The sequence below is a fragment of the Rana temporaria genome, chromosome 1, assembly GCF_905171775.1.
Source record: "Rana temporaria chromosome 1, aRanTem1.1, whole genome shotgun sequence".
Lineage (NCBI taxonomy): Eukaryota > Metazoa > Chordata > Amphibia > Anura > Ranidae > Rana > Rana temporaria.
In genome coordinates this window covers 378,615,596-379,192,311 of record NC_053489.1, presented here as the reverse complement: position 1 = coordinate 379,192,311, position 576,716 = coordinate 378,615,596, and the positions used below count along the sequence as shown (strand labels likewise).

At 46.5% G+C, this 576,716-nt stretch overlaps 2 protein-coding genes across 3 annotated transcripts in view; both read right to left on the bottom strand.

Annotated features, from left to right (window-relative positions):
• Positions 1-213,108, bottom strand: part of LOC120911274 (chromatin assembly factor 1 subunit A-B-like) — a 245,898-nt gene extending 32,790 nt beyond the window's left edge. The window contains exons 1-5 of one of the 2 annotated variants that reach the window (XM_040322521.1): positions 212,977-213,108; positions 159,177-159,245; positions 68,426-68,643; positions 68,337-68,348; positions 8,114-8,318 (exon numbers count right to left, since the gene is read on the bottom strand). In XM_040322521.1, coding sequence (XP_040178455.1) covers positions 8,114-8,318; positions 68,337-68,348; positions 68,426-68,643; positions 159,177-159,245; positions 212,977-213,093 — 621 coding nt within the window. In that variant the 5' untranslated portion in view covers positions 213,094-213,108. The remainder of the gene's footprint in view (positions 1-8,113; positions 8,319-68,336; positions 68,349-68,425; positions 68,644-159,176; positions 159,246-212,976) is intronic. The other variant, XM_040322522.1, reaches the window with a different exon arrangement.
• Positions 213,109-267,679: 54,571 nt separating this feature from the next.
• Positions 267,680-518,618, bottom strand: LOC120929136 (chromatin assembly factor 1 subunit A-B-like). Its single transcript, XM_040340390.1, has 4 exons — positions 518,373-518,618; positions 442,998-443,042; positions 346,270-346,910; positions 267,680-267,925 (listed from the first exon to the last, which is right to left on the bottom strand). The coding sequence occupies exons 1-4, from the start codon at positions 518,437-518,439 to the stop codon at positions 267,680-267,682; spliced, it is 999 nt and encodes a 332-aa protein (XP_040196324.1). The 5' UTR covers positions 518,440-518,618.
• Between the last annotated feature and the right edge of the window lie 58,098 nt (positions 518,619-576,716).

Genomic DNA, 576,716 nt, shown 5'->3' with positions numbered 1-576,716 from the left:
CACTTTTTTTTCTCTACCTCAGTCCCCCTCCCCAGCCATCCCCTCCTCTTTCCTCATTACGACACAACTTATTGTTCCCCCTCACTTCTCATTTGGAGAAGAATTTTTTCCCTATTTCTCCCTCGTTCACGTTTTTTAAATAATGAAATGGAGAATATTTATGCCTTAGAATGTGAAATAATGATTTATAAAAATGTAACTGGATAAAATAATGAAACTGTTCAGGACATATTTAAAAAATAAAAAACAAAAATGCGGCATGTAGTATGTCGTAAAGCAGCAGATCGGGAACAGTTGCCCCGTGTTACCCCTATTTAGGGACCTTACGACAGTAAGACAGACTTATAAAGTCAATTAGTGTGAGAAAGTTAGAGTGTGATGTGATAGGTGTACGTGTGTAGTGAGAGTGTGTTTATAGGATTAATATTCCTTTTTTTTCTTCTTCCTCATATTCCTTCTCCCCATTTTTTTTCCTTGACACACTAGTTTACGCCCCCTAATTTTTTTTTAGGAGAGGGGTAACATTTTGTTCCTTTAATGCTCGAGGGCCGACCATTTTCCCTATCATTTTTTGAACCATTAAAATTCTAAGTCTAAGTGTCTTTGTGGCTATGTGAGTAAAGAGATGAGCTCAGGCGTGTTATTTGGATATACCGTATTTATTGGCGTATAACACACACCTTCACTTTAAGAGGGACGTTTTAGGAAAAAAAACTTACATTTTTAAATAAAGATCTGTGAAGCAGATCCCCCCCCCCCCCAGTCCATGACAAATCCCCAGTCCATGACAGATCTGTCATGGACTGGGGGATCGGTCATGGACTGGGGGATCGGTTATGGACTGGGGGAACTCCCCAGTCCATCCCAGACCCCCCCCCCCCCCATTACAGAGCCCACTTCATAGACTCCCTCCCCATTACAGTCCTCCCTGGATATTGGAGTCAGACTGTCTTTCATCCACGCAGCATTCCCCCTCCACACACTGCCCTACCTTAATCACACAAGCCGGAAAGCACGCATGGCAGGTCCAGACAAAGGGGGCAGGACTTTTCAAGTTAAAGGCGGGTGATTGGTTGCTACAGTGGGGCGGTCCCAGCAACCAATCACCTGCTTTGTAACTTGAAAGATCCCGCCCTTTGTCCATACCTTCAGAGTTTCCAGGCTTGTGTGAATAAGGTGTGTGGGGAGGGGGAGGAAGGGGGACCTGCCGCGCCTCCCATGTAATAAATTATGTTAGCGGTGGGCAGGATTCAGCCTGTGATGCACCATTTAGTGATACAAGTTATATATTTTTTGTGGCCTCTGTGCTGGGACAAAAGATATATATGTCCAGACAACCAGGTGGGCCATCCAAAACCGGAACGCGGTTGTTGGCCCGTGGGCCAGACTTTGGACATGCCTGCTTTAATGCAAGAGGACTCAATTCACCCTTTAACACCTTCCCTACCAAGTCATTGTAAAATGACGTCGGCGGGAACCTTTACTCCTTCAGAGTGGCTGCATTGCTCGGGACCCGGTGCGCGTGCCCGCGATGTCCGCCGGGCACCCGTGATTGCTCGCAATCATGGCAGGACCATGGATCTGTGTGTGTAAACACACAGATCCACGGATCTGTCAGGTGAGGAGACCGATGTTTGTTCCTCTGTACTGGGAACACACATTAATCTCCTCCCCTTGTGAGCCCCCCTCCCCTACAGTTAGAACACACTTTAGGGAACATATTTAACCCCTTCAGCGCCCCCTAGTGTTAACCCCTTCCCTGCCAGTCACATTTACACAGTAAACAGTGCAGTTTTATAGCACCAATCGCTGTGTAAATGTGAATGGTCCCAAAAATGTGTCAAAAGTGGCCGATATGTCCGCCGCAATGTCACGGTCACAATAAAAATCGCAGATCTCCGCCATTACTAGTAAAAAAATAAAAATGCCATAATTCTATTGCCTATTTTGTAGACACTAAAACTTTTGGGCAAACAGATTTTTTTATTATGATATTTATTAAACCAAAAAGTAAAATATATTGTGTTTTTTCAAAATTGTCGCTCTTGTGTTTGTTGCGCAAAAAATAAAAACCGCAGAGGTGATCAAATACCATCATAAGAAAGCTCTATTTGTGGGGGGAAAAAAGGGCGTCAATTTAGTTTGGGAGCCACGTCGCACGACCACGCAATTGTCATTCAAAGTGGGACATCGCTGAAAACTAAAAATTGGGCTGGGCAGGAAGGGAGAGAAAATGCTGTGTATGGAAGTGGTTAAAATATCACACAAGATCGGTATTATTTGGTTTCAAGAAACATTGTCGTTCAGATCACATTCCTAAAATAGAAACTGTCACCTGGATTCATTATACATTTCCCTATTCTAAAACAAGAAGAGTGTCTATTGTGTTCCACAAAGATATACATCACCAAATAATACAAAGTTGGAAAGGTAAGGATGGAAGATCCTTAATTATAAGGGTCATGCTATATGGAAAAAATATTTACAATCATAAATTTATATTTACCAAATTATGAACAAAGTGTGGAATAAAATAATCAACTAAAAGAATTTAAACATTTAATGCAAAGACATCAAATGATAGATATATGGAGGGCTCAACGCCAGATGGGGGGAAAAAAAAAAAATATACATACTATTCAAATATACATAACTCATATCATAGAATAGATCAACCAATCTGCTCTGATGATGACCCCATCATCAGATATTGGTAATTTTACCTGGTCAGATCACGCCCCGATATATGTGGAAATTAGGATAGTCGAATATAAAAAAACAACAGGGACATGGAGGCTGAATGTCAAATTAATAAATTATAAAGAATGTGAAATTGATATACGACAAGTAGTAATTGAATTTTTGTTAAACCATCAAGAGGATGATACCCTCAATCCCTATACAATGGGAAACGCTTAAATGTGTATTGAGAGGAATCGGTATAAAGCAGGGGTGGCAAACTCAAATTCATCGGGGGCTGCATTAGCAGTATGGTTGCCCTCAAAGGGCCGGTTGTATCTGTAGGACTATGTGTCCACTATTTATCATAAATAATTGTCACTGCATTTATTACTGGTTTTATGGAGAGCAGGGTTCAGGAGTTTGCTGTGTACGGAATGCAGGATACAGGAGTATGCTATGGACCATGTGCAATATCTGACCTATGCACCCTCCACTCCCCTTCCATCCACCCTGGGATAGGATGGGGTAGGATGGGATGAGATGGGGTGGGGTAGGATGGGATGAGATGGGGTGGGGTGGAGTGGGGTAGGATGAGATGGGGTGGAGTGGGGTAGGATGAGATGGGGTGGGATGAGATGGGGTGGGATGGAGTGGGGCAAGATGGGATAGGATGGGGGTGGAGTGGGGTAAGATGGGATAGGGATGGGATGGGGGTGGAGTAGGATAGGGTGGGATGGGATAATATGGGGTGGGATGGTATGGAGTGGGGAAGGATGGGATGGGGGTAGGATGTGGATGGTATGGAGGTGGATGGGATGGGGTAGGGTGGGTTAGGATGGGGATGGTATGGAGGTGGATGGGATGGGGTAGGGTGGGTTAGGATTGGATGGGGATGGTATGGAGGTGGATGGGGTGGGGTAGGATGGGATGGGGTGGGATAGGATGGGGTAGGTTGGGATGGGGGTGGGATGGTATGGGATGAGGTGGGGTAGGATGGGATGGTGTGGGATGGGGTATGGTGGGGTGGGGTAGGATGGGATGTGGACGGTATGGGGTGGGGTAGGATAGGATGGGATGGGGGTGGGGTAGGATGGGATGGGATAGGGAGGGTATGGGATGAGATGGGATATGGTGGGGTGGGATGGGGTAGGATGGGATATGGACGGTATGGGGTGGGGTAGGATGGGGGTGGGGTAGGATGGGATGGGATAGGGAGGGTATGGGATGAGATGGGATATGGTGGGGTGGGATGGGGTAGGATGGGATATGGACGGTATGGGGTGGGGTAGGATGGGGGTGGGTATGAGATGGGATGGGGTATGGTGGGGTGGGATGGGGTAGGATGGGATGGTGTGGGGTGGGATAAGATGGGTATGGGATGGGATGAGCTGGGGTATGGTAAACATGGAGACCGTTTGCCGCCACACGGTGTGCAGCACCGTGCCAAAGTCGAACAGTCCCGGTAGACAGATCCTCAACTTGCCTAAAAGGGGGGTTATAGGCGCTTCTAAAGACATAGGGGTGAGCCCAGAGGTGCAGCGGGCGTATGGGGGGGGGGGGGGGCTACAGGGCCACAAGGCTCAAACATCAAGGAGCGAATCAAGGAAGAGTGCCTGAATGGGATGCCACGGAGGGACCTCAGCCAACACAGGGAGCAAGTCTAGTGATCCCAGGGAGAGGATTCAAGCCACTGTGATGCCTCCTCAGTGGAAGTAAAAAATGTGGATTACTCAGCATCCACCACACGTAGACTAGCAGGGGAAGATCATGTTATACTTTGGACTCCGGGTGCGGAACTGAGCCTTGACCAGGTCAAAAGGTACAATCGAAGACACTGCGTTTTCCACAGAGCAATCAGGAAACCTAATCCTGGCGTCTCATAGCGCAGCTCCTCCATTTTTCGGGTCTCCCGCAGCACCAGATCCCGGTCACTGAAATTCAGTAGCCAAAATATAAAGGTCCTTGGCCGAGTACCAGGCGTGTCTTTGACTGATGGCATCCGATGTGCCCTTTTCCACGCAAAGTGAGGTGAGAAGGGAGCCTGTGAGAAAAGTGTTCACAGTAGGTGTTCCTTGTAGGCCGCAGCCTTCTATCCCCTCAGGGAGGCCCACCAACCGCAGGTTATTCCTCCAGAATGTACCATGGATCGTGGCCTCAGTATCGCCAACCCTTTGCTCAGCTTTAGTCAGCCTGTCCCGGATCTTATCTACGTCTCTCCTGATCAGACCCACCTCCATCTGCATCTGGTCAATCTTTGCAGTAAGTGTAGTTTGGCAATCAGTTATGGCCTGCATCAAGGCGGTGAATTGCTCAGACCCCAGTAGGGACAGTTCAGGCTGCTCGGTCTGGGACGCCATGTTGGAAAGTACAGGAGCATGTGGGCCTTGAGGCTGCGGGGGAGTATTAGGAGCAGAGTATTGCCTGCGTTGCGATCCAGTATTTCCCCTCCGCAATACCCTGTGCCAGTCCAGTACTAATCAGTCGGTTTAGGGTGTAAATAGGCCCAAAAAGTTAGATAAACAGCCTTCAGGTGCAGAGATCCAGGTACACACGTTCTCCTAGGTAGCCATCTTGACCACGCCCCCAGGATGGTTACATTTAATAGCATTCAAACCCCTTTGTGTCAACTTGTGTGCATGTTATCAGACCAAAATTACCAGGGTATGTAAATTTTTGAACAGGGTCATTTGGGTAGTTTTCTGCTACCATTATGACTTAAAGAGTAAACACAGTTGATTGACAATAAATGGCTTCAGCAAACACTAACCATGAGTGAAAAAAAGGTTTGTGTTATTCATATTCTCTGAAAAATGGCCAAGAAATCTAATTCTGCCAGGGTATGTAAACTTAGTTAAGTAGCAGGATGGTTAATCAGTTTCAGCTGCTTTGGCATTAATGAAGTTAAAATAGCCCTACAAAACAACCTCCAGCAAGCCACTGGTGTGAATGTGTCTGACCAGACTTCATGAGGGTGGCCTGAGGGCCCGACATCCTCTAGTGGGTCATGTGCTCACTGCCCAGCACCGTGGACCTCAACTAGCATTTGCATTTGAACACCAGAATTGTCAGGTCCGCCACTGGTGCCCTGTGCTTTTTAGAGAGCAGGTTCATCCTGAGCACGAGACAAACATGAATGGGTCTGGAGAAGCTGTGGAGTTTATTATGCTGCCTGTGACATCGTTCAGCATGACCAGTTTGGTGGTGGGTCAACAATTGTCTGGGGAGGCATATCCATGGAGGAATGCACAGACCTCTACAGGCTAGACAATGGCACGCCGACTGCCAATAAGTATTGGGATGAAATCCTTGGACCCATTGTCAGACCCTACACTGGTGCAGTGGGTCCTGGATTTTCCCTTGTGCTCGACAGGGCCCGGCCTCATGTGGCGAGAGCATACCGTCAGTTTTTGGAGGATGAGGGAATTGATACCAATGAATAGCCCCCACGCTCACCTGACATAAATCCAACAGAACACCTCTGGAACATTATGTTTCGGTCCATCCGAAGCCACTAGGTTGCACCTCATTCTGTTCAGGAGCTCAATGATGTGTTCCAGATCTATGAGGAAATACCCCAAGACACCATCCGTCTCATTAGGAGCACGCCCTGACGTTGTCAGAAAAGTATACAAGCACGTGGGGAGGGCACACATACTACCATTCTGAGTACCATTCTGAGTTTCAATTAGTTTTGACCTATCAGGGGTTAGCATTGATCACATGTCTTTGAAAGTTTGCTATATATTAGATGTGATGTTTTATAATTGTCAGCTATGATTAAGCACCAATTTATAGTGCGAAACGAGTCAGATGTTTTACTCCTGTGTTGTGTGCTGTGACTTGAAGTGCATTTTTCCTTTTTAAAATAAAGACAACCATCAAGGTTTTTTGGACCGCGGCTGTCTATATTATCTTTTTCTATTTGTTGCCTTGTGCATTGCCAGCACCCTTGTTCTCCTGAGACCATACTGATCATCCTAACACAATCCACCTGGAGCGGTGACTTTCTTTCTACCATTCTGAGTTGCTGCAATGAAATTTCAGCAAAATGGACTAGCCTGCTGCATAATTTTTTCACTTTGATTTTCGGGGCGTCTTTTAATTCTGCCCTCTGTAGGTTGAGAATTTTTTACCACTTAAGACCCGGACCTTTAGGCAGCTTAAGGACCTGGCCAGTTTTTGCGATTCGGCACTGTGTCGCTTTAACTGACAATTACGCGGTCGTGCGACGTGGCTCCCAAACAAAATTAGCGTCCTTTTTTTCCCGCACAAATAGGAGCTTTCTTTTGGTGGCATTTGATCACCTCTGTGTTTTTTATTTTTTGCGCTATAAACAAAAATAGAGCGACAATTTTGAAAAAAAAATGCAATATTTTTTACCTTTTGCTATAATAAATATCCCCCAAAAATATATAATTTGTTTTTTTTCCTCAGTTTAGGCCGATACGTATTCTACCTATTTTTGGTTAAAAAAAAAAAAAAAAAAATTGCAATAAGCGTTTATCGATAGGTTTGCGCAACATTTATAGCGTTTACAAAATAGGGGATTTTTTTTTTATAAAAATGCAATAAAACTATGTTTTACTACTATTTTTTTCGTGACTGCGACATTATGGCGGACACTTCGAACAATATTGACACATTTTTGGGACCATTGTCATTTTCACAGCAAAAAATGCATTAAAAAATGCATTGTTTACAGTGAAAATGACAATTGCAGTTTGGGAGGTTAACCACAAGGGGGCGCTGAAAGGGGTTAAGTGTGACCCTCATTTGGGTGTTTCTAAACTGTAGGGGGGTGTGGCTGTAGGTGTGACGTAATTTATTGTATTTCCCTATAAAATTCATGCGAGACGGGCGCCACAGTGAAGAACGGTCCCCGTTTATCAGCTCCGGGGACCGATCGCGGGGGCTCCAGCGTCGATCGGGTCGCGGGTCCCGCATTTAAGGAGCTTCGGACTGGGTCACGGGTGCGCGCCCGCAACCCACGGCTGGGCACTTAAAGAGGACGTACCTGTACCTGCTTGTGCCCAGCCGTGCCATTCTGCCGAGGTATATGTGCACGAAGCGGTCCTAAAGCGGTTCATTTCCATCCATGGCATCATTTTGTTTCTAACACAGTACCCAATTCATATCAGTATAGATATCCAACATGATATTGTTTCCCCATTGAGACCTGATGCGAGTTCCTTTAACCTTTTTGAGCAGTGTAACATATCTCGCTCTCTCTATATCTATACACACACACACAAATATATGTGTATAATAATAATAATAATTATATATATATATATATATATATATATATATATATATATATATATATATATATATATATATTTTTATTAATTACACACACACATGCACACTATATATCCATCTCTATAAATCAATATACACAATCCTATCTATACGGGCTTCATATACTCACAGTGTCTTGAGCCCATGGCCTGCGTGGGCAAATAACTGCGCTCGACCTGTTCCAAGTACCGCAGTAAGCTGGACGATAATTCTCACAGAACTGTAACAGCTTCAGCTTTCCAAACTTTCTGCGCTCTGGAACCCCATGTTCATGAGTAATATTTTCATGTATAGTTGTGTCAGTTTCAGTTACAACCTGTACATCATCCGTATCACTGCGGAAGAAATAAGAATTCAAATGATCAATAAAAAATTGCACAGAACATACATGTTCTAAGACTACATTCACACCATGGAATTTCTCATGTGGTGCCATTTAAACGAGGCACATTTTATATATTAGTCATCCCTATGTATTCAGAATTTTGCTGAAAACCTCAGGATTCATAAAATGGGGGGGCATGCCTTCCAGATTTAAAACTGTCATGTCAGTGGACTCGCGTGCACTTCTATTGAGGCATTGCAGCCTAAACAGCTCTTTTGCCATTCTCCCTATTGACAACAGCCTCACTTAAAGGAGTTGAAAAGGAACAAATTTGTTTTGCTGAAATGACTGTTTACAAAGTATAGAGACATAATAGCTAAATGATTAAAAATAGATAAAAATAAATCATATAATGTACCAGCAGTTTCACTTTCGTTTTAAATCTAGTTTCATGTTTTTTGTGAAGTACAGAGACACACAGAACAAAAACATACACAGGGCAGTGTTTGTTTTTAAAATGAATCTGATTGGATCTGAGGGGTTTTAGACACCCAGTAATCACACCTCCTTGATCAGGGACCACAGAGAGAAGCTCCCATGAGTTTTTTCATAAGGAAACAGACAAGCAGGTAGTGTGGAGATCAGAGAAGGATTACAGCAACTTCAAAGCAAAAACGAACAATGAGGACATGAAACCAGGATTGCAGTAAGATAAAGGAAGCTATTTAGTGAAAAAGAAAATCCTTAGTGACCCTTTAACATTTGGTACCGTCGGTGCAAGCCTTTTTTTCCTGGTAGACAAGTTGCGGTATGTATGACAGGACAACTTCGCCTATAGCACGCTCCTTTGGAATTGGACCATTGGGATAAGTTTACCACCATGTTCAATTTGGATGCATTGTTCCGCTTCTTAGAAGCTGCAAAATATAGACTTGCCCATTAGACTATTTTGTTTTACTCGCCTGGTCACTATACCTTCGTCTTGCCCCGTTACGCTTGGTACTTGCCTTCTGGCCCTATATAGCAATGACCTTTGCAGATTTGGACACTAACGTTCTTCACTGTGCTTTGTAGTCCCCTCTTGGTGCACTGTTTTTATTGGAAGCTCACCACTACTTTTTTTTTTAAACCAATTTGCAGTTTCCATAGGGAAGCTTTTCTATAATGATAGATATATCCATCTATCTATCTTGACTATAGTTGAGGAGAGCAACATCCGGTCTGTAAATCAGTGCAATACAATCTGGTCCTCCATATACAGAAAACGTTTAAAGGATTCAATAGTTTAAAAAGTTGCATAATCAGATGTTCAAGATTTCTGTTTCAGGCTCACAAGTTTACGCCCTTCGTCAGATCAGAACACATCCAACATAAATTCATGAATATTTTAACACTATCAAACAGTCACATATGGAATCAATCCCATGGTTAATGATTAATAGAATTACATTCCTTCATAGATCATGTTCCTCCCCTAACACAGAAATGGTTAACACAGACAGGTGTTCTTCTCATGCTTTAATCGGGAACCTTCACTTTATCAGTCTGTTAAAATAAATACATACGGTATAACACCATATAATTATCCAAATATAACCAAATAAAAATACACAGCTATATTATCTTGATCAAACAAATCCAAATCAGTATTTAATCCTTTTGGAGCAACGGTATTAAGAAAATTGTTCCAATTAACTTCACGTTTTCTTACAATCAATTCTCGATCACCTCCTCTCCCATTTCTATTAATCCCTTTTAATATGACATATTTCAATAGGGAAATCGAGTGACCTTTATCCCAAAAATGTCTAGTTTACGGCAATTGTGTTAATTTGTCCCTAATCGAATACTTGTGCCCAACTATACTCAATGCTATAAACGGCCAAGATGATGCCGGTCCAGGAGTGAAGGAAGCGCAGCTCCCCTGACCTGAAAGGAGGACCCAGGATGGCTGAATATTAGACCCCCTGTACAAAGCCGAGGATCGGCTGGATTTGGAAGAGGTACTACAACAACCGGCCACATTCTCCGAGGCCAAAATCAAAGCCTCTTGTGCCAGGATGGTGACATTCCAAGAGCAAGTAAAGATCCCATAATCCATGATTGTGATGCTGAAGAACCAGATGGGGAACATATAGGAGTCCCCATGAGATAGATGGTTGTTTGTAAGAAAAGAAATGGCTGCACATCCAGGAATTCCGACTGCATGTTACTGTTCAAAGTGATAACACCAAAAGACACCAACACGGTCACGTAGACGCATTTCACACAAACACCTTGTGCTTAATCATTACATGAGATAGATGGGACTTTGGGAGGGGTCAGCGAACCCTTGGAAAATGTTTTTATTTTTAGAAAAGGGTGGCATTACAAGGCCCAGCAGTGAACAATGAAAGACTAACAAAAGACTTGTGACCAAACATGGGACAGCATCTACAGGGCTGTAGATACTGCAACAGTATGTTAACGCCTTGAATTATGATCTTAATAATGACAAAATAATATTTCAGAGTTAACAGTGGATTGGGATTTAAGAGAACATTGAAGAGCCTTTTCCACGAAAGACAGACATTCAGCAACTTATAACTGCTATTGAAACATCTTGTAAACAGGCTGTGGGAGGGGTCTAGGGAGGACATAGGAGCACTGAGACACAGAGTGTAAGAAATGGAGATGGGCCAGGATGATATTAGAAAGGCAGTGGCTGATAGCAAAAATATGACAAAATACCATGGAGGGAGTTTTGAACTTATGGATCAGATCATGAAAATAGAGGGCGCAGGCACAATATACAAATGATGTGCATGTCTGAAACAAAACAGCTTACTGAACTGCTTCCAACCGTGACCAGCCTGTTTTGCTTAATTTTGGGGGTGTCTGCAAATAAGATGGAAATAGACCAGGTGCATTGTGCCCTTTTCTTAATCCCCCAAAATGCAGAGAGACCAAAAGAGGTTATATGTAAAATGCACAGATACCCAGTAAGTAAGCCATTATGAAAGCAGTTCGCAATAGATCAACTGTTGATTTTGAGGGAGCTCGGCGGAGCGGACATGTTCGTCTAGAGCTCAGTTACCTGTGGGACTGGGAAGTCTAATAGCAGCGGGTGTAAGGTACTAACCTGTAAATATATCACACACGTGCCCACAGCCCCAGTCACATAAAAACACTGTTCCTGGCTACAAACAGCCTCCTATGAAGACAAAAAAACAGCCAGCTGTGCAGTCTCACACACAGACACTAAAAATGGCACTGAAGCCCTCCCCTTCAGAAGTGTAATGCAGAGATGCCAAAACATATCAAAGGCACACAGTCATTTTTTTCAGGAAAAAGTGTTTGGAGCTTGAGAATAGTAAGGATACCTCACAGGATGAATTGGCTTCCCCAGTAACATTAAAACAAATAGAAAAACTGTTTCAAAATCATTAAAAAGTACCTCAGACCATATTACAACCAGTCTCACTAAACTGATCAAGGAATTGGGCCAACGCATGTCTGAACTTAAAATTAGAGCAGATGACATGGAAAACTAAACTCTGAATTACTCAGAAATTGAAAAACTTAAAGAGGAAAATGGTATTGCAGACCAGATTGGAAGATTATGAAATCGTGCTAGGCGCTCCAATTTACATATTAGAGAGAGATAGTTATTATTATTATTATACAGGATTTATATAGCGCCAACAGTTTGCGCAGCGCTTTACAATCATGAGAATTGAATGTGTGAAAACTGCCAACATCCTTAAAAAGACATGAAAGACATGCTGCAAAGTGCATGAGGGGCCGCCCCCTTGGACTAAAGACCAGAAAAAATTGGATTTTTTGTACTCACTGTAAAATCCTTTTCTCTGAGTTTATGGACAGACACAGCTCCTTAAATTTTGACAAGTGGGTTATGTTCCCTGTTTACAGGAGAGGACTAGGCAGAAACATGTTAGATAATTAAATACATGTTACATTAACAGAGTTGAACAGCCCGCCCAGGGGGCAGTCCTCTCCTGACATAACCCTCCTCACTGCAGCATACAGCCTCAGTTCGTAATAAGCAGTACAAACCTAAAAGGAGGGGTGGGTGCTGTGTCCGTCCATGGACTCAGAGAAAGGGATTTTACGGTGAGTACAAAAAAAAATTTCATATATTTCTCTTAACGTCCATGGACTGTAGACAGCTCCTTAAATTTCGACAAGTGGGACGTCCCCATAGCAGTGGTCAAAAACAAGGGGTGGGAAATATATCAGAAAAAAACTATTTTAACTTCACTCCAAAACAAGCAGAGACTCCTCAACGGAGGAGGCGCCAACTTTAAACCGCCGCCGGCAAAAACTAGCGGCCGGAAAAAAGCATCAGAAAATGCACTCACAGCGATCATGTAAATTCTGGAAAAAGCGTGACGGACGAGCAAGTCGCCGCCTCGCACATCTGTGAGACCGACGCAGGATTTCGAAAAAAAAAAAAAAAAAACAGGAAGCACCAATTGCCCTGGTCGAAAGTGCCGTAATCAGAAAGGGGGGCCCGGCCCTTAAGAGCATAGGCCTGTATGACAGCCTGCCTGATCCAACCGAGAAATGGTGGTCGACGAGACCACCCAGGCCCTTTTGTGGACCAGACACCAACACAAAAAGACCGTCAGAACACCCGAAACATAGCAGCAGCTGGCTGGTACACCCGCAAAGCGCGTACCACGCCTAAAGTATGAAAGGCAACCTCCGTAGGATGCGCCGGCCCGAGGACAGAAGGATGGAAGAACAATGTACTTTTTCCGGCGGAAAGGCCGAAACCACCTTCGAAAGAAGGGAAGGTCGCGGGCGCACCACCACCTAATACTTATGGAGGATCAAGCATGGCGGCTTGCAAGACAAGACCGCCAACTCAGAAACCCCTCAAACAGAGGTGTAAAGGCCACTAAAGGGGCCACCTTCTGAGATAGTGTCAGGGAAAATCTCTGATGTTTCCAAAAGGAAGGTTCCTGAAGAACCGAGAGCACCAGAGTCAAAACTCATGGGGGAAGAGATGGGCCAAGAGGGGAAAGTATATGACAAACCCCCTGCACACAAAAAGTGACCCACCAGGGAACGGGCCGCAAAAAGGCCCACTGAAAGAACACAGCCAAGGCTGAAATCTGCCCCAAAAAGCAATTTTTAGATCCACTACAAGCTCTAAAAAATGCAGGACCCTGGACACGAGTACATCCGTGGACGTCACTCCCATCCCTTCGCACCAGAGATGTAGGCCTGCCAGGTGTGACGGTATATCCTCCGGCAAGACAACCGTTGCCCTCAGCATTGTTGAGATGACCGAGTCGGACAGACCCCGGTCACTTAAAGTCTGACTTCCAATAGCCATGTTGAGCAAGTCAGTGACTGTACAACAGGAGGAAGTATGGGACCTCGAGACAAATGGGCGTCTGTACCAGATCACTAGGCCTGGCCACTAACTTTGACACCCTTTCGGTGGAGACGAGGGGGCAGGAGATCCATGCCTGTGAGGCTCACCTCCTGCAAGGGAGCCGAAACACCCAAGCACAAAGACTAGTCGCCCTGGTCCAGCATCTGGCGACTCCAGTAGTCCCGCCTGCCGGTATACCTGATGGTAGACCGAAGGCCACGGCCATGGCATTGTCCGCTGAAACCAGATCGGATGACCTTGCAACCTCTCGACCACGAGGAGAGAGCATAGCCTGATCGCTTAAACTAGGACAATGAACTGTTATTCCCAGGCGGTCTCCCACCCAGGCACTAGCCAGGCCCGACCATGGGTAGCTACCGAGGACCAGACAAGAGCAGGCATATTCAGGAAGGTGTGGCCGACTCAGGGCTGACTGGACCCCCCAGGTTCACAACCCGTGAGGCTGGCATCCGTCGTAAACACCGACCACTGGGAAGGAAGAAACAACTTCCTGGACCGAAGAGTCTGGGATCTCCGTCACAAACTCAGAGAGACTGACTAGGTGGCGCACCGGATCTGAGGATTTCAGAGACAAAAGATTTTTACCACTTGGACAGTATTTCCTGGAAACCCGAGTGTGGTACTGGGCATACAGTACCGCCCTCGAAGGAGGCTACCCACAGGCCCCAGACCAGCAGGCGCCCGGAGAGAAGACGGATTGCGTGATGCCAATACCTTCACCGCAGACTGAAGAGTCCTGCAATTTCTCCAGGGGAAGAAGGAGGACCTTCGCCACCGAGGAATCCGGATCAACCCTAGATACTCCAGTCGGAACCTAGCATGCCCAGGATTTGAACCCTGGGTCGCACACATGAAGGGCAGGCTTGCTGCCGAGCTACAGCTTCTGGCCTAAACCTTTAACACCCACCCGAATCTTCGGAGGGTCTGAATGGGAATAACACATCCACTAGGTCTGATAAAGAAGCTGCTCTCAGAAGAAAGTCGTCCAAGTAGCCAATGAGGCAAAGCCTCGCTGTCCCAACCAAAGTTAGATAAGTGCGAGCTCCCAGATGAAAACCCATGGGTGCGACGCCAGATCAAAAGAGAGGGCCACAGGCTGACAGAGACCCTTCTCTCACACGAAGCACAGAAAAAAAACACCTGACATGCGCAAAACGGGACATGCGTGTATGCATCCCTGATGTCAGACGACGCCAGGACGTCCCCGGGATGGTGCGCAGCTAACCACCGAACGAATGGATTCCATGCGGAACTACCCAATGTTCACAAAGGTAGTTAGGGCCTAAGGCCCATAGAAACTCCAAACCTCTCGTCCTGCAGGAAAGGTAAAATTACAACCGCAGCTTAGGAAGTCCCACACTGCCCAAGGCAGACAGACGGGCCGGGAGAGGAAGAAACGAGGAAAGAACTTTGGTCTGTGGATAGGAGGAAACCCTATCTAGTACTCCGAAGAGACCACCTGGCAGACCCACTGGTCGGAGAGCAGGGAGGTTTCACCCGAATTGTGAACCTACAGGGAGGGAAGGCTACATACATTGGCAGGATTTGGGTGCCGGTGTGATGGCTTACGCACCCAGGGACGGATTAGTCCCCCAGCTGGGCCTTTGATGGCCTGGGAGGGTTGCCCCTAAATAATACACACACATAGGGCCAGATCCACGTAGTGTGGCGCATTGTTGCGTTTGGCGTAGCGTATCTGATACACTACGCCGCCGCAACTTACAGCGGTATTTTCCTTATCCTGAAAGAATTTGCGCCGTAAGTTACGGCGGCGTAGTGTAACTTTGGCGGCGTAAGGGCGCGCAATTCAAATGGATGTGATGGGGGGGCTTGTTTTATGTAAATACGTCTTGACCCCGACGTAAATGACGTTTTTTTTTAACGCGCATGCGCCGTCTTTGGGGGTATCCCTGTGCGCATGCTCCAAAAATTAACCTGCAATGCTTACCGGCGTGAACGTCATTCTACGCAAAGCCCTATTCGCAAACGACGGTAAAAAATTCAAAATTCTACGCGGGAACAACGGCCATACTTAACATAGGATACGCCTCATATAGCAGGGGTAACTATACGCCGAAAAAAGACTACATATGTGTAGCGCTAAAATTAATAATAAATATCAAAATACCATAATGTGTGTAGTGATGAAAATTAAAAACACATATAACATTAATAAATGTTAAACACAAATCGTAAAAACGTGTAAATCCCTCTAGTGCGAGGAGTGATGAATGTGCCAATCTGGCACGTGGTCTGGTACACACTGTAATGGTATCAGATATGAAAGCAGAGTCCAACAAAACTCATAACTGTGACAATCCGATGTGTATAGCGAAATTCATCACAATCCACAGAACCTTCATGTGAGTAAGTGAATAAATGGAGAATGTGTGACTTATTTATCGTGATAATCCCACCACCGGAAGTGGCAGGCTTACCGGAACTTGTTGACCACTGATGGCGTATGCCCAAAAGAGGTCAATCAAGGCTTTATATGACAGAGGACAAACAACGATCCTTGGCAGGAAACGTAGGCCAAACTGGGTTGGTAGATCTTTAGATGGAATGGGTCCCCCGGAGCAAACTGGAGGTTGTACTGATGTTGGAATCCCGAAACCAATTGGCTCAGTTTGGCCAGTCCCCAGCCTCCAGGAATCTCGCTGGATTCGAGCAGACTGCTCAGATTGAACTTTCCCACCCAAACATTCCTCTCTGTACAACACAGAAAAAGGCCTTACCGGAAACAACGTAAAAAATGCGCCGGCCGGACATACGTTCGTGGATCGCCGTATCTAGCCAATTTGCATACTCGACGCGGAAATCGACGGAAACGCCACCTAGTGGCCAGCGTAAATAGGCACCTTAGATCTGACGGCGTACTAAGACGTACGCCAGTCGGATCTAGCACAGCTTCAGGCGTATCTTGGTTTTGTGGATACAAAACAAAGATACACCGGAGCAAACTAGAAGTTAAGCGGCGTAATCAATAGATACGCCAGCGTAACTTCTTTGTGGCTCTGCCCCATAGTGTGTATGTATATTATGTAGGTGTGTGCACACATTGGAGGAAACACGGAGTACCCGGAGGAACCCACGCAGACACAGGGAGCGACAATGCAAGCTCCAGGCAGATTGGCGTCAGTGTCCGGATTCGAACCAATGACTCTCTTGCTGCCAAGTAATGGAGTTAACCACTACACCACCGTGTGCATAAAACCATTCTGAAACAGAAGCCCTGGATAACAAGGGCGCAGCATCAATGAAGCATCACAGACCTATATGAGGCCCTGGACCAACTGGTCCGCTAGCCTAATAACTTCGGGAGAGAGTCCCGGTGCTCCTCCACTGTCTGGTGCAAAATGCTCACTCCATGAGTGGTATACAGCACTAGGGGTCAGGACTACTCCAAGAGGGCCGCCGAGCGTTCAGAACGCGGCCACAAGAAAATGGCCGACCTCAATGAAAGCTGTGCCATAGCGCGGCTACGACAAAATGGCCGCCAATGTAATTGAAAACCTCCCATAAAATGGCACCAGCACCGACTAAGACCCCAGAGTAGTGGCCACAATAGGCCGCAAGTCAGACCCCAGCATGGTAAACATGGAACGGGTCAGTACTTCGCATCTTCCATCAGTCAGATCCATACAAGCGGGAGTTCCCGCAATAGGGAGAGCGGTCACCTATACATGACACCTCGAGGGTCCACCACCGGAGAAGAATCCCACCTTTTTAAAAGGCTCTCAAAGGGGCACTGAACCGCCCGGCGGTGAGGGACTAGAAAAGCCCTCAGCAGCTGTTTATTCCGCCTCTTAGAAATTATCAAAGAAGGGCACAGAAGGAAAAAACCTACACAGAGCGGTCTGATTTGTGTGATCCAAAAAAAGACAGAGCCCTCGGCGGAAACCCAGCTGCACTAACCAGCTTAAGAGAGTCCTTTGCAGCAGTGAGAAGCACACCCATAAATGACTTATCCTGCTTTTTTTTTTTTTACTACACCCAGGTACCTGGTCCATGGCTCCATAACAGAGCATTCCCCAGGGATAACGGGGGAAGAGGGGAACTCTTACCGTCCGTCTACAGTCCACCCCCACCCTGGCACAAACGTGTCCTGGACTAATAAACACTCTGTGGGAATTCCAGGTGCTAACACCTGCTGCACCACCAGCATGTTGGGGAAGGACCCAGATACTGACTCCAAATATTAATAATAATTTACATAGTGTGTAGGTATGATATGCACACTGTCCTTACAAACAAACCAAAAGCTCCTAGAGCCCTATTCAGAGCCTCTCACCCACTTGCTGCGCTGATCAGGGGTTACCCAGGGGACTCGCCTCAGGAGGAGACTGCCCAACGCTGCCGTCCGCTCTCAGCACACAGCCGTGTGAGAGGAAAAGAACCGTGAGGTTACGGTGTGGCATTCTGCAGGGACCTGTAGTGCAAATTGCAGCAAAATGCCGTTGTTTAAACAGGAAAAGCCTCCTAGGGCTTTTAACAGTGAAAAACCCATCACAGGAAAGCCCCATACAAAAAAGAAAAAGCACAAGCCAGATAACACAGTCCCCTCAGGAAGGCCCCCTCCCCCTGACAGCAGCAATGTTAGCAATGCAGCAAGGGAAAAGGAGCAGGGAAGGGAGGATAGTAATGGAGGTAGCCATCGGCCGGTCCACTGTGAGACAACACCACAGCCCAGTCATATTTGAACCTCGGAGCAAAGCTCACCGGCCACCCCTGGAGTCATGGGGTATGGCGTGGCAGACCCAGCCTCTTTGCAAAGGTGTGCCCACGCTTGCTGGTCGGACTGAGTAGACTACAAGGATCTATATTATCCAGCCTGTCTCTCAGCCGACAGTTGAAAAAAGATTCTTTAAGAAAAAAAGTAAATACAATTTCTCCTCAGGGTGCTGGGCCCAAAGGGAGCCATACGTCCTTCTCCTTGCTAGGCAGAACGAAACTGAGGCTGCATGCTGCAGTGAGAAGGGTTATGTCTGGAGGGACCACCCCCCTGGATGGGGCTGTTCAACCTATGTTAATGTAACATGTATTTAATTATCCAACATGTGTCTGCCTAGTCCTCTCCTGTAAACAGGGAACAATAACCACTTGTCAAGATTTAAGGAGCTGTGTCCGTCCATGGATAAGAGAAATTATATTATATATATATATATATATATATATATATATATATATATACACACAATATATATACACACACACACGCACGTCAAGAACGGCTCATACTGACTAACTTGAAACACCTTAAACCCCTAAAAAAAAAAGCAACAGCCATTACAGTTCGTTACCAACGCCACCTGGTAGAAAATTAAAAGGGAGGAGACGTACAGCCAAAGCTCATTTACTGTACTTCATCCTGTACATCACAAGAGTGCAGCTCATTCTGCACTCCTGTGACCCGTTTTCAGCAGCCGGTGGACTGAGTCGGACCACGCTCAGGAAAGATTGCGATCATATGGTTGGGATCCACCAAGACATGCCTGGACTGGGGCGTGGGTTGGGGGGGGGGGTTTGGGGTGTCAGAGCAGCGAGCCGGAGACCGACAGCCACTAGCTTTCTGCCCAGGGAGCTTTGAGAACTTGATGATCTGCAGTGTTTGATCACTCAGTTCTCAGTCAGAGCCGGTGGGGGACAGATGCAGCATTACCACTTATAAACAAAGTAGCAAAAGAGGCTTGTAATGTACCATGCAGAGTTTATGGATGTCAAGTGTTATTAACCCCTAACTGCATAAACAAAACTTTTCAATCAAGGACAATTGAAAAAAGAAAGGAGGCTACAAAAGCAACATGAAAAGATATCGTGTATCAAAAGTGCAAACATTTTATTGGTCAAGCAACATGGTCAGTGGACATATTTGTGGGAGACTAAAAAATATGTATAATCTGGGTGGGGAATCCAGACAGATCAACATTTACACACACATGGACAAGGACATACATGACAAAAAACATGTAAAAATTTAAGTCCGGACACTAGGTGATTTGGAGAGGGTCAGCTCATAACGGGAATGCCCATGGAGACAGCAAAGCTGTACAAGGAGCAATGATCCACAACCAAAGCCCCCTGGAGGCTCGAACCAAAAAAAGCAGGGAGAGGGAAGATGGGAAAGAAAAACAACCAAGGCGTCTCTAAGTGCAGAAGTATAAAACGTAATATCCCGTTGAGGGTTAAAAACACTTACAAGATAGTGGATGAAACAGGCATGTAGCAGGTAAGTGCGTCCAGGAGATGTTCCAGTGGCAGGGCAAGTCCCAGTCTGTGATGGTAAAGCTTCCAGGGAACTCCACGAGATAACAGCCGACTTGTGCTGTGAATATTCAGAGGACACATGTATGCATACACGAAAAACGCATAGTGTGTACTATGCGTTTTACATTCGTTTTTATGTATGCATATTCTTATTCCCCCCAATAATAATTTCCTTGTTTTAATTTATATGGATCTGAATATCAAAATAGATTGTTGTACAATATTTAGGCCATACAGTATGCAGACTGAGCAGAAAACAGTATGCAGATTCTGTCCTATTATGTTGTCCGTTTATGGTCCTCCTTTCCTTTTTTGTGTTCTATTGTTTTCATTTTTTATCTGTGTGTGTAAACAGTGTATAGACATTTTGCAGCGTTCTGCTGCTAAAAGCACTGTGTTGCTTTCTATTTGATTGCCGTTCACAAGCCTCTGCCCCCACTTACAAACACACAGACTTTAAGAAGTCTAGCCCTTATGGAACCATCGTCCCTGGCTGAAGGAACAAATGAGCTCGTTCCCGAAACGTGTACCGCCTCTATGACACACTTCCAGTTTTGTGTTCCATGCTGGTTTCTGTCTCGCTTCCTCCAACGTCATCCCCAGGCTCCAGCGTTATTGTGTCCTCTGGATGCACTTACCTGCTACATGCCCATTTCATCCACTATCTTGTAAGTGTTTTTAACCCTCTACGGGATATTAAAAGTTTTATACTTCTGCACTTAGAGACGCCTTGTTTGTTTTTCTGTTTTCATTAGAGATTGCTCGTCTCCCTGAGTGCTGCCTAAAGAGGCGTTGCTAGGGGGGTGCGGTCCGCACCCGGGTGACACCCGCTAGAGGGGTGACACCATCCCGACATTGAGGAATTTTTTTTTATTTTATTTTTTTTAAATGCCCAGCGCCGCTGCGTGTGCGTCTTCCTCCGCTCCCCTACTGAGCAGCCACCTTGCGAGCGGCGAGGCGAGCATCAGCAGAGCTCAGCCTGTGTGCCTGCTGGCACACTGCACTGTGTGATGATGTGACGTCAGTCACATCACACACAGTACTTTCAGTTTCTCCGCGCGGGAGACCTGCTGCAACCCGTGACCTGCTGCCCACATACACATCAGTCCCCACTCTGTCTCCAGACATCAGGCGCGCCGCGCGGCATAGAAACCGGTGCGGTGGGGGGGCAACCGAGTCCACTGCATAATAGTAACAACAGGTGCGGGGGTGCCCACCGCTAGCCGCGGCAGGCATAATAGGAACAGGTTGCGGGGGGGGGGGGTATCCACTGTGCCACAAGTGAGAAGAATGTCTCACCACCACCCCCTCCATCTCTGTCTCACCCCCTCCATCTCTGTCTCACCCCCTCCATCTCTGTCTCACCCCCACCCCCTCCATCTCTGTCTCACCCCACCATCTCTGTCTCACGGCCACCTCCTCCATCGCTGTCTCTCCCCCACCTAATCCATCTCTCACCACACCCCCTCCATCTCACCACACCCCCTCCATCTCTGTCTCACCCCCCACCTCCTCCATCTCTGTATCACCCCCCCTCCATCTCTGTCCCGCCCCCACCCTTTCTCTCTCTCATCCCCCTCTCTATCACCCCCACCCTCCCCCCTTCTGTCTCCAACCTTCCACCCCTCTTTCCCTTTTAGGGCAAATTCCCACTAATCAGCATGACATCAAAGAGCAGCCGGAGCAAATTGACACTCCAGCCACTCTGCATTGCAGGCTGCTAGGGGGCAATATGATTAACAGTTTGGTGCATCATACTTTGTAGTGTATATAATGTAAATTTTGTTCTCCAAAATGTCAGGCAGCACGCTGTCTTTTCAGGTTCTCAAAGAAATGCATTCCGTTAGTATATTTTTCATGTTTTCTCAGTGTATAAAAAAAGTTGTAGGGGGCAGGCAAGGCTGTTTAGGGGAGGGAGGCGCTTCAGAGTCCAGTGCCTATAGGCTCCTGAGATGTGAATTCCGGTCCTGGAGAAAGAGAGGTGGGGGGAGGGGACAAAGAAAAATGGAGAGAAAGAAGAAGGGATAGAACGAACAAGAAAGATGGATAGGGAGAGAGAGAAAAGGGGAAGAAAGGAGACAGAGAGCAAACAGTGGGGTAAAAAATATTTGGAAAAGGTTATTGGGGGGGGGGGTGACACCATATTTTACCGCACCAGGTGACACCAACCCTAGTGACGCCACTGTGTCCTGGTGATTTCATGAAGCAAATGTGTGCTGACATGAAGAATCATCACAACGATATAGTTCAATACATTACCACCCCTGTAGCATCTGAGGTTCCAATGAGGCCAATTAACATCTCCGATGGTATATTTCTGGGGAGATCCACGACACAGCCCGTGTCAGGCTCAGTGCTATAGCCCAGAGTCTCTGGAGCGTGTCGGTGGCGAGGCACACTGCCGCACTGGAAACCAAATGTAGATCCCAGGCCTAGGGACATCTAGTGAGTATATTATCGATCTTGGTCTCGTGTCACTAGGTACGCAAGATCGTACCACTTCCTCCTTCATGCACTCTCCGTCACTATGGGGGAGTAAGCCCGCGCCGTAGCGTGGCTGGCGTCCGGGCGGAAATTACGTCAACTAGCTTCGCATTACAGATGCGTAGCTTTGTCTGGACATGATGATGGAATAAAGGGGTTCCTTTTTATAGTATCCTTCCCTCGTATCAATCCACCTCTTTACAGTATGGTTTAAAAAAAAAAAAAGGAAAACATGTGGTTTAGGTAAGGCGTTTATCACTTCGGCAATTCTTCAGACAACAATAAAAAAAGTTCAGGTTAATCGTATAATCAATTTAAAACAGAAAAAAAAAAAAAAAATCACAAAGGGGAGGGTTGTGCTCAGACAATAGGGCACATAAAGACCAGGTAAGGTAACCTTGCAATAGCCAAATCGATAAATGGGGATGGGCAAACGAAGTGAACTTGGATCAAAACGAAAAACAAGGACAGACACCACCTAGAAGAGATCTACAAATACAGGCAGGGGATGAATGGATTGGTGGGGTTTATACCCCCATATAGTGCAATGAATACAAATGTGGAGTAGTTTATCAATTAACATATAATGTACATTATACAATTGTTCAAGCCCATAGGCATGAGAGAACCTAAACGGTAAATCCACATTTTCCTCCTTTTGGAGTATCTGAATAAGGTGATTGATACCTTTCACTTTCATGCCGGCTAAATCACCCTCATGAAAGTGTGTAAAGCGTCTAGGTAGAGGTTTCTCAGGGTTCTTCCCTTTGATTTCCCTCATTTATTCCCCCAACATTACCCTAAATTGACATTTTAGCATTTTACATGGACAAGTTAACCTGTAAACAACTTTAGTTGTGGCACAATTGATAAGATCCCTAATTTGATACCTTCTATGATTCTAAAAATGAACAAAGTTATTGGTCCTATCAACATAAGGGCATACCTGACACGTCCACAAGGAAACATGCTCTTACTTCTTGGGTAGTCAGACAGCCAAGTTGTTTCTGCAGTTCTCGTGAATTCTGAGTGTATCAACATACAGTAGGTGTTTGTGATATTGTGTTTTTAGCACGACAGCATCGCGCTGATTCTCGGCGACGTGGTGCCGAGATCTCGCCGACACCTCGCACTCACTGAATAGTGACAGCACATCCCAGCAAGCGCGTCATAGAAGCGACGGGAGATCCGACTTGGATTCCCGCCAATTCTACACGTGTGCGGCGTTTGTTATGAATCCTGAAGGGAAGTCCCCGCCGGATTTTAAATAAAAATCCGGCATGGGTCCCCCCTCAGGAGCATACCGGGCCCTTAGGTCTGTTATGGGTTGTAAGGAGAGCCCCCCCTACGCCGAAAAAACGGCGTAGGGGGTCCCCCTACAATCCATACCAGGACCCGTATCCAAAGCACGCTACCCCGGCCAGCCAGGAAGGGAGTGGGGACGAGCGAGCGCCCCCCCCCTCCTGAGCCGTACCAGGCTGCATGCCCTCAACATGGGGGGGTTGGGTGCTCTGGGGCAGGGGGGCGCACTGCGGCCCCCCCACCTCAGAGCACCCTGTCCCCATGTTGATGAGGACAGGGCCCCTTCCCGACAACCCTGGCCGTTGGTTGTCGGGGTATGCGGGCGGAGGCTTATCGGAATCTGGGAGCCCCCTTTAATAAGGGGGCCCCCAGATACCGGCCCCCCACCCTAAGTGAATGAGTATGGGGTACATCGTACCCCTACCCATTCACCTGCAAGAAAAGTAGTAAAAACACAAATAAACCACACAGTGTATTAAAATATTTTATTTTTCTGCTCCGGAGGCCGCCCCCTGTCTTCTTTATTAGCTCTTTTACCAGGGGGAGCTTCTTCTTTGACGTCTTCGGGTGGGTGGGGGCCGCCGTCTGGTTCTCTTCCACCGCCGGGGGGGGTGGCTTTTAAAAAAGCCCCCACCCCCCCGGCGGGTTTCCTCCGGCGTCTTCGGCGGGGCTCTTCTTCTTCCGCTATCCCGACGGGTCTTCTCCGCTGTCCGGGGGGGTCTTCTCAACTCTCCGGGGGTCTCCTTCTATCTTCGCCGCTCTCCGCTGTTGACTCGTCGCACCCCGGTTCTTCGTCTCGCTGTCCGGTCCCTTCTTCCGTGCTGTACGTCTTCTTCCGTGCTGTGAGTTCTTCTTCTGTGCTGTGACGTCATGTTCTTCACTCTTCTTCTTCTCCCGATGTCGACACGCCGGTCCTTCTCGCTGAAATGACGGATGCGCGCCTTGCATCGGACCTATATAGGCCTCACAGTCCCATCATGCTCTGTACCTACCCATGTGATACCTACCCACGTGGGTAGGTATCACATGGGTAGGTACAGAGCATGATGGGACTGTGAGGCCTATATAGGTCCGATGCAAGGCGCGCATCCGTCATTTCAGCGAGGAGGACCGGCGTGTCAACATCGGGAGAAGAAGAGTGAAGAACATGACGTCACAGCGCGGAAGAAGAACTCACAGCACGGAAGAAGACGTACAGCACGGAAGAAGGGACCGGACAGCGAGACGAAGAACCGGGGTGCGCCGAGTCAACAGCGGAGAGCGGCGAAGATAGAAGGAGACCCCCGGAGAGTTGAGAAGACCCCCCCGGACAGCGGAGAAGACCCGTCGGGATAGCGGAAGAAGAAGAGCCCGCCGAAGACGCCGGAGGAAACCCGCCGGGGGGGGTGGGGGCTTTTTTAAAAGCCACCCCCCCCCGGCGGTGGAAGAGAACCAGACGGCGGCCCCCCACCCACCCGAAGACGTCAAAGAAGAAGCTCCCCTGGTAAAAGAGCTAATAAAGAAGACAGGGGGCGGCCTCCGGAGCAGAAAAATAAAATATTTTAATACACTGTGTGGTTTATTTGTGTTTTTACTACTTTTCTTGCAGTGTGAATGGGTAGGGGTACGATGTACCCCATACTCATTCACTTAGGGTGGGGGGCCGGTATCTGGGGGCCCCCTTATTAAAGGGGGCTCCCAGATTCCGATAAGCCTCCCGCCCGCATACCCCGACAACCAACGGCCAGGGTTGTCGGGAAGGGGCCCTGTCCTCATCAACATGGGGACAGGGTGCTCTGAGGTGGGGGGGCCGCAGTGCGCCCCCCTGCCCCAGAGCACCCAACCCCCCATGTTGAGGGCATGCAGCCTGGTACGGCTCAGGAGGGGGGGGGGGCGCTCGCTCGTCCCCACTCCCTTCCTGGCTGGCCGGGGGTAGCGTGCTTTGGATACGGGTCTGGTATGGATTGTAGGGGGACCCCCTACGCCGTTTTTTCGGCGTAGGGGGGCTCTCCTTACAACCCATAACAGACCTAAGGGCCCGGTATGCTCCTGAGGGGGGACCCATGCCGGATTTTTATTTAAAATCCGGCGGGGACTTCCCCCTCAGGATTCATAACAAACGCCGCACATGTGTAGAATTGGCGGGAATCCAAGTCGGATCTCCCGTCGCTTCTATGACGGCTCTGTCTCCATCGCGGCAAGCCAGCTCGGTGCTGGCTCCCGCGATGGGGCTCGTAGGTGCTCAATCTCGCCGAGAAAGAGAGCGAGATTGACACAAAATCGGGTTCACCTACTGTATCACCAAGATTCTTGACTCTTAGCCACCATCAGCGGAGTTGGTTCTACTATTTTTGTTATCCCTGGAGAATTGATCAATACATCATGTTGCAAGGAAACAATATCTGAGTTTTGAACATAGTCGGTTTCCAGTCCCAACGGTCAGATAAGCCCCCCCGCAGGAATGAAAGCTGTTAAACCCGAATCCGAAATGTCTATGAAAGTCTTTGATTAGCCCCTTGGCAGACAAAAGGGAAGTGTTAGTTTATTGCATAGTTGCAATGATGAAAGGACCAGCGGTCTATTGGAGATTATAGGAGCAATAATCGCCCCCTAGTGGCTAGGTAGGGAAGGAGCATTGGTAACAAGGAGAATAAGCATGGACATGCAACGATTGGTCGAACGGCAGATGGGCGGGCAATGGGAGGGTGTTTGAATGGTGTATGGATCAGGTCCTTTAAAACAGGACGTCTGAGCTCAGTCAGTGAGGATATAGCCAAAAGGAAGTGTTAAGTATCTTTAATTATTACCAGTATTGTTATAGGCTGTATGGATAACTGTTAGAATGTGATATTCCTACTTTGAAGGAAAAAAAATACAATGTGTGTAACTAGCAATTGTGTCAGTCTTTATAGCTAGCATTATAGCCTTAAGCCTAATACATAGGCTTATATATTAGCAAACAAGGGACACATACACATTAATGCATTTATGCGATAGCTATATATATATATAATAGGTTACAATAGAGGGTATATATTATTATAGCGTATTTTACACATCCCAATGTTTATTTAAAATCTTCTGTACAGTCTCCCATTGGGTCCCAAACTGTGTGCAAATTTGTACAGGGCTTGGTTCCAAGGTGTCCTTTTTGACAGTACTAGTCAAAAGATCCCTGCAGTCATGAATAGCCGCCCTGCATTTGGCCCTTCAAAGTTGCTTATGTGAATAGCCCCTTTCCCTAAAGTGATGAAAACATGTACAGGAGATTGACCGGGACCCTTTCCTAAAATAAGTCACTGATGTTAATTTTAAACTCAAGCTCGCTGAAAAATATGGGTCTCCTCAGCAGACGGGACGAGCACCTTATAGTCAAAGAATACAATACCCAAGATACATAAATCTGTGAAGGATCTCCCCCCCCCCCCCGGGCCCATTGGGCCCCACCGGCATATGCATGGATTGAAAGCCATGACTAAGCGCTGAAGTACAGCGTGAAACGCGTCGGCCTTTACTGTACTTGTTGCTTGCGGTGAATGCATGTGCATTTGAAAATAAAGACCAACTTTGTTTTAGTTATTTTGGAGTGCGGCCGTCCAGAGTTCTTTTTGTCCATTTGCATGGATTGAAAGCAATGCCCTTTACCAAAGATTTAGGGAAAGGGGCTATTCACATGAGCAACTTAGAAGGATGGACATTATATGTTAATTGATAAACTGCTCCACATTTGTATTCATTGCACTATATGGGGGGAATAAACCCCACCAATCCCGTTCATCCCCTGCCTGTATTTGTAGATCTCTTCTATGTGGTGTCTGTCCTTGTCCTTCGTTTGGATGCAAGTTCCCTTCATTTGCCTATCCCCATTTATCGATTTGGCAATTGGAAGGTTACCTTACCTGGTCTTTATATGCCCTATTGTCTGAGCACAACCCCCCCCCCCCCTTGTGATTTTTTTCTGTTTAATTGATTATACTATTACCTGAACTTTATTGATGTCGGAAGAATTGCCTAAGTGATAAACGCCTACTAAACCACATTTTTTTTTTTTTTTTTTTTTTAAACAAACACCTTACTGTAAAGAGGCGGATTGATACGAGGGAAGGATACTATAAAAAGGAACCCCCATATTCCTTCATTACATCCAGACGAAGCTACGCATCTGTAATGCGAAACTAGTTGACGTCATTTAGGCCCAGACGCCAGCTATGCTATGGCGCGGCCTCACTCCCCCATAGTGACGGTGAGCGCATGAAGGAGGAATTGGTACGAACTTACATACCTAGTGACATGAGACAGAGATCGAGATTATACTCACTAGATGTCCCCAGGCCTTGGATCTACATTTGGCCACCGACACGCTCCACAGACTCTGGCTATAGCACTGACCCTGACACAGCTGTGTTGTGGATCTTCCCTGTAATATGCCATCAGGGAATGCCAATTAACCTCATTGGAACCTCAGATGCTACAGGAGTGATAATGTATTGAACTACATCGTTGTGTTAAGATTCTTCATGTCAGCACACATTTGCTTCATGAAATCACCAGGACATTAACATCTCCAGTGCCAGGCATTTTTATCTTTGTGGTTTAAGCCAAATAGTGGATATTTGGAGGAGATTTTTTGATGGACTTTGTTCTCCGCTACTCCCCACTATCCCTCGATTTTTTGCCCACAGTTAGTCTGTAGATCCTTTTCCTAGTCCCTGTCCCATCTTCCCTCTCCCTGCTTTTTTGGCTCGAGCCTCAAGGGGGGATTTGGTTGTGGATCATTGCTCCTTATACAGCTTTGCTGTCTCCATGGGAATTCCCGTTATGAGTGGACCCTCCCAAAATCACCTGGAATGCGGACTTTGTTAATTTTTTTTTACATGTTTTGTGTCATGCATGTCCTTGTCATGTGTGTAAATGTTGATCTGTATGTATTCCCCACCCAGATTATACATATTTTTTAGTCTCCCCACACATGTGGGCAAGTAGGATTGAAAATAAAATATCCCAAACTTTTTTTAAAAGTGTGAACAGAAACCTAGACGCCAGCCTTGCACATATGAACAATTGGCAGATGCTAAAAAGCACATGAAGCGCCAACATTAACTATTAAAGCTCGTCTAGAATATGCTTTAAGAGGATAGGGAAGAATCTTTTTTTTCTAGGCTATAGGCCTTAACCACTTGACCACTGGGCACTTAAACCCCCTTCCTAACCAGACGAATTTTCAGCTTTCGGTGCTCTCACATTTTGAATGACAATTGCTCAGTCATGCAACACTGTACCTATATTTTCGTCCTTTTTTTCCCCACAAATAGAGCTTTCTTTTGGTGGTATTTGATCACCTCTGGGTTTTTTATTTTTTTTAGCGCTATAAATGAAAAAAGACTGAAAATTTTGTAAAAAAATAAACAAATTTTCTTCATTTCTATTATAAAATATTGCAAATAAGTAATTTTTCTTCATACATTTTGTCAAAAATGTATACCGCTGCATATCTCTAGTAAAAATAACCCAAATTAGTGGATATTATTTAGTCTGGGTGAAAGTTATAGGATCTACAAGCTATGGTGCCAATCACTGAAAATTTATCAATTTGATCACACTTTCGAATCCTCAAAGAATTTGCGCCTCAAGATACGGCGGTGTAGTGTATCTTTGGCGGCATAAGGGCACGGAATTCAAATGGCTGTGACGGGGGCGCGTTTTATGTAAATACGTTGTAACACGAACGTAAAAGTTTTTTTTTTTTTTTTAACAGCGTAAAAAAATGCGCCGGCCGGACGTACGTTCGTGGATCGCCGTAACTAGCTAATTTGCATACTCAACGCGGAATTCTACGGAAAAGCCACCTAGCGGCCGGCGGAAAAAATGCACCTAAGATCCGATGGCGTACTAGGACGTACACCTGTCGGATCGATCCGAGATGCAGTCGTATCTTGTTTTGTAGATACAAAACAAAGATACGACGCGGGAAATTTAAAATTACGCGGCGTATGAATAGATACGCCTGAGTAATTCTTTTCTGGATCTGCCCCCTAATCGCTCAACCACCTATTACACTTTTGAAGGCCTTGGAGCACCAGGACAATGAAAACCCCCACAAAGTTACCCCATTTTGGAAAGCCAACACCCCAACGTATAATCTATGAGGCATAATGTGTCTTTTGAACGGTTCATTTTTTTCCAGAAGTTTGGGGAAAATGTGGGAAAAAAAATGAAAAAGAATTTTTTTTTTACACAAAGTTGTTCATTTATAAGATATTTCCAACACATATCATGTACATAGCCAAAATGACACCCCAAAATATATTCTGCTATTCCTCCCGAGTATGATGATACCACATGTGAGACTTTTACACAGCCTGGCCACATAGAGGCCCAACATCCAAGAAGAACCATCAAGTGTTCTAGGGACATAAATTACACATTTAATTTCCTTACAATCTATCACATTTTTGAAGGCCCTTCATATTTCTAGCACATAGCATATACATACCAAGAATTACACCCTAAAATACATTCTGCTGAGTAAATGGTAAACAAAATATTACCTGTGGTTTTAGTAGTGCAGTTGTCCACAGGAGAGCCCTGATCCAGGCAGCAAGCAGGGACGTGGTCAGCGTCGGTGAATGGAATTGTCCAGGCAGCAGGCAGAAATATTGTGCATAGTCAGTACTGGCAGGCATACAGTCCAGAGTCAGTGCAAGTAGAGACATTGCCAGCCGTGCCAAAATATTGGACCTGGTAGTAAGCAGGAACATGGTCCAAGTAGCAGGCCAGGAAAGAATGGGGACAGGGGTAGAGGCTTCTCCCACCCAAATCTCTTTGAAGCCTCCGGGCAACCAGACCCTAACCCGGGAATGAGAAAACGAAAAAAATTGTTTTTTCATCCAGAAAAACAATTCTGGAGCCCCTCACATATGTGAGACCCCTGTGTTCCCACTAGCATAGCAGGGTAAAAGATCAATCCAAGAGGCAGGCAAAAAACGTGGTCAAACAGTCCAGGGTCAGTTCCAGAGCAGGCAGAAGTAGGTACAGTTTAGCATTAGGAAGAAGCGTAGTCGTATAACAGGCCAGGGTCAGTTCCAGAGCAGGCAGAGTAGGTATAGTTTAGCGTTGGGCAGAAGCGTATTCGTATAACAGGCCAGGGTCAGTTCCGGAGCAGGCAGCGGTATGTACAGTGGCATAAGAGGTGTGGTGGTAAATTACAGCGATAAGGCAGCGGTGATGAGGATCCACTGATGGGCACTCTAGTAGCACTGATGAGCGCTATAGTGGTGCAGATGAGCGCTATAGTGGTGCAGATGAGCGCTATAGTGGTGCAGATGAGCGCTATAGTGGTGCAGATGAGCGCTATAGTGGTGCAGATGAGCGCTATAGTGGTGCAGATGAGCGCTATAGTGGTGCAGATGAGCACTATAGTGGTGCAGATGAGCACTATAGTGGTGCAGATGAGCACTATAGTGGTGCAGATGAGGTACTGATGGCACTAATGTGGTACTGATGGCACTAATGTGGTACTGATGGCACTAATGTGGTACTGATGGCACTAATGTGGTACTGATGGCACTAACAGCACCGGGCACGGTAGTGGCACTGGGCACGGTAGTGGCACTGATGGAGCACTGACGGACACTGGCGGCACTTATGAGCACTGTAGTGGCACTGGTGGTACCGATGGGCACTGATCAGCACTGTAGTGGCACTTGGCACTGATGAGCACTGGCAACACCGATGAGCACTGTAGTGGCACTGATGGAGCACCGACGGACACTAGCAGCACCAATGGGCACTGAAGTGGCAGAGGTGGCACTGGTGGGGGCTGTAGTGGCACTGGTGGCACAGATGGGTAGTGTAGTGGCACTCATGGGTAGTGTAGTGGCACTGATGGGCACAATATACATCACTTGTTAAATCACTTCTTTGTAAGGAGAGAAGGGAAGACCTCAGGATGACTCTTTTTGGTTTACATTTTGATTGCTCCCTCATTGGAGGGAGTGATCAGGTGGTGAAGAGCCGCTATCATTGGCTCTTCACCGTGATCTGTGTTGTGCTGGGGCCCGTGGGGGCGCGCAAGACAAGGAAGTCCCAGGGGGGCGCGCAAGACAAAGAAGTGCACGAGGACGTCCTCCCAGAACAACTCGACCGCGCTGTAGCAGTATTTTTGCTATAGCGCGGTCGGCAAAAGGTTAAAGTGGTTGTAAACCCAGTTTTGTAAGTTACACCTACAGGTAAGCCTCAATCTAGGCTTACCTGTAGGTGTAACTTACAAAAGTGTTGGCAACATCTTCTAAACCGATATTTGCCGAATGACAGGCACCGCTGTCTACCGGGAATGCGCCATAGACAACGGGGCGCAGGCGCACTAACAGTAGCCGAGCTAAGCTTGGCAATGCCATGTTTGGACGGCTCCCACGCGCATGCACGGGAGTGACGTCATCGCCGCTCCAGCCAATCACAGCGCCCATTACAGGAAGAAGATTGCTGTAGACATGGCGGTGGAGGGCATGGAGGAGAACTTTGTGGGCTTCGTTCTCAGGCTTGTCGATCATAATGAGCTAGTATGCTATGCATACTAGCTCATTATGACTATCTTGCAGGGTATTTAAAAAAAAAAAGTAAAAGGGTTCGTTTCCTCTAACGAGAACGTGTCTGATCCACTTGGCAATGAAACGAGATGCAAGATGACACTGTCAATTCAGAAACATGGGTAAATCTTAGTTCCTAAAGTGACAGAAGCTTTAAACTCACTGTGTGCAGCACATCCAAGTAGAGGAGCAAATTTGTAGGATTCTTCGGAACAGAACAAAGAGGGACCATATATCCTGAAGGAAAGATTACCTTAGGGACAAAACAGTGTTCTTACCTGTTAACTACTTTTTTCAGGAATCTTCAAGGACAGCTTACAGAGATAGGCTTCTCCTACCTAGCACAGGAAACACATGAGCCACACCATAAAAGCACCACACATGCGGCTTCAGAATAAGCAATCATTAAACCCTCATTAGCATAGCTTTATCTTTATGCTTTACATTGCTAATCAATCAACAAAGGAGGGAGGGAACCAACCCTGTCCTGGAAGTTTCCTGGAAAAAAGTAGTTAACAGGTAATAACACCTTTTTCAAGTCATGTTCCAGGACGGCTTACAGAGAGGACAAGATAGGGCTAATAAAATAAGATGTGCTCTAAAATGAATAAAAAAAAAAAATGTATTATATATATATACATATACACACACACACACACACACACACACACACATATATATGCATATACACACATATAACATATAAAATCAGAAAACCAAAAGTAATCAAGACTAGAAACTTTCCTCCTAGGTCTAAAATGATGACAACGACTAGTAGACTCAGATGGTATATATGAATCGCATGATTACAGGATGAATTCCCTTCCAAATGTCCATATCTGTCAGAAACCATGAATCAGACCGAGACAGAAGTACAGTTAAATCACACCAATTTAAAAGGAGTTGTAAAAGGAAATTAATGTCTGCAAGGTAGACAGACAGAATAGTGTAATAATGTTAAACGAGTAAATACCTATTAAATTTCTTCATCTATATCACCTCCGGCATTCTAGTTTCTGTTCTCTCATTCACTTCCTGGTTTGCGGTGCTCGTTCATGCAAGAACTACATTTCCCAGTATGCATTGCGGCACGCCCAGTAATTCACACCTCCTTGAAGTCTCTAACACGTAGAGAGCGTCCTGCCGCACAGATGTAGTTCCCAGAAGGGGGTCGAGCACGTCACTGACCACCGCAGTAAAGCCTCCCTTCACGGTGGTGAATAACAATCAGACAAGCAGGAAGTGAACAGAACAGAGAATAAATAGAGCAACTTCTGAGCAAAAACGAACAATGAGGAAGTGAAGAGGAATGTCTGCAGGTAAAGGATGCTTATTATGAAGAAAAAAAAAATCCTTTACAACCCCTTTAATAAGAATAAAAGGTAAACACAGAGTAAGCGTAGTCAAAACATAGCCAAGCCAATGTCCAAGAGCCAGCGATAAAGGTAGTAGTACAGCAAGCAGGATCTGAAGTTAGAGGGAAGGTCAGTCAAGCAGGTCTTCAACAGGAACACAGGATAAAGTCTCTTGTGATGTTAACACAGGCGAAGGCAAAGCGCAAATCAACGGGAAGGCTTTAAGTAAGCAAAGCCGACAGGTGGATCACTGTGGAGAGATGGGAGCTGGCAATTAGCCGACAGCTGAGCTGCCAGCACAGAGAAGTAAGGGCTGAGCCCAGCCCTGACAGTACCCCCTCAACGACACCTACCCCTCGGAGGACCACCAAGCTTGAGGGGAAAACGTCTATGGAAATCACAGAGGGGTATGTGGATGGGACCCAAGAGCATTCCTCCGGACCGTACCCCTTCCAATGCACCAGGTACTATATGCGCCCCAACAGTCAACAATTGACTGTACTTCATACTCCTCATGGTTCTCAGCCTGTATAGGGCGAGGACATGGCACTGAGGTGGTAAAACGGTTGTAGACCAAAGGTTTCAATAAGGAGACCTAAAACACATTAGAGATACACATACTGGAAGGAAGGTCCAACGTGCAAGCCACTGGGTTTATCCTGCGAAGGATACGGAAAAGCCCAATAAACCAAGGTGTGAACTTCAGAGAGGTAACACAAAGTTGGAGGTTGCGGGAGGACAGCCAGACCCTGTCCACCCACCTGGTAGGAATGCGCAGGCAGGCGTCTGCGGTCAGCATGGAGTCTGTACCTCTCGATAGCCTGCCGCAAAGTCTCCTGGACTTGTACCCAAGTGGAACGAAGACCACGGAGATGTTCCTCTAACGCAGGAATACTCGGAGGAACAAACGAGTCAGACAACATGGAAGGTTGGAAACAATAGTACGCCATAAATGGGGAAAAACAAGAAGCAGAATTCAGAGCGCTATTGTGACTTTAAAAAGGAGGGAAAGGACTGGGAAAGGAAGATAGCCTAAGAGAAGGCCATCCAGAAAGAGGTTACCTATAGCAACAAATAATGATCTTCACATAGATGTATGATACAATTAAAATGTTATTTTCGTATCAAAATTGTGTATATAAAAAGTGCAGTTATCTCAGAACTGGATAGAATAATATAGAATGATAAACACATGAATTGCCATGGACAAGATTAACAGACGGGACTAACAAATTACAAAACATAAACACAACACTGTCCGGACGTCATTGGTTCAGCCATAAATTATATGCACACCGTACATATGGTTCATAAGTTTTTGATAATCTTAGTGAGTGAAGGGAAAAAGTATGAATCAAGTAATAATGACTTGGTAACCCCTTCTTTAATTGGACCAATGGGTGCTTTCACTAATGGCTGGACCCAGTGAGAGAGAGAGGGGGGGGGGGGAGAAGGAGGGAAATAGAGCAACCAAAGATGGTATGGAAGTGAGAGCCATAAGCATGCAAGAGTTAAAACATGTTAGTTGGTTGATGATCCTGGGAGTAGGAAGATATGCTGAAATTAAATCGGATTGTTCAATAAGAGTTTCATTAGTATTGAATTTAAACAGTCCTGCCTGGGAATATCCAGTTGATATCTATTATTGTCCAGTAATCACATATTATAACTCTAATTTATCAACATTGATTTGATCTTGTAAAAAAAGCAGTGCAGCGCTACTAACAAAATGATGAAAGTCCAAAAAAAAAAAAAAAAAAAAAAAATAAAAAAAAAAAAAAAAATAAAAAAAAATTAATCAAAATGAAGAGAGGATAAGGGTGACTTCTGGAACCTCAATAGGTGATCGGATGAAGACTCCTTATAAAACAGTCAAGTATCCTTAGATAAAAGTACAAGCCGCTCACCTTAGCAGATGGACCTGTGGGTGAGCAGCAGGTCGAATGCGCTGTCCCTCTTAATAAGGGGGTATTATAAGATGATAACGGTGCCTCCTCGGTCGATCCTTTTCTCCAAACCGACTTTCAGTGGCGGATGGTCATCTGGTATACTCTCATGTAGTTGAATGGCATGAAAAAGTATAAAGTAGACACATAGTGCTCTCCGTATAGTAACCAAAATACAATAAGTTTATTTAAAATAAAAGTACTCACAAAAGAGGCACTATATCCTAGTGCGTAGAATATGAGCATATATCGATAAAATACCAAGTAGGTGGCTGTCCTGACATCAAAATTGGAAGCCCCCCGCACGCGTATCGTCCCAAGGTACAGGACTTCTTCAGCGGTATTTTGGTTACTATACGGAGAGCACTATGTGTCTACTTTATACTTTTTCATGCCATTCAACTACATGAGAGTATACCAGATGACCATCCGCCACTGAAAGTCGGTTTGGAGAAAAGGATCGACCGAGGAGGCACCGTTATCATCTTATAATACCCCCTTATTAAGAGGGACAGCGCATTCGACCTGCTGCTCACCCACAGGTCCAAGGTGAGCGGCTTGTACTTTTATCTAAGGATACTTGACTGTTTTATAAGGAGTCTTCATCCGATCACCTATTGAGGTTCCAGAAGTCACCCTTATCCTCTCTTCATTTTGATTAATTTTTTTTTTTTTTTTTTTTTTTTTTTTTTTTGGACTTTCATCATTTTGTTAGTAGCGCTGCACTGCTTTTTTTACATACTCTGACCAAGGACTTATTGACCCTCAGTGTTCAGCAGCTTTGTTATTGTTTTGTCCTTTGCGCAGTCTGCTCTTTCTATTCAATTGATTTGATCTTGTTCATAGACTCTCCTATCATGGTTTGCAGAGGAGACAGTACTTTTTAGCCAAGTATGTCAGTAAGCATTGCACAGAAGACAGTGATGATAGTTAGGTGCAGAGTATCATAAATGGTAATGACACCTGATAGCTAGTACAAATATTAAGATGTTAGTACTTTACCATCATACTGTCATTTTCACATTTGCCGGTAAATTGCTCAAGTTGTTAGCCCTTGGAAGTAGGATGGAAGCAAGTTTGGCCGTACAGCTATGGATAGGGAGGACAGGGAAATGTCCCGAGTCGCGGCCAATCCCGGAGAGCTGACCAGCTGTTTGATGTTGTTGAGGCAGAGTATTGCTTGGAAATGAGCCCAGTCCTGATACCAGGGGTACGGTTTGGCGATAAAATTCCAATGAACTGCGGGTCCCTTGCTGCTTCTTATCCGTCTCACTCACACGAGACGTCACGTGACTGGCGCGGGGTGATGACGTCAACGCGTTTCGCCGTGCTCAATAGAGTGGCTTCCATCTCGGACGCAACACATCACCAGCGACTATGCTTATTTATACACAGCAGTCAGCTGGTGATCATCACCGTGGGGAAGGTGAAGTTAAGGAACATGTCTAGTCCCCTTATAAAGGATATAACAGGTAGTCCATGATAGCAGTTCAATTTGATTCCACACTGTTGCCGTTCCCTACTATTGGGACTGGGAATCACCATACATTAGGGCAATCCCTGTCAGAACATTGGTTCGGCAAAGTGCATGGCCCAGCCGATTTTAGAAATATATTCTCAAAAATGGAGGATTCAAAAAGGGGTCGTGTGAACAAGCAGTTTAAGGAATACCGGGAAAGGAAACAGGAGAAAGCAAGGAAGAAAAAAAAAGGGAGAGAAAGAATAGCAGAATAGAAAAATAAGGGTACACAACACCAAAAAGACATGAATGTAGTTTATATTGCAATAAGCATTTATTGAAAGGCACAGTTCAGGGAGCGAACAGACTTGTAAATCTCACATCAGTGCAATTTAAAAGATTAAAACCGGATATGTATACATATGCATTAGTAAGGGAAAATAATGAGATAGGGAGGGTGCAGAAATAGTAGAGATAGTGATTGAGGACAATGTTGTCTATTATACATAAGTTCAGTATAATGATATGACCATGTCAGGAGTCCAAGGAAGACCTGTAGGTTTAGTTCAGTATTTAGGCCTATTGACACCAAGGACTTCAAACGATAAACATACCACTTCTCCTTTTGTAGGAGTATGCGATCATAATCGCCTCTTCCATTCGGTAGTTTCAGGGCGTAAATACCCTTAAAGGGTCACTAAAGGAAAAAAAAATTTAAGCTGAAATGACTGTTTACAGGGTATAGAGACATGATTGTTAACCAATTCCTTTTAAAAACGATTAAAAATAGATAAAAATCAATCATATAATGTGCCTGCAGTTTAGTTTTGTTTTTGCTGTCGTTTCCTGGTTCTCTGATGTACATAGAGCCAATAGAGGGCAGTGAGCCAATAGAGGGCAGTAATACTTTGTCTAAAACTCCTCAGCACCAATCCAGTTTCGTTTTACACACAGTAATCGCACCTCCTTGATTAGTCACCACAGAGAGAAATCTCCCAGTACTGTGGTGATCAGGAAACAAACAACCAGGAAGTGTCCAGAACAGAGAGGATTTACAGCAACATCAAAGCAAAAACGGAAAATGAGGACATGAAACTAGGACTGCAGTAAGGTAAAGGAAGCTATTTAGCTAAAAAAAAAAAATTCCTTTAGTGACCCTTTAACTGTTAGTCCCTTGGAACTTCTGCTATGGCACTGGGCAAAATGCTTTGCCAATGGTTTTTCTGGTGCATTTTCTTTGTCACTTATTTCCCTCAAGTTCTCGCCAATGCGTATTTTGAGGGTTCTTTTTGTCTTGCCCACATAGATTTTTGGACATGGGCAAGTAATTATGTAGATGACGCGGGAAGAGGAGCAGTTGATTAGGTTCCTGATTACGAAAGAACCATGAGCATCTGTGAACGTTGATGTGTGGTGCACACAAGGAAAAATCTGACATTTGTTGCAGGGATACATGCCAAGAGTTTGTGGATAGTCAGAGAGCCATGTTGTTTCTGGCTCTCTGACAAATTCAGATTGAATCAGTATGTCCCCAAGAATCCTAGCACGCCGTGCAACAAGTTTGGGTGAGTCGCCGACTATCTGGGCCAGATCAGGTGCATTGGTTAGGATGCCCCAGTGTTTCTCCAGAACCGTTCGGACAGAGTCCCATTGTGACCCAAAGGGGGTGATGATTCAAATCGGTTCATTAGAGTTTTGAGGGAGCTTGTCGATCGATCTCTTCTTAGTTAAGTCATGTCGATCTCTAATTGCTGCTCTCTTTCTAGCCTTTTTGAAATGGCCATGTGAGTATCCGCATTCGTGGAATCTAGCATACAGTTCCTGACTCTCTTGTCTGTAATCACACGTGTTTGAGCAGTTCCTTTTAATGCGTAGAAATTGTCCTACTGGGATTCTGTTTAACCATTGGGGATGGTGGCTTGTTGCATATAGTAAGGTATTCGCTGCTGTGTTTTTGCGGTAAGTACATGTGTCAAGTTGGCCTTGTGTCATTGAAATCTGTAAATCAAGAAAGGGCAACTTTTCAGCATCAAAACATATAAGGCGTATATTTTGCTGGTTCTGGTTATGTTCCATCATAAATTGATGCAACAAATCAGTGGTCCCCTGCCACAGCATCAGGACGTCATCGATGTACCGCCACCAGGTAAGTATGTGGCGGCGGTACATCGGGGACGTATATACATCCTCCTCTTCCCAAGATGGAGGCAGGCGTATGCCGGAGCCCACGCTGCCCCCATCGAAGTCCCCCTAATCTGATGGTAAAAGGTATTAAGGAATTGAAAGTAGTTATTATGTAAAGCAAAGTCCAATAGTTCAAGAATAAACTCATTGTGTGACCCTGACATTGGGTAGGTGGAATCCAAGAGGGTTTCCACTGCGTGGATGCCAACCAGGTGGGTATTGACGTATATAGTGATTCAACATCAATGCCCACTAATAATACCCCACCTGGTTGTTCACACCTACCGAATTCATCAAGTTTGGCTAATACATGTTGTGTAACCTGAACAAATGATTTTAGATCAGTAACCATGTCCTTAAGTAATAGATCTAATTATTTCCCAATTATTTCCAAGGGTCCCGAGACAATTGGTCTGCCTGGGGGATTTTTTGCATTCTTATGGACTTTGGGAATGATGTAGAATGTTGGGATATTATATTCCCGCACATTGAGGTAGTTGTATTCTCTAACTGTCTGGAGACCCTCATCCCTGGCAAATTTTAATTTGTGGTTTAGCTCATCAACAACAGCGTGGAGGGGGTTGTGATCAAGTTTCCTAAAGGGTGATTCATCACCGAGTGGTTTGGCCTCCCTCTCATACTGTTGATTGAGCAAAACTACATTGCCCCCTTTGTCACTATTTTTAATGACAATACTTTTATTTTGTAAGTCTTTTAGAGCTTTTTGTTCGTCTGCAGACAAAATGTCATTACTTTTTTGGGTCCAGTCAATCTTTTCCAGATCTGTCTGAACCATATCAAGAAATAGATTGAGCCATCTAGTCTTTGATAGTGGGGGCATTTTTAGTGATCTATTCTCAGATTGGCACGTCTTAGTGTAGAGGGTTCCTCATCTGGACCATTGTTCTCATCCAGTAGAGAGTTCAATATGTCTAGTGCCTCCTGATCCTTAGCTCGCATTGGCTCTATCAGAGCCGGGGCTGTCTCATTTTTTGTATATATACCTTTTGTAGAAAGAATGACATCGTTAAACACAGTGAACTCGTCCATATTGCATACTGGAGAGAAGGATGTGCCCTTCTGTACTGATCAGTAGTCAAAGTAAGGTCAGACAAGTTGATCACCTTCATATCACCTGATCCCTGTACCAGTTGTTGATGACTCATTTATAACATTTTTTTTCTTCTGGCTTCTGGTATAGGTTCACTTGTGTGTTCCAACTGATTTTTGATTTCTGGAGGTGGACTTTGGTTTGGGGGATTGTATCTTTTTGGCTTCTAGCTCCTCCCCCTGCTGATCTAAAAAAATAAAGGATTTAGGGGTGAGCAAACTTTGCCCAAGGTAAGAGGTCTGACCAGATGTTGCGATAGCTAGAAATATAGCAATGCAGGAATTGCTCCAAGGACTGATTGGCTCATTCTGCATCCCCATTAGACTGCAGGTGATACACAGAGAAGGCAAGCCGAATTCCCAACTGTGCACAAAGGGCTCACCAGAACCGGGACACAAACCAACTTCCCCTGTCAGAGACAATGACCTTATGTAGACCATGTAAGCGAAAGATCTCCCGAGCAAAAATGGAGGTTAGTTCCTTAGACATAGGCAACTTCTTAAGTGCTGTATTTCTGACCATCAGTGAGAACCGGTCTACCACCATAAGGATAACTGTTGCCCTGGGAGTTGGGCAACTCTCAATGAAATCCATAGTCAGGTGGGTCCAGGGCCTCTCTCCATTGGGTATGGGTTGTAGGAAGCCCATTGAAAGGTGTCGTGGAGTCTTATTCTGCGCACACACAGAACAGGCAGCTACAAAGTCAGTTACATCAGCACATAGACTAGGCCGCCAGAATTGTTCGGAAATGGCCCTAAAGAGTCGATTGTTCCCAGGGTAGCCAGCAGCCTTGGGAGAATGGCAAGTCTGGAGCACGGCAGTACGGGGACTCTCGGGAACAAAGCAGCAGTCACAAGGTTTCTCAGGAGGGGCATCGACCTGAGCAGCAAGAATTTTGTCTCCCAAAAGAGAAGACTGGTGCGAACCGTAGCCAGAATACGAACAGCAGGAATCACAGGAACCAGAACCATCTCCATCTTGGAAGTGGAGGAAAATTGTGACAAGGCGTCAGCCCTTATATACTTAGTACCGGGTAAGAATGAGAATGTAATTAAAACTCGACAAGAAAATAGCCCATTGTGCCCCTCTGGGAGAGAGGCACTTAGCCTCAGACAAGAATGTGAGATTTTTATGGTCAGTAAGAATGAAAACCGGCACAGTGGTACCTTTGAGGAGACATCTCCATTCTTTCAGTGCTAAAATGACCACCAACAGCTCTCTGTCACCAATCTCGTATTTGCATTCCGCAGGTGACAATTTCTTGGAAAAGTAGCCACACGGATGCATAGCGCTGTCAGAGCTAGGACGTCGAGACAGGAGGGCGCCAACACCAGTCTCAGAAGCATCAACTTCAAGAATAAAAAAGCAACGTAGGATCAGGATATGCCAACCCAGGAGCAGAAACAAAGGCAGCACCAATATGGAAGAAAAATATATTTCCAATAATTTATTTAAAAAAATTATTTTAAATATATTTACAATATATTGGCCTACGCGAATATATTTTTACATCTATTCCAAAAATGTAAATTAAATATATTTTCCAAAGACATATATTTGAAAATATATATTTTTTTATATATTTGACAGATATTTTTGAGCATCTAAAAAAATACATTTAAACATATATTTTTAAATATACTTGTAAAGGCATTCCAAAAATATAATTTAAATGCATTTTCCAAAAACATATATTGGAAAATATATTTTTAAAATATATTCTACAGATTTTTTTTAACACAAAAAAGTAATTTCAACATATATTTTTACATATATTTGTAAATGTGTTCCAAAAATATAATTGTAATATATTTTCCAAAGGCATATATGTAAAAATATATGTTTGTAAATATATTTTCCAGATATTTTTGAACATATAAAAAAAATGCATTTAAACACAAATCTTTAAATATACTTGCAAATGCATTCCAAAAATATAATTTAAATGTATTTTCCAAAGATATATATTGGAAAATATATTTTTTAAATATGTTTTTCTGACAAAATTTAATGTCTAATAAAGACATTTCAACATATATTTTTTCTGATATTTTTGTAACTATGACATAGATAACATTCTGAATACATTTATAAGAGTCCCACTCCCATTTTAAAATTTGTTTTACTCTTAAAATAAAATAAAAACCAAAAGATTCAAATAAAATATTACATTTTTTTATAAGATTTTAAGCACATAATCCATTTAATACAAAGCAGATAAACCTCTCACATCCACAAGTCATTCTGAATTGAGAACGCTTGTCGGCGGACCAGCAAAACTTCTTAAAATACAGCAAGTCCAGTTACCTTGATTTATTGATTGACCTGAATAAATGAGAACCTTCAGACATCCACCTCCACAGTCCAAGGATCTTGTCTGCTTATAGGGTACCGAGATAAACTCTGGATATAAATCTTCAATGTTCTGTTTAATCCATGAATCAGTAGTTACACTATTATCACCAAACTCGCTCATGAGTGTCTTTATGGTCCTTGCTTTGTGCGCTGGTGGGCAGTCATGTTGGAACAGGAAGGGGCTGTCCCCAAACTGTTCGCACAAAGTTGGGGGCATGAAATTGTCCAAAATGTCTTTGTATGCTGAAGCTTTAAGAGTTCCCTTCACTGGAACCAAGGAGCCAAGCCCAACCCCTGAAAAACAACCCCATACCATAATCCCCCCCCCCCCCCACAATCCCCCCTCCACCAAATGATTTGGACCAGTGCACAAAGCAGAGGTCCATAAAGACATGGATGAGCGAGTTTGGGGTGGAGGAACCTGACCTCAACCTGATAGAACACCTTTGGGATGAATTTGTGTGGAGACTGTGAGCTAGGCCTTCTCATCCAACATCATTGCCTGACCTCACAAATGTGCTTCTGGAAGAATAGTCAAACATTCCCATAGGACAGCCTTCCCAGAGGAATTGAAGCTGTTATAGACTGGGATGCCATTAAAGTTCATGTGCGTGTAAAGGAAGGTGTCCTAATAAGTTTGGCAATATAGTATATATACTGTATATTCTTTTTATACCAAGTCCAGTCCATTGTTTGGACTTAATACCTGCTGAAGGGTAATTCCAGCAGCCAATTAAAAGGAATTGGGATATTGAAGTTCTCCCCAGCTCAAAATTATAACTCAGCAGCTACACAAAGGGGGTTATTTACTAAAGGCAAATCCACTTTGCACTACAAGTGCAAACTACAAATGCATAGTGCACTTGAAATTGCAAGGAAAGTGCACTTGGAAGTGCAGTCGCTGTAGATCCGAGGGGGGCAAGGAAAAAAAAACAAAAAAAAAAACAGCATTTTATCTTGTACATGATTGGATTATAAAATCAGCAGAGCTTCCCCTCATTTCAGATCTACCCCTCATATTTACAGCGCCTGCACTTACAAGTGCAATTTCAAGTGCAGTTTGCACTTGTAGTGCAAAGTGGATTTGCCTTTAGTAAATAACCCCCATACTGTACACACACTGCAGCTGCTGACTTAATATTAGGACACTTAACTGTCCTGGAATCCGGCGATGTTGGTACCTCAGCCAATGTTTCCATTGGCTCTCGGGTGCTGCTGCTGCCATTCCCTATAGGGGCCAATTCACACTACATGCAGTCCAGTGCGTTTTTTTTCTGCATGGAAAGTAGGTTATATGGTTTTCAATGGCATAATTCACACCAGTGCTTGCAGTTCCAGAAAAAAAGTAGAGCATGCTGCATTTTTCCTGGACTGTACTGGAACACTGTAAAGCACATCAAAAACGCACTAGAATGCACCTGAACGCACTGCAACACACATGTCCTTATCTAAGGTTAAGGAAAAAAAAAGGAGGAAAAGTCACTGCAATGCTTTAAAAACACACCAAACATGCCCTTTAATGCTCCCCCGAAAGGTGGCAAAGTAGACGGGGGGGGGGGGGGGGGGGGGGGGGCTGAGGCAAATGAGTGGAGCTTCCACTTTTGGGTGGAACTCCACTTTAAATGTCATATCCCTGCCCAAGCTGCACTGTTGTCATGTGCCAATACTAGGCTGGAAGCTAGATATGCAAGTGATGAGAGCTGCATTCTTGTGTGTGTGTGTATATATAATTATTTATAATATATATATATATATTATATATATATATTATATATATATATATATATTTATTTATCCCAAACTGAAAGCAGAGATCCTGGCCTGATTAGGGGTGACTGCCACAGTGAGGGCCCAGCGTTTCTACAACTGGAGGTTCAAGGAAGGAAAAGCTCCAAGATTGCAGATGTTTGACTTAATTCATCTGGCTCGGAAGTGGCTCAAACCAGAGACTCAAACCCCTGCACAGATCATAGAAACGCTCGTGCTTGACCGTTACGTGAGAGAGCTTCCAAATGGCCTCCGGGAGTGGGTCACTCAGGCAAACCCCCTGGACTGTGATAGTATGACCGCACAAGTGGAGCGGTATCTGTCTGCCAAAGATTTGGACCGATCCCTCACTAGGTCGAGTGGGAAAATGCAGAGATCGAGAGACCGGAAGAGCGGCAGACTTCGGATCAGGAGCCCGTTTTTCCGAAACAGACGCTAGAAGTCAAAACCCTGGGAAAGAGGACCACCCTAGGAGAAACTCCATAACTTGTTTTGAGTGTGGCGCAAAAGGACATATCAGGGCGAGATGCCCCAACCTTCCTGAGTCAATGCAGTGTGGACTAGGGGAAGATTCCTCAGACTTTTGTGGACTTGTTTGTTTAGTAGGCCTGGTGGAAGGGGGACATACCTTCCGAGTACCTGTCCTGCTGGATAAACAAGAGACAGTGGCCCTGGTGGACTCTGGCAGTGGCCTGACTCTGGTGACCAGTAAATTAGTAAGACCTGGGCGGGTTCAGAAACATAGAACCATGGGAGTATTGTGTATTCATGGGTCTACTGTGCGGTATCCTACTGCCAACAGAGGTGTTAGTACAGGGCAGTTTGGTAAGGATCGTAGCAGTGGTAGTTCCTAGTCTACCATATCCTTTGATAATAGGAAGGAATTTCCCTAATTTCCACGCTCTTTTACAGCCCTCTGTGATGGGAGAACAAGGGGAACCTGAAGTGGAGCAGAGAAATACAGGGGTCCATGAAGTGTTTTTCCCTTTACTCATCCTGATTTGTATATCTCTAATCCAAAAAGAGGTAAAACAAGACGGGAACGCAGGGAGAGCAAGCTAAGATTTAATAGGGCTGTCAATGAAGTCCTGTCAAATCAGCGTTGGGAGCAGTCTAGGAGAGGCGGGGCCCCACGACAGACAGAAGATGAGGCAGAGGTTGGTCAACCGGAACCCGGCCCAGAGGCAACCAGTGAAAGTGATGAGGAGGGTATAGGTATCCTAGATATTTCGGGTAGTGGCTTTGGCCGAGACCAGGCAGATGACCCCCTGTTGCAGGAAGCCAGGAGTAACGTGGTAGAGGTTAATGGGGTACCAGTGGAAAGGGGCGACAGAAAAGGCACGTCCCTACTTTATCCTCAAAAACGATCTCCTTTACAGAGTAACCTCCGAGGAGGGACAAGAACTCTAACTGGTTGTGCCTTCATCATACACCCGAAAAGTCCTGGATTACTCTCATCTTCTGGGGGGACACTTAGGGGTGGAGAAAACCCAGGAACGAGTGCTCAAGAGGTTCTTTTGGCCTGGGGTATATGAGGGAATTAAGGTATTGTGCTTCTTGCCCAGAATGCCAACTGGCATCTCCAAGACCGAAGGGCACCAGTACATCCTTGTCATTCTCGACTATGCCACCAGACTATGCCACCAGATACCCGGAAGCCATTCCACTACGCAAGGCTAATGCTAAAAGTATTACGAAAGTGTTGGTTCAGATGTTTACACGGGTGGGGATTCCCAAGATGTTGCTCACGGACCAGGGGACACCGTTTGTCTCCCGTATTATGAAAGAGCTATTTCAGCTATTTAAGGTACAGACTCTGAGAACGTCAGTGTATCACCTACTATGACCAGAGGGCCCTGGTGAGACAATTTGAGAGGGGGGACAGAGTAATGGTTCTAGTACCCACCGCAGAAAGCAAACTTCTAGCACAGTGGCAGGGACCCTATGAGGTCTTAGAAAAAGTGAGCCCAGTAAATTATAAAATTAGTCAGCCAGGACGCCGGAAGAAGGAGGCAATCTTCCACATAAACCTCCTTAAGCCATGGAGGGCTAGAGAGGACTGCATGGCCACAGTGGGTGACACCCCGCCTGTTCCACAGGCACCTAGTTCTTCAGTGACCATCTCTCCAGAGCTGACACCTGAGCAAACAGAGGAAGCTAGAGGCTTGGTTGAGAGGAATAGTGATGTCTTCTCCCCCAACCCTGGACAAACCCAAGAGATTACCCATGATATTATTACAGAACCAGGGGTTGTCGTAAGAGTGAAGTCTTAACGCATTCCGGAGTCCAATAGGGAAGCTGTAAGGGCGGAAGTCAAGAAAATGCTTGAGCTTAGAGTAATAGAGGAGTCTCACAGCCAGTGGTCCAGCCCCATTGTTCTAGTGCCTACACCTGATGGGTCCATCAGGTTCTGTAATGACTTCAGGAAGTTAAACAAGGTGTCTTAAGTTTGACGCCTACCCCATGCCTAGGGTGGATGAACTGGTAGAACGATTAGCCAAAGATAGGTTCTTCACCACTTTGGACCCGACAAAGGGTTATTGGCAGATCCCATTGACAAAGCACGCCCGAGAGAAGACAGCCTTTGCCACTCCTGATGGCCTGTTCCAGTACAGGATCATGCCTTTTGGCCTCCATGGAGCTCCAGCCACTTTCCAAAGGCTAATGGATAAGTTGCTCAGGCCCCACACTGAATATGCAGGATGATGTGATCATTCATAGCCCAGACTGGGAAAGCCATCTGGACAAAGTGCAGGCAGTCTTGGACACTCTTAGAAGAGCGGGACTGACAGCTAACCCCTCTAAATGTGCCTTGGGTCTAGCTGAGGCTAGATACTTGGGTTACCTGGTTGGCAGGGGACTTGTTAAACCGCAAATGAACAAGATAGGAGCTATACAGAGCTGGCCCAGACCGTTGAGGAAAAAACAAGTCAGAGCCTTTTTGGGGATCGTAGGCTACTATCGGAGGTTTATTCCTCACTTTGCTACAAGGGCTGCTCCGCTCACTGACCTTATTAAAGCCAGAAGTCCAGACACGGTAAAGTGGAACAGCGAGGCTGGTGAAGCCCTTGCTGGTCTTCGGGTAGCACTTTGTGCCCAACCTGTGCTTGTGGCTCCCGACTTTAGGAAAGAGTTCTTTCTCCAGACCGATGCCTCAGAGGTGGGTTTGGGTGCAGTTTTGTCCCAATATGTGGATGGTGAGGAACACCCTGTCCTATATTTGAGTCGGAAGTTGTTACCCCGAGAACAGCGCTATGCCACAGTCGAAAAAGAGGGTTTGGCGATTAAGTGGGCAGTAGAAACACTCCGCTACTACTTGTTGGGCAGATGGTTTACCCTGGTCACAGACCATGCTCCGTTAAAATGAATGCACACCAACAGGGACAAGAACGCTTGGGTCACAAGGTGGTTTTTGTCCCTACAACCCTTTTCTTTTGTGATACGACATAGGGCAGGTCTCCTCCTAAGTAATGCAGATGCTCTGTCTGATTACATGGGTTTGCAGAGGTGGCCGCTTCCCACACAGGTGTTAAGCTGGGGGGGAGGATATGCGACAGGGTACTTGATTCTAGGTATGTCAGTGAGAGGTTGGAAAGGTCAGCTTTCCCTGTCTTGGAAAGGGTTAAGCCTGGCCCAACAGCTAAACCTCCTCACTCTCCCTATTTATTAGTCTACACCTGATAGAGACTGGAGAGAGAGAGAGCTCAGTGTGAGATCCAGGCTGCGCTGGATGGACAGACTGGAGGCTGTCTGTATATCTGAGGAATAAGGTTTGTCAGAACCTATTGTTTATATTGAACTATCATTTTGTTTTTTTATACTGGAGGCCGGAATAGCCGATCCAGTAACACGTAGTGAGGGACACTACCGTTTAGTTAGCCTCCTAAGCTGGAGTAGGCCTTTTTGTTTGAATTATTTTTTTGGATGCAATAAAGCTGTATTTATTGCTATTTTGGTGACTTTGCTACGCTGCATTTATCGCTATTTCTGCCAAAACCTTGCGACTTTGCCACTATATTATATATATATATATATATATATAATATATATATATATACTGTGTGTGTATATATTACACACACACACACACATAAATACACATACATATATATGATATACTCTATCTATATATATAAAACTCAACGTGTGTATGTATGTTCCAGCATCACGTCCAAACGGCTAAAGATATTAACATGAAACTTGTCACACATGTTACTTATATGTCAGCAACAAACATAGGATAGGTGGTTTAACCCTTACCCACCCCCATTTGCCATGGTCGGGGTTTTCCTTTAAAGTCCCATTCAACTCTATGGGAAATACATGTTACTTCATAACTTCCAAACGGCTGTACATATTTCGATAACACTTGGTCACATGTTACTTATATGTCCACTTAAACTATAGGATAGTTAATTTATCCCTTAACTACCCCCATTTGTGAGGGTCGGGGTTTTTGTTTAAAGTCCCATGCAAATCAATAGGAAATGTATTTTCCCACATAACTTCTGTACGCCTGGAGATATTTCAATAATACCTGGTACACATATTACTTATATGCCAAATAAAAATATATGACAGTTAAATTAACCCTTACCTACACCCTTATATAAAAGATGGGTATATTTATATTACTATGATTTTCCTCCCCAAAAGGTTAAGATAGGAAGACCGGGCAACACCGGGTATTCAGCTAGTTCTTATATAAAATGTAGGGGATTGTCCTTTGTTTTGTCTCCAGATTTTATTAGTCAAGTTTAAACTATAATGACTAAAAATGTAATTTCACATAACGATGTAGATAGATAGATAGATAGATAGATAGTAGAGCTGATACAGAATGTTGTATAACATTTAGGCCGGGTTCACACTAATATATATATATATATATATATATATATATTATACACACACACACACACACACACATACACACACATATATAGCAGAATAAAGATACTATATAAATACAAAAAAAAAAATATATATATATATATATATATCATGCCTCTCCCATCACTTACTTACATGTATAAATATTTTTCTCATTTCTTTTCTCATTCGTTTTATTGGTATGTGGGTCTGATTTCTGTGCCTTCAATCTTCTAATATGTAAATCCTGCCCTGGGAAAAACTCTTCAAACAGAGAGACTTCAATCATAATACAGGAAGTGAGCAGTGGGAACTAGAGGGGTGAACTTTCACCTCTCACTTCCTGTTTCTGGTAAGGCCTAGTCTGAAAAGGAAAGCATGGCATGGTGAAGACACTCTCTGTATTCTCCTGGATGAAAGGCATGCCTTCTATCAAATAATATTAGCATTGTGAAAGTTTGGTGCAGGAGTTAAGTTGTATTTGTCTATTTCCTGCTGAATAGTTCTCATTCTGTGTGCATTCACCTTCCCAGTTACCATACAGCATGTGCACAGTAATGTAATATTACAGAGCTCCTCTTTCACAGCATGTCACCCTGCTCCATATAATTAGTATGGCTTCCATGTTATATCCAGTAACTGTGTAGTATACTTTCAGTGCACATTGCTGCATATAATATTATACGGCTTCCATTCTAGATCCACTCATCATGCAGCATAGGGGTTGATTTACTGAAGGCAAATCCATTTTGCACTACAAGTGCACTTGGAAATGCAATCACTGTAGATCTGAAATGAGGGGAAGCGCTGCTGATTTTATTATCCAATCATGTACAAGCAAAACATTTTTTTTTCTTAGCATGTCCCCTTCAGTTCTACAGCAACTGCACTTCCAAGTGCACTTAGAGTGCAAAGTGGATTTGCCTTTAGTAAATATATCCCATAATGTCAGGGCACAGTGCTACCAATGTTTTATGTCTCCCATAGTTACATAGTTAGTCAGGTTGAAAAAAGACACAAGTCCATCCAGTTCAACCACAAAAAACAAAATAAAAAAACACAGTAAAATCCTATACACCCAACTCCATACCCACAGTTGATCCAGAGGAAGGCAAAAAAAAACCAGCGGAGCATGATCCAATTTGCTACAGCAGGGGAAAAAATTCCTTCCTGATCCCCCGAGAGGCAATCGGATTTACCCTGGATCAACTATACCTACAAATCTTAGTACTCAGTTATATTCTGTACATTTAGGAAAGAATCCAGACCTTTCTTAAAGCAATCTACTGAGCTGGCCAGAACCACCTCTGGAGGGAGTCTGTTCCACATTTTCACAGCTCTTACTGTGAAAAAACCTTTCCGTATTTGGAGGTGAAATCTCTTTTCCTCTAGACGTAAAGAGTGCCCCCTTGTCCTCAGTGATGACCGTAAAGTGAATAACTCAACACCAAGTTCACTGTATGGACCTCTTATATATTTGTACATGTTGATCATATCCCCCCTTATTCTCCTCTTCTCAAGAGTGAATAAATTTAGTTCCTCTAATCTTTCCTCATAGCTGAGCTCCTCCATGCCTCTTATCAGTTTGGTTGCTCTTCTCTGCACTTTCTCCAGTTCTCCTATATCCTTTTTGAGAACTGGTGCCCAAAACTGAACTGCATATTCCAGATGAGGTCTTACTAATGATTTGTACAGGGGCAAAATTATATCTCTGTCTCTGGAGTCCATACCTCTCTTAATACAAGAAAGGACTTTGCTCGCTTTGGAAACCGCAGCTTGGCATTGCATGCCATTATTGAGCTTATGATCAACTAAAACCCCCAGATCCTTCTCCACTACAGACCCCCCCAGTTGTACTCCCCCTAGTATGTATGATGCATGCATATTCTTAGCCCCTTTTGCATATTATCTGCCCTGCTACTAGGTGCCAACAGATATGGATTTTTCCATACAGATACCAATTATGGGCCACCTTTCAGGCCGATAACAATATGAGGTACTGATATTGTGTTTACATCCAGCTGCCCCAGAAGTAGCTTGATATCAGTTGACACCTAGGCCTTTTTTTGTATTCCAACAACCACTGTCCACTGTCAGAATACAGGAAAAAAGATCAGATAGCAGGGGAATCAATAACCAGGTTGCTATTGACCATTTTAATTTGCAGTAGCCAATAGCTAGTGGGCTATTGCACCCGCCCACTGCCTGTTGTCAATCAGCAAAGGAGAGGATTTGAAGGAGAACATTCTTCTTCAGGTCTTCCTCTGCTGATTGACAGCAGGCAGTGGGCGGGTGCGGGGTTTGTGTGTGTGTGGGGGGGGGGGGTTTGTGTGAAGGTGGAAAGCCAATTTTTTTTTTGGGGGGGGGGGGGGGGTTCTGACAGATGGGCCGCCAGCCGCTGTCAAAGCACCTGACCAAGACTGACAACTGGTGAATGGAAAACCGGAATAAGCACTTGGAAGAAGGAAACCAACAACTGAGACAACTTGCCTTTGGTAAGCAGACAACTTCATTACGGTGGTGGGCACCTTCCCTTTTTTTATATCACCGCATTCAACTGGCACTGTATCTGATCATCATATCTGCATCATCTTCATTATTCATTTGGTCATCAGTGTTTGAGTTTTGTGGCGATATCATTAAGAACTTTTGAGGTTTGGTTTGCCAATTGTGTGCAGTTGGCATACAATTTTGGTATCACCGATTCGGCGTATTAACCTCTCATTGTTTATACATATAATTGGACATTCATTTTGTGAATGTATATACTAATTTTTCCGTGCACTCTGATTTTTTGTTTTGGTTAATTATTGTGCACCAATTTTGGCATATCAGCCCCTGGATGCAAATCTTTCAATGTGAATTGGTATTGGTGAACTTTAATTTTAATTGAATTTTTTATATTGGCGCAGTCTTTTCATTTTTTATCTACGTATTGTGTGTTATTCCACCAGTACTGATTTTTTTTATCTTTATTTTCTGTTTGACCAATCATTTTCCCTTTCATTCTACAGTGTTTTAAGGCATAGTTGGGCAACCTTAGAGAGGTGGAGATCTACCTGAACAACATGGGAGAAGTCAAAGATCACAGGGCACAGTGTCTTCCAGTGTTGCCTCCCCACACCTGACTAAAACCTATAATTGCCGTACTACCGCGCTGCAATCGTGTGCCTTTCACTGCAATTATTGGTGTTAACATTTTGCCTCCTCGCCACCTTGCAGAATTTCTCAGAGGTGCATTGGAGCATTGCATACCGCACTTGTGAATGAGCCCTTAGTTGCATTTGGCAATAGCACTTTTAAGGCTCATTCACATGTGAATTTGGGGGTGGTAATACCCCCTTTAGCTGCCAAGTGGGGGTCAGGGTGCCATGGGAGGTGGATGCTTGAGAGTTACTTTTAGCTCTCAAGCAACCAGAAACAACAGTACCAATGGGGATCGTTGGGTAACTGGGAGTTTACTGTACTACATTCATTATAGTATCAGTGAGTGCACTGAGGTAACTACATACTATATGCACAAGTAAGATTTTCTGTTTTGTGGAACATCTTTACTTTTACCTTGGGAGAAACCCTCCTGGAATATTTTTGATCTAGTGGGGGGTCAGCAGCAGACTGGAGGAAACCCTCCAATCATTTAAAAGTACATTTTTCCACAAGTCATCAATTTCTAACAAATGAAATTAATGGCTATAGTGAGAAAATAGGCCATTATGTTACTTAAAAAGTTTTTATGCATTTCCATAGAGTTGCCTGGCGTAATAGATACTTTGAAAACCACAAGAGCACAGCTAATAGCACTGAAGAATGATTGTGGAAGTTCATCCTGTGTGGGTGTATCGTGTGCATCACCTTCTGTCCCGTCTGAAGAGTTGAGCTCATCTCCTTGTCAAGTGTCATACTCAAGGCCTAAACAGGTAGGTTTTCTTTTGGTACCAAAACATCGTCTTTTTTAAATATCTAACATGTCCTACTCCTATTTACCTGCTCTGTGTAAGGGTTTTTGCACAGAGCAGCTCAGATCCTTCTCTTCTCAGGTCCTTCTCTTCTCAAGTCCCATGCCGGTGCTCCTGAACCAGAGCTCTGTGTGTCCAATCACACATTGATCCTTGCCCCCATCTCCTGATTAGCTCACTGGCTGTGATTGATAGCATCGGGAGCCAATAGCTTCCACCGCTACAGAAAGCCAATCAGCAGTGCAAGTCCTTGGAGAGACAAGGCTCTCGTGGACATCGCTGGATCGAGAGGGGACTCATGTAAATATAGGGGGGCTGCTGCACACAGAAGTTTTTTTTTTACCTTCATGCATAGAATACATGAAGGTAAAAACCCTTGTGTCTTTACAACCACTTCAATAAAAACTTTTAAGGCGGTGCCTCCAAGCAGCTGGCAGATGGAGAGAAGCAGGTACAGTTAGACTCTATGAAAACATCAGCTTTGACATGTAGACTGTAAGCCAATTTGACTGTTGTGTCAAAATGAGATATCTTGCTCAGTCTGGTAGTAGTCTGAACTAATAAGGCAAGTTGTAGGCAAGATGTTGATTTGTATACAGATTTTTGAAAAGTCTACAATATTTTGATGCTTTTTATACATGCTTGATTTTGTTTGTTTTATTTACTCAGCTGCATCTGTTAGACCCCTTTCACACTGAGGCAGTTTTCAGGCATTTTAGCTCTAGAAATAGCCTCTAAAAAGCTCATAAAACTGCATCCCTTTTGTAATAGAATGTATAAATAACTGACTTTATTTATAAGTAGAAATTAAGTTTTCTATATGTGTTTTGACATACTTACATTAGCTAACAGTTTGCATAGAGTCACACCCTGCTTCTGCTAAGTCATTGTGGTTAAATTCATGGAACAGCCTGATTGTATAAGCAAAGTCATCTTTTAGCCATTGTTAAAACTAAATTCAGCTGGTTTAAATCTTGATAAGAAAATACTGAGTTTGTATGAAATCTACAGACATATGCAATAATATGCAGCCCATCCTATTTTTCTTATGTATACAAGTCCCTCTGAGAGAATACACTTTAAAGATCTAATGAACACTCAAATGCTTCCTTGTGTCTTATTTTGATTTCTCACGGAATTCCGGGGGTTACTGAAATTTATCCTGCATTTACCTGAAATACACCTGGGTGGCGGTATTACCTGCTTCACCTTTCAGTGCAATAAGTAATTTCACACTGGGGCGGTGCGCTTGCGCAAAATTAGAAAAAGTCCTGCAAGCAGCATCTGGGGCGGGTTAGGAGCACTCCTAAAACGCACCTGCCTATTGAAATTAAGGGGCAGCGCTTCCAAAGCACCTTAAAAGCGCATTAAAAACTGGACTTTTTCCCTTTTTAAAAAAACGCCTAAAAAGTGCTACAAAAAAACACTGCAAAACCGCTGGAGCTTTAGCAGCGCTGCAGTGTGAAAAGGGTCTTATATGGCTTTTGATTCACATGGAAAATCTAATAAGTCTAATATTTTCCATTTACTTTTTAACCACTTGCTGACGGCCGTACGACTTTGTACGGCCTCAGCGCGGCTCCCAATTTCTAACAGGCCGTCTTTTTACGGCCTCCCCTTTGCACGTTCCCCGCGCGCGCTCCCGAGCGCGCAGCGGGGAACTGCTGTGCTGGCCGTGTCCCTTGGACACAGCCAGTCACAGATCGCCGTGAACGGCCAATCGGAGCGGCCGTTTCCTAGGCGATCTGTGCGGCCAATGAGAGATGATCTCATATGTTTACATATGAGATCATCTCTCATTCCCGGCTCTCGCAGACAGCGGTGCTGTCAGGGGAGAGAGGAGACGGATCTGTGTCTCTTGTACATAGAGACACAGATCGGTCACCACCCCCCAGTCACCCCCCCTCCCCCACAGTTAGAACACTAATTAGGGTACACATTTAACCCCTTCCTCACCCCCTAGTGTTAACCCCTTCCCTGCCAGTCACATTTATACAGTAATTAGTGCATATTTATAGCACTGATTGCAGTATAAATGTGAATGGCGCCAAAAATGTGTCAAAAGTGTCCGATGTGTCCGCCATAACGTTGCAGTCCCAATAAAAAAAATCGCAGATCGCCGCCATTTCTAGTAAAAAAAAAAAAATTATACAGTAATTAGTGCATATTTATAGCACTGATTGCAGTATAAATGTGAATGGCGCCAAAAATGTGTCAAAAGTGTCCGATGTGTCCGCCATAACGTCGCAGTCCCAATAAAAAAAATCGCAGATCGCCGCCATTTCTAGTAAAAAATAAATAAATAAATAATAATTCTGTCCCTTATTTTGTAGGCGCTATAACTTTTGCGCAAACCAGTCGCTTATTGCGATTTTTTTTTTTTTTTTTACTAAAAATATGTAGAATACGTATCGGCCTAGACTGAGGATAAAAAAAAAAAACGTAAAAAAATAAAAATTGAGCTATTTATTATAGCAACAAGTAAAAATATATATTTTTTTTTCAAAATTGTCGCTCTATTTTTGTTTATAGCGCAAAAAATAAAAACCGCAGAGGTGATCAAATACCACCAAAAGAAAGCTCTATTTGTGGGGGAAAAAGGACGTTAATTTTGTTTGGGAGCCACGTCGCACGACCGCGCAATTGTCAGTTAAAGCGACGCAGTGCCGAATCGCAAAAAGTCCTCTGGTCAGGAAGGGGTTTAAGTGCCCAGTAAGGAAGTGGTTAAAGCTGCTACTTTGACAAAGTTCCTGGGACTTCATAAGGTGTGTGTGATCAGTGACGCTGTTACAAGAAAAATTGCGGCGTTGAAATATCACCTGAAGGGAAACATCAGGAACCTCATCAGAATACCACAAATAAACTTTTATGTCATTAGTGTCATTAGCCACAGTTAACACCACTTTCTATTCCCTGTATTGTAGTTTTTGTATATTTACATGATAATAAAGTTGTGTGTATTGTACTGTGTTATTGTTTTTATAGGCCTACAATATATAAAATACAATATATAAATACACAGTATTTCAAAATGTAATAGGAATGTATTTTTTAAAATTTTGTATTCAGAAGTACATTTACATTTAGATTTAAAATATTTTTTAAAAAAACAATAATATATTATTCCCAAATATATTGACATATATTTGAAATGCTACAATTTTGGCCATATTCAATATATTTCAAAAATGTATTTCAATATATTTGTGAATATATTTTGGAATGCATTGTGAAATATGTTGCATATATATTCATAAATATATGTTAAATGTACTTCTGAATGCATTTAGCAATATATTTTTGCAGCCATAAATATATTGCAAAGTGCATTTTGGAATGCATTGTGAATATATTCATACATATATGTGAAATGTACTTCTGAATGCATTTAGCAATATATTTCTGAATATATTCACAATGCATTCCAAAATGCACATTGCAATATATTTACGGTTGCATAAATATATCGCTAAATGCATTCAGAAGTACATTTAACATATATTTATGAATATATTTGCAACATATTTCACAATGCATTCCAAACTATATGCACAAATATATTGAAATATATTTTTGAAATATATTGAATCTGGCCAAAAATGTAGCATTTCAAATATATGGCAATATATTTGGGAAAAATATATTAAGAATGTTTTTTTTAAATATATTTAAAATATATTTTTCTTCCACATGGGCCTTAAAGCGGTTGTAAACCGCATATATATATATATATATATATATATATATATATATATATATATATATATATATATATATATATATATATATATATATATATATTTTTTTTAAACCTGCAAGGCAAAAGGCATAATCAGCTAGTATGCACCGCATACTAGCCGATTATGAAATACTTACCTGGTCCACGCCAAGCGAGATGTCATCTTGCTCCGGCGTGTCTTCCGGGTATCGCCGCTCCAGCGCTGTGATTGGCTGGAACGGTGATGACGGAGATTTAAAAATCAGCAAGGTCCGGCGGCTGCCGGATCTTTCGCCGTGGATTCCCCCTGCGCATGCGCCGCAATCACCGTACAGGTTTAGGAGATATTCTTTATACCGACAGGTGAGCTGTATTATAGGCTTACCTGTAGGTAAAAGTGAAAAATAAGGGTTTACAACCACTTTAAGACTCTCAAAAGCCTTAATGGACTCTGGAGACCAACTCTGTTTATATCAGTCAGGTGCTTGACCAGAGATGTTAAGTTACGAATAAACTTCCAATAATAGTTGGGAAAGCCAAGAAATCGCTGCAGAGGATGTAAACCCACGAGTCGAGGCCACTGTAGGACAGCAGAAAAATTTTCTGGGTCCATCGAAAAACCAGCCGTGGAAATTACATAACCCAGGAATTTGACCGGTTCACAATGGGATTCACAATTCTCCAGTTCACAAGAGATTGTTCTCTCAGTCTCTGAAACACTCGTCAGACATCTGTGTGGTGGCTCTCCAGGGACTAGGAAAATATGAGGATATCATCGAGATAGACCACCACACAACTGCAAATCTCAGAGGACATGGCTAATAAACTCCTGGAAAAATGCCGGATTACAGAGGCCAAAAGGCATTACAAGATACTCATAATGACCTGGTCTGGTATTAAAGGCAGTTTTCCACTCTTTGACCACCTTAATCCTCATGAGATTGTATGCCCCTCTCAAATCAAGCTTTGTGAAAACCATTGCTCCCTTGAGGCGATTAAATATAGCCATAATCAATGGAATCGGATAGGCATTCTTAATGGTGAGACGATTGAGACCCCTATAGTCAATGCAAGGTCTCAGTTCACCACTCCTCTTCTTCACAAAAAAGAAACCACGAAATCACGAGTGTGCGTGTCTGCAACATACTGCTCCATGGCCTTATTCTTCAAGGCCGACAAAGGGTAAACCCGGCCACGAGGGAGTATGGCACCAGGTTGAAAGTCAATTGCGCAATCATACGACCGGTGTGGCGGCAAAGTACCGGATTGACCTTTGTTCAAGACATCGCTAAAATCGTGGTACTCCGCCGGCAGGGAGGAGAGTGAAGGAGGTGTACGGGGACCTTGGCTACCTTCTGGAAGCATCTCTTACTGCATTGTGGAGACCAGGACAGAACCTCAGCACGGAGCCAATCAAAAGAGGGGTTGTGCCTCTAACCAAGGATAACCAATAACCAGCGGAAACTTAGGTGAGTAAATAAGCTGTAGAGGTCTCCCGTCAAGAGCCTCAATGGCAAGTGGAGTGTCACACAGCTGCAGCGGAATCGTGGGCTTCGAAAAAAGGCAGCATCAATGAACAGGCCTGCAGCCCCAGTTGATTAGAGCCTGTAACTCGACGGACGACTCAGCCCACGGACAAGGTAACCAAAACCAGGGGCGTATCCTTCTGGGAAACTGGAGACAAAACGCCGCCACCTAAGTTCTGTCTGTGACAGGGCCTCAAGGTTCGGGTGTTCCCTGGACGGGTAGGACAAGCCTTCAAAAAGTGACCAGCCTGGCCACCATAAAGACACAATCTCTCCCTCCTAAGGGCTCTCTCATCAGCAGAGAGAAGTGTGAAGTCCAAGTGCATGGGTTCATCTTCACAGACCGGCTCGGGACCAGGAGGCATGGGAAGTGAGGGAGGCAAGGGTGGGACTGCAAAGCTCGGAGACAAATGTACAGGAGGCTTCCGCAAGCACTGTTTAAGAAAGAGGGAGTCTGGGAGTCAATGAGCTCAGTGGGTATATCTCGGGCTGCCATCTCCTCTTTGATGTTATCCGAGAGACCATGAGGAAAAGCAGCCACGAGGGCCTCATTGTTCCAAGCAACCTCTACTGCCAGAGTACAAAATTCAATGGCGTAATCGGGCAACCGTCCTTGTACTCTGATGGACATGAGGCACTTGGCAGCAGCAGTGGAGCATGCTGGATCAAATACCCTTTTGAAGGAAGACACAAATTCTGGGTAACTCCGGACCACAGGTTTTTGAGTCTCCCATAGAGGGTTTGCCAAGGCTCTGTCAGAAAGCAAAGATATCACAAAACCCACTTTGCTTCGGTCTGTGGGAAATGCCTGGGGCAGCATCTCAAAGTATATCTCAACCTGGTTGAGAAACCCTCTGCGCTAAACTGGATCACCCCCAAATCGCTGGGGAAGCGAAGCAGAACCAGACATACCTCTTAAAGAGGCAATACTCGAGGCAGGTGCCTGCACAGACTACCGGAGCAGCCACCGTGAGACTCTAGACGAGCCGTGCGACTCAGGAGCATCTATATCGCCCTGGCAAACTGATCCATGCGGTGATCCAGGTCATCTAATATGGAAAAAATAAAAGTGGATTGGCTGCATCTTCTGAATTCATGGCCTTCGGCCTACTGTCAGAAACCATGAATCACACCGAGACAGAAGTACAGTTGAAATCACACTTTTAATAAAAATAAAAAGGTAAACAGAGTAAGTGTAGTCAAAACATAGCCAGAGTTCAGTAACCAAATCGGGTAGTCGACCAAGCCAATGTCCAAGAGCCAGTGATAAAGGTTGTAATACAGCAAGCAGGATCTGTAGCCAGAGGGAACGTCAGTCAAGCAGGTCTTTAACAGGAACACAGGAGAAAGTCTCTTGTGATGTTAACACAGCCAAAGGCAAAAAGCAAATGAACTGGAAGGCTTTAAGTAGGCAGAGCTGATGAGCAGGATCAAACAGGTGGAACACTGTGGAGAGATTGGAGCTGGTAATTAACCGACAGCTGAGCTGCCAGCACTGAGAAGGAAGGGCTGAATCCAGCCTTGACAATACCACTATTATTGTTGGAAACAGAAATGAAAAGTTTTCACATCATACAAAGCTCCAGAACACAGTTTCAAAGAACTTTTCAATAAGCTGAACCAGGGTGACTTCAAACCAACACCAAGGAAGAAGTGACGGGATATGATAGAAAAAGATCCTCCACCTTTTAAATGGGTGCCGCTTGCCAGCTATAGTGATATCTTATTATGGGGATCACAGAAGGGTGGTAATGCTGAGCTGTATAGGGTGAGTGGGAAAGGGACTAAGTTAATATAACTAGTGTAAAACATGCAAGACATATGTTAAAACAAGTGAAACATATGTAACACTCAAACAAATATAAAGCCAAAATAAATAAAACTTTAAAAAATAAAGTGCTGAGTGCAATGGTGCAAATAAATAAATAAAAGGCCTCAAATAGAATGTTATATTCAAAAATCTTCAATATTGCAACAATGTATAAACTTCAGTATTCATGTGCAAACAGCAACAACATAAAGTGCCAGTACTGGTGTCAAGTTGCCAACGTGGATGTCAAAATAGGAAAGTGCTCCTTTTCCCCTTGTGATTAGGGAGGATGTCCCCTTACCTTACTGCTATTAGGCAACAGCATATAAAGATCTTTCTAGGTACAAGCGGCATACAGTCCAGCTGTTTCCTGGTGAGGCGTCTCTTGATACTGTTTAACCTAGGTCTCTAAACAGTCTCCCTGTGGGGCCTCTGTCTGATATATCAGCAGTGATCCTCACAAAGGGAGATACATACGCCAATAGTGTAGTAGTTCAAAATATTTATTGATAAAACACAAATACACGTCACGACACCAGAGGCACCGCAGGCGACGTGTGTGAGCATGCTGCTTGTTTTATGCAGATTTTTATGCACTTTATTGTGAGTACCCTGATTTGTGTTCATCAATAAATATTTTAAACTACTATTACTGGAATGAGCATTTATTCCTAACGGAGGTGTCAAGGATGCCTCCACAATGGCTGACAATCCACCTTACAATAGTATTTTTAGTTGCCCTTTTACCCCTGTTTGAACCTGAAAACACAAACTGGTAGAACATAGCCATTCATTGGTGAGCTCCATGTAAGTGATCAAGCATCTCCTGACATCTATCTTATTATATCCTGCCTCCTTGACATTTTTTGGATTTTGGCAAAATGACGGCATCACAATCTCTTCCGACCTATGGAAGTTAGGCGGTACTTTGGGGAGAAATGCCGGGTCCAGAAAGGATAATTTTGTCTTGCAAAAATGATCCAGAAGGGCTCAGCCACTGAAAGCGTGTGTATCTCACCAACCTTCCTAGCAGAGACTAGGAAGGGAACCTCCTTGGCTTGGTTACCTGCTTATGGCTGATGGATGCAAGAAATCTTTTGACCAGTGGCTCTTCTGCCAGTCATTGATTTAAAAAGCTAGACAGAGCCGATACCTGCACCTTAAGGGTACTGACCGCAAGATTTAGATCTGATCCGGCTTGGAATAAATCTAGGACCGCCGGGATCATGGCTCCTGACACTGTTGAGCCTGCGCCAGGCCCCAAAAATCTTTCAAATTTTATTGTAAATTGCGTTCATGGACGGCTTCCAGCTGCTAAAGATGGTATCGATTACTTTTGTTGATAACCCTCTCCGCTCTGACAGCTCCCTCTCAGAAGCCAGGCCATCAGAGAAAGAGCTCACTTCTGGATGATTCACCTCTCCCCGATATACAAGGTATGTCCTTGTAAGGCAGTCTTCCAAGGCTCTGTGATGCCGAGTCTTGGTAGTCCTGAGAACCAAGACCTCCTTGGCCAGAATGGTGCGATCAGGATAACCTTTGTGCTCGACACTCTGATCTTCCAGATAATCTTTGGAATGAGGGCAAAAACTGGAAACTCATACACCAGACTTGCTTCCTAGGACTGGGATAGGGCATCTAGGCCCAGACTGAGATGATCTCTCTGTAGGGAGAAAAAATTATTCCACCCATCTGTTCTGCCTTGTAGCAAAAAAGTCTATCTGTGGGATTCCCCACTTCTGCACTGTTCGATTCAAGCACCATTCTGTCTCAAAATGTCCCTGCTTAGAACATCCGCCAGAGTTATTTAAATCCCCTTTATGTGAATTGAAGACAGGGATAAAAGATTTTCCTCTGCCCATTAAAGGATTTTTTCTGCTATACTCATAAGGTCTGCCACTCTCGTACCTCCCTGCTTGTTGCTGTAGCTTATGGCGGTAATATATTGTCCGAAAGGACCTGCACGTGTCTTCCCCTCAGAGTCGGACTAAACGCTACTAGACCCTTTAGGACTGCTCTCAGCTCCCTTGCATTAGAGAGGTTGGCTTCCTGCTGGTTCCATATCCCTTGAGTCACCTGTGCGCCTGAGTGGGCTCCCCACCCCTGGCATCTGTGGTAACCGTCAGAGGGCCGTGTTGGGACCAATGTCGCCCTGCAGAAAGATTTGCAGGGATCAACCGCCACTCGATTGAGAGTTTTTCTTCCTGCGGGATCTCCGTTTGCCTCTGAAGAGATTCCTTCCATTCCAGAGAGAAAGCATGAATGCCTGAAGTGCTCGAGTATGGAATTCTGCCCACTGGACTCCTGGGATATAGGACCCTGGTTACACCTTGAATTGAGGTCTCTATACATGAGCAGAGGCTGCTCACCTCTGCAATTATTGTTGCCACTTTTTCTTTCATCAGAAAATGTTTGGATGTAGTTGAGTCTATCAAGTATCCTAGGAATACTATACTTTGAGTAGGTACTAATTGTGACTTTTCCTGATTTACCAGCCTCCCCAGCTGCTGAATGTGTCTGCTCAAGTTCTTTGTTACTTCGTCTGAGTCTGCAAAGATCGGCAGGTTGTCCAAATAGGAAATTATATGAATCCCCTCCAATCTCAGGGTCCACAGAGCTTCTGCCAGAATCTTTGTGAAGATGCGTGGTGCTGATGTTAATCCGAAGGGAAAAGCATTGAACTAAAAAATAGAATGTCTTGAACCCATTTTTCACTGCAAACCTGGAGATACTGCTTGGAATCCTTTCGAATGGGGACATGAAGATGGGCATCTCTTAGGTCCAATGAGACCATGGCTTTTTTATCAGAAAAACGTGAGAATAAAAACACCCCATTTTCTTAGAGTTGGGGGAATTAAGTTAATTACCCTTCTCCTCCAGCATACTCTGTAGGGGGGGGGGGGGGGGGGGGGGACATAGCTGTTGATTTCTCCACATATTTCGGGAGAATTAATGGAAGCCCACTAGCTCTATCCTGTACCCTGACTATCAGATCCAGGATAAAGAAGTTGATGGAAATGGCCTGCCATTGTGGAATGAATAACCCCAAACTTCCCCCCCACAAGGCCGACAGTCACTGGGAAGAGCCTTGAAGCTGGGAGGGTTTACTGTACTGCCATCCATTTTCTGGTCTCGCGCAGCTGCAAAATCCTTGTTATGTGTCTATCCCCCCTGATGGTTCCTTTCCGCTGAACTCTGGAAGGGACAAAAAAAAAATATTTTGTTGTTTTTTTGGGAAAAGGAAACTTTTTTTTTTTAATTGGCCGACCTCTCTAGAACAGATTCTAGCTCTTTACCAAAGAGCAAATATCCATTAAAGGGGAGGGAACAGAGCTTGGTCTTTGACACCATCTCCTCCCCAGGACTTCTGCCAGATAGCCCTCCTGACTTCATTGAATCAATGCTGTAGACCTGGCCGAGAATTTTAGATACTGGACGCATCTGCTATATAGGCTTTAGCCTTATTTAGCGTTGGCAACGCATCCAAAATCTCTTCCCTGGAAGTGTCTGACTCCAGAAGAGTGCAAAGCCGTTTAAGCTACAAATCAAGCGTACGAGCCATGCATGTAGTGGCTAGTGCTGGCTTAAAGTTAGCAGAGCAGGCTTCCCACGATTTCGTTAAATACCCTGCCGCCTTTCTGTCCATTGGCTCCTTTAGGGTGCCTTTGTCCTCAAAGGAAAGATCTGAAGTTCTTGAAACCTTAAGATCGGAAGAGTCTAGTCCGATACACTTTTCCCACAACCTTGTATTCTCCTCTTCAAAAGCTTAGGTAAGACTACCCTTTTCGGGATTCCTTGATTCCTGAACTACTGTCTCTTTTAAGGATGTATGTACCGGAAAGGTTCTGGTCTGTTTAAGCTGCAGGCCTGCATATAAAAAGGTCATATACAGGCAACTCCTGTGTAACGGCTACCCACTGGTAGTGAGGGGTATCGGCCGTTGGAGACGTCCTTTTTGCTGACAAGTTATGATATGCAGGTATCGCTGGTATATCCCATCGAACGCCCTTCCAAGAAACGAGACATGCTACGTTTGAAGGGTCAAGCAGACTGACTTTATTTGGCATATTTCACCTGCTTATATCTGCTTACAACTGTTACAAGAACAATGACATCTCCTTGAATTAATCACTTGGCCAGTTTCTAGCCGCTTCGGCACCGCAAATCACTTAACATTTTCTGGCCAGGCACATTTCTTTCTCAATAGAATTCAATTAACCTTTAAAACAATTATCACTCACACATAATCCCCCTCAGCATACACCTCACAGGGGGGCTGTTATCTGCACACAAAAGAGAGTTCATTATCTATGCGAAGGGAACATTAGTATTCAGCAATGAAAGAGACTTGTCTAATTAACCCTTTGAGCTCAGAATACAATGCGGTACATCCACTTGTGACAAGCCATGCAGTTCCTTGTAGTCCTCCCTGCACGAAGATTATAACTGTCCCGGCAGCATGCATATGTCCGTTACATCCTGGTTTTCCGGTTCCTCCAGCTCCAGGGTGTCATATATAGCCTTTAAAAGCTCCCCTGTTTCCTCTGAAGGAAAAAGATCTTCGGACCTTGCTGGGTCTTTCCTCACTAAAGGTCCCCTTCCTCAGACTCCAAGGCCGACTCTGAGCTCTCCTCCAGCACTCTGTGCTGGTGGGCTGCCCGTGCCTGGGACCATTGGCCCAACACTAGTACTGGTGCCGGAAGTACAGGGGATAGGTTCAGCACAAGCTTCCTGCTCTCTGGGTTTTAAACAGTAAAGTCAGTTTTATCCCCTTCTTTGAGCCCAAAAACCCTTGAGGACAGGGCCTGTCTCTCCCTTGATGAGCTTGTCTCTATAGTCCTGACATGCACTTTTCTTAGAACCATAAGGCATTTATTGGTGCACATTGGGCCCCTTTTTCTGGGTGTCTGTTTTGTTATCTTTGGGCTCATGGGCTTTGTCCTGCAATAAATCAGATGACAAACACCAGCACATTACTTCAACTGAAGTAAATATCTATTAACAAAACACCCTGTGGAAAACACAATTCTAATTTAAGAATCTTTAAAGTACCCACCACCGGAGCCTATGCTAGTATGTGTGACACCTGTCCACCATAAGCAAAAACAAAAACAGGCGCTGGAAAAAAAAAAAAACACCCCCTGTGCCCCCACCACAGAAGGATAAGAAAAGCAGCAGCCTGCCCCCTATTTTCTTACCTTAGGGCCTGATTCAACTGATGATGCCTCCAGACCTGCTTCTATGGATCCTGGCATCTCCATACCGCTCCTGGAAGCCTTCAGCGCCATCTTCTTATCCAGATCCCTATTAAAGGAGGTGTTGAGAATCCGGGGCGGCGCTATGGAACAGACGCCGCCCTCCAACACAGCATGCCTGTTATCTTCAGTTAACCTTACTAGGGCTTTATTTTCCGGCGTACCATGATGGCCGCCAGACTTCCTGCTGCAAGCTACATCATCACTCTGCGCCCCCAGCACGGGCCACATGCTGGGGATAGAGAAGCCATGCAACTTGGGGATCTCTTAACAGCAGAGACAAGCACCCGGACCATGCGGCCGCCTGTGCATCCACCAGGAGAACACCCTGCTGTGTCATTCCGGATGGACAAACTGGGTCACCTCCACTCATTAGGTACCTCACTGAGGCTACAACCATCAATCGGGAGAGGGGGTCCCTTACCTTCACCCCAGATCACTTTTCCAGGTCTTTGCGTGGCCCAAACTGACTCATACCCCAGGAGTACTGCCCCTGTTGCACTGGTTATGGGCGCCGGGAGGCCCCTGCCACCTAGCACGAAGGCCAAACATTTTTTGGAGCTCCTTACTGGCCGGAGGAAACAAATACTGAGGGGCTAATGCATGTGTGGTGCTTTTATGTGGATCATGTGTTTCCTGTGCTAGGTGGGAGGAGCCCATCTCTGTAAGCCGTCCTGGAAGATGACTTGAAAAAATAAGCCATGAAAAGGCGAAGTAACCCAATGGTACATGTTACACCTGTATTTAAGTGTGCAGAATTTAACATGTATAGGTGAACTTTAAGCCACCAATACACTTGTAGAAATTTGTTAGAAAATGTTACATTCTTAAAAAAGGAAAAATTTCAATTAGTTAATGGAGTCAAATTAACTTTCAACCACAGTTAGGAGAAAAATCCAAGGAGCAGAATAGAAAACTCATACCAATTTCTAGCAATAAACGTGGGCAAAAGCCTTTTTCACGCTGAGGAGGAGTGTATTTTTACCATAGCTATGACTAAGCATTAGTTGTTAATGCGAAACGCGTCAGCTGTCTATCCCACTGTATGCTGTTGTGTGCTGTGCATTTTTTCCTTTTTACAATAAAGAGCACGTCTTTTTTCAACAAGACTTTTAAGAGTGCGGCTGTCCATCCATTCTCCCACCTGCTTAATTCTATGCATTGCCAGCACCCGTGTGATTCCTGAGTGGACATTGATTACCTGCCTGTGCTCACCTGGAGCGGCGGTCTCCCTACCTAGCGCATGATCTCTGATGTACTTATCCAAAGGAGGAGACAAAAACAGGAATTCGCGAAAGGGTAAACACGCAAGGCATTTTATTGAAGGGGAGCTCAGGTGACCAGTATTTAATTTTGTGCATGTGTTCAGAGAGCAGGCTCATGCAAAAAAAATTGGCAAAGTGTGTCCTCAAGACCAATCACATAGAGGCGTAACGCAGGAGGCAAAAGTTGCAGCTGATCATTGACTGAGATCCATAGGAATGCAGCCAAGATTATGAAACACATTTAATCCATACAGAAATGGTCTGACAAACTTTCATAAACACAAGCGCATGGCAGAGCCAGTCAGGCAAAAGAGCCTTCAGGAGGGCCCCTTATCTACCAGACTGTTGAAACATAGGATTTTTCTCCAGGGAGGGGCAAGAGAGTCTTGTATACTGCGGTTAAGGCCAATCAGGGGACAGGCTCAAAAAGGGTGAAAACCAAAAAGATTTTAGCTGGTCAAGGGAATTTTAGGGACCATGTGCTAGATAATTTAGGGCATGTAAACCCTTGCTCCAACACTAAAAACATACAACCTGTATCGCAATAGTTTCCCAAAAGTTGAGTATTATAGCAAGTCTATAAGCCTGAAAAGATTTCTCAGATGACAATGGCTTTGGAACTTTAAAACATTACAGGGCAGTTCTGCATTTTCCAGCAGGTGGAGGCCAGGTATGGTCTAACAAGGCTCCGAGGAGCTGTGCAGTGATATGGACACTACATAAAAAGCTGCAGTGACTATGACACATTCCTCTTGTTAGAAACCATCCATCAGTATAAGGGGAAAAAAAGGAAGCAACCAGAGTCAAAGAAAAAATAAATATATGTATAAAGAAACCAAGCGTCTCTCGCAGACAAAGGTCAATCACATAAAATGACTAGCAAAAACTAAGGACATCTGGGAGCTGGACCAATTACACAAACGGATGTCTACAGCCTTTTTTTGCCTGTGTCAAATTGGCTGAAGTTCGCTGAATATAACCCAGTGAAAATGTACAGTAGCTTCCATCAATGAAGTACGATCTTGAAATATAACTCAGAACTTTTTATATCACTTTTCCTTTATTCATTGATCACCTTTCATTGATAAAAGCAATGATACAGCTTCTTTAAATGGAGGGGGAGTGGAAAGGGTGTGAAAAGGCAGCACTCTTGAAGCGTGCCCATGACAGGTCCTTCAAATTGTAATAACCACTAGAAGATTTCAGATGCAGAAGGAAGGACCATGAATTTTAACCAAAACCACAATCAGCAGTACACTGGACAATTTGCATTTACCAAGTACCTTACCTTGTGCCGATTTAGTTTTGACAAAACAAAGACTTTAGGGTGAGCAATAGCCAGATGAAGTAAAAAGTTTTTTCTGAAAAATGTTTGACATCACAAAATTTCTCAATATTGCTCAACAAAAAGGGAAAACCACTTACCCTTTAGAAGCTCTATGAAAAAAATAAATAAATAAATAAATATCAAGTACAGATAACATTTGATTAGAAAATGCACAGCTTTTTCATACCTTATCTGAGGCAGCTTGAGGATGACAGTTCGTCCCATCGTACGTGGCTTCCGGGATTTTAACTCCAACAAAAAATTAATCTCTGAAGTTTGCTCTTTGATGAGTTTGCCTAGCCGCTCAGAATGTTCTGCTTCAAATTCAACCCGACACAAAGGAGCAACAGCCATATTCTTTTTAATTTCAAAAGGTGCAAACTTTCCACATGATTGGGCAAATGTCTGATTGGAGAAAAATTTGCAATTAGGGAGACCTAGACTAAAACACATACTTTTTTGACCATTCACTATACATTTTTATCCCTAGTTTTTCATTGAAACTTATTTTAAACACCGTGAAAGCACAATTACTGGCAAAAAAAAAAAGGTTTCAATCCTCAATGATTAATAGAAATGCACAGAATGGAAATCTTGGTGCCGAAACCGAAAATTCAGGATGCATGTGGCCAAAACCCAAAAATGCCAATTTTTAAAAATTCTTTAATATTTAAAAAATTTGATTATATTTGACTTTTTAATTAAGATCATGAATTTAAATGCATATGAATTTATTGTCTATTATCGGCATCTTTAGCGCAAGAAAAGCTCACAAAAAATGCCTAAATTCTATGTATGTCTTCACACTGGTCCATTGCTGCTGTTAAAAATCATGCACCAAAAATGCACCCTCCACTGAAAACGCACCAAGAACGCAACAATGCACCCGTGTTACGTTTTTGAGTCGCATTGACCTATAAAAAACACCATAAACACAGTACAATTGCGGCAAAAGCACATACGTTTTTGGCTCCATTGTTGGGATTTAAAAAATAAAAAACGGTAAAATGCGAAAAATTTTCGGTCAATAAGTTTAAGCCACCGAAATTTCGGTGCATCCCTAACGGATTAAGAAGTTGAAATGCTCAGGAGGATTTGTGCAACCATGTCGCAAGTACAGAAGTCAAATTATTTGAAAGAACCGATGTACCCGCCAGAAAAAAAAAGTCAAACCTTTTTTAATAAAAAATAAAATGTGCTGCAAGAAACTGCAAAATGCTACAAGCACTACAGTGGTTTAACACATGCAAAGCCATACCACATTCATCTATGCATGGGCGTGCCATTAGAAATTTAAAGCATCCCCTGCATGACTGTCAAAGAGCACTTGTTAATGACCGGGGAACATGCATACACAGAAAAAAAAAAATAGGATTTTTGTACTCACCGTAAAATCCTTCTCTGAAGTCCATGGTTTATGTTCCGTCTATTAGGAGAGGACTAGGCAGACATGTTAATGGTTAAAACATGTAAACTTTAGCAAAGCTGAAACAGCCTCGCCCAGGGGGTGGTCCCTCTGGTCATAACCTCACACTACTCTGAGCAGCTCAGTTCGTCAAAAAGCAATACAAACTCAAATAAATGAGGGGTGGGTGCTGTGTCCGTCCATGGACTTCAGAGAAAAAAGGATTTTACGGCGAGGTACGGAGGTAGTGGTGGTCGAAACTGGGGAGCCACATGTCGAACCCCTGGCACAAACGTACTCACCAGTGAGTGGGACGCCAAGGGTCGTTGAAAGAAAACAGCCGAAGCTGAAATTTGCCCCTTAATGGTGCCCAAGGCAAGCTTCTGACCTACACCCCACTGTTAAAACAGCAGGATCCTAGAAACAGAATATGATTTAGGCCTTCCACGTGCGATAGTAAATCTTCAGAGAAGACGACTTCCATGCCCTCAGTATGGTAGAAATAACCAAATCCGACAGGCCCCCGGTCTCTCAGCACCTGGCTTTCAACAGCCATGCCGTTAAAGCCAGCGACTGTAAAGCAGGATGGAGAATGGGACCTTGCGACAGAAGGTCATCCCGTAATGGCAGTCGCAAAGCAGCATCCGCCACCAGGCGTACTAGGTCAGCGTACCAGGGACGCCAGGGCCAATCTGGAGCAATTGGGATCATTGGGACCTTGGATTCCGCTCTGTGGAGCGGACGAGGAAGCAGTTTCAGTGGGGGAAATGCATATATCAGCCGATACTGTCCCCATGGGGCCACCAACGCATCTGTCGCGTCCGCATAAGGATCTTTTGACCTGGACACGAACCTCAACACCTTCTGATTGAGCAGAAAAGCCAGGAGATCCACGTCTGGCATACCCCATCTCAGACACAGATGCTGAAACACCTCCGGGTGTAGTGACGATTCTCCTTGGTCTGGCGACTTGGGTAGTCCGCTTGCCAGTTTTCTACACCCGGAAGGTACACGGCCGATAGAGCCGGCATGCTCTGTTCCGCCCACCTCATGATGTGAGCGACCTCCAACGCTGCAGCCGAGCTTCTTGTTCCTCCTTGATGTTTGACATAAGCCACCGCCATGGTGTTGTCCGACTGGATCCTGGACACCCCTGTAGGTTCTGTGACCATGAGAAAAGGCACAACGCGATCGCTCGGAGTTCCAGGACATTGATCGGCAGGCAAGATTCTTCCTGTGTCCAGCGACCCTGTGTCGACTGAACACCCCTGACTCCCCCCCAGCCGGTCAGACTGGCATCCATCATGATCACTGATCAATGAAAGGGAAGGAATGACTTTCCGGCATGAAGAGCCAGAGATCTCAGCCACCAGACCAGGGAAGTCCTGACCAGGTGGCTCACCTGGATTTGACAATCCAGGGACCACGGACACTTGTCCCATTTGGACAGGATCTCCTGCAAGACTCGTGTGGAATGGAGCATATGGTACTGCCTCAAAAAGGAGGCTACCATGAGACCCAGGACTCACATGCGACGACCACCTGCGGGACACTAACAGCTTCACCGCCGACTGGAGAGTCTGCAACTTTTCCAGAGGGAGAAAAACTCTTGCCTCTGAGGAGTCTAGAATCAGACGCAGATAATCCACGCTGAGTCGGCACCAACACCGACTTCTGGAAGTAAAGCACCCAGCCAAACTCTTGGAGGGTCTGACTGGCAATCGCCACATCCTCCTCGAATTCTGAGCTTGAAGCAGCTCTCAGAAGTAGATCTTCCAAGTAGCCCACGATATCGATTCCTTGCCGTCTTAGCAGGGCCAAAAATTGGGGCAAGCGTCAGGCCAAAAGGGAAGAGCCACGAATTGATAGTGGTATTTCCCGACCGCAAAGCGCAGAAACCTCTGATGCCCGATAAATATGGGGACATGCAAGTATGCATCCTTGATGGGGAGGCGGAGTTCTCAGAGACTAAAGTCAAGGTACAAGTGCACAAAACGAGAGTGACCCCACCCTCCTCACTATACTGACCAAAAGGGTATTCCCAGGGGACTCGCCACCCTGACAAGAAGCTGCACAACAACGCGGTCCGCTCTCCTGTACTACACAATTAGTGACAAGTGTTGGAGGTAAAAACTGCGCTGTTCATAAAGCCCCCTCAGCACTAGAGGCCAAAACCTGTTTAACAATCCACTCAAAGATGGCTGCCTTAGGAAAAGGAGCACTGAGCTACTATAGAATGGCCGCCTGCGTCACAGCGCAGCTACAAGAAAATGGCCGCCAGCCGCATCTTAATAGCAGCTGCGTGGTTACAAGAAAATGGCACCAAATGCTAAAAATACAGCGCCGAGGACCGATGTGGACAAGAAGGCCCTAGAGCAGAGGACTCCCCATAGCAAACCACCCATACAGAGCGGACCCCCGCAGCCCCCAGCCAGGATAGAGAAAACCACCAGGTCAGTCACAGCAGGTCCAGCTATGGGAAAAGAGGGAGGACCCGAGACCCCCAAATCGACCCCCCTTAAGAAGCCCAGCTGTTCCATCCTGCCGACAGGAGGAAAGTATAGGGGGAAACTGAGCTGCTCAGAGCAGTGTGAGGGGTTATGACCAGAGGGATCGCCCCCTGAGCGGGGCTGTTTCAGCTTTGCAAAAGTTTACATATTTTAACCATTAACATGTCTGCCTAGTCCTCTAATATTCTCTCGACTGTAGGGTTACGTTCTGTCTAAGGAAGCCGTGTCTTTCCACGGATCTGACTTGGATCCCCCCCGCCAATACCAGGCACTGTGTTTGGTATGAATCATGAGGGGGAACTCCACACCAAATTTTAAATAAAGAACCGGAATGGGTTCCCCACCAAGGGCATACCAGGCTCTTAGGTCTGGTAAGGATTTTAAGGGGAACCCCTTACACTGAAAAAACGGCATGGGGTCCCCCCAAAAGCCCCTTACACTGAAAAACTGCATGGGGGTCCCCCCAAAATCCATACCAGACCCTTATCCAAGCACGCAGCTCGGCCGGTCAGGAAAGGGGGTGGGGACGAGCGAGCCCCCCGCTCCTGAACTGTACCAGGCCGCAGGCCCTCAACATGGTAGGTGGCTGCTTTGGGGCAGGGGCGCCCGGCGCAGCCCCCTCCCACCCAAATCACCTTGTCCTTGTTGGGGAGGACAAGGGCCTCTTCCTGAGTTGTCGGGGAGCTTATCGGAATCTGGGAGCCCCTTTAATAAAGGGGCCCCCAGATCCTGGACCCCGATCCTATGTAAACGAGTATGGGGTACACCCCTACCCGTTCAACTGGAGGAAAAAAAGTGTCAAGGAGAAAAAAAAAAAACACACTACACAGGTTTTTAAAGTCATTAGGCAGCTCTGGGGTCTTTGTCTACTGCGCCTTCTACCCTTCTGCTCCGCTATCTACTTCCAGCTCTTTTACTAGCGTTGGCCCGGGCTTCTCAGTCTTCTTCCCTCTCCTCCTCTTCCGATGTTGACACAACGCTCTCTCCCGCTGTAATGCCATGTGCGCAACGATTTACATAGGCATGGTGCGTGGTCACCGGATGATGTCACCCGTGACCCCGCCCCTTATGTCGCCACCACCCCGAGGCATGATGGGACTGACTTCATAAGAGGCAGGGTCACCCGGTGACCGTGCCTCATGCCTATATAAATCGTTGCGCACCAGACACACTGCATTACAGCGGGAGAGAGCTTGTTGTGTCAACATCGGAAGAAGAGAAGGGGGAAGACCGAGAAGCCTGGGCCAATGCTAGTAAAAGAGCTGGAAGAAGATAGCGGAGGAGCCCAGCAGAAGAGAGAAGACACCGGAGAGCGGGAGAAGACCAGGAGGGTAGGGGGAAAAGACCCCCGAAGTCGCCTAATGACTTTAAAAACCTGTGTTAGTGTGTTTTTTTCCCCTTGACACTTTTTTCCTCCAGGTGAATGGGTAGGGGTACGATGTACCCCATACTCATTCACATAGGGTGTGGGACCGTGATCTGGGGGCCCACTTATTAAAAGGGGGCTTCCAGATTCCGATACGTTCCCCGCCCGCAGACCCCGACAACCAACGGCCAGGGTTGTCAGGAAGAGGTCCTTGTCCTCATCAACACAGGGACAAGGTGCTTTGGGGCTGCGTGCTCTGGTATGGATTTTGGGGGGACCCCACTCCGTTTTTTCAGAGTAGGGGGTTCCCCGTAAAATCTATACCAGACCTAAAGGCCTGGTATGCTCTTGGAGGGAAACCCATGCCGGTTTATTTATTTAAAATTTGGCATGGAGTTCCCACTCATGATTCATACCAAACACAAATCGGATCCCCCTTCATTGAAAGTCGGACGCATGTCGGCTTCACCACATTTTTTCCTTTCCCGGCGATGGGGCTCGTAGGTGGTCAATCTCGCCGATAAAAGCAGCGAGATTGACACAATATCGCGGTGTGTGTGTAAATTTATATAATATATATATATATATATATATATATATATATATATATATATATATATATATATATATATATATATATATATATATATACACACAAACACAAACACACATACACACACACACACACGTGTTCTTATTGACTATACTTCTCTGAATGATCACTTCTCTTTTTATATTGACTACCAGCGACATATTCCACAGGTGGTTGGTATCAAAAGGGTTAAAAAACAGCTCACAGGTTCACAAGCAGCCATGAGTTTGCTTTAGATTTAATTAGTTACCTCAGGGCTTTCAAGCAAAAGCAATCCAGGCAGTTGTAGAGCAGCCTAATAAAGGTTTACAGTGATCCATATATCTTAAAGCACGGTATACAGTACATGCAGGGCTCGGCCGAACTTTGATCCATCTATTGGCAGGCTAGTTGTACCAAAGTCAATATATCAACTTCAGTACAACCAGGCTGTCAGGTTTTTGAGTTCGATTGCTGCCGGCAGTGATCATTTTGACAGCTGGGAAGCCTGCCTGCCAGAATACAAAAGCTCTGCAAAATGGATTATCCCAGCAACACTGAATTTGTTGATGGGGGAATCAAGTAAATTTCTTTCCTATAACTCATGATTGTAGGAAAGAAAATTGCTTAAAGGGGTTGTAAAGATTTGTTTTTTTATTTTCTAAATAGGCTACTTTAAGCTAGTGCATTGTTGGTTCACTTACCTTATCCTTCAATTTCCCTTCTAATTTTTTTTTTTTTTTTCTGTTTTCTTTGTCTGAATTTCTTGCTTCCTGTTCCTCCTCAGTAAGCTGTTCTAAATGACTTTCCAAAGCTCGGATGATGGTGGAAAGCTTACAGAGGAGAAACAGGAAGTGAGAAATTCAAACAAAGAAAAAAAACATTTAGAAGGGAAATCGAAGGAAAATATAAGTGAACCAACTATGCACTAGCTTAAAGGAACCAATTTAGAGAATAAAAGATGAACCTTTGCAACCCCTTTAATGTATGCCTCGCTTACAGATCCCTGCATCACAAAAGCGATGCTGATGCAGAGATCTCTCCTGTTGTGCTACTGTATTCTGACAGTTAGACTGGCTTCTGTTGGGACAGACAAACCAGTCAAATCTTGGTACTTGTATGCGACAACCCATAGCTTTTCTTTCCACACCAAGTGGTGTCAGCCCTCCCAATGTTTTTCTAAACTCAATCAATTCTACACTTGGATCGCTACAGCATAAAAGTAGAACATAACTTAACAAAAAATAGCCTTTGAGGTAAAAGCAGAAAGTCTGCAATGAGGAAAGGACCGCTTTTAATCTATAAAGAAAAGCTTTTTTTGTTCATTCAAATCCACCAACAAAATTAATCCAATGATAGATTTTACAGACCAAAAAGGAGCAAACAAGATAAAATGTAATGTTGGGTTTACATATTTTAAATGGCAAAATGGATAGAAGTGAAAAAAATCTCATGCACTACCAAATAGCAAACAGACAGTAGAGCTGCTGCAAACAACTCAATTTGTTCCCTCACCCCCAAAACAAAACGTTGCGCTGCTCAAACTTAAATTCGCAAATATACAGCATGTAAAAACAGTAGGCCTACAGGAGGTATAAGCCCTCTGGGTACTACAAATAGGATCACAAAATCTTAAATCAAGAAAAAAAACTCAAAAATAAAACACAACATTTAGTATACACTGCATACATATGCCTATAAAATAAATGGATCAAAAACTGGCAGTAGACACCAAGAATAAATGTATAGTAGAAAACACCTGTAGTAATTTCCCAAGGTGAGGAGCGGTCAGTGCACTCGCTTGTAGTGTCGTCCTAGCATGCGAGCAAACCTGTAGATAAAGGAAAGCTGGCAGCTCGATCTTCTGCAATGCATGTATTAATCCAGGTGTGGTACAAAATACAGAGTTTACGTATTTTAGCGTGTAGCCTTAGTCCTAAGCCAAGAATAACTAATAAATTAATAAGTGGTACAATGCATACAAAATACTAATTAAATAAATAAAAAAAGGTACCCTCCAGGGATGCAAACACCAAATAACATATTATGTGAAAAAATCATGATAGATGAAACATTAATGTGAAAAGTGAGTACCAACTAATAAATTCTATATATATATATAATTCTATATATATATATATATATATATATATATATATATATATATATATATATATATATATATATATATATATATATATATATATATATATATATATATATATATATATATATATACATATACACACATACACACATACATACACACATACATACACACATACATATACACATACATATACATATCTCCAAAAATTTTGTCCAAATATACAGTGGGTAAAAGTAGTAACATGTCGCCATTTTTCTAGGTAAAGCCATTTCTAAAAAGGTGCTACTGACATGAAATTTTCACCACGTCAGTAACAACCCATAAAATCCATACAAAAGAAACCAAAACAAATAAGTTGTGTAATAAAATTAAAAGACACAGGGGGAAAAGTATTGAACACATGAAGAAAGGGAGGTGCAAAAAAGACATGCAAAGCAAAGACACCAGCTGAAATGTATCAGTAATTAGAAAGCATGCCCCATTGTCAGTGCAAATTAATATCAGCCAGTTCAGTCTCAACTGCTGGCCTATAAAAAGGTGTCTCATTACCAAGGTGTCACACAAAATCTCATGATGGGTAGAAGCCAATATCTCTCAGACCTTCACAACTTTATTGTTGCAAAATATACCGATGGCATTGGTTACAGAAGGATTTCTAAACTTCTGAATGTTCAAATAATCACTGTTGGGGTCATAAGTGGAAAGAACGTCTTTTCATCATACAATCGACCACAACCAGGTGCTCCTCTGGAGATTTGACAGTGGAGTGAAAAGAATTATCAGAAGAGTTGTCCAAGAGCCAAGGACCACTTGTGGAGAGCTTCAGAAAGACTTGGAATTAGCAGTTACAACCGTTTCAAAGAAAATAAGTAATGCACTCAACCGCCATGGTCTATATGTACACTCAGGATGCCATAATAAATACCATGTTTGGAGGTTTAATGGCAATGCACATCACCTCAAAAACACCATACCAAACAGTAAAGTTTGGAGGTGGGAACATCATGGTGTGGGGTCGTTTTTGAGCATACGATACTGGCAAACCTCGTGTCATTGAGGGATGGATTAAAAAAAATGTACCAAGACATTCTTGATAAAAATCTGCTGCCATCTACCAGGATGATGAAGATGAACGAAAAACCTAAAAATTTGTGGTCCTCTTCTATGAATCTTTAAGATTTAAAAAGACTATTTGTATGGAAGAAAAGGGCCAAAATTACACCTGACCAATGCATGCGACTAGTTTCTACAAACAGGAGGAGTCTTGAAGCTGTCATTACCAACAAAGAATTTTGTACGACAGTATTAATACATTTCAGTTAGGCCTCATGTACACTGCTGCTGGTAAACAGACGTTTAGGAGTAGTTGGGCATTTTTTTTTCAGCTACCCCTGAACTCTCCTTTATGTTATCTTATCGGAACATGTATACGGACGGGGTCATTTATTCCAGGCAGTTGAGTTTGGAAGCATTTTTTGGAACGCAAAAAAAATAAAAAAATAAAACGGAATGTAAACGCGGCTAAACTGAAACATCGGATTTTAGCTGTCACAGTAAAACGTTCAGACGAGGTTAAACAACGTCTCGTGTACATGAAGCCAAAGCACGTTCAATACTTTTTGTTTTGGTTTCTTTGTATGGGTTGTTACCATCAAGTGGTGAAAATTCAATTTACCAGAAAAAAATATTTTGTACTCACCGTAAAATCCATATCTCTGAGTTAATGGACAGACACAGCATCCTTTGACAGTAGGGATATGCACCTTCCTTCCAGTAGAGTTTAGGCAGAATTTACAGCACTTAAAGCGTTAACAACCTTTCCTTAATGCAGCTCCTCCCAGGGGGCGTGGCTCCCCAGGCACAACCCACACCCTGCTCTAGCAGCCTCAGTTCGTAACAAGCAGTACAGAGGGGTGGGTGCTGTGTCCGTCCATGAACTCAGAGAAATGGATTTTACGGTGAGTACAAAAATCCTATTTTCTCTTCCGTTCATGGACGGACACAGCATCCTTTGACAGTAGGGACGTCCCCAAACAGTGTCAAAAAATTTGAGGGGTGGGAAAACAACACAGCAAACCAGGTTACACCCCAAACAAAAACCGGAGTTGCTCAACGGAGGAACTCCAACCATAAACTGCCGCCTGTAACACCTGCGGCCGAAGGAGGCATCAGAAGATGCACACACATCCACCTTGTAAAACTTTGAAAAAGTGTGGATCGACGACCAGGTCGCTGCCTTAAACCCCTGTAACAGAGGCTTGATGCCGGAAAGCCCAAGAGGCCCCGATCGCCCTGGTCGAATGCGCCGTAACCCGAAAGGGAGGCGCCCGCCCCTTCAGGGCATAGACCTGAAGCACAATCTGTCGGATCCACCTAGAAAATGGTGGCCGAAGAGACTGCCAGGCCCTCTTTTAGGACCAGCCACCGACACTAACAGCGAGTTCGACTTCCGGAACGGAACCGTAGCAGACAAGTACACTCGTAGGGCCCGAACCACATCCAGAGGATGTAAAGTGGCCTCCACCTGGTATTTCGGCTGAGGACATAAGGATGGAAGAACAATGTCCACATTAACGTGAAAAGCCGAAACGACCTTTGGGAGAAAAGACGGCTGCGGCCGCAGCACCACCTTATCCTTATGGATGACCAAGTAGGGAGCCTTGCAAGACAAGGCCGCCAGTTCAGACAGACACTCGTCTGATCGAGGTAATTTCTACCAGAAAAAATCATCTTGTGACAGTCAACAAAAAACCTCCCGAAAGGGAGCATCCTGAAGCACCAAAAGGACTAAATTCAAGTCCCATGGGGGTAGTGGAGGGCGCACCGGAGGGGCCACATGCCAGACCCCCTGAACAAACGTACGCACCAAGGAGTGCAACGCCAAGGGTCGCTGAAAGTAAACAGCCAGAGCAGAAATCTGACTCCTAACCGTACTTAAGCCGAGAGCCTGATCCACTCCCTGCTGTAAAAACAGCAGAATCCTGTACACCACAAATGTACGAGGGTGCCATTTCATCTCCTCACACAGAGATGTAGGCCTTCCACGTATGATGGTAAATCCTACGTGAGGTAGACTTCCGTGCACGCAGTATGGTAGAGACCACAGAGCCCAATAGGCCTAGGTCCTTCAGCCCCTGGCTCTCAACAGCCACGCCTCTAAAGCCAGCGACTGTAAAGCAGGGTGGAAGATCGGACCCTGCGACAGAAGATCTTCTCTCAGGGGAAGACGCTAGGGGGCATCTGCCACCAGACGCACCAGGTCCGCGTACCAGGAGCGACGCTGTCAATCTGGGGCGATCAGGATTGATAGAATCCCTTCGGCTTCCACTCTGCGCAGCAGACGAGGAAGAAGCTTCAGAGGAGGGAAGGCATAAATTAGGCGATAGTGACCCAAGGCACCAACAACGCGTCCGACGCGTCCGCCCACGGGAACCTTCGACCTGGCCACGAACCGTGGCACCTACCGATTGAGACGGGATGCTAGAAGGTCCACGTCCGGAGTGCCCCACTTTTAGCACAGACCCTGAAACACCTGCGGGTAGAGAGACCACTCTCCTTGGGCTAGTGAAGTCGGCTTGCCAATTCTGTACTCCCGGAATGTACACAGCTGATCGAGCCGGAACGGACCGTTCGGACCACCGAAGGATGTGCGTGACAACCGTCGCTGCAGCTGAACTCTGTGTGCCTCCCTGATGATTGACGTACGCCACGGCCGTGGCGTTGTCGGACTGGATCCTGACCGGTCGGCCCTGCCGATCCAGGGACCACCTGGCAAGGCACAACTTGATTGCTCGGAGCTCCAGAATATTGCCCGGTAGGCGGGGGGACTCCTGAGTCCAGCACCCCTGGGCTGACTGGATGCCCCAAACGCCCCCCCCCCAACCGGAGAGGTAGGCATCCGTCGTGACCACTGTCCAGTAGCACGGCAGAAAACGACTTTCCGGTCCGAAACACCGGAGACGCCAGCCACCACACCAGGGGAGACTTGACCAGTTGACTCAATTGAATCTGGTAATCCAGAGATGACGGGAGCTTGTCCCAACGTGACAGCAGTTCCCTCTGTTGCACCCTGGTGTGGAATTGGCCATACGGAACCGCCTCGAAAGAGGCCACCATCAGACCCAGAACCCTCATGCAGAATCGCAGAGATGACCACTTCTGGGTCGACAACTGCTGCACTGCAGATTGCCGAGTCTGAAGTTTCTCCGTTAGGAGAAAAACTCTCGCCTCGGCGGAATTCAGGACTAGTCCCAGGTATTCCAGTCCCTGAGACGGAACCAACACTGACTTCTGGACAATACAGAAGCCAGCCGAACTCTTAGAGAGTCTGACACGTGATAGACACGTCCTCTATGGGAACATGCAGGTACCCATAGAGGATGCCAGAAAATCCCTCTGATGGAGTGCCGCTATTACCGAGCGAATCGACACCATCCTGAATTTTTGCACTTTGACAAAACAAACGAGGGCCTTGAGGTCCAGGATTGGACGGACCCCGTCCTTCTTGGGGACTACAAACAGATTAGAGTAAAACCCCTGAGACCGTTCCATCGAGGGAACTGGCACAATCACTCCCGACCAGAAGATCCTGGACAGCCCCTGACAGAGACAACCGGCGAACCTGAGGAAGCCAGAGGTTGGAGGGAAAAAATTCTGTTTGGTAGCCAAGAGAGAAACTATCTTGTACCCCGAGGAAACTACTTCGCAACCCCAACGGTCGAAGAGGAGAGACCTCCACAGAGCCGCGAATTCGCGAAGCCGGTCACCCACCCGAGACACGGGCGGGGGCAGACCTTCAGGCGGAAGCAGGTATGTCCGCAGACTTGTTGGGCTTGCGGTACCAGGTGCGCTACTGCCCCGCAGCATGGTCTTGGCACCTTGCAAACCTTCCCCCACCGCACAGGGCGGGCGAAAAAACGCTTGGGGGTAATAAAGAAGGGGCCTTGCTCATGGCGAGGCCCCCAGCCCTTCCCAGACTGTGGGAACAGTGTGCTCTTACCACCCGTGGCATCCTTAATGATGCCATTCAGGGATGCCCCAAAAGACCATTCACCCTTAAAGGGCAAATCCACCAAGGCCTTCTTTTAGGACTAGTCCGCAGACCAGCACTTCAGCCACACAAGGTGGCGCAGTACCACCGCATAGGCGGAAGCCCTGGAAAGCAAGAGCGTAACCAGGACCGACTCACAGACAAATTTTAGACCCAGAACTAAATTGTTCAGTCATGTCCTTGCAGGTCTCAGGAGCATCAAGCTCCTCCAGCAAAAAACGTTGCCCGTACAGTCAGTCTGACACCAGAGCCCCGGCCAAAACCGGTCTCACAGCCGAACCCTCTACGGCGAAGATGGAGCGGGCCACAGCCTCCATTCGACCATCCGCGGTGTCCTCAAAGGCAGGAGCCCCATCCACAGGCCAATGTGGTGGTTTAGCTCAACCTGGACACGGGAGGGTCCACAGACGGAGGAGAGACCCACTTTACTAAAAAGGCCCTCCACAAAGGGATAACGGGTCGCAACGCAAAAACTGTGTGCGGCGTATCCCATTCCTTGTAGAACAAACTGTCCCAAAAAAAGAACACAAGGAAAACATTGTCAATGCGTGGCGGTTTGCGGGACCCAAAAGGGACTGGCACAGCAGGTGCCCCCGCCACATCCTCAAGTACCGAGTATCACGCCCGCAGAAAAAATTGCTCTAACAATTCCTATCAGTAACCGACCCTGAATCAGAGTCACTCTCACTGTGCGCGTGGGTTAAGCCCGCATCATCTGACAATACAGAGTGTCAGAGATATCCCCAGAAGCAGGCCAGGGAGGGGGCGCCAATATACCCCCCATCCGGCCACCAGTCGCCTCAAACCTGGCGAGGAAAACGCCGACATTGCCATAGCAGATGTGGCAGGGGGAGGGGCAGCAAGGGTTAACTCAGGCTTACAGGGGAAGAAGTACCTGTCCAGGCTCCCCAATGCCCCCCCCGCTGTGTCACCTAACTGCAAAGCAGAAATACCCACGGTCACCTCCCGGCCGTTACAGAGTATGGGGGCCCCCTGGGAACTCACCACCCCTCCCGGTGTGAGTAGCCTAAGGTGTGCTGAGAAGCCGGCTGCGCTGCCTCTGCCCCGCAGATTTGCGGTCTTTTCTGCAGCGCTAAAATGGCCACACGAGGCCAAACGAAATTTCAAGATGGCCGCCGAATGTGTAAAAAAACAGCACAGGACCACAAGAAAATGGCCGCCGAGCTATATAAATGGCAGCTGTTGCGCATTTAAAAAGACAGTGACACAGCAAAACAGCACAGGCACAAAATTCACACCACAGCACACAAAAAGGCCCTGTAGTGAACACACACAGGCCACTGCAGTGAACACTCAGCCCCCCGCTAAGCACACAGGTCCAGGTGTACCAGAGACCCCAGAAGACCCCCTCTCACAGCCGCTACCCAAATAGGAAAGGAGGGAGAGGAAATAAGGGAGAGAGGAAAGAAAGCAGGGCAAGCCCTCAGTCGACCTCCCAGGGGAAAATTCCAGCCATACCACCTTACCTGAGCAAGGGGCCAGCCATACTGTGACAAAGCCATAAAAGACCGGCCATATGTGTGCCCTAGAACAAGATGTTCCCCAGCCGCCCCTGGAGCAACGGGGCCTGTCGTGGACGTCCCAAAGCAGAGCTGAGGGCCGGCACACACTTGATGGCCGAACATGGGGGGACTACAAGAGTCAAGACCCAGCCTATCACCCAGTCGGCTGTTGATAGAAGAATAACAGGATTCAAAAATGCAGGAACAAAATAATAAAAAGCGGAAAAAAAAAATTGCAAGAAAAAAATCTCCAGAGTACAGGACTTCAGAGTGCCTGACCTCTCCTGTCCTTAGGCAGGAAAAAAACTGAGGCTGCTGGAGCAGGGTGTGGGTTGTGCCCGGGGAGCCACGCCCCCTGGGAGGAGCTGCACTAAGGAAAGGTTGTTAACGCTTTAAGTGCTGTAAATTCTGCCTAAACTCTCCTGGAAGGTGTATAACCCTACTGTCAAAGGATGCTGTGTCCGTCCATGAACGGAAGAGAAATGGTGACGTGTTCCAATATTTTGTACCGGATGTGAATAACTATAGTCCAAAATGACAGCGGTGAAACTCTTCACTGTATGGTAGTAAAATACTCTTATCTAAAGAATCTATCCAGAGGTCTCCCTCAAACTGCTTCAGGGGATGTCCCACCCCTGGGACTTTCATCCACATATTTTAGGATTGTGAACAGTTAGCTCCCACATGGAAGGAAGTATTTTCCATCATCAATAAGCTTGCAGGAAAAAACAAACATACTCACTCATCTTAAAGTGGAGTTCCACCCTCTTTTTTTAACTTTTCTTCATCGCCTGCTGCTCAGTACCCTTAAAAGTATTTGGCATATATATATATATATATTTTTTTTAAACTCAGTTTTATTAATGATTTCCTTCTCCCATCCGCCGCAGCGTTTCAGCCCCCCCCCCCCATCTGCTATGCCTCCTGGGAGATGTTTGTAATCAATCCCAGCCAGGAGACAATAGTCAGGCCGCAGTTCCACACACTCCGGAGATCTCGCTAAGCCACGCCCCCTCGTTTCCTTATTGGCCAGCACATCATGACACCCAGCAGAGGAGCAAAATCCTGCCTGTAACCATGGTGCAGGACACTCCTTGCTCACAGCAGCGATTGTAGAATCTGCACCCCAGTTCGGCACCGCTCGGAACCCAAAAAGGCGATCGGCGGCAAGCACCACCCCCCCCCCCTTCTAATGTTGCAATATGTTTTTTTTTTTAAAAAAGCATTGTGTTTTTTTTTTTTTTTTATTCTGCGATCAATGGCAAACACCACTGCCCCCCCACCCCCCACCCCTTAATGTTGCAATATGTTTTTTTTATTCTGCGATCAGCGGCAAAGCAACCCCCCCCCCTTCTAATGTTGCAATGGGATTTTTTTTTACGGTGATCGGTGGCAAACAACACCCTGCCCCCCCACCGCTTCTAATGTTGTTATGGGCGTTTTTTTATTAATTTTATTTATTTATTATGAGGGGTACCCACCATCCCTGTGCTGACTTCCTGGGTTTGTACTTCTGCTGTGCTCATTATGAGGGGTTCCCACCATCCCTGTGCTCATGAGGGGGTTCCCACCATCCCTGTGCTGTGCCGAGTTCCTGGGTTTGTACTCCTGCTGTGCTCATTATGAGGGGTTCCCACCATCCTTGTGCCGAGTTCCTGGGTCTGTACTTCTGTGCTCATTATGAGGGGTTCTCACCATCCCTGTGCTGTGCTCATGAGGGGTTCCCATCATCCCTGTGTTGTGCCGACTTCCTGGGCCTGTACTTCTGCTGTGCTCATTATGAGGGGTTCCCACCATCCCTGTGCTGTGCTCATTATAAGGGGTTCTCACCATCCCTGTGCTGTGCCGAGTTCCTGGGTTTGTACTCCTGCTGTGCTCATTATGAGGGGTTCCCACCATCCCTGTGCTGTGCTGACTTTCTGTGACTGTACCCCTGCTGTGCTCATTATGAGGGGTTCCCACCATCCCTGTGCTGACTTCCTGTGGCTGTGATCATTATGAGGGGTTTCCACCATCCCTACAGCCCCAGGAAGTCAGCACAGCACAGGGATGGTGAGAACCCCTCATTATGAGCACAGCAGGGGTACAGCCACATGAAGTCAGCACAGCACAGGGATGGTGAGAACCCCTCATGAGCACAGCACAGGGATGTTGGGAACCCCTCATAATGAGCACAGCAGATACTATTGCGTCCAGATTTTTAAATTCATCATAACGAATGTTGGTAATTGTTATGAAAAGTGAACGAATACCGAAAATTGGTATTTCGTACGAATCCGAATTGCGTTTCGGGCACAAAATAACGGCAAATGCGAAACGGAACTAAACAAAATGAATTTATTGACAGTGCACATGTCTAGTATATGTATACACACTACACATATAACAAGAGAGAGATTATATATATATATATATATATATATATATATATATATATATATATATATATATATATATATATATCTTGTTATGTAGATATATCTGCACAGGAACAAATTATTTTGTATATTTACTGGTTCCTGGAAGGAGGAGGGGAGGAGAGGTTTGCATAGATAAGGGGCGGCAACCTCTGACACTCTCGTTGCTATTGAAACCTGATATGAAACCTATTACACTGCTTGTGCATCACTGAGCATGTGCGAGATCTGCAAGGCTGAAAACCAGGAAGTCATACAGTCTGGCTTCATGATGCCCACACTTAAGTTGGGCCCAGTCAATTTCTATTTTATTAAGTATCTAGATCAGGGGTGGGCAATTATTTTTTCGATGGGGCCACATGAGAAACTAAAAATATTTTGGAGGGCCGGGCCAAAAGGCTAAACTCAATACTGCATAAAATCAATTGAATTTCTTTATAAAAAGCAGTAAATATCATTGTTGGACAACTGGTACGAGTACTTGTTATAGACATGGCACAGGAGGGGGACAGAGGCTGGGGACATGGCACAGGAGGGGGACAGAGGCTGGGGACATGACACAGGAGGGGGACAGAGGCTGGGGACATGACACAGGAGGGGGACAGAGGCTGGGGACATGACACAGGAGGGGGACAGAGGCTGGGGACATGACACAGGAGGGGGACACAGGAGGGGGACACAGGCTGGGGACATGACACAGGAGGGGGACAGAGGCTGGGGACATGGCACAGGAGGGGGACAGAGGCTGGGGACATGGCACAGGAGGGGGACAGAGGCTGGGGACATGGCACAGGAGGGGGACAGAGGCTGGGGACATGGCACAGGAGGGGGACAGAGGCTGGGGACATGACACAGGAGGGGGACAGAGGCTGGGGACATGACACAAGAGGGGGACAGACGCTGGGGACATGACACAGGAGGGGGACAGACGCTGGGGACATGACACAGGAGGGGGACAGACGCTGGGGACATGACACAGGAGGGGGACAGACGCTGGGGACATGACACAGGAGGGGGACAGACGCTGGGGACATGACACAGGAGGGGGACAGACGCTGGGGACAGGCAGCCACTGTTTAATCAATAACAATTGATTAAACAGTGGCTGCATGTGATGGCACAGTGACTGCGTTTGATGGGCACAGTGGCGACAATTGATGGCACAGTGGTTGCGTGTGATGGGCACAGTGGCTGCGTGTGATGGGCACAGTGGCTGCGTGTGATGGGCACAGTGGCTGCGTGTGATGGGCACAGTGGCTGCGTGTGATGGGCACAGTGGCTGCATGTGATTGGCACAGTGGCTGCGTTTGGGAACAGTGGCAACAATTGATTGCACAGTGGCTGCGTGTGATTGGCACAGTGGCTGCGTTTGATGGGAACAGTGGCTGCGTGTGATGGGCACAGTGGCTGCGTGTGATGGCACAGTGGCTGCGTGTGATGGGCACAGTGGCTGCGTGTGATGGGCACAGTGGCTGCGTGTGATGGGCACAGTGGCTGCGTGTGATGGGCACAGTGGCGACAATTTATGGTGGCACAGTGGCTGCGTGTGTTGGCACAAGTGGCTGCACAAGTGGCTGCCCTGCCTACTGTTATCACCGCGGCGGGGAACATTACAGACAGCGTTCGTTTGAACAGCTGTTTTCCCCACTGCGCATAGACACTCCCCCTTGGACGGATCTGTCCAATCGCGAGCAAGGGGGAGTGTCTATGTGACTTGCTCGCGATTGGACAGATCCGACCAAGGGGTGAGTGTCTATGCGCGGCGGTGGAAAACAGCTGTTCAAACGAACGCTGTCTGTAATGTTCCCCGCCGGCGGTTGATTAACGTGGCAGCGGCGGCGATTTCGGCGGGAGCGGGGGGCCGGATTAAAAGGTCCGCCGGGCCGAATACGGCACGCGGGCCGTAGTTTGCCAGGTCTTGATCTAGATGCTGTAACAACCTAACAAAACGGACCTTAGTTTACAGACTAACTTTACTAGAATACATTAAGCTTGTGTATTACAGGGGTATTTATATTTAAAAAGTGAAATTGTGTCCGGAACTCCATTTTAACTGTTTACCATTTCAAGGTATTCCGGATGTACAGGTGTATCTCAAAATTAGACCATCACCAAAAAGTTAATTTCAGCAATTCAATTAAAAAATGTAAACGCATTAATTTCATAAACAGTGGACCCTTAGCGACAGGCTCATGTACCTATACGTCAGCACTTTAACTATGGATATTTCGGCAACGTCAGCAGCTGCTGCCACAACCGAGATATCCATCTTTTTAGCAGCCAGTCCTGTAAACGATAATGGTGGTCTCTGCGGCGGGTTCGCAGCAAGATCACTTTCATCGGAGACTGGAGAAGGGGTACCCTGCCTTCCCCAGCTTACCGGAGCCGTCGATAGCGGCGGAGGCAAACGGGATCTGTCAGTGGCTGGGTATGGATACGAGAGAGCAAGATGGCCCCCACCGGTCTCCAAACCATAGGGCGGAAGAGACGTCAAAACGTCACTTCTGCCCATACATCTTAAAAAGAGAATTTTTTTTGTCGTCATTTTTTCAAATGACAATTTTTATTGCATTTAAAGCGGAGCTCCACCCTAAAGTGGAACTCGTGCTGATCGGAACCCGCCCCCCCCCCTCCGGTGTCACATTTGACACCTTTCAGGGGGAGGGGGATGCAGATACCTGTTTAAAGACAGGTATTTGCACACACTTCCGGCCACACGTCTTGGGCAAAAGACGGGTTTTTCCTGACTTCCCGTCTGTCCCCCGTTGTGTGGCACATCCGCTTTAAGTCCAAATATAAGATCTGAGGTCTTTTTTATCCCAGATCTCATATTTAAAGCGGATGTGCCACTAAAAAAATACAAATACTGCAGCTGCTGACTTTTAATATTAGGACACTTACCTGTCCTGGAGTCCAGCTCCGTCCGCAGCAGAGGACGAGCGATCGCTTGTCACTCTGCTACTCCCCCCGCCATCCTCAGTGAGGGAACCAGGAAGTGATGCGCTCCGGCTTCACTACCCGGTTCCCTACGGCGCATGCGCGAGTTGCGCTGCCGATTGGCTCCCGCTGTGCTCTGGAAGCCGAGTGTTCCCAGAGCACAACGGGGGGGGAGGACGGGAGGTGACGTTCCGCCCGCAGTAAACCCGAAACTGTGTGGCCGGAAGTGGGTGCAAATACCTGTCTTTAGACAGGTTATCTGCACCCCCCTCCCCCTGAAAGGTGTGACATGTGACACCGGAGGGGGGGGGAGGGTTCCGATCAGCGTGAGTTCCACTTTAGGGTGGAGCTCCGCTTTAAGTTGACCTGCCTGTCATGCTTTTTTCTATTACAAGAAATGTTTACATTCCTTGTAATAGGAATAAAAGTGGGGACATATTAAAACGGCATATTGGGATGATTGGATGATTGGATTATTGGCTGCAATACTGAGAACTCTCACTAGATGTCAGTGCACTTTATACACATATGTAGCACTGGTATTTTTGCTATGTAGTGCTAAAGATTGGTATTTGGCTCCCTCTGGTGGTATGCAATGTGAACGAGATTTGTTTTAACTTACACATGCAGAGCAGGAAGTGTTTTGTTTACTTTGTGAAAGGACTCACCTACCCATAATGCCCACTCACTAGTGAACACTAGGTGGCTGAACTGCATGCTGGGTGGGTAATAAAAGGCAGAGGGCAGCCATTTTTTGCTCTCTTCTGGACGCATGGCCTGCCTGCAGGGATGTGTGAAGGAGTGTTTCAGAAGGGGGCCTATATCGCGTAGAGCGGAACAGAAACCATTGACTCCGCTTTACCAGTGTGCTGAGGAAACAGTGTGATCGGGTCTGAGGATCCAGAACCCCTGATGGAGCCAAACACATGTCCGGTTTACTTGCGGAGAGGAGCAGTGTGACAGTGCTGACTGGCAGCAGGACTGAGACAACCGGAGTGGAGATTCACAACTTTCCAGGCCTGAAATTAACACCCTTAACACACTTAGACTAATTTCACAGTTACTGGGACCTGTAGTCCTACAGGGAGGTCTCATTCAAATAGACTGAGTTCAATCAGGCCTCAAAACCTATACTTCATTGAGGGCTGACTGCCGGTTTAGGTATACCTACACCGGAGGCATCTACAAGAGTGTTGTATAGCAGGAACTGTTATCACTTTTCAGTTTATGCTACTCCAGTACTTGTTAAACCGTTGGATTACAAATGCTGCAGTATAATAGCAAGCAGAAGAAAGAAGACCAGAGACTACACTTCTCACTGGGAGGGTTTGTGCTTTGGATACAGAAAGACAAAAAGGCTGCCTTATACCTCAGGGGAAGCTATTGAGAAATTGCATTGTGCTGTGTTAATTTCCTTGCATTAGTATGTTTTGATGCGGCTGTACTGGAAGTGGGAAGGTGGCCAGTGTCAAGGCATGGTCACTGAGCACTAGTCCCACTTGGAGACGCACCGCAGTAGAGATTCAAAGGGACCTTTAAAAGTGTTAATTTGTGTACACTCATTACACTATTATAGTAAGTTTGTATGTTGATACAGTTATTATAACTACTGTTTTTATACCAGTCTCAGTAAACTTGCATTCTGGTTGATCATAGTTGGTGTGAGGCTTGTTCATTATCCTAACAGGTGGAACAGCGGATGCCCAGATAACGGTAAAGGTACACTATATACACACATTGTTATGGTGGGATTGTTCCTTGTAGTGAAAGTTTCACATCAACACGGTTACACAGCTGTGTCAAGCGGGCTGAGACAAGTTATTTGGGGTTAGGAGAGCAGAGTACAGGCCCAATTAATTACCAGCAGCTTCTTCGGGGGTAAGTGCTACACATATATATGGTAATGTTTATCAAAATATGTTATTGTTTCCTGCAGTGCTTGATACAACAATGTTGCAAGAAGCAGTTGCTAATGTTTAACTGTTCACTTGCTGTTTTTTAAGCAGCTGTACAACAGGATCATAGTAACTTATACTGAATTCATGGAAAAATTAAGTTTGACCTATTTTTGATGGAAATATGGGTAGAATTATTATGTTAACTCCTGACAATTAACATATTGAACCCATTACTGATAATATGCATATACCGTATTTAATCGGCATATACCACACACTTTTTCCCCATAAAATCAGGGGAAAATCGTGGGTGCGCGTTATACACCGATGGCATACCTCGGAGGGGAACGAGCGCCCGCCGGAAATCACCGAGCCGTTATCTCCTCTCGGCTCTCACTCGGCGGTCACATTACACACGCACAGTCCCGCCTCCGCCACCAGCATTGGACCAGTCTATCACAGGAGATGGTCCAATGCCGGAGGCGGGACTGTGCATGTGTGACGTGAGAGCCGAGAGGAGATGGCGGCTCGGTGATGTTTCCGGCGGGCACTCGTCCCCCTCCTTCCCCTCTGAGGTATCTGTCCCTTAATGGTGTTTAAGGCAAGTTTCTGATCCACTCCACGCTGCAAAAACAGCAAGACCCTGGAAATCGAATATGCCCGTGGACGTAGATCCATCTCCTCGCACAGAGATGTAGGCCTTCCAAGTGCAATGGTAGATCTTCCGAGGAGACGACTTTCGCACCCTCAGCATGGTTGAGATGACCGAATCCGACAGACCTCGGTCCCTTAGTACCTGGCTTTCAATAGCCATGGCGTTAAAGCCAGCGACTGTAAAGCAGGATGAAGTATGGGACCTCGAGACAGAAGGTCCTCCCGCATTGGCATCCGCCACCAGGCTCATGAGGTTGGCGTACCAGGGAAGCTGGGGCAAATCTGGAGCGATTACAATTCCTGTGATCCCCTCGGCCTCTACTCTGCGGAGCAGACAAGGAAGCAACTTCAGAGGGGGGGAAGGTATAAATTAGTTGTTGCTGACCTCACGGAGCCACCAACGCAGACCTGGCCACGAATCTCGACACCTTGCGATTGAGTCGAGAAGCCATGAGATCCACGTCCGGTGTGCCCCACCTCCGGCAAAGGAGTTTAAACACCTCTGGATGCAACGACCACTGCTCTTGGTCAAGTATCTGGCGGATAGTCCGCCTGCCAGTTGTCTACGCCCGGAACGTAAACTGCCGCCACGCTCCTTTTCGCCCATCGCAGGACATGAGCGACCTCCGACGCCGCAGCCAAGCTCCTTGTTCCCCCATGATGGTTGACATAAGCCACTGCCGTGGCGTTGTCAGACTGGATCCTGATTGGACGTCCTTGTAGCCTCTGCGACCACGAGGAGAGGCACAGCTTGATCGCTCGAAGTTCTAGTACATTAATCGGCAGGCGGGATTCGTCCGTAGTCCAGCGACTGGACCCCCCACCAAACCTGTGAGGCTGGCGTCCGTCATGATCACAGTCCAATGGAAGGGAAGGAACGACTTCCCGGACTGAAGACCTGGGGATCTCAGCCACCAACTCAGAGAAGCCCTGACTTACCTGACTTACCTGAACCTGACGATCCAGAGACAATGGAGATCTGTTCCATTTGGACAGGATCTCCTTCTGCAAAACTTGTGTGGAATTGGGCATACGCTACTGCCTACCATGAGGCCCAGAACTCGCATGCACAAAACGGAGAGACGACCATTTGCGGGATGCTAACAATTTCACCGCCGACTGGAGTGGCTGCAACTTCTCCAAAGGAAGGAAGACTTTTGCCTCCGAGGAGTCGAGAATTAATCCTAGGTACCTCCAGACACTGAGACAGACTTCTGAATGTTAAGCACCCAACCAATTTCCCGTCCTCCTCTAATTCTGAGCCAGAAGCAGCTCCCACAGAAGATTGTCTGTGTAGCCCACGATAGCAATGCCTCGCTGTCTCAGCAAAGCCAGAATCAGGGCTAGCACCTTTGTGAAAATTCTTGGTGCCGACGCTAGGCCAAAGGGAAGAGCCACAAATTGATAGTGGTCTTTGCCTATCGCAAACCGCAGAAACCTCTGAAGCCTGGTGCAGATGGGGACACGCAAGTATGCGTCCTTGATGTCCAAGGACGCCAGAAAATCCCCCTGATTGAGCGCAGCAACCACCGAACGAATTGATTCCATCCGGGACTTTCAAACCCTTACAAAGGTATTGAAGGCCTTGAGATCCAAGATTGGACGGACTCCATCCTTCTTTGGGACCACAAACATATTCGAGTAGAATCCCTGAAACCTTTCTTGTAGTGGCAAAGGTAAAATTACCCTGCACCTCAGTAAATCGTGTACTGCCCCCATTAAGACAGTCAGACGAATCAGGGAAAGAGGAAGATTTGAGGGAAAGAATCAGTTTGGCGGATAGGAAAGAAACCATCTTGTACCCCAAAGTGATCCTCACAGACCCACTGATCGGCGAGCAGGGAGGTCCACCGATCTGCAAACCCGCAAAGCCGTCCCCCCCACCCATGAGTTGGGCGGGGGGGCAAAACTTCATGCGGTAGCAGCTTGTTTGGCTTGCGCACCCAGGACGATTCTGGTCCCCCAGCTGGACCTTTGTCAGTCTGGAAGGATCTGGCCAGGGGCCCTGACTGACGAAAATATCGCTTCTGCGTGGAAAAGGAAGGTCCCGACTTACGGCGTGGCTCCTTCCCCTTAGAGGGCTGAGTGAGAAGTGTGCTATTACTTCTCGTGACATTATTAATAATGTCGTCCAGCGAGGTACCAAAAAGCCTCCCAGCTTTGAAAGACAGATCTGCCAGAGCTTTTTTGGATGCTTGGTCAGTGGACCAGCATTTCAGCCAAAGCAGGCGGCGCAATACCACTGCCTATACAGAGGCTCTAGAGATCAAGGGGGCCTCATCCTGAGTGGCATCAGAGACATACACAAAACCCTGCACCAATTGGTCAGCCCAGCCTTACGCACTCTGGAGGAAGCTGATGCTCCTCTGTTGCAAAATCTTTGCCCATTCAGTGAGTGGGAGACACCAAAATTGCAGCCAAGATAGGCCGCAACGCTGACCCCAGCATGGTGAACATGGAACGGCTCACCGCTATTACTGTGCAAAAAAAAGGGGATATACTCCAGGGATAAAACTATAATCCTGCCACTTAATAAAACTCTGGTTAGGCCACATCTGGAGTATTCTGTCCAGTTCTGGTCACCAGTCCTCAGAAGGGATGTGCAAAAACAGTGCTTGTCGTGATTACAATAATTGAAATGAAATTGTGAATATATATAATCTGAATGATGAATAACCAATGGTACAAGTCTGTGGTGAATAAAATAATGGTTGAAAATGGATAGAAATTGATGATTTTAAACTTTAAAAATAACCACCATGATTACTATTGGTATCCAATAGTATGAACATGAGAACAAGGAAATATGATGAATGGAAACAGTAAAAGGAGATTGTCCAATATCCTAGAAAACCCACAAATCACAAAAGTCCAAATAAAATCTTGTGTAGTTCAGATGAATAACTTCCTACGTGGGTCACATAAAATGGGGAGGAGTAAAGATGTCTACTCACCAGATGTGCAGCCTCCTACCTTATGGCAGGAAGGATCTTGCAAGCTTGTGGGGTCTGCCCAACCTCCTGACGTCTTTAGACAGATCCTCCGGGGGCCCTTCACCTCGGATGGGACATCGCTCCAGATGGGATATCGCCAGGACAGGCTCCTCGTAGTACAATAATGTTCAGCGATTTATTAAATGTCTCAATGGCTACAACATATGCCAACAGAACAAAATTAAAAAACAATGTATCCTCCTATTGCGAGCAACCGCAATGATACAGCCTGGAGGAGATGGAAGTCACAAGACTCACACCAGAGTCAGTGTGTGTTCCACCAAAACAAGACGTAGCGCAATGTGCATTCCATCTATTGTGACGTCATCAGAACCCTGTCAGCTTCTGATGTCGTCATGATAGATGACGAAACACGCAAGATTGGAACGCACATTGCGTTACTTCACGCTTTGGTGAAATGCACGGCCGACTCTGGTGTGGGTCTCACGGCTTCCATCTCCTACAGGCTGTATCATTGCTGTTGCTCGCAATAGGAGGATACATTGTTTTTATTTTGTTCTGGTGGTATATGTTGTAGCCATTAAGACTTTTAATAATTTAACAAAAGTTATACTAAGAGGAGCCGGTTCTTATTTTTTCTCTACTGCATCGCTGGCGATATCCCATCCGAGTTAAAGGGCACTGGAGGACCCATCTAAAGATCCCAGGAGGTCAAGCAAACACGAGGATGGGCAGACCCCAAAAGCTTGCAAGATCCTTCCTGCCATAAGGTAGGAGGATGCACATCTGGTGAGTGGACATCTTTACTCCTACCAGTTTTATGTGACCAACGTAGGAAGTGTTTCATCTCAACTACACAAGATCCTGTGAATTGGACTTTTGTGATTTGTGGGGTTTCTAGGATAATCGGACAATAACCCATTACTGTAGCCATTCATATTTTATTGTTCTTAGTCACCACAGACTTGAGCCATTGGTTATTTATATATATATATTTATTTGGTCACCATTTAATTTTATTGTAATCACGACAAGTGCTGTCTTTGCACATTAGGTTGTGTGCATGTTTTTATTACCTATTCATATCGATTTGAACAGCAGCTGCATATATGCACATTATATATATATATATATATATACACACACACATATATACATATATACACACACACACACACACACACACACACACGTCTCAAAATTTCAAGTCCTGAGCTACTAGCCAGGCCTCAAGGCATACTTGCCACCAGTTGCCCCGCCCAACCCCTACCATGTCCCGCCCCTAATCCCGTTCCTAGACAAGCCCTCATAAATCTCATTAAATTACACTTAAATGTTTTATGTAGAAGTAATAAATATTAACAACAACTTAATCCATGCCCAAAAAATGCAGCCTGCCCATGTCTACCAATGCAGAAAAATGTCCCCACATTGCAGCCAGAGTCCCCCCTCACCACCCACATTGCAGCCAGAGTCCCCCCTCACCTCCCACATTGCAGCCAGAGTCCTGGGTGTATATAATTTGCTGCGATTGGTTCCTCGGTGCGGGTGATTCAATACACTAGTTTATTCCTCAGAAGGCATGTGTTGGAACTTGAGAGAGTCCAAAAGAAGGGCAACAAAACTAATAAGGGGACTGGATAACCATGATTACAAGGAACGACTGCAAAGACTAAATCTATTCTCGTTTGAGAGGGGACATGATCACGATTTACAAATACCTCAATGGTGATCCCAGTATAGGAAATAAACTTTTTAGTCTCAAGTAGTGCAAGAGAACAAGGGGGGACACAATGAGATTGGAGGAGAAGTGGTTTAACCTTAAACTGCGTAGGGGGTTTTCCACTGTCAGGGCAATAAGGATGTGGAACTATTTTCCACGATTGGTGGTGGCTGAAGGGAGTATGGGTATTTTAAGAGACTCTTGGATGTGCATCTTAAAAGTGATTGTAAAAGGTTCAGAGGTTTTAAAAAAAAACACAAACAACCATGTCATGCTTGCCTCTATTGTGCAGTTAGTTTTGCACAGAGTGGCCCCGAATGTCTTCTTCTGGGGTCCCACAGCGTCACTGGTGGCTCCTCTCCGCAAGAGCTAACCCCCTCTGTGAAGCTGTCTCCTGAGGGGGTTACCTTGCAGGCACGCTCCCGTGCGATATACAGTCGGTGGCCATAGCCGCAGAGTGCATTACTCAACCCCGCCCCCGGTGTGCAGCATCATTGATTTGATTCACAGCAGTGGGAGCACTGCCATCATCCAATGAAGCTGGGGAAAAGCAACGCGGGATCGCACCCAGGAGATTTGGAGCTCGGGTAAGTAAAACGGGGGCTGGAGGGGCGGAAACTTAAAGTGCTTTTTCACCTTTGATGCATAAAGGTGAAAAAACACGAAGACTTACAACCCCTTAAAAAAATCCCTAAATAGCTTCCTTTACCTTAGTGCAGTCCTCATTCACTTACCTCATCCGTCCATTTTGCTTTTAAATGTCCTTATTTCGTCTGAGAATTCCTCACTTCCTGTACTTCTTTCTGTAACTAAACACGGTAATGCAACACTTTCTCCATGGTGTGGAGAAAGCCTCTTGAGGGTGGAGGGGGCGAGCAGGAGGGTCAGGACGCTATCTACTTTGCAGATAGAGAATAGAGCGTATAATAGTATACGTATAATAGTATAATAGTGTGTTAGTGGATGTCCTGAAACTCCTGCTCGCCCCCTCCCCCCTCAAGAGGCTTTCTCCACACCAGGGAGAAAGTGTTGCATTACTGTGTGTAGTTACAGACAGAAGAACAGGAAGTGAGGATTTCTCAGAAGAAATAAGGACATTTAAAAGCAAAATCGAAGGATTAGGTAAGTGAAGGAGGACTGCACTGAGGTAAAGGAAGTTATTTAGGGGAAACATTTTTTACCTTTACAACCCCTTTAAAGAGCACAACATATTAAGGATATGGGAAACTATAGACACGGACATATGTGCACCTACACAGGTTGAAATGGATGGACCAATGTCTTTATTCAACCTCACCAACTATATATTGGAAATCTAGCTCCACGTGAGGACGTGCGTCGCGCTCTTGGGTGAGGAGGAAGGACCATGGAAGAAACAGGAGACAGGACGGACCATAGCATGTGAGAGAGCGGACACCCTCCATGCACACGCCGCTCTCTACCGACCTCCCACGGAGCCGCCGGGATCACCCCCGCCTTGCTGCATTGAGAGCGCTGTCTCGTATGCTCTGCATCGCCGTACCGGGAAGTCGGATCTTAGGCGGTAAGCCAGGGGGATACTGTAAGCTGAGCGGGCTGTGCACTGGGAGGATAGCACCCACCGCCCACATCATCCCCGTCCAAGTTTCCACCCATATATGTGAGTATATGGAGCCAGCGGCACGCTGAGCTCTGAAGGAAAAGCTGCACCCCCCCTCCCCCAGCGGTTACAGGACGCAAGGTATTTTTCCTTTTCTTTTTCTCTCTAAAAAAAATAAGGAAGAAATGTTTAAACTGTATTGAAGAAGACCCGGAAGGATGGTAAGCTGCAATCTCTGTGGACATAATGCGCTGTGAAATAATGCTAAGAGAGATACATCTGGTTTATTTGAAAAGCTTCCCTTTTTTCTTTTTTGGTATCCCACATTCTGCTTGTCTTCTCTCAGTATGATAAGACATGCCCATTAAGGGTGTGAAATATGGTCATTGGTTATACTGAGGAAAAAAGCCTTGTAAGATCCGACTGCACATAGAACTCTTTACAATATTTGACCAGGAGGACCCAATAACTGGGGGAGTGGGAACTTATGGATAAACAGTTGCCTGTCTAAAGTGACCCTGATTAGAGGGGTAGACAAGGACACTTTAACTGACTGATTGAACTTAACTGACTAAACAGGACTAAATACATCACAAGTGAAAAAAGGTCAAGCTGGGGAAGAGAATCAGGAGGAAAGAATCTAACATGAGTAGAATGATAAGTAGATCAACAAAGGGGGGGGGCACTACCACTACCCCAAGAAATACAACAGCAACAAGCTCAATAAGGCCCTTTGTGACCAGTGGAGAAAGCCTGCAGGCTCTCGGAGCTCAGGGGACAACAAAGCAACAACAAGGTAACAAAATAAAAAAGAATGAAAATAAGAAGCCCCAGAGTGAAACCTCCAGAGAAACCTCTTTGGAATCAAGAGAGGAGGTGTCTATGGGTAGTGGACTGGAAAGTAGTAGGATAGACGCACAGTCCCCCTCAAAGGGAGAAATGGCAGAGATGTTGCTAAAGTTGGAAAACGCGATAAAGGGGGAAATACAGAACTTGCGGACAGATTTGGGTCACATGCTCGTCAGAATAGAATCAGCAGAGGAGCAAATTGAGAAACAAACCCAAGAATCATACTTACTAAAAATTCAGATCGATCAGATTCAATCACAACAGAGGCATATCCTATATAAATTAGAAGACCAGGAAAACAGAAACCGGAGACAAAACCTGAGGATAAAATCAATACCAGAGAAGAGGGGGGAGTATCTCAGGGTAATAATGCAGACGATATTTAACCCTGTACTGAAAAGAACAGCAGACAATCCTATCATGATTGAAAGGGTACATCGTGTGGGAAACCGGAAAAGAGCGCCATCCGAGCGAAATAAGAGATGTTATAATAAGGTTTCGATTCTATGAAGATAAAGAAGAAATATGGAAGAAGTTGAGGGGGCAACCCCCGATAGTTTTCGAAGGGGTGGAAATCCGGATTTTCACCGACGTGGCCCAAGAAACCTTGGCGAGGAGATGGTTGTTAAAACCACTCCTAAAACAGATGATCGATCTAAATATTAATTACAACTGGGGATTCCCTGCGTGTTAAATTGGGACTAGAGAGGGAAGATCAGCGATCTTGAGATTCCCCGAGGACTTAAGTGAATTTTGCAGGAAATTGGATATTCCGATCCCTGACTTGCCGGGATGGGTGTAGGGGGGGGGGATAAGAGAGAGGGAGGGGGCTTTCCCTTTCGAGATTCCCCTCCCCTCTCCCTCTCTCTTCACCCGGTCCCGACTTAAGCTACAATATGCTCCTCTGGGGTCCTCCTTGAGGACGTACCTCCCCTTTTTTTTTTTTTTCTTCTCTCTTCCTCTCTCCATCTGTCCTGGGAGTTGGAGGGGCACTGGGTGGATACGGGGAGGATGATTGCAACTAGTCCTCCACCCCCTCTTTCTAAAGGAAGGAGGGGGTGGAAGAAAAATCATAAACCTCACCCAGAGCGAACTGAACCAAGAAAGGGTAATTGGTTCAGAGGTCTTTAATAGGCCAATTGGGAGGGCGGGAGGAGAGGGACGGGAGGAGGGAGGGTTGGGGTTCAGGGGTCTTTAATAGACCAAATGGGAGGGCGGGAGGAGGGGAGGGGGAAGGGGGGGGACGGACGGGGGGAGGGAGGGAAGATACCCTGTCTCACCTAGACAACTAGAAGAGAGCGTAAACCATAAAAAATGGAGACCTAGACTTGGGGGGAAAGAAAAAAGAAAAAAAACGACGATGCCAGTAATTAAATGTCTCTCATATAATGTAAAGGGTCTAAACAGCCCATCCAAGAGACACAATGTGTTAAAGGAATTGAAACATTATAGGGCAGACATCGCTTTCTTACAAGAAACCCATCTCACAATAGGATCAAATATAAGGATATACTCGTCTGACTTCCCTACTTGGTATTATGGAGATACCATTTCCAAGAGGGCCAGAGGGGTAGCAATTGGGATAGCAAAGGGAACTAGGTTTGTGCTTACAGATAACAGACCCAGAAGGGAGATTCCTCTTTTTGAGAGGAAAATTGGAGGAAGAAGAGTAAACCTTTGCAAACGTATATGCTCCTAATACCTCCCCGATGAAATACTTATTGGGAATTCTGGGGAAATTAAAAGACTACAGCAGGGGAAAGATAATACTAGGAGGAGACCTAAATTTCTGTATGGATCCGAAAGCTGACAGATCACACCGGACATCAGAAACTCAGGATACACAATTAAGAAAGGTCAAAGAAAGCTTACATAGAAATCAGTTAGTGGATACATGGAGGATTTTTAACCCTAGTCAGCGAGATTACACTTTTTTTTCCCAGGTACATGGTAGCTATTCTCGGATCGACCACATATTCGTTGACCATAGAATGCTGGAGGGGGTGGTCGAGACGAGAATAGGGCCCATGACGATCTCGGACCATGCGCCCATTAGTATATCTATAAAAAACCTAGGTAACCAAAGGCCCTATCAAAACTGGAGATTAAACAAGGAACTATTGATTGATGAGAAAAGCATAACAAGGGTTAAAAAAGAACTAGAAGAATATTTTAAGATAAATGAGACAGAGGAAATCTCGGCAGCAACCCTATGGGATGCCCACAAGGCAGTGATAAGAGGGGTTTTGATTTCGGAAGGAGCAAGGAGGAAAAAGGAAGCGATTAGTAAAAAAGTTAAATTAATAGATGAGATTTTCAACCTAGAACAAAAACACAAAAAAGATGGAAAGCAACGAGATGTATACCTGACCCGTGTCAACAAGCGAAATAAACTCAAAGATCTTATGGACCAGGAAACAAGAAAAGAATTTAACTCAATAGCAAGGGAAAGATATAGGTGGGGAAATAAAACAAGCAAACATCTGGCTCGGCTGGTGCAAAAAAAGAAATCAAGGAATTAACAAAATTAAAAACGAAAAAGGAGGGGTTTCCCATACAACAAAAGAAATCACCGAAACATTTAGATTATACTACGAAAAACTATATTCAGTAGAACAAAAGAATTGGCAGATAGGTGAGAAAGAAAATAAGATCACAACCCTTTTAAAAGAAGCAAGACTCTCAAAAATTAGCCAATCAGATGCTGCGGGGATGGATAGGCCAATTACGGAAAATGAGATCAAATTAGCATTAACAAGCTCAGCCTCAGGTAAAAGCCCAGGCCCAGATGGCTTTACAGTAATGTATTACAAAAAATGTAAAGAGATATTACTACCAAAGCTTTGTAAATATTTTAATGGACTTGGGAAGGGGTACAAATTAAGTAAGGAGGCCTCCGAAGCAATCATCACTGTTATCCCAAAAGAAGGCAAAGACATGGAAAGCTGCTCGGGCTACCGGCCAATATCCTTGCTCAATACAGATATAAAACTGTTCGCAAGGATATTGGCCGGGAGAGTTAAGCACGAAATGAACAAATTAGTACATACAGATCAGACGGGTTTCATTCAGGGGCGAGAGGGGAGAGACAACGGAGTAAGAACACTCTTGATAATTCAGAGAATGAGGGCAATGGGGTCCCCAGGTCTACTCCTGTCGATAGACGCAGAGAAAGCGTTCGACAGGGTAGACTGGGGACTTATGCTCTCTACCTTAAAGGAAATGGGGTTCGGTCAGAAGATGATGAATTGGGTTGCCGCCCTTTATCAGACCCCCATGGCTAAAATAAAAATAAACGGCAGTTTCTCGCAAACATTCCAAATGAAAAACAGAACGAGGCAGGGGTGCCCTTTGTCACCCCTGCTGTTTGTTTTATCGCAACTGCCAAAAAATAAAAGGGATCAAAATAGGAGAGGAGGAACACAAACTCGCAGCTTTTGCAGACTACGTCCTCTTCTATTTAACTGAACCCAAAATATCAATCCCAAACCTATTAAACCTTTGTAATGAATATGGAGAAATTTCAAACTTTAAATTAAATATCACCAAAACGGAGATCATGAGTATAAACGTAAGTAAACAGAAGAAACTTCTGAAAGCGAACTATCGTTGCGCTTGGGTCAGCGAACTTAAATATCTTGGGATCTTGTTAGCAAATGTGATCAATTTTATTCCACTGCTAAACGAAATTAAGAAAGAGACAAAAAGGGTGGAAAACAGAGCAATATCATGGATAGGACGAATCAATTATTGCAAAATGGTCATCATGCCTAAGATCCTATATAAATTCCAGATGATCCTATAGCACTCCCAAGAACGTTGCTTTCAGCCCTTAAAACCAATTATGAATTTTATATGGAAGAATAAGAAACATAGGGTATCACTCCAAACACTAAGGCAATCAAAAAAAAAGGGAGGGCTGGCCGTCCCGGATGTTAGGGGATATTACGATGCGGTTATATTAACAAGAGTGGTGGAGTGGGCCAGAGTCAACAAAGAAAAAAGGTGGGTAAGATTAGAAAATGAACTATCACACGCAAGGTTAGATAAGATAATTTGGAATCCTCCCCAATTTAGGACACTGGACATAAACCTACACGAAATAACAAAAAATGCACTGAAAATATGGGACACAGTATATAGAAAAGTTGAGAAGGAATATAATTCACCCCTCATAGCACTGAAAAATAATGAATTTTTCGCACCTGGTATGACACAAGTGGGGGGCATTGGATTAAAAAGATACTGCACAATTAAGGGATATAATGAATGAGGGTCACATTAAAACACTGCAGGAGTTAAAACTTAATAAAAATGTAATGGAATCAATGAGTGAAGGTACCAACAGCTAAACCATTTTATTCAAGATCTCCCACACCCATTGAGGTCAGGAGATCAGTTGTCAGAATTGGAAAAAATCTGTACTACAGAAAGATCTAAAGGTACCATTTCAAAACTATATAGGTTACTACTGAAGATAGGGGAGCTGAGCACACCTCCATTCATTGAAAAATGGGAAAAGGAATTGGGCACACAGCGGGATAGGGCCACAGTAGAGAGAATGTTGACTCTGACACACTCCTCCGCGGTAGACAGCCGCACGGCGGAAATGTGCTTTAAATGTATCTCTGGGTGGTATATGACACCGAATATAATTTAAGAAAATTTAAAGAGGGGCAGACAGGGGATTGCTGGAGGGGCTGTAGATCACCAGGAAATATGGCACACCTCTGGTGGGGATGCCCTAAGATAAAAAAAGTATTGGGAAAATATACTGGGTTGCGTGGAAGAGATTACAAAGAAAAAGATAAAGATGGACCCGTGGGTCGTACTATTCCACGGGGGAGAAGAAAGCATTAAAAGGTACAGGGAAACACTTGTACCGCATCTCTTGAACGCTGCCAAGAGATTAATTCCCAGAAGGTGGCAAGACCCAGCCCCCCCTCTAATTTGGGAATGGATCGATGCGGTCGAAGAAACATATAAAATGGATGAACTGAAAGAGGGTTTAGAGGGCAACAATGTCTTATTAAGCACAAAATAAGAGGATTGGAGGATTTTCAAGAAATCATGGAGTTACACAGAAAAGTTAAGGGAAGAAACCCAACCGCTTTCTTAGAAGAAAATCAGAAAGAATTAGAGGACTTGAGAGAAGGTCTAGGGTGAGACGGGGGGGGAGGGGGAGGGGAGGGATAAAATTTGGAAGGGTTAACTTTTGATGCCTTTTTTTTTTGTTCTATGCTAAGGAAGTAACATATGGGTCTATATGTGTTTAGATGTATGTGTGTACGATACAATAGCATATGTTTAAAAAAAAAAAAAAGGAAAAAAAAGAAAAGGAAATGGAAAAAAAAAAAAAAAAAAAAGAAATCTAGCTCCGTACTTTTTCCACAAATGGGTAAAGTATATGACATCAAGGTCATGGAGAAGATTTTCCACACAATACTAACAAGAAACCCTTTATGCTGAAATGGGATCTTTGGTTTATCTACAAAACACAAATTAATGCATAGAATTCATATAGATGCCTCTATAGTATCCTAATGTTTTTCAATTTTATTTACTTTTCCATTTCATAATTGTTAGAGTTGCAGCCGCTTTAAGATACAGAAGATTACCATCTGTATACAAGAACACACATTTTCAATGTAAACTAATTGAATATTTTTCATATGTATGTTTTATTAACGTTGCTTCAAATATCTGCAAGAAACTCCGTAAAAAGTTTGAACACAAAAAAAGTGCTTCTTCGCATCAAACACCTGTGTTTCTTCACAAACAAAACTGATTGTGATACCCCAACAGTCAACATGCACACTCGCCTCCAGCAAAGACCCCTATGGGTCAGGTTGCACTTTATAAATCAAACCCCAATGCTGACCCCCAATGCTGACCTCTCCTCTTGCCTTAGGAATGAAGACAAAGTAAGCTCTTCCATAGTGCAGCAGTTTATTGAAAAAAAAAAAACATTAAAAAGTCACTCTAGTGTTTGAAACATCAGACTCAATACAGCATCAAAGGAGTCCCAAGATGGCCGACTTCCAGGGCAGACAGGACGTGACATCACCCACTATATGCCTTGCGTCATGTATCAGGACGCCGGGTGATCACTAGACCTAAATAATCTGACTGAAATTGGACACAGATCTGCCCACAGCTGCCAAAATAGTGGAGACCGTATATAGGCAGACAAGCCATCAGAGCACAATTAGATATATATGGACCAAGAGTATAATATATACCCAAAAATGAATGCAAGACAAAAAATAAAACCATTATTCCCTGCCGCCTTTTTGTTGGAGACCAGCTAGTGGATAGAATGGCACAAAATGATCACATCCGCCATTTTGTTCAAGACCATCTAGTGCAGGGATATGCAATTAGCGGACCTCCAGCTGTTGCAAAACTACAAGTCCCATCATGCTTCTGACTCTGGTGTCATGTTTGTGGCTGTCAGAGTCTTGCTATGGCTCATGGGAATTGTAGTTCTGCAACAGCTGGAGGTCCGCTAATTGCATATCCCCGATCTAGTGAATGAAATGCCAGAAAAAAGGAGGCTCTATGTTAAATAGTTAGAGCCCTTTGACACTGGTGCATTTTTTGCGGCGTTTTCTCGGTAAAAATAGCGCTATAAAAACGCTCCAAAACCGCCCCTCTCCATTGAAATGAAAACATTGTAAAAACGTGGTGTTTTACCGCTATTTTACCGCTCCGCTATAGGCGTTTCCAGTGTGAAAGGGCTCTTAGTCAGGTTGAAAAAAGTCCTAGTTCAACCACAAAAAAAAATAAAAAAATATAAACAGTACAATCCCATACACCCAACTCCATATATATTTGTACATGTGGATCATATCCCCACTTATTCTCCTCTTCTCAAGAGTGAATACATTTAGTTCTTCTAATCTTTCCTCATAGCTGAGCTCCTCCATGCCTCTTGTCAGTTGGTTACTTCCTCCAGTTCCTCGATATCCTTTTTGAGAACTGGTGCCCAAAACTGGACTGCATATTCCAGATGAGGTCTTACTAATGATTTGTACAGGGGCAAAATTTTATATCTCTCTCTTTCTGGAGTCCATACCTCTCAATACAAGAAAGGACTTTGCTTGCTTTGGAAGCCTGCAGCTTGGCATTGCATGCCATTATTGAGCTTATGATCAACTAAAACCCCCAGATCCTTCACTACATATCCCCCCAGTTGTACTCCTAGTATGTATGATGCATGCATATTCTTAGCCCCCAAGTGCATAACTTTACATTTATCAACATTAAACCTCATTTGCCACTTAGTTGCCCAATTAGAGCATTGAGGTCGGCTTGTAAATTAGAGACATCCTGTAAGGACGTTATTCCACTGCATAGCTTGGTATCATCTGCAAAGACAGAAATGTTACTTTTGATCTCCGAACCAATATAATTTATAAAGATATTAAAAAGTAAGGGTCCCAGCACTGAACCTTTGGGGAACACCACCGATAACCTTCGACCAGAGTATGAATCATTAACCACGACTCTGAATTCTGTCTTTCGGACAGTTTTCTATCCATTTACAAACTGATATTTCCAATCCTGTAGACTTTACCTTACACATAAGCCGTGTGTGGGGAACTGTATCGAACACTTTTGCAAAATCCAAGCATATCAAGTCCACAGCCACGCCTCTGTCCAGGGTTTTACTTACCTTTTCGTAAAAGGAAATATGGTTTGTCTGACAACTTCTGTCTTTCATGAATCCATGCGGTCTGTTGCTTAGTTTTTTTTTCCCCAGCAAGAACTCATCCATGTGGTCTTTTATTAAACGTTCCAGTATCTTCCCAACTATAGAAGTTAAACTAACAGGTCTATAGTTACTTGGTAAAGACTTTGTTCCCTTTTTAAATATGGGCACCACATTGGCTCTACGCTAATCCAGTGGTACTATTCCTGTCATTAATGAGTCCCTAAAAACTAGATACAATGGCATTGAAATTACAGAGCTGAATTATTTTAGGATCCGTGGGTGGATGCCATCTGGTCCAGGTGCTTTATCCACCTTTATTCTGTCTAAATATTTCTGGACCATATCACTTTTGAGCCATTGTGGATTTGGGGCTGTGTCACTACCACCCCCATTATGGACATGAGCTCCCCCATGCTCAATTGTATACACAGAGCTGAAGAAAGCATGTAATAAATTAGCCTTCTTTGTCCCCAGTTACCCACTCTAGATTTTTTTGAAAAGGGCCTAAATGCTCAGACGTGACCTTTTTACTGTTAATTTATTTGAAGAATTTTTGGGGGTTTGTCCTATCATCTTTTGCGATCTGTCATTACTTTTGAATCCTTGATTTCCTTTTTACATATCCTGTTATATTCTTATTAACATTTAAATGACATTAGTGTTCCTTCATTCTTATATTTTTTAAAAGCCATTTTCTTTATTGTTTATAGTTTTTTTAACTTTGACCGTGAGGATGAAAGATACAAACCAGCTAATAAGTAAAAAAAAAAAGCCCACATACATGAACAAAATCAAAATACAGCAAAAAGAGGATTTTTTAAAATGGCTTACCTGTGAAATCCTTTTCTTGGAGTACATCATGGGACACAGAGCAGCCATAGTAAATACTATGTGGGTTATACGCCACCTATAAGTGAATCGACACTAGCACACCCAAAAGACAGTAAGTCATCCTCTATATAACCCCTCCCATACAGGAAGTACCTAAATTTTTGAAGCAAAGAAATGTATATCCCAATAAGAGGGGAGGGACTTCTGTGTCCATGATGTGCTCCAAGAAGAGGATTTTACAGGCAAGCCGTTTCAAAAATCCTATTTTCTTTATTGTACAGGACATAGAGCAGCCATAGTAATTACTATGTGGGATGTCCCAAAGCAATGCTCTTGAGGGGAGGGAGACATATTAAAGCAGGCCGCCATCAGGCACGAGGACCTATACTGCTGCATGCAGTACACTGCACCCAAAAGCAGCATCCTCTTGCCCGTCTTACATCAATCTGATAAAATGTAGGAAAGTATGCACGGATGACCAAGTTACGGCCTTGCAAATCTGAGTCAGAGGCCTAGTGATGCACGGCCCACGAAGCACTTACTGCCCTAGTAGAGTGCGCTCTAATGCCCTGTACACACGATCGGTTCATCCGATGAAAACGGACTGATGGATTTTTTCATCAGATATCCGATGAAGCCGACTTTCATCAGTCGTGCCTACACACCATCGGTTAAAAAACCGATCGCGTCAGAACGTGGTGACGTAAAACACGACGTGCAGAGAAAAATGAAGTTCAATGCTTCCAAGCATGCGTCGACTTGATTCTGAGCATGCGTGGATTTTTAACCAATGGACGTGCCCACAGACGATCGTTTTTTCTATCGGTTTTTTAACCATCAGATAATTTTAAAACAAGTTCCTAGTTTTTAACCGATGGATAAAAAAACAGATGGGGCCCACACCACGCTCGTTTCGTCTGATTGAAAACGGTCAATCATAACGTGAAAAGGTAGAAGAAACCTTTATTTCAAACCATAAGCCTGCATAATAACCTGACGGATTCAATTTGAAAAAAGTCGATTGTAGCTGCCTGCTCTTTCATGGGCCCTTCTGGCAGAACAAAGCATCAGTTTTCCGTATCTGAGCTGTCACTTTCAGATAGATCCTGACACCTCTCACTACATTGAGAGAATTTAACAATTTTTGTTCTGCAGAACGAAGCTCTGGAGAAAAAGGCGGCAGGAAGACATCTTGGTTCAGGTGAGAACTTTATATTACCTTAGGCAGAAAGGTTGGGTGTGGAAGCAAAACCACATTGTCCTTATGAATAATTAAGTATGGCACTTTACAGGAAAAAGCTGCCAATTAAGATACTCTCCTTGCCAAGGTTACCGCAACTTAAAAAAAAAAGAAAAGGGAAAACTTCCTTGTTAAAAAGGATCAAGGCAATATGGCGCATAGACTCAAAAGGTTGCCTTTGTAAGGCAGAAAGAACTAGATTCAAATCCCATGGGCACAAGGGTGACCTAACTGGCGGAGTTATACGCGTTATCCCATGTATAAAGGCCCAGATCAAAGAATGCGAAACAAGCGGCCTTTGAAAAAAATACTGACAAGGCCGAGATCTGACCTGGAATGTACTCAAGGCTAGTTTCATTTCCAGCCCCAATTGTAGGAAGGCAAGAATTCTTCCTATGACATACTTCCGAGGATGCCATGTTTTGGCTTCACACCAGGAAACATAGGACCTCCAGATCCTATAATAAATGGCCCTAGAAGCTGGCTTTCTTGCATTAATTAGGGTAGTTACCACTGAGCCTGAAAGCCCCCGACCCTTTAAATGTGGGCTTCAATAGCCAAACCATTAAATTTAGCGATTGTAAGGCAGGATGAAACACCAGTCCTTGCAAAAGCAAGTCTGGACAGGGTGGAAGGGTGTACGGTTTCCCTACTGCCAGCCTTTATGATTTCTGCATACCTGGATCTTCTGAGCCACGCCAGAGCTACCAGTATTACCAGCTTCCCTTCCTTTTTGATCCTGCGTAGAAGCCGCGGTAGCAGCTGAACTGGGGGGGGGGGTTTACGCATAAATAAGTGAAAACTGATCCCAAGGGGTCACTAGCACATCTGTTCCGCATGCGAATGGATCCCTCGTCCTTGATACAAAGCTGTTCAACTTCTTGTTTAATCTGGACACCAATAGATGTCCAGTTTTTTTTGGCATATGGCTGAAAAAAATTGCGGGATGCAGAGACCATTCTCCGGGGAACAATTGTTGGGAAGCTCAAGAAATCTGCCTGCCAATTCTCTACTCCTGGAATGAAGACTGATAGACTAGGCACATGCTTCTCTGCCCAAGTCAGAATATTGTTCACCTCCCCCCTCTGGGCTGCGTGACTTCTGGTGCCCCCTTGGTGGTTGATGCAAGCCTCTGCTGTGGCATTGCCAGATTGCATCCCGACGGGACAACCCTGCAACCTGAAAGTCCAGGACATTAGAGCCAGACGCACCAGAATGTTGATGGGCAAGGCTTTTTTGGACCACTTCCCCATGACAGTTGCCTCCTCCAAAACTGCTTCCCAGCCCAAGAGGCTGGCATCCGTCATTACTCCAGTCTACCGGCATAAAGGATTCCCCCTTCTGCAAATTTATGGCCACCAATTCAGACTTTGGCACACCCCTGGGGCCAAATACATTGGGTAGTCCAAGGCTTGGATCTTCTTGTTCCAAGCAAAAAGAATACGGTTTTGCAACAGTCTTGAAAGAAATTGGGCATAGGGAATCACTTTTTTTGGAATCCTTTGCCTTGACCATATGGACCAGATTTCTTACCGCCCTGACTTTCATCTGAGGCAAAAAGACCCTTTCTTGAACTGTGTCTATAACCAGACCCAAGTATTCTAGCCTTCTTACTGGCCGTAAGTCTGGCTTCTCTAGGTTGAGAATCCAACCCTGGTGATCCAAATACTTGACCGTGCTGTACACACTCTGGTCTAACCGTGCAACCGACGGATCTATAAGCAGCAGGTTAACTAGATATGCCATTACCGATATACCTTGGACCCTTAGTCTTGCTATCACCGGGGCCAGAACTTTTGTAAAACCACCGGGGAGCGGTGGCTAACCCGAAGGGCAAGGCAACGAACTGAAAGTGGCGCTGTTCCATTTGGTGAGCAGGGGAAAATTGGCACATGCAGATATGCATCTTTGATGTCTATTGATGCTAGAACCTCTCTTCTCAGGGATCTGACCAGATTGACTCCATGCAAAAAAAGTGTATGGTTATAAACAGATTTAGATCTAGAATGGGCCCAACATATCCATTCAGTTTTGGCACCTTGAAGAGATTTGAATAAAAACCCATGCCCTGCTCTTCTGTAGGAATCTCTATGATTACACCATGCAACATCATCTGTCTAGTGCCAGGAATAAATACCCTTTTACTGGGTGGAAACGTTCAAAACTCTAGTTTGTATGCTAGAGATACCATGGAGATGACCCATCTGTCTTGGATCTCTTCCTGCCAAGCCCCTGAAAACTACAGAAGCCTCCCCCCCACTCGATTCAGCGGGGGAGCCTTGGGACTGTTTTGCAGGCTTCTGCCCCCAGGGCTTCTTGGGTTCAAGAGGTAAGCCTCAAGGCCATGACTGTGGAGGCCACCGCAACTGCCTGGAAGGCGTCACACCTGGTGCCGGGGAAGAAGAACGTTTAAATGAAGACGTCTACTCCTTTAAAAAGTTAAAAGGTCACCATTACCCACCTGAAATTTTTGGTATATATTTATCCAAATCATCCACAAACAACTATTCCCCATGAAAAGGAAAACCTGCCAATAGCTTTTTCCACGGCAATTCAGCTGACCAATGCTTCAGCCAGAGAATTCTACGCATAGGCACCAAGAGTAAGGTGTGACACCTTATGAATAGAGCATCAACGGCAAAACAAAGCCCTTGGTAGCTCAGCTAACTCACAGGCCACTTCCCCTTGAGCAGGGACACCTTTAATGACCTGTTTAAGCTGGTCTTTTAGGGATTGACAAATCCCTATTGCTGCTACTGCAGGCTGTGATGCCACACCAGCTACAGCAAAGCAGGCTTTAAGGAAAGACTGACCCTTACCAGAGTCTAAGATCTGCGAGATCAGAAACCGCATAACTGTAAAGACATCCACTATCCACAGCAGGAACGTGTTCAAGCCTCCATCCAGTTGTATTAGAATAAATAATGAGTCAATCCCCCAAATGATCACCAGGTAAAGGTACTCCGGAATATGTAAAGGAATCAGGGAGAGCTCATAGCGTAAAAACGTTTAGAGTTTAATAGGTAAAAAACAGATTGTACACTTCCAGCAATCTTGTAGCATAAGAGCATTAAATAACAGCCGGCCTATTTGGAGCGTGTGCCCGTGTCTTCCGGGTCCTCACACGTAAAACGCGGTGACGTCAGAGCGCCACCTCCCGACGTTTCGTCACAAAAGGGACTTGTTCACGGGATGAGGAGACGCACCGAGTGACAGCATAAAAATACACTGAAGGAGGGGCTAGCCTCGAGATGGATCCAGGGCAGCCGCACATCCGCCATCTTGGTTAAATGGAAAAACCGGATATATTCAATAGGAACATACACATTGTCTCCAAACGGAGTAAGGGCAAACAGAACATACTAAAAAATTATATTGATATTGCCGTTATAGAATGCCAGCAATCGATAAAAACAAAAACATGCGCCATATAGAATGGCAAAAACATGGGAATAATACTGACAGCTGCAATGTTTTTGGAGATGACACACACCACCATATAGGGCCAACGCTCACAGCTGAAAAAAGGGGTTAAAAACTAGAATGTGCGCCTGAATGAACCCATCTCGAGTCAGCAATTTTATTTAAAGCAAAATATCACTATAGACAATAAGCCACCCATATTGATAAAAAATACTAACGATGAATGTCAAAAATATTATAAATATTAACAATACTGTATACTATCAATGTGAATATATAGCCCTAATAATTACACATCTAATCATATTAAAAATAGTTAAAGGGCCATGCTAAAAACACATTAGAAAAAATAATGTACTGAAAAATATGTCACAGGATGATTTATGAATTGTCAATAAAACAGTTCACATCAACCTCAATATTGAGGCCATGAGGGGTGTAGCATTTTATTTTATGGATCCAAGACATTTCAGACCTGGAAATGCTTTATACTAAATCACTCCCCCTCCAATGGGCAGTAAATTTATCTATACCCAAAAACAGTGTTTTTGGGATTTTTATTATGAACGGTCAAATAATGTTTTGAAACAATGTTCAGTGAAGCCACTACGTATATTGGCAATGTATTCAGTAAGTCGTATGTGTAGAGGGCGTTTGGTCCTGCCCACATATTGAAGGCCACAAGGGCACATTAACAAATCGATGACCCCCACTGTTGAGCAGGTAATAAAGGGCTTAATGGTAAAGCTCTTGAGAGTACAACTAGAGCTAAACTCAGTGGTCCTTTTAGAATTACACTCTAAAGAGCACAACTTTGACACCTGCCACATTTGTAGAACCCCGATAGACCTGCTAAAAACATTGATGGTATTTTGGGGGGGTTTAACACATTGGGGGCTAGTTTGTCTTTCGGAGAACTGGAGAAAGTGCAGAGAAGGGCAACCAAACTGATAAGAGGCATGGAGGAGCTCAGCTATGAGGAAAGATTAGAGGAACTACATTTATTCACTCTTGAGAAGAGGAGAATAAGGGGGGATATGATCAACATGTACAAATATATAAGAGGTCCATACAGTGAACTTGGTGTTGAGTTATTCACTTTACGGTCATCACTGAGGACAAGGGGGCACTCTTTACGTCTAGAGGAAAAGAGATTTCACCTCCAAATACGGAAAGGTTTTTTCACAGTAAGAGCTGTGAAAATGTGGAACAGACTCCCTCCAGAGGTGGTTCTGGCCAGCTCAGTAGATTGCTTTAAGAAAGGTCTGGATTCTTTCCTAAATGTACAGAATATAACTGAGTACTAAGATTTGTAGGTATAGTTGATCCAGGGTAAATCTGATTGCCTCTCGGGGGATCAGGAAGGAATTTTTTCCCCTGCTGTAGCAAATTGGATCATGCTCCGCTGGGGTTTTTTGCCTTCCTCTGGATCAACTGTGGGTATGGAGTTGGGTGTATAGGATTTTACTGTGTTTTTTATTTTGTTTTTTTGTTTTTTTGTGGTTGAACTGGATGGACTTGTGTCTTTTTTCAACCTGACTAACTATGTAACTATGTAACCACCTGTGGTCTCTCGTAGCAAACTATTAAGAACACTGTCGCGCTTTAAAATATGCCAATGTTTGGAAAAAATGTGTGACATTTGCATGCCGACACGAATAATCCGTGACGTATGGAATCTTGATCCTAACAGAATCAGTGCGAAGCTTATCCTCCAATAGAACCGCCCTGTCCATACTGGTCACGTGGTCTAATGTGTCGGATAAAGCGTTCGGGCAGTATCCTTTTGCCAAAAAACGTTCTGTTAAAATGTCTGCCTGTCCCACAAAAGTGGCCTGTTTAGTACAGTTTCTTTTTAACCGCAAGTATTGGCTCTTCGGTACAGACTCGAGCCAAGAGGTATAGTGACAACTGTCTTTGGAAATATAAGAATTTGTCAGTTTTGAAATGTGTTGTCACAAAATTGCCATCCTCAACTAAAATGACCAAATCTAGAAAGTTAATCTGTGTTTGACTTGCCTCATAGCTCAAAAAAATCCCTCGCTCATTCTTATAAGTGAATCTATGAACCGGGATAAATCACTGTCGGTGCCATCCCATAGGAGGATGTTGTCGATGCATCTGGCCCACAGAAGAATCTGGGGCCTAGACTGAACACAGACGACATCCTCCTCCCATAAGGCCATGAATAGATTTGCGAGGCTAGGGGCATATTTGGCTCCCATAGCCACCCCGCGATCTTGTTTGTAGAATTGCCCTTCGTGCCAAAAAAAGTTATGAGTGGCAGCAAATTCTAATAGCTCCATGATGAAAGAAATTTGTGCTGCATCCAGACCACTATCCCTGTTAAGAAAATGTGATACCGCATCTAAACCTAAGACATGAGGAATGATGGTGTACAGCGACGTGACGTCCGCTGTCACCAACCAAACCTCTGAGGGGGGTTTCAATTCTGAAAGTATATTAATTACATGTTTTGTATCTTTAATATACAAAGGTATCTTTTTCACAAGAGGCTGTAGGAAGAAATCTATATACTTTCCCACCCAGGACGTGATTGAGTCTATCCCACTCACAATGCCCCTAGCCTCGCGAATCTATTCATGGCCTTATGGGAGGAGGATGTCGTCTGTGTTCAGTCTAGGCCCCAGATTCTTCTGTGGGCCAGATACATCGACGACATCCTCCTCCTATGGGATGGCACAGAGAGTGATTTATCCCGGTTCATAGATTCACTTAAGAATGAGCGAGGGATTTTTTGAGCTATGGAGCCAAGTCAAACACAGATTAACTTTCTAGATTTGGTCATTTCAGTTGAGGATGGCAATTTTGTGACATCAACACATTTCAAAACTACTGACAGAAATTCTTATATTTCCAAAGACAATTGTCACTATACCTCTTGGCTCGAGTCTGTACCGAAGAGCCAATACTTGCGGTTAAAAAGAAACGGTACTAAACAGGCCACTTTTGTGGGACAGGCAGACATTTTAACAGAACGTTTTTTGGCAAAAGGATACTGCCCGAACGCTTTATCCGACACATTAGACCACGTGACCAGTATGGACAGGGCGGTTCTATTGGAGGATAAGCCTTGCACTGATTCTGTTAGGTTAAAGATTCCATTCCTCACGGATTATTCGTGTCAGCATACAAATGTCAAACACATTTTTTCCAAACATTGGCATATTTTAAAGAGCGACAATGTTCTTAATAGTTTTCTACCTGAGAGACCACAGGTGGTCTTCAGGGTACTTCCTTCCCTGAAAGACAAACTAGCCCCCAATGTGTTAAACCCCCCCAAAATACCATCAATGTTTTTAGCAGGTCTATCAGGGTTCTACAAATGTGGCAGGTGTCAAAGTTGTGCTCTGAATGGGTGCAATTATAAAAAGGACCACTGAGTTTAGCTCTAGTTGTACTCTCAAGAGCTTTACCATTAAGCCCTTTATTACCTGCTCAACAGTGGGGGTCATCTATTTGTTAATGTGCCCTTGTGGCCTTCAATATGTGGGCAGGACCAAACGCCCTCTACACATACGGCTTAATGAACACATTGCCAATATACGTAGTGGCTTCACTGAACATTGTTTCAAAACATTATTTGACCGTTCATAATAAAAATCCCAAAAACACTTTTTGGGTATAGATAAATTTACTGCCCATTGGAGGGGGAGTGATTTAGTAAGAAGCATTTCCAGGTCTGAAATGTCTTGGATCCATAAAATAAAATGCTACACCCCTCATGGCCTCAATATTGAGGTTGATGTGAACTGTTTTATTGAGAATTCATAAATCATCCTGTGATGTATTTTTCAGTTAATTATTTTTTCTAATGTGTTTTAGCATGGCCCTTTATTATCCATTTTTAATATCATGATTAGATGTGTAATTATTAGGGCTATATATTCACATTGATAGTATACAGTATTGTTAATATTTATAATATTTTTGACATTCATCGTTCGTATTTTTATCAATATGGGTGGCTTATTGTCTATAGTGATATTTTGCTTTAAATAAAATTGCTGACTCGAGATGGGTTCATTCAGGCGCACATTCTATTTTTTAACCCCTTCCCCCCCCCCCCCAAGTCCCTGGTTATGATTTTTCATCCAGCATTTTTATGGGTCACCATGCAGCTGTGAGCGTTGGCCCTATATGGTGGTGTGTGTCATCTCCAAAAACATCGCGGCTGTCAGTATTATTTCCAGGTTTGTGCCATTCTATATGGCGCATGTTTTTGTTATCAATTGCTGTCATTCTGGCATTCTATAACAGCAATATCAATATAATTTTTAGTATGTTCTGTTTGCCTTACTCCGTATGGAGACAATGTGTATGTTCCTATTGAATATATCCGGTTTTTCCATTAACCAAGATGGCGGATGTGCGGCTGCCCTGGATCCATCTCGAGGCTAGCCCCTCCTTCAGTGTATTTTTATGCGGTGACTAGGAGCGTCTCCTCATCCCGTGAACAAGTCATTTTTGTGACGAAACGTCGGGAGGCGGCGCTCTGACGTCACCACGTTTTACGTGTGAGGACCCGGAAGACACGGGCACACTCCAAACAGGCCGGTCGGCTGTTATTTTATGCTCTTATGCTACAAGATTGCTGTAAGTGTACAATCTGTTTTTTACCTATTAAGCTCTAAACGTTTTTACGCTATGAGCTCTCCCTGATTCCTTTACATATTCCGGAGTACCTTTACCTGGTGATCATTTGGGGGATTGACTCATTTATTCTAATACAACTGGGTGGAGGCTTGAACACGTTTCCTGCTGTGGATAGTGGATGTCTTTACAGTTATGCGGTTTCTGAGCTCACCGAGATCTTAGACTCTGGTAAGGTTCAGTGTTTGTTTGGTGGAGGTCTCCTATTCGTCAATCACAACACATGTGGATTTGTTTCACACTTGGGACTCATTTTTTCCTGTTGTGCCCTTAATGGACTGTTTATTTTTTCACCTCTCTTTTTTTTTTCAATTATTTCACCTCGAGTCTATGTTCTGGACTGTTTTGATATATTTTTTTTTTTTTTAATCAAAAGGTTTTTATTGCTCACAAAACATACTGTCACAGGAATACAATACACAGAATGATATCTTGCATCATTACTTTCTAGTCCATTAAAACAGAATTGCTGGTTATACATCATAGACTTAACTACACATCAGTGCTCACCTGTCCCATACCACTAAACCCCACCAAGTAGCCTATTTTGAACCAACTCCAAAGGGCTTAGGCCAGGTGTCGCAAGCCAGGGATCCCAAAGTTTAAGAAATTTCCCTGCGTTACCCCTATGCGGATATATATATTTCTCCATCAACAGTGTCTTACCCATATGCTGGACCCAGGTCTTGAGCAAAGGCGCCTCCCTTGATTTCCAATGTATGAGAATGAGTTTCCTTGCCTGAAATAGGGCTCTAGCGAATGCCACCCTGGTGCCTTCCTCCTCAATCACCCCCTCCAGGACACCCAGTATGCAATGAAGCGGCTCCAATGGGACGTTGGCCTGGAACACCAAATTCAGCGTAGCCAGAACCTCAGTCCAGTATCTATGTAGCTTGGGGCACCGCCAGAGCAAGTGAATCAAATCCCCCTGGGCCGCCCTACAGCGTCCACACAGCGGGTCCAGAGTTCGGCCCATTCTAAAAAGTTTGACCGGGGTAAAGTGTACCCTTAACAGTATGTAAAGCTGGGAGACTTTCTGTGATACATTTAGTGAGCAGGTATTGACGGCCTGCAGCGCCTCCTCCCATACCTCACCCTCCAAGGGTCCCAAGTCTGTCTCCCATTGTTCCGCCACCTTCATAGGGTACCCCTCAAGAAATGATGCCAAAAGCATGCCGTAGCATTGCGATATCATGCCCCTGGTATCCTGCGCGGAACTCAGCATTCGGAAAACGGGTGTGGGGGACTGAACCCACTCTACAGCTGTCCCCTGGGCCTGCACTGCGTGCTGCAATTGCATATAGTAAAACTGCATGGTAGGTGGCAAGTTAAATCTGGACCTCAGCTCGCTAAAGGGCAGCAGGGCCCCCCTCCGAAAGACATGTTTAAGATGCGTAATCCCTACGGATTTCCATCTGCGGCCCTGGTCAAGCCTGGCCAGTTCCTCATACGTGTCATTCTCCCAAATGGGACTAAACTCAGTGAACCCCAACACATCTTGAAGCTGCCTGACTTTATTCCATACCTTCTGGACGAGAGCGTACGTGGGCATACGTTTATTGGATTTTTGAAACCTGCGGGCCTCCAACCCCTCAGGGATCACGGCTGCCCCAGATCCCCGCAGCATAAGCCTAGCCGAGGAGGTCGTGGGCAGAGGTTCCATGACCCCCTGTTTTGATATATTGAACATATATTTCCATTAGGATTGTGTTCACATCACTTAGTGGCCTATTAGTAACTTTGTATAATTCAGCGCGACTCCTTTCCTTTTATTTGCATGTTTTGATGTTGTATGACATTTTTGAGATGCAGCTTTTTTTTATTTCACATATGGTATGCGCAATATTTTTTTAGGTAAAGACTGCAGCTTCTTGTTTGCTGGATCCTTAAAAACCTGCTGGGGGCAACTTGCATCCAGAACTGACCAATTCTGAAAGGGATTGAACGAGCATCCTTTGGGATTGCGAGGTGGTCTACTCGGAGACTGAATGCTCAGAGGAGTCATCTGCCTGCCCTTCTTTCCGGTCACCGAATGGCACCTCAACATCATCTACCCATTCCTGTTCTAATACTGGGAAGTCATGAGAGTCCTTTCGCTCGCTCCCCCCCCCCCCCCCCAAGACTGAGGCAGACGTGAACACGTTGGCTATTTTTAACTTCCAAACCAGCTAATGCTGAAGCCAAAGCGGCCTTAGTGACGTATGCAGAGGCAAAAATGTTGGATGTGGCTACTATGCCCGACAGCCTAAATGGCTCAGACTGGCCAGTTGCCTTTGGTCTTTCAGGGAAGGATAGTACTGTTGAAGCGTGACTAGGATCCTCAGCGGCGCCCTAGCACTCCTCCCTACTGTATTGCCCCCACCTTTTTCGGGAAGAAATAGCCCCTAGCACAAAAGGCAGTTACTTACAATATGCATATGAGCTATAGTCCAGCAAGAAAAAAATGCCGCCATCACTGCTCAGCCTAATGTCGAGTAGACGTGCCTTTAAAATGCCTCTAACCTATACAGTGATTACATGCCCCAGTATGCTCCGTGTCCCTCTGTCAGCCACCGGACTCTTCCCAGAGTCACAACTTTATAGGTACCAAGCCTGCGCCATGTATTACTTGCACGCTCACCTCTACGTGCACGCCAGCCGTGCCTAGGCCCTGCCCCCCACATCCTATGGCAGCTCTTTAAACAGAGCTGACTCCCAGATGAGCGTGGTCAAGGCGGTCTTTGCTATCGGAATAGCCCGTGGGAGAGGACTGCATTACCAGGGGGATGCCGATCGCCTCGCTCAGGAGGTGGGCGATTCCCAAGCCTTTTGGCAGCACAGAGAGACCGAAATTTGCATTGTACATCCTAAGTCATGAGAAGGAATAAAATAAAAAAAAGACACATCCACACAGGATGGGCTGGGAGGTGCAGTGCACATATACAGTATAGCTTGTGCAGGGCTTTAAAGCAATACTGCCACAGGAGCAGGGAGCTGGATGCAGGAGTTCCAGTCAGAGTAACTGGAAGTGCTCTGGAGTCTCAGCGCACTATACATTAAGGTAATAGCACAGGTAACCATACCAAGTCCACGTTGCATAGATGGGAACGGGTGCCATTGAAATCAATGGGCTGTGAATTAACCACTTGACCACCGGGCCTATTCTGGCACTTCTCTCCTTCATGTGAAAATCACAATTTTTTTGCTAGAAAATTAATCAGAACCCCCAAACATTATATATTTTATTTTAGCAGACATCCTAGGGAATAAAATGGCAGTCATTGCAATACTTTTTTTGGGAAAAAAATCACTTTTTTGAATTAAAAAAGACAACAATAATTTTTGCCCAATTATTTTATATATTGTGAAAGATAATGTTACGCCGAGTAAAATGATACCCAACATGACACGCTTAAAAATTGCGCCCGCTCGTGGCATGGCGTCAAACTTTTACCCTTAAAAATCTCGATAGGCGACGTTTAAAAAATTCTACAGGTTGCATTTTTTGAGCTACAGAGTAGGTCTAGGGCTAGAATTATTGCTCTCGCTCCAACGATCGCGGCGATACCTCATTTGTGTGGTTTGAACACAGTTTTCATATGCGGGCGCTACTCGCGTATGCGTTCGCTTTTGCGCGCGAGCTCGTCGGGACGGGGCTACTTGAGAGAGGATTGGCTCCTCCCTCTACACAGAAACACAAATCAGATACAATTTAAAAAGGCCCCTCCCTTTCCTCTGACCCTCAGCTGTTTAGAAGATCAAGCAAACCTCCAAAGTGCACTTGGCAGAGGAAAAACATAGAAACATAACAAAAACACCACCACCAGGTGAAAGTAGAATAGGGTGGGAATATAGACGCTGTCCTGGAAGGTTCCTGGAAATACAGTTAACGGTAAGACCAACGGGGGTTTTAACCCCTCACCTTCCAGGACAGCTACTTGAGAGGATAAGCAAGATACTATACCTTAGGGAGGGACAACAGCCTGAAGCACTTTCCTACCAAATGAGAGGTCCTGGCTGGAAAGCATCTGAACTCTATAATGTTTTACAAATGCATGAGAGGACCAAACGGCAGCTTTAGAAATTTCTTCCCATGTTGCCCCCCCTCTTTCTGCCCATGACGTAGCCATGGATCTCGTAGAATGAGCCTTAATTCTAGGAGGGGGGCTATGACCTGACGCTTTGTAAGCTTCACAAAAATTGCTTCCCTAATCTATCTAGCAATAGAGCTTTTAGAGATGCTTTGGACCCCTTATTGGGGCCACTGAACAATACCAACAGCTAGGAGGAACTAAAACCACTGGATTTCTCTAGGTAAAAAAAAATCTTTCCTCCTCCGCATTCTTGGGAGAGGTACAGAAACTAGGACTACTTTCCTGGGACCTTTGAAAGTAATAACATACTTTGGGCAAATAGAAAGGATCAGGCCTAATCACTACCCTGTCCTCTAGAATCCTCAGGAAGGGGTATTTACAGGAAAGGCCTGCAGATAAGAAATCCTTCTCCCCAACGTAATAGCTAAAAAGGAAGGAAATACGTCTCAGGGAAGCTTCATGCAAAGGCTCAAAAGGAGACCTTGAGAGCATTTAACACTAATGACAGATCCCAAGGAGGCACCTGTTTGACGATCCTGGGAGTATGTCTAGATCTGGCTGAATGGAACCTCCTGACTAAAGGATCTTCCGCTAGCCTCTCGTCTGAAAACACAAACAGGGCCGCAACCTGAACCCTATGGGTGCTGACAGATCGATCTTTCTCTACGCCTTTGTACAAAAAATCCAATATACAGGGAGTGGAAAAAATCTAATTGGATTTCCTTTGCCAGGAAATACGTTTTTCAAACTTTACCACAGATTCTCCTTGTGACCATATTGCAGCTGTCCAGGAAAGTATGAAAAACCTTCTCTGAACACCCTCTCAACTGCAAGATGCTCTGCTCAGCCTCCAGGCCGTCAAATTGAAGGTCTGTAGGCTTGAATGCAACACTGGTCCCTGATGGAGTAGATTCTTCCAAACTGGTAGAGGCCAGGGAAGAACCAAAAAGCAGATCTTCAGAGAGGAAAACCAACTCCCTCCTGGGCCACCAGGGGGCAATTACAACCTCTTCTGCCCAATCCTGAATTTCCCAACCTACCAGAAGTAAGAGGGTAAAGGAGGGAAGGCATAGGCCAGAGTGAAATCCCACGGGAAGGAGAGAGCATCCGCCCCCAAGGACCCAGACTCTCTCCATACTCGCCAGCGTATTCTCTGAACCCCTGATGTTGACTGCTCTGATTGAGGCAACATTGATTTCCTCTCAGGACAGAATCTGCTGTGACAGCGTTAGAAGTGACTCCAAACAAGTGCCCCTTGCTTGTTCAGGTACGCCACCATAGTGGCATTGTCTGAGAAAACCAATAGGTCTCTTGCAGAGTCAAGAGAACTTTACCTACAGCTAGCAGTGGCCTGCCGCCTTTGGTAACCAAGCTCCCTGGGCCTGCCAGCCCTGAGAGTGCGCACCCCAGCCCCACAGACTGGCGTCTGCAGTAACTTTTACTGGAGCATGTTGCACCCAGTTCTTCCCTCCCTGCAGGTGTTTCCACTGCTCCCACAAGGAGAGATTGAGAAAATCTCCTCTTGGCAGCTGAACCAGCTGATCTAGCGAATCCTTCCTGCAATCCCAATGGCGCAAGAGAAAAGCCTGAAGAGGACTGGAGTGTAATTAGGCCCAGGGCACCCCTGGGGTGGCTGTAGTCATGAATTTTAATAACTGCATGATCCGCAAAGAGAGGACTGTGGGAGCAATTTGAAGGCATGCACAGAGAGAAGTTTCAAAATTTTCTCCTCAGAGGATATTTCTTCCCGAGCAAGAGAGTCTATTAGATAACCCAGAAAAAGTATGCTCTGGGAGGGCACCAGACAAGACTTCTGTTGTTTGGCTTTCTACCCCAGATTCTGAAAGGTCCGCAAGACCGACTGCAGATCCCGATAAGGGCAAAGATCAGGAAACCGTCCAGCTATGGGACGATTGATACACTTTGTATCCGAAAAAAAGAGTCGACTACATCGGCCATGATTTTTGTAAACATTCTGGGTGCTGCCGAGAGACCGAAAGGAAGGGCACTGAACTGCCAATGACTCGGCCCATTGTCCATGAGAATGGCAAATCTAAGGAACCTTCAGTGGCTCTGGCAGATTGCAACATGAAGATAAGCGTCTTGAAGATCCAGGGTAACTATGAAGACCTCTGACCACAATAGATTCCTTCCAGAATAAATGTTTTCCATCCGAAAAGGTCTGTAGAGAATATATTTGTTCAGGATGCTTAAATTGATGACTATGCGGAAGCCGCCGGAGGCTTTTTTAACCAAAACGACGTTGGAATAAAATCTCAGTAATTTTTGATTTTCCAGAACAGGAGATAAGACCCCCTCTGTTTCCCACACGTCTCATTGTTTCTCGGCAGATGCGTAATACAAAATCTCTGGGGGGGGGGACTCTTGAATTCCAACCTGTAACCCCTTTCCAATGTTTGAAGAACGAATTGTCGGAAATTTCTGCCCATTTTGACGAAATGCGACTACCTTCCCCCTACCCCTATCCTGGAATCACTGGGGATTTTTGTAAGGGGCTGAAGGAGCAAATAGTTCCTTTTTTTGCTTAGCTTTGTTAAAAGACCACTTTTTCTTTGCATGTTGGTTCTAAAATTAACCTTGTTCTGGAAACCGCAAAAAGGTTTCTTATTCTGTGGCTTATTCCTTTGAGAAAGGAACCTGTTCACCCTTCTCAGTGGAACAAGCTAGGTCCTCCACCAATGAGGAACCAAATAAGAACTTGCCTTCAAGGACAAACTCTGTGGCATTCCCTTTGGAGGTAAGGCCCCCTTCCGAAGATTTAAGCCAGATCACTCGCCTGGCAGAATTAATGAGAGCAGAAGACCTAGCTGCAGCTTTCACAGAGGCTGCAGCTGAATCAGCCAAGACCACCACTGATTGACCTTTAGAAACCTAAGACATAGGAACATCTACTTTAGGACATTTAACCACTTGCCTACTGCTCAGATGAAATTTTAGCTTCCGGAACTGCGTCGCTTTAACAATTGCGCAGTCATGCGACGTGGCTCCCAAACAAAATTTAGGTCATTTTTTCCCCACAAATAGAGCTTTCTTTTGGTGGTATTTGATCGCCTGTGCAGTTTTTATTTTTTGGGCTATAAACAAAAAAAAGCGTAAATTTTGAAAATAAAAACTATATTTTTTACTTTTTGCTATAATAAATATCCCATTAAAAAAAAAAAAAAAATTCTCAGTTTAGGCCGATACGTATTCTACATATTTTTAGTAAAAAAAAAAAGAAAATCGCAATAAACGTATAGTGACTGGTTTGCGCAAAAGTTATATTGCCTACAAAATAGGGGACATAATTATGATTTCTTTTTTATTTATTTTTTACTAGGAATGGTGGCGATTGTTTTCAGGACTGCGACATTATAGCGGACAAATCGGACACTTTTGACACATTTTTGGGACCATTCACATTTGGATCACAACAGTGCTATAAATATGGATTGATTACTGTATAAATGTGACTGTCAGGGAAGGGGTTAACCACTAGGGGGCAGGAAAGGGGTTAAATGTGTAGCCTAGTGAGTGTTCTAACTGTAGGGGGGTGACTGGGGGAGGTGACCGATCTGTGTCCCTATGTACAAGGGACACAGCATCGGTCTCCTCTCCCTGACAGGACGTAGATCTCTGTGTTTACACACAGAGATCCACGGGAAATCGCGGGTGCCCGGCGGCCATCGCGGCCTCCGGGCACGCTCATTGTGTTCCCAGCAATGCGACGGGTGTGCGCGCGGGCGCCCTCTAGCGGCTTTAAATGACAGGACATCATATGACTTCCTGTCAACAATGGAGTCTTCCGCCGTATCTGACGGTGTGCGGTTGACAAGCGGTTAAAGAAAGTCTGCTCAATTTTAAATTGAAAAGGAAATTTTCTTTTGTGCCCTTCATATAGGAACGACCTGCATTCAGGTTCCTTCCCTTCTGAAAAAGAATCATGTCCTTAAGTGACTGGTGTACCGGGAAAGATCTTGATTTTCTCCCCTGAAGACCCCTATACATTTTATCCTGCATAGATTGGATTTGCTGTGGCATCTCAATCTGTTCCGAGGTATATATTGATTTTAAAAGTTCAATATCCTCTGCTGGAAAAAGATACTTGGAGCTACCCGCTTCTTCCACCGATGCGGAATCCCCATCAGATGAAGAGCTTGGGTTTTACCCTTCTTCCAGATGAGGCATTTACTGGTCTGGGACCGAGGAAGGGGTCTGAGGCCGAAGGCAGACTTCTGGCCCCAGACCTGCTGCCCTGTCATTAAAAGACCGGAATGAGGCTACAACCTCCTTTATAAAAGACACTAACTCTTTCAAAGAGAAAGTCTCTGAACTAGCCCTAGATGGAATACATTCCTCACAAACAAGTTTTTTATATCCATCAGACAGCCTGGCTCTACAGTTTCTACATTTATTTTAGAAAAAAAATGAAACAAGAGCCATAAGAAAAGAAGGCCCATACAAAAAAATGTGCCCTGGTGTCTACCTTGGGGGCAGCATGGGAACCGGAGGCTGCCGCTGGTTCAATCCGAGCGGGTTCTCCATCCTCAGGCCTGTCCTCAAGCTCCATGCGGAGATCAGCCAGAGAAAAAAAGGCTGCTGTCCCAGGCAGCATGTCCCCAGTGTACAACGCAGGGTTCCTTAACACGGCGCCGGAAAGTGCGTGGTTCCGGTGCCATCTTGCTGCGTCACCGGAAGTCCTCCGATGCCATTTTGGTACACTTCGGTGAAGCCGAGGACAAGGCTTCCACCAGGCAGAGTTGGCGAAAAAAAACCTGAAGGAAGTTGCCACCACTTACACTTGGTAAGCAAGTACCTCCAAAATAGGGAACCCTTCTGGCAGAAAGTACAGGGACGAATACACCCAGGACTTGGCCACAACCAGTACTGGATGATGCCAGAGAAGGGGGGGGTCCGTCAACCACAGTTACCAGACCTAGGGAAAAAAAAAATTGTGTTGGTGCTCCGGGAGGGTCTATAAACACAAAACAACTGAGGGTCAGAGGAAAGGGAGGTGCCTTTTAAATTTGTGTTTTCTGTAGAGGGGAGGAGCCAATCTCTCAAGTAGCTGTCCTGGAAGGCGAGGGGGGAAATGCACCTTTGAAAATTAAAAAATAAGACAACGGTGAAGTTGGCACAATTTTTTATACATCGTGAAAGAATGTTACGCCAAGTAAATTGATAACCAACATGTCACGCTTTAAAATTGCACCCACTTGTGGAATGATCACAAACTTACACTTAAAAATCTCCATAGGCGATGTTTAAAAAAAATTCTACAGGTTGCATGTTTTGAGTTATAAGGAGGTCTAGGGCTAGAATTCAGTGTAAAAAAGCTTCTGCGCTACTAAATGAAAAAAGTCTTCCAAAAACAAAAAGTATAAATTGCAGCAACAACTACGCAGTGTATACACAACAATAATAAATCAATGATCAATAAGGTTATTGCGCAAAATATACATAAACAAATAATCGTGATAATAAATGTGAAAAGGTGAAAAATTAGGTGATGAAGGCGACCAAAAATTAGCTAGAATTAACATTAGCTAAAATAAACACTGCAAATAAAGTCCATAGGTGAAAACGCAGTAAATGCTGCTAAAGAAAAAAAAGATGTCCACTAATCCAAAGGAGGAATGGAAAATTCCACCAAAGACACAGGTCTAGTCTCCCAAAGCGCTCACCTCAATAAAGAATAATGTCCACCACACACTGGCTTCCTCGATATCTCCTGGTTCACAAAACAGATGCTGAACCTGGTCCATTGTCCAAGTACCTGTATGCTCTCCGTGCCAGGGAACAAAAGAGACAAAAGAGGGCCTCTGATAGTGTAGTATAAACTTCAGGGATATTTATTAAAGTAAAATTGCGCTTGTATGAATGAATAAAAACGAGTGCATATACTCATATACAGTGGTGTCCTCTGCGCCGTCTAACGTCACTACTGGTGTATGTCTTCCTACGGCTAATCCCTACGCTTTACGACACAGTGACGTGTCTTCATCTGGGGAACCCGATTGGACGTGCCGCTCGAGATTTCATATATGCAAACCGGAAGTCTGCTGGCCGCCATTTTCTTGAAGCCTGATGCTTCAGTACTCATATTGCCATGGCGAGGTTCCCAACTAGCAAACTAAATATTATATTAAAATAACATTAATGCTAACTTGTTCATAATGTCAACAGAACGGGTCCGAGCATGATCATGAGGGAATGCTCACAGCACATTATTATACGATCTCATCCGAGCCATGTTATCAAGTATAATTCACCAAGCAGGTGATACCAAGTATAGTTCACCAAACAGGTAATACTCCAAACATATGTAAACAGGCTAGACATATCTACATCTCATGTGCCTCTAAACTATTACTAATAGTATAGGAATAGATATTACTAATACCGCACCGGCACTTAATGCTATGATGAATTAAATACGACTAATAACTAGGGCTGTCCCGATACCGATACTAGTATCGGTACCGATTCCGAGTATTTGCGGGAGTACTCGTACTCCCGCAAATACCCCCGATACCCAAATACAATACTCCCCCCCCCCCCCCGCGGTCACCGTCACGCTGCATTCCCGCCGCCGTTCGCCGCATCCCCGCTACCGCCGACTCTGTGATACGTGCCGGGAACATTACAGCTTTGAATAGCTGTAATGATTCGCGCCGCACATAGACACTCCCCCTTGCTCGGGTGAACTGTCCAATGCCGAGCGAGGGGGAGTGTCTATACGCAGCGCGGCGCCAATCATTACAGCTATTCTAAGCTGTAATGTTCCCGGCGCGTATTACACAGTCGGCGGTAGCGGGGATGCAGGTAAGCGGGATATGGGGGGGGAGACATGGCTGGATAATGGGGGGGGGGGGGGAGACATGGCTGGATAATGGGGGGGGGGAGACATGGCTGGATAATGGGGGGGGGGGACATGGCTGGATAATGGGGGGGGGGGGACATGGCTGGATAATGGGGGGGGGGGGAGACATGGCTGGATAATGGGGAGGGGGAGACATGGCTGGATAATGGGGAGGGGGAGACATGGCTGGATAATGGGGGGGGGAAAGACATGGCTGGATAATGGGGGGGGGGGGGAGACATGGCTGGATAATGGGGGGGGGGGAGACATGGCTGGATAATGGGGAGGGGGAGACATGGCTGGATAATGGGGGGGGGAAGACATGGCTGGATAATGGGGGGGGGGGAGACATGGCTGGATAATGGGGGGGGGGGGGGGAAGACATGGCTGGATAATGGGGGGGGGGAAGACATGGCTGGATAATGGGGGAGGGGGGAGACATGGCTGGATAATGGAGGGGGGAGACATGGCTGGATAATGGAGGGGGGAGACATGGCTGGATAATGGAGGGGGGAGACATGGCTGGATAATGGAGGGGGGAGACATGGCTGGATAATGGAGGGGGGAGACATGGCTGGATAATGGAGGGGGGGAGACATGGCTGGATAATGGAGGGGGGAGACATGGCTGGATAATGGAGGGGGGAGACATGGCTGGATAATGGGGGGGGGAGACATGGCTGGATGGGGGGGGGGGGAGACATGGCTGGATAATGGGGGGGGGGGGAGACATGGCTGGATAATGGGGGGGGGAGACATGGCTGGATAATGGGGGGGGGGAGACATGGCTGGATAATGGGGGGGGGGGAGACATGGCTGGATAATGGGGGGGGGAGACATGGCTGGATAATAGGGGGGGGGAGACATGGCTGGATAATGGGGGGGGGGAGACATGGCTGGATAATGGGGGGGGGAGACATGGCTGGATAATGGGGGGGGAGACATGGCTGGATAATGGGGGGGGGAGACATGGCTGGATAATGGGGGGGGGAGACATGGCTGGATAATGGGGGGGGGGAGACATGGCTGGATAATGGGGGGGGGAGAGACATGGCTGGATAATGGGGGGGGGGGAGACATGGCTGGATAATGGGGGGGGGGAGACATGGCTGGATAATGGGGGGGGGGGGAGACATGGCTGGATAATGGGGGGGGGGGAGACATGGCTGGATAATGGGGGGGGAGACATGGCTGGATAATGGGGGGGGGGGAAGACATGGCTGGATAATGGGGGGGGGGGGAGACATGGCTGGATAATAGGGGGGGGCATGGCTGCATCTGTGGGGGGACATGGCTGCATCTGTGGGGGGACATGGCTGCATTTGGGGACACATTTAAAAAAAGTATCGGTATTCGGTATCGGCGAGTACTTGAAAAAAAGTATCGGTACTTGTACTCAGTCCTAAAAAAGTGGTATCGGGACAACCCTACTAATAACCATTAAATTAACCATATCATATGCACAAAATATAATCTCATATAAATTAATCAAATATATTATAATTCATAAAATATATATAAAAATATATAAAAAAATATATATATATTTGATTCGGAATACAATAACAAACCAATATGGTGACATGGAGTAGGCCTACTGGTCAAAAAATGGTGTCAATGTCAATTCTTCAAAAATTGCTCAAAAAGCAATTCAAGTCGAATTTGACATTCATCCCTCCTGGTACAAGTATCCTCATGGTATGTATCCATTTGGACTCTTTTGGACCGATGGTTCTCACCTTATGGCTGCCTCTCCAAATGGAGTGCTCACGTATGCACTAGCTTCTGCAAGTAAGCTCATTGGGACGGGGCACTTTAAAAAAAAATATATATATATATATATATATATACATATACATATATATATATATATATATATATATATACACACATACACACACACACACACACACACACACACATATATATATATACACACATATGCATACATACACACACACGGCTCAAAATTTCAAGTCCTGAGTTACTAGCCAGGCCTTAAGAGTTACTCGCCACCCTACCCCGTCCCACCCCTAATTCTGCCCCTAAACCTCAAATTAAATTACAGCGCAATTATAACCCCCAGCATTGGTGTCAGTGGACGCTATAATACCTACCAGCATTGGTGCCAGTAATAATCTCAAAAACGGGTATCAGAGGCTGCGGTGATTACCCCCAGCATTGTTGTCAGTGGATGCATTAAAAAAAAACAGCACTGGTACCAGACGCCATAATAACCCCTAACGCAGGTATCAGAGGACGCATAAATAACCCCTAGCATTGATGTCAGTGGACACCATAATAACCCCAACACCAGTATCAGGAGGACGCATTAGTAACTCTCAGCATTGAAGTCAGTGGACGCATTAATAACTGCTAGCACAGGTGTCAGTATTAAAGCAGAGTTCCACTCAAAAGTGGAACTTCCCCTCATCTGATTCCTCCCCCCATCCGGTGCCACAATTGGTACCTTTCAGGGGGAGGGGGGACAGGATGCCTGTCTTTCAGAAATATCCATTCCCACTTTTGGGAGCCTCAGCCCGGGTATTGATGTCACAGCTGGGGCTCCCTTCTCCTCCCCCTGTAGCCAGGCCAGTAGGAGAGAGGAGTAGAGCCTCAAGCATGCACAGTAGGGTTCCCGGCGTGTAGCCAAAAGGCTACACTGCTGGGTTCCCTTACCCGCAATGGCGTTGGCAGCACCTGACAGCTGATGGAAACATCAGCTGCGGTGCCGACATCACTGGACTCCAGGACATGTAAGTGTCCTATTAAAAGCCAGCAGCTGCAGTATGTGCTGAGCTACTAGCTCGACCGAGCGTCTGACACGCTTTCCTCCGCCGTCCCGAGGGAAACCCCCCCGATGCAATAACGGCTGGAGAAAGGTACTGGAGCAGTAATCCTAGGAGCTGAGCGGTGATTGCTCCCAGCTCATGCCCTTCTGCGGATCCTGACGCCTCTCCCGTCCAACCCGGTCCCTGTAAAACGGCTCTCAGGTAAACCCTGCTTTTTCCTTTCTCATGTGAAGCTGTGTGTAAAAACGACCCTGCAAGCGGTGTGACCGTGGATGTGACCTGAGACCCAGAGGGCTAGGTAAGAGCCTAATCACTTCAATAAGCAAAGTAGCCTCACTACCTCCCATGCCTGTAATGTCAGAGGGGACTGAATAACTTTCCAATACTACACACAATTAGTTGATAAGTTGGCAGGCAGAGGCTCAATTAGGTTATCTGTATGACGTTTTTTCTCTCCTGCTTCTGCCCTGTGTTTGCTATGTGGTGGCGCCTATTGCTTACGAATGATAATGGGATTTTGTGGTAATGGCTGTCGGTATCGGTAAGAAGGCAAGGTGGCTTTGTTAGGGGAAATAGACTCGCAGACTTAAGACCTCTCATACCTCAGAATATGCAAGTGCTGAGACGCACATATGAAGCTTACACACCAAATCATAGTATGACAGGTTTGATCATTGGCGCGAATACCTGACTATATCAGAGACCTTCGTATAGAACCCTGATCCATTATATCCGCATTTGGTTGGCTCGGTGTATACGAATAGGGTATAGTATATGAGTGGAATGCTTAAGGTGCTCAGAGGACTGTGCTGCTGAATGTAACAAGGGAGGAGAATGCACGACGCAGAGGTGGTATCTGCGTAAGCATAACATTCAGAGACTAGGCATGTACATGCTAACACTAAAACTCCACTAAAAGTTTTGGATACGCCATAATCACCATAGGAGGTAGTTCAAAGTATCCTCCAGTGTTTTCAATATAGCCGGACATTAAAAGGTCAAAAGAAAATCGACGCCCCCTTAGGGCCGAAGCCGGCGTTGAACAAGAATAAGACAGCTTGGTCGTCCGTAGCAAAGAGTCCCATTTTGTGGGGACAAAAATAAAAATAAAAAATAAATTGTTTTTCAAGGATTACACTAAGTTTGGAGAGAGCTTGATACTCTATTTAATCCACCTTGAGTGCACCCCAGAGGCCGGGAGCAACCCTCGTTACCCCAGTGGCTATATTTAGAAAGTTCCTAATAGAGCTGATTGCCCCTAACGGATAATAAAGCGTTATAAAAAAAAATAAAAAAGGGGGGGGATCTCCCGTATTATCAAACTGGGGAAACGTATCAGAGGGACTAAAAAACACAATATGAACAGGTCAACAAGGGGCTCCGCCCCAAAAATCTCAAAAGATAACCCCCCTACAAGCACTATAAGACACTACATGACTCCAGATGGGAGCACTAAAAGTCCAGGTTTAACGAAAAAAAAACGAAAAGGCTGGGACATCTAAAAAGGTAGCGGGGGGGGGGGTGGTCACTCCAGCAGCCGACACGTCAACTGAAGGCGAACACGAAGTCAGCCAAATTGACGAATCAAGTATAGACACTCATCTACCCACAAAAGTAGAATTGGAGGGGATGTTAAAGAGGCTGGAAAAGGTGATAAGAGAAGAAATAGGTACGTTAAGATCAGACATAACCCATATTCTGGAGTGGGTAGAGAAAGCAGAGACAAAAGTGATACAACAGGAACTGGAATTAAACCAACTAAAGGACCAATTCCACACAATGAAACAAAATCAGAGACTATTACAATACCAGTTAGAAGACCAAGAGAATCGTAATGGAAGACAAAATTTAAGATTACGATCTATCAAAGAGGAGAAAGGCGAAGATTTGAGGAAAATTCTTAATGATCTGTTTCTCCCCCTCATGGACAATAGCTCAGAGGAACCCCTTAAAATAGAACGGGTTCACCGTATAGGAAGAACCAGGGAGGGTGAGGGCAAATGGCCTAGGGACATAATAGTAAGGTTCAGATATTTTGAAGACAAAGCTGAGATCTGGTCAAAATTGAGAAGGAAACCTCCCCTGTGTTACGACAGGGTAGAGATACAGATTTTCACTGACCTAGCATGGGAAACTCTGGCCAGAAGAAGGCACCTCAAACCTTTACTAGAACAGATGCGCGTGTCTAATATCAGATACCAATGGGGGTTTCCGGGGTGTTTGATTGGACACAAAGATGGGGTATCAGCTAAATTGGTATTCCCAGAGGATCTACCAGGCTTTTGTGGTAAATTGGATATGCCCATCTTGGAACTGCCTGGATGGGCAGAGTAGTTTTTTTGGGCGGTATAGAGAGGTGGGATCGGTAGTGGACGAAGGGGGCTGGGGGGGGGGGTGGGGGTGGGGGGCTTAGGGGGGGGCTGAGAGGGCGGGTCCGCCACCTCACTCATATAAGATCAACTCCCAAGAGCTCGCTCTTGGGGGGGAATGAGAGGGGGGGCGTTGGGAAGCTTCACCTCATTACAAGAGAACCGACGGGTAGTGGGGCGTGAAGATCCCAGCGGTTCAGAGGCGATGTTTTGGCCTCGTCAGGGGAAGGGGATGGGGGTAGGGAGGGAGTGGGAGGGGAGGTGCGGAGAGAGCGAGGGAACTCTCCTCTTCCAAAAAGGGGTTGGGATAGGGAACGTGGCTCCCAGCGGATCTTTCAGAAAACTTAGTGAAATGACGTAGGGATTTGAAATGGCAGAGGTAAAATATTTATCTTATAACGTAAAGGGCTTGAATTCAATAACCAAAAGACTGAAGGTCTTGGAAGAGATTGAACAATACAGTGCTGACGTAGTCTTTATACAGGAATCCCATTTGACCCTAGATTCTAATGTAAAGTTGTACTCACCCATGTATCCTACCTGGTTCTACGGAGACGCCATTTCTAAACGCGCTAGGGGTGTAGCTATAGGTTTCGCGAGAGGGATCGGGTTAATTTTGGAGGCAAGGCTGACAGATCCGGAAGGCAGATTTTTATTTTTAAAAGGAAAACTGGGAAACACTGTCTATACCCTTGCAAATATTTACGCCCCGAACGTACATCCAACCCAATATTTAAGTAGAATCCTGGGCAAATTGAAAAATTTTGCCGAGGGGTATATAATTCTGATGGGGGACCTCAATTTTGTTATGAATCCGAGAGAAGATAGTACGTCCCGGGTGAAGGAGACAACGAACGTGCAACTACAAAAAATAAAACACAAGATCCACGATAGTCATCTAGTGGACGCTTGGAGGGTACTCCACCCAAACACACATGATTACACGTTTTTCTCTCCTCCACACGGAACGTATACCAGAATAGATCACATACTGGTAGATCATAGGCTATTGGACTTGATTACTGAGACGGACATTGGAATTATGACTATTTCAGACCATGCTCCAATTACTATGAAGATTAAATCATCCTTACAAAAGAGTGAACGGCCGAGGTGGCTATTAAACGATAATCTGATCCGAGACGAAGAGGTGGCTAGTAGGGTGGAAGCGGATCTCAACCAATTTTTCACTATAAATGACACAGAGGGGATATCAAGCGCAACTCTTTGGGAGACACATAAAGCGTACATTAGAGGGATGTTAATTGCGGAGAATGCCAGGGAAAAAAAAAAGAGAGGAAAAGGAAGGCTGAGACCCTGACCAAAGATATAGCAATTTTAGAACGTAAACATAAAGAACAGGGACTAAAAGAGACTTATCACAACTTAATTCTAAAAAGAGATGCGCTCAAGGAGATCATGGATCTAGAAGCGAGGAAAAAACTTAACTGCATAGCTAGAGAGAGGTATCTATGGGGTAATAAACCCAGTAAGCATTTGGCCAAAATGGCCCAAAAAAAAGAAAACCAGAAATTATATCGGAAAAATTAAAAGGAAAGATGGGAATCTGGTCTATACGACTAGAGAAATCGCAGATACCTTTAAAAATTATTATGAGGAATTATACACAATAAAGCAGGTAGGGTGGCAAACAGGAGAAAAGGAGGCTAAAATACGAGATTTCCTTGCAAAAGCGGGACTTCCCAGATTAGAGGCGTTTGATAGAGTTAATATGGACCGTCCCATAACTGAGGAAGACGGGTTTTCTGTCTGGTATTATAAAAGATTCAGCAAGATTTTAATACCGAGGATATGTAAATACTTCAATGGCCTAGGATTAGAATACGAAACTAGCAGGGAAGCGTTAGCGGCATCGGTTACATTAATTTTGAAAGAAGGAAAAGATTGTTCACTCTGTTCGGGATACAGACCAATATCTTTGCTAAATACAGACATCAAGCTCTTTGCTAAAGTTTTGGCTGAGCGTCTGAAAGGGGTCATGCACTATTTGGTGCACCCCGACCAGGTTGGATTTGTCCCCAATAGAGAGGGCAAAGACAATAGTATAAGAGCAATTCTCCTACTTCAGAACATAAGGCTGAATGCGCCCCCAGGTCTATTCCTGTCGGTGGATGCCGAAAAAGCATTCGACAGGGTAGACTGGGGGCTTATGATGGAGACACTTACAGCCATGGGTATAGGCAACAGGTTATCCCGATGGATTAACACACTCTACTACCATCCCACTGCAAGAATCAAAATTAACCGTACGCTATCGGAGTCTTTTGAGATGAAAAATGGGACAAGACAAGGGTGTCCTCTGTCTCCCCTGCTATTCATCCTATCCCTTGAGCCTCTACTGTCCATGATTCGAAATGACCCAGATATCAGCGGGGTCAGAGTCGAAGAGGAGGAACATAAATTGTCGGCCTTCGCCGACGATATTTTATTCTATTTAACTAACCCGAGTAAATCCATCCCCGAGCTTTCTAAGATCCTGCAACAATATGGTAATATTTCAAATTTCAAAATCAACGTAACTAAATCTGAAATATTAAACATAAATCTAAATAAAAGTGAGGAAGGCCGTGTGAAAGAGATCTGTGCCTTTCCATGGAGTAAAGAAATAAAATATCTCGGTATCAAATTGGCTAACACGGTACAGAAGATGTATAAAATAAATTATGTCCCATTACTAAACGAGATCAAAAATGAATTAAAAAGAACGGTAAACAAACCTATATCGTGGATTGGGCGCATTAACATGCTGAAGATGGTGGTGGTCCCTAAAATATTATATAAATTCTTACTAATCCCTATTGCTCTACCTCAGCAATTTCTAAGAATTCTTAATACCCTTTTAATGAATTATGTTTGGAAAAACAAAAAGCATAGAATAGCACTCTCCATCCTAAAACAGGGGAAGTTACTGGGCGGTCTGGCAGTACCTGACATTAAAAGCTACTACAAAGCGGCGGTTCTATCTCGTGCGGTGGAATGGGCGCGGGACAGAAAAGGTAAAAGATGGGTGCAAATTGAGAAGGCACAAGCTAGGTCACAATTGAGTAATATTATTTGAATTCCTGCACAATACAGAGCACTGGGCCACAAATCATTTGACATAACACGGGACACTTTACGAATGTGGGATAGAACTCAGACACTACTGAACAGGGAATTTAATTCGCCACTAATGATTTTAAAAGACAATGCTTACTTTGCACCTGGGGAAAAAAAAATAGGTGGTAACTGGATTAGGAATAACACGGTACACTTAGGGGATATCACAAAAGATGGAGAGATAATGACATACGAAGAATTGAAAGCCAGAACAGAATACTGGAATCTCGATAGGTGGCACTACTCCCAGCTGCATCATTTTGTGCGGCATCTCCCCCGTCCTTTACGGACGGGGGCGGAGTTGACACCACTCGAGAAGCTATGTCAATCAGAAAATTCCAAGGGCACAATCACTAAATTATATGGGATACTGGTTAAGATTGGTGCACGGGATGAAGCACCATTTGTATATAAATGGGAAAAGGAGCTAGAAATCACAAGAGGGACAAACACTTTTCAGAGAATCATGAAATTAACACACTCCTCCGCAATAGATACACGAACCGCCGAGGCAAATTATAAGTGCATTTCGGGTTGGTATATTACCCCTGATAAAGCTAACAATGTTAGATCTGACCAGTCCGCCGAGTGTTGGCGGGGATGCCCGGAGAGAGGAACGATGGCACATATTTGGTGGACATGCCCGAAAATCCAAACTTATTGGGACACAATAATAAGTCAAATAAAAGAGATTACGGGTAAAGAAATAAAGAAAGACCCCTGGGTAGTGCTCTTTCATGGGAGTCAAGAGGGCATAAAAAAATATAAGCAATCCTTATTACCACACCTGTTAAATGCTGCGAAAAGAATCATACCAAAAAGGTGGCAGGAAAAGGAAAGTCCACTCCTGTGGAATTGGATAGATGCAGTGGAGGAAACTTATAGGCTAGAAGAGCTTAAGGAAAGTCTATCAGAGACAAACAACGACTTTAAAAAAAATGGGAAAAATGGAAGCAGTACAAAAAAACAGGGAGCTATGTAGAGAGTTTAAGAGTACGCTAATTTTTTGAATTCTGAGAATATGGGGATAATGGGCCCCGAAACAAAGCCCGATCGTGGTGACTGTTATTTTCAAATCTTACGCATTTGTTTTTTGTTTTTTCCTGGAAAATTTCATAGACATTTTAGCGATGGAAAAAGAAAAGATCCCTGGGCGCCACGAGGGGGGGGGGGGGGGGAGGAGGGAGGGGGGGGGGTTCGCTTTATATGGCAGTGAAGTGTCGATACCCTAGTGGGGATGTAAAATAATAAAAGAGCATGGATAAGATCCCGGCCCCTTGCCGGACGCTGACACTTATACTTATTGTATGTGAAAATATTGTACAGGGGAAAAAAAAAAAAAAAAAAAAAAATCAAATCTCTTTTGAAGCTTATTGGAAGTTACGGCTACCTGTGCCCTATTTTGGCTATATAAAAACACCACGCATGATGCAAACCACAAATAAGAGACGTAAGAAGCATCGAATCATGAGCTGGTCTCTAGAATTTGGTAAAAGCTGAGGTGGAAAAAAAAAGAAAAAAAAAAAGAAAAGAAATGTAACCCCTCCCATGACCCCCAATGTGGGGAGCGGGGGTTAACTTTCACTGACATTACCACAAATGCAGAAGGGGGTGGTGGGTTAAAATTTGACTGCCTTAGAGACCAATGCAAGGTGGGGGGGGGGGGGGGTTAACTTTCACTACCACTGACCTCCCTCCCACATGCCCCAACCTGCATTGATAATGCTAACCCCTTCCCCAATTTCAGCCTGTTCCAGTGCCATTGCCCTAACGCTATGGTGCTGGACAGGGAGAAGGAGCAATGAAACAAGCAGTTAGCTGAGCTTACCTCAGCACACACTCGTTCCTGATAAGTTCATATCTCTTTCAGGAGTGCAGGGAGGTGGATGGGTGGGCAGTTCAGGCAGATGGGCGGACGAGTGGGCGGGTCAGCAGGCTGATGATTCAGGCAGGTGGGCAGGATCTCAGAAGATTGCTGCATCCCCATCCCGCCCACACAACAAGCAGCCAGAGCCTGAAACTGCCAATCACAAAGCTGGAGTAAAATCCTCCCTCCAACAGCCATCTGAGCCTGCATTATGTGATGGGAGTGACGCTGCCGTCGCTCCTATCATTCAGGCAGCTGGAGAGCACAGTGTCACTCATCTGCTCTCAGTGCCCCCTCTTCACTCGCCCCCACCAAATTTTCACTCGCTAAATGCAACCAGGCGAGTGAAAATTTTGAGGTGTGTGTGTGTGTGTGTGTGTGTGTGTGTGTGTGTGTGTGTGTGTGTGTGTGTGTGTGTGTGTGTGTGTGTATATATATATATATATATATATATATCCCCGTTTAAAAAAAAAGTTTGGGTCACTTTTATTCCTATTACAACAAATGCAAACATGACAGGTCCTCTTACATTTTGACCCCAGATCTCATATTTACACTAAAATGCTATGAAAAAATAAAAATAAAAAAATGTGCCTTAACCACTTCTCTACTTTGGGTGTTTTTCAGATTTGGTGTTTACAAGACTAAAACATTTTTTTTTGCTCGAAAATTACTTAAAACCCACAAACATTATATATTTATTTTTTTCTAACACCCTAGAGAATAAAATGGCGATCATTGCAATACTTTTTGTCACACCATATTTGCGCAGCGGTCCTACAAGCGCACTTTTTTTGGAAGAAAATCACTTTTTTGAATTAAAAAATAAGACAGCAATAAATTTGGCCAAATTTTTTTATATATTGTGAAAGATAATGTTACGCCGAGTAAAATGGTACCCAACATGTCACGCTTACAAATTGCGCCCGCTCGTGGCATGGCGTCAAACTTTTACCCTTAAAAATCTCGATAGGCGACGTTTAAAAAAATCTATAGGTTGCATTTTTTTAGTTACAGAGTAGGTCTAGGGCTATTATTATTGCTCTCGCTCCAACGATCGCGGCGATACCTCACTTGTGTCGTTTGAACACAGTTTTCATATGCGGGCGCTACTCGCGTATGCGTTCGCTTCTGCGCATGAGCTCGTCGGGACGGGGCGATTTAAATTTTTTTTTTTTTTTCCTATTTTTTTTATTTATTTTATTATTTTTTACACTGGAGAAAAAAAAAAAAGAAAAATTATCACTTTTATTCCTATTACAAGGAATGTAAACATCCCTTGTAATAGAAAAAAGCATGACAGGTCCTCTTAAATATGAGATCTGGGGTCAAAAAGACCGCAGATCTCATATTTAGACTAAAATGCAAAAAAAAAAATAATAATTTGAAACTGTCATTTTTTCAAATGACAAAAAAAAAAATGTTTCTTTAAGAGGCTGGGCGGGACTGACGTTTTGACGTCACTTCCGCCCAGCAGAGCTATGGGGACGGGCGAAGGAGATTTTTCCTTCAGTCTCGTCCCCAGTCACCAGACGAACGGTCCCGATCGCCTCCGCCGCTACGGTAAGCGGCGGAAGGCGTGGGAGAGCGGCGGGAGGGGGGCCCCTCTCCCGCCGCCGATAACGGCGATCTCGCAGCGAATCCTCCGCGGAGACCGCCGTTATCGTTAACAGAACCGCGGACACTAAAGATTGATACCTCGGTTGTAGCAGCAGCTGCTGCCGTTACCGAGATATCAATCTTTAAAGTTAGGCCGTATAAAGACGTACGGCGGTTTAGAAGTGGTTAAGGAGCTATGGGTGGAAATTATGTTTTGACGTTGCTTCCGCTATGGTATGGAGACAGATGGTGGCCATTTTCCCCTCGGTCGCCATACCCAGCCACAGACAGGACCTGATCACCTCCGCTGCTACCGACGGCTCCGATAAGTGGCGGAGGGCGTGAGAGGGCCCTCTTCGCAAATGTAATCTTGCGGCAAATCCGCCGCAGAGACCACCATTATCGTAAACCGGACCGCCGCCTGATAGGATATTCAGGTTGTGCTAGCCGATGCCATAACAGATGTCCTGCTTCAAACTGTCGACGTATATAGTCGTGTGGCGGTCCGGAAGTGGTTAAAACTTCCCAATGTTTTTTGAAAATTCCATTTTCTCACGGTGAACATTGTAATCTAAAATGATTGGTAATCTTCAGTATCATTTCTCACACCTCTGTGTTGTATCTGGTTCTCCCTCTCCAATTCTCCCACTATACACACACACACACACTAGAGAATAAAATAGCGGTCGTTGTAATATCTTATGTCGCACTGTATGTGCAGCAGTCTTTCAAACGCATTTCTGGGGGGGAAAATACTTTCGTGAATAATTAAAACAAACCGTAAAAATTAGCCAATTTTTTTTTGTATAATGTTACGCAGAGTGAAAAGATGCCAAACATGTCATGCTTAAAATTGCGCACATTTCGTGGAATAGCGACAAACTATGGTACTAAAATCTCCAAAAGGTAATGCTTTAAAAAAACTTAACGGTTACCAGTTTAGAGATACAGATGAGGTCTAGTGCTAGAATTATTGCACCAACAATCGTGGCAATAACTCACTGGTTACATTTGCAGGCGTGACTTGCATATGTGTTTGCTTCTGCGCATGTGCATAGGGATGGGGCACTTTAACTACTTGCCGACCAGCCGCCGTATAACAGTTATATGGCGGCAGAATCGGCTCGGCTGGGCGAGATCACGTAACTATACGTCATCTTGCCGTTCAGCCAATAAGGGCCCGCGCGCCCCCCGCTTGCCCCTGATCCCGGTGCGCGTGCCCGGCGGACGTGATAGCCGCAGGGCACACGCGATCGCTTGTTACAGAGTAAACACACAGCTCCCGATCCTGTCAGAGGAGAAATGCCTGATCTTCTGTTCATACAATGTATGAACAGCGATCAGTATTTTCCCCTAGTCAGTCCCACCCCCCCTTCAGTTAGAACACACCTAGGGAACATGCTTAACCACTTAAGGACCGCCTCCTGCACATATACTTCGGCAGAATGGCACGGCTGGGCACATGTACGTACAGGTACGTCCTGTACTAGGACCCAGCCGTGGGTGGCGGGCACGCTCCCGCGACCCGGTCCGAAGCGCCGGAACCCGATCGCCGCTGGAGTCCCGCGATCGGTCCCCGGAGCTGAAGAACGGGGAGAGCCCCGTGTAAACACGGCTTCCCTGTTCTTCACTGTGGCAGCAGCATTGATCGTGTCATCCCTTTTATATGGGGACACAATCTTTGACGTCACACCTACAGCCACGCCCCCCTACAGTTGTAAACACACTTCAGGTCACACATAACCCCATCAGCGCCCCCTGTGGTTAACTCCCAAACTGCAATTGTCATTTTCACAATAAACAATGCATTTTAAATGCATTTTTTGCTTTGAAAAGGACAATGGTCCCAAAAATGTGTCAAAATTGTCCGAAGTGTACGCCATAATGTCGCAGTCACTCAGGGGTAGACGCCAGGGGACGTCTGCCACCAGAGCGGCGCGGCCAATCTGGGGCGATCAGGATTGTTGGAATCCCTTCGGCTTCCACTCTGCGCAGCAGGCGAGGAAGAAGCTTTAGAGGAGGGAAGGCGTAAATCAGGCGATAGTGACCCCAAGGAGCCACCAACGCGTCCGCCCACGGGTCTCGACCTGGCTACGAAACGTGGCACCTTCCGCTTAAGGCGGGACGCTAAAAAGGTCCACGTCTGGAGTGCCCCATTTTTGGCACAGACCTTGAAACACCTCCGGGTGGAGAGACCACTCCCCTTGGGCCAGAGTTTGGCGACTTAGGAAGTCGGCGTGCCAATTTTCTCCCGGAATGTACACGGCCGATAGAGCCGGAACGGACCTCTCGGCCCACCGAAGGATGTGTGCGACCTCCGTCGCTGCAGCTGAGCTCCTTGTGCCTCCCTGATTGACGTACCCCACGGCCGTGGCGTTGTCGGACTGGATCCTGACCGGTCGGCCCTGCAGGCCCAGGGACCACCTGGCAAGGCACAGCTTGATTGCGCAGAGCTCCAGAATATTGATCGGCAGGCAGGACTCCTGAGTCCAGCGCCCCTGGGCTGACTGAGTGCACCAAACGCCCCCCCAGCCGGAGAGGCTGGCATCCGTCGTGACCACTGTCCAGCGGCACGGCAGAAAAGACTTCCCGGTCCAAAGCACCGGAGACGTCAGCCACCACACCAGGGAAGACTTGACCAGATGGCTCAACTGAATCTGGTAATCCAGAGAAGACGGCAGCTTGTCCCAACGTGACAGAATCTCCTTCTGTAGTTCCCTGGTGTGGAATTGGGCATACGGACCACCTCGAAGGAGGCCACCATCAGACCCAGAACTCTCATGCAGAAGCGAAGAGACGAACACTTCTGGGTCGACAACTGCTTCACTGCAGATTGCAGGGTCTTCAGTTTCTCCATCGGGAGGAACACTCTTGCCCCCGCGGAGTCCAGGACTAGTCCCAAGTATTCCAGTCTCTGGGACGGAACCAACACTGACTTCTGGAGATTCAGAAGCCAGCTGAACTTTTGGAGAGTCTGACACGTGATAGACACGTCCTCTTCTAATTCTGAGCCTGAGGAAGCTCGCAGGAGAAGGTCGTCCAGATATCCCACGATAGCGATCCCTCGCTGTCTCAGCAGTGCTAGGATCGGGGCGAGCACCTTGGTGAAAACCCGCTGTGCCGAGGCCAAGCCAAACGGGAGGGCCACAAATTTAAAGTGATCATCCCCGATCGCAAAGCGCAGAAACTTCTGGTGCTTTGTGCATATGGGAACATGTAGGTATGCGTCCATGATATCCAAGGACGCCAGTAAGTCCCCTGATGGAGTGCTGCTATCACCAAGCGAATCGACTCCATCCTGAATTTTTGCACCTTGACAAAGCAATTGAGGGCCTTGAAGTCCAGGATAGGGCAGACACCGTCCTTCTTGGGGACCACGCACAGATTGGAGTAAAACCCCTGAAACCGTTCCAACGAGGGAACTGGTACAATCACCCCCCCTGGCCAGTAGATCCTGGACAGCCCCTGACAGGGCCTGCCGGCGAACCGGAGAAAGCTGGAGGTTGGAAGGGAAAAAATCTGTTTGGGGGACAAGAGCGAAACTCTTGTACCCCGAGGCAACCACTTCGCAAACCCCAACGGTCGGACAGAAGAGACCTCCACCGAGCCGCAAATTTGCGAAGCCTGCCCCCCACCCGAGACCCGGGCAGACCTTCATGCGGAAGCAGGTTTGTCCGCAGGCTTGTTGGGCTTGCGGTACCAGGTGCGCTTCTGCCCAGCAGCGGGGCCTTAGCACCTTGCGGACCTTTTCCCGCCACGCTGGGCGCACACAAAAAAACGCTTTGGGGTAGTAAAGGAGGGTCCTTGCTTGCGGCGAGGCTCCTTGCCCTTCCCAGACTGTGGGAGCAATGTGCTCTTACCACTAGTGGCATCCTTAATGATGTCATCCAGGGATGCCCCAAAAAGCCGTTCACCCTTAAAGGGCAAATCCACTAAAGCCTTTAACTCAGGCAGTGCTGGGGAAGAAGTCCCTGGTTCAGGCTCCATAATTCCCCACCTCTGTCATCCTCACTGCAAAGCAGAAAACACCCACTGGCTGCTACAACAGAGTATGGGGGCCCCCTGGGAACTCACCACCCCACCCGGTGCAGCGCAAGCTGAGACAAGCCTGAGGTGTGCTGAGAAGCCGGCTGCGCTGCGTCTTGTCTCTGGCAGATTTGCTGTCTTTTTGCAGCGCTAAAACGGCCGCACGTGGCAAAACGAAATCCAAGATGGCCGCCGTATGTGAAAAAGCACCATAGGACCACAGGAAAATGGCCGCCGAGCCATATAAAGCGTGACTACGGCAAAATGGTGACCGTTGCGCATTTAAAAGTACGCAAAATGACACAGCGCAGCACAGAGTAACAGCGCAGCACACAAAAGGCCAGCAAGTGAACACACACACACAGCCCCCGCTACGCACACAGGCCCAGGTGTAATAAGAGACCCCAGAAAGCCCCCCCTCACAGCCACTACCCACATGGGAAAGGAGGGAGAGGAAATAAGGGAGAGCGGAAAGCAGGGTAAGCCCTTAGTCGACCTACCAGGGGAAAATTCCAGCCATACCACCTTACCTGAGCAAGGGGCCACTACTTACCCATCCTGCGACCACCGGCTGGAGGTATCCCAGACAGAACCAACTTCCGCTAAACGGCATGGCTGTCGGCCAGACACACTGTGACAAAGCCATAAAGACCGGTCATAACTTTTTGCGCTACGCCGCCGCAACTTACGGAGCAGGTGCTTTGTGAATAATGCACTTGCCCGTCTAAGTTGCGGAGGCGTAGCGTAAATAACATACGCTACGCCCGCACTAAATTACGATTCGGGACTTTAGATCTACAGAGAAGCGGGCGTCATGAGGACGTGACGCACGTGCACGTGCAGGTGGGAGGTGCCGGAGTGCTCCATGGCGTGCGGTAGCGGGAGCGGAGAGCCGACGGAACTAGCTTCGGACCGGAGGATGCCAGTGTGAGAGGCTGACACCCCCGGCGACCGAGTCGGAGACTCAGCCCTGCTCGGCCCGGCCCATCGAAGGAACCTCCATACAGACGGGACCCAGAGGGATACCACGTGACCCGGAAGAAGCTACGTGTTTGGCCAGCACCGCACCGAGAGCAGCCGGGGAACGGAGGACGCGGCGCCTCGATCGAGGATGATCCAGGAAGGACAACGGAGCCTCAGCAGCACTGGCAGCGGCAGCATTAGGTCGTTAAGGAGGTCCTGAGGTTGGGTGAGACGCTCAGTGGAGCCGAGCAGGGTCGGGTGCCATCCCGCGTCCCCCCCCCTCCTCCCCGGGGCCCCCCCCCACTCCCCCGGTATTGTGGTTTCATGCTGGGACTCTCTGCTGGTGCCGCAGCCCAGGAGATAAATAGGAAAACTCCTAATAGTGTTATAAGTTTTATAACTAGTGTGCAATGAGTTAATGCGGTACATGTTTGAGTAAAGACTGTGCTATAGTCTTATAACACGGAGATAGCAGGACTACTATTATTATCATCAACGTGGTGTCATTAGCGGTTACCAAAGCAAGTGGTAGAATGTTTACGGGCGATTCACTAACTTGTGCTAAGCTGATGTTGGAGTAAAGACTGTGCTATATCCTTATAACATGGAGATAGCAGGACTATTACCATAATCATCAATGTGGTGTCATTAGAGGTTACCAAAGCATGAGGTAGAATGTTTACGGGCGATTCACTAATATGTGCTATGCTGACAAGTGTATCTAACGATAAAGGAGTTAAGTTGCCTTGATTCCAGGGAAGAGACTTGTGGCAGAAATCCTATATGTTGCGGAGTTGGCTTGATTTTTTTTTTTTGCTGTTGCTTTTTTTTTTTTTTTTCTTCCTTGTTTGCATCCCAGCAGCAAGGTGTTCATACTTAATTACCTGTAACTTGAGTGGCAGTCAGACCAGGGAAGTTATACTGGTTCGAGTTCTATTTTTTACACACGTATAAAAAGATTGTACACAATACATTAATTCATGAAGGAGCAGGACTCCCCTTACATGTAAAAGGCTCGCATTGATTAATCAACGCGGACATACAGGGAAACCAGCTCGGCAACGTAACTGTGGGCTGAGGTACCAGCGCGTCAAGAGAGCTGTGGTGGCTCAACGCGATTGGCACTGCGCTGACAAGCCATTCACCTCTGCAGCTAGAGGTTCGGATCCCGGTCTCGGCTTCATGTGAATTGAGTTTGGTGGTCTCAGCCCGGCTCCCGGTGGGTGTGCTATGCAAGGTAAGCCTGTGCTTAGTACGCCCACCCCCCTCCCACAAAAACCACCACACCTACACAGGCACTCTAAATTGGGTTAACACACTCACATTGACCACGCGGTCTCTAAAAGAGAGGCGAAGGACTAATGGGGCTGGTTGAGCGGGCTAATCCTCTCACTCCCTTATAGGGAGTCCCTCTGCCCCGTTGGGCTTCAAAGCGGAGCAGGTAGGGCGGGCTGTGTGGGAGGACCCCCTCACACACCCGCCATTGCCACCCGGGGCATGGAGAAAGGTGGCAGATTGCCTCTGGGGGAGGCCTGCCTACTCCCAACTCCTGCAGTCCGGCTCCTCTCTCGAGTACACGCACAAAAAATACACTTTAAAAAAAAAAAAAAAAAAAAAAAAGAGACGCTGAACGGAGCTAAATCACCAGTTGCCTATAGAAGACACCAACACCTTGTCAGATTAAGTCACGGGGTAACCTTTAATTGCAAGGTGGCCGTATAAATTATAACATACAGATCTATATGCAGCATACAACCGAGAGAAGACAATTAAAGTCTCAATAGATAAGGAGTCGTAAAACTTTCACCCAAAGCACAGACACACATACAAAATTTCATTGGATGCTTGGGAAGTCTAACCCTGAGAAAGGCTACCCTGGGTAAGGAGGACAAGCCAGAGACAATACCGCAGCTCAAACTCTAAAATCATACGGAGGACAGCCTTGACATAGGAAGATAAAGCAACAGTTGGCTTGACCATTGTAGTAATCAAGCTAGGTATCGGACGGGGAGTAGACAGGATTCTTTTCTCCCCTTCTCCCTGTGCCCTATACTGGGGATCCCTCCCCTGTGTTCTCTTTCCTCTCTGGTGCTCCCGGCCATATCCTCCGTTTTTTCTTATCTCCACCTCCCCCCTCTGCGCCTCATTTTTCCCCTTGAAGGGAGAGGAGAGGATAGCAAGAGGGAAATAGCCATTTTCACATAGTGGAGTCAAGGCAAGGTTGAGAAAAAATTAATCGTAGATTGTAAAAAAAATCTTCTTTCAAACTGGGGAAGAGAATCAGACCCTCCAATAAAATGAATAGATCGACGAGAGGTGTCACCTTAAAACCCACTAAGAATAACTCAGGGAATAGCTCCATACAGCAATATATGACTCAAGAGGGGAGCCTTAAAAGTCCGGGTCTCGCAAAAAAGACTGAAAAGAAGAAGAACGAATTAAAAAAGGGAACGAATAGTGCGGAGAGTTCTAAAAATGGAACTACAATAGAAAGCGAGCAAGATCACAATAACTCTGAAGAGCTTACCCTAGATATACAGGACACACAGCCCCCTACAAAGGCAGAAATGAACGCAATGCTATTAAGGATGGAAAATGTTATAAGGACAGAGATCAATAAGGTTAGAGTAGACCTCGGAGGACTCAGGGAAAGAGTAGTAGAGACAGAAAGGAGATTAGAGGAACAGGATCAAGAAATAAACGCCCTGAAAGGGCAGGTCAAGGCCCTGACCGAGAGCCAGAGAGTAGCAGCTTACAGGATAGAGGACCAGGAGAATCGCAACAGGCGACAGAACCTTAGAGTCAGAGCGATAGTAGAGGAAAAGGATGAAGATCTCATGGATATCATGAATACAATTTTTTGCCCCTTACTTGAGAGACCAGCAGAAACGAAGCCCCTCAAAATCGAAAAAGAGTGCATCGAGTGGGGAATCCCCAGCAGATAGATAGATACGGATCGAGGGATGTTGTCGTCCGATTCAGGAATTACGTTGATAAAGCAGAAATCTGGGGAAGGCTAAGGGGGAAACCCCCCCTACGATATAGAGAGACTGACCTACAAATATTTTCCGATCTATCTAAAGAAACACTGGCAAGGAGAAGACATTTGAAACCACTCTTAGAGCTGATGCGGGCACAAAATATAAAGTACCAATGGGGCTTCCCGGCATGCCTTATAGGCATTAAGGGAGGTAAAACGGCACGACTAAGATTTCCGGAAGAACTGAATGAATTCTGCTCTAAAATGCAGTTAGCAACCCCCGATTTATCTGCCTGGGTGGATTAGTTGGGATCTGAATCGCCTGGATCTCCAAGATGGACCGGGGGGGGGGGGGGGGGGGGGGAGGTAGGGGAGCCAATGGAGTGCCTGAGCACCACCACAATAGAGGAGCTGAGGGTGAAGGCGAGGATTCGCCCTTCCGAGGCTCATAGGCCAAGAATAGGCCAGGGGGGAGAGGGAGGGAGGGGGGATGGGATGGAGGGGGGAGCGGGTGGGTATGGGGAGAGCTGGGGGGCGGGGGGAGACAGGGTGACCATCTGATCGACTCCACAAGAAACTATCTCAAATGCTTTAAAAAAAAAAAAAAAAAAAAAGTTATATGACAGATGTCAAGTTTCTCTCATACAACGTAAAGACTAAATTCTCATATTAAGAGACATAAAATTCTCTGTGAATTAACACAGTATAAAACAGATATTGCCTATTTACAAGAGACCCATATTACCTTGGAGTCTAATATAAAGTTGTACTCACCAGAAAACCCGGTATGGTTTTACGGAGATACAATCTCATCGCGATCCCGCGGGGTCGCGATTGGATTCGCTAGCAGAGTCCGATTCACATTGGTGGATAGACAAACAGACCCTGAGGGGAGATTCCTGTTCTTGAAAATAAAATTGGGAGGAGAGGTTTATACCCTGGCTAATGTGTATGCCCCCAATGTGAACTCGGTTAAATATATTAGTAAAATTATGAGAAAATTAAAAGAATTTGAAGAGGGCCATGTAGTTTTGATGGGAGATTTCAATTTCTGTATGTGCCCAAGCCTCGACAGTACGTCCTGTGTGCAGGTGACAAATCGTGAACATCTAAAGAAACTGATAAAACAAATGACACAAAATCAAATGGTGGATGTATGGCGGATCCTCAATCCTAAGGCCCGCGACTACACGTTTTTCTCGCCTGTACATGGGACGTACTCGAGGATCGACTATGTCCTCATCGACCATAGACTGCTGGAGAGTGTAATAGAAGTAAGGTGCGAGATCATCACGTTATCTGACCACGCTCCTATAACCATGAAAATAAAAACTTGTATACAAAAAGATACACCACCAGAATGGAGATTGGACGAGAGTCTGTTGAGGGATGGGGAGGTAGCCGAGAGGGTACAGAAAGAATTGGAACGCTATTTTCAGGAAAACGATAAGGAGGGTATTTCAAGAGCATCCCTCTGGGACGCCCATAAAGCCTATATAAGAGGAATTTTTATTGCAGAAGGGGCAAGGAAAAACAAAATAAGAACGAGCAATTTAAAAATACTAAGGGAGGATATATATAGGTTGGAACAGGAACACAAATTACAGGGGCAAAAGAGAGAAATACTTCATAAGTTAAGCATAAGAAGGGACGAATATAGAGCTTTGGCGGAACAAGAAACCAAGAAATATATAGACAGGACAGAGAGAGAAAGATATGTCTGGGGAAACAAACCTAGTAAAAACCTGGCCAGAATGGTAAGAAAAAAGAAAACCAGGAACTTTATTGAAAAAATCAGGAACAGGAACGGTGACTTAGTCCATGCGACAAATAAAATAGCAGAAGTCTTTCGGAGCTACTATGAAGAACTATATGGTGTCCAACAAAAGATCAGGTGCCCACGCGAAAAAATGGATAAGAATAGGTAAATATTACAGCTAGCCAATCTCCCGAAATTAGAAGAGGAGGAGGTAGAAAGAATGGAAGATCCTATAACGGAACAGGAAATAAGTGAGGTCTTAAAAAACACTCCGAAGGGGAAAAGTCCCGGGCCAGATGGCTTTACATCTGCCTACCTACAAAAGTTCAGTACCATCTTAATCCCCAGACTTTGTCAATACTTTAATGGCCTAGGAAGAGATTACGAGATAAGTAGAGAGGCTTTAACAGCAACGATCACAGTGATTAAAAAAGAGGGAAAGGATAATACGATTTGCTCAGGGTATCGACCGATATCCCTCCTGAATGCAGATACGAAACTGTATGCAAAAATTTTGGCTGAACGAATGAAGGGAGTGATGACAGCCATTGTCCACCCAGACCAGGTAGGCTTTATCCCTGGGAGGGAGGGAAAAGACAATGGTGTGAGGGCGCTCCTCCTCCTCGAGCAGATTAAAGAAAGTGGGAACCCCGGTCTATTCCTGTCGGTTGACGCTGAGAAAGCCTTCGACAGGGTAGACTGGGGATTCCTGATACAAACTCTAGAATCTATAGGAATAGGCCCAGGGATGAGAAGGAGGATTCAAACCCTATATTACCATCCTTGCGCAAGGATCAAAATTAACGGATCTTTTTCCGCACCCTTTGAGATGAAAAATGGGACTAGGCAGGGATGCCCCCTGTCCCCCCTCCTCTTTGTCCTATCATTGGAACCCCTTCTGGCAATGGTCCGACAAAACCCAGAAATTTATGGAGTAGAAGTAGGTGAAGATGAGCACAAACTGTCAGCATTCGCAGATGACATATTTTTTATAAGCAGCCCAAGAGTCACTCTCCCGAAGTTAATAGATACCTTAAAACAATATGGAGAGGTCTCAAATTTCAAAATGAACACAACAAAAACGGAGATTCTGAATATTAATATCCATAAAGAAGAAGAACTATATTTACGGAAGAAATACAATTTTGCGTGGCAAAGAGAGATAAAGTATTTGGGTATAAAAATGGCAAACACTCTTAAGAAAATATATAGAATAAACTTTATCCCCCTCCTAGACGAAATTAAAAGAGAAATTAAAACCATATATAATAGACCAATTTCGTGGTTTGGGAGGATAAATGTGGTAAAAATGGTCCTTATCCCCAAAATCTTATATAAATTCCAAATGGTCCCAATTTATTTGCCACCGTCCTACATTAAAATAATTAACTCCCTTCTAATGAAATACATTTGGAACAATAAAAAACACAGAGTCTCCGCACAAATTCTAAAACGGACCAAGAAAAAAGGCGGTCTGGCTGTACCTGATATCAGATTGTACTATAACGCTTTGGTCCTCACACGGGTTATAGAATGGGCTAAAGAGTCCCAGGATAAAAGGTGGATAAGTATAGAATGCACTTTAGCGAGGGCACAGTTAGGGAGATTGATTTGGAACCCCCCACATTGTAGAACCCTACACACGACAACACATGCAATTACACATAACGCTTTAAGGATATGGGATAGATTACACAAACAATTAAAAACTAAATTCAATTCACCTCTTATTGACTTGAAAGAAAACGAATATTTTGCACCCGGGACTAAAGAGGTAGGGGGTAAGTGGATTAAAAATAGAACACAGTTAAAAGATATAATATCAAAGGGCAAAATTATGACCCTACACGAAATTAGGATTGAAATTGGGGCGCTCAACGAGTGGAGATACCTTCAGTTGGTGTCATTCGTTAAACGCCTCCCACACCCATTGAGGTCACGAGAGGAGTACACTACACTGGAACATATGTGCAGTACCGAAAGCTCAAAAGGAAATATTTCCAAAGTATATAAATATTTGCAGAAAATAGATGAGTCGGAGACGCTAAATTACATACAAAAGTGGGAGAGGGACCTAAGAGTTCCAAGGGGGAAGACGACCATAGGGAGAATCCTTAACTTGACTCACACTTCGGCGGTAGATATAAGAACCGCCGAGATGAATTTCAAATGCCTGACAGGATGGTACGCTACCCCAGATAAAATTGTTAAATTCAGAGTAGGAGAGTCAGAGGAATGTTGGAGAGGATGTGTGGCAAGAGGAACGATGGCCCACCTGTGGTGGGACTGCATAAAAATCAAAATGTTCTGGGGAAAAGTTTTGGCCTTAATAAAAGAGATAACTAAAAAAGAAGTGGAAGACAACCCTTGGGTAGTCCTCTTTCATGGGGGAGATACACCAGTGAACGAATATAGGGGATCGCTGATTCCGCATTTGCTGAATTCTGCGAAACGATTGATACCCTTAAAATGGAGAAACCCGGAAAGCCCGCAAATATGGGAGTGGATCGACTCCGTAGAGGGTACATATAGGAGGGAGAAAGTAAAATATGGCGTGGAAAAGAACAAGGCAGGAAACAAGGACATCTGGGAAACATGGACTGAATTTAAAAAGTCTTGGAGGTACGCAGAAAATATGAGAGTAGAATAAGTAAGCAGTAGTATAGGAAATAAAAATACTAGGTGGAGCCGGGAGATGGTCTGGGGGGGGGGGGGTGGGCAGTTGGGGGGGGAGGGGGAAGGGAGGGGACTAGGGAGGGGTGTTGTGCCACGGTACCACGCTGTGATAACATGTCGGACCTTGTATTCATGAGGAATGTTCTAGCCCGTTTTAAATTTGAAAGGGCTGAAAGAAGTTATGTGTGGAGGAGAAGAAAGGGAGAGAGAAAAAAAAAAAAAAAAAAAAGACCGGTCATATGTGTGCCCTAGAACAAGATGTTCCCCGGCCGCCCCTGGAGCAACGGGGCCTGTCGTAAACGACCCAAAGCTGAGGGCCGGCACACGCTCGATGGCCGAACATGGGGCGACTACAAGAGTCAAGACCCAGCCTGTCACCCAGTCGGCAGTTGATAGAAGAATCTCAGGATTCAAAAATGCAGAAACAAAAACAAATAAAAAGCGAAAAAAAATCGCAAGAAAGAAATCTCCAGAGTACAGGACTCTAGAGTGCCTGTCCTCTCCTGACGTTAGGCAGAGAAAAACTGAGGCTGCTAGAGCAGGGTGTGGGTTATACCGGGGAACCACGCCCCCTGGGAGGAGCTGCACTAAAGAAAGGTTGTTAACACTTTAAGTGCTGTAATTCTGCCCAACTCTCCTGGAAGGAAGCGGATATAACCCTACAGTCAAAGGCTGCTGTGTCCATCCATGAACAAAAGAGAAAATACATTTTTTTTTTATTTTTACACGGTCCTTTTCTTTAATCACTTTGAAAACATCCCTTGTGACAGCAATAGTCACGTGTCCGTGATATTTTTTTTTGGAGGTATCCAGGATCTATAAGGCCGCAAAACCCTCCTTTGTACTTAAAAGCATTCTAAAATGCAAAAGTTTGGCCGTTTTGAAAACAGACTTAATTTTATTTTAGATTTTTTTTTTTAATCTAGCACTTTTAAGGATCCAATAAACTGGAAGTGGCGTCGCTTCCAGGTTACTAGATTAGAGACCCGATCAAACCCAATTCTATCTTTGTTTGCATCTTTGGCCAGCTGGCGGATGTGACAGCTGGTTTCTCGGGCCTCCCGGTGGGACAGGAGACCTGGGTGGAAGGCAGCGCCAGGAAGGGGACCATCACCTCCCACTGCTTGTGATAATTGAGTAGCTGCTTAGAAATCAAAAAAGTTGATCTTCTATCAACACCATACTACCAGGACAGTAGAATATTCTTCTCATTTTGGTTCAGGCTATTCAGAAATCTTCCCGCATGATAACGAAATCATCTACTTTCTGAACATCCTATGTTCACCCATCGGAGAGGTCCTAATAGAGTCAAAGTGGCAAAAAATCTTTGTAGACCGGCCTCAGATTTTTTTTTTTTTCCTTTGATGGAAAAATTTGGATTTTTTGTACCTACCGTAAAATCCTTTTATCTGTCGTCCATGGACGAACACAGCCTTCTCAAGTCTTGACATATGGGTTATGTTCCTGTTCATAGTAGAGGACTAGGCAGAACATGTTAGATATTTTAACACGTTACTTTAACAGTTGAACAGCCCCGCCCAGGGGGGCAGTACCTCCGTACATAACCCTCCGCCCTGCAGACAGCAGCTAAGTTCATAACAAGCAGTACAAACCTAAAAAAAAAGAGGGTTGAGTGCTTTGTCCGTCCATGGACAACAGAGAAAAGGAATTTACAGTGAGTACAAAAAAAATCCTATTTTCTCCATTCATCCATGGACAGACACAGCCTTCTCAAGACATATGGGACGTCCCCAAGCAGTGTAAAAAAAACGAGGGGTGGGAACAGTATAAAAAAAACAAAAAACAAATTAACTTCACTCCAAACAAGCAGAGTTGCAACTTTAAACAGCCGCCTGCAAAACCTTGCGGCCGAAGGCAGCATTTGAAGATGCACTCACATAAACCTTGTAGAATTTTGAGAAAGTGTGTACTGAAGACCAAGTCGCAAGTTTGCACACCTGTAAGACAGACGCTTGATGTCGTAAAGCCCAGAAAGCACCAATTGCCCTAGCTGAATGTGCTATGACCGGAAAGGGGGGCGCCGCCCCTTAAAAGCATAGGCCTGTATGACGGTCTGCCTGATCCACCACGAAATGGTGGCTGACGAGACCACCATGCCCTTTCGTGGACCAGACACTGACACAAACAGCGAGTCAGACCTCCGAAACTGAGCCGTAGCAGACAGGTACACCCGCAAGGCACGTACCACATCTAAAAGTATGGAGCGCAGCCTCTTTGGGATGCGACGCCGAGGACACAAGGATGGAAGCACAATGTCCTCATTCATGTGGAAGGCCTAAAGTAACTTCGGAAGAAAGGCTGCGGGCGTAGCACCGCTTTATCCTTATGGAAGACCAAGAATGGTGACTTGCAAGACAAGGCCGCCAATTCAGAAACACGTCTGACAGATGTAATGGCCACTAAAAAGGCCGCCTTCTGAGATAATGTCAAGAGAGGAATCTGATGTTCTCAGAGAGGTTCCTGAGAACCGAGAGCACCAGATTCAAATCCCATGTGAGGAAGAGGTGGTCTAATAGGGGGAAGCACATGACGAACCCCCTGCACAAAAGTACCCACCAGGGTATGGGCCGCCAAAGGCCATTGAAAGAACACAGCCAAGGCTGAAATCTGCCCTTAATGGTGCTTAAGGCAAATTTGTGATCCACTCCACGCAGTAAAAATAGCAGGACCCTGGAAAGCGAATACGTCCGTGGACGCCACCCCATCTCGTCACAAGTAGAGATGTAGGCCTTCCAGGTGCGATGACAACCTAATTAAATTAGGTTGGCATAAAACTTCAAGTCACAAATATGACAATAAAGTGAGTGTCCACATAAAACAAATAGTTGTCCATATGCGAAAAAAACACAATCAGTGCAAAAGTATATGGAGAAAAATCTGACTTTTTGAATAGTCCAGCAATAATAATAGTGAATTCCTAAGCCTGGTGATAGCTTCAAAAGAGTGACAAGGTTGAAAAAAACTTTGAAGTGAATTAACGTGAAGAGAAACCACCACCGATAGGTAAGGACCTTTATGGTCATAACGCAGGGGTTCCCTCCACAGGGAGAGTGGTTACTTTATTCAACCGAGCGACCGTGGGGGGGGGGGGGGGTCGGGGGGGGTCAACCACCGTAGGAGAAGCTAATTTTTTTAAGACTCTCCTCAAAAGGATAACGGTCCGCCAGACACTTGAGGGACCACAAAAGGACTTTCTGCTGCTTTTCCCATTCCTTATCTATGAGCTTATCAAAGATACATACATAGGGAAAAATGTTTACAGAGCGGTCCGATTTGTGCGACCCAAAAAGAGACTGACCCCTCTGTGGACACCTCAGCTGCACCTTCCAGCTTAAGAGAGTCCCTTACAGCATTAATAAGCGCAATGACAAGTGCCCTGTCTTGCACTGAACCAGATGAGGGTTCCTCCTCACAAGGAAGGTCCTGGTCCACATCTTCTGACAACCCAGAACTGGGGTCCTGTGCAGCAGCAGCTAGGCCCGGGTCTAAGTCAGAGAATTCCCTGGGAGATTGCGCTTTTTACCCCCCTTACGCCCGCACGCCGCTTCCACACTGGCAACAAATGATTCCAGGACTGCCGACAAAGTGTCCATGGGAACCGCAGGGGCACCAGCTGCTGCCTCTGGCATGTTTGGGGAAGGACGACCAGATACTGAATCCATGGTACACCGACAGCTCTCAGGGACCAATTCAAAAGAACTGAAAAGTCCTCCCTCCTTGCTGCACTAACTGTGGGGGTTACCCAGGGGACTCACCACCCAGCAAGGAGACCGCTCAGCGCCGCTACCGCCCTTCCGTCTGTACACAGTGTGTGCAAGGAAAACTGGAAAAGTGTGCTGCGCGCCATTCAGGAAGCCAGCGCTAGAGGCCAAAATCCCACTCCAAAATGGCCGCCAGATGCCTTAGAGATAAGGGCTCAACCACAAAATGGCCGTCCGTAATATCGACCTATGCCACAGCGCGGCCACGGCAAAATGGCCGTCAATGGGAAAATACAATATAAATCAGCAGGCATACTAACAATGGCGTTGTCACCGCCAAAATGGCGCCTGAGCACCGCGATGTGGACGAGAAGGCCAAGGCAGGGACTTCCCCAGAGGCAGAGCACCCCCACACCCCACTAGGACCCGGAGCCCACCCACAGGTCTGCCCCAGTCGCAGTGAGCCCGCTAGAGCAGAAGGGGAAATGTGACAGAGCAGGGCAAGGGAGGATAGGAGAACCCCCTAATCCAAGGAATGCCTAGCTGTTCCATTCCCGCCGAGGCAGGAGGAACCGTACTTACCCATCCGAGGACCCGCTGGTGCGTCCCTGACAGACCTACAACCGAGTAGTATGGAGTAGCTGTCGCCCCGGGCCACTGCAAGTGAGACAGCAAGCAGCCCTGTCATTATGTGGACCCTGGAGCAAAAAGCCCACCGGCCACCCCTGGAGCCATGGGGTATGTCGTGGCCGACCCAGCGCGTAGCCAAGGTCTGCTCATGCTTGATGGCCGGACTGGGGGGACTACAAGGATCTAGAATATCCAGCCTGTCACCAAGCATGCAGTTGATAGAAGAATCACAAAATAAACAAAATTTCTTCAGGACTCTGGGCCCAAAAGGGAGCCACATCCTCCGCTAGGCAGAAAAAAAAAAGGGCTGCTGTCTGCAGGGCGGAGGGTTATGTCCGGAGGGACCGCCCCCTGGGCGGGGCTGTCCAACTATGTTAAAGAAACATGTATTTAAATATCTAACATGTTCTGCCTAGTGAAAAGAAACATAACCCATGTGTCACGTGACTTGAGAAGGCTGTGTCCGTAGATGGACGAAAAGAGAAAAGCGTTTTTTCCCCCTAGCAAGCTTGTTATGCATGTTAAGAGTACCAATAAGAAGAATGTCAAAAGAGAGGAAGACTTCACCTCCCATGCCACTGGAGTACAATATTTGATAAAAGATTTCATTACACGTAGACCGGAGGGCTTTAATATATTGGCAGGACAAAACGACTTATGGAAAAGGTTAGGAGCATTTACAAAATATCAAGAAAGATTATCCCAAGCATAGTATTTCCAAACATTTTCCCATTTGTCACAATAAATATCCTTCCTCTCATTTTTGGGGTATTGAGAAATATCACCTACATTGGCAGGGTAGCAATTAGGCGATAGCAAAGAAGAATCTAGATGGACATTTCATATGCAGAGTTTAGCACCCCTGGCGCATGACATGAATAGTTTCATTGAATTATAGGTGTCATTTTGTTTCACTAGAGGGAGTAGTTTTTATAGCATTTTAGGTGTCCTGATATTTATTTATACAGAGATTTTTTCCACTCAATGGAACAGTTTATTGATTTTTTTGGCCGTTTTATTAGCCAATTTTTTACCTATATTTTATTTAAGACTTCTAATAGAACCACTGTTACTATGGTTTGGTTAACTTTTATGTTTGACCAAATAGGCAGTCACATGGACATGTGCTTTATTTTGCAGATGCCCCCAATTCAGGGGTGCCAACCTTTTGAAGTGCGAGGGCCACTAAAGCAGCTTGGTATCGCGGGCCACAAAAAAACGGAGCGGGCGGATGGCAGGTCCATGTCTGTTTTGCATATGCAGAGTGGACATGGACACGGCCCACTATACTTTTTTTTTAGCAGATCAGATTGGAGGTAGGGCACAAGTTGGTTTACATCTGCAACTCCTTAGAGGTGAATGGAGGGTCCAATTGGGTTGGACTGACCGTGTGAAAGGGGCCCCAAGGCTGCTTTCACACTGATGCGCTGTGATTTACCAATAGACTTCAATTATATTCTGCATGTTCGGTGCATTTTCAGAATGTGTATGGCTCAGTGCAGGTGCGCTGCTCTGCATCTTCGGGTCAGATTGAAAGCAGTCCAGTAACCACTGCAGAAAAGATCTGCCCATATATACACTGATTTTTAGTAATAAACTGACCTTTAAAGTGGTTGTAAACCCCATTTTAAACTTTATGCTACAGGTAAGCCTATATATTATGGCTCACCTGTAGCCAACCAGTATATCTCCGAAAACCTGCACGGTTTAGGAGAAATCCCCTGTATCCTTCATTTCCCGATGACAACGGCACATGCGCACTAGAGCAAACTGACGCAACCGCACCTATGTGCCGCTGCATCAGCATGTGTGCCGTTACCGGCACCTCCAGTGTTTGCTGTGCATACTAGCTCATTATGCCTTTGTCTTGGAGTTTTTTTGGTTTTTTTTTGGGGGGGGGGGGGGGGTTTACAAGAGTTTATTTGCTTTTTAATAACAGTATTCTATTCCATCCCAGAGCAGGAGGTCGCGGGCCACATGTGACCCCCAGGCCACTGGTTGGGCACCCCAGCCTTAATGTAATGGTTCTATATTGTTGTACCATCAATTAGTTATGTGTCTATAACTGAATAGCTGCTGGGGGAAATTAGGTTCTGCTAATCAACGCTTTAGCTGGTCTCCAAGAAAATGGCAGCCGTGATTAGAGGTTTATTCACTTTTGTTTTATGTATTTTGATTTTGTTCATCCAGATGCAGCCAGAGCATTTTTGTTCTTTTTCTGCTTATTTCAACTATGTGTTTTTTGTCCTCATGTCAACGGAGCCTCCATTTTCAGGCATTTCATTCACTCGCTGGTCTTCCACAAAATGGCAGCTGTTATTTGTGACATTCTAACCACTAGCTGATCGCCGAACAAAATGGCGGCCATAAATAACAGTTTTATTTTTTGACTTGCATTTATTTCTTTCACTTTCATTTCACTTTATATATTGTACTCTTGGTCTATATAGATCCAATTGTGCTCTGGCGGCTTGTCTGCCTATATACGGTCTCTCTTAGTTTGGCAGCTGTGGGCGGACTCGTTTCCATAACAATTTAAATCACTGTCAGCGCAGATAGGTCTTGCCATCACAGGCAAAGTCACTTCCTGTCTGCACCGGAAGTTGCCCAGCGTGGTACTCCTTTGAGGCTGTATTTTGTCTGAGGTCTCAGACACCTTTAGCTGTTTAACAGATGAAAACTGGGTGTAGCCTAGCTCCGAGGAAGGGGGTGCGCCCCTGAAACACGTTAAGCTGTACCCCATGTTCTGTGCACTGTGTTTATGGCCTTTTGTCAGTTGCATTTTGCGAGTACCCACTTTTACAAAAAAAATATATTAAATTATCTCTGATAATGCACTAGGTGTGCACGCCTTCCATTTTTGTTTTTCTTGTAGTTCCTTTCGGAGGAAGGCAGCATCCACCTAGCTTTGGAATACCATGTATACCTTTAACACCACCACCACCATTTTATCTGATATCTGTTACACTATACCTTGGAAGACCTATTAGCGCTGGAAGTGATTTTTTTTTCCTTTCTACAGCATTGGAGTTTGATTTACAAAGACCTGAAGGAGTATTTGCTAGAGGTGAGTGTGCATGCTGGCTGGTGGAGGATCGCAGACCGTTTTATTTGACACGTGTTGGATGTCAAGAAGAACCATTTCTAATCATTTGGACTTTAGCATTTTTCACATATTATTAGACCTAAATGTTTGATGTGTGTTTGTATTCTTCTCACATTAATGTTCCATCTATCACTAATAATTTTTCACATATTTTATTTGGTGTTTGCACCCCGGGAGGGTGTTTGCAATTTTTTCTGATTTTTATTATTTTTACATAGCATTATTTGTACGCATCATACCACTTATTGATGTATTATTTATTCTTGGTGTCTACACCCCTGGAGGGTGACTGCTGCCAGTTGTTGATCCATTTAATTATAGACATATGCATGCAGTGTATATTGCACTTTTTTGGGGATTTAAATTTTCATGTTTCATGCTATATATTGATTTGGATATTTGAGTTTGAGAAGCATAACATTTTGCTTTAAAAGCCAATATACCAACAACAAAAGCTATAATGGAAAACAAAGTCTTTAACCTTTTAGATTCAAGGTTTCGTTTTCTTGCATAAAATATGCCATACAAGCTACCAAGCTCTTGGGTCTACATCTAAATGTGCCTTTCAGCATAATCTCCACGGCCTAATACACATATTTTTATAGCCGCTGTTTTTGGCTTCACACATTTTTCTTCAGCCATTAAACTCCCCAGCATGTTATTTTGTGTGTCCATGCACACACAGGCTGTTAGCAGTTTTTAGCAGGAGTGTTTTCTGGCTAGGAAAAAAAAAAAAGAAAAAAGGACTAGTGGGTTTTAAGAGGCGTTTTTCAGCTGTAAAAATACGCCAACTTTGATAGAAGCTGAAAAAAACACTAAAAAAGATCAGCTATTCTGTATTTGTCTGGTTTTTGTGCCATAAGATTTTACAGCCGATACCGGCTTTTTGTGCATGAGGCCGAAAACAAAGTAGAAGACATTTATCTGATCGCCTAAAAATTCTTAAAATCGTAAAATATCTTACCTTTGGAGTGTGAGAATTCTTGGATTTCTGTAAAAAACGAGTTATTTCAGCTTTCTCTGCCTTCGCTCGCTTGAAAAAAAAAAAAAAATGATGCATTATAAATTAATATACATAAAAAGATAAAGTATGAAATGCCATGTAAGAACATGCAATACTGACCGCTCACCTGAGTGAACCACATGAGTTATTTTAACCCCTTAACGCCTGCCGCACGACTATTTACGTCCGCACAATGGCACGGACAGGCAGAAGGGCGTATATAAACGTCCTTGCCTTCTAGCGGGTGGGGGGTCCGAACGGGACCCCCTCCGCTGCGTGCGGCGGGCGGATCCCCTCGGGGAGCGATCCGGGACGACGGCGTGGCAATTCGTTTATAGCCGCTCCGTCGCGACCGCTCCCCGGAGCTGAAGAACGGGGAGAGCCGTATGTAAACACGGCTTCCCCGTGCTTCACTGTGGCGGCGTATCGATCGAGTGATCCCTTATATATATATATATATATATATATATATATATATATATATATATATATATATATATAAGGGAGACTCGGTCGACGACGTCAGTCCTACAGCCACACCCCCCTACAGTTGTAAACACACACTAGGTGAACCCCAACTCCTACAGCGCCCCCTGTGGTTAACTCCCAAACTGCAACTGTCATTTTCACAATAAACAATGCAATTTAAATTCATTTTTTGCTGTGAAAATGACAATGGTCCCAAAAATGTGTCAAAATTGTCAGAAGTGTCCGCCATAATGTCGCAGTCACGAAAAAAAATCGCTGATCGCCGCCAATAGTAGTAAAAAAAAAAATTAATAAAAATGCAATAAAACTATCCTCCATTTTGTAAACGCTATAAATTTTGCGCAAACCAATCGATAAACACTTATTGCAATTTTTTTTACCAAAAATAGGTAGAAGAATACGTATCGGCCAAAACTGAGGAAAATGTTTTTTTTATATATGTTTTTTGGGGGATATTTATTATAGCAAAAAGTTAAAAATATTGCATTTTTTTCAAAATTGTCGCTCTATTTTTGTTTATAGCGCAAAAAATAAAAACCGCAGAGGTGATCAAATACCACCAAAAGAAAGCTCTATTTGTGGGGAAAAAAGGACGCCAATTTTGTTTGGGAGCCACGTCGCACGACCGCGCAATTGTCTGTTAAAACTTCGCAGTGCCGAATCGCAAAACCTGGCCTGGGCATTTAGCTGCAAAATGGTCCGGGGCTTAAGTGGTTAAAGTGGCACGACAAGAACTTTTTTCCTTTAGTTTTGGATACAGGGTTAAAGCTGAACTCCAGGCACAGAATTTTTTTTAAATATATTCCTCAATAGCAATGAAGCACAAATACTGTACTCCAAATACATTTGCAAATTAAGATATTACGGTAAATTATAAAAAGTAGCAGTAACATCACTGTGTTGGACATGAATAGCGGAGCTGACAAACCAAGCAAGCCTTTCCACCACAAGCTACCAGCACAAAGAAGGAAGAGGGAGAGCAGAATTGACCAGTCAATTCGAGGAAACCTCTAAGTTATGGTATGGAAGGGCTGCCGATTCGGATTATTGTTCTAATGTAGTAGTACACAAAGAAACCAATATAAAAATGGCTCATACAGAAAAAAAAAATAATCTTTCTTGTAAAATTCTATATTTTGTAGTACATTACAAATTCAAAGACCATGGGATGTAGGCATGTACCTTCAGTTGATTGGACACTGGCAAGCATTTAAAGACATGCCCCACTGGGGTGCCTCCCATATAACCCAAACCCACCCATTGAATCCTAATTTTTGTAGTAAGCTATGCAGAGTAAATCAAGGAATAGAAAATGGTAGTTTGTGTCCTGTATACACTCCAAGATATACAATATACAGTTGGGTCAAAATTCCTTTTTTCTTAATTGTAGAGTACAGGACAGTTTGGGCACAAACTAGAGAGCAGAACCAAAAAGCATAGCGCAAAAGACCCAAGTTCAGTGAGCCACTGCAAGAACTTGCGGTCTAAAGCAGCATCCGCAGAAGACTGAAGCCACCTGTCAGAACTTAAAAAATGTATTAACAGAAAGAAAAAAAAAAAATAGAATTTTTGTACCCACTGTAAAATCCTTTTCTCCGAGTCCATGGACGGACACAACTCCTTAAATCTTGACAAGTGGGTTATGTTCCCTGTTTACAGGAGAGGACTAGGCAGAAACAGGTTAGATAATTAAATACATGTTACATTAACAGAGTTGCACAGCCCCGCCCAGGGGGCGGTCCCTCCAGACATAACCCTCCTCAACCCGCCTCAGTTTGTAACAAGCAGTACTAACCTAAAAAGGAGGGGTGGGTGCTGCGTCCATCCATGGACTCAGAGAAAAGGATTTTATGGCGAGTACAAAAAATCCTATTTTCTCTTATCGCCCATGGACCGACACAGCTCCTTAAATCTTGACAAGTGGGACGTAGCCCAGAGCAGTGTCAAAAACGAGGGGTGGGAAATATATCAGTAAAACAAATTTTAACTTCACCCCAAAACAAGCAGAGCTCCTCAACGGAGGAGGTGCAACTTTAAACAGACGCCGGCAAAAACTAGCGCCCGAAAAAAGCATCAGAAGATGCACTCACAGCAACCATGTAAATTCTGGAAAAAGTGTGAACGTACAAGCAAGTCGCCGCCTCGCACACCTGTGAGACCGATGCATGATGTTGGAAAAAAACAAACAGGAAGCATCAATTGCCCTGGTCAAAAGTGCTGTGACCGGAAAGGGGGGCCCGCACCTTAAGAGCATAGGTTTGTATGACAGCGTGCCTGATCCACCGAGAAATGGTGGTCGACAAGACCGCCAGGCCCTTTTGTGGACGAGACACCGACACAAGAGTCAGAACTCCGAAACGGAGCCATAGCAGGCTGGTACACCCGCAAAGCGTGTACCACGCCTAAAGTATAAAAGGCAACCTCCGTAGGATGAGCAGGCCGAGGAAAGAAGGATGGGAGAACAATGTCCTTAAAGGAACACTAAAGGTAAGTTTTTTATTAGATCAATCAATTGCTGTAAGCTAAAGCATTTAAATATCACTTACCTCGTTTTTCCTTTTGACCTCCAAAATACAGTAATCAAGGTTTGAAAATGCCATTTCCGGTCTCTCCTCTTCTTGCTTTCCACCAGCATCTGAGCCGTTTTGCATGGTGGAAAGCAGAATGTGCTCACCCCCTCCCTATGACTACAGCCCTGCGTGAAGATGCTCTTATCCCTCACAGGCATGGAGGCTAAGCCTAATGGGAACTGTAGTTCCCATTAGGCCGTGATGTAGCAAGAATGAACGCGCACCGCAAACCAGGAAGTCAGTGAGAATAATGATTCAGGAGTGACGGAGGTGAATAAAACGGCTCGATTTCAACAGGTATCAAACTAGTTATAATGCAAAACATTACTTTTTACTTTATCAGCTACTGTCAGACTTTAACCACTTGCTTACTGGGCACATAAACCCCCTTCGTTCCCAGGCGAAATTTCAGCTTCCGGCACTGCGTCGCTTTAACTGACATTTGCGCGGTCGTGCGACGTGGCTCCCAAACAAAATTGACGTCATTTTTTCCCCACAAATAGAGCTTTATTTTGGTGGTATTTGATCACCTCTGCGGTTTTTATTTTTTGCGCTATAAACAAAAAAAGAGCGACAATTTAAAAAAATATATATATATATTTTTCACTTGTTGCTGTAATAAATATCCCAATTTTTTTTTCTCAGTTAAGGCCGATACGTATTTCGACGTATTTTTGTAAAAAAAAAAAAAAAAAAAACGCAATAAGCGACTGGTTTGCGCAAAAGTTATAGCGCCTACAAAATGGGGAACAGAATGATTTTTCTTTATTATTTTTTTTTTTTACTAGTAATGGCGGTGATCTGCGATTTTTATTGGGACTGCGATATTGCGGCGGACACATCGGACACTTTCGACACAAATTTGGGACCATTCACATTAATACAGCGATCAGTGCTATAAAAATGCACTAATTACTGTATAAATGTGACTGGCAGGGAAGGGGTTAACACTAGGGGGTGAGGAAGGTGTTAAATGTGTAGCCTGGGTGTGTTCTGTGTGGGGAGAGGGGGGTGACTGGGGGAGGTGACCGATGCTGTGTCCCTATGTACAAGGGACACAGATCGGTCTCTTCTCCTCTGACAGCACGTGGAGCTCTGTGTTTACACACAGAGCTCCACGTCCCTGCTGTGTCACCGCCGATCGTGTGTACACGGCGGACATCGCGGCCGCCAGGTACACGCATCGGCTCCCCAGCGATGCGCCGGGACAGTGTTTACCCGCTGTGCGCCCCCCAGAGGCGCACGAGGGTAATGCTTTTGAAAAGACGTCCAGTTGGCACCTGAGAGCCGCACGGTTGACGTCTTGTCAATAGCGCGGGTCTCAAGTGGTTAATTTAAGAGGAAAATATTTTTGTCTTTACAACCCCTTTAATCCGGCGAAAGGCCGAAACCACCTTCGGAAGAAGGGAAGGTCACGGGCGCACCATCACCTAATCCTTATGGAGGATCAAGCATGGCGGCTTGCAAGACAAGACCGCCAACTCAGAAACCCTTCTAACAGAGGTAAAGGCCACTAAAGGGGCCACCTTCTGGGATAGTGTCAAGAGAGAATCTGAGGTTTCCAAAAGGAAGGTTCCTGAAGAACCGAGAGAACCAGTCAAAACTCATGGGGGAAGAGATAGGCCAAGAGGGGAAAGTATAGGACAAACCCTCTGCATACAAAAAGGGACCCACCAGGGAACGGGCCACAAAAAGGCCACTGAAAGAACACAGCCAAGGCTGAAATCTGCCCCAAAACTGTGCATTAAGCAATTTTTAGATCCACTCAAAGCTGTAAAAACAGCAGGACCCTGGACACCGAGTACGTCCGTGGATGTCACTCTATCTCTTCGCACGAAGAGATGTAGGCCTGCCAGGTGCGATGGTAGATCCTCCGGAAGAAGACTATCGTGCCCTTAGCATTGTTGAGATGGCCAGAGTCGGACAGACCCCGGTCACTTAAAGTCTGGCTTCGAATAGCCATGTTGAGCAAGTCCATGACTGTACAACAGGAGGAAGTATGAGACATCGAGACAGAGGGACCTCCCACCCTGGCAACCGCAAGGGTACCTCCGCTACCAGGAGCCCGACATCGGCGTACAAAGGACGCAGAGGTCAATCTGGAGCGATTAGAATCATCAGGATCTCCTCAGCCTCCACTCTGCGGAGCAGCCGAGGAAGCAACTACAATGGAGGAACAGCAAAAAGTCGCCAATAAAGACCCCACAGGGCCACCAGCGCGACCTACGCGTCTGTACCAGATCACTAGACCTGGCCACTAACTTCGACACCCTTGCGGTGGAGACGAGCAGCCAGGAGATCCATGCCCTGTGAGGCTCACCTCCTGCAAGGGAGCCGAAATACCCCAAGCACAAAGACATGGTCCAGGATCTGGCGACTCCAGTAGTCCGCCTGCCGGTATACCTGATGGTAGACAGAAGCCACGGCCGTGGCGTTGTCCGGCTGAAACCAGATCGGACGACCTTGCAACCTCCTCGACCACGAGGCCCGATCGCCTAAAAAAGTAGGACAATGAACGGTAGACAGCACATGGTATTCCCAGGCGGTCTCCCATCCAGGCACTAGCCAGGCCTGACCCTGGGTAGCTACCGAGACCAGGAGTCCGGATCAACCCTAGATGCTCCAACGCCAAGTCGGAACCTAGCATGCCCAGGATTTGAACCATGGGTCGTACACATGGAGGGCAGGCTTGCTGCCACTGAGCTACACCTTCTGGCCTATACGTTTAACACCCACCCGAATCTTCGGAGGGTGTGAATGGGAATAACACATCCACTAGGTCTGAGACAGAAGCTGCTCTCAGAAGAAAGTCGTCCAAGTAGCCAATAAGGTAAAGCCTCGCTGTCCCAAAGTTAGGATAAGTGTGAGCTCCCAGCTGAAAACCCACGGTGCTGACGCCAGATCAAAAGTGAGGGCCACAGGCTGACAGAGACCCTCTCTCAACACGAAGCACAGAAAAAAACACTGACATGCGCAAAACGGGACATGCATGTATGCGTCCCTGATGTCCGAGGACGCCAGATCGTCCCCCAGATGGAGCGCAGCTACCACCGAACGAATGGATTCCATGCGGAACTACCCGACATTCACAAAGGTATTTAGGGCCTGAGGCCCATAGAAAACCCCAAACCTCTCATCGTGCAGGAAAGGTAAAAATTACCCTGCAGCTTAGCAAGTCCCACACTGCCCAAGGCAGACCGACGGGCCGGGAGAGGAAGACACGAGGAAAGAACTTTGTTCTGTGGATAGGAGGAAACCCTATCTAGTACTCCGAAGAGACCACCTCGCAGACCCACTTGTCGGAGAGCAGGGAGGTTTCACCGAATTGTGAACCTGCAAGCCGCCCCCTCCCACCTAGAGACAGGGAGGGAAGGCTACATACATTGGCAGGATTTGGGTGCCGGCGTGATCGTCTTAGGCAGCCAGGGACGGATTAGTCTCCCAGCTGGGCCTTTAAGACGACCTGGGAGGAATGCCCCTAAATAATACACACACAGTGTGTATGTATATTATGTAGGTGTATGTACCCATGCCTTGGAGGAAACCGGAGTAACCAGAGGAAACCCACGCAGACACAATGCAAGCTCCAGGCAGATTGGCGTCAGTGTCCGGATTCGAACCAATGACTCTTTCTGCCAAGTAATGGAGTTAACCACTACACCATAAAACCATTCTGAACCAGAAGCCCTGGATAACAAGGGCAGAGTATTCAATGAAGCATCACAGACCTATACGAGGCCCTGGACCAGCTGGTCCGCTAGCCTAATAACTTTGGGAGAGACTCGGTGCTCCTCCACTGTCTGGTGCAAAATGCTCATGAGTTGTATACAGCACTAGGGGTCAGGACTACTCCAAAATGGCCGTCGAGCAGTCAGAACGAGCATTCCCCAGGGGATAACAGGGGAAGGGGGCACTCTTACCACCCGTCCGCAGTCCACCCCCCACCCTGGCACAAACGTGTCCAGGACTAACAATAAAACCTCTGTGGGAATCCAAGGTGCTAACACCTGCTGCCACCACCAGCATTGTTGGGGAAGGACCCAGATACTGACTCCAAATATTAATAATATTTACATAGTGTGTATGTATAACATGCACACCTGTCCTTACAGAGGAACAAAAGCTGCCGTCCGCTCTCAGCACACAGCGTGTGAGAGGAAAAGAACCGAGAGGTAACTGTGCGGCATCTGCAGGGACCTGTGTGCCAAATGGCAGCAAAATGCTGCGTTTAAACAGGAAAAGCCTCCTAGGGCTTTTTAACAGTGAAAAACCCCTCACAGGAAAGCCCATACAAAAAAGAAAAAACACAGGCCAGATAACAGTCCCCTCAGGAAGTTCCCCTCCCCCCCCCTGATAGCAGCATTGTTAGCAATGCAGCAAGGGGAAAGGAGCAGGGAAGGGAGGAGTAGAGGACCCCCGAACCCCAGCCGTACCAAACCACCAAAGCGGGAGGGACTGTACTTACCCGTGTCCGAGCGAGGACTCCCTGACGCATTCCTGACAGAACTACAGCCGCAATGGAGGTAGCTGTCGGCCCGGTCCACTGTGAGTGAGACAACACCACAGCCCAGTCATATGTGGACCTCGGAGCAAAGCTCACCGGCCACCTCAGGAGTCATGGGGTATGGCATGGCAGACCCAGTCTCTTTGTAAAGGTGTGCCCACGCTTGCTGGTCGGACTGAGTAGACTACAAGGATCTATATTATCCAGCCTGTCTCAGCCGACAGTTGAAAGAAGATTCTTCAAGAAAAAGTTAAATACAATTTCTCCTCAGTGCGTTGGGCCCAAAGGGAGCCATACGTCCTTGCTAGGCAGAACGAAACTGAGGCTGCATGCTGCAGTGAGGAGGGTTGTGTCTGGAGGGACCGCCCCCTGGGCGGGGCTGATCAACTCTGTTAATGTAATATGTATTTAATTATCTAACATGTTTCTGCCTAGTCCTCTCCTGTTAACATGGAACATAACCCACTTGTCAAGATTTAAGGAGCTGTGTGCGTCCATGGACGATAAGAGAAAATGGCTTTATACAGTTGTCTACAGGGGCTGGAGCCAAAAACGCCAAAGAAACTCCGAATCTGGTTAAAGTGCAGGAGGAAGCATTTGCTTAAAAGCATAAGCTCTTGCCATCAAGTTTCAAATCCAATGTACAATAGATTTTAAGCATTTTGCCATTTGCAAGATCCTGAGGAGAGAACAAACAGAATCTGTCTTTGATGGAAGCAGTAGCTCTGATGTATATTGCAGTGGCTCGGACTACTTTCTTTAGATCAGTGGTTCTCAACCTTTCTAGTGCCCTGACCCCTTGATAAAATTTCCCAAGTTATGGGGACCCCCAACCGTAAAATTATTTTTGTAGCATGGGTTGTCAGCACCCAAGGCAAGACAAATAATTTGCCTCGCCTGAGGCCTTTGAAAGAGTATGTAAAAAGCCAATACCTGTCCTTTGAGGGTGCACACAGCCAAGTTCTGGTCAAGACCAGTTTGCAAGAAGGCCAGAATACAAAACACCTGGCAAACTAAGTTTTCCAGATACAATAAGATATCTTCCTAGACATAACATTTCTTGTTTTTAGCCAGTTAGGAATCACAAGTTCAAATCCCTAGATCTTTTTAAAACCTGGGCATCGACAGCAATGCCATTAAAGCCAAAGACTGAGAAGCAGGATGGAATACAAGACCATGAAATAGATTTGGACTATCAAAAATGGGCCAGAAGTTGCCTGCAAGAAGTCAGAGTAAGCCTGTAATAAAAATGCTAGAACCTCCTAAGAAAATACCAGCATTAGCAGCGCTAAAAATAAAGTTCAAAATAAAGTCCTTGTGCATAGACTCCCAATAACATATACAAAGTCTTTATACCAAACACAGATAGGGCGACTGGCGAGTTAGAATATCAAGTAATTAGGGAAACTACTTGTAAAAGTGAACCACTCCCTTTAGGATGTGAAACTCACCAGAAATCAAATGGGAGAACGCCTTAAATACAAGTAGTTTTAACATCTTATTCTCCCATCAGCATATCATGGTATGAACTACCTCCAAGGCTCTAATTGATAGAACAATGGTGAAAATTGCACAGCTCATCAGCGATGGTAACCAATCATTCGTTGTGGTGGTCTCAGTTTTCTTTGGCTTTTCCCCTCTGTTGTAACCTGCTGATCTGGCCAGTAACCTAATTTAACAGATGGTATGATGGACATTCATATTCTGTGGCGACAGCTCAAAACAGCCTACAGCTTTGTAGAGAACACCTGCTGCTTGTTGTAAATCACCGTTCATGCGGTTTCACTTGATCCTTACAGCAGCTGTACATCAGAGGAGCAAGAGGAAGCAAAGTGCTGCTGTCTGTGTTCAAAACTCTCCAGGCCCAGTTGGGTGCAATTAGAAACACCATTTAGGAGATTAGATTTTTATTTATATTTATTGATCACCTAGCTCAAAGACTAGACCAGATTTACTGCCCTGAAGACATTTTCTGACTGCTGCGAGTGGAGTCATTCAGAAGGTTGCCTAGATGGCTGCGAATGCCTCTGGAGCAGAGACAGCGGAGGTGCTAAAACCTGTGATTTTTTACTTTTAATGAGAATGGTAAACATGAGAGGGTGAATCTCCCCAATGGGGCATGCAAGTAGTAAAAACTGGCAGGCGTGATTTGGCACCTTTTACCATTTGATACCTGTGTCAATCAAAGCGATTGGACACAGATGGTTCTATTCCTACAAGATCAAATGGGCTCTCCTTTAACCCTTTTCGCCAAAGCAATGCCTTCTGGGCCTCCTTCCCAATCTGGATAGTGGCATACATCTCCATATTATAATGCAAGAGACTTATGGGCAGAACGTTGATAGTTAGGTTGTGGCTCAGGAATTCACCTCAGACAGTACAGAATTGGGAGGCTGCCATTAACCTCACGCTGCCTTACAAAAAAGTTATACATTCATAGAGGGTGTGACTAAATGTCATAGATCTGGGACAGATGATTCGAACTTGCACTTACATGTAGATTATGACTCTGTAGCTATGCAAGTGTATATTTTATTTGTACATTGCACTACCTGCTGCATATACTTAATTACTACTACGAGTCACAAGCAATCAATAGGTATTATCGCTGAGCGTCTTTTCTGGTACTCGTTTAAGTAAAATCTGTATTTTACATAGTCATGTTGGGACACACACACACACACACACACACACACACACACACACACACACACACCAGCATATATAAAGTTGTGCTCACAAGTTTGAATTATCTGGCAGAATGTAAGATTTCTTGGCCATTTGCCAGTGAATATGAATAACACAAAAATGTTTCTTTAACTCATGGTTAGTGTTGGCTAATGCCATTTATTTTCAATCAACTGTTTGTTGTAGATAGGATTTAAAAAAGTAAACTATCCAAATGACCCTCGATCAAAAAAGTTTACATACCCCAGTTATTAACACTGGGTAGTGCCCCCTTTAACATCAATGACAGCTTGAAGTCTTTTGTGGTATATGTGGATGGGTATCCTTTTTATCTTTTCAGATGGCAAAGCTGCCCATTCCTCTTGGCAAAAAGCCTCCCGTCACTGTAAATTCTTTGGCCGTCTTGCATGAACTGCACGTTTGAGTTCTCTCCAGAGTGGCTCTATAATATTGAGGTCAGGAGAAAGATTGCCACTCCAGAGCCTTTTCTTTATTCTGCTGTAGCCAATGACAGGTCAACTTTCCTGGCTGATGAATGCAAATGTCCCTCCAGTATTTTTTGATAACATACTGCATTCATCTTACCATCAATTTTGACCAAATTTCCTGTGCCCTTGTAGCTCACACATCCCCAAAACATCAGCGATCCACCTCCGTGTTTCACAGAAGGAATGGTGTACCTTTCATTAGAGGCCTTGTTGACTCCACTCCGAATGTAGTGTTTATGGTTGTGGCCAAAAAGCTCAATTTTGGTATCATCACTTCAAAATGACTGTGCCAGGAGGTTTAAGGTTTGCCTGTGCCGTTTGGGGTATTGTACTGAGATTTTAGTTTGTCTACCTGATCGTGGTTTGGTTTCAACAGAACCCCTCATTTTCCACGTCTTGATTAGAGTTTTAACACTGCTGATTGGCATTCTCAATTCCTTGGATATCTTTATATCCATTTCCTGTTTTATACAGATCAGCTACCTTTTCCCGCAGATCCTTCGACAATTCTTTTGCTTTTTTTTGCTTTCCCCATGACTCAATCCAGAAACATCAGTGCAGCACTGAATGAAAGATGCAAGGGAAACTTGTTTACCCTTTATACACACACACACTAATCACAAGCAAACAGTTACCTTGGTTACCTTTAATAGCCATGCAAACCCCTTTGTGTCAACTTGTGTACATGTTATCAGGTCAAAATCACCAGGGTATGTAAACTTTATCAGGGTCATTTGGATAGTTTCTGTTGTCATTTTGATTTTAAAAGAGTAAACAGTTTATTTATTTCACTAAACACAAGTGGAAAAAGTGTGTATTAGTATTCATATTTTCTGAAAAAATGGCCAAGAAATCAAACTCTGCCAGGGTAAGAGTATTCATATTTTCTGAAAAAATGGCCAAGAAATCAAATTCTGCCAGGGTATGCAAGCTTATGAGAAATGTATATATTTTACACTTTTTTTTTTATATATACATACACTCACCAGCCACTTTATTAGGTATACCTGTTCAATTGCTTGGTAACACAAAATTGGCAATCAACCAATCACATGGCAGCAACTCAGTGCATTTAGGCATCTAGACTTGAAGTCGACTTGCTGAAGTCGAAACCAAGCATCAGTTAAGAAAAGGTATTTAAAGTGACTGAATGTGGCGTGGCTGTTACTGCCAGACAGGCTGGTCTGGGAATCTCAAAAACTGCTGATCTACTGGGATTTTCATGCACAGCCATCTCTTCACAGAGAATGATCCAAAAAAGAGACAGACAGTCTCCAGTGAGCGGTAGTTGTGTAGACGAAAATTTTATGTTGATGTCAGAGGTCGGAGGAGAATGGACAGACTGGTTTGAGATGATAGAAAGGCAACATTAACTCACTCGTTACAACCAAGGTATGCAGAATACCATCTGACAATAAGGTCACTGTACTTTAACGGCCTCCACAGTCACCAGTTTTTAATCTAATAGAGCATTTCTGGGATGTGGTAGAACGGGATATTTGCATCATGGATGTGCAGCTAAATAATCTGCAGCAACTGCATGATGCCATCATGTCAATGGAATGTTTCCCTGAATCTCTGCCATGAAGCATTAAGGCAGTTTAAGGCAAAAAGGGGGTCCAGGACTAGCCAGGTGTACCCAATAAAAGTGCTATACACACACACAAAAAATTAGAAAATCGTGAAAAAGTTAAATTCACTAATGCAACTTAAAAGGTGAAACTAATATTTGAGATAGTTCAAGCCGTGAGTTGTCACAATTGTGATGATTATGGATAACAGCTAATGAAAACCCCAAATCCACAATCTCATAAAATTAGAATATTGTGAAAAGGTGCAATATTCTGGGCTCAAAGTGTCCCACACAGACGGATCCTGGACCTGGACCAAGCCACTCTAACAAACCTTGTCAGAAGAGTCTTGCCTGGGCTAAAGAAAAACAGACCTGGTCTATTGCTCAGTGGTCCAAAGTCCTCTTTTCTGATGAGAGCGAGTTTCGCATCTCATTTTGAAACCAAGGACCCAGAGTATGGAGGAAGAATGGAGAGGCACACACTGCAAGATGCTTGAAGTCCAGTGTGAAGTTTCCACAGTCTGTGTTGATTTGGGGAGCCATGTCATCTGCTGGTGTTGGTCCACTGTGCTTCATTAAGCCCAGGGTCAACACAGCCATCTACCAGGAGATTTTGGAGCACTTCATGCACACAGACGCACTCTATGGGGATGCCGACTACATTTTCCAGCAGGACTTGGCACCTGCCCACACTGCCTAAAACACCAAAACCTGGTTCAATGACCCTGTGATTACTGTGCTTGATTGGCCAGCAAACTTCCTGACCTGTACCCCCATAGAGAATCTATGGGGCATTGCTAAGAGAAAGATGAGACCAAACAATGCAGAAGAGCCGAAGGCCACTATTGAAGCATCTTGGTCTTCCATAACACCTCATCAGTGGCACAGGCTGATAGCTCCCATGCCACGCTGCATTGAGGCAGTAATCACTGCAAAAGGGGCCCAAACCAAGTACTGAGTACATATGCATGCTTTTCAGAGGTCTGATATTGTTCCATGTACAATCCTTGTTTTATTGATTGCATGCAATATTCTAATTTCTGAGATTGTGGAGATTAACCACTTGCCGCCCGCCAATGACATATTGACGGCGGCAAAGTGGTTGTCTGATCCTGACCGGACGTCATATGACGTCCTCAGGATTCTGAGCCGCTGCGCGCCCCCGGGGGCGCGCATCGCGGCGATCGTTGTTGCGGGGTGTCAGTCTGACACCCCGCAACACCGATCTCGGTAAAGAGTCTCTCACTGAGACTCTTTACCACGTGATCAGCCGTGTCGAATCACGGCTGTTCACGATGTAAACAGCAAAAGCCGCTGTCGGCTCTTCCTCACTCGCGTCTGACAGACGCGAGTAGAGGAGAGCCGATCTGCGGCTCTCCTGACAGGGGGGGGTTCGCGCTGATTGTTTATCAGCGCAGCCCCCCCTCGGATCGCCACATGGACCACCAGGGAAGCCCACCCTGGACCACCAGGGTGGGCAAAAAAAAAAAAAAAGTCTGTAAAAAAATAAAAAAAAAAGCATTAAAAAAAAAAAAAGATGCCAATCAGTGCCCACAAATGGGCACTGACTGGCAACATAGCTAAATCAGTGCCGCCCCAGTGTCCATCAGTGCCACCCCACATTGTCCATCAGTGCCACCCTACAGTGTCCATCAGTGCCACCCCACAGTGCCCATCCATGCCCAGTGCCCACCTATCAGTGCCCATCTGTGCCACCCATAAGTAGCCATCAGTGCCACCCATAAGTAGCCATCAGTGCCGCCCATAAGTGCCCATCTGTGCCGCCCATGAGTGCCCATCAGTGCCGCCCATGTGTGCCCATCAGTGCCGCCTATGTGTGCCCATCAGTGCCGCCTATGTGTGCCCATCAGTGCCGCATACAAGCGCCGCCAATCAGTGCCACCTCATCTGTGCCCGTCAGTACTACCTCATCGATGCCCATCAGTGCCATCTCATCGGTGCCCATCAGTGCCGCCATATCAGTGCCCGTAATTGAAAGAAAAACTTACTTATTTACAAAAAAATTAACAGAAAAAAATAAAAACATATTTTTTTTCAAAATTTTCAGTCTTTTTTTAGTTGTTGCGCACAAAATAAAAATCGGAGAGGTGATCAAATACCACCAAAAGAAAGATCTATTTGTGGGGAAAAAAGGACGCCAGTTTTGTTTGGGTACAGTGTAGCATGACCGCGCAATTGCCATTCAAAGTGCGACAGTGCTGAAAGCTGAAAATTGGCTTGGGCGGGAAGGTGTATACGTGCCCTGTATGGAAGTGGTTAATATATATATATATATATATATATATATATATATATATATATATATATATATATATATATATTTATATATATATTTATATTTATTTATATTACACACACACACACACACACACACACAAAATGGTATATACACAGTATTACTGTCCAAAGTGTGACTCTAGTGATGACTGATCAGAAGAGGGCGACTTCACACAAGTGTTCCTGGGCCTCCCTCGAGGCCTCTTTGACAACCTCCGAATCCCCATTGGCCCCGATTATAGGACACCACCATCTTTCCCCGTGACTATCCCCACTGGCATTTCAAACCTTACGGGATACCCACTGTAAGCATGCTTCCAGGTTCGTGACTGGGGGGGAGGGGGGCCTACCATTGCGGAGCTAATGAACAACGCAAACAACTTCCAACTCCCGTTCTGGAATGCTGTGCAAATACACCACTTCATCCACTCCCTTCCTAATCCTCAGCATTCTCGCCAGCTGACTACTTTTGAGGAGCTCTGTTCCGGAACTGACCCAATGCGTCAGGATCCTTTCCACAACATATGCACTACTAAACACCCCTCAGGAACAACCACATTTACCTTGCCTAAGAAAATGGGACATAGATTTAGGCCATACCTTCACGTCATCACAGACACAAAACATGTTACACTTCTCTCAAATCATCTATGTGTACTAAAATCCAAGAGACAAACATTAAAATTATTGGACGAGGTGGTATCCGACACAGAGCCGTTTACACTCCATCTTCCCTGACACAGACTGTTGCTGGAGATGTCAGAGATGTAGGGACAATCTTACATGTTTCTTGGACCTGCCCTAAACTGACAGAATTTTGGACGACTGTCCGCACTATTTCCTAAAAATTTAAGGACTTTAAGGCCTCATTCAGACGGACGGACCGTCTATCCGTTTTTCTGCCAATCCGTCAACGGACGAAAATGCATTCCTATGGGCAAACAGATTACCATCTGTTACCGTTCGTTAACCTCCGCTTCCAATCGTATCCGTTTTTTTTTAACGTACAAGGCTACGTCCAAATCCGTGAAAACATAACGGACGATGTCCGTCAACGTCCGATCAGTTAAGATCCGTTTTGAAGAAATTTTTATTTTCTTTATTAATGAACTTAACCTATGACCCAGGCAGTAGTTGGACAATAGGAAGTGCATCCCCAGTATATCATCCCCGAATAGAAACATGGCCAGAGATGTCTCCCATGAGGACCTTATTAACCTGGTCCATGAAAGGCCAGGCTTGGGGGACTCCACCTGTCGGGACCAGTGACAGAGTGAAGACACAGCAACTGTGGGAGGAAATCTATAAACTTCTGACACCAAATTGGTCCACCATGACTCCCAAATAGCGTGAGCAACGTGGTAAGTGTTGCCCAACTGCAGCATGCTTTCTTGTCAGTGTTTTTATGTAATCATGAGATCATGGAAACATGTGAGTAATGTACTGTTCAGTCTCTCGCTGCAGCAGAGCCAAAGCATATGGCACTCTGGGGATTATTTACTAAAGGCAAATCCACTTTGCACAAGTGCAAGTTACAAGTGCAAAGTGCACTTGAAATTGAACTGGAAGTGCAGTTGCTGTAAATCCGCTTGTAGTTTGCACTTGTAGCGCAAAGTGGATTTGCCTTTCGTAAAAAACCCTTTGCTTTGTATGCATTTTTATTTACCGTTTGTACTAATGCATGTAAATTTGTGCGCACCATGTCCCAGAAGGACATCATTTTTGTCCCTAATTGCTGTCCTTGTTGCACGCTCAGTTTGTGGTGACCTAAGCATCAAAATATTGCTGTCCCATCTGGATATGTTGATAGCATTATGTGCACATGTTTAAGATTGTGAAAAGGCAAGGGCATGCTGACTCCTTCACAGACTATGGAGTCCTATTGGTTATAGATTTTTTTTTCTTACCCACTTTAAATAAAATCTTATTTTTCAATGTGTGTTTACAGGATTGGAAATTAAAAGGTGGCGTTCTCTCAAACCGTTATCGCAGAGATTTTAAGGATGAGGCAGAGTGTGTGAGCGGTTCCAGAGCTACCACCAAGAAAAAAAATCAATCTACTTTGAAATGTTGTCCTTCCTAAGCAAAGTCATGGATGTTAGATCGTAAGTGACGTTTGGATGTTCCATCTAGAAAGTGAAAAAAGTAGGTATCCATATAGTAAAGTAATGTTCCTCCTTTTTATTGTAGTACATCAAACATCTCAGAGTGTGAGGAGAACACTGATGAGACAGAGGCAGTGCAGGGAGGTGAGCAAGCCACACAAGGAGAAGGCCAGTCTGTGGATGCGGATGAGACAGCACGTCCGAGTGCACGCCCAAGCTCTTCACAAAGAACCGTGAATGTAAGCATACTATTGATTAGTAATCTTTATTTTATGTACACGAAGGCATCATTGCATGTCTCAATCTGCATATTCTCTACAGGTTAGTCATGACAGGCCAACATCACGATCCTCGCGGCGTGGCAAAAAGCCAGAAAATACAGAAAGAGACAAAGCTATGAAGTCCTTCATGGACGAGATGACCTCCTTTAAAAGACAGGAGAGTAAGGATCCATTCTGTGATCCAAACAACTCAAATGCATCCTGAGGACAATTTATCACACCACTTCAAAAAGTACCAGCAGAGAGGCAGATGGAGATACAGTACAGACCAAACGTTTGGACACACCTTCTCATTCAGAGTTTTCTTTATTTTCATGACTATGAAAACTGTAGATTCACACTGAAGGCATCATAACTATGAATTAACACATGCGGAATTATACATAACAAAAAAGTGTGAAACAACTGAAAATATATTTCATATTCTAGGTTCTTCAAAGTAGCCACCTTTTTTGCAGCAGACAAATCTCTAGAACTGTTAAGAGGAGACTGTGTGAATCAGGCCTTCATGGTAGAATATCTGCTAGGAAACCACTGCTAAAGAAAGGCAACAAGCAGAAGAGACTTGTTTGGGCTAAAGAACACAATGAATGGATATTAGACCAGTGGAAATATGTGCTTTGGTCTGATGAGTCCAAACTTGAGATCTTTGGTTCCAACCCCTGTGTCTTTGTGCGACGCAGAAAAGGTGAACGGATGGACTCTACATGCCTGGTTCCCACCGTGAAGCATGGAGGAGGAGGTGTGATGGTGTGGGGGGTGCTTTGCTGGTGACACTGTTGGGGATTTATTCAAAATTGAAGGCATACTGAACCAGCATGGCTACCAAAGAATCTTGCAGTGGCATGCTATTCCATCCGGTTTGCGTTTGGGGTCATTGTCCTGTTGAAAAATAAATGATGATCCAACTAAACACACCTCCAGGCTGTTTAAGGGCCATTTGACCAAGAAGGAGAGTGATGTGGTGCTGCGCCAGGTGACTACCTCTTGAAGCTCATCAATAGAATGCCAAGAGTGTGCAAAGCAGTAATCAAAGCAAAAAGGTGGCTACTTTGAAGAATCTAGAATATGAAATATATTTTCAGTTTCACACTTTTTTGTTATGTATAATTTCCACGTGTTAAAGCGGAGTTCCACCCTATTTTTCAACTTGTCAGCATTCTTTATAACACTGCCCCCTTAAATACATTTGGGATGTTTTTTTTTTGTCTTTGAAAAACTCACGTTTTTTTCCTGTGAGTCTCTTTCCCCCGTTGCGGCGGAATGGTCTATCCGCCGCATCTAGCGCTGCTATGCCTCCTGGGAGATGTGTCATCAATCCCAGGAGGCTGGGCTGAACGATCGCAGCCGTAGTTGAACATCTCGGGGGGAGGGAGGGCAGTGCCGGCCATAGAGGTGGTGTCCTTCCTCTTCTCCCTCTCTAACTCCTCCCACCGCACCCGTCCTCCCCCCGCCCGCCATCTGCCTCCGGTGCGCGGAGATACAGATCATCAGGCAGACAGAGCGCATCTCTGTCTGATAGATCTGTATCTGAGAACACCGATCGTAGTACAGCCCCGCCTCCCTGTACATTGAAACAGCGCGCTCTGCACTGTCTGTTACAATTCCAGTGCAGGGAGGTGGAGCAGTACTACGATCAGTGTCCTCACATACAGATCTACACAGACAGATGCCAACTGTCATCCTGATCATCTGTAACTCTCCCCACTCTGCACTGATGGGCACCAATGTCGTTACCGCACTGATGGGCACCAATGTCGTCACCGCACTGATGGCCACCAATGTCGTCACCGCACTGATGGCCACCAATGTCGTCACCGCACTGATGGGCACCAATGTCGTCACCGCACTGATGGGCACCAATGTCGTCACCGCACTGATGGGCACCAATGTCGTCACCGCACTGATGGGCACCAATGTCGTCACCGCACTGATGGGCACCAATGTCGTCACCGCACTGATGGGCACCAATGTTGTCACCGCACTGATGGGCACTAATAATGTTGTCACCGCACTGATATAAGGCACTGGTGCCACTGCACAGATAATGAACTGGTGTCACCGCACTAATGGGCTCTGATAATGCACTGGTGGGCACTGATTATCTGCACTGGTGTACCCTGACATGTGGGTCTGGTTGTGGTTCCGGGGCCGATGCGGGGTGCTGTGCCGGGGCCGATGCGGGGTGCTGTGCCGGGGCCGATGCGGGGTGCTGTGCCAGGGCCGATGCCGGGTGATGTGCCGGGGATGATGCGGTGGGCTGGGGCCGATGCGAGGTGCCGGGGCCAATGCGGGGTGCTGTGCCAGGGACGATGCGGTGGGCAATGTAATGGTGGCAATGTGCTGTGCTGGGGGAAGAAGGAAGCAGGAGGAACACAGCACAGGGATGGTGAGAACCCCTCATAATGGGCACAGCTGGTGTACAGACCCGGGAACTCAGTGCAGGGATGGTGGGAATCCCTCATGAAGGGTTCCCACCATCCCTGTTCTGTGCTGACTTCCTGTGCCTGTACTCCTGCTGTGCCCATTATGAGCGTACGAATCCGAAGTGAGTTTCGGGCACAAAATACGAAATAACGGCTAATGCGAAACGGAACTAAACAAAATGAATTTATTGACAGTGCACGTCTGGTATATGTATACACACCACATAACATGATATATATATATATATATATATATATATATATCTTGTTATATATGTAGATATATCTGCACAGGAACAAATTATTTCGTATATTTACTGGTTCCTGGAAGGAGGGGAGGAGAGGTTTGCATAGATAAGGGGCGGTAACTTCCTCTGACACTCCCGTTGCTATTGAAACCTGATCTGAAACCATTACATTGCTTGTGCAGCACTGAGCATGTGCGAGGCTGAAATGCAGGAAGTCATACAGTCTGGCTTCATGATGCCCACACTTAAGATGGCGCCAGTCAATTTCTGTTTTATAAAGTGTCTAAATGCTGTAACAACCTAACAAAACGGACCTTCGTTTACAGACTAACTGTAGTAGAATACATTAAGCTTGTGTATTACAGGGGTATTTATATTTAAAAAGTTTTTATATTTAAATTTGTGGCCGGAACTCCGCTTTAATTCATAGTTTTGATGAATTCAGTGTGAATCTACAATTTTCATAGTCATGAAAATAAAGAAAACTCTTTGAATGAGAAGGCGTGTCCAAACTTTTGGTCTGTACTGTACATATGGGTATATTTAATTATGTGGAGGGATGCATTAAAGCTGTCGAGTCAGGAATGCCATTGCCCACTATTATCCAGTATGAACCCCCTCAGAGGCCATCCCGTCAATATTACTATGAGCCCCCTTGCCTTCCGGCCCAGCCATATCTACCGCCTTATCCACAGACCCCTGTGCGATCGTACAGCTCAATGCCCAATACCCAGAGGCCTCCCTATGCTTCCTCTCCTGTCGATTCCTCACAGGGAACATATCCTCCGAGTGCAAACATTCTGCCGATGTTTCTCAAGCAAATAGTCAAACCAGCTCTGGTTCTTCCCAATATCCTACTTCATTTTCCCCCATCCCCCTCCTCTGCTTATCAGGATTTGTAACTTTTTTTTTTTGTGAAAGTGAGAGACAGCGAGAGACAGCGAGAGACAGCGAGAGACAGCGAGAGACAGCGAGAGACAGCGAGAGACAGCGAGAGACAGCGAGAGACAGCGAGAGACAGCGAGAGACAGCGAGAGACGGCGAGAGACGGTGAGAGACGGTGAGAGACATTTTCATATGGTATTGGACATATTTGTACAATTATTGAAATTTGCACTGCATTATTTAAATATATTGATATTGCCATGGAACCTCTCCTGATTGAGATAGAAAGAAGTCGGCAAATTTTTCACGCATGGCAATGTAGGATCTCCTTGCACGTACGCTGCTGTACTGTATGGAGGGCAGGTGGAACTCTTCCTCAATGTGGATACCTTCCTTATCCCTGACAATGTTATGCAGAATACAGCAGGCCTGAATTACTAACTCTGCATTTTCAAGACCGAGTTGCAAGGGGGTTTGGAAAACACGCCATTTACTGGACAATATGCCAAATGAACATTCAATGAGGCGTCTTGAAGATCCTCTTCTTGTCGTCCAGATTACTTCTGGCATAAGGCCTAAGCAGATATTGAGAAAGTGCAAAGGGCTCATCTGCAACAAGCACAAAAGGCAGGTCGGGTCCTTCAGTTCCAGGCAGTGGCTGATCAGATGGTATGTTAAAATCGCCCTTGTTGCAGTCTTCTACCCATTACAGACTCACGGAACACTCTGGAATCAGAACTGCTGCCATATGCCCCAATGTCCACAGCGATAAATACATAATTGCTGTCACAGATGGCCATGAGGACCAATGAAAAATAATTTGTAGTTATGAAATCTGGACCCAGAACGTGGAGGCTTTTGGATACACATATGCTTTCCATCAAGAGCTCCGATACAATTTGGAAAGTTTGCTTGATCCCAAAATCCATCTGCTATTCTTCGCCACATGTTGCCATATGCTAATGGCATCACTGCTGGACACAGCTCTTGCCATATGGCTAAGCATGTATCATGCACTATCTCCGAAATTGTTAGAATACCCAATAATAATGGTTTAAAGAGGCATAGGACTGGCCAGTTGCAAGAAACCTAGAAAACAAATTATCTTTTTAGCTTTAAGTACTGGCACATAAATCAATACAACATTTATTATCTATACATACTGTATATAAACACACATACACACACACACGCACAGTAGACCAGGGGTAGGCAACCTCAGCACTCCAGCTGTCTTGAAAAAACAAATCCCATCATGTCTCTGCCTCTAGGAGTCAGCCCTATGATTGTCAGGGTCTTGCAATGCTTAATGGGACTTGTAGTTTCACCACAGCTGGAGGGCGGAGGTTGCCAACCCCTGCAGCAGACCAACAAAAAAATGATAAATGTATGACTTCTTACCTCAAGGTCACCAAGAGACGTTCATCTGCAGATACACACCTTCTCATGTTGGTATGTCTACGCTGCAGTCGTGGGTGCAGCTGGTACAGTAAGTCAAATGTGGCTACGGTCATCCTGGTAAAGTTAAAAAACTTAGTGGGATACTGTTGGAGATGAGCATAGTGCAGAGCCACAAATCCTGTCATAATGCCCCAAAAAAAGTTGGAATCCATCGCACAATGCAGATAGTACACAAAAGGACAAAGGAAGGACACACCACCCTGCGGCCGTCAATAGACGTACGGCCGTCGGGAAGTGGTTAAAAAGAAAACCCTCCTTCCAAGCAGTGGATCACTTGCTGTCCCAAGGGGTAATCAAAGAATTTCCCCTAAAGGAACAAGGCACAGGGTTCTATTCAAATAGTTGTGGTTCTGGAGCCAAACAGAGACGTCAGACCCATTCTGTATCTAAAAGCTCAATCGGTTTCTAAACATTTGTCATTTCCGAATGGAAACCATTCGATCAGTGGTTTCCACCCTACAAGGTGGAGAATTCTTGACGTCAATAGACATCAAAGATGCATATTTACACGTGCCTATTCATCTTGCTCACCAAAAGTTCCTAAGGTTTGCTGTGGAACACCGCCACTATCAGTTTGTGGCTCTATCTCTTTCTCTTGCCTACGGCACCTTGTGTGTTTACACAGGTTCTGGCACCGCTTCTAGCAAATCTAAGAACGCAGGGCATAATGGTGACTGCTTATCTGGACGATCTATTCTTGGTAGAACAGTCGGTGGCACAGTTAAATCGGTGTACCCAGTACAATAAAATATCTAGAGTGTTTAGGCTGGATCCTAAACTTCTAGAAAGTCCTCTACAGCCCCAGAGGAGGGTAGAGTATTTGGGGCCTGGTCTTGAACACAACCCAAACCAAAGTACTCCTTACGGAGCCAAAGGTCAAATCTCTAAAGGATCTGGTCCGCATGGTCCGGGCAAAGGGAAAACCATTAATTCGACTTTGCATGAAATTGTTAGGGGAAAATTGTCACCTCTTTCGAGTCCATGCTGTATGCCCAGTTTCATTCAAGACTACTACAGAACAGTATCCTGGCTGCCTGGAACAGAAAGATCCAGGCTCTAGATTGACCGATGCACCTGTCCTCAGAGGTGCGCCAAAGCCTCAGTTGGTGGTTAAGCACCAATAATTTGTGAGCAGGGAAATCCTTTCTCCCAGTCACTTGGAAAGTGGTGTCCACGGATGATAGTCTGTTGGGCTGGGGGGCAATTCCGGAAGAGGCCTCAGCCCAAGGTACCTGGTCAAAGTCCGAGAAAGGCCTACCCAGGGCTGTGGAGTCGGTAGATAAATGTTCCGACTCCTCAGTTTTATGTACTTCCGACTCCCCGACTCCGACTCCTCTGTATTAATATGCGAATGTATTTTATACATTCCTTGAGGGAAAGAAACGCAACCTACCACAGGACTACTGGCTGGGAAGCCAACAGTCTACTGTATTGCACAGTTTAAGCAAAAGACAAACACAATGAAAACAATCAAGTGACTGGATAGTAGCAGCAGGCATAAACATCAGGAACAGGATCTTTACCAGTTGAAAAATACAAACCACATTTGGTTGTTTTAGAACAAAAACAAAGCTTATCTATAATGAACCAAAAACAAAATCTGTAAACCCTAGAAATGGTTTATATTAATCTTGAAATGTAGTTATAGGCTTAGCAAATGCAAATAAATGCAATGTAGAGTTCTAAGGAAGAGAATTGCCTCTGCCAGATCCTCTTTCATAGAGGCTCTTAAGTCAGACTTTATTTTTAGGGCTGAAAATAATCTTTCGACACTGACTTGGGTGGGTGGCATTGCAGTAACTATTCTGGCCACATCACTAACGATCTCTGGATAAACAAGGATGGCTTCTTCAACAGTAAGTTTTGATGAGCGATCATACTTTTCAACTTCTTTTAGTGCTTTATAAAACTCCTGTTGGAATTTTTTTATTTGGACACTTACTGGTTCTCTAACATGCGTTCCCTGTAAAAGCAGAACACAACACTATGGAAAGTATAAGTATTGCAGCTCCTAATTGTGCGTTGCGTGCCATATAGTGAAGCACATGAAAAGCATGCTTCTTCACGGTCACTTAACGTGTTCGTTTTGCGGTTACGTGAGGCACTGCATGCATTGGTCTTTATTCTTACAGTAGAGAAGTCATTAATTATAACTTTTTGTGAATTGGGACATTTAAACTTGCTTTTTTTTTATTTTTATTCCAATCTAAATTTAGTAGGAGTCGGAGTCGGTGCATTGTTTGCCGACTCCAGGTACCCAAAATTTCCCCCGACTCCGACTCCTCGACTCCGACTCCACAGCCCTGGGCCTACCCATCAACATTTTGGAGATACGGGAAGTATATCTAGCCCTCAGAACTTGGACACACAGGTTACACGGTCTCCCGGTTTGGATTCAATCCATCAATGCTACTGCGGTAGCTTACATCAATAACCAAGGTGGCACCCGGAGTCGGAAAGTTTAGAGAAGTGAACAAGATTTTAACATAGGCAGAAACTCTTATTCCTTTTATTTCTGCGATCTTCATTCCAGGGGCGGAGAATTGGCATGTGGATTACCTGAGCCACCAGCAATTGTCGCTGGGGGAATGGTCTCTCCACCCTGACATTTTTCAGGATATATGCCAGACATGGGGGACCCCAGACGTAGACCTGTTTGCTTCAAGGTTCAACAGAAAGTTGGTCAATTTTGTATCTCAGACAAAAAAGCCACTATCCTACGGAACAGATGCATTGATTCCCTGCGATCAGTTTTTTCCTCATCAATGCATTCCCTCCAGTTCCGCTCCTACAGAGACTTCTTTGCAAGATCAGAGGAGGAGGAATACCAGTGCTCTTGGTGGCACCTTAATTGACCAAGAATGTCCTGGTACACCAAGATCATAAGGATATTGGTGGGGAAACCTTGGATTCTCCCACTTCACCAAGACCTGCTATCACAAGGTCCAGTGTTCCATCCTTCCTTACAAAAGCTAAATTTGACGGTCTGTCTGTTGAAACTATACATACTGAAGAAACGGGGGCTCTTGGGTCTAGTTCTTTCTACTCTCATTAATGCTAGGAAGCCGGCCTCCAGGCAAATTTTTTATAGATTCTGGAAGGCATATGTTTCCTGGTGTGAATCAAGAGGGTGGAGCCCTCAAACATGTCATTGGTAGGATTCTGGCCTTCTGTCAATTGGGGGTAGATATTAAATTTTCCCTCGATACTATTAAGGGCCAAATCTTGGCTCCACCGATCTTCTCCTTTCAGAGACCATTAGCATCTCATTCCCTAGTCAGGGCATTCATTATTGCAGGTAAATGCGCCAGTCAAACCTCCCTTGTGCCCCTGGGATTTGAATCTGGTTTTGTCGGGCCTGCAGAAGCAGCCCTTTGAACCTATCCGTCATAATTCATCGATTCTCTTAAGACGCAAGTTGGCTTTTTTTGGTTGCTATCTCCTCTGCTAGGAGAATTGAACTAGGAGCTCTTTCCTGTAAAGAGCCTTATTTCATTTGTCACAAAGGCAAAATTGTATTATGGCCCCACCCTACTTTTCTTCCTAAAGTGTTCTCACCTTTCCATTTAAAGCAAGATATTGTTTGCCTTCCTTTTTCCTGAACCACAGTCAGCCGGGGGAAAAATGATTGCACACTCTAGATGTAGTGAGAGCAATCAAGGTTTATCTGCAAGCAACTGCTTAGATACGTAAAACAGATGTTTTGTTTTGCCAGATGGTCCCAAAAAAGGCCAGAACGCATCAAAATCGACCATTTCTAAATGGAGTCGACAAGTGATTGTTCAAACTTATGGTTTAAGGGATAAAATTCCTCCTTTTCCTGTCAAGGCGCACGCGACTAGGGTGATAAATGCTTCTTGGGCAGTGCATCATCAGGCTTTGATGGCTCAGATTTGTAAGGCTGCAACTTGGTCTTCAGTCCATACATTTACCAAATTCTACCAAATAGATGTAAGAGGACATAAGGATGCTGTCTTCGGGCGTAGTGTGCTGCAGGCAGTGGTATATGGCCTCTCGTTCGATGACGGTCTGCTTGAGCCATCTCCCTCCCCTCATATTGAGCATTGCTCTGGGACACCTACTATGTAATGACTAAAGACTGTGTCCCGTGGTGTACGATAAAGAAAATAGGATTTTTAATAACTGCTTACCTGTAAAATCCTTTTCTTGGAGTACACCACGGGACACTGAGGCCCCGCTCCTCTTTCTGGGTTACGTATTGCTTTGCTACAAAACTGAGGTACTTCCATTATGTGAGGGGTTATATAGAGGGGAGCCTGTCTTCATTGGTTGTGCCAGTGTCCAATCACTTTTTGGTGAACTATACAACCCACTATGTAATGACTAAAGACGGTGTCCTGTGGTGTACTCCAAGAAAATAATTTTACAGGTAAGCTGTTATTAAAAATCCTATTCAGAACCATAGGGTTATACCCCTATAGGAGTAGGAAACTAGGCAGAAAAGACCTGGCTACGCCTACAGACAGTCCTAGGTGGTATACACCCCCCCCCCCCCTCTCTGCTATAGGCATTCAGTTTTTTTTTCTGCCCTAGTCACGAGTAAGAAATCAGGTTCCCTGCCGATATTTCTGTCCCTATGTGTTTGCTTTTTAAACTACTTTCTTTTGTTAGTTTTTTTTTCCTGTGCGATCTACAATCAATTGCCGGACTGGGCGACGGGCTGTATAATCTAGATCCAGTGCCCCCCCCCCAGTCTGGCCAGCGAGCGCATGCCAGAAAATGTACACTCCCTCTGGCCACAGTTTGGCTCCCCTAAAGCCTGAAGGACAATAAACTGGCCCTTTGTTTAGAAAGTTTGGAGACCCCTGGTCTAAGGTTCTGTGTTATGACCCTTAGTACCCTTTATAAATGATATAGGGTCTGGGATTAAAAGTACCATTTCAGTGAGTGCGTATAACACCAAGCTATGCAGTGGAATAACGTTCTTGCAGGATGACGGTTATTGCAAGATTACAAGCCAACCTCAATGCACGGTTTCATTGCGCAACTGTGTGGTAAATGAGGTTTATTGTTGATAAATGTAAAGTTATGCACTTGAGGGCAAAGACTATGCATGCATCATGTACGCATCGAGGAAAACGGCTGGGGGAGATGGTGGGGAAGGATTTGGGTGTTCTGGTAGATCATAAGCTAAATAGCATGCAATGCCAAGCTGCAGCTTCCAAGGCAAAGCAAGAGCCTTTCTTGTATTTAGAGAAGCATTGACTGCAGAGAGAGGGATCATTTTTTCCCTGTACAAATCATTAGTAAGACAACATCTGAAATATGCAGTTCAGTTTTGGGCACCAGTTCATAAAAAGGATATTGGCGAACTGAAGAATTTACAGAGAAGAGCAACTGAACGGATGAGGGGAATTGAGGCACTCAGCTATGACTAACAATTATAGGGGAACGGAATTCTTTTCTTGAGAAGAGGAGATTAGGGGGGGGGGGGGGGGCGGCTTGATCATCCTGCATAAGTGGTACATATAGTGAACTTGGTACTGAACCATACAAATGCAAAGATGGTGCCATAAACAATGAAAATCAACATTGCTAAAAAAAATTAACTATGAACATAAAATATATGTGGTGGTGGTGTTCCTCAATAACGAATGTGCAAAAAAAGAAAAAAAAATTCCCTCCCAATTTTCATCAATCCACAGAGACAAAGGTGCAAATTGGGGCATTATGTGTTACTGTCCAATGAGTGACTCTAGCGATGATATTCCTGATCAGAAGAGGGTGACACCTCCAACAGTGTGACCGCACTCTTAAGTTTGGTCCACATAAGCAGTTGAACCACTCCTGGGCTCCAAGTGAAACTGGCTCAGCAGGATCCCACAGGAAAAATCCAGAGAAGTTGTCCTCAATTTTAAAACAAGAAAGAGGCTGGATAGTGCATTATTGCAAGTTTAAAAATGTATTTAGAAAACGTAACATCAGGGTACTCACATTTTTAGGTGCTTCTAGCACACCAAACTATAAAAGCATTGCGCATAGGATTCCTCTCCATATGACTTCCAAACATGTATGTGTCGGCAGCTTTTACAAACGAGCATGTATCCAAGCTCCTCCCCTACATGTGACTGGATGGTGGAGATTACTAGAATATATACTATGCCGGTGGCCATTGAAGTGTAGCCACAATATGCGCCATTTTGTTGTAAGTATATTCCAATGATGACCTCAACTGCGGCCATACTAATGAAGCTGTAACTCGCCACCATGCAAATAATGCACGTAGTGCCATGAGTGGCTGCAAGGCAGAAGTGCTAACCACTTAGCCACTATAGTTTACTCATAACAAACATGCACATCAATTATTAGGCATATTTCATACATATCCAGATTTTTTTTTTAAAATATATGAATATAAAATTACGAAACTATTGAAAAGCCCCCCAATAGGTAGATAAAATCAATCAGACTATTAACCAGTGACATGCATATCACAATGGAGTTAAGAAGGATGGATATAAAAAAAAACTGTCTCTAAAATATTAACATTCCCAGGGGACAATGCATGCAAATAAAAAGAAATTGTATGAGGATTGTAGATTTCGATAAACTGATATGTTAACAACGATGTTTAGGGATAAAGGATACGAAGCCGACTCCCTGGAGAGAGAGGATTAATTTTAGGGATATAGATAGAGAAAAATTACTGGAGGACACTACAGGTAGGGAGAGTTACTTGGGTAATGAGATCAGTTTGGTTTTGGATTATAACATTCAGAATAAGAGTATCGTTCCTAAATATTGGCAGGTGCTAAAGCAGGATGCATCATTATGTGATTCTTTACCTAATAAACCAACATTTTTTTTTATAAAAGGGCCCCTAACCTAAGGGACAGAATTGTACACAACACAGTAGAACCTCCACCATCCAGACCATTAATGTTCTGGGACATGAGGGTTTTTATGGATGTGGGCGTTGCTATAGCCATGTCCAAAATCCAAAGAATGTTAAATTAAAAACCTTTATTATCCCTAAGAATAATCGGGCATAAGACCTCAGGTATTTTATCTCCTGTGAAACTAAAAGGGTAGTCTATGCCATTAAATGTCCCTGCAATTTAATCAATATCGGTAGAACAAAGAGCTCTGAAGGTCATAATGGAAGAACACATAAGAAATATTGGACATGGATTTGACAAACACCGCCTATCCATTTATTTTAGGGACAAAAGCAACAAAAACCCAGAGGGGATTCAATTTTGGGGCATCATTGGAGGGGATGCAGTTATATTGGAGAAATCAGCAAGCATGAGTCCTGGTGGATACACAATTGGGGACTTTATCTCTGGGGGGGGGGGGGGGGGGGCAGGGGGGATTAAACAAATAGATTGATCTCCAGTGTTTTTTAAGCAATCGTTAGAATGAGATTTCAGGCTCTCTGATTATTGGGTTTATATGGTTGCACATAAATATAATATTTTAGAGTGTTTTTTATCCTTAACGCCATTGTGATATGGATAATAGTTATGTCACTGGTCAATAGTCTGATTTTATCTACCTATTGGAATGCTTTTTTTTTTTTTTGCAAATTTAATAAAAATTATAAGTCCAAGAAAGGGCCATGCCCCAGTGTGGCAACATTAACGTTCAAACGGATGAGGTCACAGCCTCGTATCTACATAATACCATGAATATGAGAGTAAAGCAAAATGATCAATAAAACTTGTGTGAGAAATTTCTTCCCCTTGATACTCGGGTTTCTCGTATTTCTACTTCTGCTCATGCTATAAGGAATTACATTTGCTGCAGTACATATGAGTAGGGCTACCCTTTCTTATTTTCCTTAACATAAAAATTATAGTTAAAGTAATTATAGCTAGAGAAAAAGAAGGGGGGTAAATGGGGGGGGGGGATGTGGAATAAAGGAGTAGGGAGGGAGGTCACAGCTATGGGTCAGGACTGCAACAATATTTCAATGCCTGTGGCCATCTCGCGGCTCAGAGGCTTTCCCTTTGTCCGAAAAAACGAACGTATCCCAGAGTCTCCATGTTTTCGTGTAAGTCTCATGTCTGTCGTGTACTGTCAGAACCAGGTCTTCCATCTTTTTTTATATCCTCTACTTTTCTTATCCAAGTCGCAGTTGTCGGCGGGTGCTGTTTCCATAGTAAGGGGATGAAGGCCTTAGCCGCGTTTAGCAGATGTCTTAAGATTGTTTTTATTATTTTTTAGATTCTAGCAGAGATGGTTGATACATGTAGTAAAACCATCAGTTTAGCCACGTTAAAAACGTATCAGTTCTTATCCGTTCTTTCATCCGTCATCCATTCCGTTAATATCCGTATTCATCCGTCTTTCGATCCGTTTACGTCCAGATAATGTACCAGTTTACATTCATTTTTGCGTCCTTTTGGATCAGTTTACAGACATTTCTGTGGCTTTGATGACAGTACCCAGAAAGCATTGCTCCTCCCATGCTGCATTGCAGTTTTCAGTGAGTGACGTCCGCCCCTTTCCTTTTCTGCGCGCGCACTCCCGAGCGCGCAGCGGGGAACTGCTGTGCTGGGCGTGTCCCTTGGACACAGCCAATCACAGATCGCCGTGAACGGCCAATCGGAGTGGCCGTTTGCTAGGCGATCTGTGCGGCCAATGAGAGATGATCTCATATGTTTACATATGAGATCATTTCTCATTGCCGGCTCTCACAGACAGCGGTGCTGTCAGGGAGAGAGGAGACCGATCTGTGTCTCTTGTACATAGAGACACAGATCGGTCACCCCCCCCAGTCACCCCCCCTCCCCCACACAGTTAGAACACTATATAGGACACACATTTAACCCCTTCCTCAACCCCTAGAGTTAACCCCTTCCCTGCCAGTCACATTTATACAGTAATTAGTGCATTTTTATAGCACTGATTGCAGTATATATGTGAATGGTGCCAAAAATGTGTCAAAAGTGCTTGATGTGTCCACCATAATGTCGCAGTGGCAATAAAAATCGCAGATCGCCATTACTAGTAAAAAAAAAATAATAATTCTGTCCCTTTATTTGTAGGCGCTATAACTTTCGCGCAAACCAGGTCACTTATTGCAATTTTTTTTTTTTACTAAAAATATGTAGAATACGTATCGGCCTAGACTAAGGATAAAAAAAAAAAATTGAGCTATTTATTATAGCAACAAGTAAAAATTTATTTTTATTTTTTCAAAATTGTCGCTCTTTTTTTGTTTATAGCGCAAAAAATAAAAACCGCAGAGGTGATCAAATACCACCAAAAGAAAGCTCTATTTGTGGGGAAAAAAAGGACGCCAATTTTGTTTGGGAGCTACGTCGCACGACCGCGTAATTGTCAGTTAAAGCAACGTAGTGCCCAATCGCAAAAAGTCCTGTGGGCAGGAAGGGGGTTTAAGTGCCCAGTAAGGAAGTGGTTAAAGAATCTTTGGAGACATTTGAGTTTAGGAACCGATAAGGTGGGATTTCTCGGAATTCTAATTTGTATTTTAAGGACACGGTGGAAAATACCCATTTGTCCTGGATCTCTGTCTGCCAAGGTGCTGAAAACTGCCGAAGCCGTCCCCCCACTCGGCACTGCGTTTTTGTACCCACGGCTTTTTGTGACCCTGGGTCTGTGTATTAGGTTTTGTGGTTGATTGAGAATGCCGTCGCCACTCCCTGGGTCCGTTTAAAACAAGGGCGTTTATTTTTATTTCTCTCTGGCAATAGTGTAGTCTTATCACTTGAGATCTTCTGGGTGTATTTATCCAGATCATCCCCAAAGAGTCGTTCCCTATAAAAATGAAAATCAGTCAAAGGCTTTTAACATGGAGCTTCAGCTGAACAATGCTTTAACCAAAGAATTTTGCGCATATGCACCAGTTGGAGCGTGAGGCGGGAATCATGTTGGATAAAATCTCTCATGGCATCGATCATGAAGCATAAGGCTTTAGGCAGGTTCTCCCAAAGCTTGAGCTGGTCTGGAGGGAGATCTTAAAGCCCTTGTTTTACCTGTTCCTTTAGGACCTGAAACATACACCCACATCAGGTTGAGTTACATACAGCACCCGCCATCACAAAGGAAGACTTAAGTAAAGATTCCAACTTATTTTCAGAAAAATCTTTAAAATACCTGAGCATTGTCTACTGGACAAGTTAGGTTTTTATTTACACAAGAAATGGTCGCATCTACCGCCGGTAGCTTCCACTTTTTAGTAAACTTTTCCTCCATAGGATAGAGAACCTCAATTTCCTAGGAGGAGAAAAATGCTTATCTGGATGTTGCGAGTCAGCGTAAATAAGATTATCCAATAAAGGGTGAACCAGAAAGGAACATGCAGCTTGTGGGGATTTTAATGAACCCAGGGAGGAGACAGGTGAATCAGGTAACCCTGTAGAGGGCAATTGGAACGTGGAACGTACTGCTTCAGCATAATAGCAGAAAAAGGTTCCTCTGATCCATCTGACTGCTCATCATCCTTATCCTCTAGAGGTGCTACCTCATCGTCCTTATCAGATTTTTCTAAAGAGGGATATAATATAGAGCAACGGAAGGGTACCTGCTTTGCTTTTTATACTTTATGGATTTAGCGATTAGGAGAGGCTGCCATTTCTGACAAAGGCAATGGCTCATCCTGTTTGGGTGCTTCCGATTCCTCAGGAGAGCATAATACCCGGCTAGAACTGTTAGAGGCCCCTGTAATAGGCGGTGTTTCTTTTTTTTTTGTCTGTCTTTCTTAGTCCCTGAATTCCTTCTCCGGGAGGACATATTCCTAAGCCAAAGCAGAGGAACAAGAAAATGGATAGGTTCCCAAGGGAAAAAGTACAGAATACCTCAGAGAGCCGGCTGTATCAGTTTTTACAAGAGGTGCAGTTTTCCTGTTGCTCTAGTACCTATTCCACACTGTCCAGGATAGATTTAGTCCTGGGCAATGCGGAAGCAGCTCAAACAATTGGTGAAATAGTATACCAGCCCCGAGGGGTATCGGACCACTCCTTGGTAATAATAACGGTAAATCTAGAGGGGAATAGGTCCACCATGGTATGGAAAATAAACCCTATATGGTTTGAATTAATGGGGGATCCGGAGGAGACAATGGTAAAAATACAAGAGTTCATAAAGTTTAATGAGGGAACCGCAACGAGGGGGGTGATGTGGGACACATTGAAAGCTTTCCTTAGAGGTCTATGTATCCAACAAGTGGCGAAAGTAAAAAAGGTTTCAAAAGAATGGGAAAATAGGATTAGAAAAGAATTAGAGAACACGGAAAAGGAATATATTGAAAATCCAACAGAGGAGAGGCAAATAATATGGCTGGATAAGCAACAGGAATATAAAATAGAGTTAAGAAAATAAGAGAATGTTTCAAAAACAAGCAGCATATGGGGAAGGGGTAAGAAGAATGCTGGCCTATTTAGTAAGAACAAATTCTACACCATCCACTGTTCCGGCCATTAAAAGAAGTAATGGAGACATTTCCACAAATGTGACAGAGATTACGGACACATTTAGGGAACATTATGATAAACTATATAGGTCTCAAAGAACAGCGGGTGGAGAGGAATTGGAACGCTTCTTCAGGAACCTAGAACTACCAACTCTCACGGGAATAGAGAAAGAGCAAATGGAGGCCCCGATAACTCTAGAAGAGGCTCCGTTAGCAGTCAAAGAGATGGCTAACCAGAAATCCCTGGGACCAGACAGGCTCCTGGCAGAGACATACAAGTACTATGGGAAAGTGTTGCTCCCAGAACTTATAAAAGTACTTAATGAGGCCATGGTAGAGGGGAAGTTGCCCATCTCAATGACTGAGGCCACGATAATAGTACTGCACAAGGAGGGAAAGAACCCATTGGAAACCACATCGTACAGGCCCATTTCTCCTCTGTGTGCAGATGCTAAAATCCAACATCATGATCAAACAGGATTTATTCCTGCTAGATCAACAAGTATGAACATTAGGAGGGTATTCCTTAACCTGCAAATACCCACAGAAAATAGTGGCAATAGGGCAGTAATGTCCTTGGATGTGGTTAAAGCATTCGATAGCTTGGAATGGGGGTATATTTGGCATGTATTGGAAACATTTGGGTTCGGCCCTACATTTATTGGATGGATTAAAATATTGTATAACGGCCCCAGTGCAAAAATTAGAGTTAACAACAAATATTCAGCCAAAGTAAAGTTGGAGAGAGGCACAAGGCAGGGGTGTCCTTTGTCACCCTTACTCTTCGCCCTAGCAATGGAACCGCTAGCCACTGCTATAAGAAGGGATAGGATAATGCAGGGATTCGTGAGACCGACTGGGGAAGAGAGAATTGCTCTGTATGCTGACGATGTCCTCCTCTTCCTTGGTGATACGGGTCACTCCATCAGGCAGGCAATGAGTATTTAGGCGAGTTTGGTAGTATATCCGGACTGATAATAAATTGGGAGAAATCGGCTTTAATGCCGATAGACCCAAATGAGGAACCAGAGCCTGGCCGAGATTCCACAGCTGGAGACAGTGGGGAAAATGAAGTACCTAGGAATAGTCATCGCACAGGATCTCAATAAATACATAGAGAAAAATCTGGCTCCACTGTTGCTCAAATTTTAAAAAAAAAATTGGTATCTGGCGGCACCTCCCCCTGTCGGTTGCAGGGAGGTGGAACCCGATTAAAATTATGTTGATGCCTCAATTATTATATGTATTACACAATGCGCCAATATGGATACACAATAAATGGTTCAGGAATATAGATACTCTGTTTAGATTATAATTTTGGAAAGGAGGACAAGCCAGAATAGGGCTGCAGACTCTGCAGCTGCCAACGAGGGAAGGGGGAATGGTAGTACCACATCCACGTTGCTATTTTCTGGATTGCAGCATCTCGAAGTAAAAATAGAACCAGAAGGAGATATAAAACGGAAACCGAATGATTCACGGGGCTCCCCATAAAACAATTAGAGGTACTGGAGGCGAATTCATTCATTAATTTAACCCCTACTGTTAAGATGGCAGTCAAAGTGTGGAAAGCCGCAACGGTAGCCAGAGGACAGGTGGGAGTGACAGAGAACGCACCATTGTGGAATAACAGGAACCTCCGGGAACTGGAGACAGTGGGAGAAAATAAAGAGTGGGCAGTAAAGGGGATAGTTAGATTGGCTCAGTTATATGAGGGAAGTACTTTAAAAACGTTCGCTACCCTAAGAGAGGAATATGAAATTTTTAATTACACGTTCTACAAGTATCTCCAAATTAGGCACGCGTTAAATGCACAGTTCGATAGAGCGAGCCCAAACTGGATTAGGAACAGAGTCTCCCAAAAACTAGGCGGGGGGATAGAAAAGAAAGGGTTTATCTCTGAAATCTACCCATATATATGTGAAGGGAATATTGAGGGACCAGAGCAGCTTAAATGTAGGAAGAAATGGGAGGAAGATCTGGGAACCATAACGGGCGATCAATGGAGGAAGGTGTTGGAGAGAGGGCATATGGCCACAGTTTCGCCCGCTCAGAAGATATTCTTAAAGATACATAGGACGTACTATACCCCAAAAATACTATTTAGATTTGGTTGGAGAGCAGATGCGGGATGTCCCAGATGTCAGGATACGGGGGATTTAATGCATATGTTGTGGAGGTGCCCACAATTATTTAGGTATTGGCTAGGGATCATTGATATTATTAACATGACATATGGGACCAAGTTGGACCCTAGAACGTGTATATTGGGAATATGGGAGGAAAGAGGTGGGGGGGGCGAGCACCATAAAAGCAGTGATAAGTTGCCTCTTTCAGGCAAGAAAACTAATTGCTCAAAGATGGCAAGCAGTAAACCCCCCAACAATAAGTGGACTAATGCAGTGACAGCAACAGTATGGAAAGATAAAGCAGTTTATGCCAAGAGAAGAAATATTAAGGAATTTGATAAAATCTGGAAACCGTGGCTGCTTAGGATAGGTTACTCTGTGTAAAAGGATGTTTATCAAATGGGTGAATAAGGGTGGGAGGGTAGACAAAATAAATTAATGAGGGAAAACTATAAGGTTATGACATGCAGGGAATGTGCAATATTTTGTAAAAGGAATATTAAGAATGTAACCTGTTTTTATATATGATGAAAAAAATGTAATAAAGATAAAAGAGGTACAAAAGACAGTCCATACACTACTGTGCTGGTTTAGCAATCTACATAAAGTAAGAAACTTTCACAAAGTTTGATGCAGCGTGGGTGCCTTTAAAACTGCCTGTAATCCAACCACCTAGAGAACTCACGTGCCTCCAAGCTGCTGTGTCATTTCCTGTGGAGTCTGTCAGGCGTCTGGGGCCGATTTCAAAGTTTTGCATGTGCAGTAGAGCGGCACGCACGCTATTGTGCCCGCTCGCGTGACTACGCCCCCCCTTTCTTGCTTATGCAGTGAAAATCATGACTCCTTTGCGCGCCTATGAGGAATGGCAGCATGCAGGAGAGAGGCAACATGACCTGCAAGGCATCCACCGCACCTCTGAAGAGGGTAGAGATACACATTTCTGCTTTTCAGAGTCTTGCAGCGGAGGAAGTGCCAATTCACACTGAGCTTTCGTTCCTGACATGGTCAGTAGAACTCTTAACTCTTTACTACCTCTAGTGGCGGTTTCAGGCAAGACAGTCTTACTCAAAAAAGGGGAAGTTCTTAAAGGATCACTAAAAGGAAAAAAAAATTTTGGCTGAAATGACTGTTTACAGGGTAGAGAGACATAATAGTTAACTGATTCCTTTTAAAAATGATTAAAAATAGATAAAAATCAATCATATAATGTGCCTCTAGATGCAAAAACGAAAGTGAAACTAGTTTAGTCTTTGCAAGTTATGTCATGCCTCTGTGCTGGACAGTGCCATAGAGAGTCATGGCTAAGAAAACGAAACTAAAGTCTCCCATGACTTTTTTCATAAGGAGCCAGACAACCAGGAAGTGTTCAGAACAGAGTAGTATTACAGCAACATCAAAGCAAAAACGAGCAATGAGGACATGAAACCAGGACTGCAGTAAGGTAAAGGAAGCCATTTAGCTAAAAAAAAAAAAAAAATTCCTTTAGTGACCCTTTAAGTGTTTAAAACTTAGACTTTTTCCCCACTTACCTTCTCCACGCCGCAGGACTGCGAAGACCAGACAGTACCAATCTTCACCCCTCACGGCGGGTAGTGTTGTGCCAACCTTCAGGGGTATGGGTTCCTACTTAAAGGAGACCTCTTCCCTGGGCCTTGTAAAAGACGAGCTTTAAATTTGCAAAAGTGCTGGATCCCAGTCCTCCAAAGAGACATTACAGGCACCGCCTCGGGTACCATCTATTTGACATCATTAATAAGCACTTTGGATGGACCCGGTGGTGTAGCTCCTTAACCCCCGGAGTGATCCTTCACAGAGCTCCATCTTAGCACATCCTTCACCTTAGACACTGGCAAAAAAACTAAGGTACTTCCCTTATGGGAGGGGTCATATAGAGGGGAGCCTATCTTCATTGGTTGTGCCAGTGTCCAAATCACCTTTTGGTGAACTATACAACCCACTATGTAATGACTAAAGACTGTGTCCCGTGGTGTACGATAAAGAAAATGGAGCGCTGTGTGTCAATGAAAGAGAAATAGTATTGCCATCCCCCTAAATTCAACTGTAAAATAAACCTTTGCTGATTTGAACCCCCTATAAGGCTGCTTTTACATTGATATGCTGCGGTTTACCTGCACTGTGGGTGCAGTGCATCTGCAATTTCCTGGGATTAGCTGCACTTTGCCATAGATGTCCATTATATTCTGCAGGTGTGCTGCACTTTTTGAACTCCTGCATTCAGAAAGTGCCCTATACCATTATGCCCAGTGTGTATTGCTTCACACTGACCTGAAGATCTCCTTGTTCCTGCTCCTGCTGGCACCACTCTGGAGACCACTAGCCAGGATAAGTGATTGAGTGCAGTTGGTATCACTCCGCATGGGACAGAAGACAGCGATACAGAGAAGGCATTGGCTTATGCGGCTCTTAATCCTTACTACTGCTCTAACTTTACCAGTAGTCCCTCTGCATTGCACTCTGATACTCTGGGATGTTAGGTCAACAAGCCCAGACCGTGATCTACCAGTCATCTGGCCGTGATATACTGGTGGATCGCGATCTATGGGTTGCTGACCCCCCGGTTTAAAGTGTTGCATTTCAAACTCCTCCATGGCACAGGCATAGAAATGGCAGAACCATGGGGCAGGTTTAAATGTGTACAAGCTATGTACTTAATATGGCAAGTGCCACCACACTCTGGGCAGAATGCAAAGGATAAGACACCAAACTTTTCTTCGCCCTCCACATTGGGCATATCGCCAAGGGAGCTTGCAGGGACACTCTTCTGCCGCCAGCAGACTACAGCCTGCCCTGCATCTGTATAACACCCTGTGGCTAACATAATACAATGCACCACTTGCGCCAAGGTAAACGCCCATGCAGAATTCCGTGCCTAAAGGAGCGTTTCAAGATTGGGCCGCATTACGATCAAAGTGGAGTCTGGGTTCTATTTCCACAGTCTAGGAGTGAACCAATTGCAAGCTACAGAAGGCACCATAGTGGCTATGGTGCAGCAAGGAAACTCCAACCCATGCATTGCTTTTTCTGCCAGTGTCCAATTACCTGAAGGTAGCTGTATGTAACCCAAGGACTGAGAATACATTTCCAGTGTTCTTACCATATGATTTAAGTACTACAACTTATAGCTTCAGCAGAACTTGGAGTTTAGCAAAATCAAGGTTTCTGTACAATTTTAAACTTTCTGCGTGGGCTACATGGTTAATCCTTCATCCAACTCAAAAAAAAAAAAAAAAGGAAGGATTTACTTAAAAAGGCAACTCCACTTTTGTGAAGCAAAAAATTAGCAAAGAAAAAAATATAGCATATACAATTGCGACACAAGTTATATTGTAACTGAATGCTATTAAAAATGCTTTCCTTTTCAATCTGCAGCCACTGTAATTTTCTGAGAATGCATTGCAATATGGCTACAAAAAATGAAACCGTTGGGACTAAGGATCCCAACAGAAAATTTGTAGGTGAATCAACCACAACTAACAACCATCAGCTCTATGCAAAAGGACTTTATTGGTGAATGTAAAAAAGTATCAAAAAAGCTCATCCGAAGTGGTATGACCATCTCCAACGGAGAAGTTCCTACAGAACATACACAAAACAATAAAAACACAAAGTATCATACAACGTTGCATTCACTAAAAAGGTCAGACTGGGATCAGAGTATGTTGGAGACTGTGATACCACTCCGGATGAGCTTTTTTGATACTTTATTGAATGTAAAAAAGTCCTTTTGCATAGAGCTGATGGTTGTTCGTTGTGGTCGATTCACCTAAAATTTTCTGTTGGGATTTTTAGTCCCAACTGCTTCAATTTTTGTTTCTCATGAGTATTTTTGTTTAATAGGAGGATCCCATCCGCTATAGGACGAATCAACACAACAGCACACTTGCCATTTATCCCAGACAAATTCAGGCATTTTACACAATTTTTCAATCATTGCAATATGGCTACCTGGAGGAGTTCTGTACACAGAGTGTGTACTGAACATACCCTAGAAACATCATTTTCTGTTTGTGTAATTGGCCCACCAATTTTCCCATAAATCTACCCAAGATACAAGTCAAGTTTCAGGCATTCCCTGCAACAAAAAGGATTTTGGTACTCACCGTAAAATCCTTTTCTCTGAAGTCCATGGACGGACACAGCTTCCATATATTCTTGACTGTAGGGTTACGTTGCGTCTATTAGGTGAGGACTAGGCAGACATGTTAATGGTTAAAACATGTAATCTTTAGCAAAGCTGAACAGCCCCGCCCAGGGGGCGGTCCCTCTGGTCATAACGCACCCCCCCTCCATTGCAGTGAGCAGCTCAGTTCTTCAAAAAGCAGTACAAACCTACAAAGGAGGGGTGGGTGCTGTGTCCGTCCATGGACTTCAGAGAAAATAGGGTTTTTGTACTCACCGTAAAATCCATGTCTGAGTTCATGGACGGACACAGCAGCAATTGACCTTAGGGTTATCTACCTTCCTTTTAGGAGATGACTAGGCAGAAAAAAGACAGCACTTCAAGTGTTAAAACACTTCACTCAGTACAGCACCTCCCAGGGGGCGGGTCCCCTGGGTACAGCCCTCTCTCTGCATCATGCACCCCAGTTCGTAACAAGCAGTACAAAGGAGGGAAGGGTGCTGTGTCCTTCCATGAACTTAGAGAAATGGATTTTACGGTTAGTACAAAAATCCTATTTTCTCTTCCGTTCGTGGATGGACACAGCAGCAATTGACCTTAGGGACATCCCCAAGCAGTGTAAAAATATATTTCGAGGGGTGGGAAAAACACAGCAAACCAAACTTCATCCCAAACAAACCAGAGTTCCTCAACGGAGGAACTTCAACCTTAAACAACCGCCTGTAAAACCTTGCGGCCAAAAGAGGCATCCGAAGATGCACTCACATCCACCTTGTAAAACTTTGAGAAGGTGTGGACCGACGACCAGGTCACTGCCTTACACACCTGTAAAACAGACGCTTGATGGCGGAAAGCCCAAGAGGCACCAATCGCCATGGTCGAATGCGCCGTAACCTGAAAGGGAGGCCCAGCCCCTTTAGGGCATAGGCCTGGAGCACGACCTGTCTGATCCACCTAGAAATGGTGGTCGACGAGACTGCCAGACCTTTCTTAGGACCAGTCACGGACACGAACAGTGAGTCCAACCTCCGAATCGGAGCCGTAGCAGACAAGTACACCCGTAGGGCCTGAACCACGTCCAAGGAATGCAACGTGGCCTACTTCGGGTTCTTCAGCCGAGGACATAAGTATGGCAAAACAATGTCCTCATTAATGTGAAAAGCCGAAACAACCTTCAGAAGGAATGACGGCTGCAGCCGCAGCACCACCTTGTCCTTGTGGATGACCAAGAAAGAAGCCTTGCAAGACAAGGCCGCGAGTTCAGATATCCGTCTGACCGAAGTAATTGCCACCAGAAAAACCACCTTCTGGGACAGCGTCAAAAGGGAATCTTACGACTGTCCTCAAACGGAGACTTTTGAAGCACCGAGAGGACTAAGGTCAAGTCCCATGGAGGCAGTGGAGGACGCACAGGAGGGGCCACATGCCGAACTCCCTGTACAAACGTACGCACCAGGGAGTGCGCCACCAATGGTCGCTGAAAGTAAACAGCCAAGGCCGAAATCCACTCCACGCTGTAAGAACAGCAGAATCCAGGACATCACGTATGTACGGGGTGACAACTCATCTCCTCACACATGGAGATGTAGGCCTTCCATGTACGATGGTAAATCTTCCGTGAAGTAGACTTCCGTGCACGTAGCATGGTAGAAATCACCGAGTCCGACAGACCTCGATCCTTCAGCACCTGGCTCTCAACAGCCACGCCGTTAAAGCCAGCGACTGTAAAGCAGGGTGAAAAATAGGACCCTGCGACAGAAGATCTTCTCTCAGGGGTAGACGCCAAGGAACGTCTGCCACCAGATGCACCAGGTCCGCGTACCAGGGACGGCGCGCCCAATCAGGATTGTTGGTATCCCCTTGGCTTCCACTGCGCAGCAGGTGAGGAAAAAGCTTCAGAGGAGGGAAGGCATAGATTAGGCAATAGTGACCCCATGGTGCCACCAACGCGTCTGCCCACGGGTCTCTTGACCTGGCCATGAACCGTGACACCTTCCGATTGAGACGGGACGCCAGAAGATCCACGTCCGGAGTGCCCCATTTTTGGCACAGACTCTGAAACACTTCCGGGTGTAGCGACCTTGGTCTAGCCTAGCGGCTTAGGTAGTTGGCCTGCCAGTTCTGCACGCCCAGAATGTACAGGGCCATCAGAGTCGGAACGTATCTTTCGGCCCAACGGAGAATGTGCGTGACTTCCGTCGCTGCGGCCGAGCTCCGTGTGCCCCCCTGATGATTGATGTATGCCACCGGCGTTGTCGGATTGGATCCTGACCGCTCGGTCCTGCAGATCCAGAGACCACTTGGAGAGGCACAGCCGGATCACCCGGAGCTCCAGGACATTGATCGGCAGGCGGGACTCCTGAGTCCAGCGCCCCTGGGCTGACTGGACACCCCAGACACCCCCCCCCCAGCCAGAGAGGCTGGCATCCGTCGTGACCACTGTCCAATGGCACGGCAGAAACGATTGTCCCGTCCGAAGTACCGGGAATGCCAGCCACCACACTAGGGAGGACCTGACCAGGCGACTCACCCGAATCTGGTAATCCAGAGACGAGGGGAGCTTGTCCCAACGTGACAGAATCTTTCTGTAACACTCGTGTGGAATTGAGAATACAGAACTGCCTCGAACGAGGCAACCATCAGACCCAGAACTCGCATGCAAAAGCGAAGCGACGACCACTCCTGGGTCGCCAACCGCTGTACCGCAGATTGCAGCGTTTGTAATTTCTCCGGTGGGAGAAAAACCCTCGCCTCTGAGGAATCCAGGACCAACTCCAGGTATTCCAACCGCTGAGACGGTACCAGAACCGACTTCTGGACATTCAATAGCCAACCGAACTCTGGGGGCCTGACAGGTGATAGACACGTCCTCTTCCAACTCTGAGTTGAGGAAGCTCTCAGAAGAAGGTCGTCCAGGTATCCCACAATAGCGATCCCGCACTGCTTCAGCAGGGCCAGAATCTGGGCGAGCACCTTGGTGAAAACCTGTGGTGCCGAGGCCAGGCCGAACGGGAGGGCCACAAATTGAAAGTGATCCTCTTCGACTGCAAAACGCAGAAACCTCTGGTGTTTTGTGCATATGGGGATATGCAGGTACGCGTCCTTGATATCCAAGGACGCCAGAAAATCCCCCTGATGGAGCCCCACCACTACCGAGCGAATCGACTCCATCCTGAACTTTTGCACTTTGACAAAACAATTGAGGGCCTTGAGATCCAGGATTGGACGGACCCCTTTCTTCTTGGGGACTACAAACAGATTGGAGTAAAACCCCTGGAACCGTTCCGCTGAGGGAACCGGTACAATCACTCCCCTGACCAGCACGTCTTGAACAGCCCCTGACTGGGCCACAAGGTGTTCGAGGTTGGAAGAAACAAAATCTGTTTGGTGGACAAGAGAGAAGCCATCTTGTACCCCGAGAAAACTACTTCGCAAACCCATCGGTCAGAAAGAAGAGACCTCCACCGAGCCGCAAATTTGCGAAGCTGGCCCCCCACCCGAGATACGGGCGGGGGCAGACCTTCATGCAGAAGCAGGCTTGTTGGGCTTGCGGTACCAGGTGCGCTTTTGTCCTTCAGCGGGCGCCTTAGCACCCTGGAAACGTTTTCCTGCCGCACCTGGGGGGCGAAAAAACGCTTGGGGGTAGTAAAGGAGGGCCCTTGCTTACGACTCCTTGGGGTAGACGCCTCCGGTTCGGACGCCATGCTGACCAACCGTAAATGCCACCCTTGTACTGTAAGGCAAGACCCACAGGCCACCCTCCCGCAACAGAGAGCAGGGGACCCCCCAGAGGACTCACCACCCGACCAGGCTGTAGTGCTGGAGAGAAGCTAGAAAACGCTGCCCGTGCTGTGCCGTCCCTCAGGTAGTGTGCTGGGAGCTTTCGCTCCGTTATTCTGGTCACTAGAGGCTGAACAACCATCCAAGATGGCCGCCGACATGAAAAATACAGCATGCGGGCTACAAGAAAATGGCCGCTGATCGTCAATAAGAGCGCCCGTCACCGGCAAAATGGCGGCCAAACACGCTTTTAAAACACAGTGACATAAAGCAGCCAGAACACGGCAAAGGTATCAGACCCAGCAGGTCTCTCTCCCCCCCCCCCCCCGCATCACAAAAAAGCATACAGCACCCCACAGCAGCCGCAGCCCCAGGTAGGACGGAGCCCCCCAGGCGGACCCCCCACCTCACGGCCGTCACCCAGAATGCGGGGAAGGAGGGAGAGGAAGGGAGAGAGGAAAGCAGGGCGGACCCTCGATCGACCTCCCCAGGAACCACCATGCCAAGGCAAGGGGAAACTACTTTCCCATCCTGCTACCACCGGCTGGAGGCATTCCAGACAGACCCAACATCCGCTTACGGCATGGCTGTCGGCCCGGCACATGGTGACTCGGCCATAGAGACCAGTCATATGTGTGCCTTGGAGCGTATAGCTCACCGGCCACCCCTGGTGCAACGGGGCATGTCGTGGACAGCCCAGCGCGTAGCTAAAGGCCGGCACACCCTCGATGGCCAAACATGGGGGGACTGCAAGGATCGAGGATCCAGCCTGTCACCCAGTCGGCAGTTGATTGAAGATCCCAGGATCCAAAAATGCAGGGGAAAATAAAATGAAAGCGGGGAAAAAAAAAACGCAGAAAAAAAAAAACGCAGAAAAACTGGGAGGTGCTGTACTGAGAGAAGTGTTTTAACACTTGAAGGGCTGTTTTTTCTGCCTAGTCATCTCCTAAAAGGAAGGAAGATAACCCTAAGGTCAATTGCTGCTGTGTCTGTCCATAAACGGAAGACAAAATGATTTTACAGCGAGTACAAAAATCCCATTTTCTCTTTTGTCCATGGACTGACACAGCTTCCATATATTCTTGACTATAGGGACGTCCCCAAGTAGTGGCAGAAAAAAACGATGGGTGGAAACTTCAAAAGTCAAACTCTGCCCACCGCAAGATGTGAGCGACCTATGAAGCTGCCGCCGCCGCTTCTTGTTCCTCCTTGACAACGTGGTGTGGTCCTAATGGATCCTTATCGGACGCCCCTGTAGCCTCGGTGACCATGTGGAGAGAGACAGCCTGATCAGCCGGAGTTCCAGTCCATTGATCGGCAGGCGAGATTCTTCCCGTGTTCAGCGACTCTGCGTCGACTGAACACCCCAACCGAAAAAGAGGCGGACGAGAAGGCCGAAAATGCAGTGGCCCCCAAGCGGAAACCCTTCAATGGCAGCCACCCCACACTGAAAGCGGACCCAGACACCCACAGCCAGGAAATCGAAAAAAGCCCAGGTACACCCCGGTCAATCACAGCAGGCCCATGCATGGGGAGGAGGGAAGGGACGGGGGAGAGGAAAATGAGGACAAAAGACCCATCTAATAGACCCCCCCTTAGGAAAGCCCAGCTGATCCATCCTGCCAAGACAGAAGGAAAAACCGGAGTTAGGCTTACCGGTAACTCTGTTTCTAGGAGTCTTCCAGGACAGCCTCTTGAGACCTTGGGCTCCTCCCTCCGGGACAGGAAACACGTACACCCTTTTCTTTAAAGGGCAGTCCTCTAGATCTCCTCCTCAGTTTGCCCGAGAAATACCAGAAGATCCTGAAAGACATAGTCTACTAACACATCGTTCGATCATTTTATATCTTCACCACAATTACAGTTCCTAACAGACACCGGGTGGGAAAAACTCCGGCTGTCCTGGAAGACTCCTAGAAACAGAGTTACCGGTAAGCCTAACTCAGGTTTTTCTCTAGTCGTCTTCCAGGACAGCCTCTTCAGATGACAAGCAAGAAACTTACTGGTTTTTAGGGTGGGACCACTGTCTGGAGGACCCTTCGTCCGAAGGCCTGATCCTTGTCTGACAGCAGGTCCAACCGGTAATGTCTTGCAAAGGTTGAGTAAGATGTCCAGGCTGCCGCCTTACAGATCTCTTCCGGGGAAGCTCCTGCTCTTTCTGCCCAGGAAACCGCCACTGCCCGTGTAGAATGTGCTTTAACTGTAGGTGGTTCCCTACCCCCTAACGTATATGCTTCTACAATCAACATCCTGAGCCATCTGGCAATAGAGGATTTAGACGTTCTGTGACCCTTGCGGGCACCTGAGAAGTTAACAAAAAGTGAGTCACAATCTAAATTCCCTTGTGACATCTAAGTAAAATAAAAGATTTCTTTTTACATCCAATAAGGACAAAAATTCCCCTTCATCATCGTCTGAAGAGGAAAACAAGGTTGGTAGGACAATGCCCTGAGTCCTATGAAAGGTAGAGGCTACCTTGGGTAGGAAGCTAGGATCCGTCCTAAGGACTATCCTATCGTCAAATACAGATAGGACGGGCTCCCTAATAGAGAGGGCCTGAAGATCGCTGACTCTCCTGGCTGAGGCTATGGCCACTAGAAAGACTGTTTTAAGGGTAACATGTTTCAGGGAAGACTCCTCCAGCGGTTCAAAAGGTTTGTTAGCAAGAGCCTTCAGTACCAAGGACAGATCCCAAGAGGGACAGGCTCTAATCCTAGTTGGATTAGATCTTGTCAGACTTTTGAAAAAGTTTTTGACGAAGCGACCCTGTTGAAGAGGAACATCCAAAAAAATACTTAAGGCAGCCGCTTGTACTTTGAGAGTGCTGACTGATAAGCCTAGGTCCACTCCTGCCTGCAAAAATTCTAGCACTACTGGAATGTCAGAATGAATCATTCCTTGCTGTATCTTCCAGGAATTGAATTTTTTCCACATCTTAGGCCCCACACACACCATAGAATCTATCCGCAGATAAATCCCATCAAATGGGTTTCTGCGGATAGATTCTATGGTGTGTACACTCCGTCGGATATTTATCCGCGGATAAATCTCCCCTGGGATGGATTTCCAGCAGATGGATATTTGCTGACATGCTCAACAAATCCATCTGCTGGAATCCATTCCAACGGATGGATCCGCTCGTCTGTACAGACTTACCGGATCCATCCGTCCAAAGGGATTCCCCGCACGCGTCGTAATGATTTGACGCATGCGTGGAATTCCTTATATGACAGCGTCGCGCCCGTCGCCGCGTCATAATAGCGGCGACGGCGCGACACGTCATCGGCAGAGGATTTCAGCGCGGATTTCAATGCGATGGTGTGTACACGCCATCGCATAGAAATCTTCTGAAATCCTAGAGAGGATTTATCCGCGGATACGGTCCGCTGGACCGTATCTGCGGATAAATCCTCTCGTGTGTATGGGGCCTTAGAGTATATTGCTCTAGTTACAGGCTTGCGACACCCTAAGAGGGTCATGACAACTTTATCCGAAAAACCCCGTGCTTTCAATAGTTGCTCTTCAGAAACCAGGCGGTTAGTTTCAGGTTCTTTATCTGAGGATGAAGGACTGGACCTATGGATAATAGATCTACTTTTTCTGGAAGTGTCCAAGGTGGATACAGGGCCAGTCTCCTCAGGCTGGCGAACCAAGGCCGCTTGGGTCAGAAAGGCGTGATCAGAATCAGATCCGCTGGTTCCCTGAGAAATTTTTGAATTACCCTGGGGATCAACCTCACTGGAGGGAATGCGTATGCCAGGCTGAAATGCCAAGGATGTGAGAAAGCGTCTATCCCCTTCGCTCTGTCTTGTGGGTGAATGGAAAAATATGTTGTAACCTTCCTGTTCCCCTCTGCTGCGAACAGGTCCACCTCTGGTAGTCCCCAGAGCGACACTATCTGGTGGAAAGTCTCCTGGTCTAGAGACCACTCGTCCTGGCATACTACCTGTCTGCTGAGGAAATCTGCCAGGGTATTTAGAGAGCCCTTTAAGTGTACAGCTGAAAGGTGCACTAGATTTTTCTCTGCCCAGATCAAAATCTGTGTAGCTGTTGCCTGGAGGGCTGGGCTCCTTGTGCCTCCTTGCTTGTTTATATAAGCTACTGTGGCAGCGTTGTCCGTTCTGACTTGTAGATGCTGACCCACTAGATAGCACTTGAAGTCCTGAATGGCTTTTAGAACGGCCAGCAGTTCTTTTTGGTTCGATGACCGAAGGATCTCTGAGGATGACCATTGACCCTGGGTCCAAGCTTCTCCCAGGTGGGCTCCCCAACCCCCCCTGCTGGCGTCGGTGGTCAGTACCAGAGCCGCTGGCGGATCCCAGAGAAGACCCTTGTCCAGGTTCTCTCTGGCTCTCCACCACCATAGATTTCTTTGAATGCTCTTTGGGATAGGTATTGGGAGGTCCAAATCCTCCTTCCTGCCATTCCAATGTTTGAGCATATGTGCCTGGAGAGGACGCGAATGAAATCTGGCCCAGGGTACCGCCGGAAAACAGGCCGACATCAGACCCAGAACTCGCATAACTTGCCTTATGCTGATCTCCTGATTCGTCTGGAGGAGAGCAACCGCCTGATCCAGTTTGAGAATTTTTTCCTGGGGAAGGAAAATCTTTTCTACTGGAGGATATTCTGTATCCCAGATACATTACCTCCTGGGATGGCATCATCTGCGATTTTTCCTCGTTGACCAGCCAACCCAAGGAACGCAGGAAAGACAGGGCTACCTTCAGGTCGCTCTCTGATGACCTGACGGGGCTATGAACAAGAGATCGTCTAGGTAAGGTATTATTGTTACTCCCTGGAGTCTCAGGGGTGCCAGGGCCTCTGCCAGGACTTTGGTAAAAATCCTTGGCGAGGAAGACAGGCCAAAGGGGAGGGCCCTGAATTGAAGGTGTTTGGTAGCAGAACCCAGTCTCACCGCTAGACGCAGGAATTTTTGGCATGCCTGACGAATCGGAATGTGTAAATATTCGTCCCGTAAGTCCACGGTGGCCATATAACACTTTGGGAAGATCAGACTGGTGACTGAGAATATCGATTCCATTCTGAACCGTTTGTACCGGACCCATTTGTTGAGGGGTCGAAGGTTTAAAATTAGCCTGTACTTTCCTGAGGGTTTTTTCACTACGAAGACGTGTGAATACACCCCTGACCTTCCTCCTCCTGGGGAACTTCCGTCAGAACCCTTTGGTCCAAGAGGTCCCCTAAAAGGAGACCCAGGGCCTCCGCTTTCTCACGGTCTCTGGGAGGTTGAGTGACCAAAAATATCGGGGGAGGGGGAGCTGAAAATTCCAGCCTGTAGCCGTTTATGAGGTCGTGTACAAACGGACTGACTGTCGATTCTGTCCATTGTGAGAGGAACTCCCCCAGTCTTCCTCCCACAGGGACCTGAGTGTCGCTGGGATTTGGGGGGAACCTGAGGAGGGTTAAACAAGATTCCTCCTCTTCCACGTCCCTTTTGGCCCGACCAATGTTTTTTAGGATGTGAATCCCGGTCTTTCTGGTTTTGCCTAAACCCTCGAAAAAAGCGTTTGTTTCCTTCTTTCTTTTTTCTTTCCGGAAAGGCTTTCTTTTTATCTTGTGTCCTTTCTAGTGCCTCCTGGAGACCCGGACCAAATAAGTGATCGCCAGAAAAGGGTAAGACGCAGAGTTTTAGTTTTGATGCGGCGTCACCGGTCCATGTCTTCAACCACGGATTTCCGAATAGAATTGACAGCAAAAGTTATCCATCTGGCGTCCGGATTGCCATAGTTATTTATGTCCTACATGTTTGTCATTGTCTATGTCTTTTTATGTGTTGTTTGTTGCACGCTATATGAACTAGTTTCATACGTGCATTTTTTTGACCGGCCATTGAATACAGGTTGTCATTAGAGCTATTTTTGCTCCTGCAGTGTTATACTTGTACCATTGTCCCAGGTGTATAAATCATATCATGTAATTTGTTACTATTTATTAAACACATAATTTTAACTACACAGACTGTCCGTCACTGCCCTAGTAGCCTCTCGGTTGTCCCAGGGGACATCACCTCTCGGTTTCCCTATTGGGGCAACATCCTTTCTTTTGTATATGCATGTCTTCAACCAGACCGACCTTCTGGCTGCGTTGACTAACGCTGCGGATCTGGCTGCTAGCTTCACCGATTCTGAGGAAGCATCAGCTAGGAAGCCAGCCGCCTTCAAGAGCAACGGGAAGGATTTTAAGATCTGTTGCCTGGAAGTACCAGCAGTGATATGTGCTTGGAGCTGATTGAGCCAACACTCCAAGTTTCTGGCTACACAGGTAGCCGCCAACGCTGGTTTAAGTGCAATGGTGGAAGCATCCCATGCCCTTTTTAAAAGGATGTCACCCCTTTTATCCATCGGATCTTTAAGTGATCCAAGGTCATCGAAGGCCAGGTCAGTTCTTTTTGATACCCTGGCCAAAGGTGCATCCAGCTTTGGGACTTTGTTCCAGGGGAGCGTTGTGTCTTCCTCAAAAGGAAACCTACGCTTTAAGTTCCCTGCAAAAAAAGGTCTTTTTTCTGGCTGCTCCCACTCCAACAAGATCGTTTCTACCAACAACTTATGAACAGGAAAACACCTGGTCTTTACGGCACTACCTTGGTAAAGCTGGTCGTGCTTAGATAGCTGGACCTGTTCCTCTCGGATCTCTAGGGTTTCATATATTGCTTTAAGCAAGTCTCCCACATCTTCTAGAGACGGCCTATATCTAGTCCCCCCTGGAAGAGTCTTCCTCTAGCTCAGAGCCAGAAGCTGAATCTACCTGGGAGGAAGCTTGGGACCGAGTGGACCCTCCTGCTTCCTCCTCCTCATGCTCATCCCCTTCGACCGGAGTTGCCAAGGACGGAGCACTAGGGGTCCTATATACTGGGGACGGCATCTGCATCCTATCCATCATTCCCCTGAAAGATCTAAAAGTGGATGCCAGCTCATCTTTTACAGATAAGACTTTTTGGCATTCTGCCACAGAGTCGTCTTTAACCAGACTGGAGATGCACTCTATACATAGAGGCTTTTTCCAGCTGGAACCCAACTTTTCCCCACATACAGCGCACTTTCTTTTAGGGGCTTGGGCTGGCGTTTTGTCCTGAGTTTTGACCTAAAATCAAACACAAACACCAAAGGAGTTGTTTAGAACATAGAAAACAATGCCCCCTGACAACCACACCGTGTGTCAGAAAAAGAAGTGCTGGGTAGCCCTCCACCACAGGTTCCCTGCCCAGGGAGGGAAAAAAAGGTCCTGAGATAAGTTTAGACCAGGTCCCCCAAGGTAAGTAAAGAGTCAGCCTAGCCCCCCTTACCCGGAGTCTGTGGCCTGCCTCGCTTCCTCCATCGGTGCTGTGTCCTTGAACAGCCCGGCTGCGTTTGGAACACACTGCTCCGTGTGCCTTCCTTCCACTGCCGCGCCTAAGTCGAATGGGACTAGGTTTCGACGGCGCCCCTTGATGACGCCGTTCCGGTGACGCACTTCCGCCCTGTGGAACGCATCCGTCCCGCCCCTCAGCGCCGCTCCGGAAGGGGATCTGCAGTGCAGAGCGGCATGGCACAGCCAGCGTCTCTCGCCGCCGCCATTGCTGCTGTACCGCGCTGTGCTCTGTGAGGAGGCCAAACGCAACAGGTACTGGGTACTGCGGGGGGGATGCCGCCATCAAGGGTTCCCACTCTCTCTGAGCTTTAGACAGCAGTGAAATCGGTGACCTTCTCTTCCTAGCAGGAGCAGAGGGGTACCAGGCAGAGAAGGAATCCAGCATTTTTAAAAGTCCCTAAAAAAAAACGTGCTCCTTCCCTTCTGGCAGGAAACACAATAACTGAGGAGGAGATCTAGAGGACTGCCCTTTAAAGAAAAGGGTGTACGTGTTTCCTGTCCCGGAGGGAGGAGCCCAAGGTCTCAAGAGGCTGTCCTGGAAGACGACTAGAGAAAAGTACTTACCCCGTCCCTGCGAGGGCTTCTGGCGCGTTCCTGACAGACCCACTTCCAAGCAGTACGGAGTAGATGTCGGCCACGGCTCACTGTGACTCAGGACAGCAGTAGCCTGGTCATATGCGAGCCCAGGAGCATTAGCTCACCGACCACCCCTGGAGCAAAACGGGGTATGTCGTGGCTGGCCTAGTGTGTGGCTAAGGCCTGTTCACGCTCGATGGCTGGACTGGGAAGACTACCAGGATCTATATTATTCAGCCTGTCACCCAGCTGGCAGTTGATAGAAGATCCTTCTCTACTAGGCAGAAAAAAAAACGGAGCTGCTCACTGCAGCGAGAGGGGTTATGACCAGAAGAACCACCCCCTGGGCACGGCTGTTCAGCTTTGCTAAAGATTACAGATTCTGTCTAATAGACAGAACATACAGTGGGGATCGAAATTTTGAGCACCCCAGGTAAAAATTTGTATTAATGTGCATAACGAAGCCAAGGAAAGATGGAAAAATCTCCAAAAGGCATCAAAATTACAGATTAGAAATTCTTAGATTTCAAAAAAAGTTAGATTTTATTTCCATCATTTACACTTTCAAAATTACAGAAAACAAAAAAATGGCGTCTGCAAAAGTTTGGGCACCCTGAAGAGTTTATATCTTGTACTGCCCCCTTTGGCAAGTATCACAGCTTGTAAACGCTTTTTGTAGGCAGCCAAGTCTTTTAATTCTTGTTTGAGGTATCTTTGCCCATTCTTCCTTACAAAAGTCTTCCAGTTCCTTGAGATTTCTGGGCTGTCTGTCACGCACTGCTCTTTTAAGGTCTATCCATGGATTTTCGATTATGTTGAGGTCAGGAGATTGTGAAATCCAAAACCTTCAGTTTATGCATTTATGTAATCCTCCATGGATTTTGAGGTGTGTTTAGGATCATTATCCATTTGTAGAAGCCATCCTCTCTTTAACTTCAGCTTTTTGACAGATGAAATTTTATTGAATCCATTTTTCCTTCTACTCGTGAAATGTTCCCTGTGCCACTGGCTGCAATACAACCCCAAAGCATGATTGATCCACCCCCATGCTTAACAGTTGGACAGAGGTTCTTTTCATTAAATTCTGTGCCCTTTCTTCTCCAAACGTACCTTTACTTATTCGGGCCAAAAAGTTATATTTTAACCTCATCGGTCCACAGAATTTGTTTCCAAAACGCATCAGGCTCGTCTATATGTTCATTTGCAAGGTTCAAACGCTGATTTTTTTGTGGTGAGGACGTAGAAGGTTTTAATATGATGACTCTTCCATGAAGACCATATTTGTAGTGGATAGTGGAATAGTGTACCACAACTCCAGTGTCTGCCAGATCTTTCTGGAGGGATCGTGCAGTCAAACGTGGGTTTTGAATTGCTTTTTTCACAATCCTGCGAGCTGTTCTGTCTGATATTTTTATTGGTCTTCCAGATCTTGCTTTAACTTCCACTGTTCCTGATTACTGCCATTTCTTAATTACATTCCGAACAGAGGATATTGACATCTGAAAACGCTTTGCTATCTTCTTATAGCCTTCTCCAGCTTTGTGAGCATCAAATATTTTCAGTTTCAGTTTTCTAGACAACTGCTTAGAAAAACCCATGGTGCCGATTGTTGGGGCAAGGTCAGACGAGTCTGGGCATTTAAAACTTTGAGATTGATATCACCTGGTCTTCCCAGATGATGATTGAGAACAATCCATGACACTGGCAGGTCTCAGCTTTGCAAAGGGGCAGTGCATGCTATAAATTCTGCAGGGTGCCCAAACTTTTGCAGACGCCTTTTTATGTTTTCTGTAATCTTGAAAGTGTAAATGATGGAAATAAAAGAAAACTTTTGACATAAGAATGTCTAATCTAATTTGATGCCTTGGAGATTTTTCCATCTTTCCTTGGCTTCGTTAATACACATTTTTACCTGGTGTAAAAAAAAAAACTTTCGATCCCCACTGTAACCCTACAGTCAAGACTATATGGAAGCTGTGTCAGTCCATGGACAAAAGAGAACTTTAATTTTTTTGTGAGATACTCTGTAGGAACACATCTATAGTGATGCAGGCCTGTAAGATTTCCTCATTCCCTGCATGTGCATACCTGATAGATAATTATTAAACCACTCCTTTTAGACCTACTCACCAGAGGCACAGAGGAACATATAGGGATTATTTCAGCATAACAAAAAAGGTAGGAACCTGCAACAAAGTTTGTGAAAATCCCTGCAACAAAGTTTGTGAAAATCCTTGCAATATACATAGATCACCCAGAGGTAAAGGTTTGCTTTGTTTTTTTCTCCACAAGAGTTAAGCTTTAAAGGGAGAATACTGCTTGGTAAATAAAAAAATTTGCGGTCTACCTTTTCCTCTTCCTTTATTCGCTTTTCTTCCTCCTTTTTACGTTTTTCTTCTTGCTTGGCCCTTGCAAAACAAAAATTAGAAATTGAAAATACTAAACAGACAGAGGACATAAACATGGCAAGATTATTTGCAAAAAATCTAAGATTTTTCATCAGCAGTAAAATTTATAATCCCAAACCAAAACTTTATTCAAAAAATATATAAAATATAATCATAGTGCTTCATAAAATTAGGCCAATATGTATTACATATATTTGGTAAAAAATAAATAAAAACATCCCAATATTCATATTGATTGGTTTGCGCAAACGTTCTATCATGTACAAATTATGGAATATATTTTTGGAAATTTTTTTGCGGCGGATAAAATCAGACACCAAGTGACATTTTTTGGGAACCAGTTTCACCAATACAGTGATCAATGCTTTTAAAAAAAAAAAAAAAACACGTCACTGTACTGACACTGGCTGGGAAGGGGTTGACATCAGGGGTAATCAAAGGTCAACTGTGCCTAAAATGAGATTGGTTACTGTGGGGGAGGTGCTTGCACTATGCACAAAGTAGTAAGCACTACTTTGCAGTAACACAGGATCCATCATTTTCTTACGGACAGGACTGTCTCCCTTGTTTACATAGGCAGACCGCCATTATGCTTCTTTCCCGATCAGCAGGTCCCAAAGGGCAGAGTCCCGAGGACTGAGACGTGTCAGATCTCGTACAGAGTAGCCATAAATGTACGTAATGCGGCTGCTAAATAAAATTTATAGTCATAGCATACACTCATTTTTCAAGGCCCTGTTTACACTGGCATTAGGAACAGGCATTTGAGGTGTGTTATTGCCGCTTTTTGAATGGCTAGTAAAGCAGCCTGCAATGAATAATATGGACAGCAGACACAGCTCTTCACATTTAAAATGATGTACTGTTTGCATTATTTTGCATTGGTGCGCAGCAAAAAAGGGAGGCTACATGTCGTGTCTGGGAGGAATTTCAAGTCTATTGTAAAACACTAAACTGGTCTGCAGTGCCAACAGCACGTTTACAGAGAATTTGACAGGTGTTAATCAAATATCAGTGAGGTAAATAGTAAGCTATCCAACTGTCCCAGGTGGACGGGGCCCATTTTGACTGCTCGTTTAGTGAAGAATTGGCTGATGCGCAGGTTCTGTCTCCAATTGGGACCTAATTAACCTTTTACCAAACCTAAAATTTGTCTTTTTAAATGCGTTGGAGCAGGGACGCTTTTTCCCATCTATGAATAAAGTGGTGGTCATACTTCTCCTCAAACCTGGCAAGAATAGCCTACTTCCAGATTCGTATAGACCTATTTCATTGTTGACATCCATTGTCAAGCTCTTGGCTAGAGCTCTGGCAACATGTTTGGCAAAGGTAATTTCTAAACTCAGAATAATCTGGACTTATCGCTGCTGAACATTAGATGTCAATTTTTAAGCCTTCGGGTGCCAAATGTAATGCATGGTGTAAACTCCCTCTGTTAGTAATTGGCACACTTCACTTTATCCAAAAAAAATGGTGTGGTCACCATACATCCTACATAATTCCCCACAGATGGTTTATGCACATTGAAACCAACACTTATCTGGAAAAAGGTTGCTAGAATACGCCTCTCTACTTTGCAGTATAGTAAAAGACCAGGGTGGATTAGCATTACCCAATCCCAGGCTTTACTTTCTGGCCTCCCAACATCTTGGGGGTTGGGATTGTCCTAATGCCTTGGATCAGATCAGTAACATACTTTTTGCTGAAACCTCAAATTACACGACGTTGTCCCACTTAGAAATTGGGCGCTCCATTCCACCACTCTCTGGACCCACGGCTTCACTCATAAGGAGATTTTGGAGAGATGGTAACCACTTTTTTTTCCCAATAAATTTTTATTAAAAACTTTTTTTTAAAAAGACTTTACAACAAAAAACATTAAAACACTATTACATTTAATACATACAAACAACAGCTTGTTTGGTGCTGAGAGATGGTAACCACTTAAGGACCGCCACATGTACATTTACGTCGGCAGAATGGCACGGACAGGCACATCAACGTACCTGTACGTGCCTTCCTTCCCGTGGGTCCGATCTGGTACATGCGGCAGTCCGGTTTGCTGTGGGAGCGATCCGGGATGAGGGGGCGGCTGTTTTTCTGGCCACCCCCTCGCGTTTGCTCCCATCGAATCATCTTCCGCCTCTGCCTGTGTAATGTAAACACAAGCAGAGGAAGTGATGTCATCTCTCCTCCTGGTGGTCTTTTCGTCCGGCGAGAGGAGACATCACACGTGAGTTGCACCTAACAGTACACCGACACCAGGTACAAATAGGCACACTTAACCCCCTCAGTCACCCCCAGTCACCCCCAGATCACCCCCCCCCCAGTCACCCCCAGATCAACCCCCCCCCCCTGTCACAGTGTCACTGATTGCAGTGATCATTTATTTACTGATCACTGCATTAAGTGTCATTTGTGACAGTAAAAAGTTGCAGGGCAGTTAGTCTTAGGCTGCTTTAGGTTTAGGGTAGCCCCCTACGCCCCCTTAATAAAGGTTTAACTCCTTGATTGCCAACCCAGTTAACCCTTTCACCCCCTATTGTCAGTGTCACTAAGCGATCGTTTTTCTGATCGCTGTATTAGTGTCGCTAGGTAGCCAGTTATTTTTTGAGGTTCGCCGCCAGGTTTTTATAGCGTTGGGTACCCCCATACATTTTTTAAATAAAGGTTTTAACCCCTGATTGCCCCTAGAGTTAGCCCTTTCACCAGTGATCACCGCATAAGTGTCACTGGTGACGCTGGTTAGCCAGTTAGTTATTTAGGTTCGCCGCCAGGTTTTTAATAAAGCGTCAGGTACCCCCATATATTACCTAACACAGGTTTTAACCCCCTGATTGCCCCCTAGTTAACCCTTTCACCAGTGATCACCGTATAAGTGTTACGGTTGACGCTGGTTAGTTAGTTTGCTGTTTATAGCATCAGGGCACCCGCCGTATATAACCCAATAAAGGTTTAACCCCCTGATCACACGGCGAGTGATATCAAATTTTAGCGTCAGTCAGGGTCTGCATCGCCCCAGGCAGCGTTAGGTTAGTGCCAGGAACGCTTACACCCACGCACAAAGCATACACCCCCCTTAGTGGTAAAGTATCTGAACGGATCGATACCTAAACTGATCTATACTAGCGTACCCAGCAGTTTAGGGTACCCAAAAAGCGCATTGTTAGCGGAATCAGCCCAGAAACCCGCTAGCACCTGCGTTTTGCCCCTCCGTCCAGCCCAGCCCACCCAAGTGCAGTATTGATCGATCACTGTCACTTACAAAACACAAAACACAACACAACACATTTTTAATTTCTTTCGTCATTTTCAAAAACAAAATGAGAGCTGTAAAATACTCACTGTCTCTCAGCAAATAGCTTGGGGTATCTACTTTCCAAAATAGGGTCATTTGGGGGGGTTTTGTGCTGTTTTGGCATTTTATGGCCTTCGAAACTGATAGGTAGTGAGGAGTGAAATCAAAAATTTGCGCCCTTAGAAATGCTGAAGGCGGTGCTTGGTTTTTGGGGCTCCATATGTGGCTCCCAAAAAGTCCCAAACATGTGGTATCCCTCGTACTCAGAAGCAGCAGAATGCATTTTGGGGTGCAATTCCACATACAACCATGGCATGTGTGAGCAATATATTAGTAAAAACTTTTTGTAAAAAAAAAAAAAAAAATTCCGTCATTATTTAATCACTTGGGACAAAATAAAAAAAAAATCAATGGACTCAACATGCCTCTCAGCAATTTCCTTGGGGTGTCGACTTTCCAAAATAGTGTCATTTGGGGGGTTTTGTACTGCACTGCCATTTTAGCACCTCAAGAAAATGATAGGCAGTCATAAATTAAAAGCTGTGTAAATTCCAGAAAATGTACCCTAGTTTGTAGACGCTATAACGAAAACCAATATATGCTTATTGCGATTTTTTTTTACTAAAGGTTGTGTGGCTGAATACATTTTGGCCTAAATGTTTTGACTAAAATTTAGTTTATTCGATTTTTCTTATAACAAAAAGTAGAAAATATAATTTTTCTTCAAAAAAATTCCGGTCTTTGCGATTTTTATTTTTTGCGATATAAACAGAAAAAGGCAATCAAATACCATCAAAAGAAAGCTCTATTTGTGGGAAGAAAAGGACGCAAATTTTGTTTTGGTACAACATTGCATGACCGCGCAATTACCAGTTAACCACTTCCCGACCGCCTCATGTAGATATACGTCGGCAGAATGGCACGGACAGGCACATCAACGTGCCTGCCTAGACGTGGGTCCGATGGGGACCCCCCCCCCCCCCGCTACACGCGGCGGTCGGGTTCCCTCGGGGAGTGATCCGGGATGACGGCGCGGCTATTTGTTTATAGCCGCTCCGTCGCGATCGCTCCCCGGAGCTGAAGAACGGGGAGAGCCGTATGTAAACACGGCTTCCCCGTGCTTCACTATGGCGCTGCATCGATCGAGTCTCCCCTTTATAGGGGATCACTCGATCGATGACGTCATTCCTACAGCCATACCCCCCTACAGTTGTAAACACACACTAAGTGTACACTAAATCCTACAGCGCCACCTGTGGTTAACTCCCAAACTGCAACTGTCATTTTCACAATAAAGAATGCAATTTAAATGCATTTTTTGCTGTGAAAATGACAATGGTTCCAAAAAATGTGTCAAAATTGACCGAAGTGTCCGCCATAATGTCGCAGTCACGAAAAAAATCGCTGATCGCCGCCATTAGTAGTAAAAAAAAAAAAAAATGCAATAAAACTATCCCCTATTTTGTAAACACTACATATTTTGCGCAAACCAATCGATAAACGCTTATTGCGAATTTTTTTTACCAAAAATAGGTAGAAGAATACGTATCGGCCTAAACTGAGGGAAAAAAAAATGTATATATGTTTTTGGGGGATATTTATTATAGCAAAAAGTAAAAAATATTGCATTTTTTTCAAAATTGTTGCTCTATTTTTGTTTATAGCGCAAAAAATAAAAACTGCAGAGGTGATCAAATACCAAAGAAAGCTCTATTTGTGGGGAAAAAAGGACGCCAATTTTGTTTGGGAGCCACGTCGCACGACCGCGCAATTGTCTGTTAAAGCGACGCAGTCCCGAACTGTAAAAACACCTTGGGTCTTTAGGCAGCATATTGGTCCGGGGCTTAAGTGGTTAAAGCAGTGCAGTGCCAAATTGTAAAAACACCTTGGGTCCTTTACCTGCATATTGGTCCGGGTCTTAAGTGGTTAAACAGTCTGAAATAGAGCTGCACAATTAATTGTTAAGAATCGGGATTGCCATTCTTTCCCTCCTTGCGATCTTAAAGCATTTTTCCGATTCTATGCCGAGATCTCTGCTCAAGCCGACAGCCGTCAAGAGGGGAAAAAAAAAAGGCAGTCTGCCAAATTTCACAGCATTCCTCAGCTGCTGAGCCAACTATAAAACATTGTAACATTTTGGTCTTTAAATCAAAGGAATTAACTTTTGAATGTAAATGAGGGGAGTTTTAACACTTTAAGCCCAGGTTCACACTGGGTACGATTTGGTACGATTTGAGATGCGATCTCATGTCAAACCGCATCTCAAAATCGGCGGCATTTGCCGGCAATGGCACTGTCCTAATCGGTGCGACGCCGCATCTGTGATTTCAAAAAGTAGTTCCTGTACTACTTTTTGCGATTTCGGGCCGCGAATTACATTGAACCCTGCACAGATGGCTCTTAAATCGCGGCGAAATCGCGGTGAAATCGCAATTTTACCGCGATTTTGAATTCGCAGCAGTGTGAACCTAGCCTAAGACTAAAGCCTGACACTTGTTGGTTTCAAGTTAACGGCTTAAGGACCAGCTGCCACAGTAAGGGCCCTTTCACACGGGGCGGATCAGTAATGATCCGCCTCCGTGTGTCGGTAAGCTCAGCGGGGATCGCTCCGTATATCCCCGCTGAGCCGGCGGCTGACAGGGCGGTCCCCGCACACTGGCGGGTGATTACGGGTGTCAGCGGATGCTTATCCGCTGACACCCGCAATCACATAGAGACCAATGTATGTCCCTTTTTCATCCGCAAAAGGATGGATGAAAAAGCGGACATACGGTCCGCACATGTGAAAGGGGCCTTATACTGCAGCAAGGTGACTCTCCGAAAATCGCTGGAAAGGTGTACGCCGGCTCGTACACAGCGATCTGGGGGAGCCAATCAGCGAGTGGGGGCAGACTGAACTTGGATCTGGATGTGTAAACTTAACAAATCTCCATTCGGACAGGGGAGACCACACAGATCCTGTCTTTATTCTATGCAGGAAGAGGGATCTGTGCATTTCCAGTGTCACACAGTTCCCCATACAGTTAGAACACAGCAAGGGAACACATTTAACCCCTCGATCGCACCTATTAACACCTTCACTGCCAGTGTCATTAGTGCAACAGTGCATATTTTTAGCACCGATTACACATTAAAAACAGTTTTAAGAATGTCAGTAAGGTGGCCGAGCTATACCCTGCAATCCCGCTAAAATCGCTGATCGCCGCCATTACTAGTAAAAATAAAATAAAAATGCTATTAATCTATCCCATTTTGTAGACGCTATAATTTTTGTGCAAATCGTATATATTGAATACGCTTGTTGTGAAAAAAAATTCCCCAAAAATATGTAGAATACATATTGGCCTTTTTTTTGGGGGGGGGGACAACACAACCACTTAAAGTCCGAGCCTCGTTTTGAGATTTGGTGTTTACAAGTTTAAAACATTTTTTTTTTTTACTAGAAAATTACTCAGAACCCTTCAAACATTATATAGTGTTATTTTTTTTCAAACACCCTAGAGAATACAATGGCGGTCATTGCAATACTTTGTCACACTGTATTTGCACAGCGGTCTTAAAACTGCACTTAAAAAAACTTTAATTAAAAAATAAAACAGTAAAGTTAACCCAATTTTCTTTTATATTGTGAAAGATAATGTTACACCAAATAAATTGATACCCAACATGTCGCGTGTCAAGATTGCGCCCTCTTGTGGAATGGCGTCAAATTTTAACCTTAAAAATCTCCATGGGTGACGTTTAAACAATTTTTATATGTTGCATTTTTTGAGTTACAGAGGTGGTCTGGGGCTAGAATTATTGCTCTCGCTCAAACTATAGCGGCGATACCTCACTTGTGTGGTTTGAATATGCGGGTGCTACTCACGTATACATTCGCTTTTGCACGCAAGCTCTTCAGGACTGGGAACTTTTAAAAAAAAAAAAATGGGGGTTTTCTTATTTTACTTGATTTCATTTAAAAAAAATTAAATGGTTCACTTATTCCTATTACAAGGAATGTAAAAATGTAAACATCCCTTGAATAGAAAAAAGCATGACAGGTCCTCTTAAATATGAGGTCTGGGGTCAAAAAGACCTCAGATCTCATATTTAGACTAAATATGCAGTGGAGGGCACGGAAGGGGGGTCCTATCCCGCTGCCAATAACGGTGATCCAGCGGCGATTCCGCTGCAGCGACCACCATTATCGTTTACAGGACCAGCGCCTGAAGAGATGATCTCTCGGTTGTGGCAGCAGCTGCTGCCGTTACCAAGGTATCCCTCTTCAAAAAGGGGACGTAAATAGTCGTGCTCTGGTCCTTAAGTGGTTAAAAATCTTTGCTCTTGTTAATAGCGCAAAAAATAAAAAAAACACAGAAGGTGATCAAATACCACCAAAACAAAGCTCCATTAGTGAAAAAAAAGGGGACATCCATTTTGTTTGGGTACAGCGTAACACGACCGTGCAATTGTCAGTTAAATAGACTCAGTGCCATATACAGTTTTGTTCAAAATTATTCAAATGATGTAAAGGGTTTTAGGGAATTTAGTGTACATTTGTAATTGTATTCAGAATGAAATCCTACAAGGACTTCTAAAGAACCATATGCAACTAAAATGACATCAATGGGTTTTGTAATACAGTAATCGATGTTTCTTTTGTGAATTCTTCATTTACACAATTATTCAACCCCACTCTGAATAACAGAGGTTCATTGAAGTGTTTTCAATCAGGTATTGAAAACACCTGTGGATGTCAGGGAGCAGCAATAAAGCCTAATAAGCACCAATTAGGCAGCTTTAAAATGACTGATACTCAGCTCCTTCTAGACATTTACTGGTGTGGTTACAAACATGGTGAAGTCAAGAGAATGGTCCAGGAAGACAAGACAAGAGGTGATTACGCTTCACAGGAAGGGCAATGGCTATAAGAAGATTGCAAAGATGTTAACCATAAAAAGAGACACCATAGGAAGCAGCATTCGCAAATTCAAGGCAAAGGGCACTGTTGAAACGCTACCTGGCCGTGGCAGAAAGAAGATGCTGACTTTGACTGCTGTGCGCTACCTGAAGCGTAGAGTGGAGAAAAGTCCCTGTGTGACTGCTGAGGAACTGAGAAAAGATTTGTCAGATGTGGGTACTGAAGTTTCTGCTCAGACAATACGGCGCACACTGCATAATGAAGGCCTCCATGCCAGAACTCCCAGACGCACCCCCTTGCAGTCTCCAAAGAATAAGAAGAGTCGACTGCAGTATGCCAAAAGTCATGTGGACAAACCACACAAGTTTTGGGATTGTGTTCTGTGGACTGATGAAACAAAATTAGAACCGTTTGGGCCCATGGATCAACGCTATTTTTGGAGGAGGAAGAACAAGGCCCATGATGAAAAGAACACCTTGCCTACTGTGAAGCATGGCGGGGGGTCAATCATGCTTTGGGGCCGTTTTGCTTCTGCAGGTACAGGGAAGCTTCAGCGTGTGCAAGGTACCATGAATTCTCTTCAGTACCAAGAGATATTGGATGACAATGTGATGCAGTCCGTCACAAACCTGAGGCTTGGGAGACGTTGGACCTTTCAACAGGACAATGATCCCAAGCATACCTCCAAGTCCACTAGAGCATGGTTGCAGATTAAAGGCTGGAACATTTTGGAGTGGCCATCGCAGTCACCAGACTTAAATCCGATTGAGAACCTCTGGTGGGACTTAAAGAAAGCAGTTGCAGTGCGCAAGCCTAAGAATGTGACTGAACTGGAGGCTTTTTTGCCCATGACGAATGGACGAAGATACCCGTAGATCGCTGCAAGACACTTGTGTCAAGCTATGCTTCACGTTTAAAAGCTGTTATAACTGTAAAAGGATGTTGTACTAAGTACTAAGATTGAATGTCACTTGGGGGTTGAATAAAACGGATGATGTGAGCACAGAAAAGACATTTGTGGTTATTTCATTATAAATGTTATGTTATATTTGTCTGACCTACACGTGCCTCTTTGATTTAATTGTAAGCAGGATGACCGAATGATCAAAATCAATGGCAAACTGGCCAAAACAATCAATTTCAGTGGGGGTTGAATCATTTTGAATACAACTGTACCATAAAATGGCCCGGCACTTTGAAGAGGGATATCTAGGTAATGGCAAACGCTGTTGCCATAACAGAGGTATCCATACCACTGGCGTGACCGGACCAAACCGCCGCCTGAAGAGTCAGGCGGCGGTTTCTGCGGTGGATTCGCCGCAAGATCACCGTTAACGGCAACGGGAGAGGGCCACCCCTTCCGACGCTTACCGGAGCCGTCAGTTGCGGTGGAGGCGATCGGGTCCTGTTACGCCAGTGGTATGGATACGAGTGAGGGCAAGATGGCCCCCACCCGTCTCCATACCATAGAAAGGCGGAAGCGACATCAAAATGTCACTTCAGCCCATAGCTCTTAACGACTTAAAACCCAGACCATTATGCAGGTTAAGGACCCGAGGGGTTTTTACAATTTGGCACTGCGCTGCTTTAACCGGTAATTGCACGGTCATGCTATGTTTTACCCAAATTAAATTTGCGCCCTTTTCTTCCCACAAATAGAGCTTTCTTTTGATGGTATTTGATTGCCTCTAATTTTTAGTTTGGGCGATATAAACGTAAAAATACGAAAAAAAAGAGAAATCGAATAAACTCAATTTTGGTCATACATTTAGGCCAAAATGTATTCAGTAAAAAATGTATTTAGTAAAAAAAAAAAAAAAAAAAAAAAGGCAATAAGCGTATATTTATTGGTTTTCGCAAAAGTTATAGGGCCAGATTCTCAAAGGCGTTACGACGGCGCAACACCATTAGCGCCGTCGTAACACCTCATCTGGCCCCGGGTATCTATGCGACTGATTCTCAGAATCAGTTGCGCATAGGTATCCATTAGATCTGACAAGCGTAAGGCTGTTACGCTGTCAGATCTTAAAAGTAATTATTTTTCCCGCCGCTAGGTGTCGCATCGTCGCTTTTCCCTGTCTATGCAAATGAGGTAAGTACGGCGATTCCCGAACATACGCGAGGTCGACGCAGCGAATTAACGTCGTTTGCGTAGCGTACCCGACGCGTAAGGTTGCCCCTGCTAATTAGCAGGCGCAACCAATGTTAACTATGGCCGTCGTTCCCGCGTCGAATTGAATAAAAATGACGTCGTTTGCGTAAGACGTCCGTGAATGGCGCTGGACGCCATTTACGTATACATCTAGGCAAATGACGTCGGGGCGACGTCATTTAGCGCAATGCACGTCGGGTAATTTACCCGACGGAGCATGCGCAGTACGCTCGGCGCGGGAGCGCGCCTAATTTAAATGGTGCCCGCCCCATTTGAATTGGGCGGGCTTGCGCCGAGCAATCCAACGCTACACCGCCGCAAGTTTACAGGTAAGTGTTCTGAGAATCAGGATTTAAACCTGTAGACCTGCGGCGGTGAAACGTAGAGCTCATACATTACGCTGCCCAGGAGCAACGCTAATGTATGAGAATCTGGGCCATAGCGTCTACAAACTAGGGTAAATTTTTTGGAATTTAAACAGCTTTTAATTTATGACTGCCCATCTCATTTCTTGGAGGTGCTAAAATGGGAGGGCAGCATTACAACCCCCCCCCCCCCCCAATGACCCCCCATTTTGGAAAGTAGACACCCCAAGGAAATTGCTGAGGCATATTGACCACAATGAATATTTTTTTTTTGTCCCAAGTGATTGAATAATGACAAAAAAAAAAAAAAAAAGACCCCATTTCGGGGAAGTATACACCCCAAGCTATTTACTGAGAGGCACTTTGAGTCCATGGAATATTTTATATTTTGCCACAAGTTGTGGGAAAATGACAAACTTTTGTTTCCTTTTGCAAAAAGTTGTCACAAAATTATATATTGCTCACACATGCCATGGGCATATGTGGACCCCCCCCCCCCCCCCAATTACATTCTGCTACTTCTTTTGAGAACAGGGATACCACGTGTGGGACTTTTTGGGAGCCACGTACAGGACCCCGAAAACCCAAGCACCGCCTTCAAGATTTCTAAGGGCATACATTTTAGTTTCACTCCTCACTATCTATCACTACCTATCACAGTTTTGAAGGCCATAAAATGCCAAGATGGCACACAACCCCCCCAAATTACCCCATTTTGGAAAGTAGACATCCCAAGCTATTTGCTGAGAGGCATGGTGAGTATTTTACAGCTTTCATTTGTTTTTCAAATTTAAGAAAAAAAAATTCTTTCAATTTTCAAAAAACTGACAAAAAGCGAGATCTGCAAAATACTCACCATAACTCTCAGCAAATAGCTTGGGGTGTCGACTTTCCAAAATAGGGTCTGGGGGGGGGGGGGGGGTGTTGTGACATCTGGGCATTCCATGGCCTTCGAAACTGATAGGCAGTGAAATAAAAAATGTACACCCTTAGAAAGCCTGAAGGCGGTGATTGTTTTTTTTGGGTCCCATAGGCGGCTAGGCTCCCAAAAAGTCTCACATGTGGTATCCCCGTGTACTCCGGAGAAGCAACAGAATGTATTTTAGGGTGCAATTCCACATATGCCCATGGTGTGTTTGAGCAATATATCAAAAAGTGACAATTTTGCGGGGGGGGGGGGGGAATTCAAGTTAGTCTTACCGTCTTTCAGGACAGCACCTTGAGAGATAGCGACTCCTCCCTCTCCTTCAGGAAACACCTTCTTCCCAATTCTTTAAAGGGAGGCCCCTCCCCAGAACACTTCAGTTGTCACAGAGAAACCTCCGGCTCCGGCTTGAGCACAAACACAGCATGGCACATCAAAACCAATAGGGCGGGTCGTTGCTGTCCTGAAAGACTTCTGGAAAACAAGTTAACGGTAAGACCAACTTGAATTTTCCCAAGGTGTCTTTCAGGACAGCACCTTGAAAGGATACCAGAGACTTACCACCTTAGGGCGGGACGACAGCTTGTAGGACCTTCCTGCCGAATGCTTGGTCACTGGCAGAAGCGAGGTCCAACCTGTAATGCCGCACAAACGTGCTGAAGCTTGACCACGTAGCCGCTTTGCAGATCTGCTCCGGGGTGGCACCAGCTCTTTCTGTCCATGAGGCTGCAAGCGCTTGCGTTGAATGAGCACAGATCCCTTCTGGCGGGACCACACCTGCATGCAAATAGGCCTCCCGAATAGCCAACTTCAGCCATCTAGCCAAGGTACCCTTTGAGGCTGGGCGTCCTTTTCTGTTACCCCCAACAAAACAAATAAGGAGCCTGTACGTCTGAAGCACTTTATTTCGAGGTAACATAACAAAGCCCTTCTCACATCTAACATGTGAAAAAAAAAAAATTTCCCCTGAGGGATTTGCACAAAAAGTAGGTAGCACAATATCCTGAGAGCGATTGATCGCTGAAGCAAAGACTTTGCGGCTGCGATTTTGCCGCTATTTCGGCCGCAATTTAATGTAAAACGCGGCCCGAAATCGCAAAAAGTAGTACAGGAACTACTTTTTGAAATCGCAGATGCGGCGTCGCACTGATTAGGACAGTGCCATTGCCGACAATTGCCACCGATTTGAGATGCGATTTGACATGTCAAATCGCATCTCAAATCGTTCCAAATCGTACCCAGTGTGAACCAGGGCTAAAAGTAACATCTCAGAGATGCATCCTTTAAGGGCTCAAAGGGCTTTCCAGCCAAAGACTTTAACACCACTGAGAGATCCTATTTCGGGAATCCCTTAACCTGGGACGGCCTAGCCCTCGAGAGAACTCTGAAAAACCTAGCTACCAAAAGTTCTGAGGCTACTGACCTCTCTAGGAAGACTGCCAAGGCAGATACCTGCACTTTTAAAGTGCTGACCGCCAATCCCCTGTCTGCTCCGTCCTGCAAAAAACTCCAAAATGGCTTTAAGGTCGTTGGGGTCCAGGGCCGAGGAGTTACACCAGGTTGTATACACCCTCCAAAACCTTTGCGTAAATGGCTCTTGTTACTTTCTTCCTGCTGTCTAACAGGGTAGAAACTAAACAGTTCGAGAAACCTTTTTCTTTTAAGAGCCGCCTTTCAGATACCAGGCTACAAGGGAGAGACTGGACACGTCCGGATGAAACACTGGGATCTGCCTCAGAAGGTCTAATCTGGGAGGTAGATGCCAATATGGTCTGGCAGCCACACCTAGGACCGTCGAGAACCACGCTCTCTTGGGCCAGTACGGAGTGATCAGAATGACCGGGACCCTTTCTCTCTGAATCTTCCTCAGAACTAAGGGAATCAACTGAAACGGGGGGGGGGGTACGCGAAGCACAGGCGAAATCTCCAGGGATGCGCCAGAGCATCTATTCCTAGGGACCTGTCCAGTCTGTTTAGGGAAAAGAATAGAGGCACCTGGGAGTTCTCTGAGGCAAACAAGTCCACCTCTGGTAGACCCCACCTGTTGGAGATTTCTAGAAAAACCTCTGGGTTCAGAGACCATTCCGACTCCCGTACTTAGTGTCTGCTCAGAAAATCTGCCACCCCGTTCAGGGATCCCTTCAGATGTAACGCTGAAAGGGATCGCAAGTTCTTTTCTGCCCAAAGCAAGATACTCGCTGCAAGAATCTGCCGAGGTCTGCTTCTTGTGCCCCCTTGTTTAGGTAAGCTACAGCTACATGCCCCCCTGATGACATGGATTCCACGAAACATATGTCGGCGGCTTAGTCTGACATTTCCGTTCCGCAGCTGATCCCGCTCACAGTCTCTGCAGCTACGACTTGGACATCTGACCACACGGTGACCTGTACGATTCAGACCCAGTCCCTAACGCTACGCATGCAGTCCTAGTGCCGGGCAGGCACCCACACAAGTAAGGGGCCATTCAGCTTGTTTTTAATGTTTTATTAAAGCGGTAATGCACTATAGATCTCTTTTGTTTTTTGTGGATGGAATTCTGGGATACCATGGGTACAAATATCGTGGCAGTTGCAGTATGTGGTGAATAGTGTACAGGCACTAACCTGTTCAGCCTGGCAGACCTACTTTTTCAATAAAGTGGTCCACAAAATCTGGTAAGCGCATCCCCTGTAAAGAGCACATCGGGTGAAGTTTCTATTAGATGGTGGTGGCTGCAGTATCACCAGGATTGATTGCATGAACACTAATTGAAGTATCCTGTGAAGGCGATCTCTTATGAACTATTGTGTCAATCAAGAGACACACAACCTTGTTTTGCACAGCAATTGTTTTCACTTTTCATATTTATTATTTTGTATATTAGCTTGTTGCATATCATTATCTCACGGATTTATATTTAATTGTAATTGTGCACCCACCGGACATCTCTTGGGAGAGATTTGGTGAATGTTAGTTTCTTATATATTTGAGTGTTTAATTTATTAGTATCATCCTGCCATTTGGGATCCTCTTGGTGAGGGTGTCTCAATTGCTAGGAAGCATTCACATTAGGTGATTTATCTCACTAGCGCCCTCTTCCACATTTCTATTCAATTGCACAGTATATATTCATATATATTTTGTTTTCAGAGGAGCTGCTTGGTATTATAAGTAATTTTGTTATACACAATAATTTTGCTTATCACAGTTGGCGCGGAAATACACCCCACTTTTACAGCCGTAGCATTGTCCGTCAACACCTGAACGTGATGGTTTAGAAGATCTGGAGCAAACTTCCTTAGAGCTAAAGCTATCGCCTTTAACTCTCTCCAGTTAGAGGACCGTTCTGACTCCTCCTTTAACCAGAATCCCTGGATGAAGTCCCTTTCCAAGTGGGCTCCCCATCCCCACGCACTGGCATCTGTAGTCAGTCTTTTCCCCACTGGAAAAGACCAATCCAGACCTTTTGAAAGAACCTGCTGGTCTTTCCACCAATAGAGGGATCTTTTTACCAGTGACGGGATCATTACGTGAGTGTCCAGGGAGCTGAGACCGTGATCCCATGACCTTAGGAGAAAGGTTTCAAGGCATCTGAAATGTAGTCTCGCCCACTGAATAGCCGGCATGGTCAAGGTCAAAACTCCCAATGTCGACATCACTTGCCTTATAGTTATAGGCTGGTTGGACTGGAGCCGCAACACGGCCTCCTGGACCTTGACCTTTTTCTCCTGGGGAAGAAAAATTCTTAGGTTTAGCGAATTAACCTGGTAACCCAAGAAACTAAACTCCTGAGCAGACACTAGGGAATACTTCTGAAGATTCAGAATCCAGGTGGACTCGCGCTCTGGACAGGTCCTCCAACAACCTTTCCTTCGAAGGGGCAAAGAACAAAAGGTCATCTAGGTAGGGTATGACCGCCAACCCCTGTAGACGAAGCGGGGCTAAGGCTTCCTCCATCACCTTGGTGAAAATTCGAGGTGAGGATGACAGCCCGAAAGGGAGGGCCCTGTACTGGAGGTGATGAATCACACCTCCCATCTTTGTTGCCAGTCTGAGGTACCTCTGGGATTGCGGGGAGATCGGGATGTGTAGGTAAGCATCGCTTAAATCTATTGACATAACAGCCTGGCGTCAACAGATTCCGGACTGAAAAAATAGAATCCATCTTGAACTTCCTGTACTTGACAAATTTGTTCAATGGTTTTAGATTTAGGATCATTCTGAACTTTCCGGTAGGTTTCTTTACCAGAAAGACGTGGGAATAGAATCCCAGCCCTTGTTCCGCCGGGGGTACCCGCACCACCAATCCCTGTTGCATCAGCTCTCTTAAAGAGGACTTCATGGCCAGGGATTTTTCTGGATCCTTTGAGGTATTTGTTACTAAAAACCTCTCTGGTGGGATTTCTGAGACTTCTATGTCATAACCCTGGGCCAGGGTGTTCAGGATATAACAGCTGGAGGTTACCTCTAACCACCACGGAAGAAAACTATGTAACCTTCCGCCGACCTGTACGGGCGAGTCATTGGGATTTTTCGGTTTGCGCAGGAGGATTGAAAAAGGATTCCCTTTCCCCTTGGCTTTCTGCGCTGCCCAATTTCTCCTACCTCCCCGAGGTGTGTTACCTTTCTCGTGCACACTTTGCGGACGAAAATAAAAACGCCTGAGGGGGCATTGTTTCTCCCTCTTAACTGGAAAGGATTTCTTCCTATCCGCAGTCCTGTCTTGGATACTATCCAGTTCAGGCCCAAAAAGGAGGTCCCCCGAGAAAGGAATCCCACAAAGTTTGTTCTTTGACGCCGCATCACCAGGCCAGGTCTTTAACCACAATGCCCTTCTTGCAGAATTAGCCAAGGCTGCGGACCTTGCCGACATCTTAATTTCTTCCGCCGAAGGAACTGCAATATAGGCCACTGCCGCGGACAAAGTAGAGAGAGTCCAGAATTTCCTGTTTTAGCGAGTCTGTTGTGGCCATGGCGGGTTTTAAATTGTTCATGATCGATTGCCATGACCTTTTGAGGAGAAGATCCATGCGTTTGTCCATAGGGTCCTTGAGAACACCCATGTCCTCAAAAGACAGATCCGTAGATCTGGACACTTGCGAGAAAGCCGCATTCCAGCTTTGGGATCTTATTGAGAAAAAGGGCTTTTTCTCTGGATCTTGCCATTCTTTAACTATGGCCTCAGAAATGACTGAGTGGACCGGGAAGGTCCGCCCCTTGGTCTCGCTTAGACCAGCATACATGCAAACTTAAATCCCTCTTTTACTCGTTCAGGCATAATGTGACATAGATGGCCCTGAGTAAGCCCTCCACCTCTTCCAAGGATAACTTACATTTTGAAGGGGATACTGCAGACTCCTCCTCCGACCCCTCGCTGGAGGGTACATGGGAGCAACTTTCCCTGGACACTGGCTCTTCAGCTAAGGAAACCAGAGCTGGTAACGTCACCGAATCCTGAGAGGACTGAGAGGTGGATGCTTGAGTTGTGGAAGGGAAAACTAGCGAGTCACAAAGGGTCTGGATCGTGGCAAACAGTTCTTTTATTTGCAGAGGTAATCAACTCTTCCCGCATAGAGGCTGATTCCTCTTGAACCAAAAGAAGAAATACATGCATTGCAAAGTGCTTTCTTCCAGCTTTCGCTCATCTTAGATCTACATAAGGGACATTTCTGTTTTGTGTCAGAAGTCTTGACCTGGAGGAAAAGCATAAGAAAGCAGGGGAATCCCTAGTGAGAACCTTGTCCCCACATGTGGCCCCCTATCTAGGTGCACTAGGAAAAGAAGAGTGCCATTTCCGTGCCCAGACAGGCCCCCAAGCCACTAGGGGGGTGAAAAAGGAAAGGAGACCGGCCCTCTACCCAGAAAAAAAAAAAAGGGTAGAATCCCATTAGGGAAAAACAGACTTACGGTGCTGCCTCCCGCCGGGGTCTTTCTGGTGCCTGTGCCCGTCCCCACCGCTGGGTTTTCTGCTACCTCCATCGCAGAGTGCCAGCGCTTCACTGTGGCTTTGCAACACGCTTCCAGACTCCTATAGTGCCACTGCGCCGGACCGGAAGCGGAAATAGACTCCAGCCTCCGCCCTGCCCTTCCCCCCGCATTAACCCGGCGACCGCGTGCATCCTGGGTATACCAAAATGGCGCGAATCGCGCAAGCAGCCGCTTCCATCTGGCTCTCAACGAGCACAACGGAGGGGAATGAGAGCCCGGCTACCAACACCACCGAACGGGTAGCACGGGAGGGCGGACGGTTTAGCAGGCTTAACGCCAATTGAAAGGAGAAAAAAAAAAGAAGGGAAAAAAAGGAGGTAGGAGGGAAGCTGTCCTCCAGGCTCACCTGGAATATAGACTCCATCCCCATAGAAGTGTTCTGGGGAGGGGCCTCCCTTTAAAGAATTGGGAAGAAGGTGTTTCCTGAAGGAGAGAGAGGAGTCGCTATCTCTTAAGGTGCTGTCCTGAGAGACGCATTGGGAAAAATTATTTTTCCCGCAACTTGTGTCAAAATATAAAATATTCCATGGACTCGTCATGCCTCTCAGCAAATAGCTTGGGGTGTCTACATTCCAAAATGGGGTCATTTTATGCACAACATTTAGAAGGTTATATCACACATCACCCACTAACCACTTGAAGACAAAGCCCTTTCTGACACTGTTTACATGAAACCTTTTTTGCAAGAAAATTAAGTTGAACTCCCAAAGATTATATATATATATAATTTTTTTTAACGCAAAGGCCCTACAGATTAAAATGGTGTGTGTTGCATTTATTTTTCCACGCAGTATTTGTGGAGTGATTTTTCAAACGCATTTTTGGGGGAAAAAAATACACTTTTTAATTTTAATGCACTAAAAAAACACTATATTGCCCAAATTATTGATGAAACAAAAAAGATGATCTTAGGCCGAGTACATGGATACCAAACACGACATGCTTTAAAATTGCGCACAAACTACATACATTTTTAAAAGCCTTTACAGCAGGGGTCTCGAACTCAAATTACCTGAGGGCCACAAGACAAGTTTTCATATCCCATGGGGGGCCGCATGCAAACTTTCAAACTTCAAAAACAGAACTGGTGTCAGCGAACACATTATTAACCCCCAGCACTGGTGTCAGCGAGCGCATTATTACCACCAGCACTGGTGTCAGTGGATGCATTATTAACCCTGACCACTACACTACACACTGACCACTACACTACACACTACACACTGACCACTACACTACACACTGACCACTACACTGACGACTACACTACACACTGACCACTCACCATCAGGGCACAGCACATCAGGTCACAGAGCCCAGCACATTAGGGTACAGGGCAGAGCGCACATCAGGGTACAGGGCAGGGCATGGCACATCAGGGTACAGAGCCCAGCACATCAGGGTACAGAGCCCAGCACATCAGGGTACAGAGCCCAGCACATCAGGGTACAGAGCCCAGCACATCAGGGTACAGAGCCCAGCACATCAGGGTACAGAGCCCAGCACATCAGGGTACAGAGCCCAGCACATCAGGGTACAGAGCCCAGCACATCAGGGTACATGGGGCACAATCGGGGCACATTAGGGTACATGCGGCACATGGGGCACATCAGAGCACATCAGGGTACATGGGGCACATCAGGGTACATCAAGGTACATGGGGCACATTCAGGGTACATAGGGGCACAATCAAGGTACAGGTCAGCGTTTACTTGTCCTTTTTCTTCACATGCAGAGTAGCGCTCTGTCATAAGTTCACCTCTGTCTCACGCTGCGGCTGCTCCCCGCCCCCCAGCGCCCCCCCTCTCTTCTCGTCCATCCCAGGTGATATCGCAAGCAAATGGGGATGGACGAGAAGAGAGGGGGGGCGGGGAGCAGCCGCAGCATGAGACAGAGAAGTGAACTTATGACAGAGACGCTTCCTGCGCTACTCTGCATGTGAAAGAAATCTACTCCCCCCACTTCCGCGGCACCCTCCGCCCTGCCTGCGAGCCATTTATAGCCGGTCCGCGGGCCGCAAATGGCCCGCGGGCCGGTACTTTGAGACCACTGCTTTACAGGTTACCACATTAGATTTACAGAGCAGGTCTACTGCTAAAATTACTGCCCTCACATACATGGTGCAATTGCTGTTTACATATGACTCCGGACCGACGCTTGCGTTCGCCTTTGCGCAAGAGCAGGGGGGACAGGGGTGCTTTTTTTATTATTTATTTTGCTTTTTTATTTAATTTGTAAACTGTTCCTTCCATTTTTTTTATTTTTTTTTTTTATTTACCATTTTTATTGTTCTCAGGGAATGTAAATATCCCCTATGATGGCAATAGTTAGTGACCGGTACTCTCTGAAAAAATGGGGGTCTATTAGACCCTAGATCTCTGCCCTCAAAGCATCTGACCACACCAAGATCGGTGTGATTAAATACTTTCCCAATGGCGCCGTTTATATCCAGGGGGGGACAGGACATTCCCTCCCACTGCTTGTAAAAGCAGTCTAGAAGCCAATTAGCCGCTAGAATTGCTTTTACATGAAAGCCGATCGCTGGCTGAAAAGACTGATACCAAGATGATACCTAAACCCGCAGGCATCATTCTGGTATAACCAAAGTCCAGCAACATATGAGTACGTTGATGGTTCTTGTTGGACATGTATTGTAATCTTTTTTTACATGCAGCCTGTTGGCTGAACGAAAAAAAGATTGAGCGGTGGGCATGCCCACCATTAGAATACCTCTCTTCATCCACCCACTTTTAATGATGGGCATACATGCACCATTTATATATGCCGAAGCATGGGGTCATCCTCCCGCAAAAAAGTTATGCAGCGCACACACGTGCAAGCCGTCGGAATGTCGACCGTATGTACGCAGCATTAGAAGCAAAAATCGCTCCTCCGCCCCTAATGCCCCCATGCTTCGGCATTGCAGAATAGAATACAGTGAAAAAGAGCAGAATAGAGAGAGAATAGAGAGGGAGTGAACAATAGAACGACAACTATATACTTTTTTCATTTTTTTTTTTTAAACAGTTTTTTTTTTTTAACTAACTGTTTAACTTTTCGGTTCCAGGTTTCGGTCTCAAAATGCGATGGCATCTTGGGAGACCCTGTGCAAGTGTGCCCTAGCCTGTGAAATGCTTTACCCTACGCTAAAACTTCACTCGTGTGTGGAAGCATTCAAAACCTTTCCCAATGTAAAGACCAGGATTGTCAGGACAGCAGGGACAGGTGTCACGCCTATATCTGCGCTTGCTACAGACACGACATCTTTGGGGGGCTCGTTGGGTAGGGGTACTCTCAAGGACAAAAGGAAAATGCCTCTCATGCAGTCGGCTTACTGCATTTGGTTGGGAATAGTGAGGCGCAGAACCACATGGATACAGGAGTTCTGTGATATCTCTGCTAGAATTGAAGGAAGGAAGGATCCAGTCCGTCCTGAAAATCTGTATATCACATGAGCGTTCAGCAAAGCCAATTGAAATGAGTATAGACACTTTTTTGTACCAGCGTCTCGACTTACGGGCAATATGATTTGGCGCCCACAACTGGTCGTTAAGGTCCATCCCTCCCATATTTTGATTATATTCGTGGACACAGAGGGGTTTCTCCACAACACCAGCTGCCGTACGAATTTGTACCGTCGTGTCTGCGTGAAGGGAGGTAACGAACGAAAACATTCTTATTGTCCCTCCACTTCACAGCAAGCAAATTACTAAACCTTGAGCAGGCTCTCTCCCCCAGCCCAAGACGGGAATCTACAAGCCGCTGGGGAAAGCCCCGCCTATTAGGTCGCACGGTGCCACATGCTCCAGTCTGATGATCAAACAAGTAACTAAAAAGTGGCACGCTGGTGTAATAATTGTCCACATACAAGTGGTACCCCTTTCCGAATAAGGGTGACACCAAGACCCACACAATCTTGCCAGCGCTCCCTATGTAATCTGGGAAATGCTCCGGCTCTACCCGACTATCGTTTCCCTCATAATCCATAAAGCTCCATGTATAGCCTGTTGCCCTGTCACAGAGCTTATAGAGCCCCTGTATCTGGCACGCTTGCTGGGAAGGTACTATTTGAAAGACAAGCAGCCAGAAAATTTAATTTGTGACTCAACACAGACAACTTGATGGGGAGTATACAAGGCTGCAAAACATTTGTTAAAGTGGTTTATGAGGGGCCGAATTTTGTAGAGCCGGTCGTATTCAGGGTCTCCACGTGGACGACAAAGTTCATTAACGTTGAAATGCAAGAACCGCAAGATCGCCTCGTATCGTTTCCTAGCCATGGAAACAGAACACGGGCATATGGTGAACCAATACGTCCACAACTTCGGAAATTGATGTATGCCCAAGTTGAGGCAAAGGCCCAGAAAGGTCTTAAATTCGGAAACCGTAAGTGGTTTCCATTCTCTGGCAAGGACGGCTTGGGGATTAGCGGCGATTAAATTACCAGCATATAAATTACTCTGGTCCACAATAGAACTATAGAGGTTGTGTCAAAATATAAAATATTCCATGGACTCGACATACCTCTCTAAAAAAAGCTTGGGGTGTCTACTTTCCAAAATAGGGTCATTTGGGGGGGGGGTTTTGGACTGTCCTGTCATTTTATGCCCAACATTTAGAAGCTTATGTCACACATTACCCACTCCAACGACTTGAAGACAAAGCCCTTTCTGACACTTTGTTTACATGAAAACATTTTTTTTTGCAAGAAAGTCAAGTTGAACCCCCAAACATATTTTTTTAAAGCAAAGGCCACACAGATTAAAATGGTGGGTGTTGCATTTTTTTTCCCCACACAGTATTTGTGCAGCGATTTTTCAAAGCATTTTTTTGGGGGGGGAAAAATTAACGTTTTCTCCGAGTCCATGGACGGACACGGCTCCTTAAATCTTGACAAGTGGGTTATGTTCCCTGTTTACAGGAGAAGACTAGGCAGAAACATGTTAGATAATTAAATATATGTTACATTAACAGAGTTGAAGAGCCCTGCCCAGGGGGCGGTTCCTCCAGACATAACCCTCACTGCAGCATGCAGCCTCAGTTCGTAACAAGCAGTACAAACCTAAAAAAGAGGGGTGGGTGCTGTGTCCGTCCATGGACTTCGAGAAAAGGATTTTACGGCGAGTGCAAAAAATCCTATTTTTCTCTTATCGTCCATGGACGGGCACAGCTTCTTAAATCTTGACAAGTGGGACGTCCCCAAGCAGTGTCAAAAATGAGGAGTGGGAAATACATCAGTAAAACCAATTTTAAAACTTCACCCCAAAACAAGCAGAACTCCTCGACGGAGGAGGTGCAACTTTAAACAGCCACCGGCAAAAACTAGCGGCCGAAAAAAAGCATCAGAAGATGCACTCACAGCAACCATGTAAATTCTGGAAAAAGCGTGATCGTACGAGCAAGTCGCCGCCTTCGCACACCTGCGAGACCAATGCATGAGGCCGAAAAAAAAAAAAAAAAAAAACAGGAAGCACCAATAGCCCTGGTCGAAAGTGCCGTGACCAGAGCATAGGCCCCTTAAGAGCATAGGCCTGTATGACAGCCTGCCTGATCCACCGAGAAATGGTGGTCGACGAGACCACCAGGCCCTTTTGTGGACCAGACACCGACACAAAAGAGTCAGAACTTCGAAACGGAGCCGCAACAGGCTGGTACACCCGCAAAGCACGTACCACGCCTAAAGTATGAAAGGCAAACTCCGCAGGATGCGCCGGCCGAGGACAGAACAATGTCTAATACGGCAAAAGGCCGAAACCACCTTTGGAAGACGGGAAGGTGGCAGGCACACCACCACCAAATCCTTATGGAGGATCAAGCATGGCCGCTTGTAAAACAAGACCGCCAACTCAGAAACCCCTCTAACAGAGGTAAAGACCACTAAAGGGGCCACCTTCTGAGATAGTGTCAAGAGAAAATCTCTGATGTTTCCAAAAGGAAGGTTCCTGAAGAACCGAGAGCACCAGAGTCAAAACTCATGGGGGAAGAGATGGGCCAAGAGGGGAAAGTATATGACAAACCCCCTGCACACAAAAAAAGGACCCACCAGGGAACGGGCCGCAAAAAGGCCACTGAAAGAACACAGCCAAGGCTTAAATCTGCCCCCAAACGGTGCTTTAAGCAATTTTAGATCCACTCAAAGCTGTAAAAACAGCAGGACCCTGCACACCGAGTACGTCCGTGGACGTCACTCCATCCCTTCGCACCAAGAGATGTAGGCCTGCCAGGTGTGACGGTAGATCCTCCGGAAGACGACTACTGTGCCCTCAGCATTGTTGAGATGACCGAGTCGGACAGACCACGGTCACTTAAAGTCTGGCTTCCAATAGCCATGTTGAGCAAGTCAGTGACACTACAACAGGAGGAGGTATGGGACCTTGAGACCGAGGGACCTCGCGCCCTGGCAACCGCCAGGGTAGATTGGCTACCAGGCTCCCGATATCAGCGTACCAAGGAACCGAGATCAATCTGGAGCGATTAGTATCATCAGGATCTCCTCAGCCTCCACTCTGTGGAGCAGCCGAGGAAGCAACTACAATGGAGGAACGGCAAAAAGTCGCCGATACAGATCCCACAGGGCCACCGTCGCGACTTGCGCGTCTGTACCAGATCACTAGACCTGGCCACTAACTTCGACACCCTTTGCGGTGGAGTCGAGCGGCCAGGAGATCCATGCCCTGTGAGGCTCACCTCCTGCAAGGGAGCCGAAACACCTTAAGCACAAAGACCAGTCGCCCTGGTCCAGCATCTGGCGACTCCAGTAGTCCGCCTGCCCGTATACCTGATGGTAGACCGAAGCCACGGTCGTGCCGTTGTCCGGCTGTAACCAGATCGGACGACCTTGCAACCTCCTAGACCACGATTGCGTGATGCCAATACCCTTACCGAAGACTGGACATTTGCCACGAGGAGTCCGGATCAACATGGAGGGCAGCCACATGCCACTGAGCTACACCTTCTGGCCTATATGTTTAACACCCACCCGAATCTTCGGAGGGTCTGAATGGGAATAACACATCCACTAGGTCCGAGACAGAAGCTGCTCTCAGAAGAAAGACGTCCAAGTAGCCAATGAGGCAAAGCCTCGCTGTCCCAACAAATTTAGGATAAGTGCAAGCTCCTTGCTGAAAAACCATGGTGCTGACGCCAGATCAAATGGGAGGGCCACAGGCTGACAGATACCCTCTCTCATCACAAAGCACAGAAAAAAAACACTGACATGCGCAAAACGGGACATGCATGTATGCGTCCCTGACGTCTGAGGACGCCAGGACGTCCCCCGGATGGAGCGCAGCTACCACCGAACAAATGGATCCCATGCAGAACTACCCGACGTTCACAAAAGGTATTTAGGGCCTGAGGCCCATAGAAAACCCCAAACCTCTCGTCCTGCAGGAAAGGTAAAATTACCCCGCAGCTTAGCAAGTCCCACACTGCCCAAGGCAAACCGACGGGCCTGGAGAGGAAGACCCGAGGAAAGAACTTTGTTCTGTGGATAGGAGGAAACCCTATCTAGTACTCCGAAGAGACCACCTCGCAGACCCACTGGTCGGAGAGCAGGGAGTTTTCACCGAATTGTGAACCTGCAAGCCGCCCCTCCCACCTAGAGACAGGGAGGGAAGGCTACATACATTGGCAGGATTTGGGTGCCGGCGTGATCGGCTTACGCACCCAGGGATGGATTAGTCCCCCAGCTGGGCCTTTAAGATGGCCTGGGAGGGTTGCCCCTAAATAATACACAAACATAGGCCCAGATTCACGTAGGGCGGCGTAACTTTGTGCGGGCTTAGCGTATCTTATTAATGCTATGCCACCGCAACTTGGAGAGGCAAGTGCAGTATTCACAAAGCACTTGCGTCCTAAGTTACGGCGGCATAGCGTAAATGGGCTGGCGTAAGTGTGCGTATTTCAAAGTAAGCAGGTCGTGGGCGTGTTGTATTTAAATTAAGTGTGACCCCATGTAGATGCATGGCCAAACGAACGGCGCATGCTCAGTATCACATCGAATTTACGCCCTAAGATACGCCTGCTCAATGCCTGTGACGTGAACGTAACCTACGCACAGCCCCATTCACGTACAACTTGTGTTAACGACGTAAAAAGATACGCTTGTGCTGACGTCCTTACCTTGCATGGGCTGCGCCACCTAGAGAGCAGCTTTATCTTTACGCCAGGGTATGTCTTACGTAAACGGCGTAACTAATTGCGACGTACGTACGTACGTGCGTACGTACGTTCTAGTCTGCATCTCCTCAAGGTAATACATAAAACCTGGCCTGTTAGTGGGCCCTGAGGACAAGGGTTGATGACCAATGCGCTAGACTAATAACTTCGGGAGAGAGTCGGTGCTCCTCCACTGTCTTGCAAAATGCTCACTCCATGAGTTGTATACAGCACTAGGGGTCAGGACTACTCCAAGATGGCCGCGGAGCGTTCAGAAAGCGGCCAAAGAAAAATAGCCGGCCGCAATGTAAGCCGCGCCGTAGCGCGGCTACAACAAAATGGTCGCCAATGGGAGTTTTCAATGTAATTGAAAAACCTCCCATAAAATGGCGCCAGCGCCGACTGAGACCCCAGAGTAGTGGCCACAATAGGCCGCAATTAGACCCCAGTATGGTAAACATGTAACGGTTCAGATCCATACAAGCGGGTGTTCCCGCAATAGTGAGAGTGGTCACCTATACATGACACCCGGAGGGTCCACCACCGGAGAAGAAGCCAACCTTTTGAAAAGGCTCTCCTCAAAAGGGGCAATGAACCGTCCGGTGGTGAGGGACTACAAAAGCCCTCATCGGCTGTTCTCATTCCGCCTCTTAGAAATTATCAAAGAAGGGCACAGAAGGAAAAAAAAAAACCTACACAGAGCGGTCTAATTTGTGTGATCCAAAAAAAGATCGAACCCTCGGCAGAAACTCAGCTGCACTATCCAGCTTAAGAGAGTCTCTTGCAGCAGTGAGAAGCGCACCCATAAATGCCTTACCCTGCTTTTTTTTTTTACTACCCAGGTACCTGGTCCATGGCTCCATAAACAGAACATTCCCCAGGGGATAACGGGGGGAAGAGGGTACCCCTTTACCGCTCGTCCGCAGTCCACCCCCACCCTGGCACAAACGTGTCCAGGACCAGCAATAAAACCTCTGTGTGAATCCCAGGTGCCAACACCTGCTGCCACCACCAGCATGTGGGGAAGGACCCAGATATTGACTCCAAATATTAATAATATTTACATAGTGTAAATGTATGATATGCACACCTGTCCTTACAAACAAAAGCTCCTAGAGCCCTATTCAGGGCTTCTCACCCACTTGCTGCGCTCATCGTGGGTACCCAGGAGACTCACCTCAGGAGGAGACTGCCCAGCGCTGCCGTCCACTCTCAGCACACAGTTTGTGATCGGAAAAGAACCGTGAGGTAACTGTGCGGCATCTGCAAGGACCTGTGTGCTAAAGTGTGTCAAAATGCTGCATTTAAACAGGAAAAGCCTCCTAGGGCTTTTTAACAGTGAAAAACCCCTCACAGGATAACAGTTCCCTCAGGAAGGCCCCCCCGACAGCAGCAATGTTAGAAATGCAGCAATGGAAAAGGAGCAGGGTAGGGAGGAGAAGAGGACCCCCGAACCCCAGCCGTACCAACCCACCGAAACGGGAGGGACTGTACTTACCCGTCCGAGCGAGGACTCGCTGACGTATTCCTGACAGAACTACAACCGCAATGGAGGTAGCTGTCGGCCCAGTCCACGGTGAGTGAGACAACACCACACAGCCCAATCATTTGTGGACCTCGGAGCAAAGCTTACCGGCCACCCCAGGAGTCATGGTGTATGGCGTGGCAGACCCAGCCTCTTTGCAAAGGTGTGCACACACTTGCTGGTCAGACTGAGTAGACTACAAGGATCTATATTATCCAGCCTGTCTCTCAGCCGACTGTTGAAAGAAGATTCTTCAAGAAAAAGTAAAAATAAAATTTCTCCTCAGGGCACTGGGCCCAAAGGGAGCCATACGTCCTTCTCCTTGCTAGGCAGAACGAAACTGAGGCTGCATGCTGCAGTGAGGAGGGTTATGTCGGGAGGGACCGCCCCCTGGGCGGGGCTGTTCAACTCTGTTAAATGTAACATGTATTTAATTATCTAACATGTTTCTGCCTAGTCCTCTCCTGTAAACAGGGAACATAACCCAGTTGTCAAGATTTAAATGAGCTGTGTCCATCCATGGACGATAGGAGAAATGCACTTTTTTTCTATTTTAAAGCACTAAAAACACACTATATTGCCCAAATTATTGATGAAATAAAATAAAAAAAGATAATCTTAGGCTGAGTACATGGATACCAAAACACAACATACTTTAAAATTGCGCACAAACGTGCAGTAGCGACAAACTACATACATTTTTAAAAGCCTTTACAGGTTACCACATTAGATTTACAGAGGAGGTCTACTGCTAAAATTACTGCCCTCGATCTAACCTTCGCGGTGATCTCTCACATGCATGGTGCAATTGCTGTTTACATGTGACTCCAGACCAACGCTTGCGTTCGCCTTTGCGCAAGAGCAGGGGGAAACAGGGATGCTTTTTTTTTTATTTAGCTTTTTTATTTTATTTGTAAACTGTTCCTTCCATTTTATTTTTTTTACCATTTTTATTGTTCTCAGGGAATGTAAATATCCCCTATGATAGTAATAGTTAGTGACAGGTACTCTTTGTTTGAGAAAAATGGGGTCTATTAGACCCTAGATCTTTCCTCTGCCCTCAAAGCATCTGACCACACCAAGATCTGTGTGATAAAATGCTTTCCCAATGGCGCTGTTTATATCCAGGGAGGGGGGGGGGAGACGGGGGACATTCCCTCCCACTTGTGAAAGCAGTTTAGAGGCTAATTAGCTGCTAGGATTGAAAAGACTGAAAAGAATGAAAAGAATGATACCAAGATGATACCTAAACCCGCAGGCATCATTCTGGTATAACCAGTCAAAGTCCAGCAACATACCAGTACGTTGATGGTTCTTGTTAGACATGTATTGTAATCTTTTATTACATGCAGCCTGTTGGCTGAACGAAAAAAAGATTGATCGGTGGGTATGCCCACCATTAGAAAACCTCCCTTCATCCACCCACTTCTAATGATGGGCATCCATGCACCATTTATATATGCCGAAGCATGGGGGCATCCTCCCGCAAAAAAGTTATGCCGCGCACACACGGTCGGACTTTTCCACGGGCAAGCCTCCGTCGGGAATTTCAACCGTATGTACGCGGCATTAGGAGCAAAAATTGCTCCTTCGCCCTTAATGCCCTCATGCTTCGGCATATATGATTTTTTTTTTAACTGTGGTGGTGAAATCACCTCCTACAGCACTAAATCACCTCCTACAGCACTGGAGTCACGGCTTTATATATCGTGGGAGCAGCCGCTGTTGCGGTCAAGATAAATAAATCCGTGCAACAGCTGAATGGCGTACCTGAAAACAGTAAAGTAAATTAAATGCCTGAAAAGCAAGCATGATAAAAACATAATAAAACATTGCAGAATAGAATACAGTAAAAAAGAGCAGAATAGAGAGGGAGAGAATAAAAACAACAACTATTTATTTTTTAATTTTTTGTGTTTATTTTTCACTTTTCACACTTTTTTTGTAACTGTTCAACTTTTCGGTTCCAGGTTTGGGTCTCAAAATGCGATGGCATCTTGGGAGACCCTGTGTAAGATGTACCTAGCCTGCAAAATGCATTACCCTACGCTAAAACTTCACTCGTGTGTGGTAGCGTAAAAAAAAAACCACATGCCTATGCAGAGACCAGGATTGCCAGGACAAGCGGGACAATAACGGGTGTCACGCCTATATCCCTGCTTGTAACAGACACGACATCTTTTTTGGGGGGCTCGTTGGGTAGGGGTACTCTCAAAGAGAAACTGACAATGTCTCTCATGCAGTCGGCTTACTGCATTTGGTTGGGAATGGTGAGGTGCAGAATCACCTGGATACAGGAGTTCTAAGATGATCTCATCCTGGAATGCAAGGAAGGATCCAGTCTGTCCTGAAGCTTTCAGTAAAGCCAATTGAAATAAGTACAGATACACTTTTTTGTACCAGCGTCTCGCCTTAAGGGCAATATGATACGGCGCCATCAACTGGTCGTTGAGGTTCACCCCTCACATATTTTTGTTCTATTCGTGGACACAGGGGTTTCTCCACAACACCAGCCGCCGTACGAATTTGTACTGTCGTGTCTGCGTGAAGGGGTGCAAGAACGAAAACATTCTTATTGTCCCTCCACTTCACAGCGAGCAAATTATTACACCTTGAGCATGCTCTCTCCCCCAGCCCAAGTACATTTTTCTTGCCCACAGAATCTATACCTTATTGGGGAACCTCTAGGACTTCAGTAAGGGGACATTTTTACAGCCTGTTTCTTGTGAATAGGTATATAGCCAATTATTATGGTGAAGTTTTGTGACTCACCAGGGCCCAATATCATACCAAGTTCTTTCAATGTTTATTTTTACCAAGAAGTATCGGGTGTACCCCAACTTGCTCCCTATCAATGTACGACCTGTAGTGGTTGATGGTGTGAAAAAACTCTTGACTCCAACTTCATTCCCCCATCAAATCCACAGGGGTTGAGTTTTGTTGACCAACAGCTGGCCCACACATTTGAGGCACCCACTGCTTTCTCCCACAAAAAGAACCGTTTTGGTAAGTATGCATACTTAAAAGCGGAGTTCCACCCAAAAGTGGAACTTGGCTTAATCTACTCCACGCCCCCATAATTTTTTTGGGAGGGGGAGTAGGGGCTTCAGGAGGAGTGGGACATCTGGTCCCACTTCATCCTTCCGCAGAGGGGCCGCTAAGGTGAAACGTCATATTGCCTTTTGGCGGCCTCTCCCTGCAGTGAGTGCCCGGCTGTGAAACAGAAAGCTGTCACGGGTGCCCACAGTAACAATGAGGACGCCGGCCGGAGAGGGGGGGGGGGGGGGGGATCGGAGCTCCGGCCGGCGTGTCGCTGGAACGTGGAACAGGTGAGTGCATGTTCATTAAAAGCCAGCAGCTACACTTTATGTAGCTGATGACTTAACCACTTAAGGACAGAAGGTGTTTTTCAGACTAAAACAGTTTTTTTTTTTGTTAGAAAAAAAATATATAATGTTTGGGGTTTTAAGTAATTTTCTAACACCCTAGAGAATAAAATGGCGGTCATTGCAATACTTTGTCACACCGTATTTGCGCAGCGGTCTTACAAGCGCACTTTTTTTTGGAAAAAAATCACTTTTTTTGGAAAAAATTCACTTTTTTTAATTAAAAAAAAAATAAGACAATAAATTTGGCCCAAAAAATCTCAGTAGGCGACGTTTAAAACATTCTATAGGTTTTATTTTTTGAGCTACAGAGGAGGTCTAGGGCTATAATTATTGCTCTCTAACGATTGCGGCGATACCTCAAGTGCTACTCGCTGTGAAAATGACAATGGTCCCAAAAATGTGTCAAAATTGGCCGAAGTGTTCCCCATAATGTCGCAGTCACACCAAAAAAAATAAAAAAAAACGCCGATCACCGCTATTAGTAGTAAAAAAATAATAAAAATGCAAGAAAACAATCCCCTATTTTGTAAACGCTATACATTTTGCACAAACCAATCGATCAACGCTTATTGCGATATTTTTTAGTAAAAATAGGAAGAAGAATACAGCATCTGCCTAAACTGAGGGGGGAAAAAATATATGTTTTTTCATACATTTTTGGGGGATATTTATTATAGCAAAAAGTAAAAAAATAGGATTTTTGTACTCACCGTAAAATCCATTTCTCTGAGTTCATAGACGGACACAGCCTTCATTGACATTAGGGTTATGCTTCTTCCTACCAGGAGATTTAGGCAGAATTTAACAGCACTTAAAGTGTTAAAACCTTTCCTTCGTGCCGCTCCTCCCAGGGGGCGTGGCTCCCCCAGGCATAACCCACACCCTGCTCTAGGAGCCTCAGTCCGTAACAAGCAGTACAAACCAAGGAGGGGTGGGTGCTGTGTCAGTCTATGAACTGGATTTTACGGTGAGTACAAAAATCCTATTTTCTCTTCCGTTCATAGACTGACACAGCCTTCATTGACATTAGGGACGTCCCCAAGCAGTGTCAAAGAATTCGAGGGGTGGGAAAGTAACACAGCAAACCAGGTTACACCCCAAACAAAAACCGGAGTTGCTCAACGGAGAAACTCCAACCATAAACTGCCGCCCGTAACACCTGCGGCTGAGGAAGGCATCAAAAGATGCACCCACATCCACCTTGTACGACTTTGAAACAGCGTGAATTGACGACCAGGATGCATCCTAACACCGCTGTAACACAGAGGCAAGATGCCGGAAGCCCGAGAGGCCCCGATCGCCCTGGTCGAACGCGCCATAACCCGAAAGGGGGGCGCACGCCCCTTCAGGACATAGGCCTGAAGCACAATCCGTCGGAACCACCTAGGAACGGTGGTCGACGAGACTGCCAGGCCCTCTTGTAGGGCCAGCCACCGACACGAACACTGAGCCCGACTTCCGGAACGGAACTGTAACACACTCGTAGGGCCCGAACCACATCCAGAGGATGCAAGTGGCCTCCTCCTGGCATTTCGGCCGAGAACATAAGGATGGAAGAACAATGTCCACCTCAATGTGAAAAGCCGAAATGACCTTAGGGAGAAAAAACGGCTGCAGCACCACCTCATCCATACGGATGACCAAGTAGGGTGCCTTGCAAGACAAGGCCGCCAGATCAGACAGACACCCGTCTGATCGAGGTAATTGCTACCAGAAATAAAAATCACCTTTAGTGACAATAAACCTCCCGAATGTCCTCAAAGGGAGCATCCCGAAGCACTGAAAGGACCAAATTCAAGTCCCATGGGGGTAAAGGAGGGCGTACCGGAGGGGCCCCTGCCAGACCCCCTGACCCAACATACGCATCCAGGAGAGCAACGCCAAGGGTCGCCGCAAGTAAAAAACAGCCAGAGCAGAAATCTGGCTCCCAACCGTACGCAAGGCAATAGCCTGAACCACTCCCTGCTGCAAAGACAGCAGAATCCTGTACACAACGCATGTACGAGAGTGCCAGTTCATCTCCCCACACACAGATGTAGGCCTTCCATGTATGAGGAAAAAACCTACGTGAGGTAGACCTCCGTGCACGCAGCACGGTAGAGACCACCGAGCCCAATAGGCCTCGGTCCTTAAGCCCCTGGCTCTCAACAGCCGCGCCGCTAAGGCCGGTGGCTGTGAAACAGGGTGGAAGATCGGACCCTGTAGCAGAAGATCATTTCCCAGGGGAAGACGCTAGGGGGCATCTGCCACCAGACGCATTAGGTCCGCGTACCAGAAGCGACGCGGCCAAACCGGAGCAATCAGAACTGATAGAATCCCCACAGCTTCCACTCAGCGCAGCAGGCGAGGAAGAAGCTTCTGAGGAGGGAAGGTGTAAAGTAGATGATAGTGACCCCAAGGAGCCACCAACTCGCCTGACGCGTCCGCCCACGGGTCCTTTAACCTGGCCACGAACCGTGGCACCTACCGATAGAGACGGGACGCTAGAAGGTCCACGTCCGTCCGGAGTGCCCCACTTTCGGCACAGACCCCGAAACACCTGCGGGTGGAGAGACCACTCTCCTTGGCCCAATGCAGTGCGACTTAGGTAGTCGGCTAGCCAATTCCGTATTCCCGGAATGTACCCGGCCGATAGAGCCGGAACGGACCCTTTGGCCCACCGAAGGATGTGCGCGACCCCCGTCGCTGCAACAGAACTCCGTGTGCCTCCCTGATGATCAACCTACGCCAAGGCCGTGGCGTCATCGGACAGGATCCTGACCTGTCGGCCCTGTAGATCCAGGGACCACCTGGCAAGGCAAAGCTTGATCGCTCTGAGCTCCAGAACGTTGATCAGTAGGCAGGATTTCACCCGAGTCCGGTGCCCCAAGCACCCCTCCCCAACAGGAGAGGCTGGCATCCGTCGTGACCACTGTCCAGCAGAAAAAAAATACTTTTCGGCCCGAAGCACCGGAAACGCCAGCCACCACACCAGGGGAGACATGATCAGATGACTTAATTGAATCTGGTAATCCAGAGATGACGGAAGCTAGTCCCATCGTGACAGCAATTCCCTCCGTAGTACCCTGGCGTGGAATTGGACATACAGAACCGCCTCGAACGAGGCCACCAACGGACCCAGAATCTTCCTGCAGAATCGCAGAGATGACCGTTTCTGGGTCGGCAACTGCTGCACAGCAGACAGCAGAGTCTGAAGTTTTTCCGTTAGGAGAAAAACACTCCCGCCCCGGCGGAATGCAGTACTAGTCCCAGGTAACACGTGATAGACACGGCTCCACCAATGCAGAGCTCGAAGGAGAATGTCGGCCAGACATCCCATGATAAAAAAAAACCCGCTGTCACAGCCGGGCCAGTATCAGGACGAGCACCTTGGCGAAAACCCGCCGAACGGGAAGGACACCAATTAAAAATGGTCCCCCCCCGACCGCAAAGCACAGAAACTCTGGTGCTTTGAGGATACGCGAACAAGTAGGTACGCGTTCATGACATCCAAGGATGCCAGAAAAAAATCCCCCTGATGGAGTGCCGCTATTACCAAGCGAATCGACACCACCTGAAAGTTTGCACCTTGACAAAACAAATGAGGGACATGAGGCCCAGGATTGACCGGGCCCCATCCTTCATGGGGACACAAACAGAATGGAGTAAAACCCCTGAGACCCGTTCCAACGAGGGAACTGACACAATCACTCCCCTGACCAGAAGATCCTGGACAGCCCCTGACAGAACCAACCGGAGGAGGCCAGAGGCCGGAGGGAAAAAACCTGTTTGGCAGACGAGAGAAACTCAATCTTGAACCCCAAGGAAACCACTTCGCAACCCGAACGGTCGGAGAGGAGAGACCTCCACCGAGCCATGAATGTGCGAAGCCAGTCTCCCACCCGAGACACGGGCAGGAGCAGACCTACAGGCGGAAGCAGGTACGTCCGCGGACTTGTTAGGCATGCGGTATCGGGTGCCGTGCTACCCCGCGGCCAGGGTTTAAGGACCATGTAGACCTACCCCCACCGCACAGGGCGGGCGAAAAAACGCTCGGAGGTAGTCAAGGAGGGTCCATGCGCAGGGCAAGGTCCCAAGCCCTTTCCAGACCGTGGGAACAGCATGCGCTTACCACCCGTGGCATCCACAATGATGCCACCCAGCGAAGTCCCAAAAGGACCGTTCCCCCTTAAAGGCCATCACCAAGGCCTCCCTAGAAGACTAGTCCGCAGACCAGCTCCTCAGCCACACAAGGCGGCGCAGAACCCTGCATAGGACGGAAGCCCCGAAACGTATCCATGGCCGCCTCGCAGAGAAAATTCTGACCCTGAACTATCGTACAGCCAGGTCCCAAAAGGACTCGGAAGCGTCCCCTTCTTCCAGCTCCTGCAGCAGGAGCTTCGCCCTTCCAGTCGGGGCCTGACCAGGGCCCCGGCCAGAGCCGGCCTCACCGCCCAACCCACCACCGTGAATAGGGAGTGGGCCACGGCCTCCACTCTCCTATCAGCGGGATCCTGAAATGCAGGAGCCCCTCCCACAGGCAACGTGGTGGCCCTGCTCAGTCTGGACATAGGGGGTCCACTGGCGGAGGAGAGACCTACTTTTTTTTTTAATCCCCCTCAAGGGGGTAACGGGTTGCAAAGTTTTTTGACAAATTTTGCGGTGCATCCCATTCCTTGTATAACATATTGTCCAAATAAGGAACACAAGGAACCCTTCAGCAGTGCGTGGCGGTCTGCGGATCCAAAAGGTACTGACACGGTGGTGTCTCCGCCACAACCTGAATTTTTAGAGTCTCACGCACCACAGAAAAAAACAAGAGCTCCAACAATTTTTGCTGACATTGCAGCAGACATCCTCACTATCCATGTGGGTCAAGTCCGCAGCCTCTGACATACCAGAACCAGATTCCATGTCAGAGACATCCCCAGAAGCAGGCTCGGGGGGGGGGGGCGGTTTTTTACCCCCCATCCGGGCACTAGCTGCTTCAAACCTGGCAAGAAAACCCAGTATAGCCACATAAACAGATGTGGCAGGGGAAGGGACGCTAAGGGTTAACTCAGGCCTAGTGGAGAGGGAGACCTGGCTCAGGTTCCATAGTGCCAGCGCTGACACCCCCCCTCCCCTGCAAGGCAGGACAAAAAAATCCCCACTGGTCACCTCCCTGCAGCTAAAGGAGAGCATGGGGGCCTCTGGTACTCACCACCCCACCCGGTGCAGCGCGGTCCGAGAAGGACAGGGTGTGCTGAGAGCCGTGCAGCGCTGTGTCTGTTTTTCCCTGAGACACATCCGAGGTGATTGCAGCGCCAACAGCCGCCACACGAGGCAGACGAAAATATGAAGATGCCGCCGAATGCTGAAAAAACAGCATAGGACTACAAGAAAATGGCCGCCGGGCTATATAAGGCTAGGCTCCGGCAAAATGGCCGCCAATGACGCAGAGTTGAAAAGACAGTGACTTTTTTTTTCAGCAACTGTCACACAGAAACACCTCACAGCACACTGCAAAGGCACAGAAGTGAACACCACAGCCCCCTGCAGTGACACACACAGCCCTGACATGAGCCCCAGAAACCCCCCCTCACAGCCGTCACCCAAAAAGGGAAGGAGGGAGAGGAATAAGGGAGAGAGGAAAGCAGGGAAAAAACCCTCAGTCGACCTCCCAAGGGAAACATTCCAGCCAGACCACTTACCTGAGTAAGAGGCCACTACTTACCCGTCCTGCGACTACCCGGCTGGAGGTATCCCAGACAGAACCAACGTCCGTGAACGGCATGGCTGTCGGCCAGACACACTGTGACAAGGCCATAGAGACCGGTCATATGTGTGCCCTAGAACCGAAGTTCCCCTTCGGCCCTGGAGCAACGGGGCCTGTCGTGGACGTCCCAAAGCTAAGCTAAGGGCCGGCACATGCTCGAAGGCCGAACCTGGGGTGACTACAAGGGTCGAGGACCCAGCCTGTCACCCAGTCGGCTGTTGATAGAAGAATCGCAGGATTCAAAAATGCAGGAACAAAAATAATAAGAGTCCAGGACTCCAGAGAGAGCCCGACTCTCCTGTCGTTAGGCAGAAAAAGACTGAGGCTCCTAGAGCAGGGTGTGTGTTATGCCTGGGGGAGCCACGCCCAATGGGAGGAGCGGCACGAAGGAAAGGTTTTAACACTTTAAGTGCTGTTAAATTCTGCCTAAATCTCCTGGTAGGAAGAAGCATAACCCTAATGTCAATGAAGGCTGTGTCCGTCTATGAACGGAAGAGAAATTGATTTTTTTTCAAAATTGTTGCTCTATTTTTGTTTATAGCGCAAAAAATAAAAACCGGAGGTGATCAAATACCACCAAAAGAAAGCTATTTGTGGGATAAAAAAAAGGCCAATTTTGTTTGGGAGCCACGTCGCACGCCCGCGCAATTGTCAGTTAAAGTGACGCAGTGCCGAATCGCAAAAAGGGGCCTGGTCCTTTACCTGCATTTTGGTCCGGGTTTAAAGTGGTTAACCAAAATGAGACTGAGCCCTGCGTGGACGTCTCAGCTGTATCCTCCAGCTTGGGAGAGTCCCTCACAGCATTGATAAGTGCACTCACAAGTGCCCTGTCTTGCGCTGACCCAGACAAGGGTTCCTCCTCACCAGGACGGTCCTGGTTCACATTCTCTGACATACCAGAACCGGGGTCCTGTGCTGCAGCCAGGCCCGAATAGGAGTCAGAGCATTCCCCAGAAGATGGCAGGGGGCGCTTTTTACCCCCTTACACCCGCACGCCGCTTCCACCCTGGCCACAAATGAACCAGGACTGCCAACAGCATATCCATGGGAACCGCAGGTGCAGGGGCACCGGTTGTTGCCTCAGGAATGTTTGGGAAAGCAAAACTCCATGTTGCCTACTGACAGCCCTTAGGGATGTAGCCAAGACAAAAATGTCCACCCTCCTATGCTGCACTGACCGGGGGATTACCCAGGGGACTCGCCACCCAGTCAGAATCTGTTCAGCGCTGCTGCCCACTCTTTTCACACACAGCATGTCTGAGGAAATCCTGTGAGGTGAATTGCGCCATTCGCGCCATCCAGGAAGCTAGTCCAGCACTAGAGGTCAAAATGGCTGCCGAAACACCTCAGAGAAAAAGGGTGCGGACCACAATAAAATGGATGCCCGCAAAGCCGACAAAAATGGTCGCCAATGGGAAATTCAATGATAAGCACAGGTCACAAAAATGGCGCCCAAATACGAGGTGGACCAGAAGGCCGCGTTGGAGGCTTCCCATGAAATAAAAAAAAACTACAAACCCCCCCTCAGAGAGCAGGCCTGGACACCACCACAGACCGTAACCGGGACCTGGAGACCCACAAGGTATAGCCCCACAAGGGAAGGAGGAGAAAGGGTGACAGAGGGAGAGGAAGAGGACGACAGGAGAAGCCCCTTACCAGGAAGGCCCAGCTGTTCCATCCTGCAGAGGCAAGTGGAACTGTACTTGCTTGTCCCTGGACCTGCTGGTGCGATACTGACAGACCTTCAACCGAGTAGTATGGAGTAGCTGCCGACCCGGTCCACTGACTGAGACAGCAAGCAGCCCAGTTATATGTGGATGCCGGAGCAAAAAAAGGCCACCCCTGGAGCCATGGGGTAAGTCGTGGCCGACCCAGCACGTAGCCAAGGTCTGCTCACGCTCAATGGCCAGCCTGGGAAAGACTACAAGGATCTATAATATCCAGCCTATCACCAAGCGGGCATTTGATAGAAGAATCCCAAAAAGGGAGCCACGTCCTTCTCTGCTAGGCAGAAAAAAACTGGGCTGCTGGCTGCAGGACGGAGGGTTATGTCCGGAGGGACCGCCCCCTGAGCGAAGCTGTCCAACTCTGTTAAAGTTAAATATTTAACATGTTCTGCCTAGTCCTCTCCTATAAAACAGGAACATAAAACACAAAAGTCAAGATTTAAAGGAAGTCAATGGAGGAAAATAAAAAAAAATAGGATTTTTGTACTCGCCGTAAAATCAATTTCTCTGAGTTCATAGACGGACACAGCATCCTTTGACAGTAGGGTTATGCACCTACCTTCTAGGAGAGTTTAGGCAGAACTTACAGCACTTAAAGCTGTAACAACCTTTCCTTAGTGCCGCTCCTCCCAGGGGGCGTGGCTCCCCGGGCATAACCCACACCATGCTCTAGCAACCCCAGTTCGTAACAAGCAGTACAAACAAAGGAGGGGTGGGTGCTGTGTCAGTCTATGAACTCGGAGAAATGGATTTTACGGTGAGTACAAAAATCCTATTTTCTCTTCCGTTCATAGACGGACACAGCATCCTTTGACAGTAGAGACGTCCCCAAGCAGTGTCAATTTTTTTTCGAGGGGTGAAAAAAAAAAAAAAACACAGCAAACCAAGCTTCACCCCAAACAAAACCGGAGTTACTCAACGGAGGAACTCCAACCTTAAACTGCCGCCTGTAACACCCTGCGGCCGAAGGAGGCATCAGAAGATGCACTCACATCCACCTTGTAAAACTTTGAAAAAGTGTGGACCGACGACCAGGTCGCTGCCTTACACACCTGCAACACAGAGGCTTGATGTCGGAAGGCCCAAGAGGCCCCGATCGCCCTGGTCGAATGCGATGTGACCCGAAAAGGAGGCGCACGCCCCTTCAGGGCATAGGCCTGAAGCACAACCTGTCGGATCCACCTGGAAATGGTGGCCGACGAGACTGCCATACCCTTACTGGGACCAGACACCGACACAAACAGTGAGTCCGACCACCGGAACGGAGCCGTCGCCGACAAGTAAACTCGAAGGGCCCGAACCACATCAAGGGAATGTAAAGTGGCCTCCTTCGGGTTCTTCGGCTGAGGACATAAGGATGGAAGAACAATGTCCTCATTAATGTGAAAGGCCGAAACGACCTTTGGAGGAAAAGAGGGCTGCGGACGCAGCACCGCCTTATCCTGATGGATGACCAAGTAGGGGGCCTTGCAGGACAAGGCTGCCAGTTCAGACACTCGTCTGATAGAGGTAATAGCTACCAGAAAAACCACCTTTTGTGACAGAGTCAACAAAGGGATCTCCCGAATGTCCTCAAAAGGGAGCTCGCTGAAGCACCGAGAGGACCAAATTCAAGTGCCATGAGGGCAGTGGAGGGCGCACCGGAGGGGCCACATGGCGGACCCCCTGCACAAACGTGCGAATCAAGGAGTGCGCCGCCAATGGTCGCTGAAACTTAACAGCCAGAGCAGAAATCTGACTGTTGATGGTGATCAAGGCGAGAGCCTGTTCCGCTGTAGAATCAGCAGAATCCGGGACACCACGTATGTACGGGGGTGCCACTTCACCTCCTCACAGAGATGTATGCTTTCCACGTACGATGGTAAATCTTTCGTGAAGTAGACTTCCGTGCGCGCAGCATGTTAGAGATCACCGGGCCCGACAGGCCCCAATCCTTCAGTACCTGGCTCTCAACAGCCACGCCGTTAAAGCCAGCGACTGTAAAGCAGGATGGAAGATCGGACCCTGTGACAGGAGATCTTCTTCTCTCAGGGGTAGACGCCAGGGGGCGTCTGCCACCAGACACACCAGGTCTGCGTACCAAGAGCGGCACGGCCAGTCTGGGGCTATCAGGATTGTTGGAATCCCTTTGGCTTCCACCCTGCGCAGCAGGCGAGGGAGGAGCTTCAGAGGAGGGAAATCGTAAATCAGGCGATAGTGACCCCAGGGAGCCACCGACGCGTCTGACGCGTCCACCCACGGGTCTCTTGACCTGGCCACGAATCGTGGCAGCTTCCGGTTGAGGCGGGATGCTAGAAGGTCCATGTCTGGAGTGCCCCATTTTTGGCACAGATTCTGAAACACCTCCGGGTGGAGAGACCACTCCCCTTGATCCAGAGTTGTGCGACTTAGGAAATCGGCCTGCCAATTCTGAACTCCCGGAATGTACACGCCCGACTGAGCCGGAACGGACCTTTCGGCCCACCGAAGGATGTGCGCGACCTCCGTCGCTGCAGCGGAGCTCCTTGTGCCGCCTTGATGATTGACTGGATCCTGACTGGACGGCCCTGCAGCTCCAGAGACCATCGCCCCTGAGCTGACTGAGTGCCCCAAACGCCCCAGCCGGAGAGGCTGGCATCCGTCGTGACCACTGTCCAGCGGCACGGCAGAAACGATTTCCCGGTCCGAAGCACCGGAGACGTCAGCCACCACACCAGGGAGGACTTGACCAGATGGCTCAGCTGAATCTGGTAATCCAGAGAAGACGGGAGCTTGTCCCAACGTGACAATCTCCTTAGTGGGAGGGCCACAAATTGAAAGTGATCCTCTCCGATCGCAAAGCGCAGAAACCTTTGGTGTCTTGTGCATATGGGAACATGCAGGTATGCATCCATGATATCCAAGGACGCCATGAAGTCCCCCTGGTGGAGTGCCGCTATCACCGAGCGAACCGACTCCATCCTGAATTTTTGCACCTTGACAAAGCAATTGAGGGCCTTGAGGTCCAGGATAGGGCAAACCCCTTCCTTCTTGGGGACCACGAACAGATTGAGTAAAACCCCTGAAACCGTTCCTGCGAGGGAACCGGCACAATCACCCCCCTGACCAGAAGATCCTGGACAGCCCCTGCCGGCAAACCGGAGGAGGTTGGAAGGAAAAAATCTGTTTGGGGGACAAGAGAGAAACTCTTGTACCCCGAGGCAACCACTTCGCAAACCCAACGGTGGGACAGAAGAGACCTCCACCGATCTGCGAATTCGTGAAGTCGGCCCCCCACCCGAGACCCAGGCGGGGGCAGACCTTCATGCGGAAGCAGGTTTGTCCGCAGGCTTGTTGGGCTTGCGGAACCAGGTGCGCTTCTGCCCCGCAGCGAGGGGCTTTAGCACCTTGCGGACCTTTTCCCGCCGTGCTGGGTACACGAAAAAATGCTTGGGGAGTAGTAAAGGAGGGTCCTTGCTTGCGGCGAGGCTCCTTACCCTTTCCAGACTGTGGGAGCAGCGTGCTCTTACCACCCGTGGCATCCTTAATGATGTCATCCAGGGATGCCCCAAAAAGCCATTCACCCTTAAAGGGCAAATCCACCAAAGCCTTCTTAGAAGACTGGTCAGCCGACCAGCATTTCAGCCACACAAGGCGGCGCAAAACCACTGCATAGAAGGAAGCCCTGGAAAGCAAGGGGATCGTATCCATGGCCGCCTCGCCTCGAGAAATTTTAGACCCTGACCTAATTGTTCAGCCAGGTCCCTAGAGGACTCGGAAGCGTCCCATTCTTCCAGCTCCTGCAGCAGGAGCTTCGCCCTTTTCAGTCAGGGTCTGTGCCACCAGGGTCCCGGCCAGAGCCGGCCTCACCGCCGAACCCACCGTGAATAGGGAGCGGGCCACGGCCTCCACTCTCCTATCAGCAGGGTCCTTAAATGCAGGAGCACCTTCCACAGGCAACGTGGTGGCCTTGCTTAGTCTGGACACGGGAGGGTCCACTGACGGAGGAGAGACCCATTTTTTCAAAAAGTCCTCCTCAAGGGGATAACGGGTTGCAAAGTTTTTTGGAACGGCAAAAACTTTTTGCGGTGTATCCCATTCCTTGTACAACATACTGTCCAAATAAGGAAACACTTTAGCAGTGCGTGGCGGTTTGCGGAACCCGTCAGGTGCCACCTCCTCAAGTTTCAGAGTATCACGCACCGCAGAAATAAGAGCTCCAACAAATTCCTTGTCAGCAACTGACTCTGAAGCAGAGTCATCCTCACTGTCCATGTGGGTTAAGCCCGTGTCCTCTGACACTACAGAACCAGAAGCAGCAATAGCATTGTCAGATTCTGCGTCAGACATCCCCAGAAGCAGGCTCAGGGAGGGGGCGCTTTTTACCCCCCATCCGGGCACTAGACGCTTCAAACCTGGCGAGAAAAGACTCCAGGACAGCCGACATTGTGGCAGGGGGAGGGGCATCAAGGGTTAACTCAGGCATTGCTGGGGAAGAAGTACCTGGTTCGGGTTCCATAATGTCCCAGCGCTGTGTCACCCTCACTGCAAAGCAGGAAAAAAAAAAGCATTGGTCACCTCCTGGCTGCTACTAACAGAGTATGGGGCCCCTGGGACTCACCACCCCTCCCGGTGCAGCGCGGTCCAAGAAGGACCAGGTGTGCTGAGAAGCCGTGCAGCGCTGCGTCTGTCTCCCTCAGACAGATTCGCAGTCTTTTTTGCAGCGCCAGAGCGGACACACGAGGCCAAACGAAAACCAAGATGGCCGCCGAACGAGTAAAAAATAGCCCAGGACCACACTAAACGGGCCGCCGAGCTATATAGAGCGCCGGTAAAATGGCGGCCGTGCGCAGTTTTAAAAAGACAGTGACACAGCAAACAGCCAGCACAAAAATCACATCACAGCACACAGAAAAGGCCCTGTAGTGAACACCACAGCCCCCTGCAGTGACAACACACAGCCCCCGCTACACACACAGGTCCGGGTGTATATGAGACCCCAGAAAACCCCCCCTTCACAGCCGCCCCAATGGGAAAGGAGGGAGAGGAAAATAAGGGAGAGAGGAAAGCAGGGCGAGCCCTCAGTCGACCTCCCAGGGGAACAATTCTAGCCAGACCACTTACCTGAGCAAGAGGCCACAACTTACCCGTCCTGCGACCACCGGCTGGAGGTATCCCAGATAGATCCAACGTCCGCTAAACGGCATGGCTGTCGGCCAGACACACTGACAAAGCCATAAAAGACCGGTCATATGTGTGCCCTAGAACAAAATGTTCCCCGGCCGCCCCTGGAGCAACGGGGCCTGTCGTGGACGTCCCAAAGCTGACCGGAGGGCCGGCACACGCTCGATGGCCGAAAATGGGGGGGACTACAAGAGTCAAGACCCAGCCTGTCACCCAGTCGGCTGTTGATAGAAGAATCACAGGATTCAAAAAATGCAGGAACAAAAATAATAAAAGCGAGAAAAATCGCAAGAAAAAAAAAACTCCAGAGTACAGGACTCCAGAAGTGCCTGACCTCTCCTGTCGTTAGGCAGAAAAAAACTGGGTCTGCTAGAGCAGGGTGTGGGTTATGCCCAGGGAGCCACGCCCCCTGGGAGGAGTGACACTAAGGAAAGGTTGTTAACGCTTTAAGTGCTGTAAATTCTGCATAAACTCTCCTAGATGGAAGGTGCATAACCCTACTGTCAAAGGATGCTGTGTCCGTCTATGAACGGAAGAAAAATAGGATTTTTTGTACTCCCCGTAAAAACCTTTTCTCTGACGGCCATGGACGGACACAGCTCCTTAAAATCTTGACAAGTGGGTTATGTTCCCCCGTTTACAGGAGAGGACTGGGCAGAAACATGTTAGATAATTACATGTTACTTTAACAAATTTAAACAGCACCGCCCAGGGGCGGTCCCTCCAGACATAACCCTCCTCCCTGCAGTATGCAACCCCAGTTCGCAACAAGCAGTACAAACCAAAAAAAGGAGGTGTGGGTGCTGTGTGCGTCAATGCACGTCAGAGAAAAGGATTTTACGGCGAGTACAAAAAATCCTATTTTCTCTTATCGTCCATGGACGGACACGGCTCCTTAAATCTTGACAAGTGGGAAGTCCCCAAGCAGTGTCAAAAACAAGGGGTGGGAACAGTATCCGTAAAACCAATTTTAACTTCACCCCAAAACAAGCAGAGCTCAACAGAAGAGGTGCAACAGTAAACAGCCGCCTGCAAAACCTAGCGGCCCGAAGAAGCATCAGAAGATGCACTCACAGCAACCACGTAATATCTGTAAAAAGTGTGAACGGACGACCAAGTCGCCGTCCCGCACACCTGAGACAGACGCATAATGTCGGAAAACCCAGGAAGCACCAATTGCCCTGGTCGAAAGTGCCGTGACCAGAAAAGGGGTACCCGCCCCCTAAGGAGCATAGGTCTGTATGACAGCCTGCCTGATCCACTGAGAAATGGTGGTCAACGAGAACGCCAGGCCCTTTTGTGGACCAGACACCGACACAAAAGGAGCGTCAGATCTCCGAAACTGAGCTGTAGCAGGCAGGTACACTCTCTAACCACGTACTACGTCTAAAGTAGGAAACGCAACCTCCTTGGGATGTGCCGGCCGAGGACAAAAGGATGGAAGAACAAAGTCCTCATTCAGGCGAAAGGCCGAAACCACCTTCGGAAGCACCACCACGTAATCCTAATGGAGGATCAAGCATGGCGACTTGCAAGGCAAGACCGCCAACTCAGAAACCCTTCTGACAGGAGTAATGGCCACTAAAAGTGCCCCCTTCCGAGATAGTGTCAAGAGAAGAATCTCTGATGTTGCCAAAAAGGAAGGTTCCTGAAGAACCGAGAGCACCAGAGTCCAAACTCATGGGGGAAGAGGTGAACCAAGAGGGGGGAAGTATATGACAAACTCCTAGCACAAAAAAGGTACCCACCAGGAAATGGGCAGCAAAAGGCCACTGACAAAAAAAAAAAAAAAAAAAAAAACACAGCCAAGGCTGAAATCTGCCCCCAAGCGATCAGGCTTTGCCTCTCCTCGTGGTTGAAGGGTCGCCCAATCTGGATTCAGCCGGACAACGCCATGGCCGTGGCTTCGGTCTACCATCAGGTATACTGGCAGGCAGACTACGGGAGTCGCCAGATGCTGAAACACCTCCAAGTACAGAGACCAGTCACCCTGGTCCAGCATCTGGCGACTCCCGTAGTCCACCTGCCAGTATACCTGATGGTAGACCGAAGCCACGGCCATGGCGTTGTCCGGCTGAATCCAGATCGGGCAACCCTTCAACCACGAGTAGAGGCATACCCTGATCGCCAAAAGTACTAAAACATTGATCGGTAGTCCACTGACCCTGGGCCAACTGGACCCGCCAGGCGCCCCCCTCAACCCATGAGGCTGGCGACCGTTGTAATCACAGTCCACTGAACGGGAAGAAACTACTTTGCCGACCGAAGATTCGGGGATCCCAGCCACCAATTCAGAGAGACTGAGTAGGTGGCTCACCAGATCTGATGATCCAAAGACAAAAGATTTGTACCACTTGCACAGTATCTCCCACTATAAAACACGTGTGGAACTGGGCATACTGTACCGCCTCGAAGGAGGCTACAAACAGGCCCAGAGCACTGCAAAAAACTGAGAAATGACCGATTGCATGAAGCCAACACCCTCACTGCAGACTGCAGAGTCTGCAATTTCTCCAGGGGAAGAAAAACCTTTGCCACCGAGGAGTCTGGATCAACCCTAGGTACTCCAAACGCTGAGTCGGAACCAGGACCGACTTCAAAATGTTTAACACCCACCCGAATTTGTAGAGGGTCCACAATGGCTATAGACACATCCTCCACCAATTCTGAGCCAGAAGCTGCTCTCAGAAAAAGGGCGTCTAAGCAGCCCATGATGGCAAAGCCTCGCTGCCCCAGCAAAGCTAGGATAAGTGCAAGCACCCTGGTGAGGACTCTTGGTGCTGACGCTATATCAAAAGGAAGGGCCACAAACTGACAGTGGACCTCCCCAATCGCGAAGCACAGAATCTCTGACTTGCACAAAATGGGACATGCATGTATGTGTCCTTGAGTCCAAGGACGCCAGAAAGTGCCCCGGATGGAGCGCAGCTACCACCGAATGAATGGATTCCGTGTGGAACTGCCCATCGTTTATAAAGGCATTTTAGGCCCTTGAAGCCCAAAATCGGACCGACCCCGTCCATCTTTGGGACCGAGAACAGATTTGGATAGAATCTCTCAAACCTCTAGTCCTGCAGGACAGGTAAAAATTACCCCGCAGCTTGGCAAGCGCTACACTGCCTCAGGGCAGACCGACGAGCCGCAAGAGGGAAAAAATCTGTTCGATGGATAGGAAGGAACCCCATCTAATACTATATGTCCGATGTGTCCGCCATAATGTTGCCGATCACCGCCATTACTAAAATTAAAGGGGTGGTTCCCCCTAAAACTCATTTCTAACAATAGATTCGTAAGACCCGTTACACTGCGGGTAGGCTGGCTTTTTTTTTTTTTTTTTTTTTTTTTAGTACATATCGAGATCTCGGCGTCTCGTCCCTTGTCAGTGGGCGTTCCTATTTGATTGACGTTCCTCGGACGGGCGCATACGTGACGTCACGACTTTCCGTAAGAAGCCGAACGTCGCCGCGCAGGTGCCGTATAGAGCCGACTCTATACGGCGCCTGCGCAATGACGTTCGGCTTCTGTCGGAAAGTCGTGACGTCACGTATGCGCCCGTCCGAGGAACGTCAATCAAATAGGAACGCCCACCGCCAAGGGACGAGACCCCGAGATCTCGGTATGTACGGAAAAAAAAAAAAAAAAGCCAGCCTACCCGCAGTGTAACGGGTCTTACGAATCTATTGTTAGAAATGAGTTTTAGGGGGAACCACCGCTTTAAGTAAATAAAAATGCCATAAAACCTATTCCCTATTTTGTAGACGCTATAACTTTTGCGCAAAGGAAACGCTTATTGCGTTTTTTTTAATATATAGAATACGTATCAGCCTAAACTGAGGAAAAAAAATAGTTTATATATTTTTGGGGGGTATTATAGCAAAAAATAGATTTTATGCTCACCGTAAAATCTCGAGTTCATGGACGGACACAGCCTTAATCTTGACTTAGTGGGTATTAGCCTTCCATTAGGAATTGACTAGGCAGAAACTTATATAAAAGGTTAACTTATCATACACACCCTATAGCCCCACCCAGGGGACGGGCCCTCTGGGTATAACCCTTCTCTCTTCATCTCGCAGATCAGTATGTCAAAAAGTAGTACAAACATAAAAAGGAGGGGGAGGGTGCTGTGTCCGTCCATGAACTTAAGCCATGGACTAAAGCAGGATTACCTATGGGACCTTGCGACAGCAGATCCTCTCGTATCAGTAGACGCCAAGGTGCATCTGCTATTCAAATACCCACGGAGGTAGTGGAGGACGGACCGGAGGGGCCACCTGCCGAATTCCCTGTAGATATGTTCTCACTAGAGAGTGAGTCGCCAGGGGTTGCTGAAAGAAAACAGCCAGGAGATATCTGTCCCTTAACCAATAAGTCAGTGGGTTCCACTTCATTTCCTCGCAAAGAGGCTAAGTAAGCTCTCCAAGTGCGAGAATAAATCCTCCTAGGAGGATAATTTCCTAGCCTTCCTTATGGTAGGAATCACAGAATCCGACAGGCCCCTGTCTCTTGGTACTTGGCTTTCAATAGCCATGCCGTTAAGCCAGCAACTGTAAAGCAGGATGCAGTATGGGACCTTGTAACAGCAGGTCCTCTCTCAGCGGTAGATGCCAATGGACGTCTGCTACTAGTCGCACTAGATTGGCGTACCAAGGACACCGAGGCCAATCCGGAGCAATTAGGATCATAGGATTCCCGTCTGCCTCCACTCTGCGAAGCAGAAGAGGCAGGAGCTTTTATAGGAGGAAAGGCATAGGATTAGCCGGTACTGACTCCACAGTGCCACTAATGCATCTGTCGCGTCCGGCCATGGGTCACCTGGCCACGAACCTCAATACCTTCCGTTTGAGTCGAGACACCAGGAGATCTACGTCTGGCGTGCCCCATCTTGGGCAAAGGAGCTGAAACACCTCCGGGTGCAGGGACCATTCTCCTTCATTCTCCAGCATCTGGCAACACAGGTAGTCCGCCTGCCAGTTTTCCACACCGGGAATGTATATGGCCGACAGTGCCGGTATGCTCCTTTTTGCCCACCATAGGATGTGAGCGATTTCTGACGCTGCAGCCAAGCTACTTGTTCCTCCTTGATGGTTGACATATGCCACCACTGTGGCGTTGTCTGACTGGATCCTGACTGGACGCCCTCGTAGCCTCTGAAACCAAGAGACTGACTCCATTTCAAAAGCTCCCAGGGCCCTATTCAGGCTAGACTGAAAACCCACCCGTTTGCTGCGCTGAACGGGGGGTCCCAGGGGACTCGCCATCACAGGAAAAGACTGCACAGCACCGCTGCCTGCCCTCAGTACACAGCGTGTGTGAGAGAGGAGGGAAAACCGTGAGGAGACCTGTGCTGTGCAGCACAAGATGGCCGACCGCAATAGTAACCTGCGCAATAGCGCGGTTACAACAAAATGGCCGCCAATGAGATTTTTAATAGTAACTGAAAATCACCCAAAAATTTGCGACAGCACTGCAAAAATGGCGGCAAAACGCAGCATTTTGAACAGTGAAAGCCCAAAGAGGCTAAACAGTGTCCAAACTCCTCTTTTAAAAAGACCCCAGCAGTAAAAAGAAACACTGAAGTCCCCGCAGTAAGGTGCCCCCCCCCCAGCGGTAATGTAATGCAGCAGAGGGAAAAAGAGCAGGGAAGGGAGGATAGGAGTACCCCCGAACCCCAGCTGTACCAAACCATCGAAACGGGAGGGACTGTACTTACCCGTCCAAGCGAGGACTCACTGACACATTCCTGACAGGCCTACAACCGCAATGGAGGTAGCTGTCTGCCCTGTCCACTGTGAGTGAGACAACACCACAGCCCAGTCATGTGTGGACCTCTGAGCAAAGCTCACCACCCACCCCAGGAGTCATGGGGTATGTCGTGGCAGACCCAGCCTCTTTGCAAAGGTGTGCTCACGCTCTCTGGCCAGATGGAGTAGACTACAAGGATCTATATATCCAGCTTGTCTCTCAGCCGACAGTTGATAGAAGATTCTTTCAAGAAAAAAAAAAAAAATTTCCTCAGAGCGCTGGGCCCAAAGGGAGCCATATGTCCTTGTTGGCAGAACGACGGCGGGGCTGTTCAACTCAGATAATTAAATACATGTTACTTTAACAAACATGTTTCTGCCTAGTCCTCTTCTGTAAACAGGGAACATAACCCACTTGTCAAGATTTAAGGAGCTGTGTCTGTCCATGGACGATAAGAGAAATACTGATTTTAACTTGTAAACAAGTGTCAGAAATAGGATTGGTCCTTAACCACTTAAGGACCCATTCACGGCGATATAAGTCGGCAGAATGGCACGGCTGGTCACATCCACGTACGTGGCTCTTTAAGCCCAGCCATGCGGGCGCGTGCACGCGACCCAGTCCGAAGCTCCATGGGACTGGCGGACCCGATAGCCGCTGGAGTCCCGCGATCGGTCCCCGGAGCTGAAGAATGGGGAGAGCTGTGTGTAAACACAGCTTCCCCATTCTTCACTGTGGCGCTGTCATTGATCGTGTGTTCCCTTTTATAGGGAACCACAATCGATGACGCTACAGCCACACCCCCCCTACAGTTAAAAACACAAATGAGGTCACACATAACCCCTTCAACGGACTTGTAATAAGCGGACGAGCGGAGCGGACATGTGAAAGGGGCCTTAAACCCCAAAATGTGATTCTTTGTGAAAAAATAAATGCATATTTTTTGCAGGAGCATACAAAGCATTGTATCTGATCAGCGTACTGTGAGTGCAATGTCAGGCTCCTCCATACAAGCCCTAAAGCTTTCTGCCCCTTTGTATAGACCAGGGCTTGACAAATTTGCTTATAATCTAGGAGCCAGCTAAAAAAGTTAGGAGCCAGTTTTTTTAAATCAGCTGCCCAGCCCCCAGAACTGCATGTCCGTTGCGTTAGGCAATAAGAATTGCTCAGGCCTGGTGCCAAGCAAAAACATAAATAAATAAGGTAGCACTGATAGGTTGGCCACCTAATCAGTGCAGCCTATCAATGCTTATCAGCGCAGCCTCAGTGTCACCTGTCCATGCCCATTAGTGCCGCCTGTCAGTTCCACCTCAATGCCCATCAGGGCAGCATAGCAGTGCCCATAAGTGCCATCTGTCAGTGCACATAAGTGCCAATTGTCAGTGTCACCTCATCAGTGCCCATCAGCACAGCCTGATCAGTGCAGCCTATCGGTGCCATCTGTCAGTGCTTATCAGTGCAGCCTGTCAGTGCCCATCAGTACCGCCCATCAGTGCTTATCGGCGCAGCCTCATCAGCGCCACTTATCAGTGCCCATCAGAGCAGCCCGAAAGGTGGCACTCACTGATGAGCACTGATGGGTGACGCTGATGAGGCTACACTGATGGGGTGGCACTGATGAGGCGGCTCCGACAGTGGCGTCACTAGGGTTGATGTCACCTAGTGCGGAAAAAAAAGTGTCGTCGTCCCCCCCCCTTCAGTACAGACACCTCTCCACTAACTACAGACCCCCCTCCCGCAGTATAGATTCCCCTCACCAAGAACAGACCCCCCCCCCCATCAGTGTAGAATCCTCCCTTTAGTGCAGACCCCCATCAGTATACAATCCCCCTTGGTGCAGACCCCCCCCCCCATCATTATAGAATCCCCCTTAGTACAGACCCCAGAAGTATAGACACCCCCTTAGTGCAGACCCCCCCCCCCATCACTATAGAATCCCCCCTTAAAAGACCCCCTCAATATACACCCCCCCCCCCCTAGTACAGACCCCAGAAGTATAGACCCCCCCCCCATCATTCAAGAATTCCCCCTTAGTACAGACCACTGCAGGATAGACACCCAACTTGGTGCAGACCCCCATCAGCATAGGCACCCCTCCCCCGGTGCAGACCCCCATCAGCATAGGCACCCCTCCCCCGCCGCACATGTCCATCTATTTAATAGTGTACTGTACAGACCTCAGAACAGCGCGGACGTGTACACAGAGCGGTGTGTGTCCCTCTGGCTCCTCGTCCTCACTGAATGTAAACAGAGGAGGCACCGGCGGCTTCAGTCCAACTCCTGCGCCTCCCTTGCTGTGTCAGTGGAGCGATCAGTGTAGGGCAGTGGGTGGTGTCGCAGCTGCCGCTATCCACAGGTGTCACCCCTCTGGCATGTATCACCCGGGTACGGCCCGCACCCCGCCTGGCAACGCTCAAGCCCAGCCGTCAACCTGGGAAGATGATTTCGGAGGTGGGTGGGCAGTGAGAGCAAGCGGCGCTCATCACAGCACTGTCCACCAGAGGGTACCGGTTCGCAGATAAGAGTGTGTATCCCGCTCCAGCAGGCCGCAAAGCCGCGGCCTCAATTAATCGGCCAGCCTGACGCTAGTCCGCAAAACTGCTGCAGTGTAATCCAGGCACCAGAGCAATTTCCAGTCGCCATTGCGACCTGGCGGCTGGGTTTTGTCGAGCCCTGGTGTAGGCTGTCAGTTTGAAAACTTAAGGACTTGTGAATTAACTACAATGATGCTCATCAGCACCCTTAGCGTTCATTGAAAGCGGCAAGTCATCTGCCACGTGGCAGGCTATGTAGCAACTTGAGTGGCTGAATACCTGGAATCCCACTGTACTGTGGTCTCAGATGCATGCCATGGAATCTATCCATGTGGGTCCTGCGAGTTGTTCATGAGAACCTGGAAAAGATATCTGAGCGGGTCTGGAGCAGGAAGGAACACTTTTTGACCTCCTTGTGATAGAGGGGTCATATTACAGGGAAAGGAGTCATACTTTCTTTTCTGGTGGTGGTGGCTGGATTGGTTTGCTTGCATTCGGGCACAGATGTTAAATCTGGTTTTCACAAGCACTTGTGGACTTTCACTTTATTTTAAATATTAACTGGGACATGATTGCAAACATAAATTGCATGCTGTGCATTGTAGAGTTAAAGGGATATTACCTATGTTGGTGAACAGGATAGCGCTTTACAAATTAGATTTTAGATCATCTGTATGTGTTGGCAGCTTTCTGTTTACATTTTAAAGTGGTTGTAAACACTCTCCTATAACGAGTGAAGTTGACAGCCTCAGATGATGGAGAAACAAATCCTCCTGCATAAGTTTTACATGTATATCTTCTTTTTCCTTTCTACATTCTTTGGATAGTGCAGATCAAAGTAGTGCAGACACAAATTTTCAGCTGCTGTTACGTGTGTCAGAGAACTTGGCAGAAGTGACTGATAACAGAGGAACTGAGCAGCATAAAGTTATGGCACAGAGCTTTGGAGGGAGACAAGTTAAACACTACAGATATATGTCAATATGAATGAGGTTTACAGCCACTTTAATGTGGAGTTGTGATTTATAAACATATTTTCAAACATTGTGGGTAGGATTTTATGTTCATTAGTGCAGAGTTTTTTGGTTCTGAACATCAAATGTTGGGACATAGTCAAAGACTACCGGTACTTCTCTAACTGATCAAAAGCTCTCCAGCAAGACGGCCAGAAACTTGATGATCAGCCAAGCAAAAGAAGTATCAATAATGGCATAGAAAGACAAGTGTTATTTACCGTATTTATCGGCGTATACCGCGCACTTTTTTGCCCTGAAAATCAGGGCAAAATCGTGGGTGCGCGGTATACGCCGATACCCGCGCCGAGTTTTGAATACTGCGCCGACATATACAGAGCGCAGTACACTCGGGCAGTCTCGGCTCCTTCCGCACTCACGTCCTGGACATACAGGACGTCAGCGCGGGTAGCCGAGCATTGCCGACAATACACGTGTACTGCGCTCTGTATATGTCGGCGCAGTATTCAAAACTCCGCGCCGGACCCGACGAAGGACGACACCCGAAGCCGCAGAAGGACGCCGGACCCGACGAAGAGGACACCCGAAGCCGCAGAAGGCCGCCGGACCCGACGAAGAGGACACCCGAAGCTGCAGAAGGACGCCGGACCCGACGAAGAGGACACCCGAAGCCGCAGACGAACGCCGGACCCGACGAGGCCGCCGATGGACGCCGCGCAAGACACCAAAACTGTAAGTACAAAAAAAAAAAACTTTTTTTCAACAGGATTGGGGGCAACTTTAGGGGTGCGCGGTATACGCGGGAGCGCGTTATACCGCGATAAATACGGTAGTATAAGATAATAATGAAATAGGAGTGATGAAGGTATAGATCAAGAATTGATGTATGGTGAATTTTATGGAATATGTATTTTGGTTTGTAGGTGTACTATTTTCAGTTGTAGTTTCCTGTTTTCTATTTTGATAAAATAAAAGAGAAGTAAAAAAAAAAAAAAAAAAAAAAAAGACAGACAAGTTGTCAGACAGGGTTGGGAATCGATCACAAACTTTTGTTCTAGAAGATTCTCTACTGTGGAAAAACAGGATTGCTGTGAGAAAACAAATCCTGGAGTTCCTAAGCAGGGACACTACAGTGGAATTAGGAAAACCTGCAATACTGCTTTAGGCTGACTGAAAATACTTTGAATATTTATATACAGTATTTGGCCTGAAACTACCAGCAGCTGTTTACTGCAGATCATCAAAAGCAGAGCTTTGAGAGAAGTCATACACCGTGTGTGCATTAGTGGTGTGTGTGTCTTGCTAAGCTAAATACATCGCACCTAGGGGTTGACCTCAGTTTTTTGTACAATCATCCTTTAAGCAACAGTATAACCCCATGGTATTGAATAAGGGATGCTTTGACTCAAATGAAAAAAAATCTACATCTTTTAAAGAATTTGGAAGCTTGATGGGCATGTATGCTATAGAGAAATCATGGAAGAACGGTTTTAATAAAAGATTCTGACCAAAAGACAGATATTTTACAATAAAAGTCATTAGCCAATTGCACTTTCTTGCCATTATAAGAGCCATATAGGCAACGGTAATTCGGAAAAATAAAAGCTTTAATTTCCTTTTTTTAAACGAGACAGGTTTGTTTTTACATAATCAAAATTTGTGACAATTTTTAGCATACACGTTAAAAGATTAGGGCCCTTGAAGAAAGGTGGTGATTTATTGTACCCTTTCAGTGCATCTCACTTTTTTTCACTTTAATGGGAAGCTTACCAAGTGCACTTTGTTCAGGAATCCACACGGAAAAAGCAGTGCACTGCACAAAAACATCTGGCGCCATCAACTACGCTGTGGAAAAATGCAGGTCTGCATTTTTCTGTACAGTACATCACTACTGCTGTGGTGTGCACAGGGCACATGAATAACAATTGTTTTCTATGTGCCCTTGCAATGACTGGCATTTCTTAAGACAAAATGGGTGGTATAATACTTAACTTGCATATTATAATTATTACCAACCTAAAAATGTAACATCTGCCAGTTAACACTGTCTTTTATACCTCACCCTCCTTCCCAACTAAAAAAAAAAAAAAAAAAAAAACTTACTCCAAGGCTTCAAGCTTTTCTTTTTTCTTCTCTTCCTTAAGCCGCATTTTTTCTGCCTTTTCTCTGTCATCTTTTTCCTTTTTTTCCTTCTTCTCCTTCGCCTTTTGCTCCCGTTCTTCATCTCTCTTTTTTTTTGCTTCTTCTTTTGCGCGCTCTTTGGCAAGTTTTGATTCTTCCCTAATACGGTCCCGATGTTCCTTTTCTGTCTGCAACTTTGGCCTCTTTGACTGCTGTTCTTTCTCCTTAGTGTGAAGAAAAAGGTAAAAAAAAAAAAAAAAAAAGTAAACAGGTCATCTTATAAGCACTTCTAACAAGAATTGTACCAACAATCTGATTGTATTTCTTTATATTTAGTAGCTACTTTTAAGCCTAAGGACCTACATAAACAATGCAAATAATCAATATCCAATCATTGACCTTGATGCTGGCTATATACTAGTAAAATTTCCTTTAATTTTTTATTTTTTTTTGCAATCCGCCCTCAAACAGCTGCTCCATTGTCTCCCGTGTGAAAGCCTGAGGGCTTTTACACTGGAGCGCTGCGCTAGCAGGACGTTAAAAAAAAGTCCAACTAGCCACATCTTTGGAGCCCATTGAAAATCAATGGGACAGCGCGGCTATACCACCCACAACGCACTGCTTCAGCAGTGCATTGCGGGCGGTTTAACCCTCTCGACCGCTAGCAGGGGTTAAAAGCGGCCCGCTAGCGGTCAAAATGTGACGCAAAATGTGACGCTATGGGCGGCTCAGTGTGAAAGGGGTCTTAAACCTCCCAGCAATGTCTCAGCTATATCAGAAAGCATTATCAAAGTGAAAACAAGGTGGTGAACTGTAACATACTCCAAGAAAGGGATGGCCACAATGGCCAACATGCCTAACAAACCTTAACAGGAATTAAAAAATATTATATGGACAATGACTTTTGGCCTGGGAAGACACCGACCAATGCCAGCATCTGCAATGCCCGAATATCAACCAGTAAAACTTTATGAACATTATGTGCAAAAGAACAGGTGGCAGCTTTAAAGGATAAGTTCACCTTTTGTTACATGTCACACCAACATTGCGGCTGTTGCCTTGTAGTTCACAATGAACTACACAACACTGTTGAGGGTTGTGGTAGTTCATGGATTATTCCCGTCAATGAAAACTGCCTGCAACCTCGGCCCAAGTGTACGTCTGACAAAAGCCAGCTGTTTGGATGTGCATGCTGGAAAACCAACAGCAGACTACTTCCAATCAGCACTCCGTCAAATGTCAGAGAGCACTGATCGGCGTATTGGGGAGGGGGGAGGTTGGTGAGAACACAACAGTTCAGCGGGGGGAGATCAGTTAGTATGTATCAGGCTTCATTCTTACGATGGAGTCATCCATCTTTCCCATTCGAACAGGTACCCACCATGGCCCTCTCTCACTGCTCTTATTCATCTTAGCCCTGGAACCCCTGGCGGAGGTGATTCATTCCCATTCGGATATAAAAGGTTATTGAAATGGCAGGATCCCTACACAAGACAACACTGTTTGCCAAAGACATCCTGATGACAGACTTCCCCTAGAGTCTTTAAGATACTTTTCGGATTGTGCATTAACCCTACCAAATCTAAAGCCATGCCAGTCGACCTTTCCATTTTATTGGCTCATCTCTCTGCCATATTTAGGAATTTGGATTACCTGATGTATGAGGAATTATGCCAGGCCAACCTTTTGACTTTGTTCAGGAAACAAACTGAAATGTTGTCCTCATGGACCCATTTTCCGTTGTCCTGGTTTGGCCTGTCCCATCTTCCGAAACTGCTTTATTTTCTTTGAGTCTCGTTTCAATCCCTTCACATATTATATGAAACACCAGCGTAAGCCTTGACCTTGAAATCCATACAGATTTTGCATGCTTGCGGGCTCAATGGCGGTCTCTCGGTCCCAAATCTCCATGCTTATTTTGCAGTCAATATAGCTTCCTTGTTGCACCTCCATGACACCCATCAATTGCCATTGTGGCCACCATTGATCTTATAGGACTCCTATTCTATACCCATTTCTTTCCTGCCCTGGCTCCCTCCTAGCCATCTTCCAACCACATTAAAACCTTGTCTATTTCACGCTACTCGCTTGTGGGATTCAGTTAAAAATTCTCTGCAGGACCGATTTCTCCTCATCTACCTCTGCTTTGTCTTATCCAATGGCCGCTATTCCCTCTGGGTGTGAAAATCCAAGACCATTTTCCTGGTGAACTCACAATGGGTTTGTGGACATCCATTCTCGTCTCAACCCTACTAGACCTTTGATCTTTCCACGACATTGCGTTACAAGCGCTTTATAGCAATTTACAAGTTCAAACACTTCATTCAACAGCTTATAAAAAAAAGGTCCCAAACCACAGGTTGATCTCATTTGAGCATCTTTGTAGAGCCAGCTCCACTCCCCAGGCCTAAACTCACCAATTATCTCATCAATTTCTTCCAGAAAACCACCTCAGCGGCCCTACAGAGTTTGGGAGACCACTGGATGCTAGCACTTTCCAAAAGCTACAAAAAAAAAAACGTAATTATGGAGAATGCCTAAAAAAAAAAAAAAAAAAAAAAAAATACACAGCTGGTACTATACGCTGGCTAATTTCAGACTAGCTTATTCACTGCTCTGCTTCTGAGGATGTTCGCAGGTAGGCAAAAAGGCACACATCTGGTGGTCTTGTCTGAAGGTGTGCAAATCATGGGTCAGGGTCTATGCCCTTTTTCGTACCTCATTTCAAACTGATCTCAAGAAACCCCTACGAAGCTCACAAGATTGCAGAATTGCTTCGCCCAAAACATCAACTAGCCACCAGGCATTGTCCTTGTTTGAATGGTTATGATGACAACATCTTCTCTTTAAATTGTACTTCTACATTCCATAATTGCCTTGAACCAGGCTCCTCAATGCAGGGGTCATCACATCCCACGTTGGCTGCCAGGCAGCTTCTCTGAATGCATCCTGCTTCAGCTCACCACCACCCTACCCGCTGTCTTCCCTTGATCTGTGCTTTGACAGTGTGGATTCCCCCTCACCTCCTCCTTTGAAAATAAAAAATAAAAAAAAAAGTCCTTGCCTTGTGCTTTTCTTCTCTGGGAATGCTACAGGCGCTTCCTGGAGGCCAGGACCGAACAGGTGATCACCTGAAAGGCAAACCAGAGTTTAAGCTTGGACGCCGAGTCACCCCTCCAAGCTCTAAACCATACGGCTCACCTCATGGAATTTACTAGTGCTGAAGACCTGCCTGCCAGTTTAACCAACTCCGCTGAGGCACCTGCCAGGAGGATGAATGCATTGAACAGTAATGGAAACGACTAAAAGGGTCACTAAAGGAATTTTTTTTTTTAGCTAAATGGCTTCCTTTACCCTTTCTGCAGTCCTGGTTTCATGTCCTCAATGTTCGTTTTTGCTTTGATGTTGCTGTAATTCCTCTCTGTTCTGGACACTTCCTGGTTGTCCGTTTCCTGATCACCACAGTACTGGGAGATTTCTAACGGTGGTGACTAATCAAGGAGGTGTGATTACTGTGTGTCAGCACCAATCCAGTTTTGTTTTACAATCACTGCCCTCTATTGGCTCTCTGGCTCTGAACATCAAAGAACCAGGAAACAGCAAAAACGAAACTAAACTGCAGGCACATTATGTGATTGTTTTTTATCTATTTTTAAAAGGAATCAGTTAAAGGGGTGTTCCAGCCTTTTTTTAAAAGTTTATTAAAAGTCAGCAGCTACAAAAAGTGTAGCTGTTGGCTTTTAATAAACAGACACTTACCTGCTCCACGGTTCCAGCGACGCGTCGGCCTGTGCTCCGCTCCTCGAACCCCCCCCCCCTCGCCGGCCGGCGTCTTCATTCCTAGTGTGGGCACCCGGCAGTGACAGCTTTCGGCTTCACGGCCGGGCACCCACTACGCATGCGCGAGTGGCACTGTGCATGCGAGCGCCGTCCGATTGGACAGGGGCTCGCCTACAGAGAAGGGCTGCAATAAGGCGATTAAGCTATTCGCCTTACCAGCCCCTCGGCGGAAGGAGGAAGTGGTACAGGAAGTCCGACTTCTCCTGAAGCCCCCACTCCCCCCCCCCAAAAAAAATTACATGCCAAATGTGGCATGTAAGGGGGCAAGGAGTGGGTTAAGCGGAAGTTCCATTTTTAGGTGGAACTCCGCTTTAACCATTATGTCTCTATACCCTGTAAACAGTAATTTCAGCAAAAAAAATTTGGCCTTTAGTGACCCTTTAAGCAGTGGTTATTTGGATGTGCAACTGCGTTAGCCAGCACTCCAAGGATTTTTTGTACTCACTGTAAAATCCTATACTCTGTCGTCCATGTGGGTCTTGTCCATAACCCACTTGTCAAGTCTTGACAAGTGGGTTATGTTCCTGTTCACAGGAGAGGACTAGGCAGAAACATGTTAGATATTTAAACACGTTACTTTAACAGAGTTGAACAGCCCCGCCCAGGGGGCGGTCCCTCTAGACATAACCCTGTTCCCTGAAGCATGCAGCCTCAGTTTGTAACAAGCAGTACAAACCTGGGGTGGGGGATGTGTCCGTCCATGGACGACAGAGAAAAGGATTTTACGCCGAGTACAAAAAATCCTATTTTCTCTTTTCATCCATGGACGGACACAGCCTTCTCAAGTCTTGACAAGTGGGACGTCCCCAAGCAGTGTCAAAAAACAAGGGGTGGGAACAGTATAAGTAAAAACAAAACTTAACTGCAAACAAGCAGAGCTCCTCAACGGAGGAGGTGCAACTTTCAACAGCCGCTTGCAAAACCTTGCATTAGAAAATACACTCACATCAACCTTGTAAAATTTGGAAAAAAAGTGTGAACAGATGACCAAGTTTCCACCTTGCACACCTGTGAGACAGACGCTTGATGTCGGAAAACCCAGGAAGCACCAATTGCCCTGGTCGAATGTGCTGTGACTGGAAAGGGGAGCGCCGCCCCTTAAGAGCATAGGCCTGTATGACAGTCTGCCTGATCCACCGAGAAATGGTGGCCGACGAGACCGCCAGGCCCTTTTGTGAACCAGACAGACACAAAGTGAGTCAGACCTCCGAAACTGAGCCGTAGTAGACAGGTACCAGGTCTAAAGTGTGAAGCGCAACCTCCTTAGGATGCGCCTTCCGAGGACACAAGGATGGAAGTACAATGTCCTCATTAAGGTGAAAAGACGAAACCACCTTGGGAAGAAAGATAGAACAAAACATCAAAGAGACCAATTTGTGTTGCCAACATCCCTGTGTTACAATAGGAAAAGAACCCCCCAGAAAATTAGGACTTTTAGGGCAACGACACAGTAATAATTTATTGATTTACACATATACATAAAAACACATGAACAGTGTATAGAAGCATAGATTCCTGCGAGGATGCGATAGAGCCCTACGCGTTTCAGGATGTAGTCCCTTCGTCAGGGGCTAGTATCCAAGCGTAGTCATACTATATAATAAAAATAACATTTTAGACCATTATACATTAGTACATCAATTAGTACCTACAAATAGAACGAGAACACAACAATTACAAGATATATGGATCATACCCATCACAGCACTATAAGGACCCATAGCTGAACCAGCACATCCCCCAGAGAGGCCAAGGACAATCCTCCTTGGGGCAAACACACATACAGAGAGTGCCCCCCCCCCCAATGATCCCAACAAATCCACAGGGCGCCACCCAAATGCAGACAGAGGCCACCACGTAACTCCTCAATTCTAAGAGAAGATGATAGATAGAGTAAATGAATGAAGTTAATTAGGACCCTCTAATCCCTTGTTAAAGGGAACAACCTTGGGAAGAAAGGAAGGTTGCGGGCGCAACACCACCGTATCCTTATGGAGGACCAAGTATGGCAACTTGCAAGGCCGCCAACTCAAACACGTTTCGAAAGGGAGGTTCCTGAAGAACCGAGAGCACCAGATTCAAATCCCATGGGGGAAGAGGTGGTTTAAGAGGGGGAAGTACGTGACGAACCCCCTGCACAAAAAGGTACCCACCAAAGTGAGCCGCCAAAGGCTGCTGAAAGAACACAGCCAAGGCTGAAATCTGTCCCTTAATGGTGCTTAAGGCAAGTTTCTGATCCAGTCCATGCTGCAAAAACAGCAGGACCCTGGAAACCAAATACGTCCTTGGACGCCACCCCATCTCTTTGCACAAAGATGTAGACCTTCCAGGTGCAATGGTAGATCTTCCTGTGCCCTCAGCATGGTCGGGATGACCAAGTCGGAAAGACCCCGGTCCTGTAAAACCAGGCTTTCAATAGCCATGCCGTTAAAGTCAGCGACTGTAAAGCAGGATGAAGTATGGGACCTTGAGACAGAAGATCCTCCCGCATTGGCAGCTGCCAGGGTACATCCGCTACTAGGCGCACAAGACCTGCGTACCAGGACGCCAAGGCCAATCTTGAGCGATTAGAATCGGGATCCCCTCGGCCCCCACTCTGCTGAGCAGACAAGGAAGCAACTTCAATGGGGGGGAAAGGCATAAATCAGCCGATACTAACCCCACGGGGCCACCAACGCGTCTGACGCTTCTGCCCAGGGATCCACATCGAGTGCCCCACATCCTGCAAAGGAGTTGAAACACCTCCGGATGCAACAACCATTGCCCCTGGTCCAGCATCTGGCGACTCAGGTAATCTGCCTGCTAGTTTTCCACGCCCGGAATGTAGACGTCCGATAGAGCCGGCACACTTCTTTCCGCCCACCTAAGTATGGGAGCGACCTCGGACACTGCAGCCGAGCTCCGTTTTCCCCCCCCTGATGGTTGACATAAGACACCGCTGTTGTCCGACTGGATCCCGATTGGGCGACCTTGCAACCTCTTTGACCATGAGAGGCATAGCCTGATCGGCCGAAGTTCCAGGTGGGATTCCTCCAGAGTCCAGCAACCCTGGGCCAACTGAACCCCCCCAAATGACCCCCAACCCGTGAGGCTGGCGTCCATCATAATCACTGTCCACTGGAAGGGAAGAAACGACTTCCCGGACCGAAGAGCCGGGGATCTCAGCCACCAATTCAGAGGGACCCTGACTAGGTGGCTTACCTGAATCAGACGATCCAGAGACAAAAGGAGATTTGTTCCACTTGGACAGAATCTCCTTCTGCAAAACACGTGTGTGGAAATGGGCACCGTTTGCGTAATGCCAACACCTTCACTGCAGACTGAAGAGTCCTCCACCTCTCCAGGGGAAGAAAGACGTTTGCTTCCGAGGAGTCCAGTATCAACCCTAGGTACTCCAAACGCTGAGTCGGAACCAGGACCGACTTCTGAATGTTTAACACCCACCCGAAATCTTGGGAAGGTCTGGCTGGCTATAGACACATGCTCCTCCAAATCTGAGCCAGAAGCTGCTCTCAAAAAAAGGTTCTCTAAGTAGACCACGATGGCAATGCCTCTGTCTCAGCAAAGCTAGGATCGGTGCGAGCACCTTGGTGAAAAAACTTAGTGCCGACGCTAGGACCAAAAGGAAGGGCCATAAACTGATAGTGGTCCTCCCCTATCACGAAGCGCAAAAACCTCTGGTGACTTGCACAAATTGAGACATGCAAGTATGCGTCCTTGATGTCCAAAGACACCAGAAAGTCCCCCAGATGGAGCGCAGCTACCACCGAACGAATGGATTCCATGCAGAACTTCCTTACCCTCACAAAGGCATTTAGGGCTTTGAGGTCAAATATCAGACGGACACCGTCCTTCTGGACCACAGACAGATTTAAATAAAATCCCTGAAACCTCCCGTACTGCGGAACGGTTAAAATTACCCTGCAACTTAGCAAGTCCTGCACATCCTAGTTGTGAATAGTTGAGGGCGCTATACCATAATAAAACGTGCTATATTACACTTAATGTCCTAAAAATATATAAGTCGAACAAAACGTAGACCGAGCGGGAAGATGGACGCCTGAACGCTGAGCTCCTGCCACCTCAGAGCGGACTTTGCCTCAATTGGCACCGATTCCGTACCCAGGGTGAGCCTTACGTCATGGGGACTTCCTCTAGGCACTCTTCGGCCTCCCGCTCCCCGAGGGAAACCGCCGGCTCCCAGGGTCAGAATATTCCGGAGATGTTCCGATCGGCTAGGGGGAACATGGCGCCGTCCCGCCAAGGACCTGCTATGGGCCCCGTGCCCCTGTCCCTCTCAGCACCATCCGACATTGTGCTGTCGGCACCCCAGGCTGTGCACATATCTCCTCCGGCTGTGAGCCCGGGCGGTGCCGAGACTTCCCCGCTGCCTCAACTCAACATAATGGACCTACGGGCTATAGCGGCAGACATCAAGGATACTCTGTCCGCCGCCATTGCGGACCTGAGGATTGACATCCGCTCCCTAGCAGACAGAGTCTGTCACCGAGACTACCTTGGAGAACCATGATCAGGTCCTGCGCCGGTCCACCCATAAAATTGATGACCATACCCTTCAGCTTCGGGACGTCAACAGGCACCTGGAAGACCTGGACAACCGCGGACGCCGCCGCAACCTACGGGTGAGAGGCCTGCCAGAACATATCCAGCGGGAGGTGGTCGCCATCTTCAATGATGTTTTGGGCAAGCCACCACAATCTCCGATCGCTCTGGAGCGGATTCACCGCGCCCTTCGCCCTAGAGGCCGGGATACGGACCCCCCAGGGATGTTGTATGCTGCCTGCTGGACTTTCAGCTAAAGGAGGACATTCTCAAACGAGCACGGAGCCACAGGCTTGTGTACGAAGGTGCTCAGATCCAGATCTATCAAGACCTATCGGGGATCACCCTCCAGCACCGCCGGGACCTGCGGCCACTGCTGGAAGCCCTCAGAGCTAAGATACAAGTGGAAGTTCCCCTTTTGCCTGGCTGCTTCCACCCAGGGTCGCAATGCCCAACTTAAGGTGCCAGAAGACCTGCCTCGCTTCTGTGAGCCCCTAGGCCTCCCGCTTGTACAGGTCCCGGATTGGTACGCGCCGTACCGCAGGTCCGTTGGGAGATGGGGAAAATCCCAGGAAGTGCCCATGGAAACCCAAGCGACGCGCTTTCGCAGGAGGAGATCCCCTTCAGAACAGAGGCGCACACCAGGCCAGCAAGATTCCAGAGATGCCCGGGATTCATCGGATGCCCCGGGCCCCCGGAGAGCACGGAGGGATTATTGATGCTTAGTGCACGGAAATTGAACTGATCACTTTGTTGGGACTCGCGTTCTCGTTTTTATTTCTTCACACTGGCTGGCAGTTTGGATTTTTACTCTTTATTACCCCGCTGGAATTAAGGGAGGCCCGCCACCAAACAGGTTGTCTCCCCCCCCGCACGCTTTGGCGGGCTCGTAAGTCGAGGACTCTGTCTCGCCTCAGCACGGCACTACAGTGCCCATATTGCTTAGCGCGGCTTCCTAACTACTGACCGAACCCCGCCTACGTATGACATAGAGGCGCGGCGACGTGCACGGTCCCAACTCCGACCTGCTTGCTGTTGCAAGGCCTTCACCGCGATGGAGCACACGTCCCAGATTACGGGGGGCAGACGCATCGGCGGCACGGTAGGCCTTCTTGAGCTTTGAGGAGTGGACGGCGATCCCCGCGGACTGCTTAGGGCTGGCATCCCACAACGCCTGGAACCTGCCTATGTATGGACATCACTGCCTGACACCACCCCTAGTTGGCGCCGGATGGCTTGGACTCTTCTACGGGATGCCCACACGTGAATTAGGGCCTAACTGGCTGACATTCTGGTGCCAGTACTCCTGCTCACATTGAGAGGACATCTCCCGCCTGTAGACTTCCCAGCGAAAACTTTCGTGCTTGGACTGAATCGGGGGATTTTTCCGGGTCTGGACGGTATACGTGTTCGCACCCCTTGGGGACTACCTTCTGCAGCACCCTGTTTTGCCCCATTTTCTGGTTACAGCGTTATGCTTCACCTCGGCGTGACCGGCTGAGAAGGGAAGAAGTGGTAGGTGTCCTAAATGTAGATTCCTGCATTGCTCGCGGGGGTGCAAGCTCTGATCTTTACATGTTATTCGGTTCTACAGCTGCACTCCCGTCAGGCATCTGTTTTAAGTTTTCATTATTACTATACCGTTTGAAGTAATGCCTTAGTAATTAGTTTGCCCCGGGACTCGATGTAGGCAGCGCTGGATGTGTACCGGGTCTGCCACTGCTCTGATTTCCTCATCGGAATGTCCTGGTGTGGGGAGGGGAGGGGGGGCATGCACTCCACACATTGAGTCCCGCGTTGACCGACGGAATACACGCTCCCGTCGATAGTACCGCCCAGACTGACAGCTATATCCCCGTCAGGCTAATGTGGATGGGATGTTGTCTAGAGACTTTTGACCTAAGCTGGAAAAGGGCACGGGGTCTTATTATCGCTACTTAAGACTCCGACGGCATGACATGCTGGGCAGTGAGGTAGTGGGGTGGGGTATAACTGTAGATGCACACACTAGCTGACGGAATGTTCACTCTTCGCACCCTGCTCGACACCTGTGCACTCAAAGGAGCGGTACCCATGTTTGACAGTACACTGCTGACACTTACTGTGCTGCCTTATGGCTCCGTGGACCAAGGTGTAATGCTCCACGCGGTTGGGGGCCCGGCCCTTCCCTGCTGCCCGTCTATACATGCCGCCACAGTTACGATACATCCTAGACCGTCCTGTCCCTCCCGTTGAGTTGAATATTAAGCCCATACGGACGATGGTGTGTGGCCGGGCACTGGGGGATTGTTCTGGGTTACCCAGGTGACGTACATATGTTGGTAGTGGCAGTCCTGGACCACATACCAACCTGCTACATTACATTGGTACATGGTTTAGTTATCTTTATTGCTCCTGTGGGCCGTGTTCAGTTCATTATTGTATATATATGCCTGACCGTCTTCATTGCATATTTCAAATGACCATTCTGGGGTGGCACTCTGCTACCTCTGTTATTTGTTCTACACAAATCTGTTCTATTTTTGAAATTGTCTTCCTTCCGGATCCTGGTCAACCCCCACGCAGTAGTGGGCCGTGTCTGCAACACTCTGAGTGTTGGGGTCCGGCGCACTCTGTACCTTACCGATAGTTCTACCTATTGTAGGCGATTGGATACAATCCGATCGCTTAATCGGTTACTCCTGTTCCTGGATATTTATTTAGATTCCCCCCCCTTTTCTTTTTTCTATCTTCCTCTCTCTTCTCCCCTCCCCCGGGCCATCTCTCACGAACATGACTGACAACGCTACCCCCCCACCCTCCGATTCATCTGATAGACAACCTCTTACGCGACTTAAATTGTACTCCCTGAATGTGCGGGGCCTCAATACCCCCGAAAAACACGCGCGCGTCCTCCACGCTCTGTGGACGGAGAAACCCCACGTTGTAATGCTCCAAGAGACCCATTTTAGGACTGACAGCATCCCTAAACTAAATGATCGTAACTTCCCTACGGTTTACCATGCCTCTAACGACGCTGCAAAATCTAAGGGGGTGTCCATCCTGATTTCAAGGCTGTGCCCATTTCAGGTCACTGACGTCCAAAGAGACCCTCAGGGTAGATACCTCTTTATTAACTACTTGCCGACCGCCCACCGTCGTTATACGTCCTCACTTTAGAGATGAATATCTCGGTAACGGCAGCAGCTGCTGCCACAATCGAGATATTAATCTCTTCCGTGGGCGGCCGTGTTAACGATAATGGCGGTCTCCGCAGCGGATTCGCCGCGAGATCGTCGTTATCGGTGGCGGGAGAGGGGCCCCGCCCTCCGCCGCTTACCGTAGCCGTCGGTAGCGGCGGAGGAGATCGCGACCATCCGGCAGCTGAGCGGGGACGAGACTGAAGGAAAAATCTCCTTCGCCCGTCCTCATAGCTCTGCTGGGCGGAAGTGACGTCAAAACGTCAGTCCCGCCCAGCGTCTTAAAGAAACATTTTTTTTTTTGTCATTTGAAAAAATGACATTTCCAAATTTTTTTTTTTTTTTTTGCATTTAAGCCCAAATATGAGATCTGAGGTCTTTTTGACCCCAGATCTCATATTTAAGAGGACCTGTCATGCTTTTTTCTATTACAAGGGATGTTTACATTCCTTGTAATAGGAATAAAAGTGATATATTTTTTTTTTTATTTCAGTGTTAAAAATTCTAAAATAAATAAAAATAAATGCGAAAAGCAAAAACAAATGTTTTTAAAGCGCCCCGTCCCGACGAGCTCGCGCGTAGAAGCGAACGTATACGCGAGTAGCGCCGACATATGAAAACGGTATTCAAACCGCACAAGTGAGGTATCACCGCGATCGTTGGAGCGAGAGCAATAATTTTAGCCTTAGGCCTACTCTAACTCAAAAAATGCAACCTGTAGAATTTTTTAAACGTCGCCTAGCAAGATTTTTAAGGGTAAAAGTTTGACGCCATGCCACGAGCGGGCGCAATTTTTAAGCGTGACATGTTGGCTATCATTTTACTCGGCGTAACATTATCTTTCACAATATATAAAAAAATTGGGCCAAATTTATTGTTGTCTTATTTTTTCATTTAAAAAAGTGCGCTTGTAAGACCACTGCGCAAATACGGTGTGACAAAAAGTATTGCAATGACTGCCATTTTATTCTCTAGGGTGTTAGAAAAAAATATATATATAATGTTTGGGGGTTTGAAGTAATTTTCTAGCAAAAAAAAAATTCAAGTTAGATTTACCGGTAACTTGTTTTCCAGAAGTCTTTCAGGACAGCACCTTGAGAGAGATAGTGACTCCACCCTCACCCACAGGAAACACCTTCTACTTCCTCCAGATCTTTAAAGGGAGGCGCCTCCCTAACACACCTCAGTTGTATCAGAGAACCTCCGGCCCCAGCTGGAACATATAAACACATACGTTAGTCACAGCATGGTACATTAAACCAATAGGGCGGGTCGTTGCTGTCCTGAAAGACTTCTGGAAAACAAGTTACCGGTAAATCTAACTTGAATTTTCCCAAGTCGTCTTTCAGGACAGCACCTTGAGAGGATAACAGAGACTTAACTTTAGGGTGGGGCAACAGCCTGTAGGACTCTTCTGCCGAATGCAGGTCATTGGCGGATGTGAGGTCCAAACTGTATTGCCGCAACAAGGTGCGGAAGCTTAACCATCTCGCTGCTTCGCCCATTTGCTTAGGGGTGGCATCAGCTCTCTGCCCATGTGGCTGCAAGTGCTCTTGTTGACTGAGCACCGATTCCTACTGGTGGCACCATGTCCACGTGAGAGAAGGCTTCTCGAATGGATAAATTCCACCACCTAGCCAAGGTACCTTTTAAAGCTTGGCAACCCAAAAAAGAACAAATAGTACACGTCTGAGGCGCTTTGTTATTTTGAGATGGCATAACAAAGCCTTTTTTTTTTTTTTTTTTTTTTTTTTAAAAGGAAAATCTTTCTCCCCTGAGGGATTTGCACAGAAATTAGGCAGCACAATATCCTGCAACGATTAACTGCTGCCCTAGGAAAATTTTGAATCTGTTTTTAGGACAATTCAATCCAAGAATAAAGACGGATAAGGTTCCCTTATAGACAGAGTATGGAATACCCTGATCCTGCCCGCTGAAGTTATAGCGACCAGGAATAAGCTGTAAGGTAAGATCTCTAAGAGATGCGTCTTATAAAAGTTCCATATGGCTTTCCTGCCATGGATCCGAATACTCGCAAAAGATTTTGATACGAGAACCTCTGATTTGAGCCGTTCTAGGCCTCGAAAGGGCTTAGAAGAGACCGAGCTACCAGTGGTCCTCTAGGAACACTATCGAAGCAGATATTTGTACTTTTAATGTACTGACCGCCAGACCTTTATCTGCTCCCTCCTAAAAGGATTCTAAAATGGACCCAAGCTCGATAGGCTCTTTGTTAGATGAGTTACACCAGGCCGTATACATCTTTCACGCCTTTGTGCCTAAAATCCTCGTCACTTTCTACCTGCTTTCCAGTAGAGTAGAAAATAAACGGTCTGAGAACCCTTCTTCTCTAGGCGTTGCCTTTCAGATGCCAGGCTGCAAGGGAGAGACTGGACCCATCTGGATGGCATACAAGGCCCTGCACTGACAGCTCCTGTCTGAGAGGTAGATGCCAACATGGCCTGGCCGCCATTCCTAGGACCGTCGAGGACCAAACTCTCTTGGGCCAGTACGGGGCGATCAAGATGACCGGTACCTTTTCTCTCTAAATCCTCCTTAGCACTAGGGGGGATTAACTGGAACGGGGGGGGGGGGACCACTCTGCTTCCCAAACCTGATGTCAGGTAATGCACTACCCTGTACAGAGTATCGCTTATAGGGACCGCAAAATCTTTCCCGCTCAGAGAAGAGCTTTTGCCACAAGAATCTGCAGAGGTCTGCTTCTTGCGCCCACTTGTCTGTTTAGGTATACCACTGCTGTGGTATAGTCCGTTGACACCTGAACATGGTGATTTAGTAGACCCGGAACAACTCTGTTAGAGCCAATGCAATCGCCTTTAGCTCTCTCCAGTCCGAGGATCGCTTCACTGGAAAGGACCACTCCAGACCCTTTGAAGGCTCTCCTGATCTTTTACACCCATAGAGAGATCTCCTCCCTTGCGATGGGATTTTATCTGAGAGTCCAGGGAACTGAGACCGCGACCCCATGATCTCAGGGGAAAGGTCTGTAGGCACCTGACATGTAGTCTTGCTCATAGAATGAATGGCATTGTTGATGTCAGAACTCCTAATGCCAACATCACCTGCCTTATAGCCATCGGCTGGTTAGGCTGTCTCGTCCCCAACAGGGGGAGAGGGCCACGTGCCATGGTCGGGCGCCGTCTGTCTTCCTGGGGTGGCCGCGGGTGGCCGCGGGGGGCTTGGGAGGGCAGATGGGCCCAGGGCAACGCTGTGTCCTGAAAACCTGGCCCTTTTTCTCCTGTGGGAGAAACATTTTCCGGTTTACCGAATCTACCTGGTAACCCAAGTAAACGGACTTCCTGAGATGGAACTAGGGATGATACCTGAAGGTTAATAATCCAGCCCAGTGATTCCGAGTAACTTCTCGCCCTGAATAGATTGTTCGCTAACATATCTTTCCATGGGGTGAAGAAAAGAATAGGTCATCTAGGTAAGCCAAACTGCAATACCCTGTAGACAAAGCGGGGCTAGGGCTTCCGCCACCACCTTGGTGAAAAAATAAAAAATGAGGCGATGATGACAGTCCGAATAAGAGAACGCCCTGAATGTAAGGTGACGATCCACTCCCACTACACTTTACTGCCAACCCTCTGGACTGAGGGGAGGTAGGGATGCACAGGTACGCGTCCCCTCAAGATGCCATAAAACAGTCTGGCATCAATAGATTCTTGACCAAAAGAAGTTGAATCCATCTTGAACCTTCTGTATCTGACAGATTTGTTTAGAGGCTTCAAGTTTAAGCTCATTCTGAACTTTCCTGTAGGCTTCTCTACCAGGAATAAGTGAGAATAGCATCCCAGTCTGTTGAATCAGCTCTCTAAATGAGACTGCATGGCCACGGTTTTTATGTAATCAACAAAACCTCTCTTGGGAGGGGTTTCTAAACAAGTTGGAATCCCCTCTTTATTTCTGGCGCAGATGCCTAGAGGGGAGAGTTGGCGTCCCATCCCCTAGGACATTTCAACTCTTTGGTCCAGTGCACATTCCTGACAGACGTGCATAACGACTGCCCTATCTTCAGTTCAAGGACCTCACAGGTAGTTGAAAGGCAGTGCCCTAACAGGGACCTGAACCCTGGACCCTCAGATTAAAATCTGATGCTCTACCGACTGAGCTATCCAGGCTCTCGAGAACTCTATGGCATAACCCTGGGCAAGAGTGATCAGAATGTACTGACTGGATGTTACCGCTGATCACTGCGGAAGGAACCTTAGAAGGCCTCCGCCTACCCACACGGCTGAGTCCTTGGGATTTCTCGGCTTGCGTAGGAAGATGGGAGAGAATTCCCCCTTTCCCTTTGGCTTGCTGTTTTTGGGAAGATTTTTCCTTTCAGCTGACCTGTCTAGGATGCTTCCTAGTTCCGGCCCAAAAAAAAAAAAGATCTCCCAAAAAGAGAATTCTGCAAGCTTTACATTTTCTGAAGCTGCATCACCTGGCCTCAGGTCTTTAATCACCACGCCCTTCTCGCCGAATTAAAATCAAGGCTGTGGCCTCTCAACCTCTTAATTGTTTCAGCTGAAGCATCAGCTAAATAAACTACTGCAGAGGATAGGGCGGAAAAGGAGTCCTTGTTTAGGTGAATCTACCACCATTAACTGGATAGTTCAACCCTCTAAGTTTCTGGCTACACATGTCGTGGCCATAGCGGGTTTCAATTTCCTGATCGACTGCCATGGGCTCCTTTTGGAAAAAATATCATCCATGCGTTTGTCCATAGGGTCTTTTAGAACCCCCAAGTCCTCAAAAAGGTAGATCAGAGGACCCGGACACCTGAGCCACCCTGTAGAGGGATCTCCTCAAAAGAAAAATCGCCCTTTATGGGTTTTTGAGAAAAAGGCTCTTTTTCTGGATTCTGCCAGCTCTGTCTGCCCATTGGCGTCAGAAATAACTGAGTAGATCGGACATGTCCTGTGCTTTGCTCACTCAGATCTGCATACCTGCGGACATATAAACTTAGAACCTTACTGGGAAAAAAAAATTCTAAGCAACCATACACCTCCCCCAGGGATAAACCCCGACCCCTCTGAATCCTCACTGGAAGGAACATGGGAGTGACCTTTCCTGAGAGGTGAAGGCCCGAGTTGTGGAAGGGAAACTAAGAGTCACGAAAAGTTTGAATCGTGGCAAAGAGTTCTTTCTTTACGGAGGTAACCAGCTGCCCTGCATAGGGGTTGATTCCTCCTGAACAAAAGAAGCAATGCATGTGCTGCATAGAGCCTTCTTATAGTTCTCGCCCATCTACCTGGGGAGAAGAAAGAAAGCAGGGGAATCCTTAATGAGACCCAGTCCCAATAAATGGACCCCCCCCACATGGGTGCACTAGGAAAGAAATGTGCCCAATCCAGTGGCCCGACAGGCCCCTTGCCACTAGGGGGATTAGAAAAAAGGAGACCGGAAAGCAAAAAAAAAAAAAAAAGATACAGGTAAGGAAAAAAACACAGGCAGACTTAAACTGCTGCCTCCTACCTGGCCCTGCTGGTGCCTGTCCCACCGCTGTAACTTCTGCGACCTCTATTGCAGATGAACAGCGCTTCACCGTGGCTCACACACCGTATCCGGACTCCAATAGTGCCGCTGCACCGGACCAGAAACGGAAAAAGGCCCCAGCCTCTGTCCTCCCTCTTCCCCCTGCGGTCACGCCGAAAAAGACGTTCGCGCTAACCCGGCAACCTGCTGTTCCATCCTGGCCACGCTAAAATGGCGGCGACGCACGCGCAACCGCCGTTCCTTCCAGGTCACCGAGTGTTTCTGGCTCTCGCCGAGCACAAAGGGGGAAGAGGAGCCCGAAAACTACCGCTTCCGTTCGGGTAGTACGGGAGAACAGACGGTCTCAACTGGAGAAAGGTAGGAGGGAAGCCGTCTCCCAGGAACACCTGAGATATTTACTCCCCTCACAGAAGATGTTCCCTCCAGGCCAGAGGAAACACAACAACTAAGGTGTGTTAGGGAGGCGCCTCCCTTTAAAGATCTGGAGGAAGTAGAAGGTGTTTCCTGTGGGTGAGGGTGGAGTCACTATCTCTCTCAAGGTGCTGTCCTGAAAGACGACTTGGAAAAAATGGTTTTGTCTCGTAAACACCGACTTTGAAAAACAGGCCCGGGGCTAAAGTGGTTAAAGGCACACTGAATGACCTACCTTTCACGTTTGCCAATATATATGTGCCAAATTCACAGCAGGTGCCTTTCTTCCGCAACGCGTTTTATCAATTGACGGCGTTTCAATCGGGCACGCTGGTAGTTGGTGGCGACTTCAATGTCCCACTCGCCCCTTCTATTGACACGTCTAATAATACTTCCTGTATGACATATAGGGCCCTGCGTGCGATAAAAACACAACTAGCCACACTTACTCTACATGACACATGGCGCACGTTCTACCCGAACGTCAAAGATTTCACTTATTTCTCCCCTTTACACAAGAAATATTCTCGGCTGGACTACTTTTTTCTCTCCCAAAACGCTCTCCCCTCGCTGACGGCTGCTACCATTGAGCCTATGACACTATCGGACCACCACCCAATCACCGTGACTCTGACGATTCCCTCGCAACACACCAGATCTATGATCTGGCGATTGGACGACTCCCTGCTACTTGACCCAGAAAACTCTAGGCAAGTGTCCGAGGCCTTATCCCATTACTTAATCGAGAATACCGTGGCCGACTCCTCACCCACCATGATCTGGGCAGCTCATAAGTGTGTAGTACGGGGGGTGTTTATTTCTCTACTCGCCAAACGTAATAAGGCCAGGAAAGCACACATATCGGAGCTCTCTGAACGAGTGAAACGCTCGAACGAGTGCACAAGCTCACGCTGGCGAACCAAACACGCACTGAACTACTCACGGCTAGGGAGGAACTCCTGGAGGAACTCCAGAAGTCTGTGAAACGCAAATTCGCCCTCACTAATAAGCTATTTTACGAATTTGGGAATAAGGCCGGGAAACTCCTAGCGAGGGCTCTTCAGAAGAAAAAAGCGTCCCATACGATAAACACTATTACTTCCCCGTCGGGGGAAGCAGCCACGAAAACGGAGGATATTGCGAACCGATTTGTGCAATATTACTCTACTCTATACAACTTACCAGAGCACGGGACACCGTCGGCCACATCGAATAGGATAACGCGTATCCGCGATTTTTTGTCGGACTATGGCCCGGTCATTGGTCCTCAAGTAGACGTGTCGAGCCTGGACTCCCCTATCTTGTCAGATGAAGCACTCCAAGCTCTAAAACAAATGAAAGCCGGGAAGAGTCCGGGCCCAGACGGTCTTCCGACGGGCTACTACAAATCCTTTGCGGACGTACTAATCCCGAACTTTTTAAGTGCTTTTAATGCTCTCCCGAGCGCCGTCCCCCACAATAAAGACCTCTTGGAGGCCCATATAACACTTATCCCTAAACCGGGCAAGGACGCCACGTTGGTCTCAAACTATCGCCCGATATCCTTGCTGAATGTCGATGTGAAACTGTATGCGAAAATTTTGCCGAACCGTCTGTTACCTCTGCTCCCCGACATTGTCTGTTGACCAGGTTGGTTTTGTCCCTGGGAGGGAAGCCAGGGACAACACTACCAAGGCTCTTAATGTACACCACTGGCTGACTTCCTCGCGCAATCGGGGTTTCTTTCTGTCTTTGGAAGCTGAGAAGGCGTTTGACAGAGTGGCTTGGGACTACATGGAAGCTACATGGAAGCTTATGGATCGGATGATTATGGCTCTGTACTCGGTCCCCACGGCTAGAGTTCGGGTAAACAGCCAACTGTCAAGCGCCTTCTCAATATCTAACGGAACCCGGCAGGGTTGCCCCCTATCCCCCATTGTTTTTGTTCTCACGATGGAGCCAATTCTTCGCAGATTGAGAGACAATCAGACTATCAAGGGTATTGAGGTGCAGGGGAAGCGGTGCAAGGTCGCGGCTTATGCTGACGACGTTCTCTTATTCCTCTCAGATCCCATCACCACGATCCCTAACCTGCTGCAGGACTTTGAACTGTTTAAATCACTTTCGAACCTCCAAATAAAATTTTGACAAATCCATGGCACTGAATGTCTCCCTTCCAGAATCACTGGTCTCCATCTGCAAACAAAACTTCCCGTTCCGTTGGGAAACCCACAGTGTCACATACTTGGGCATTAAGATCCCCCATGATCTAAAAGACCTTTATACTCTCAACTTTCTCCCGACCCTCCAGGTCATTAAGGAGGACTTGAGACGATGGAACAAGGGCCACTTTTCATGGTTCGGTCGTGCGGCAGTGCTTAAAATGAATGCCCTCCCCAGATTGTTATACCTCCTGCAGGCTATACCGATTAAACTCCCGCAGTCTTTTTTCACCGTATTCAAAAGATGCTGCATGGAGTTCCTTTGGTCCGGCCACCCTCCCAGACTGAGCTGGGGTAACCTGATCCTCCCAAAATTGAAGGGGGGTTTAGGACTACCTGATCTTGCGCTCTATCATAAGGCCTGCCAGCTCACGAGGATTGTAGATTGGCACTTTCACAAGCAGGGCAAAGACTGGGTGGCGATAGAAAACACGTTCCTTCAATTCCCCATTTCTCACCTACCATGGATCGATCCGCATTCAGTTCCTAAAACTTGTCTAGACCACCCTTTAATTGGACCCTCTATCCTAACCTTTCGGGCAGTGGCCCGTTCGTTCAAGTGGAACCCCTCACCTGGACCTATGACCCCACTCCACCGCAACCCCGACTTTCCACCGGATATCACTGTGCGAGACCCGACCGTGGACTTTGACCTAACACAGATAAGGGCTAGTCAATTCTTTCGTGATGGCACCCTTCTGGACCCTTCGGAAATGTCCGCTGCCCTTCCACACGTCTGTATTCCATTTTTTAAGTTCTTGCAAATCCGTCACTTCCTAGGTAAGACCCAGACGCCAGCACTCTGGTCCAGAAATCTGACTCCGTTTGAACACATATGTAGCTCTCAGGAGCCCCAACGCCATTTGATATCCTCCCTGTACTCCATGCTACAGTCCAAAACGACATCCGGGCCTACGTACCGATCCGTTTGGAATACGGATCTGTCCTTAGACCTCTCGGATGATGACTGGGCCAATATTTGGGAACACGCACAAGGGATCGATTAACGTATCCGCGCAGGAAAATAGGTTTAAAATCTGTTCCCGCTGGTACCGAACTCCTGACAAATTGCACAAAATTTTCCCGACGGTACCCCCTGAATGCTGGCGGTGTGGCTCGGCTAAGGGCTCGCTACTCCACATTTGGTGGGACTGCCCCGTACTACAACCGTTCTGGAAAGAAGTGCACAGCCTCATTGCCAAGATTACCTCATATCCCTTAGACTTCACCCCAGCGCAATTCTTGTTGCACCACACGACCTTGCCGAAATCTTGTTACCGTAAATCGCTCACACTTCACCTCGTCAACGCAGCCACCCAGTGTATCCCCTTGAGGTGGAAATCTATTACACCCCCCACTGTGCCGGACTGGCACCTCAGGGTGAAGAAACTGGAGGAAATGGAACAGCTCATCTACCGTGCCAATGATACGCATGCTAAGTTTATGGACACTTGGACCTGCTGGATTCACTACAGGGAATCCTCGAACCCTGCGGATCCCGCTGCTCCAACTGGCGTACCCCACTGATTTCCTAATTAGTCTCTGACAAGGCTGTCTATCTTACGACCACATCTTTCCCCCTCATCGGGCCCCTCCTTTCTCCCCCCCCCTCCCCCCTTTTTTTTTCGCTCTCTCTATTTGCTGGTCCTCCTCAGGGCTTCCCTCCGCCCACAATCGGTTCCCAACTGGGATGGGCGGAATAAGGAAAGACCCGTTTATGGTTCACGGTCCGTTTGGCCGTTTTCTGCTCCCTTGGCGATGTTAAAAGCAACTCGTTGCCCCCTGATAGTGTCATGATACCGCCATTTCTCTTTCATGGTCTTTATACTTAGAGACATTCTGTTTGGATAAGTTTCGTATTTTATTGTACTGCTTCCAGTCCTGATATACCCTGTTGTATGTTTGCTGAAAACCTAATAAAATTGTTTTAAAAATACATTATATATACATATACATATATTATATATACATATACATATATATATATATATATATATATATATATATATATATATATATATATATATATATATATATATATATATATATATATATATCCGTATGTATTGGTGAATCCAAAATCAAAATGTATCAAACGTGTACTCAATGTACACTCAAAAAAGTGCAGTCCCAATATTTATTTAAAATTCCATTTGAAAAAACTGTCCTAAATCTTGATTAACCACTTAAAGCGGGGGTTCCGCGGGATATCTTTTTTTTTTTCACTCTAATCCGCAGCTCTTACCTTTACTCCCGCACTAACAGGGTGTCCCACTCTTTAAGCCATCCGATGCGCTGCAATTAGATAAATTATATATTTGATCCTGATCCGATGGACGTTTCCATCTTGCCTGTGGGCATAGTGAAGCCGACAGGGTCTTCTTCCGGGATAGGGCGAATGCTGGCCTCCCAGCATTCACCACTCGATCCCGCGCATGCACAGTGTTGACGGCGAGCGTCGCCGTCAACACTACATGTTTACCCATTAAAAACGGCCGGCGTAATGTCGAGATGTCGCCCGATTACAGGACAGCGCGTCGACGGAGGAGTTCCTAAATTGGAGTGACAGGACGGGGGAGAATGGACTTACACGCCCATTCCCCGCGGGGGATATTGATTGACAGGTCGAAACATCGAGCTGCAAACGGGTAAGGAGGACTCCAAAAAATAAAAAATAAAATTGTTTGGTCTTTCTTTTTGCAGAGCATTTGAATAGACAGCATGTTGTAAAACAGGGTGAACCACCGCTTTAAGGACAGAAGGTTTTTTCAGATTCGGCGTTTACAAGACTAAAACATTTTTTTTTGCTAGAAAATTACTTAAAACCCCCCAAAAATTATATATATTTTTTTTCTAACACCCTAGAGAATAAAATGGCGGTCATTGCAATACTTTGTCACACCGTATTTGCGCAGCGGTCTCACAAGCGCACTTTTTTTGGAAAAAAATCACTTTTTTGAATTAAAAAAAACATAAGACAACCTTAAATTTTGCCCAATTTTTTTTATATATTGTGAAAGATAATGTTACGCCGAGTAAAATGATACCCAACATGTCACGCTTAAAAATTGTGCCCGCTTGTGGCATGGCGTCAAACTTTTACCCATAAAAATCTCGATAGGCGACGTTTAAAAAATTCTATTAGGTTGCATTTTTTGAGCTACAGAGTAGGTCTAAGGCTAGAATTATTGCTCTCGCTCCAACGATCGCGGCGATACGTCACTTGTGTGGTTTGAACACCGTTTTCATATGCGGGCGCTACTCGCGTATGCGTTCGCTTCTACGCGCAAGCTCGTCGGGACGGGGCGCTTTAAAATAATTTTTTTGGGGTTTTTTTATTTATTATTATTGATTTTATAATTTTTTTACACTGAAATAATAAAAAAAAAAAAAAATGTATCACTTTTATTCCTATTACAAGGAATGGAAACATCCCTTGTAATAGAAAAAAGCATGACAGGTCCTCTTAAATATGAGATCTGGGGTCAAAAAGACCTCAGATCTCATATTTAGACTTAAATGCAAAAAAAAAAAAAAAATAAGTGTCATTTAAAAAAATAACAAAAAAAATGGTCTCTTTAAGAGGCTGGGTGGGACCGACGTTTTGACGTCACTTCCGCCCAGCAAAGCTATGAGGACGGGTGGGGGCCATCTTGCCCTCAGTCGAGTCCTCACCGCTCAGGCAGCAGCATCCGATCTCCTCCGCCGCTACCGACGGCTCCGGTAAGCGGCGGAGGGTGCGGAAGAGGGGGGCCCCTCTACCGCCACCGATAACGGCGATCTCGCGGCGGAGACCGCCGTTATCGTTTACACGGCCGCCCACTGAAAAGATGGATACCTCGGTTGTGGCAGCAGCTGCTGCCGTTACCGAGATATCCATCTTTAAAAACAGGACGTACATATACAGTGGGCGGTCGGGAAGTGGTTAAAGTGAAAAATTCCTTCACCACACACACGGCTCTCTGTGATCACCAAAAAGTGCTTGAAAGGTTAAGGCGCTTGCCAGATGTGTCTGACTTCTTTGGTGAGAAAGAAAGTCACATATAGCCTTTGCAGGTTAGTGCCTGCATGCACATCAATTAGACAGGAGAAAATTCCAACCTCTTGCTCAGGAGTTTTAAATGATATGCAAAAAAGGAGAGATCCATAGCATAATACTGCTTATTTATTTAAAACAAACATACGATATTAAAAAACGGCCAATTGGCCTCTTAAATTAAAAAGTGCCTTGTCCCGGCACCCGTCGTCCACCTCCGTGGTGACGTGCGTTCCACCCGGCGAGACAACAACCAGATGTCCGGACCTTGCGTAGAATACCACGTGACCAGGTCTGCCGCCGACGTACGGTTAGTTTCCTTACGTCTCAGAGCGCGTTCACAGTCCTGCACAGCGCCTAGTAGGGCAGACTGATGAGCCGGAAGGCGAGGGAGGCTTGAGGGAAAGAATCTGTTCAGTGGATAGGAAAACCACTATCTTGTCCCCCGAAGAGACCACCTCGCAGACCCACTGGTCGGAGAGCAGGGAAGTTCACCGAGCTGTGAACCTGTGAATCCGTCCCCCCACCCATGAGTCGGGCAGGGGCAAAACTTCATAGAGTGGCGGGCTTGGATGCCCGCTTGTTCGGCTTACGCACCCAGGGAAGTTTCTGTCCCCCAGCTGAGCCTGCCAGCCTGGGAGGGTTTACCCGCGGGCCCTGACTGACGAAAATACCGCTTCTGCATGGGGAAAGAAGGACCCGGCTTACGGCGGGGCTCCTTCCCCTTAGAGGACTGAGGGAGAAAAGTGCTCTTACAACCAGTGACATCCTTGATAATGTCGTCCAGCGAGGAACCTTTGAAGGGTAAATCTGTCAGGGCTCTTTTGGAAGATTGGCCAGCAGACCAGCATTTTAGCCAAATCAGGCGGCGCAAAACCACCGCCGAAACAGAAGCTCTGGATATCAAGGGATTTGCATCCAGTGTAGCATCACAGACATAGGCCCTGGACCAGCTGGTCCGCCAGCCTAATAGCTTCGGGAGGGAGTTGGTGCTCCCTCACAGTCTGGTGCAAAATCTTTGCCCATTCAGAGAGTGTCCGAGACACCAGGGTTGCGGCCACACTAGGCCGCAGGGGAGACCCCAGCATGGTAAACATGTAGCGGGTCAGTGCTTCGGACCTATCAGTCTGGTCCTTGAAGGCAGGGGTCACTTCTATAGGGAGAGCGGTCACCTTATTTAACCTGGCAACCGGGGGGAGGGGGGGGGGTCCACTACCGGAGGGGAGGCCTATTTTTTCAAGAGGCTCTCAAAGGGGTACCGAACCGCCAGGCACTGAGGAACTACAAAAGCCTTCTGTGGCTTTTCCCATTCAGTATCAATGAATTTGTCAAAGAAAGAAACATAAGGAAAAACCTTCACAGAGCGGTCTGATTTGTGTGACCCAAAAAAGACCGATGCCTCAGTAGCACTATCCAACTTAAGGGAGTCCCTTACAGCGTTGATAAGTGCACTGACCCGGATAAGTAGTTTTCCTCACAAGGAAGGTCCTGGTACACATCCTCAGGATGACACAGAACCAGGGACCTGAGCCGCAGCCAGGTCCTGGTCTGAGTCAGAGCATTCCCCAGGGGATGGCAGGGGGGAGGAGGCCCTTTTTACCCCCCTTACGCCCGCACACCGCTTCCACCCTGGCAACAAATGATTCCAGGACTGCAGACAAAGTGTCCATAGTTACTGCAGGTGTGGGGGCACCAGCTGCCACCTCAGGCCTGTTTGGGGAAGAAGAACCAGATACTGACTCCATCCAGACAGCTCTCAGGGACCTATTCAGACCTGAATAAAAGCCCACCCTCCTGCTGCGCTGACCAGGGGGTTACCCAGGGGGCTCACCAACCACAGGAAGAGACTGTTCAGCGCCGCTGCCCGCCCTCAGTACACAGCGTGTTGAGAGGAAAAAGCTGTAAGGTAACCGTGAGGAGACGTGTGCTTCGCGCCGTAGAAGTCAGCACTAGAGGCCAAAACCACCTCCAAGATGGCCACCAGACGCCTCAGCAAGAGACACGGCCACAGTAAAAACGGCCGACCGCACAAGCTAGCTGCGCCTTAACGCGCCCACAACAAAATGGCCACCAATGGGATTTCCAATGTAAGCAAGAAACGCCGCAACGAGGATGAGTAGGCATAATGGGGCCTTACAGTGGCAAAAACACCCCCACAGCAAAAACAGCAGGTTAAGACACCCCACTGTCCCCTGGTGAGGAGCCCCCCCACGGGTCCACCCCAGCAGCGGCAATAGCATAGCAGCAGAGGGAAAAAATGACAGAGCAGGGAAGGGAGGATAGGAGAAACCCCCGAACCCCAGGAATGCCCAGCCGTACCGAACCGCCGAGGCGGGAAGGATTGTACTTACCCTTCCATACGAGGACCCACTGACGCATTCCTGACAGGCATACAACCGTGTTGAAATAACTGTCTGCCCGGTCCACTGAGTGAGACAACACTACAGCCCAGGCATATGTGGACGCTGGAGCAAAAGCTCACCGGCCACCCCAGGAGTCATGGGGTATGTTGTTGGAGACCAAGCCTCTCTGGAATGGTGAGCGAGCTCACGGGCGCTGGCCGGACTGAGGAGACTACAAGGATCTATAATATCCAGCCTGTCTCAGCCGGCAGTTGATAGAAGATTCTCAAAGAAGAAAAAAAAAGTCCTCAGGGCGCTGGGTCCAAAAGGGAGCCATTCATCATCCTCCTTTGCTAGGCAGAAAAAAAAAAAAAAAAAAAAAAAACCTTAGTTAGACTTAGGCTGGGTTCACACTTGTCCGACAAACGGTCCTACATTGGGAGCTCATGTAGCATGACGTGTGAAAATCAATGTTTCCCTATGAGAGCTGTCTTAACTGGTCCGACACAAGTCGGTCCGACTTTGAAAATGCTCCCTGTATTACTTTGTTCCTACATTGATCCTACTTCAGCCCATTGAATATCATTGAAGTCGGACCAAAAGTAGGAGCCTTGTCCTAACCATCCGACTTTTGACATCCGACATGTGATTACAGCAGCAGTAAAAGGAATTTATCTCACTCTGGGATTGTTTTGATTGGTCAAAGAACAAGTCAGACTATCACAAAGTCGGATCAAAGTAGTATCCTGTTCATGAAAGTAGGATAGATGTAGGACCAATGTAGGATAAATGTAGGACCAATGTAGGATCAAAGTAGGACCAATGTAGCAGAGCAAAGTAGGATGAAAGTAGTGTAGTAGTGTGAACCCAGCCTCACCGGTGACGGTATTTCTACGAGCCCTTCAGGACAGCACCTTGGAGAGAGCGTAGCTCCACCTCTTCACAGGAAACACTGCGTGACAACGCCCCTTTAAAAAGCAGCTGCTTCGGGGCGTGGCCGGGATGTGAAAGAGCAGCTAGCTGAGCTCCGCTCCTACCTTCATCCTGGCTTGATTTCCAGCGCCGATTCCTCCTTCCAGCAACCGCCTGCGTGACACCCTGGGGCGGGAGAAGGCACCCGGCACCCCGAGGCCCCCCCCTGCTGTCTCCGGGTAAGCTCCATTCATCCTCGGGGACCGCGTCGCGGCAGGGATCTTTCCCACGAGGCTCCCCGCACAGGAGATGTCGGCTAGCTCTCCAGACTCCCCCAATCCGCCGGCATCCCACGCCGCTTCACACGCTGAGCTCCTGGCGGCTATTAAGGAGGGTCGGGACTCGGTGATGGTCAAAATAGACCACCTCGTTGCAGATGTCAGCTTGATCCGCCATGACATGGACAAATTTAGGGCCCGGTTCACTGAGGCGGAGGGCCGCATCTCGCAGCTGGGGATTCCACAAGGGCCGATTCCAGAGACTTACATGCCTTACAAACTGCAGGTCAAAGCTCTGCAAGAGAAGTCCATAGACACTGAAAATTGGCTCAGGAGGAATAATATCAGGGTCCTGGGCCTCCCTGAAAAAGGCGGAAGGCCTCAGGCCTGCAGAATTCACTGAAACCTTCCTGTACTCCCTCCTGGGCCTCCCAGCCATGCCACCCACATTTGTGGTTGAGAGGGCCCACAGGGTCCCCCCAAGCCTCCGATTCCAGGAGCCACTCCTCGGCCTTTCCTGTTTCGCCTGCTAAACTACAGGGATAGGGATCGAACCCTGGCGGCTGCCAGGGAGAAGCGGGACCTACTGTACAATGGAGCCAAGATCAGGTTGTTTCCCGATTACTCCCCAGAGGTGCAACACAGACGCCGCTCTTTCACCGAGGTGAGGAGATGCCTGAGGGATCAGGGCCTCAAGTTCAGCCTGCTCTACCCCAGCAAGCTGCGGGTGATCGATGGGGACCGCACGCGCTTTTTCATGGATCCTGAGGCGGCTAGGTCATGGCTAGAGGGTCGCTGATGGACTTCACCTCGTGGAAAGTATCCTTGTTTGTTGCCCTATCCGCTTCCCCTGTGGTGCCTCTGTCACCCCTTACCTGATGTGTCTCCTGATGTAGCGCCCTGGCCCATTTCCTCTTTGAAACTGCTCAACCCAATTTATTTTTTACCGTTAATTTTACTTTCCCATGTCATTCCTGCCTGGTTTTCCCGCCGGCAGGTGTGCAGGACTGACATGTCTCCTGAGGAGTCGCCTAAAGAATGGGAACTGAGATCCGTCACCCTCCCCCTTGATTCCTGCATACTTTTATTTCTTTTCTTTCCCATTTTTATTCCCTATCCTATTTTTTCCTCATCAGTTAATTTTGATATTGGCTGCTCTGCCTTAACCGGGAATCGGTCCCGACTCTGCTAGTAGGAATTGTGGTTGCTCAGTGCACAGGCTGGGACACGCACTATCTCGGCCCACGGATGTGGTGGCACTCCAGGACTGCTAACCAACCCCCCCCCCCCCCCCCCGCGGTTTTTGGTTTCCCTTTTTTTTTTTTGCTTCCTCCCCTTTTTGTTTCATCCCTCACTTTGCTCTCTGGAGCCTGGACACTGACCGCTGGTCTCTGATACACCCGTTGTCCGGGTACCGCAGTGGGCGACCTGGCGCCTGCCATTTAGGGCCCCCAGTTTTCCTTGCGTGATTGAAGAGGTCCGTACGGACCCCCTAGGTAAATATGTGATACTTGTCTTCATGCTTTGGGCACAGAGGTACATTATTGTCAACTTATACATCCCCCCCCCTTTTTCACCTGCCTTATTATAGGAGGTGATAGATAAGATCACGCCGTTCTGTCCGGGGAGGGTTTTGGTAATGGGTGATTTTAATGCCATTTTGTCCTATGACCTGGACAGACCTACGCCGCCTAAACATCTGTATATGGACCTGCCTGCCTGGGCTCAGGCGGTGGGTCTGGAGGAGGTCTGGTGGTGGAAGCACCCTGAGATGAGAGCCTATTCGTGTTTTTCGGCTTCCTACAAGACCGTGTCCCGGATAGATTTGGCCTTCTCCAATCCCGCACTGTTAGCAGATGTGTTGGGGGCGGACTATCTTCCAAGCGGTCTGTCGGACCATAGTCCCTTAGTGGTGGTGCTCCGCTCTCCAGCATCGCGCAGTGCTGCGCTTTGGAGGTTGGGTGCGCAATGGGTCACTCATCCTGATACCTTGCCCCCCCTTGCTGACTGAATTTTGGGAACAAAATGCGGGTTCTTCCTCCCCTGATATTGTATGGGATACCTTCAAGGCTTACACTAGAGGGCAATACATCTCCTCCATAGCTAATGTCAAGAAACAGCACTCAGCCCAGACTCGGAAGTTAGAGCAATTAACTACTGACCGCACTGACAAGTACAATTCGGACCCCACCTCGGATCATTTTGATCTAATGATGGCAGCTCAACGGGACTTACATCTGCACTTGGCCGAGGCAACGCGCCTGGAGATACACAAGGGCAAGCAGCGGGCCTTTGAGCAGGGTGACCGTAATGGCCGCCTACTGGCCTAACATGACCAACCCCTCACGACAATATCACTCCTTCGGACACCTGGGGGCGGAACTGTGTCCTCCCCCCAGGACGTCATCCAGATCTTTAATGACTTCTACAGGACTCTGTACACCTCGGGCCTGCCCGCGGACTTCCGGCCTGAGACTCTAAACGTATTGTTGGACTCGTTGGCGCTTGGCTGGCTCTCAGACCGGGAGAGGGGGGCTCTGGTGCAACCATTTACGGCCCTAGGAGGTACAGAATGCCATTCAGTCCTTCCCCGCCGGGCAAAGCGCCCGGGCCGGATGGGCTTCCGCTAGATTTTTACAGGGCACATGTGGCCCTTCTGGCACAGCTGTACACTTTGTGCTTGACAGACGGCAGTCTCCCTGCTTCCATGTACCATGCTCACTTGACGCTGATATACAAACCTCCCAAAGACCCCACTTCCTGTGCTTCTAAATACGGACTTTAAAATCCTGACTAAACTTCTTGCCCTTCGGTTATATCCCATGCTGCCCACAGTGATAGACTCGGACCAGACGGGTTTCATGCCCCAGAGATCAACGGATGTGAACCTCAGGAGGCTTTTCACCAATATACACACCCAACACATAAATGTAGGGACGAGGACTGTGGCCTCGTTGGACGTCGTTGAAAAGGCTTTCGACACGGTTGAATGGCCTTTTCTGTGGGAAACTTTGCGAAGGATGGGATTTCCCTTAGTTATCAAATGGCTTCAGGTAATATACAAGACACCCACCTCTTCGGTGCGTCTGGGTGGTGGACTGTCCGTCCCCTTCAGGCTCTTCCGAGGAACTAGGCAGGGTTGCCCCCTCTCTCCGGACCTATTTGCCCTTGCCATTGAACCGGTGGCGGAGGCTCTCCGCTCCTCACCGCTTATTAGAGGTCTTCGAGTGGGCTTGCTGGAGGAGAGGGTGGCCCTGTACGCGGACGACATGTTACTGTTCCTAAACGACGCGGGTACCTCGCTGCTGTCCTAGACACATTTGCCTCGGTCACTGGACTCAAGGTGAATTGGTCCAAGTCTCTGCTCTTCCCGATTGACCAGGCGGCCAGATCCACCTCCCCGCCCGATAGCCCCCTCTGCTGGGTTAGTTCCTTCAAATATCTAGGTGTACATGTCTATGCCTCGGCCTCTGATTTTATTTTGCTTAATTTGTCCCCGGTACTACTAGAAGCCCAATCCAGGCTTAAGGCTTGGAGTAATCTCCCGCTATCTATTTGGGGGAGGGTTAATCTTGTCAAGATGAAAATTGTCCCCAAGCTTATCTACCTGTTCCGCCACTCCCCGCAGTGGGTGCCCAAGTCCCTTTTTTGTAAATTGAACCAGATTTTCTCTTTCATTTGGGGCCCCTCACCGCCAAGGTACAAGTTAGCAACACTGAGGCCGCGGACGCAGGGGGGAATGGCATTCCCCGACTGCTATAAGTATTACCTGGCCACCCAGTTGGCGACTGCTGCTTGGTAGCTGCGGCCGGACGGGACAAACACTTCTACTGCCCTGGAGGCTTCGGTGATCGGATCGTTTGAGGCCCTTCAGCTTTTGCGCCGTACCCCCTCTATGCTTACCACGCTGCGGGCGTGGCGGACAGGACTAGCCATTGAAAAGTGCAAACCCTCCGAGGTTTCCCCCAATGCCCCTGTCTGGATAAAACCCCAACTTAACCCACTTCTATAAACTTTTAGATCCAGTTGCGTGATCGAGGTGCGGTGTCAAACTGATCTCGCACATCGTCTTGCAAAATAAGCTGCTACCTTTCGCAGAGCTCTCTTTCACATTTAATCTACCCCCCTCCCCCACTATCTTTTTAGGTACCACCAATTGTCACATGCGGTCACAGCACAGTTCCCGCTGTCGTCCTGCATCGTGGCCCAGTCGGAGTTGGAGAGAACGCTTAGATTTTGCTGTGATGTGAAACCCACTTCGCATTTGTACTCATACCTAGTCTTTGTGTCTCTCCCTCCCCTTGACAGGCTGCGATCCAGGTGGCAGGGTGACATTCCTACATTAGATGCTGATGACTGGGATGATGTATGGGACCTCCCCTTCCGCACTATGGTCTCAATTCGAGACAGGCTGGTGCAATTTAAGATTGTCCACAGAGCATATTTCACCCCACACAGGCTTCACAGGATGAACCCTGCACATTCCCCGGAGTGTTGGAGGTGCAACGCCTCCCCCGGCGACTTGTCCCATATTTTTTGGCGATGCCCCGCGGTGGTACAATACTGGGAGGCGGTGCTGGAAATGACTAATAAGGTTTGGGCGGTTCAATTACCTTTGGCAATGGAAGTATGTCTTCTGGGTATTGAAAATATTGTTCCGACCTCCGCTAAGCGCACTTTGATCAGCCTGCTACTTTTCTATGCACGTAAGAATATTGCCATGCACTGGAAGAAACCCACGCCCCCCCTCCCTGGTGCAGTGGAGGCGTCTGGTGAATACCAGCCTTCCCTTGTATAGGGACACGTATGTCAATCGGGGCTGTCCGCAGAAGTACGACAGAGTCCGGCGTGCCTGGCTGGCAGAGACTGCTGGCTAACATTATAATATAAATGCTATGATTGTCTTGTTGCCTGTATCCTATTGTTCTATGCTGAGCTGATTTACTGGCACACTGAGGTTATGTCGTGATTGTGATCGGATGCACCCCCACCCCCCCATTCCTGTACACTTAACGGAAGCGCGCTGCTGAAGCATACTGTACCAAATATTCTCCCCTATACATTGTATACATTTGAGCTGTGTGTATCGTGTCTTGTCTGTTGTGTTTTTTCTTTTTGTACTGTCTGAAAACTTTAATAAAAACAATTTGAAAAAAAAAGCAGCTGCTTCCACCATGCCTTCAGTTGTTACCGAGAAATCCTCCGAAATCCTCCGACATGCTGGAAGATATTAGCAGACAATTACCAAGTCCCACAAATGATATCTTATGATAACCAAGGGAGGGAAGTAGGCTGCTGTCCTGAAAGGCTCATAGAAATAGTCACCGGTAAGTCCAACTAAGGTTTTCTCCCTTTGCCTTTCAGGACAGCACCTTGGAGAGGATAACCAAGAAACTTACTTCAGGGTAGGACCACTGCCTGTAAAACCTTCCTACCAAAGGACTGGTCCGAGGCGGACATCAGATCCAAGCGGTAGTGCCTTATGAAGGTTGAACAACTGGACCAGGTGGCCGCCTTGCAGATTTGCTCAGGAGATGCCCCGGCCTTTTCTGCCCATGATGCTGCCACTGCTCTGGTAGAATGAGGTAAAATACCCATCGGAGGTTTCAGTCCTAACGAGATATAGGTCTCTTTAATGGCTTGTTTTAACCATCTTCCCAGGGTACTCTTGAAAGCCTTACTGCCCTTGTTAGCACCTTCTATCAGGATGAATAGTGAAGGATACTTCCTGATATTCTTTAAAACTTCTAGATACTTTAGAAGACACTTCCTGACGTCCAAAGTGTGGAAGGCTTCTCCCCCCGGACTTGAAGGACAGGGGCAAAAGAGTAGGGAGAATTCTCCTGTGTAAGGTGAAAGATTGATGAAGATTTTTTGGCAGGAAAGCTGGGTCTGTCCTTAAGACTAGCCTATCTGGTAGACATCTCATAAAAGGTTCTTTAATAGAAAGAGCTTGTAACTCACTTATTCTTCGAGCAGAAGTTACTGCTACCAGCAGAATAGTTTTGAGTGTCAAAAATTTTAATGAAGACTCTTCTATAGGTTCAAATGGAGACTTAGTGAGAGCCTGAAGAACCAAGACCAAAGTCCCATTTGGAAAAACTAGGCTTTACCTTTGCCATAGCCCTAAAGAATCTGATTATTAAAAGGTTCCCTTGACAGGGTTTTTTCCAAAAAAAACTGATAAGGCAGCTACCTGCGTCTTGAGGGTATTTGCTGCTAAACCTTTCTCCAATCCCTCTTGAAGAAATTCTAGAACCAAAATAGTATTACTAAAATGAAAGTTCTTGCTGGAACACCAGGTATTATAGACTTTCCAGACTTTAAAGTATATAGCTCTGGTGACTTCTTTTCTACTTGCCAGGAGGGTATTAATACGTTTTTCTGATAATCCCATTCGTCTTAAGATTTGTTCTTCAGAAACCAGGCTGTTAGAGATAGCCGGGATCTGTATGAAGAATCTGATTCTGAGACTACAGATCTGCCCTGATCGGCAACCTCCAGGGGGGTTTTGCTGAAAAGTTCATCAGGGTGGCAAACCAAGTCTTCTTTGGCCAGTAGGGGGCTATCAAGATTAGCTCTGTGGATTCCACATTTTGAATTTTGCCAATACCCTTGGTACCAGTTGGAACGGGGGGAATGCGCAAGACAAAGGGAAGTCCCACTTGTGAGCCAACGCATCTATCCCGATAGCTTGATCCTGCCTCTGAAAAGAGAAGAAAGCCGGTGTCTGCATTTTCTTGTTTTGCAAAGAGGTCCACCCCACATTTCTGTGATATTCTCGAATACCTCCTGGTTCAGAGACCACTCTGCTTCTCTTACTTCTTTCCTGCTGAGATCTGCTCGAGTTTTTTTTTTGTTTGTTTTTTTTTTACCACTTCAGCGTTTACCAAACTCTAGAGACCAGCTCATAATTTGATGCTTCTTACGTCTGTTTCCAGTTTTGCATCATATGTGGTATTTTAGGCATCCTTGAGTGTCTCCAACATCGCTGGTATTTGGGATTTTTTTTTTCCCCCCCATCTTTGAAATGTATACATATCTCGCCTTCCCGCCAGGGTATTTACCCCTGGCTGAGGAGGTCCAACAAAACTCATATATAAGACATTTCCCCCCCCCCTCCCCCTCGTGACTCCCAGGAATCTACTACCTTTCCATGTAATGGATGCTTAATAGATCCAACAGTAATATGCAGGTTATTAGTATAATTGGAAGTTTAAGGTATCCAACTTTGTTGCAGGTCCACTTGTTCATTCACGCCCTTGGATACTGTATTCCCAGGGCATCAATGACTAGGGAGCTCTCAATCTCTCAACATAGCTCCATGTTTTTTTGTACTCTTTCCACTTTTTCCATTTTTCCTTGGAATCACTATTTGTTTCTAGAAGACTCTCCTTAAGCTCTTCCATCCTATAGGTTTCCTCCACTGCGTCTATCCAATTCCAGATCTGTGGACTTTGTTTCCTGCCACTTCTGTGGGATGAGCCTCTTCGCTGCATTCAGTAGATGGGGTAAAAGGGACTGCTTGTATCTTTTAATGCTCTCTTGGCAGCAATGGAAGAGGACAACCCAGGGGTCTTTTATCTCCTTGCCTGTAATCTCTTATTTGGCTTAATATAGTATCCCAATAGTTTTGAATTTTCGGGCAATTCCACCATATATGTGCCATCGTTCCTTTATCTGAGCACCCACGCCAACACTCGGCGGTCTGTCCTGCTTTAAAGTTACTAGATTTATCAGGGGTGATATACCATCCAGAGATGCATTTATAATTTCTCGGCTGTTCGTGTGTCTATTGCTGAGGAATGGGTCAGTTGCATGATCCTCTGAACAGTATTTACCCCTCTGGGAGTTCCCAGCTCCCTTTCCCATTTCTTTACAAAAAGGTGCTTCCCCCAGTGCTCCTAATTTAATAAGTATCCCATAAAGTTTTGTAATCGTGCCCTTAGAGATTCTGACATGCATAACTTGTCTAATGGTGTCAGCTCCGTCCTCGTCCGTAATGGGCGGGGGAGGTGCTGCACAAAGTGATGCAGCTGGGAGTAATGCCACCTATCAAGATTCCAGTAATCCATTCTGGTTTTCAATTCTTCATAGGTCATTATCTCACCATCTAATAATATCACCTAAATGAACTGTCTTTTCTAATCCAGTTCCCCCCAATTTTTTTCTCCCCAGGTGCAAAGTATGCATTTTCTTTTAAATTCATAAGTGGAGAGTTAAATTCCCTGCCAAGTAGTGTGAGTCCTGTCCCACATTCTCAAAGTATCCCGTGTCATATCATAAAATTTGTGATCCAGTGCTCTATATTGTGCAGGAATCCAAATAGTGTTGCTCAATTGTGTGATAACTTGTGCCTTTTCAATTTGCACCCATCTTTTACCTTTTCTGTCCCTAGCCCATTCAACCGCCCGAGAAATAATTTTTGATAGCGGGCACCGCCAAGCCCCCTAGTAACTTACCCTGTTTTAGAATGGAGAGAGATATTCTATGTTTTTTATTTTTCCATACATAGTTGATTAATAGGGAGCCAAGGATTTTCAGAAAAATTGTTGAGGTAGCGCAATTGGAATTAATAGGAATTTATAGAGTATTTTTGGGACTATCATCTTCAACATATTTATACGTCCTACCCATGAAATGGGTTTATTTATATTTTTTTTAATTTGTTTTTAATCTCATTTAACAGAGGCACGTAATTTATTTTGTATATCTTCTGAATCGTATTGGCGAGTTTAATACCGAGGTATTTCAATTCTTTGCTCCAAGGGAAGGCGCAGATCTTTTTTACGTGGCCTTCTTCAGTTTTGTTAAGATTTAGGTTTAAGATTTCGGATTTTGTTATATTAATTTTAAAGTTTAAAATGGAACCGTTATTGTTGTAATATCATGGAGAGCTTAGGGATAGATTTCACCAGATTGGTAAGGTAGAACAAAATATCGTCGGCAAAAGCCAACAATTTGTGTTCCTCCTCCACCCTGACACCATTAATATCCGGATCGTTTCGGATGGTGGCCAACAGGGGTTCTAATGATAGGATGAAGAGAAGGGGGACAGGGGACACCCCTGTCTTGTCCCATTCTTCATCTCAAAAGAATCTGAGAGCGTTCCATTAATTTTTGCGGAGGGGTGATGGTAAAGTGTGTTGATCCATTTGGTCAGCCTATTTCCTAATCCCATTACTGTGAGGGTTTGCATCATGAGTCCCCAGTCTACCCTATCGAATGCTTTTTCAGCATCAACCGATAGGAATAGACCTGGGGACGCATTCTGCCTTATATTCTGGAGCAGAAGGAGTGCTCTTATGCTATTATCTTTACCCTCTGTTAGGGACAAATCCCACCTGATCAGGATGTACCAGAAAGTTCATAACCCCTTTCAGACGCTCAGCAAGAATTTTAGCGAAGAGCTTGATGTCCGCGTTTAATAGGGAGATTGGTCTATATCCTGAGCAGAGTGAGCTATCCTTCTCTTTTAAAATAATTGCAACCGAGGCGGCTATGGCTTCCTTACTGGTTTCGTACTCTGACCCTAGCCCATTGAAATATTTACATATCTTCGGTATTAAGATGTTGCTAAATTTCTTATAATATAGTACTGAAAACCCATCTGGGCCGGGGCTTTTCCCGCCTACCGTATTTTTCAGAGCATTTTTAATTTCTTCTTCGGTTATGGGCCTGTCCATATTTAATCTTTCTATCTCCTCTATTCTGGGGAGTCCTGCTTTCTTTAAAAAATCTCGGGTTTTAGCCTCCTTTTCACCTGCTTGCCACCCCAGCTGATTTATTGTATATAATTCCTCGTAATAATTTTTGAAGGTATCTGCAATGTCCTCTGTTGAGTAGACCAAGTCCCCATTTTTCCTTTTAATTTTTTCGATATAATTCCTGGTTTTCTTTTTTTGGGTACATCCGATTTGTTGCAGAGTATGATGGATAAGTGCAGCAGAGTCCAATTCAGATCAGACATTCTGTAGTAACAGGAACTGGCTTGTTTATTGTAGGATCATCAGGCAGACAAAGATGTCTCTCTGCCTCATGGTGAGAACACACACAGATTACAAGCAGGAAGAAGAAACCAACAAGTACATCACTGTGGTACAGAAAACACAACATATCAAAGAACACAGTCGATCATATCAATGATCACTAGCGACATCTTGTGTCCTTTATCTAAACTGCATCTGATATATATTCTAAGCTAGTTTGTTGCATATATCCAACACGATTCACCTATGAATGTAGTGCTACGTCAGTCAACTTTTTGGACTTGGTGATTTTTAAGGAAAATGGTACTTTGATGACCAAAACGTTCTTTAACCACTTCACCCCTGGACCATATTGCTGCCCAAAGACCAGAGTACTTTTTGCGATTCGGGACTGCGTCGCTTTAACAGACAATTGCGCGGTCGTGCGACGTGGCTCCCAAAAAAATTGGCGTCTTTTTTTTCCCACAAATAGAGCTTTATTTTGGTGGTATTTGATCACCTCTGCGGTTTTTATTTTTTGCGCTATAAACAAAAATAGAGCGACAATTTTGAAAAAAATGAATATTTTTTACTTTTTGCCATAATAATCATCCCCCAAAAATATATAAAAAAAAACATTTTTTTTCCTCAGTTTAGGCCGATACGTATTCTACCTATTTTTCGTAAAAAAAAAAAAAAAAAAAAAACCGCAATAAGCGTTTATGATTGGTTTGCGCAAAAGTTATAGCGTTTACAAAATAGGGGGTATTTTTATGTCATTAATATTTTTTTTTTTACTAGTAATGGCGGCGATCAGCGATTTTTTTCGGTAATGCGACATTATGGCGGACACTTCGGACACTTGACACATTTTTGGGACCATTGGCATTTTTATAGCGATCAGTGCTATAAAAATGCATTGGATTACTATAAAAATGCCACTGGCAGTGAAGTGGTTAACACTAGGGGGCGGGGAAGGTGTTAAGTATGCCTGGGTGTGTTCTTACTGTGGGGGGGGGGTGGCCTCACTAGGGGAAACACTGATCCTCTGTTCATACATTGTATGAACAGAAAATACACACTTTTTATTTTTACTTAATTGATTTGTGTTTTTATGAATTTTCTTCTCCGTTTGTGATCCTAGAGGAAGTATGCCAATTTTTTCGTCTGTGGACCCTTCTGGTGGTATGTATACCACCGGGGAGTCCCACAGACGCAAAATATTATGTATTTTAGAGATTTACTGAATGCGGTTATATACATATGCTGTGCCTTATAAGTTTTATATTTGTATTTAATTATATCAATGCTATGTATATTTGCATATTTATTAAGATCTATGTAAAAATGTTTTTTCTATTAGAGGATTATTATCCCCACAAACACTGATTGCCTTAGCAGCTGGTCCTTTTTGCAGTTAATCTGTGAGAAAGGATGTGTGGGTTTTTTATTTCCATTTACTTTTTACTTCTATGGACTTGCTGCAATGAAAGGGTTAAAAGTTTATCTGTGGAATTTAGTTTTATAATTATGTGGCGACTTCCTCACAAAGTCGCTGTTTTTTTTTTCTCCTTCCTTTAAACAGCAGGTGTAGCCCTCATCTGCTACCCGGGGACACGGGCCGATATCCTGTGTTTCCGGTGTCGCCCCAAAAAATAAGTGGCTGGTGATGTGTCTGACACTGCCTTCTTTCCCAGTTGAAACCTTATCAGGTGAAACGCCGCGTCGGTTGGAGCTCCAGTATCAGACACAGCCATCACTCAGCAGATCAGTAATTCACTGACTGCTGAAAGGATTATATGTCTCAGACAGATATTGGTTTCTTTCTTTTTAATCAACGCTTTGCATATGGATTATGTGAATTTTAAACGCTGATGTCCACTACAGCAACTTTTAATAAAAAAAAGGTCTTTATGAACTTTATCAAACGTAATGCACTATGGAGACTCTTTTTTACTCTAATTACACCTGCTAAATATGCCATCCCTGGGAGAGCTGTGAACGAGTGGAGTTGAGTTGATCATCAGTGTTCCTGTGAACTAAAGAGGACGGATCCACCTTTCCTGCACTCCTGTGATCCAAGGAATCTGCACTATTTGCCTGTATGATCTAACAGAGATCCATCTTTCATGGTAAGGGGCCAACTTACCCAAATATTATCTTGTGTCTCTGCATGCGGATGTACATGTATGCCCTGGAAGATCCAATTATATCACCTGTGAAGCCAGCTATTTTTCATCTGTTTTAGTGGACTTTTATGTCTCCAGCTATCAGTACTTGAGATTGCTATAATCTCTTGATGGATATTAGCAATTCTATTGTAGAATTTATTTTACATTTTTAGGTTTTTTTTCAAACTTCTGGTCACCTTTGTGGGTTTTGTTTCTTAATCACCATATATTCATATACATTTGGGGGTTGCGCTATTTTTTCACTGCTTTTCATCCTTATCCCATTGCTGCATATTCCAGCAAAATTCTAAATTGCAGCACCTGTTCAGAGTTTTCTCTGTCCCAAATCCCACATACATACGTATATAATATATATACATACATATACACATACATACATACATACATACATACATATATATATATATATATATATATATATACACACACACTATATATATATATATATATATATATATATATATATATATATATATATATATACACACACACACACAATATATATATATATATATATATATATATATATATATATATATATATATACACACACACACACACATATATATATATATACACACACACATATACATACATACACACACACACAATAATTTTTTTATTTTTTTCATGTTATGTTTGCATGAGATCATATATATTTATATGCTAAATCACTGATTGTGTTAAATGGGAATCTGTGGGATTTATCCCCATTAACCCTTTCACTATTAGTTTTTCTTTTTCACATTTGCTAAATTGCAAATCATTTAGGGAAGCGCAAGTTCACTATTGCTTTACAAGACTGTTTAACTTCTTCCAGACCCTGATACATTGTCATGTACCGATAACTGGGGTTTTTCATCTTGGATTTCCAAAGTGGTATATATTGTTTTGAGCAATTCGTACACCTCTTCAAGCGACAGTTTATACCTAGAGGATCTTGCCTCATCTTCCTGTTCATCAACGGTTGAGGGGGGAACGCTTCCCCTTTCATCCTCAGACTCACTCTCCACTGGTCTGGAAGTGGACGGAGGGAGACTGGATTGAGAACTCTGTTCCTGGCTGGAACTCTGGCCTTTTTTCTCAACCAGGGAACGCACTGTCCCTAGGGTCTCTGCCAACTCTTTTCTTACAGAGGATAAGAGCTCTTTAAACTCCTGTGTAGATTCTTCCCTCACTAGGTCCGCAATGCAGGACCTGCACATTGGTTTTGGCCAAGAGTCCCTTGAAGGGTTTTTGCATGAGGGGCATTTTCTTCCTGTTGCTCTCTCTGATTGTTTCAGAAAGCCACAACTAAAACAGAAAAAACCACAGGCCCTTTTTTAGGGTTAAATAAATCACCAATTAAGAGAACACACAGCACCCTTTAGCCGACACCCTATGTGCCACAAAGTCTCACTCATTGCTGAACTGCTATTAGAGCATCAATACTAAAGCAGACAGCTGCAGGTTTTAATTAGTAACACCAACAAAAAAACACCCAGTGTCATAAAAAAAATTAAATAAAAAAAATAAAAAAGGAAAGAGGCACCACTGTACCTTGCCTACCTGGGCCTGGCCGGGAACCTGGGCGCTTGCATCCGCCACTGCTGCGGATGGTTCAGCTTCCTCCATTATGGACCACCACAGCTGCCGCCACTGAGTTTTAAATAGCTTATTTTCCTTTGCTTAGCTCCTCCTATGAGCGAAAGGAAGTCCCGGCCAGATGACCCGCCTCTTCCTCCTGCATTCCAGCAGCTGGAACCAATTGCTGCTACGCCCTGCCGGAAGTCTCCACCCACCGGAACTGACATCACCAGCCGTCCTGGATTCTGCGCTGCCATGCAGAGACTTGGCATGGACGCTCAGTGTGAGCACAACCGCGGCCCCCCGAACAACCTGGGCGGACGACCCCCAACCGACTATTACTCCTGTGAGCCGGCGAAGGAAGAGACACCGGAGCACCCCCCCTCACATACGGGAAGGAGCTGGGTTGGTCTGAGAGACAAACAAACAAATTAAGGTACTGCCAAAACCCTCCTGGAGAGAGCGCAGCCCCTCTGGTTCCCCAGCAGTGCTTCCATGGCAGAGGAAACACTAAAACTGAAGGCATGGTGGAAGCAGCTGCTTTTTAAAGGGGCGTTGTCATGCAGTGTTTCCTGTGAAGAGGTGGAGCTATGCTCTCTCCAAGGTGCTGTCCTGAAAGGCAAAACGGAGAAAACTGAGGCTGCATGCTGCAGGGAGGAGGTTTATGTCCAGATGGACCGCCCCCTGGGTGGGGCTGTTCAACTCTGTTACATGTATTTAAATATCCAACATGTTTCTGCCTAGTCCTCTCCTGTGAACAGGAACATAACCTACTTGTCAAGACTTGAGAAGGCTGTGTCCGTCCATGGATAAGAGAAAATTGGATTTTTGTACTCACAGTAAAATCCTTTTCTAAGATTTCATGGACGGACACAGCCTCAATTTTGACAAAGTGGGTATTAGCCTTCATTCAGGAGTGACTAGGCAGAAACTTATAGAAAGTGTTAAACACATCACCGGCCAGGGGGGGGGGGGGGGGTTCCTCTGTGTATAACCCCTCTCTCTGCATCTCAGTTTGTCAAAAAGCGGTACAAACTTAAAAACGGAGGGGTGGGTGCTGTATCAGTCCATGAACTCAGAAAATAATTTTACGGTGAGGACAAAAATCCTATTTTCTCTTTCGTTCATTGACGGACACAGCCTTAATCTTGACAAAGTGGGACTTCCCAAAGCAGTGTCAAAAAACGAGGGGTGGGAACAGCATTAAAAAACAAAACTTGAGGAGGTGCAACTCTATACAGCCGCCTGCAAAACTTTGCGGCCGAAAGAAGCATCCGAAGATGCACTCACATCAACCTTGTAAAATTTTGTGAAAGTGAACGGACGACCTTACACACCTGGGAAACAGGCGCTTGATGTCGGAAAGCCCAAGAGGCACCCATTGCCCTGGTCGAATGCGCAGTGACAGGAAAGGGGGGCGCCCGACCCCTTATGGCGTAAGCCTGAATCACGATGTGTCGGATCCACCTCCAGATGGTGGCCGACGAGACCACAAGGCCCTTCTTAGGACCAGCCACTGAAACAGGAGTCTGACCTCGGATGCGACAGACAAGGACACAAGATGGAAGTACAATGTCCTTTATTGAGATGGAAGGCCGAAACGACCTTCAGCAGAAAAAGGCAGCAGCGGACGCAGCACCACCCTATCCCTGTGAAAGACCAGATAGGGAGCCTTGCATGACAAGGCAGCCAGCTCAGAAACCCGAAGGCATAGATTAGCCGATACTGACCCCACAGTGCCACTAGCACGTCAGTCGCGTCTGCCCATGGGTCTCTTGACATGGCCACAAACCTCAATCCCTTCTGATTGAGTAAAGAAGCCAGGAGATCTATGTCCGGCTCACCCCATCTTTGGCAAAGGAGCTGAAAAACATCCACGTGCAGAGACCATTCTCCTTGGTCCAGCATCTGGCAACTCAAAGTAGTCCGCCTGCCAGTTTTCCACGCCCAGACTGTATACGGCCGACAGGGCGGGTACGCTTCTTTCTGCCCACCTTAAGATGTGAGCGACCTCCGACGCTGCAGCCAAGCTTCTTGTTCCTCCCTGATGGTTGACATACGCCACCGCCGTGGTGTCTGGATTTTGACTGGACGCCTTTGTAGCCTCTGAGACCACGTGGAGAGGCACAGTGGGATTCCTCCAGAGTCCATTGACCCTGGGCCGACTGGACCCCCCAGACTCATCCCCCCCAACCAGTAAGTCCGTCCGTCGTGAACACCATCCAGTGAAAAGGGAAGTAATGACTTCCTGGACAGGCGTGCCGGTGATGTCAGCCACCAAACCAGGGAGGTCCTGACTTGGTGGCTCATGCGGATTTGACAATCCAGGGACGATGGGCACTTGTCCCATCCGGACAGAATTTCCTTCTGCAACACTCGGGTGACATTGAGCATACGGTACCGCCTCAAAAAGGAGGCTACCATGAGACCCAGGACCCGCATGCAAAAGCAAAGTGACAGCCATCTATGGGATGTCAACTGTCGCACCGCAGCCCAAAGGGTCTGCAACCTTTCCCCAGGGAGAAAAATATTCGCCTCTGGAGGAGTCCAGAATTAACCTCAAATACACTAGGCTTTGAGTTGGCACCAATACCGACTTCTGAATGTTCAGCACCCAAAGTCAGAGGGTCTGACAGGTTATAGACATGCTCAACTCCAATTCTAAGCTTGACGTGGCCCTCAGAAGAAGACCGTCCAAGTAGCCCCCTATAGCGATGCCACTTTGTCTTATTAGGGCCAGAATTGTCGCAAGCACCTTGGTTAACACCCTTTGTGCCGATGCCAGGCCAAAGGGGAGAGCCACAAATTGGTAGTGGTCTTCCCCGACCGCAAAGCGCAGACATCTGATGCTTGTTGCATATGGGGACATGCAAGTATGCGTCCTTGATGTCTAAAGACGCAAAAAAATCACCCCGGATGGAGGACAGCGACAACAGAGCGAACGGACAACATCCGGAATCATTGTGCCTTCACAAAGCAATTGAGGGCTTTAAGATCCAGGATTGGACGAACCCCCTCCTTTGGTACTATGAACAGATTTGAGTAAAATCCCCTGAAACCGTTCCTGTACTGGGACAGGAATTATCACCCCTTGTACCAGCAGGTCCTGAACCACCCCATATAGGGGCTCCCCGACGGGTCAGCTGGAGGAAAAAAAATCAAAAATCTGTTCAGTGGGCAAGAGAAACTATCTTGTACCCTAAAGAAATTACTTTGCAAACCCACCGGTCGGAGATCTGAGATGTCCACCGGGTTCGCAAAGACATCCCCCCACCGGAGAGATGGGTGGGGGCAGAGCTTCATGCAGACGTAGATTTGTTTGCAGGCTTGTTGGGCTTGCAAAACCAGGGACGCTTCTGTCCCTCAGCAGGCGCTTTATCGGTCTGGGATCGCTTACCTGCCGTGCTATGCGGACGGAAAAAAAACACTTGTGCGCAGTAAAGGAGGGCCCTTGCCTACGGCGTGGCTCCTTCCTTTTGTATTGTGGGAGCAGCGTACTCTTACCTCCTGTGGCATCTTTAATAATGTCATCCAGGGATGATCCAAAAAGTCCGTCGCCCTTAAAGGGCAAATCCATCAGGGCCTTCTTGGAAGAATGGTCCCCAGACTAACACCTTAGCCAGAGCAGACGGCGTAACACCACAGCATAACACCGCAGCATAACAACACAGCATAGCGTGAGGCTCTGGACAGCAGAGGAATATAGTGTCCAAGGCTGACTCGCAGACAAATTTTAGGCCCTGTACCAACTGGTCGGCCAGAGCTACCTCGTCCGAGGGAGCCTGACGTGCTTTTAAACTGTTGTGCAGCATTTTTCAGTGAGTGTCTGAGACACCAGGGCCCCAACTATTGTTGGACGCCCAGCCGAGCCCACCGTGTATAGGTTGCGGGTGACCGCCTCAGCCTTCTTGTCCGCAGGGTCCTTGAAAGCAGGAGCCCCTTCCACCGGAATTGTGGTTACCTTGTTTAATCTGGACACAGGAGGGTCCACTAACGGAGGAGAGGTCCATTTTTTCAGGAAACTCTCCTCAAGAGGGTAACGCATCGCCAAATTTTTAGGGACTGTAAAAACCTTCTGTGGTTTGTCCTACTCCTTGTATAAAAGCTTGTCTACACAAGAGACACACAAGAAAACACCTTAGCAGTGCGGGTCGGCTCACGGACCCCAAAAGGGACCGATGCCTATAAATGGTGGCCGACGAGACCACCAGACCTTAGGACCAGTCTCCGACACGAACAGTGAATCCGACCTCCGGAATGGAGCTTTCATAAACAGGTACACCCGTAGAGCTCGGACGATATCCAAGGAATGCAAAGCAGCCTCTTTGGGATTCGCCGGCCGAGGACACAAGGACGGAAGAACAATGTCCTCATTAAAGTGGATGTAAACCCACTCATCCTACCCACTACTGCCATAGTGCCGAGTGCATAGTGCTGACCTATAAGGATATAGATGCCTCCTGCATGTATCCTTACCTGTCAAATGTTTTCCCTCTGTCTGTTATAAGAACTGGAAAATTGCAGATTCTGTGGGTGGATCTGTTGTCTGGAGCTCGGTGGGTGGCGTTGTGATGTCAGTAGACTCCCCGCCCTCCTCTACACTCCCCTTGTCAACATGCATTTTTTCTTATGTATTCCTTAAACTAAATTCTGCTATGATCACCAACATCCAGTCAAAATCCAGAAAAGTAACCACATGACTTTAGAAAAGGAGTGGGGGTGGGAATTAAAAAATAAATGCCCATCTCCAGGCTAGTGCATGAGATATGTAAAAAACCCGTCACTCACAGCAAGGGGGCGGAAGGGACTAAGGTTTTTCTCTGCAAGTCCGATTTATTTCACTGAACAGAAAAAGAGGATTGCTCAGAGCTGGATTAACTGTGTGGCAAGACTGGGCACAGATGATAGGAAATCTTATACTGTACAATGGGACATACGATTTTTTTCTATTTTTTGGTTTACATCCACTTTAAGATGAAAAGCCGAAACAACCTTAGGAAGGAATGACTGCGGACGCAGCACAACCTTATCCTTGGAAGATCAATTCAGAAATCCGTCTGATGTAATCGCCACCAAAAAAAAATTAAAAAAAAGACACCTCCTGGGAGAGAGTCAATAAGGGAATCTACCTAATGTTCTCAAACGGGGGCTTCTGAAGCACCAAGAGAACTAAATTCAAGTCCCACGGAGGTAGTGGAGGTCGTTCCGGAGGGGCCACATGCCAAACCCCCCTGCACAAACGAACGCACTAGAGTGCGCCACCAAGGGTCGCTGAAAGAACAGACAAGGCCGAAATCTGTCACTTTATTGTACTTAAGGCAAGTGTCTGGTCCACTCCACACTGTAGAAACAGTAGGATCTTGGAAATCAAAATCGGATGCCACCTCATCTTGTCATAGATGTAAGCCTTCCACGTACAATGGTAAATCTTGCAGGAAGTAGACTTCCGTGCCCGCAGCATGGTAGAGATCAAGTCCGACAGACCCCAGTCCCTTAGCACCTGGCTTTCAATAGCCACGCCGTTAAAGCCGACTGTAAAGCAGGATGAAATATGGGACCTTGTGACAGAAGGCCCTCCCGCAATGGCAGGCGCCAACATCTGGCACCAGACGCACCAGGTCTGCATACCAGGGACGACGAGGCCAATCTGGAGCAATTCGGATCATCGGGATACTTCAGCTTCCACTCTGCGGAGCAGATGGGGAAAAAGCTTCAAAGGAGGAAAGGCATAGATTAGCCGATACCAACTCCACCAACGCCTCTGATGCGACCGCCCACGGGTCTTTTGACCTGGCCACGAACCTCAACACCTTCAAATGAGCCACAACGCCAGAAGATCCACGTCTGGCGTGCTGCATTTCAGACACAGAATCTGAAACGCATCTGGGTGTAGCAACCACGCTCCTTGGTCCCGCGTTTGGCGACTTAGGCAGTCCGATTGCCATTTCTGTACGCCCGGAAGGTACACGGCCGATAGAGCCGGTACGCTCCGTTCTGCCCACCTCAGGATGTGAGCGACCTCCGCTGCTGCAGCCGAGCTTCTTGTGCCCCCCTGATTTACATACGCCACAGCTGTGGTTTGTCCAACTGGATCCTGACTGGACGCCCCTGTAGTCTTCGAGACCACTCGGAGAGGCACAGCCTGATTGTCCGGAGTTCCAGGACATTGATCGACAAGCGGGATTCTTCCTGGAGTCCAGCGCCCCTGGGCCAACTGAACTCCCCATACTCCTCCTCCTCCCCCAACGGTGAGGCTGTCGTCCGTCGTGACCACCGTCCAGTGGCACGGAAGGAACGACTACCCGGCCCGAAGAGCCGGAGACGTCAGCCACCACACCAGGGAGGTCCTGACCAGGCGGCTCACCCGGATTTGACAATCAGAGACGAAGGGTGCTTGTCCCAACGCGACAATTTCTCTCTGTAACACTCGTGTGAAATTGAGCATACAGCACCGCCTCGAAGGAAGCCACCACGAGACCCAGGACTCGTATGCAAAAGCAGAGCGAAGACCATTTTTGGGATGTCAACCGCTACACCACAGCCCATAGAGTTTGTAGTTTCTCCATGGGAAGAAAAACTCTCGCCTCAGAGGAATCCAGAACCAGCCCCAGGTATTCCAAGCGTTGAGACGGTACCAACACCAACTTCTGAACATTTAGCACCCAACCGAATTCACGGAGGGTCTGGCAGGTGTATGCAATTTTTCATCCAAAATGGTATATGCCTAGAGAAATGGCAGATCTATAATTATATAGTCTGTTTAAACCAGTAAATAGTACTCATACAACAATGCGGTTTTGACCATATTATGAAATGAGCCTTGATTGTCCTAGATGACATTTATTGCAGACAGCAGGAATATTGAAAAAGCTTTTGGGCAAGTAAATCTTAGCCTAAACAAAAAGACAGATTAATGGATATCCCAATATATAGGTGTATAGCAAAACGTTGCAAAAACGAATACTCTTGATCTCCATATATGATCAATTACCTGCTTGATGTAAAGCTGCCATTATAGCATTTTCAACAAAATAAAACGTAGATATGTTTCCGTAATAGGCCAAAGCGCTCTAAAAACAAGCAGATAAACAGATTTTAGTCAAGAAAGGTATCGTATATGGATAAGGATAGATGAGTTGGCAAGTGCAAAAGAAAAGATAACTGTCTGCAAATTCAAGGACGGTGTGACTCCCAGAAAACCCTGTAGCAGCTGTGTTGCTGCGTGGGTCTATTTATATTTCCCTTGTGTGTGTTAGTTGGAGGGGCAGCGTGTGACATCACGCCGTCAACCACACACCTGCGGACGTCAGTGGAGGTGGTTTTCCTGCCTGGGAAGGGCCTGGATGGAAGTGCGTGCGCAAAGTGGGTTGGTGAAGGACAAGGCTCTCCACCCAGTGCGCATCATGGTTGCCATAGTGATGACATAGGTAGTCAGCAGGCATTACAGAGCATGCAAGGTGAACCCATATAACAGTGCCACCCTCTGGGAACGCCACTAAAATTGTGGACAGACATAACATCCTCGTTTCCACAGCGTTTCAGCAATAGGTGAATAACAACCTTGCTGATGTGTGCCCCTGGGCATCCACAGTGAAAGCCCATCATGTATTAAAAGGGAGAGACAGGGAATGTCGTCGGGAGAGTGCTCTGAATAGAAATACTGTCAAACTAATGTTGGATCGACAGCTTAAAACAAACAGACATTCCCCACCAACCCAGGGACATACCGTGGAAAACAAGACTGAAAAACAAACAAAGATTGAAAAAATTATGCAAGTGATCTCTATCCCATGCCATAGGGTTTTAAAAGTTCTCAGGCACCACATATGATAGATTAAATGCTCTTTCAGAGATACTCCAAATACAAAGCATTTTTTAAAACATGTTGATTCAATAGATACCATAATTTGTAAATATAAGGAATGAATCAAATTAAAATGTATCGCAAGCGAGAAACACAGTGGCGACATATATAGCGACTGTCCACCACCAACACGCCCAGTATAAAGGTTCACGACCAAAGCACCTAAAAGAGTGGGGCGCATGGCACGTACATGGCAAGAGAGAAAGAGAAAGGCAGGGGTTACACCAAAACAACGTATCGCAAGTTTATTTTTATGGCGATACCAAGTTGATGGTATAATAGTGTATATTTATAGCAAGGGTTTATAGCCAATTTGATGGAGTTGGCTTTCTGCATCACCCCTCTCCCTCATTTGGTGGGATGTGATCTAGTTCATAAAACCCCATCATCTTGTGGTATAGACCCATGTGCCGGCTGATGGGCGTTTCCATCTTCTGCTTGGATATAGCCGACACATTGTCATGGATTCTACAAAATTTGTTTGGTTTTACCTACATAAAAAGCGCAGCAGCAACATTTCATGAGGTAAAAGGTTACCTACCCTTGTGGTAGTTGTAATTACTGTCGCTTTATATTTCAAGGCCCCAATATCAACCTTCCCAATGGTGACAGCTGGACACCTAATCGTAGTTACATGCCAGTCGATCGGAATAGTTTACCTCATGAAAAGTTGTTGCGGCACGTTATGTACGTAAAACCAAACTTATTTTGTGTAATCCGTGACCATGTGTCGGCCATATGCAAACGGAAGATGGTAACACCCATCAGCCAGGAGAAGGGGTCTATAGTATAAAAAAAAAAAAAAAAAAAGAAAAAAAACTCTTTGCTAAATCCCTTAATATATCGATATACAATGACAGTATGAAATGTAAATGTGAAATAAAGTTGCTTGATGAAACACCCTTGGGAAAAAAAAAAACGTGAACAAAAGAAAGGACGGTGCTGCAACTAAAAAAAAAAATAAAAAAAAAAAAAACTGTAATCTTCAATCTATGCAAAATGTATATATAAAAAATAAAAAAAAATTGTTGCGCTACCACCTAAGCATAGAAGTCTACGAAAAAAAAATTTAATGGACCAAATAAAGTGTTCAACCAATAAAAAAAAAACTGAAAAATAAAATAAAAATTAATATATTATCAAAATATGTATGTCTTTTTCAAAGAAGGGAACCATTGATCCGAACAAACCCTCTATCATAACAATGAGATAAAGGAAGGGGGAAAACGGCTTGACCACAGATAAATCAAATCACATATGTTCTGTTCATCAGAGTAAGGAAAGGCGATCACCGCTGCTTACCAGATTGCAGATCATATGAAGCATATCAGGAAACACACAGCCGGCCACGGATCACCATTCAAGGGTTCCTCCTATGGAATATTCTGCCGGCGTTGCACCAAGTTCCTGCTTCAGTAAATTCCTCCACACATGAAAGATGCTATCCCCAGATCAATGTGTGGTTACATAGGGCAGAGAAGAAAAGAAGGCTTCATGGTGCAACTTTTTTTTAGGGGTTTAACACACACACACACACACACACACACACACACACCACGTAAGGGATACTGTCCCCACCAGAGACGTTTCCCCGTAACAGGATTCTTCTGGGAAAGGAGAAAAATAATCTCGTTATGGGGAAACGCGTCTGATGGATTCAGTATCCCTTACGTCACCATGCACAAGCCGGTCTGGTTACATCCTGCGGCTGTGTGTTTTTTAAACTTTGCCGTTTTCCCCTTCTTTTATCTCATTTTTAAAATAGAGGGTTTGTTCGGATCAATGGTTCCCTTTGATAGAGACTTACATATTTTGATAATATATAAAAAATAATGTTTTTTTTTTTCACAGTTTTTTATTAATTGGTTGAACACTTTATTTGGTCCATACATTTATTTTCAAGGACTTCTATGCTTAGGTGGTAGCGCAACTATTTTTATATACTTTATATACATGGGTCTATACCACAACCACCGTCTTATGATAGGGGTTTTATGCCCTAGAACACATCCCACCAAGTGAGGGGGGGGGGGGGTTGTTGATGCAGAAGTGGATTTACCATTTTCAAGCTACAAGATATCCAGACCTTAATGAAGGCATTAGCTATAAACCCTTCCTATAAATATACACCATTATACCATCAACTTAGTATCACCATACAAACTTGCGATCCCTGCCTCTCCTTTCCCCTCTTGCCATGTACCCCACTCTTGTCTGTGCTTTGGTTGGCACCTTTATACTGGGCGTGCTGCTGCTGGAGAGTGAGAGAGTGAGAGAGTGAGAGAGAGAGAGAGAGAGAGAGAGAGAGAGAGAGAGAGAGAGAGTGAGAGAGAGAGAGAGTGAGAGAGATCTAGATAGAGAGAGATCTAGATAGAGAGAGATCTAGATAGAGAGAGATATAGATAGAGAGAGATATAGATATAGATAGAGATAGAGATAGAGATCTAGATAGAGAGAGATCTAGATAGAGAGATATAGATCTAGATAGAGAGATATAGATAGAGATCTAGATAGAGAGATATAGATAGAGAGAGATATAGATAGACCGTATTCGCCACGGTTTAAAGAAAAGATGCGGCATCCGAAGGGGTGCTGCTTTTTCTCGCTTACGATAAATTCAATTTCATTCATTCCTTATATTTACAAAATTTTGGTATATATCTATTAAATCAACATGTTAAAGTTTGAAAAATAGGATTTTATGCTCACAGTAAAATCTTTCTTTGAGTTTACGGACGGACACAGCCTTAATCTTGACTTAGTGAGCATTAGCCTTCCTTTAGGAGTTGACTAGGCAGAAACTTGTATATAAAAGGTTAACTTATCATACACCCTATAGCCCTGCCCAGTGGGCCCAGTTCGTCAAAAAGTAGTACAAACATAAAAAGAAGGGGTGGGTGCTGTGTCCGTCCATGAACTCCGAGAAGGATTTTACGGTGAGCATAAAATACTATTTTCTCTTTTGTTCATGGACGGACACAGCCTTAATCTTGACAAAGTGGGATGTCGCAAAGCAGTGTCAAAAAATGAGGGGTGGGAACAGCAAAAAATTTAACTTCACCCCAAAACAACAGAGCTCCTCCACTGAGGATTTGCAACTCTAAACAGCCGCCTGGAAAACTTTGCGGCCGAAAGAAGCATCCGAAGATGCACTCACATCAACCTTATAGAATTTGGTGAAAGTGTGAGCGGACGACCAAGTCGCCGCCTTACATACCTGGGAAACAGACGCTTGATGTTGGAAAGCCCAGGTGGCACCTATTGCCCTGGTCGAATGCGCCGTGATAGGAAAGGGGGGGGGGGGCACCCGACCCCTTATGGCGTAAGCCTGAATTACTGTCTGTTGGATCCACCTAGAGATGGTGGCCGATGAGACCGCTAGGCCCTTCTTTGGCCCAGCCACCGAAACAAACAGTGAGTCTGACCTCCGGAACGGAGCAGTGGCAGCTAAATATACTCTCAGGGCTGGGACAACGTCCAAGTAATGCAACGCCGTCTCCCTAGGGTGCGACGGGTTAGGACAAGGATGGAAGTACAATGTCCTCATTGAGAAGAAAGGCCGAGATGACCTTGGGTAGAAAAGATGGCTGCGGACGCAGCTCCACCTAATCCTTGAGGAAAATTTGGTAGGGAGCCCTACATAAGGCGGCCAGCTCAGAGACTCGTCTGACGTGACCACCACCAAGAAGACCACCTTTTGAGAAAGTGTCAATACGGGAATCTCAGTGATCTCTTCAAACAAAGCCTTCTGAAGCACAGAGAGAAGCAGGTTTAAGTCCCACGTAGGTAATGGAGGACAGACCGGAGGGGCCACATGCCGGACCCCTGTACAAAAGTTCTCACTAGAGAGCGAGTCGCCAGGGGTCGCTGAAAGAAAAACAGCCAGGGGAGAGATCTATCCCTTAACCGTGGTTAAGGCAAGTCTTTGGTCCACCCCGCGCTGTAGGAACAGCAGTATCCTGGACACAAAATAAGTCTGGATGCCACCTCATCTCTTCGCAAAGTGCCAAGTAAGCCCTCCAGGCTTACTTAGAGGATAACTTCCTAGCCCTTATCATGGTAGAAATTACCGAATCCTATAGGCCCCGGTCTCTTAGTACCTGACTTTCAATGGCCATGCTGTTAAAGCCAGTGACTGTAAAGTAGGATGCAGTATGGGACCTTGTGACAACATGTCCTTTCTCTGTGGTAGACGCCAAGGGACGTCTGCTACTAGCCACACTAGATTGGTGTACCAAGGGCGCCAAGGCCAATCCGGGGCGATTAGGATCATTAGAATCCCTTCTGCCTCTACTCTGTGAAGTAGAAGAGGCAGGAGCTTTAGAGGGAAGGCATAGATTAGCCGATACCGACTCCACCAAAGCATCTGTGAATACTGGGGGAAACTAATGCGCAAACTACACTAACTAGAGCAATACTAAACTAAGATTAAAAATATAAATACACTCAGCAGCAGCCACGCCAATAAGTGCTCACACACACTATTAGTAACTGATAAATAAGGGGGAGGGCAATGGCGCTTGCTAATAAACAAGATAATTACATATCAATAGAAGAATATATTATATAATATATATATATATATATAATAATAATATTATATAATATATATATATATAATAATATTATATAATATATATATATATATATATATATATAATAATATTATATATATATATATATATATATATATATATATATATATATATATATATATATATATATATATATATATATATATATATATATATATATATATATATATATATATATATATATATATAAATTTTTCTTTTTTCTTCACAAATACATATATTCCGGAATCCTGCTGTGGTCCAAATCCAAATGTTCGGATAATTAGAGCCAGAAAATGTGTGTCACTCCTGATAATTTTTTTTTTTTTTTCTATTGATATGTAATTATCTTGTTTATTAGCAAGCGCCATTGCGCTCCCCCTTAATCATCACTAAAGCATCTGTGGCGTCTGCCCATGGGCCCTTCGACCTGGCCACAAACCTCAATACCTTCCGATTGAGTCGAGACGCCAGGAGATCTACGTCTGGCGTGCCCCATTTCTGGCAAAGGAGCGCAAACACCGGGTGCAGAGACCATTCTCCTTGGTCCAACGACTGGCGACTCGTCCACCTGTCAGTTGTCCATACCCGGAATGTATATGGCCGACAGTTCCGGTATGCTCCTTTCTGCCCACCTTAGAATGTGCACGGCTTCTGGCGCTGCAGCCGAGCGTCTTGTTCCTCCTTGATGGTTGACATATGCCACTGCCGTGGAGTTGTCCGACTGGATCCTGACTGGACGCCCCCTGTAGTCTGAGACCATGCGGCGAGGCACAGCCTGATCGCCCGAAGTTCCAGGACATTGATCGGCAGGTGGGAATCCTCCGGGGACCAGTGACCCTGGGTCGACTGGACCCCCCCCCCCCACCCACCAAGACTGTCCAGTGATGAGGAAGGAACGACTTCCCGGACAGAAGTGCCTGTGAGGTCAGCCACCAAACCAGGGAGGCCCTGACCAGGTGGCTCACCCGGATCCGATAATCCAGGTATGATGGGCACTTTCCCATCTGGACAGAATTTTCTTCTGTAATACTCGCGTGTGAGATTGCGCATATGGTACCGCCTCGAAGGAGGCCACCATGAGGCCCAGGACTCGCATGCAGCAACGGAGTGACGACCATTTCTGGGACATCAACTGCTGCACCGCAGTCTGAAGGGTCTGCAATTGTTCCACAGGGAATAACACCCTTGCCTCTGAGGAGTCCAGGATCAATCCCAGATACATTAGGCGTTGAGTCGGTATCATTACTGATTTCTGAATGTTAAGAAGCCACCCAAAATGTCTGAGGGTCTGACATGTTATAGACACAGTACAAAATATAATACCAAAACAACATGTAACAAATCAATGTCCATAAGTGAAGGTGAGGAAATGTGAAAAATAAAAAGTCCTTAGAGGGACGGCAAAGCTTCTATCCACCCGTGTAGTGAAAAAAGAAGATGAACCTAATGATCCACAAATAAGTCCAAGGTTAAGAGGTGACTATCCAGAAGCAGTGATCCACCACCAAGAGCGAATATAGCCTCTTACCGGATATCCGGCGGTCTCTTAACTAAAAGAGGACCCCAGAAAGCATGTCAAAGATGAACCGTTGAAAATCAGAGTGCAGGTGGGCTGAGCTGGAAACCAATCTTTATCTCATTCCAGTGCTTGCGAACTCGATTACCAGGTAACATGGAAAAACATATGGGAACCGCAATAGTGTAAAACCATAGATGCGTTTATTTTAAAAGAAGTCAAAAACACACTTACATTAAAACAATGGTAAAAGGGCATGTCTATTGGAGCTCCGGCCGGAAGCTGACCAAAAAAACCCCGTTCAGATGGTGAAGAAGTCGTGCAAGTATACGGGGGGTGATCCGATGCAGCACTCGTTCCGCCCTCTAATTCTGAGGCTGAAGGAGCCCTCAGAAGCAGGTCGCCTAAGTAGCCCACGATAACGATGCCACGTTGTCTTAGTAGGGCAAGAATTGGGGCAAGCACCTTGGTGAAGACCCTTGGTGCCGATGCCAGGCCAAAGGGGAGAGCCACAAACCGATAGTGGTCTTCCCCAAACGCAAAGCGCAGAAGTTTGATGCTTTTTGCATATGGGGACATGTAGATAAGCATCCCTGATGTCCAAGGTTGCCAGAAAGTCCCCCGGCTGGAGGGTAGTAACGACAGAGTGGATTGATGCCACCCGGAATCCTTGTACCTTCACAAAGCAATTGAGGGCCCTGAGGTCCAGGATAGGACGAACGCCCTCCTTCTTTAGTACAATGAACAGATTGGAGTAAAACCCCTGAAACCGATCCTGTAATGGGAGAGGAATAACCACCCAGCGTTCCAGCAGGTCTTGAACTGCCCCATCTAGGGCTTCCCGACGAGCCGGTAGTAGCTGGAGGTTGGAGGGAAAAAAAAAAATCTGTTTGGTGGGCAAGATAGCAGCTCTATCTTGTACCCTAATGAGACTACCTCGCGAACCCACCGATCAGGAACCCGAGATGTCCACCGGGCCGCAAATTCGCGAAGACGTCCCCCCCACTCGAGGGATGGGTGGGGGCGCACCTTCATCTGGACGTGGTCTTGGTAACAGGTTTGCGAAACCAGGGACGTCTCTGTCCCTGAACAGGCACTTTATTGGCCTGTGGTTTTCTTCCCGCAGCACTGGGCGGGCGAAAAAAAAAAACCCGCTTGGGTGCGGTAAAGGGCCCCTGTCGCCGACGTGGCTCCTTCCCCTTATAGGTCTGTGGGAGCAAGGTACTCTTACCTCCTGTGGCATCCTTAATAATGTCATCCAGGCAAGCTCCAAAGAGGCTACCGCCTTTAAATGGCAGGTCCATTAGGGCCTTCTTGGAAGCTTGGTCCGCCGACCAATTCTTCAACCACAGTAGACGGCGTAACACAGCCTGAGCAGAGGCTCTGGCCAGCAGAGGAATAGGGTCCAAGGTTGATTCACACACGAATTTTAGGCCCTGTACCAGTTGTTCCGCTAGGGCTACCTCGTAGGTGGAAGCGTGATACGTTTGTAACCCAGGGTTTGACAAATTTGCTTGGAATCTAGGAGCCAGCTAAAAAAGTTAGGAGCCAGAAAACGCACCCCGTCCCGACGAGCTTGCGCGCAGAAGCGAACACATACGTGAGCAGCGCCCACATATGTTAACGGTGTTCAAACCACACATGTGAGGTATAACCACGATTGGTAGAGCGAGAGCAATAATTCTAGCCCTCCTCTAACTCAAAACATGCAACCTGTAGATTTTTTTAAACGTTGCCTATGAAGATTTTAAAGGGTAAAAGTTTGTCGGCATTCCACGAGTGGATGCAATTTTGAAGCGTGACATGTTGGGTATGAATTTACTCGGCGTAACATCTTTCATAATATAAAAAAAATCAAAAAATAAAATGGGGAAAACTTTACTGTTGTCTTATTTTTTTAATAAAAAAAAAGTGTAATTTTTTCCCAAAAAAGTGCGCTTGTAAGACCGCTGCGCAAATACGGCATGACAAAGTATTGCAACGATCGCCATTTTATTCTCTAGGGTATTAGGATAAAAAATATATATAATATTTGGGGGTTCTAATTAGAGGGATGAAGATGGCAGTGAAAAAAAGGGATTTTAATACAGCTTACCTGTAAAATCCTTTTCTTGGAGTACATCACGGGACACAGAGCGGCATATTCATTACTATGTGGGTTATATGGAGTACCTTCAGGTGATGGACACTGGCAATCTCAAACAGGAAGTGCCCCTCCCTATATAACCCCCTCCCATAGGAGGAGTACCTCAGTTTTGTAGCAAGCAGTATGCCTCCCAAAATGTTTCCCATAAGAGGGGTGGGAGCTCTGTGTCCCGTGATGTACTCCAAGAAAAGGATTTTACAGGTAAGCTGTATTAAAAATCCCTTTTTCTTTCTCGTACATCACGGGACACAGAGCGGCATATTCATTACTATGTGGGATGTCCCAAAGCAATGCTTTACTGAGGGGAGGGAGAAATCTTCCCAAGACACAAGGATTTAATTCAGAGATACTCTCAAATAATAATAAATCCAACTTAGTCGAGAAAAATTAAACTTAAATTTAAATTTTAACTCAAGGGTGCCCCCGATTCTGAGGGTCTTAAATCGCAGCCTGCAGCACTGCCTGCCCAAAGGCTGTATCAGTATTCCTTCTTACGTCCAACTGGTAAAATTTAGTAAACGTGTGGACTGAAGACCAGGTTGCCGCTTTGCATACTTGAGCCATAGAGATCTGATGGTGTGCTGCCCAGGAGGCGCCCATGGCCCTGGTAGAATGAGCCTTTACTGACAAAGGAGGAGGCAACCTCTTCAAGCCGTAGGCCTGAGTAATTAACTGTTTAATCCATCTCGAGATGGTGGATTTTGCAGCTGCCTGCCCTTTCTTGGGCCCATCTGGCAAAATGAACACATCTGTTTTCCGAATCTTCTCTGTAGCTTTAAGATAGGCCTTCATGGCCCTGACAATATCCAAGGTATGCAGCAACCCTTCCTTTCTGGAAGTGGGCTTCGGAAAAAAGGATGGTAATACCAAGTCCTGATTCAGGTGAAAACTGGATAAAACCTTTGGTAAAAAGGAAGGATGAGGACGGAGAACCACCCTGTCCTTATGCAGAATAAGATATGGCTCCTTACAAGATAAGGCTGCCAATTCTGACACTCTTCTGGCGGAAACTATGGCGACCAGAAATACCAACTTCCTTGTTAGTAACACCAAAGGAACTTCAGCCAACGGCTCAAAAGGTTGCTTCTGTAGAGTTGACAGAACAAGATTCAAGTCCCACGGACAAAGTGGCGACTTCACCGGAGGAGTAATACGTAAGACCCCCTGAATGAAGGTCTTAACCAGCGAGTGGGTGGCCAGCGGCCTCTGAAACCACACTGACAAAGCTGAAATCTGTCCTTTGATTGTGCTTAATGCCAGGCCTTTATCCACTCCTAGCTGGAGAAAACTTAATACTCGATCAATGGTATACTTGCGGGAAAGCCATTTCTTGGACTCACACCAGCCTACGTAGGCCTTCCAGACCCTGTAATAAATCACCCTGGAAACCGGCTTTCTAGCCCTGATCAGGGTAGAGATTACCTGCTTAGACAGCCCTCTACCCCTGAGAATCAGGGATTCAGCCGCCAAATTTAGATGCCGTAATGCAGGGTGGAGGATCGGGCCTTGCGAGAGTAGGTCTGGCCGTAGAGGAAGCGTCCAAGGATCTCCCACTGACATCTTTAGGATTAGTGAGTACCATGCCCTTCTGGGCCATGCTGGAGTTACCAGGATGACTGGTTTGTGCTCCACCCTGATCCTGCGTAACAGGCGGGGTAGCAACTGTAGCGGGGGAAAGGCATAAAGAAGTTTGAACTGATGCCAAGGGCAAACCAACGCATCGGCTCCGCAGGCCATAGGGTACCGTGTCCGGGACATGAACCTGTCTAGCTTCTTGTTGAATCTCGATGCCATGATATCCACGTCCGGCATTCCCCACCTCTGGCAGATTATCTGAAAAATTTGCGGATGCAGAGACCATTCAACCTGCAGGTTGTCCACCCCGGGAATGAATATTGCCGATATGCAGGGCACATGAGCTTCTGCCCACTGGAAAATCAAGCTCACCTCTCTCTGAGCTGCCTGACTCTTGGTTCCCCCTTGGTGGTTTATATATGCCACAGCTGTGGCATTGTCCGATTGTATCCTCACCGGGAACCCCTGCAATTTGGCTGTCCAAGCCTCGAGGGCTAGCCGAGCAGCTCTGAGCTCCAAGATATTGATGGGTAACTGCCTCTCCGCCTGTGCCCAAGTACCTTGGCGAGTGCAACCATCCAAGATCGCTCCCCAGCCCCTCAGGCTGGCATCTGTGGTCACTATCTTCCAGGCCACGGGGCTGAAAGATTTTCCCTTCTGTAGATTCTGAGGATTTAACCACCAGCACAGACTTTGCCGGACTCTTGATGAGAGTGGCAAGGAAATTCCAAGGCCTGTGGCCTCTTGCTCCATGCTGACAGAATGGCTGCCTGCAAGATGCGAGTGTGGCTTTGAGCGTAAGGTACCGCCTCGAACGTGGCCACTAGCTTGCCTAGTAGTCGCATACATAGGCGAATAGTTGGTTCTTTTTTGCTTAGAACCAGATGGATCAAGTCTTTGATGGCCTCGACCTTTACTAGAGGCAGGAACACGCTTTGCTTTTCTGTGTCTAACGTCATGCCGAGGTATTCCAACCGTCTTGTGGGTTGGAATGCTGATTTTTCTCGGTTTAGGATCCAACCGAACCTCTCGAGGTACTGAACCGTGAGGGCCACTGCTCGTTCCAGGCAAGGAGACGAGTGATCTATGACTAGGAGGTCGTCCAGGTAGGCTAGGACCGTGACCCCTTGGACCCTTAGGTTGGCTAGGATCGGAGCTAGGACCTTTGTGAATACCCGGGGGGCTGTAGCCAGCCCGAAAGGGAGTGCCACAAATTGGAAATGACGCTGGGCCATTGTAAAGCGGAGAAATCTTTGATGTGGCTGAAAAATTGGCACATGAAGGTAAGCATCCTTTATGTCTATGGACGCCAGAAAGTCGTCCTTCTGGAGTGCGGCGGCTGCTGACCGAACAGATTCCATCCGGAAAGAACGAACCCTTAGGTAAACGTTTAAACCCTTTAGGTCCAAAATTGGCCTGACATCGCCATTGGGCTTTGGAACGGTAAACAGATTGGAGTAGAACCCTAGCCCTTGCTCTTGGGCTGGTACTTCTACTATCACGCCCTGGCAAAGCAGATGATCCAACGCCGCTAGTAAAGAGGCCTTTTTTGTTGGATCGCTCGGTACCCTTGACTCCTGATAATGAGGTGGAGGAAACTTTAGAAACTCTAATCTGTAGCCTGTGGCCACGGAAGACCGTACCCATCTGTCGGGGATATCGGCTTCCCAAACCTCCGCAAAAAGACGAAGCCTTCCCCCCACCTTTGTGGGTGGGGGCGCCCCTTCATAAGGCAGACTTAGGGGCTGGCTTACGATACCACTGCTTCTTGCCCCCAGAGGCCTGTCCCTGCGACTTATTGTTAAAGTTTGATCTCGCAGGAGGCCGTCGATACTGCCTGGAATTGGAGGGCACCGGAACAGGGGAGAGCTGCTTTTTAAACGCAGGTCCCCGAAACTTCTTTTTGACCGGTAACAGGGTACTTTTGCCACTCGATATAGTCTGAATATATTTATCTAGATCCTCTCCGAAGAGTCGACCTCCATGGAAGGGAAAACCTGCCAGAAGCTTTTTGCATGGGGGCTCAGACGCCCAGTTCTTTAACCATAAGAGCCTTCTCATGTGTACTAAAAATAGTGACAAACGAGACGCCTGCTGAATGGAGTCCTTTATAGCATCCACCGCAAAGCACAGGGCTCTAGGAATATCCGATAACTCTTCTGCCTGCTGGGCAGGAATGTCTTTAAGCATCTGTTTAGTCTGGTCGGTTAACGCTTGACAAACCCCAATAGCAGCCACTGCTGGCTGTATAACTGCACCTGCCGTAGCAAAGGATGCCTTTAAAAGTGTCTCAAAACGCTTATCTACCGGTTCTTTAAACATCTGTATGTTTTCCACCGGGCAAGTTAAAGATTTGTTTACACAAGAGATGGCGGCATCCACAGCTGGGAGAGCCCACCTCTTGGAAAATTTTTCTTCCATAGGGTAGATGGTGGAAAATCTTTTAGGTGGTAAAAAGATCCTATCTGGTTGTATCCAATCCTGAAAAATCAGTTCCTCTAAAAGAGGATGGACCGGAATAACAGCGCTGCTCAAAGGCGCTTTCAATGAACCTAAGGATGATACCGCCAAAGCCTGAGGCTCCGGTAAGGGCAACTTGAATGCCAAGCGGACCATGTCTGTTAATGACTGAATCCACAAGCTCTCTGCATGGGAGGTCGAGACTGGCTCCTCATAAGTAGACTCCTCATCCCCTGAACCCTCATGGTCCTGGGAATGATTTTCCTGAGCTTCTAATTCTACGAGGGAGAGAACCTCAGCATCTGGGGGTACACCCCCCGGTGATGGAGACCTAGTCCGCTTCTTGCCCGACATGGAATTGACTATCATAGTTGCCAATCTCTTCTCTAGTCCTCCCAAGGAAAGGGCTAGCATTTCCTCTGTGACAAACACAGGGTTGGGTGGATCTGAACTAGCCTCAACACCAGATCCCCCTAATGGCTCAACCAAGGCACCCACTACTGGAATAATTTGTGGGGAGAGTACAGGCATATCCCGACTCGAACCTTCAGAATCTGAGGGGGAACCCCTTTGTCCTCTGGCACCTCTTGCCATTTCCCCTGATCCTGATGCTTTGGAAGCCATGGTACAATACCGAGGCACCCCTACTTACAACAACTGACTGATGTAGGTAGGAGAAAAAACTATGCGGTTTTAAGGGGACAGTAGTAACAACTAATGCCCAAAAAACCCAATCGGGAGACCAATATGTGTTCCCTATTTTTTTTTTCAATTATGCATATATCCTTTTTTTTTTTTTGGGATTTTTTGGATCCCGAGTCCTTTTCCCTTTTTCTACGGAATCACATTGTCTCCCCACAAGAGATATTGCAAGAATCCACCTGCTGTAAGGAATCTTTAGGCTAGATTGAAAAAAGCTAGTTCTGTTTGTCAGAACTGCAATACTCCCTTGCGCCACTGTGCATCAGGCTTGCACTGCTGCCGCTCTGTGTCCTCCTCTCCTGAGCTCAGAAATGAACTGAGCCAATACAGCACAGAGGAAGGGCCCCTCTTATGAGATCCAACGTCCCGCCCCCCCTCTAAAAACGGCGCGAATTTCGTCTTTTTTTTTTATAAATCGCTGTGCACGCGCCCGCGCGCGTGCCCGTGTCACGGGGGGCCATGAGTGGAAGCAGCATGCTGCAGGGATGCAGGAGAGAAGACAAGACACAGAGGAAACATCCGCACAGCACCCGGTCAGGTAAGAACCTTCAGGTAGGTGCAGACACCTCCCTAGTTCAGGGTAAAGAGTAGGCACACACTAATACCCCACCTAGCGCCCAGCCAGATAGAACCTGCAACACATAGACCAGGGAGATCACACATATGGGGAGTAAAAACACAGACCATCCTGTCTTACACAGACATAGTGGCCCCAGACTGCCAATGCAAGAGCATACTCAGGCAAACTCCCCCAAAAGATCCCCCCTGGAGAGCCTGCTGCCGAACCAAGTTCCGCAGACCCCCCCTTTCTTACCTGCTCCATGCCGCAGGACCTTGCACAGCAAGTGGTATAATCTTCCCCCATCTCCGTGGGTGGCGTCTAGACCTTCAGGCCCTAGGGTCCTTTGAAGGAACCCACTGTCCTGGACCCATATAGCATCCTGGCAAACAGGGACTTTAGGCACCCCAAAGGGTTCCAAGTCCTGGGCCCAGGATCCAGCTCTCTGAAAGAGAAGCATTATGGGCAAAACCCCCTAGCTAGGGGCCCGGGTACTGTCCACTTTGGCTCTGAGGCACCTTGGACAGATCCGGTTAGCCTGCCTTGATCCCAAGGATGTAGAGACAAGCTATTCCATGACCAACACCTAAGACACTGGCGAAAAAACTGAGGTACTCCTCCTATGGAAGGGGGTTATATAGGGAGGGGCACTTCCTGTTTGAGATTGCCAGTGTCCATCACCTGAAGGTACTCCATATAACCCACATAGTAATGAATATGCCGCTCTGTGTCCCGTGATGTACGAGAAAGAAAAGTGAAAAATTACATTAGAACTGCTGTTAACTTGTAATGCTTAACTTGTAATACCAACGGCCACCACCAGATGGCGCCAGCTTACACATCTGGTGGTAATAACTTGTAATACCAACGGCTCACCACCAGATGGTGCCAGCTCACCAAAAAAAGCCAAGTCGCCAGGACCCTATTTCTAGTCGCCATGGCGACCTGGCGCCCGGGATTTGTCGAGCCCTATGGTAAAACCAGTTAGGGAAAACTATGCCCACTCCGTGAGTGTCTGGGACACCAGCGCCCCAACTATGGTTGGGCGTACCGCTGAACCTACTACAGTGTATAGGTTACGGGATATCGACTCTGCCTTCTTGTCCGCCAGGTCCTTGAAGGCAGGAGCCCCCTTCACCGGAAGGGTGGTAAGCTTGTCTTGTCTGGACACAGGAGGGTCCACTATGGGGGGCGAGGTCCATTTCTTTAAGAAACTCTCCTCCGGTGGGTAATGTACCGCTAGGCTTTTTAGGTACAAAAAAGTTTTTGTTGTCTATTCCATTCCTTGTATAAAAGTTTGTCTAAATAAGACACACAAGGGAACACTTTAGCAGTGCGGGTCGCCTTACGGAACCCAAAGGGGACCGGCGCTTCTACAGACTATTTTTAGGGTATCTCGCACTGCGGTGACAAGGTCACTCACCAAAGCCTTCTTGCGAGCTAACCTGGGTCGAGTCATCCTCACTGTCTGGCCACTCTAGGTCTGCACCGTCAGATACCTCAGAGTCAGGGTCTAGTGGTAGCTAGACCTGGCTCCGTATCAGAGTTGTCCCCAGAAGATGGCAGGGGGAGGGGACGCTTTTTGGCCCCCTGTTCTTCCACGCACTGATTCCACCTTGGCAATGAAGGCATCTAGGTATGCCGACATAGCGTCCACCGATACATCGGGTACAGGGGCATAAATTGCCAGCTCAGGTGTTTCAGGGAAAAAACGTCTGTTTCTGATGCCATGCTGCCCACACGCTTGACACAGGGATTCCAAGCAAGGTGGACAACCCACCCTCGTAACTGCAGCAAAGATGAGGGGTACCCCCCCCCCCCCAGAGTACTCACCACCCTGGAACCAGCAGTGCCGTTTAGCTGAGCTGCTCCATGTCTGCTGAATATAACTGTCAGTCTGCCGAATGGCTGCCATCTACAAGGCTGCTGTCCTTATAAGCTTGTTTGCTAGTCAGCAGCGTGTGTCTGTTTGGCTGGCTGCTGATTTATAAGATGGCCGCCGCTGCGCTAAGGCGCTAGAGGTCAAGCATACTGAGGCCCCAAAAGCATGGCCGCCAGTGCTGCAATACTTGCATGCGCTACAAAGAAATGGCCGCGGAGCGGGACGCTAGAGGTCCCAGTTTCATGGGGAAATGCTGCTGGAGGATAGCAGTTCCAAGCGCCCTTCTGGGGGCGCTCCGCGCAGGCCGCTGAGCGGCCGGGAGACGTGGTACAGCCCCCCCTTGGGCGCCGTGAGAGCAACACCTCCAGCGCTGGGCGGCTACAAGAAAATGGCTGCCGTAGTGCATATAGACCCCAGAAGTATGGCCAACTATAGAGGCCAACAGTGGCTACAAGAAAATGGCCGCCAGGTATACAAACAATCCAGCATGGTCACAGAAAAAATGGTCGCCAGACACACAGCAGCAGAATCTCTTATGCAGCTCTCTACATTGAAAGAGGGAAGCAGCAGCCGACAACATGGACACAAGTAAGCAATATCTATGCACTTATACTTTATATTGGTTCTCAGGTGGAGCTCCCCAGGGCAACCCCCACCTCAGCAGTCTAGGGAGGAGGGAAGGGGAAGGAGGGGAGAAGGGAAATAGAGCCCTTCACTCACCTCTCCAGGGAAGCCCAGCTCTGTTTTCTTGCCGAAGCAAGGTAGTAGTACTTACCCTCCCGTCTTTTATGCTGGAGCATCCTGGACAGTGCATCTTCCGCATGGTAACTGAGATGACTGTCGGCCAGGCTATTGTGACTCGGCCCCGTCTTTATGCAAGCCCTGGAGCGCATAGCTCAGCGGCCACCTGTAGAGCGGCGGGCATGTCGTGGACGACCCAGTGCGCAGCTACGGTCGGCACACACTCGATTGCCCGAAACTGGGAAGAATACAAGGATCTAGGATCCAGCCTGTCGCCCAGTCGGCAGTTAATCGAAGATCGCAGGAAAAAAAAGAAAAAAAAAAAACACACACAGAATGTTGAACTAACAGCCTTCAAGCCATGGGCCTGAAGGGAGCCAGGTCTTCTCCTGAAACTAGGCAGAAAAAAAACTGATCTGCTAGATGCAGAGAGAAGGGTTCTACCCAGAGGGCCCGCCCCTCATATGTGGTGCCTGAGAACCTTTGAAACCTTATGGCATGGGAGATCGCATGCATAATTTTTTCAATCTTTGTTTTTCACAGTTTTATTTTCTGCGGTATGTCCCTGGGTTGGTGGGGAATATCTGTTTAAGCATTCGATCCAACATCAGTTAGGACAGTATTTCCATTCAGAGCACTCTCCCAACATTCCCTGGCTCTCCCTTTGAATACATGATGGGCTTTCATTGCGGACGTCCAGGGGTACACATCAGCATGGTTGGCATTCACCTATTGCTGAAACCCTGTAGAAACGAGGATGTTATGTCTGTCCACAATTTTTGTGGCGTTCCCAGAGGGTGGCACTGTGCTATGGGTTCACTTGCGTGCTCCAACATCTGCCGACGACTACCCATGTCGTCACTATGAAAACCCAGATGCGCACTGTGGGTGGAGAGCTTTGTCCTCCACCAACCCACTTTACACGCGCACTTCCAGCCAGGCTTTTTCCAGGCAGGAAAACCATCACCTCCTACATTGGTCGACACTTACTGACGTCGGCAGGTGCGTGTTGACGGTGTGAAGTCACACGCTACGCCTCCATCTAACACACACACACACACACACACAGGGAATATAAATAGACCCACTGGTTTTCTGGGAGTCACACCATCCTTGGATTTACAGACAGGTAGAAATCTTACCTTTGAACTTGCCAACTCATCTATCCTTATACGATACCTTTCTTGACTACAATCTGTTTAGATTTTTCGTTTTTAGAGGGCTTTGGCCTGTTACGGCAACGTTTATTTTGATGCAAAGTCTATAATTAAATAGCAGCTTTACATCAAGCAGGAAATCATAAATGGAGAGCAAGAGTAATAGTTTTTGCAACGTTTTGCCATACAGCCGATATGGGATATCCATTAATCTGTCTTTTTGCTGAGACCGACAGATTTACTAGCCCAAACCTTTTTCAATATTCCCCCCGTCTGCAATAAATGTCATCCCGGACAATCAATGCTCCCAGATTAAACGATACACGTCATAACAGCATGTAAGCATATTACCCATCATTTCCTAATACGGTCTAAATCGCATTGTTGTACAAGTACTAGTTTAAACAGACTATACAATTATATATCTGTCATTTCTCTAGACATATACCGTTTTGGATAAAGAATTGCATACAAGAAGCATAATATTCCCCATTTTGATAGGCCCATCCGGTTTAAATGTGACAGCCATGGGTTTTTCCATGTGTCCGATGGGATGCTCTGACGTCAATTTCATGATTACTCTTCGAATATCCCACAAGAGGACTCGGGAGCAAAATTTTTATGGGTTTCTATGATTACTCAGGTACTACCATAGAATGCTTATTTAGGATCTGACGAAAACCATTTTATAATTATGAAGAAGTTGTTTGATAAATATGTATTAATAAATTTGTGTATACTTATTTATTACATAAGAGTCCATACATGTTCCTGAAGAAGCATGTAAAACAAAGTTTGTGACTCTTTATATGGAAGAAATGTATTTTGATGTACCGTATTTGCCGGTGTATAAGGTGACCAGGCGTATAAGACGACCCCCTAATTTTACAGTTTAAGATTTGCCTGTACACGGTATAAGATGATTCCCCTTCCTAGGCTTCTAAAGCTTCATATTTCTTCCTTCTGGAGCCATATTCTTCTTCATTCTTGCTGGAGCCAATCACAGCGAGCGATGCATTCTATTAATGAATACAAAGCCTGCTTGGATTGGCAGAGGCTGTATCAGCTCACGCCTCTCTGACTCTCAAAGCCAATCCGAGCAGGCGACTATATGTAGCCTGCTTGGATTGGCAGAGGTTGTTACTCAAATCCTAGCAGGCTCTGTATTCATTTGAATACATTGCTCACCAGGATTGGCTAAGCGGTATATACTGTATGTAGCTGAAGCTACATACAGTATTACCGCACATCCAGCAGGCATCCGAGCAGCTGACCAGCGTATAAGATGACCCCTGCTTTTTGGCCAGTTTCTTTCAGTGTAAAAGGTAGTCTTATACGCCAGCAAATACAGTACCCCCTTTTTTCCTTACTTTGCTGCTAAATTGTAAACAAATATATACTTTAACCACTTAAGACCCGGACCAAAATGCAGCTAAAGGACCAGGCCCCTTTTTGCGATTCGGCACTGTCGCTTTAACTGACAATTGCGCGGTCGTGCGACGTGGCTCCCAAACAAAATTGGCGTCTTTTTTACCCACAAATAGAGCTTTATTTTGGTGGTATTTGATCACCTCTGCAGTTTTGATTTTTTGCGCTATAAACAAAAATAGAGCACCAATTTTGAAAAAAATTCTATATTTTTTTACTTGTTGCTATAATGAATATGCCCCAAAAATATATATAAAAAAAAAAAAAAAAAAAAAAAAAAAAAAAATTTTTCCCCTCAGTTTAAGCCGATACGTATTCTACCTATTTTTGGTATTAAAAAAAAAAAAAAAAATCGCAATAAGCGTTTGATTCGTTTGTGCTAAATTTATAGCGTTTACAAAATAGGATAGTTTTATTGCATTTTTATAAAAAAAAATTTAACTACCAATAGCGGCGATCAGCGATTTTCTTTTCGTGACTGCGACATTATGGCGGACACTTCGGACAATTTTGACACTTTTTGGGACCATTGTCATTTTCACAGCAAAAAATGCATTTAACCACTTGCCGACCGTGCACCGTCATAATACGTCCACAAGATGGCTCTCCTGGGCGAGATCACGTATTATGACGTCCGGCGCGTGAACGGCGATGGGGCGCGCGCGCCCCCCCCGCCGTTCCCGATGATCAGATTCGATGCAGAACTGATCAATCACCAGGTCCAGGCCAATAAAATCTGGCCTGGACCTGGTGATCGCTCTAACCAATGGTTGTCTTCCCCTGGCAATGTTTTGTAAACATTGGCAGGGGAAGTACTGCTCTCTCCCTCGTGTCGGTCTTTCCGTTCCAGACCGAGAGGGAGAGAGCATCTAACAGTGAGTTGCACAACACTACACTGACACCAGGTCACATAGGCACACATTTAACCCCCTGATCACCCCCCGATCACCCCCCAAATTAACCCATTCACTGCCTGTCACTGTCACCCAGTACAGCAATCAGATTTTTTTTTGATCGCTGTACTAGTGTCATTAGTGACAAAAATAAGTGTTAGGGTAATCAGTCTTAGGCCCTAAATAGTCTAGGGACCCCCCCTAACCCCCCCTAATAAAGGTTTAACCCCATCATTACCCCCTGTCACCAGTGATCACAGTATAAGTGTCACCGGTGACGCAGTTTAGCTAGTTAATTTTTTATAGCATCAAGGCACCCGCCATATTTTTTGCAATAAAGTTTTAACCCCCTGATCGCCCGGCGGGTGATCAAAGTTTGGTTTTAGCGCCAGATAGGGTCTGCGTCGGCCAATAGCGCTAACACCCACGCACGCACCATACGCCTCCCTTTAGTGGTATAGTATTTGATCGGATCGATACTTGATCTGATCAGATCTATACTAGCGTCCCCTGCAGTTTAGGGTTCCCAAAAACGCATGGTTAGCGGGATCAGCCCAGATACCTGCTAGCACCTGCGTTTAGCCCCTTCGCCCAGTCCAGCCCACCGAAGTGCAGTATCGATCGATCACTGACACAAAAACACAAAAACACATAACTGCAGCGTTCGCAGAGTCAGGCCTGATCTCTGCGATCGCTAACAGTTTTTTTGGTAGCGCTTGACTCGGTCACTAACAGGTCAGGTGCTTTTTTGCCTGTGAATCTCACCACTGTACCCCTAAATTTAGAGCCCAAAATGGCAAATCGATGGTACAGTGATGAAGAGGCCTACTTGTTTATGAGCCTGACAGATAGTGATGAGGAGGTCACGCATCTGTCAAATTCTTGCTCAGAATACGATCCTGTAGACGACAGTGGCTCCCTGACAGATAGCTCTGACGACGGAGTGGTCCCTGCTAGGGTCAGGCGTACCAGACCCCGATCTTCTGCTGTCGCTGAGGTGCAAGAACCGCAGGGCTCTCGTATGGAGGAGAGAAGTACTAGCGCCGCTATTCCTTCTGGTGAACTGGCAAGCACCAGCGGCCTAGTACATCCTGGTCATATATCCAGCACTGCAGTAACACTTGGTGACGTGGCGAGTCCCATAAGTGCAGTTCAAGCTGGAGAGGTGGCAAGCACTAGTAGTGTCCCGCTGCCACCAAGAAGAAGAAGACAAAGACAGGCCCGTCCCCATAGTGCCCTTCCTGCTGCATTCGCCAATCCTGATTGGGTACCCACCACTTCTGCAGCACCCGTACTTCCCCCATTCACTGGCCAACCCGGAATTCAGGTGAATACAGTTGATTTTACTTCGCTGTATTTCACGGAAGATCTCTATAGATCTATTGTGGACCAAAGCAATTTGTACGCTGGTCAATTCATCGCCGCTAATCCCCAGCTGTCCCTTGCCAGAGATTGGAAGCCAATTACGGTTTCCGAATTTAAGATCTTTCTGGGCCTTTCCCTCATCATGGGCATTACTAAAAAGAGTGAGCTGCGGATGTATTGGTCCACGCACCCAGTTCACCATATGCCCATTTTCTCTGCCTCCATGACCAGGACACGATACGAGCAGATCTTGCGGTTCATGCATTTTAGTGACAATGAACTCTGTCGTCCTCGGGGAGACCCTGGATTCGATCGGCTCTACAAAATTCGGCCCCTCGTAAACCACTTCAACGAACGGTTTTGCAGCCTTGTATAATCCCCAACAAGTTGTCTGCGTTGATGAGTCCCTGGTTAAGTTTTCTGGCCGCTTGTCATTCAAACAATTCCTTCCCAGCAAGCGTGCCAGATACGGGGTCAAGTTGTATAAGCTCTGTGACAGGGCAACAGGCTATACATCTAGCTTTATGGTTTACGAGGGAAAAGACAGTCACGTAGAGCCGGAGAATTGCCCTGATTACATAGGGAGCGCTGGTAAGATAGTGTGGGAATTGGTGTCACCCTTATTCGGAAAGGGGTACCACTTGTACGTGGACAATTATTACACAAGCGTGCCACTTTTTAGTCACCTTTTTGATTATGGAATTGGCGCATGTGGCACCGTGCGACCTAATCGCCGGGGCATCCCCCAACGGCTTGTAGAATCCCGTCTTAGTCGGGGGGAGAGAGCCTGCTTACGGTGTAATAATTTGTTAGCAGTGAAGTGGAGGGATTCACGGAATGTTTTCGTTCTGTCCACGCTTCACGCAGACACGGCAGTCCAAATTCCTACGGCGACTGGTGTTGTGGAGAAACCCCTCTGTATCCACGAGTACAACCTTAACATGGGAGGGGTGGACCTCAATGACCAGTTGTTGGCGCCGTACCTAATTGCCCGGAGGTCCAAACGCTGGTACAAAAAAGTGTCAGTTTATTTGTTTCAATTGGCTTTGCTGAACGCTTATGTGCTATACAGAGCTTCAGGACGGACTGGATCCTTCCTAAAATTCCAGGAAGAGATCGTCGAAGCCCTTCTGTTTCCAGATGGTGCTGTGCCCCACCTTCCCAACGCAAATGCAGTGAGCCGGCTGTATGAGAGGCATTTTCCTTTTGTCCTCCCTGGTACCCCTACCCAAAGATCCCGCCAAAAAAGATGTTGTGTCTGCAGCAAACTCGGATTTAGGCGTGACACCCGCTTTTATTGTCCCGACTGTCCTGACCAACCTGGTCTCTGCATTGGTGTATGTTTCAAACGCTACCACACACTAATTGAGTTTTAGCGTAGGGTACAGCACCACACAGTCCTAGGCACACCAACACAGGGTCTCGGAATATGTGATGGCCATCACATTTTGAGAGACCATAATCTGCAACGTTCAGTTTACAGTTTTCTTACAGTTTTTATAAAAGTGAAAAAAAGTGGAAAAAAAATTAAAAAAACACACAAAAAAAATATAAAATAAAAAATCCAAAAATAGTTGTGGTTGTATTTTTCTCCTCTCTTTATTGTTCTCTTATGTTCACTCTCTACTGTCCACTCACTATTGTTCTATATCTATTCTCTCTATTTTTACAATGTTTTATTGTATTTGCTTTGCAGGTATGGTATGTTATACTGTAATGTTTGTTTTATTGTTAACCATCATTTGTTTAGCAGGTACGCCATTCAGTTGCATCGCGGATTTATTTAGCGTGACAGCAACAGCGTTTGCTCCCACGATTTATAAAGCTGTGACTCCAACGCTGTAGGAGGTGATTTCACCACCACAGTTAAAAAAAAAGCATATATGCCCGAAGCATGGGGGCATTAGGGGCGGAGGAGCGATTTTGCTCCTAATGCCGCGTACATACGGTCGAAATTCCGACGGAGGCTTGCCCGTGGAAAAGTTCGACCGTGTGTATGCGGCATAACTTTTTATGCGGGAGGATGCCCCCATGCTTCGGCATGTATATTCTTTAGGCACAGGTTGCGTTAAAAAATGTTTTATTTTTTACTGTTTTTATTTTTTTGGTATTTGCTTTGCAGGTATGGTATGGTAAGATCTTAATGTTAAAATGTAATGTTACTTTGTTATAATGTTAACCATCATTTGCTTAGCAGGTACGCCATTCAGTTGCAGCACGGATTTATTTAGCGTGACAGCAACAGCGTTTGCTCCCACGATACATAAAGCCGCGACTCCAACACTGTGGGAGGTGATTTCACCACCACAGTTAAAAAAAGAGCATATATGCCGAAGCATGGGGGCATTAGGGGCGGAGGAGCGATTTTGCTCCTAATGCCGCGTACATACGGTCGAAATTCCGTCGGAAGCTTGCCCGTGGAAAAGTCCGACCGTGTGTATGCGCCATAACTTTTTATGCGGCGTACATACGTGTGTGAGCGGCATAACTTTTGTGGGAGGATGCCCCCATGCTTCGGCATATATAAATGGTGCATGTATGCCCATCATTAGAAGTGGGTGGATGAAGGGAGGTATTCTAATGGTGGGCATACCCACCGATCAATCTCTTTTTTTCGTTCAGCCAACAGGCTGCATGAAAAAAAAAAAAAAGATTACAATACATGTCCAACAAGAACCATCAACGTATGGTATGTTGCTGGACTTTGAATGGTTATACCAGAATGATGCCTGCGGGTTTAGGTATCATCTTGGTATCATTCTTTTCAGCCAGCGGTTGGCTTTCATGTAAAAGCAGTCCTAGCGGCTAATTGGCCTCTAAACTGCTTTTACAAGCAGTGGGAGGGAATGTCCCCTCCCCGGATATAAACCGCGCCATTGGGAAAGTGGAAAAACATTTTATCACACCGATCTTGGTGTGGTCAGATGCTTTAAGGGCAGAGGAGAGATCTAGGGTCTAATAGACCCCAATTTTTTCAAAAAAAGAGTACCTGTCACTAACTATTGCTATCATAGGGGATATTTACATGCCCTAAGATAACAATAAAAATTATAAAAATTATAAAAAAAGTAAGAAACAGTTTAAAATAAAATTAAAAAAGCAAATGAAATAATAAAAAATAAAAAAAAGCACCCCTGTCCCCCCCCTGCTCTCGCGCAAAAGCAAACATAAGTGTCAGTCTGGCGTCATATGTAAACAGCAATTGTACCATGCATGTGAGGTATCACCGCGAAGGTCAGATCGAGGGCAGTAATTTTAGCAGTAGACCTCCTCTGTAAATCTAATGTGGTAACCCGTAGAGGCTTTTAAAGGCTTTTAAAAATGTATGTAGTTTGTCGCCACTGCGCATTTGTGCGCAATTTTAAAGCATGTCGTGTTTGGTATCTATGTACTCGGCCTAAGAGCATCTTTTTTATTTCATCAAACATTTGGGCAATATAGTGTGTTTTAGTGCATTAAAATAAAAAAATATGTATTTTTGCCCAAAAAAATGCATTTGAAAAATCGCTGCGCAAATACTGCGTGGTAAAAAAAAAGCAACACCCACCATTTTAATCTGTAGGGCCTTTGCTTTAAAATATATAATGTTTGGGGGTTCAACTTAACTTTCTTGCAAAAAAATAATATGTTTTTATGTAAACAAACAGTGTCAGAAAGGGCTTTTTCTTCAAGTGGTTAGAAGAGTGGGTAATGTGTGACATAAGCTTCTAAATGTTGTTCATAAAAATGTCAGGACAGCTCAAAACCCCCCTAAATGACCCCATTTTGGAAAGAAGATACCCCAAGCTATTTGCTGAGAGGCATCTCGAGTCCATGGAATATTTTATATTTTGACACAAGTTGTAGGAAAGAGAATTATTATTATTTTATTTTTTTTGCACAAAGTTGTCACTAAATGATATATTGCTCAAACATGCCATGGGCATATGTGGAATTACACCCCAAAATACATTCTGCTGCTTCTCCTGAGTACGGGGATACCACATGTGTGAGACTTTTTGGGAGCCTAGCCGCGTACGGGACCCCAAAAACCAATCACCACCTTCATGCTTTCTAAGGGTGTAAATTTTTGATTTCACTCCTCACTACCTATCACAGTTTCGGAGGCCATGGAATGCCCAGATGGCACAAAACCCCCCCAAATGACCCCATTTTGGAAAGTAGACACCCCAAGCTATTTGCTGAGAGGTATGTTGAGTATTTTGCAGATCTTGCTTTTTGTCACGAAGATTTGAAAATTGAAAAAAGAAAAAAAAAAATATATATATCTTTCTTCATTTTCAAAAATAAATGAGCGCTGTAAAATACTCACCATGCCTCTCAGCAAATAGCTTGGGGTGTCTACTTTCCAAAATGGGGTCATTTGGGGGGGTTGTGTGCCATCTGGGAATTCCATGGCCTCCGAAACTGTGATGGGCAGCGAGGAGTGAAATCAAAAATTTGCGCCCTTAGAAATCCTGAAGGCGGTGCTTGGTTTTCGGGGCCCGTACGCGGCTAGGCTCCCGAAAAGTCCCACACATGTGGTATCCCCGTACTCAGGAGAAGCAGCAGAATGTATTTTGGGGTGCAATTCCACATATAACCATGGCATGTGTGAGCAATATATCATTTAGTAACAACTTTGTGCAAAAAAAACAAAACAAAAAAAATGTTGTCATATTCCAGCAACTGGTGGCAAGATATAAAACATTCCATGAACTCAAAATGCCTCTCAGAAAATAGCTTGGGGTGTCTACTTTCCAAAATGGGGTCATTTGGGGGGGGGGGTTTGTGCTATTTGGGCATTTTATGGCCTTCAAAACTGTGATAGGTAGTGAGGAGTGAAATAAAAAATTTGCGCCCTTAGAAATCCTGAAGGCGATGCTTGGTTTTCGGGGCACCGTACGCGGCTAGACTCGCAAAAAGTCCCACACATGTGGTATCCCCGTACTCAGGAGAAGCAGCAGAATGTATTTTGGGGTGCAATTCCACATATAACCATGGCATGTATGAGCAATATATTTAGTTACAACTTTTTTGTAATTTTTTTCTTTTTTTTTTGTCATTATTCAATCACTTGGTACAAAAAAAAAAAATATTCAGTGGGCTCAATATGCCCCTCAGCAGATTCCTTGGGGTGTCTACTTTCCAAAATGGGGTCATTTGGGGGGATTTTGTGCTATTTGGGCATTTTATGGCCTTCAAAACTGTCTTAGGTAGTGAGAAGTGAAATCAAAAATTTGCGCCCTTAGAAATCCTGAAGGCGGTGCTTGGTTTTCGGGGCCCCGTACGTGGTTGGGCTCCCAAAAGTCTCACACTGTGGTATCCCCGTACTCAGGAGAAGCAGCAGAATGTATTTTGGGGTGCAATTCCACATATAACCATGGCATGTGTGAGCAATATATCATTTAGTGACAACTTTTTGTAATTTTTTTTTTTTTTTTTTTTTATCATTATTCAATCACTTGGTACAAAAAAAAAAAATATTCAATGGACTCAACATGCCTTCAGCAGGTTCCTTGGGGTGTCTACTTTCCAAAATGGGGTCATTTGGGGGGGTTTTGTACTTCCCTGCTATTTTAGCACCTCAAGAATTGAGATAGGCAGTCATAAAATAAAAGCTGTGTAAATTCCAGAAAATGTACCCTAGTTTGTAGATGCTATAACTTTTGCGCAAACCAATAAATATACGCTTATTGCCATTTTTTTTACTAAAGACATGTGGCTGAATACATTTTGGCCAAAATGTATGACTAAAATTGAGTTTGTTCGATTTTTCTTATAACAAAAAGTAGAAAATATCATTTTTTCTCAAAATTTTCGCTCTTTTTCCGTTTATATCGCAAACATTAAAAATCGCAGAGGCAATCAAATACCATCAAAAGAAAGCTCTATTTGTGGGAAAAAAAGGACGCAAATTTTGTTTGGGTACAACATTGTATGGCCGTGCAATTACCAGTTAAAGCAGCGCAGTGGAAAATTGTAAAAACACCTCTGGTCTTAAGGCTGACAAATGGTCCGGTGGGAAAGTGGTTAAAATGCATTGTTTACTGTGAAAATGACAATTGCAGTTTGGGAGTTAACCACTAGGGGGGCGCTGATGTGTGACCTCATGTGCGTTTACAACTGTAGGGGGGTGTGGCTGTAGGTGTGACGTCATTGATTGTGTATCCCTATAAAAGGGATCATACGATCGATGACGCCGCCACAGTGAAGAAAGGGGAAGCTGTGTTTACACACAGCTCTCCCAGTTCTTCAGCTCCGGGGACCGATCGCGGGACTCCAGTGGCGATCGGGTCCGCGAGTCCAGTGGTCGAAGGTCACGGAGCTTCGGACTGGGTCGAGGGTGTGCGCCCACGGCTGGGCATTATACAGGTACGTGATTGTGCCCAGCCGTGACATTCTGCCGACGTATATCGGCGTTAGGCGGTCCATAAGTGGTTAATGAATATATGTTTTTTACTTATTCTTTAAAAAATCATTGATAAGCACGCAAAGGCCCACACAATCCTCCATTCCGAGGTTCTTTCCACCTGTTAAAAATGCAAGTCTAGTATGGGGTGAATTTTCTCTGGGCTTTGAAACCGTAAACTGGTCCAAATATTAGCCCTGAAAATGTTCCCTGCAGTAAAAGCACTCCAGAAGAACCAAGTCAGTCTGTGGGGCCCGCAATCTCACTAAAAAGGCAGGCAGATTAGAGAGCATAAACTGCAAAACTGCAGCCTGTACCCCTGAGACAGAACATCTCCGACCTATTAGATCAGAAATGCCCTGGATCTAGCTGGCAAAAAAAAAAGGCCTGCAGACTCCCCCTACAACAGACACAAGTTCATTTACACCTGCTGGTCAGGACAGAACCTGAGCAGAACCTCCATGAAAAAAAAAAAAAAGACTTGCTGGATAAGAATAGCCTTTTCTGCCCTTAACTTCCTCAAAAAAATAAAGTTCAATGACTTCAGTCTCCATCAAATCGAATCCTTTCCTGCCTCGGCAGACAATTGCTCAGCCATAAGATTCTGCACATCTCCAATGACATGGGTGGCCAGATTTGGTGCAAGGAGCCCACCAAATCGGTCTATACAGCAGCACAAATCTGCTGGGAAAAGCGTCAGTTTTTGAAGTATTGAGGGATCTGTCAGGATAAATCTGGAGTCACACCACATGTGCTTAGCCCACACTCCCAGAGTTTGGCAAACAACCATAGACACCAGTCAAATGGCTGCAGTCAAGCCTTTAACCACTTAAGCCCCGGACCAATATGCTGCCTAAAGACCCAAGGTGTTTTTACAGGTTCGGGACTGCGTCGCTTTAACAGACAATTGCGTGGTCGTGCGACGTGGCTCCCAAACAAAATTGGCGTCCTTTTTTCCCCACAAATAGAGCTTTCTTTTGGTGGTATTTGATCACATCTGCGGTTTTTAGTTTTTGCGCTATAAACTAAATAGAGCAGACAATTTTGAAAAAAATTTAATATTTTTTTACTATAATAAATATCCCCCAAAAACATATATAACATTTTTTTTTTCCTCAGTTTAGGCCGATACGTATTCTACCTAGTTTTGGTAAAAAAAATAAAAAAAAAAATCGCAATATCGTTTATCGGTTGGTTTGCGCAAAATTTATAGCGTTTTCAAAATAGGGGATAGTTTTATGCATTTTTTTTATTTAGCTACTAATGGCGGCGATCAGCGTTTTTTTTCGTGACTGCGACATTATGCGGACACTTCGGACAATTTTGACACATTTTTGGGACCATTGTCATTTTCACAGCAAAAAATGCATTTAAATTGCATTCTTATTGTGAAAATGACAGTTGCAGTTTGGGAGTTAAACACAGGGGGCGCTGTAACATTTAGTGTTCACTTGGTGTGTGTTTACAACTCATGGGGGTGTGGCTGTAGGACTGACATCATCGATCGAGTCTCCCTAATAAAAGGGATCACTCGATCGATGCGCCGCCATAGTGAAGCACGGGGAAGCCGTGTTTACACACGGCTCTCCCCGTTCTTCAGCTCCGGGGAGCGATCGCGACGGAGCGGCTATAAACGAATAGCCGCGCCGTCGTCCCGGATCGCTCCCCGACCTCCGCATGTACCGGGGGGGGGGGGGGGGCCCGATCGGACCCCTGACCCACGTCAAGCAGAGGACGTACGGGTACGTGCATGTGCCTGTCCGTGCCATTCTGCTGACGTATATTTACATGAGGAGGTCGGCAAGTGGTTAATAAGTACTTCACCCTTTGTCCAGCGGTTGTAGAGTCTGGGACATTTAACTTTTTATATACCGATTACCCAGAAAGGTTGCCAAAGGCCAACAATCCAAAATCTGCAATTCTGTACATGGTGCTGATGCCGCCAGGTGGAGAAGGGTTTGTGAAAAAAGCTGCATGAAAAATCAAGCAAAGTCTTTAATGTTACAGTACTTTCAAAAGTATAGCCCTGAAATATAAATTTCAGAGATCACCTAAAGACACTAGCAAAAAAACTGAAGATTGCCGAGAGGACACTGGCAAAGAAAGTTGTAGGAAAGCCAATATAACCTCCCCAGCTTCCAGCAAGCCTTGTTGTTTTGCTAATGTCCTTAGGTGATGAACAACCTCTACATATAGCTATATTGGCGGTCCCAAAAATTGCCATAGTTTGGCTTCTCCAGGTTTTGTCCTGTATGATAAAGCACACACCCACCCACCCTTTGAAAGACCCACAGGAAGGGGGGAGGCACAACTTACTTTACACCCGCTTGTTGGAGATGCAGATTTGATGCCACTGTTTAACAGAGTAGTTGGTAGGGCATCAGGAGAACTGAATGGAGAACTGTTTGAGGACACAGGAGTATCTTCATCTTCATCTTCAGTATGCTCTCCAACTGGAGAAGTCAAAAATGTAACACTGTCAGACAGATTAGTAGCTTGTAGCTCTACAGAATTAGGAGATTCTTGACCCTCTGTGATCCCTTTGGCCGTAAACTGAGTCATTTGCTCCAAACAATCTTCAGGATTTTTCTTAATCTGTGTGCAAGATGGGGATCTAAATAAATCACAACTTGGGAGAACATCAGTCAAGTCGTACTGCACTTTTCCTTTTGATGGGGGTTTGTCAACAAGTTCACTATTTGTGTCTTCAGTCAAGTCAATTGTGATAGGAATCACATTGCAAGTCTTCGAAATCTTTCTGATGTAGTTATCGAGTGGTCCCCGTCCATTTACCATTTTAGGAATTGGCTGAGCCTCTCCAGTATCCATATTGCAACCATTTTCCACATCAAATGGGTACCCGGTATTAACATTCTGAACCACATGCGGCATCATTCTTTGCGAGATTGTCCCCTTCTCCCTAGGGGCTGGGTTTAGGCGTTTGAAAGGTAAACAAGCTGAAATTACAGAATACAATGGTATCAGAAAAATGAGCAAGGCATAGCGTTAAAATACAAGGTAACCATTCAGATGCTGAAGCTGAGAGAATTCCATCGGCACTTAAATAAGTGCCGATGGAATTCTCTCAGCTTCAGCATCTGAATGGTACTTGTGAAAGTAAGGTTTTGATAAGTGTAGAGTGATTCAAGTAAACTTTAGCCAGTTCACTCTGGCTGTACATGCATATGTAGCAGCAGGGCAGGTTCAACATTGAGCTGACGCACATGCGTTTACAGATACTGCACCTCTGTGCTTAGAAATGCCCACACAGCACAGTGACAGAGCCATCAGGAACACCTCTCAGACATGTATTATGATCATGTAACTTAAATGAGTTACAGTGGTGACATGATGATTGGGAAGCCTGCCTCTGACTCAATTTTAGCAACATCTTAAAAAAAAAAATCGCTAAGGCAATTTTTATGAGCATTATATATCTGTTGGGATAGGGCCATCTATTCATTTGAATGGGCTGTACAATGCACATAAAAACAAACGACACCAAAAAAAAAAAAAACTATATATATATATATATATATATAAAGGAGGGGTGGGCGCATATATTTTAACCACTTAAGACCCGGACCATTATGCAGCTGAAGGACCTTGCCCTTTTTGCGATTCGGCACTGCGTCGCTTTAACTGACAATTGCATGGTCGTGCGACGTGGCTCCCAAACAAAATTGGCGTCTTTTTTGCCCCCACAAATAGAGCTTTCTTTTGGTGGTATTTGATCACCTCTGCGGTTTTTATCTTTTGCGCTATAAACAAAAATAAGAGCGACATTTTTGAAAAAAACACATTTACTTGTTGCTATAATATCCCCAAAAAAGACCTTTTCCTCAGTTTAGGCCGATATGTATTCTACCCATTTTTGATTTAAAAAAAAAAAAAAAGAAATCGCAATAAGCGTTTAACGATTGGTTTGTGCAAAATTAATAGTGTTTACAAAATAGGGGATAGTTTTATGTCATTATCAATTTTTTTTTTTTTTTTTTGTTTACTACTAATGTTGGCGATCAGCGATTTTTTTCGTGACTGCGACTTTATGGCAGACCATTTTGACATTTTGGGACCATTGTAACTTTCACAGCAAAAAGTGCTATAAAAATGCATTACTGTGAAAATGACAGTTGCAATTTAGGAGTTAACCACTAGGGGGCGCTGTAGGAGTTAAAGGTTGTAAAGGAAAAAATCATTGTCCCCAACTTCCTTTACCTCCTTCACTTAGCTCATCCTTCGATTTTGCTTTTAAATGTCCTTATTTCTTCTGAGAAATGCTCACCTGTTCTTCTGTCCAACTTAACAGCGTAATGTGAGGCTTTCTCCCTGGTGTGGAGAAAGCCACTTGAGGGGGCGAGCAGGCAAGTTAGGACACTACTTTGCAGATAGAGAAAGGAGCTGTGCGTTAGTGGGCGTCCTGACTTGCCTGCTCGCCCCCTCCCCCCTCAAGAGGCTTTCTCCACACCAGGGAGAAAGCCTCGTATGCACCACAATGCATGGTAAGTTACTGAAATGCTTGTCAGCAACTGATCAGAGCTTATTTTCATTGGAGATGCAGTTCTAATGGTCACTGAAGCAACCATAAACTTACTGCAGTAGGTCTGCCAAGGTCTGTAAAGCTTAGTACACAGGCCGAATGACAAACTGCATCCGCTGGTTCAATAGAAAGCCAGCCCCAGATTGTTAGTACATCGGCTCCAACCTGAGCTATCAAAATAAAATTAGAAAAATACGATACGAACAGCTTACCAGTAAAATCCTTTTCTTGCAGTACACCACGGGACACAACCAATGAAGACAGGCTCCCCTCTATATAATCCTTTCCCTAAGGGAAGCACTCCAGTTTTGTAGCAAAGCAGCAAGTCTTCCAGAAGAGAAGAGGGGTGGGACCTCTGTGTCCCGTGGCGTACTCCAAAAAAATTATTTTACAGGTAAGCCGTTCTAAAAATCCTATTTTATTTATCGTACACCACGGGACACAGCGTACAAAGTCCTTACATAGTGGGAGAAATACCAAAGCAATGCTCAATATGGAGGGGAGGGAGACACAGATCAAGAAAACTGCCATTGGCAAGAGATTCTACACCGCTGTTTGCAATACACAACGCCCAAAGCCGGCATCCTTATGTCCTCTTACATCTATTTGATAAAATTTGGTAAATGTATGGACTGAAGACCAAGTTGCAGCTTTACAGATCTGAGCCATTGCCCTGGTTGAGTGTGCTCCAACAGGAAAAGGAGGAATTTTATTCCTTAAACCATAGTTTTGAACAATCACTTGTCGAATCCACTTAGAAATGGTCGATTTCGATGCGGCTTGACCCTCCTTGGGACCCTCTGGCAGGATAAAACAAAACATCTGTTTACCGTATCCGAGCAGTAGCTTTCAGGTAAACCTTCATTGCTCGCACAACATCCAGAGAGTGCAATAATGTTTCCCCCGCTGACGTCGGTTCAGGAAAAAATTAAGGCAAAACAATCTTGGTTTAAATGGAACGGCGAGATCACCTTAGGAAGAAAGGTAGGTTGTGACCGTAATAAGATTTTATCCTTGAGACAGACTAAATACGGCTCTTTACAGGAAAGAGCTGCTAGTTCCGATACTCTTCCAGTAGAAGAGATGGCAATCAGGAAAGCCAACTTCCGAGTATCAATGTAATATGACGGATAGGTTCAAAGGGCCGTTTCTGTAGGCCCGATAAGACCAGGATTTAAGTCCCAAGGGCTTAAGGGAGGTTTAAATCGGTGGATTTATCCGCAATACCCCTTGAATGAATGCCCTAAAAAAAAAAACAGATAGAGCCGAAATTTGACCCTTAATGGTACTGAGGGCTAACTTCATATCCACCCCTAACTGACAGAAGGCCAGAACCCTGCCGATTACATTTTTGAGGGTTCCACCCCTTGGTTTCACACCAGGAAACATAGGCCTTCCAGATTCTGTAATAAATGAGCCTGGAGGCTGGCTTCCTAGCATTAATGAGTGTGGAAAGAACTGGACCTGAGAGGCCCCATTTCTTCAGTATATGGGATTCAACCGACAGACCATCAAATTTAGCTTTAAGGAAGGATGGAACACCGGACCTTGTGCCAACAGGTCTTGGCGAAGTAGAAGAATCCAAGGTTTCCCCAACCGCCATCCTTACGATCTGGGTGTACCAGGCCCTTCTGGGCCAATTCGGAGCCACCAAGATGATTGGTATCCCTTCTTTGATCTTTCACAGAAGTCTCTGCAAGAGTGGTATCGGAGGGAATGCATAGACCAGGGAAAACTGATCCCAGGGAAGAGTCGGTGCATCTTTCCCATAAGATAGAAAATCCACCGTCCTTGATACAAATCTGTCCAATTTCCTGTGGTACCTGGAAGCGAACAGGTCTACATTCGGGATCCCCCATTTCTGGCATACATCCTGAAAAATGTCTGGGTGGAGAGCCTATTCCCCTGGGGCTAATTGTTGACGAATCCGCCTTCCAATTCTCCACTCCTGGGATAAAGATCGCAGAAATGCAAGGAACATGATTTTCTGCCCATGTTAGAATCTTGCTCACCTCTGAGCATTCCGACTTCGGGTGCCCCCCTGGTGATTGATATACACTACAGCAGTAGCATTGTTGGACTGAATCGGAACCAGGTCACCCTGTTACTTGTGTGACCAGGTTAAGAGGGCTCTAGATACACTGCCTGAATTTCCAAGATGTTGATGGGGAGGCCCTTCTCGGGCTTGGACCAAAAGTTCCTTGGGCTGAATTCTTCCCCAGAACTACTCCCCAGCCCAGTAGGCTGGCATCTGTAGATACCACCTTCCAACTGACTGGAAGAAAGGATTTCCCTGCTTGTAAATTCTTGGTGTCCAACCACCAACTGAGGCTTTGGCGTACCTCTGAAGACAGGTGCATGGGCCAATCCAAGACCTGGATCTTTCTGTTCCAGGCGGTCAATATACTGTCCTGAAGGAGCCTCGGATGGAACTGGGCATATGGGATGGCCTCAAAGGAGGTTACCATTTCCCCCCCCCCCCCCCCCCCCAACAACTTCATGCAAAGCCGAATTGTCAGTATTCTCTTTGCTCTGACCATATGTATCAAATCTTTTAAAGACTTGATCTTTGATTTCGGAAGGAATATCTTGGTCTGTGTAGTGTCTAAGACCATGCCCAAACATTCTATCCTCGAGGGTGGAGAGAGGATTTCTGAAAATCTAGGACCCAACCTAGAGCCTCTAGGTACTGTATTGTGCTGAGCACGCTGTGGTTCAAGTGGCTCCTCGACCGTTCTATTAGAAGGTCGTCCAGATAAGCCGTCACCATTATGCCCTGCAGCCTTATGTTTACTAGAAGCGGGGCTAGTAAAATTGTCAATACATGAGGTGCCGTGGCTAGATCGAAGGGCATAGCCACAAACTGATCATGTTGATCCACCGCAAACCTTATAAACTTTTGGTGAGCGGGATGAATAGGCATGTGTAAATATGCATCCTTGATATCTATGTATGCCAAGAATTCCCCGCCCTGTAGGGTGGAAACTACTGATCGAATTATTTCCATTCAGAAATGTCGAACGCTCACAAACAGATTTAGGGACTTTAGATCCAGAATGGGTCCGACGTCTCCCATTTGGTTTTGGAACCACAAAGAGGTTCGAATAGAACCACATGCCTTGTTCGATTACTGGAACTTCTTTGATAACTCCTTGGGATGACAGGTGTTCCACTGCTTGTAAGAGATATCTCCTTTTTAAACTGATCTCTGGAGATATTTGAGCTTAGGAGCCTGGAAGGTGGATCTCTCCGAATTATATCTTGTATCCTAGGGATACTGTGGAATTTACCCTTTTGTCCAGGATCTCTGTTCACCAAGCTGTTGAAAACTGCCAAAGCCATCCCCCCACTTGGCCGAGCGGGAGCACCCCTTCATAAGGGAGCTTTAGTGTTCCGTTTTCCAGTCTTCTGGACCCATGGCTCCTTGCATAGGGAAGAAGCACGCAGTCTGAGGACTTTAAACAACGCAGAGACGACACAGGTATTGGGCTACCTCCAAAGGGCAATTTAAATGTGGATCGCACAGCCTCTGCATAGAATTGGACCTGCATCTTTTGGACCTGGGAGGCAGAAAATAGGATTTTTGTACTCACCGTAAAATCCATTTCTCTGAGTTCATGGACAGGCACAGCAGCAATTGACCTTCGGGTTATATCCGCTTCCTTCGGGAGAGTTTAGGCAGAAACAAAGCACTTTAAGTGTTAACACTTTCCTCAGTGCAGCTCCTCCCAGGGGGCGTGGTTCCCCGGGTATAACCCACACCCTGCTCTAGCAGCTTCCAGTTCGTAACAAGCAGTACAAAGGAGGGGTGGGTGCTGTGTCCGTCCATGAACTCAGAGAAATAGATTTTACGGTGAGTACAAAAATACTATTTTCTCTTCCGTTCATGGACGGACACAGCAGCAATTGACCTTAGTGACGTCCCCAAGCAGTGTCAAAAAAATTTGAGGGGTGGGAAAAAAAACACAGCAAATTAAGCTTCACCCCAAACAAACCAGAGTTCAACGGAGGAACTTCAACCTTAAACAGCCGCCTGCAAAAACTTGCGGGCAAAGGAGGCATCCGAAGATGCACTCACATCCACCTTGCAAAACTTGAAAAGGTGTGGGTTGACGAAAAGGTGTGGGTAAGTCGCTGTCTTACGCACCTGTAAAACAGATGCTTTATGGAGGAAAGTCCAAGAGGGATCAATCGCCCTGGTCGAATGCGCCGTAACCAGAATGGGAGGCGCCCGCCCCTTTTAGGGCATAGGCCTGGAGCACAACCTGTCTGCTCCACCTAAAAAATGAAGGCCGACGACTGCCAGACCTTTTTAAGGACCAGTCACTGACACGAACAGTGATCTCCGGAATGGAGCCGTAGAAGACAAGTACATCTGTAGGGCTCGCACCACGTCCAAGGAAAGTAACGTGGCCTCCTTAGAGTTCTCCGGCTGAGGACATAAGGATAGTAAAACCAGTGTCCTCATTAATGTGAAAAGCCGAAACAACCTCCGAAAGGAACGATGGCTGCGGCCGCAGCACCACCTTATCCTTGTGGATGACCAAGTAAAAGAGCCTTGCAAATAACCTCCTCTCGCATGCCCACTCTGCCTTCCGAGACACGCGCTCTCTTAGAGGACCCCATCACGTTAGCCGAGCTACAGCTTGCGGTGAGCAATACCAAATTAGGGAAAGCCCCTAGTCCGGAACGGCCTTACGCTACAATACTACTTCCATCCCTGGGCGATCACCTGGTGGGAATGCTTAACGACCTTACTGAGGGTGGCACGCTGCATGCCTCTACGTTGCAAGCACAGATTTACGTTATCCCTAAAGAGGGCAAGGACCTGTCGTGCTGCGGAATCCATCGTCCCATAACCCTCCTTAATACGGACCTGAAATGGTCTACCAAAATTATTGCCACCAGACTACAATCCCATCTCCCCCAACTTATTAACCTGGACCAGGTGGGCTTCGTCCCAACGAGAGAGGCAAGGGACAACACCACTAAAGTCCTGAACCTGCTCTACTCCGCCACCCGAACCAAGACATCAAGTATTTTCCTGAGTACCGACGCGGAGAAGGCGTTCAATCGGGTTGGCTGGGCTTTTATGCTCGCTACGCTTAGACATATAGGGCTAGGAGGGAAAATGATGTCTTGGATCTCGGCAACCTATGTGTCGCCGACGGCCAGAGTTCGAGCTAATGGGGTGTCTTCTGACCCTTTCCCGAACGCTAATGGACCGTGTCAGGGGTGCCCGCTCTCTCCCCTCCTTTTTGCCCTCTCGTTGGAACCATTTCTCTGCCACGTACGGTTAAACCCTGACATATCTGGAGTGACAATCAATCATACACAACATAAGGCGTCGGCCTATGCCGACAAACTCATGTTTTCCCTCACTAACCCCAATACCTCCCTTCCGACCCTACTGGGGGAATTTAAACGATATGGTGCACTCTCCAACTTAAAAAATCAATTACACCAAATCGGAAGCCATGGGTGTGGGGATACCGCAAACACAACTCGCACACCTGCAAGATAGAATTAAACTAAAGTGGACGACGACCGCCCTGAAATATTTAGGCACACACATCCCCCAAACTACCGCACGGGTATACGACCTTAAAGGGTCACTAAAGGAAAACATTTTTTTTGCTGAAATGACTGTTTACAGGGTATAGAGACATACAAGTTAACGGATTCCTTTTAAAAATGATTAAATTCAATCATATAATGTACCTGCAGTTTCACTTTAGTTTTTAAACTGGCTTCATGTTTCTGTGAAGTAAAGAGACCCACAGAACAAAAACAAAACAAATACAGGGCAGTGTTTTGTTTTTAAAATGAATCTGATTGGTTCTAACGAGTTTTAGACACACAGCTTGGACCACAGTGAAAAGCTGCCATGAGATTTTTCATAAGGAGCCAGACAAGCAGGAAGTGTGGAGATCACAGCAGAATTACAGCAACTTCAAAGCAAAAACGAACTATGAGGACATGAAACCAGGACTGCAGTAAGGTAAAGGAAGCCATTTAGCTAAAAAAAAAAAAAAAATTCTTCCCGCCCCTGCTGAGGACGATTCGGGCACTCCTGAACAAATGGCACACGGGACTACATTCCTGGGTGGGCCGCTGCAACATTGCGAAGATGACAATCCTCCTTAATTTCTATATCTCATGCAAGCACTGCCGATCCATATCCCTGCATCATTTTAAACAAGTACAGTCCACGCTTACCGAATTCATCTGGGCTAAGAAGAGCCCAAGACTTTCAGCTAAACTTAGTTTTACCCCAAATGCCAAGGAGGCTTTGCAGTACCAGATGTCCGCACCTACCACCACGCAATTCACCCAAGTAGACTGGTGGATTGGTGCCGTAATCAGGAAAACAAGCTTTGGGCGCAGGTGGAACAAGACCAGAGCGAGATCCCCCTCACTAGAGCGCCTTGGTGCTCCTCGAACCTACCGGTGGACTCTAAAAGCCACCCACTGATTGGATAATACGCTACGGTTCTGCGCCAGACATCGCGCAGGCACATGTATCCTCAACCGACTCACCGTTGTATCCCATATTGGGGAACCTCCGATTCGCACCGGGCGTGCGGGATGCAGTCTTTCGGGGGCTGAGCGAGGCGGGCATCTACCAGGCCTCCCATTTTAGCGTGGGGGGGGGGTCGCTGGAGCACTGTTGCGGAGCTCTCTGATCCCGCAGGCCCGTTTTGATTGGACTTCCTGAGATCCCATCAGCTGGGTCATTTTCTTCGCTCACTAAGGCCTGCGGCTTCCAATGCCCAACCTCTTACAACACTAAAGGAACTCTGCAACACCCCAGGTACCACGTCACATACACTCTCCCTGGCCTATGGCCTTTTAAACACACCGCGACCGGGTATACTTAAATTGGAGGAGGAACTACACTGTCATTTCGATTCGGCCAAACGACAGCGCATTTTGAAGTTTACGCACAAGTCTTCCATCTGCGCCAAAGCCCAGGAGACCAGCTATAAAATCTTGTCACGATGGTATAGAACCCCAGAGCTCCTTCACAAGTTCTTCCCGGCGACGTCTGACCTTTGTTGGCGTTGCCGGGCCGACAAGGGGACACTCCTGCACATTTTCTGGTCGTGCCCGGCTCTGAGTCGCTTCTGGTGAGTGGTTTGTGAGGTAGTTCAGAAATTTGCAGAATGCAGTGTTCCAGCGGACCACACGTTTTCTCCTGCATGCATCTAACATCCCGGAGTATACAAGAAATCCGTGGTTAGGCACCTTTTGGATGCAGCCAAGGCCTCCATTCCTCTCCATTGGAAGGTTACACTGCCTCCGACAATCCCCCAGTGGATCGCAAAGGTGGAAGAGATGAAACTTATCCTCACAGCACAAAACAGACAGGAAAAATTCACCGATACCTGGCAACTGTGGAATATCGTCATATACTCAGCTGAGGGCCAAGCACTGAAGGAGCCCGCGGCTGAGGTGTGAACGTGTACTTCCCAGCATCTATCTGCACGCCTCAGACCGTTGTTACAACGGTAAGGGAGACCACAAAGTAAGGGAACCCTCCCCCCCCCCCCCCCGGGGAGCCTGTGCTCGGGGAGTTCAACCCCCGGAGCCCCCCTCCTGCAGGGGGTCTTTCTTGAAATAAAGAGAAAATGTGGGGACCAGTCGCGTGATCCGGATATTTTGCTATAAATTGGCACAGTTACTTTTCGTTGTTGTATACCCAATCTATTACGTGTGCTGTGTGTATGGTTGTACCATGTCGGCCTGGTCCCTGTTTACAAATAAACAATTTTGGAAAAAAAGACAAGGCCGTTCGATCCCAAACTCTGACCGAAGGAATGGCTGCAAGGAAGACCACCTTCTGAGACAGAGTCAACAGAGGAATCTCCCGAATGTCCTCAATCGGAGCCCTTTGAAGCACCGAGAGGGCCGAATTCAAATCGCACGGAGGCAGTGGAGGACGCACAGGAGGGGCCACATGCCTGACCCCCTGTACAAACGTACGCACCAGGGTGTCACCAACGGCCGCTGAAAATAAACAGCCAAGGCCGAAATCTGACCCATAACCGTACTTAAGGTGAGAGCCTGATCCACTCCACGCTGTAAGAACAGCAGAATCCGGGACAGCACGTATGTGCGGGGGTGCCATTTCATCTCTGCACACGTAGAGATGTAGGCCTTCCACGTACGATGGCAAACCCTACGTGAAGTAGACTTCCGTGCAAGTAGCATGGTAGAGATCTGAGTCCGACTTCAGCACCTTGCTCCCAACAGCAATGCCGTTAAAGCCAGCGACTAAAGCAGGGTGAGAAAAAATCGGACCCTGTGACAGAAGATCTACTCTCAGGGGTAGAAGCCAAGGGACGTCTGGCACCAGACGCACCAGGTCCGTGTACCAGGAACAGCGCAGCCAATCCGGAGCGAACAGGATTGTTGGTAACCCCTCTGCTTCCACTCTGTGCAACAGGCGAGGGAGAAGCTCCAGAGGAAGGAAGGCGTAGACTAGGCGATAGTGACCCCATGGTGCCACCAACGCGTCTGACGTGTCCGCCGAAGGGTCTCTTGACCGGTCCACAAAACGTGACATCTTCCGATGAGACGGGACGCCAGAAGGTCCACGCCTGGAGTGCCCCATTTTTGGCACAACTCTGAAACTTTTCCGGGTGCACCGACCATTCTCCCTGGTCCAGTGTTTGGCAACTTAGGTAGTCGGCTTGTCAACTCTGCACCCCCAGAATGCACACGACAGACCCGGAACGTACCTTGGGCTCACCAGAGAATGTGTGCAACCTCCGCCGCCGCGGCTGAGCTCCGCGTGCCCCCTTGATGGCAGACATACGCCACGGCCGAGGCGTTGTCGGACTGGATCCTGACCGAACGGTCCTACAGACCCAGAGACCAATTGGAGAGCCGCAGCCCGATAGCCCGGAGCTTCAGGACATTGATTGGCAGACGGGACTCCACCACTCCTGGGCTGACGGAACACTCCAGAACGCCCCCAGCCGGAGAGGCTGGCATCCGTCGTGACCACTGTCCGATAGCACGGCAGGAATAATTTCCTGGTCCGAAGTACCGGAGATGTCAGCCACCACACTAGGGAGGACCTGACGACTCCCCCAAATCTGGTAATCCAGAGACGAAGGGAGCTTGTCCCAACGTGACAGAATCTCTCTTTCTGCAACACTCGGGTGTGGAATTGGGCAAAAGGAAATGCCTCAAAAGAGGCTACCATGGGACCCAGAATTCAGGACCACATCTGGGTCGCTAACCGCTGCACCGCAGATTGCAGTGTCTGGAGTTTTTCCGTCGGGAGAAAAACTTGCTTCTGAGGAATCGAGGACCAACCCCAGGTATTCCAGTCGCTGAGACGGTACCAACATTGACTTCTGGACATTCAGTAGCCACCTGAATCTTTTGGAGGGGCTGGCAGGTGATGGGCCATTCTCTCCTAAGACTGAGCTAAAATAAGCTCTCAGGAGAAGGTCGTCCAGGTATCCCACAAAAGCGATTATGTGCTGCCTTAGCAGGGCCAGAATCGGAGCGATCACCATTGTGAATACTCGTGGTGCCGAAGCCAGGCCAAAGGGGAGGGCCACAAACTGAAAATGGTCCTCTTCGACCGCAAAACGCAGAAACCTCTGGTGTTTTGCGCGTATGGGAATATGCAGGTACGCGTCCCCAAAGTCCCCCTGATGGAGAGCCGCCACTACAGAGTGAACAATTCCACCCTGAACCTTTGCACTTTGACAAAGGAGTTAAGGGCCTTAAGGTCCAGGATTGGACGGACCCCTTCCTTTTTTGGGGACAACAGATTGGAGTAAAAACCCCTAAAACCGTTCCCTTAAAGGAACCGGTATAATCACTCCCCTGACCAGCAGATCTTGACCAGCCCCAGACAGGGCCACCCGGCGTTCGAGGAAGCTGGAAGGAAAAATCTGTTTGGTGGACAAGAGAGAAACTATCTTGCACCCCGAGGAAATTACCTCGCAAACCCAGCGGTCGGAAAGAGGGATCTCCACCGAGCATCCGCAAAGTCGGCCCCCCACCCAAATGTCTGGCGGGGGCAGACCTACATGCAGAAGCAGGCTTGTCCGCAGGCTTGTTGGGCTTGCGGTACCAGGTGCGCTTTTGATCTACAGCAGGCGCCTTAGCACCCTGGAAAACGTTTTCCTGCCGCACCTGGGGGGCGAAAAAAACGCTTGGGGGAGGTAAAGGAGGGACCCTGCTTATGACGAGGCTCCTTACCCTTCCCAGATTGCGGGAGCAGAGTGCTCTACCCCCTGTAGCATCTATAATGATGTAATCCAGGGACGCCCCAAAAAGTCGTGCACCCTTCAAGGGAAAGTCCCAAGGACCTTTTAGGAGGTTTGGTCCGCAGACCAACACTTTAGCCACCCAAGGTGGCATAGTACAACCGCGGAGGCCCTGGAAAGCAAGAGGAGCATATCCAGGGCCAATTCACAGACAAAAACTGCAGGCCCTGCACCAACTGGTCAGCCAGGCCCACACAGAGCTCAGGAGCATTATGCGCCTCCAGCTCCTGCAGCAGGGACTTTGCCTGCTCGGTAATTGTCTGACACTAGAGCTCCGGCCAAAACCGGTCTCACTGCCGACCCCACTACTGTAAACATGGAGCGGGCCACAGCCTCAGCTCTCCTATCTGCGGGGTCCATAAAGGCGGGAGCCCCTTCCACAGGTAACGTTGTAGACTTGTTCAGTCTGGACACAGGGGGGTCCGCTGACGGAGGTTTTTTTTTTTTTTTTTTTTTTTTTTTAAGTCTTCAAGAGGATAACAGACTGCAAAGTATTTTGGTACATCAAAAACTTTCTGCGGCCGATCCCATTCCTTGTATAATATTATGTCCAGGTAAGGAACACAAGGAAACACTTTTGCGGTGCGGGGCGGCCAAAAGGGACCGGCGTCTGATGTCTCCGCCGTCCTCAAGTTTTTGAGTATCCCGCACCGCAGTGATAAAAGCTCCAACAAAACGCCTTATCAAGCGCTGACCCTGAAGCAGAGTCATTCTCACTGACCGTGTGGGCTAAGCCTGCAACATCTGACATGACAGAACCAGAGCCAGCAGCAGGATCTGGTTCCGTGTCAGAGCCTTCCCCAGAAGCAGGCGCAGGGAGGGGGTTTATACCCCCCTTCTGGCCGCTTGTCACTTCAATCCTGGCGATAAACGCCTAAGGGACTGCCGTATGGACCCTACAGAGACCGCAGGGGCACTAAGGGTTAACTCAGGCATGGTTGGGGTAGAAGCCTCTGTTCAGACTCCACGTCGACCCACCGCTATGCCGCCCTAGTACTGCAAGGCAGAGACCCACAGGTCACCCTCCCGGCCGCAAAACAAAGCAGGGGACCCCCAGGTAACTCACCACCCGGACAGGCTGTTATGCTGCTGAAGCGCCGACCGCTCTGCGCCGTCCCTCAGGAAGCAATTCGCGGGCTGCAAAATGGCGGCCATACACGTGTTTAAAGCAACAGTGACACAGCAGAAAACACAGCCCAGCACACACAGCAACTCCAGTACAACAAATTAATAAGAAGGGTGAAGCTGCTGCTCCAGGTGAGCACACCTGAGCAATCAATGTCCACTCAGAAACAGGTGGGTGCCTGCAATGCATGAGGCAAAAACTTGAAGGCAGGGTATGGACAGCCGCACACCAATGAATCTTTAAAAAGTAAGCCTTTAATGGTGAAAAAGAAAAAAAGGCACTACAAAAAAATAGCAGCACAGCCCCCGTAGTGACAGAGCCCCAGGCAGACCCCCCCCCCCCCCTACCGCCGCCACCCAGCATGGGGAAGGAGGAAGAGGAAGGGAGAGGAGAAAAGCAGGGCGGACCCTCATTCGACCTCCCCAGGAAAGCACCAGCCATACCACCTTGCCAGGGCAAGGGGCCACTACTTACCCGTCCTGCGACCACCGGCTGGAGGCATTCCGGACAGAACCAACGTCCGCTAAACGGCATGGCTGTCGGCCAGACACACTGTGACAAAGCCAAAGAGACCGGTCATATGTGTGCCCTAGAACATGTAGTTCCCCGGCCACCCCTGGAGCAACGGGGCATGTCGTGGACGACCCAGAGCTGAGGGTCGGCACACGCTCGATGGCCGAGCATGGGGGGACTACAAGGATCAAGATCCAGCCCGTCACCCAGTCGGCAGTTGATAGAAGAATCTCAGGATCAAAAAATGCAGGAACAAAATAAAAAGCGCGAAAATCGCAAGAAAAAAAAATCTCCAGAGTACAGGGACCCCAGAGTGCCTGACCTCTCCTGTCGTTAGGCAGAAAAAAACTGGAAGCTGCTAGAGCAGGGTGTGGGTTATACCCGGGTAACCATGCCCCCTGGGAGGAGCTGCACTGAGGAAAGTGTTAACACTTAAAGTGCTTTGTTTCTGCCTAAACTCTCCTGAAGGAAGCGGATATAACCCTAAGGTCAATTGCTGCTGTGTCCGTCCATGAACGGAAGAGAAAAAAGCTCCTCTGATCCACCCGATTCATCTGACTGCCCCTCATCCTTATCCTGCAAAAGCTCCACATCGCCCTCATCCTCGTCAGACTTGTCTGAAGAGGGATCTAAAACAATGGAAGGAGACCTGCTTCACTTTTTAATTGTTTTTATGGATTTAGCACCTCTATTCTTCCTTACAGATTGTTTATGGCTGCCGACAAAGTGTCTTCAGTGACATATGCAGGGGCCAGCATTACAGGAGACTCTGCTATGCCCGACAAAGGCAATGGCTTATCCTGTATAGGTGCCATTGTTTCCTCAGGAGAGGATGGTATGTGGGCAGAGCGACTAGAACTGCCTATCTCGGACATAATGGGGTTTAGAAGACACCAAGGAGAAGACAAGACTGCACTATTTGCAGACGACATTTTGTTTTTCCTAGGGGATGTTGAGACCACTTTAGACACAGTGATGCAACTTGTAGGTGAGTGACTTTGGTCATTTTTCAGGTTTGACAATCAACTGGGAAAAATCCGCCCTCCTACCACTGGATTCAGCCGATTTCCAGCGCCTGCCATGCACATCTCAATTAAATGTGGTCACAGAATTCAAATACCTAGGGATCTGGATAACGAAAGATGTCACCCAATATGCAAATTTAAATCTCGCCCCATTGCTATCAAAGTGGAAAAATAAATGCGATATTTGGAAAAGACTTCCCCTGTCCGTAGCAGGACGATGCAACCTAATTAAAATGCTGTGGCAGCCACAATTATTATACGTGCTCCACAATGCACCCTTATGGTTAGGATACACATGGTTCAAAAATATAGATTCTCTATTTAGAGAACTTATATGGAGAGGAGGCCAAGCCAGGATAAGTTTGCAAACACTTCAACTACCAGTAAAAGAAGGGGGTATGGCGGTTCCACACCCAAAGCTATATTTTATTGCGTCTCAATTGCAACATTTGGCAGGGTGCGGAACCGCTGAGAGAAATGGCTCCATTAGCCGTTTGATGTTAACACGCAACCCCCACAAATTGCTGGTGGAGGCTCTAGAGGCAGACTTTTTCCCCCACAAACATCCAACAATAAAACTTGTATGGCATATAACAAAGACCTTATTGGGATATAGTGGCCTAACAGAGTTTTCGCCCCTACGGAAAGACTAGACCTATGGCTAGGAGACATAGTAGGCATCAGGTACCCTCGGCTATACAAGCCAGGAATATGGTCAGTAATGGATGAAGTTTGTTGCCTTTTTCTTCCTTTGGTTTGTATGTACTCTTGTATGCTGTAATATGGTTACCTGCGTAAACATCTGCTTGCTGTACCAAGTCATTTTAAAATCAAATAAAAAAAAAAAAATGCCCATCTTTGGCGAATTGTCTTTGTCCTTAGTCCCTGAGCTGCCTCTCCAGGAAGACATAGTCCTAAGCTACAAGCAGAGGAAGAAAGGACAGTGCATACACTACTGTGTTAGTACAGGACTATTAGCAGGCCACTATGACACAGTCTGATGCCGAGAATGAGCCTCTGCCTGTGCCCACCATCTTTGATTACTCAAGTGCCCCACCAGCTGTGTGTCCCTTCCAGCAGTGTCCTTAGACAATGGTGGGTTTTATACCTGCCACCTGTGTAGTATACAGCGGCGCACACCTATGTGCACACCTCCATGTCCTCCACGTGCGCCCGTACTTCCGGGCGTAATAAAAAGCGCGCCGCCTATGTGGAATTTGGGGCAGTAGCCCAACAAAGTACCTGTCGTGTGGTCCGCCCGCCTAGTAGTGCCGTATGGAGGCTCGGTGGTCGGGCGGGCTTGTTAATGGCACCTTTACCTTATGGCAGGCAGGAAGGGAAGAGCCTGGGAGCCGTGGAAGAGAGGAACGGCTGCCTGACCTGCATAGAGGATATCTGCTGCCAGCTGCACGGAGCCCTGTTCCTGTGAAGGATGCTGGCTCTTGCTCCCTCTGGTGGCGGAGTCAGGTAAGACCTCATTATGGGAAAATAAATTTTAAAGATCTCCCCCCCCCCTTACCTTATCCACGCCACAGGGCTGCTAAAAACAAATTCAGACAGACCAATCTTCACCCTTCACCGTGGGTAGTGTTGTGCCAACTTTCAGGGATATGGGTTCCTATTTAAAGGAGACCTCTTTGCTGGGCCTTGTATAGGACTCTACCAGTCTTTTACGCATCTTTTTGCGAAAGTGCTGAATCCCAGAGCCCAGTCCTCCAAAAAGACATTACAGGCACCGCCTCGGTCTTCTGCGAAGCTCGGGTTCAACCATTTGGCGTAAATTAAGCACTTTGGATGAACCCGGTAACGTAGCTCTTCCACCAGATGGTATCCACAGAGCTCTTGTTGCCCATCCTTCTTGCGCCCATCACCTTAGACACTGGCAAAAAAAAAAAACCTGGTGTGCTTCCCTTAGGGGAGGGGTTATATAGAGGGGAGCCTGTCTTTATTGGTTGTGCCAGTGTCCCATCACCTTTGGAGAACTATACAACCCACTATGTAAGGACTTGGATTCTGTGTCCCGTGGTGTACGATAAAGAAAAAAGTGTGTAGGGCGCTGACCTAGCAAACCGGAAGCAATCCTGTTGCACTGCAAGTCTTGCGTCCATAGAAGGAATACTTTATTAAATGCATGCAATTTTTATTTTTACTTTAAAAGGTTTATTGAAATACAAATACAGGGTATGTCAATATAAAATGTATTTCAAAACAAAATACCAAGTTTGCTGAAGACAAGCAGACTTTTTTTTTTGGACTTCCGTTTCCGGGGGGCCTGTCTGAAGCATGGCGGAGTGAGGGCGCTCGCTAGGAGAGTCTAGCGGAGGAGAGTCTAGCGGAGCCCGAGGAGTGCCCGGTAAGGAGAGCGGCACAGACTGAACCCCCCCCCTCCCTCCCCGTGAGCTGGGAGAGTGCGGCGTGCGCTTACCGCGAGCCAGCTGCAGTTGAGAGACAGCTGATGTCTCGGAGAGGACGGAGCGCTGGAAGAAGCAACAGGGGAGACGCCAGTCAGCCCAGCCATGCATACATCACAAGATACATGACGGTGAGAAGGGGAGAGCAGGTGGAATCTGGGGATATAAGGAGGCAATCACTCACAGAAAGCACCCTGAAGGCAGCGGAGATTTCACCCAGCACGCTTAGAGGTCAGCCGGTGGAGGTAAACACAATACAGATTGGAGGTGTGGTACCAGGGACAGAACAGGGGGTCGCAACACAAGTCCCAGCAGCACCACCACAAGCACCACAAACAGCTCAAATAGATCTAACAGCGACGCTGGTGGAGGCCGAGATTCATAATCACCACAATCATCTAGACACCGATACACAACCTGCGATAAAGGTACTGTCTATTTTTAACTCTACATTAAGAGCGTTACACTCACCCGGGGGGTCTTCACAGCTCCCAGGGAGGTCACTAATTATACCAGACATGGAGAAAAAGGGTTGTGACCAAGGTAAAGAGAAGCCCAAGCCCCGGGAGGTTGGACGAAAAGCTTCCCCTGAAATACAACAACTTAGTAGACTTATTCAGGCCCTACCGACTAAAGAAGACATTCAGGAAATAGTAGCAAACATAACAGATATAATGAAGACGGAGATTGAAGAAGTGCGTACAAAAGTGTTAGCGGTGGAACACAAAGTAGGAGGGCTGGAGAAGCAACAAAATTCCACAAATGACAGATTAGCAGCCTTAGAGGAAAAAGTAATGGCCCAACATCAGCACATGATTAGGCTGCAACTATATGCAGAAGAGGCTGACAACAGAAGTAGAAGGAAAAACATACGGATTAAGGGGGTACCAGAGGAGCTGGAGGGCCCGGCATTAAGAGAGGCGGTTACTGCCATTTTGAATAAATTACTAAAGAACCCGTCAGACATACCGCTTAAACTGGACAGAATACACAAAGTCCCTACAATTCGACAACATGATCAGATTAACCCCCGAGATGCGTTGTGCAGGGTCCATTTCTATAGAAGGAGGAGATATTAAGAGCGACATGGAAAGAGGGCTCAGCAGGGGTCTGGGAGGGTGCCGACATACAGGTATTCCCAGATCTGTGCTGGCAAACAAAATCTAGAAGGCGCATGTTAAAACCTCTGTTGGACCATATACGAAGCAAAGGAACCACATATCAGTGGGGGTTTCCAATGGCTGTAATTGTGAAAAGGGAAGGAAGGAGCTTTCATTTGAGCGAGCCATCACAGCTCCCTACACTTTTTGAATTTTTAAACTCAGACCCAATAGAGGTGTCTAATTGGTTGGAACTACCTATAGCAAAGTGGGGAGCTCCTAAGTGAATAGAAGCCGTTATCAATGGAAATATAGAATACAGACTTGGAGTGAGGGTTATTTCATCACAGAGAACTATTTGATACAATACCATGGAATCCCCCAAGGAGAGGAGACTAGAAGGATCCTCAAAGGAGGCTTTTCCCCTGGATGTGTCTTTCTTTTTTTTCCTTTCTAGCCTAGCTGGATTCAGCACAATGCTAATTAGTTTGTAGTAAAAGACACCTTGGAGAGAAGTATAATTACCTAAACCCTAGGGGGGAGGGTGGGGACGGGACAGAGGGTAGGGGGGGTAAGGGAGGGAGAGGGTTGTATTTTTTTTATATATATATATATATATATATATATATATATATATATATATATATATATATATATATATATATATATATATATATATATATATATATATATATATATATATATAAAAATAAATTTGGGGGGGGGGTCAAGGGGTTTGTTTTGTTTGTTTTTTTTATTACTTCCATTCCACAACAATTCCCCTTTCTTTCCCCTGCTGCTGATGTGTTTTTTTATTTTTTATTTTTTTTATTTATCAATAATTAACTGGGGGGGTGGGGGTAGAAGGAAGGGAGCAGGGAAGAGGGGGACTTAGGAAAATGAAGCAAGGATTGATAAGGCCTGAAGACCTAGATGCGGAATACTAAGAAGTACGAAGGGGGGAGGGAGGGGAGGAGACTAAGGAGAGAAGAGATGGGAGAGGGAGATAAGGGGGGGGGGAGAAAGAGGAAAGAGGAATAATAAGTAATCATTTAAAAAAGAGACAGGAAGGACTGTCTGATTAATAAAGAAGTTAGAAATATATCTTTGAGAAAAGAGAAGATCTTTAGGATCTCTTACAGTGGGGCCTGTTTGGGGGGGGTCTATGGGACAATAGTGGTGGAGTTTTCTTTATTTGTTTAATGTATATGACTTATGTACATGATTTATAGCCATATGACAATTTTGTAGATATTACTGTGATGTTTGCCGGGGAAATGGATTCGTCTCCAAGTTGTGGGGGGATTTGGGGGGGGGGGGGCCCTTCCTATGTGGGGGGAGAGGGGGACTCGGGGGGGGGGGGGGGGGAATAGGCTTATTAAATACTGAAGTGGCACTCCCGGATGGGAAAAAGGCGTGACTCTCCGCAATGCTTTTATACGTTTCCCCACTAGAGCGCTCTCCTCCTGGTGGAGGGAAGTCGGAGACGCTCAGAGGTGGGGTTTCTTTTTTTTTTTCTTTCCTTTCTCTCGGTGTCTTCCTCTATCTCTCTCCCCCTCTCCTCTCGTGAGGCCGTTACACGTACCGGAGGCCATAGGAGAGAATACGAGGGGGGTGGAGAGGAAGAGGCAGGATGGATAGAATAAACATTACTACCTACAATGTGAAAGGGTTAAATATCCCAGAAAAAAGATCAAAAATAATAACGGAACTAGGGAGACTAAAATTACAAATAGTTTTTTTGCAAGAAACACACTTTAGGAAAGATAAGATCCCAAAGATGAAGAGTCAAAAATTTCCAGTAGTGTATATGGGGGCATCTCAGACTTCAAAAGCTAATGGAGTAGCAATCTTGTTGGCCAAAAGTATAATATGGAAGGAATCAAAAGTAGAGGCCGACGAGGAAGGACGATTTCTTATGGTAAAGGGGACATTAAACGAGCAAAAGGTCACTCTAGTAAACATCTACCTCCCAAATGAAGACCCGGTCTCTGCTCTGGAAAAATTTGCGGAGATTGTAATTCAGAATAAAGAGGGGGTCTTGATTTTTGGGGGAGATATGAATATGGTCCTAGATCCTAGACTTGACTCTTCCAAGTGATCGTATAATATATCCAATATAAAACTGAGAAAAGCAAGGAAAACACTACAAGACTTACAGTTAGACACTTGGAGGACGTTACATACACACGAGAGAGATTACAGCTTCTACTCATCAAAACACAAAACATACACTAGGATCGACTACATATTTTTGGATCAAAGTATATTGTTGAATTTAAGAGCAACTTCAATGAGCTCATTTTCAATATCAGACCATGCCCCAGTCAATTGTGCTATTGAGTGGGGGATAGCAGGCCCCAGGGAATAGAATTGGAGGCTCAATGAAACATTAAAGACGCAGAGTATGAGGGCAAGATAAAGCAGGAAATAGAAATGTGTTTTACATTGAACAAAGACGAAGATACATCACCGCTATGTAATTGGGAGGCGCACAAGTGCTATTTGAGAGGAATCCTTATTTCATTAGGAGCTCATAGAAAGATCTCTCAATACAAAGTTAGACCGCCTGCTTGGGGAGATCCGAATATTAGAAAATGAACATAAGAAGTCGCAAAAAATACACACTGAAGAGAGATTAACGCTCCTTCGAGATAAATTAAATCTGATATTCATGGATAAGGCGAAGGCTAAATTAAGTAGATGCCGGAGGGCATACTATGAATTTGGGAACAAACCAAGCAGGATGTTGGCGAACGCATTGAGAGAAAATTCAAGTTAGGCTTACCGGTAACTTGTTTTCCAGAAGTCTCAGGACAGCACCTTGAGATATCATGATCCTCCCACTCCATCAGGAAACACCTTCTTTCATCCTTTTAAAAGGAGGCCCCTCCTTGCACTCCTCAGTTGTTATAGAGAAAACCTCCGGCCCCGGCTGGAACACACAAGCATATATGTTAGTCACAGCATAGTACATCACAAACAATAGGGCGGGTCGTTGCTGTCCTGAAAGACTTCTGGAAAACAAGTTACCGGTAAGCCTAACTTGAATTTTCCCGAGGCGTCTTTCAGGACAGCACCTTGAGAGGACCACAGAGACTTACTACCTTAGGGCGGGACGACAGCTTGTAGGACCTTCCTGCCAAAAGCCTGATCACTAGCTGAGGCGAGGTCCAACCTATAGTGTCGCACGAACGTGTGGAAACTTGACCACGTCGCTGCCCTGCAGATTTGCTCCGGCGTGGCACCAGCTCTTTCTGCCCAGGAAGTTGCGAGAGCTCTGGTCGAATGGGCACGGATACCTTCTGGCGGAGTCAGGCCTGACTGTAAATAAGCCTCCCTGATAGCCAGCTTCAGCCATCTAGCTAGTGTTCCCCTAGATGCCTGCTGACCCCTTTTGTTACCCCCAAAAAGGACAAATAAAGAATCCGAGCGTCTAAACGGGTTTGTTATTTCTAAATAATACAACAAGACCCGTTTGACATCCAACATATGAAAAAATAATTCTTTTTCCCCCGAAGGGTTAGAACAAAAAGTGGGAAGTACAATGTCCTGTACACGATTACTGTTAGAAGCCACTTTGGGCAAAAACTTAGGGTCAGTTTTAAGCACTACCCTATCCGAAAATATACATAAATAAGGCTCCTTCACTGACAGGGCCTGCAACTCGCTGATCATACGTGCTGAGGTAATAGCGATTAAAAATAACGTTTTAAAGGTAAGGTTCCTAACTGAAGCTTCCCCTAAGGGTTCAAAAGGCTTGCTTGCCAAAGATCTCAAGACCACTGAGAGTTCCCACTTTGGGAAACCCTTTAACCTTGGTGGTCTAGACCTCAAAAGAGATCTAAAAAATCTCACCACCAATGGTTCTATGGCTACAGATCTTTCCAAAAAAACTGAAAGTGCGGATACCTGTACCTTAAGGGTGCTAACAGCTAAGCCCTTATCAGCCCCCTCCTGTAAAAATTCCAGGATAGATTTTAGTTCCCTAGGGTCCTGACTCGAAGAACTACACCAAGAGGAAAAAACTTTCCAAACCTTGGTGTAAATGGCTCGGGTTACTTTCTTCCTGCTGTTGAGTAAGGTGGAAACCAAGCGGTCGGAAAACCCCTTTCCACTCAGGATTTCCCTTTCAGAAGCCACGCGGTCAAGGACAGCCGTGCCACATCTGGGTGAGAAATTGGACCCTGAACTAGGAGGTCCTGCCTGAGGGGCAGGTGCCAGTAAGGCCTGGTTGACAAGGCTAGAAGCGTTGCAAACCATGCCCTCTTGGGCCAGAATGGGGCGATGAGAATGACCGGCACACTTTCTCTCTGAACTTTCCTCAGAACTAGGGGAATTAGCTGAAACGGGGGAAAGGCAAAGCAGAGGCGGAAATCCCAGGGATGCGACAGAGCGTCTATCCCTAGGGACCCATCCCCCCGACTCAGAGAAAAGTATTTTCCTACCTGGGAGTTCTCCCTCGAGGCAAATAAGTCTACCTCTGGGAGACCCCACCTGCTGGTGATCTCTGAGAAGACCTCCGCATTCAGGGACCACTCTGACTCCCGAATCTGGTGTCTGCTTAAGAAATCCGCCACCGTATTGAGGGACCCCTTTAGGTGTAGGGCTGTCAAGGAGAGCAAATTGCTCTCTACCCAGGAGAGAATCTCTGTGGCAAGGGACAGAAGCGAAGGGCTTCTTGTACCCCCATGCCTGTTCAAGTATGCTACTGTTGTAGCGTTGTCCGATAGGACCTGAACATGATGGCCTCTGAGAAATGGAGCAAACTCCACTAGTGCCAGGGCCACCGTCTTTAGTTCCCTCCAATTTGAGGAACGCAGGGCTTCCTCCCTTGACCACCTCCCCTGTGAAAATTTCTCTTCTAGGTGCGCTCCCCATCCCCAGGCGCTGGCATCCGTGGTGAGCCTCAGTCCCACGGGGAAGGACCACTCCAGACCCTCTGCAAGCACCCGCTGGTTTTTCCACCAGTAAAGGGATCTTACTACCCGGGCCGGTATTTTTACCCGGGTGTCCAGAGAACTGGTTTTCCGATCCCATGTCTTTAAAAGAAAAGCCTGCAGGGGCCTGAAATGTAACCTCGCCCATTGGACCGCCGGCATGGTGGAGGTCAAAATTCCTAGGGATGCCATTACCTGTCTGACCGTCAAAGACTGATGGGACTGAAGCAACCGAACAGTGTCCAAGACCTTGAATGCTTTTTCTGGGGGGAGAAAAATTCTCTGGTTCCGCGAATCCACCTGGTATCCCAGAAAACAAATCTTCTGAGAAGGAACCAGGGCGGATTTTTGAAGGTTTAAAATCCATCCTAGGGATTCCAAATGGGTTCGCGCCAGAGAAAGATCCCTCAACAATTTTTCCTCTGAGGGAGCAAAGAAGAGGAGGTCGTCCAAGTAAGGGATGACTGCTATTCCTTTTAGCCGCAGTGGGGCTAAGGCTTCGGCCAGCACCTTCGTAAAAATCCGAGGTGATGCTGACAGCCCGAAGGGGACGGCCCTGTACTGGAAGTGCTGAACTTGACCCCCCATCTCTACCGCCAGTCTGAGAAACGTCTGGGACTGAGGGGAGATAGGTAAGTGAAGGTACGCATTCCTCAGGTCTATCGACGCCATGTAGCAATCTGGCGTCAGTAGATTCCGGATTGAGAATATTGAATCCATTTTGAATCTCTTGTACAGGACACATCTGTTTAAGGGCTTTAAGTTTAATATCAGCCTGAACTTCCCCGTAGGTTTCCATACTAGGAATACATGGGAATAGAACCCTCTGCCCTGTTCTACTAGGGGAACCCTGACCAACACCCCCTGCTGTTGAAGTTCCAACAACGAGGACTTTAGCGCTACGTACTTCACTGGATCCCTTGGGGCCTGGGTGACCAGAAATCTCTTTGGCGGGGTTTCTGAGAATTCTATAGCGTATCCCTGAGCTAGAGTGGTCAGTATGTACTGGTTGTTTGATACAGCTGACCACTGCGGAAGGAACCCCTGTAACCTCCCGCCTACCCTCAGGGTCGAGTCATTGCGGCTTATTGGCCGGCGCAGGAGGATGGAAAAGGACTCCCTTTCCTTTGCCCTTCTGCGCTGCCCAGTTCCTTTTTCCTTGCGGTCTTTTCCCCTTATCCTGCTGCTTAAAGGCCCAAAAAAAACGCTTGGGAGGGGGGTTCTTATTTTTGACCGGGAAGGCCTTCTTGTCGGCCGTCCTGTCCAGGATACTATCCAGTTCAGGGCCGAAGAGGAGATCCCCAGAAAACGGGATTCCACACAGCTTGCTTTTGGAGGCTGTGTCACCAGGCCAGGTCTTGAGCCATAAAGCCCTTCTGGCTGAGTTGGCTAAAGCAGCGGATCTAGCGGACATTTTGATCGCCTCGGCCGAGGCATCTGCCATATAGGCTACGGCTGCAGAAATGGTAGAAAAAGAGTCCAAAATGTCCTGTTTTGGGGAGTCTGCCTCAATATGAGCTTTGAGTTTGTCTAACCAGAACTCTAAGTTGCGTGCCACACAGGTGGTAGCCATGGCAGGCTTGAGGTTAACCATAATAGACTGCCAGGCTTTTTTAAGGAGAAGATCCATTCGCTTATCCATCGGGTCCTTCAGGATCCCCATATCCTCAAAGGATAAATCTGTGGACCTAGACACCTGGGAAAAAGCTGTGTCGAGTTTAGGAATTTTGTTCCACACGACTGATGGATCTTCTCCAAAGGGAAACCTCCTTTTGTGGGATTTTGAAAAAAATGGTTTCTTTTCTGGGTCCTGCCATTCCCGCAAGATTGTTTCGGAGATGACCGGGTGAACTGGAAATGTACGCCCCTTGGGCTCGCAGAGACCGGCATACATGCGATCGTGCAGGCTTAAGTCCCTCTTTTCCTCACTGAGACCTAAAGTGGCATAAATAGCCCTGAGGAGGCCATCCACATCCTCCAGGGACAGCTTAAATTTTGAGGGAGGCTCTATTTCTTCCTCATTTTCTGAGTCCTCACTAGAGGGGACCTGAGGCTGACTATCCCTGGACCCCTCGTTATCAGAGGGCCTAGGAGCCCACCCTGTCTCCTGAGAAGACTGTGATGTGGAGGGCTGAGAAATGGTGACAGGAGCTAGCGACTCGCTCATGGTCTGAAAGGTGGCCAAAAGCTCATCTTTGACAGAAGCCATCAATTCCTCTCTGACTGAGGCCGACTCCTTCTGTACTAAGGCTGCTATACATGCCTTACACCAAGGCTTCTTCCAACTTTCCCCCATTTTCTCCTTACAGGAAGGGCATCTCCTTTTTTCAGGTTTGACCTAAAAAAAGGAACAGGGAGAGAAGAAAAAAATATAGGGGGATCCAGCATGAGACCCGGTCTCAAACAAATATGACCCCCCCTCCCCCCTAGGTGCACTTAGGAAACAAAAGGTGTCCACCCGTGCCCTGACAGGCCCCCATGCCACTGGAGGGAAAAAAAGTGAAGAGACCGAGAGAGAAATCCCAAAAAAGGAGAGAACCCTCACCCCTGGGGAAAAAACAGACTCACGTTGCTGCTTCCCGCCGAGGTCCTGCTGGTGCCCGTGCCTGTCTCCACCGCTGATGCATCTGCAGTCTCCATCGCAGGAATCAGCGTTTCTCTGTGGCATCCACGGCGCTTCCCGGACTCCAATAGCGCCGCTGCGCCGGACCAGGAAGCGGAAGTAGGCTCCAGCGTCCGCCCTACCCCTCCTCCTGGCGCGCCGGAAATGACGCGCCTCTCCGGCGACCAGGCTACGCCAAAATGGCGACGCCCCGCAAACACGAGGCACCTTACGATCGCCGAAGGCTGGCTCCACTGAGCACCGGGAGAGAGAGGAGCCCGACTACCATCACCGCCGCGCGGGTGGTACGGGAGAGCGGACAGTCCCTGAAAAAAAGGTAAGAGGAAAGAGTCCGTTTCTCAGGCAGCACCTGAGACATCAGACCCTTCCCAAGAAGATGCTCCCTCCGGAGGAGGAAACACAAAAACTGAGTGCAAGGAGGGGCCTCCTTTTAAAAGGATGAAAGAAGGTGTTTCCTGATGGAGTGGGAGGATCATGATATCTCAAGGTGCTGTCCTGAAAGACGCCTCGGGAAACAAGAGTTAAAAATCATATCGAAAAAATAAAAATACAAAGGAGATAAATTAGTTAGCTCATCGCAACTAATAGCAAAAGCCTTTAGAGAATATTATAGTGGACTGTACCAACTGGAGAGTAAACCCACATTAGTGAAGAACCAGCTCAGGGAGAATAGAGTAAAGGAATATTTTAAAGAATCAGGCATGTCTAAAATTCCAGAAGAAATTACTGCCAGTATGGAGGGGTTGATGACGTCAGAGGAACTTTTAGAAGCAATTAAAGAAATGAAACCAGGTTAGTCCCCGGGTCCAGATGGATATACATTATACTATAAAAAAAAAAAAAAAACTTATGAAAAATTGGCAACTAAATTCTTGGAGGCCTTTAATTCATTAAAAGAAGGGCGGCCGATGCTCGGAGAAACACTGGGGGCACACATAGCCGCAATTCCCAAGGAAGGGAAGGATCCAACATTATGCCCTAGTTATCGACCAATATCCTTATTGAACATAGACTAAGATTTTTTCAAAAATAATTGCCAATAGATTAGTGACTCACATATCCCCCCTAATACACCCAGACCAGGTTGGTTTTACCCCTGGAAGAGAAGGGAGGGAAAACATACGAGTGTTAAGCACCATATATATGTCCCAACTCTATCAAAATCCTTTGGTATTAATATCAACGGACGCAGAGAAAGCTTTTGATAGGGTGGACTGGGGATTCTTGAGAGCCACATTACAACATATAGGGCTGGGGAGAGGGATGCAAAACCGACGGCAAGGGTAAAGGTGAACGATGTAATGTCTGATCCCTTTCCAATAAGAAATGGAACAAGGCAAGGATGCCCACTCTGATTATCTTTGTCCTCACCCTAGAACCATTTTTGAGAACCATCCGGGCAAACAGAGATATAAGAGGACTCAGGGTTAAAGGAGCAGAGTACAAAGTTGCAGCATTTGCAGATGATCTGCTATTTTCGTTAACGACCCCAGAACTATCCCTTCCATCCCTATTGAAGGAGATAAAGGAATATGGAGATCTGTCCAACTTCAAGGTGAACTATAGCAAATCGGAGGCGATGGGAGTAGAAGTGAATAGGCAAGGATAGGCAGCAGCAGCAATTAGCGGCAAATTTCCCCTTTAGGTGGACAGATTCCCACATACTTTATTTGGGAACAAAGATACCGAAAAATTTAAAAAGAATCTATGAGCTTAACTTTGTACCCCTGGTAAGGCAGATTTCCAACGATGGGACAAGGAAATCTTTACATGGTTCGGAAGAATTAATATTATAAAAATGAATGTGATGCCAAGATTACTATATGTACTTCAGACCTTACCTGTAAAGATTCCATCAGGGTTCCTGAGAGATTTAAGAACCAGATTCGCCAAGTTCATCTGGGCAGGGAAAGCACCTAGAATACGGCGGGATATCCTGACGTTGCCAAAGGAAAAAAAAAAGAGGAGGGGTGGGCCTCCCGGACCCAATGGGATACCATGATGCCTCTCAAATGGCAAGGGTGGTAGAGTGGTGTGCCCACCAGAAGGCAAAACCATGGATCCTCATGGAGCAAAAAATCACGAACATTCCCTTGGAGGGAATGGCGTGGATTCAAGAGGTAGATATCCCACAAGAAGTGAAAAAACATCCTACAATAGGAGCCACACTACGAGTCATAACAAAAGATATTTAAGAAAACCATAATTTCGGAACACCCTAGCCCACTACTACCGGTGCTGGGGAACCCTATATTCCAGATAGGCCTCACAGACTTACATTTTAACAATCTAAGACGCTCAGGAATGAGCAGGCTAATACATTTTGAAGATGAGAATCGAAGGATGAGTGGGGGAGAAATGAAAGAGGTATTCAGCAGGGAAATAGACTCAATGAGACTAAATCAATTAAAAGCTGCTATCAGAGCAATGAATCCACAAGGTAAAGCGGCTAGAGATCTTTCAAGATATGAGGAACTATGCCTGAAGGGTGATTCGCTGAGACATGGTTTGTCTTCAATGTATAGCCTTTTGGAAGAGTCAGTAGCCCCAAAAGAACTACCATTTATACAAGCTTGGGAAAAAGAATTGGGGATTAAACTCAGACACAGAAAACAAAAATCTTCAATTTTACACACAAAGCCTCTCTTGCTACTAGATATTAAGAGGGTGGCTATAAGATCTTAACTAGATGGTACAAAACCCCTGTGGCACTAAAACAGATATTCCCTGAATTATCAGACCGTTGCTGGCGGTGTGGAGAAGGGGAGGGTACCATGTTACATGTATTCTGGGAGTGTCTAAAGTTGAAAGATTTTTGGAAAAATGGTTACCGACATGGTAAAAGAAATCAGAGGTGGATCTGGGAGACAATCCAGCTACCCATCTACTATTCGATTTCCCAATTTCCATGGCAAAGTTTAAAAATTCCCTGCTTAGACATTTACTGACAGCAGCAAGGGCATGCATTCCAATTCTGTGGAAAAGCACGTCTACGCCGACTAGACAACACTGGCTAAGTAGAGTAACAGAAATTCAGCAGATGGAGAATCGAACGATGGGAATAAGAGAACAAGAGGAGAAGTATAGACAGGTGTGGACCCCTTATATAAGATTCAGAGAACGGGACCTCTGAGGGGAGAGAGGGGGAGGCGCCGGGAGAGTTTTTTTTTTTTTTTTTTTTTGGCAGGGGATAAGGGATTTAGAAGGAAGGGTAGATCTGGGGAACAGGGAGCTTATTATGCTATAGCTACATACAGTGGACATGAAGACAGATTTCTGAGATCTCGTTAAGAGGCACAATGATTAATGAGAAAATGTCTAAAGAAAAGTGTTAAATTGCGTACAGTTAAAGTTAGCTATATATGTTTGTAAAATGAGAAACCAAGAGTGAAAAAGATATAAAATAAAGAATAAAAAAAAAGAAAAGGAAAAAAAAAAAAAAACACACAAAAATGCACACAGAATGTTTGAAGGACAAGTACGGAGAAGACCAGGTAGTCTTCAACCACCTAAATATAACCTATCAAAGGAACCAAGATGGGAAGGGGGAAATGTACTCTAGGAAAGAGTATACAAACAAAATAAAAGGACTAAGGCCCAGATTCACAGAGCGCACATTACGCCACCGTAGAGCACACACGGTACGCTACGCCAATGCAGCGAGGCAAGCATTGCATTCAGCAAGCCAGTGCTCCCAACGCTACGCCAGCGTGGGTTTCGAAGGTGCACGTTGGCATAGGTGGAAGTGGGCGTGAACCAATGCAAATGATGGGCCGAGCACCAGACAGGTATGTATGACGAACTGGGCATGCGCCGTGACATGGACGCATCCCTATGCGCCTGCTCACAACCACGCCGGAAAAACTGCCTAAGCTACGCCGAATCACAGCGTATGCCATGAACATAACGTACGCCCAGCCCACATGTACAAGCAACAATACGCCGGCTTGTGTTCCCTGGTGCAGACCTGAGCATTTCTGTTGCTGGGTTGCACCTCCTTTATGGGGGAATAACTTTACGCCGGACGTACAACTTACGCGCATTTCGTAGCATGCGCCGGGCACATGCACGTTCGTGAATCGCCGTATTTCCCTCATTTGCATGTTTGAATGGCTAATCAATGGGAGCGGCACTGTGCTCCCAGCCTAAATGTGCGCCCACTCTACGCCGGCGTAAGCAAGATACGTCGGCGGGGTGTAGCCTGTTTTTAGGCGCATATTAGTTTGTGGGTCTGGCACACAGATACAACGGCGCACATTTGCACTTACGTCGGCATAACTTGTTATACGTCGGCGTAAGTGCTTTATGAATCTGGGCCAAAGTGGGTAGGAGGCGGCAAGGAAGGGAATGAAAGAAGGGAATGGAGGGGTACAAGGAGTAGTATCTGCACTTGATATAAAACAGTAACTTTGAAAAGAGGAATGTTCCATATTACCTCTGGAACGTGTGGGAGGGAAGGAGAAAAAGGTTGTGGTTAAATCGTTGGGCAAGCAAATCAGAAAAGTAGGAGGGATCTGTGTCAATCCACAAAGTCCATATTGCACAAAATTTGGATACCAATATTTCACTTATGTGCGAGTTCCGTACAGAACACAACCTGAGAAAACTAGAGCTTTAACCTCCACACTGGCTTGTTTGAGAGACTTTCATGCTCCGACTCTGCGCAGCCAAAAACCACACGAGTAACCAGTTTTACAAGAAACCTCATGTCTGTACATCTTAGTTTAAAGAGCTTAGTATTTGGTGTCATGTGGTTGTGTGCTTTTCTTAGCCGATGAAATAATCCAGAACCTTTAGGCAGTTCCAACCAGATGTGCAAAAAATGATCTATGGCATGAAGGCAGCTGGGTTGGTAGGGTTTAATGTGAAACCCACAAGGAAACATTAAGAGTTTGTAGTAACCTTGACCACTAGGGCTTAGCAGACATTTTGGATGTAAAAACAGCCACATTTGGAGCCACTCCTCTGGTCCAGGAGTCTAAGATCCCCCTCACATTTTCTTGAACAGAGAGTGGAGCATTATGTGGTTGATAAGTTGTAAGATGCATGTGAAGCCCAGTTCTTGAGAGTTTTAGCCCCATTCACATTTGCAAATGTGCGATTACAAAACAGAATTGCCAGCGATTAGCTGCGCGAGCAAACCCCATTAAATGCAATGGGAGGCTGGCAGGTCCCACAACCAGCCATGGAAAATCAGACAAAAAATAAATAATAATTGCTCGGTCAGCAATTATCTGCGCGTGATTGTCCCTGGGCACAGAATATGTCCAGGGCTCATCACTCAGGTAATCGCTCTATGACCTAGTTAGCAAGTGTACAAATCTGTACACAGACTACCGTGGGCGATAGATAATCCTTAACAGATTGGAGGTGGAAGTACCCTTTAAAGCCCAACTCTAGATAAAACTTAAAAAGGAGATGTAAAAGAAGAAATGTTTTTCACCTTAATGCAATCTATGCATTAAGATTAAACATCTGGCGAAGCCGGCCCCCTCCCCCGAGCCCCTGTTTTACTTACCCGATCCGTCGAAAAGCCCACGCTCGGTCCCGAGATCCTCTTCGCCGCTCAGCCTGGCCGCTGATTGGCTAGAGCGGATGGATTAAGAGCAGTGCAGCCATTGGCTGGCGCTGCTGTCAATCACATCCAGCGACGCGGCGTGCCGAGAGGCGGGGCCGAGTGATACAGCGAACGGCCATAGCCACTGTATCACGGGAGCGCGCCCCCAAGGACTCACCACCATGCGAGCCCTCTCGCATGAATGTGGCGAGTTCTTGCAGGGAGGACCAGAGACAGCCGCCGAGGGACCCCAGAAGACATAGATCGCGGGCACTCTGTGCAAAACGAACTGCACAGTGGAGGCAAGTATAACATGTTAAAGAAAAACATTTCCCCCCCCCCCCCTATAGTAACCCTTTAATCAGTTAAAGAAAAACTGTCATACATCACAGGAAACAGCAGGCTGTAAATCAGGACTACCTGAGAGAAGTGTCAAAAAGGTATCATGTTTTGGAGCCGCCTGAGTGCCTCGCTACTAGTGCAGGGTTTGACAAATTTGCTTGGAATCTAGGAGCCAGCTAAAAAAAGTTAGGAGCCAGAAAACACGCCCCGTCAAGCTTGCGTGCAGGAGCGAACGCATACGCAAGTAGTGAGTGAATATATATATATATATATATATATATATATATATATATATATATATATATATATATATATATATATATACATACACATATACACACACACACATACATACATATACATACACACACACACACACACATATATATATACACATATATATACACACACAGTTTTTTTGTCTTTGCCACCACAACGTGTGACTACCTGACCGAAAACGACAATGAATCCACATCTTTGCACAGATTTGGCCTTTTAAAGGCATGTGGTCCTAAACTTTTGATCAGCTGAAAAACAGCCTGTTTCAGTTTATTCGTTGATTTCATTAAATTCAATGCTCAAAAAAAGTTGTCTCACTCATTTCTTATTGTTGTGTGATGAAGCTCTACTTGGAACCTTGTTAAGATCCAACAATGTAAAATATAATTTTTTTTTAAATTTTGATCAGGACTGTGTGTGTGTATATATACAGTGATGAAAATAAGTATTTGAACACCCTGCTATTTTGCAAGTTCTCCCACTTGGAAATCATGGAGGGGTCTGAAATTGTTATCGTAGGTGCATGTCCACTGTGAGACATAATCAAAAAAAAAAAACCCAGAAATCACAATGTATGATTTTTTTTTTAAATATTTATTTATATGATACAGCTGCAAATAAGTATTTGAACACCTGATAAAATCAATGTTAATATTTGGTACAGTAGCCTTTGTTTGCAATTACAGAGGTCAAACGTTTCTTGTAGTTTTTCACCAGGTTTGCACACACTGGAGGAGGGATTTTGGCCCACTCCTCCACACAGATCTTCTCTAGATCAATCAGGTTTCTGGGCTGTCGCTGAGAAACACGGAGTTTGAGCTCCCTCCAAAGATTCTCTATTGGTTTAGGTCTGGAGACTGGCTAGGCCACGCCAGAACCTTGATATGCTTCTTACAGAGCCACTCCTTGGTTATCCTGGCTGTGTGCTTTGGGTCATTGTCATGTTGGAAGACCCAGCCTCGACCCATCTTCAAAGCTCTAACTGAGGGAAGGAGGTTGTTTCCCAAAATCTCGCAATACATGGCCCCCGTCATCCTCTCCTTAATACAGTGCAGTCGCCCTGTCCCATGTGCAGAAAAACACCCCCAAAGCATGATGCTACCACCCCCATGCTTCACAGTAGGGATGGTGTTCTTGGGATGGTACTCATCATTCTTCTTCCTCCAAACACGGTTAGTGGAATTATGACCAAAAAGTTCTATTTTGGTCTCATCTGACCACATGACTTTCTCCCATGACTCCTCTGGATCATCCAAATGGTCATTGGCAAACTTAAAGCGGATGTGCCACGGGGAAAAAATATTAAAAGCCAGCAGCTACAAATACTGCAGCTGCTGACTTTTAATATTAGGACACTTACCTGTCCTGGAGTCCAGCGCTGATCGCAGCAGAGCACGAGCGATCGCTCGTCTCTCTGCTGCTCCCCCCTCCATCCACGCTCAGGGAACCAGGAAGTGAAGCGCTGCGGCTTCACTGCCCGGTTCCCTACGGCGCATGCGCAAGTAGCGCTGCGCCCGCTGATTGGCTCACACGCTGTGTGCTGGGAGCCGAGTGTTCCCAGCACAAAACGGGCGACAGACGGGATGTGACGGAATGCCGTCTTTCGCCCGTAGCGTGTGGCCGGAAGTGGGTGCAAATACCTGTCTTTAGACAGGTGTCTGCACCCCCCTCCCCCCCTGAAAGGTGTCAAATGTGACACCGGAGGGGGGGAGGGTTCCGATCAGCGGGACTCCACTTTAGGGTGGAGAACCGCTTTAAGACGGGCCTTGACATGTGCTGGTTTAAGCAGGGGAACCTTCCGTGCCATGCATGATTTCAAACCATGACGTCTTAGTGTATTACCAACAGTAACCTTGGAAACGGTGGTCCCAGCTCTTTTCAGGTCATTGACCAGCTCCTCCCGTGTAGTCCTGGGCTGATTTTTCACCTTTCTTAGGATCATTGAGACCCCACGAGGTGAGATTTTGCATGGAGCCCCAATCCGAGGGAGATTGACAGTCATGTTTAGCTTCTTCCATTTTCTAATGATTCCTCCAACAGTGGACCTTTTTTCACCAAGCTGCTTGGCAATTTCCCCATAGCCCTTTCCAGCCTTGTGGAGGTGTACAATTTTGTCTCTAGTGTATTTGGACAGCTCTTTGGTCTTGGCCATGTTAGTAGTTGGATTCTTACTGATTGTATGGGGTGGACAGGTGTCTTTATGCAGCTAATGACCTCAAACAGGTGCATCTAATTTAGGATAATAAATGGAGTGGAGGTGGACATTTTAAAGGCAGACTAACAGGTCTTTGAGGGTCAGAATTCTAGCTGATAGACAGGTGTTCAAATACTTATTTGCAGCTGTATCATACAAATAAATAGTTAAAAAATCAAAAATTGTGATTTCTGGAAAAAAAAAATTTTTGATTATGTCTCTCACAGTGGACATGCACCTACGAAGACAATTTCAGACCCCTCCATGATTTCCAAGTGGGAGAACTTGCAAAATAGCAGGGTGTTCAAATACTTATTTTCCTAACTATAACTATAACTATAACTATAACTATAACTATATATATATATATATACACACATATATATATATACATATACATATATATATACACACACACACATATATACACATATATATATACACATATATATATATATACACACACACACACACACACACACACACACACACACACACACAGTCCTGAACAAAATTTAAAACCACTTGAAAAATGGCAAAAAAATCAATCATATTTTACATTGTTGGATCTTAACAAGGTTCCAAGTAGAGCTTCATCAAGAAATAAGTGAGACAAAACATTTTTTGAGCATTGAATTTAATGAAATCAACGAATAAACTGAAACAGGCTGTTTTTCAGCTGATCAAAAGTTTAGGACCACATGCCTTTAAAAGGCCAAAATCTGTGCAAAGATGTGGATTCATTGTCGTTTTCGGTCAGGTAGTCACACGTTGTGGTGGCAAAGACAAAAAAACGGTGTGTGTGTGTGTATATATATATATATATATAAATAAAATATTAGAGCTCTAATTGGAGGGAAGGAGATATGGCAGTGAAAAACACATTTGAATTGCTGTTTTACTTGTCATGCCAACACCCACCACAAGATGGCGCCAGATCACAGAAGGAAGCTTAGGCCTGCAGAAGGCCGCAAAGCCGCTGCCTCAACTACCGGTCGGCACGGGTCCGCTGGTGGGGGTGCACGGAGACACAGGATGGGGTATCTGTCTCAGTGCGCCCCCACCTCCCCCGCCACGCGATCGTGACGGGCGGTAATTGAGGCCGCGGCTTTGCGGCCTTCTGCAGGCCTAAGCTTCCCCTGGCGCCAGGTCGCTATTTGTCGCAATTGCGACCGAGCGCCTGGATTTTGTCAAACCCTGTACTAGGGGCAGAGATTTGTGTATTTGGTCGCCCGGAGCTGGCTGCAACTATATGTCAGGAGTTGGAGTCCATTTTTTTGCTCTGTGCCTTGAGTGGAGAGTGCTTTGTTTAGAACGGTTCATGGAGTGAGGCATTTTTCAGTTACCAGGCAGCTGCAGCTAGCACCTGAGGGGCACATAGCAGGCTCTATGTTTACTCAAGTCATATTCTGACTTGGGCAGTGTGTCACAAACCAGCCTTCTCAATAGTACATATTTCCAGGTGTGGAGATTTGGCAGACATAGTTGCCAGCGATCGATTTCAAGAGAATTCTCTTCATAGCGAGTTATTGAGAGCAATTTGTCAGAATTGGGGCACACCAGATATTAAACCTAGATGCTAGAAGATCCACAAGAAGCTGAACAGGTTGGTCTCCAGGACTGGGGATCCGCAAGCAATGGGGGGGGTGGACACCCTAGTAACACCATGGGACCAATACCAATTTATGTCCATCTTATTCACCCAAATTTACATCGTCTTGCAAATTCAGCTGCTTCAGTGTGTTACGAAGCATGAGAGAGGAGGAATCACAAGCCCCTTGGGCTTGGCTACTGAATCCCAGGCCCTGAAGGATCAAGAAATCTTGGATACAGTCATTCCTACAATGTTGAAGGCCAGGAAGCCTTCCTCCAGGAATATTTATCATAGGACTTGGAGGGTCTTATGTGCCCTGGCGTTGCACCCAGGAAATCTTATTCCCATAAATACACGATTGGTCGCATATTGGCTTAACTCCAGATGGGCATGGAAAGGAGGAGAAATTTTCCAGAGATATGCAATTTTGTTACAAGGGTAACCCACGTGGGCTCACCTGTTGAATCCATGGGACTTGAATTTGGTCTTGTCAGTTTTGCAAAAACTAACTTTTGAACCAATTGGTGAGATTGTTAGTCTTATTGACTGGGAAGGTGGGTTTTTGGTGGCGGGCATGTCGGCAAGGAATGACGAAATTGGAGCCATTTTTACTTCACCATGACAAATTGTTGCTGCATTCTCATCAGTCATTCTTGCGAAAGGAAACTTAGATTTTTAATTGAAAGCAGGACATCTTACCTGTCCCAGCCCACGGCCACCAGGAGAGAAAGCTCTGCACACACTGGATTTGGTTTGGGCTAGCAAGGTTTATTTGAAGAGGTTTGCTGCAGTCAGTTTTTTTCTTTAAGGCTTCCTGAGGGTCCTAGGAAGGGTCAGGCCGTTTCAAATTCAACCATTTCACAGTGGATTTGTGAGCTTATTCTCTAGAACTATGGCTTGAAGGGTAAGGCTCACCGAGTGTGGGGGCATTTTGGGCTGCCATCAGGCATCTGTGGTTCAGGTTTGCAAGACTGCAACCTGGTACACACTTTTACAAAGTTTTACCAGGTGGACTTAAAAGAGGAAGGAAACCCTGATGGACATCCATGTGTGCGGGCTCCAGCTCTGACAGACCGGAGCCACCAGCCACGGTACTCACTGGTGAAGAAATGACCAGATGGGGCAGTTTCTTCACAGCACATGTGCCAATGACATCATTGACGCAGTACAAAGTAAATATCTCCTAAATGGCACACGTTTAGGAGATATTTGCTGTACCTATACATAAGCCTTATTATAGGCTAATCATGATACTTAAGAGCTGAGCCGATTCTGGTTGTAGTGTTTTGCGGGCTATGAAGTAGCTTACTTGGGTCTGATGGTGGCTTCTGCTTCTCTCCCTACTCATGTGCATTACTTTGAGACATCCCAGGTAGTCATGATTTATAGCCTGCTCTGTGTTCAGGGATGAATTCCAAAAATGGATTTTACAGGCAAGTACAAAAACCCAGTTTTTCCTTTTAGAATAAAAGCGTTCTATAAATTAAATACAAGCCGACTATTCTAAGAACTACAGTCAGGTGGTACAAGTTCTCTCAACCCAACATCCACTGTTTTACATCTATGAAAGTGTAAACAAAATAGCATCCTCAGTCAGAGGTAGCTGTGGCAGAGATGGGATCAGAGGCACCTGGAATGAAGAAAGAAATTAATGGATGGATGGATGGAATGGATTTTACGGCAAGTACAAAAATCCTATTTTCTTTCGCTCCTCGACAGACATGGCGCTCCATATCCAGAACCATAGGCTAAAACACAAGAGCCAACCAGGTAACAGGAGTGTAACAAAAAACTGGAGCCCAACCTGAACAATACACCCCCAAAAAGGAGAGAACAGACCCTCTAAACAGCAGCCTGCAAAACCTTGCGGCCAAAAGCAGCATCTGCAGATGCCAGCACATCCACTTTGTCGAACTTGGTGAAAGTGTGCACCAACAACCAAGGGGTCGCCTTGCAAACCTGCGCCACGGATGCCCAATGACGGCAATCCAAAGAAGCGCCCGAATAGAGTGCACTGTTACAAGAAAAAACCTGACCATTGATAGAATAGACCAGAGACACCATTGGTCTGAGCCATATGGAAGCAGTTGCAGAAGGAGCGGACAGCCCTTTCCTTGCTTCGTCCATGATCACAAAACAGCAAGTCTGACCTCCAAAAAAGACCCTGTAGCTGCCAGATACACCAGAAATCACTCAAACCACATCCAATACATGCAATACAAATTCCTTGGGATGAGTGGGCCTGGGCCACAGGGAAGACAACACGGTCTTCAAACAGAAGTCAGACACCACCTTAGGTAGGAACGACGGGCATGGACAAAGAACAACCTTAACTTGGTGAACCACCATATACAGCCATAGATGCAGCATGCAACTTCTGGAGTTTGTTCAGAGGAAGAAACACTCTGGCCAAAGCTGAATCCAGACTCAGACCCAGATAATCTAATTCAGGGTCTGTATATTGATCTCCACGTCAGTCATTAAAGTGGTTGTAAACCCTTTACAACCACTTTAGCCTTCCGGTAAGTCTAGATTAAAGGCTTACCTGTAGGTGCTTGAAAATATATCCCAGACCTGCACCGTCTAGGAGATATTTGCAAATCGACGTAAGGCGATTTCTCCTGCGCATGTGCCGGAGTTAGAAAGGGCACACTGTGCAGTTTATCTCGGGTCATGCCTCCTGCAGGCAAGTGTCACATAATGGGCTACTATGCGATACATAGTAGCCCATTATGCTTTACCTTTACAGGGAAACAAAGAGGAAGTAACACCCATCAGGGTTTACTTCCTCTTTAAGGCAGAAGAGGACACTGCTCGCAAGAGGTCGTCCAGGTAGCCCAGTACTGCAATGCCCCTCTTGACGCAACAATGCCAAAACCGGGGCCAACACTTGTGAAAACCCACAGAAGCGAGACACAAGGGTAAGGCCACACCGACAGTGTTCCTCTCCCACAGCAAAGCAGAGGATAACACGGATGTTGGGCACATATTGGAACGTGCAAGCAAGCATCACTGTCAATAGAAGCTAGAAAATGCCCCTGATGTAGGGATGCCACTTCCGTGCGAACAGACTCTATTCTGAATGTACCTGCACAAAGCAGTTCAGGGCCTTGAGGTCTAGATTGGGACTGTAAACAGCCTTAAATAAAAACCTTAAACCGTTCTGATATCGGCACTGGGACAATCACTCTCTGCAGCAACAGGTCCTGCGCCGCACCGAAGACATCTTGCAAGTGGTCTGGGGACAGGCGTATATTGGAAGGGAATAACCTCTCCGGAGGGCAAAAATGAAATGCCATCTTGTAACCAGACAGAATCACTCTGTCGTTTACCAAGGAAGTCCACGGGCCCAGGAAACCAACAAACACGTCCCCCCCACCCCAGGCATAGGTGAGGGCGCACCTTAATGCTGAAGGAGCCTTGTTTGTGGGTCTAGAGAATCCTGCTCTCAGCCTGCCAGACCTAAGCTGCTTGGAACCTCCCGAGGGCGGCTTAAAAGGTTTTGAACCCTTGTCAGGGGACCCCAAGAGAGACTGCGTCTATGGCGAGGTTCTTTTCCCTTTCCAGGCTTCAAAAGAAAGCTGCTCTCCACCCCATGAGACTAGATGCCATACAGGGTAGCCCCAAATAAGTTATCGCCTTGAAAGGGTACAAATCAGAGATTTTCATAGAAGTTGGGATGCCAAAGGGGACGGCCCCTCTGCAGCAGCTTCAGCCTCCATTTTTAGTTTCCCCGCATGGATGTGATCAGTGCACCAACCAGCGCCTTCTCGTGCGCAGCTACAGGAGTGGGGGAATTATCCTCATGATAGATCAGGCCCTGCAGGGTGGTCCACATCTGGGTCGAGCCAGATTCCATATATGACAAGACAAATGAGGAGGCTCCTTTTTGCTAGCCCTCTACCAGGGAAACAAAAGGACTCCAGGACCACCAGTGCATCAATGGAGGGGTGGAACCCAGAGGGACCTGCTGCCTTAGAGGGGCTCAGGTGGGGAAACCTGCTCCTAAGACTACATAAAAGGTAAAAGGGGGAACCCACCAGCAAAAAGCATATAGCACCGCCAGGGAACCTACCCACCTAAGGCCCCACCCCTGTATCACCAAAGGGGCCCCTGAAAACAGAGCACCCCACAACCGGCAGAGAGGGACCTGACCAGAAGTCACCACCCCAGAGTAGCACCAGTCTGCACCAGACAAATTGTATCCACGTGCGGCATCCAGGGGAAAAGGAATATGCCTCCACAGCCATATTCACCGACCAGAGGCTCCACTGTCATGGCCGCTGCTCCTAATGCACAACGGACAAACCAAAATATGGCCAGAAAAAAAAAAATATAAAAAAAAAAAAACACACCACACACGAGAAAGAAAGGAATTTAAAAAAATTGATAGGACCAAACATCCCGGCAGGGAACTAGATCCTTATGCCTGGCAGAGAACCTATAGCGGGGGGGGGGGGGGGGGGGGGAGGGGCGGGCGTATACCAGCTCGGACTGCCCATTTTTCTGCCTAGTGTCCAACTCCTGGAAATGAAGAGGGTCACTGGGATCGGAGGAAGAAGCTTTGTGCTCCGAAATGTGTCAGCCGGCAGGGACCCTCTTCATTTCCTCCATGACCAGTTGGAGTGTGGTTCGGTGTCTGCGTGCCACCGCTTTTGTGGAATAAGTCTTCTAATGCGATTCTTTCTACCACAGTTGTGAGTAGGTCTTTTATATTGCATTTAATAAATACATTTGCTATAACGGTAATACAGTAGGTTGGTGCGCCTTTGTTCTTTTCTTATGTGCTACTAGGATATCCCCATCCATGAAGGGCAGCAAGGCCAATTGTATCATTATCGTCATTTCTATGGACCATTGATTGACAATCCACTCATGCTCAGGAGTATTTGTTTTCTAACCTATTTTGACACTTGTTGTTAAAGTTAAGTTAAGTTTTTTCTTGCTTATACATCACAGGACACAGAGCCTTAATTACTTAATGGGTTATGTAGTCGCCACATGTGATTGGACACTGGTAACTAGAAACTATAACCGGATCCATACCTCGGGCCGATATCAAAAGCCCAAGATGGGTGGTACCCGGGCCTCATGTAAAGAAGAAATGAGGCTTGCCTGTAATGTCCCTCTGCGACGGTCTGGGCTCCAGGCTTTGGTGTACTAATGCAACTGTGGCGTGAAAAGTTACTGGCAGAGTCTTCTACAGGTCCAGGTATGGGGTTCCTCAAAGTAGGAACCCATGGAAACCTGAAAGTTGGCACAACATACCTGCCATGATGGATAAAGGCTGGATCTACTTTTAGTAGCTTTCCTGCGACTGGGATAAGGTAAGAGGATCATTTTTAAATAAAATGTTATCTTCTGTGATTAGGATGTCTTTCCTGGTTTTCACCACTAGAGGAAGTACATACCTGGTGTATTCTTAGATAGCCATCCAGGACACGCTCAGTGAAGTCGGCCAGTTAAACACCACCTCCGCTGCAGGCTCTGCCACAAAAAAATGCAGAAAACGGCTGCACAAAATTCAAACCCCGCCCCCCCCCCCCCCAAAGAAGCCCCAGTGATCCGTTCTCCTCATCTCCTTAGGGCACCTCCATGATGGTCGGCGTACATGCTTTGTACTGTCTATAGGCAGACGGAGAGGGAGGAGGGCCGTGGTTGCTCGTTCCCAGGCACGGCGCATTTGTGTGCAGGCGCCAAGAGGCTGGTTTAAAAGGCCCAGCACGCCAGAGCCTTCTGTAAGCGGCATGGACAGAGCTGTGGGCTGTAAGCATCCCTGTGGATAGATATGGCAACCCTGGCTGGATATTGCGGACTCCTTCTGGAGGGATACCCCACTCTCAGCCCTGAGGGGCTGTGGGCAGGGGGGCTCTGGGTGGTTCTGGTAACTGCTGGGTGGCGGTTGGGGTGTAATCAGTCTGTGTGTGGGGGTGAGGGGGCTGAGAGAAGGTCAGAATGGATGATTGGGTGTAGGTGTGTGTGTGAGAGTGTTGAGTGAAGGGTTCTGTATACAATAGGTATTTCCACTTTTCGTTGTGTATCTATGATAAGGGGCCCAGTGTGGTCCACTTGAGTTTCCCTGGAGCAAATGTTGAATCTGTCCCTCCGTTGAGGGACCAGGGTACTTACTCTCAGGGAGGGGAGTATAGTTGTTTGATAAGTGGTTGTTGAATTCTGTGTCATTTTATGCTGATGCTGTAACAATTACTATGCCTTTTAATTAGGGTTGTCCTGATACCACTTTGACCCCGAGTACGAGTACCGATTCTTTTTTTTAAGTACTCGCCGATTACCGATACCTATCACCTAGGAAGAGAAGGTAAAGGGGTGGTTTGGGGGAGTTGGATGAGGCTGGAGTGAAGATGGGCAGACTGGGACACTGTAGCAGGGCAGACTGGGACACTGTAGCAGGGCAGACTGGGACACTGTAGCAGGGCAGACTGGGACACTGTAGCAGGGCAGACTGGGACACTGTAGCAGGGCAGACTGGGACACTGTAGCAGGGCAGACTGGGACACTGTAGCAGGGCAGACTGGGACACTGTAGCAGGGCAGACTGGGACACTGTAGCAGGGCAGACTGGGACACTGTAGCAGGGCAGACTGGTTACTGAGGGGGGAGTCACAATCAACAGGGGAGTCACAATCAAATAAAACAAAAAAAACAAAAACACAGGGCATGGGGAGAAGCCTCGCTGTGTGCAGAGCCATGCAGCTGCCAGGGAAAGTCAGATGAGATCTGTGCGGAGGTCACACAGGACTCACTCCTGCTCACTGGACTGACAGAAATGGAGCCGCGATGAGCAGAGCTGAATGTGAGAGCTGCACCCGGCAGAAGGGGGAAGACGGTGGAATGGGGGGAGCTGGGCTTGCTCACCTCTAATGCAGGAAGTTTCCACAGACATGCGGTCCCGAGACTGGTAATAGCTGGCGAGAGGGGAGGAGGAGGAGGAGGTGGGGAGGGAAGGACACGTGATTGGTTGTTAAGGAAGCTGCGGCCCCGTTCCTTAACCAATAATTGCCAGCATTTTTTTCTTTACTTTTCAGCTGTAAGCAGGTAATTCCTGCTGACAGCTGAAAGTACAGCACCCGAAGGTATCGGTTTTTGGTATCGGGGCATTTGCACGAGTACAGATACTCTTGCAAATGCTTAGCATCGGTGCAACCCTACTTTTAAATGATTGTATGTGCAGAAAACAAAGTTAAAAAAAAAAAAAAAAAAAAAAAAAAAAAAAAAAGCATCCCTGTGGATTGAACCAGGCAAACCCAAGACTCCTACTCTGCATCAGGTAGTGAGCTTAATATTTGTGCATTGCAAGACTATAGCACAACAGTGATTGCATTTTTGTGGATAGTACCTTTACAGTTAGGCTCCATTCACATCTAGGCAGACAAATTTGCGGCGCTTTGTCCCGCGAATTGCGGCGACAAATAGCGGTGTTTTGTACCGCGATTTGCGGCGACAAAACGCTGCGATTGTCCGACTAGATGTGCCCCTTGATGGAGATGGTTCCCCGTACGCCGAAAGCTGCCTGAAAAAAAGGTCCGGGACCTTTTTTCAGGCGGCAGGCGTACGGCGTGGAGATGTGAACCCTCTCCATAGAGGGCAATGTCTTTTCATCCCTCTGGCAGCATGGGCGTCGCACTACAGGCGACAAAACGCCTAGATGTGAATTGGGGCTAAGGACTATGTCCCCCAGTTGATCCGTGATCTGAACGGGTCACCCCCTTCGGATCGGAACACACTGATACGCGGATTGCCACGGATCCGGAGCTAGGCCGAAGCCGCAGCCTTTCCTAATGTTATGGCCGCGGCTTCGGCCTACCTCCGGAGCCGCGACCATAACGCTAGGAAAGGCCGCGGCTTCGGCCAGGCTCCATCTTGCCATCTTGGTACACCCGACGGCGGCCCTCTGTTTACATCCACAGAGGAGCCCGCACTCGTGAGACACACCGCTCGGGGAGTGTTACATAGTTAGTCAGGTTGAAAAAACACAAGTCCATCCAGTTCAACCACAAAAAACAAACAAAATAAAAAAACACAGTAAACAGAGTGTCTGTCGGCACTAGCTGGGGGGGGGGGGTCACTGTCCTGAGAGGAGGGGGGGGGTCACTGTCCTGAGAGGAGGGGGGGGTCACTGTCCTGAGAGGAGGGGGGGGTCACTGTCCTGAGAGGAGGGGGGGGGTCACTGTCCTGAGAGGAGGAGGGGGGGTCACTGTCCTGAGAGGAGGAGGGGGGGTCACTGTCCTGAGAGGAGGAGGGGGGGTCACTGTCCTGAGAGGAGGAGGGGGTCACTGTCCTGAGAGGAGGAGGGGGGTCACTGTCCTGAGAGGAGGAGGGGGGTCACTGTCCTGAGAGGAGGAGGGGGGGTCACTGTCCTGAGAGGAGGAGGGGGGGGTCACTGTCCTGAGAGGAGGAGGGGGGGTCACTGTCCTGAGAGGAGGAGGGGGGGTCACTGTCCTGAGAGGAGGAGGGGGGGTCACTGTCCTGAGAGGAGGGGGGGGGGTCACTGTCCTGAGAGGAGGGGGGGGGTCACTGTCCTGAGAGGAGGGGGGTGTCTGCACCGAGGGGGTACTATGGGGGGGGGGGGGGGGACATGTGGATATTACAGTGGGGGAGATTTGATTTTTTTTTTTTTTGCCGATCCGAAAAATGATCCGATCCGTGACTCCTGATCCGAGGAACGATCCGAACCGTGAGTTTTTTGATCCGTTGCACCCCTAGCGGCTGTCCATAATTTTTCTTCTTTCATTAAGGGCTAGTAAGAGGTACCAGGAAATCCCCACTTATGGCAAAGGGTTCTGAGCTTGCCTGCAGTTTACCATCCCCCCCTGTCAGTCTGGTAGCAGCCTCACAGGATGGTCATGTGCCCCTATCTGGTTTTGCAGCTTCTCCTATGGCAGCTCCTGTACACGTCACTGAGGACGCTTTAAAAGTTGCTTTGGATGGCTCAGAAGAAAGGATTGCTACTATAAATCGCAATCTTCTTAAAAAGTAGCAGAAAACAAGGTAGATCCCTTTCATCAGCTCTGGCTCTTATCAGATGAGCATTCTGAAAGTGAAAAATCCCTTTCTGGAGAGGAGGATCATTTGCAGTCTGAGGACTCAGATGAGAAGATTCCTTCTACCTCTCAGTCGCTAAAGATGCAGGTGCAATATTATTCAGAGATGGTGCGTGCCACTTACAAATTGCCTCCTGTTGACGCTTCTATGTCCTCTGCTTCTTTGGGATCCCGGAAATCCCCAAAGGCTGCATGCTCCTTTCCAGTTCATTCCTTGCTGGATAAACTGATGCATGATGACTGGGTTCACCCAGATAAACTTTTCTCCTCCTAAGCAGTTTTTTCCCTCCTTTATCCTATGGAGGAAGGTTTCACTAAGAAATGGGGGGGTACCTGCTATAGATGCAGCCATTTCTTGCGCAAATAAAAGCCTGACCTGTTCTATAGACAACGCTCAGGGCTTCAAGGATCCAACTGATAAGCTGGAATATTTAAAGCCGCCTCCATGGCCGGTGCTGTAGTACAACTTGCAGTTGCAGCGATTGGTATATGTCAGTTCCTCGGGGAACAAATGAAGCAGATAGTTAACCTCCTCCCTACAGTGGAGATTAAGGTTTATGAGGACCTTCTTAAGGCCCTGTGTTTTGCGATTGATGAGATTAAAACTGTTCAGCAAGCAACCCGCTTGAATCTTTCTGGTACACATGCGCATGTCCCTTTGGTTGAAATATTGGGAAGCCGAGGTTTCTTGCAAAAGATACTTGGCAGCATTCCTTTTTGGTGGAGGACGCCTGTTTGGGGATGATTTGGATAAATACCTCTAAAAAGGATTACCAGAGGCAAGTCTACCCTGTTGCCGGTTAAAAAGAGTAAATGCCCTTCATTTAAGCATTCTTTCCCCAGCCTAGCACTAGGGGAAAGGCCCAGAGCCAAGCACAAGGGCAGAAAAGGGCTTGGGGTTCAAAATCTTCCAAGCAGGACCCCAAAATATCCCTATGAAGGGACACCCCCGCTTGGCCTGAGTAGGGGGGGGGGGGGCTGCTGCAATTTGCAAACACCTGGCGGGAAGAAATTCAGGACAAATGGGTCATCTCCACAGTGTCCTCCGGCTACAAGCTGAAATTCAGAAAACTTTCGCCACCCCGTTTTCTGAAATCAATAATTGCCAAAGATCAAGAAAAAAGGAAGGCCTTTGTTTTTGGCCCTGGAACACCTGTTGTCCCAAGGGGTAATCAGTTAGCCCCAGAGGATCAGGGTTTTACTCAAACCTTTTCACGGTTCCAAAAACGGGGATGTCAGATCTATTCTAGATCTGAAATGCCTAAATCAGTTTCTGAACATCTGTTCCTTTTGCATGGAGTGTCCATTCAGTTGTCTCCACCCTCCAGGGAGGAGAATTCCTGGCATCATTAGACAGATGCATATCTACATGTGCCAATATTAGGGACCCAAAGATTTCCAAGGTTTGCGGTGGATCAGCACCACTTTCAGTTTATGGCCCTGGCATTGAGTGTTCATTAAAATATTTGCCCTGGCAAGGTAGAGGGCACGGGGCATAGCAGCAACAGCCTATCTGGACGATCTGTTGATCATGGATCAGTCCGCTGAACACGTGGGACACAATGTGCACAGGACAGTAGAGTATTCGAGTACCTAGGCTGGTTCCTCAATTTTTTCCCTGGAAAAATCCTCCCGACTGCCTCAGAAAAGGCTGGAATCTTTGGGCATGATTATAGACACAACCAAAAGCAAAGCATTACTTCCCAAGCCAAAAGCCATAGGAGACTTGGTTCGAGTGATAAAGCAAAAAAAGGCGGGCTTCCATCCGTCTATGCATGAAATTATTGGGAAAGATGGTAGCCTCATTCGAGGCTGTCCCTTACGCCCAGTTTCACTCAAGTCCGTTACAGGGCAGAATTCTGTCCACTGGGAACAAAGATGTTCAGGCCCTGGACCTTCCTATGATCTTATCTCCAAAAGTTCGCCAGAGCCTCAATTAGTGGTTGCTCCCCCAAAATCTATCAAAGGAAGATCCTTTACTCCAGTTACCTGGAAATTGGCAACCACACACGCCAACCTTCCAGGCTGGGGGGCAGTTCTAGAGGGGGCATCTGCCCAGGGGGAAGTGGTCCGGAGCCGAAAAGCTCCCACCTATCAACATTCTGGAAATTTGGGCAATTCATCTGGCACTCAGAGTCTGGTCTTACAGACTGCAGGATACAGTCCAACAATGCGACGGCTGTGGCCTATATCAATCACTAAGGGGGCACCAGAAGTCTGGATGCTCAAAGAGGTGAATCACATCGTATCCTCGGCAGAAAGGCATATTCCTTGCCTGTCTGCAGTCTTCATTCCAGGGGTGGAAAATTGGCAGGCAGATTTTTTACGCCAACAGCAGCTGAGTCCACCAGAATGGTCTCTACACCCCGAAATATTTCAAAACAGGGCTTGATAAATTTGCTTGAAATCTAGGAGCCAGCTAGAAAAGTTAGGAGACAGCTTTTTTTTCCCCAGCATGCCGAATGCCTTGCTTTTGTCGGACCAGCTGCCATACACACGGGCCGAATGGCAGTTTTTATTGAACCAACCAATGTCGCCCAGCATTCGGCCCTTCTGTACAAGGCTTGATGGTGTAATGGGCAGCAGCTCACAGTGCAGCAAGGTGGGGATGATAGGAGATCCAGTAACTCATGCCACCCTAGGCCCGTTGCACACAGGCACCTCTGCCAAGCGGAATCCGCTTGCTCAGCAGAGATATTTCCGCTAATCCCCACTGAGCAGGTGAATGACAGATCCTCAGTATACAGCTGGTTGTGTTATAATTGTATACATTCTGGACATGGCAGAACTCCTGCACAGTTCCTTGCCATCCATTCAAAACAAAGCTAGCTTTACTAACACGCGACAATCACACTTCCCTCATCAGTCAGACGTAAAAGGCATGGTCTGCGCCAGCATGGCAACCAATACGTCATCTGATAGCTGGTATACACAAGAAACTCTCTTCCTACCTGTGCACGCTTAACCCCGCTGTTGACCCCCCCCCCAGTTAACGTTTATCTGGTTCTGCTGAACAAGAGCCCTGTACAGTGTGACGGATATTACCGAGAGGGCTGTGCGCTGCAGGTAACAAGTCTCCCATTCCCGTTACAGCTAGTGTGGGCACGGGCGTCACGTATCGGCGGGAAATGGCTAGGAGCGTGTCTTGCTTGTCGCAGCCCCGGCCACCACAAGAGAGCCAGTGCATCTCGTTCCAGCAGGCCGCAAAGCCGCGGCCTCAATTACCGGCCAGCGCAGCCGAAGAGGCGGCGGGGGAGCACAGAGACACACGATTGCCTTAGCTGTGCTTCTCCAGGTCGCCAATTCTAGGCACAAGTGCGACCTGGCGCCCGGAATTTGTCGAACCCTGCAAAACAAGATCAAAGGAGCAGGACCAATAGTGTAGTATGTAAAAGTATGATGGGTTTGTTAAAAAATTATATATATATATATATATATATATATATATATATATATATATATATATATATATATATATATATATATATATATATATATATATACTTGCATAAGCAAAGAGATGTGCAAGTTTAGCACTGCCGCTAGTCCACCAGCAGGCTTGATGTCATGAACCAGGTCCTGCCCAGCATGTTTCGTCACTCCACAGACATAGTCCGGGGAAGAGGGCTCAAATCCTTGCATGTTTTAGGCAAATTCATTCAACTAATCTCCGTACCCTATAATCTGTTGTCTGTTATTGGGAGTTGGAAGAATTAAGCAAGGAATTGAAGGGGTTATGCAGTTTCATTAACTGACATTTCAGCTTACAGTTAAATGCATACCTCTATGTACTCCGTTCATTCACCCAACTTGTTAAAGAGGTACTGCAGACAAAGGAAAAAATAAAATGAAAAAAGTTCTACAGCAGCCAGAGATAATGTTGATGAGAGTTAGGGAGTTCAATTTTACCGAGAGGCTGTATTTTCTATGGGATGACTTATTAGTTCAGCACTCATGCGCTGTGTGGGTAGCCATTTTAACTATGGGCAGATGAAGCTAGCACCTGTTTCTTCTGGGATGAGACACACTCTCTACACACCTTGCCAGTAGATGTACAATTCTAATGCCCCCCCTTGTGCCCCGTGGATCACGGGATACAAGTCCCAGCTTGTTCTTACAACCATGTACAGAAGCCTCTGCACATGCTCCTCTCTCAACCACACAAGCACTGATCTCCAGCCTCGGCTCACCTACTCCAAATTCTCAAGCAGTGATTCCAAGTCTCTGGACATGCCTCCCGCCCTCCTCTGCACTCTCTGAATGCGTGGATTGCCAGCCTATGGGTATGCCTTTCCACCCACTCAAGCACAGCACTCTAAGCAAAGAAGAAAAAAAAAAAAAAAAAAAAAAGACTTTCTGAAGACTTCTGGGATTTCTGACAAATTATATCACAGGAGTCATTGGAAGGAAACACCGTCATTCGCCTAGGCTATCGGAGCAGGAAGTACAGCAAGAGAATATAAGTATGTAGAAAGCCAAAACCTTTTTTTACTATCCAACAGTATTACAGCACGGGGACATGATTGCCTCAGGAAGAATTTTAAAAATAGGCTGAAGGTCCGCTTTTAGTACATTTTCACTTTATCAGCAGAATGTTTCTGTAGCCTGGTTGCTCTTTTGCCATGAGTCTCGTTCCTACATTCTCCGGTGTGTCACCCTGTTTGGCGTTGTAAATTTTTTCTCGAATTCTATAATTTTAACCACTTAAGACCCGGACCAAAATGCAGCTAAAGGACCAGGCCCCTTTTGGCGATTCGGCACTGCGTCGCTTTAACTGACAATTGCGCGGTCGTGCGACGTGGCTCCCAAACAAAATTGGCGTCCTTTTTTTTTCCCCACAAATAGAGCTTTCTTATGGTGGTATTTGATCACCTCTGTGGTTTATTTTTTGCGCTATAAACAAAAATCGTGACAATTTTGAAAAAAATGCAATACTTTTTGCTATAATAAATATCCCCCAAAAATGTATAAAAACGTTTTTTTCCCCTCAGTTTAGGCAGATATGTATTCTACCTATTTTTGGTAAAAAAAAAAACGCAATAAGCGTTTATCGATTGGTTTGTGCAAAATGTATAGCGTTTACAAAATAGGTGATTGTTTCATTGCATTTTTTATTATTTTTTTTTTACTACTAATGGCGGCGATTTTTTACTTGTTGCTATAATAAAATATCCCCCAAAAATTATATAAAAAAAAATATGTTTTTCCTCAGTTTAGGCCGATACGTATTCTACCTATTTTTGTTAAAAAAAATAAAATAAAATAAATAAAAAAAGGCAATAAGCGTTTGATTTGTAAACGCTATAAATTTTGCGCAAACCAAATAGGGGATAGTTTAATTGCATTATTTTTATTTTTACTACTAATGGCGGCGATCAGTGATTTTTTTCGTGACTGACATTATGGCGGACACTTCGGACAATTTTGACACATTTTTGGGACCATCTGTCATTTTCACAGGAAAAAATGCATTTAAAATGCATTGTTTATTGTGAAAATGACAACTGCAGTTTGGGAGTTAACCACAGAGGGCGCTGATGGGGTTGTGTGACCTCAAGTGTGTTTACAACTGTAGGGGGGTGTGGCTGTAGGTGTGACGTCATCGATTGTGTCCCCCTATAAAAAGGGATCACACGATCGATGACGCCGCCATAGTGAAGAACGGGGAAGCTGTGTTTACACACAGCTGTCCCCGTTCTTCAGCTACGGTGACCGATCACGGGACTCCAGCGGCGATCGGGTCCGCGAGTCCCACGGCCAAGGTCACGGAGGATCGGGTCGCGGGCACGCGCCCACGACCGGGCATTATACAATCAGGTACATGATTGTGCCCAGCCATGCCATTCTGCCGACGTACATCGGCGTTAGGCGGTCCTTAAGTGGTTAAGGTAATCCCACAGAGCACAAATTCTCAATTCCAAGGAATCTGAACTACACAAAATATCTTTGTTTAGCAGAGCAATGGCACATTAGTATATTTCATTTTGGTTTAGACAAACGTTTGTCTAATCTATATCAGCAATGCTCATAGGCTTTTTGAGCTACAGTTTGATGAGATAATTTGATACATCTAAAATAACACCGAGTACTGAGATGGTTTGTTTTTGTAGCTTCACGGCATTAGAAAAAAAAAACGCTTCTCCCTAGACCAAGTAGATTTATTTTTGGAAACATACACTTTTCAATGTGTTCACAGTTAATCACTTAAATGGAGGTTCACCCAAAAAATCTATTTTTAACATTAGATTGAGGCTAATTTTGGGAAGCAGAATCTGTGTTTTGTTTTTTAAATCAATGCTGTACTTACCGTTTTAGAGATGGATGTTCTCCGCGTCTTCCAGGTATGGGCTGCGGGACTGGGCGTTCCTATTTGATTGACAGCCTTCCGACGGTCGCATACAGAGCGTCACGAGTTCCCGAAAGTAGCCGAACATCGGTGCGCAGGCACCGTATAGAGCTGCACGTTCGGTGATGCGCTGTATGCGACCGTCGGAAGGCTGTCAAATAGGAACGCCCAGTCCCGAAGATCATACCCGGAAGCCACAGAGAACATCTCTCTCTAAAACGGTAAGTACTGCATTGATTTAAAAAAAAAAATAAAAAAAAACACCCGATTATGCTTCCCAAAATTAGCCTCAATCTAATGTTAAAAAAAAAAAATTCGGGTGAACCCCCGCTTTAACTTGGCTGCTTTAAATTAAATGTTTCTAACAGCTGGCATTCCTGAAAATGAGAAATAACACTACACTGTGTAGTAAATCTGTTCTATACTGTCCTCCAGTGTAGGATTTTTTTTTTCTTCCCCCAATAAATTTTGACACTAGCTCCACGGTGTAGTTGCCGTAGTTTGTGTTTTATTTGTAATAGTTTGTAGGCCAAGGTGTTTTCCCCTAAGAATTCTAACTGGCAGGGTTTGACAAATTTGCTTGGAATCTAGGAGCCAGAAACCCCCCGCACGGAGCTTTTGCGCAGAAGCAAACGCATATGTGAGTAGCACCCGCATATGTAAACGGTGTTCAAACCGCACGTGAGGTATCGCCGCGATTGGTAGAGCGAGAGCAATAATTCTAGCCCTAGACCTCCAACTCAAAATCTGTAACATTTTTTAAACGTCGCCTATGGAGATTTAAGGGTAAAAGTTTGTCGCCATTCCACAAGCGGACGCAATTTTGAAGCGTGACATCTTGGGTATCAATTTACTCGGCGTAACATTATCTTTCACAATATAAAAAAAAAAATTTGCTAACTTTACTGTCTTATTTTTTTTATTTCAAAAAAGTGTTTTTCTCAAAGAATTGCGCTTTTAAGACTGCTGCGCAAATACGGTGCGGCAGAAAGTATTACAACGACCGCCATTTTATTCTCTAGGGTGTTAGAATAAAAAATATATATAATGTTTGGGGTTCTAATTAGAGGGAAGGAGATGGCAGTGAAAACACTGAGGAATACCATTAACATTGCTGGTTCACTTGTTATGCCAACAGCCACCACAAGATGGCGCCAGACTGGAAATTATTTGCATACTAAAGTGCAGAGAGAAAATTATTTTCATGTCAAAGATCGTGAAGCCCTGTATCAGGAATTGCAACGGGAAAAAGATCGCGATAATGATTCTTGACGATTAATGATGCAGCTCTACTCCCCAGCAGTTTGCATATGGCAGTGTGAACTGCCATGCGAGTCGGATGCAATGTGGGAAAACGCAGTGGATTCGCAGGGTTCCCGAATCGCACCAGTGTGAACTGAGCCTTGATGGGAGCAGTCAGGCGACATTTGTAGGCTGTATGCTTTGAGGCTCGATTCACACTGGTGCAATTCGGGAACCCTGCGAATCCACTGCGGGTTCCCACACCTCACCCGACTTGCACGGCAGTTCACACTGCCATATGCGAACTGTTGGGGAGCGTCATACAATGGTAATGACACCCCCATTTCAGCTCGCATATCGCACTGCAAACTGACAGTTAGGACATGAATCGGATCGCATAGGTGTGAATGCCTATGCGATTCTGGTTCGGACCAAAATAAAGGGTCTTGTGCGTGTTTGGTCCGAATGCGGTGCAATATCAGCCATACTATCCGTATGGCTGTAATCGCACTGCACAGACATTGCATGTGATTTGCGCTGCGAATCACATGCGATCTCGCACAGCGCACTAATGTGAACCGGCCCTAAGTTAATTCAGCCTTACTGGGTGTAAGTATTAAAAGTGAGAAAGCCACCCCTCCCCCATACAACTCATCCTGGTAATGTAAAGGAATGTTGCATCTGATCAGGTGACCTCAGAGACACACACACACACACACACACACACACACACTAATAATACTAATACATAATATGATCACTCGAGCTTCTACTCTGCCCAGCTCTGACTAAATACCTCTCCCCTAATCACTTGTCCATGTATATTCTGCTGGCTGTTTACTGCAGCATACCTTTCCTTGTCACACTGAGCCGTGGATCACACCACATGATGAGAAACATCCAGTCAAAACACAGGAAAGGCAGCCAATCCTGGGAGAGCTGGAGGGGAGGGGGATGTGAATTGTGAACATTTTACACAGGATGTGCCTCTCAGTATAGCGCATGAGATGTGTAAATAACCTGCAAGTCACTCACAGCCAGGGGGCGGAACAGACTTAAGTTTTTCTCTGTAAAATCAGTTATTTCACTGAATAAAAGGATTGCTCAGAGCTGGATTAAAGGAGTTGTAAAGGAAAAAAAATAAAAATTTGCCTAAAATGAAATGTCTGCAAGGTAGACAGTGTAATGATTCTGTTAAAAAACGAATACCTATTAAATTCCTTCATCTATAACACCTCCGGCATTCTAGTTTGTTTTCTCATTCACTTCCTGGTTTGCATCGCTCGTTCATGTAAGAACTAAAATTTCCCAGTATGAATTGCGGCACACCCAGTAATTCACACCTCCTTGAAGTCTAACACATAGAGAGCATCCTGCCACACAGATGTAGTTCCCAGGAGGGGGTGAGCACGTTACTGACCACCGCAGTAAAGCCTCCCTTCACGGTGGTCAGTAAAATCAGACAAGCAGGAAGTGAACAGAACAAAGAAATAGAGCAACTTCTGAGCAAAAACGAACAATGAGGAAGTGAAAAGAGGAATGTCTGCAGGTAAAAGGATGCTTATTATGAACAAATTTTTTTTTCCTTTACAACCCCTTTAACTCTGTGTGGCAAGACTGGGCAGATGACAGGAAATCTTATTCTCTACATTGTAAAAAAGAAGAAAAAAAAAGGTTTACATCCACTTTAATGCTAGGAAGCCGGTCTCCAGGCTCATCTACTACAGAATCTGGAAGGCATATGTGTTTCCTGGTGTGAACCCAGAAGATGGCATCCTAGGACGTATGTCATTGATGGGATTCTTGCCTTTCTTCAGTTTGGCTTAAAATATGAAGTTGGCCTTGAGCACTATCAAGGGCCAAATCTTGGCCTTGTCGGTATTCTTTCAAAGACAGCTTGCCTCTCATTCTCTAGTCCAGCCCTTTGTTCAGGGAGCACTATGCCTAAATCCGCCGGTTAAGTCTTTGTGCCCATGGGATTTGAATTTGGTATTGTCCGTTTTACAGAAATTACCCTTTGAACCATTACACCATGCTTCTTTAAGTCTTTTGACAAACTGTTTCTCATAGCCATATTCTCAGCAAAGGGGGTATCGGAATTGTTGGCCCTTTAGTGTAAAGAACCGTATATTATTATTCATGATGAAAGGGTGGTGCTGCATCCCCACCAAACTTTTACCCAAGGTGGTTTCAGGATTTCATATGAATCAAGATATAGTCCTATAGAAAAAAAAGAAAAAAAAAGGAAATACTGCGCTGACAATTAAATTCAAATTAACACTAATGCTGCAACTTAAAATGTGAGATACACACAAAATGAACATAAATGGGGAAAAAACAAGCTGCGCAAAAAACATGAGTATCGGCCACCAAGTGGACAATCATATAAATGCAAGATCTCCGAAAAGAATGTGAACCCAATCGAAAAACAAAATTTTTTAGTTTTGATTATATAAATAACTAGCTGAATACCAGGCGTTGCCCGGTCTTCCTATCTTAACCTTTTTGGGGATGGAAAATCATAGTAATATAAATATACCCATCCTTTTATATAGGGTGTAGGTAAGGGTTAATTTAACTGTCATATTTTTATTTGGCATATAAGTAATATGTGTACCAGGTATTATTGAAATATCTCCAGGCGTACAGAAGTTATGTGGGAACATACATTTCCCATTGATTTGCATGGGACTTTAAACAAAAACCCCGACCCTCACAAATGGGGGTAGTTAAGGGATAAATTAACTATCCTATAGTTTAAGTGGACATATAAGTAACATGTGACCAAGTGTTATCGAAATATCTACAGCCGTTTGGAAGTTATGAAGTAACATGTATTTCCCATAGAGTTGAATGGGACTTTAAAGGAAAACCCTGACCATGGCAAATGGGGGTGGGTAAGGGTTAAACCACCTATCCTATGTTTGTTGCTGACATACAAGTAACATGTGTGCCAAGTTTCATGTTAATATCTTTAGCCGTTTGGACGTGATGCTGGAACATACATACACTGAGGATTAATTTTCATGCAATATAATATATATATATATATATATATATATATATATATATATATATATATATATATATATATATATATATATATATATATATATATATATAGCATGAAAATTAATCCTCCAACATGAATCAAGTCTCTGTGACCAAATATTACAAAAGAAGATGATTAGAAGAGTGAACGTCTCTCTCAAGATGTGCTGCTGCTCTAGATGAAACAAATGGCATCCAAAACACCCCAGAATGGTGACCAGATAGTAAAGAGGATCCTCCACCAACAAAGATTAGCAGCTTCTTACCAGATGTGAAGATCCCAATTAGAGATCTTCTGTGAGTCTGTGGCTATGAACCCAGCCTATAGGTTAATTTGGCAAGGATATCTTCACCCCAAGTTTCTGGAATCCTCTACCGCTCAGGAAGATGAACATGACCGAATAGTAGGAAAGAAAAAAAGGGCACACAGTGTAATCCAGTAAAAAAATTAATAAAAAAAGGTATGAAATAAAAACTCACATTTGAGTAGATATAAATTGCGTATAAAAGTTCTGTAGCCGGCCGGCTAACTCAGCCTGTTCGCTCCGGGACTAAGTGGAACGCAGTGGCGTCAGCACGCCGCTAAACCCTACGTCGTTTCGTCTTCCAAGACTTGGTCCTGGGGGTACGAGCGGCGTGCTGACTCACCACTATTTATATAGGGACTGCCCCCTTCTGAGCTCCCAGCTATCCTGTTACCAAAACGGCCATTTTGGATGAGGGAAAAAACTTTTGTTGGTTCCATATGAATACAAACCGTAGTCTTATCTCTCAAAGAAAGGACTGGATCTATGATGGTAAAAATGTATAATCTCAAAAAATTGCATAGTATATTTGAGGGAAGAAAGCGCCTTGCCCATACTAGCCCTGAGGGAAGAAAAACCTAAAAATTCTTAATGGCCAGGCAACTAGGTGTCATCAAAATCTGGTCACCAGAATCCAGAGAGATGGCAATAAAGTCTTACCTCAGTGCCATGACCCCCCCCGTTCCGATTGGAATCTGTGCCTGACACTCTGCAATCTTGCCTGAGCGTCCTCTCCACCTTCCCCGGTCATGTGACTAGTCACATGACCTGTTAGGTTTCCCTATTGTTGCCTATGAGCTCGCCTGTAGGCGCGGCCATCTTGGATAAGGGAGTACTGCCCTGACTGCAGCGTCAAGCGCCGCTGAGCGCTCCTCCAATAATAGAGGATGTTCAGCATATTAAATTTTTTACTGGATTACACTATGTGCGCCCTTTTTTTCTTTCCCACTATTCGGGCATGTTCATCTTCCTGAGCGGTAGAGGATTCCAGAAACTTGGGGTGAAGATATCCTTGCCAAATTAACCTATAGGCTGGGTTCATAGCCACAGACTCACAGAAGATCTCTAATTGGGATCTTCACATCTGGTAAAAAGCTGCAAATCTTTGTTGATGGAGGATCCTCTTTACTATCTGGTCACCATTCTGGGGTGTTTTGGATGCCATTTGTTCCATCTAGAGCAGCAGCACATCTTGAGAGAGACGTTCACTCTTCTAATCATCTTCTTTTGTAATATTTGGTCACAGAGACTTGATTCATGTTGGAGGATTAATTTTCATTCAAATAAATATATATATATATATATATATAAATATATATATATATATATATATATATATATATATATATATATATATATATATATATATATATATATATATATTCAAAACTAAAAGTTTGTTTTTCGATTGGGTTCACATTCTTTTTGGAGATCTTGCATTTATATGATTGTCCACTTGGTGGCCGATACTCATGTTTTTTGCGCAGCTTGTTTTTTCCCCATTTATGTTCATTTTGTGTGTATCTCACATTTTAAGTTGCAGCATTAGTGTTAATTTGAATTTAATTGTCAGCGCAGTATTTCCTTTTTTTTCTGTTTGTTCATTTTGATACCACTATACTGCAGCAGTCAAACACGGTTACAGGTTTTCACCACTTGTCGTGCACCCACACAGACTATGTCTGTTTCACATTCTGTACATAAGTCATTTAGTATGGATGCATTTGAATATAGGGCCTCTAGAACCGTTAATACAGATGGGGTATTTGAAACCTATCACACCTCAGAGGGGAATTTAAGGGGACTTTTTGTTGGCCTGAAGAATGTCACCATCGCCGAAACACATACCCATTGGGATATAGCTTTCCTTGAAACCTACATTAAACTCAATATGGTACCAAGTAGTCTAGATAGGAGGTTTGCCCCCATCAAGGGGAGACTGAATTAGCTAATTGGTTCAGGTATTTTAACGAAGCAGGGGGTCAATTTTCTGCGTTTTCTAGTGGGAAGGAAGCAAAGTAAATTGACTAAATTGGACGAAGAGATCAAAGTCTTAAAAGAAAGTCGCATTCCGTTCAAAGAGTTAGATGAGTATAAAGATCGTACCAGTAACCTTCTTAAAGTCCTAGATAAGGAGGAGAAAGAGCAGAAAAACAAGAAAAGGAAAAAATATAATAGGGATTATGGTGATTACCAGGCAAATAATGTTTTTGTATGGCAGAAGAAACTGGCAGAGGAAGAATTAAATAAACAGGATTCGAGGATGGATGGATGGGATAACACAGGGGGAAAGTGCTCCTAATGAAGCGCCCAGCGTTATACAACATCTTCCTCTGAAAGGGACCACTTTGAAAATCCCTAAAAAGGGCTCCAATAAAAAATTCCCAGCCAAAAAGGGGCGACATGAGTCTTACCAATCACCTCACAGACCATCAGCCCCCTCTAAAGGAGGACACCATAATACTGGCGGATACCAATACTATGGACCCAATGGGGGTAGGGGTTATGGACCCCCACCTAACCATCAAAATACAGGATACAGGGAATCTCCCAGTCATACGAGAGGCTCAGGACGGGGCCCACCAATTAATGTTAGTTATGATAGACCTCGAACTCAAGTTCCACACTATCAAGATCATTACTCCTATACTCAATATAGGGATAATTATGATCAAGGGAATCAGGTGGACGCTCGTAACCGTTATTTTCCTCTACGGGAAGAAGACGGCTCCCCACAGGTGAATCACCGTTATGCTGACTATGACCCTAGAGACCAGGAGTATACCTGGTCTACCAGAGATCATTATCTCACTATTGTTAAGAATCAGAATAGCTTCAAAACTACATCTTATTTCAAACAAACAGACCGAAATTCATACATTCCCATTGAAAGCTGCCATAAGAAATCTTGGCTTCAATCGATACCTAAGAGCCAATGTCAGAATGAGACGGAATTGCTCTATCACAGATTATCAAATACAATCTAATATCCTAAAGACAAGAATGGTGGAAAAAAGGATATGATAGTGATTTTGTTGACACCGTCCAGAATGAGGTGGCAAGTATTGATAGGATCAGTCTATTGGAAAATGGTCCTAAACAAAAAACAGGGAACGACCGGTTATGCCATTGGTCACCACATATTCTTCCCAGCACTTCCTGGATAGGAAAATCATTTGAAAACACTGGCATTTGTTGGAGAATGATAGAATCAATACATTTTTGCCAGCAAAACCAGAAGTGATTTTTAGAGGTGTCCCTTCCCTTGGAGATAGGGTGGCACCCAACGTAGTAGATCCACCTCCCAAAAAAGTCTTTCAGAGAGAAATTAAAGGCTACCATCAGTGCCGAAAGTGTCAGCTATGTTCTCTAAACAGGATCAGGAACAAAAAAAACGGAGGTATTTCGTTTAACCAGTACCACCAGGGAACATCGGATTGAATCTTTTGTGACCTGTAGTTCTACTGGGGATGTGTACCTTATGGAATGTCCATGCAGACTTCAGTACCTAGGGAGAACCAAAAGAGCTATGCAGGTACGCATAGGGGAACATATATCCAATATTTGCAGTGGGTACAAGGACCATTCTGTCTCCAGACATTATGATCTTTGTCACCAACGTGATCCTGCCAATACCATTTTCCTGGGCATTGACCGGTATAGCCCGCATTGGAGAGGGGGCTCGCTAGTGAGGGAAATAGAGAATGGAAATGGCATGGATACACAGGGTACGATGTTACACACCGTATGGTCTAAATATCGATATCGATGCCAATGCGTTTATAGATAATAGCTAACACCAACCAGTGTGAACCTCATCTGAATTCCCAGAGTATGTTTATTTCTATTTATTTTCATTTTATTTTTAACATTCACGGTTGAGTACCTACATCATATGTAAACTATAATCCAAGTCATGTCGTTCATTATTTAGATCACTTTCCCTCCTCAGTATACCTATCCACACATAGGTATTTACTGTTAAACCTCCTAACAAATTTCTAAGTTGGTTGTTGAAGCTCTACCGACGTTCTCATTATTTGGGAATGTTTAAGTTCCTCTATTATTATACTCATTCTCCATTTCGGTATTAGAACAACATATGGTAGTACAATACATTTTGGCATCTATTGCCGTTATCAGCTTATATTAAGATATGCCGATTTTTATACTACAATTCTTCCATAGGGAAGTAAGGGCAATTTTGCCCACTTCCTTAATGGCAATTTCAACTTTTTGTCGTTCCCTCTCCTGGCCGTTTTGATGGTGTGCTCGGCGGGTAGGCGTGGGTGACAATAAAGGCACATGCTGAACGTCCTCTATTATTGGAGGAGCGCTCAGCATCAGCGGCGCTTGCCGCTGCAGTCAGGGCAGTTCTCCCTTATCCAAGATGGCCGCGCCTACAGGCGAGCTCATAGGCAACAATAGGGAAACCTAACGGGTCATGTGACTAGTCACATGACCGGGGAAGGTGGAGAGGACGCTCAGGCAAGATTGCAGAGTGTCAGGCACAGATTCCAATCGGAACGGGGGGGGGGGTCATGGCACAGAGGTAAGACTTTATTGCCATCTCTCTGGATTCTGGTGACCAGATTTTGACGACACCTAGTTGCCTGGCCATTAAGAATTTTTAGGTTTTTCTTCCCTCAGGGCTAGTATGGGCAAGGCGCTTTCTTCCCTCAAATATACTATGCAATTTTTTGAGATTATACATTTTTCATATATTATTTCCATTTTTACCATCATAGATCCAGTCCTTTCTTTGAGAGATAAGACTACGGTTTGTATTCATATGGAACCAACAAAAGTTTTTTCCCTCATCCAAAATGGGCGTTTTGGTAACAGGATAGCTGGGAGCTCAGAAGGGGGCAGTCCCTTTTTGTGCAATACAGATATAAATAGCGGTGAGTCAGCACGCCGCTCGTACCCCAGGACGAAGTCTTAGAAGACGAAACGACATAGGGTTTAGCGGCGTGCTGACGCCACTGCGTTCCACTTAGTCCCGGAGCGAACGGGCTGTGTTAGCCGGCCGGCTACAGAACTTTTATACGCAATTTATATCTACTCAAATGTGAGTGTGTTTTTATTTCATACCTTTTATTAAATTTTTTACTGGATTACACTATGTGCGCCCTTTTTTTCTTTCCCACTATTCAGGCATGTTCATCTTCCTGAGCGGTAGAGGATTCCAGAAACTTGGGGTGAAGATATCCTTGCCAAATTAACCTATAGGCTGGGTTCATAGCCACAGACTCACAGAAGATCTCTAAATTGGGATCTTCACATCTGGTAAGAAGCTGTAATCTTTGTTGGTGGAGGATCCTCTTTACTATCTGGTCACCATTCTGGGGGTTTTTGGATGCCATTTGTTTCATCTAGAGCAGCAGCACATCTTGAGAGAGACGTTCACTCTTCTAATCATCTTCTTTTGTAATATTTGGTCACAGAGACTTGATTCATGTTGGAGGATTAATTTTCATTCAATTATTTATATAATCAAAACTAAAAGTTTGTTTTTCGATTGGGTTCACATTCTTTTCGGAGATCTTGCATTTATATGATTGTCCACTTGGTGGCCGATACTCATGTTTTTTGCGCAGCTTGTTTTTTCCAAGATATAGTCCTACTGTCTTTTCCCAGAGCCGCAGGAAGAGAGTCTGCACTCTTTAGATGTTACAAGAGTGGTAAAAGTTTGTCTGCAAGCTACTGCTCAGATACGAAAGACTGATAGTCTGTTTATTCTGCCACAGGGCCCAAGGAAGTGCCAGGCATCGTCAAAATATTTTGCATGTTGGATTCGACAAGTCATTATTCAGACCTATGGTTTAGAAAAGATTCATTATTTTCAAGTAAAAGTGCACTCGACTAGAGCAGTTGGTGCTTCATGGACAGTGCATCACCAGGCCTCCATGGCTCAGATCTGTAAGGCTGCTACTTGGTCTTCAGTCCATACATTTACCAAGTTCTACCAGGTCGACCAGGGTATTGCCCTGGTCGAATGTGCTGTGACCGAAAAGGGGGCGCCCACCACTAAAAAAAGCATAGGCCTGTATGACGGTCTTCCTGGTCCCCTGAGAAATGGTGGCCGATGAAATCGCCGGGCCCTTTTGTGGACCAGACACAAAAATTGAGTCAGACCTCCGAAAACGGAGCCGTAGCAGACAGGTACACCCGCAAAGCACGTACCACGTCCAAAATATGAAGCCCAACCTCCTTAGGATGCCCCGGCTGAGGACACAAGGATGGAAGTACAATGTCCTCGTTAAGGTGAAAGGCCGAAACAACCTTTGGAAGGGTGCATCCACCACCAGGCGCACCAAGGACACCGAGGCCATTCTGCAGCGATTAGAATCATCGGGATCTCCTCGGCCTCCACTCTGCAGGGCAGCCGAGGAAGCAACTGCAATGCCCCCATTGGCATTGAAAGGCATAAATCAGCCGATACTGACCCCCACAAGGCCACTAACGCGTCTGACACGTCTGCCCGGGGATCTCTGGACTTGGCCACGAACCTCGACACTTTGCGGTTGAGGCGAGAGGCCAGGAGATACACTTCCGGTGCGCCCCACCTCCTGCAAAAGAGTTGAAACACCTCCGGATGCAACGACCATTCCCCCTGGTCCAGCATCTGGCGACTCAGTCTGCCTGCCAGTTTTCCACGCACAGAATGTTCAGAGAGACTGACTAGGTGGCTTACCTGAATCTGGCGATCCAGAGACAATGGAGATTTGTTCCATTTGGACAGGATTCTCCTTCTGCAAGACACTAGTGTGGAACTGGGCATACGGTACTGCCTCGAAGGATGCTACCATCAGACCCAGGACTCGCAGCCTTTAAAAAATAAAAAAAATAAATGGGCAACGGACCACCAGGCACTGAGGAACCACAAAGGACTTCTGCGGCTTTTCCCATTCCTCATCATTAACTTGTCAAAAAAGGACACAAATAGGGCTGCAACGATTATTTTCATAATCGATTAGTTGGACAATTATGGTTTCGATTAATCGGATAATGGCCTTAAAAAAAAAAAAAAAAAAAAATGAATTTGTTGTTGAGCAGATTACAAAACACAAACTGCAGCAAAAACACATTACATGTTTTTCTGCAGCTTCTCCATTAAAGTATATTGAACCAAAAAAAAAAAAAAAATAGCGCCGTTTTAGGTTAAAAAGTCCTTCCCCTTTCTAAATACGCAGCAGCTGGAAAAAAAAAATAAAAAAAAATCATGAATGTGCGCCCTTGTAAATTAACTGTAGTGCGTTTCTGCGAAAAGCGAGCTGTGACCGCGGCCTGAGATGTTTAGTAACATAATGGGGTTAAAAAAAAAAAAAAAAAAAGTACAAAAGAGCAAAATATTCGCTACGGTAAGGGGTTCATTTTTTTAACTGTGGGACAGTGAAAGTAATATTTACAGTAGCGATTTGCTTTTTTGTACTATAAAGGGATAATTTTAGTTTTTTTTAACCCCATTATGTTACTGGCCGATTAATCAATTATGAAATCAATCGATTACAATTTTCATAATCGATTAGTTGTTTCAGCCCTAGACACAAAGAAAAATAGCGGTCTGACTTGTGGGACCCAAAAAAGATGAACCCTCAGTGGATGCCTCAGCTGCACCATCCAGCTTAAGGGAGTCCCTCACAGCACTAATGAGCGCACTAACAAGTGCCCTGTCCTGTACTGACCCAAGTAAGGAGTCTCTCACAAGCAAGGTCCTGGTCCACATCCTCTGACATCCCAGAACTAGGGTCCTGCGCCACAGCCGGACCTGAGTCAGAGCATTCCCCTGGTGAGGGCGGGGGAGGGGCACTTTGTACCCCCCTTATGCCCGCAAGCCGCTTCCACCCTGGCAACAGGTTTCCAGGACTGCTGACAAAGTGTCCATGGGAACCGCAGGAGCACCGGCTGCCACCTCTGGCTTGTTTGGGGGAAGAAGGACCAGATACTGACTTCATTACATAAAGGGCTCTCAGGGACCTATTCAAGACTTGAAAGTCCACCCTCTGTGCTGACCGGGGGGTTATCCAGGGGACTCACCAACCCAGAAAGACTGCTCAGCGCCACTGCCCGCCCTCTTTACACAGCGCGTGTGTGTGTGTGTGTAAAAAGCTTTGAGGTAAAAATCTGAGGTGGTATGTGCTGCGCGTCGTTTAGAAAGACAGCACTAGAGGCCAAAACCCCACACAAAAAAGCCGGACGCCTCAGATCTAACAGGACACGGTCACAGTAAAGTGGCCGACCGCAACAACAATATGCGCCATACCGCGACCACGACAAAATGGTCGCCAATGGGAAATTTCAATGTAAACAGCAGACTGGAAAAAAATGGCGGCACCAAAATGGCGGCGAAATGCGATGTGGATGAGAAGGCCGAAAAGGTTAGCGTTTCAAGGATGCCGAGGCCAATCTGGGGCAATTCGTATCATTGGGATCCCCTCGGATTCCACCTTGTGCAACAGACGAGGAAGCAGTTTCAGTGGGGGAAATGCATACATCAGCCGATACAGTTCCCATGGTGCCACCAACGCGCCAGTTGTGTCCACCCAAGGATATTTTGACCTGCCCACAAAACAATACCTTTTTGATTAATTCGAGAAGCCACGTCTGGCTCGCCCCATCTTAGGCAAAGGAGGCAAAACACATCCGGGTATAGTGACCATTCTCCTTGGTCCAGCGTCTGGTCCGCTTGCCAGTTTTCTACACCCGGAATGTACATGGCCGATGGAGCCGGCACGCTCCGTTCTGCCCACCTCAGGATGTGAGCAACCTCCAATGCTGCAGCCAAACTCGTTGTTCCTTCTTGATGGAACCGTGGCGTTGTCCGACTGGATCCTGATTGGACACCCCTGCAGGCTCCTCGACCATGTGGAGAGGCACAGCCTGATCGCTCGGAGTTCTAAAATATTGATTGACAGACAAGATTCTTCCCATGTCCAGCAACCCTGTGTCGACTGAACACCCCAGACTCTCCACCAACCAGTCAGGCTGGCGTCCATCGTGATCACCGTCCAGTAAGAGGGGAAGGAACGACTTCCCGGCCTGAAGAGCCAGAGATCTCAGCCACCAGACCAGTGGGCTCACCCGGGGTTGACAATCCAGGGACAGGGCAGAGTTGTCCTATTTGGACAGAATCTCCTTCTGCAAGACTCGAGTGTGGAATTGAGCATACAGTACTTCCTTGAAGGAGGCTCCCATGAGACCCAGGACTCGCATGCAAAAGCTCAGCGACGACCACCTGCGGGACGCCAACAGCTTCACCGCTGTCTGAAGAGTCTGCAATAAACGCCCGCCTCTGAGGAGTCTAGAATCAAACCCAGATACTCCAAGTGCTGAGTCGATACCAACACAGACTTCTGGAAGTTCAGCACCCAAACTCTTGAAGGGTCTGACAGACAATCGCCACATTCTCCTCCAATTCTGAGCTTGAAGCAGCTCTCAGAAGCAGATCATCCAAGTAGCCCACGATATCGATTCCTCGCTGTCTCAGCAAGGCCAAAATCAGGGCAAGCACCTTGGTAAAAAAAACCCTGGGAGCTGATGCCAGGCCAAAAGGAAGAGCCACAAATGGATAGCTGTCCTTCCCGACCGCAAAGCGCAGGAACCTCTGATGCCGACATATGGGGACATGCAAATATGCTTCCTTGATGTCCAGGGACACCAGAAAATCCCCCAGATGGGAGTGCAGCGACCACAGAGCAAACTGATTCAATCCTGAACTTCCAAACCCTTAAAGGCATTGAGAGCCTTGGAGGTCCAGGATTGGGCGGACGCAGATTTGAGTAGAAACCCTGAAACCTTTCCCGCAGTGGCATGGGTATGATTACCCCCACAGCTCAACAAGTCCTGCACTGCCCCAAACAGGGCGTCCCGATGACCTGGAAGGAGAGGAAGGTTTGAGGGAAAGAATCTGTTTGGCGGACGAGAAAGAAACTAGCTTGTACCCTGATGAAACCACTTCACAGACCCACTGGTCGGAGATCAGTCCACAGAGCCGCATATTCACGCAGACGTCCCCCCACCCAAGAGTTGGGCGGGGGCAAACCTTCATGCTGTCGCAGATTTGTTCGCAGGCTTGCGAACCCAGGGACGTTTTTTGTCCCCTAGCAGGCCCTTTGTCAGACTAAGGATGCTTACCTGTGGGACCTGACGAAAAACCTGTTAGTCTTACCGGTAATGGTATTTCCAGGACAGCTACTTGAGATGATTGGCTCCGCCCTCTACAGGAAACACAAAATCAGATACAATTTAAAAGGCCCCTCCCTTTCCTCTGACCGTCAGTTGTTTAGAAGATCAAGCAAACCTCCACCAAAGTGCACTCGGCAGACAAAAAAAAAAAACAAAAAAAAAAAAACACACACCACATAAAAACACCACCATGTGAAAGTAGAATAGGGTGGGAATATAGACGCTGTCCTGGAAGGTTCTTGGAAATACCGTTACCGGTAAGACTAACGGGGGTTTTCCCCCCATCCCCTTCCAGGACAGCTACTTTAGAGGATAAGCAAGATACTATACCAGGGATATGCAATTAGCGGACCTCCAGCTGTTGCAGAACTACAAGTCCCATGAAGCATAGCAAGACTCTGACAGCCACAAGCATGACACCCAGGGGCAGAGGCGTGATGGGACTTGTAGTTTTGCAACAGCTGGAGGTCCGCTAATTGCATATCACTGTACTATACCTTAGGGAGGGATAAGCAGCCTGAAGCACTTTAATACCAAAAGGAGAGGTTCTGGCTGGAAAGCATCTGAACTTTAATGTTTGACAAATGCATGAGAGGACCAGGCGGCAGCTTCAGAAATTTCTTCCCATGATGTCACGCTCTTTCTGCCCATGACGTAGCCATGGATCTCGTAGAATATGCCTTAATTCTAGGAGGGATACGACCTGACCATTTGTAAGCTTCACTAATCCATCTAGCAATAGAGCTTTTAGATGCTTTGGACCAGTTCTTAGGGACACTGAACAATAACAGCTGGGAGGAACTCCTAAACCCACTGGATTTCTCTAGGTAAAGTAGAAGACATCTCTTTACGTCTAAAAAACTAAATATTTCCTCCTCCATTCTTGGGAGATGTACAGAAACTAGGTAGGACTGCAGATCAGAAATCCTTCTCCCTGACTTAATAGCTAAAAAGGAAGGAAATCTTTAAGGAAATTAATTTCAGGGAAGCTTCATGCAAAGGCTCAAAAGGAGCCCTTGTTAGAGCATTTAACACTAATGACAGATCCCAAGGAGGCACATGTTTGAGGGTCCTGGGAGTATGTCTAGGTTTGGCTGAAAGGAACGTTTTGACAAAAGGATCTTCCGCTAGCCTCTTGTCTGAAAACACAGACCGGGCCGCAACCTGAACCCCAAGGGTGCTGACAGACCTGTCTCCACTCCTTTGTACAAAAATACCAACATACAGGGATTGGAAAAAGAATCTAAACCGGATTTCTTTTGCCAGGAAATAAAAGCGTTTCAAACTTCCCCATAGATTCTCCTTGTGACCAACTTGCGGCTGTCCAGGATAGTTTGAATAACTTTCTCTGAACACACTCTCAACTGTAAGATGTGCCGCTCAGCCTCCAGGCCGTCAAATGGAAGGTCTGAGGGCTTGGGTGCAACACTGGTCCCTGATGGAGTAGATCCTTCCGATCTGGTAGGGGCCAGGGAAGATCCACAGAGGGTCTTTAGAGAGCAAAAAAGAGATTTTTAATACAGCTTACCTGTAAAATCTTTTTCTTGGAGTACATCACGGGACACAGAGCGGCATATTCATTACTATATGGGTTATATGGGTTATATGGAGTACCTTCAGGTGATGACACTGGCAATCTCAAACAGGAAATGCCCCTCCCTATATAACCCCCTCCCATAGGAGGAGTACCTCAGTTTTGTAGCAAGCAGTATGCCTCCATCCCCCTCAATCCCCCCCCTCTCTTCCCTTCCTCCCAAAAAGTTGGTCCCCAAAAGAGGGGTGGGAGCTCTGTGTCCCGTGATGTACTCCAAGAAAAAGATTTTACAGGTAAGCTGTATTAAAAATCTCTTTTTCTTTATCGTACATCACGGGACACAGAGCGGCATATTCATTACTATATGGGATGTCCCAAAGCAATGCTTACAATGAGGGGAGGGAGAACATCTCCAAGACAAAAGGATTTAATTTAGAGATGTACTCAAATCATAATAAATCCAACTTAGTTGAGAAAAAATAATTTTTTAAATTTAACTCAAAAGGGAGCCCCCGGAGTCCGAGGGTCTCAAACTGCAGCCTGCAGTACTGCCTGCCCAAAAGGCTGTATCAGTATTCCTTCTTACGTCCAACTGGTAGAATTTTGTAAACGTGTGGACAGAAGACCAGGTTGCCGCCTTGCAAACTTGAGCCATAGAGATCTGGTGGTGTGCTGCCCAGGATGCGCCCATGGCCCTAGTAGAATGAGCCTTTAATGATAACGGAGGAGGCAACCCTTTCAAGCCGTAGGCCTGAGTGATTAACTGTTTAATCCACCTCGAGATGGTGGATTTTGCAGCTGCCTGCCCCTTCTTGGGCCCATCCGGTAAAACGAACAACACATCTGTTTTCCGGATCTTCTCTGTAGCTTTAAGATAGGCCTTCATGGCCCTGACAATATCCAAAGTATGCAGCAACCCTTCCTTTCTGGAAGTAGGTTTAGGAAAGAAGGATGGTAATACCAAATCCTGGTTTAGATGAAAACTGGATACAACCTTTGGTAGGAAGGAAGGATGAGGGCGGAGAACGACCTTGTCCTTATGTAAAATAAGATATGGTTCCTTACAGGATAAGGCTGCCAGTTCCGATACTCTTCTGGCGGAAACTATGGCGACCAAAAATACCAACTTCCTTGTCAGTAAAACCAAAGGAATTTCCGCCAACGGCTCAAAAGGTTGTTTCTGTAAACTTGACAGAACAAGATTTAAATCCCATGGACAAATTGGGGATTTAACTGGCGGATTAATACGTAAGACCCCTTGAATGAAGGTCTTAACCAGCGAGTGGGTGGCCAGCGGCCGCTGAAACCACACTGACAAAGCTGAAATCTGTCCCTTGATTATGCTTAATGCCAGTCCTTTATCCACTCCTAGCTGGAGAAAACTTAAGACTCTATCGATGGTAAACTTGCGAGAAGGCCATCGCTTGGACTCACACCAGCCTACATAGGCCTTCCAGACCCTGTAATAAATCACCCTAGAGACCGGTTTCCTGGCTCTGATTAGGGTAGAGATTACTTTGAGACAGACCTCTACCCCTGAGAATCAGGGATTCAGCTTCCAGGCCGTCAAATTTAGATGCCGTAAGGCAGGGTGGAGGATCGGACCTTGCGATAGCAGGTCTGGCCGTAGAGGAAGAGTCCAAGGGTCTCCCACTACCATCTTCAGGATTAGTGAATACCATGCCCTTCTGGGCCATGCTGGAGCTACCAGGATGACTGGTATATGCTCCACCCTGATCCTGCGCAGCAGGCGGGGTAGTAACTGGAGCGGGGGAAACGCATAAAGTTTGAACTGATGCCAAGGGCAAACCAGCGCATCGGTTCCGCAGGCCATCGGATCCCTAGAGCGGGATATGAACCTGTCTAGTTTTTTGTTGAGTCTCGATGCCATGACATCCACGTCCGGCACTCCCCATCTTTGGCAGAGTGTCTGAAAGACTTGTGGATGTAGAGACCATTCCCCCGGCAACAGAGTCTGGCGACTTAAGAAGTCCGCCTGAAGGTTGTCCACTCCTGGAATGAATATTGCCGATATGCAGGGCACATGAGCCTCTGCCCATAGGAGAATCAAGCTCACCTCTCTCTGAGCGGCTTGACTCTTGGTTCCCCCTTGGTGATTTATGTATGCCACGGCCGTGGCATTGTCCGATTGAATTCTCACCGGGAACCCCTGCAATTTGGACGTCCAAGCCCTGAGGGCTAGTCGAGCAGCTCTGAGCTCCAAGATGTTGATGGGCAACTGCTTCTCTGGCTTTGCCCAAGTACCTTGGCGAGTGTAACCATCCAAAATTGCTCCCCAGCCCGTCAGGCTGGCATCTGTGGTTACTATCTTCCAAGCCACTGGGCTGAAAGACTTCCCCTTCAGTAGATTCTGAGGGTCTAACCACCAACACAGACTTTGTCGGACTCTTGATGAGAGCGGCAAAGGGATATCCAAGGCCTGTGGCCTCCTGCTCCATGCTGACAGGATGGCTGCCTGCAGGATGCGAGTGTGGCTCTGGGCGTACGGTACCGCCTCGAATGTGGCCACCATCTTGCCTAGTAACCGCATACATAGGCGAACAGTTGGTTCTTTCTTGCTTAGAACCAGTAGGATTAATTCCTTGATGGCTTTGACCCTTATCAGAGGCAGAAACACCTTCTGTTCTGTGTCTAACCTCATGCCGAGATATTCCAACTGCCTTGTGGGCTGGAATGCTGACTTTTCTCGATTTAGGACCCAGCCGAACCTCTCGAGGTATTGGACCGTGAGGGCCACTGCTCGTTCCAAGCCAGGAGACGAGTGATCTATGATTAGGTCGTCCAGGTACGCTAGGATCGTGACCCCTTGAATCCTTAGCTTGGCTAGGATTGGGGCTAGGACCTTCGTGAACACCCGGGGGGCCGTAGCCAACCCAAAGGGAAGCGCCACGAACTGGAAATGACGCGAAGCCACCATAAAGCGTAGATATCTTTGATGTGGCTGATAAATTGGAACATGAAGGTAGGCATCCTTTATGTCTATGGAAGCCATGAAGTCGTCCTTTTGGAGTGTGGCAGCTGCTGACCGCATGGATTCCATCCGAAATGAGCGGACCTTTAGGTATGCATTTACCATCTTTAGGTCCAAAATTGGCCTGACATCTCCATTGGACTTTGGGACGATGAATAGGTTGGAGTAGAAACCCAGCCCCTGTTCTAGGGCTGGTACCTCTATTATTACTTCCTGGGAGAGTAGATGATTTAATGCCGTCATTAATGCGGCTCCCTTCTCCGGATCGTTTGGAATCCTTGACTCCTGGAAATGAGGAGGAGGAAACCTTAGGAAGTCTAATTTGTAGCCCGTGGCCACGGAAGACCGTACCCACTTGTCGGGGATGCTGGCTTCCCAAACCTCTGAAAAGAGACGCAGCCTTCCCCCCACCCTCGTGGGTGGGGGCGCCCCTTCATAAGGTCGACTTGGGGGCTGGTTTTGCTGGTTTGCGAAACCACTGCTTCTTGCCTCTGGCCGCCTGGCCCTGTGATCTGCTATTGAAGTTAAAGTTTGATTTTGCAGGAGGCCGTCGATACTGTTTGGCATTAGAGGGCCCCTGCCCAGGGGAGTGCTGTCGTTTAAACGCAGGCCCCTGAAACTTCTTCTTAGTTGGCAAAAGTGTACTTTTGCCGCTTGAAATGGTCTGAATGTATTTATCCAGGTCTTCTCCGAAGAGTCGTCCTCCATGGAAGGGGAACCCTACCAGGAGCTTCTTGCATGGGGGCTCTGCCTCCCAGCTCTTTAACCATAAGAGTCTTCTCATATGGATAAGGGATAACGATAAACGAGACGCTTGCTGGATAGAATCCTTAATTGCATCTACCGTAAAGCGTATGGCCCTAGGGACATCCGAAAATTCTTCTGCCTGCTGGGCAGGAATAAGTTTAAGCATCTGCTTAGTTTGATCCGATAATGCTTTGCGACCCCAATCGCAGCCACAGCTGGCTGCACTACTGCCCCTGCAGTAGTGAAGGAGTTTTTAAGTAGTGCTTCCAAGCGTTTATCAACCGGATCTTTGAACACCTGTATGTTTTCTACAGGGCATGTTAAAGACTTGTTAACACATGAGATGGCTGCGTCCACTGAAGGGGTTGCCCATCTCTTGGAAAATTTATCTTCCATAGGATATAAGGCAGAGAATCTTTTAGGTGGTAGAAAGATTCTATCTGGCTTGGTCCAATCTTGGAACAAAACTTCCTCTAGCAGAGGATGGATCGGAAAAACTGCGTTGTTTTGAGGCGCCCTTAGTGAGCCCAAGGCAGAAACAGTCGATACTTGGAGATCTGGTACTGGCAAGTTGAAAGCACTATGGACCAAGTCCGTTAAGGCTTGAACCCACCAGCTCTCTTTTTGGGAGACTGCCCCAGACTCCTCTGTATCCGGATCCTCGATCCCCGAACCTGCTTGGTCCTTGTCCAAGAGGTCTTCCAATTCCCCTGCGGAAAGGACCTCCTCCTCAGAGGGTCCATGCTCGGGCGACGGAGATTTATTCCGCTTTTCGCCCCGCAGAGCCATGGTTATCATTTTTTCCATTCTTTTTTCCATCTCCTTTAAAGAGGTGGACAATACCTCGTCTGTGACCACCCTAGGGTTGGACTGACCCGAGCCAGCTCCAGCCCCAGATCCCGATGGCCCCAAGGCTCCCTCTCGGGAAAGTAGCGGCATAATTTTTTCCGAGACCTCAGACTCTCTGGGGGAATCCCCACCTCTTGTACCCTCTGACCCGGATGCCATGGTACAATACGGAGGTACGCCTGCTAACTTATCGGTGTTTGGAACTATAAGCAATTATTGCCCAAAAACCCGTTTGGGGGAAAAAAAATGCCTTCTCTCCCTTTGATTTCTCTTTTTTTTTTTTTTTTTTCAAACCCAGGAAAGAAAAAACATTCTGTCCCCCTTAGTAGTATTGCCAGAAAAAAACTGCTGAGATAGAAAAGAACAGCCTATTTCTAGGCTTCAAGACAGTCTTATGAAGACTGTAATATCTTTTCTGGCCACTGTGTGTCCTCGGCGCCCCGTGCTGCCGCTCTGGTCTCTTCCTCCTCAGTTCCAGTATAAACTGAGCTGATGGAACGAAAAAGGAAGGGCCGCCCCTTCCTTAAACCAACTGACCCGCCCTTCCCCCCTCAGCTAACGGCGCGAAATTGCGCCCATAACACGGGGACGCGCACGCGCCCGCCGACGGGGGGGTGGGGGGAAGGGAGCCCACGAGGAGGCCAGCGTTTGCCTGTCATCTCAGGCTAGGAGGAGGACCCGATGCAGCATCGCCTGGAGGCTTGCAAGGTAAGCACAGCTCACTTAACACACACACACAGCCACTCAATGCTTTTCAATACTACCAGGGAGGTCACCTCTTATGGGGAAACAACACATAGAGCCATCCTATCATTAAGATATGTGACTAACTTTTGCCAGATGCAGTGCATAACTTTAGGCATGTCCCCTGTGACCCCCCAGAAAAACCTGCTAAGAACCAAGTTCCGCAAGTTTTCCCCTCACTTACCTGCTCCATGCCGCAGGACTTTGCTAAGCAAGAGGCCCAATCTTCCCCCATCTCCGTGGGGCAGTCTAGACCTTCAGGCCCTGGGTTCCTATGAAAGGATCCACTGTCCTGGGCCCATATAGCACTCTGGCAAACAGAAACATTAGGCCCCCAAAGGTTTCTAAGTTCTGGGCCCAGGGTCCAGCTCTCTAAAAAGAAAAGCATTATGGGCTATACCCCAAGGGTTTGGGGTCCGGTTACTGACCACTTTAGCGCTGAGGCCTTTGGACAGAACCGGTTAGCTCACCTAATCCCAAGGATGCGGAGGCAAGCTAAACCATGACCAACACCTAAGACACTGGCGTAAAAACTGAGGTACTCCTCCTATGGGAGGGGGTTATATAGGGAGGGGCATTTCCTGTTTGAGATTGCCAGTGTCATCACCTGAAGGTACTCCATATAACCCATATAGTAATGAATATGCCGCTCTGTGTCCCGTGATGTACGATAAAGAAAAACTCCTCCTGGGCTGCCAGGGGGCAATCAGAACCACTTCTGCCCAATCCTGAATAATTTTGCGAACTACCAGGGGTAAGGGGGAAGCACAGGCCAGAGAGAAATCCCACAGGAAGGAGAGAGCATCTGTCCAGGGACCCTGTCTCTCCAGTGAGGAAAATGCCGGCAGATTTCTGTTGACTGGAGGCAAAAAGATCGACTGCAGGAAAACCCCATCTTGGCACAATCTCCATGAACGTGCCTTGATGTAGCTCCCAACAGCTGGAACCGACGCGCACTCTGCTCAGATAGTCCGCCAGCGTATTCTCTGAAACCCTGATGTGGACTGCTCTGACTGAGGAGACATTGATTTCAGCCCAGGACAGAATCTGCTGCGACAGCGTTAGAAGTGACTTCGAAAGAGTGCCCCCTTGCTTGTTAAGGCACGCCACCGTAGTGGCATTGTCTGAGAAAACCAATAGGTCTTCTGAACAGACCCTCTCTTGCAGAGCTAAGCACGCTTTCCCTACAGCTAGCAGTTCCCTGAAATTTCCATGAGAATCGCAAACCTTCGGTGGCTCTGGCAGATTGTAACATGAAGATAAGTGTCCTGAAGATCCAGGTTAACCATGAAGACCTCTGGCCACAATAGATTCCTTACAGAATAAATGTTTTCCATCCGGAAAGATCTGTAGAGAATATATTTGTTCAAGATGCTTAAATTGATGACCACCCGGAAACAGCCAGAGGCTTTCTGTACCAAAAAGACGTAATAATATCCCCCAAATTTTTGATTTTCCAGAACAGGAGATATGATCCCCTCCGTTTCCCACACGTCTCTTGGTTTCTCGGCAGATGAGAAAAAAAATGTGCCCATTCTTTGACGAACTGGGACAACCTTCCCCCTATCCTGGCGTCACTGGGGATTTTTGGAAGGGACTGAAGGAGCAAAGAGTCCCCTTCTTTTGCTTATCTTTGTTGGACAACTTTTTCTTCGCCTGTTGGTTCCAAAATTAACCTTGTTCTGGAAACCGCAAAAAGGCTTCTTATTCTGTGGCTTATTCCTTTAAGAAGGGAACCATTTACTCTTCTCAGAGGAACGAGCTAGGACCTCCACCAGGGAGGAACCGAATAAGAGCTTGCCTTCAAAGGGAATGCTGCAGAGTTTGTTCTTGGAGGTAATGTCCCCCTCCCAAGATTTAAGCCAGACCGCTTGCCTGGGTGAATTAATGAGAGCAGAACACTTTGCTGCAGCTTTCACAGAGGCTGCATCAGCCAAGGCGGCCACGGATTTGGCAAGGAGTGGGAGAGACTCCCTAATCTCATCTTTGGGAGTGTCGGATGAAAGAAGGTCATCCAGACGCTAAACTCATACGTCCAAAGCTGTCCTGGAAGGCGAGGATGGAAAATAGCGCTTTTGCGTTAAAAAAAAAAAAGGAGGGTCCAGGCCTACGGCGTGGCTTTCTGGACTGGGGGGGGGGGGGAGCGTACTCTTACCCCCTGTGGCATCCTTCATGTCGTCGCCCAGGGAGGCACCAAATAGCCTCCCGCCCGGAAAAGGTAAATCTGCAAGAGCCTTCTTGGTAGTCCGGTCTGCAGACCAGACCTTAAGCTGAATCAGGAGTCGCAGAACCACCGCAGACACGGAGGCTCTGGAGATCAAGGGAGCTGCATCCAGGGCTGCATCGCAGACATACTTGAGACCATGCACTAACTGGTCAGCCAGTTCCATGCAGCCTGGAGGAGCATGATGCTCTTCCCAACTCCTGGTGCAATAGCCTTGCCCATTCAGTGAGTGTCCGACACCAGTGCCGTAGCCAAAATAGGCCGCAAAGCTGATCACAGCATAGAGAACATGGACCGACCAACCGCGTCGGACCTCATGTCAGCAGGGATTCCCTCAACCGGAATCGTAGTTGCGTTCAACCTGGATACTCTGGGGTCCACAACTTGGGGGAGATGCCCACTTGAAAGAAAAAAAAAAAGGCTCTCCTCAAAAGGGGTAACAGACCGCCATGCGCTTAGGCACCGCAAAAGTCCTCTTCGGACGTTCCCATTCCTTGTCTATGAACTGATCATAAAAAGGGCACATAAGGAAACATTTTAGCAGTGCGGGCCCGATTGTGGGACTCAAAAGGGACCGACCCCTCAGCAGATGTCCCGGCAGTATCCTCTAGCTTAATAGTGTCCCGCACTGCGGTGATAAGAGCTCCAACAAGTGCCTTGCGCTGACCCGGACCTGGAGACCGCCTCGCTGTCCGAAAAGTCCTGGTCTGCATTTTGATACCTCAGAACCAGGGCCCTGGGCCTCAGCCGTGCCCAAGTCAGAGCTATCCCCAGGAGATGGTGGGGGGGGGGGGAGGCATTTTTTACCCCCCCTTTCACCCCCCACACACTGCTTCTACCCTGGCAACAAATGATTTCAGGACTGTCGACCAAGTGTCCACAGGGACCGCAGGGGCACCGGTTGTCACCACTGAGATGAATGGGGAAGAAGCGCCAGCGTCTGATGCCAAGCTGACCTATTCACTTGACAGCCCTCAGGGACTAAAGTCAAGGTACAAGGGCACAAAAAGACCCACCCTCCTTGCTGTACTAACCAAAAGGGGCATCCCAGGGTACTCACCACCCTGACAAGAAAGCTGAACATCGCTGCGGTCTGCTCTCGTTTACACTGTGTGTGTCCGAGTGACTGAGCTAAAACTGCGCTGTTCGCGACATTTATAAAGTCCCCCCAGCACTAGAGGCCAAAACCTGTTAAACACACCAAGATGGCTGCCTCAGGAAAAAGCGCAAGCTTCTAGAAAATGGCCGCCCTCTGCAACTGCATGTGTCACAGTGCGGCTACAAGAAAATTGCCGCCAGCCGCATTTCAATAGCAGCACCGTGGCCTAAAGAAAAATAGGGCTGAGGAAACAGAGGTGGACCCCCCATGGCAGACCACCCACACAGAGCGGGCCCAGAACACCCCGCAGCCCCCAGCCAGGATAGGAAAAAAACAACCCCTCAGGCACATCCCAGGTCAGTCACAGCATGATTGAGGAGGGACGGGAGGAAAGGCAAGGGACAATGCGAGACCCCCTAGGACAGCCCCGCTGTTTCATCCTGCCAAGACAGGAGGAAAAGTACTTACCTGTCCCTGCGAGGACTGCTGGCGCGTTCCTGAAAGACCCACGTCCAAGCAGTACGGAGTAGCTACCGGCAATGGCCCACTGTGACACAGACAGTTAGCAGCCTGGTCACATGTGAGCCCCGGAGCAAAAAGCTCACGGGCCACCCCTGGAGCAATGGGGTAGGTCGTGGCCGACCCAGCGTGTAGCTAAGGCCTGCTCACGCTCGATGGCCGGACTGGGGGGACTACAAGGATCTATTAACCAGCCTATCACCCAGCCGGCAGTTGAAAGATCTCGGGCTCAAAAAATAAATACAAATAAAATTAAATCTTTAAAAATAAAAGTTCAGGACCATGGGCCCAAGGGGAGCCAGTTCCTTCTCTGCTGGGCAGAAAAACTGCTCAGTGCAGTGTGAGGAATTATGACCAGAGGGACCGCCCCCTGGGTGGGGCCGTTTCAGATTTGCTAATTTTTACATGTTTTAACCATTAACATGTCTGCCTAGCCCTCCCCTAGTAGACAGAACAGAACCCTACACTCAAGAATATAAGGAAGCCGTGTCTGTCCACGGACATAAGAGAAAATAGGGTTTTTGTACTCGCCGTAAAATCCTTCTCTGAAGTTTATGGACGGACACAGCTTCCATATATTCTTTACTGTAGGGTTATGTTCCGTCTATTAGGCGAGGACTAGGCAGCCATGTTAATGGTTAAAACATGTAATCTTTAGCAAAGCTGAACAGCCCTGCCCAGGGGGCGGTCCCTCTGGTCATAACCCCGCTCACTGCAATGAGAAGCTAATTTCGTCAAAAAGCAGTACAAACCTAAAAAGGAGGTGTGGGTGCCGTGCTTGTCCATGGACTTCAGAGAAAAGGATTTTACAGCGAGTACAAAAATCCTATTTTCTCTTTCGTTCTTGGACGGACACAGCTTCCATATATTCTTGGCTGTAGCGTCAGGAAAAAAAAACGAGGGGTGGGAACAGTGATCAAAAGTCAAACTTCACCCCAACACACCAGTGCTCCTCACAGAGGAGTTGCAACCTTAAAACTTTGCGGCCAAAGCAAACATCCGAAGATGCACTTGCATAAACCTTGTATAACTTAGTAAAAGGTGTGGACGGACAACCAGGCCTTGCACAGCTGTGAGATAGACGCTTGATGTCGGAAAGCCCAGGAAGCACCAATTTCCCTGGTTGAATGCGCCGTGACAGGTAAGGGAGGCCTCCGCCCTTTAAGGGCGCAAGCATGAATCACGATCTCGATCTGTCTGACCCACTGAGAAATGGTGGCGAACAAGACCGCCGGGCCTTTCTTTGGACCAGACACCGATACAAAACAGTGAGAGTGACCTCCGAAACGGAGCCATAGCAGATATACCCGTAGAGTGCGTACGTCTAGGGAATGTAATGCAGCCTCGGGATGCGACGGCCGAGGACAAAGATGGAAGAACAATGTCCTCATTCAGATGAAAAGCCAAAACCACCTTCGGAAGAAATGAAGGCTGCGGGCGCAGCTCCGCTTTATCCCTATGGAGGACCAAGTAGAGGGACTTGCAAGACAAGGCCGCCAACTCAGAAACCCTCCTGACAGATGTAATGGCCACTAGAAAGGCAACTTTCTGGGAGAGCGTCAGGAGAGGAAATCTCTGATGTTCGCAAAGGGGGGTTCCTGAAATACAGAGAGTACCAGATTCAAACCTGAGGAGCCACATGTCGAACCCCTCCAACAAAAGTGCTCACTAGTGAGCGAGTCGCCACGGGTCATTGAAAGAAAACAGCCAAGTCTGAAATCTGCCCCTTAATGGTGCCCAAGGCAAGTTTCTGGTCCACGACACTCTGCAAAAACAGCAGGATTCTAGAAACTGAATAGGTACGTGGATGCCACCCATCTCTTCACACATAGATATAAGTCTTCCATGTGCGATGATAAATCTTCCTAGAAGACTTCCGTGCCCTCAGCATGGTGGAAAATACAGAATCTGAAAGGCCTCGGTCCTTCTGCACCTGGCTTTCAAAAAGCCATGCCATTAAAGCCAGCGACTAAAGCAGGATGAAGAATGGGACCTTGCGACAGGTGTTCTCGCCAAGGAGCATCCGCCACTAGCCTTACCAGGTCGGCGTACCAGACACGCAGAGGCCAATCTGGGGCAATTAGGATTATCGGGATCCCCTCGATCTCCGCTCTGAAGCGGACGAAGTAGCAGTTTCAGCGGGGGGGGGGGGGGGAAGCATGAAATCAGCAGATACTGTCCCCACAGGGTTACCAATGAATCCGTCACGTCCGCACAAGGATCTTTTGACCTGGTCACGAATCTCAACACCTTTCGATTGAGTCGAGAAGCCAGGAGATCCACGTCTGGCGTGCCCCATTTCAGGCAAAGGAGACGAAACACATCCGGGTGCAAACAACCATTCTCTTTGGTCCAGCATCTGGAGACAGGTAGTCCGCTTGCCAATTTTCTACGCCCGGAATGTATACGGCCGATAAAGCCAGTACGCTCCTCTCTGCCCACCACAAGATGAGTGGCCTCTGAAGCTGCCACCTCCTCCTCCAATTCTGCGCTTGAAACAGCTCTCAGAAGCAGATCGTCCAAGTAGACCACAAAAGGCAATTTCTCGCTGTCTCAGCATGGCCAGAATCGGGGCAAGCACCTTGGTGAAAACTCTTGGAGCAAACGCCGGGCCAGAGGGGAGAGCCACAAATTGACAGTGGTCTTCCCCCACCGCAAAACGCACGAACCTCTGCTACCTGACGAAAACAGGGACATGCCAAAGGAAGCCAGAAAATCCCCCGGATGGAGTGCTGCAACCACAGAGCGAACTTATTCCATCCTGAATTTCCGAACCTTTACCAAGGTATTCAGAGCCTTGAGGTCCAGGATTGGACAGACTCCGTCCTCCTTCAGGACCACAGATTAAAATAGAAACGCTTAAACCTTTCCTGCAGCGGCACAGGTATGATTACCCCGCACTTTAGCAAGTCCTGAACTGCCCCCTCTTAGGGCTTCCCGACAAGCCAGAAGAGGAAGGTTTGGAGGGAAAGAAGATGTTCGGTGGACTAGAGAGAAACTACCCTAATGAAACCTCTTCCCAAACCCACTCTTACCTCCTGTGACTTCCTTAATGATGTCATCCAGTGAGGCTCCAAATAGTCTCCCTCCCCGGAAGGGGAAATCCACCAGAGCCTTCTTGGAAGTCTGGTCCGCGGACCAGCATTTTAGCCAGATCAGGCGCCGCAAAACAAAAACGATATCGAGGCTCTGGAAATCAAAGGAGCTGTATCGCAGACATATTTGAGGCCATGCACTAACTCAGGGGTTGACAAATTTGTTTGGAATCTAGGAGCCAGCTAAAAAAGTTAGGAGCCAGAAAACGTGCCCCGTCCCGACGAGCTTGCGCGCAGAAGCGAACACAAACGTGAGCAGCGACTGCATATGTAAACGGTGTTCAAACCACACATGTGAGGTATCGCCGCGATTGGTAGAGCGAGAGCAATAATTCTAGCCCCAGACCTCCTCTAACTCAAAACATGCAACCTGTAGAATTTTTTAAACGTCGCCTATGGAGATTTTAAAGGGTAAAAGTTTGTCGCCATTCCACAAGCGGACGTAATTTTGAAGCATGACATGTTGGGTATCAATTTACTCGGCGTAACATCTTTCATAATATAAAAAAAAAGGGGGATAACTTTACTGTCTTATTTTTTTAATTAAAAAAGTGTAATTTTTTCCCCAAAAAGTGCGCTTGTAAGACCGCTGCGCAAATACGGCATGACAGAAAGTATTGCAACGGTCGCCATTTTATTCTCTAGGGTGTTAGGATAAAAAATATATATAATGTTTGGGGGTTCTTATTAGAGGGAAGAAGATGGCAGTGAAAAATTACATTAGAATTGCTGTTTAACTTGTAATGCTTAACTTGTAATACCAACGGCCACCACCAGATGGCGCCAGCTTACACATCTGGTGGTAATAACTTGTAATACCAACGGCTCACCACCAGATGGCGCCAGCTCACAAAAAAAATTAAATTTTTTTTTTTTTTTTTTTTGCCCCCCTTCCAAGCCAAGTCGCCAGGACCCTATTTCTAGTCGCCATGGCGACCTGGCGCCCGGGATTTGTCGAGCCCTGCACTAACTGGTCAGCTAGTTCCACGCAGCCCGGGGGAGCATGATGCTCCTCCAATTCCCGCAATAACTTTGCCCACTCAATGTCTGACACTAGTGCCGTGGCCAAAATGGGCCATAATGCTGATCCCAGCATGGTGAACATGGCCTGACCCAGTGCCTCAGACCTACTATTCAGCAGGCTCCTTACATGCAGGGGTCCACTCTACCGGAATCGTGGTTACTTTGTTAAACCTAGAGAGGGGGGGTCCACGACCAGGAGAGATGGCCATTTTTTAAGCAGGCTCTCCTTAAAAAGGGCAACACAAAACCATGCGTTTAGGGACTGAAAAGATACTCTACGGTCGCTCCCATTCCTCGTCTATGAACTTATCAAAATAAGTCACATAACACCTTAGCAGTGCGGGTCGGCTTGTGGGACACAAAAGGGACCGACACCTCAGTAGATGCCCCAGCCGCATCCTCCAGTTTAAGAGTGTCCCGCACTGAGGTGATAAGTGCTCCAACAAGTGCATTGTCCTGCGCTGACCCAGACATGGAGTCACCCTCACTGTCCGAATGGTCCCGGTCCACATCCTTTGATACCTCAGAACCGGGGGCCTTGGGGCACAGCCAGTCCCGGGGTCTGAGTCAGAGCTATCCCGACAAGGTGGGGGAGGAGGCATTAACCCCCTTGCACCTACACACAGCTTCCACCCTGGCAACAAATGATTCCAGGACCGCCGACAAAGCGTCCACAGGAACCGCAAGTACAGGGGCACCAGTTGCTTGCTATCACCGGAATGTCTGGGGAAGAAACTCCAGCTTCTGACATCATGCTGACCTGCTCTTTGACAGTCTCAGGGACTACAGTCAAGCGCAAGTATACTTAAACAAGGTGCCCACCCTCTTTGCTGCTACTGACCAGGGGACTCAACGCCCTGACAAGAACTGCTCAGTGCCTTGTCCTGCGCTTATTCAATACAGAGTGTGTTACCCGGGTGTCTCTGAGGTAAACTGCAGTGTTTGTGCCGTTCAGAAAGCAATTACAGCACTAGCGGACAAAACCTATAGGGAGAAAAAAAAAAAAAAACACACACACACACACACACGGCCTGCTGGCCACCTCTGTAAAAAAGCACAAGCGCCAAGAAAATGGGCGCCTGCTGTGCATATCTGCACCACAGCGCGGTTACAAAATGGCCACCAGCCGTGTATACAACAGCAGCACGGCTACAAGAAAATGGCACCATTTCAAATGAAACACAGCGCAGAGAGAGGCAGATGAGAAGGCCGAAAATGCAGTGGCCCTCGAGCAGAAGCCCTCCAATGGGTCAATGGCAGCCACCCCACATAGAGAGCGGACCCAGACACCCCCGCAGCCAGGACACCAAAAATACCCCCCGGTACACTCCGGTCAGTCACAGCAAGCCCATGCATGAGGAGGGAAGGGATGGGGGGGGGGGGGGGGAGGAAAGGGAGGACAAAAGACCCCGTAATCAGGCCCCCCCAGGAAAGCCCAGCTGATCCATCCTGCTAAGACAGGAGGAAAAATACCAGTTACACTTACCGGTATCTGGATTTCTAGGAGTCTTACAGGACAGCACCCTGAGAGATGACTGGCTCCACCTGACAGGAAACACAATCAAAAAGAGGTTAAAAACCCCGCCCCTCCCCGTGCTCCTCAGTTTTAGATAAAGTATGAACCCACCAGTGCACGGAAAAAATCCACAAAAAATACAAACCAATCATGTATCACAAGGGTGGGAAGTAGGCCTGCCGTCCTGTAAGACTCCTAGAAATCCAGCTAACGGTAAGTGCAACTGGCACTTTCTCAAATCGTCTTCCAGGACGGCACCCTGAGAGAGAGAAGCAAGTAGCTTCAGGCCTACCTTAGGGCGGGACCACTGCTTGCTGGACCTTTCTACCAAATACCAAGTCCTGAGGTGATAGTAGTTCAACTCTAGTGTCTTAGGAACGTGTTCTGGCTTGACCACGTCACCGCTCTGCAGATCTGCTCCACCGAAGCTCCGGCCCTTTCTGCCCAGGAGGTTGTCAGTGACCGTGTGGAGTGTGCTTTAATTTTTGGAACGGCTTTATCGGCTTGAATATAGGCTAGGGAAATCGTCTGCCTTATCCAATCGTCAGGCCTTGGAAGCCTGATGGCCTCTTCTCTGGCCCGAAAAACTAATAGATGGGTAGTGTCAACTCACTAACCCTCTCTAAATAAACTAACAAACAACGTCTCACATCCAGACAATGAAAGGAAGCTTCCTTCTCATTCTGGGGATTTGAACAAAAAGGGAGAACCATCTCCTGTGACCTATGAAACTTGGTCACTACTTTAGGAAGGTACAGGGGGTTTTGACTTAGGACAACCCTGTCCTCAAATAAACAAAAAAATGGCTCTTTAATAGAGAGCGCCTGCATATCACCTATTCTCTTGGCAGTCATGACCGCCAAAAGGAAGGAAAAAACTTAAAAGTAAGTAACCTAATAGGGATACTGCCAATTGGCTCAAACGGAGCCTTGGTCAACTGATCCAAAGCAATCGAAAGATCCCATGGTGGAACCCTAGAAATTCATACTTGGTGACATCCTATCTCTGGCTGTTAGGAACCTTTTAATTAGGGGATCCAGGGATAGGCATCTATCTAAAAAAAAAATAAGACAAGGCTGCCACCTGAACTCTGAGTCCTAGTGGCTAGCCCCTGGTCCACCCCATCTTGGAGAAAATCTAGGATGACCGAAGTCTCCTGCTGGGATACTCGTCTTGCTAAGCACCAGCGAGAAAAGACACCCCAGATCTTGACATAAATACGCCTAGTGACTTCCTTCCTACCGGTCAGAAGGGTGTCAATTACCTTCTCGGAGCAGCCCTTCTCCCTCAGGCTTTGCCTCTCAAGTACCAGGCCGTCAGCTTGAAGAAGCCGGGGTCTGGGTGATAGACCGGACCCTGCTGAAGAAGGTCCACGCACACAGGGAGGAGGGGTGGAGCCACAGACCCACGCTCTAGAGCAGGAAACCAGGTCCTCTTGGGCCACCAGGGTGCGACCAGAATTATGTGAACAAAAAATGACATAAGTTCAATGAATAATATGTCCCGCCACAAAGGCAAGTAAATAAATTCTCCCAGGTGATAAACTCAATCCACAAGGAAAAGTGCTGACAGAAAGATCCTCCACCAACGATATAAAGGCCTCTTACCAAATAAAATTGATCTCCGGTTTAAGAGAGATCAAACAGCGCATAAGAGGCATGAATGGATATCCCATAGACAGCAATGGACAGCAACAGCGGTGAAATCCTAGTGACTTGTCTTTACAGATACATCTCTCGATAGGTCATCCTGTAAAAGCTTCCCTTCTGTGGACATCTGAGGCATCTGACTATATTTTGAGAAAATTGGTCAAGTTATTCTGAGAACGTAAACTCAATGATTTGAGTGTTTTGCCTTTTACTACTTTGCTTCTTATAAGGCGACCAGCAACTTGTAAAGTCTCAAGCCTTGTGGATGTCCACAGAAGGGAAGCTTTTACAGGATGACCTATCGAGAGATGTATCTGTAAAGACAAGTCACTAGGATTTCACCGCTGTTGCTGTCCATTGCTGTCTATGGGATATCCATTCATGCCTCTTATGCGCTGTTTGATCTCTCTTAAACCGGAGATCAATTTTATTTGGTAAGAGGCCTTTATATCGGTGGAGGATCTTTCTGTCCAGCACTTTTCCTTGTGGATTGAGTTTATCACCTGGGAGAATTTATTTACTTGCCTTTGTGGCGGGACATATTCTTCATTGATCTTATGTCATTTTTTTTGTTCACATATCACTTATTTAGCGCGATCTCTTCCTTTTTTGCATATATGATAGTGTGGTATAACACTTTTTGATCGCTGCTTTTCTTTTTTTCTTTTTTTCACTGTAAACAAGCGCAATATTTTTTCTTACATATGCGACCAGAATTAGTCTGCCTACTGCTAGACTTAACTTCTGCAGGATTCTTGGAATCAGGTTCAGAGGAGGAAAAGCATAGGCCAGGTGAAACTTCCATTCTCTGGAGAGGGAGAAGAATCTCTTCACCTTCCTGTTCGCCCTGCGGACGAAGAGATCCACCTCTGGGCTGCCAAAGTGCTGACAGATCAGGGAGAAGACCTCTGGATTCAGTTCCCATTCCCCCTGGAGAATGGGATGGCGACTCAAATAGTCTGCCTCTAAACTGAGGGTCCCTTTTAGGTGGACTGCCGAAAGAGGGAATCCTCAGTTCTGCCCAGCCCAGGATCTCTAGAGACAATTCCAGAAGGGTGCGGGATCTGGTGCCTCCCTGATGGTTGAGGAAGGCCACTGCGGTCGCATTGTCAGAAAGAATCTGGACCTCCTGGTCCGAATTCTTTCCTCGAATGCCTTTAAAGCCTCTCCGACCGCTAATAATTTGCGGTAGTTTGAAGAGGCCTCCCTCTGACGTTGGCTCCAGGAACCTTGGGCAAGGAGCTCGTCCAAGTGAGCCCCCCAGGGGCTGGCATCTGTGGTGATCCCGACGGGTTCGGTCTGACTCCACAGAAGACCTATCTGAAGGTTCTGCAGAAGAAGCCACCAGCTTAGTGTGAGCTTCACTGGATCTGGGACACTAACCCCGACATCTAGGGATTCTCTTTTTCCGTCCCAGGAGTAAAGGAGGAAAAATTGGGAGGGGTCTGGAGTGGCGCTGCGCCCACGGGACCGCAGGGATACAAGAGGTCATTAAGCCTAGCAGCCTCATGATGTCCCTGAAAGTACTCTGCTCTCCCCACTGCTGACCTGACCGCTGCCATGAGACCCCAGATCTTGTCCTCGGGCAAAAAGAGCTTCCTTTCCAGGGAGTCTATCAGAAACCCTAGATAGAGCTTCCTCTGCTCCGGAAGGAGCGAGGATTTCTCCTGGTCGATAATCCAACCCAGGGATTCCAAGGTAGTCATGACAGTGGTCAGATCCGCAAACAGATCCGCAAACAGTAACAGATCGTCGAGATAGGGGACTAGTGCTATGCCTTGCAAGTGCAGGAAAGCGACTGCCTCTGCCAGGACCTTTGTAAAGACCCTTGGCCTGGAGGCCAGTCCGAAAGGGAGGGCAGCAAATTGCCAATGCTGCAGTCCCTGGGTGGAGGCAATCGCAAACCTGAGGTACTTCTGGTGGCCCGGAAAAATTGGGAGGTGAAGATAAGCATCCCTTAAATCGATGGTCACCATGAATACCTCCCTCAGTAGAAGCCTCCTGAGGCTGTAAACACTCTCCATACGAAACTTCTTGTGAAGGAGAGAGGCATTCAGGGGTCTCAGATTGATTATCAGCCAAAACTTCCCTGACGGCTTTGGGATCACAAAGATATGGGAGTAAACCCCCAAACCTCTTTGGTCCAGAGGAACTGAGACTATGACCCCCTGCTCTGCAACGTTTTGCAGAAGGCCTGCTGACTTGAGGGGATCCCTGGGCAACTGAGTCAGAATAAATTTTGGAGGGGGGAAATATCTCGATCTCTCTCTCTCGATCTCTCTCTCTCTCTCTCTCTCTCGATCTCTCGAACTTATTGTGCTCCTCTTCTTTAAAGGGGCACCAACACTTCCAATTTTTGTACTTTAGAAGCTTCTTCTCCGGTTCGGGCCACTCCCTGAGGATGATGTCCTTGAGACTGGTGTACGGGAATGGCCTTAGACCGAGACTTCACTAAGCCCTGGTATAACCTATCCTGTGTGGACACCTGCTCTGCTGGCTGCAGAATCTCCTCGGAGGCATAAATTGCCCCAAGGAGGCACTCCATCTCGTCGGCTGAAAAAATATATCTGCCTGTCCTGGCATCCTCATCTTCTACCTCCGCCCGACTGTCTGAGTTCTCCCCTCAGGAGGAGGGTATGGCAGAGTCAGATACCAGAGGCCCTAGGGACTCCTGGCAGACCCTATTAAAAAAGGGGAGAAGAAGAGGAACTTTCCTGAGAGGAGGGCCCTGCAGTGGTTCAGGCTCTTTACTTTTACAGGATGTTTGAAATTCCTTAAGCTTAGAGAGCATCTGAGATTGGACCTCAAGAAATTCTCTCACGATTTGAGAGGTCTCCTTCCCAGTCAATTTCTGAATGCACTTCGCACAGAAAGGCTTAGAATGATCTGTGGGCAGTTTATTATTGCAATAGCCACATCTTTTAAAACGGCTAGTGTCTTTGCGACTAGCACCCCCCTGGGCAATGATGTCCTCCCCTGATAAAAGGGATACACATAAAATGCACATAAATAACAGGGGAAAGAAAACCGGGTCCCAGCCCACCATATCCCCTGCACACTTAGGTAGACTCCCCCCCAGTGGCCTCCTCTGCAGCCATGGCCATGGATGGTCGGTCCTCCCGCTCCATGTTGAGGGAGGACGAAGGCGCCTCTCTCTCGGCTGCTACGTGTGCTCGCGCATCTCTGGTGATCCTGACTCTGATGCGAGTCGTTCCTGGCGTGTTGAGCCGCTGGTGGTCGACATCTTGCCGGGGCCAGATCCGGAAGTGATACACGCGCAAAGTCTTCGCCATGTGCTGGCCGGCTCCTGCATAGACGCCAAATTCAAACAGGGAATTGCGAACCACCTCTCAGAATGCTCTGGGATAGCCACTATCCTAGGAGACTCCAGCGCTCAGGGGGGGTTCTTCCAGCTCATCCAGTGAGGCCCTTCTGAGTAGGAAGGGACCCCCTAGGAGGGATAAAACCACCTAGACCCAGAGGCTACCTAGTGCCTGCGGTCCAGCTCCCAAAGGGGGACCACCAGCCCCAGGCCTTAGGTCAGGAAAATAAAAAATTGTTTCGCTGTGGGGGAAACACAATCAAGAACTGAGGAGCACGGGGAGGGGCGGGTTTTTAACCTCCATTTGATTGTGTTTCCTGTCAGGTGGAGCCAGTCATCTCTCAGGGTGCCGTCCTGGAAGACGATTTGAGAAAAAGTACCTGCCCATCCCTGCGAGGACTGCTGGCGCCTGACAGACCCACTTACGAGCAGTACGGAGTAGATGTCGGCCATGGCTCACTGACTCAGACAGCAGTAGCCCGGTCATATGCGAGCCCCGGAGCATTAGCTCACCGGACACCCCTGGAGCAAAACTGGGTATGTCATGGCTAAAGCCTGCTCACGCTTGGTGGCCGGACTTGGGAGACTACCAGGATCTATATTATCCAGCCTGTCACCCAGCCGGCAGTTGATGGATCTCAGGATCAAAAAATAAAAATCTGTAGGACCATGGGCCCAAAGGGAGCCAGGTCCTTCTCTACTAGACCTTCATTGCAGGAGAGAAAAAAAAAAAAAAAAAACACACACTGAGCCAAAAAAAACACACACTGAGCCACTCACTGCAGTGAGAGGGGTTATGACCAGAGGGACCGCCCCCGGGGCGGGGCTGTTCAGCTTTGCTAAAGATTACATGTTTTAACCATTAACATGTCTGCCTAGTCCTCTCCTAATAGAGAGAACATAACCCTACAGTCAAGAATATATGGAAGCTGTGTCCATCCATGGACAAAAGCAAATAGGATTTTTTTTTACACACACAGCTTACCTGTAAAATCCTTTTCACAGCGACTACATAACCCATTAAGTAATTAAGGCTCTGTGTCTTGTGATGTATTCCCAAGATAAAGGATTTTACAGGTAAGCTGTATAAAAAAAAAAATCCTATTTTTTGCTAGAGTACACCGGAAGCGATGTGACGTCGGGTTCAGGTTTTTACATCGGAGACCTAATCAAAGCAAGCTTAGGTCTCCGGCCATCCAGGAAACATGCCACAGTTGGACGCTTGGGTGTCCCAATGCTCGTGATAAAGGCCGAGCAGCTTATTAGCCACATTAGTTAATTTTTTTTTTTTTTTTATTATTAAAATAAAATGGTACCGGGTGATGCCTGCAGCTACAAGCTTCACCCTGTCACCAATCACTTCAACAAAATAACGTACAGTTACATGATTTTGGATGAAGTGGTTAAACTGACTTAATTTGCAGACCGAAATTCATCCCTTTGATCTGTAAATGAAAAGAAATATATAAGGTTTTTTTAAATTGGTCTTTCAGCACAGAGCAATGTTGATAAAAATTGCAGGCCACTTGCTGTGAGCATGGGAACTGCTCCGCGTTTTTTACATGAATCATGGAAATGCTGGATTAGCCTCCATGCACACTGGGTCTCAAACTGCTGTTTTTTATTTTTTTTGAGTTTGGGCATTTTATTTTTTATTTTTTTAACCACTTAGACAGCCCACTGTATATCTACGTCCTATTTTTAAAGCTGAATATCTCGGTAACGGCAGCAGCTGCTGCCAGAACCGGGATATCCACCTTTACAGTGGGCTGCCGTGTAAACAATAACGGCGGTCTCCGCAAGATCGCCGTTATCGGTGGCGGGAGAGAGCCCCCCCCTCCCGCCACTTTTCCGCGCCCTCCGCCGCGCCCTCCGCCGCTACCGACCAGAGCCGTCGGTAGCGGCGGAGGAGATGGGATGTTGCCGCCTGGAGAGTGAGGACTGTAGTGAGGGCAAGATGGCCCCCACCCGTCCTCATAGCTCTGCTGGGCGGAAGTGACGTCAAAACGTCAGTCCCGCCCAGCGTCTTAAAGAGACAATTTTTTTGTCGTAATTTTTTTAAATGACAAATTCCTTTTTTTTTTTTTTTTTTCTTGCATTGAAGCCTAAATATGAGATCTGAGGTCTTTTTGACCCCAGATATATTTAAGAGGACCTGTCATGCTTTTTTCTATTACAAGGGATGTTTACATTCCTTGTAATAGGAATAAAAGTGATATTTTTTTTTTTTTTTATTTCAGTGTAAAAAATAAAATAAAAATAAAGAAGAAAAAAAAAAAAATGTTTTAAAGCGCCCCGTCCCGACGAGCTCGCGCGCAGAAGCATACGCGAGTAGCGGCGCCATATGAAAACGGTATTCAAACCACATAAGTGCTACTCTGTAGCTCAAAAAATGCAACCTATAGAACGTCGCCTATCAAGATTTTTAAGGGTAAAAGATTGACGCCATGCCACGAGCGGGCGCAATTTTAAAGCGCGACATGTTGGGTATCATTTTACTCGGCGTAACATTATCTTTCACGATATATAAAAAAATTGGGCCAAATTTATTGTGGTCTTATTTTTTAATTCAAAAAAGTTAATTTTTTCCAAAAAAAGTGCGCTTGTAAGACCGCTGCGAAAATACGGTGTGACAAAAAGTATTGCGATGACCGCCATTTTATTCTCTAGGGTGTTAGAAAAAAATATATAATTTTTGGGGGTTTTAAGTAATTTTCTAGCAAAAAAAAAACTGTTTTAGTCTTGTAAATCACGAATCTGAAAAACAGGCTCGGGGCTTAAGTGGTTAAAGCTCCACTCGGTTATCCTAGGTGTCCATGCACACATGGACGTTTATCAGCAGTGTAGTTTATGGGCCGTTTTCTGAATGCCTTAAAATCTTGTTCCGGGGTCGTTTTTCTGACCACAAACACACCAAATGCTCATAAACGTCGATAAACGCTCAAAAAAACGTGGCTCACCAGCGTTTGTTTTTTTTCTGCAATTTTATAATTTTCTTCCAATGGATCAAAAACATTAAACGCTAATAAACGCCATTGCTAAAATGTTAACATTGAAAGACTCACTGCAAAGCTACTGGCGTTTTTATAATATTTTAATGTCCAGTGTGCATGGAGCCTTAAGATTAAATTGTGCAGTTCTAGAGGAGAGAGAATCATTAAATCCCTGTGATCAGTCCCAGTCTGGAGTAGGGTGGTGGTCTTCACCAAGGCAAGAAGATTCTTTCCACTCAGATTAGCACCAAATAGGATACTGAAGTAGAGTTTCACAGGCCCTTCCTTACAAGTCTATTCCCATGACAAGCATTCAAACCACAGTGGTCTGTGGACCACATATGAAACAAAGCATGGACACCAACAAGGGAGTTCAGCACTAAATCAGTTATTTCAGGCTCTGACTCAATTTACCAATTAGGTAACACCACTTTACTAGCCGAAATCGATAAAGATGGATAACCTCTTTCATCAGGCTTTAGAAAAAACCTGAATGAGAATCAAAATTTCATCAAGATGATATTTCTACCCAGGATACATTATTATTTTAGAAATTTACCAATTGCAGTCCCAATGGAAGATTTACAACGACTACAATCTGATGTTCTCCGATTTGGGGTAATAGAAAGCCCTGCATGAACAAAACTGACGTATGTCTCTAAACCATGTGATGGGCTTGGCCTCCCTAATCTACAAGCTTACCATCAAGCAGCTCAAATAACACAGCTTTCCCATACAACGGCCAAGGGACCCCCCACCCCTTTGTCCATCCCCCCCCCATATTGTGCCCCACCCTGTCTCACTCCCTAGCGATTTGGGACAGGGTGCAACATCGTAGATCCCTGTCTCCACATACCCCTCTAGCCCCCTTGTTCTGTAATCCAGAGTTCTCCCCCGGTCAGATTCCAGTGGTGGCTCAATAAAAGAGCGACTTAGGATAGGAGATTATCGTTGAGATCAACCATACTCTTTTTAAAGGCCCGTTACAGATGCCCTCTAGTGAATTGTTTAGGTACAATCATCTTATTACTCTTACTGACCCAAATACTAAAAACTCATACATGACTTAAATACTACTTTTGAATTATCTGACTGGCAAAATATTGCTTATGCTTTAGCTAAAGTATTTATTAATACGTCACTCATTGAGGCCAATTATTTAAAAAAAAAAAAAAAAAACTCCTTCGCTGGCATTTAGTACCAACCAGGGTCGCTAGGATGCATCCATCTGCATCACCCATTTGCTTTAAACGGTGTGGGCACAATGTATCACGTTTGGTGGCAGTGTCCAGCTATCACTAGATTTTGTACATTTAGACTGGTGTACTCTGACGTGGATTAATATCTGTAGATCCTCGGAAGCTGTGCGTTTTCAAAAGCTTCCCGAGGAGGCTCCAAAAAAAAATAAATAAAAAAAAACAGAATTTTTTTTTTTTATAACACACACACACACACACACACACACGCTAAAATATTGGAAGCAGTAGATGGTTCCTGTTGATTCTGTGAATAAGCCAAGCTGGTTCATGGTTAATAAGCCTCACCTGTATCCTTCTCAACAGTAAGAAATTTGATGCGACATGGGATCTGTGGATACGGTATATCTTCATGCCAACACATTTCTGGCTGACCCTCCTTTCTTTTTTTCCCCCTTCTCTAATGTTTATGGCTTATCACAGGGTTTGACAAATTTGCTTGGAATCTAGGAGCCAGCTAAAAAAAGTTAGGAGCCAGAAAACGCACCCCGTCCAGACGAGCTTGCGCGCAGAAGCGAACACATACGTGAGCAGCGCCCGCATATGTAAACAGTGCACATATGAGGTATCGCTGTGATTGGTAGAGCGAGAGCAATAATTCTAGCCCTAGACCACCTCTGTAGCTCAAAACATGCAACCTGTAGATTTTTTTTTAAACGTCGCCTATGAAGATTTTAAAGGGTAAAAGTTTGTCGGCATTCCACGAGCGGACGCAATTTTGAAGCGTGACATGTTGGGTATGAATTTACTCGGCGTAACATTATCTTTCATAATAATGGGGATAACTTTACTGTGGTCTTATTTTTTAAAATTAAAAAAGTGTAATTTTTTACCAAAAAAAGTGCGCTTGTAACAGAAAGTATTGCAACGATCGCCATTTTATTCTCTAGGGTGTTAGGATAAAAAATATATATAATGTTTGGGCGTTCTAATTAGAGGGAAGAAGATGGCAGTGAAAAATGACATTAGAATTGCTAAGATGGCGCCAGCTCACACAAGGAAGAGCTGGGGACTTCACACACAATTTTTTATTTTTTTTTGCTTACCTTCCAAGCCAAGTCGCCAGGAGGCCATTTCTAGTCGCCATGGCGACCAGGATTTGTTGAGCCCTGATACAGAGCATACTACACCCTTAAAAAAAAATGTTCAAATTCGGATGGAGACAAAATGATGAATGTCCCAGGTGCAAGGCAATAGGGGACTTTATACATATGGTCTGGAAGTGCCCGAAATTATTCAGATACTGGGCGGAAATAATTGATAGGGTTAATAGCATCTTTGGGTCCTCTCTTGAACCAGTGGCTACAACCTGCCTTTTAGGGTACATAGAGGTGAACAAAGTTGCACCAGACAATCTGGTAGCTGTGCTGAGATGTTTATTTCAGGCACGCAAGTTAATTGCCCAGAAATGGCAGGCACACTCCACCATCGGTAGAAAACTGGGTAGCGACTATTAATTTAACAATCGGCAGCGAAAGAGTGGATCTTACCAGACGGGGCAAATATGGGGAGTTTGTGAGGATGTGGGGCCCTTGGTTGGAGGCAATGGGCTGCCCCTCGTAGAGCTTTGGTGGGGTCAGCTGCCTTGAGCGTCCAGGACCCCTAGGTTTCTCAGTTTTATCTTTTCGTTACTCCTCGGCTGCTCCCCCTTTTCCCTTTCTTTTTTTTCTTGTTTTTTTCTTGGACTACGGCAACTCTCCATCTCCTTATAATTAGGAGCACATTATAGTCACTCTGGTGGACCATCTCGGGTGGAGTAGGTGGGGAAGCGGGGCTAGATTGAATCGGAGTAAGGAGTAAGAGAGTAGGTTGTGAGGTTTTAAAATATTTGTACACCTGTTCTTGTTCTTTCTACAGTTGGTTACCTGTTTTGTTACATGTTGGATAAAAAGATCTAAATAAAATAAAAATATTTAAAAAAAAAAAAAAAGCTTTTTTTGCTTACGGAGCTCTAGGTAGTTCCCTGTACTACCAGCTCCCCTTTCTATGCAGGTGAATACAGACACAGGAAAAAAGGCTATGGCCAGGCCAGCCTACCTGTGAAGAGCTGGCGTTGGACTCCCCTGAAGCCTGGGATGCCTCCGTGGTGCTCCGCTCGTAGGCGCTCCTCAGCCCATGCTGTTGCCTTTTAAAAAAACGCTGCCTCGGCCTTCCCTCATTCTCTGCGACGCAAACAGGAACCAGCGTTTCCGGCGCACATCGATGACGCGCATCCTGCCGGAGGTGACGCCCGGCGTCATCCGGGTCACGGCGCCTACCACAAAGAGTGAGCTCTCCTGCTGCTGGACGCCGCCGCCATGACCGTCAACGCTGCCCACTCCCTCGCTGGGCTCCGGAGAGAAGGGGGAACTCCAGACACTATGCGGAGGGAACCCGGGGCCACGGAGAGATTTAAAGGGTAAAGGGGGAAACACAGCTGCTCCAGCCCTTGTTTGATGGCCACTCTCCTGGACCCATCTCCACTTTAAAAAGACTGTTCCTTCAGTGACATGTCTCCATTGACTGAGGAAACAAAAAAAAAAAACTGACCAGATGCCTGAGTGACCACCTTTTAAAGAGCTGGAGGTGATGTGTTTCCTGTCCAGGGAGGAGCTCCATCGCTCAAGGGCTGTCCTGGAAGACGCCTTGGGGGGAAAAAAAACTGTTTTAATCTTGTAAACACCAAGTCTAAAAAACAGGCAAGGTCCTTAAGTGGTTAAACTCTCAAGATGTTTGGTAGACACCCATAAGAGTTTAATTACAGGCTTGATAATCATGCAAGATTTACACAACATGCACATGTGGGTAGAATCTCTTCCTGCAAGTTCCAGCACAGAGCAGAAATAAATCGGCAAGTAACAGCCACACAGAAAGGAGAAGAGTATAAGTGTGCCAACAGCAGCAAAACCTCAATCTACGCAACGTGTCTGGTGATCATTCATAAAGTTTCTGGCTGAAAGATCAGACATGTGAAAATTGAGAACTGAAAAACACACACACACACACACACACACACACATTAAGCGGAAACAAGGAATTTCCACTTTGTTAATCAGCATAGGCCTGATACGCCTGCGCACCGGCGCCGAATAGAGCCGAGCTTCTTTCGGGAAGTCGTGACGCGCTGTGTGCGCCGTCGTTTAGCATGTCAATCAATTGGCATGACAATAGGAACGCCCACTCCTGCGGGATTCCCTACCCGGAAGCTGCGGTGAATTCCACGGCTAAACGCCATCTACGGCAAAGAAAAAAAAAAGGTCAGTGTCATTTTATATGCAGGACTGGGCTGGATGCAGTGTTAGAAATTGTTTATAGGGTGAACCTCCACTTTAAGCATTACAAGTTAGGCCCCGTACACACGACCAAACATGTCTGCTGAAACTAGTCCGCGGGCCAGTTTCAGCAGACATGTTTGGTCGTGTGTAGGCCCGAGCGTGCAGGATTCCAGCAAACATTTGCCCGCCGGGCCTTTTCCCAGCGGGCAAATATTCCTGGACTTGTTTTAAAACAGTCCGCTGGAATCCTGCCCGCTCGGACATGTTCGGTCGTCTGTACAGACCTACCGTACATGTCCGAGCGCCCGCCATCCCTCGCATGCGTCGAATGACTGACGCATGCGTGGAAGCATTTAACTGGCAGGCCCGCCATCGTCGCGGACACGCCCCGCGTAGTATTTACGCGCGGATTTCTGTGCGATGGTTAGTACAGCCATCGTACAGAAATCCCCGGCCAGACATGTACGATGAAAACGGTCCGGCGGACCGCTTTCATCGTACATGTTTGGTCGTCTGTATACGGCCTTAAACAGCAATTCTAATTTCATGTTTCACTGCCATCTTCTTCTCTCTAATTAGAACCCCCAAACATAATATATATTTTTTATCCTAACACCCTAGAGAATAAAATGGCGATCCTTGCAATACTTTGTCACGCCGTATTTGCACAGCGATCTTACAAGCGCACTTTTTTGTGAAAAAATTACACTTTAAATTTAAAAAATAAGACCACAGTAAAGTTATCCCCATTTTTTTTAATATTATGAAAGATAATGTTACGCTGAGTAAATTCATATCCAACATGTCACCCTTCAAAATTGCGTCCGCTCGTGAAATGCCGACAAACTTTTACCCTTTAAAATCTTCATAGGCGACGTTTAAAAAAAAATCTACAGGTTGCACGTTTTGAGTTAGAGAAGGTCTAGGGCTAGAATTATTGCTCTCGCTCTACCAATCGTGGCGATACCTCACATGTGTGGTTTGAACACCGTTTACATATGCGGGCGCTGCTCACGTATGTGTTTGCTTCTGCACGCAAGCTCGTCGGGACGGGTGCGTTTTCTGGCTCCTAACTTTTTCAGCTGGCTCCTAGATTCCAAGCAAATTTGTCAAACCCTGATATAAGCAACGCAATCACAACCATCAGTAAACAAAGGAATAGAACCACAAAGTTTCACAAAAGCTGAGGTAGGAAAAAAAGAATTTGCTATGTCGTTACTCCGGGCACAGCTTTACTGTAATGTCAACGGAATACATTTGCATCTTACATATACACCTGGAGTTTGGCTTTAAAGAGTGTCTCTGCCCCCCAGGTAAAAGCCATTTTAATATGCATAAAGCACTCTAGTAAGCAAATACCAATTGCACAGTTCTTTATATTGACAAATTAAGACATTTTAGTACTAGAACAAGATGCACTTCGAGGGGGGTGGGGGGGGACACCGCACACTTATTTGGTTACCTCAACCCTCCGCATTTAGACACTGATACAATACCTTGAACCATCTTTTTTTCCACAACTCTAGAGCAGGGCTTCTCATCTGCAAGAACAAAACCATGAAAGAAAACATTTTACTATTGCATGCAACACTGCATGTAGATTACATTGACACCCACACAGCTGACCTCATGGCTTTACTGTACATTCTGCCATCAGAAGGGATGAACAGATGTGGGCTTTATAAGACCTCGGATGTCACCTCAGGTCTCCAAAGCAACAGATCAGTTTGATCTACAACCTTAAAAGCCAGCAACGGCTTCTAAACAAACCAAAAGCCAAAGTGATGAAATCCCCCTTCCACCACCAGTATTGCTGTTAGGATTACTTGTACCGTGTAGGGAATCGCCCATTTAAAATAAAAAAAAACACCAATGATGCTTCCAGATGCTGTGTGCCACTCTCCTCGTGACCCCACTTACCAAAAAAAAGAAAAAAAAGAAAGGACCCTCAGCTTTGCAGTCTGTGGGTCATAAACTCTGATCTATTGATCTGGTGAGATGGAATGAACTCCTTAAAGGAACACTAAAGGTTTGTTTTTTATTAGATCAATTGATTGCTGTAAGCTAGAGCATTTAAATATCACTTACCTCGTTTTTCCTTTTGACCTCCAAATACAGTAATCCAGGTTTGAAAATGCCATTTCCTGTCTCTCTTCTTGCTTTCCACCAGCATCTGAGCCGTTTAGCATGGTGGAAAGCAGAATGTTCTCACCCCCAACCCAAGGCTACAGACCTGCGTGAAGATGCACTCTTATCCCTCACAGGCATGAGGCCAAGCCTAATGGGAACTGTAGTTCCCATTAGGCCATGATGTAGCAAGAATGAATGCGCACCACAAACCAGGAAGTCAGTGAGAATAATGATTCAGGAGTGACAGAGGTGAATAAAAAAAGCTCGATTTCAAACAGGTATCAAACTAGTTATAATGTAAAACATTACTTTTTACTTTATCAGCTACTGTCAGACTTTAATTTAAAGGAGGAAAAATTTTGTCTTTACAACCCCCTTTAAATTCTCCATACAGAGGGGGGTCTTGGGGATACCCAGGGGGAAAAAAAAAAATCCAACAGGCTCCAAAAATTAAAAATTTATATATATATATATATATATATATATATATATATATATATATATATATATATATATATATATATATATATATATATATATATATATATATATATATATACACACACACATACATATACACACACACACACACACACACACACATATACACATATTATACACACACACATACACATACACACACACACATACACACACACACATACACACACACATACATTTCAGGCTTCAAACAAATGACATAACTAATTTTTTTTGAAGAACCAACAAGTGGGACACAATCATGAAGTGGAAAGAAATTTATTGGATATTTCAAACTTTAAAAAAAAAAAAAAAAAAAGTGGGCGTGCAAAATTATTCAGCCCCTTTACTTTCAGTGCAGCAAACTCTCCAGAAGTTCAGTGAGGATCTCTGAATGATCCAATGTTGACCTAAATGACCAATGAATGAATGAATGACTTGTATAGCGCAACGCATGCGAACTGAATCGCCTCTGGGCGCTTTTTCCAGCCAGTATCTGCTTGGTTGGTGCGGTCATTTTTACCCCGTAGGATCATGACACGCTAGGGACACACAGTCATACACACATATATACATATATACTGGGCCAATTTGGATGAGATCCAAGTTACCTACCAGCATGTCTTTGGAGTGTGGGAGGAAACCCGGAGGAAACCCACGCAGACACAGGGAGAACATGCAAACTCCAGGCAGATGGTGTCGTGGTTGGGATTCGAACCAGCGAACCTTTTGCTGCTAGGTGAAAGTGCTACTCACTGCACCACTGTGCTGCCCAATGATAAATAGAATCCACCTGTGTGTAATCAAGTCTCTGTATAAATGCACCTGCACTGTTATAGTCTCAGGTCCGTTTTAGGCCTCTTTCACATTAGCGGACCGTTCGTCCGTTTATTACAAGTCCGTTTACGGACTTGTAATGAATCCCTATGGGATAGCGTCCGTTAGCGGATGGAGCATCCGCTAACGTCCGCAACCACCCGCGTCCGTCAGGATCCGGTTTTTCGGACGGAAGAAACCTATTTTTCTTCCGATCCATCTTCATCTGATTTCCAATAGGGGAGAGCGGAGGAAAGACAGGGCGGTCTCTGCACAGTGTGCGGAGACCGCTGACGGACACACACGGAGCGGACACAAAAACGGTCCGCTCCGTAAAGCACAGAGAGCATCATGAACAAGGAACACACCAGGCAGGTCCGAGATACTGCTGGAGAAAACTTCCATTTTTTTTTTTGCATTTAAGTCTAAATGATCTTTTTGACCCCAGATCTCATATTTAAGAGGACCGGTCATGCTTGTTTCTATTACAAGGGAGGTTTACATTCCTTGTAATAAAAAAAAAAAAAAAAAAAATATCACTTTTATTCCTAAGTGTAAAAAAACTATAAAATAAAAAGAAAGAAAACCCCCCCCAAAAAAATGTAAGCGCCCCGGCCCGATGAGCTTGCGCGCAGAAGCATACGCGAGTAGCGCCCACATATGAAAATGGTGTTCAAACCACACAAGTGAGGTATCGCCGCGATCGTTCGAGTGAGAGCAATAATTCTAGCCCTAGACCTCCTTTGTAGCTCAAAAAACGCAACCTATAGAATTTTTTAAACGTCGCCTATCGAGATTTTTAAGGGTGCCACGAGCGGGCGCAATTTTTAAGCGTGACATGTTGGGTATCATTTTACTCAGCGTAACATTATCTTTCACAATATTTAAAAAAATTGGGCCAAATTTATTGTGGTCTTTAATAAAAAAAAAAAAAAGTGAAGTTTTTCACACAAAAAAAAAGTGCGCTTGCAAGACCGCTGCGCAAATACGGTGTGACAAAGTATTGCAATGACCACCATTTTATTCTCTTTTTATTCTGTTTTTTAAATATGTTTGGGGGTTTTAAGTAATTTTTTTAGAAAAAAAAAAAAAAAAAATTTTTAGTCTTGTAAACACCAAATCTGAAAAACACCTTCTGTCCTTAAGTGGTTAAAGTTTGCCACAAGCCACCTGGGAGACACACCAAACATGTGGAAGAAGGTGCTCTAATCAGATGAAACCAAAAATCAAACTTTTTGGCAACAAAGCAAAACGTTATGTTTGGCGTAAAAGCAACACAGCTCATCACCCTGAACACACCATCCACACTGTCAAACATGGTGGTGGCTGCATCATGGTTTGGGCCTGCTTTTCTTCAGCAGGGACAGGGAAGATGGTTAAAATTGATGGGAAGATGGATGGAGCCAAATACAGGACCATTCTGGAAGATGGAGTCTGCAAAAGACCTGAGACTGGGACGGAGATTTGTCTTCCAACAAGACAATGATCCAAAACATAAAGCAAAATCTACAATGGGATGGGTCACAAATGAACATATCCAGGTGTTAGAATGGCCAAGTCAAAGTCCAGACCTGAATCCAATCGAGAATCTGTGGAAAGAACTGAAAACTGCTGTTCACAAATGCTCTCCATCCAACCTCACTGAGCTCGAGCTGTTTTGCAAGCAGGAATGGGCAAAAATTTCAGTCTCTCGATGTGCAAAACTGATAGAGACATACCCCAAGCGACTTACAGCTGTAATCGCAGCAAAAGGTGGCGCTACAAAGTATTAAATTAAGGGGGCTGAATAACTTTGCATGCCCAATTTCAGTTTTTTTTTTTTTTTTTACGTTTGAAATAATGATTGTGTTCCACTTGTTGATTCTTTAACCACTTAACCACCGCTAGCCGTAAAATAACGGCTGCAGGGTGGTTCCTTAAGTGGGGGTGGACTATATGCAACATCCTCCCGGAGTTGCGCTCCCTTGGGCGTGCACACGGGAATGTCCGTGACCGCTGGGTCCAGAGGAACCGGCGCATCACGGATCGCAGTAAATTGCCGCTGATAGCAGCCGTTTACCACGTGATCGCTCCGTCCAATGACGGAGCGATCACATGTAAACAAACCGGCGTCATTTGATGACGCAGGTTCCTCCCTCCTCTCTCTGTACCGATCGGTACAGTGTGAGGGGGAGCACGGGTGTCAGCAGCGCTGTGGATGGATCTGTGACTATTGCAGCCACAGATCCATCCCTGCTCAGCCATCACTGCAACCCCCGCGCCAATACTCTGCCATACCCCCGCGCCAATAAACGAGAAAGTGGGTAACCGCTCAAAGAAAACCAGGTGATCTATTTCCTGTGATCCGAGTCTAGGGTGCAGGCAGTGCAATCAAAATGCAGGTTGGGATGAAAGAAAAGAAGCTGGGATAGCCGCACTCCAAAAAAACTCCTCCTTTAATTAAAAATCACAAAACGCATGCCACAGCAAAAAACAGCACAAAAGAAAAGCCGACGTTTCGCACTATGCCTTAGTGCTTATTCATAGCTGAATATGAATGCTATGAATAAGCACTAAGGCATAGTGCGAACCGTCGGCTTCATTCAGATATCATCTTTTTCAGCCAGCGATTCCCTACACCATAAAAACGATCATGGCGGCTGTTCCACCTCTTGATCGTTCTTACGGGAGGCGAAAGGGGACATCCCCCCTCTGGTGCTTCCGACTCACCGCTGCGATCTAAGCCAGGCTTTTTTTTTTTTTTTTCCCAGGCTTCCCAGCCTAGAGGTGAGATGTGGGATCTTATTGACCCCATATCTCACTGTAAAGAGGACCTGTCATGCTATATTCCTATTACAAGGGATGTTTACATTCCTTGTAATAGGAATAAAAGTGATCAAAACATTTATTTTTGGGGAAAAACGTGTCAAACTAAAATAAAGTAAAATGAACAATAAAAAAAAAAAAAATGAAAGCGCCCCTGTTCCCATGTGCTCGTATACAGAAGCGACCGCACACGCAAGTCCCACATATTAAAACGGTGTTCAAACTACACATGTGAGGTATCGCTACGAACGTTAGAGCGAGAGCAATAATTTTGGCCCTAGACCTCTTCTCCAACTAAAAAGATGTAACCAGTAAAAATATTTAAAGCGTCACCTATGGGGATTTTTAAGTAGCGAAGTTTGGCGCCATTCCACAAGCGTGGGCAATTTTGAAGGGTGACATGTTGGGTATCTATTGACTCGGCGTAGCTTTATCTTTCATATTATGCAAAAACATTGGGCTAACTTTAATGTTTTTTTATTATTTAAAAGCACAAAAAACTGTTTTATTTCCCAAAAAAAACGCATTCGAAAAAATGCTGTGCAAATACCATGCGCGATAAAAAGTTGCAACGACCGCCATTGTATTCTCTAGGGTCTTTGCTAAAAAAGCATATATAATTTTTTGGGGTTCAATGTAATTTTCTAGCAAATAAATGGTGATTTTTACATGTAGGAGAGAAATGTCAGAACTGCTCTGGGTGTTCCAGAACGCCTGATGGTGCTCCCTGCATGTTGGGCCTCTGTATGTGGCCACGCTGTGTAAAAGTCGCACACATGTGGTATCGCCATACTCGGGAGGAATAGCAGAATGTGTTTTGGGGTGTAATTTGTGGTATGCATATGCTGTGTGTGAGAAATAACCTGCGAATATGAACATTTTGTGAAAAAAAAAAAAAAAAATCTTGATTTTTGCAAAGAATTGTGGGGAGAAAAAAAAATGACAACTTAAAAAAACTCACCATGCCTCTTTCTAAATACCTTGGAATGTCTTCTTTCCAAAAAGGGGTCATTTAGGGGGTATTTGTACTTTTCTGGCATGTTAGGGTCTCAAGAAATGAGATAGGCCGTCAGTACTTCGCTTGTGGACCCTATAACTTTCACCCAGACTAAATAATATCCAAAATTTTTTTTTGTTACCAAAGATATGTAGCAGTATACATTTTAGGCCAAATTTATGAAGAAAAATATATTTTTTTTGCAAAATTTTATAATAGAAATGAAGAAAAATTCATTTTTTTTTACAAAATTTGTTTTTTCATTTCTAGCGGAAAAAAAATAAGAAACGCAGAGGTGATCAAATACCACCAAAAGAAAGCTCTATTTGTGTGGGGGGGGGGGGGGGGAAAAAAATTTCATTTGGTTACAGTGTTGTATGGCTGAGTTATTGTCATTCAAAATGTGAGAGCACCGAAAGCTGAAAATTGGTCTGGTTATTAAGTGGGTTTAAGTGCCCAGTTGTTAAGTGGTTAAAAAAAAAAAAAAAAAAAAATACAGTTTTATATCTATGTTTGAAGCCTGAAATGTGGCAAAAGGTCGCAAAGTTCAAGGGGGCCGAATACTTCGCAAGGCACATAGATAGATAGATAGATAGATAGATAGATAGATAGATAGATAGATAGATAGATAGATAGATAGATAGATAGATAGATAGATAGATAGATAGATAGATAGATAGATAGATAGATAGGATATCTATCTATATCAGGGGTTGACAAATTAGCTTGGAATCTAGGAGCCAGCTAAAAAAGTTAGGAGCCAGAAAACGCACCCCGTCCCGACGAGCTTGCGCGCAGAAGCGAACACATACGTGAGCAGTGCCCGCATATGTAAACGGTGTTCAAACCACACATGTGAGGTATCGACACGATTGGTAGAGCGAGAGCAATAATTCTAGACCTCCTCTGTAACTCTAAACATACAACCTGTAGATTTTTTTAAACGTCGCCTATGGAGATTTTAAAGGGTAAAAGTTTGTCGGCATTCCACGAGCGGACGCAATTTCGAAGCGTGACATGTTGGGTATGAATTTACTCGGCGTAACATTATCTTTCATAATATTTAAAAAAAATGGGGAAAAAATTACACATTTTTTTAACTAAAAAATAACAGTAATTTTTTCCCAAAAAAAGTGCGCTTGTAAGACCGCTGCGCAAATACGGCGTGACAAAGTATTGCAACAATCCCCATTTTATTCTCTAGGGCAGTGGTTCTCAACCGTGCTAGTGCCGTGAACCCTTGATATAATTTCCCAAGTTGTGGGGACCCCTAACAGTAAAAATGTTCATAGCGTGGGTTGTCAGCACCCAAGGCAAAACAAGTAATTTAGGCCCCTAACCCTTACATTTGTGAAGTATTAAAACCCCTTATGGTACATTTTTAGTATGTACCACTCTTTGTTCTGCTTTCTTTCCCCTTTTATCTCTATCCTAATTTCCTCTTCTTTTTTTCCCCCATCCCTCAATCTAGCCGTCTTTCTTGCTTTCTCTTAATCTTTCTCTCCCTTTTTATTTGTTGTTCCCCCTCTTTTGATTTCCTTCCCACGTAATCTCTATTTTTATCCCTTCCCTTACTCTTTGGGGGTGGGGCGTTGGGATGAGTGACAGTGCTGGTGGGAGAGTTGGGGTGAGTGGCAGTGGGGGTGGGAGAGTTGGGGTGAGTGGCAGTGGGGGTGGGAGAGTTGGGATGAGTGGCAGTGCTTATGGGGTAGTTCTGATCAGCCAACATAGGTGCTTTTGATCAAGGTCATTTGCTGATCTGAGAACTGTAATGGGGCCTTTAATGGGAACTATAATCACAGGTAGTGTTACTATGTCTCCCACTTCCTCACCAGTCAGCTGACCTAAAGTCTCTGCCCCCCCCAGCCATGTTGTGAACTGAATGGGCGGCTGCAAAGAGGCTGAGTGGGCTCCAGGGACAGCCCTGCTGGGTGGCTGCAAAAGAGGTGCGGGCTTCAGGAACAGCCCAGAATTTGGTGACCCCTGGCAAATCATCATTTGACTCGAGGGGGTCCCGACCCCCAGGTTGAGAACCACTGCTCTAGGGTGTTAGGAAAATATATATATATATATATATAATGTTTGGGGGTTCCAATTAGAGCAGACCTGGGCAAACTTTTAATCCGGGCCCCCCGCCGAAATCACCGCGGCAGGGAACATTACAGACAGCGGTCGTTTGAACAGCTGTTTTCCCCGCCGCGCATAGACACTCCCCCTTGGACAGATCTGTCCAATCGCGAGCAAGGGGGAGTCACATAGACACTCCCCCTTGCTCGCGATTGGACAGATCCGTCCAAGGGGGAGTGTCTATGCGCGGCGGGGAAAACAGCTGTTCAAACGAACGCCGTCTGTAATGTTCCCCGCCGCGGTGATAACAGTAGGCAGGGCCGGGCGCAACCAGCCAGTGTGTCACTCACTGTCACAGCGCGGGGCCACTGGCAGCGGCATTTTACACATTGTGTGCCGACTGCCTGGCTGCCGAGTGCGCTCCTGGCTCCCTTTCCTCCTATTCAGTTGGTCGTGTCGGTTAATTTCAGCGGCGTGAATGAACATTAATCGCAGCCACTGTGCCAATCACACGCAGCCACTGTGCCAATCACACGCAGCCACTGTGCCAATCAATTGTCGCCAATCACACGCAGCCACTGTGCAATCAATTGTCGCCAATCACACGCAATCAATTGTCGCCAATCACACGCAGCCACGTCGCCAATCACACGCAGCCACGTCGCCAATCACACGCAGCCACGTCGCCAATCACACGCAGCCACGTCGCCAATCACACGCAGCCACGTCGCCAATCACACGCAGCCACGTCGCCAATCACACGCAGCCACGTCGCCAATCACACGCAGCCACGTCGCCAATCACACGCAGCCACGTCGCCAATCACACGCAGCCACGTCGCCAATCACACGCAGCCACGTCGCCAATCACACGCAGCCACGTCGCCAATCACACGCAGCCACGTCGCCAATCACACGCAGCCACGTCGCCAATCACACGCAGCCACGTCGCCAATCACACGCAGCCACGTCGCCAATCACACGCAGCCACGTCGCCAATCACACGCAGCCACGTCGCCAATCACACGCAGCCACTCCGCCAATCACACGCAGCCACTCCGCCAATCACACGCAGCCACTCCGCCAATCACACGCAGCCACTCCGCCAATCACACGCAGCCACTCCGCCAATCACACGCAGCCACTCCGCCAATCACACGCAGCCACTCCGCCAATCACACGCAGCCACTCCGCCAATCACACGCAGCCACTCCGCCAATCACACGCAGCCACTCCGCCAATCACACGCAGCCACTCCGCCAATCACACGCAGCCACTCCGCCAATCACACGCAGCCACTCCGCCAATCACACGCAGCCACTCTGCCAATCACACGCAGCCACTCTGCCAATCACACGCAGCCACTGTTTATTCAATTGTTATTGATTAAACAGTGGCTGCCTGTCCCCAGCCTCTGTCCCCCTCCTGTGCCATGTCCCCAGCCTCTGTCCCCCTCCTGTGCCATGTCCCCAGCCTCTGTCCCCCTCCTGTGCCATGTCCCCAGCCTCTGTCCCCCTCCTGTGCCATGTCCCCAGCCTCTGTCCCCCTCCTGTGCCATGTCCCCAGCCTCTGTCCCCCTCCTGTGCCATGTCCCCAGCCTCTGTCCCCCTCCTGTGCCATGTCCCCAGCCTCTGTCCCCCTCCTGTGTCATGTCCCCAGCCTCTGTCCCCCTCCTGTGTCATGTCCCCAGCCTCTGTCCCCCTCCTGTGTCATGTCTATAACAAGTACTCGTACCAGTTGTCCAACAATGATATTTACTGCTTTTTATAAAGAAATACAATTGATTTTATGCAGTATTGAGTTTAGCCTTTTGGCCCGGCCCTCCAAAATATTTTTAGTTTCTCATGTGGCCCCATCGAAAAAATAATTGCCCACCCCTGAATTAGAGGGAAGAAGATGGCAGTGAAAAATGACATTGGAATTGCTGTTTAACTTGTAATGCTTAACTTGTAATACCAACGGCTCACCACCAGATGGCTCACCTTCCAAGCCAAGTCGCCAGGACACTATTTCTAGTCGCCATGGCGACCTGGCGCCCGGGATTTGTCGATCACTGATATACTGTATTTATCGACGTATACCGCGCACTATTTTGCCTTGAAAATCAGGGCAAAATCGTGGGTGCGCGATATACGCCGATACCCGCGCCGAATTTGAATACTGCGCCGACATATACCGAGCGTAGTACACTCGTGTATAGTCGGGCAGTCTCGGCTACACTCGCGCTCACGTCCCGGACGTCAGCACAAGCATTGCCGACTAAACGCGAGTACTGCGCTCGGTATATGCCAGCGCAGTATTCAAACTCGGCGCGGGAAACGAGCGACGACGCAGAAGGACGCCGGACCCGACTAAGAGGACACCCGAAGCCACAGACGGACGCCGGACCCAAAGAGGCCGCAGATGGATGCCGTGCAAGACACCAAACTGCAAAAAAAAATTCACAGGAATTTCAGGGCGCGCGCTATACCCCAATAAATACGGGGACACACACACACACACACACACACACACGCACACGCACGAGTAGAAATCACATTGTATAGTACAACTTTTATAAATCCACTACTGTTAAATGTAGTGGAGGAAATTGGCATTTGTACACCCGTTTCTATTGGCTACTGAAAGAGGACGTACCGCTCCTCGGATATAAATCTGAGCATGTGTGGCCAAAAGTAACGTCATTGATGTCTGGGGGAGGGGCAAAACGCATTGATGTATTTTTAGCTATTCGAACCATTGACGTCACCAACGCCCTCCGTGGAATGCATACTGAGCAACTGCGAACCTGGAAGAAGAGTTCTCTATACTGATGCCCGTTTCTATTGTCTAGTAAGTGGCGCTTGTAATGAGCTTATTGTATTACCCTGCAGTACTGCACTACCAGCATCTTTATAAATAAAAACTTTTTCAAAACAAACAGAGGAGCCGGTCCGGACCGGACCACACCACAACATACACAGATAGTCCAACGTAGTCAGCTAAATCAACATATAATCAAAAGGAAGACAGACAGCAAAACATAAGGCGTTCCGGTGGTACATTTGGCACCTGTCAGTAGCGAGTCTCAGTAGGGTTCACGCCCTCCAAAGATGGCAGCGGGAACCACCACTCGAGAGCCACTGCGACTCCCCTTCACAACATTCGGTGTAGTCCTGACAGATCATTACTGTCCATTTCAATTAGTGGGCGTGTCCGCCTGAGCGCAAGTGTGGAATAAAAATTAAGGTCCGGGAGGCCCAGCCCTCTCACCTATTTTCCATGTTTTCCTCAAGGGAGTGGAGTAGAAAATCAATCGGGGTAGCGGAGAGAAGAAGAGGGAAGTAAAGAGGGGAGAAGAGAGGTTGGGAGGGGGAGCTGCACAGGCAAGGGTGTCCCCAGGCGCCCCTAAAGGGCGTAATTTGCACAATGGGTTATTCAGGATCGAAAAATCTATCAGTGTTTCCTATACCGCTAAGCAGTAGTCAGTCCGCTCCTCCGAGGGACTGTCCTTCCTCTGAATATTTAAACACATTCCAAATTTGCCAGGTTTTGGTGTACGCTTCCTGTCTTTGTTGGCCAGAGAGGATTAGGTCCTCCATGTAGCTGATCTCGTCTACTTTTCTGAGCCAGAGAGAGCCAATGTCGGCGGGTGGGGGGGATTTCCAGTGAAGGGGTACGCACGCCCTAGCCACGTCTAGGAGGTGGCGGGTGATCGATTTTTTGTAGGCTCCAGCCGACACATCCGTCGCATGGAGCAGGAAGTATGCCGGTTCATCCGGGAACCGTACCCTCTGCGAATTTCTGGACTATGCGGCGCACCCCCTCCCAGAACCCTCTGACCCGGGGGCAAGACCAAAAAACATGAAGGATTGTGCCTCTGTCTTGTTGGCATCTCCAGCAGGTGGGGTCGGAGGTAGGGAAGATTTTGCACAGGAGAATACATCAAGGAGAGTGTATGGGGAAGCGTTCCCGTCTCAGTGCAAAGGTCCTCTAAGGTCGTATGGGAGGTCTGGGGTTCCGCACGGGGTGGGGGGAGGTCACTCAATAAGTGGCTCATTTGATTTGCTCTTAGGAAGTCTAGTCCAAACGTCCCGGCGGGGTCTGCCAGTTCTGCTGCCGATTTCCATCTCCCCTCAGTACTGAAGTGGGATGCCTGGAAGAGGCCAGTTCTGCCAAGGTCCAAAAATGTACGGTCTCGGAGACCTGGGTCAAATTTAGGGTGTCCGATAACCGGGTGGAGGGGGGAGTTTTGACTGGAGAGGGAAAATTGCGTAAAGAGTCTCGCACATGAGTTAACCGTATTCCCCATCAGCGGGTGTTTTGTGAGCGGTGGAGGTAGGTCTGCTACGCACCAGGGAGCCCTGTAAAGCGGTATTTCAGATTGTTCCTGTTCTACCCGAACCCAGAGTTTGGAACTGCCATGGCGGCACCAGTCCAGGAGCCGCACCAACCGTGTGGCGTAGTAATACATCCGCACATCTGGGAGTGCCAGCCCACCGTGGAGCTTCGGCCTCTTCCCCGCCCAGAGGAATTGGGTGAATGCTGCATGAATTTGTTTAAAATAACTACCTGGGATGAAGATCCGGAGTGCCTGCAGCAGGTATAGGAACTTGGGTAGCACTGTCATTTTGAGACTATTGCAACGGCCCACCCAAGAGTGGAGGCCTCCTGTCCATTGTTGAAGTAGTTTTTGGACTTCCCTCAGAAGGGGGGGGGGGGGTTTAGCCTAAACACTTTAGATAAGGAGGGGGGTATAAACTTTCCCCAAATATTTCAGTGCTACATCCGTCCAGCTAAAGCGAAAATTGCCCTTGAGGTGTGACATCAATTTCTGTGGGATTCCCCATAGCTTCAGATTTGGTTAGATTGATCTTCAAATTAGATAGTCTGCCGTAGGTGTCAAATTCTTTCATTAAGTGTGGCAAGGAGATGTCTGGTTTGGTAAGAGTAAACAGTAGGTCATCCGCGTACGCGGAGACTTTATACTGCGCGTCTTTGATTCTTATACCGGTGACGTCTGGATTCAGTCGCACGTGGCCTAAAAAGGGTTCTAATGTGAGTGCAAATAGAAGGGGGGACAGGGGGCACCCCTGTCTCGTCCCATTGGTGATGTTAAAAAGTTCAGAAGCCACCCCATTGGCCCTGACCTTTGCTGTTGGGTTTCTGTAGACAGCTGAGATCCAGTTCTGCATCCTGTCTCTCACCCCTATATAGGACAGCGTCGAACTGCCAATCGACACGGTCAAACGATTTCTCAGCGTCTGTCCCCAGAAAGAGAGGGAACTCCACTACTGTTCGCTACGTGCAGCAGGTTGAGGACCTTCGTGGTGTTATCTCGGGCTTCCCTGGACGGCACGAACCCCACCTGGTCTAAATGGATCAGGTGTGGGAGGTGGTGTTGCAACCTATTCGCCAAGATCTTCGTGAACAGTTTAAGGTCTATGTTCAGGAGAGAAATCGGGGGGTAGCTCCCGCATTGGGTCGGGTCCTTGCCATCCTTGGGAATCACAGAGATTTGGGCTTGCAGTGTGGTGGCATAGAATGCCTCCCCATAGCCTAGTTCGTTAAATAGTTTTACCATATGATGTCCCAGAGAAGGCAACAGGGTCTTGTAATAGGCAATGGTCAAGCCGTCAGGGCCAGGAGCTTTGCCCGGTTTAGCGCCCTTTAGGGCCTGCTGTAAATCTGTCATGGTGATAGGAGTTTCCAAGCTCTCTCTCGCCTCTTCAGACAGGGAAGGCATTAGGGACACCGAAATGTAGTCCGCAGGCGCGTCTCGTTCAATCGGGGCTTTGTCAAGGTTGTACAGGGAGCTATAGAAGCTTATGAATTCCTGGGTGATCAAATGGGGCATGGATTGTTTCTTCCCCTTGTTTGACATGATACATGGTATATAGGACGCGAGTCGTTGCGATTTCAGTGAGTTGGCCAGCATTCTGCCACATTTATCGCCTGACATGTATGCTTTCTGTCTACAAATTTGTAGCGCCGATTTGGCCTTGAAGCGTAAAATGTCCATCACCTGTGAGCGTACAGTGTCAAGGTCAGCACCCAGTTGTCTAGTGGGGGTCTGTTTGTGGGCGGTCTCCAAGTCATGTAACTTATTAAGAAGTGTGGTCAGTTGCGCCGTGCCTGATGAGTATCCCCCGAACCACCGCTTTGTGAGCCTCCCAGACAACTCAAACAGCACTGTCTGGGGTGGAGTTAGTCCTGAAGTAATGGCCCAGCTCCTCAACCACATCACCCATGACCTCGGAGTCTTGCAGAAGGCTTTCATTGAGCCTCCACACCGCCCTCTGACCATTCATGGGGTCAGACAGGGCATAGGTTAATGTGATCGGGGTGTGATCAGACCAGATGATTAACCCAATGGAGACACTCCAGATCGCATGAAGCTGCCTGTGGGGGTAGTAGGAAATAGTCAATCCGTGAATAGGATTGGTGCGGTTTGGAGAAGAATGTATAGTCCCGCTCTCCTGCGTGTAGCAGGCGCCAGGCGTCTACCATTTGCAAAGAGTGAAGGGTCGTGCCTAAACGTTTACGCAAGTCACGGGTCGTGGATGATTTCCCGGAGGATGTATCCTCGTGCGGGAGCAAAGGTACATTGAGGTCACCCCCCACTATTAAATGGCCCTCCGCAAAGCCGTGGAATTTCTCCAGTTGGTTCTTAAGGAAAACATCCTGGTGCACATTCGGAGTGTATAAGTTTGCGAGGGATACCTTCCTGTCCCCTATCAGACCCTTTAGAAAAAGTAAGCGGCCATTTTTGTCCTTCCGGACATCAAGTAGCCTCCACGGGACTCTGGCAGAAATGAGGATGGAGACACCCCTGGATTTCGCTTCCGTGTACTGAGAATGATAAGCAGTGGGGAAATACCTATTTTTCAGGAGAGGCAGATTGCTGGCTCTAAAATGGGTCTCCTGCAGCATTACCATGTCCGCCTTCATGCGGCGCATGTCTTGCTGCAGCATGCGCCTCTTTTCGGGTGTATTAAGGCCCTTGGAATTTAGTGAGACCACATTGAGTACCTTCATGCCTGTACAGCCGAGGTGGGGGGGGGGGGGGAGAGGGGAAGGATAGGGTGGGAGATGGGGGGAAGGGAGGCAACAGCTTACCTGTAAAATCCTTTTCTTGGAGTACATCACGGGACACAGAGCCACATAGCCATTACATGTGGGTTATAGAGTCTACCTTCAGGTGATGGACACTGGTGTAATCAATTAAACAGGAAGTTCCCTCCCTATATAACCCCTCCCCTACTGGGAGTACCTCAGTTTTTGTAGCAAAGCAATAAGTGTCCCAATATCCCCAAACAAGAGGGGTAAGAGCTCTGTGTCCCGTGATGTACTCCAAGAAAAGGATTTTACAGGTAAGCCGTTATAAAAATCCTATTTTCTTTATCGTACATCACGGGACACAGAGCCGCATAGCCATTACATGTGGGATGTCCCAAAGCAATGCTTACTGAGGGGAGGGAGACACCAACAACGCAGACCGCCATCAGACATGAGGACCTATAATGCTGCCTGCAGCATACTGCGCCAAAAAGCTGCATCCTCTTGCCGTCTTATGTTCACCTGATAGGAATTAGTGAACGTAAGCACAGATGACCAAGTTGCGGCCTTGAAAATCTGCGTCATAAAGGCTTGGAAATGCATTGCGCATAAAGCGCTTACCATCCTGGTAGGGAGCACCCCCACAAAAAAACAGGGGGAATCCTACTCTAAACCACAAGCCTGAATAATAACCTGATGAATCAACCTTAAAAACAGTTGATTTTAGACGCTGCCTGCCCTTTCCTGGTAGCGCCACAACATCAGTTTTCCGAGAGAAGACCATTTTAATAGCGGACCTGAACACTGCCTGCCCATCTAGGGTCTTCTGGCAGCCCAATAAAAACGTCAGCTTATTATATCTGAAACTTTCAGATATGTTTCACTGCTCTCATCTCAATTGAGAGAAAAGCAATAACTTTTCCTTCAGTGAAACAAGGTTTTGAAAAAAGGGAAGGTAAGAATATCAAGATTCAAATGAATACTAGATCCTTCTAGTAAATAAGTTTGGGTGAGGATGAAAAATCGCTCTACTTGTAAGAATTATTGAGTATGGCTCTATATACCAAGAAAGTTGCCAATACTGAAACTCTCTTGGAGGCTACCACAACCAAGAACACCAATTCCCTTGTTAAAGGATGAAGGGAAATATGGTGCATCGGCCCAAGGAGCTGACCCTGTAAGCCGACAAAACTAGAGCCAATCCTTCGAGCACAAGGGCGACCCAACTGGTGGACTTATGCACGTCACCCCTTGTATAACAGCCCGGATCAAAGAGTGAAGTAAGCGACCTTTGGAAACAAGGCCGAGATCGGATCCTTGATATAACTTAAGGCTAGCTCCGTCTCCTTTCCAAATGTAGGAAGGCAGGAATTTTACCTTTGACAAACTTCCACGGATGCCACCATCTGGTTTCACACCAGGAACATGGGCCTTCCAGACCGTAGGATATCTGGTCCTGGAGGCCAGCTCTCTTGTATGAATGAAGGGAATTGCCGCTGATTCTGAAAGCCCCGATCCTCGAGAATGTGGGCTATAATAGCCAGACCATTAATTCACCTGTTGCAAGGCAGGATGTAATACCCCCTGCAAAGTAGGCCTGGACAAGATGTAAGGGACCGTGGGTCCTCTACTACCACCCTTACTGTTCCTGCACCGAGAGGTCGTCAGGGTTATGCCGGAGTAATCAGGCCAGCTTTCGTTCTCCTCTAATGTTGCAAAGAAGCCACAAAAGTCGCGGCACTGGGGGGAGAGACACAACCAGTGACAACTGGTCCCCCCGGATTACAAACACATCTGCCACGATCCTTTATCCTTGACCCCAAGCGGTTCAATTTCTTGTTGAGCCTGGACGCCAATACATCTTATGTACAGGGTACCATTTGTGACATTTGGTCAGGAAAACAGTCGGGTGTAGGGGTCATTCTCCCGGAGACACTTGTTGGCGGCTCCAGCGAATCGCCTGCCAATTCTGCATTTCATGAAATGACGAATGTCAATAGGCAAGGCACAAGCTCCTCCTTGGTAAATTAAGTAAATCAGTAGTATGGCATAGTCTGATTGTACTGACAGAACCAACCTGCCACCTGAACGTTCAGGCCACTAAGCCAGATGCTCCATCGGTAGCTCTAGCCGACAGATAAGGCTCCCTTGGAGCTTGACTACTTCCCCTGGGCCATGGTCTCTTCCTGACCTGGCAAGCCCTTTTAGTTAAGAATCACCAAGAGGAATTCCAGCATATCTCTGGGACCGGGTTCTTTGGATAATGCTAGGTCAAGATCCACTCTTTCTAGGCCAACAAAATACTGTTTATAACAGCCCTGAATAAAATTTAGTATAGGGAACTGTCTTGAATGAAGCCAGCATCTTCCCTAGTGCCTTAATCAAAAGGCCAAAAGTAAGGAACTGTTCCTTGCCGTGACCACATAGACCAGTTTTCTTATAGCGATGGTCTTGTCTGAGGCCAAAAAAAAAACTCCTTTTTGGACTGTGCCAAACATACCCAGCTTCTTGTCAAATGAAAGAATGTATCTTTAGACTGGAATCCCAACCCAGGAGTTCCAGATACTTGACCATGCTGGACACCCTTAGGTCCAGCCATGCTACTGACTGACCCATCAGCAGGAGTTTGCTTTGGTATGCCATTACTGCTATACCCTGGGCCTACAGACCTGCTAGAGGCGGGCCCTAGGACCCTGACAACCCAGGCATGGAGGCTAACCCAAAAGGGCAAGACCACCAACTGGAGATAGTGCTGTTCCCCTGCGAAACGCAGACAACCTCTGCAGACCAAAGTAAATAAACACATATGCAACTGGCTCCCCATATGTGTATGTGGCAAGTGTTAAAGCCATATGCCTCAATGGAAGTGTGTGTACATGGCAGCATGTGTTCCTGGAAGCATGAATTCATATAAATATGTTTTAAGCAAAACATGCATATAGCATGTGTGCTCTGGAACAAGCATCTTGCAAGCAAGCGCTATAAACGTGTTATGCAACAATGTGCAACATGAACCCATGCAGACACGTATTTCTATGCAAACACAAGGAATCCTGTATTGCTTAATTAGGCCGCCATGTGCAACTTTTAAGTAATCATGCATCCTTATGCGATTCAGCATCTTCCATGCGATCAACATCTTATGCATTTTAAGCATTATTGTGCGGACAAGAACCCTTGTGTGACCAAGCACCCCTGTGCGATCCAGCATCCTTATGCACTCAAGCATCTTAATGCGACTTTAGGCATTTCTGTGAAACAAGCCTCTCTATGTGATCAAGTATCCTTGGCGAACAAAATATCCTTGAGTAATCAAGGACTTGGGTGATCGGGTAATCATGTGTGATTCAGCATTTTTATGCCTTCAAGCCTCTATGCGATTCTAGGCATTTCTGTGGAAACAAGCCTCTTTGTGTGACCAAATATCCTTGGGGAAACAAGGACTTGGGTGATCAGGTAATCATGTGTGATTCCAGCATTTTTATGCATACAAGCATCTTTATGTGAACTTAGGCACTTCTGTGGAAACAAGCCTCTGTGTGACCAAATATCCTTGGGCAATCCAGGACGCGGATAATCAGGTAACCATGTGTGATCCAGCATCTTTTTTGCATCCAAGCAACTTTATGCTATTTTCTGTGGAAACAAACCTCTTCTGTGTGACCAAACATCCTTGGGTAATCAAGGATTTGGGTGATCGGGTAACCATGTGTGATCCAGCATTTTTATGCATACAAACGTCTTTATGCGATTTCAGGCCTTTCTGTGGAAACAAGTCTCTGTGTGACCAAATATCCTTGGGTAATCCAGGACTTGAGTGATCAGGTAACTAGCATCTTTATGCACTCAAGCATTTCTATGCAACTCTAACATGCAACACCATACAGACAGAAACATGTATCCTTATGCGATCCACAATAAAACATGCTCCGTTACTTGTTTTTATCCCACATGCATTCCAAACTCATATCTTATGCGGACTGGTAAAGAGGAAGTTATCCTCTGTAGATGTGCGTTTCCTCAATTAAGAGACATTAGCAATGTGTACCAGCAACTGTGCATCCCTCAGATGTGCATTTGGTTAGCCTGAAGCCGACACCAGGCTGAGGACCATATGGAGGTCTTACTAGCCACCTATAGGAAAAACTCTCTGTGACGGTATCGGTATGATATCCCCGTCAAGCATTCCCTCCTCTCCATACAAGAACATCACAGGATCATCCACACATGAGTCAAGACTGAATGCTGGAACCAAGACTGATTTATTGGCAGCTTGCTGCTGGTTATAAATACAGTTTTACAAGCTAAATCCTTAATCAAGGAACAATGGGAGCTCCACCCCCTTTTCACACACTCTGGAGTTTCTCATACAGAATATAGCCAGACAATTCAGAGCCGACCTGAGACACATTTTCTTTAAATAATGACATCAGGGAAGTTAATTACAAGGTGTACAGAACACATTAGCTGGGCAGCCTGGCACCGCATAATGAAGCAATCAGAATACATAACATGAGTCACCTCTAATCACAGTAAACAGGATTAACATCCCTTTGAAATAAGGAGCTAGCTGCAGACGGGTCATTAACATGTCAATAGCTTGTAACACATGAATCCATTTTACCTCTAACCCACAATTTAACCAAGCAGGGAGAATTACACTGACATATCCTTCACACTCTCTTTACACTCTAAGGAGAAGATAGAGGCTTTGGCCAAGTAGGCAGAGGGAAGTTATATGCAGCATGAATCTCTGAAAAGACTGCAGGTGCAATCAGAACCTGTAGGGCTTTTGATAGCTTCTCCTCGTTAGGCTGCAGCTCCTGCCTCCTGTCCTCTGACAGTGAACCTTCATCCCCAGCTCTTCTAATCCCTTTATTTAAGGATTAAAGCAGGAAAAAGGGACACACACCGTTTTTTTGTTTTTTTTTGCTTCTTGTGAGGATGCTGCGAACATAGCAGTTAACCTCTTGTAGAACAAATGTGATGCAAAACACATGCAGAGTGGCTGCAATGTTGGGGGAGGCTGCAGTGCCTGACGGCTCAATCTGTGAGCTGTTTAAGTCTCTACAGGGGAGAATAAGGGGCCACCAGGTTCAGGTGGCGATTCCTTTATATATTCCTACCCCTGACCTTATTCAATGGGGAGACAAAAGTCCCAAGCTAAAAGCAGAGGAGCTTAACCCAGGTGCATCAACAGCTGAACATAATCTGGCAGCAACAATGCCTGCTAATCTGCACAGCTAGATGCTGAGTTGGCGTCTTAGATGAATCTGTATCCAACTCACACAAGGTGCTTACATTTGTGTCCCCCTAGCTTTACAGAGCTCTGACGTCTGGGCCTTTTTGAAGAGCCCTCTCTGCGACTGCACTGAGCATGTGCGACATGGTAGAGCCTGAAGCTGAGGAAGTGGGATGCACAATAGACCAGCTAACACTTAAGCTTCCGTCTTTGGAAAGCATGGTAAGCGAAAACATCAGGCATGTCTTTTACTGCCCATAGTAGTGGAAAAACAGATAAGACTTGCAGCTACTCATGGAAGACAATCCTTTGCATAGCATTAAGGGCTTTTTTTTTTTTTATGTACCAGCCCCTTCAAGGGGAGATATATGGGTACTACAGCCATCCTGTCTGAACAGACATAGTGGCCCAGGCTACATGCCGACTAGGGGAGGTATATGGGTGCCCTGAGCCATCCCGTCTCAGAAGACATAGTGGTTTACATTGCCCATGCATAGAAACATAATATAGGCGAGACCCATAGTCCCCTACAGAAGACCTACTGTCGAACCAAGTCCCGTAGGTCCCTCTCTTACCTTTCCACGCTGCAGGGTATTGCCAAGCAAGAGGCCCAATCTTCCCTTCACCGTGGGTATAGTCCTAGACCTTCAGGGACCGGGGTCCATGGCAGGAACACCACACCCCTGGACCTATATAGCACCCTGGCAGCAGAAAAAACATTTGGTCCATAGAAGGCACAAAGTTCTGGAACCCAGGATCCAGCCCTCCGCAGAGAGGCATTATAGGCAAGTAGCCACTGTTAACATTGAGATAGCACTTTATACGTTTCCACGTATTGATAACCAGGTAGCACTTCACTGTACATTTACAAAAACATCACCTGTGTGCCGTCCTCTGGATGAATGACTGCAGTGGAAACCGCAGCATTGTCCGTTTAGATGTACCAATAGATATAAATATACAAACTGAAGCCAAACTCTAGGAATACATCATAACCAGTTTTGGGATAAAGGTTTTATATAAATAAAAAGCATATTTTCTCATCTCCGATACATCCTGCTGGATGTATCAGAGAAAAGCAGAGACTAAGCTGGATCACCAGACGAAAACAAAGCCCAAAAAAAAAATGAATACAGCCATCATATACAAGAATTTTCTGCAATATAAAGGTTTGCGTTTAATACTACCTTAACCACTTGCTGATCACATTACACATACGTGAAAGGGATGGATATTGTGTTCCTGCAACAGGGACTAAAATGTATCTCTTCCCCTAGTAAAAGCAGCACACTTAGTAAAACACAAAATTGCCCTAGATGTGTAACCCCTTCCCAGCCAGTGTCATTAGTACAGTGACAATTTTTAGCACTGATCACATTTAGTTTTACACTTTAGTCAGTGTGATTGCACACTGCAATATTTCAATCGCGCTACAAAAAAAAACAAACACACACACACACACACACACACACAGCTCTGGTAACACTTTCTACTGACCTGAAACTAGGGTTGTCCCGATACTAGTATCGGTACCAATAACCGAGCATTTGCCCAAGTACTTGTACTCGGGCGAATGCTCCGATGCTTCACCCGATATCTGGACAGTCAGCGGTGATCAGTGGTGTGGGGGGGGGGGGGGTTACAAGCACCGATCACCGCTGACTAGGGATGCACCGAAATGGAAATTTCAGAACCGAAACGAAACCGTAATAAAAAAATTCAGTCAGAAACCGAAACTGAATTTTCTTTGTTTTCCCCTTATTTCAATTATTTGGCGGCAATCGATGTGGCAATAATAATTGATGGGCACAGTGGCGGCGTGCGATGGGCACAGTGAGGCTGCAATTAATGTTTTTTTTGGTAGTCAGATAAGGCAAGCATGGCTCAATAACACAAACGTTTTTTATTATTGAGCAATGCTTGCCTTATCTGACTACCAAAACAAATATCAATTGCAGCCTCAGAGTCGGTTCACACTAGGGAGACACGACTTCCAGCGCGACTTTCAGAGGCGACTCCGACACGACTTGAACATGAACCACAGGGCGATCTGGGGCGATTTACAACACAACTACAAGTCGTCTCCAGGACAGGAGACTTTCCAGTGGCCAATAAAACAATCAGCTCTGGGAGAGGGAGGGGGAGGAAGGGGGGCAGGAGAGGTTTGCCTGAGAAATGTATGTTATCTTCCTGGAAAGTCGCTTCAGTTAAGACAGTGATCCGACTTCTGAGGCGACTTCCATTGAAATCAATGGGTATAAATCGCCTACAAGTCGGATTGAAGTAGTACAGGAACCTTTTCTGAGGTCGGATCGCCTTGAGTCGTGTGTATTAACACTGCTCCCATTCACTTCCATTGAATTTCTCTACAGCGCGACTTGGGACGACATGAAGTCGGATTGCAAGTCGCCTCAGTGTGAACTGGCTCACTGTGAAAAAAGTGGCAGATTTTTTTTTACATAGTCACTCACCTCAGTTAGTTAACCGTGTGCCTGTGCCCCACCCCCCTCCCCCAAAACATGGGACGAACTAGCCATTTAACAGATTGCTCCTAGTCCTAACAGGTTTTGTACACAACTTAAGTTAGTACTGCTTACTTTTTAAGTGGAGGTTCCTCCTAGGCAGGCAGTGTGATGTGACTCAGTCTCAGGCTGGTGATGATCCGACACAGCTCCCTGCGCGCTCCGAGTCCTCCCTCGCCTCCGGCCGTGACGTCACGCCGCTGGACTAAACCAAGAGACTCCCCCATAGGGGGGGGGCGGGGGGGAGTCCAAACAACAGGTGATACGTCTTGCTAGGACAAGGTCTGGTGGCCAGCTTGTGGGTCTACATATATTGATATGAACATTGCCTCCCCCCCTCCTAGTAAAAAATGGCATCACCTAGGGCTGAAACTAATCGATTATGAAAATTGTAATCGATTAATTTCATAATCGATTAATCGGCCAGTAATATAATGGGGTTAAAAAAACTAAAATTAGCCTTTTATAGTTCAGAAAAGCAAATTGCTACTGTAAATATTACTTTCACTGTCCCACAGGAAAAAATTAACCCCTTACAGTAGCGATTATTTGCTCTTTTTGCACTTATTTTTTGTTTTTTTAACCCCCATTATGTTACTAAAACATCTCAGGCCGGGTCACACCTCTGTTTTTTGGTGCTTTTTGCAGAAACACACTACAGTTAATTTACATGTTTTCCTATGGGACACATTCACATCCATGATTTTTCTTTCAGCTGCTGGGTATTTGGAAAGGGCAAGGAGTTTTTAACCACTACCCGACGGCCGTACGACTTTATACGGCCGCGGGGTGGTTCTGAATCTCTAACAGGCCGTAAAAACACGGCCTGCGCGCGCATCCAGCGGCGCGGGCGCGTCCCGGCGGCGCGCGCTCGCCGCATCGCTGAGATGCCGATGCGAGTGCCTGGCGGCTATGATGTCCGCCAGGGGATCGGCGGCTACAGGGACAAGGACGTGGAGCTCTGTGTGTAAACACAGAGATCCATGTCCTGTCAGGGGAGAAAGGAGACCGATCTGTGTCCCTTGTACATAGGGACATAGATCGGTCACCTCCCCCAGTCACCCCCCCCTCCACCTACAGTTAGAACACAATTTAGGGTACACATTTAACCCCTTCCTCACCCCCTAGTGTTAACCCCTTCAATGTCAGTCACATTTATACAGTGATTAGTGCATATTTATAGCACTGATCGCTGTATAAAATGTGAATGGCGCCAAAAATGTGTCAAAAGTGTCCGATGTGTCCGATGTGTCCGCCATGTCGCAGTCACGAAAAAAAATGCTGATCACCGCCATTAGTAGTAAAAATAAAAATAAATTCCGTCCCCTATTTTGTAAGTGCAATAACTTTTGCGCAACCAGACGCTTCTTGCGATTTTTTTTTTTTTTTTTTTTCCAAAAATATGTAGAAGAATACGTATCGCCTAGACTGAGAATTTTTTTTAAAAAACATGGGCCATTTATTATAGCAACAAGTAAAAAAATATTGTTTTTTACTCAAAATTGTCGCTCTATTTTTGTTTATAGCGCAAAAAATAAAAACCGCAGAGGCGATCAAATACCACCAAAAGAAAGCTCTATTTGTGGGGAAAAAAGGACGTCAATTTTGTTTGGGAGCCACGTCGCACGACCGCGCAATTGTCAGTTAAAGTGACGCAGTGCCACAAGCTGAAATTTCACCTGGTCAGGAAGGGGTATATGTGCCCAGTAAGGAAGTGGTTAATGCAAAACGGGGCTATTTTGTTTTTTTTTAGTTCAATATACTTCAATGGAGAAGCTGCAGAAAAGCATGCAATGTGTATTTGCAGCAATTTGTGTTTTGTAATCTGCCCAACAACAAATTGGCCCCAGAAATTTTTAAAATGCATTTTTTTTTTTTTTTAAGGCCATTATCCGATTAATCGATTAACCACTTCCCGACCTCCGCATGTAAATGTACGTCCACAATATGGCACGTACAGGCACATGGGCGTTAATGTACGTCCTTGCCTATTAGCGGGTGGGGGGTCCGATCGGGACCCCCCCGCTACATGCGGCGGTCGGGTTCGCTCGGGGAGCAATCCGGGACCACGGCGCGGCTATTTGTTTCTAGCCGCTCCGTCGCGATCGCTCCCCTGAGCTGAAGAACGGGGAGAGCCGTATGTAAACACGGCTTCCCCGTGCTTCACTATGGCGGCGCATCGATCGTGTCATCCCCTTTATAGGGGAGACTCAATCGATGACATCAGTCCTACAGCCACACCCCCCTACAGTTGTAAACACACACTAGGTGTACCCCAACTCCTACAGCGCCCCCTGTGGTTAACTCCCAAACTGCAACTGTCATTTTCACAATAAAGAATGCATTTTTAATGCATTTTTTGCTGTGAAAATGACAATGGTCCCAAAAATGTGTCAAAATTGTCCGCCATAATGTCGCAGTCACGAAAAAAAATTGCTGATCGCCGCCATTCGTAGTAAAAAAAAAAAAAATGTATAAAAAAAATGCAATAAAACTATCCCCTATTTTGTAAACGCTATAAATTTTGCGCAAACCAATCGATAAACGCTTATTGCGATTTTTTTTACTAAAAATAGGTCGAAGAATACGTATCGGCCTAAGTTCAAGTCCCAAGCACATAGGTGACTTAATGGGGGTGGGGATGCGATGCAAACAAGTTGCCCCCTGCAAAAAGGTTTGGATCAGTGAATTGGAGGCCATGGTCCTTTGGAAGAATACTGATCGGGTCAAAACATGACCTCTGATTGTACTGTACTCAAAGCCAATGTCTTCACCTGACTGGGAGAATTTTCTCTTTTCTACAATCACGTATTTCCATGGATGCCATTTTTGGCTTCACACCAAGCAATACAAGTCTTCCAGACCATATGCTAGATCTTCCTAGTGACAGCTTTTCTAGCATTTCACTAGGATAGACATCACGGTCCTTTAACACCCTGGCTTCAATAGCCATGCTGTAAAATTTAGAGGCTGTACATTTGGGTGGAATATAGGACCTTAAGACAGTAGATCGGGGCGCCGTGGAAGCGGCCATGGCCTGTCTTGTTAGTCTCACAATCTCCGGGGACCAGGGGCTTCTGGGCCAGGCTGGTGCCACCAGAACAACTGAACTCCACTCTCCAAACCCTGCACAACAAATGAGGAAGGAGAGGGACCGGAGGGAAAGCATAAGCCAGGGAGTGCATCTGCTCCGATTGCCAGAGGATCTTTTGTTCAGGACACAAACTGCATTAGCCTGTTTAACCTGGATGCCAGTAGGTCGCCCTCTGGCCATCCCAAACTTGGCAAATTCCCTGGAACACCCGAGTGTAGGGACCATTCCCCGGGCAGATCTGCTGGTGGCTGATCATTCTACCTTCCAGTTCTCTACTCCCCGGAATATGGACTGTCTGTAGTTCACCTCCTTCAGAGCTGAACAACTCCTGGTACCGCCTTGGTTGTTTATATGGGCCAACACAGTGGCATTGTCGGACTGAACCCTAATAGGGTAGTCCTGAAGCTTCACCGTCCATGACTGTAGGGCCAGTCGTACTGCCCCCAACTACAAGACTTAGATGGGCAGGATCTGTTCTGTTCTTGACCATTTCCCTTGAGCCCCTCTAGGGTCGCTCCCCAGCCTGAGAGACTGGCATCTGTAGTCAGTACTCTCTAAAATGACTAAGAGGATTTTACCTTTGGCAGGTACTGATCCTGCAACCACCAGTTTAGGCTCAAACGTGGGATCTCTGGACCTGGCCACGAACCTTGACACCTTGCGATTGAGGCGAGAAGCCAGGAGATCCACATCCGGTGTGTCCCATCTCCTGCAAAGGAGTTGAAACACTTGGGTAGTTCGCCTGCCAGTTTTCTACTCCCGGAATGTAGACGGCCGACACGTTTTTCACCCACCGCAGGATGTGAGCGACCTCGCCGAGCTCAGTGTTGCCCTGATGGTTGAAATAAGCCACCGCCATGGCGTTGTCTGACTGGATCCCGATTGGGCGACCTTGCAACCTCTTCAACCACGAGAAGAGGCACAGCCTGATCGCCCGAAGTTCCAGGACATCGATCGGCAGACAGCATTCTTCCAGAGTCCAGCGACCCTGGGCCGACTAGACCCCCCCCCCCCCCCCCCCCAACCTGTGAGGCTGGCATCCGTGGTAATCACCTTCCACTGGAAGGGGAGAAACTACTTCCCGGACCTGAAGAGCCGGGGATCTCAGCCACCAATTCAGAGAGACTGACTAGGTAACCTACCTGAATCTGAAGATCCAGAGAGAACGGAGATTTGTTTCATTTGGACAGGATCTCCCTCTGCAATACGAGTGTGGAATTGGGCATACAGTACCGCCTTGAAGGAGGCTACCATGAGGCCCAGGATTCGCATTAAAAAACGGAGCGACAACCATTTTCGGGATGCCAACAGCTTCACCGCAGACTGGAGTGTCTGCAATTTTTTTCCAAGGGAAGGAAGACCCTCGCCTCCGAGGAGTCCAGAATCAACCCTAGGTATTCCAAATGCCGAGTCAGTACCAGGACCGACTTCTGGATGTTCGGTACCCAACCGAATTCTCAGAGGGTCTGGCTGGCTATAGACACATCTACCTCCAATTCGGAGCCAGAAGCTGCTCTCAGAAGTAGATAGTCCAAGTAGCCCACGATGGCAATGTCTCGCTGTCTCAAAGCTAAAATAAGGGCGAGCACGTTGGTAAAAACTCTTGATGCTGACGCAAGCCCAAAAGGGAAGAGACACAAACTGATAGTGGTCCTTGCCGAAAAACGTAAATAACGCAGAAACCTCTGGTGTCCGATGCAAAATAGAAACATGCAAGTATGCGTCCTTGACGTCCAAGGATGCCAGAAAGTCCCCCGGATGGAGCGCAGCCCCAACCGAATGAATTGATTCTATACGGAACTTTCGTACACTTACAAAGGCATTCAGGGCTTTGAGGTCCAAGATTGTGGTACCGAAGGGCAGAGTCCGTACAAACAGATTCAAATAAAATCTCTGAAACCTCTCATCCCGGAGAACAGGTAAAAATTACCCCGTAACTCAGCAAGTCTTGCACTGCCCCCAATAGGGCAGACCGACGAGCCGAAAGTAGAGGGAAATTTGAGAGAAAGAATCTGTTCGGCACACAGGAAAGAAACTCGATCTTGTACCCCGAAGTGACCACCTTGCAGACCCATTGGGTGGGAGCAGGGAGGTCCACCGAGCCGTGAACCTGCAAAGCCATCCCCCCCGCACCCATGAGTCGGGCAGGGGCAAAACTTCATGCGGTGGCCGGTTGCCAGCTTACGCACCCAGGGAACCTTCTGTCCCCCGTCGAGCCTGTGTCAGCCTGAAAGGGTCTACCCGCTGACCCTGACTGACGAAAATACCGCTTCTGTGTGGAAAAGGAAGGGCCCGGCTTATCGTGCAGCTCCTTCCCCTTGGTGGACTGAGGGAGGAGAGTGCTCTTACCTCCAGTGACATCCTTAATAATGTCGTCCATCGAGGTACCAAAAAGTCTCCCACCTTTGAAGGATAAATCTGCCAGAGCTTTTTTGGACGCTTGGTCAGCAGACCAGCATTTCAGCCAAATCAGGTGGCGCAATACCACCGTAGATAGAGGCTCTGGAGATCAAGGGGGCCGCAGTCAAAGTGGCATCAGACATATACGAGGCCCTAGACCAACTGGTTCAGCCAGTCTTACACACTCCAATGGGAGCTGATGCTAGTCCACAGTCTGGTGCAAAATCTTTGCCCATTCAGCGAGACTGAGACACCAGAGTTGCAGCCAAAATAGGTCGCAACGCAGACCCCAGCATGGTAAACATGGAGCGGGTCACCGTCTTGGACCTCTATCAGTATGGTCCTTGAAAGCAGAGGTCCCTTCCACAGGGAGTGGTTACCTTATTCAACCGAGCGACCGGGGAGGGGGTCAACCACCAGAGAAGCCCATGTTTTCAAGAGGCTGTCCTCAAAAGGATAACGGATCGCCAGGCGCTGAGGGATCACAAATGACTTCTGCAGCGTTTTCCCATTCCTCATCTATGAACTTATCAAAGAAGGAAACATAAGGAAAAACGTTTTCAGAGCGGTCCAATTTGTGCAACCCAAAAGGAGACTGACCTCTCTATGGATGCCTCAGCTGCACCATCCAGCTTAAGAGAATCCCTCACAGCATTAATAAGCGCACCGACAAGTTCCCTGTCCTGCACGGACCCAGGCGAGGGGTCTTCCTCACAAGGAAGGTCCTGGTCCACATCCTCTGACAACCCAGAAGCGCGGTCCTGTGCCGCAGCTAGGCCCGTGTCTGAGTCAGAGCACGCACGTTGCTTCCACCCTGGCAACAAATGATTCCAGGACTGCCAACAAAGCGTTGAGATGGGAACAGCAGGGGCACCAGCTGCCACTTCTGACATGTTTGGGGGAAGGAGGACCAGAGCAGAGAGCCAGTGCTGCTCATCCTGGTGAACTGGCAAGCACCAGCAGCCTAGTACATCCAGCACTGCAGCAACACTTTGTGATGTGGAGAGTCCCATAAGTGCCGTTCAAGCTGGTGAGGCAGCTAGCAAAAGTAGTGTCCCGCTGCCACCAAGACAAAAAAAAAAAAAAAGACAGGCCGTCAAGCCCATAGTCCCCTTCCCGCTGCATTTGCTGATCGGAATTAGGAGCCCACCACTTTTGCCGCACCTGTACATCCCCCATTCACTGGCCAATCCAAAATTCAGGTGGAAACAGTTTCATTTAATTTGCTGTTTTTTCCACAGAAGATCTATTGTGGACCAAAGCAATTTTTTACTGGTCAATTCATCGCTGCTAATCCCCAGTTGACCCTTACCAGAGATTGAAAACCCATTACGATTTCTGAATTTAAGATCTTCATGGGCCTATTCCTCCTCATGGGCATAACTAAAAAGAGCGAGTTGTAGTCATATTGATCCACTGACCCAATTCACCATATGCCAGTGTTCTCTGCTTGCATGACCAGGACACGATACGATACGATACGATACAAGCAGATCTTGCAGTTTATGCATTTCAATGACAAACTCTGTCGTCCTCGGTGGTGACCCTGGATTTGATTGGCTCTACAAAATTCGACCCCTCGTAAACCACTTCAACCAACAGTTTGCAGCCTTGTTTACTCCTGATAAAGTTGTCTGCGATAAGCCCCTGAATAAATTTTATTTAAAAGATATGGGGTCAAGGTGTATAAGCTCTGCAACAGGCTATACATATAGTTTTATGGTTTACAAGGGAAGAGATAGTCACGTGGACCCGGAAAACTTCCCAGACTACATAGGGAGCACTGGTAAGATTAAGGGCGACACCAAGTCGCACACAGTCGGAAAGGGGTACCACTTATATTACGGACAAATATTACACAAGTGTGCCACTTTAGTCATCTTTTTGATTGTGGAATTGGCGCATGTGGCACCGTGCAATCTAATCGCTGGGATATACCCCAAAGGCTTGTAGAGTCCAGACAGGGAGAGAGCCTGCTTGAGATGTAATAATTTGCTCGCAGTGAAGTGGAGGGATAAGCGGAATGTTTTTGTTCTGTCCTCCTTTCACGCAAATACGACAGCCCAAATTCCTACAGTGACTAGTGTTGGAGAAACCATCTGTGTCCACAAATACAACCTTAACATGGAAGGGGTGGACCTCAATGACCAGTTGTTGGCACTGTACCCAATTGCCCGCAAGGCCAGACGCTGGTACAAAAAAAAAGTCTGTATATTTATTCCAATTGGCCCTGCTGAACACTTAAGTGCTATAACAAAGCTTCAGGATAAACTAGATCCCTCCTAAAACAACCCTTCTGTTTCCAGACGGTAGTGTGGCCCAACTTCCCAACGTAAATGGAGAGAGTCAGCTGCATGAGGCATTTTCTGCATGTCCTCCTTGGTACCCCTGCCCAAACACCCCAAAGAAGATGTGTCTGACGGAAGCACGGATTTAGGCAACCTAGTCGGTGACCGTTTCAAACACTACCACACACACACTAGTGGAGTATTAGTAACATTTTGAGAGACCCTAATCTGGAATGTTTAGTTAGTTTATACCAGTGGTCTCAAAGTACCGGCCCGCGGACCAGTTATAAATGGCCCGCAGGCAGGGCAGAAGTGGGGGGCGCTATTTGGTGGTGAGCCGTTGGTATTACAAGTTATTACCACCAGATGTGAGCTGGCGCCATCTGGTGGTGGACGTTGGTATTACAAGTTAAGCATTACAAGTTAAACAGCAATTCTAATGTAATTTTACACTATTTTCACTGCCATCTTCTTCCCTCTAATTAGAACCCCCAAACATTATATATATTTTTTATCCTAACACCTTAGAGAACAAAATGGCGATCGTTGCAATACTTTGTTACGCCGTATTTGCGCAGCGGTCTTACAAGCGTACTTTTTTGGGAAAAAATTTCACTTTTTTTAATTAAAAAATAAGACAACAGTAAAGTTATCCCCATTTTTTTAAATATTATGAAAGATAATGTTACGCCGAGTAAATTCATACCCAACATGTCACGCTTCAAAATTGCGCCCGCTTGTGGAATGCCGACAAACTTTTTTACCCTTTAAAATCTTCATAGGCGACGTTTAAAAAAATCTACAGGTTGCATGTTTTAAGTTACAGAGGAGGTCTAGTGCTAGAATTATTTCTCGCTCTACCAATCACGGCGATACCTCACATGTGTGGTTTGAACACCGTTTACATATGCGGGCGCTGCTCACGTATGTGTTCGCTTCTGCGCGCAAGCTCGTCGGGACGGGGTGCGTTTTCTGGCTCCTAACTTTTTTAGCTGGCTCCTAGATTCCAAGCAAATTTGTCAAACCCTGACTTACACCAGTGCAGGTGGTAATAATGCGCTCGCTGACACCAGTGCTGGGGGTTAATAATGTGTTCGCTGACACCAGTACTGTTGTTTTTGAAGTTTGAAAGTTTGCATGCGGCCCCCCATGGGATATGGAAACTTGTCTTGTGGCCCTCAGGTAATTTGAGTTGGAGACCCCTGGTTTATACCTATAAAAAAAAAAAAAGTGCAAAAAATATAAAGCCAAGAGAGTTGCTTTCATTTTTCTTCTCTCTATTGTTCTCTATCCATGGTAGTATATCTATTCTTCCTCTATTGTTGCTGCATTTTAAAGGTATGTCTTGGGCCCCTTTCACAAGGACGGATAGAATTTCGCTTTTAGCTGCAGATTCTACTGCAGCTAGAAGCACACAATGCTTTCCTATGACACCCTTCACACACCTGCGGTTTTGTGCGAATAGAAAATAGGATTTTTGTACTCACCGTAAAATCCATTTCTCCGAGTTCATGGCCGGACACAGCAGCCTTTGACCTTAGGGTTATATTCCCTTCCTTTAGGAGCGTTTAGGCAGAGAAAAAAAATAAAAAAATAAATAAAAAATAAAAAAGCACTTTAAGTGTTAACACATTCCTCAGTGCAGCTCCTCCCAGGGGGTGTGGCCCCCCAGGTATAACCCACACCCTGCTCTAGCAGCCTCAGTTCGTAACAAGCAGTACAAACAAAGGAGGGGTGGGTGCTGTGTCCGTCCATGAACTCAGAGAAATGGATTTTACAGTGAGTACAAAAATCCTATTTTCTCTTCCGTTCATGGACGGACACAGCAGCCTTTGACCTTAGGGGCGTCCCCAAGCAGTGTCCAAAATTTCGAGGGGTGGGAAAAAACACAGCAATCAAGCTTACACCCCAAACAAAAACCGGAGTTACTCAACAGAGGAACTCCAACCTAAAACTGCCGCCTGTAACACCTTGCGGCCGAAGGAGGCATCAGAAGATGCACCCACATCCACCTTGTAAAACTTTGAAAAGCGAGGACCGACGACCAGGTCACCGCCCTACACACCTGTAATATAGAGGCTTGATGTCGGAAAGCCCAAGAGGCACCGATCGCCCTGGTCGAATGCGCCGTAACCTGAAAGGGAGGCGCCCGCCCCTTCAGGGCATAGGCCTGAAGCACAACCTGTCAGATTCACCTAGAAATGGTGGCCGACAAGACCGCCAGATCCTTTTCAGGACCCGATACTGACACAACCAGTGAATCCAACTTCCGGAACAGAGCCGTAGCAGATAAATACACACGAAGAGCCCGAACCACATACTGGGAATGTAAAGTGGCCTCCTTCGGGTTCTTCGGCTGAGGACATAAGGATGGAAGAACAATGTCCACATTAACGTGAAAGGCCGAAACGACCTTTGGGAGAAAAGAAGGCTGCGGTCGCAGCACCACCTCATCCTCATGGATGACTAAGTAGGGAGCCTTGCGGGACAAGGCCGCCAATTCAGACACCCGTCTGATCTATGTAATAGCAACCAGAAAAAAACACCTTTTGTGACAGTCAACAAAGGGAACTTCCGAACGTCCTCAAAAGGGAGCATCTTGAAGCACCGAGAGGACCAAATCCAAGTCCCATGGGAGCAGTGGAGGGTGCAGAGGAGGGGCCACATGCTGGACCCCCTGCACAAACGAGCGCACCAAGGGGTGCGCTGGCAATGGTCGCTGAAAGTAAAACAGCAAGAGCTGAAATCTGACCCATAACCGCACTCAAGGCGAGAGCCTGATCCACTCCCCGCTGTAAAAAAACAGCAGAATCCTAGACACCACGTATGCACGGGGGTGCCAGTTCATCTCTGCACATAGAGACGCAGGTCTTCCACGTACGATGGAAAATCCTTACGTGAAGTAGACTTCCGTGCACACAGCATGGTAGAAACCACCGAGCTTGACAGGCCCCGGTCCTACAACACCTGGCTCACAACAGCCACGCCGTTAAAGCCAGCGACTGAAAAACAGGATAGAAGATCGGACCCTGCGACAGAAGATCTTCTTTCAGGGGTAGACGCCAGGGGGCGTCTGCCACCAGACGCACCAGGTCCGCGTACCAGGAGCGGTGCGGCCAGCCTGGAGCGCAACAGGATTGTTGGAATCCCTACGGCTTCCACTCCGCGCAGCAGGCATGGGAAAAGCTACCAAGGACGGAAGGCGTAAATTAGGCGTTAGGGACCCCAAGGCGCCACCGACGCGTCCGCCCACGGGTCTTTCAACCTGGCCACGAACCGTGGCCCCTTCCGATTGAGAGGGGACGCTAGAAGGTCCACGTCTGGAGTGCCCCACTTTAGGCACAGGCTGTGAAACACCTCCGGGTGAAGGGACCATTCACCTTGGTCTGGCTTTTGGCGACTCAGGTAGACCTGCCAATTCCGAAAACCCCCGGAATGTACACGGCCGACAGAGCCGGAACGGACCTGTCGGCCCACCGAAAGATGTGCGCGACCACCGTCGCCGCAGCTGAACTCCGTGTGCACCCCTGATGGTTGACGTACGCCACGGCCGTGCCGTCGGACTGGATCCTGACCGGCCGGTACTGCAGATCCAGGGACCACCTGGCAAGGCACGGCTTGATCGCTCGGAGCTCCAGAACATTGATCGGCAGGCGGGACTCCTCCTGAGTACAGCGCCCCTGGGCTGACTGGGTGCCCAAAACGCCCCCTCCCCCCCCAACCGGAGAGGCTGGCATCCGTCGTGACCACTGTCCAGCGGCACGGTAGAAAAAAAGACTACCCAGTCCGAAGCACCGGAGACGTCAGCCACCACACCAGGGAAGACTTGACCAGATGGCTCAACTGAATCTGGTAATCCAGAGAAGACGGGAGCTTGTCCCAACAAAACAGAATTCCCTTCTGTAGCTCCCTGGTGTGGAATTGAGCATACGGGACCGCCTCGCAAGAGGCCACCATCAGACCCAGAACCCTCATGCAGAATCGGAGACGGCCACTTCTGGGCCGACAACTGCTGCACAGCAGACCAGGTATTCCAGTCTCTGGGACGGAACCAACACTGACTTCTGGATATTCAGAAGCCAGCCAAACTCTTGGAGTCTGGCACGTGATAGACACGTCCTCCTCTAACCCTGAGCCTGAGAAGCTCTCAGGGGAAGGTCATCCAGATATCCCACGATAGCGATGTGTCAACACTTAAAGTGCTTTTTTTCTGCCTAAACTCTCCTAAAGGAAGCAGATATAACCCTAAGGTCAAAGGCTGCTGTGTCCGTCCATGAACGGAAGAGAAAATAGAATTGAATGCATCTAGGTGCGATCTGGTGCAGCCATCGGCACATACACGCAGGCAAATCGCAGTGCACTATGTCAGCTGCGTTTGGTATGAATCTTGAGGGGAAACTCCATGCCAAATTTTAAATAAAAAAACCTGCATGGGTTCCCCCTCCAAGAGCATACCAGGCCCGTACACTGAAAAAACTGAAGGAAATCACTCAGTATTTTTTTTTTTGTACAGTGACCATTTTTTTTTAAGCCTGTCGATCGGCGGCACACGCAGCAACCCCCCCCGCTTCTCAGTATTTATTTTTATGTCCGGCAGACGAATCCACCCTCAACCGCCCCCGCCGAAGTGTATGTTGGGTGATCGGCGCCCCCCCCCCCCCGCTTCTCAACTTATTGTTCGATGTCAGTGTCTTTTCTAAATCGGTGGCACCAAGACCTCCCCCCCCCCCCCGCCCATCTACTTTTAATGAGCGCTGTCATTGATTGATTTACTTTCTATTTGTATTGATTTTCATTTACTTTCAGCGGCACCCACCCGCCCCCCCCCCCCCTTTAGCAACTTTTAATGTGCGAGGTCAGTGTAATTTATATTAGATGATCGGCAATGTCATTGAATGCAATTTACTTTCAGCGATCGGCGGCCTGAAGTTTTATAAGTTGTCGTTGCAATGTCATTGTCAAATATATGCGATAAACGGCCCCCCCCCCCAGCTTGTGAACCTTTTAATGCAGGGCTTGACAAATCCCGGGCGCCAGGTCGCCATGGCGACTAGAAATAGGGTCCTGGAGACTTGGCTTGGAAGGGGGGCAAAAATTGTGAGCTGGCGCCATCTGGTGGTGAGCCGTTGGTATTACAAGTTATTACCACCAGATGTGAGCTGGCGCCATCTGGTGGTGGCCGTTGGCATTACAAGTTAAACAGCAATTCTAATGTAATTTTTCACTATTTTCACTGCCATCTTCTTCCCTCTAATTAGAACCCCCAAACATTATATATATTTTTTATCCCAATACCCTAGAGAATAAAATGGCGATCGTTGCAATACTTTGTCATGCCGTATTTGCGCAACCGTCTTACAAGCGCACTTTTTTGGGAAAAAAATTACACTTTTTTGAATTAAAAAATAAAACAGTAAAGTTATCCCCATTTTTTTTTTATATTATGAAAGATAATGTTACGCCGAGTAAATTCATACCCAACATGTCACGCTTCAAAATTGCGTCCGCTCGTGGAATGCCGACAAACTTTTACCCTTTAAAATCTTCATAGGCGACGTTTAAAAAAAATCTACAGGTTGCATGTTTTGAGTTAGAGGAGGTCTAGGGCTAGAATTATTGCTCTCGCTCTACCAATCGCGGTGATACCTCACATGTGTGGTTTGAACACGGTTTACATATGCGGGCGCTGCTCATGTATGTGTTCACTTCTGCGCGCAAGCTCGTTGGGACGGGCGCGTTTTCTGGCTCCTAACTTTTTTAGCTGGCTCCTAGATTCCAAGCAAATTTGTCAACCCCTGTTTTAATGGGTCATGTCATTGATTGTCATTTACTTTCAGCGATCAGCGGCAGCCGCCGGACCTTGCCGAATTTAAATCTCCCATGTGCAGGAGTGACGTCATCGCCGCTCCAGCCAATCACATCGCTGGAGCGGCGATACCCGGAAGACACGCCGAAGCAAGAGGATTTCTCGCTCGGCGTGAACCAGGTAAGTTTTACACACCTCGTTCCGAGGTAAGTATTTCATAATGAGCTAATATGCGGTGCATATTAACTCATTATGACTTTTGCCTTGCAGGAGAAAAAAAAAAAAAATATTTTGATGCAGGTTTACAACCGCTTTAAGATGGCCACGGTCTAATGCTAGTTTTAGGGCTGAAACAACTAATCGATTAATCGACAACTAATCGTTTATGAGATTAATCGGCCAGTAACATAATGGGGCTATAAAAAAACCCAAAATTTTTTTTTAAAAATTAGCCCTTTTATAGTACAAAAAAAAGCAAATTGCTACTGTAAATATTACTTTTACTGTCCCACAGTAAAAAAAAATGAACCCCTTACAGTAGCCATTATTTGCTCTTTTTGTACATTTGTTTTTTTTAACGCCATTATGTTACTAAACATCTCAGGCCTGGGTTCACACACCTGTTTTTTGGTGCTTTTTGCAGAAACACACTACCAGTTCATTTACATGTTTTTCTATGGGGCACGTTCACATCCATGATTTTTTTTTCAGCTGCTGCGCATTTGGAAAGGGCAAGGACCATTTAATGCAAAACGGTGATATTTTTTGGTTCAATATACTTTAATGGAGAAGCTGCAGAAAAGCATGTAATGTGTTTTTTGCGGCAATTTGTGTTTTGCAATCTGCCCAACAACAAATTGGCCCAAATTTTTTTTTAAATGCCTTTTTTTTTTTTTTTTTAGGGCCATTATCCGATTAATCGAAATAATAAATCGGCTACCAACTAATCGATTATGAAAATAATCGTTAGTTGCAGCCCTAGCTAGTTTATAAACTTTCAAAATGCTGTAATAACCTAACAAAACGGACCTTAGTTTACAGACTAACTTCACTAGAATACATTAAGCTTGTGTATTATAAGGGTAATTTTATTTAAAAAAAAAAAGTGTAATTTCGGCCGGAGTTCCACTTTAACCCCTTCCCGACCGCCGCATGTACATATACGTCGGCAGAATGGCACGTACAGGCACATTGGCGTACCTGTACGTCCCTGCCTAGACGTGGGTCGGGGGTCCGATCGGGACCCCCCCCCCCCACGACTTGCGGCGGTCGGGTCCCCTCGGGGAGCGATCCGGGACGACGGCGCGGCTATTTGTTTATAGCCGCTCCGTCGCGATCGCTCCCCGGAGCTGAAGAACGGGGAGAGCCGTGTGTAAACACGGCTGCCCCGTGCTTCACTATGGCGCTGCATCGATCGAGTGATCCCCTTTATAGGGAGACTCGATCGATGACGTCATTCCTACAGCCACACCCCCCTACAGTTGTAAACACACACGCAGTGTACACCAAATCCTACAGCGCCACCTGTGGTTAACTCCCAAACTGCAACTGTCATTTTCACAATAAAGAATGCAATTTAAATGCATTTTTTGCTGTGAAAATTACAATTGTCCCAAAAATGTGTCAAAATTGTCCGAAGTGTCCGCCATAATGTCGCAGTCACGAAAAAAAAAAAAAAAAAAAAATAAATCGCTGATCGCCGCCATTAGTAGTAAAAAAAAAAAAAAAATTAATAAAAATGCAATAAAACTATCCCCTATTTTGTAAACGCAAACCAATCGATAAACGCTTATTGCAATTTTTTTTTACCAAAAATAGGTACAAGAATATGTATCGCCCTAAACTGAGGGAAAAAAAATTAGATATGTTTTTGGGGGATATTTATTATAGCAAAAAAGTAAAAAATATTGTTTTTTTCAAAATTGTCGCTCTATTTTTGTTTATAGCGCAAAAAATAAAAACCGCCGAGGTGATCAAATACCACCAAAAGAAAGCTGTTTGTGGGGAAAAAAGGACGCCAATTTTGTTTGGGAGCCACGTCGCACGACCGCGCAATTGTCTGTTAAAGCGACGCAGTCCCGAACTGTAAAAACACCTTGGGTCTTTAGGCAGCAATATGGTCCGGGGCTTAAGTGGTTAAGGCTATATACAAAGAAAGTTTCCAATACTGAAATTCTCTTGCGGAGGCTACCGCAACAAACACCAACTCACTTGAAGGAGGATTAAGGGAAATATGATGCATCGGCCCAAGGACCTGCAAACCGACAAACCAGACTCAAATCCCCCGGGCACAAGGACCAACTGGCGGACTTGTACACGTTACCCCTTGTAGAAAAGCCCAGATCAAAGTGCAAAGCAAGCGACCTTGAAACACTGACAAGGCCGAGACTCGACTCTTGATGGAACTAAAGGCTAGCTTAATCCCTTTCCCTGGTGTAGGAAGGCAAGACTTCTTCTACCTATTACATACTTCCGAGGATGCCATCCCTTGGTTTCACACCAGGAATATGGGCCTTTCAGTTCCTACAATACATGATCCTGGAGGCCCACTCTCCTGTATGAATCAGGGTAGTTGTTCCTGAAAGTCACGATCTTCAAAAATGAAGGCTAAACCAAGTAAAACCATTAAGTCCGGTGTTTACAAGATAGGATGGAGGTAGATCTCGGCAAGATGCAAGGGACCCCGAGTCCTCTACTACCACTCTTGCGATCCCTGCACAGTAAGGTAGTCAGGGTCATGCCGGGGCTATTAAGACACCCCCCCCCCCCAATGTGTAGCCTAGAGGCCGCCGTAGTCGTGGCGCTGGGGGGGGGGGGGGGAGCACACAAACTAGTGACAACTGGTCACACAGGGTTACAATGCATTTTTGTCCCATGTGCGAGCGGATCCTTTGTCCTAGACAAAGCTGTACACCCATGAATCTTTCGCCCGGGGTACCCCTTCTCTGGCCTTTGATCAGAAAGAATATAAGGGGAGTAGAGGCCATACACCCGGGAACATATGTTAACGATTCCTGAGAACCGCCTGTCAATTCTCCATTCCATGAACTGAAGACCGACGATAGGCAAGGCACAAAACCCCTCTGCCTAACACTAGGGGTGCGCATCTTCACCGGTCTTACGATTCGATTATCTGGTCAACGATTCGATTCGGCGATGCATCACGATAACCGACGAGCTCTCACTTCCGCTTGGGCCGCCTAGGTGGCCCTTCCTTCCTGCAATCTTCTGAGACACATCACAGGTTCCAGAAGATTGCCCAGCTATGCAGGACAGCGCAGTGAGACATGTACACCTGGCTGTGAAGCTGCAAGCTGTCACAGCCAGATGCCCACAGAAGTATTGCCAGCGCCGTGGACAGAATGGAGTGTTCGGGTAGCCACATCGCTGGATTGTGGGACAGGTGAGTGTCTTTATTAAAAGTCAGAAGATACACTTTTTTTGTAGCTGCTGACTTAAGTTTTTTTTTTTACTGAACACTGCTTTTAAATAAAAATAACCTCACTCCCTTAAAGTGGAGTTCCACCCAAAAGTGGAACTTCTCCTTTAAGCACTCCTCGCCCCCTGACATGCCATATTTGGCATATCATTTATTTGGGGGGGGGGTCCTCTTTTTAGTGGGACTTCCTGTCCTGGCTGCCTAGGTGACTCCTGTCGCCCTAGGTGGCCCCTCCATGCCAGCAATCTTCTGGGACACAGGTCCCAGAAGTTTGGCTGGCCAATGGCAGATCACAGTGCGCGTCTGGCCATGAAGCCATAAGCTATCATGGCCGGGTGCCCACAACAGTAGATATGATGGCATTGAGGAGAGGGGAAAGGTATGGGGCTATGTGCGGCCGCATCGCTGGACCGTGGGACAAGTAAGTGTCGGTTTAATAAAAGTCACCAGCTACACTTTTGGTAGCTGCTGACTTTTACTAAACTAAAAAGCGGTGGAACTCCACTATAAAAAGTGATTAGTGCACTACAGGGTACAGGAATATACAAATGTGGCTGCTGAGAGGTCTGGAGGGATTATAATTCACAGCAAGTTCCCTGTACTGTCTGTGTTGAAATTTCCCTGGCTTCCCAAGTTCGCACATTCCAGCACACTAGGAGTTAACACAATGGAATGTGCGAACTTAGGACACCAGAGAAATGTCAACACAGAGCACATGGAGGAGGAGAAAGAATACTGCTGTAATTAAGAATCCCCTTTTTGCAATACATGCCGTTCTAAACCATTTAATGGCCACTGCTGCATGTGCTTTTTAAAATATATACAGTCAGCTTCTCATACCTTCGTTTCTGTGTGTGTATGCTGCTCTCTATATTTCCGCACATGTGACTCTGTCCTGTCCGGCCCGCCTCTCACCACTCGTTCTTTCCCGACTTCAGTGGGAGTTCTCAGCCCCGCCCACCGACTGTACTATAGCAATCAGATGAGAAGAGAGGGGGGGCGGGGCTGAGACGTAGGAGGTGAGAGGCGGGCCGGAGCTAACATGAGAGGAATACAGACAGCAATATAGGTATGAAACGCTGTATATTTTAAAAAGTACATGCAGCAGTGGCCATATAGTGTATTATAGCAGCATGTATTGCAAAATTGGTATTTTATTAGACGCGCTTGGAGCGCTCTCCCGGGAGGGGCGGGGCAAGTCGGGATGACGTCACCCGACATCGATTATTGGGGTCACATGCATCGATGCCGCATCAGGGGCCCCCGAATCGCGATGCAGCGATTATATTCAACACCCCTACCTAACACTACTTAATTTCCTTCTGTCTGCGTGACTTCTAGTATCCCCTTGGTAAAATAAGTCAGCCAGTGGTGTGGCATATTAGATTGTACTCAACAGAACAAACCTGCAACCTAAACGCCCAGGCGATTAAGCTTCCTTTACCTAAGTGCAGTCCTTCACATACCTCATCCTTCAATTTTGCTTTTAAATGTCCCAATTTCTTTTGAGAAATCCTCACTTCCTGTTCTTCTGTCTGTAACTACACACAGTAGTACAAGGCTCTCCCTGGTGTGGAGAAAGCGTCTTGGGGGGGGGGGGGGTGAGCAGGAGTGCCAGGACACACAGCTTCTTTATCTGCAAAGTAAAGAGAGTGTCCTGACTTGCCTGCTCGCCCCCTCCCCCCTCAAGAGGCTCTCTCCACACCAGGGAGAAAGCCTTGTACTACTGTGTAGTTACAGACAGAAGAACAGGAAGTGAGGATTTCTCAGAAGAAATAAGGACATTTAAAAGCAAAATCGAAGGATGAGGCAAGTGAAGGAAGACTGCACTAAGGTAAAGAAAGCTACTTAGGGGTAAAAAAAAAAAAAAAGATTTTTTGGACTCACCTTTTTGTAAAATTCTTCTGAGTCCATGGACGGACACAGTTCCGACAAGTGGGTTATGTTCCCTGTTTACAGGAGGACAAGGCAGAAACAAGTTAGATAATTAAATACATGTTACATTAACAGAGTTGAACAGCCCCGCCCAGGGGGCGGACCCTCCAGACATGACCCTCCTCACTGCAGCATGCAGCCTCAGTTCGTAACAAGCAGTACAAACCTAAAAAGGAGGGGTGGTTGCTGTGTCCGTCCATGGACTCAGAGAAAAGGATTTTACGGTGAGTACAAAAAAAAAAATCCTATTTTCTCTTATCGTCCATGGACGGACACAGCTCCTTAAATCATGACAAGTGGGACGTCCCCAAGCAGTGTCAAAAACGAGGGGTGTGAAATATATCAGTAAAACCAATTTTAACTTCACCCCAAAACAAGCAGAGCTCCTCAACGGAGGAGGTGCAACTTTAACCACTTCCCTGACGGCCGTACGACTATATACGGCCGCAGGGTGGTTGTACTTCTCTGGGGCGCCGTCATTTGACGTCCGCCCCTTTCCACGCTCCCGAGCGCGCAGCGGGGAACTTTTGTGCTGGCCGTGTCCCTTGGACACAGCCAATCACAGATTGCCGTGAACGGCCAATCGGAGTGGCCGTTTGCTAGGCGATCTGTGCGGCCAATGAGAGATGATCTCATATGTTTACATATGAGATCATTTCTCATTGCCGGCTCTCAGACAGCGGTGCAGTCAGGGAGAGAGAGGAGACCGATCTGTGTCTCTTGTACATAGGGACACAGATCGGTCACCCCCCTTCCCACAGTTAGAACACTATATAGGGAATACATTTAACCCCTTCCTCACTCCCTAGTGTTAACCACCCCTTCCCTGCACAGTAATTAGTGCATATTTATAGCACGGATTGCAGTATAAATGTGAATGGTGCCAAAAGTGTCCGATGTACCGCCATAATGTCGCAGTCGCAATAAAAAGAAAAAAAAAAAAAAAAATTATAAAAAATAATAATTCTGTCCCTTATTTTGTAGGCGCTATAACTTTTGCGCAAACCGTAGCTTATTGCGATTTTTTTTTATTTTTCTACTAAAAATATTTATTTCTTTTCAAAATTGTCGCTCTATTTTTGTTTATAGCGCAAAAAATAAAAACCGCAGAGGTGATCAAATGCCACCAAAAGAAAGCTCTATTTGTGGGGAAATTTTTTTTTGTCAATTTTGTTTGGGAGCCACGTCGCACGACCGCGCAATTGTCAATTAAAGCGACGGCAGTGCCAAATCGCAAAAAGTCCTCTGGGCAGGAAGGGGGTTTAAGTGCCCAGTAAGGAAGTGGTTAAACAGCCGCCGGCAAAAACTAGCGGCCGAAAAAAAGCATCATAAGATGCACTCACAGCAACCATGTAAATTCTGGAAAAAGCATGAACGGACAAGCAAGTCGCCGCCTCGCACACCTGTGAGACCAACGCATTGTCGGAAAAAAAAAAAAAAAAAAAAAAAAAAAAAAAAGGAAGCACCAATTGCCCTGGTCAAAAGTGCCGTGACCGGAAAGGGGGGCCCGCCCCTTAAGAGCGTAGGCCTGTATGATGGCCTGCCTGATCCACCGAGAAATGGTGGTCAACGAGACCGCCAGGCCCTTTTGTGGACCAGACACCGACACAAAAGATCAGTACCCCGAAACGGAGCAGTAGTAGGCTGGTACACCCACAAAGCGTGTAACACGCCTAAAGGATGAAAGGCCGAAAACCATCATCACCTAATCCTTATGGAGGATCAAGCATGGCGGCTTGCAAGACAAGACAGCCAACTCAGAAACCCCTCCAACAGGTAAAAGCCACTAAAGGGGCCACCTTCTGAGATAGTGTCAAGAGAAAATCTATGTTTCCAGAAGGAAGGTTCCTGAAGAACCGAGAGCAGCAGAGTCAAAAAAACTCATAGGGGGGGGGGGGGGGGGGGGGGGATGGGCCAAGAGGGGAAGTATATGACAAACCCCCTGCACACAAAAAAAAGGGACCCACCAGGGAACGGGCCGCAAAAAGGCCACTTGGAGAACACAGCCAAGGCTGAAATCTGCCCCCAAAACGGTGCTTTAAGCAATTTTTAGATCCACTCCAAGCTTTAAAAACAGCAGGACCCTGGACACCGAGTACGTCACTCCATCCCTTCGCACCAAGAGATGTAGGCCTGCCAGGTGCAACTGTAGATCCTCCGGAAGAAGACTACGGTGCCCTCAGCATGGTTGAGATGACCGAGACAGTCCCCGGTCACCTAAAGTCTGGCTTCCAATAACTATGTTGAGCAAGTCAGTGACTGTACAACAGGAGGAAGTATGGGACCTCAAGACAGAGGGACCTCCTGCACTGGCAACCGCCAGGGTACCTCCACTACCAGGCGCCCGAAATCGGCGTACCAAGGATGCCAAGGTCAATCTGGAGCGATTAGAATCATCAGGATCTCCTCAGCCTCCACTACCGTGGAGGAACGGCAAAAAGTCGCCGATACAGACCCCACAGGGCCACCAGCGCAACTGAGGCATCTAACAGATCACTAGACCTGTCCACTAACTTCGACACCCTTGCGGTGGAGACGAGCGGCCAGGAGATCCATGCCCTGTGAGGCTCACCTCCTGCAAGGGAGCCGAAACACCCAAAGCACAAAGACCAGTCGCCCTGGTCCAGCATCTGGCGACACCAGTAGTCCGCCTGCCGGTATACCCGATGGTAGACCGAAGCCACGGCCGCGGCGTTGTCCGGCTGAAACCAGATCGGTCGACCAGGAGGAGAAGCATAGCCTGATCGCCTAAAATATAAAAAAAAAACAGGCCCGACCCTGGGTAGCTACCGAGACCAGACACAACCCGTGAGCTGGCATCCTTCGTAAACACTGACCACTGGAAGGAAGAAACAACTTCCCGAACCGAAGAGTCTGGGATCTCAGAGAGACTGACTAGGTGGCGCACCGGAATCTGATGATTTCAGAGACAAGAGATTTTTACCACCTGGACAGTATATCCCCTGGAAAACCAGAGTGTGGAACTGGGCATACAGTACCGCCTTGAAGGAGGCTACTCCCAGGCCCCGAACAAGCAGGCGCCCGGAGAGAAGACCGACTGCGTGATGCCAATACCTTCACCGCAGACTGAAGAGTCTGCAATTTCTCCAGGGGAAGAAGGACCTTCGCCACCAAGGAGTCTGGATCAACACTAGATACTCCAACGCGGAGTCGGAACCTAGCATGCCCAGGATTTGAACCCTGGGTCGCACACATGGAGGGCAGGCTTGCTGCCACCGAGCTACACCTTCTGGCCTAAACGTTTAACACCCACCCGAATCTTCAGAGTGTCTGAATGGGAATAACACATCCACTAGGTCGGAGACAGAAGCTGCCCTCAGAAGAAAGTCATCCAAGTAGCCAATGAGGCAAAGCCTCGATGTCCCAACAAAGTTAGGATAAGTGCGAGCTCCTAGCTCAAAAGGGTGGGCCACAGGCTGACAGAGACCCTCTCTCATCACGAAGCACAGAAAAAAAACACAGACATGCACAAAACGGGACATGCATGTATGCGTCTCTAATGTCCAAGGACGCCCCCCGGATGGAGCGCAGCTACCACCAAACAAATGGATTCCATGCCGAACTACCTGACATTCACAAAAGGTATTTAGGGCCTGAGGCCCATAGAAAACCGCAAACCTCTCGTCCTGCAGGAAAGGTAAAATTACCCCACAGCTTAGCAAATCCCACACTGCCCAAGGCAGACCGACGGGCCGGGAGAGGAAGACACGAGGAAAGAACTTTGTTCTGTGGATAGGAGGAAACCCTATCTAGTACTCCGAAGAGACCACCTCGCAGACCTACTGGTCGTAGAGCAGGGAGGTTTCACCAAAATGTGAACCTGCAAGCCGCCCTTTCCACCTAGAGGGAGGGAATGCTACATACATTGGTAGGATTTGGGTGCCGGCGTGATTGGCCTACGCACCCAGGGACGGATTAGTCCCCCAGCTGGGCCTTTGACGGCCTGGGAGGGTTGCCCCTAAATAATACACACACACACACACAGTGTGAATGTATAATATGTAGGTGTATGCACACATGCCTTTGGAGGAAACCCATGCAGACACAGGGAGCGACATAGCAAGCTCCAGGCAGAATGGCGTCAGTATCCGGATTCAAACCAATGACTCTCTTGCTGCCAAGTAATGGAGTTAACCACTACACCACCGTGTGCATAAAACCATTCTGAAACAGAAGCCCCGGATAACAAGGGCGCAGCATTCAATGAAGCATCACAGACCTATATGAGGCCCTGGTCCAGCTGGTCCGCTAGCCTAATAACTTGGGGAGAGTGTCGGTGCTCCTCCACTGTCTGGTGCAAAATGCTCACTCTGAGTTGTATACATCACTAGGGGTCAGGACGACTAGAAGATGGCCGCCGAGCGTTCAGAACGCGGACACAGGAAAAAGCAGGGCTGTGGAGTCGGAGGAAATTTTGGGTACCTGGAGTCGGAGTCGGCAAACAATGCACCGACTCCGACTAAATTTAGATTGGAATAAAAAAAAAAAAGCAAGTTTAAATGTCCCAATTCACAAAAAGTTATAATTAATGACTTCTCTACTGTAAGAATAAAGACCAATGCATGCAGTGCCTCACGTAACCGCAAAACGAACACGTTAAGTGACCGTGAAGAAGCATGCTTTTCATGTGCTTCACTATATGGCACGCAACGCACAATTAGGAGCTGCAATACTTATACTTTCCATAGTGTTGTGTTCTGCTTTTACAGGGAACGCAGCGTCCATGTGTAACCTAGCCTCTCACTGATAAGGGATTAAATATGTTTTTTGCAGGACTAGACACTTGTATAAGTGAAGGGAATGGAGGGCCAATAGTTCAAGACTGAAGCTGTAAACCATTGGAAAAACTGCTGTCATTTAGCTAAGGCTATAAAAACTTGTAAACTCCGATTGTTAGCTTAAACTTTAAACATGACTATGGGATTCTCCTAGGAAAATCATGTTTTAGAATAAATGCCCCTTCCTGGCATTTTGTTTTTGGTTCATTATAGATAAGCTTTGTTTTTGTTCTAAAACAACCAAATAATGTGGTTTGTATTTTTGAACTGGTAAAGATCCTGTTCCTGATGTTTATGCCTGCTGCTACTATCCAGCCACTTGATTGATTAATAAAAAATAATTAAAACGTTGTTTTCATTGTGTTTGTCTTTTGCTTAAACTGTGCAATACAGTAGACTGTTGGCTTCTCAGCCAGTAGTCCTGTGGTAGGTTGCGTTTCTTTCCCTCAAGGAATGTATAAAATACATTCGCATATTAATACAGAGGAGTCGGAGTATTTATCTACCGACTCCACAGCCCTGGGAAAAAGGCAGACCGCAATGTAAGCTGCGCCATAGCGCAGCTACCACAAAATGGCCACCAATGGGAGTTTTCAGTGTAATTGAAAAACCTCCCAAAAAATGGCGCCAGCGCCGACAGACCCCAGAGTAGTGGCCACAACATGCCGCAAGTCAGACCCCAGCATGGTAAACATGGAACGGGTCAGTACTTTGGATCTTCTATCAGTCAGATCCATACAAGCGGGAGTTCCCGCCCGGCGGTGAGGGACTACAAAAGCCCTCAGCGGCTTTTCTCATTCCGCATCTCAGAAATTATCAAAGAAGGGCACAGAAGGAAAAAAAATAAAAAAATAAAAATAAAAATAAAAACCTACACAGAGCGTTCCGATTTGTGTGATCCAAAAAAGACCGAGCCCTCGGCGGAAACCCAGCTGCACAATTCAACTTAGGAGAGTCCCTTGCAGCAGTAAAAAGCGCACCCATAAATGCCTTATCCTGCATTTTTTTTTTACTACCCAGGTACCTGGTCCATGGCTCCATAACAGAGCATTCCCCAGGGGATAACGGGGGAAGGGGGCACTCTTTTACCGCCCGTCCACAGTCCACCCCCACCCTGGCACAAACGTGTCCAGGACTAACAATAACACCTCTGTGGGAATCCCAGGTTCCAACACCTGCTGCCACCAGCATGTGGGGGAAGGACCCAGATACTGACTCCAGATATTAATATTTACATAGTGTGTATGTATAATATGCACAATATGCACACCTGTCCTTACAAACAAAAGCTCCTAGAGCCCTATTCAGGGCCTCTCACCCACTTGCTGCGCTGACCAGGGGACTCACCTCAGGAGGAGACTGCCCAGAGCTGCTGTCCGCTCTCAGCACACAGCCTATGAGAGGAACAGAACCGTGAGGTAACTGTGCGGCATTTGCAGGGACCTGTGTGCCAAATGGCGGCAAAATGTTTGCCACAAGCCACACCAAACATGTGGAAGAAGGTGCTCTGGTCAGATGTTGCCAAAAAGTTAGATTTTTGGTTTCAATGCAAAACTTTGCTCATCACCCTGAACACACCATCCACACTGCCAAACATGGTGGTGGCAGCATCATGGTTTGGGCCTGCTTTTCTTCAGCAGGGACAGGGACGATGGTTAAAATTGATGGGAAGATGGATGGAGCCAAATACAGGACCATTCTGGAAGAAAACCTGATGGAGTCTGCAAAAGACCCGAGACTGGGACGGAGATTTGTCTTCCAACAAGACAATGATCCAAAACATAAAGCAAAATCTACAATGGGATGGGTCACAAATGAACATATCCAGGTGTTAGAATGGCCAAGTCAAAGTCCAGACCTGAATCCAATCGAGAATCTGTGGAAAGAACTGAAAACTGCTGTTCACAAATGCTCTCCATCCAACCTCACTGAGCTCGAGCTGTTTTGCAAGGAGGAATGGGCAAAAATTTCAGTCTCTCGATGTGCAAAACTCAGAGACATACCCCAAGCGACTTACAGCTGTAATCGCAGCAAAAGGTGGCGCTACAAAGTATTAACTTAAAGCGGAGGTTCACCCATAGCGAACACATTTTCCCCTTAGCTTCATGCTCGTTTTGTCTAGGGGAATCGGCTATTTGTTTTAAAATATGATCCGTACTTACCCGTTTTCGAGATGCATCTTCTCCGTCGGCTTCCGGGTATGGGTCTTCGGGAGCGGGCGTTCCTTCTTGATTGACAGTCTTCCGAGAGGCTTCCGACGGTCGCATCCATTGCGTCACTCGTAGCCTTAAGAAGCCGAACGTCGGTGCGGCTCTATACTGCGCCCGACGTTCGGCTTCTTTCGGAAAATTGTGACGCGATGGATGCGACCGTCGGAAGCCTCTCGGAAGACTGTCAATCAAGAAGGAACGCCCAGTCCCGCAGCCCATACCCGGAAGCGGCGGAGAAGATGCATCTCGTAAACGGGTAAGTACGGATCATATTTTAAAACAAATAGCCGATTCCCCTAGACAAAACGAGCATGAAGCTAAGGGGAAAATAGAAAAAAAAAAAAAATTGGGTGAACTCCTGCTTTAAGGGGGCTGAATAATTTTGCACGCCCAATTTTTCAGTTTTTTATTTGTTAAAAAAAAAAAAGTTTGAAATATCCAATAATTTTTGTTTCACTTCAAGATTGTGTCCCACTTGTTGATTCTTCAAAAAATAAAAAAAGTTTTTTTAGCTTTATGTTTGAAGCCTGAAATGTAGCAAAGGGTCGCAAAGTTCAAGGGGGCCGAATACTTTCGCAAGGCACTGTATCATTAATTTTATGAAGTTTTATTTTGATATGTTGAAGGCTATAATCACTGTTTTATTTACTTTGGTCGGATTGCTAGAATTGTTTTTTTATATCGCAACAGATATATTCTTTTTCTTGATACTGTCTATATCGTTTATATCTTGTTATAACGGATAAAAAAAAAACAAAAAAAAACACACACTAAACGTGGCAAAACATTAATACCCTTAAAAATCCTGCAGGCAGCGATTTGTTTTCTGGGTCCTGTACATGGCTAGGCTCCCAAAATGTCCCACACGTGGTATCCTCGTACTCAGAAGCAGCAGAATGTATTTTGGAGTGGAATTCTACATATATCGATGACATGTGTAAGCAATATAGTTGTGAGAGACAACTTTAGTGTTACTTTTTTTTTTTTTGGGAGGGGGGGGGGGCTGGGGGCCCCACCGATTAAAAAAAAATAATAATTCAATGGGCTCGACATGCCTCTCGGAAAATTCCTTGGGGTGTCTACTTTCCAAAATAGAAGTAATTTGGAGGGATTTTGTATTGCCCTGCAAGAAATGACAGGCAGTCAAACTAAAAGCTGCCATATACGTCAGCAGAATGGCACGGACAGGCACGTCTTCTGCTTGACGGCGGTGGGGGGGTCCGATCGGGACCCCCCCCCCCCCCCCCGGTACATGGCGCGGGTCGGTAAGCTGTAGAAGCGATCCGTGATGAGGGGGCGGCTGTTAGTTTTCAGCTCCCCCTCTGCGATCGCTCTCAGCCTATCCCAGCGCTTCCCCCTCCTCTTCCTGTGTTTAGTGTAAACACAGGAAGCAGGAACAGTGTGATCTCTTTTCGTGGTGGTCATATCGACCACCGCTGAGGAGAGAAGACATCACACAAGTGGCACCTAAACAGCACACTGACACCAGCACATTAGGCACATTTAACCCCTCCAGTCACCGCCGATCGCCCCCCCCCCCCAGTCTCCTGTAACAGTGTCACTGAATGCAGGGATCATTTATTTTCTGATTTCTGCATTTAGTGTCAGTGTTACAGAAAAAAGTGTTAGGGCAGTTAGTTTTAGCCCCCTTTTAGGTCCAGGGTAGCCCTCTACCCCCCTAATAAAGGTTTAACCCCTTGATCACCACCCTAGTTAACCCTTTCACCCCCTATTGCCAGTGTCACTAAGCGATCGATTTTCTGATCGCTGTATTAGTGTCACTGTAGCCGCTAGGCAGTTAGTTTTTTTTTTGAGGTTCGCCGCCAGGTTCTATAGCGTTAGGTACCCCCATAAAGTTTTTAACCCCCGATTGCCCCCTAGTTAACCCTTTCACCAGTGATCACCGTATAAGTGTTACGGTTGACGCTGGTTAGTTAGTTTGCTGTTTATAGCATCAGGGCACCCGCCGTATATAACCCAATAAAGGTTTAACCCCCTGATCGCCCGGCGGGTGATATAAATTACATTTTAGCGTCAGTCAGGGTCTGCGTCGCCCCAGGCAGTGTTAGGTTAGTGCCAGTACCGCTTACACCCACTCGCAAAGCATACACCCCCCTTAGTGGTATAGTATCCGAACGGATCGATACCTGATCTGATCAGATCTATACTAGCGCACCCAGCAGTTTAGGGTACCCAAAAACGCATTGTTAGCGGAATCAGCCCAGATACCCGCTAGCACCTGCGTTTTCCCCCTCTGCCCAGCCCAACCCACCCAAGTGCAGTATCGATCGATCACTGTCACTTCAAAAACTGTCACTTCAAAAACACAACACACAACTGCAGCGTTCGCAGAGACAGGTTGATCCCTGCGATCGCTAAAACAGTTTTTTTGAAAGCGTTTTCTACATTTTCCTTTCTATAGTCAGGTGCTTTTTTTACCTGTGAATCATCACCAGTGTACCACTAAATTTAAAACCCAAAATGGCAAAGCGAATGTACACTGGTGAAGAGGCCGTCAGGACTCTGTGCATGTCAGATAGTGAAGAAGGAGGTCACGCATCTGACAGAATCTGGCTCAGAATACGATCCCGTTTACGACAGCGGCTCCATGTCAGATAGCTCGGACGACGGAGTAGTGGTCCCTGCTAAGGCCAGGCGTACCCGACCCCATTCTGATGTTGTTGAGCAGCAAGAACCGCAGGTCCCTCGTATGGAGCAGAGAGCCAGTACTAGCGCCGCTATTCCTTCTGGTGGATTGGCAAGCACCAGCGGCCTAGTACACCCTGGTCGTTCATCCAGCAGTGCAGTAAGACGTGGCGAGTCCCATAAGTGCAGTTCAAGCCGGCGAGGTGGCAAGCACAAGTAGTGTCCCGCTGCCACCAAGAAGAAGACAAAGACAGGCCCGTCGTGCCCATAGTGCCCTTCCTGCAGAATTTGTCTATTCACTGGCCAACCCGGTATTCAGGTGGATACAGCGAATTTTACGTCACTTGATTTTTATTCGCTGTATTTCACGGAAGATCTCTATAGATCTATTGTGGACCAGACTAATTTATATGCTGGTACCTACATCGCCGCTAACCCCCAGTCTCTCCTTGCCAAAGAATGGAAACCTCTTGAGGTTTCCGAATTTAAGATCTTTCTGGGCCTTAGCCTCAACATGGGCATACACACATTTCCGGAGTTGCGGATGTATTGGTCCACACATCCCATCGACCATATGCCCGTGTTCTCTGCTCACATGGCCAGGAAACGATACGAGGCGATCCTGCGGTTTCTGCATTTCAGTGACAATGCACTTTGTCGTCCACATGGAGACCCTGAATTTGACCGGCTCTACAAAATTCGGCCCCTCGTAAACCATTTCAACGAACGTTTTGCAGCCTTGTTTAATCCCCAGCAGGTTGTTTGCGTTGATGAGTCCCTGGTTAAATTTGCTGGCCGCTTGTCTTTCAAACAGTACATTCCCAGCAAGCGTTCCAGATACGGGGTCAAGCTTTATAAGCTCTGTGACAGGGCCACAGGCTACACATGGAGCTTTAGGGTTTACGAGGGCAAAGATAGTCAGGTAGAGCCGGAAGGATGCCCAGATTACATGGGGAGCGCTGGCAAGATCGTGTGGGACTTGGTGTCACCCTTATTCGGACAGGGGTACCACTTGTATGTGGACAATTTTTACAGCAGTGTGCCACTTTTTAGTCACTTGTTTGATCGTCAGAGCATGTGGCACCGTGCGACCTAATCGCCGGGGCTTTCCCCAGAGGCTTGTAGATGCCCGTCTTAGCCTGGGGGCGAGAGCCTGCTGCAAGTGTAAAAATGTGCTCGCTGTGAAGTGGCGGGACAATAGGAATGTTTTCGTTCTTACCACCCTTCACGCAGACACGACAGTACAAATTCGTACGGCAACTGGTGTTGTGGAGAAACCCCTCTGTGTCCACGGCTATAACCAAAACATGGGAGGGGTGGACCTCAACGACCAGCTGATGGCGCCGTATCATATTGCCCGCAAGACGAGACGCTGGTACAAAAAAGTGTCTCTACATTTATTTCAATTGGCTCTACTGAATGCTCATGTCTTATACAGAGCTTCAGGACAGAATGGATCCTTCCTTCAATTCCAGAGGGAGATCATCACAGAACTCCTGTATCCAGGCGGTACTGTACCTCACCATCCCCTACCAAATGCAGTAAGCCGACTGCATGAGAGGCATTTTTCTTATGTCCTCGAGAGTACCCCTACCCAACGAGCCCCCCAAAGAAGATGTCGTGTCTGTACCAAGCGCGGATTTAGGCGTGACACCCGTTATTTTTGTCCCCGCTGTCTTGACAATCCTGGTCTTTGTATTGGGGAATGTTTTGAACGCTTCCCCACACGAGTTAATTTTTAGTGTAGGGTGAAACATTTCACAGGCTAGGCTCACTTACACAGGGTCTCCCAAGATGTCATCGCATTTTGAGAGACCCAAACCTGGAACCGAAAAGTTGAACAGTTACAAAAAAAAAAGTTGTCGTTTTATTGTTCTCTCCCTCTCTATTCTCTCTCGATTGTTCTTCTCTTTTTTACTGTATTCTATTCTGCAAAGTTTTGTTATGTTTTTTCATGCTTGCTTTTCAGGTATGTAATTTACTTTACTCTTTTCAGGTACGCCATTCAGCTGTTGCGCGGACTTATTTATCTTGACAGCAACAGCGTTTGCTCCCACGATATATAAAGCCGCGACTCCAGTGCTGTAGGAGGTGATTTCACCACCACAGTTAAAAAGAAGAGCATATATGCCGAAGCATGGGGGCAGCGGAGCGATTTTGCTCCTAATGCCGCGTACATACGGTTGACATGCCTACGGAGGCTTTCCCGTGGAAAAGTCTGACCGTGTGTACGCGGCATAGAAAAGTCCGACCGTACGCGGCATAACTTTTTTGCGGGAGGATGCCCCCATGCTTGGGCATATATAAATGGTGCATGTATGCCCATCATTAGAAGTGGGTGGATGAAGGGAGGTATTCTAATGGTGGGCATACCCAACGATCAATCTTTTTTTCGTTCAGCCAACAGGCTGCATGAAAAAAAAAAAAAATAAAAATAGATTACAATACATGTCCAACAAGAACCATCAACGTACTGGTATGTTGCTGGAATTTGAATGGTTATACCAGAATGATGCCTGCGAGTTTAGGAATCATCTTGGTATCATTCTTTTCAGCCAGCGGTCGGCTTTCATGTAAAAGCAGTCCTAGCGGCTAATTAGCCTCTAGACTGCTTTTACATTCAGTGGGAGGGAATGTTTCCCCCCCCCCCCCGGATATAAACGGCGCCATTGAGAATATGGGAAAGCATTTTATCACACCGATCTTGGTGTGGTCAGATGCTTTGAGGGCAGAGGAAAGATCTAGGGTCTAATAGACTCCATTTAAAAAAAAAAAAAAAAAAGCATCCCTGTCCTCCCCCTGCTCTTGCGCAAAGGCGAACGCAAGCGTCGGTCTGGAGTCATATGTAAACAGCAATTGCACCATGCATGTGAGGTATCACTGCGAAGGTCCGATCGAGGGCAGTAATTTTAGCAGTAGACCTACTCTGTAAATCTAATGTGGTAACCTGTAAAGGCTTTTAAAAATGTATGTAGTTTGTCGCCACTGCGCGTTTGTGCGCAATTTTAAAGTATGTCGTGTTTGGTATCCATGTACTCGTCCTAAGATCATAATTTTTATTTCATCAATAATTTGGGCAATATAGTGTGTTTTAGTGCTTTAAAATAAAAAGTGTATTTTTTCCCCAAAAAATGCGTTTGAAAAAACGCTGCGCAAATACTGTGTGGGAAAAAAAATTGCAACACCCACCATTTTAATCTGTAGGGCCTTTGTTTTAAAAAAATATATAAGGTTTGGGGGTTCAACTTAACTTTCTTGCAAAAAAATATGTTTTTATGTAAACAAACAGTGTCAGAAAGGGCTTTTTCTTCAAGTGGTTAGAAGAGTGAGTGATGTGCGACATAAGCTTCTAAATGTTGTGCATAAAATGCCAGGACAATTCAAAACCCCCCCAAATGACCCCATTTTGGAAAGTAGACACCCCAAGCTATTTGCCGAGAGGCATCTCAAGTCCATGGAATATTTTAGATTTTGACCCAAGTTGCGGGAAATTAGAGATATATATATTTTTTTTTTTTTTTTTTTGCATAGTTACATAGTTAGTCAGGTTGAAAAAAGACACAAGTCCATCCAGTTCAACCACAAAAAAATAAACAAACAAAATAAAAAACACAATACAATCCCATACACCCAACTCCATACCCACAGTTGATCCAGAGGAAGGCAAAAAACCCCAGCAGAGCATGATCCAATTTGCTACAGCAGGGGAAAAGGCCTAGTTAGACTTACCGGTGACGGTATTTCTAAGAGCCTTTCAGGACAACCTTGGAGAGAGCGCAGCTCCGCCTCTTCTGTAGGAAACACCCACAGGCTTTAAATCCCTCCTCTTCCACCATGGCTTCAGTTATTGTGTGGCCTCCGGCACTGGAAAACAAAGCACAGAGAACCACAACACCATGATAGATACATACTTTACTTTTTTATACACATTTAGGGAGGGAAATAGCGGTTGTCCTGAAAGGCTCTTAGAAATACCGTCACCGGTAAGTCTAACTAGGCCTTTCTCAAATCGCCTTTCAGGACAACCTTGGAGAGGATAACCAAGTAACTTACCCTAGGGTGGGACTACTGCCTGCAGTACCTTTCTGCCGAAGGCTTGATCTGCGGCCGACAGCAAGTCCAACCTGTAGTGCCGAATAAAAGTTGAGAAACTGGACCAAGTAGCAGCCTTACAGATCTGATCAGGCGTAGCACCGGCCCTTTCGGCCCAGGAAACTGCGGTTGACCTTGTAGAATGAGCAGCGATCCCAGAAGGGAGGAACTTCTCCTTTTGCTTGATAGGCTTCAGAAATTGCTTGTCTAAGCCATCTACCGAGCGTACTCTTAGAAGCTTTTTCCCCTTTACGGGAACCAGAGAATACCACAAAAAGAGCGTTTGATTTCCTGAACTCCTTGGTGACGGAAAGGAACTGTAACAGACATCTCCTTACATCCAGTGTATGGAAAGCTTCTTCTCCTGCATTAGCCGGAACTGAGGAAAATGTTGGTAGAATTATTTCTTGCGACCGATGGAAAGTTGAGGCCACTTTCGGTAGGAAGGCTGGATCCGTTTGAAGGACCACTCGGTCTGGCAAAACTCTAAGGAAGGGTTCCTTAATTGCTAGAGCTTGGAGCTCACTGATTTCTCCTTGCTGATGTAATGGCAACTAAAAAAATTGTTTTGAGAACTAAACTTTTTAACGATGCACTCTGTAAAGGTTCAAACGGAGCTCCCGTGAGACCTTGCAAAACAATAGATAAGTCCCAACAAGGGAAAACTTTGAGGGCTATCGGTCTATTTCGAGCCAGAGCCCTAAAGAATCTAGAAATTAAAGTTTCTTTGGATAAAGATCTTTCAAGATAAACAGAGAGCCGCTACCTGTGTTTTCAGGGTGCTGGCGGCTAGACCTTTCTCCATTCCTTCATGGAGAAATTCCAGAACTGAAATAGTACTCTTGATTTCAAAACTTTTGGAAGAACACCAAGAGTTAAATTTCTTCCATACCTTGAGGTAGATGGACCTAGTTACCTCTTTTCTACTTGATAGTAGAGTTTTAACTACTTTATCAGAAAGTCCTTTAGATTTTAGAAGGTCTTCTTCAGAAACCAAGCAGTTAGATGTAGCCTGCTTGCTTCCGGATGGCACACAGAGCCCTGTGTCAATAGATCCTTCCTGTATGGTAATCTCCAGGGAGGTTTTGAGGCCAGGTTCAAAAGTGTTGCAAACCAAGGCCTTTTTGGCCAAAAAGGAGCGATCAGGAGCAAGTTGGTGTTCTCCTCCCTGAATTTCCTTAGGACCAGAGGGATTAGTGGAAAAGGGGGAAAGGCGTAACACAGCCGGTAATTCCATGGGTGTGCCAGGGCATCTATCCCCACTGCCTGATCCATTCTGTGAATTGAAAAGAATTCCTGGACCTTCGCATTTTGTTGACTTGAAAATAGGTCCACTTGGGGATGTCCCCATTCCTCCGATATTATATCGAACACCTCCTGGTTCAGACTCCATTCTGCTTCCACCACTCTTTTTCTGCTTAGCAGATCTGCTAGGAGATTTTGTGATCCCTTCAGGTGGACTGCCGATAGGGAGGCCACATTTATTTCCGCCCATGACAGAAGTTGATTGGCTAAGTCCATGAGCCCTTGGCTCCTGGTTCCCCCTTGCTTTAACACATAGATCACTGCTGTCGTATTGTCTGACAGAATCTGTACATGATGTCCTTTGACCTCCTGTTGAAAAGCTATCAGACCCAAATGAATGGCTTTCAATTCTCGCCAATTTGACGATTTTCTTGCCTCTATTTTTGACCACTTGCCTTGAGCGGTTTGACCCTCCAGGTGGGCTCCCCAACCCCAGGAGCTTGCGTCGGTTGTTAGACGCTTGTCCAGGGGAAAAAACCATGGGAGACCCTTCGTTAGATTGGAGGGGTCCCTCCACCACCATAGTGCTCGTTTCACTTTCGTAGAAAGTCTGAAACGCTTCTCGAACGGCACCTGGTGTGACCAGACCTGCAAGATGTTTTTCTGAAGTGGTCTGGAATGCAGTCTTGCCCACTGGACTGCCGGAATTGTAGCTGTAAGAAGGCCCAGAACTGACATAACTGTTCTGACTGGTACTGAAAGGTTCGTCTGGATCTGACCCACTGCTGAAAAGATTTTGTCTATCTTTTCCTGAGGCAGGAACACTTTTTGCACTACTGAGTTTAGGGTGTAGCCCAGAAACCTCATCTCCCGAGAGGGATCTAGATGCGATTTTTCTAAGTTCAAAATCCAACCTAGATTTTTGAGATGAGTCTGTGACGTTTGGAGGTTCGTCACAAGCTGATCCCTGGAATCTGCGAAGAATAATAGGTCGTCCAGGTATGGCACGACCGAGATCCCCCTCAGTTTTAGAGGCTCCAGGGCTTCCGCCATAATCTTTGTGAAAACTCTGGGGGAAGATGACAGGCCAAATGGTAGGGTCCTGAATTGGAGATGCCATACTGATGTTCCCAGATTGATGGCTAGGCGAAGGAACTTTTGGGAGGCTGGTGCTATTGGCACATGTAAATAGGCATCCCTTAGGTCCAGGGATGCCATGAAGCAACCTGGAGACAACAGTTTTGTGATGGAGTAAATTGTGTCCATACGGAAGTGTTTGTACCGTATTGATCTGTTCAGGTTCTTTAGATTCAGAATCAACCGGTATTTGCCTGAAGGTTTTTTTACAAGAAATATATGGGAATAAAACCCCCGACCCTCCTGCTGTTTCGGGACCTGGACAATGACTTCTTGTTGAATCAGATCCTGTAAAAGGTTCATCATGGCTCCGCGTCATCAATAGGAGCCGGAAACGGAAGCGCCGGTCAGAGAACCCGCCCCCTAGTTCCTGCGTTCCAGGCGCCAGGAGCCACGAGCGCCACGCCTCCACAGGAAACGCCGCGTCGCCGGCGTGACGTCACCCGCCAGACCGGGACCCGGAGCCGACATGCAGGGCATGTTTCTTGTTTAAAGAAAACGGTACCTGCCCGACCACCTGGGTCAAAACCTGCGGACTCCGGGCACCAGACGCAGCGTCCCCTATGGATCCTAAAGCTCCCGTGAGCAGGCGAGACCAGAGGACTCCGGAGCATCCCCCCTTAAAGGTACAGTGGAGGAGCTGGGATGGTTCAGTTACACCTTACAAAAAAGGCAAAATAATGAGGGAAAAGCCTGTCTCCAGCCTTGGAGAGAACGCAGCTCCCTGGCTCCAACCTGATGCTTCCACCATGGCGGAGGAAACACAATAACTGAAGCCATGGTGGAAGAGGAGGGATTTAAAGCCTGTGGGTGTTTCCTACAGAAGAGGCGGAGCTGCGCTCTCTCCAAGGTTGTCCTGAAAGGCGATTTGAGAAAAATTCCTTCCTGATCCCCCGAGAGGCAATCGGATTTACCCTGGATCAACTTTACCTACAAATCTTAGTACTCAGTTATTTTATGTACATTTAGGAAAGAATCCAGGCCTTTCTTAAAGCAATCTACTGAGCTGGCCAGAACCACCTCTGGAGGGAGTCTGTTCCACATTCTCACAGCTCTTACTGTGAAAAAACCTTTCCGTATTTGGAGGTGAAATCTCTTTTCCTCTAGACGTAAAGAGTGCCCCCTTGTCCTCAGTGTTGACCGTAAAGTGAATAACTCAACACCAAGTACACTGTATGGACCTCTTATATATTTGTACATGTTGATCATATCCCCCCTAATTCTCCTCTTCTCAAGAGTGAATAGATTTAGTTCTTCTAATCTTTCCTCATAGCTGAGCTCCTCCATGCCTCTTATCAGTTTGGTTGCTCTTCTCTGCACTTTCTCCAGTTCTCCGATATCCTTTTTGAGAACTGGTGCCCAAAACTGAACTGCATATTCCAGATGAGGTCTTACTAATGATTTGTACAGGGGCAAATTATATCTCTGTCTCTGGAGTCCATACCTCTCTTAATACAAGAAAGGACTTTGCTCGCTTTGGAAACCGCAGCTTGGCATTGCATGCCATTATTGAGCTTATGATCAACTAAAACCCCCAGATCCTTCACTACAGATCCCCCCAGTTGTACTCCCCCTAGTATGTATGATGCATGCATATTCTTAGCCCCCAAGTGCATAACTTTACATTTATCTACATTAAACCTCATCTGCCACTCAGTCGCCCAATTAGACAGAGCATTGAGGTCGGCTTGTAAATTGGAGACATCCTGCAAGGACGTTATTCCACTGCATAGCTTGGTGTCATCTGCAAAGACAGAAATGTTACTTTTGATCCCAGACCCAATATCATTTATAAATATATTGAAAAGTAAGGGTCCCAGCACTGAACCTTGGGGTACACCACTGATAACATTGGACCATTCAGAGTAAGAATCATTAACCACGACTCTCTGAATTCTGGCTTTCAGCCAATTTTCTATCCATTTACAAACTGATATATCCAATCCTGTAGACCTTACCTTACACATGAGCCGTGTGTGCGGAACTGTATCGAACGCTTTTGCAAAATCCAAATATATCACGTCCACAGCCACGCCTCTGTCCAGGGTTTTACTTACCTCTTCATAAAAGGAAATCAGGTTTGTCTGACAACTTCTGTCTTTCATGAATCCATGTTGTCTGCTGCTTAAATAGTTTTTTTCCTGCAAGAACTCATCCATGTGGTCTTTTATTAAACGTTCCAGTATCTTCCCAACTATAGAAGTTAGACTAACAGGTCTATAGTTACTTGGTAAAGACTTTGTTCCCTTTTTAAATATAGGAAAAAGAGGGACCCCACAGTCAGGAGAATGTCAGTGTTTGTAAGTCACCACATCCCTAGAGTTATGGAAAAAACATGAAATACCCCCTCAAGGGTGGGACTTTATAAAGTGACACAAACACGTGAATGAGTAGAAAAATATATAGCAAATTTATTTAAACAATTCAAGTCAGGACATCATACAGTGTCCTAGGATAAAAGACCACATGCAAGTGGTATGCAGATCCTATTTATAAAGCAATAAAACAGACATGAGACAAAAATTGGTCCAACCCTGGAATTGGTCCAATTTTTTTAAATATAGGCACCACATTGGCTCTACGCCAATCCAGTGGTACTATTCCTGTCATTAATGAGTCCCTAAATATTAGATACAGTGGCTTTGAAATGACAGAGCTCAACTCACCTAGGATCCGTGGGTGGATGCCATCTGGTCCAGGTGCTTTATCCACCTTTATTCTGTCTAAATATTTCTGGACCATATCACTTTTGAGCCATTGTGGATTTGGGGCTGTGTCACTCCCACCCCCATTTTGGACATAAGCTCCCCCATGCTCCATTGTATACACAGAGCTGAAGAAAGCATTTAATAAATTTGCCTTCTCTTTGTCCCCAGTCACCCACTCTAGATTATTTTGTAAGGGGCCTACATGCTCAGACTTCACCTTTTTACTATTAATATATTTAAAGAATTTTTTGGGGTTTGTCCTACTATCTTTTGCAATCTGTCGTTCATTTTGAATTTTTGCATCCTTGATTTCCTTTTTACATATCCTGTTATATTCTTTGTAACATTTAAACAACACTAGTGTTCCTTCATTTTTATATTTTTTAAAAGCTACTTTCTTATTGTTTATAGCTTTTTTAACTTTGCCCGTGAGCCACATAGGTTTTATTTTTAGCCTTTTAAACTTATTGCCCATGGGAACATACTTTGCAGTGAGGTTCCACACAGTCTTTTTGAAAAAGGCCTAGTTAGACTTACTGGTGACGGTATTTCTAAGAGCCTTTCAGGACAACCTTGGAGAGAGCGCAGCTCCGCCCATTTTTCAGGAAACACACATGATCCTTTAAGATCCCTCCTCTTCCACCATGGCCTCAGTTATTGTGGTCTCCGACAACTGGAAAACAAAGCACAGAAGAACCACAACAAACCATGATAGACATTTAAAACATACTCTTATTCAAATATCTAGGGAGGGAAAATAGCGGTTGTCCTGAAAGGCTCTTAGAAATACCGTCACCGGTAAGTCTAACTAGGCCTTTCTCTTATCGCCTTTCAGGACAACCTTGGAGAGGATAACCGAGTAACTTACCCTAGGGTGGGACCACTGCTTGCAGTACCTTCCTGCCGAAGCCTTGCTCCGCAGCGGATAGTAAGTCTAGCCTGTAGTGCCGTAGAAAGGTCGAATAGCTGGACCATGTAGCCGCCTTGCAGATTTGGTCAGGCGTAGCACCGGCTCTTTCGGCCCAAGAAACTGCCGTAGATCTTGTTGAATGGGCCGTGATTCCCGTAGGAGGCACCTCTCCTTTGGCTTGGTAACTCTATGATGGCTTGTTTGAGCCATCTACCCAAAGTGCTTTTGGAAGCCTTTTCACCTTTCCTTGTGCCTGAGAATATTATAAACAAGGCGTTCGACTTCCTAAATTCTTTGGTGACCGAGAGGTATTGAAGTACACATCTTCTTACATCGAGAGTATTAAAGGTTTCTTCCCCTGCATTAGAGGGGGCTGAACAAAAAGTGGGAAGGATTATTTCCTGAGACCTGTGAAAGGTTGATGAGACCTTAGGAAGAAAGGCTGGGTCTGTGCGAAGAATTATCCTGTCCGGAAAAATTCTTAAATAAGGCTCTGTAACTGCCAAAGCCTGGATTTCACTGACCCTTCTTGCGGTCGTGATGGCCACCAAAAAAATAGTTTTTAGCACTAAATTTTTCAAGGAAATATCCCCTATGGGTTCAAACGGAGCCATCGTGAGACCCTGCAACACAGTTGATAAATCCCAACTGGGAAAGGCTTTAAAGGCTACCGGTCTACTTCGACCCAGTGCCTTAAAAAATCTTGAAATTAAATGTTCCTTAGATAAAGTTTTTTCTAAATAAACTGAAAGGGCTGCCACTTGCGTCCTTAGGGTGCTAATTGCTAACCCCTTCTCCATTCCTGCATGAAGAAATTCCACAACTGAAATGACGCTATTAACCTGGAAATTCTTGGACGTACACCAGGAATTGAACTTACTCCAAACCTTGAGGTAAATTGCTCTGGTTACACTTTTCCTACTGTCTAGTAGAGTTTTTATCACTTTATCAGAGAGTCCCTTTGATCTTAACAGGTCTTCTTCAGAAACCAGGCTGTCAGCTGTAAACGTTCCACTTCCGGATGGTTCACAGGACCCTGAGACAGTAGGTCTTTCCTGAGTGGTAGTTTCCACGGTGGTTTTGTGGCTAAATTCCAAAGTGATGCAAACCACGGTCTTTTTGGCCAGTAGGGAGTGATTAAGATCAGACTGGCTTTTTCTTCCCTGAACTTTCTTAGGACTAGTGGTATTAGTGTGAACGGGGGGAAGGCGTAGCACAGCTGGTAGTGCCACCGCTGGGCCAGAGCGTCTATGGCCACTGCCTGGTCTTCTCTGTGAAGGGAGAAGAATTTCCGTACTTTCACATTTTGTTGGTTGGCGAACAGGTCTATCTGTGGTTGACCCCATTCCTGAGTGATTGCCGTGAAAACTTCCATGTTTAAGCTCCATTCTGCCTCCACTATGCGTCTCCTGCTTAGCAGGTCCGCTAACAGGTTTTGAGACCCTTTTAGGTGTATCGCTGACAGGGATGCTAAATTTAGTTCTGCCCAAGACAGCAGATGGTTGGCCAGCTGCATAAGACCTCTGCTTCTGGTTCCCCCCTGCTTGAGGACATACGCCACAGCTGTGGTGTTGTCCGACAGGACTTGCACGTGGTGACCTTTCACTATCTGATGAAAGGCCTGAAGCCCCAGGAATATAGCCCTTAATTCTCTCCAGTTTGAAGACCTTCTGGCTTCTGGTTTGGACCAGGTGCCTTGAGCAGTCTGTCCCTCTAGATGGGCTACCCAACCCCAGGAACTCGCGTCTGTTAGGCGCTTTTCTACCGGAAAGACCCAGGGAAGACCCTTGGTTAAATTGACGGGATTTCTCCACCACCAGAGTGCTCTTTTTACGTTTGATGCCAATCTGATACGCTTCTCTAGTGACTCCTGGTGTGACCAGGATTGAAGAATGCTCCTCTGGAGAGGACGAGAATGTAACCTCGCCCATGGAACTGCCGGTATTGAGGCTGTGAGTAGCCCCAGGACTGCCATTGCTGTCCTGACTGACACCCCTAGGTTTGTCTGGACCTGAGCTACCGCACCCAAAACCTTCTCTCTTTTCCTGGGGTAAAAAGACTTTCTGAAGGATTGAATTTATAGTATATCCTAGAAACCTTGTCTCTTGGGAGGGTACCAGGTTTGATTTCTCGCGGTTTAGTAACCAACCTAGACCTCCGAGATGAACCTGCGACACCAGAAGGTTCGTCGCAACTTGATCCCGAGAGTCCGCGAAGAACAGTAGGTCGTCCAAGTATGGGACGACCGAAATCCCTTTCAGCTTCAGTGGTTCCAAGGCCTTCGCCATGATCTTCGTGAAGACCCTGGGGGAGGAGGAAAGCCCGAAGGGGAGGGCCCTGAACTGAAGATGCCATACCCTGGACCCCAGGTTCACCGACAGCCTGAGATATTGCTGGGAAGCTTGGGCAATCGGGACGTGTAAGTAGGCATCCCTGAGGTCCAGAGATGTCATGAAGCAACCGGGGGTCAGTAATTTCGTAATGGAGTAGATGGTATCCATACGGAAGGGTTTGTATCTGATCGACTTGTTCAAAACCTTCAAGTTTAGGATCAGTCGAAACTTGCCCGAGGGCTTCTTTACCAAAAAAATGTGGGAATAGAAGCCCTGGCCCTCCTGATGTTTTGGGACTTGAACTACAACTCCCTGAGCCATCAGATCCTGAAGTAGGATCGTCATTGCAGAAGCTTTTTCTTTGTCCCGGGGAAGGGCTGTGATATAGAACCTTCTCGGGGGACACTCTGAAAATTCCAGACTGTACCCTTCCGTGATGATTCTTTCCACAAAGGGGCTTATGGGCATCTGCTTCCACTGTAGGAGAAAGGCAGACAACCTTCCTCCTACCGGAAGCAGATCGTCACTTATTTTTGGTAGCCTGATCTGAGGGGTTTTTGAAAAGGATGCCTCCTCTACCTCTACCTCTTTGGGACCCCCAACCTCTTTAATTTTCTTCCTTTTTCTTATGGGACTGCTGAAAAGGACGAAAATTATTTTTGGGGTTTTGACCCTTTTTAGGGGGAAAGGCCTTTTTCTTATCGGCCGTTCTGTCAAGTACCTTTTCCAGGTCCTGACCGAACAAAAGGTCCCCTGAGAAAGGTAAACCACAAAGTTTAACTTTAGAGGGTATATCACCTGACCAGGTCTTTAACCATACCGCTCGCCTGACAGAGTTTACCAAGGCTGCTGACCTTGCAGCCATTTTAATGGACTCAGCAGAAGCATCTGCCATATATTTGATGGCTTTCAAAATTAAGGGAAAGGACTCCAACAGATCCTTTCTAGGGGTGCCTGCTTCTACGTGACTTTGTAATTTTTCAACCCAGCACTCCAGATTGCGGGCGACAACTGTGGCGGCCATGGCTGGTTTCAGACTGGTTGAAACTGAATCCCAGGCCTTTTTGAGGAGGGAATCAGCTCTTTTATCCATCGGGTCTTTTAGGACCCCCATATCCTCGAAAGCCATTTCTGTATGACTAGACACTTGCGAGAAAGCGGCGTCTACTTTAGGTTTCTTGTTCCACACCTCTGTGTCACTGTCTTCAAATGGAAACCTTCTCTTAAGGGTCTTGGAAAAGAAAGGAGCCCGTTCAGGGTCTTTCCACTCCTTTTTTATTGTGTCCGAAAGGACTTTGTGGACCGGGAACACCCGGTGTTTGGATTCATCCAATCCTTGATACATTTTATCATGTATGGATAACTGAATCTTTTCTTCCTGGATGTCCAGGGTAGTGTAAATTGCCTTAAGTAACTCATCCACGTCTTCCAAGGACAATTTAAATTTAGAGATTTTGCTACCATCTTCTTCCTCTTGCTCCTCCTCGTCTGAATCCCTGAGGGAGGCGAGAGTACTGGTTCCTTCATCTGCCGAATCCCCATCTGTTTGTCCAGATAACGGGATTTTTGGGCTAGGTGGTGGCTGCTGAGGCTCCCCCTGACTTGCGGAGCCCTGTGCAATCAGATCCTTAACTGAACCTAAAGAGCTCGCTAGTTCTTGAACTGAGGAAAAAAGGTTCTTATACTGTTGCGAAGTTTCTTCTTCCACCAAATTTTTAATGCAGGATCTGCACATTGGTTTTTGCCAAGAATCCCTTAAAGGATTTTTGCAAGATGGGCATTTCCTGGATGTCTCCAAGTGCCTAGTTTTGCCTGCAGATTTTTCCTGCAAAGGGATGAGAAAAAGAATTACCATCCCCCTTTATTTTTATTTTTTATTTTATTTTTTTAAACACCCAGTGCTGCCACCACCAAAAAAAGGGCCTGGAACTAAGTGCCACCACCCCCTACGGTTAAACAGACCAAGAGCGTTAACCTGGACTGGTAACCCCAGGTAACAGGCTCCCTCAGGGAGGAACAATAAAAAGACTTAGACCCATTAGTGTAAGAATAAAAGGCACCGCTGTACCCCTCTTACCTGGGCCTGACCGGTGCTTGCAGCGCCTGTTTCCGCTGGTGCTGTCTGTCTCTCCTCCATTGTAGAGCGCAGTCACGATAGTAGCCGGAAAACTCCCTTTTTTTAAATTTTCCCGGCCTCCCGCATCATCGGGGGCCGGAAGTAGCACCGGTCACCTGACCTGCCCCACAGACGCTGCGTTCCAGACGTCGGGAACCACTGCGCCACGCCCCCCCAGGAAACGGCGTCACCGTGCGCGACGCACTCGCCGGCCGGGACCCGGAACTGAGAGGCGGAACACCGCCGACCTGCGGCGGTTACCGCTCGGCCACCAGGCCCTACCGCAGTTCCTGGGCACAAGGACACCCCCTCCTGGGAAGCCGAATGCTCCACTGAGCCGGAGCGCCTGGGGACTCCTGAACGCCCCCTCCCCGTGGAGGGGGGCCGGGATGGTCACTGCACGAAAACAAGCAAAGGTAAGCCAGAACCCCTCCGCCTTGGAGAGAGCGCAGCTCCCTGGTTCCCTATGATGCTTCCACCATGGCGGAGGAAACACAATAACTGAGGCCATGGTGGAAGAGGAGGGATCTTAAAGGATCATGTGTGTTTCCTGAAAAATGGGCGGAGCTGCGCTCTCTCCAAGGTTGTCCTGAAAGGCGATAAGAGAAATTCCCATTTCTGTTCTGTGTTCATCTGTGTCAATAGTCCCTCCCAGTCCAAGTCCTGGAGAGCAGCCCTCATCCTTGGAAAATTTGCTCTCTTAAAATTTAGTGTTTTAATATTTCCTGTATGTATTTCCTGCTTATAGTTAACATTAAATGAAATCATGTTATGATCACTGCTACCCAGGTGTTCCTTTATCTGAACATTAGTAATAAGCTCTGCATGGTTTGAGATTATCAGGTCCAACAGAGCATCATTCCTAGTTTGGGCCTCAATAAACTGCACCATAAAATTGTCCTGCAATAGGTTTTTAAATTTTTGTCCTTTAACTGTCCCAGAAGTGCCATTAATCCAGTCAATTTCTGGGTAGTTAAAATCCCCCATTATTATCACCGTCCCAGCCCTTGCAGCCCTTTCCATCTGTGCAAGGAGCTGAGTCTCCACCTCCTCATTAACATTGGGTGGTTTATAACAAACTCCAATGATTAATTTTGAACTACGCACATCTGTATGCAGTTCCACCCATAATGCTTCAGCCTCACCACACTCTCCATCAACCAGGTTCTCTTTCACGCTTGCTTTGAGGTCACTTCTCACATAGAGACAGACCCCTCCACCTTTCCTTTTTACCCTGTCTTTCCGAAAGAGAGCATAGCCAGGAATATTAATAGCCCAGTCATGTGAGGATTGAAGCCAAGTTTCAGCAATACCGATTACATCATAGCTCTCCTCATGCATCAGAGCTTCCAACTCACCTGTTTTGCTTGGCAGACTTCTGGCATTGGTGAACAAACACTTAAATGTATTGTTACATTTTTCTCTAGTGTTTTTCATATAATTTATAGTAGTACAAATGGCACTATTATTTCCAATGGCTGTTTGCAACATGGGAACTTTCTTGTCACCTGCCATGACCCTCCCCCCATCTATCCCCATTCCACTCTCCATTAATGTCTGACCCCTAGCTGACCTGTGTACCCGATGTAATTCTAGTTCACCCTCCCCCCTCAATCCTAGTTTAAATACTCCTCCAGCATTCCCATAAACCTCTCCCCCAGCACAGCAGACCCCCTTCCATTCAAGTGCAAACCGTCCTTAGCATATAGGTTGCACCCCAATGAAAAGTCATCCCAGTGCTCTAGAAACCCAAATCCCTCCTTCCTACACCAGGTCTTTAGCCATGCATTCAGCTCTCTAATCTCCCCCTGCCTTTCCTGTGTTGCGCATGGCACAGGCAATATTTCAGAGAATATCACCTTGGAGGTCCTTCCCTTCATCTTGCAGCCTAGTTCTTTAAATTGATTCTTAAGGAGCCTCCACCTTCCATGTATACTGTCATTGGTTCCAACGTGGACCAAGACAGCTGGGTCATGCCCAGCCCCTCCCAGTAATTTATCCACCCCGTCCACCACATGCCGAACCCTGGCACCAGGGAGACAGCAAACCATTCGGTTGAAGCGATCCTGGCGACAAATTATTCTATCAGTCCTTCTGATTATAGAATCCCCTATTACCACCAACTGTCTAGGCCTACCTGCACTCCCCTCCCCACCTCTACTAGATGGGTTGCTCTCCCGGCTGTTAGGGGTAGCAGTAACATCTAGGGCTGCCACCTCTGTGTTTGCCACCTCCACATCATCACCCAAATTGGCAAATTTGTTTTGATGCACAAATACAGGACTGGCCTTCCCTTTCTGCACGCCCCTTCCACTCCCTCTAACTACATTAACCCATCTCCCTATCTGATAATCCTGACTTGCCCCTCCACCCTCCACATCAACCTTACTGACCACCTGCTCAGCGAGCAGAGAACCCCTTTCAAGGTTGTCATTTCTACCCAGTGTTGCAACTTGCTCCTCCAGATCTCTAATACGAGCTTCCAGAAGGGCAACCTGCTCACATCTGTCACAGCGGTATCCATCTTGGAGCTGTTGCACCAATTTTGCATACATGTGACACACTGTGCACTGAGCAAACCCTTCAACCCTGCTAGCACTCATTTCCCAGTTACAATACAATTACTTGTAGGAAGTTTAAGAAGTTACTTACAGTTTTAGAAGACTCCTGTCTTAACTCTTGTATTAAACTCCTGGTTTTTAACTCATCACTTGTATTCAAAAATCCCACTTCTGATCAGAAATTCCACAGATCTACTCTTAGCAAGGAGCCAGCTCTTATGGAGTTTTTACAGACACTTATATACTCACCTGTTACCAATTAAACACTCCCTCATCACTTGTATTCAAAAATCCCACTTCTGACAAGGCAGTGCTTGGTTTTCGGGGCCCCGTACGCGGCTAGGCTCCCAAAAAGTCCCACACATGTGGTATCCCCGTACTCAGGAGAAGCAGCAGAATGTATTTTGGGGTGCAATTCCACATATAACTGTGGCATGTGTGAGAAATATATCATTTAGTGACAACGTTTTGTAATTTTTTTTTTTTTTTTGGTCATTATTCAGTGACTTGGGGCAAAAAAAAAAAAATTAAACATTCCATGGCCTCAACATCCCTCTCAGCAAATAGCTTGGGGTGTCTACTTTCCAAAATGGGGTCATTTGGGGGGGTTTTGTGCTGTTTTGGCATTTTATGGCCTTCGAAACTGTGATAGGTAGTGAGGAGTGAAATCAAAAATGTATGCCCTTAGAAATCTTGAAGGCGGTGCTTGGTTTTCGGGGTCCCGTACGCAGCTAGGCTCCCAAAAAGTCCCACACATGTGGTATCCCCGTACTCAGGAGAAGCAGCAGAATGTATTTTGGGGTGCAATTCCACATATAACTATGGCATGTGTGAGCAATATATCATTTAGTGACAACTTTGTGCAAAAAAAAAAAAATCAGTTTGTCATATTCCCGCAACTTGTGTCAAAATATAAAATATTCCATGGACTCGACATGCCTCTCAGCAAATAGCTTGCTTTCCAAAATGGGGTCATTTGGGGGGGTTTTGTGCTTTTTTGGCATTTTATGGCCTTCGAAACCTTGATAGGTAGTGAGGAGTGAAATCAAAAATTTGTGCCCTTAGAAATCCTGAAAGCGGTGCTTGGTTTTGGGGCCCCGTATGCGGCTAGGCTCCCAAAAAGTCCCACACATGTGGTATTCCCGTACTCAGGAGAAGCAGCAGAATGTATTTTGGGGTGCAATTCCACATATAACCATGGCATTTGTGAGCAAAATATCATTTAGTGACAACTTTTTGTAAACATTTTTCTTTTTTTTTTTTTTCGTCATTATTCAATCACTTGGGACAAAAAAAAAAAAAATATTCAATGGACTCAACATGCCTCTCAGCAGTTTCCTTGGGGTGTCTACTTTCCAAAATGGGGTCATTTGGGGGGGGTTTAGTACTGCCCTGCCATTTTAGCACCTCAAGAAACGAGATAGGCAGTCATAAAATAAAAGCTGTGTGAGCCTAGGTTCACACTGCTGCGAATTCAAAATCGCGGTAAAATGCGCGATTTTACCGCGATTTCGCGGCCGCGATTTCGGCCGCAATTTAATGTAAATCGCGGCCAGAAATCGCAAAAAGTAGTACAGGAACTACTTTTTGAAATCGCAGATGCGGTGTCGCACTGATTAGGACAGTGCCATTGCCGACAATTGCCGCCGATTTGAGATGCGATTTGACATGTCAAATCGCATCTCAAATCGTTCCAAATCGTACCCAGTGTGAACCAGGGCTAAATTCCAGAAAATGTACCCTAGTTTGTAGACGCTATAACTTTTGCGAAAACCAATAAATATACGCTTATTGCGATTTTTTTTTACTAAAGACATGTGGCTGAATACATTTTGGCCTAAATGTTGACTAAAATTTAGTTTATTCGATATTTTTTACTTTTTTTTCAAAATTTATGGTCTTTTTGCGTTTATATCGCAAAAAATATAAATCGCAGAGGCAATCAAATACCATCAAAAGAAAGCTCTATTTGTGGGAAGAAAAGGACGCAAGTTTCGTTTCGGTACAACATTGCATGACTGCGCAATTACCAGTTAAAGCAGCGCATTGCCAAATTGTAAAAACACCTTGGGTCTTTAGACAGCGTATTGGTCCGGGGCTTAAGTGGTTAATAGCTAAAAGCCACTAATTAGCACAGATTAGATCCATTCTGACGGAATTCAAAAACATGTGGGCCTTTACAGACCATCTTCCCCAATGCAGTCTCAGCACTATATGGGATGCTGGAGGCTGCGCCACCTAACCCTACGCCCCACTATCAGGGAGTGGGAAAGAGACCTACAGATGGACTTCACTAGGGAACAGCTTCATCACTTATACCGTTTTACTCACTCGAGCTCTGTGGACTCTAAGACCCAAGAAAATAACTACAAGCTACTGTCACGGTGGTACAAAGTGCCCACTACCCTGGCCAGAATTTTTCCTACTGCCTCTGATGTGTGCAGAGGGGATGCGGGCAAAAGGGCACATTACTCCACATTTGGTGGGAATGCCCGGTGCTCCGTCCGTTCTGGGAAATGGTTGGCAAACATCTGATTGCCTGGGTGTGGATATCCCAGCTCTGCCTAAACATTTCCTGCTCCATATCCCCCCCATGCCACCGTCTCGTTATAAAAGTAGTGTTCTCCCCCACCTCCTCAATGCTGCAAAATGTCTCATACCACTCCATTGGAAAAGCTTGCATATTCCAAGCGAATAAGACTGGTTGGGGAAGATCATGGAGACAGAGCTGGATTGCAGACTGTAGGGACACCCGTGTACAATTTGATTCAACTTGGGCAGAATGGAAGGCCCAGATCCATGACACAACCACGTTCTCGTCCAGTTTAGATGAGGCATTACTGGCCTTCGCTGATCCCTCCTCTGGGAGGCTCATTCAGGCGAGCCGTCAGTCGACAAACCCGGACGACTCCTGATTGCGGATAAATCCCATCAGCGGCAACGGTGAGGGCTGGTTCGTATGCTCTCTCTCTCTCCTCCCTTTCTTATTTCCCATTTGACCTACCTCCTTTGTCCCTTTTTTTTTTTTTTTGTGCGATTTTCTACTGTAATGGTTGTTTGAAATGTCGATTGTTTTATCCGCATGGGATGCTTAGGTGTCCAGCCTTGATTTGGGCTACCGGGATGGTCCTTAGGGTTTTTATTTTTTTCCCTTTGACTGTCTTGGGTGCCTCTGGTTGTATTAAGATGCTGATTAGTACCAGTATGGGAGTCCTGATTGCACTTGCATATGGGCAGGGGCTTTGGGCCACCCTACCCCTCGCTAGTTCGGGGGGGGGGGGGATGCCTGCCCACTTGGATCAAATGTCTGGGGCGGGTGGGATGCCCCTTTGCCCACTTATTAATCTAGAGTTTTTCACTCCCTGCTGAGATGTATGTTTGTACCCGGACTATGAGATATAGAGAATATATAATTTTTTATTTTTCACTTCCCGGTATCCCTCCCTCTCCCCCAGTTTGTTTTGGCTATGTTGTACTGTTCAACTGTCATACTTTGAAAATAGAATAAAAAAAAAAAAAAAGTTGCCATAGTTTGTAGACGCATAGCGTTTGTGCAAACAAATATACACTTGGCTTTTTTTTTTACCCAAGACATGTGGCCGATTGCATTCTGACCCAAATTTAGACTGGAATTGAGTTTATTGGATTTTTCTTATAACAAAAGTAAAAAAAAACAAAAAACAAACACACACACACACACACACACACGTTAACCTCCTTACTACCGGCCACTGTCAATTGATCACAATAGCTCTCTTGTTCTGAAAGGACGTCATATGTCGTCCTCGTCTTGCAGAGGCACTAGGGGGTGCGTGCGCAACCGCCACGCTACTGGGAACCCGATGCATGTGACCGGCAGCCACCCGCGATGGCCCAGTAACAGAGCAGGACCGTAGATCTCTGTGTGTAAACACAGAGATCCATGTCCTGTCAGGGAAAGGAGACCGATGCCGGGTCCCTTGTACATAGGGACACAGATCGGTCACCTCCCCCAGTCAGTATCCTAGTAGGGAACACATTTAACCCCTTCCCTGCCAGTCACATTTATACAGAAATCAGTGCATATTTATAGCACCGATCGCTGTATAAATGTGAATGTCCCAAAAATGTGTCAAAAGTGTCCGCCATAATGTTGCAGTCCCCAAAAAAAAAAAAAAAAAAACATTTCATAATTATGCCCCCATTTTGTTTTGCGCAAAACCAGTCACTATACGCTTATTGCGATTTTTTTAACTAAAAATAAGAATATGTATTAGTCTAAAGTGAGAAAAAATGGTTTTGTTTTTTTAATTGGGATATTTATTATAGCAAAAAAATAAAAAAGGGTTTTTCAGAATTGTCGCTCTTTTTTTGTTTATAGCACAAAAAATAAAAAACCGCAGAGGTGATCAAATACCACCAAAGAAAGCTCCATTTGTGAAAAAAAAACACACACACACACACACACCAATTTTGTTTGGAAGCCACGTCGCACAATTGTCAGTTAAATCAACGCAGTGCCAGAAGCTGAAATTTCGCCTGGGCAGTAAGGGGGTATATGTGCCCAGTAAGCAAGTGGTTAAATTAGCAAAGTGCTCTGGTCGTGAAAGGGGTAAAACCCAGGCTGAAGTGTTTAAAAGGAACAGAAGCCATTTTTTTGGGTTAACACCAAATTTAAAGCGGATGTCGCTGAAAAAAAAAAAAAAAATTAAAAGTCAGCAGCTACAAATACTGCAGCTGCTGACTTTTAATATCGACACAATTACCTGTCCTGGAGTCCAGCGCCGTCCGCAGCAGAGGACAAGCGATCGCTCGTCACTCTGCTATGCCCCCCCCCACCCCCGCCATCCTCGGTGAGGGAACCAGGAAGTGAAGCGCTCCGGCTTCACTGTCCGGTTCCCTAATAGCGCATGCGCGAGTCACGCTGCGCCTGCTGACTGGCTCCCGCTGTGTTCTGTGAGCCAAGTGTTCCCAGAACACAACGGGGGGGGGGGGGGCAGGTGACGTCCTACCCGCAGACTGTTTGGCCGGAAGTGGGTGCAAATACCTGCACCCCCCTGAAAGGTGTCAAATGTGACACCGGAGGGGAGGGAGGGTTCCAATCAGCGGGAGTTCCAATATAGGGTGGAGCTCTGCTTTAACATGGAATTCCCTCTGCTTAAAACTACAAGACAACAGATTCATGGAGAGGCTAGTCACCAGATATTGAGCAACTCATCACTTACTTCAGGATCTCAATGTTGGCAGAGCACAACAAGCATTTGTAAAGCTCTTTGTTATGCTCAATAAATAAACCATTTATAAACGGTAACGCTACTGTACCATATCTATAATACGGTTGATTAGGTCTACCTTAAAACAGATATTGGAGGGAAAAAAAACACCATTTTAATGTTGTATAAACACTATTCCAGCACTTATTGTACACATCAACTGTGTCACAAACAAGTGCAACAATCCTTATAATGCAAGACAAGCAATATCACAGCAACCTCTATGTAAGTTTGCAGCCTACAAGCTGCTTTTGTTGCAGAAATAGTAAAAACTATTGTGTGATCAAAATCTGGTTGCAAGAGAAACGCAAAAGGGTTAACTCAAGCGAGTAAGCGGTAACATTTAACGCTACTTTATATAACCTCTAGCGCAGAAATGAGCAAACTACAGCCCGGCGGACCTTTTAATCCGGCCCACCAGCGCCGGCCCTGGTCTGCCCGGGCCGCCAGTATATTTACAAATTGCAGCGCTGGTTTGCTGGGATCGCGGGTTCCTCTAGCAACCAGTGACGCTGCCAGTGTGCGCCCGCCCCCTGCTCCTCACCGCAGGTCCTGGAAATTTACAAGCGCATACGGCGGCGAGTAGGGGCGTGACATCATGTTCCTTCCCCGCCCCCTGCAGCTTGCGGTCCACTGCTTGATCACATTGCGAATAGGGGCCACGCCTGTCTCCCACATCACTTGCGTTCCCAGACCCCTGCTGCTCCTGGTTCAACTCCTGGCTCTCCTAGAGGCGTGACGTCCTGTGCGCGCCCCGCCCCCTGCTACTCGTACCCGGCTATTTTTTTCTTCCAGCATCCACCCCTGCATTCTAGGTATGTGGCATATTCTTAGTTCGTTGATCACCATTAATGGGCTTATTAATTGTCAACATTAAGACTACTGGGCATATGTTAAAGGTCACGCTGATGGGCACTGTTTTATGTTAAGGGAAACTCTGATGGGCGCATTTTATGTTAAGGGACACGCTGATGGGTAGATTTTTAATGTGCGCACTAATGAGCATATTTTTTTAAGAGGAACACTGATGGACACATTTTGTTGTGCCCATCAGAGTGCCCCTTAACATAAAATATCCCCATCAGCGTACACATTAAAAATATATCCATCAGTGTGCCCCTTAACATAAAATGTGCCCATCAGCATGACCCTTATTTTATGTAAAGGGGCGCTGGGGGCACCTGATGTAAAGGGGCGCTGGGATGGGGGCACCTGATGTAAAGGGGCGCTGGGATGGGGATACATTGCATTAAAGTTTTGTAAAATAACAATTTATGCTTTTCTACCTTAAAATTAATCTAAACATTTAATGTTACAAATTTAAATAAAATGTATATTAATTCACACATACACACCGTCCATCTACTCTTGGTCCAGCCCCCGGGTCCAATTTATGAACCCATTGCGGCCCTCGAGTCAAAAAGTTTGCCCACCCCTGCTCTAGTGTCTAGTGACCAGGGGTCTCAAACTGGTGGCCCTCCAGCTGTTGCAAAACTACAAGTCACATCGTGGCTCTGCCTGAGCGTGTAACTTGTAACTGTTAGCCTTGCAATGCCACATGTGACTTGTAGTTTTGCAACAGCTGGAGGACCACCAGTTTGAGACCCTAGTGTCCGTTAGCAAGTATAAAAGGAAACGTTAATATGTAATACAGTACACAATTACAAAAATAACCTCCATTACTACCCAAATGACTTCCCAACTACACTTTCTCTACTTCCGCTCAGTCTCCACACTTAACTTTAAGACAGAACACGCCATGAAGTGTGATGATTATAAAAACGTGAAACATTGGTCAACTCACCTGACAACGTATTACTTCCTTTCTCGGGAGTCTCGTCAACCACTCCAGTTTCATCTTTTCCCGGCATTTGAGTATGCGCCTACAAACAATATAACTCCAGAATATTTTATCCTACGTACAATCTTATCCCCCACCAAGCCTAATCAGCGCGCTAACAATCGGCGGGAACTTCCCAGACACCAGTCTTCTCCCAGCTCTACATTGGCACGCTATCGATCACGTGATTGCAAACGTGAACCAATCAAGATGTGCCCTTTGTTCAGTTTTCCGCTGGATTGGTGGCAACCACAGCTTCACTTATTGGTTTAGTCTAGTATATTCGTACTGACGTAATAAGCATGCAAGTGATTCAATGTGAAGAGTTGCAGGTAGACAGGTTTTCTTTTTCAAATTGGTCTGTAAATAACATTTGAAGTGGGGCTGAGTATGACAGATAGTTTCGGTTATGCGATATTTGCCACTACAAATCCAATCCGCTGAAGTAATACCTAGTGTAAAGATTTAGCAAATCCTAGGCAGATAATTCTGAAAGTAGAGGACATGTAGGACCAGGGCCGGTGACTTGTCCTTAAGGTTCCCCTAACGAGAAAGATCCTTCAAGGACTGCGCAGGCACAAACTTGCCGACGGAAATCTCTGAATCTCGCCCGGTGTATTGTCACATTCTGCTGCCTATCGTAGAATGCTGCGGAAGTCACGTGGCGGCCAACTGCGCATGCGCGATGCGTTCCAAACGCAAGTGCGATGCGTTCCAATGGATTCACGACAGTACACACCAGTGAAACCTCGGTCGGTATCCAGGCTCTTTCCTCAACATCCCCGTGGATTGGAGAATGTTAAAAAAAAAGAGAATGTTAAAAAAAGAGCCAGGAGGCCGAGCGAGCTGTCCGAGCGAAGCGAGGACGTAAGGCCGACTGGCCACTTTCCTCTAATTCCACGTTGCCCTGAATGCCAGGTTCGCTGGTGTGTACTGTCGTAAATCCATTGGAACGCATCGCACTTGCGTTTGGAACGCATGCGCAGTTGGCCGCCACGTGACTTCCGCAGCATTCTACGTAAGGCAGCAGACTGTGACACTACATCGGCATCCAGGCTCATTCTTTAACATCCCCGTGGATTGGAGGATGTTAAAAAAAAGAGCCAGGAGGCCGAGCGAAGCGAGGACGTGAGGCCGACTGGCCACTTTCCTCAAAATCCACGTCGCCCTGGATGCCGCCGAGGTTCGGAGATTTCTGTCGGCAAGTTTGCGCCTGCGCAGTCCTTAAAGGAACTTTCTCGTTAGCCGGAACCATATCGGCAGATCACCGGTGTCCTATTATTATGCTAGTTATCCATCAGGACACCTGTCCTATCATTATGGGTCCCCTATCAGATAGTGCCCGGCCTGGACTGCGCATGCACAATCGGAGATCACGGAAAACTCAGAGAATGAACATCTGTTCGGTGTAGTAGTTAACACGCAGCCCGCGCCGGTGTCCTATCATTCTGGGATAGTGCCTGGGTCGACGGTGCTCGCTCTATCAGATGGGCGACCCATCTCGATAGAACAGCGCTGACCGCACTCACAGCAATAAAGCAAAGGGCGGGTGTATTATTGAGCACTGATTTTTTTTTTACAGGTTGGACATCTCGATAGAACAGCGCTGACCGGCCTCACAGCAATACAGCAAGGGGCAGATGTGATTTTTTAACCATCTGCCCCTTGCTGTATTGCTGTTCTATCGAGATGGGTCCCCCATCTGATATAGCGTGCATTGTGGATAAGCATCGGGAGCGAGCAGCCTGTTAACTGCACATGCTCCAAGAACAGCTGACGGGACAAATGTTAAGTCTCAGAGATTTCCGTGATCTCCAATTGCGCATGCGCAGTTCAACCCAGGCACTATCTGATGGGGGACCCATACTGATAGAACACTGGTCGCTCCCGATGCTTATCAGACGGGTGACCCATGAAGATAGAACAGCGCTGCCTGCGCTCAAATACAGCAAGGGGCAGATGTTTTTTTCTAAGGGGTGGGTGTATCATGCTTATCCACGCCGCTTGCTGATTAAACAGCGTTGGCCGAGCATTTTAGAAAAGCACCCGCCCCTTTGAGGCTGGACATCATAAATTTCTTCTATGCAGTGAGCACGGCCTCTTATAATCATATTCGCCCCTTTGATAAAACCATCCGCCCCTATCTGTATTGAGTGAGCGCGGCCAGCGCTGCTCTATCTGCGATCGGCATGGATAAGCATAATACACCCGCCCCTTAGAAAAAGCCATCCGCCCCTTGCTATATTTGAGTGCGGGCAGCGCTGTTCTATCTTGATGGGTCCCCCATCTGATAGTGCGAGCGGCGTGTTAACTGCGCATGCTCCAACCAGAGCTGATGGAACAGATGTTCAGTCCAGGCCGGGCACTATCTGATAAGGGACCCATAATGATAGGACACCGGCTGCCTGGCTAATCCTGGGGGCCACTGTGAGGGCAGCGGTGCCTGAAAAAAATATGGCAGTGGGTTCTGTCACACAGTGGACTCTGATATAAGTGGGGTCTCTGGTCACCAGTGCCCCCCTTTATATCAGAGTTCGACCCCTAACACACTGAGGAGCTTTGCAGGCGCTATAACTAGGGTTGCCACCTGTCCGGGATTCACCCGGACAGTACGGGTTTTGAAACATGTGCCCGGGTCTCTGCCTGCCTGAGACCCAGGAACATTATTCAGACCCGCCAATGGCTCCCTGTGCCCGAAGCTGTGCTGCCACGGCCCGTGTGAGTCTCGAGTTCGGTCCGCTTGACCTGCTTCGAGCACCTCCCCATCTACCCCTGCAATGCCGCACTGTTATCTAACCAAACCTCCGTCTGCTCTGTGTGCTGCAGACGGGACACAGAGGTGGAGGCAGAGCCTCCATGTTCCCGGGTGCACTCTGGTTGGCTGCAGAGCAGAAGGGACAGGGAGGTGGGGTTGAAGGCGGAGCCTCCCCATTCCCTGCTGCTCTGTAGGAAAGTGTACAGAGCTCACCTCTCCCCCCCCCCCCCACCATACACTATACATACAGTCCTCACCACTTCCCCCACCATACACTATACATACAGTTCTCTCCCATATATACACAGTCCCCCCCCATATATACAGTTCTCCCCTCATACACCATCCATTTATACAGTTCTCCCCATATACACAGTCCCCCCCCCCCCCCATATGTACAGTTCTCCCCAATACACCATCCATATATACACTCCCCCCTCCATATGTACAGTTCTCCCCCCATACACCATCCATATATACAGTCCCCCCATATATACAGTTATCCCCCATATATACAGTTCTCCCCCCATATATACAGTCCCCCCCATTCACCATCCATATATACAGCCCCCCATATATACAGTTCTCCCCCATATACCATCCATATATACAGTTCTCCCCCATACACCATCCATATAAACAGCCTCCCATATATACAGTTCTCCCCCATACACCATCCATATATACAGCCTCCCATATATACAGTTCTCCCCAATACACCATCCATATATACAGTCCCCCCATATATACAGTTATCCCCCATATATACAGTTATCCCCCCCCCCATATATACAGTCCCCCTCATTTACCATCCATATATACAACCCCCCATATATACAGTTCTCCCCCATACACCATCCATATATACAGTTCTCCCCTCATACACCATCCATATATACAGCCTCCCATATATACAGTCCCCCCCATACACCATTCCCATATATACAGTCCCCCCCCATATATACAGTTATCCCCCATATATACAGCTCACCACCCCCATACACCATCCATATATACAGTCCCTCCCCCCATATATACAGTTCTCCCCCATACACCATCCATATATACAGTCCCCCCATATATACAGTTCTCCCCCCCATATATAGTTCTCCCCCCCATACACCATCCATATATACCGTTTGGGGGGGGGGGGGGGGGAATACACCATACATATATACAGTTCTCATCGGGTGACACTGTCCTCTGCTCTACTGACACCGTCCACTGATTATCTGACGCCGTCCACTGATCATCTGACACCGTCCACTGATCATCTGACACCGTCCACTACTCTACTGACACCGTCCACTACTCTACTGACACAGTCCACTACTCTACTGACACCGTCCACTGCTCTACTGACACCGTCCACTGCTCTACTGACACTGTTCACTCCTTTACTGACACCATCCACTGCCCTACTGACACCGTCCACTGCCCTACTGACACCGTCCACTGCTCTACTGACACCGTCCACTGCTCTACTGACACCGTCCACTGCCCTACTGACACCGTCCACTGCTCTACTGACACCGTCCACTGTCCTACTGACACCGTCCTCTGCTCTACTGACACCATCCACTGCTCTACTGACACCATCCACTGCCCTACTGACACCACCTACTGCTCTACTGACACCACCCACTGCCCTACTGACACCGTCCACTGCCCTACTGATACCGTCCACTGCCCTACTGACACCGTCCACTGCTCTACTGACACCACACACCGTCCTCTGCTCTACTGACACAGTCCACTGCTCTACTGACACCGTCCACTGCTCTACTGACACCGTCCACTGCTCTACTGACACCGTCCACTGCTTTACTGACACCGTCCTCTGCTTTACTGACACAGTCCTCTGCTCTACTGACACGTCCACTGCTCTACTGACACCATTCTCTGCTCTACTGACACCATTCACTGCTCTACTGACACCATCCACTGCTCTACTGACACCGTCCACTGCCCTACTGACACCGTCCACTGCTCTACTGACACCGTCCACTACTTTACTGACACCGTCCACTACTCTACTGACACCGTCCACTACTTTACTGACACCGTCCACTGCTCTACTGACACCGTCCACTGCCCTACTGACACCGTCCACTGCTCTACTGACACCGTCCACTGATCATCTGACACCGTCCACTACTCTACTGACACCGTCCACTACTTTACTGACACTGTCCACTACTCTACTGACACCGTCCACTGCTCTACTGACACCGTCCACTGCTCTACTGACACCATCCACTGCCCTACTGACACCGTCCACTGCTCTACTGACACGTCCTCTGCTCTACTGACACCATCCACTGCTCTACTGACACCATCCACTGCTCTACTGACACCGTCCACTGCTTTACTGACACCGTCCTCTGCTTTACTGACACCGTCCTCTGCTCTACTGACACGTCCACTGCTCTATTGACACCGTCCTCTGCTCTACTGACACCATCCTCTGCTTTAATGACACCGTCCACTGCTCTACTGACACCGTCCACTGCTCTACTGACACCGTCCACTGCTTTACTGACACCGTCCTCTGCTTTACTGACACGTCCACTGCTCTACTGACACCGTCCTCTGCTCTACTGACACCATCCTCTGCTCTATTGACACCATCCACTGCTTTACTGACACCGTCCTCTGCTCTACTGACACGTCCACTGCTCTATTGACACCGTCCTCTGCTCTACTGACACCATCCTCTGCTTTAATGACACCGTCCACTGCTCTACTGACACCGTCCACTGCTCTACTGACACCGTCCACTGCTTTACTGACACCGTCCTCTGCTTTACTGACACCGTCCTCTGCTCTACTGACACGTCCACTGCTCTACTGACACCGTCCTCTGCTCTACTGACACCATCCTCTGCTCTATTGACACCATCCACTGCTCTACTGACACCGTCCACTGCCCTACTGACACCGTCCACTGCCCTACTGACACCGTTCACTGCTCTACTGACACCATCCACTGATCGTCTGACACCGTCCACTGATTAAAGGAAAATTATGATACTGCGCTAAACTAACTAAGTAGAACAACAATAATAATCAAGCTGCAACAAAAAATTGTGATATACACACAATATACAATCAAAACAAAACAAATAAGTTGCGCTAACCAAATGTGAAAATAAATATACAATTGAATTGAGAAATAGTGTCCATAAGTGTCCAAAGAACAATAAAAATATATGAAAATTCAAATTAAGTGAATAAATTGTTGAGTGATGTTTAAAACGTGACTGGCAAACAAAAAATCCACCACCGGTGAAATGATGAAGATGTCTATGCGCTTACCAGAAGGGCAAGCAATCACAGCTTGCAGCTGGAATCCCCCAGCAAGGGTCTTTATCAGAAAATGCCGCTGATAGTTCAGATGGTATTCCTCCAATTATGTGGATGGATACGAGATCCAAGGAGCATGAAAGAAAATATATATACACAGCATATGGTGATGTACCGCAGATGAAACAGATGATAAGCACACCAAGGAAAGCCACCACCAATATGGATCACCAAATAAGGGGGACTCTTACCAGATATGCTAAAATAGAGAACTTGTGGCCAAACCCAGCCAGGGCCTTTAGGGTAGTCTCCAAACACACCAGCCAAAGCACACGGCTTTCTCAAGCAACCATAGCAGAGTATGTCACCAAAAAGAAAGATGAAATCCACATAGTGAAGTATCGCAGATATAAAGGTTTAATAAAGTAGATGCACTTACATAAAAGAGAAAATGTGTCAGCATTTAAAATTTACGAGCCGGCCGGCTTCTACGAACGCCCGTCCTTCGGGACCTAGACGCAGCACGTCAAAGCGTCTCCTCCTCCCGACGTACGTTTCGTCAGTATGTGACGTCGTCTGGGGAACCGTCAGACGGTGTCAGACAACCGTCCACTGATTGTCTGACACCGTCCTCTGCTCTACTGACACCGTCCACTGATCTATTGGCTGACAGTGTCCACTTTCACTGCCCTACTGACACCGTCCACTGATCATCTGACACCGTCCACTGCTCTACTGACACCATCCACTGCTCTACTGACACCATCCACTGCTCTACTGACACCGTCCTCTGCTCTACTGACACCGTCCTCCCCTCTACTGACACCGTCCTCTGCTCTACTGACACGGTCCTCTGCTCTACTGACACGGTCCTCTGCTCTACTGACACCATCCACTGCTCTACTGACACCGTCCACTGCTCTACTGACACTGTCCACTGCTCTACTGACACTGTCCACTGCCCTACTGACACTGTCCACTGCTCTACTGACACCGTCCACTGATCGTCTGACACCTTCCACTGATCATCTGACACCGTCCACTGATCGTCTGACACTGTCCACTGCTCTACTGGCTGACAGTGTCCACTTTTAAGCTAGGATATTTTCCTATAGCGTGTACTACAAAAAAAATTGCAGCGTGCCGCAAAAGTGTTCGGGTTTGGCTTGAAGAAAAGGTGGCAACCCTAGCTATAACACTAAAAATGGCGCCTGCAAAGTGCCCTGAAAGAGCCGCTCCTCACACTCCAGTGTGAAAGTCCTCGGAGCGGTGCGCTGGCAGGACACTAAAAAATGTCCTGCTAGCAGCATCTTTGGAGCTGTCATGGAAAAATCGGTTGTATCTGCATACAACCGATTTTTCTCAGCCATTTCTCCTTGTGCTCAATAAGCACACATATCGTCTTAATGATATAATACATCTCAAGCTAAAAGTCCACTCACGATTCGTTCAATTTCCCATTCATCCAAAAACCAGACATCACCAGAGTGTCATGTTCATCATCTCAGCATCCCAGCATGACTGACAGGCCGAACCCCTCACTGGCTTCTTTTATTATCACAAAAGAGCTCACAAATAGGAAGTGATGACTGCAACAGCCAATCACATCCTCCATGGGAGGTGACATCACAGGATGTCCCCTCCACGCAGGATCTGACCATATAAGGACATCCCTCTAACAGAATGTCCAATACAATACAATACAATTAATACAATGCAATTAAAGGATTCTGATGGGTGTGTCTGAGCAGAGACAGGGTGAATGGCAGCTAAACAAACATGGACGCCATCTCTGATCATAACAACCCAAGACTCCCGCTTTACCGCTGATAGGAATCCCTTTACTGCGCTATTCCTTAGAACAGAGCATACTCGGATTATTCTATTATTGCTTGTGGAAGGGAGGCTATCTGCAGGCGTGTGCTACAAATCCCAACCATGCTGATCAGACACAGCAGAGACAAGAGCGCACATCCGCCTATGAGGCTGGGTTCACACTTGTCCTACAACGGTCCTACATTGGGAGCTCATGTAGCATGACGTGTGAAAATCAATGTTTCCCTATGAGAGCTGTCTTAACTGGTCCGACACAAGTCGGTCCGACTTTGAAACTACTCCCTGTACTACTTTGGTCCTACTTTGATCCTACATCAGCCCATTGAATATCATTAAAGTAGGATCAAAGTAGGAGCCTTGTCCTAACCATCCGACTTTTGACATCCGACTTGTGATTACAGCAGCAGTAAAAGGAATTTATCTCACTCTGGGATTGTTTTGATTGGTCAAAGAACAAGTCAGACTATCACAAAGTCGGATCAAAGTAGTATCCTGTTCATGAAAGTAGGATGGATGTAGGACCAATGTAGGATCAATGTAGGACCAATGTAGGACCAATGTAGGGTCAGTGTAGGACCAATGTAGCAGAGCAAAGTAGGATCAAAGTAGTGTAGTAGTGTGAACCCAGCCTAAGGCTGGGTTCACACTACTACACTACTTTGATCCTACTTTGCTCTGCTACATCGGTCCTACATTTATCCTACATTGGTCCTACATCCATCCTACTTTCATGAACAGGATACTACTTTGGTCCGACTTCAATGATATTCAATGGGCCTGAAGTAGGATCAATGTAGGACCAAAAGTAGTACAGGGAGCATTTTCAAAGTCGGACCGACTTGTGTAGGACGCTACAAGACGCTCTCATAGGGAAACATTGAACACAGAGCAAAGTAGGATGAAAGTAGTGTAGTAGTGTGAACCCAGCCTCAGGCTGGGTTCACACTACTACACTACTTTGATCCTACTTTGCTCTGCTACATTGGTCCTACACTGATCCTACATTGGTCCTACATTGGTCCTACATTGATCCTACATTGATCCTACATCCATCCTACTTTCATGAACAGGATACTACTTTGATCCGACTTTGTGATAGTCTGACTTGTTCTTTGACCAATCAAAACAATCCCAGAGTGAGATAAATTCCTTTTACTGCTGCTGTAATCACAAGTCGGATGTCAAAAGTCGGATGGTTAGGACAAGGCTCCTACTTTGATCCTACTTTAATGATATTCAATGGGCTAATGTAGGATCAAAGTAGGACCAAAGTAGTACAGGGAGTAGTTTCAAAGTCGGACCGACTTGTGTCGGACCAGTTAAGACAGCTCTCATAGGGAAACATTGATTTTCACACGTCATGCTACATGAGCTCCCAATGTAGGACCGTTGTAGGACAAGTGTGAACCCAGCCTCAGGCTGGGTTCACACTACTACACTACTTTCATCCTACTTTGCTCTGCTACATTGGTCCTACATTTATCCTACATTGGTCCTACATCCATCCTACTTTCATGAACAGGCTCCTACTTTGGTCCGACTTCAATGATATTCAATGGGCCTGAAGTAGGATCAATGTAGGACCAAAAGTAGTACAGGGAGCATTTTCAAAGTCGGACCGACTTGTGTAGGACGCTACAAGACGCTCTCATAGGGAAACATTGAACACAGAGCAAAGTAGGATGAAAGTAGTGTAGTAGTGTGAACCCAGCCTCAGGCTGGGTTCACACTACTACACTACTTTCATCCTACTTTGCTCTGCTACATTGGTCCTACATTTATCCTACATTGGTCCTACATCCATCCTACTTTCATGAACAGGATACTACTTTGGTCCGACTTCAATGATATTCATGGGCCTGAAGTAGGATCAATGTAGGACCAAAAGTAGTACAGGGAGCATTTTCAAAGTCGGACCGACTTGTGTAGGACGCTACAAGACGCTCTCATAGGGAAACATTGAACACAGAGCAAAGTAGGATGAAAGTAGTGTAGTAGTGTGAACCCAGCCTCAACCAATAATGTCCTTGCAGAGCAAACATATCCCCTCCTCGACGATCGTCTGTGCTAATGCACAGAAGGCCCTTCATCAGCGGACATAGCCTCACTCTGCAAACATCACTCTCCAACCTTAAAACGTTTTTCACTACCAGACGGGACTCAACCAGCATTAGTCTGCCCCAGTCAGCTCTTTAGAGCGGGTTGCGGGAGAACTAACCCTGGGAGACACTATCATATCAAATAAATCTTCATAAAATTTCCATGACAGAGCGGTGAAGGAGCGGTGTGTTTACCACTCCTCCACCGCTCCTGCCCATTAAAATGAATGGCATTTTGCCGGCACTTTGAGTGTGGTTTTAACCCTTTTCCGGCCGTTAGCGGGGGCTAAAAACGCCCCGCTAGCGGCCGAAAAGCGCAGCGAAATTGACGGTAAAGCGCTACTAAATATAGCGCCGCTTTATCGCCAATGCACCCACCGCCCCAGTGTGAAAGGGGCCTTTCCACTTAGATCATGATCTGCAATGTTCCCCTTTATGTCAGAGTTCCCTTGCACTGTAAAGGGGAATCATGCAGACTCCTGATATATGAGGGAACTCTGTGCTGGCTGTTAATCTGACCTTCATGTAAATGGAGAAATATGTTTTTGACTTTAACTTAAACACATTGCTAATAGCTTTAGCTACATGTTTATAGCTTATGGGGCAGATCCACAAAGAAAGTACGCCGGCGTATCTAGTGATACGCCGGCGTACTTTCAAAATTCTCGCGTCGTATCTTTGTTTTGAATCCTCAAAACAAGATACAACGGCATCTGGGTTAGATCCGACAGGCATACGTCTTCGTACGCCTTCGGATCTTAGATGCAATTCTTCGGCGTACGCTGGGTGGCGTTCCCGTCGTATTCCGCTTCGAGTATGCAAATTAGGTATTTCCGACGATCCACGAATGTACGAGCGGCCGTCGCATTCTTTTACGTCGTTTCCGTTCGGCTTTTTTCGGCGTATAGTTAAAGCTGCTATTGATATTTGCGCTGATAACTGCCATTTTAGGCACTTTTTTTTGCAAATGTGTCTGTGCCATTAAATGACATGATTTCTGCCAGTAAAAAATGTGTGCTGTTTGTAAATTCCATGTCTCTCTTATCTATATATAATACACTCTTCAAATGTGCTTTAAAAAGCATAGTTTTCCCTTTTATGTACAAGAAAATAATGACGTTATGATGGTAATGATGTTGGGCTGTTATAATAATGCTATGGGGATGGTATGAAATTATTTCCAGGGCTGGTTTTTATTCCCAGTGCGGCCCTGCCTGTATCATGTCCGCACACTCTCTAACCATCTCCTGCAGGGCCGATCCTAGGCAGGGTGCGCAGGGTGCTTTGCACCCAGGCGCCTGCAGAGGTTGTGGCGCCGAAGTGCCAGAGTTCTCCCCTCCTTCTGTCATTGCTTGGGGGAGGGGCCGCTCCTCTTCCTGACACAAAGGGTTCTAGTTTTCAGTGGCTGCTGAGTGCTGATGTGCAGGAATGAATTCCTCACACTGGGAGTCTGGGATCCCGCACTGTCTCTACCAACTCCATCCAGTTGGAATGCCTCCCCCTCCCATCTCTATCTCAGGCTGCAAAGAGAACCAAGGTGAGTCACAGTGTTCAGTGTGCTGGATGATGGCATCCCCAGCATCCTTACACATGCTCTGGGCTGCCCCTGCTCTTGATGTTTTATGGCATGATAGATTGCATAGGATACACAGCCCCTGTACCTTACTGCACCTCAGTAGTCCATCTATAGATGTGATGTATAATGAGATGTACTAAGAGCCCTTTCACACTGACAGTGTGGGGGCTTCGGCGGCAAAGCGCCGCTAGTTTTAGCGGTGCTTTACTGTAGTTTCAGAGTACTTTTAAAACCCCACTAGCAGCCGACTAAAGGGTCGAAGCGCCACTACAGAGGCGCTTTGAAGGCACTGACCATTGATTACAATGGGCAGGGCACTTTAGGAGTGGTGTATACACACTCTAAAGTGCCTCAAAAAGACTACTTGCAGGACATTTTTTGATGTCCTGCCAGCGCACTGCTTCCAGTGTAAAAGCACTCGGGCTCTCACACTGGGATTGCAGATGAGGCTTTTTTTTAGGTGCTATTTTTAATGCTAAAGCGCCTGAAAAACGCCTCCATGTGTGAAAGGGTCTAATGGATCATCTCCTGTACTTTGTCTGCAGTCTCTGACCATCTCCTGTACTATGTCTGCAGTCTTTGACCGTCTCCTGTACTATGTCTGCAGTCTTTGACCGTCTCCTGTATCATGTCTGCAGTCTCTGACCATCTCCTGCTATTTTGTCTGCAGTTCTAACCTCTCCTGTATCATGTCTGTAGTATGTCTGGGTATCTTTCTAATAGACACTCTAACAGAAGCCCTCTCTGTGTCCATCAGAGAGGCCCCCCTCCAGGTCCCAATAAAGTACGCTGCTCCTCTTCCTGTATTTTGTTTATTGTTAGGAGATCATGTAAGGATCCCGGTATTGAAAACTTAGTGGGGGAGCAATTCTGTGGTTCGAGTTGTTGCCATAAAAAAACATTTGTAAAGGGGAGGAATTAGTAAAATGACCACGCTCATGTGGGGACGCCAGAAATATTTCTGCACCCAGGCGCCTGTGACCCTAGGATTGGCGCTGATCTCATGTACCATATCCGCACATTCTCTGACTGTCTCCTGTATCACATCTGCACACTGTCTGACCATCTCCTGTATCATGTCCGTATACACTCTGACTGTCACCTGTATCATGTCTGCATACTCTATGACTGTCTCCTGTACCATGTCCGCACACTCTCTGACTGTCTCTTGTACCATGTCCGCATACTTTCTGAGCGTCTCCTGTATCATGTCCGCACAGTCTCTGACCATCTCCTGTATCATGTCTACACACTCTCTGACCATCTCCTGTATCATGTCCGTACACTCTATGACCATCTCCTGTACCATGGCCACACACTCTCTGACCGTCTCCTGTATCCTGTCCACACACTCTCTGACCGTCTCCTGTATCCTGTCCGCACACTCTCTGACCGTCTCTTGTATCCTGTCCGCACACTCTCTGACCGTCTCCTGTATCCTGTCCGCAAACTCTCTGACCATCTCCTGTATCCTGTCCGCACACTCTCTGACCATCTCCTGTATCCTGTCCGCACACTCTCTGACCGTCTCCAGTATCCTGTCCGCACACTCTCTGACCGTCTCCTGTCTGCACACTCTCTGACCGTCTCCTGTATCCCGTCTGCACAGTCTCTGACCATCTCTTGTATTATATCCACATGCTCTCTGATCGTCTCCTGTATCATGTCCGCACTAGGGTGACCACATTTCCAAACTACCATTCAGGGACACCCTTCCCTTCCCAAAAATCAGCTTGTGCTGTAACAAATCAAAGCACAGTGATTGGACACAAGAGGCGGGATTTATGATTTCTCCAGTCACAAGCAGGGGGTGGAGATTGTGCTCCTCCAGGCATTCCCAGCCAGGACAAGTACTGTCAGCGAGTAAAGCGTTGATGTGGCGGCTTTTTTTGGGGGCATCAGATTGCTCCGGGGGGTGGCTGTGTCAGTTTCATTCCGGGACACTGTATTGTCCTGGAATGAAGGTGCCCGGGACAGACCTGCAAAATGCGGGACTGTCCCGGGCAATCCGGAACACGTCGTCACCCTAGTCTGCACACTCTCTGAACGTCTCCTGCATAATGTACACACAGTCTCTGACAAAAGAGAAGGGAATTTGGGACATTAAATTAGGCAATTTGACTTGATAAATGTAATTTGATATACATTTATTGGTGTGTTGGCATAATAGCTGGATATAAATGCATAGCATAGTTATGTAACACATACACAGGTAATTTGATTTACAATATATACACTGTATAGCATGATCGTCATATTAACATCCATATGCACACACACATAGGTTAGGCACCACAATCAACTTTGCAGTACAAAACAGTTTAGGATACAGATTAATACCAGATGTATGTGAAAGGAATTATACACTCTGACGACCACCCTGGTAAATGCAGGCAGACCACCATGGACCCTTGGATCCGTGAGAGACCAAATGAGACACAGGAAACAGGCTTGAGTGTGTTCATAAGATCTCTGATTTCCCCCCTCACCTTCCAGGACAGCTACTTGAAAGATGATTGGCTCCGCCCTCTACAGGAAACACAAATCAGATATAATTTAAAAAGCCCCTCCCTTTCCTCTGACCCTCAGTTGTTTTGTGTTTCTAGACTCTCCAGGAGCACCGACACGTTTTTTTGTTTTTCTTGGGTCTGGTAACTGTGGTTGGTGGACCCCCCTTCTCTGGTGTCATCCAGGACTAGTTGTGGCCAAGTCCTGGGTGTTTTTTAGTCATGTACTCCCAGGAGGAGTTCTGTCCAGAAGGGTTCCCTATTCAGAGGTACTTGCTTACCTGGCTGAGGAAATGGTGGCAACTTCCTTCAGTTTTTTCCCCAGCTCTGCTGTGTGGAACCTTGTCCTCCTCCTGCTTCACCGAGGTGTACCAAGATTGCATCGGAGGACTTCCGGTGAAGGAATGCTATGGGGGAATGGGCGGGTTCTGGCATTCAGGGGTATCTCGGATCTTGAGTTTAGCAAGCGTATTAGCAAGGTCAGCAAGCAGGAACCAGTCCGTATATCGGAAGGGTGACATATGTTGAGAGATCTCTCCTGGAGAGAAGGAATGCTCCATATAACATCGCCAACTGGCAATGAAACGTTTCAGGGATTTAGAGTGCTGGGTAACAGTGTCCAGTTTTTCCATGAAAAAAAGGGTTCGTAGCGCTTGTTGTACTGAAGCAATATGAGGCGGGGAGGGATGAATCCAGGCTAGCATGAGGACTCTGCGAGCTATCAGAAGGCAGATATCGATCCACTGCGGGAGTGGGGCGCAGGTAGATGCAGAGGAAGAGGGCTTCATGGGATCAGAGCTAAAGAGACATATTAATGGGTCTTTGGGGGAGGAGTCTCTGTTTTATCTTGTTGATGTATTTAAAGCGGGGGTTCACCCTAAAAAAAATATTTTTTTTTCTAGCATGTCATCAAGCATACTAGCGCGAGCTACAGTATGCCTTTATTTTATTTTTTGGCGCCGTACTCACAGTTTAATGCCGTAGTGAAGTTTCAGACTCCCCGCGGGGAATGGGCTTCCTATGCAGAGGGAAGATGATTGACGGCCGGCTATGGCGCGTCAGGCTTCCCGAAAATAGCCGAAATAGGACTTGGCTCTTCACGGCGCCTGCGCAGTCAGCTCCTAGTCTGTGCGCAGGCGCCGTATAGCGTCGTGAAGAGCCGAGACCTACTCCGGCTATTTTTGGGAAGCGTGACACGCCATAGCCGGCCGTCAATCATCTTCCCTCTGCATAGGAACACCCATTCCCCGCGGGGAGTCTGAAACCTCACTACGGCATTAAACTGTGAGTACGGCACCAAAAAAATAAATAAAGGCATACTGTAGCTCACGCTAGTATGCTGGATTTAATGGTAGAAACTGGTTTCTTAGGGTGAACCACCGCTTTAAGCACCTGGTCCAAGAAGGTGGAGATAGATTGGCAAGTCCACAGTCTGTGAAACAGAGATGGTCGAGAGGTGTCGTACCATGGACAGATAGAGAGGGAGGGATCCTCTTTGCTATATCGAAATGGTATGTATGCACGATGGGCGATTTTGAACTGATTTTCTCGCCATTCTTCGCAGACCACTATGGAGCGGATTTTTTGGTATTCTGCAAAAATCTTTTCCAGGGTGTCTTGGATATCAAGGATGGAAGCCCAAGGTTTGAAAGGAAGTATACGGTACTTAGAGGCCTGGTGGGTAATAAGGTTAGAGTATATCTCTGAAATAGAGTATTGATCCTGCTTGAGCATTGCATCAATGAATGAGCGCTGACAAGGGTTTTGTCGTGGACTGGAGCAGGATTTAAGGTAGCTGGAGATTTGATAGTAGTGAAATACCTGTGACGGTGATAAGGAATATTGTTGGGTCAATTCTGAGAAAGGTCTGAGAGTTCCTTGGGTAGGATAGAAGAAGTTGGAGACAGCCTGTAGGCCTGAGGCAGACCATTGGGCAAAGGCTTTATGTGACCCTGAGGGGGGAACATTGGGTTGCCAAGTATAGGTACGTGAGATGAGATGGTGTAGGGTAGGCCCAGGTGCTTACGAACCTCTCTCCAGGCTATACCGGTATGTCTAATCAGTAAATTAAATTTTTTTTTTCTATTCTTTATTTTATTTTATCAAAAATTCCAATCATATTACTCCATTAGAAAAATCATATATATATCCATGTACAAACATTGGAAAATTTGAATTTAACCCCCGTGTCCTCCCCTTTCCCTCCTTTTTACTCCTCCCCTTTTTTGTTCTTCCGGTCGACAGTTTTTCTTACCTACTATTCTGTCCCCATCGTAAATCTAGACTCCTAAGTTTTCCGCATAGCTCTGTTTTCTTAAATTCTTTCCAGCATACCCATTTATCTTTAAATCCTATTTTTTCCTCCTCTATACTATACTTCAGCGCTTCCATAATATACGTCTCCTCCACCGAGTCAATCCACTCCTATACTGATGGGCTTTCCACCTTTTGCCATTTTTTTGGAAAAATTCCACATTTGAAGAAATCGTCTCCTCTATCTGTGAGTTTTATTGATTGAACAACTTCTGCATCAGGGCCTATCTTATACCAAACTCAACCTCTATTGACAACTTAGAGATAATCACAGTGAATTTTTGTCTTTTGACGTTATTCCATCTCCTCTTTTCCCTGTTGTATTAGGTCTACCATGGCTTAAGCTGCATATGCCTACTATTCTCTGGGACCAAACATTCTCCATACTGTAAACTGTAGACTTGTTACCAAGTTGCTCCTCTGCTTCATCTTGCTCCGCAGGACATACCCTCTCAGTATCTGATGTGAACTGGTTTATAGTGAGAAGAATGCGGATATATGACTGTCCTATCGAATTATTGCCAGGTAGCCCTATACCAACGGGCAGGATCTACTCACTTTCCCAACCTGAACTCCAACATTTAAAGAAATATTTACAGGACAACCTAAAAAAGGGTTTTATTAAACCCTCTACTTCCCCTGCCAGTGCTGGAATGTTTTTTGTCAGGAACAAAGATGCTAGTCTTAGCCCTATAATAGACTACCGTGCATTAAATAAAGTCACAGTGACGAATCAGTACCCTCTTCCACTCATTCCCGAATTGATTGCAGGATTCTACCATATTCACTAAACTCGACCTCAGAGGCGCTTAAAATTTGATTCGTATTAAATCTGGCGATGAATGGAAGACCGCCTTCCGCACACGTTATGGACTTTTCGAATATACTGTCATGCCTTTCGGCTTGTACAATGCTCCAGCAACCTTTCAAAGCTTTGTGAATGATATCTTCAGAGACCTTCTGGACATATGCGTAGTGGTGTATCTAGATGGCATACTTATTTACTCACATGACTTAATGCAACATCGAAAACATGTCAGTTGGGTGCTTGCAAGACTCAGAGCTCATTCCCTCTATGCCAAACTTGAGAAATGTGTCTTTAAACAAACCACAACCTCTTTCCTTGGCTTTGTTATCTCTCCAAAAGGCATACATATGGACCAGTCCAAGGTAACTTGTATTTTGAATTGGCCTACACCTACTTGCAGAAAGGCGATACAAAGTTTTTTGGGGTTTGCTAACTTCTACAGAAAATTGATCAAAAACATTTCCTTACTCGTGAAACCCCTCACCCAACTTACTAGTTCTTCTGTAAACTTTACCTGGTCAAATACTGCCCAGACAGCTTTCGAACTAAACATCGTTTTACTACTGCTCCTAATCTTCAGCTTCCCAATCCTAATTATCATTTTGGATTGGGAGTTGATGCTTCACAAATGCCCTAGGCGCAATACTCTCTCAACGCCCTGCTTCCGATTCACCACTTCATCTTGTTGCATTTTTTTCAAAGACCTTAAATGCAGCCGAATGTAACTACCCTATTGGTAAAAAAGAAGTGCTTGAAATTAAATGCGCCTTAAAGAACTGGCGGCACTTACTACAAATCCAATAATGATTTATTCTGATCATCGCAATTTTCAACATCTCGGGCCAGATTCACGTAGCTCAGCGGATCTATAGATCCGCTCGATCTACGTGAATTAAGATCCGCTCCCGCAAGTTTAGGAGGCAAGTGGCTAATTCACAAACCACTTACCTCCAAGCGTTCCCGCGCCGATTTAAATGCGCAGGCGCCGTCCGCGAAATTTCCCGGCGTGCATTGCTCCCACTGACGTCGCTAGGACGTCAGTGGTTTCGACGCTTACGTAAACGACGTCCGTCCGTATTTAAGAACGACTTACGCAAACGACGTTAAAAAATTCAAATTCGACGCGGGAACGCCGGCTATACCTAACATTGGCTGCGCCTGATAAAAGAAGGGGTAAGTATACACCGGGAAAGCCGCTACGGAAACGTCGTAAGAAGACTGCGTCGGGTCCGCGTACATTCGTGAATTTGCGTATCTCGCTGATTTACATATTATTTATCGTAAATCAGCGGGAACGCCCCCCGGCGCCATTTTTAAATTGAAAAAAAGATCCGACAGTGTAACACAGTGTAACACTGTCAGATCTTAGCCCTATCTATGCGTATCTGATTCTATGAATCAGGCGCATAGATAGGACCAGTGTAAGTCAGAGATACGATGGTGTATCTGTAGATACACCGTCGTATCTCTTTGTGAATCTGGCCCCTCAAGTCTAACAAAACCCTTTCCTCAAGACAAGTACGCTGGAGTCTTTTTTTGATAGATTCGATTTTTTGATCACCTATAGGCCAGGTGCAAAGAATGGTAAAGCGGATTCTCTTTCTAGACTTTCAGAACCTACTAAAGAACTTTCCTCTTCATCTCTTCTCATTCCTTCTCATAAGTTAATGCTTGCTAACCTCAATCTAAAACAATTACTTAAACAAAGTTTGAATACGCAAAATACTACCATTCCTCAGGGCTTGATGCAAGATGAAGAAGTTTTTTTTATAAGCATACTCAACTTTATATTCCTCCCTCTATGGTTATCCACATATTAAAAGTTCTACATGATGCTCCCCTAGCTGGTCATCCTGGAATAGAAAAAAACACTGACTTTATCCAACGTTATTTCTGGTGGCCCAATATGACAACCACCATAAAAGAATACGTATAGACCTGTGAGGTCTGTATAAGATCCAAACATGAAAGAAGACCCTACGGCTTATTGATGTCTTTACCTATTCCTACTAATCTTTGGGAAGCAGTATCTCTAGATTTTATTGTTGAATTACCACCTTCCAATGGTTATAATACCATCATGATAACAGTTCATATGCTTACAAAAATGGCTCATTTTGTCCCCCTTAAAAAATTACTTTCTTCTAAAGAAACAGTGCAAACTCTACTTGATCATGTCATTAAATTACATGGAGTTCCTTCACGCTTGATTTCTGATAGAGGTTCCCAATTTGTCTCAAAATTCTGGAAAGCGCTATGTCATATCCTTCAAATAGACCATAGATACTCCAGTGCATATCATCCACAAACAAATGGGCAAACAGAACGTGTAAACCAATGTCTTGAACAATATCTTAGATGTTACTGCACTCATCTTCCGGATAACTGGAGTACCCTCCTTCCTCTCGCTGAATTTTCCTACAATAATTCAACTAGTTCTTCTACTCGCTATTCTCCTTTTTATGCAAACTATGGGTTTCACCCTAATATTTTGCCTCAGTCTCCACTACTTACGAATGTTCCCTCAACTAATGATTATTGGTCTACCCTTTCTTCTGTTCTGCAAGTTTTGAAACAAAATCTCAAACGGGCACAAGATCACCAAAAAAACTATTATGATCTTAGACATAGACCTTCACCATCTTATAAAGTTGGGGATCAAGTATGGCTTTCTACAAAAAAAAATACATTTGCATATACCTGCTAGGAAAATGGCCAAGCAATTTTTTGGTCCATTTCCTATTTCTAAGGTCATCAACCAAAATACCATGCAACTTTCCCTCCCCCCGGAACTGAGGATTCATCCGTCATTTCATGTCTCTCTCCTTAAACCCTACCTACCTAATCAATTTTCTGGTAGGAATCCTCCTCCTGCACCCCCTATTCTAGTTCAGGGTGAAGAAAATTACGAGGTTGAACGTATTATAGACTCTAAAAGAAGAAGACGTCTACAATACTTGATTAGGTGGAAGGATCATGGTATACAAGATGACTCTTGGGAAGATTCAACTGAAGTACATGCACCCACTTTATGTAATCAATTCCATTCTAGGTACCCTGAAAAGCCTTCACCTATTGAGATCCCCAGGAGGGTATCCCTTAAGAGGGGGGTACTGTATACGGCGCCTTCTCACCATTTTGCATTCCACGCTGGAACGCATACGGCGACCGCACACTGACGTCATCGCCCGACGCCGCCTGCATTCCAGCGTGGAACGCGGAAGTGCCGAGTGTAATCAACGCTCTATTCGACACAGATGCCTCTCTCCTATAAACAGAACAGCGTGTTTGTTACACGCTGTTCTATTATTGTCGCCGTAGCCGGACCACTCTACATACAACCTACTGGCAATTTCCCCTCAAGTAAATAGCAGCGCAGGCCGAATCCATGTCATCTCTAAATTACCTACTACCTGCATCCACACTGCCAACCTTACTGCACTTGCTGGGGACACCCTAAGATATCCTACACCAAGAGACCCTCCATGACAGAATCCCATTGCTGCTACAATACTCTGCTTACTGAAGAAATGTCATCCTCTGCAAGCGGAAAAGTACCATTACTACGTTACATTTATTGCTCTAGAAATACCCGGTTCACATATAGCTTAACTAAGTACTGTATTTGATTCTGGCTCTAGTTTATACTACCATGCTGCTTGGGATTACATATTGTGCCTTCATGTAACAGTTGTGGAATATCTTAATGGGACACACACTCCTAATCCATTTAAGCTACAGTTGCTTCTCTGAAGTATAAGCTATCTGCATACAGTATTTTCGTATGCTACGTGCTTGACATTTGCTCTTTAAAGAATACGCTCCCGTGGCTGTAAGTACCGAACATGTTCGCTATACCTTTTTAATGCTAGGGGTTGAAAGGATGTTGTAATTCCTTCTTCCTTAGTAGCTCAATGCATTCCTATATGTGAGAGATATGATGTAGTGAACCCCCAAACTCTTTTTCTCTGATTAGAGTGACGCCTGGGGTCCAGTACTGAAAATCACATTACATAGAGAAGTGCATTGAAATCTTTTTCCTAAACACACTTGTGCTTCACTCTCGTTCACCGTAGGTTGAGACAGAACCTTTTTGATGCTAGGGGCTGAAGGTATGTTGTAATACCTGCTCCCTTAGTAGCTCAATACATTCCTATATGTGAGAGATATGATGTAGTGAACCCCCAAACTCTTTTTCTCTGATTAGAGTGATGCCTGGGGTCCAGTACTGAAATTCACATTACATAGAGAAGTGCATTGAGATCTTTTCCTAACCGCAGTTGTGGTTCCCTCTCGTTCACCGTAGTTTGTGACATCCGTTCATATATTGATACAGCCTGGGGATCAAAATCTCCCTACATTTATTGGTTGTAAACCCATCGGGCTGGGGCTTTTCCCTGAAGCTGAGTTCATCAACACTCCACCCTTTTCCTTTTCCGTTATTGGTTTATCTAATATCAATCTTTCATTCTCGGTAATCTTGGGCAATCTTGCTTTTTCTAGAAATGTATTTGTTTTTACCTTTTTCTCTCCTGTCCGCCATCCCTTCTGTTCCACAGAATATAACCCCTCATAATAATTTTTGAAAGAGTTTGCTATATCCTTTGTTGCATGTGCTACATCTCCGTTCTTTTTTTAAATTTTTTCTATATAATTTCTAGTTTTTTTCTTTTGCACCATTTTTGCTAGTTGTTTACTAGGTTTATTTCCCTTTATATACCTTTCTTTTGCAATCTTATTTAGTGTGCTTGCCTCTTGGATCAAATATTGTTTTATCGTACTAATCGCTGCTCTATTTTTGGACATTTTTGGATCGCTGCCCTTCATGGTTCTCGTCGTCTTACTCATGATATTTTTATTGACCGCTCTTATACGCTTCCCCAGTTTGAAGTTAATGGAGTATATTTCCGTGACTATATAGGGGGGCACGGATATCCAAATTTACACAATATTATCCAGAATAGGGGACCATTTTGCCAGCTGACGTTTGCATCAAAAGCAGTGGCGGCTGGTGCTCAAAATTTTTGAGGGGGGGCGCAAACAAAAAAAAATTGCAGCCTCACTGTGCCCATCAAATGCAGCCACTGTGCCATCAATTGTCACCACTGTGCCATGCCATCAAACGCAGCCACTGTGCCATCAATTGTCACCACTGTGCCATGCCATTAAACGCAGCCACTGTGCCATGCCATCAAACGCAGCTCTGTGGCATCAATTGTCACCACTGTGCCATGCCATCAAACGCAGCCACTGTGCCATCAATTGTCACCACTGTGCCATGCCATCAAACGCAGCCACTGTGCCATCAATTGTCACCACTGTGCCATGCCATCAAACGCAGTCACTGTGCCATCAATTGTCACCACTGTGCCATGCCATCAAACGCAGCCACTGTGCCATCAATTGTCACCACTGTGCCATGCCATCAAATGCAGTCACTATGCCATCAATTCGCACCACTGTGCCATGCCATCAAAGCAGTCACTGTGCCATGCCATCAAACGCAGTCACTGTGCCATGCCATCAAAAGCAACCACTGTGCCATCAATTGTCACCACTGTGCCATGCCATCAAACGCAGCCACTGTGCCCCTCAATTGTCACCACTGTGCCAATTGTCACCACTGTGCCCTTTAATTGTCGCCACTGTGCCCATTGTTGCCACTGTGCATGTCACTGTTCCCTTTAATTGTTGCCACTGTGCCCATTGTCACCACTGTGCCCTTTGTCACCACTGTGCCCATTGTTGCTACTGTGCATGTCACTGTGCCCTTTAATTGATGCCACTGTGCCATTTGTCGCCACTGTGCCCTTTGTCACCACTGTGCCCATTGATGCCATGCCACTGTGCCCTTTGTCGCCTCTGTGCCCATTGTCGCCGCTGTGCCCTGGAAAATGCACTTACCTTTCTGCTTCCACGTCCCTCGATGTCCTCTCCCGCCCTCGATGACGCTTCAGCAAATCAGGTTACCGATAACCAGAATCAGTGAACCTGATTGTCTGAGACGGCCGTCAGTCTTATCCAAGGAACGCACCCCCCGTACGTTCCGAGGATAAGACATCCGGGAGACGAGGGCTGTACTCGGAAAGCCTATCAGAGCGCTGGCTCTGATCGGCACTTCCGCACAGCCAACCAGCTGCCGTTATTCAGGTGGTCGGCGCTCAATGTCCGGCCACCTGAATAAACCAGCGTCAGCTGGCCACAATAACATACATTCATGCAATGCATGAATGTATGTTATTTGTGAGAGCCAGAGGGGGCGGCGCTGCAGTCAATATTAGTAAAAACGACATTCTTAAATTCTTAAAGAGCCCTTTTTTTTTTTTTTACTACAGGGAGGGGGGGGCGGCGCCCGTGCGCCCCCTATGGACGGGCGTCATGATCAAAAGTATTTGATTCAATTCGATTCTGGCCAGGCAGGCTAGTTCGCTAGGGCCAATATCAATGCTCACAGTGCACGGTACTTATTTGTAGACGGTTAATATATGCTATTTAGTCCTATCCAGCTTCGGCCAGGCAGGTAAGTTCACTATAGGGGACACTGATATACAGATTTTCCCTTGATGTAATTTACACAATATTGCTTGATATTGCGGGAAAAAAAAGAAGCCATTTCACCGGCCCGACAGTTATGCACAATGGCCCAGATTCACAAAGGAGTTTTGACGGGTATGTCCAGATACGCCGTTGTAACTCTGAGTGTGAGGCGTCGCATCTCTGGCCTGATTCATAGAATCAGATACGCCTCACGCTGTTGCCTAGATACGAGCGGTGTAAGTCTCCTACGCCGTTGTATCTTGGGGTGCATATTTACGCTGGCCGCTAGGTGGCGCTTCCGTTGATTTCCACGTTGAATATGCAAATGAGCTAGATACGCCGATTCACGAACGTACAGGCGCCTGGCATATCAAGATATGTCGTTTACGTAAGGCGTCGGACCGGCTTAAAGTTACCCCTCATAAAGCAGGGGTAAGTCATGTTAGGTATGGACGTCAGAACGTCTCTGAACAGCGTCGTATTTTACGTCGTTTGCGTAAGTCGTCCGTGAATGGGGCTGGGCGTAGGTTACGTTCACGTCGCCCTAAGCATTGAGCGGGCGTAATTAATTTGAAAATTCGACGTGATATTGAGCTGCGCGCGCATGCGCCGTTCGTTCGGCCATGCATCTACATGGGGTCACGCTTAATTTAAATACAACACGCCAAGATCTGCCTACTTTGAATTACGCGCGCTTACGCCGGCCCATTTATGCTACGCCGCCGTAACTTAGGACGCAAGTGCTTGGTGAATACTGCATTGCCTCTCCAAGTTGTGGCGGTGTAACGTAAATTAAGATTACGCTACGCCCGCACAAAGTTACGCCGCCCCTACGTGAATCTGGGCCAGAGTTTTAATGCAATTCGGCTTCGCTGGGCAGGCTAGTCTATAGGGCCAATTTACTACTTCCGCAGTTGTATGAAAGGGTACTGCTATACAGATTGGCTGTTTTTGTAAATTACACAATGTTGCCCAGAGTAGAGAGGCCGTTTCGCCTACTGGCGATATGTATGGCCCAGTTATTATATAGCAGGTAATCGGACAAATATATACAGTCCTGATCAAAAGTTTAAGACCACTTGAAAAATGGCAAAAAATCATATTTTACATTGTTGGATCTTAACAAGGTTCCAGTAGAGCTTCAACATGCAACACGAAGAAATGAGAGTGAGAAAAAACATTTTTTTGAGCAGTCAATTTAATGAAAACAACGAATAAACTGAAACAGGCTGTTTTTCAGCTGATCAAAAGTTTAGGACCACATGCCTTTAAAAGGACAAATCTGTGCAAAGATGTGGATTCATTGTCATCTTCTGTCAGATAGTCACACGTTGTGATGGCAAAGGCAAAAAAACTCTGGGGCAGATTCAGATAGAGATACGACGGCGTATCTCCTGATACGCCGTCGTATCTCTGAGTTCCGTCGGTCGTATCTATGCGCCTGATTCATAGAGCAGGGGTAAGTCATGTTAGGTATGGACGTCAGAAACGTCTCTGAACAGCGTCGTATTTTACGTCGTTGCGTAAGTCGTCGTGAATGGGGCTGGGCGTAGGTTACGTTCACGTCGCTAAGCATTGAGCGGGCGTAATTTAATTTGAAAAATTCGACGTAATATTGAGCTGCGCGCGCATGCGCCGTTCGTTCGGCCATGCATCTACATGGGGTCACGCTTAATTTAACCACTTTCCCACCGGACCATTTGTCAGCCTTAAGACCAGAGGTGTTTTTACAATTTTCCACTGCGCTGCTTTAACTGGTAATTGCGCGGCCATACAATGTTGTACCCAAACAAATTTGCGTCCTTTTTTTCCCACAAATATAGCTTTCTTTTGATGGTATTGATTGCCTCTGCGATTTTTAATGTTTGCGATATAAACGGAACAAAGAGCGAAATTTTGAGGAAAAAATGATATTTTCTACTTTTTGTTATAAGAAAATCGAACAAACTCAATTTTAGTCATACATTTTGGCCAAAATGTATTCAGCCACATGTCTTTAGTAAAAAAAATGCCAAAAAGCGTATATTTATTGGTTTGCGCAAAAGTTATAGCATCTACAAACTAGGGTACATTTTCTGGAATTTACACAGCTTTTATTTTATGACTGCCTATCTCAATTCTTGAGGTGCTAAATAGCAGGGAGTACAAAACCCCCCCAAATGACCCCATTTGGAAAGTAGACACCCCAAGGAACCTGCTGAAAGGCATGTTGAGTCCATTGAATATTTTTTTTTTTTTTACCAAGTGATTGAATAATGACAAAAAAAAAAAGAAATTACAAAAAGTTGTCACTAAATGATATATTGCTCACACATGCCATAGTTATATGTGGAATTGCACCCCAAAATACATTCTGCTGCTTCTCCTGAGTACGGGGATACCACATGTGTGAAACTTTTTGGGAGCCCAACCACGTTCGGGGCCCCGAAACCAAGCACCGCCTTCAGGATTTCTAAGGGCGCAAATTTTTGATTTCACTTCTCACTACCTAAGACAGTTTTGAAGGCCATAAAATGCCCAAATAGCACAAAATCCCCCAAATGACCCCATTTGGAAAGTAGACACCCCAAGGAATCTGCTGAGGGGCATATTGAGCCCACTGAATATTTAATTTTTTTTGTACCAAGTGATTGAATAATGACAAAAAAAAAAAAAGAAAAAAGAAATTACAAAAAGTTGTAACTAAATGATATATGCTCATACATGCCATGGTTAGATGTGGAATTGCACCCCAAAATACATTCTGCTGCTTCTCCTGAGTACGGGGATACCACATGTGTGGGACTTTTTGCGAGTCTAGCCGTGTACGGTGCCCCGAAAACCAAGCATCGCCTTCAGGATTTCTAAGGGCGCAAATTTTTATTTCACTCCTCACTACCTATCACAGTTTTGAAGGCCATAAAATGCCCAAATAGCACAAACCCCCCCAAATGACCCCATTTTGGAAAGTAGACACCCCAGGCTATTTTGCTGAGAGGCATCGCGAGTCCATGGAATATTTTATATTTTGCCACAAGTTGCGGGGAATATGACAATTTTTTTTTTTTTTGCACAAAGTTGTCACTAATGATATATTGCTCACACGCCATGGGCATATGTGGAATTACACCCCAAAATACATTCTGCAGCTTCTCCTGAGTACGGGGATACACATGTGTGGGACTTTTTGGGAGCCTAGCCGCGTACGGGACCCCGAAAACCAAGCACGGCCTTCAGGATTTCTAAGGGCATACATTTTTGATTTCACTCCTCACTACCTATCACTACCTATCACAGTATTGAAGGCCATAAAATGCCATGATGGCACACAACTCCCCCAAATGACCCCATTTTGGAAGTAGACACCCCAAGCTATTTTCTGAGAGGCATTTTGAGTTCATGGAATATTTTATATCTTGCCACCAGTTGCTGGAATATGACAAACTTTTTTTTTTTTTTTTTGCACAAAGTTGTTACTAAATGATATATTGCTCACACATGCCATGGTTATATGTGGAATTGCACCCCAAATACATTCTGCTGCTTCTCCTGAGTACGGGGATACCACATGTGTGGGACTTTTTGCGAGTCTAGCCGCGTACGGTGCCCCGAAAACCAAGCATCGCCTTCAGGATTTCTAAGGGCGCAAATTTTTTATTTCACTCCTCACTACCTATCACAGTTTTGAAGGCCATAAAATGCCCAAATAGCACAAACCCCCCCCAAATGACCCCATTTTGGAAAGTAGACACCCCAAGCTATTTTCTGAGAGGCATTTTGAGTTCATGGAATGTTTTATATCTTGCCACCAGTTGCTGGAATATGACAAACTTTTTTTTTTTTTTTTTGCACAAAGTTGTTACTAAATGATATATTGCTCACACATGCCATGGTTATATGTGGAATTGCACCCCAAAATACATTCTGCTGCTTCTCCTGAGTACGGGGATACCACATGTGTGGGACTTTTCGGGAGCCTAGCCGCGTACGGGGCCCCGAAAACCAAGCACCGCCTTCAGGATTTCTAAGGGCGCAAATTTTTGATTTCACTCCTCGCTGCCTATCACAGTTTCGGAGGCCATGGAATTCCCAGATGGCACACAACCCCCCCAAATGACCCCATTTTGGAAAGTAGACACCCCAAGCTATTTGCTGAGAGGCATGGTGAGTATTTTACAGTGCTCATTTATTTTTGAAAATGAAGAAAGATATATATATATATATTTTTTTTTTCTTTTTTCAATTTTCAAATCTTTGTGACAAAAAGCAAGATCTGCAAAATACTCAACATACCTCTCAGCAAATAGCTTGGGGTGTCTACTTTCCAAAATGGGGTCATTTGGGGGGGTTTTGTGCCATCTGGGCATTCCATGGCCTCCGAAACTGTGATAGGTAGTGAGGAGTGAAATCAAAAATTTACACCCTTAGAAAGCCTGAAGGTGGTGATTAGTTTTTGGGGTCCCGTACGCGGCTAGGCTCCCAAAAAGTCTCACACATGTGGTATCCCCGTACTCAGGAGAAGCAGCAGAATGTATTTTGGGGTGTAATTCCACATATGCCCATGGCATGTTTGAGCAATATATCATTTAGTGACAACTTTGTGCAAAAAAAAAAAAAAAAAATAATAATAATTCTCTTTCCTACAACTTGTGTCAAAATATAAAATATTCCATGGACTCGAGATGCCTCTCAGCAAATAGCTTGGGGTGTCTACTTTCCAAAATGGGGTCATTTGGGGGGGGGTTTGAACTGTCCTGGCATTTTATGAACAACATTTAGAAGCTTATGTCACACATTACCCACACTTCTAACCACTTGAAGAAAAAGCCCTTTCTGACACTGTTTGTTTACATAAAAACATATTATTTTTTTGCAAGAAAGTTAAGTTGAACCCCCCCAAACATTATATATTATTTTAAAGCAAAGGCCCTACAGATTAAAATGGTGGGTGTTGCATTTTTTTTTACCACGCAGTATTTGCGCAGCGATTTTTCAAATGCATTTTTTTGGGCAAAAATACATATTTTTTTATTTTAATGCACTAAAACACACTATATTGCCCAAATGTTTGATGAAATAAAAAAGATGATCTTAGGCCGAGTACATAGATACCAAACACGACATGCTTTAAAATTGCGCACAAATGCGCAGTGGCGACAAACTACATACATTTTTAAAAGCCTTTAAAAGCCTCTACGGGTTACCACATTAGATTTACAGAGTAGGTCTACTGCTAAAATTACTGCCCTCGATCTGACCTTCGCGGTGATACCTCACATGCATGGTACAATTGCTGTTTACATATGACGCCAGACTGACACTTATGTTTGCTTTTGCGCGAGAGCAGGGGGGGACAGGGGTGCTTTTTTTTTTTTTTTATTATTATTATTATTATTTCATTTGCTTTTTTAATTTTATTTTAAACTGTTTCTTACTTTTTTTATAATTTTTATAATTTTTATTGTTATCTTAGGGCATGTAAATATCCCCTATGATAGCAATAGTTAGTGACAGGTACTCTTTTTTGAAAAAATTGGGGTCTATTAGACCCTAGATCTCTCCTCTGCCCTTAAAGCATCTGACCACACCAAGATCGGTGTGATAAAATGTTTTTCCACTTTCCCAATGGCGCGGTTTATATCCGGGGAGGGGACATTCCCTCCCACTGCTTGTAAAAGCAGTTTAGAGGCTAATTAGCCGCTAGGACTGCTTTTACATGAAATCCAACCGCTGGCTGAAAAGAATGATACCAAGATGATACCTAAACCCGCAGGCATCATTCTGGTATAACCATTCAAAGTCCAGCAACATACCATACGTTGATGGTTCTTGTTGGACATGTATTGTAATCTTTTTTTTTTCATGCAGCCTGTTGGCTGAACGAAAAAAAAGAGATTGATCGGTGGGTATGCCACCATTAGAATACCTCCCTTCATCCACCCACTTCTAATGATGGGCATACATGCACCATTTATATATGCCGAAGCATGGGGGCATCCTCCCACAAAAGTTATGCCGCTCACACACGTATGTACGCCGCATAAAAAGTTATGGCGCATACACACGGTCGGACTTTTCCACGGGCAAGCTTCCGACGGAATTTCGACCGTATGTACGCGGCATTAGGAGCAAAATCGCTCCTCCGCCCCTAATGCCCCCATGCTTCGGCATATATGCTCTTTTTTTAACTGTGGTGGTGAAATCACCTCCCACAGTGTTGGAGTCGCAGCTTTATGTATCGTGGGAGCAAACGCTGTTGCTGTCACGCTAAATAAATCCGTGCTGCAACTGAATGGCGTACCTGCTAAGCAAATGATGGTTAACATTATAACAAAGTAACATTACATTTTAACATTAAGATCTTACCATACCATACCTGCAAAGCAAATACCAAAAAAATAAATACAGTAAAAAATAAAACATTTTTTAACGCAACCTGTGCCTAAAAATATACATGCCGAAGCATGGGGGCATCCTCCCGCATAAAAAGTTATGCCGCATACACACGGTCGAACTTTTCCACGGGCAAGCCTCCGTCGGAATTTCGACCGTATGTACGCGGCATTAGGAGCAAAATCGCTCCTCCGCCCCTGCTGCCCCCATGCTTCGGCATATATGCTTTTTTTTTAACTGTGGTGGTGAAATCACCTCCTATAGCGTTGGAGTCACAGCTTTATAAATCGTGGGAGCAAACGCTGTTGCTGTCACGCTAAATAAATCTGCGATGCAACTGAATGGCGTACCTGCTAAACAAATGATGGTTAACAATAAAACAAACATTACAGTATAACATACCATACCTGCAAAGCAAATACAATAAAACATTGTAAAAATAGAGAGAATAGATATAGAACAATAGTGAGTGGACAGTAGAGAGTGAACATAAGAGAACAATAAAGAGAGGAGAAAAATACAACCACAACTATTTTTGGATTTTTTATTTTATATTTTTTTTGTGTTTTTGTGTGAGTTTTTTTAATTTTTTTTCCACTTTTTTTCACTTTTATAAAAACTGTAAGAAAACTGTTAACTGAACGTTGCAGATTATGGTCTCTCAAAATGTGATGGCCATCACATATTCCGAGACCCTGTGTTGGTGTGCCTAGGACTGTGTGGTGCTGTACCCTACGCTAAAACTCAATTAGTGTGTGGTAGCGTTTGAAACATACACCAATGCAGAGACCAGGTTGGTCAGGACAGTCGGACAATAAAAGCGGGTGTCACGCCTAAATCCGAGTTTGCTGCAGACACGACATCTTTTTTGGCGGGATCTTTGGGTAGGGGTACCAGGGAGGACAAAAGGAAAATGCCTCTCATACAGCCGGCTCACTGCATTTGCGTTGGGAAGGTGGGGCACAGCACCATCTGGAAACGAAGGGCTTCGACGATCTCTTCCTGGAATTTTAGGAAGGATCCAGTCCGTCCTGAAGCTCTGTATAGCACATGAGCGTTCAGCAAAGCCAATTGAAACAAATAAACTGACACTTTTTTGTACCAGCGTTTGGACCTCCGGGCAATTAGGTACGGCGCCAACAACTGGTCATTGAGGTCCACCCCTCCCATGTTAAGGTTGTACTCGTGGATACAGAGGGGTTTCTCCACAACACCAGTCGCCGTAGGAATTTGGACTGCCGTGTCTGCGTGAAGCGTGGACAGAACGAAAACATTCCGTGAATCCCTCCACTTCACTGCTAACAAATTATTACACTGTAAGCAGGCTCTCTCCCCCCGACTAAGACGGGATTCTACAAGCCGTTGGGGATGCCCCGGCGATTAGGTCGCACGGTGCCACATGCGCCAATTCCATAATCAAAAAGGTGACTAAAAAGTGGCACGCTTGTGTAATAATTGTCCACGTACAAGTGGTACCCCTTTCCGAATAAGGGTGACACCAATTCCCACACTATCTTACCAGCGCTCCCTATGTAATCAGGGCAATTCTCCGGCTCTACGTGACTGTCTTTTCCCTCGTAAACCATAAAGCTAGATGTATAGCCTGTTGCCCTGTCACAGAGCTTATACAACTTGACCCCGTATCTGGCACGCTTGCTGGGAAGGAATTGTTTGAATGACAAGCGGCCAGAAAACTTAACCAGGGACTCATCAACGCAGACAACTTGATTGGGATTATACAAGGCTGCAAACCGTTCGTTGAAGTGGTTTACGAGGGGCCGAATTTTGTAGAGCCGATCGAATCCAGGGTCTCCCCGAGGACGACAGAGTTCATTGTCACTAAAATGCATGAACCGCAAGATCTTCTCGTATCGTGTCCTGGTCATGGAGGCAGAGAAAATGGGCATATGGTGAACTGGGTGCGTGGACCAATACATCCGCAGCTCACTCTTTTTAGTAATGCCCATGATGAGGGAAAGGCCCAGAAAGATCTTAAATTCGGAAACCGTAATTGGCTTCCAATCTCTGGCTAGGGATAGCTGGGGATTAGCGGCGATGAATTGACCAGCGTACAAATTGCTTTGGTCCACAATAGATCTATAGAGATCTTCCGTGAAATACAGCGAATAAAAATCCAGTGACGTAAAATCAACTGTATTCACCTGAATTCCGGGTTGGCCAGTGAATGGGGGAAGTACGGGTGCTGCAGAAGTGGTGGGTACCCAATCAGGATTGGCGAATGCAGCAGGAAGGGCACTATGGGGATGGGCCTGTCTTTGTCGTCTTCTTCTTCTTGGTGGCAGCGGGACACTACTAGTGCTTGCCACCTCTCCAGCTTGAACTGCACTTATGGGACTCGCCACGTCACCAAGTGTTACTGCAGTGCTGGATATATGACCAGGATGTACTAGGCCGCTGGTGCTTGCCAGTTCACCAGAAGGAATAGCGGCGCTAGTACTTCTCTCCTCCATACGAGAGCCCTGCGGTTCTTGCACCTCAGCGACAGCAGAAGATCGGGGTCTGGTACGCCTGACCCTAGCAGGGACCACTCCGTCGTCAGAGCTATCTGTCAGGGAGCCACTGTCGTCTACAGGATCGTATTCTGAGCAAGAATTTGACAGATGCGTGACCTCCTCATCACTATCTGTCAGGCTCATAAACAAGTAGGCCTCTTCATCACTGTACCATCGATTTGCCATTTTGGGCTCTAAATTTAGGGGTACAGTGGTGAGATTCACAGGCAAAAAAGCACCTGACCTGTTAGTGACCGAGTCAAGCGCTACCAAAAAACTGTTAGCGATCGCAGAGATCAGGCCTGACTCTGCGAACGCTGCAGTTATGTGTTTTTGTGTTTTGTGTCAGTGATCGATCGATACTGCACTTCGGTGGGCTGGACTGGGCGAAGGGGCTAAACGCAGGTGCTAGCAGGTATCTGGGCTGATCCCGCTAACCATGCGTTTTTGGGAACCCTAAACTGCAGGGGACGCTAGTATAGATCTGATCAGATCAAGTATCGATCCGATCAGATACTATACCACTAAAGGGAGGCGTATGGTGCGTGCGTGGGGTGAAAGCGCTATTGGCCACTGCCTGGGGTGACGCAGACCCTATCTGGCGCTAAAACCAAACTTTGATCACCCGCCGGGCGATCAGGGGGTTAAAACTTTATTGCAAAAAATATGGCGGGTGCCTTGATGCTATAAAAAATTAACTAGCTAAACTGCGTCCACCGGTGACACTTATACTGTGATCACTGGTGACCAGGGGGTAATGATGGGGTTAAACCTTTATTGGGGGGGGTTAGGGGGGGTCCCTAGACTATTTAGGGCCTAAGACTGATTACCCTAACACTTATTTTTGTCACTAATGACACTAGTACAGCGATCAAAAAAAATCTGATTGCTGTACTGGGTGACACAGTGACAGGCAGTGAATGGGTTAATTTGGGGGGTGATCGGGGGGTGATCAGGGGGTTAAATGTGTGCCTACGTGACCTGGTGTCAGTGTAGTGTTGTGCAACTCACTGTTAGATGCTCTCTCCCTCTCGGTCTGGAACGGAAAGACCGACACGAGGGAGAGAGCAGTACTTCCCCTGCCAATGTTTACAAAACATTGCCAGGGGAAGACAACCATTGGTTAGAGCGATCACCAGGTCCAGGCCAGATTTTATTGGCCTGGACCTGGTGATTGATCAGTTCTGCATCGAATCTGATCATCGGGAACGGCGGGGGGGGGCGCGCGCGCGCGCCCCATTGCCGTTCACGCGCCGGACGTCATAATACGTGATCTCGCCCAGGAGAGCCACCTTGTGGACGTATTATGACGGTGCGGCGACGGCAAGTGGTTAAATACAACACGCCCAAGATCTGCCTACTTTGAATTACGCGCGCTTACGCCGGCCCATTTATGCTACGCCGCCGTAACTTAGGACGCAAGTGCTTGGTGAATACTGCACTTGCCTCTCCAAGTTGCGGCGGCGTAACGTAAATAAGATACGCTACGCCCGCACAAAGTTACGCCGCCCTACGTGAATCTGGGCCAGAGTTTTTAATGCAATTCGGCTTCCGCTGGGCAGGCTAGTCTACTAGGGCCAATTTTATACTTCCGCAGTTGTATGAAAGGGTACTGCTATACAGATTGGCCGTTTTTGTAAATTACACAATGTTGCCCAGAGTAGAGAGGCCGTTTCGCCTACTGGCGATTTTATGGCCCAGTTATTATATAGCAGGTAATCGGACAAATATATACAGTCCTGATCAAAAGTTTAAGACCACTTGAAAAATGGCAAAAAATCATATTTTACATTGTTGGATCTTAACAAGGTTCCAAGTAGAGCTTCAACATGCAACAAGAAGAAATGAGAGTGAGCAGTCAATTTAATGAAAACAACGAATAAACTGAAACAGGCTGTTTTTCAGCTGATCAAAAGTTTAGGACCACATGCCTTTAAAAGGACAAATCTGTGCAAAGATGTGGATTCATTGTCATCTTCTGTCAGATAGTCACACGTTGTGATGGCAAAGGCAAAAAAACTCTGGGGCAGATTCAGATAGAGATACGACGGCGTATCTCCTGATACGCCGTCGTATCTCTGAGTTCCGTCGGTCGTATCAATGCGCCTGATTCATAGAATCAGGTTCCGCATAGATATCCCTAAGATCCGACAGGTGTAAGTGACTTACACCGTCGGATCTTAGGCTGCAATTCCAGGCCGGCCGCTAGGTGGCGTTTCGTTTTTTTTTACGCGCCGAATATGCAAATGCGGATTTCCGCCGATTCAGAAACGAACGACCGCCCGGCGCATTTTTTTAACGTCGTTTGCCTTTGGCTTTTTCCGGCGTATAGTTACCCCTGCTATGTGAGGGGTATCCTATGTTAAGTATGGCCGTCGTTCCCGCACCGAGTTTTGAAATTTTACGTCGTTTGCGTAAGTCGATTCAGAAAAGAGCTGGACGGAAGTTACGCTCACGTCGAAACCAATGACGTCCTTGCGACGTCATTTGGAGCAATGCACGCTGGGAAAGTTTACGGACGGCGCATGCGCAGTTCGTTCGGCGCGGGGACGAGCCTGATTTAAATTTTACACGCCCCCTAGCCGTGGAATTTGAATCTTGCCGGGGGATTTACGATACGCCCCCGCAACTTTAGAGGCAAGTGCTTTCTGAATAAAGCACTTGCCTCAAAAACTTGCGGCGGCGTAACGTAAATCAGATAGGTTACGCGGATCTAAAGATCCACTGACCTATCTGAATCTGGCCCTCTCCCTTTTTGAACGTGGTCGGGTTGCTAAACTGCATAAGCAGGGTCTCTCATTATAACACTGGACGATCCTCGACCCAAATTAAGGCCCTTACTGGTGCTAACTGCAGTCCCATAACCATCAGACGGCATCTGAGACTGAAGGGCTTCAAAAACAAAAAACATCTTCAAAAACCTTGTCTCCTTGAACGCCACAGAACTGCTCGTTTGGACTTTGCAAGAGAGCCCCAAACATGGGACATTCAAAGGTGGAAGAAAGTTTCATTCTCTGATGAGAAAAAATGTAACCTTGATGGTCCTGATGGTTTCCAACGTTACTGGCATGACAAGCAGATCCCACCTGAGATGTTTTCTATGCGCCACAGTGGAGGGGGCGCCATAATGGTCTGGGGTGCTTTTTCCTTCAGTGGAACAATGGAGCTTCAGGAAGTGCAGGGGCGTCAAACGGCCGCTGGCTATGTCCAGATGTTGCAGAGAGCATTCCCCATGACTGAGGGCCCTCGTCTGTGTGGTAACGACAGGGTTTTTCAACAGGACAACACTACAGTACACAATTCCCGCAGGACAAGAGACTTCTTCCATGAGAATAACATCACTCTTTTGGGCCATCCTGCCTGTTCCCTTGATCGAAATCTTTTTTTTTTTTTTTTTTTCTACATCAGCTTCCAACCGAGGACTAGAGACCAGCTCATGGTCAAATGCTTGCCATTGTCTCCCTTTGTACTTTCGCATCATCTGTAGAGTTATACATTTGTTTGTTAGTTTTTTTTTATTTTTTTATTTTTATCGGTATGACATGTGCCTTTCCTTAACAAAGGTCAAACTGTGCTTAAGCCCTCCCAACAAAGATAGGTATTTACCCCACGCCCCCCCCCCCCCGGCTCTCGGGACACTGTTAACATTGTGAAATGATTGTTTGCGTATAAATTTTTCACTGTTATACTAATAAGTTAAAATCATCGGGGTAACTCCATTAATAGATCAAAGTCACCACATTCTCCACATGTTTCAACCGTCTACTCTCAGTTTTTCCACATATCACCATGTTTTTTTATACTCTCGCCACTTTTTCCATTTTTCCCTACACTCCTTGTTCCTCTCAACAACCCTATCCTTTAGTTCTTCCATCCTATAAGTTTCCTCGACAACGTCAATCCACTCCCATACCTGTGGACTTTCGGCCTCCTGCCACTTTCTTGGTATAAGCCTTTTAGCCGCGTTTAGCAAATGGGATATGAGTGATTGCCTGTATCTTTTAATACCCTCTGGGTACCATGGAAGAGAACTACCCAGGGGTCTTTTTTTATCTCATTTCCCGTGATCTCCTTTATTTGCCTCAAAATGAGATCCCAGAGGGCGTGGTCTGGACATGGCCGTCTGAAGACGCAGCTTCTTGGAGCTCCCGGCCCAGACCATCCCTTACCGGCTTTAATTGGCTAGAAATCGGCATGCAATCTGCCAAAAAGCGTAAGGGGAAAGCAGGTACCAGAAGAACCCGATCGAGTGCAGCAACAGGCGAAATTCAGCACTATTTCAGGCTGAACCAGCGCACTTCCCCTGGAACCCAAGCTACTGCACCACGCGGCCCTCCACGTGGAGATCCCGAGGAGGCCCCGGACTACAGTGAGTGGGCTGCAGCCCTTGACACCCCAACACTCTCGATCTGTATACCTGACCCATCTGGAGCACCCTCCCTGGAGATGGCCTCACCCGCACAGCGCCTTGACGGAGTTCAGATAGACCCAGACATCAGGACCTTACTACAGGCGCTCCCCACGAGGTCGGACATCGCGGCGCTCCCCACGAGGTCTGACATCGAAGCCCTCATTCTCCGTTTGGAGGAGACACACCGCAGGGACATTCAGGAAGTGAGGGCTGACGTCTCAGCATTAACGGACAGAGTGACTGAGGGGGAAGCCTCCTTTACCACACTGGAGGCCAGGGTAGCAAACCTGGAGAGAGCCGGAGAACAGCACCGAGACACCGCCATTGCGATCCAGCTACATCTCGAAGAGGTCGAGGACCGGAGCAGACGTAACAATTTACGGCTCCGGGGGGTCCCGGAAACGGTGGGAGCGGAGGACTTAGACCAGGCGGTTCAGGCCCTGTTTCGGAGGGTGCTGGAGGACCCGTCGGGAATTGTGGAAGTGGACAGGGCGCACAGGACACTGGGCCCCCGATCGGAAGACCCAGAGAGACCCAGAGATATAGTCTGCAGATTATTGCGCTACACGCAAAAGGAGGACATCCTCCGCAGAGCCTGGGATATGGGTGAAGTACCCCTGGAGGAGACCAGAGTCAAAATCCTGCCGGACTTATCTGGGGCAACCTTGAGGAGACGGGCGATGCTGAGACCCCTCCTGGAGCTGGCAAGACGGAATGGCTACACGTACCGGTGGAAGTACCCGCTAGCAGTGACCTTCAGGAAAGAAGGCAAAGCCTTCACGCTACAGACCCGAACGGACCTGCCGGCGCTGTTCCGCTTCCTGGGGGAAGATCAACTCCCGATTCCGGACTGGTTGCAGCTGCTCCCACGACAGACAGGAAGGTCCGGTCCCTCCGATTACCGCATGCCAGCCCAGCCGCGCCAACGGAGAGGCAGGGGAAGGAACAGAGCACCTTCGGGAGCGGATCGCCGTGAGTAGGCCATAGGCCACACTGTTGTGAGCGCTGCCCCGCTTCCCTGGATCGCCCCGTAGTTTCTGTTGCCCCAGAATTACTGTTGCCCAGCTGACACCTGTGATGCCGTTGCCGCGGTCCCTGCCCTGTCCCTCCGTATCGTACATTGGTTGTTGTTGTCCGGCGGGTCGTTGTTCTACCTCCGCCGAGACGATGGGGGGGATGCATTTAATGGGCCGAGACTTTAGCTGAAACCCCAGGACTAGCTCCCCGCGACCCCCCCCCGCCCTCTCCCCATGCTCCTGTATCGCCTCCCGGCGGCCCTAGGCGCCCAATATGACATTCGCTACCCGGAAGCTGTGGATGGAGGGGGGACCCTGGGACTCTTCCGTGACGGACATGCGGGTGGATCCGGATCCGCGCCTCCCTGGAGTCTACCCCACCATCCTGTAGAGGTGGATGACTCCCCCCCTCCCCCCCCTCCGATGAACGCTGTTTCCTGCTACGATGGGGGAGAGATGGCGGGCTGCAGCCCTGATAGGTGAGACCACCGCAGATTCTGAGGGGGATCCCCACTGTCGCCCCCCTCCCCTCTTGCCCAGGGGTGGTGGGGAGATCAGCTCATCGACCCGGGGGGAGTACATGTGGAGGGCCCGGCTGCTGGGGAGAGGTGGGAGGACTATGGCTTTACTTGGGGGAGGGGAGATGGGCTGAAGCGGGTGTGGGGTTGCTCGCATCCTGAAAGAGCCAGCGAACATTCTGGAGCCGGGAACCACCGAACCCACTGACTTTCCTGAGGGGCCCCTGCGGGGCTCGGGGCATGGCTTATTGCAATGGGGACAGTGACACCTGGATTTTTCTTTTATGTTTTTTTCTTTTTTGTTTTTCTTCCTCTTTGGGTGATCAATGGGGGGGCATGTACGGGGAAGCGGGCATATTGAGCCGCCACTATCTACAAGCCTGCTAATGTGGATGGGGCGGGAGGGAGCAAAGCTGTGAGTAAGTTATGTACACCTGAATGTTATGCATACCGCCCTCCCTTTATAGTAGGTCGGCCAACTGCCGTTGAAATGCTCACAATACCTGCACGATGTCAGCTGGCTCTGCCTGCTCTGTTTGCACTGTTAACATTATTTTAAAGTTTTGATTGCATGTTAATTTTTTATGACCACTTCCCCTTTTTTCTCTACGGTTAGGCCCTATGCACTATATTGCCGTATCTTATCTTATCTTACCTGCCCGGATAGCCGGTGGGGGGTGGGGGGACCGGGAGCTTCGCTTCCCGGCTCTGTGTAACCCATCACCCAAATAGGATTGCGCTCGTATACCAGTGATCCGCTGGTGAGCGTTACAGCTAAAGTTAGCTAGATTAGCTCTCTTCTATTTCTCTGCCGCACGCACTAGTGCAGGCCTCCTAATCTCACTCTAACTACACTGGGTTCGCTTACCCAAGCTCTCTGACCTCTTATACCCCTTCTTCCCCCTTCCATCCCCTCTCCCTTCCTGACACCCGTGAACATGGACAGGCTCACTATAATCTCGTTAAATGTGAAAGGATTAAATACTCCTGAGAAACGAAGGATGCTGCTTCATGACATGAAACGTCTGAATGCGGACATCGTCATGCTCCAAGAAACTCACTTTAGGGACAACAGTGTACCCGTACTGAAAAATAGATTTTACCCCACAGTCTATCATTCCACATATACCAGGGCGAAGTCTCGAGGAGTCTCCATTTTGATCTCCGCAAGAGTGCCCTGGTCAGCCACAGACACTGAAACCGATGACGAGGGCCGCCGTCTTTTCCTGCGGGGGACGATCGGGACAGAACGGGTCACGCTGGCAAACCTGTATGCCCCGAACAATCACCAGGAAAGATGGCTAAAACGCACGATAGAACAACTTGCACACTTTGGAACTGGACAGTTAATTGTGGGAGGAGACCTGAACATAGCCCTGACACCCTCAGAGGACACCTCCACTGGAGTGTCCTCGATGTCGAGGGAAGCACACCGCCACATCTCCGAGTCGCTACACTCCTTACAGCTTATAGACGTATGGCGGCTCTTCCATCCAGGGGAGAGGGACTATACATTCTACTCAAAGCCCCACAAATCGTACTCACGAATAGACTATTTCTTAATCCCCCACAGACACCTACATGCGGTCAAAAACACCACCATTGAGTCGATAACGTGGTCTGACCACGTCCCGATCTTAATGACGTATGCACTCTCGGAGGCCTACGGAGCGCTGAAGCGACCCTGGAGGCTGAACGAGAGTCTGTTGCAGGACGCAGACGTCTTGGCGGAAGTTGTTAGGGAGATCGGGCACTACTTTCAAACAAATAGTACGGAGGATAGCGACCCTGCCATAGTCTGGGAGGCACATAAGGCGGTAGTTCGCGGGCTACTAATTAAGCATGTGACTAGACTAAAAAGACAGAGGACAGAACAACTAACGACACGTCTTCAAAAACTACAGGACCTAGAGATGAGACACAAAAGAGCCCCCTCGGGAGATCTAGGTTCGAAACTCGACGTAGTGCGCACACAGGTCACGGACCTGCTGCACTATAAGGCTAAGGCGGCACTACAGGTTTGCAAGCGGAGAATATACGAATCGGGGAACAAATGCGGAAAGATGCTAGCGTGCGCAAAACTTAGCGTCATATATACCACACGTTACCTCCACCAGGGGACACAAACAGACGTTACCTCACCAGATATCTCAGGAGTTCAGATCCTTCTACCAGACACTATACAACATACCCCCCCCGACCTGATGGCCCTAACCGAACGGCAGACTACTTAACGTCCTCTCTAATGCCAACTTTGACGAGCGAAGCGCGGACTCTGTTGGAAGAACCGATTACGTTATCGGAACTCCAGATAGCACTGAAAACCGCCAAGGCGGGGAAAGCTCCGGGCCCGGATGGACTCACGTCTCCTTACTATAGGACCCTCTTCCCTGCCCTTGGTGAGCGAATGGTGTCATTATTTAACATCTTAGGCACGGGTAAAACACTTCATCACACTACGCTTCTGGCACACATAGCAGTAATCCCCAAAGACGGTAAGGACCCTGGACAATGTGCGAGCTACCGCCCGATCTCCCTGCTAAACACCGATTTAAAACTCTTTACAAAAATCATCGCCACAAGACAACAACACCTCCCTGACCTGATTCACTTAGACCAGGTGGGATTCGTCCCAACGAGAGAGGCAAGGGACAACACAATTAAGGTACTCAACTTGCTGCATGTTGCCAACACCACAAAGACACCGTGCGTTTTTGTAAGCACGGATGCCGAAAAGGCATTCGATCGGGTAAACTGGAAATTGATGTTCTCCACCCTAGAGCATATAGGCTTAGGCGAAAAAATGAGATGTTGGATCGCGGCGATATACTCCAACCCGACGGCGAGGGTAAGGGCGAATGGCGACCTCTCGGAACCATTTGCTATATCAAATGGGACCAGACAGGGCTGTCCACTATCGCCCCTCCTATTTGCGCTCTCGCTCGAGCCCTTTCTGAACCATGTTCGGCTGAACACGGAAATTAGAGGGGTGGAGGTGGATAAAACACAATACAAAGTCTCGGCATACGCTGATGACTTACTGTTTTCCTTGACGGAACCAACGGTCTCCCTGCCCAAATTGATGGCAGAATTTGAACGCTACGGGGAACTGTCAAACCTTAAGATAAATTTGAGCAAATCAGTGGCGATGGGAGTGGGAATACCGCTAAAACATCTGTCCCGCCTTCAGAGTAAATTCCATTTGAAATGGACAGACGAGGCACTGACATATTTAGGTACTCGCATACCGTCCAAGCTATCTCAGGTTTATAAACTGAACTTCCCTCTATTGCTAAAGGCCGTCCAGGGCCTACTGACGAAGTGGACTAAAGGGCTGCACTCATGGTTTGGGAGATGTAGCATACTGAAAATGACGATTTTGCCAAAATTCCTGTATCTCCTTCAAGCCCTCCCGATATCCATCCCAGCAGATTACTTTAAGCGAGTATACACGACTTTTAAAACATTCCTGTGGGCGGGGAAACATCCTAGGATACATAAGAAAATGATTTCCCTACCCAAGCGACTGGGGGGCATTGCAGTGCCCGATGTCCAGGCCTACTACTATACTGCCCTCGACTCCGGAATTTCTGGAGCGAGGTCCGACGGATTACGCAACAGTTTACGAGCCGTGAGATCCCTGATGATCCAGCATTCTTCCTTCTCCACGCGACTGACGCCCCTGCGCGGGTGTACAAAAAATCAGTAGTTTTCGCCATCTATTGGACGCAGCCAAGGCCTGCATTCCGATCCGATGGAAATCGCCTTCCCCGCCGACTATTGCCATGTGGATGCAGAGAGTAGGTGAAATCAATCGCATGGAGGATCTTATCCTAACAAGCCAGGATAGGCATGAGGCCTACACAGACACCTGGCGTGCATGGAATATCTTCTCATACTCCGATGAGGGGATGGCCCTTAGAGGAGAGAGGACCTAGACCTGCACCCCGCGATTATATATATAGTAGACCCACCACAAGGGGAACAGGAGGCGACACAGTAGTGCTGGCCCCCACTGGTGGCGAACAAGATGAGATGCCCGTGTTCACAACCCCCCCTCCCCCCCTCTCCACAATACCCATACTCGCACCCCCCTCTACACTTCAGATTTTTCCTTTTCCCCCTTCTATTTTCCCTTTTTTTTTTCTTTTTCTCTCTTTCTCAGGCTATACTTTCTAAGAGAGTGTTTGCTCTCTGTCTCTACCTATTCCTTTCTGTTGCTACATTCTATATATATCTGAATAGTTAGGGAATCGGGCCCATAGGAACGTGACGACTAGTATGACTCTAGATGTGCGTGTCGAACCGCACATGTAAACGGAGGGGAAACAGGGAGAGAGGTTGGCGCTGTCGTTAGACATGCAGACCTGTCCCCATGCAGACAAGTAAATAGCTGTCCCCCTCGTTGTGCTGAATACTATTGGTTTACATTGACCACGTTGACTCATCTTAGACTCTGTGTTAGGCACCTTGATGTATCGTTCTAATTATTATGTTACTGATTGTATTGTTGCGGAGGATCCTGTGGACCCCCTTTTCCCTGTTTATAAATAAAAAATTTAACAAAAAAAAAATGAGATCCCAATACTTTTGGATTTTAGGACAGGTCTGTAACGGACCTATGCATGCTGCCGGGACATCGATAATCTTCATGCAGGGAGGACTACAAGGAACTGCATGGCTTGTCACAATTGGATGTACCACATTGTATTCTGAGCTCAAAGGGTTAATTGTAGAGGGACTTTTTCACTGCTAAATGCTAATTGACGCTCTGTTGTGTACTACCAGTAACAGCCTCTTGCCAGGTGTATGCTAACGTGATGATCTGTGAGTTTATATTGTTCTAAAGGTTAATTGAATTCTATTGAGAAAGGAATGTGCCCGGCCAGGTCATGTTAAGTAGATATCGGTGCCGGACCGTCTAGAGACTGATTGATTCAAGGAGATCATTGTGTTTGAGTTCTGGTAATGAAGAAATGTTTATAATTAGCTCAAAGAAGGTGATTGAAGCTTCCCAACGGTGTGATGTGTGGGTGGGGACAGTTTGATTGTTCATGTGCCTTGAATACTGTATAAAATCTGAGAGTGAACCGATTAAAAATCAGTCCTGCTTGACTCTGCAAACGTAGCCCGCCTCGTTTCTTGAAAGGGCGTTCGATGGGATATACCGGCGGTACCTGCATATCGCAGCTTGCCAGGGAAAAGGACGTCTCCAACGGCTGAGACCCTCGCACTACATGGGTAGCCGTTACATTGGTTGGCAGCGGTGGGATGGTCCTTTTATCCAAAGAGCAAGTGCTGAATGGAGTCGCAGTACGCCAGGCTGAAAAGATCCACACTAAAAGATCTATTGGAGAGTCGTGGTAGGAGCGCCAGCAACAGACCACGGAGGGAGCTGATAGCTGAACTGCTGGGGCTGGACGAAATGGATGGATCCATGGAAGGAACTGAGCCCCTTGCACCTGTCAGCAAAGAAGATGTAATTACTGGGATTGTACAGCGGAGATTATCCTTGTATCCAGAAACGTCCGTGGAACTAATAAACCAGCTGTTCCGGGAAGCAAGGGAGGAGATACAAACGAAGAGGGGACAAGAACTGGAACTGGTAAGAGCGAGACAGCCCATTACACCTGCAGTTCCTACCCCCCCACCTGCTGCTACAGGAAAGAAAATACCGTTCACTGCATTTAAAGCTTTTGTAGAAAGTGAGGAGGAAATAGATGGATATTTGGCGGACTTTGAGAGGCAGTGCTCACTACACCAGGTACCACCAGACCAATGGGTCACTATTTTGTCGGGGAAATTGTTGGGCAAAGCCAATGAAGCCTTTCAGGCTCTCGCTCCAGAGGATATTTTACAGTACCAGCAAGTTAAAAAGGCGCTGCTAACCCGATACGCCGTAACTCCAGAAGCCTACCGCCGGCGCTTCCGGGAGTCCAAGAAGATGGCTGTGGACTCCCACATGGAATGGGCCAACCAGTTACAAAGGGTGGCATCCCTTTGGGTCCAAGGGTGCAAGGCCAACACCGGGGAGGAAGTATTGCAGCTGTTCCTAATGGAACATTTCTTCCAAGACCTGGCCGCAGACATACAAGACTGGGTACGAGATCGCCGTCCCGCTAACTTAAACGAGGCGGCTCGGCTAGCAGATGAGTACGCGGAGACAAGGAAAGTAAGCCAGGGTACTATGCGGCTGGCTCAGAAGGTAGAACCGCGTACTCCAACCGTCACCCCACGCCCAGAGTTTCGTGCTCCAGTCCCACCACGTCCTCAGGGGCCTAGCAACTACCCCCGGGATTCGCCTATGGTGACGTGCCATCACTGCAGCGACACGGGACATATTGTTTGTTATTGCCCTTTGAGAGCTACAAATAACAATTGGAGACGCACAACACCCAACACAGAGGTCACTCCATCACGTCCCTCTGCGGCCCACTGCCTGGAGACTGAGGGGGCCCTGAGGAATGTCTGGGAATTTGGTATGAGGCAGACCCAATACAAGCGGCCTCTCCGGATAACCGTCAGCATCACCGTCAGGAGGTACGGGTGAATGGACAAGTAGCACAAGGCCTAAGAGATTCCGGGACTACTATCACTCTGATTCAAAAACATCTGGTAAAGCCAGAGAACTTGTCCACTCGCACAGTTGCCGTCCGGGTCGCAGGGGGTGCTGTATTTCGCGTACCCACCACCCGGGTGCACTTAGACTGGGGAGCCGGGTCAGGAAAGACCACAGTTGGTATCATGGACAACCTACCTGCCGAGGTGGTGCTGGGCAACGACATTGGCCCTCTGACTTCGGCTTATTTACCTACACCTGCTGCTGCTTGTCCCGTGACCACCCGCGTTGCTGGAATCAACCCACTTGCTGCTGAGAACCGGGTAAGACTACCTTCCCCGACATGTACTGTAGATCCGGCACAATATCACAGTCTAAAATGGGAATGTGACAAGTTGGCCAGTGAGAAATCAGAGATGCAACGACACTATGTCATGTATTATGAGATGTCCCGTGGCTTGAACATTGAAATGCACAAACAGGCGGAAATTGTCAAAAGATTAAATGGGATTTGCATCCAGGTGGTGCCGTATCTGTCCCAAGAGCATCAGCAACAGGTTTTGGGAGCCATTGAGAGAGCAAAGCAAGTGACTGTTCCAGAATTGAATTCTATTATTCACCGTCACCATCAGCTACCGACCTGGTAAGCCAATGGGAAGGCCGACGGACTGTCCAGGCAAACTGAACTTTTACCCTAACAGCAGGCCCGGACATCCCCAAGTTGATCCGAAAAGGATCAATCCGGGTCTGCCGGAGTGTTCCACAAAAGGGGAGTAGTGTAACGGACCTATGCATGCTGCCGGGACATCGATAATCTTCATGCAGGGAGGACTACAAGGAACTGCATGGCTTGTCACAATTGGATGTACCACATTGTATTCTGAGCTCAAAGGGTTAATTGTAGAGGGACTTTTTCACTGCTAAATGCTAATTGACGCTCTGTTGTGTATTACCAGTAACAGCCTCTTGCCAGGTGTATGCTAACGTGATGATCTGTGAGTGTATATTGTTCTAAAGGTTAATTGAATTCTATTGAGAAAGGAATGTGCCCGGCCAGGTCATGTTAAGTAGATATCGGTGCCGGACCGTCTAGAGACTGATTGATTCAAGGAGATCATTGTGTTTGAGTTCTGGTAATGAAGAAATGTTTATAATTAGCTCAAAGAAGGTGATTGAAGCTTCCCAACGGTGTGATGTGTGGGTGGGGACAGTTTGATTGTTCATGTGCCTTGAATACTGTATAAAATCTGAGAGTGAACCGATTAAAAATCAGTCCTGCTTGACTCTGCAAACGTAGCCCGTCTCGTTTCTTGAAAGGGCGTTCGATGGGATATACCGGCGGTACCTGCATATCGCAGCTTGCCAGGGAAAAGGACGTCTCCAACGGCTGAGACCCTCCCACTACATGGGTAGCCGTTACAAGGTCCACCACAGATGGGCCATCGTTCCCCTTTCTGAACAGCCTCGCCAGCACTCGGCAGTCTGATCCGTTCTGAATTTGCTAATTTTGTCAGGGGTGATGTACCAACCAGCGATACATTTATAGTTTGTCTCGGCGGTTCGCATGTCGGTCGCGGACGAATGAGTTAATTGCATCAACTTTTCAAAAGTATTTTTCCCTCTGGCAGTGCCCAACTCCCTCTCCCATTTCTGAACAAAATAGGGTTCACCCTGTGAATCTATCTTTATGAGTAATTTGTATAATTTTGAAACAGTGCCCCTTGAATTCTTTATTCTACATAATTTCTCTAGTGGTGTTAACTCCTCCCCAGTCCGTAAAGGGCAGGGAAGGTGTCGGACAAAATGCTGTAACTGAGAGTACCGCCACCTATCCAAATTCCAAACGTTGGTTCGCGATTTCAGTTCTTCATAAGTCCTAATTTCACCATCTTTTATTATGTCCCCCAAGTGTACTTCTTTTTTTTTAATCCAATTCCCCCCAATTTTTTTCCCCTGGTGCAAAATATGCGTTTTCTTTTAAGTTAATTAGTGGAGAGTTAAATTTCATATCCAGTTGTGCCATGGTCCTATACCATGCCCTCAAAGTGTCTCGTGTTAGATCAAAAGTTTTATTATTTAAATCTCTAAATTGTGCAGGAATCCAAATTATATTACTTAAATGTGCCCGAGCTTGTGCTTTTTCTATTTGAACCCACCTCTTCCCTTGTCTATCTCTAGCCCATTCTACCACTCGGGACGAAACCGCCGCTTTATGATATGTCCTTATATCGGGAACTGCCAGCCCCCCCATTTTTTTATCTTGTTTTAAAATTGCAAGAGAAATCCTGTGTTTTTTGTATTTCCAAACATAATTCAAGAGTAATGAATTCAGGATTCGAAGGTATTGCTGTGGCAGGGCTATAGGAATCAATTGGAATTTATAGAGTATTTTAGGTACTAAGATCATTTTTACAGTATTAATGCGTCCTATCCAGGATATGGGCCTATTGATTATTTTTGTAATCTTGTTTTTAATCTCGTTTAACAGAGGTATGAAGTTTATTTTATAGATCTTCTTAACCGAATTGGCGAGCCTAATACCCAGGTATTTTAATTCTTTTTGTCCAAGGGAATTGACAGATCTCTCTCAGCCTCCTTTCATCCTTTTTATTTAAATTAATATTTAATTTCAGATTTTGTAACATTAATCTTGAAATTCGAAATATCACCGTATTGCAATAAAACCTTAGTTAGCTTGGGGATTGTGTTTAGGGGATTAGTCACATAAAATAGGATATCATCCGCGAACGCCGATAGTTTATGTTCCTCACCCTCCACTTTGACCCCGTTGATCCCGGGGTCTCTGCGGATCGTGGCTAATAACGGTTCTAGGGATAAAATAAAAAGAAGGGGAGAGAGAGGGCATCCCTGCCTTGTCCCGTTTTTCATTTCGAAGGAGTCCACGAGAGAGCCATTAATTTTAATTTTTGCCGAAGGGGCGTGATAGAGTGTATTAACCCAGCTAATAAATCTCTGCCCCAATCCCATCGCCTCGAGGGTTAGGATCATGAGTCCCCAGTCTACCCAAGGCCAGATACAAGTCCAAAGGAGACCGAAGATTTGCAGTCCAGGGACCTTGCCTGTGGAATGCACTACCAACCACCATCCGACTGGAGTCGGACCACTTGGCCTTCAGGAGAAAGATTAAAACCCATCTCTTCTGAGGTCAAGGTGTTCCTTACCCATGAAATGGATGCAGCGCCCAGAGGCGATTCGGTTCGCATGTGTTGCGCTTTACAAGTCTCTCTCTCTCTCTATCTCTCTCTCTCTCTACCCTGTCAAATGCTTTTTCGGCATCCACTGACAGGAGTAGACCTGGGGACTCCCTTATTTTCTGAAGCAGGAGAAGCGCTCTTAAACCGTTGTCTTTACCTTCTCTGTCGGGAACGAACCCCACCTGGTCAGGATGGACCAATAGGTGAATCAACTTTTTCAATTGCTCCGCTAGAATTTTGGCAAAAAGGTTTATGTCTGTATTTAATAACGATATCCTGCGCAGGAGGAGCCATCCTTCCCTTCTTTTAAAATTAATGTCATTGCGGCTGCAAGCGCTTCCTTACTCAAGTCAAACTCTACCCCGAGACCATTAAAATAATTGCACAATTTCGGTATTAAGATACTACTGAATTTTTTGTAGTAAAATACAGTGAACCCATTGGGTCCTGGGCTTTTCCCACTAGCTGTATTTTTCAAGGCAATTTTAATTTCCTCTTCAGTTATTGGTCTATCTAGACTAAGTCTATCAATATCCCCAATCTTCGTGAGTCCTGTCCCTTCTAAGAAATCTTAAATTTTAGCCTCTTTTTCTCCCGTTTGCCACCTATTCTGACTAATCATATATACCTCTTTGTAATAATTTCTGAATGTTTCTGCGATCTTTTTATTAGAATACACCAACTCCCCGTTTTTCTTCTTAATTTTCTCTATGTAATTCCTCGTTTTCTTTTTTTGAACCATTTTGGCGAGATGTTTACTAGCCTTATTACCAAATAGGTATCTCTCTCTGGCAATACTATTTAATCTGTTATTGGCTTCTTGTTCTAAAATCTCTTTAAATTCATCCCTCTTTAACGTTAGATTAAGATACGTCTCTTTTAGCCCCCGTTCTTTATGTTTTTGTTCCAAACTCGCTATTTCTTTACTCAAGGCATTAAGCTTGCCCTTTCTCTCTTTTTTCTCCCTCACACCTTCCGCAATTAATATCCCTCTAATATACGCTTTATGCGTCTCCCAGAGAGTGGCACTGGAGATCCCTTCCGTGTCATTAGTTAAAAAAAATTGTTTAAGTTCCTCTTCCACCCTTCCTACCCTTTCTTCGTCTCTTATCAAATCTTTATTAAGGTGCCAAGGGGGATGTTGATCCAAATGAGCCGAAGTCTTTAAAATCATCGTTATCGGGGCATGATCCGAAATAGTCATAATTTCAATCCCGGTCCCCGTAACCTTGTCTAGTAGCCTGTGGTCTAACAAAATGTAATCTCGCCTAGAGTACGTCCCATGTGGAGGAGAGAAGAACGTGTAGTCCAGTGTTGTACCCTCCATACATCAACCAGCTGGCAGTCCTGCATCTTGCGTCTTAATTTTTTAAGCTGTGCGTTATTTGTCTCCTTCACTCGGGACGTACTGTCAACGGCCGGACTCATACACAAGTTGAGATCTCCCATAAGAATCGTATAGCCCTCCGCCACATTATTTAGCCTTCCGAGGATTCTATCTAAATATGTTATTGAGTTTGTATTAGGGGCGTAGATGTTTGCAAGTGTATACCTGGCATTCCTCAATTTCCCTTTTAGGAATAAAAACCTTCCTTCCGGGTCAGACAGTCTCGCCTCTAGGGCGAACCCTGTCCCTCTTGCAAATCCAATCGCTACGCCCCTGGCACGTTTAGAAATAGAATCCCCGTAAAACCACGTTGGAAACATGGGAGAATATAGCTTGACATTAGACTCCAGTGTCAAATGCGACTCCTGAATAAAAACTACGTTCGCTCTGTAACGTCCAACCTCGTCTAGTATCTTGTGTCTTTTCCCCAAAGAGTTTAACCCCTTAACATTATATGACAGAAACTTTAGCTCACCCATAGCTCCCTATTCGGCGGTTCCCCATATTTTGCATAGAAAGTCCCGAAGAGCCCCCTTCCCCTCCCCCTCACCCACCCCCCCCCCCAGGCCTATACCTGACCTCTGAACCGTGGGTGGTCTCATTTCCCATTTTCCACCGATTCAATTATGTGAGGTAGGTTTTAGGTTGCGCCACCCCTATCACCAGTTCCCCTCGCAAACTGGGGGGACAGGGGATAGGGGCGAGGATTCCGCCCCCACCCGACTCCCCATTCCCCCCCCCCGCCCGCTCCTCCCCCCCACTCCCATGTGCCACCCACACCACCTCCCCACACCTAACTGTTCATAACATTACAGTACACTCTATTCTATCCACTCAGGTATATCTATGCCCGGCATGCCTAATTTATGACAGAAAACTTCCAGCTCTTCAGGGAAAGTTAGTCTGGCCGACACGCCGTCTTTCTAGCGGTTTCAATAGCCTCCTTCGTGTCAGAGTTTCCCAGGCTAAGTCTGTAAAGATCTGGATTTCTGCTCCTTTATAACGCAGAGGTGGTTTACGTCTTAAACTTGTCCAAATTTCAGCTTTATCTTCATAAAAACTAAATCGGACTATTATGTCCCTAGGCCATTCACTCTCACGATTCTTTGCTCTTCCTATACGGTGGACTCGCTCAATTTTAAGATGATCTTCAGCGTCTTTGCCCAATAAAGGTAAAAAGATATCGTTCATGACCTCCCTAAAATTTTCCTCTCTTTCTTCTTTGATTGAGCGGATTCTTAGGTTTTTTCTCCTATTACGGTTTTCCTGATCCTCTAACCGATGCTGTAATCTCCTCTGATTCAATTTCATTGCAAGGAACTGCACTTTTAACTGACTCAGTTCTACCGCTTGTTATTCCACCTTTACTTCCGTCTCCTCTACCCGTGACAGAAGATGGCCTAAGTCTGCTCTCAGCAAATTAATTTGGGTGTTAATTTGAGTATTTATTGATTCCTCCAGTTTCCTAAGCATATAGCACATCTCTCCCTTGGATAGAGCTTGTGTGTCAGACCTTGACTCTTCTACATGGCTCGTGTCTTGATCCTGATCCCCCTCAGTTGATGTATCGGTGTTAACGGAGGGCTGATCACAACCTCTTTTTTTACCGTCCCCTTTTTTTCTGTTTTCTTTAAGGGACCCGGGCTCTTGGCACCCCCCTCTTGTGTTAGGTATTGTCTTATTGTGGAAGTGGCCACATTATCCTTGGGAATCTTGGGGGCCGAGCCCCTTGTTGACCTGTTCATATTATCTTTTCTCCTGGCTCTTATCCGCTTCCCCAGTTTCAACAGTGGTTAGGGGTATGTTGAAGGAGAGCAGTAGGGTATGCCGATAAACTACCTGTTTGTGATTATCACCTGAGATTCCCCAGATCTTACTCGCCACCCTAATTAGGAATTTCCACTCTTAACAAGCCTTTGAGAAAAGAAAAACGGCCCTGGGGATAGTCGGAGGGGGTGTAAACCAAACAACCCCACCTACGCAAGGTGGTCCACTTGGTATCAGTACACCTCAGTAAATAGATCACAACCCCCCCCCTACCTAGCTCCGCCGCATACTCAAATCAGAAGCAAATAGTCAGTGTTTAAGCCAGGGGAGCATCAGGGGGGAGAAGAACTATTTTTTTAAGCACCAGCAATTAAACGTATTGGCTCATCCCATAGAGCCCAGGAACTATATCCCACTGTTGCTTTTAGTCTGAGCATATAACTCTGAATCACATGTTATACAGCGCGTACAGTTCCAAACACATCAGACAGCAAGGCACTGACACATTTTAGATGTAGACTTCTGACTCACCACCCTTCCGTGTAAGTGCTCTTTCCAGCTCTTTCCAGCCTACACGTGGGTCACTTTAAACAGTTTAAGCAGCTCCTGGCCCATAGATCTTAAGTTAAGTTACCTGGTCCTTCCCATAGGCAGGGGGCGGGAGTGTGCATCGGGTGGATCCAGGGGGGTAAGCGCCGTTCCACGCTGTTGCTGGAGCCCCTCCTTCACTACTTACATTCTCTCCATCTGGCTCCTAACGGCGGCGGGGGGGAAGTGGAGGCTGCCGCGGTGGCTCTGCAGAGCACGGGCGGTGGGCGCATAGCGGATGTTCCGGCGGCTTTGATCCAGCAGTTTTGCAGCGTCGCAGCCCCTCATGCTGCGCTGCTACTGCCGACAAGCCGCTGCTCTTCAGATCGCTCCGTCCTCCCTTCCTGGCCTCCTGGCGTGGCGCATCCCAGCCCCTCCCCTCGACGAGCGTGTCTCACATGACAGCACGCACGCCCGTCAGCGAGACAGGATAATTCTGACCCTGATCTAAATCTAATTGAGAACCTTTAGGGATGAATGGCAAGGGAAGTTTACAAAAATGGACAACAGTTCCAGACATTAGATGGCCTTTGTGCGGCTGTCTTCACCACTTGGAGAAGTGTTCCCACTCACCTCATGGAAACGCTTGCATCAAGCATGCCGAAATAAATTTTTGAAGTGATCAACAATAACAGCGGAGCTACTCATTACTGATTTCATGTTTGGAAGTTGGATTTCTGTTTTGGGGGGGTTTCGTTTTTTTTGGAGGTGTGGTCCTAAACTTTTGATCAGCTATAAAACAGCCTGTTTCAGTTTATTCGTTGTTTTCATTAAATTGAATGCTCAAAAAATGTTTTGTCCCACTCTCATTTCTTCTTGTTGCATGTTGAAGCTCTACTTGGAACCTTGTTAAGATCCAACAATGTAAAATAAGATTTTTTGCCATTTTTCAAGTGGTCTTAAACTTTTGATCAGGACTGTATATGGATATACAGAGCTACAAGCTGCAGGTATGTACAGGCATCATCTATGTTTATAGGCAGGTATTCAGTCCAGCTGACACTCTGCTTAACGAATAGTATATACTACAGGCAAAGCAGTTGTGAGAGAATGCAGGCTCTAGAGACAGTACTTAATACAGTTTTATGCAGCAATTTTCTGCTCCTCAGTGCTCTCGTTGTTCAGATCTTCCCTGCTTATGGCTCTCCGGGGAGTCCTCACCCGCCTGTATCACAGCAACTCTTGTTTCATCTCCCCCCCCCCCCAGCAGACTGCATGTCTGGTATCAATCACACAGGTCCCAGGAAAGACAGCTAGGGAAAAACGGATAGTGGAAGGGGGGAGGGATGGCGGCGGGTCTCAGTCCTCGTGCATCGCCCCGTGCACCGAGGCCCTGTCTATTACGCCTGATGGTAGTGTGTAGGTTCCAGATAGAATCGGGGGTATCATCTGTGGTGACACCGCAGCCTCTCACTCTGTCGGGTCAGCCACGTCACTCTCCCTAGGTCTCCGCTCACACTCCAGCCAGCACCATCAGGCCCCTCCCTCCGTAAAGCATGTCACGTCCTCACGTCCTCATCCCCCATAGGCAATGCTTTTAAAAACTTTTACAGGTTGAGTAAATTCGATTTTAAGGTAGGAGGTAGAGCATGCAGCCTGGAATGGAGCACAGCCTGATGTCACAGATCAGCTGCAGAGCTGATCTGTGTCTTACCTTTACTGCTGTAGGTCGGCTGGCACCTGTTGTTCCACAAGCTTATGTTCAGCTCTGGCTGCACTCAGCAGCTATGGGTGTCGCCGGCTTCACCTGTTGCTTAATATATCCTTCCTTCCTGCTACTTCCTGTCCAGCCCTTCGTGTGCCTCTCTATTTAAATTCCACTCAGACCAGTTTCTGGTTGCTTGAGCAACACTTGTTTCTGAGCACCCCTCCCTGTAACCTGCTTATCTGACTTCTCATGGACTGATCTCTTGTGTACCGAATCGGCTAGTTCTCCTAATTACATTGTCTGCTGCCCGCCCCGACCTTGGCTCGCTATCCAGCTTTCCTTTTGCTTCATCCATCCGTCCATCTGTGTCTTCTGGTACTCTCCTCGCGAGTAGAGTGAACCTAGGGGTCGTGACCTGGGGTCAGCACGCAGCTAAGCCCTTGTGAGGGGGTGCCTGGCAGAATACCAGCTGGCCTTTAGATTCCACGCCCTGGGGGATCCTGTGTCACCTGTTTGCCTGTGGGCTCACAACAGTACCAGTGTGACAGTTTGCTCAAGCCATGAGCTCCTCAGAGAGTCGGCCACTGACTAAGGACCAAATGCAACATCTAGTTCAGAGACTTAATTCCCAGCAAGCAAATCAAGAGCAACACAAGCCATGTCTGAATACATTCAGGAAAACCTGCAAAAGGGTTTCATCAGGAAATCCAACTCACATACCGGAGTCGGGTTTTTCTTTGTAGGGAAAAAAGACGGTTCACTCCGTCCATGCATCGACTACAGGGGCCTTAACGCCATCCCTGTGAAGAACCAATACCCTCTTCCTTTAATTTCGGAACTCTTTGACAGACTGCAAGGTTCTCATGTTTTTACCAAATTGGATCTTAGAGTGGCCTACAATTTAATAAGAATCCGGGAAGGAGATGAGTGGAAGACTGCCTTTAACACCAGGTGTCAGGGACTTACCTCTCAATCCCGGCGTGCCACCATTCAGGTGAGACAACAGCGCTCGCCTGTAACTGCGCGCCATAGCACGTCTAATGCGCGTGCATGCGCCAAAGGCGCGCGTGTGCACAATGGGAATGCGAGCATCGGGAGCGCGCGCGTGCACGTTAATTTGGCTTGGCGCCAAATCACCTTTAAAAGCCCACTAGCTCCTCCAGCACATTGCTGTCTGATCTGCAGCTTCTGAGTTATAACCTGTATCTGAACCTGATTGCCTGTTATCCTTCTGACCCGGCTTGTCTGACCATCCGTATCTCTCCGAACCTCTGACCTTTGGCTTACCATTGACCCTGCTCCTCTGATTGCTCCACCATTGCCAGACCCTCCTGCCTGTACCTGCTACCTGATTACCCGTTGTCACCCGGCTTGTCTGACTCTGCTATTTCCTGTTGTCCGCTAACCGGCTTACCTTATCAGCTTGCTGCCGCTGTACCTGCACCTCCAGCTGGGGTCGCTGACCCACTTCCTCCAGTGGTCTCCAGTCCCACTGCTCCAGAAGGGATCAGCCTCCTGCATCTACTACCACGCTACTCCGGCACTCCTACCTCGCTGCGCTCCTGAGCCCGCTGTTCCAATCCCAGCGGCTCGCGAGCCAGGGCTGTAAGAGAGGCCTTCTCCTGCGACTAGGCTCTGGCTACCAGGTACGTGGTACTTAACACCAGTGACGGAAATTATGAATATTATGAATGCCCCAGCTGTCTTCCAAAATGTGGTTAATGAGATCTTCCATGACCTTCTGTATGTCTGTGTTATTGTATATCTGGATGATATTTTTATTTTCTCACCAGACTTACTCACCCATTGTTTCCATGTGAAAGCTGTGCTACAGCGTCTACGGGACAATTGTATATATGCTAAATTGGAGAAGCGAACAAGGGATCCGGTGGGGACCGTAAGGGAGGAGATCTAGAGGACTATTTTGCCCGATCCCGAGCCGCATCACAGCGCCGTTCTGAAGCTCAGATGGCGCAGGCACCCCCATCCCCGGCCCGATCTCAGTCGTCCCTACATTCTCAGACGAGCGTGCACAATCATCCCCCCCTTTCTGGGGACTCCGACTTTATGCTCACCAGAAGCCGTTCCACGGCCTCCTTGGCATCGGGAGAGGGTTGGGACCTGGAGGCACAAATACGCTCCCTACACAGCTATATCAGATCTTTACCCACCAAAGCTGACTTTGAACACTGTGTCCAAAGGATAGAAAAGACCTACAAAAAAGAACTCTCTGACTTCAAAAAAGATGTGAGCGTTCGTTTTGAGGACCTGGACGCTACCACAGACGGTCTTAATAATACGGTGCAGTCACATGACAAAATTCTGAACGCCCATACTGTCATGCTACAGCAACTGGCGTACCAACAAGACGATATCGAAAACCGTAACCCTCGTAACAATATCCGTATTCGCGGAATCCCTGAAACGGTAGACGTCAAAGCCCTACCGGCAGCTGTGACCGCCATTTTCAACCAATTACTGCAATGCCCTAAGGACGACCCAATTGAGCTAGATCGGGTCCACAGAACCTCTGGCCCGCGGACCCAAGACCCCTCCTTCGTCCGTGACACCCTGTGCCGGGTCCACTTCTATAAGGTCAAAGAAACCATCATGAGAGCCGCCAGCTCGCAGGACACTATACTGTTTAATAATACCCCCGTGATGCTTCTTCCGGATCTGTCACGTCAAACACTGACGATGAGAAAGGCGTTAAAGCCGCTTACCCAACTGTTGATATCCAAGCAGATGAAATACCAGTGGAGATTCCCGTTCTATTTGCGTGTGCACCACGAGGGCAAGACGGCCATCTTCCGCACGCTGGGGGACCTGCCTACTTTCCTCAGCACCCTGGGTCTTCCACAAGTATCTCTCCCAGATTGGCCATTCACGCCGACCACTCCAGGTTTACCCTTTGCCTCTCTGTGGCAGACGCAAGGCCGCAAGCGCAACCCCAGGCCTCCACCTCGCCGGGACTCTGAGGATTGAATGCACTCTGGCCGATCTAATCACACCACTTGCCCTGCCTTCCCGGGGGTTTCCCCCCGGAGATGATACCGGGTTGAAGCCTCCCTATCGTTCACGTTTTATTTTATTTTTTCATTTTGTTTTTTCATGCTTGGGGGCTCAACCTACCGCTCCCCCGGACACTATTTCGCCTGTTGGGCTTGTCCCTCTTGAGTCCCGGACTGCCTTAATGTTGATGTTATTGTTACGGCCTTAATTCTCTTTTCAGGCTCTATGTTCCAGACCGGGAGACACTCGCAGATTGTTCCTAAGTATCTTCAATTATATGACTTTTGATGACATGTTTTCACTCTGCTGCTGTATCACCATTGTGTTCTCTCTCATCGTAATTGCATTTCACTGTTGTTTTTGCCTAAATAGTCTGTTTGGTTTCCTATTTCACGTGCTTAACCAACTCGTTTTTTTTTCTTTCGTTCTTTGTACCGCTATTTTTTGTAACGCGTGTTGGTTTTGCTCCATGATTGTTCTCCCGTGGAGTTGGGGGCCGGGGTGACCGCCCTACCTGGAGTGATCCCACCGCGCCCCCCCCCCCCTTTTTTTTTTGAGGGGTTTTTCTTTTTCTTACGGTGTCACTATGGATGCCGTTTGGCTCATGGCTAATAGCCATGCTGTATGTTTTTTTTTCTTTTTCTTTTTTTGCGTAGCCTTTTGGAGCCACCCAGTGGCCTTTTTTGTTATTGCTCATTTTTTTTTCTCATTATTCAATTGGCTATTGTGGTCTCCCTCCCCACCACCTCTACCTAGCTGTCTCCTGCTACCTTTACTTAGTGACAAGAGTGGTGCGGATGGGGTCCATACCCAACACATGTCTTTTTATTTTTTTTATGTCTTTTTGTTTTTTGTTACCACCCACTCTTACCCTCCCCTCTGTCTTTCCCCGCCTCTCCTCTCTTTTGCTTTTATTCCTATCTTCCTTCCTTCCTTTCCTCCTCCAGACTCTTTCTGGCGCTATTTCTATTTTCGAGAGTTGCTGATGCTTGATATTGCCTATACCCGTGCCTTTGCTCTGTATTCCCACCATTCATGCCTGCCTGCCATGCCTGCCAATAATATGGCTTCTGTTTGCCCGATAGCCTTAGCGTCTTTTAACTGTAGGGGATTCAACACACCTGAGAAGCGGAGTCAGGTCCTTTTTCATTTTCATAAAAAGCGTTCTGACATCTTGCTACTCCAGGAAACGCATTTCCGTACTGATTCAGTGCCGGTTCTTCGTAGCAGGTACTATTCACAATGGTTCCATAGTACTAATCCCCAAGCGAAGTCTAAGGGTGTATCCATAGCCTTCCATGAATCCTTTAAACCTGAGACACCCTCATTGATACTAATGGACGATTCATTTTTCTCAAACTGAAACTAAACAACTTTCTTTTCACAGTGGCCAACATATATGTTCCGAATGTTGGTCAGGCCCGGTTCCTCTCATCGGTCCTCACCAGACTATCCTCTTTTGGGGGTCCCTGCTACATCATTGGGGGAGATCTCAATGCCGTTATGTCCCCGTCTGCAGATACATCCTCGGGTAAGTCCTCTATCCCACACTCTACACTAACACG

Excerpts from the sequence above, each read along its gene's own strand:
- LOC120929136 (XM_040340390.1), bottom strand. The coding sequence starts at position 518,439 with ATGCCGGGAAAAGATGAAACTGGAGTGGTTGACGAGACTCCCGAGAAA. Across the intron at positions 443,043-518,372 it reads AGGAAGTAATACGTTGTCAG|ATGAGAAGCCCTGCTCTAGA; the intron begins GTGAGTTGACCA and ends TTGTTCTTGCAG. Across the intron at positions 267,926-346,269 it reads CTCCAACAAGCGGGTGTAAA|GAGAAAGAACAGCAGTCAAA; the intron begins GTAAGTTGTGCC and ends CTTCACACTAAG.